The following is a 561,490-nucleotide window of genomic DNA, read 5'->3' on the forward strand; positions in this document are numbered from 1 at the left end:
ACACACACACACACACACACACAATCCCTTTAAAACCTTCCTTCCTTGGTTGTTTTTATCAGATATTTTGTCTTAGCAATAAAAAAAAAGTGATGCATACACACCCTGCCCACCTGGAATACACGCCCTGCCCAGCTGGAATACACACACCTGTGACCCACAGGGTCCTGACAACTCTCATGATCTGAGGGTTGCTCTTAGCCAAAAACCAGATCCCAAACGGGTTTTCCAAGCATAGCCTGATCCCAGAAGTGCGCTCCCCTCCCCCAGATCCTCTCCCTATGAGTGGGACATACAAGACAAGTGTCATGGTTTGAATATGGCTTGCCCCCACCCAGACACATGTTGAGGCCTGATCCCTGCTATGATAGTGTTGAAAGGCAGTGGGGCTCTTAAGAGTCACTTAGATCATCAGGAATCCACCCTGATGAAGGGATTAACCTGCTTCTCAAAAGAGTGGGTGAGTTACCCCAAGAAGAGGCTGTTATAAAACAACCCTTTGTCCCCCCCCCCCCACTTGCTGACACAGGTGACCCTTGGCCCTCAACTTTCCATCACGAACACTTCACTCACGTAGTCCTCATGAGAAGCCAAGCGGACCCCAACACCTGGCTCCTGAGTGTCCCGCCTACAGACACAGGAGCCAAAGTCAACCTAACCTCTAATGAACCACCTAACCTCTAGTGTTCTGTTACAATAGCAGAAAGCAGGCCTGAAGCCCGAGGTAATTCCACAGCCCATGCTGTGACAGCATTTAGGGAAACATAATCTACATTTAAAATACACCAGGCAACCCCAGCTTCCTGCTAAGGACCTTGACACCAGCCTGAGAGGATGTCCACAGTGCCCCTGCCCCACTGTTCCTTAGGCTCTGTCTATGGCTGCTTTCCCAGACTGCACAGCAAAGGCTGGGCACCCGGCAAGGGGGCGGGAAGAGCAGAAAGAGCTCTATCACCGAGCTGTTTGTGTGTGATTCTGGGCACATCCTTCATCAGCCTCAGTCTTCCCATTCAGACAAGAGAAAGACAGCCTGGATGGCCTCAAGGTCCCTAAGCTCGCTGGAAAGCTGTCTGTGCGTCCTGATCCTAACCAGGGTAGAAGTTGTATTCAGGGTCTAGGCTGGGACCAGTAGCCAGCGGGGACCTGCCATACTTACTCAGCCATGGTGAAGGCCAGTTCGAAGTTCTTCTGCCTTTGTGTGGGACTCAGGGCATTGTAGTCGAAGGCATCAGGGAAGAAGGAGTGCACCAGGGCACAGAAGGCCATGCCGTCACTCCAGCTGGAGGAGAAATTCTGCAGGTCCACGTGCTGCAAGCGGAGAAAAGTTGAGGTCAACAGGAACCCCACTCCTGACACCTAATTCAACTCTCAGCACGGGTTCTCCAGCCCCGACCCACTGAACAGTCAACCATGCTGGAGCTCACCTCTTAAGGTGCACTACACCAGTCTGCTCAGGTAGAATTTCTAAGCATGTGTTGTGGGTAGCTTGGATACCACTCAGAAGACCTAAGCTCCCTGCCTCCCATCCCCCCCACCCCCAGCCTAGCAGAACCTTGCCCTGCTAGCAAGTCCAGGGAAGGCACTATCCCTGGCTTGTCTCAGCCCACTCACCTGATAGCCCACAGTCTTGCTGCGGCACCACTCTAGCAGGATCTGTTTGATGCTGCTGGCACTGGCCACACCGAAACTCTGTGACCTTTTTAGTTTGGCCCTGGTCTCACCTTTGCCCCTGTGGAGAGAGGGCAAGCCTGCTGAGGGAGCCAATGAAGAGAACGTTCCTACACCTTCTGGTCAGTACTCAACCCACAGGCTATAGCTGTGGTCACAGCACAGTGCCACCCATCAGCCATGCAGCCTCCTAGCCACACCCAGCTTTCTAGCACCCCTGTGAGTACCCCTGCAGGAAGGAGAGATCACTGGGTAATCTTGAGACAGAAGACCTGGGTGGCATGGACCCCTACCCCTCTTCTTGGACATCCTTTCCATTCTTTTCATCCCGCCCTCCTTCTTGGCTTTGGCAGTGCCGAAGAGCGAGTCTGGGGGTGTGGGGGTGTGGGGGTGTGTGTGTGCAGTGGGAGCTTCCTGGATCTGATTCTTTCACTAGAGCTGAATATCATCCCAGAGGCATGAGCAGTAACCTGCACTTAGCAGCCATCAATTCCATGCACTGGCATAAATCTGCAAAGGAAGCTCTAATCTAAGGGTCTCGTCTCTAATAGGGAGTGACTGGTGAGCCCCTGGGTCCCATGGTGTCATTTCCTCAAGCAAGACCAGCCCCACTGCTGGGCCTCCCCTCTCAGACTCCCAGGTCATGGCCAGAAAATGAAGAAGCAGTTAGTCAGAGGCAAGGATGGCCTAGGCACACTGAGGAAGCAGAAGACTGGGGTACCTGCAAATGGAGGGTAGCATCTCTCAGTAACCTGGCCCCACAGCCCTCTTCTCCCTACCAAAGGAACTCCTCAACCTCAGGCAGCTCTGTAAAACAGCCCTGACCTTGACCTCTGCCTGAGAAATCTGATCTTGGGAAACAGTCAGGGCCCAGCCTCGCTACGCTATGGCTGAATGACCATGGCCATGGTTGAGCCTGCTCTAGGAGCTCATTGGGCTAGCTCAGGGTGGAATATCCATACTTGCTCGCCGTATCCTGCTCCCACTTCTCAAACAGCGCCTTTCGAGCCTGTGCCCCTGAAGTCCGAGGCAGCGTCTGCGACCTCACCAGTTCCCTGCGACGCTCTCCCTGGCGAGGGGCCTGAGTCATAGCTGGGGGCTGCGAGGATGGGGGTGACTGTGGTGGGGTCACCAGTGGAGGGCTGAGGAGAAAAATTCATGACGTCAGGAACACAGAACCAACTGGCACTCCCCTGGGTCCCCCGGTGAAACGCCCACCCTGAGTGAGTGTGCGTGAGACAGCGAGGCAGACAGCTTATACTTATGGGGGGACCCCTAGACCTTGGAGGAGCAGTGGGGGAGCAAGTCCCACCTGCTCAGGTCCCAACTGGTTTTGCAGGTTTTCTGCACGGGAGCTACAGTTGGTAGCATACCTGGCCAGGGTGCCCAACTAGGGAGGGAGAGTAGCCCCTCTCAAGGCACAACTAGCACCCCTTGATAAGTGTCAATGCCTGGGAAGGACAAGGGGTATACCCAGAGCCAGACCAGGCCCCCTCCTCCACCACTTCTAGATAGGACCCTCTTTGTTCTCCCCCTGGAACAATCTGCCAGGAAGACACAATTCCCCTTTTATTATTTAAAAAAAAAAAATTCCATCTTGCTACCCCTCCCCCATCCTCACATCTACTTAGTCAGCCAAAGTTAGCTTTTAACCCTGAGCCTCTCTAGGCACCTGCTCTTCCCATGGCAGCAAATACCTCACTTGGAGGTCCCCCAGCCAGAATGGAAAACATAAAGCCAAATGTCATCCTGCCCACCTTCCTCCCAGAGAAGTTGAGACTCCCCCACTCCCCACACCACCCCATCCCTGCCCAACACACACAAGCCACCTTTTAATAGACTTGTTTTGAAGGTCAAAGAAGCCAAGCGGCAACCAAGCCTCCACATACCAACCTTGGTCACCTCCCTTCCCAGCTCCAACCCCGCCTGCCAGTCAGCCCGCCGGCTCTAGTTCCACAGAGTCTCCCTAGACAGTCGGCCCAGAGAGAGGCCTGCAGCTCAGGTCCCAGGCAGAGCAGCCTTCCCAGCCACAGACTCACCTGTCCTTGCGTTTGCCAGCCGTCACTGCTCCATACCCAGAGCCAGACAAAGACCGAGTGAAAGAGGAACTTTTCTCTATAAGACCAAGGAAAGACAGAAACAACAGACTTGGTTCTACTCAGCATCACTTTGTAGACCAACAAGATCTAGGGCTCAGTAGGCACCATCTCAGGACAGTGACATCCAAGAAGTCCTTCCAACTGTCTCCTCCCTGCTCTTGAGGGCACAAAGCCCGGGGTCTCCAACACTGTATGACCAAGTACTGCCCCAAACCCTTGTTGGGAAGCCAGGATAGTGCCAGCCCAAGTCATATACTAGGATAAACCCAATAAAGACCTGTTTGTGCTGAGGGGACTGTATCAAATATACAAGGTAAACCATGGTCTCAACCTGTCATGAACTCCCACTTAATGGTATCTCTGGAAAGGAATGTGGTAAGGACAGGTCCCCTGGGTCAGGGAATATGGTGGGCTGGGGTCTGACCTGGGTGTCCTGAGTCTCCTGCCAACCCACACCCAAGCCCTGTCCTCTCTCACCCACCCTGAAGTGGGGGGGATCGGCCCCCGTACCACCCCCTTGTCATACCAGTGGGACTGGGAGTCCAAGGGCTGATGGCCTCACTAGGGCTTGGGGTGAAGCCCCCCACAATGGCAGCAGATGTGGGTGACAGAGCTGAAGCTGAGGTCTCCCCAGAGAATTTCTCGGAGACTCGGGTGACAGCTGTGACGGGCTGGTGGGGCATCCGCAAGGAGAGGCTCACAGGGCGTGGCCTCGGGGGCTCCTGGGCTGACGAGGTTTGGACCTCAGAGGATCCGTTGGCTGGACCTGTAACACGTGACCAACCAGGGTGCATCAGCTATGGCAGCCACAGACGCCTCAGATTCCCCTACATTCAGTCCAAGAGGACTCCTGTATCTCTGAACATTGCTCCCAGCTCCTCCAGGAAGCCTTCTGACCACTTCAGCCTCCCTCACCTCCATTACCATGTACATCTTACTGCACCGCTCAGACCTGATTCTCCTCAACTTCCCCTGCACCAGCTTGGGCCACTCTACCCACTTTTATGAACTGACAATTACACAGCCTCTGCTTGCTTTCTTCCAGAAACAGGGAAGATCTCTTCCTTGAACTCCCATTTCTTTGTGTATTTTATTTGTTTTGTTTTGTTTTCTCAAGGCAGGGTCTTACCATGTACCTCTGGTTGTCCTGGAACTCACTATGTAGACCAGGCTTGCCTCCAAACTCACAGAGACCGGCCTGCCTCTGCCTCCTGAGTGCTGAGATTGAAGGCGCGCACCATTGCACCAGGCTCTCTGTATTTTAAGAGTTCTACTACACACTGAATGAGGATGCTCCCCTGAACTGTCTCTTCCTGATGGAGTTCAGTCTCAAGACTACCCCCAAAGACAAGAGATGGCTGCCACAGATGCCTGGCTGAAGCCCCGAACCTCAGATCTACCAAGCAACTTCCCTTCTGCCATAGGCTCCTACCTGCATCCAGCTGGTGTCCGTTCTCCAAGATGCATGAATTTGAAGCACGTCTCACCTCAAGGTCACTGGCTTCATCATGTTCCACGCTCTGTGGAGACACCAACACTACTGAACCCTGTCGGTGAGAGCCAGATATGCCCATCCCATCAGCTGCCCACCCTAAAGGCACTTCCCAAAATCTCTGCTGGTTCTGATGGCAAAAACTTCACTCATTTGGGGAAGAAAGGATCATATAGAAGGTAGAATGGTCAGCGATGGTCCAGAGAAAACACATGTACACACCTAACGCCAGGGACTCCCGAATCCGGAGAGGCTCGTCCCAGAGCCCAAGAAGGCTAAGGATAAAGATCAAGTTTGCAAGTTCTGAAGAGAACACACACACACACACCAGATGATGTGTGGGAGGCTAGGTCCCTGTCCCCCACAGCTAGGACTTCCACATGGAAGAAACAGATAGGGTGAGGTGCAAGGTCTTTTGGGGACAAAAAGGGATATGGAGCCAAGTCACCCTGAGGCTTTTCTGTCAGACACAGCAACACAAGAGTTCCCTAGACATATAGTGTGTGCAGATCTGGCTGACTCCACACATCTTCAAGGGCTACAGTAACTCTGGGGTACAGGAACAAACACCAAGAGGGGGGGTGTCAGGGGAAATCCTGGGATATTGGCTGAGCTGCCAACCCACCAAGTGGCCTGGGTTCATAGCCCACCTCCTCTGGATCTCAGATCAAGAGCAGGGGCAAGTTATTATGCAAATGGAATTTGGTCATCAAACAAACATCAGGCCCATTTTATAGATGCTATCCTCAGGGCTCCAAGAAGGTACCCATTGCCTGTGGAAGTGATTGGGGGAAGGGGAAGGCAGCCAGAACATGTAGCCAGAGGAGAATGGACCCTTCCCCTTCCCAGCAAAGGTGTGACAGACGGGCTTAGAGTGACTATGATGCGAAGGTTAGGACAATCAGCCTAGCAAAGGGAGACAGAGCTGTCCGTAACCTGGAATCCTGCTACAATTCCATCCTGGGTAGCTTGAGTGGTTGGTTGGCTGTGCCTGTCCCAGATCATTCCAGGCTGCGCCTCTGATCTTCAAGCTTCCCAGATGACAGTTTGTCCCTGACTCCAGATGAATCAAGTCCTCCTATAGCCAGGTCTGGAGGCCCCTGTCCACCCATCCAACGTGAGAATTGGGCAAGCAGGTCCAGAGATGGTACTGAGTCTGCCTCCCAGGGGCAAAGAGTTCTCCAAGCAATGCACCCACATCAGGTCCTCAGTGTGCTATGTACCCAATGACAGAAGCTATTCCCAGGAGAACAGCTAGTGACAGCAAGAGCAGAGAGGCATAAAGGCCCTGGTATTATGATCCCACACGACACTGCAGATCAAGCTGCCTGCCTGTCTGGACTTAAACAAGGAGCCTGCAGCACAATTTAGGAACATACTTCAGAAGCCAGCAAAGGTGGCGTTAAAGGAGACAGATCACAAGTCAAGCCCACAGTCCCTGAAGGAGAACTAGGGAGGAATTATGGGTACAAAGACGTGAGAAGGGCAAGGGTGAGAGTTCTATGCTCTGAAGAAGGAAAATGGCTGGCAAGAGTGAGCAAAGGTAGAGGGAGGAAGGAGAAGAAGGGAAGGAGGGAAGGAGGGAGGGAGGGAGGGAGGGAGGGAGGGAGGGAGGGAGGGAGGGAGGGAGGGAGGATGCCAAACCTCTTCTAAACCCAAGCCTGAGTAACAAGAAAGGAATATTGGGGAGGGGTGGGCCAAGTTTTCATTTTTGGGAAGATGGTGTAAGAGGCACCGGGGACATCAGGTGGCATATCTGAGACCTAGTGTAAAACAAGGAAAAAAACATGGATGGCCTCCACCGCCTCCTGGGAGCCTCGAAGATAAGCAGCGGGCATCTCAGGGAACAGAGAAGGCTGTCAGCCAGGGAGGTGGGAAGAAACCCAGCAGGAGGCTGAGAGAGCCAGGGAAGGCAGCATGGCCAAAGGGAGCCTGAGGTCAAGGAAAAGAAAGTCAAGATGAGAAAATGTGTCCTTTGTGTTTAGCCAAGGAGAGGTCACTGGTGATGGTGGCAGAAACTGGATCAGAGGTATGGAGGACAAGGCAAGGGACAAGCTGGGGAGGGAATCTAAGCCTCTCATGCAGCCGCTCCTCCATCTGGCAAGTCCTGATCATGTGAGGAGCCAGGGAAGGGGACCCCTGTTCTCCCAGTATGAACAGGCAGGGCCACACCAACAGGCTAACAGACTCTGGTGGGGTGAGGCAACCATCTGTAAGGTAGGGTCACGGAAAGGCAACAGAGGACAGAGCCCACGGCCCCTGGCATTTGGACAGGAGACCCCCTTCAATTTCTGATAAGAGGGGACATGGGAGAGGCAAGCCCACCCTCGGGATCACAAGATATTTGATGCCTCTTGCACTCCAGAACGTGTGGGGAGGGGCACCTCTAGAAGCCTTAGTGTTAAGTCAGCAGCAGAAAGAGAACCAGCCTTTCCAGCTGGAAGCCCATCCTCCACTGTCACAGAGCCCAAGCGGCAGCTCTGGGGTCTCTGTACCCCCCCTACCCCTGACCCACCCCACTCCTGTCCAACAGGTTCCACAGGTCTAGACAAGGGCCTCAAAGGGCAAACTGATGGTGAAATCATTTTCCCAGGAATGCGAGTATCTACAGCAACACCGCCACCCATAGACACCTGTCGCTGCACATTACAAGTCTCTACCCCCACTCCCCACCCCCACCCCCAACAGTACCCCAGGGGACCCGACACAAGTAACTCCTAGATCTCAGGATTGGCCTGATTCCTGCTAAGGGGTCTCTACAAAGAGGAGGGTCAGGTATAGGGCCTGACCCAGGTTCCCCTGCCTCTGACTCCTCCAGCCCCAAACTGCAACCACTTTTGGTCTGGAAAAGGGGCTCGGCTACGTTTCAGGCCAAGGGGCTACTCTAAAATGACCCCTAGCCCATCACTAAACAGAGAGAAACCATGCCTGGTGTAGTAGAAGGAGGTTGTCAAACTTAAACAATGGCCAAAGACAGTGATCAAGTTAACAATTGAGGCCTGGGGTCTCTTCCTGCCACCCAGGGCTCTGTCCACAAAGCACCTTGTCCCCGCAGAGGATAACTCACAGCAAGTGTTATATCCCAGGGGATAAACCCCACTGGACGCATCTCAACCAGATGGCAGGAAGGAAAAGGCATAAAACCTGAGATGAACACCCAGTGGGACCTTCACAGATGGCAAAGCCACAAAAGGAAAGGGCTGAGCCCAACTGGGCTGGAGCAAGATCTTGTCCTAAGCTCTTTCCCACGCTGAGGCTGCTGATCTGTTCCAGGTAGCCACTGTCTTGCTCTGCATGGCTGGGAGAGCCCACTCTGTGCTTGCACCAGTAGAGCCCCGAGGCTGGGTCCTGTTGAACTGGCCTCCTCCTCCCACAGTCTCCTGTCTCAGCTCTGTTTTAGAGAAAGGGTGGTGCCTTGTAAGAGAGCTGGGGTCTGGGAATTCAGAGGGGGAGGCAGGGGATGAGATAAATGTGGCTTTGGGGACTGAGAGATGAGACCCTCTTATTGGAAAGCTTTTTTTGTTTGTTTGTTTCTTTTGAGGGAAGGAACAGCATTGCCAGACTGATCTACAGGAACATGCGAGCTCATACGTGGGCTCTGCACAACCCACACAGGGCAAAACCCCCTCCTTAGAATGGTTAAAACGGCTGGCCGGCCCATCTCCACTCACACCACAGCTTTTGAGTACTCCGATCCAAACTTCTCCCCAGAGCATTAAACCCCCTTATCACACTGGCTCTGGGAAAGGCAAGCAGATAAGGTGAGTCTGTTTTCTCTCACCATGGGGCCTCTGACACTCGGCGCTCTTGGCACTTATTACTGAGGGACTGTATTGCTTTGACCGAGGGGAGCCATAGGCTCCAGCTTAGCTGAGGATGACAGCTTCAGGGAGCAATGCACTGCCAGCCTCCCAGACCCAGGTCTGACCTCAGGCTGCAGCCGGCCTCCCCTGGACCCCAGCCTCCTCCTGCTTCCCTTCTCTCAGACAGACAACAGCAGCAGTGGCTCTTTGGACCAGCTGGGCACTAATTGCCTAGCCTGCTCACTGCACTGGGCCCAAAGGGGCCAGGACAACCCCCCTTGGTTTTACTCATTTTACTTTGAATGGTCTGCATGTGGTTGAGGTGCAGGTGCCTGCAGAGGACTGGATCCCCTCCATCCCCAAGCTAGAGTTACAGGCAGTTGTGAGTGGCTTGGCCTGGGTGCTGGAAATGGAAACCAGGTCCCTGAGCAATCTCTCCACCTCTACATCACCCCAGCCTCCTCGAGCCTTGGTTTAAATGCAGGGAAACTGAGGCCCAGCTGAGAGCAGATATCTCAAAGTAGCTCCTGTCGGCTCTAAGCTAAGTGCTCATCCCTCAAGCCTAGCTATTTCACAAGACTGACCTGGCTGCTCTCTTCCTCTTCCAAGGCTTCTGGGACCATCCCACCACCTCCTAGGCACATGCTTTTAAAGTCTGTGTGTTCAAAAGTGAGTAAGCTGATCAACCCCTTCCGAACATTTACATGCTGGGTTCAACCCACCTCTAGTCCCCATATTGGGGGGGGGGGTGTAAATTACCTATCTCCACAAGATCTGGCTACAAACCAAGAGGGGCAGCCACCACTGGCTTGTAGTCACAGGATGGGACCCTCACACCAAGGGCCCTGCCACAGACACAGAATATGAGAAACCAGACAGTCCTCTTTCAAGCACCCGTCTGGGACTCTGTCCGTCCTCCTTGTTCCTACACAAACAGTACTCACTACCATAAACTAGCTCAGAGCCTGTGTGGGTGTTCCTGTGAGAAGTACATCTGGGGGTCAGGCAAGGGTAATCAATTAGCCTTAGGCCCTCTGGTCCAATTGGAGAAGAGCCATCTCTTAAGAGAAGAGCTGAACCCATAAATTCAGCTACAGTTGCTACTTGTTGCCCCAGGATGTTTCTCAGGCCCTCGGACGACTGTACAGCTCCTGAGCCTCTGTCCTCAGTCCCAAGAGGCCGGAGCATCCCTCTCTCCCATCAGTCTCCCCCAGCTTAAGTCTGCACATCTGTTTCATGTCCAACGAGCACCCTGTCTGCATACTCCTTCTCTGAAGCTCCTGTCCCAGGCAGCTCACCTGACTCGTCCCTACCGCTCAGACCATCACAGTTAAGTTGCCTACAGGGCCTCATTCCTTAGAATTGAGACATTCCCTCTTAGAGGGGAGGGGAGGGCTCATAAAACTCGGGAAACTCACTGAACACAGTGGGCTTGGAAACTCAGAAGGTTCCGAGACTCACCAGGTCCCTTCCCTGAGGTTAGATGAACAGTAAACAACGGATGGAGAGGGAAGACTGGGGGAGCTGATTGCCTGTGGTGCAGCTTGCAGGAGGCGCCACCCTTGCTAGTGTGGGCTTTTGATGTTACAGAGGCCTTTGAGTTACCCATGCCCCTGTAAATAACCCCAATAAACTAATTGGCTCACCGAGCCAGTCTTGGGTACCCTCTTTTCTTTCGAGTTAAGAGATGTTTATTTCACATCTCCCAGGAAAGAGTCACAAACGCATCTCCAGTCACCCTCTAACCCACCATCCATCCCTGAGGACGGGTAGATACTAGGACCAAGGAGGACACTGCTCCTCCCCACCAAGTTCCCCAACTCCTCTACCTGGTCAAATTCCCGCTTAAAAAGTCACAGCTGGAGAAGCACGCACCCACACATACACACGCACTCACATTACACACACTCGTGCATGTACATGCATACGCACAGCACACACACATACGCCTGTGTACACACACCCACATTTGCACATGCTCGAATCCCCACGGGACTCAGATTGTTTTTCTTAAAACTTGAACAGCTGCCTCCACAAGTTACAAATAGACATTAAAACTTCAGCAGCAAATGAAGGCCCAGTCTCTTAGGCACATGTGACACTCCCAGGAACAGTTTTAGACTACGGACATGCAGACTCATAGGACAGAGTCAAGTGTTTCCATATTTCTAGACACTTCGCCTGGAACACCCGGAGTTCTACCCCCATCCCCAAAGCCCAGTTCCTCTGCCTAACTTGGAGGGCCTTCACAACTCAAGCCTCCCTTGTCCACCTGAAGGCTGCACCCTGGCTGGTGAGCACTTTTGGCCACTCCAGGCAGCATGCATCGTGCTGCCATTTGCAACAAGCACAGCACACCCTCCTCAAATCCCCAATGCAAAAGGAGCAGAGTCTGGAGCAAGGCGTCTCTGCTCACCTGTTGCCACTGTTCAAGTCTGGGGTCACCTCCACCCAGGCTGAGACCTCCAGGGGCAAGGACTTATCTGATGTCCTCCTGCTGAGGCCCACAGTAGAGCTAAGGGCCTTGGGAATACACCAAGGCAGGGGGCAGAGGCAGTGTACTAAGACCCTGGCCCTTGAAAAGCACCTCCCACCCCTCCCACTCCTCCAACCCCTCCCACTCCTCTCCCCCATCCCCCACTTCCCTCCCCCCCCACCACCCCCCCACCCCGCCAGCAAATTCCGGGTCAGGATGGAAAATCCCACCTAAGGGCCACTGCACACACCATAGAAACAGTCTAACCAGGCTCTGTCACTCCAGGAGGTCGTGACCAAGTGGTAAAACTGGTCCACACCAGCTTCTGCCCAGAAATCTAGACACAGCTAAAGGCCCGTTCCCCCTCTCCGTTTCCAGTAAAGGGTCTGCCCTCTGCAACATGAGTTCCCAAACAGTTACTGATCAGTCCAGACCAGAGTGCGCTCACATGCGCGCGCGCGCGCGCGCGCGCACACACACACACACACACACACAGAGGCAACTCAGTCGGGGTTAATCTACAACCGGAACGGTCAGGCCTCAGTGAAGCAGCAACACAGTGCGCGTGAACAAAAACGTTGTAGGGGGCAGGTAGAGGACGCTGACCATTCCAACTTGCAGGTGAGGACCCAGACGACAGTGAACTATCAAAGACTGAACCTTGGCGTCCAAACTCTTAAAATTCATGGGTCAGATGGGAGAGGGCAGATCTCAAGGCAAAAACACCACCCGGATCCAAGAAAGAAGTGCAAAGCAGGTGCAGCAGGCCTACTAAAACAATGTTTCTCCTGTCCTTTCCAGCTCTGGAGAGCTTAAATGTAATCCCGGCTACCAAGTCCCAGCGGCAGGTGGAGGTATAGCTCTCTTACTAGAGGACGCTCGCCAGCGCACGCACTCAGAGCTGATGGGCGGCACCAATTTCCCAACCCTACACCCCAGGCACGCTCCTAGTCGCTCACATCCCTCGCGCCGCACCCCCGGGGCTCACCGGGCTTCGACCGGACAGCGAAAAGGTGGCATGACTGGAGAAGCGTGCAGTGCCCAAGCGGGGGGCGCGGTCGGTAACTGTGGCCGCCGGAGGGGGACTGGGCGTGCCGGGTGCAGGGGACACTCCAGTCGCCAAGCCCAGCGCCTCCACCTGGCGCGTCAAGCGTTCGAGCTGTGCCTGCAGCCGCTGGTTGTCCCGCTGCAGCTCGGCCACAGTACGAGCCAAGGGGCCGGCCAGGCGCAGCGCCTCTGCCACGCGCCGCTCCACGCCGCGCTGCAGCCCCTGCATGTCCTCGTGCAGCGCACGCACCGCACCCTCCAGCGCCGCCTCGTAGCGGCCCAGCGCCTCGCGCACTGTGTGCGCCTCCTCGGCGTCGGGGGACGGCTCCATGGCCGAGTGGGGCACACCGATCGGACAGCGGGCAGAACGCGGGAGACGTTGAGAGATCCGCAGCTCCTTGGGACGACTGGCGGGCCGCGGCTGGCTGAGCCCGAGGGGCGGCCGGAGGGGGCGGGAGCAGGGCGGGGCAGACCCCTAGAGCCCCAGGACTGGGCGCTGAGTGAGGAGGCGGGGCCGAGGGGGCGGGACAGCCCATTCCAGGACACCCCGCCCCTGGGGACTGGCCGGGTCGGTGCGGGATGCCTGGCCCCGGAGGCACTTAGTGAAAAGTTCTCCTTCTCTGCTTTGCAGGGATGTGGATCCCTGGGGGAGTAAGGAGTCCCATACACGCTTGACCCCAGGGAGTGGTGTGCGACCCGGTGAAAGATCTGGGAAGAAGACACTCGAAAGGACATTACTCTAGGAACAACAACTAAAAGAGTTATACATTTCCCTGTAGGTCCACTTTGGTTGGACTCTCCCCCCTGTTCAGGGAACCGCAGCAACTGTACACACACACACACACACACACCATAACCGCTCTGACTCACCTTTGTATGCATCTCCGGTCACCACCGGTACCATCCAGTTCGCAAATACTCACTTGTGAGACTTTTTAAAAAAATATTTATTTGACTTTATGTGTGTGAGCCTGCTTGTCTGTATCTACACAGCATGTGTGGTGCCCACATAAATCACAAAGTGGTGTCAGGATCCTCTAGAACTGGAGTTTCCAATAGTTGTGAGCCATCATGTGTGTGCTGGGAGCCGAGTTCTGGGGTTTCTCTGAAAGAGCAAAAAGTGCCCTAAACTGCTAAGCCCACACTTCAGCCCCCCACCTGTGACACTTTTGCCTGGGATTTCTTGCACCAGTTCTGAGATCAGGAAGAGTTATGTAGATGGTAAAATGCCCCTCCTATCCTCCTAGGCCTGCTCTCTGTGTGTGTGTGTGTGTGTGTGTGTGTGTGTGTGTGTGTGTGTGTGTGTTAAAGATGAACAGGAAGGTTGGGACCCAAATCCCAAAATCTTGCTATGAGCAACTTTGGGATCAAAAACTAGGATGTGCACTGCTGCCCCCCTCTTCCCCAAGCTCAGTCAAGAACCTCGATCCACCTGACAACCTTCAAACCTCTTTTTTTCTCCAGCACTCCTCTTATTCCAGAAAGTCCCCTTTCCCAGCCTAGAAACCCCAAACATCACCAAAGAAGGAGGGATGGAGGCAATTGTTGCTCAGGATAACAATATGATAGATGTTGTAAACATTTAAAATAAAGAAAAAACCATCTCATTCATTGTGCTAAAAGGCTTTCCTAACTCGATTTCTCTGGGCCTGGGCTATGGGAGGTGGCTCAAAGCCTGGAGAGGCCTAGTGAGATGATCCATAGGAGCAGGCTCAAAGGCTTGTTCTGGTCATACTGTTCTGCTTCCAAGGATGTCTGGGAGGCCCCAGACCCTCCTAGACTGCCCTTTCCTTCCCCCAGGAGCTGGGTTAGCCTAACAGATGCTAAGAGCTGATCCCCTCCCCCGGGTAGGGACAGGAAGGAACACTGGGTTACCTAATCCAAGGAGCTTTCCAGCAATTATTTCATGGGAAAGTCAAGTGCCAAAAGGCGTGCATGTTGCATGTCTGTGTGTGTGTTCCAAGCAGCCGTCTGGACAGGGTGAGCCAAACCGCTCCTTGCATTCTTTCTCCGGGTGGAATCTTTGATAGAGCCCTGGAGAGGGGCCACTTGGAGAGCTTATGTCCCAGACAGCGCTGCCCACCCTACGGGTCTGAGCCCTGGAGTCAGAGAAGTCCAATCTTTCCTTTGCAGAACACAGGGAAGCAGAGGATGCCTGAGAAGGACCCAGACAGGTTAGTCCCTGACCTCCTGAGTAGGCCTCTGGGCGCCAGCATTGTATGTGTTTTGGGGGCGGAGGTTGTGTTGAGAGTAGAAAATGATCAGGGGCCCAGCCCTCTGTCTGACCATCCTGGAGAAAGTGGGTAGCTGGGTCTCTAAAGTGGGAATCCCAAGGAGTAGAAAGTCCAAAGATGTAGAGATCTGCCAAGGATGCAGACAAAAAGTCTCCAACCTCAGCTAAGCTGTCCGGTCCTTCCTGAGACAGTATGGGAAGACCTAAGAGTAGCTTTCATGGGAGGGTGGAGCAGGACTTCTTCTGAGGCCAGAAGGTTAGAGAGAACAGGATTCAACCCATCCTCCAACTGCCCCCACCCCCAGTCTTAGCCCTCAGCAGTCAAATCACCTGTAAATTAGAGATAAGCCTGGTGTGGTAGTGAGGTGAAGAAGGTGAGGAGGAAGAAGAAAGCAGGAGTGAGGGAGACCGGCATCTTGAGCCTGGACAGAGGACCAACACCACCCTAACCCTGACTCTAACACGGATGGGAGGGGGCAGTTCTGCTCCCAGCCCTGGGCTCCTCTCAACTCCTCCTTGGAAACCCCTCTCTCAACCTCCCCTTGACAGCTTCTGGCCTGTACCAGGCTGTGAGGGAGATGAGGGCAGACCAACCAAGCTGAACTCCTCTGCATTCACCAGCCCTGATGTCAGAGCGAGCAGGGGGAGGCCGACCTCCCACGGAGTGTTCTGGCACCTGCCCTCCCTCCAGCTCCCCTCTTCTACCCCTCAGCCCACTGCTCCCTCCCTCAGTTCAGGTTCTAGTCTGCATCAAAGTTCCTCCTGTCAGCCACCTCACAAAATCAAATCCATGCCAGGCCCAAACACAAAGTTAGAGAAGTTAGTGGAGAAACTAAGGCCAAGAGAGGAGCAGGGAATGGCTCAAAGCTGCTGGGCAAGACATTTGAAGACGTGAGGAGAACCGAGAAGGGCCCTGTCCTAATTGGAGAACTTTCCTCCCACCTCTCAGGACACAATCAATCAGATTCAGCCAGTTCTAAGCAACGCTTCTCTCTAGGTTGACTAAAAGCCCAAATCCCCTGCAGTAGTTGCTCCTCTTATGTTTCCCATGCTCTGCCCACCCGCCTGGTGGCACCCCACCACAGCTTCCATCCGCATGGGTGCATGCATATATGTACATGAGACAATCAGGTCACAAGGCAAAAGCACAGGTCTTCCTCTGCCTCCACACATGGAGTAGCAACTGCCATAAATAAGAGCTTTAAAAGCACTGGAGGACAGGTTGTCTGACAAGAGGGGACCCAGCAGGACTGTTGGATGGGTGATGGTAGGGAGGGTAAGAGGGGACAAGAAAAGCAAGGGTGTTTTCCAAATTCTCGCCTTAGGGATATAGGAGCACCAGTCACTAAAATGAGTTTCAGAGAAAGTGTGTTCCAGGGAATTGTGGAGGCTCATGAGCCAATATCCATGTCATGTTTAGACCCACATCAGGCTGGGTCAAAGACTACCATACATCTCACTGGTGTTCTCTAAGCCCCACTGCTAGAGAAGACCCCGGCTGGATGGCCATGGGCCAGGCTAGACCTATTATGTCCCATGGAACAGCTAACAGCCTGATAAGCAGGCATCTCAGCTAAGAGGTGTATCAGTCAACCGGATCCCACTCCTCACAACCTCCAGCTATATATACCCAAAGTATAAAAGCGGTCAGCTTCAGGGCTAAGCCCATCACTCCTGGCAAATATACAACCAACCCCACTCCTCCTGAGTCCCCACATCCACCCTCTGTCGCTGGAATCCGTGACTTGTTATGTGATCCACACCGATGGGGAGGTGGGGTTTCCATTTATCTTTTCCTGCCAGGCTGCTGGGTTCAGGAGCCAAGTGGAGTGAGATAAGGAGAGGTAGAGATGTGGTTGGACTCAAGTAGCAGAGGCGTCAGCATGGGAAAATCTTGGAGTCTCTAGGTCTTATCACCCTCGGGGGAAACCCAGGCAGTACCCAGGAAAGAGGGGCTCCTGTATCTCTGCGCTCTGCTCCTCCACTCTACCCATCTAACGCAAAGCCCTGGAGACTGAGGCTGGAATGCATAGACCTCTAGCAGATCGGGAAAAGAGCCTCCCACCCTAGCAAACCCCAATTCTTCAACCAAACATTGCTTAGACCTTGCTTCTCTCTCCTGAGAAACACTCTACCACACACTAATGGGCATTTTTATTGTGTGTGTGTGTGTGTGTGTGTGTGTGTGTGCTTGAGCTCACTTGGACTGGTTTGTACATTACGAGTATAGTGTTCCCAGGGGTCCAAAGAGGGCATCCGATGATCTCCTGGAGCTGAAGTTTCAGACAGGTCTGAGCTATCTGTTGAGAGTGCAGGGAACTGAACTCAGGACCTCTGGAAGAGCAGGACACACCCAAACCCTGAGCCATCTCTCTAGCTCCTAATGGATATTTAATGGTTTTTCCCCCATATATCTGAGGGTGTGTCTGTCTGTGCATGTATCATGATAAGGAAAGATGAGGGAATTAATTGAATCTACTATTTTTACACACCAATCTGCTCATATTTGTGGTGGGTGCACATTTGTAAAGATACATGTTTGTAGAAAGAATTTCTTTTCTATTTTCTTTTTGTCTTTCCTTTTGGGACAGGGTCTCGTGTAGTCCAAGCTGGCCTTAAATGTTCTACACAGGTGAAGAAAGCCTTGAAGTCCTGGTCTTTGCTTCCTAAGTGCTAGAATTACAAGCATGCTACACCATGCTCACCTTTGTAAGAGAGATTTGTTCATAGGTGGTCAAGATAGGTTGATAACCACACATAGGTAGGTAGCTCTGCAGTACATATACCAGCATAAACATCAGATGTGAGGACACATGTGGCCCATATTGCCATGTGCTTGTGTGTGTGTGTGTGTGCATATGTTTATATTAATTACATGTTCTCATGTATATCATTGGTTGAGCCTGAGTTTGCACATACTTAACACATATCCTATTTCTGGCTTAGATCCAGAAGTCTCTCTGCAAGGCACAGTTTCTAAGTTCTATGAGATCTTCTATAAAGAGATTCTGGTATATCAGACTCTGAAAGAAAACCTGGTTTGGGAAGGGGCAAGAATTGAGCTTCCCTACCCTCCTGGACCAACACTGGGCTTCTGCCCCAGAGGAGGAGGAATTTCCTATCGGCCTCTGCTGAAGACCGGGTTACACTGAGGACAAGCACCGCCCGTTTCATCCTGAAGCGTAAGGATTGCAGTATTGTGTCACCCCACACACACCACACCCAACACCCACACACACCCACACACACACACACACACACACACACACACACACACACACACCTACATACACACACACACACATACACACACAGAGGAAGGGGTTACGCAGGGTGTGGAGACAGCTGCTTCCAGCCCAGATAAGGCTGTTGGGCTCACATTTTCCATTTCCAAGATCCTCCCCTTGGTCCCAGCTCCAAGCCCTGGCCCCCTGGCCTGGGGAGGCCCCTGTACTGACTTTACCTCACTTCCTCCCCCAGCACCCTGAGAACACCAGAGAGAGCTAAGAGTGGAATCTGAGGTGCAAAGATAGCAAGTCTCAGGCTAAGACCTCAGCCTACAGGAGGAGCACGCACCTGCTCTAAGTCACCCTGAGCCTCTGGGGACTGGGAATGGAGTCTCTAGAACAGGCCGGGCCTAGCCTTAGTGGATCCGCAGCTCGTATTCGTACCCCAGAGTTTCTGGAAACCTGTCCAGAGATGGGATGAGACTTTACCCTCTTCTTATACCAACAATCTCTTGAGTATACACACTGTCTGCCAGCCCCGACTAGGTGTCTTAGCCAAGAGGCACCCGCAAGACCCAAGGGCCAAGTGGTCATTGGTTGAGATCAGACTGAGCCTCAAACTCTAGGCTCCAATTTTCTCCTCAGCCTTGTCCTACCCCTCCACAATGTCCTACAAAGAAGCCTGGTCCCTCTAGCCCTGCATTAGCCTGCCTCCCCTCCCCCTTCCCAAGGAAGGGCCTGGGGAGGGGTTATTTATAGGGCCTGGCTCAGTGGCCTCCAAGACGAGAGGAGCCAGGCTGCAGGGCTCCAGCTCACCGGGCCTTCCCTAGGGGCCCAGCAGGACGGCCAGTGTCTGCTTTCAGCCCAGCAAAAGGCCATGTCAGTCAGAATGGGTAGTGGGGGTGGGGAAGCCAAAGCAGGGGGCTGTGCCTGAGCCTGGCAGGGTCCTTAGGAGCCCTTTATAGAGGGCAGATGTGCTTGAGAGCATTTGGGGAGCTCAGCGGAGCTGAAGTGGGGGATTAGGAAGAAAAGTCTTAGAGGACGCAGACCCCCTCCTCAGGAAAGCCTGGAAGTGCCACCATACAGTGAGCCACCTCCCCCACTAGCCATATAAAGACCCTTCCCGCTGGCCAATACTCCTTTCTGGTTACAGAGGCCTTAGGAAGCCATTCCAACCAACCCTAAGTGCCCCTCTCTCAGCTGCCCACATGAAACTGCCATAGTTCTGCGTCCCTTCTGCTTGTCAAGATGTGTGACAAATTGTTGCCCATCTCCCAGGGCCCCAGAGCCCCACATAACCTGTACCCTCACTATTCTCCTGTCTCCCCACTCCTCGTGTTTCTCTCTAGCAGTGAGTCTGTTCCCTGCCTCACTTGTCCAATCCCTGTCAGCCAGTGCTTGCTGGATGATCGGCTGAAGGAAAAGAACGGAAGGAGGGAGGGAGTGAATGAGGCAAAGAGTAATGAATGAGTACAGGGAGATTAGGAAAGCAAGAAAGCTGCCCTGCTAGCCCCCTAACCCATGGCAACGACTTGGTGTCCCATGAGTGGAAAGGTAACAGGGGCAGCCCAGGCCAGGTCTCGGTGACACGGCTAGGCCTTGGGCAGCAGCCAGATCGGTCACTCTCATTCTTTCCAGATCAAAGTTCCCCCAGGGAACTGCCCGGAACCTGACACTGGCATGGTGGTGGGGGGAGTGGGGAGAGCAGCTGGCCCCTACACAGGGGAGGGCAGAGAGAGACTGGGCACCTGCCCTCTGCCTCAGGAATATCAGCAGAAACGTTTATGTTCTCAGTCAACCCAGCACCCGAAAGGAGCCACACAATGAGTATGAGATCCTTGACTGAACCAGATTCCGAGTCCCCAGAATACAACACAGGGGCTCAGGGCTGCACCGGAGCCCTCTTGTGTGAGCTTTGATACCTCCCAGCCAAGTGTGCCGGCAACTTTACTACCAAGTCACCCTCTAGGCTCCTTTCTGTGTTGTTGTTGTTGTTTGTGGTTTTGGTTTTGATGAAGAGCTTTATTGGAGAGGAGGGTTTTCTTCCATGATGGGGAAGGCCTTGTGCATACAGACTAGGCAAATAGTCTCAAATCAGGTTCCCTGGTTCTGTGCGCGCGCACGAGTACACACACACACACACACACACACACACACACACACACACACACACGTCCTTCATCAATTCTGTCTTGGCTGTAGAACAACACCCCTCAGTCAGAGCCTGATTCCCTCCTGTTAGTTCCTGTTTTGGTTTGGGGTTTTTCTGTTTTGTTTTGTTTGTGAGACCAGGTCTCACTATGCGGTCCTAGCTGCCCTGGAGCTCCCTATGTAGACCAGGCTAGCCTCAAACTCACCAAGATCCACCTGTCACTGCCTCCCAAGTGCTGGGATTAAAGACATGAACCACCACGCCTGGCTCAGAGATTGATTCCACGGCTGTCCCCACGTGCCAGCTGGCACATGAGCATGCACACAGAGACACACACCACTCAGAGAAGTAGAGGTCTCTGTGCTCAGATCCCAAGTCATGGCTCACTAATCTTTGTAAACTGGAGAACATGAAAATAGCCTTTGATCGTAAGACTGGAAGGTTAAAGGAGTCTGTGCTATGAGTCCCTTACGAGGGCCCCAATCTGGTCCCCTCATCCATGGTTTCAATTTCCAAGGTTTCAGATGCCAACTGTCAACAAGAAGGTTGGGGCTGGATGTGGTAACACTCAACTGTAATTCTAGCACCAAGAAGCTGAGGCAGGAGGGTTGTGAGTTCAAGGTCAGCCTGGGCTCTGTAAGTGAGGCACCATCTCTAAGAAGTGTTAATTGTCTAGGGATCTTGATAGTGTTCATTTTCTCTGCCAACTAAAGAATTAAAAGGTAGGGGCTAGAGAGATGGCTTAGTGGTTAAGAGCACTGACTGCTCTTCTGAAGGTCCTGAGTTCAAAACCCAGCAACCACATGGTGACTCACAACCATCTGTAATGAGATCTGACACCCTCTTCTGGTGTGTTTGAAGACAGCTACAGTGTACTTATAATAGATAGATAGATAGATAGATAGATAGATAGATAGATAGATAGATAGAATTAAAAGGTAGAGAACAGCTTAAACACAACAGATAGCAGCAGAGGGAATCTCAGTCACAGCAGATAGTATCGGCTGGTAAAGGAAAACTTTCGGTGGAGGTGAAGAAACATATAGTAAGACACACAGAAAAGGAAAAAAGACCCTGGGAGGAGGAGCAGGAGACAGTGCCTAGACAGGATGAGGAAAAGGAAGAAACAAACAAAAAGAGCAGGAAAAACATCATAAAATATTTTGAGAGGCTATATTCAGATGTATTTTATTACATTATTCTATTTCATGACTAGCCATTTTTATTAACAGCTATGTCCAACACACATGATATTTCATTATAGAAAAGTAAGACAGAGGCTGGGGATACGGCTCAGCATGGGTAAAGAACTTACCATGCAAACTTGAGGATCTGCGTTTGGATCTGTAGCATCCGTGAAAAGCAGACAGACACAGGCAGATCCTGGGGTTTGGCTGGCCAGTCAAGCTAGCCAAAATGATCTAAAAAAAATAGTAGAGAGTGATAGAAAACCCAATGCCGACCTCTAGCTTATACTCACGCATACATTCAGGACACGCAAAGAAAAAGAAAAGAAAAAGGGAGCATAGTCCAGGTGTGGTAGCTCATACCTGTAACACTAACACTTAGGAGGCCGAGGAAGGGTAGATGCCGTGAGTTCAAGGCCGCTTTGTGCTTCTCTGGGAGACCCGATTTTAAAAAGAAAAGCAGCCAGTCTAGAATTCAGCAAGATCCATGGTTTTAAGAACCCACTGACCACTCCCATTACAGATAAAAGGGGACTTCATATGCATATGAAAGTCCCCCACCATGGGGGACAAGGTGTAACTCCACAGTACAACTTTCCCAAAATGTCTGAAGCCAGGATCTAGCCCCCAGCACCATCAAAAGCAAAGTCCCATTGCCTGGGGCTAAGCCTGACTCTAGACAACAAGTCCAAACAGACTTGGGGTGAGTAGTTGTAATGACAAAATGTTGCAGGGGTGACATCAGCTCTGGGATTGTCAGATGCTGAACCACATGTAGAAAAGTCACATTGATTCAGTCAAAGATGACTGAAGCCACCTCCTGCTACAACACATGGACGTGGGAGTGAGTGTAAGAATTAAAAATGACACATATGTGATCCAGAGAGGGACACATTTGCACTCATATGCATATAAATAAACAGACCAATGAATGAATAAATGAATGAACAAATACAATAAAGTCTGTAAAGGGCTGATAAGATGGCTAGGGCAGGTAAAGATGGATGCTCGCCACTAAGTCTGATAAATTCAATCTCGGGGTCCAGGGCAGAAGGAGAAAACCAAATTCCACAAGTTGTCCTCCAACCTTTGCACACATCACTGGCATGTGTCTAACCACACACACACACACACACACACACACACACACACACACACACACAAGCGTGATAGTTTCAATAATAATAATAATAATAATAATAATAATAAAGAGGTTTCTATTTTGTTTTTGGTTTTTGTTTGTTTTTCAGACAGTCTTGCTATACGGCCCAGATTGACCTCAGACTTGAAGCAATACTCCTGTGTCTACTTCCCAAGTGGTGGGATCAAGGACGGTTGCTACCACACCTGGCAAGATATTTCTTAAAAGAGGCAGAAGCTCTCACAGGATAGACAGTGAAAGACAGGCAACCCCAAGGGCTGGGCCTAGAACAAGGCTGAAAACAGGGTATGGGCTGTGGTACAAACGGGGAAGCAGGCCTGAGGCTGGGCCTGTCTAGCATTGGGACCTGTGCTGTCACTTGGGGAACATAAAAACCAGAGTAGCCCTCAAACTCACCACAAAAACTAAGCCACGTGCCTGTGGTTGGATCCTCAGCTACGCCACTAACCTCATTGGACTGTCTCAGAATTGGATCACTCACAGGAGTTGGAGGCCACAGTAGACACTCTGAGGAAACCCTAGTCTGGAGTCCAGCCCAACAGAGACCAAGCCAAGGCCTCTAGCAGACAGCCTTGAGGTTTTATGCACTTTGTAGATAACTTGAAAATGAGGAGCGGGGCATGGTGGCACTCGCCTTTAATCCTAGCACTCGGGAGGCAGAGGCAGGAGGATTTCTGAGTTCGAGGCCAGCCTGGTCTACAAAGTGAGTTCCAGGACAACCAGGACTATACAGAGAAACCCTGTCTCGAAAAACCAAAAAAAAAAAAAAAAAATGAGGAACCGGGGCTATCAAAATGACTCTGCAGGTAATGGTGATTGGGTGATTGCTGTCAAGATCTATGATCTGAGTCCCAGGACAGGCAGGACTACAGAGAAACCCTGTCTCGAAAAACCAAAAAATAAAAAAAAAAAAAAAAAAAAGAAAGAAAAAAAAATGATCTGAGTTCAATTCCCTGGACCCACAAGTTGAAGGTGCGAACTGATTGCCACAATTTGTCCTCTGACCTCCACATGTGCATTGTGATAGGACACATCTATACACGTGGTCACACACACATATGTGCACACAAATCAACTGAAAGTTTAGTTTACTTGTTTGTTTTTTAATTAAGAAAAAAAAAGTCCAAGGGCTAAAGAGAGCTCAGCAGTTAAGCCCAGGAGCTGGAGAGATGGTTCAGCAGATAAGAGCACTGGCTGTTCTTCTAACGGACCCTGGTTCAATTCCCAGGACCTGCATGGTGGTCCACAATTGTCTGTAACTCCAGTTCCTCTTCTAGCTTCCTTTGGTACCAGGGATGGATATGATTCACAGACATACATGCACACAAAGCACCCAATCACATTTTAAGAAAAAATTTAAAAATACTGCATGCCTTTAATCCCAGCACTCAGGAGGTAGAGGCAGATGGATCTCTGTGAGTTCAAAACTAGCCTGGTCGACACAGTGAGTTCCAGGACAACCAGTGATCGTACAACTGAACCACTTCTCCAACCCCTAAAAATTGTTTTAAAGGGAAAGACAGGCTTGCAGCTGTGTACACGGTTTTTCCTTGGACTTATTTTGTTGTTTGTTGTTGAGACAGGCAGATCCTAGGGTTTTGCTAGCCTGTTAAGCAAAGACCCTGTCTAAAAAATAATAGTTCTAGAAAACACTCAGTATTGATCTCTAGCTTACATCACACACACACACACACACACACACACACACACACACACACATGACACACAAATTAAAAAAAAAAAGGAAAAAGAAAAACAGAAAAATATAGTCCAGGTGTGGTAGCTCATACTGTATGTAATACTAAGCGTTTAAGAAGCAGAAGTCAGCAGATCTCCAGGTTGGAGGCTAGCCTGGTCTACCAAGAAGCAAGTTCCAAGATAGCCATGACTTCACAGAGAAACCCTGTCTCAACAACAAGAATCAACTCTTAGCCAGGCATGGTGGCGCACGCCTTTAATCCTAGCACTCGGGAGGCAGAGGCAGGCGGATTTCTGAGTTCGAGGCCAGCCTGGTCTACAAAGTGAGTTCCAGGACAGCCGGGGCTATACAGAGAAAACCTGTCTCAAAAAAAAACAAACAAAAACCAACCAAACAAAAAGAATCAACTTCTGTTTCACATTTTAGTGAAACTTAAGAACAGAAAGGGATGAGGGGGCATTGAAATCACAGTGCCAGAGGCTGGGGGGGGGGGGCTACCTAAAGGTAAAAGGCAAGACTCTAGCATGAGAGTCTTCATCAGCAACAGTGGAAGAAAAAAAAAAAGAAAGAAAGAAAAAAGGAAAATATAGATAAAGGAAAATAAACTCACACTTAGAATTGAATACACAACTGTATGTTTCAAGAGCAAGTGACAGATTAAAAACGTTCTTGATCATCACTGAGAAGAACCTAGAAGGAAGCAATAATAATGGAATACATCCTCCAAACCTGGAGAGGCAGCGGTGATGACTGATTTGGGGTTTTTGTCTGCTGCAACTAAAACCACAGCATGGGGTGGGGTGGGGCTGGCAAGACAGTCCAGGTCCCTGTGTAGCAGGTGCTGCCCGAGTCCTAGCTCACATTGTCTCAGCCTTACCTCTGACTTCAGCCAAGATTCTAGGAGAACACGCTCTCCCCTTTCTGCTCCAGGATTTCTGGTAAGGCCTTGATGGAGGGATGTCACCACTCCAGCACCCCACTTAAGGGGATCAGTAATATTTGTGGTGTTGTGGCTGGCTGACTCAGAATAAAAATATTCCCAGCATTCACCCATGAGGCATTTAAACCCGAGTAACATTCCACACAGTTTATCTATTATCAATTAATGGGCATTTAGATCACACCTGACCTTTGGCTGTTGTAAAAGCATCACTGTGACAGTGGGAATGTTTGAATGTATTGATTAAGTTAGTTGCCAATCATTCACAGAACCCTACTGTCTTCTAGGGACTGTGGTAAGATCTGGAAAAACAGCAACAAACAAAAGAAACACCTTGGCATCAAGGAGCTTGTGTTCCAATTCGGACAGGCCATGTTCGCACAAGTTCTCTGATTGCAGGTGCCAGGTAGTGGCATGCCGAGATGGCATCAGGGTCTGTGGTTCATAATGACAGAAGAGGTGAGGTCTGCTTTATCCAGGGTGGCCTAAGAAAGGATGTCCGTGGACAGACAGACATAACTGGAAGAAACAGCGGAAGAGACGGAAAGTGTATTTTGGCTCACGGCTTCATGGGATCGCAGTCCTCCACGGCTGAAAAGGCGTGCCTGTGTTCACATAGCTAGGGGTGCATAGGTTGACCACGGGAGCTCTGATCTTCAAAAGGCCTGCTCTAATAAGCTACGTCTGCCAGGTAGAACCCACGTTCTAATGACTCCTCAACCTCCAAAAACAGAACCATCAGCTGGGGAACAAGTGTTCAAAACATGATTCTGTTGGGGACATTTCACATTCAAAGCATATAGCACAGGCCATTTTCCCAAGTGTTCTGTCACATTGAGACCTCTGCCTAGCCAGATATGTGCACTACACAGACAAGGTTTCCAATGGTCTCTACCACCTCTAGTCCCAGGGTGAAGGAACGGTGTAGTTATCCAGCCCCTCCCACCTCCCACACTGCTGACTGTAGAGTCAGGGAGAGCCCATCAGAGAACCACTGCGGGTCTAAGCAGTTGTAACTCACACAGCTAGAATGAATGTGGGGTCGGCTGCCTCAGGAGTCTACCAGAGAGGGTAGACTCTCTCACACTCTTAGAGGTCTCACACTCTTAGAGGGATTGTGGCTTTGTAAATGGGCTAGCCTTGTTTCCCCTTTTCTCATCCACCCTGTCAATACCCAGTGCCCTAGATTCCAGGTCCTCCAATGTTACAGGAAATGTGATCACACTGTGAACCCCAAGATTGTGTTATTACTGGAAAAAAACTGTTTCTAGTTGTGGTGTGGCTCAGCTGTAGCACACACCCTTAATTCAAGGGTGTTCTGTTTATTGTAAACAAGATTAAGTAATGTTAACCTTAGGTCAAGAGGCCAAGTTGACAGTGAGAGAACATAGGGAAAAAAAAAACCATAGAGAATAAAAAGAAGTCAGGAGGATGGATAGAGAGAGGCACAGGAAGCAGATGGGAGGGACATTCAGTTTGAGGGGTTTTGAGACACCATGGAGAGGAGAGCTTCCTGTTGACTGAGGAGGAAGATGAGCTGGGTGCTCTCTCTGCCTCTCTGAATTAGCAGGCTTTGACCCCAGCTTCTGGCTCCTGAGTCTTTATTGGCAGTTCTTCCTAGTCCTACCCATGCTCTCAGCAGGACTTCTCAGCTTTCCCTCCCCCCCTGGAGCAGCCCTCTTTCCTTCCTTCATACACCTTCACAAGACAATGACATCATGCATTAAACTTTCTTCTGCACAAGAAGAAACATAGAACAGAGGTGACCAGGGGCGTAACAGGCAGGAGAGAATTATTATTTGATGCTTACAGAACTCATTGTGCTGGGCTCCAGTTTCTGTCTCAAAAACCTAATAAGTGACTTCCATGTCTGGTATTGATTGCCTTAGAAATCGTCCACCTGAAAGAAATTAGAAATCTAGAAAAATGGCTAACAATGAAGAGAAACAGAAAAGGAAAGAAATATGGAGAAAATATACAAGCCATGATTTTAGACATTAAATAACAGGTCGCCCAGATCCCTGAGAAGAGAGAAATTATTTGTGTGAGATCCTAGCTCCTAGCCTCAGAGCTTCAAGGAATGTTTGGTCACAATACAATGAGGAAGATACCAAACAGAGCATGGAGTCTCACTGAGCTGCGGAGGAAAAGACTGGAGTTCTAAATGGAAAGCAATTTGTAAAACCTTCGTACTGAGAAAATACAAGCATCGTTAAAAAAAAAAACAAACCCTCCAGATGTCTACACAAGAGTACGCTGGAGGGTTAACCAAGAACTGATGCTCTCCTGTGTGAGAACAAAATACCCAAGGCCAGGAAAAGGGTTGTCACAAAGTAGTAGGCCAAAAAATGTCTGGAATTCACACAAGACTAGAAATAGTCTAATGAAAAGCTCTTGTCACCCATCAATCACTGCATTGAGTCCTCAGAAAGATCACACATTAGTAGCAGAATTAATTAATCTCAAAATAAAGTCTTCCTACCATAATAAGGCTTCAAAGGAAGTCTGAATGGATCAAGAGCATTCACAAGTGTTTTACAACATGCCAGAATGAAACCCAACACTCTACAAAGGAGTATATCAAAATACAGCACTCAGCAACATAAAATTTACAGCATCTAGTACCCATTTAAAAATCACCAGGTAGGCTGAGGATATAGCTCAGCTGGTAGAATACTCCCCTAGTCTGCACAAAACCCTGCATTATGGGCTGGAGAGATAGAGAACAGTTAAGAGTCCTGGTTGCTCTCACAGAAGGCACAGATTCAATTCCCAGCATCCGTCTACTTGCTGGCTCATGACCATCTGTGCCTCCAGTTCCAGGCGATCTGATGCCTACTTCTGGCCTCTCTTAGGCGTTAGGTACATACATGGTGCTCAGATATGCCTGCAGGCAAAAACACACATACACACTAAGTAAACTTTAAAGCCATGCATTCATTTAATCTCCACTTCATCAACTGAGTATAGGGGCACGTGTCTGTAAACCCAGGAAACAGAAGGAAAAGGATTAGAAATTCAAGGTCATGTCCAGCTACACTGTGAATTTGATACCATCCTGGGATGAAGAAGACCCTGGAGAGATGGCTCAGTGATTAAGAGCACTGTCTGCAATTCCAGAAGCCCTGAGTTCAATTTTCAGTAATCATATGATGGCTCATCTATAATGGGATCTGATGCCCTCTTCTGGCCTGAAGGTGTACATGCAGATAGAGCACTCATACATAAAATAAATTTAAAAATTTAAAAACAAACAAAACCCCCAATAAACAACAACAACAACAACCCAAAGACAAAATTATTTTTTTAAAAAGGGGGAGAGGAAGACTGGAGAGATGGCTCAGCAGTTAAGAGCACTGACACATTGCTCTAAAACCCTTCTAGTAGAGGTCCTGAGTTCAATTCCCAGCAACCACATGGTGGCTCACAGCCATCTCTAATGGGATCTGATGCCCTCTTCTGGTGTGTCTGAAGACAGCTGATAGTGTATTCATATACATTAAATAAATAAAAAAATAAAGAGAAGAAAAGAAGACTCTGTCTCAAAATGGAAGGAAAGGAAAGGAAGGAACCAAACCACACAAAGAAATTTACTCATTACTTGGAAAAAATATAATTATTACTCTAAAGAGATGACTCAGCAGTTAAGAGAACTTGTAGAGGGCCTGAGTTCAGACCCCAGAACCCACAAACAGCTCACAAACACCTTTAACTCCAGGTTCAGCAGATCAATGCCCTCTTCTGTCCGCTGTGGGTACCTACATACACGTGCATACACATATATACAGACATACACATAAATAAAATTAAACAAAACACATTTTTAAAAACAGGTTTCAAGTCAACCAGAGCTACCACCAAGACACTGTTTCATTGAAAGCAAACAAAAGCCCCATGAACAAGCCTAGCTCTGTACTGTTACCCCACCATTATCTGTCTATAATATACAGCAAACACAGCATATTGATTACTGAAACTTTGTAAAAAGTCTTAAAAAGTGGATAGCTTTGGTCTTCTCACATATTTCTTTTTCAAAAACATCTGGGACTGGATTTTAGAATTATCTTTTAAGAATGACAGTCTACAAGATGACCATTTATCAAGATGATGGTTCTCTACTGACAATATTGAGTTTCCAGGTCCATGAACATGGTATGTCTCTCCATTCACTTAGATCTTTTGTTTATTTATTTAAATATATATATATATATATATATACATATATATTTAATTGTAACTCTTTTAAAAATGTATCTCAATTTCTTAAAGACTATACTATTGGAAGAAACCAGATATACACAAGTACACACTGTATGATATATGACTTTTATAATATTTAAGCCCTCAAAACATGATTCCTATAAACGTTTAGAGATAGAAATAATATCAGCAGTTTCCAAAGGTTGAAAATATTAATAAAAAGCAAGCAAAGGAGTATGAGTGACTTTGTGGATGTTGAAAATGGCTGTAGAGTTGATTGATGGTTGCACAGATGAACACTGAATTTTACATTATGCAAAGTAGACTTCAATAAATTTGATTAAAAAAAAAAACAGGTCGTGGCACACACCTTTAACTCCAGCACTGGGACAGGGGCAGAGGCAAGCAGATCTCTGTGAGTTTGAGGATCAACCTGGTCTACAGAATGAATTCCAAGGACTACATAGTGAGACTACCTGAAAGACAAAAAAACAAACAAAAACTCCAATGGGTAAACGACTTGTTAACTAGTAACAGTTTTGATAATAAAGTGAAGAACGTTGCCTGATTGAAAACTAGCACCTCTAAAATCTGTCAGGGAGTGGAAATATGACTGTATCCTATAAAACAAAAGAGAGCCAGACTGAAGGACAAGAATAGAACCCTAATAAAGGTTTCCCAAGAGCGCCACCTGGAGGCAAAGTAGGCCCTCACAGCAGCCACTTAACACCTAGAGGCGGCTGTGTACCAAACCCACGTGACTTACAAAGCCGGAGACCTCTGTGCAACTCATGGGGGGGTGGGTGGGGGGTGGTGGTGGCTTGGGCTTCGTTGTTCCTTCCCCCTCCAGCCAGCTTCAGCTCTGGGGGAAACAAAAGCCACCAAGCAGGGAGTGAAAAGAACCCAAGAACAGATACATAAATTCCATCTTTCTCTGTCTCTGTCTCTGTCTCTGTCTCTGTCTCTGCCTCTCTCTCTCTCTCTCTCTCTCTCTCTCTCTCTCTCTCTCTCTCTCTCTCTCTCTCTCTCTCTGTCTCCCCACCCCCTACACACACCTTTTCCATTACCTGCTGCCTACTCAAACAGAACAAGGAGTTGCAAGAAATAATTTTTTTTGTAGAAATAATTTTTTTTAACTCTAAGTAATCTCGAGTTTGAGTGAATTAGGGAAATTTATTGGCTTGTTTTCAAATTATTGTTATTTGTGTGTGTGTGTGTGTGTGTGTGTGTGTGTGCGCGCGCGTCCTTCCCCACCTCTCGATGTTTCTTGTGGTAAATATACACAGCACAAAATGTACTGTCTAACCACACAACAGTTCTAGAGAGGCCAGGGCGCTGTTGCCCTTCAGTTCTTTGTCCTCTTCACCCAGACGTGTAAATCCCCCTTCTGGTCCCTCTCTTTTCCCTTTCTGGATGGTGGCCCTGCAGTACTTTGTCTAGGTTGCCTGTAGAAGGCACTTCCTCTTGACAGGCAGGTCCAAGCTCCACCCAAACCAAGCCTCACTGTGTGCCACTGCCATCTTGTGGCCAATTTTCATATGATTGCACTTCCCAATTTCTAGACATTTCTTCCCTCACCAAGATAAAAGAGAAATAATAACCCACTGTAGAAAGGTCTTGTTGGTGTCAGGGAGGAGACCATAGAGGAAGCAGCCAAAACCTAACAAACATTTACTTCCATATTCCAGATCTAAAAGTAAGAAGATTTAAGCTAGGCATGGTAGTGCACAGGCTGTGAACTCAGCACTTAGAAAGCTGAGGCAAGAGGATCACAGGTTCTAGGCCAGCCTACGCTAACACAGTGAGATCCTTCCTCAATAAAGGACTTGACAGATGGCTCAAAAACCCATACTCCTTTTAAAGAAGACCCGAGTTCAGTCACCTATAACTCCAAGTGCAGGACAACCTAACTCCTCCTCAAGCTCCTGCACTTATATGTGAAAACACACAGAGAGACATACGCACATACACATAAAACAAAAATAGTAAAAAAAACTTAAATAAATAAATACTTAGATAAGAAGGCTCAGTGTATACCTAAGTATGATCCCCAGACCCCGAGTAAATGTGAAAGAACAGATCTGATCAAAATTGTCTCTGACTTCCCCACATGCTGTGATGTGCATCTCCCACAAATACATTCCATGTACATGTGTGCACAATAATAAATAAATAAGTTAGAAAGAAAAGAAAAGGCTAGTGCCCAATGGCATATCGGAACTTACTCCACCCCGAGCCCTAGTCCAACCCCCAACCCTCCACTGCCCTCGACAGAGTTTCTCTGTGTTATCCCTGGCTGTCCTGAAACTCACTCTGTAGACCAGGCTGGCCTAGAAGTCACAGGGACCCGTCTACCTCTGTCTCCTGGTGCTGGGATCAAAGGCATGCACCACCACAGTTGGCTATTTAGAGAGTTTTGAGGCAAGATCTTACTATGTAGCCTAGATTGTTGATGAACCCACAGCCTCCCTATTTCAATCTCCGGAGTGTTGGAATGACAGGCTTGTCCTAAACAGGGAAAGGGGGTCTCTGTTTTGTTTTTTGTTTTTTTAAAAGATTTATTTATTTATTATATGTAAGTACACTGTAGCTGTCCAGAAGAGGGAGTCAGATCTTGTTACAGATGGTTGTAAGCCACCATGTGGTTGCTGGGATTTGAACTCCGGACCTTCGGGAGAACAGTAGGGTGCTCTTACCCACTGAGCCATCTCACCAGCCCTCTGTTTTGTTTTCATTGTGCAGTGCTCAGGATGGAACGCTGGGCCTTGTCTGGGATTGCTTTTGTCTTGTCGTTTTTGTTTTATTTTGCTTTGTTTGAGACAATGTTTCAGACAGCACAGTCTGACCTTGAACTCCTAATCCTTTTGCCTCCACCACCTCAGTACAGGGATTATATTTCTATGCTTGACTTCCCAAACTTCTTTCTTTCTTTCTTTCTTTCTTTCTTTCTTTCTTTCTTTCTTTCTTTCTTTCTTTCTTTCTTTCTCTTCCTTCCTTCCTTCCTTCCTTCTTTTCTTTCTTTTTCTTTCTCTTTCTTTCTGTCTTTTATTGTTGTTGTTTTTTTTCGAGACAGGGTTCCTCTGTATAGCCCTGGCTGTCCTGGAACTCACTTTGTAGACCAGGCTGGCCTCGAACTCAGAAATCCGCCTGCCTCTGCCTCCCCAGTGCTGGAATTAAAGGCGTGTGCCACCACGGCCCAGCTCTCTTTCTGTCTTTCTTGCTATTGATCATTTGTTTGTTTGTTTTCTGTTGTTTTTATTTTTGAGAGAGTGTTGCTCTGTGTAGCCTTGGCCATCTTGGAACTTAACTCTGTAGATCAGGTCAACCTTGAACTCAGAAATCCACCTGCCTGTGCCTCCTTAGTACTAGAATTAAAGGCATGGGCCACCATGCCCAGCTTTCTTTTTTCTTTTGCTTTTTAATGATGTGTATCTGTGTATTTGGGTACATGCATATGGGTTCAAGAGGGTGGATGCATAGGAGAGGAGAGGAGAGGAGAGGAGAGGAGAGGAGAGGAGAGGAGAGGAGAGGAGAGGAGAGGAGAGGAGAGGAGAGGAGAAGAGAAGAGAAGAGAAGAGAAGAGAAGAGAAGAGAAGAGAAGAGAAGAGAAGAGAAGAGAAGAGAAGAGAAGAGAAGAGGGTGTTGGTCCCTAAAACTGGACTTACAGGAAATAATGAGATGCCTAATATGGGTGCTGGGAACTGAACTCAGGTTCTCTGCAAGAGCAGTGTATGTTTTGGGGCTGCTCCTAACTGCTGACCCCCTTGTTTTGTTTCTTAAAAGTGTCTCACTAAGCAGCTTTGATCCTGTAACTCTCTTGCCAGGAGCTCTGAGTGCTCCAATTGCAAGCATGTGGGACTGTACCCAGCATCTCTTTTAAAAGAAAAATTTAATGTATATCAGTGTTTTGCCTGCATGTATGTATGTGTACCATGTGCAGTGCGTACCTGTGCCCAATGAGGCCAGAGGAAGGCATCTGATTCCCTGGAAATGAAGTTCTGACAGTTGTGAGTCACCTTTTAGGTGCTGGAAACTGAACCCATATTATCAAGAGCATCAAGTGCTCTTAACGGCTAAGCCATCGCTCCAGCCCCTGTACCTACTACTTTTTACAAAATTAACATATGCTTGGCCAGGCGTGGAGTTGCAAGCCTTTAACCCCAGCACTCTGGAAGCAGATGCAGTCGGATCTCTGTGAACCCATCAGCCTGGTCTACAGAGTGAGTTACAGGATAGCCAAAATTACACCGAGAAACTCTGTATTGGAAAAAAATTCTTTATTATTGCCAGGCTTGGTGTTTTACCTTCAGTCCTAGCACTTGGGAAGCAGAGGTGGTCTGGAAGTCTCTGAGTTTGAGGCCAGCCTGGTCTACAGAGCAAGTTCCAGGACACCCAGAGCTTCCCTTTCTAAAAAACAAAAATAATTAGTTTTAGAGATAAGATAATACAGACTATATAAATGTGATATTATGTAATGTTTTAGATACATGTATGCATTATACAATGTTTAAATGAGGGTAAAAATCTTTTTCTCCACAAACATTCTTTGTCATGAAAACATTCAAATCCAGCCGGGCATGGTGGCACATGCCTTTAATCCCAGCACTTGGGAGACAGAGGCAGGCGGATTTTTGAGTTCGAGGCCAGCCTGGTCTACAAAGTGAGTTCCAGGACAGCCAGGGCTATACAGAGAAACCCTGTCTCGAACCCCCCCCCCCAAAAAAACCCCAAACAAAAACAAAACAAAACAAAAACATTCAAATCCTTCTAGTTTTGAAATGAAGTCGTGCACATCTGTAATCCTAGCACTGAAGTTGAGGCAGGAGGATCTCAAGCTAGAGAACAGGCTGGGCTACATAAAAAAGACTGTCTAAAAAAAAAAAAAACCGGTTCATACATACATAATTAGTGGTATAATACATGGTTGTTACCTACAGTTATCCTGCTGTGCGGTCGCACACTTGAGCTTTTAGACCCGTTTTAGCTATAAACACATCACCTACTGACCAGCTATTCTATTCTAGTCTCAACTTCTATGAGATATGGCCAATGTTAGTGTAGAAAACGAGGTTTTCATAAAACACAAAGTACATGCAGAAAAGCATACATAGATGTGCCACTTGATTTGTGTTCACAGTGGGCACACCCATGAGACCAACACCCTCATTAACAGATGTCAGCTGGGAGCCCACCAAGCTGACAACCAGGATGAAAGATTTTTCCAAGGTGAAAATGTGACACGTCAGAAGCTGTCAGGGTCAGCACCCAGAGCCAGCGCATGCCTATGATCCCAGCACTCAGAAGCAGAGAGGCAGGTGGGTCTGAGTTCGAGACTGGCATGTTCTACAGAGTGAGTTTCAGGATAGACAGGGCTACTACAGAGAAACTCTGTCTCAAAAAAACCAAAACAGGAAGAAAGAAATCACTGTAACAAATATGTCTGTCTAATAGGAAAGTCCAGGCCCCCTTCTCTAAAGGACCTGCTTTCATATGACATTTTGATATTAACTTTTCATTTGTCACTCACATCTTTTTTTTTAAGATTTATTTCTTTTATGTATATGAGTACATTGTAGCTGTCTTCAGACACACCCACCAGAAGAGGGCATCAGATCTCATTACGGATGGTTGTGAGCCACCATGCGGTTGCTGGGATTTGAACTCAGGACCTTCGGAACAGCAGTCAGTGCTCTTAACCACTGAGCCATCTCTTCAGCCCTGTCACTCACATCTTGATATTAAACTTTTAATTGAGCCAGGGATGGTGATGCTTGCCTATGATCCCAGCACTGAGGTGCTGAGGGTAGGAGAATTAGAAGTTCAAGGCCATATTCCTCCCTCAGCTACGTGAGGAGTCTGCGGGCAGCCTGGGCTACATAAAACCCTGTCTCAAAACAAACAAGCAAAGGGCCATTGAGATGGCTCAGTGGATAGGGATGCTCACTGTCAAGCCTGACCATGCTTGGTCCCCTGGATCCAGATGGTAGGAGAAAACCAACTGCCACAAGCTGTCCTCTGATTTCCACATGCATGCTATGACACTCATGTGCCACACACCACACATACAAACACACACACAAGAAAGAAATGTAATAAAAAAAAAATAAAGGCAGGCATAGTGGCACACACCTTTAATCCCAGGACTCAGAAGACAAAGGCAGACAGATTTCTGAGTTTAAGGCCAATGATTTAGTATACATAGTGAGACCTTGTCCCAAACAAACAAAACTCAAAAAGATCTTTTAGTTTTATTAATAAATATGAGTGGTACTTTAAAAAAAAAAAAAGACAGCTAAGTGTGGTGTCCCGTGCCTTTAATCCCAGCACTTGGGAGGTAGAGGCAGGCAGATTTCTGAGTTCAAGGACAGCCTGGTCTACAAAGTGAGTTCCAGGACAGCCAGGGCTATACAGAGAAACCCTGTCTCGAAGAAAGACAGACAGACAGACAGAAAGAAAGAGAGAGAGAGAGAGAGAGAGAGAGAGAGAGAGAAAGAAAGAAAGAAAGAAAGAAAGAGAGAAAGAGAGAGAGAAAGAAAACAAAAGACAAAAGGAAGGAAGGAAAAAGAAAAGTAGGAGAGAAAGGTAAACAAGACTTCTCTGGCTTCTTCCCAGATGCCCTGACTGTTCCGCACTCCAGCTGCGTTCTGACTCTAAACGTTAACCGGTCTTACCTTGTTCTGAGCCTTGCTTAAGACACACAATGTGTGCCCTTTCCTACCTGGCCTCTTTCACTCCCCATGTTCCCTCTGATTCATGTACAATATTACACATAATTGTCTCTTGTTCATTCTTTCTGCTGCAGATACCCCAGTGCCTGAATAATGGCTTGCACGGTTTTTCCTGACAATGGTGTTAGCATAGTTTCCAATGTGGGACTGTTGCAAATAGCACTGCTTTGCCCAGGAACAGGTCCTTGATGTGAATGCCAGGAAGAAGGTTGGAACCGTGTTTTCCAGACTGTTTCCCCACAGAGGTCTCTGACTCCGCCTTCTGGACAAAAGCCACATGACACATCCAGGGATGGCCCTCACCCCCCAAGCTGTTCGCCAGATTTCATAGTAGCCCAAGATTGGACCATGACCCTCCTTGGAAGCCACACCCCCTGACAATATAACCTGGTTGGTGGTGCTAAGCCACACCTAGGCTACCCTTTGTAACCATAGCTCTAATTCATGTCCACGATTCCTAGAGACCTGAGTAGCTTTGGGATCTCAAAGGTAAAGAGAGACTCCACTCACCCCACCTCTTAGTCTATAGCTATAGTGTTGGGCTCCTCCTAGACCTGTATAAATTGTGACTCTGTATGGCAGCTGCTCGGGGAACCTTTATAAGAGCCCCGAGTCCTAACGAGGCAGGCTCATAGCAGCCTTCCCAGCCCCGCCCTGCCCAGACCTGTTCTCTGTTTCACCACCTCCATTCCCCAAGGCCACCCAGCACCAGCCACAACCTGCTTGCTTGCCTCTCTGGCAGTGTCAACTGTCAGGGCTCTCGGCAAAGATCTGGGGTAGCACGGGCCATGGATGCCACCACAGGACCTGTGCACTATCACAAGCTACAACTCTGGGAGCCTGGCGTGGAGTCAGAGGAGGAGGAGGAGGAGGAAGAGGAAGAGATAGCAGAGCCACTGGTCCTCTCCCTAAGGAGACTCCAAAATACCCCCCGGTGAGTCAGCAAGGGCCTGGGGACCTCCATAACTCAGGCTGGACGGCTGGCAAGGTCCTCTCTCTGGAATCCCTAAGCTGGGTCAGGCAATCTCACACTTGGCTGAGCATCAGGGACTTTCTAGATGAGTTTGGGGGGAGGGGAGCTCTAGGCTGCAGATCCAACTTGGGACTGAGCCAGTCAGTCAGAGGAAGGTCTGTGTATCTTAAGAGAAGACATCTTAGACATCTGTATCAAGCTGGACCCAGTACTGCCCCAGCTCTCCCAGCCTCACCCCAGCTCCATGCCATAGCACCTGCTGGACGGGTTGGGACTGGGCTACACCTGGATGAACCCTGCTCCTCAACCACCTCTCCCCATGTGCCAAGCCCCTTCCAGGTCTCCCTCTGACTGACTGGCCACCCCTGCCTCCTCCAGCTCTTCTGTTAGACACTCTCTCCAAGCCAGCCTCAGTTTCTCCAACTTTTTCCTACCTCTGTGTCTTTGCCAATGCAGTGCCCTGGGCTCTCTCTCTCTCTCTCTCTCTCTCTCTCTCTCTCTCTCTTCTCTCTCTCTCTCTCTCCAATTTATACTCTTGCAAAATCAAACCTTTGGGGGAAACATTCCTTGGGTCTTCTTGGGGTTCCTGGGTGCTCCTTTACCCCATCCCTGGCTCAGGACTCCCCTTTCTGCAGGAACGAGGTTGGTGGGTTGCCAGGAGCCTGGGCCCGCCTGCTGGCAGGCTTGTTGCTGCTGGCTGTTAGCAGCTCTCTGGCTCTGAGGCAGCTGCACAGTAGGGACAGCCCAAGAGGAAACTTGGGCTCTGTGGCCCCTCCAGCCAGCAGACACTCCCATCGCCCTGGTGTGTACCACCACAGCGCCATTATCAGCCCGGCAGGTCAGTGTTTGGGAAGGGGCTAGGGGTCAGTGGTTCAGGGCACCTCCCCATCACACACAGACCTTTCCTTACTGCAGCCACATGTTCCCAACTGGGCCAAGAGTTGCTTGTCGCTGGGGGCAATGTCGTGGATGCTGGAGTTGGAGCAGCTTTGTGTCTGGCGGTGGTACATCCTCATGCAACAGGCTTAGGTCAGTGTAATCTGTGGGCCCTGAACCTCAGAGCTTCTAACCTGGGGCCTAGTTAGTGACCTGGAACTCATTAGGGCAGTCAGTGGCCATTACCTCAAGACTAGCTAGTGAGCAGGACATGGGATCTGAGCACCAGGCCTAGTCTTGAGTAACCTTTGACCCTGGTCAGCAACTCCTGATTTCAGGCTTAGTCAGTGACCTCTATTGCAAGCAAGACAGTGATTCTCTACCTGGGACCACTGGAGGATCTTGACCCCAATTCTGGCCAGTGCCTCTGATCCCCATGTGACCTCTGTCTCCCAACAGGTGCCACATTCTGGGGTCTCTTCTACAATAGCTCTTCAGGAAACTCAACTGCCCTGACAGCAGGCCCAACCCAACTCCTGGCCCCCGGCCTGGGGCTGCCCACGGGTCTGCCTGCTCTGCATTTGCTTCATGCCCACTTCGGCCGCCTGCCCTGGCCACACCTGCTGACCAAGCCTGCCATGCTGGCTGAAAAGGGCTTTGAGGTAGATGCACCCCTGGCAAACGCACTAGCCATCCAGGGCACAAAGGGGCTCTGTCCATTGTTCTGCCATACCAATGGAACCCCACTGGGCCTTGGGGCTCGGGCCACCAACCCCAACCTGGCAGCTGTATTACGCAGCGCAGCCCTGGCCTCCAGCCCAGATCTCGCTGGGAAGGCCTTGCTGAACCCGCTGGTCAGAGACCTGGGGTTAGAGTTACCTTCTGCTCAGCCCGTGCCTTCCTTAGAGCCTGCGCTGCAGCTTCTTCTGCCTCGGGGGGTCCTGTTCACGACTCCTGGCCCCTCAGCAGGTCCAGAACTTGTGGAACTGCTGGAGTCTACTCTTCACTCCAGGACACCCAGCTCTGCTCCCTGCCCACCATTCCTGCAAACTGCTGAAACCCCAGTGAGCAGTGCCCTGGCCACCGTGGACAGCAACGGCTCCATGCTCCTCCTCATCTCCTCAATCAACAGTTCCTTTGGTTCTGGACATCTATCCCCAAGTACTGGTGTTCTGCTCAGCAACCTGGAAGCCAGCCCTGCACCTAGTGCCTGGGCCTGTCCACTCATCCTTCGTGACAACCTGGATGACACAGAAGCCGATATGTTGGGGATGGTGGCTTCAGGGATCTCCAGAGGGGCCAAAGCCATGACTTGCACCTTGCTCAATCATCTGGCAACACCCCAAATCCCACAGCAGCCCCAGCATCAAAGACCCACAGAGAGCCCTGGCATATGTGGCCAAGGGGCCCTACTGCAGGCGGTAGTCCATGCAGAACACGCCCATGTCTCCAGTGTCCCCAGTGGCTGCTGCCCCTTTCAGGGGTATTAACAGAGGGGCAGAGGTGTCTGGAACTTGAGAGCCAGACAGAGAAGGTCTAGCAGCAATGAATGTATGAAGAGAATGTATCTGTGAGGTGTTTGCTGCTCCATCACATGAAGCCTCCATCCTAATCTGTTACCTGGCTCTGGCTCTGGCATCCAGGGCTGGTCCAACCACATTTCCTGGTACCCACACTGATGGAATTTCTGACTTTTCTATCAAATAAAGACCAGAAGATGATGAAAAAGAGTCTGAGTGCCACTCACCTTTGGGAAAGCCCAGTGGAAGGTCACCAGCCCTTACTGAGTCTTTGGGCAGGGTGGGCAGCTCCATCTTCCACTGGACCATTCCCTGCTGATCTTTATCAATTGGACTGGAAGCTAATAAAGTTCAAATCTTCCGGGGACAGAGTGACATCTGTGCTCTTTGGCTAACTTTCCTGTTAACCTTTGCAACACAGGTGATGAACGCCAGACACAGGGGGAGGAGCCTGGGTCTGTCTCTTTCGGCTTCCCCTGCTCCAGCCACCTTCTGCTTTCTGGGGTTCCATCTGCACAAGGTAAATCTCTTAGTTTCACGTGTAGAACAGATGGCAGAGCAGAGAAGGGTTGGGAAAATGAGTAGGAGGTTCCCCTGGGTACAGAAGGGCTGGAACTGGGTTGTTCCTGATCTCTGAGATCTCTTGAATACAACCCTTTAGAAATAGTTCCTCAGGCCAAGAGCAAGGACACCCAGTAGCACTTCCCCTACCTGACAAAGAGAAAGGAAATTCTTATTTAAGGGTTTGAGGGTTTAATTTTTTTTTTTAATTAAAATGATACTTTTAGACGGGCAGTGGTGGTACAAGCCTTTAATCCCAGCACTTGGGAGGCAGAGGCAGGTGGATTTCTGAGTTCGAGGCCAGCCTGGTCTACAGAGTGAGTTCCAGGACAGCCAGAGTTACACAGAGAAACCCTGTCTCAAAAAAAAAAAAAAGATGCTTTTATCTTCTGTGTGTGTGTGAACTGCATATATGCACATGTCCCACATGCTTCTTCTGTCTGAGGTCAGAGGAGGGCTTTGGCTCCCCTGTAACTGGGGTTACAGATGTGAGCTGCTATATGGGTGCTGGGAACTGAACCTTGATCCTCTGCAATAGTAGTAAGTGATTTTTTGTTTGTTTGGTTTTGTTTTTTTTCCAGACACGGTTTCTCGGTATAGCCCTGGCTGTCCTGGAACTCACTCTGTAGACCAGGCTGGCCTCAAACTCAGAAATCTGCCTGCCTCTGCCTCCCGAGTGCTGGGATTAAAGGCGTGCACCACCGCGCCCGGTTTAGTAAGTGCTTTTCACTAACACGCCATATCCCTTGTCTCTATAATTTTGTTTTTTAAGGCAGAGTCTCCCTGTGTAATCCAGTCTGGCCCAGGCACTGGGATTACAGGATCACCAACACAGTCAGCTAATTGTTTTGTTTTGTTGGCTTGGGGATCAAATTTAGAGCACTGATGTGCTTGGCTGGTGTTCTATTTCCATACCATATCCCCAAACCCAAGCTAGCAGAGCTCTTAATTGTACCATCTCCACTTCTCTCTCAGACAAAACATTGCTAGGCGCAATGATTCCACCATCTATTCAACGATTTTAGCTTTTAGCCTGGTGTCCTTTCTAGCAAATCATCTCCTTTGGCCCAGGTCATCGCCTACGTTGACATTTGCCATAGGTTAGCCAAGGCCTTACTCCAGCATAATTCACTGCCTCGGTACTCACAGCCACGGGCTGTGGCTGCTCTCAGCTAACAGTTGACCTTTTAAAACTGTAAATCAGATGTAAATCCTCCCTGCACTCTCTGAAGAAATTCTGAACCCTTGAGCCTGGCCCTGGGTTCTATATAACCTTGCTCCTGGCACCTGAGTCCTCCTCCTCACCTTACTGACCTCATTCCCGTAAGAGATGAGTGGCCTCTGTAGAAGAAATGTCCTTGGCCTGCTCTTAGATTTTTGCCCTGGGGACAATAGAGCCCATCTTGTCCCTCAGCTGTCAGCTCACATGTCAGTCTTGTCATGGTCTCTTAAATAGAATCTTAGAATCTATAGAATTTTCCCTTTAATTTTTTTTTTGGTTTTGTTTTTGTGTGTGTGTGTGGTTTTGGGTTTTTTGGTTTTTTTTGTTTTGTTTTGTTTTGGTTTGGTTTGGTTTTTCGAGACAGGGTTTCTCTGTGTAGCCCTGGCTGCCCTGGAACTCACTTTGTAGACCAGGCTGGCCTTGAACTCAGAAATCCACCTGCCTCTGCCTCCCAAGTGCTGGGATCAAAGGTGTGCACCACCATGCCCGGCTTCCCTTTAATTTTTTTTTTTTAAGAAAATGTTGTTTATTTTATTTTATTTTTTTTTTTGTTTTTTGTTTTTTTTTTTTTTTTGGTTTTTCGAGACAGGGTTTCTCTGTATAGTCTTGGCTGTCCTGGAACTCACTTTGTAGACCAGGCTGGCCTCAAACTCAGAAATCCGCCTGTCTCTGCCTCCCAAGTGCTGGGATTAAAGGCGTGTGCCACCACCTCCCGGCTGTTTATTTTTATGAATACACTGTATCTGTCTTCAGACACACCAGAAGAGTGGATTGGATCCCATTACAGATGGTTGTGAGCCACCATGTGGTTGCTGGGAACTGAACTCAGGACCTCTGGAAGAGTAGTCAGAGCTCTTAACCGATGAGCCATCTCTCCAGCCCCTCCCTTTAATTTTTAACAGGCGATGTTTTCACGTTTTTTAACATTTAAAAGGCTCCCTCTGCTCCCTACATTCCTTATTTTCCTCATAACTATCATTTAAAATGTATTTGTCTACTCGTTCATCAACCATCTCTTCCCACTAGAAAGGAAGTCCACAGAAGCCGCGGCTTTGTTCGGATGCACACAATAAAAGCGGAATAATAGCGGATGTCTCGGACTAGATCGCGAGCAGACCCGGGTCTGGGAAGAGATCATACTACGGCTTTTTCGTGGATTTGTTTGCACCTCCGGTCGTCAGGAACTCCTCCAGGTTAAAGGAAGAGATCGAAGCATCAGTTTCTGAGCACACGCGCGTGTGAGAACACTCTGCTCCACCCACAGCCACAAGGGAAAGGCAAGGCCGTACGGAAGCCACTTCCAACCTGCTAGGCCCCGCCCTCACTCGGACGTCCCAGTGCGCAGGCGCCGAGACCTGACCTGGAAGTGACTGTCTTCTGAGCCCACGTGTTTGGCTCAGCATGGCGGAGATGAAGAGCCCCACGAAAGCTGAGCCTGCGACTCCCGCAGAAGCGGCGCAAAGCGACCGCCACAGCCTGCTGGAGCACAGCCGCGAGTTCTTGGACTTCTTCTGGGACATTGCGAAACCGGATCAGGAAACGCGGCTCCGGGCCACGGAGAAGTTGTTGGAGTACTTGCGCACAAGGCCCAATGTATGATGGAGGGGCCCAGGCCCATCGTGGCTCTGGATGCAAGGGGGAGGGGTGGGCCCTTCAGATCACTGTTGAACACGAGGGATGTTCTTGGTTCCGTAGGATTCGGAGATGAAATATGCCCTGAAGCGCCTAATCACTGGGCTTGGGGTGGGCCGAGAAGCCGCTAGGCCCTGCTACAGCCTGGCGCTGGCACAGGTGAGACTGTGTGTCTGGCAAGGGCACGATCTCGCTGGGCAAAGGTGGCGTCTAAGGGTAGGGGGCACCGAAGCTGCGGGGTAAGAAGAAATCCGAGATGCTTCAGAGGGGATACAGGCATCCTTACTTGGGTGGGAGGAAGTGCCAAAACATGGCCTATGTACAGCAAAGTCCAGGCAGGTGGAAGAGTTGAACACGTTTTCTTTCTGATACACGTTTATCAGCTACAGAGTATTAGCTACAGTTACTGGAAGTAGTGAACTTTGAGGTTGATTTCTGCAAGGTTGGGGAGCCGCCTCCAGGTTAGGAAGGCAACTGATGACAGACCACGTAGAAATTTGTACAGCAAAAAGCAATGAAGACTAACCAGCCTCAAGGCAACTCAGAACAGGATCTTTGGATGGGATGGGTTTTCCCAAGAGGTACAGAAGCAGCCTAGGCCTTCTGAAGCCTTGATGGAGGTGGGGCTTAGCCATGTAAGATGTGGTCCCTTGAAAGCAGTAGCGCTTGTGAGGGATGGGAGGAGCACGGAGATTATATTGGGGAAAGCTGAAGGAGGGAAATGGACTTGGTCTGGTTTGTTGTCCCTGGGCCACTCCTGAGCTCTTTCTGGTCTTGCCTGGTAGCTGTTGCAGTCTTTTGAAGACATCCCATTGTGTGACATCCTGGATCAGATACAAGAAAAATACAGCCTACAAGCCATGAACAAGGTGCGTGAGATTCCCAGACAGACAACCTGCTCCTGAACAGCTATGGGGAGGGACCCTCTTCACCTGTGTTTTCAATCTTTTTCTAGGCAATGATGAGACCTAGTCTCTTTGCAAACCTTTTTGGAGTGCTAGCCCTCTTTCAGTCAGGCCGCCTAGTGAAGGTAAGAGCTTTTGGCACGGGGCGCAGGGACTGGTTTAGGGCTGGAGGGGAACAGATGGTAACAGACCCTGCTCTTCACCTTTTGCTCTCTGTGGATACCAGGACAAAGAGGCCCTGATGAAGTCCGTGCAATTGCTGAAGATCCTGTCCCAACACCCCAACCACTTACAGGGACAGCCAATAAAGGCTCTGGTGGACATCCTCTCTGAGGTAGAGAATCACAAGTCATGCCGTCTGATTTGGGAAACGTTGAAAAGATTTGGGTAGGAACATGATGAGGACAGATGGTTTGACCATGCAACTGGTATGAGGAGGTTGTTTGTTTGTTTGTTATTCCTCTCTCACCAACTATCTTAAATCTGCCTTGTCTTTCAGGGTCTCAGCACATGTCCACTCAGTTAGGCAGTTCAGATACTCCATAACCCTCTCTGGTGGCCTTTGTGTGGCTAGTGTGGGTCTGGAACAGTGCTTGTCAATGCCTGAGTATGTAGAAGGCAATCTGAGTACATTTGCCATAGTTGGTTTGGTCAAGCCTGGGTCTGTTTGTATCTAGAGTCATTTGCCACTGTCTTGTCCCTGATTTGTCCTTTTGGCACAAATGGAGACAGACCAGAATTTAAGTTGCAGCTCCCCACATAGGGCTCTGTGTATATGACACCGGCTAGCCCTCTTACAAAACAAAAAGAGGTATAGTTTTGAATATAGACCCCAGGCCAGTTAGTCATCAATACAGTGCTGGGGTCTGCTGCTTGGCAAGTTGACTGACTAGTGGTGTATCCGAAGCCCATGGGTAGAACAAGACCCACCCTTTCCACCTGTGCCCCCACTCCAGGTCCCAGAGTCCATGTTCCAGGAGATCCTGCCAAAGGTCCTCAAGGGTAACATGAAAGTGATCCTCCGCTCTCCCAAGTACTTGGAGCTCTTCCTCCTGGCTAAGCAGAGGGTGCCGACAAAGCTCGAGTCACTCATGGGCTCGGTTGACCTGTTCTCAGAAGACAATATTCCCAGGTTTGAGGAGATTGTGAGTGGGTTCTCACGGGGGTGTCCTGCACTGTAGTCCTCCGGGTAACGTTTACTGAATCTCCTCTGCCTTCTAGTCTGGTGAACATCCTGAAGGTGGCCGCCAACTCTGTCAAGAAGGAGCACAAGCTGCCTAATGTGGCTCTGGACCTGCTCCGCCTGGCGCTCAAGGAGAGCAGATTCGAACTGTTCTGGAAGAAGGTTTTGGAGGAGGGGCTGCTGAAGAATCCGTCCTGGACATCCAGGTGTGTGTGACACTGGTCTTCCCTCTCCTCCAGCCTGGGTGGGACCTGATCAAGTACAGGGCCTCTGACCAGGCTCTGCCCCAACTCTCCTTAGCTACATGTGCTTCCGCCTACTGGGTGCGTCTCTGCCGCTTCTGTCAGAGGAGCAGTTGCAGTTGGTGATGCGAGGAGACTTGATCCGCCATTTTGGGGAGAACATGGTTATTTCTAAGGTAGGTGTCGTCTTCCCATGTGGTTCAGTGCTGCCTGCAGGGCCAGGGCAGGGGTTCTTCCTCTGAAGATCTGGTAGGGGAGGACTTGGCCAGTAATCAGGCCCTTTTGTCCTGGGGCCCACTTACCAGCAGGCCCAGCCAGCCATCTATTTGGAACACTGCTGGGGGGGTCACATTGAGGGGAGTGGTTATTGACCCCAGTGTGTTCTGCATTTTGTGCCTAGCACCTGTAAGACAGTGATGGGGGTGGGGGGCTATACAGAAAGCACTTGGGTTTTGAGCCACAGGATGGCACGGGTAGGTACTGGTCTATCACGACTTGAGCTTAGGTTCCCTTCATGCCAGTCAATCTTGTCCGCAATCTTTGAGGGAGAATTGGAACCTTCTTGTGCTGGGGATGAACTAAGGAATCAAGGATAGACCTTGATGGAGTTGTGGCAAAGTTAGGTTCAGCCCTGCTGTGTGACTGGAGTGGCGAAGTCCTGGGTTTAGTCTCTATAGACAAAGGTGGTTGCCTGCCTCTTCACTCTGATAACCCAAACTCATGCTCATCTCTTGCAGCCCCAAAACCTATTTAAGATCATCCCAGAGATAAGTACATACGTGGGTACCTTCCTAGAGGGGTGCCAGGATGACCCTAAGCGGCAGTTGACTATGATGGTGGCCTTTACAACCATCACCAATCAAGGTCTCCCTGTCATGCCTACCTTCTGGCGTGTCACGCGGTTTTTGAATGCTGAAGCCCTGCAGAGCTATGTGGCCTGGTTGCGGGACATGTTCCTGCAGCCTGACCTGAACTCCTTGGTTGACTTCAGCACTGCCAACCAGAAGAGAGCTCAGGACGCCTCGTTGAATGTGTGAGTGGCACGTGTCAGGAGCTCTGAGGAGCTCAAAGCCTGAGTGCCATGGCTTCAAACTAGAGGCAGGAGAGGAGGAAAGTTAGCCCTTGGTTGTGCCCTTGTTTCTCCTGACAAGAGGTCGGGGCAGGGTGCGGGTGATCCCGGGGCAAAGGGGTACCCTGTTTCTGAGGTCACTTACATGGCCTCTGCTTCCAGGCCTGAGCGAGCTGTATTCCGGCTCCGGAAGTGGATCATCCACCGCCTGGTCAGCCTTGTGGATCATTTGCATCTGGAGAAGGATGAAGCTGTGGTTGAGCAAATAGCCAGGTGTGTGAGGGACACTGTGGGTGGCATGACTACGAAACTAGGTCCCTTGCCTGGTCCTTGTTTGGTTCCCGTGGAGCCAGAAGCCTTCAGGTTACGTTGCTGGCATGCAATAGGGTATCTACTGGGTATGCTTCCTATGGAGGAAAGAGATGAGGGAAAGCAAAGGTTCAGACTCAATCTATGGGTTCTGTAGCAAGCAGCTCTGGCTCCTCCACTTGATCTCAGGTGGCCTGCTTATGTTCAGAGGGTCAAACTAGAGAAGTGGCCCTTGCATGGTCCAGTGAAGGGCGTCTCCCCATGCCGCTGCTGATTTGCTCGCAGGTTTTGCTTGTTCCATGCCTTCTTTAAGACGAAGAAGGCTACGCCCCAGATCCCAGAGACGAAGCAGCACTTCTCCTTCCCTTTGGACGACCGCAACCGTGGGGTCTTTGTCAGTGCCTTCTTCAGGTAGGTCTGGGCTACCCAGGAGATGAGGACACTTGTTTTTTTCTGAACTGTGAACAAGGTCAGCAGGCCTGGGATTGGGGCAGGGGGCTGAACCCCAGGGTAGTTGGAGGGGTTGGGTGTGCTAATGCTGTCTTGTGAAACCTCCCTCCCTCTTACCCAGCCTACTGCAGACGCTCAGTGTGAAGTTCAGGCAGACACCAGACCTGGCTGAAAATGGGAAGCCTTGGACTTACCGCCTGGTTCAGTTGGCAGACATGCTGTTGAACCATAACCGCAATGTAACCAGTGTGACATCCTTGACAACACAGCAGCGTCAGGCCTGGGACCAGTGAGGGCATGGGATTTCTGGGGGTGGAGGAGGGTGCCCTGTCTGTCTGCCAGTGGTGCCTGCAAATGTGCCCCTGCCCCCCTCTCCCCCCCCCAGGATGATGAGTACTCTGAAGGAATTAGAGGCCCGCTCCTCTGAGACCAGGGCCATTGCCTTCCAGCACCTGCTGCTTCTGGTGGGCCTCCACATCTTCAAGGTATTGTCGTCTATAGAGAAAGGCACTGTGGGGCTCCCCCAACTCAGTGGCTTTGGCGGGGGCAGTGGGACATGGAGGTTGAAATTGAATTTCCTAAGCCAATTCAGTCCTGCATGAAAGTTGCCCAAGGGGAAAAAACCCTGCTCCATCTGTGTGAGTACCAGCCACCATCCCAGGCATTCCCTAGAGGGCTGCCCTGTACTTGCTGGGTACCAGAAACTTTGCTTTGGGCCACACCTCCAGTGACTGAGATTGGTAGTCCCACAGTCCCTTCTAGATGTGATTTACTGATTGGAAGTTAAGGGTGTGAGCGAAAGTGCTGCCCCCTGCAGGAGGGAGGCCAGTTTGACACACAGGACACTTGTCCTTTAGTAGTCAATATATCACATTCTACCATTTGTATTGCCCTCCAGAACCACCATACTGTCTCCCTCTGTTTGTCAGCTAACATTTTAGAATTTATTTTGTGGATGAGTACAAGGTTAGCCCAACATTGTGGGGCTGGGATTTGCTAGTCCTGTGGCCCTGGGTGTCCTTTTCAGCCTTAACTGTGGGTGCTGGTAGGGAACTTAGGCTCTATGGCCTCGTTAATATACACAGGCTGTGAAAAGGCTCTTAGGGGTACACATTTTGCATTGTAAGGGTGACCTGCCAGGCATACCTAAGTACTCTAGTTTCAGTTCCTCTCTGATGTCTGCTTTGTCCTGCCCATAGTCCCCTGCAGAAAGCTGTGATGTCCTAGGAGACATTCAGACTTGCATCAAGAAAAGCATGGAGCAGAATCCCCGCCGATCACGCTCTAGAGCCAAAGGTGTGTCATTGCTCCTGGGCAGGCTAAGTAATCAGGCTGTCTGTATCCCGCTCAGCCTAAATCTGCTCTCCCTCCTGTAGCCTCCCAGGAGCCAGTATGGGTGGAGGTGATGGTGGAGATCTTGCTGTCCTTGCTGGCTCAACCCAGCAACTTGATGCGCCAGGTGGTCCGGAGTGTATTTGGTCATATCTGTCCCCACCTTACTCCACGTTGTCTGCAGCTAATCCTGGCTGTGAGTTGGGGCCTTTGGAGAAATAGATTGTAAGATGGGTCTACTGATATGTGGGAGTATGTGACGTCTTCTGTACCTCTGCACCTCAAAGTGCTACATGCCGCCATCCCCACAGGCCGTTCAAGGGACACTCCTCTTTTCCTCCCTGGGGTGGTGGGGGCCTTTGGCCAACATAGAAGAGACTTTCAGGGGTGACCTAAGGAGAGTATGAAGTTGGGGCAGCAAGTACAGTGGTGGTCTGGAACTTCTCAGGTGCTCAGCCCTGTGACAAACGAGGATGAGGATGACAACGTGGTGGTCACTGATGACGCTGATGAGAAGCAGCTGCAGCATGGAGAGGTACTCACCAGAGGGCGCTTGGTAGGGCGGGTATCTGGACATAGTCTCTTAGTGTCATCAAAAAGGTGTCTTACCTCTTCCCACCCATAGGACGAAGACTCAGATAATGAGGACAATAAGAACTCAGAGAGTGACATGGACAGTGAGGATGGGGAAGAAAGTGAAGAGGAGGACCGTGACAAAGATGTGGACCCAGGCTTCCGTCAACAGTTGATGGAAGTGTTAAAAGCTGGGAATGCATTGGTGAGCAGGACCCAGGGGAGAGGGGGTTTGTCCAGCCATTTAAGGGTCGGCTGATGGCTCTGCTGTGTCTCAGGGTGGAGTGGACAACGAGGAGGAGGAGGAGCTTGGGGATGAGGCCATGATGGCCCTGGACCAGAACCTGGCCAGCCTATTTAAAGAGCAGAAGATGCGCATCCAGGCCCGGAATGAGGAGAAAAACAAGCTACAGAAGGAGAAGAAGCTCCGACGGGACTTCCAAATCAGGGTGAGTGTACTGGTAGTTGCCATGCACCCTGAGCTGTTCCTGCCTCTCCCATGTTTCTGCATGAGCTGACTCTTAGCCTTTTGGCCACAGGCACTAGACCTGATCGAGGTGCTGGTGACCAAGCAGCCTGAGCACCCCCTGATCCTGGAACTACTTGAGCCACTGCTGAACGTGATCCAGCACAGCATGCGCAGCAAAGGCTCCACCAAGCAGGAGCAGGACCTCCTGCACAAGACCGCCCGCATCTTCATGTGAGTGCACACGAGTTACCCACCCCTGGGTTCTCACGCTTGCGGCTTCCTGTGCATAGAGGAGAGGTCCCATCCCAGCCATCACTGTTAGAATAGTTGGGGATTCCGACAAGCCCACTCTGTTCCTGTCTCTGAGGACATAGAACTTCATCTTACTTTACAGAGGCCAGAAGCCACTGTCCCACAAGACAGATACACGTAGGAGAGGAGGGACACTTTAGAGGCATCAAGTTTCTGTCCATCTCTAAGCTGGTTTCCTAACTTAGCAACGTGACTTGGGGCTGCTCTTTGCTGTACTTGACAGAGCAAAGTAGAGAGACACCTTTTGACCAACTTTGCCTTTCCTGCCCATAGGCACCACCTGTGTCGTGCCCGCCGCTACTGCCACGAGGTGGGGCCGTGTGCAGAGGCTCTGCATGCCCAGGTGGAGAGGCTTGTGCAGCAGGCTGGCAGCCAGGCTGATGCCTCTGTCGCCCTATACTATTTCAATGCCTCTCTGTACCTGCTGCGAGTCCTCAAGGGCAACACCAATAAGAGGCACCAAGATGGTCATAAGTTACACGGAGCTGACACAGAGGACTCAGAGGTGAGCCAGGGTCAGCCCTGCTCAAGACTCTCCCTCAGCCTTCTCCCTGCTCCCAGTCTCACCCCAGCTCTCTCACCAGGACCAGGCTGCTAACTGCTTAGACTTGGACTTTGTGACCCGGGTGTATTCAGCATCACTGGAATCTCTTCTGACCAAGCGTAACAGCTCACTTACGGTCCCCATGTTCCTCAGCCTCTTCTCCAGATACCCAGTAAGTATGGGAGCCAGCCTGTCTGTTGGGAACTCTACCCAGCCCAGTCCCCAGCTAATGGCCTCTTGTCCTTCCCCAATCCCTAGGTGATCTGTAAGAACCTGCTTCCCGTCCTGGCTCAGCATGTGGCTGGCCCATCTCGGCCCCGCCATCAGGTAAGGGGCTGTCAGAAACACCTGGACAGTCTTCTCACTTGAGAGGCCTGCGTCACTGACCTTGGCTGTGCTCGTGCTGTAACTCGTGATTGGCACAGAGGAACTGGAGGAACCTTGCTCTCTGGCCTGCATAAGAGGGCTTCCCTTGTCGGCTTAGATGCCAGGGCTATCAGACAGGCTAGAGGGAGATCAACATGAGGTCGATCTTGCTTCTATCCAGTTGGGACCACTGCCTCTCCAGGCCTCGGCAACCCTTTTCCCACATAAGAAGAGAGAAATTGATGATTGTAAGGCCTAGCACATGCAGCCTTCTCTAAGTTTCTGTGAGTTCCTGAGTCTTGACCTGACATACTGGGGTTCCTACTGACTATTACATTCGCCTTGATGCAGGCCCAGGCATGCCTGATGCTCCAGAAGACTCTGTCTGCACGAGAGCTGAGAGTCTGTTTTGAGGATCCTGAGTGGGAGCAGCTGATTACCCAACTCTTGGGAAAGGCCACCCAGGTAATAGCTGTGAAGCCCCCACCCATGAACTTGTCCCAGGTTTCTGGTAACCAGATTGCTTGGAACACATTTCCTCCTCCTGGGCCACTGTTAGGTGTGGGATGTAGAAAGGCCTTGGGCTGTTCTCAGGGGTGTCTCAGTGTTGGCCTTCCTCTGTAGACCCTGCAGACTCTTGGGGAGGCACAGAGCAAGGGGGAGCACCAGAAGGAGCTATCCATCTTGGAGCTGCTGAACACTCTGTTGAGGACAGTCAATCACGAGGTAAGGCAGCTGCCCGGTAATCAGTGCCCAGGTGGAATGGGCAGCAGTTCTGACAGTAGTCCTCCCGGGGGTGGGGGGATCTCCAGAGGAGTGTGGCCTGGGAGCCACATGAAGGTTCCAAGGGGAGGATTCTGGCCTTTTAAAAGATTAAATGCTACTGGACCTGGTAGATTGGGAGGGAGGCTGTGTTACTGTGTGCCAGAAAGAAAACTGAGATGTTAGTAATCAGTGAGAGGGGCTAGAGATGAGGCTCAGAATAGAGGGGCAAGAGTTACTCATGAGCCATCAGGATAGAGGGCCAGAAGACCACTGGAGATGGGCAGGTGGCTGAAGAACTACAAAAGCAGAGACCCAGGACCCTGGCTATGGAATGGGAGTCAGTGCCAGTGGTCCTTGCTTCCTCCACAACCAAGGGACTAGTGATGTAAGGACAGAAATGGTTAAGGGACTCAGGAGCCACTGGGAAGACCCAAATGCTGGCGAGAGGCCATGTCACCACCACTGCTACTCCAGCCTGCCTTTCCTCTGCAGAAGCTGTCTGTGGACCTCACTGCTCCCTTGGGCGTGCTTCAGAGCAAGCAACAGAAGCTGCAGCAAAGCCTGCAGCAGGGGAATCACTCATCTGGCTCCAATCGCCTCTATGATCTCTACTGGCAGGCCATGAGGATGCTAGGAGTCCAGTATGTTCTGGGAGAGGGACCAGCATTGGGCATGTGGCTAAAAGGACTCTCCCTCCAACCAATACTGCACACACACACACTGTTCTGTATCCTTCCTTACAGACGTCCAAAGTCAGAAAAGAAGAATGCCAAGGATATTCCTAGTGACACCCAGAGCCCCGTCAGCACAAAGCGGAAGAAAAAGGGATTCTTGCCAGAGACCAAGAAGCGAAAGAAACTTAAATCTGAGGGCACCACACCAGAAAAGAATGCTGCGTCACAGCAGGATGCAGTGACAGAGGGTGCCATGCCTGCTGCCACTGGTAAAGACCAGCCCCCCAGCACAGGCAAGAAGAAAAGGAAGAGGGTAAAGGCCAGCACCCCATCCCAGGTGAATGGGATAACTGGGGCCAAGAGTCCAGCTCCCAGTAACCCCACCCTAAGCCCCAGCACCCCTGCCAAGACCCCAAAACTGCAGAAGAAAAAAGAGAAGCTGTCACAGGTGAATGGAGCCACTCCTGTGTCCCCCATAGAGCCTGAAAGCAAAAAGCATCATCAGGAGGCACTCAGCACAAAGGAGGTCATAAGAAAGTCCCCCCACCCCCAGTCTGCCCTGCCAAAGAAAAGAGCAAGGCTGTCTCTGGTGAGCAGGAGCCCCAGCCTGTTACAGAGTGGGGTCAAGAAAAGGAGAGTGGCCAGCAGGAGAGTGCAGACACCTTGAGTGTGTATAGTCTGTTTCCCTGCCCTAGAGACTCCTATTTTTTCACCAATATTTTAATAAACAATCCATGATGCTATATGACGCCAATCTCTGACTCAACCTTCCAGGGTTAGGGCCCGTGTGCCCTTCCCTTCCCCAGGTTGTTCCACTGGAGAGCCACCAAAACATTTAAATAGGTTTATTTATTCATTTACAAGAGGAATATATATTTGGCTTCTCTCTTAAGACTTTGAGATTCACAATCAGCAGCTCTAAAAAATAAAGGAGCAGTTCAGCTTCCGGAAGGAAGAGGAGGCAACACTTGGACCTGGTTCTTGTACAACAAGAAAACATTGCTAGGGCCCCTGCTGGGGTTAGGGTGGGAGCCAGGCTGGTCTTTAGGGATAGCACCCTCTGCAAACCCACGCCCAAACCCCCAGGGTGCCCCAGAGTTTGGTGGGGTGGGTACCACTAACTAACACCACTGAAGCCACAGCAAGTGGGATACAGCCACAGGGACTGTTGTTACCCAAGCTGGTTCTGGAAGTTTCCTGCAAGTTGTAATGGTACCCCAGGACCAGAGCCACCTTGGTTACAGCGTGCAAGGAGTGTAAAGCTGGGGATAAGTGCCCAAAGGTGACTAAGGTGGCTGCAGGGGAGTGAGGGGTTGTGTGTGTGGGGGAAGTGTGATCAAAGGCTGGGGTGAAGGCCCGGCCCCAAGAGTCAGTTGGGGTATGATACCTATAGGCACTGGTGGGCAATCTCCAGCAGTTTTATACCCTAGGCCAAGTAGTGTGGACAGCTGGGTAAGTCCTTTAGCATCTTATCTGACTCCTCATTGGAAAGGACTCTTGGGTCATCCTGCATCCTGTAGGATGAGGTGGCTTCTGGGGTACTGTAGGAGTTGGGGGGCTGGGGTAAGAAAAGGTCAAGTTCTCAGCCTACCACCAGGGCCTTCACCCCCTAGTGCCGCAGCTTTCTTTAAGGGGGTGCTCCCACCTGAGAAAACCTCCAGGCAAAGAACTAGCTGAAGACAGCAGAGATGGTATCCTGGGAGACTGTCCCAGCCAGAAACACCCAAAAGTGGATACCCAGCTACATATGCCAGGCAGAATTTGCTGTTCCCAAGGTTAGAGCCTAAGAGTGGGGAAGTGGTCCCCATACACCAGAGCCTTTGGCAGACCTCAGAACTGGAACTGAGGTCCCGAGACCTGAGCCATGTCTTCTGTGTATAGCCCAGGACCTGTTTCTTCAAAGCTGTGGAGTGTGCCTTGCATGGCACACAATGGAGGAAGCTCCAGCTCCTTGTTTCTACTGTCGAAGGAGGACGGCAGTGGCTCCCTCAAGATCATATGAGCTAAGGGCAGGCCAGAATCTCCCCAAATCCCTGCTGCACGGTGGCTTCTATCTTGGCCCTCCAGTCCCCAGCCAGGGCTGGAGTTGTGTCCAACTGAGTGGTTCCAGCACACACAGCCTTCCAGGCTAACTGAGGATGCGGCTTCTTCTTGAAGATAGGGCCACTCAGTCCTGGCGGTCCCAGGCCAAAGAGGGTGGGTACCCAACTGTGAGTTACACAGGAAGCTTTGGGACCGTCCTGCCGGTCCAGGATGCTGGAGAACCTCTCCCAACCTAAACTGCAGTTCATTGCTGTCCCAGCGGCACCTGTGGGAAGGGGTCAGGTCAGAGGTGGAGCTTTGGGTATTGTTCCAAAGCTGGCTTCCTCAGCTTTCTCCCGCCATTCCTGTGAACTTGGGGCTCTGATCCTTGTTTAACATTACCAGAAAGCTAAAGCTTCCAGGGCTAGGCCACTGGGAAGGTCAGAGACCTACACCCTTGTCCAGGAGGATTTAGGAAGACAGCAGGACCTGGCAAGTTCCAGTGCTGACCTATGCTCCCGGCCCTTCCAGGGAGGGGAGGGCACTGATTTACTGGAAGAAGGCAGCTCCCACAAATCCACAGATTCCGTGACAACATTTCAGAGGAAGAGGGCAGACCCAGGGTAGAGGGCGTGTGCTAGGGGAAGAGATGGTTTGGAAGGTGTTTTGTTCCCTGTTCCTTCAGGGCCACTCCTCCCACAGGAGTTTCCTGGCCTGCACTCACCACCTCAGACTTTCACGGATGCAGGAGGCATCACCAGCTGGTTCACCCTGAGGGAGAGACGGGCGGGGGTCAGGGTGGTACATCAGCGGGGACTGGGCCCAGGCACGGCTCTGGCACATCGAATCACTGGGGCCGGTAGACCGGAGGCGCTGGGCAGGGACCTCGTCAGCCCCAGGGGGGAGGTGGGAAAACCCAGGGGGAGGGAGAAGAGAGAGAGAGAGGAATAGAGAAAAGAGGAGAAAGAAGTCAGAAAGTGAGAGAAGGGGATGGGTCTCCCAGCTCTAAAACCCTGAGAGGAACTCCAGAGAAAAACCCATATCTACAGCTACCACAAAAGGGCCTTTGGGCCTACAACATACAAGCTAGGGCCTGGGAAGACTGGTCCTGGCCTCCAACAAATCACCTAGCCCTGGAAGTACAGAGTAACTCACTCTCTCCACACTAGGGTAAAAGCTGTCACAGTCCCTGCTTCACAGTGCGCCCACCCCAACCCTACTCACTGCTGCTCAGCCTTGGCACGGTCGCTGAGGAAGAAGAGAGCAGTGGCAAGGAAGAACATGCCACCCAGGACCACGACAAAAGGGCACAGCATGAGGGCATAGCCCAGGCTCAGGAACTCCCAGAGCGGGGAGTCCTTGGTGCTCTGGCGGATTAGGTCCGAGATCTGTGGAGATTGGGGTATGGGTGTCAGGACAGGACTATCTCCTGCGCCCCACACCAGGCCAGCCCCACCCCCAGCCACTCACAAAGCCAATGAGGTAGGGGCTTCCAGCGTCCCCCAGCAGATGGGAGGTGAAGCTCTGCAGGGCCACAGCAGTGGCTCGCCGAGTGGGGATGACCACATACTGGAGGAGAAAGGGCAGGTCAGGGCTAGAAGATCCATGCACGAGGCTCATCCCTGTGGCTAGGACACTTCTGAAACCCCCACAGCCTCAGCTTCCTGTCCTGGTATCTTCACTCCTCCCACCCAGCCCTGAACTTCCCTGCCCACCATGTAGGATTGGCAGCTCATCCCCAGCGATGGGAATCCGCACCTCCCTCCCTAGCACATTCAGCCATGAAGCACAATTTGGGTATCAGTTGGCATAGATCTTCAGACCAGAGCTCTTGGAGCATGGAGGAGCTGAGTTCAAAGGCCTGGAGGTGCTTTTTCTTTCTTTCCTGTTTAACCCGGGCTGAGCTCAGGTTGCTCTGCTCCTGGAGAGAACCTTCCGTTCTGAGGGCTCACATGTGGAGGTGTATAACTTCTAGACACAGAGTTCCAGCTTCTAGGCTTCCTGCCTTTCCCTTCTACAAGCTAAACACCTGTCTTGGTTCCCTTCTTTGAGGACTCGGCAAGGATGAGGCCGGCTGAGGTGGAGAGGATATGAACTAGAATCCTACCCCCAAAGCGCCTCTACTTGACACCGGCTAAGAACCACCAGGCCCCAGGTCGCCCTGCGCTAGACAGAATAGGCCCTGACCTTATGGGATCGAAGATTAGAGAGACTAGGACACACAGTACCAGGTACCCCTGGCCACGAGCTCCAGCCACTCTCACTGTCCATGACATCCATCATTGTGTACAGTGGCAGCAGCTGGCACCCTCAAAGTACCCTGCTGGTGGTGATAAGACAGGGAGGGATCTAGATCTAAGGATATTGCATGGCCCCATTTCCACCACTAATTAGTCACTTAGCTGGGACACTTTGTAAAACTGGGACATGATTTCCCTGGGACCCAGACCCTGCCAACAGTTCTCGGGGGACTGATGGGGAGGAGTTGTCAGGGGAGGCCATGCTGCCCAGCACCAAAGACACTTGCTTCAGTCTTGCCACCCTTCTCACTCAAGGGTTATGTAGTGACCTGTCCCTGCCCAGCCCCTTGGTGAGGCACTTAGCTGAGTCCTCCCCACCACCTCTCCATGGCTTATACATGGTTAGGAAACAGGCATTGGTGGGAGACACAGGTATGTGGGAAAGCATAGAGTGAAGCATGGCAGATTTCCTGAAAGGGAGGGACTACAAAGGCCCCCAGACCCTGGCCTCCTGGCCTGAGCACCAGCCCCTAAGCATGCCTAGGGCATTTATTCCCCTGTCCCACACTTCTCCCACTCCATCTCCAGTCCTTTGTAGTCTCCTGACTCCCATCTAGAGATTTCCCAAAGGACCAAGGGCAGGAGTCACACTCGCTCCTGACATCCCCACCCCCCATTTCACTCAGAGCTACAAGTCACTAGGCCCACAGCCCCTCCCCTGTTCCTCCTGTCCCCACCCAGGAACACAAGCCTGAGCAGGCTGCTCAGACAGCCCTTTGTTTCTGGCCTGCTGGTCTGGAGGCCATTGTTGGACCCGTAAAGACAGCCTCTGTCTGTCCAGCCAGCCGCAGGCACTCGGCAGGCACGCCTGGGACCCAGCCTAGGACCCAGCCTGAGCTGGCAAAGCAGAATGCTAGGACACTCAATGGCTGGGGGGAGGAGTCCTGGCAGGCAGAACCACCTCAGTGCCAGCCTGGCACTACCAGCCTCCTAGCCACAACCTGAGACTAGAGACAACCATGCCCCTGCCCCTCAATATCTACCTGCTCAATTCTGTTTCCAGGCCTCTCCCAGATCCGACCCCTGTATATCCGCCGTCCCCTCCCTGCCTCTGGGTTCACCTCTCCCAGCAGCAAGTACTGCTTATTCTTCACCCACCCGCCCAAGCTACCGCAATGAAATTTAGAAGCCTGGGTCAGTCAGCCCATAGTGATTGTAGCCTTCTTGGCTTACCATGAGGATGTCTGCAGTGATGGCCCAGTTAGAAAACAGCAGTGTCTCTCCAACAAAAATGCAGATCTATTCACAGAGAAGAAAGCAACCATGGAGGGCACAGGGCAGGGACACAGGACCCTCCCTATGGGGGACAGAGGGTCCAGCAAGTCAGACTGCACCTCTAGCCCATCTTCCCCAACCTCCTGTGGACTCACATAAGCGCCTACAATGCTGGTCTTGGCAGCCACAAAGATGAGGCAGATGAAGATGGCGGATCCCAGCATGCCCACAGCACACACCAATGGGTCAGCACGTTGAGTCCGCAGGCGGCACCAACGAGTGGCTCCCGCGCCCGTGACTACGCCCAGGAAGCCAGTAAAGCAGGTAATGGCTCCAAAGATGAGGCTGTGGGGACAAAAGACAGCAGAGTGTGGTTTGAGCAAGGCTAAGGTTGAGACAGAGGCATCTGTCCCTTGGGTCCAGGCTTTACCTGTCTTTGGCTCCACAGGGCGGGCTGTTGCAAGTCTCTGCTGTCTTTTGTACAACTTGAGCACGGTGAAGATAGAGGGGAATCCACATGCCCAGGGCCCCTGTGGCGAAGGACACAGCGGATGTGGCCAGGGAGGAGAAGACGTAACTGCGGCTGGGGAGAATCCAGGGAGGGAAACTGAGCTGGGGCAGCAGGCAGCCCTTACACCAGGGCCCAGGAGGCAGCCTATTCCCCTCTAGCCAGCTACCTGCTCCTTCCCCAAACAGAAATGCGCTTTCTCAGGCCCAGCTGAGGGTTCAGGATGCAGGAACAATAAACTCTCAGGCCAAAATGTCATTCAGCACTACGGGCAGTGTAGACGGCAGGTGAGTGTGGTGGGCGTGCTCTCAGCCACGCCTCCTCCCACCACACCCTGTGTGGTAGCACTCACTTTCGGATCAGGGCCTTCATGTCTCGAAGCCAGGAGGTCCGTGCTTTGAGCTGCCCCCCAAGTTGATCAGCATGGCCTCTCTTAGTGGCTGGGACCAAGATGAGGATGAGTGTTCCTGTGATCATGCCCAGGACGGGGGAAACCTGATAGGATGGGAAACGTGAAGTTTGAATGCTGTCTATGCTGCATAGGAGGGCCCAGGCAACTTACCTGGGCTCCGGGCCCTTTTACTAGGCTAATAATCTCTGCCCAGCTGAGTAACAGAAAGGCTGAGCAAAGCCCCTGGGGATGAGGCCAGGGGAAGGGTTAGAGGGCTCAAAGTGGACAGTCCAGACCAAAGGCAGGGCAGGAAAACAAGTTCAAGGAAGACTGACAGACTTCAGGGATGGAGGAAAGGAGGAGGGAAAAAAGAGAAGAGGAGGAAGAAGAGGGAAGGAGGTAGGTGAGGGAGAGGTGGCTAACCAGATGGATGAAGAAGAGATGGGAGAGCAAACAGATGGATAGATAGACATACTCATGCATGGATGGATGGACAAGTAGATGAATGGGTAGATGGGTAGCCAGGAGAGACAGGCAGGCAGATGAAAAGCATAGGAAATGACGTCTTTGAGCAGAAGAGTTTGTCTGTTGGGGTAGAGAGCCATATACCCATCTGCCTGATCCTTGGGGTAGGAGTGTTCCAAGGTGTGTCCCTCAAACACTGATGTTAGGGAAGGGCTGACCAGACAGGTGGCCTGTTCTTTACAGGGCCCTGTGGGTCTTCCCTGTGTCCGGCCTCACGTTAAGCATGGAATCCCCAGGCCTCTCTACACAGCCCCGTAGAAAAGAGAAAGCTTGACTCCTTGTGGGCTGGGGAACTCTTCTGCATGTAAGCCCGCCCCTATCCGAGGGCTAACCCCCTCTCCCATTATGAAATTCCACGGTGGCTGCTTCCTTCCTGCTTTTGAGGAAAAAACACTTTGTCTTGAGCTTCCGCTCCTCTGAGAGACGGGGGATCTCTGTTTCCTCCGATTGCACTGTCCTGGGGCCTTGGTGACTTGCCCCAACCCTCCAACAGAACAGGAAGTGGCTCCAGACCCTAAGGGCCCCCACACAGAGGCCCTGTCCCAACCTCGCCCTAGCACAGAACCAGCACTGGAAGCAGGAAGCTGCGCTGTGGACCTGGAATTTCCTGACATGGTGAGAGAATCCTCATCGTCTCTAATCCCGGGGCTTGGGGGAGGGTTCCAACCCTGGACTGCGGCCCTGGGGATGACAGGACTGTCTAACTCTCCTGATACCTCAGTCTGGGCTGATCTAAGGAGACAAGACCTAGAGCCCAGGCTAGTGAGGGAGGAAGCCTGAAGGTCAAAGCCTGGTCTCTGAGTGGGGCTGTTCTCTGGAGAGGGGGAAGACTGGAGTAGGGACTGGAGGGGACCTAGGCCTTACCCGCAGGGCCCAATGCCAGTCTCCAGCTGCCTGCTTCACGCTGGAACCTGTGATATAGCCCAGGCCACTGCAGATAAGACAGACACATGTCAGACCCAGCAGCTAGACTGAGTGGGAAGTTCTTGCTTTCTTCCTGCCCAGCCAGCCTGTGGAAGAGCTGGTCCAGGAGTCTTCTACAGCTGCCAGCGTCCATGTCTGCTTAACACAGGGTTGGTAAATTCTAGGGAACCTTGGTACTCTTCCCCCTAATTGTGGCAGTTCACACTTACCTGCCCAGGGGGATGGCAAAATAGAAGACAGATAGCATCAATGTGCGTGTGTTCTTGGTAAACAAGTCGCCAATGATGGTGGGTGCTATGGTGGAGTAGCTGGCTTCACCAATACCTACTAGCCCTCGGGACAGGACTAGTAGCCAGAAGTACTGTGGAGGAGAACAGAGAATTCTGGAGGACCGGCCATTCCTAGGCTTGCTCAACCCTATCCCATTATACCCCAGCCCTGGCAGGGTCCAAGAACCAGCAGAGAGGATGAGACCAGGACTAGCCTCAGCAGTGATCATAGTCACAGGCTATACAGGGCCCTGAAACACCCCTCAAAATGATGGACCTGACTGGGATGGATTCTTCCTAGGCTGGGAGAAGCCAGGGCTCTGGGTTCCCAGAAGCACTGGAGGCTGTGTCCACTTGGGGCATCTTTGCCTCTCTGGCCTCACTTCAGGATTCAAAAATCACCATTGCTCTGTGCCCCTCCTCTAAGCAGGAAGGCTGGACCAAACCTGACCACACTGAGGACCCTGTATATGTGTTTGGGGGTGGGGGGGTGGGCATGGACACCTAGTGGGCTCCTCTCTGATATACACCTCAAAGGCCAGCAATGGGGAAAGGGTATGACCATGCCGGCTGTCAGTGTCCAAACCCTTTGGTGGACCTGGCCCACAGCTGCCTAGGGCCTGAGAACCCAGACTGGTCATAGTTTCCCTGCCCCACCCTTACCACCCATTCAGCCAGCACTGCCCGAATGCATCTCTCCCGTGCTGTCCCTGTTGTTTCTCTCCAGCCATCTTCTGCCACCTCTCTGGCTCCTGGCTGTCTCTGCTTGGGGCTGCTGACCTTGACCCCATTTCAGGCTCCCTGGTTCCTGGTGTTCCTTCCCCTGCAGGTCAACTGTTCACAGCCTTTGCCTATTTTCCTATTGGGTCGTCTTGTCTTTTTGTATGGATTGATATGAGCTTCTTCTACATCGCAGGCTGAGATCCTTTGTCATCTGTCACCACTGTTCTCAGTTCTTTGTTTACCCAGTTTCACTATTCACAGGCTTCTTGATATCTAATTTGATGCTGTCAAGTCTTGGTTTTTGTTTTTGTTTTTGTTTTCCCTCCATGCCTTGTTCAAGAAAGCCTACTCTAGCCCCAAAGTACAAAACATCCTCTTCTGTTTCATGCTTGGAACCCGTTGGAGAGAGACATCAGTCTTCTCAGCTGCGAGCATGCTAAGGCAACTCTGTCCCCGCCCCACACAGGGGCCCCCAGACTGATGCTGTCTCTGCCCTATGCTGCACATGGAAGTCCCAAGAAGCAGCACTCAGTGTCCTCTGTGCTTCAAAGGGACAGAAAGGGGCCGTTCCATGCTGTGGTTTGGAGCTTCTTTCTCTGTGTGTAGCTCTGACTGTCCTGGAACTCTTTGTAGACCAGCCTGGCCTTGAACTCACAGAGACTCCTGTGCCTCCCAAGTGCTGGGACTAAAGGCGTGTGCCACCACCACTCAGTATACTCCACTTTTTTTTTTTTTTTAAATCTCACCATGTGCTTCATTGTTTTTTGAGATATAAGAATGGTGTTTGGCATTGAGCAAGTCCGTTCTTCCACTAGTCACTCCATATGAGTACATCTTGGGTGTCTTCTCGGGCCCAGAGCTGGGCATTTAAAAAAAAAATTTTATTTAATATATGTTGAGTGCTCTATCTGAATGTACAACTGTATGCCAGAAGAGGGCATAAGATCACATTATAGATGGTTGTGAGCCAGCTACCATGTGGTTGCTGGGAATTGAACTCAGGACCTCTGGAAGAGCATTCAGCGCTTTTAACTCCTGAGCCATCTCCCCAGCTCCCCCACACCCAGTGGTGGGCATCTGACTGATTTTCTTCTGTCCTTCCTTCGTTCCTTCGTTCTTTCCTTCCTTCTTTCCTCCCTCCCTCCCTTCCTCCTTCCCTTTTTTCTGTGTGTGTGCACACAAGAAGTGTGTGCATGAGTGTGTGCAGGTATACATAGAAGTCAGGAGTCAATGTTGGATGTATCTTCTATTATTGCTCTCTATTGTTTTGTTTTGGTTTGATTTGTTTGAAATAGCGTGTCTCACTGAACCTGGAGCCCACCAATTCAGCTAGACTGGTTGGTCAGTGAGCCCCCAGGAGCCAGCTGTCCCCACTCTCCCAGGCCTGGGGTTGCAGTAGCACACCACCACACTTGGCTTTTACACAGACTGCTGGGAATCGAACTCAGAGCCTCGCCCTTGCACAGCAAGTACTCCTATCCGATGAGCCATCTTTCCGGCATCTCTGTTTTTATTTTATTTTTAAAAAGATTTTTTAAAATAAGATGTATGCAAGTGTATTTATGTGTCATGTGTGTGTGTGTGGTGCAGTACCAGAGGCCAGAAAGGAAGTTAGATTCCCTGGAGTCAGATGCACAGGTGGTTAAGAGCCACCCTGTATGGGGAGTGGGAACCAAAGTTGGGTTTTCTGGAAAAGCAGTAAGCACCCCTAACCATTGAACCATCTTTTCATTTTTTTTTTTCCTTTCTCCCTAGGAGGATCCTCACACTTGTTTGTCCACATGCTGGAGTTTTTCTTGGCTGTGTCCCTCCAGACAGAAGCTGGGCCATGTAGGGACACAGCAGGAATTTACAGTATCTTGCCATTCTGATCTCCAGAGTCTCTGCCAATTTACACTCCCACCAACAGCTAGGCGGCTGGGCTTCCCCACAGCTGTACTAACACTTGGTATTGTCAGCCTTTTTAATTGTTGCCAATCTGATGGGTGTGAAATGGCATCTCATTGTTGTTTTGCTTTGCATTTCTCTGATTCCTGCAGAGGCTGAGATATCTCTTCTTCCACTGGTTGGCCACTGGGCATGTTTTGGAATGTTCTGGAATGCCTTGACAACACTTTGTTTATTTTCTTATCAGCTATTGTCTTTTTCTTGTTGGTTTATAGTTAGGTTTCTCCGTCTTGCTTTAGCTTTCACTTCCCCATTTGAAGTTTACTCTGCAGCGTGGTTGACGTAGTATCATAATTGATTTCTCAGTCATGGAGGCCATTCCTTTTCCCTGGAGCCGCTGGTGAGAGATGTGCCCTCAGCCAGCACTGGCTCCCCACTCCCCAGGGCCTTGCTTCATGGATCAATCATTACTTAGTCTGCCCCTTGGCGGATTTAGCCAGAATGGCCATTGTTTGACAACTGATAGGGCAAACCCCACTCACTGCTACTTTTCATTCTTTTTGGCTGCTTGAAGCAATTTCTCTGCCAAATTAACTTTAAAATCACATTGCCAATGACCCCCAAAGTCCCTGTGGTGCTTGGATGGTTATCACAAAGAGTTTTTACAAAGCAACTGAATCTGTTACAAAGCAAGTGATCTGTTTCTCTCTTTGCCTCTGCTTATCTCTTCTCCCTACACAGAGGGCATCAAGACCTAGACTCATTGATCAGTCTCAGAAGCAGGCCCAGGGGGCCAGCCAGGGGCAGGGCAAGGCTCTGAGGGCTCCTGACTTGGTCCTTTGTTTCTATGGTGATGGAGCTGAGCCTGGAATTGTCCTGGGCTTGACCCACCTCCCTAAAACAAAGATAGCTCTGCAGACCCACTTGGAAGCATCAGGCTCTTCCAGGCCCAGTGCTGCCTCAGGAGGAAAGACTGGGCCTCAGGCCTGGCACTCAAGGCCCTCCTTGACCTGGTCCCTACCTTTCTTTCCAGCCACGATACCCTTCTCTTTCTCTCAACACAACCCACTGTCCCTACATCTTTGAGTATGGCCCCTGTCTGGGCTCTCTTCAATATAAGTACTGGCTTCCCAGTCACTTCCAGGAAGCCCTTCCTGGAACCCACAGAAGGCAAGGGGACAGTTCCTCTTCAGTGTTTGGCCCTTATTACATCTTGAAGGCTGTGAGCATGAAACATCTGCTACATCTACCCACCCCTGTCTCTCAAGGGCAGAGATGGACAGAAAGCTCCTACGGATGGACATTGGTTCTTCTTCCTCCATCGCTCTCATCATGTGGCTGGCTACTCCTAGTCATGAGAAGCTCACTGCCCTCATGAGACTACACAGGCCTTCTTGAAAAAAATAAACAGAAAGGAGGATTTTCTGGATTTTGGCCATGCTCCATGTCAGACATTCATCAACTAAGTTGCTTCCCATGGAGGACCAGCCTGAATAGGATTATTACCATTTTAACAATGAGAAGACTGAGGCTCAGAGCTGTGAAGTACATTTCCAAGTCACAAAGCTCAATGGCCAACAAATTGGAATATTCAAACCCGGGACTGTGAAAGCCAACAATATCTTAAAACACCTTGATGTTGAGTTGACATTTGCCTTCCTGGGACTCTGATTCAAAGGGTTGGCTGGTCATCAAAGAGCAAACTAAGCTAGAAACAGAGAGTCAGGGACTACCCTAGGTTTTCACAAGAGAATTAAGGGGAGCCGGGACTGGAAGCCAGGGCCCTTATTCCTAGGGTATACTTATTCACTCTGTTCCTGGCATCCTGTCAAGCTAGAGGCTGCTCAGAAAGTCAGGTTGCCATGCAGGGCTGCAAGCCTCTTAGTCCAGGTCATTACAGAGAAGTCCTTGTCTGTGGGGCTGGTTTATAACTGAACACAGAGATACCTGCCGTGGCTTTGCCTTGAAGCAGCCCTCCATCTATGGAGCACAGAACAACATTCCCTGGAGATATGCACACTGGACACGGGGTTGGGGAGAAGCTAAGCAGGAGCACCTTGGGGGACCTCACCTGCTGAGGGATGAAAGAACTCGAGAAGGTGACAGCAGACCAGAAGAAGATGCCACAGCTGAGGATCACCTTTCTATTGAAGCGGTCGCCCAGGTAGCCAAAGATGGGGGCAGCCACCATGAAGCTGCAGATGAACACTGTGGAAAGAAGAGAGGAGAGCTGGAGTGTGTTGTGCATTCCTGGCTAAGGCCAAGTGCAATGAGACAGAGCTGAGCCTGGATCCAGATGGTGGAAGTGGCCCTGGAGGGACCATTTCAGTGTGGCACACAGAGCAGGCAGGGGGAATGTGCGGGATTAGGGGACATGGGACTCCAAGTCTTCTATCACCCCCCAGCTTATTCCATATCCTGTGAGCCCTGGAATGCTCCCTCAGAGTGCTAGCTCAAGGCTTACTTACTGCATCACCCCCAGGAGCTTCCTGCCTCATGGATGAAGGCAGGACTCAGGGAAACTGACTGGCCAAGATCCCACTGACAGTAAATGTCCTAGTAGAAATGGGACCTTTGTCTGCCTAGCCCCAGAGCCTGCGTTCCTTAGGTTTTGCCCTTTGTTTGGCATGCTTGCTTTTTGAGACAAGGTTTCCTGTAACCCAAGCTGACCTTAACTTTGCTATGTAGCCAAGGATAATTTTAAACTTTGGATCCTACTACCCTCTCTCAAGTTCTAGGATTACAGGTGTGCACTACCATACCTGGTTTATGTGCTTCTAAGGATCAAACGCAGGGTCTCATGTATTCTAGGTACACATTCTACCAGCTGGGGAGCTACACCCCCCAGCCCATATTGTTTTGTTTGTTTTGAGACAGGTCTCACTATACAGCCCTAGCCTCAAACTCACAAGAGTTCCTCCTGCCTCTGCCTCTACCTCTCTGCTGGGAGCACCAGCATGCACGGCCTGCATTATTCTTCCTGTATTATGCTTGAGAGAGAGGCTGAAGAGATGGCTCAGAGGCTAAGAGAAATTGTTGTTCTTGCAGAGGACCCAGGTTCAGTTCTAAGCACCGACAGGGTGGCTCACCACTGTTTACTCTAATCCCAGGGGATCCGATGTCCCCTTCTAATCTCTGTAGTCACTAAGCATGCATTCGGTGCTCACATAGGAGGGAAACAGTCATGCACAGAAAATTCTAAATCTTTACGGATACTTGAAAGGAGGAGAGACTCAGAGAGGGTGATAGATCTATCTACCTAAGGTCACACAGCAAATCAGGGCAAACTTGAGCCTGGAACTCCAGGTCTTACCATCTTCCAGGTCACTCAGCCACCCTCACGCCCAGCAGGCTGCAGAAGCTATCCTGAATATTGGAAACCCTGCCATTCACTTGGTCACTCATGCATGCATTGATTCATTCCACAAATTAGGGGGAGGGGCATGCTTAGTCACTGTCCTATTGTGAAGAGACACTATGACAAAGGGAAATTATAAAAGAAAGCATTTGATTGGGGATTTCCTTACAGTTTAGAGGGTGAGGTTCATGATCATCCTGGTGGGGAGGGTGGCGGCAGGCAGGCAAGCATGTTGCTGGAGCAGTAGCTGAGAGCTTTCATCTTACCCGAAAGCTGGAGGCAGACAGCAAGCTAACTGGGATGGAGTGGGCTTTTGAAACCTCAAGGCCAATCCCCATGAAACGCCTTCTCTAACAAAGCCACACCCCTGAGTCCTTTCCTTCTGCCAACTAGGAACCAAGCATTCAAATCTATGAGCCTGTGGAGACCATCCTCATTGAAACCATCACACACTTAGGAATTGCCCTGGCCATGGTGTTTCTTCCCAGCAACAGAAAAGTAACTAAAACAGGGCATCTGCAACATACTAACATACGTTAGGTGCTTGGGATTCATGGGTAGATAAACAGGAGATTCCTGCCTTCCCGGAACTTAATGATCTAAGGAAGAAAGGCACATAAATAACAAAATAGTAGTAATAATTAACACGCTGTATGAGGAATATTAAGCAGGTACAGGAGATGTATAGATATATGAAATGTATGTGAAGAGATACGTGTATGAAGGACCACAGCCTGGAGGAAGGAGTGGCAAGAAGCAGCTGCTGATAGATGCATGAGGAAGATGAGGCTTTCCGCAGAAACAGAAAGCCAGGAGAAACTGAAGCTCAGGAGCTGAGCGCACAGGGACGATCCTGCAGCCTCGGGTGGAATCTGGCAAAAACCAAGCCATTTCTGTGACCGAGGTGAGGTTGATGCATTGGCCATTCCTGTTCGAACATCTCTGCCAAACATCTCTGCTGCTCTGTACAGCCAGAGTCCAGTGTTGCCTTAGAGTATGATAGACATTATCATAAAATTTTATTGAGAATACATGTATGAGAGAGAAGACAGATCATACAGTATTAAATAGAAGAGACGGTGACATTTCAACTCAGCAAAGACCTGCAGGAGACAAGGAAACAGTCATAGAAGTACCGGGGAAAGGAGAGCTAGAGTGCACTTGGTGTGTTTGCGGGGCGTGAAAGAGGCCAGAGTGTCTGAAGCAAAGTGACGGAGGGGGAAGGGTGGAAGACAAGGCTAAGAGGCCAGATGGAGTGGGATCCTCACGGGGAAGGCAGGAGATGCTGAACAAAGAACTAATGACCTGGTTTGGCTCTGCTGGGACAAGAGCACAGTAATGTTCAGGGACTTGGGAGAGAATGCCACTGTTGATGATGGGAGGGGTTGGTGTTCTAGGTGAGATACAGAGATCCAGGTAGAATAGAGGCCAACTACACAGACAGGGAGTCCCCTCTGTCTCATGGAAGGCAGTCCCACTGCCAGTAGGCAGATGGCCAGACAACACTGACCTCTGTACGCTAGGTTCATGTGTATGTGGTTTAGCAGCCTCTGGGGAGACAGTATTTAGGGGGAGGAGCAATGACGAGAGGAAGGGCGTGAGCAGGGCAAAGTGGGTTGCTCAGAGTAGCATGAAGGGTTCTTTTCTCCGCTAGACTTGAAAACACAGGAGAGGGGACCTGGTAATTCAGGTCTGTGACTTAAGCTTTGGGCAGAATCAGTCCTTGCGCCATAGGGTTCAACCCCAGCTCTGCACCTTCTTAGGTAGGCTCCTTTGCCAGGTCACATCTCTGTCATTGTCAGCCTCATTGATGTGCTGGTAAATGTGTAGAAACAGGTTCTCTAAAAAGGGACAGAGGAGGGGCCCCACGATGCCTGGGGGTTGTGCATCTCCACAGTATAAACACTCTACCCGGCTGAGGCCAAGTCACCTAAGAGATGTGAAGCTCAGAGCTTAGTACCTTGTTCAGTCATAGGCGTTTCCACCATTCAGATAAAAGGAGTTTACCTTAAGCACACTGATAATGTCTTGATGTAAGAAAGTAATTAGGAAGCGATGACTTCTGAGAATTTATCAGCTTCTTTCAGTACAGATCACTCAGTTGTAAGTTTATTATGATTTAGTTCTAACAATGGCTGTGTCTAACAATCGGCTCACACAATTCCTAAAAATTTAACAATCGACTCTCATGAGCCACTCTAAGCCAGCTCCCCACGCCAACTTCCTCATCTGTAAAATGAAGATAAAAATAGCTGCTGCTCTGGTGGCTTGAGTATTGGATGAGACAGTGTGGGGGAAGGTGCTTCATGCCCTGCCCTCCGAGGCGCAGGCTGGGTCAACAAGGCTCGTGTTTACATTAGCCAGGGCCAGTATTATTTCCTTACATCTACAGAAAGAATGCTTTCTTGTCAGCTCTGCCTCCTAAGACCTGCCCAAGATCAGATCAGGATGTGGACGAGGAAAAGCTTAGTCTCAAAGGGCTTACACATGTTTAGAGGGGAAGAGGAACAACTGCCTTCTGTATGCCAGTCTGAACTGGGTGGGGAGTGGGCAGAGACAATCTGAGTAGGCAGTGCCTCTTGTCTAGCCAAAGTGCAGGTCCTACCATGAATTGCACAGCTTGATGTACTTAAAGCCTGTGAATCAGTAAGGGTCACCAAATCCTGCTAATGTCAAAGTGGGTAATGAAACGTGCCTAGGAGTTCACCATGATGACAACACATGCACACACACACACACACACACACACACACACACACCACTCTCTCGCTCCCCCTCACACTATCTCTCACACACAGTCACACACACGCACACATGCACACATACTCTCACACACACGCACACACACTCTCACACACACACATTATCTCTCATACACAGTCACACACATGCACACATGCACACATACTCTCTCACACAACACACGAACACACACATACTCTCTCACACACACATACTCTCTCACATACATACTCACACACACATGCACACACACATACTCTCTCACACACTCACACACACATACTCTCACACACACACATACTCTCTCACACACATTCTCTCACACACACACACTATCTCTTACACACAGTCACACATACTCTCACACACACACGCACACACACTCTCTCTCTCACACACACACACACAAGCACACACACATACTCTCACACACACTGACACACACACACACACACACACAGAGGCACGCACACACTGTCACAGGCACGCGCACACTGTCACATTCACACACACATTATATAAATTTCAAGTCTTCTAATCATATTGTACGATGGTTAATGAAGCACGATGCTTATTGTTAATAACGCCTGCAGTTGTCACTGATGGATCAGTTATGACAGACCAGGCCCTGGACACACACTTGGCACATGCATTCATCATTTCTGTCGATTCTCTCTCTAACTTCATCTTACAGAGAAGATGACCCAGCTGAAAGAAGTGATGTCACAGGGCAACTGTATGTCTGAGTCAAAATTAAACTGTAGTTTAGCTGACTCTGAAGCCCTCGCTTTAAATCATATCACTTGATGCTAGACTGGGAAGAGGATGGTCCCCACAGACGCCCCTGACGTCAGAGAATATTCATGCTATACTGGGAACAGCAGGAGATGGGTCAGGCTGCAGCGTGAGAAGGCCACAGGGGGACACACGTCCCTAGAGACCAGGACTGGGCTTACATTCTGAGGCCTAGCATGTCCCATCCCACCCCTGTGAAGGGAGTGCTTTCAAAAGCCCTCACTGAGTGACTGAAGGAACCTGAGGCAGGCACCTGGACCTTGGCCACATGGCACCATTTTCAGCAGGGCCGTCTGGCTCTCCCACTCTGGCTTTTTGCTCCTGCAGTGGGTAGGATCACTGCAGCTAGGTAGGCTCCCAGAACAGCAGTGCACGTGTTTCCACCTGCCAGTCAGGCCTGCCGTGCTCCCAAGCTCCTCCATTCCATCAGAAAACTTGAGCCCTACTTTTCTGTACCCACATTACAGCTGGAGCCACTGAGGCCCCAGCGAGTAGAGAGACTCATCCTAGATGACTTAGCCAGCTTGCCAGTCTTATGACTTCCTTTAAGAACAAAGGAATTCAGGGTCAGGAATGTGCCAGGTCACCTTTGCAGCCTGATGAGGAGCCTCCAGCTCTTCCTAGCCCTCAGGGGTATCACTGGCCAATGGCAGTCCCTGTACGCTGCTAGGATAGGTACAGGAGGAACAATCCAAGCAAAGGACAGAGAACTATATGTCCCTCAGAAACAATGGGCACTGAGAGGCCTACAGAGCCAGTAGGCAGTTCTGCTGGGAATAAAAACCAGCAACAGCTAGAAGCTTCCTGTGCTGTCCACCCCAGCCTCCCTCTTTGTGGGAGGACAGCTTTCAGACCAGACTAGCTACCCCGCCCCACCCCCAACCTCAGTGTAGGCAGAGTGGATTTCCCGGCAGTTCCCGCATACACGAGGACATCCTGTGGCCAGGGTGTGGGGAAGACCTCACTCAGCTCACGCTTGCTGAGCCCACAGGTCTAGGACAATGGAGCTGTAGGGCAAGTAGCCAGGCAGAGGGGGGAGGGTACCCAGGCTACTGTTGATGGGAGGAGTCCCAGCTCAGCATTAGAGCTCAGGCACCAAGCCTCACTCTCCTTCATAGGGTTGGCTCAAGGCCATCAGAAAATGGAAAGGAGCCTGGGTGAGGGTATATGGTATGTGTGTGTGTTTGTTTATATATATTATCATGGATAATGCACACATGTAATCCTAGAGCTCAAAAGACTGAAGCAGGAGGATTGCAAGTTTGAGCTACCAAGCAGGTTTCAGGCTTCAAAGTAAAATGAAAAGTGCTTAGGACATAGCTCACTGGCAGGGCACTTACCTAGCAAGTTCAGGGTCCTGGGTTTTATCCCCAGTGCCACAAAAGAAAAATAAGACAGATGACAGGTTGAATGACATTCCTGAGGTGACATCTACCTCCTGTGGCTGACAGAGGACTCAGTGTGCAGACATCTAGAAGGCAGGAGCAGGCCTCACAGGGGCTCTGCATGCAGTCACTCTGTGGCTCTATCCATGGTAGGAGATGTCCCTCTCACTACACGTGGGACCTGCATGACCCCAGAAACTGGCATCAGAGTAAGAGACGGCAAGGTAGGTGCTAAGAAGCCACTGTGGCCATGAAGCCTACCTCCTGCCCTTGCCTGGTCTGGCTGAACCAGGGTTGTTTCCCAAGTTCAGACTCCAGCTGGCTGCTATTTTGAGAAGACACACCACCCTCCACATCCTGTGGGCAGGGAGGATGCTCAGACAGACGTGGGTAGCCTCTGCCATCCAAGTCCAACCCAGGCCACTCCAACTGATGGGGAAGACACGAAACATACATAGCTCCACTAGTGGCATCTGGGGTCTGTCCACACTCAGCCCTCAGGCAGGAAGAACAGCACTATTGCTCTGTCTATGCTCTGCTTTGGACAGAAAGCCTGTGCTGGTGTCTCCAGCCATAGGTGGCTTTTGGGGTCTCCTGGGAGGGTGGCTGTGGGGCTGCCTAGTTGTACCCATGGAACCTTGGTCTGTGAAGCAGAGCATGTTCCTGGACTCATCAAGGTTGAGAAGAACAAGGCCTGAAGACACTGTCTGGTTTCACTCTGAGCCAGCTCTTCCTCCATCCCTACCCCATCCTGGCATTTCCTGTGGCCCCACAAACTCAAGCCCTGAGTAGCCTCCAGCCTCCTCTGCCATCCGTTCCTGCACTGGGCAACAGTGTGAACACTGATGCATACAACCACATGGTCACGCCCTGCTCTCAAGCCTTCTCTGCTGCCCTATCGATCGATCTAAGACAAAAGCCCAGGAACTTGAGCCTTCAAGCCTTTCACAAAAATGTCTTCCTGATTCTTCTGCCTCCACTTCCTCCATTCTCCCCATAGGGAAGGTCACAGCTGACCAATCACAGGTCACAAAGACCAGGTAATATCACAAACAACAACACACTGCCCCTTCTCAGTGTTGCATTGACGCTGACTCCTTCAGACTCATCTTCTAATTTATTTTCTCTTAAACTGGGTCTAGTTTACTCATGTTTTTGAGACAGAGTCTCACTTTAGCTCAGGCTATCCTTGAATTCAATCTGTAGTCCAGGCTAGCCCAAAATTCAGAGCCTTCTTAAATGCTTGAGATTTCAGATGTGAGCTACCATGCCTGGCTAGTTATATCTATTTTTAAAATCTTCTTAAAAAAAAAAAAAACAAGCCTATTATCTATAGCTCTTCAGGCTGCTTCCAGGACCAGCTGCCAGCTCTCACAAAGGTGAGTTGCCTGTGGCATCTGTATTTTTCCCCTGGTGCTGGGAATGGACCGGAAGGCCTTGTGCCTGTGGGGTAAGCACTCTACCACTACATCATACATTCTTCATGTAGTCTGTCCTGCTGTGCACTGTTCACTTCGAATGTGAGTTTGTCTTCAGGGAGAGCCGTCACTGTGTCCATGTCAGTTTTGGATCACGAAGGCTTCCCTAAAGAGCCATTTGGATTTGCTCTCACTGGGGTCCCTGGAAACAGATGGCTTCTATGGAAAAAAGAGGCCGGAGGCCACTGGGACTGGCACCAGGCTCTCTGCAAAAAGTCAGAGGCAACATCTGCTGGGAGTGGGACCTCTACCAGCTGAACTGTCTGCCAGCCTGGACAAGCTTGGGATCCGGGAGCTTGCCTGAGTCCTGGCAGGAAACTGAGTCTGTCTTGTGACCCTGAAAGTCTAAGCTAGCACCGGTCTGAGCTTTGGGTAAAAAGCCGCCAACCTGGAAGATGACCAGCAATGCACAGGGAGCTATAGAACCAGCATTCAGGGGAAGCCTGCTTTGATATCCTGTGCTGCGTGTGTTTGAAAATTTTGTGAAAATGTCATTATGAACACTGCCAAGTGCCCAGCAGATACAACTGCCCTCCGAGCTCTGAAACATGACTTCAGCTCCATCTCCCACACCAGCTTTTGACTTTAGCTCTTTGCTTCTGGCACCTGGGAATTCCCTGTTAGCTTTAGCTTTCAAGTGCAGCTATGTAATTTAAACAGGTTTTCTCTTCATATTTTCTTGAGCTTGGAGAGCAAGGTGTGGGTGGGTGGGGGCGGGGCTCTGATATCTACCTATGAACTGACCAGATGTCCTTTCCCAAGCATGAAAAAAGCCCCACTGAAATGTTCCCTCTTTGGGGAAGACCTTCTTACCTGCCACCAGTTACAGCTAGGTGCACACTCTGCCCTCTATCCAGCCTCCCACGCTAGACCCTGCATCTGAGAGGTAACTGAATAGCATTTTCTACTCCCACTGAGGGTGAGGATCTGCTTGCCAGCAGGGTCTAAGCATAAATAGCACCCTGCCCAGGGCATGCCAAGGAACTGTTTGTGTAGCTGCTACCCTTTTCAACGTGGGTTGTGGGAGCTCCCCCAATGGCTAGAGTTCTACTGTGTGGCTGCTACTGAGGTAGAGCTGAGACAGCAGCAGAGTACAAGGGCATGCTGACAATGGACGCCTTCCCAGGGGGTAAAAGAAAGGGCAAGCCCAAGCCAAAACCTCTATCTCCTCACATGCCTCCCAGCCCCAAAGCCCCTGGAGCCCACAAATAAGCTGGTGCTGTTCTCAGCCCTGGCCCTTTGATCCGGGCAAGCAGCAACACCTAGCTGGCGCCCTAGACCAGCTCTGACCTTATCGGACTCAGGGAAGAGACAGGTGCCTGGGGCACAGGCCAATTAGGTGCCTTGCTCTGGTACCCACTGAGTCACATCCTGGTTGAGCCTGTCCAGCTTCTCAGCTCAAGTGGCCAACAGGGTGAGGACACACCGCAGGGAGCAGGTCAAGACTACAGGGCAAGGACTCACAAGACTCTGAGAAGGCTGGGAGGTACCCACCGTGACAGGGACACAGTGATGCCAAACACTCAAACTCCATCAACCACAGGGTCTCTCTACCATAGGACCTCAACAAGTTGCTCCCCTCCCTTGGACCACCTCGTTCACCAGAAAGTGAACTTGGCAAAGACAGCCTTTAGGGTTCTGGAAGAATCAAAGGAGACTATACGTGTAGGGTATTGGTCCACTTTCAGCCAGGTCCCTGGAGATCAGAAGGCACTATGTGCCTTCTCATGAAGCAAGAATCCAGCTCAGGAGGTGCTGTGGAAGAAAACAGGGCTTGGCCTCCCACATTCTTTGGGGATGATACCTGCTCCATGTCCCTGAAAGGCCAGGTAGGACTGACCACACTCAGGGTAGTTGATGAGAGAAGCTGGGGTACAGCCTCCTTCCAAATCATCAGCAAGGCTAGGACCAGAGGGATGGGGTTCACCCAGGTTCCTGGGAACTCAGGGACCATGTGGAGTAGATGTCAGAGTCTAAGAAAGCTGTGTAGTCCATTTTTCCCATATTACCATTGGCCAGGACCCCTTCCGGTGGGTGATCACTGTGTACAGAGTCTAAAGCCTGGAGGGACCTGCAGGGCAGGAAGGAGAAAGGAGGGCCTGGACTCATTGCTTGGATGGAGGCCACAGCTGCTGGGGTAGGGTCCTGACCACTATGGGGACACGAGACCACACGGCCTTGCCCCTACTTAGTTCAGTGTTCAGAGCCAGTCAATAGGTCTCTCTCTAAGCCATAGACCCTATCCAGGATCTTCGCCCAGGGATAGGGTCCGGGTGCCTGCTGAGGGGCCCGGGCTGTGTGTTTCGTGCCATGTCATTCCTGAGCTCTAGGGGCCATTGTGCATATGGAATGCCACCCAGACAGGTCAGGCAGGTTCCAAGGCAGATTCCCTCCACCCCCACCCTCCTAGAACAGCCAGGTTGGGGAAGGGTTCATGGGCTGGAATGTAAACCAGAGCTCTCCCACACACCAGCCTGTCTAGGGCTCAAAGCCAGATGAACTCCAGAACCAAGAACCCAGAGACAGGCTGGAGTCACACAGCAAGGTTGGGGCCCAGTCAGGACTAGATAACCTGGATTCCATACAGGACTGAATCTCCAGCAGGCTTTCAAGCACCAGCTTAGCTCATGGTGCTATAGTCAAAGCCAGTACGGAGGCCAGGGAGCCAAGAGTACAGATCCTACAGGGACCCTGAAAGGGAGGGCAAGGATAAGGGAGACATAGTTTCTATCTCCAGAAGGGGAGCTGATGGGCTGGGACTGCTGCACTGTGAGCTTTCTCTGTGGCCTCTGCTATATTTGCAATAGTGCAGAAGACCTCAGGCCCTGCCTCTGATGGCCCTTGGGAGGCTGGGATCTCAGGAAGGAGGGACAGCGACCCTCAGGCTGAACCTAGACTCAACAAGAACCCCAGGTTCCTCGGAAGCTGATAGGTGGTGGCTGGCATTCCTTGTCACTCAAGAGGTGACTCCTAACTGGATCAGAGTGAAGGCGTGGAAGGAGAGGCAGTGATAGGAGCAGGCCTCTGAGGCTCAGCTGGCACCAGCCAGATCAGTGGCTCACATTAGCAACCGGGCCAAGATTCCGGGTACCGATGATGCCTTGGAACCCAAAGGAAGGGTCACCGTGGTGGGCTCTGGCCCAGCCCTGTGCTCTCTGTTGTCTCTTATACCCACTTGGGCAGACACATGTGTTTTGTTTGACAGGAAAAGAAGCTGAGACTTAGAAGGACAGAGACAGTGTGGGTGGCAGCGGTGGGACTGTGCTGCGATGTCCACCCTCACTCACTCTGCTACAAGAACAGAATAGACCAAGAGTATGAAGGCTGAGCAGAGTCACTACCCCAGGCAGGTAGTGAGGTAGGAACAGGCCTCACCTGACTGCAGCAAGCCGGCGCCCCGGTCCTTGACCCCAAAGTGCTGCTGGATGTCCAGAAGAACACCTGGAGGGGAGACAGAGGGTGCTTACTGCAAAGTCTAATGCAAGGGCATTCCCATTACCCACTAGTTGCCTCGGTCTCAGACCAGCTGGGCTCATCTCCTGCATTCCTACCCTGCTATGACCTCCTCTTTGCCCAGGCTAGCCAGACTCCTGGGAAGCTTGGGGGTGCCAGTCTTCCCACATATCGCTACTGAAGGCCTCCTAGGCTTAGACTGGGCATGATGTCTGCTCATCAGCCATGAAATGAGCCTGAAATATGAGGCAGAGCGAGGTTCCTCTGTGGTAACTCAGTGAGGTTGACCTTTGGCTTGCCTGTGGCTCAACCCTGAGTGAGGGATCAGGCCCTGCTCTCTGCCCTTTACAAAGTCCTCAGATAAGGAGCAGAGAGCAGCCACAGCCAGTTATGGAAAAGACTAGTGGCTAGGAACATTGGCAAGGTGACTTAAAGCAACATATACACAAGTGCACGCTCTCTTTGTCTCTCTCTCTCTCTCTCCCTCTCTCTCTCATACACACACACACACACACACACACACACACACACACACACACCACTCATGCCAGCTGCTCTCATGACCAGGACTGTAGTTTCCAGACAGAGGATGCAGGCCTCAGGGGGACTCTAGGCTGGAGAAGGTCATAGAGGCCATGACTGTTTCCACCACCTTTGCTTTCCACTGTGGCTCTGTCAACAGAAGCTAAAGAAAACCTACAAACCATTCACTGCTGACAGAGCCATGGCTACGTGGGGGCTTCCGTAGCTCTTAGCCAAGTGCTCAGAGTTAGCACACCCCCAGAAGCCTAGCCCCAGGTCCCACCAGGCTTATCTCTGTGGACAGAAGGACCACAGTCCTTTACCACAGAGAGGGGGTTAGGAAGAGAAGAGGAAGAGACAACGCCCTCCCTTCAATAGCTGCCCGCACCGGAGCAGAGGCCCTTGGGGATCCTAGAGCTTTGTCTGACAATAACAGCATTACCGGTGATGGGCGGTTTGTGTTTCTGGGTTACTCATCTAACCTTGCAAGACTGGCACTGTTATCCCACTGGACAGGTAAGGAAACTAAGGTACAAGAACCATACGCTCAAAGTTACCAACGCCGAAAGGGGCAGACAGGGATTGCTGAGCATGGTGTCTGGTTCTTATAGTAGATGGGGTGGGGTCACCAAATGTCATTGTCCCTCTCTAGCCACTGCTGGGAATCTGAGGGGACTCCATGGCTGCAGGACCAGGCCTAGCTGGTGACTGGCAGCCTGACAGCCGGGAGAAAGCAACCTCCTCTCTAATTCCCTGAGTGGATTCTCCATAATTACGGTAATGAAGAGGCAGTGTGAGGCCCAGCTAATGACTTAATAACCAAGGTCTAATGGGGCAATGCCCTTGCCACAACGCTGGATAGTAGGAGCTAGGTCTGAAGATGGCCACAGTCATTATATGGGACCAGAGGTACCCTTGACCAGCCTCAGGGGCCGAGAGGCAGCACCAACCTTGGGGAATCACCCACATTCACCTCCCAGCCCCCAGCCCACTCTCTTTTGTGAGCCAGGCCTTGCTCTCAGTCACTGTCACCCGTAGCTCCTCTGTGTGCAAACCCTTCCTCAGGTCACAGTCAATAAACAGGTCCACAGTTCTGCCAACCCTGCCCTCCCTCCCCACTTCTTGGATGACAGCTCCACCTCCCAACCTACCCAGTGCCTGCTTCCCTCCAAACACCTCCTCTCTGTCCTGGCCCAAGGCTTACTCACTATAGTGATCCCTGCCACCCCTGCAAGACTGGCGTCCATGCCTCCTCTTCTAAGCCGACTTCCCTGATTTCTCTTCCTCCTGCCACCCTCAGTCCATCAAGCCCAGCGCTTGCTGGTCTGTTCTGATACTAACACCCATCCCAAAGATGGGTCAGGATGAGCTAGTTCAACAGGGCAAGACACACACGGTCATGGGGGTAAGCTCATGGGACTGGGAACTAATGTATTAGCAATCGTTTCCTGGTAAACTCTGGTACCGAGAGACTCTCATGGCAAATCTGATCTTGCCACTTGCCTGGCATTTGAGTTGCCACCTCGGTTCTGCACATGAATAACCTAAAGCTGAGAGGAAGGAAGCCACTGTGATCTAGCACCTCAGGCTGGACATGGGCTTTGAAATACTGAAGGGGAAAAAAACAAGCTTTGTTTCTTGGTACTCTCATATCAGTTGGCCTCTGTGAGCAGAGGTCAAGGTAGGGGGTCCCCACACAACACACAGGCCATGGTGTCTGCAGCAGACACAAGTGGGGGAAACACTTCAGCTCTGACAGTATCCACCTGAGGAGTAATCAGACCCCCTCAGGGTGAAGACTCACTATAGTGAGTCACTATATATAACAGTCCCAAGGCTGTTCCCCGGCGCAGGTGCTTTAACCCCCAGGCTGCCCTGTGAGATTTCCACAATCCCAAATTCAATTCATTTGCTAGCACAGCTCACAGAACTCAGGGGAACACACACACACACACACACACACACACACACACACACACACACGCCTCATCTGTGACAGAGATTGCAGAGTACACAGAGAACAATGCCTGCGTTGAGATTCATGGAGAGGGACACAGGGCCTCCTCACCTCTTAAAACATCATCTACAGGAACACCCACAGGAACCTCCCAGCAGCCCGCCCTCCAGTCCTTTGGGATCTTTGCAGAGGCTTTGTTTCCAGGCCTGACTCGTTGACTCTTGGTGGTAATCGACACAGAGCTCAGCTCCCCTCTGTCCAGGCTTCCAACCCCTCCTGGGCCTTCAGTGACCAGGCCTATACTGAGACTCCCTGAGGCCACTGCCATCAGTCAACACTAGCATGCCAAATATGCTAATTATTTTGAAAATTCCAATGACTTTTGGGGCTCTGTCAGGAGGCAGGAAAAAAAACCAAACACAGATTCCCTCACAGCCTCTAGATTTACCCCTACCTCTTACTGCTTTGTATCCACCCCCTAGCTCAGGGCCCAACACAGCGCTGGTCCCCAGGGACAGCAGTGGGTGGGATGGATGTAGAGCTTAATGGGTAGGGCACAGGCCACAGTGAGGCTCTGGAACTCACAACAAGGGCAGTCACAGCTTCAGTGTTAGGTAGCCAAAAGGATGGGTGATCAGGAAGGAGTAGGAGAAAGATCCACACCCCACACCCCCAGGTGGTAGCTGTCCACCCACTGCCAAAGAAAGAGCATAGGTCTGCAGTAAAGAGACCCCTCTTTCAGGGAAGGACATTGTATGGAAATCTGTAGAACCTTCCAGCTGGTCATTCCCTATCCAGTGCTTTTCAGATTGACATCTGCTTCTGCTTCCAGGAAGCCTTTTCCATTTCCCCCTATGCAGACAGGCATCCACGGTCCCCAGGAACTCCTGGGAAGTCTAGAAGCGAGGGCACAGGAAGCTTGGAATCCCCTCTGCCGCATGCCCTGATGCTGTGGGTGTAAGGCCTAAGTAACCTTCCTGAGGATCAGGGGCTCCATCAAGAGACCCCTCTGAGCCTTTCTAGGTCATTTGCTCTTTCTGGCCTGGAGGGAGGCGGGGTGACATGGGATCAGGATCCCGATAGCCACTGGCACGGGAAGCATGTGTCACAGCAGCTCACAGCTGGCTCACATTTTCCTCTGGGCTCCAGCCTGGCGCAGGCACACACATCCTCCCTTTTTGACCACAGCCTTACATTTAGTCTTTCCTGGAGGCTGAGGTTTGCTGGGTCACAGAATGGGCCTCACGCCCAGGAGCAGCTTCCCACAGCTCAGTCCAAGCCCAGCCTCCTGGCCCACCAGTTCCAACCAGGCAGCGGGCAAGGTGAGATTCCCACCCCAGCAGGGCACCCCCCCACCCACACACACACACACACACACACACACACACACACACCTATTCCAGTCATAGGCTAACCTCTCCAGGAAGCCACCCAACTCACATTCACAAGGGCTCCCTGGCCACGAGGTCTCCATTCCCAAGGATACACATTCTGGAATAGCAGAATCTCTGAGTTCTCTAATCCGTTCACACCCCTCTGAGGGAGGCTCTCCACTCCTCATTTGGATCCTGCATCTGTCAGCCTCTATCTGGTACCTCGGCTTTCAGCCTCTTCTTGGTGTCTGCCTCCACCCGCCATTCCACGCCATATGCATCTGTGTTGTGGGTACACCCCAACATGTCCACTTGGGCAGCACCCCTCCCTCCTTCACAGAAGCATCTCTTGAAATTGCCCACCCCCCATGAATCTAGGGATGTGGCTTAGTTGCTAGACGGCCTGCCTAGCACACACAAAGCCTTGAATTTGATTCCCAGCACTTCATATACTAAGTATGGTGGTGCGTGATACCTCTAATCCCATCACCCAAGAGGTAGAGAGACAGGAGGATTCCCTTGGCTATATATCAAGTTCAAGGCAGGCCTGGGCTGAATAAGACCCTCCAAACAAAACAAGACAAAAATAGAATTCTGCCCTCCAAATTGTGTCCGCATTCAGGATGGGCAACACCCCCTACCCTCACCTCTGGTGGTTCACCGACCCTCCTCTTATCCTTCAGTTTCCCAGCTCTCTTTCCACGGCTGCCAGCAGGTTCCACCCCCTAAGCAGCCACTGAACACCCAGGCTACCCTAGGAGTCACCTGTAGCCCTCATGAAAGCCCCAAGCCCCACAGACAAGTCCAGTTTCTTCTTCACTGCTTAGCCTAGCAGGCAGTTTTCCTGCTTCTAGCCCTTGCTTGTTCCTGCTCATTGCTCCTGCAGCTAGACCTCACAAACATTTAGCAATCACTAACTGGGTTCCAGGTCCTAGGCTGAGCCTCTAGAATCCTCAAGGTTATTCCTAGACTCAAGGGGCTAATGCTACCACCGGCCTGGTGGATGTCAGCTCTACATGCTTCAGACTCACCCACAACTTCCTTAAGATCTGCTGACTCAGCCTCTGGCTCAGTGATACCACAACAGACCAGAACAAGGTGAAGAGTGCTTGGAGGAGGCTAACTCCCTGCCCATGGCTGCCCAGAGCCTTCTATGGTTCTCTAAGGCTGATGTGACCTGACTTGTCATACACAGGCACACATGCCCAGAGCATCAAGCTCTAGCTGTGACTACTCACTTTCCTGAACCCACATTTCTTTCCCGAATAAATGGACAAAACGGAGAAACTAGGTTGGTCGAAAACCTGCCCAGGACTTTCAGTCACTCTTAAAGAGAATGCATTCTTTACAATATGCTGTCCCTGTCAGGCCTGGTGCTACATACCTGTAAGCCCAGTTACTTGGGAGGTTGGGGCAGCCAGATGGAAGGCTTAAAGCCATCTCAGGAAACTTAGTGTCATAAAATATAAAAAGTAAAGAAAGCAGGTAGGTGCATACCACAACTTTAATCTCCCCACTCGGGAGGCAGAGGCAGACTGATCTCTGAGTTGGAGGTAATCCTGGTTTATGTATTGAGTTCCAGGACAGCCAGGGATACATAGGGGAACTCTGCCTAAAGATAAAGATTTATTTTATTTTATTTTTTAAGTAAGGAGAGGGCTGAGGATGTAGCTCAGTGGCAGAACACTTGCCTGACATGCATAAGCTCCAGGTCGATTCCCAGCACCGAAAATCTATATACACAATGGCCAAAAGTCACTGGCCAGGCAAATCAGTCGTCCATTGTGACTGGCCCTTCACAGTCCCAAACATGGCCATGCCCCTTTCCTGGGATGTCCAGTGCTACTTGTTAAGATCCACTTCATCCTCCAAGGTCATACCCACCAGGGTATCTTTTAGGCCTCTGAGGCTCTTGCTGAGGTGTAGCCTGTGACCCTCAGGAAACCCTAGCGCTGTGCACTCTTTGTCCCCACTCATATTCCAGCTGTCCCAGAGGCTCCTGGGGAGCCCCCATCATGACCAGGAGCCCCAAGAGACCAACCCCTGCTTCAGGATGCCAGGCCTCCTCCAGCCAAGCCCATCCTGTTGACACCAGAGTCTTCAAAAGGCTGAATGTAAGAAAAGGCCACATTGCTGGGTGTGGTGGTGCACCCCTTTAATCCCAGCCTGCTCTACATATACCCCCAACCCCCAAAAAAAGGAAAACAAAAAAGGTGCACTGCCCTTGGAAGCCCTGCCTTAGGCAGCCTCAGATCCAAGGTCAAGACAGAATGATTTTGAGAGCTCTTCCTGCTTGACTATCCAGAACAGTCTGGGTGGCACTCACACCTGTCCTCCAAGCCACATTCACCTGCCTCAGCCTTTCATTAAGCAGCAGTCAGCTTAGCTGAGTTCTCAGGGTCTACAGGGCCAGACCATTTGGGTTTAAATCCTACCTTTCTACCTTCCCTGCTGTGTGACTATAGGAAAGCTACTTAACCTCTCTGAGCTAGTTCCCATCTTTACGACTTAATTTTGCTTCCCATGATTGCTAGGAGGCTTGCGCAGATTAGTCCATGTGAAATATTTTTAGAATGGTGCCTGGCACATGGTAGGTACTCCATGCATGTCATACGGTTACCCCTGATATTTAAGTGGAGGGGCCGGAAACAGCTGCAGTGCAGATGACTCTCCTTTCGGGTTTCCTTTCTCTGAACTGAGGTGGATATCTGAAAAGCAGGTCCTAGGGATCTGAAGGGATGCCCACCCTGCCTCCTGTCAGTTCCCCTCAGAAACCTGGTCCCTGTGTGGCAGCCTCGGCACTGGCTCCCTGTGGGAGTATTTCCCATCCAGTGCTTGGCAGCTTCTACCCTGGTAATTACAGAGGCTCAAGAGCCTGGCTCTGGGTGGCTACGGCCAGGAAGCCACAGCTTGGGGACCCAGCCCAGGCACACACACTCTCAGACCAACCTCTGCCTGTCCTTCAGGAACAAGCTGACCAACCCATCTGCCCCGTCCTCAGAGCCTCGGCTGCTGACTTAAAAAGTGGCCTGGCATCCTCACACAACCTCACTGTGTATGTTCTAAACTCACACACGGTTAGCCCGCTTCTCCAACATTGCCCTGCAAAGCTAAAACCATTAATATCAGCACAGTCTAGAGTGACTCTGGCTGGGGCCATGTTGGTAAAGAGCCCTAGCCTGGATGGAGCCTTGGACCCTAGGAAAACCCCTCCCTACTCTAGAGACCTCCCACAGACCTCCAACAGCCTTGGAGATGCCCCTCCTCATCTAACTCCTGCCAGGGTGGGTGGGACCAGCCACTGGCCTGTGGTTCTACTCTATCATTTGGGGCTGCCTTTCCTGGAACCAGACTCAGCCTTAGCAATTTGGGGGCACTGCACGGCCACTCCTTCCCAGCTTAGCCACACAGCCCTGGCCTGGACCGACAACTCCTCCAGATCACCAGGGGCCAGGGACAAGGTGGCCACAGCCTTATCTTGACCCTCAGAGGTGTGGCAGTATGACCATCAAGGTGATAGGAGGCCAAGGCATGGGGGAAAAGAGCAGAGGGAAGAGATAAGAGGTCTGAGTTGGGTTGGCTCAAGCCTTCTGTGTCCTTCACTAGTAACCACAGAGCCCGGGGGGACTCATATCTAAGAGGTACATGGGACAACAGCCAGGGACCAAGCAGGAGCTTGGCTGAGCTGGCTTCCAATCTCTGGGGCTTCGCACTGTCAGTCCAAGTCTCCTCTCAACACCACCCACACCAGTTGTCCTTACATCCTTGACAGAAGCAACCCCTCTGCCCAGGCCTAGCCCCTCATAATCTACTCAGCCAAATCCTGATGCTTGCCTGGGAGTCTCATTCAACAATGACACAGAGACAGACCACAGCTGAGTGCAGGGAGATTGGATGGAGCAAGTTCTGCAGCTGAGCTGAGGGCCGAAGGAAAGATAGAGACAGAGAGTGTGTTCCCTGTCCCCCAGTTCTGGCCGTGCACTATCCTTGCCTGCTCACCCCTCCTAGCAACAGGAGAGGACCAGACTTCCAGCAGACTGGCTCTCTGCTTCACAGGATCTCACTGCAGGGCCAGGCCCAGCCTTATCCACAGGTGAGACAGGGAAAGCCACCACCACAGTGCCCTCCCAAATGTCCTCCTGAATGCCCAGAAGTGGTTTCACCTGAGGTGAGGAGGCCCCCATTGTCCAGACTGAAGACTGGGCAGACAAGGACAGCCCTACGCCACTTTGTCTCACTTCCTTCCAGGAAATGCCAGCTCAGAGGTTCATTGTGTATCCTGGCCAGGATAAAAGGGCAGAATCCACAAACCAGCTATGGCCATAGAGCCTCAGCCTCTTCACGGAGGCCTGATCCTCTGCCTGTCCAGCTAACCAGTGCCCTGCCCATCCCAAAGAAGGTGTTCTGAGGTTGGCAGGGCTGGATCATCTAACTGCTACCCAGACCTGTGCCAGCTTCCCGTGCACACTGAGATCACAGATATGTCAGCCTCTTGAGGCTGGAGGGAGACAGTGACCCTACCGAGGGGACATGTGCCATGATGGAAATAAGAACAGGCCATTTAAAACTAGGAGCTATGGCTCATCAGGTAAAGGTGCTGACACCAAGCCTGATGACCAGAGTTCAAGCCCTGGCATGCACACTATGGAAGGAAAGAAACAACTCCTGTAGGTTGTCCTCTGGCTTCCACAAGCCTGCTTATGGTACATGTGCACGTATGATAAATAAATGTAAAATTTGTTAAATTAAATTAAAAATAAAACCTGGAGCTGAGCTAGGCTGAGGGTGTAGCTCAGTTGGTAGAGTGCTTGCCTAGCATGGGTCTGGATCCTAGCACTTCATAAACTAAGGATGGCAGCACACATCTATAATCCCAGCACTTGGGAGGTAAAGGCAAGAGGGTCAGGGATTCAAAGTCATGCTCAGCTGTATAGCAGGTTCAAGGCCAACCTAAGCTGCATGAGAAATTGTCTCAGAGAGGAAGAAGGGGTTGATGAAGAGATTGCTCAGTGGTTGAGCATACTTATGACTCTTGCATTGCACAGGACCCAGGTTCAGTTCCCAGCACCCACATGGTGACCCACAAGCATCTCTAACCGGGGCATCTGATCTCTTCTTCTCACCCTATCCCTGGGCATGAGGCAAGCATGGGATGTACGTGCAGGCAAAGCACACACAAAAAATAACTGTATCTAAATTATTTAAAAAAAATAAAGTAGCCGGGCGTGGTGGCACACGCCTTTAATCCCAGCACTCGGGAGGTAGAGGCAGGCGGATTTCTGAATTCGAGGCCAGCCTGGTCTACAGAGTGAGTTCCAGGACAGCCAGGGCTACACAGAGAAACCCTGTCTCAAAAAACCAAAAAAAAAAGTAAGTGTCAGACACCTGGCTCAGACCAGAGAGGAGAAAAACTTTCTGAAATAAGGGCAGACACTGACAAGATCCGCAGGGAAACTGAAGTCAGCTATTGCAGCTCCTGGGATCCACGGTTGATGGTTCTGGGAGATGGAGGTCTAGGGAGAGCCAGAGACACCAGAAAGGTTTTTCTGAGACCAAGTGCCCACAACACCTTTGGAGTAACACAGCAAAACAAAACAAACAAACAAACAAACAAACAAAAAAAGCCGGGCGATGGTGGTGCATGCCTTTAATCCCAGCACTCTGGAGGCAGAAGCAGGCTGATTTCTGAGTTTGAGGCCAGCCTGGTCTACAGAGTGAGTTCCAGGACAGCCGGGGCTACACAGAGAAACCCTGTCTTGATAAAACCAAAAAAAAAAAAAAAAAAAAAAAAAGGCTAAAATCATTCAATATAGATTTGAGAGACATCTTAAATCACACAGCAAAGAAGGTTTAGTCTGGCAAAGCCAGTAAGTAGCAGGACATTTAGCACAGAAGTCACTCAGAGTCTGGGGAAGAGACCAGTATTCTGTTTGCCTCCTTTGTTATCTCAATCTGTCCTCAAGATTTCAGGTCCCCATGCCTGGGCAGAAACAAAAGCCACTTCCTACAGTCAAAGGATCTGAGGAAGGGGTGAGGGTGTCCCCTCTCTCCAAACAGACCCAACTGTCCACAGCACTATATCAGACTAGGCTCCATATCAGACTAGGCTGTGACCTGCAGACCTTGCAGCCTTCCTGTCCCAACCACAAAACGGGACACCGAGGCCTAGCCAGGCTGTCAGGAGCCCTGGGTATTTCCTGTGAGAGGTACTGACCTCTGAGAGGCCAACGGTAGAGGTGCCGGCAGGAACAACAGGAAGAGCCTCGAGAAGGAAGCAGAGGCATGGGGCTGGTCAGTCGGCCTTGAGTCACCTGGCATTCCAGGACTCTGAAGCTTACCTGGGTACAGCTGATCTGGATACCACACCCAGAGCCCTGGTAGGGATTCCCCACAGTGCAGCCGTGAAGCAGCCAGGATAGGGATACCCAAGGTGGAAAGAACCGTGTTTACCCTTAGGGTGGCCGTCTCTATTCAGAGTGGTAGTGGTGGAGCCGAAAGACCCTGAAGTGTGACTTGATACCCCGGGCCTCAGTTTCCCCATATGTCTGCCCTGAACAAACTCAACTAGATGGGAAAACAAAGAGCTAGAAGAAGAGTGGGCCCCAGCCTGGCATCACAGCTCAGGACCCAGCCCTGAAGCTCAAGGGAAGCCCCACGCCTGCCAGGCCTGTGTTCCTGGCAGGGTCCCTGCGCTCATCATTCCTTCTGGGCTTGTGTTAGTGAGTGGTTGCCATGGATACTGGTCTCAGCTTCTTTGGCAGAAAAGGACTCCCCCAGGGCAAGGCTCTGTCTCTCCTCACCAGCCCCCACAATGACGCCCAACTCCAGGTGCCACGGGCTGGATCAGAGGGACAGGAAATAGGTCTTGGGAAGGGCACAGGTGCTCTGAAGAAGTTGGGGAAGGATGTTGGTTATCAAACAGTCATTCGTCAACCACAATTAGAGTCCAGGCCAGCTCTCTTTGGCTGGGCCTGCTTCCAGGAGCACAAGTATGTGCTCCCCTTGTATGACCACCCTTGGAAGATGAGAGCCTAGGGGGAGAGGCCACTCTAGCTCCAGGAAGCAGAGCCAGAAAGGGAACTTTCCCTCTGATCTGGAAGCCACAGGTACCTTTGTCTTTTTCTCCATCTGTACAAGAAGGCAATAGACCAGGTTGCTGGGCTAACTCAGTGTTATCCAAGGGAACCAGTGCATGGGAGCAGAGAATGAGGACCCAGGCCTCCTTCCCAAGTCTGAGGCTGACTGCCCTAGGGGGTTCCCATGGACTAAGGAGAGCCCATAATTACCTGGATCACGGGGTGGCGCTGGGAATGCACAGAGGCAGAAGCCACTGTGGTTCCCAGGACCGAGACCGGCCCTGGTGCTGTAGGGAGGGGCTCTCACAGAGGTATCCCGAAGGACAGCCTGAGAAGGACTGTCATAGACAGAGAGAATGAGGAAAGACATGCTGGTCAGGGACACCACTCGGGCCTCTGCATGAAAGAGCAGACAGCTGACATTTGGTGAAGGCCTCCCAGGTATCTGGCCTCCGCCCAGGTGCTGCGGGTACATTCTCATTCATTCCATACCACCCAAGGTGGAGGAGAACTCGGCTCACAGAAGCTCGGGTGACAGCTGTGATGCAGCTGGATGCGAACTCTGGTGGCAAGGGCTCTGACCCTGCACTGTATCCCCCCCGTGACCCAGCCACTAGAGTCTGACTCAGGCTGGGACGGTAAATCCAAATCCTCCAATGATGTGGAAGACGGTATGAAAGGAAATGTAAAAATACCCCAGAATAACAACAAATTTGTTGGACATGTCTGGTTAAATAAAATGTATTGGTCTACTAAAGTGCTTGATACATGAAGGCCTGAGTTTTAACCTTAGAACCCATGGGGTCTGGTCGGGGAGGGTGATTGGAGAATAACGGGTTTTGCTATCAAAACTAACGACTTGAGTCCAATTCCCAGAACTCACCGTGGAAGGAGAAACCCAATTCCTGTTAGTTGTCCTCTGACCTCTACACCCACCCACAGGCAAACTAAAGTAAATAGTTTTAAAACTCAACAGCATGCTATTGTGCTCACAAGAGCACTTGTAATCAGCACTGGGGAGAAGAGACAGGTGTCTCCAGAGCACTCACTAGCCAGTCACTCTAACCCAATCAGCAAGCTCCAGGCCAATGAGAGACCCTGACTCAGAGTGGGGCGCTGCTGGGGAACCACACCTGAGACTGATTTCCCGACTCCATACCCACCCACCCACATACATACATATGTGCACCGGCAGGAACCCGTGCTCACACGTGCCCACATACACATAAAATATATTAATTGCACCTGCTCTCTTTCTGTCTGAAAACCGGCATTCGTATGTAGCTTGCATTGTGCTCCTCTGGACAGAACTGGCTATGCTATGAGCAAACAGAACTGTACAGGAGGGATATAAAGCAAAGCAGAAACTCCCCCATGCTTTGATGAGGTTGCTGGGGCCAGACTGTGAGGTTCTTAGGGGTCAGGTGGGCACAAACATCAAAAGTGCCCCACACAGCAGAGTGTCTACATGCCCGCCTCTTTCCCAGCAGGACCAGCAGACAACAGGTGGACTCGGGTCCTGGCACAAGACCCTGAAAGCCATGGTAGTCACCATAGAGATTGTAAATATTCCTAAAAACTGAACTCAGGGGCAGGGGGAGGGAAGGCCATCATAAAGAAAGGGAGGCAGGCTTATCCGGAGAGGAAATGATGTCTGTGGGGTGGGGGTGGAGTGGGGGTAGTGCACAAGCTTACAACCCTGGGCAGGACACTGAAAGATACACAGCTCAGGCAGTGTACGTCCAGAGCCTTCCAGGCCTCCCTCCCCAACTGCATTGCCCCCTGCCCCAATCAGTTTACCAGAAATCTGCTATCTAATTCTCCCGCTCTGACCCAAGTATTGGCAAAGGTAGATAAGAACCCACTCCTTGATCCTACCTTCCCCTCTCTGCCCCCCTGGCCATGGGTTCCTCTAGGAACCTCAGAAGAAGTGGCCTGAGGCCATAATAAAAAACGACCAGGACAGAACTAAAAGCCACAACAATACTTCCAAAGAGAGAGAAGAGACTCAGGCCAGGCTGGGAGTGAGGTGGGGGTAAAGGGGAAGTCTAACACCTGCTTTGCTGATCACCTCACTGGGCAATCTTGGATAGGGCTAACCAAGGGCCTGACTTCCCCCAGCTGGAAAGAGCCTGGTTTGCAAAGTGAGGGCCTCCAATGTTCTCTGGCTTGTCCTCACAGGGTGGGCACCTAACACCCTGAGCCCTAGGCAGCACATCACATGCGTATGCGTGGTAGGTTGGCACACTTGAGGGTACACCATGCTCTTGCTTACTAGAGCAAGGGAACAGTCTCTTGGGACAGCCTGACCCAAAAATTGATGCCACTGGCACCTACTTCATGTTTACCCCCAGGAAGGGACAGAGAGCAGGTGGGTGGGTGTACATGCAAGGTGGGAGAGGGGCAGAGTTCTTTCCTTCCACTTGACACAAAACTATCCAAGATAGGAAAAGACTAAGGCCCCCAAAAGAACACCCAAGTACCCAGGTGGCATGTGGTTGTGTGGTTTATGTCAGGGCTCTCTTTTCCCAATCATCCCTGAGTTTTCTTTAGTGAGGCACAAAATATCCAAATCATCTCTCTTCCCCTTTCCTCTCCCCTCTTTCATATTAGGTTGTGGGATAGAATGTTGGGTCCCCCCCACCACACACACACACAACTGCACTCCTCCACCGGGAGCCCCGGAGACCAGCCTAACCAGTGTTTCTTTTCAAAGCTACATTATCCTCAGGCAGGGCCAGCTCTAGGACAGGTCCCTACGTCTTGACCCCTGTGAAGACAGGGAGAGACGCCAGCAGAATAGAATCCCAGAGTCACATCCACACTAAGAGGCCCAGGGATCAATCAATTCACAAACGGAAACAGACCTAAACACAAGCTGAAACTGGCCCAAGGTCACACACACATTAAGCACATTCAGGATAGAAACCCAGTTGTATCCATTTCAGTCTCAAACCTGGGGTTGAGTCGCAGAGATGCTCAAGGAGCATGAGGCTGCCTCTCTTTAGACCAACCCCCCCAGCCCCCGCCCCCAGGCCTATGCCCTGCTCCAGGCTCCAAGCGCCATGGAGCAGAAGGAGGCGTCTCCAGGCCTCAAGCCAGGGCCAGCTGCAAACCGCATCCTGGGTCCCCAGGCGGCACGGACCCGCCCCGCCCCTCCCTCGGCTCCCCGCAGGCCCGAGCCTTTGTCAGCCACGCGCTTACAAGCTCACACACACATATCCGCGCTGCCACGCGCGCGCACACTCCGGCTGCCTGGCGCACACCCGCAAGAGGCGCACACACTGGCCGCACGCATGCAGGGGGGTGGCTGAGACCGAGGAAAGAAGGAACAGACGGGCCGTGCAAGCACAGACGGCCTGGACTAAGGGAAAAGGAGGAGAGGCCGGGGAACCTGCGGCTGTGGAGGAAGGGGGCGCACAGGCGATAAGGCAAGAGAGACGCAGAGGAGACTCTGGGAGGACAACGGATGAGCCGTCAAGGGCTTGGCGAAGGCTCACAAGCTGCTCCAGGGGTGGAAACTCCACCAATCCCTAACACGGGGAGCGTGGGGTGCTTTGGATTGGACCCATGGAACGCCAAAGCATCGCTTGAACAGAGGGTCCTTAGGGACTCTCCAGAGGGCTTGGATCTAGGGAGCTGGCAACCAAAAGCTCCCTAGGGCATCTGGGATGGAAGGGCCCTGGTCCTCGGGCTAGATGGGGCATTTGCTCACCTGCCACAGTGTACCTGTCCAGGTAGTTGAGCACGTTGCCTAAACTCAGGATGGCAGCAGCTGCCCCCCGCCCTCGGCCTAAGCTGGCCGGTTTGGGCTGCGGCGCGCTGGGGCCCTTGGCAGCTGCTGCGCAGCCAGGGGTGCTGGGGATGCTGGGGAGTCCGGACGGGACCCGCCTCACGCTGCCGGACAACGTCTGCACCTCTTCGTCGGCGGACACGACTCCAGCGCCCCCAACACCCCGCGCCCCGCAGCAAGCGCTACCTCCAGCCCCTGGCTGCGCCCCCCGGCGCCGGCGCCGCCGCTCGGCGTCCGCCTCCTCCTCCTCCGCGCCGCCCGCCGCCGCCGAGGCGCATTCCAGGCACATCATGCCGGCCCGGGCCGGGGCGGCGGGGGGCGCGGGGGGCTCGGGGGACGCGAGGCCCAGCCCGGGCCCGCTCAGTGCGTGCGCGCGCCGCGGAGCCGCCGCTGCACCATCCCGGCCCGGCCCGTCCGCTTCTGCGCTCGGGCTCCAGCCCTGGCTGCGCCGCTGCTACTGTTCAGTCAGTGAGACGCGCGGCCCCGGCGGCTCTGACAGCTGCGGCCGGCCCCGCCCACCAAGCTCGTGTGCCCAATCACCTCCGGGCTCAAGCCACAGCCCCGCCCCGCACGTGCTGCCCCGGGGGGTGCGGGGGCGCCTGGCCGCACAGCCCCACCCGCCTGACGGGGGCGCAAGTCACGCAGTAGCGCTGCGGCCACGGAACCCTCGGGGATCAGGAAGCGATTGCGGGGAGCTGCAGCACCGATTAGGATTTAGGTGAGGGAAGAAGGGTACCCCAGACCCTACTCAACTTCCACCCTGCCCCTGCGATGGGAGAGGACCCCTGGCTGAGGCCGAGGAAGGCCCATGGCTTAAGCTACGCATTAAAAAAAAAAAGTCTCAGATGGTCAAAACTGGGGAACCTGTTGTAGAGCTGACTCCAACAGTTACTCACCTTAATTCAGTCTGTTTAGGCAGCGCTGCCTAAGAAACATGATTGGTGGACCCAGGACACAGACCTCATGAAGGTCCATTGCTCTCCTCTATAGAGAAGCACCTCCATGCTATGACCTGGGCTCACTCTGACCATATCTCTACCCCCCATAGAGTGGAGCTTGTGAGAACCAGGGCTCGGATTAGAGCCCAAAAGAACCAGGAGGGCCTCCTCAATGCCAGGCAGGGTGTCCTACACCTGTAACCCCAGCGTTTGGGAGGCTGAGTCAGGAGAGATCCAATCTCAGACAAACGAGAAGGAGAGGGGATGGAGCAGAAAAAGCCTTTGAGGGGGGTACCATCTCCCCAAAACCCTTAGTGAAAGTTGGAAAGCTGGATCCTAGCCTATATCTGCTCTTGCGTGTGGCTTAACATTGGACGAAACCTCTATCTTTCTGGGTCTTTGTTTCTATTGGGGGAATATAGTCCAGGTAGTTGAGCACGTTGGGGGGGGGGGGGTTGTCAGTTCTGGAGAATGGCTAGGTAGCTTCTGTGTAAAGAACAGTCTTCTCTTGTAAGTCCATCATTTGGGAGGCAGAGGCAGGTGAAACTCCGAGGTTCCAGGCCAGCGAGTCCAGGCCAACACGTCTCTAAATAAATAAATATGTAAAAGGAAAGAAAGAAGTTAAAACCCAGTATAGCATGTTCTCCCTAGTATGTGCCAAACCCTTGGTTCAAATGAGAGAGTCAGGGGAGACTTAATTCAGCCCCTCAGATATCCAGTGGTTTCTGTCTGTTTCACAGACAGACTTCAGGTCACCAAGGTGACCCGTCATAAACAGACAACTAGTCAATGGTCTGGTTGGTACGAAGCCAGGGCCCTGAAATCATCTTGCTAGTGCAGGCTGCTCCAGAGCCCACGTCCACAACAGGAACATCTTGTGAAGGTGTCAACCACAGTGAGTCATGGCATAGCCAACGGATGACAAAGCATAAGGCACTCAAGCACACACACACACACATACACACACACACACACACACACACACACACACACACACACACACACACGAACACACACACACACTCCACTGTCTTAGTGAGCAGAGTTAATCCCCAAGCTGGTGTTTCTTGGCGCCTTCAAGGTGTCTTTTAAATTCTGTGAACTGACTAAAAATATGCTTCGGCGTGTTGAGTATGAATGACTGTGACGGAAGGTTAGGAAAACAGATTTCATTCTGAAAGTTGCCTGCTGCCTCTTTCCAGCTGGCTGGATTCTGGCCTGTAAAGTCAGTCGGGGGGCGGGGGTGGGGGGGGTTTCAATGCGTGGCCAGGGATAACAGGTGATTAGCAGACAAGCACAGACCCAGAAGCTCCATGGGGCCAGATCTGTGTGGCTGTGCCAAGCGAGAGGACCATGTCTGCTGTGGATGCTGCCCAGCTGTGTATCTGTGAAGGAGGCTCTGCACGATGGCTTTGCACTCTACCCAGGCTGCGTCTCAATTTCCCACCCCTGAACTCTCACCCTTTCACAACCCTGGCCTGCAAGGCCAGTTTTGGTTTTGATCCACTGCCCTTCATCTCCACCCCTGGTTGAATTCTAGAGTAGGAAAAGAGGGCAGTCTTTTGAGTCCTTCATATGTGGGGCCACCAAGCAAGCCATCCATTCCTATTATGAGACTTCTAACTTAAAGGCAGTTTCTGGAGTTGATCCTGTGTAAGATAAAGGGCCCCAACCCATGGGCAGGGCGATAGAAACAATAAGCTCTTTCTGGCTGTGTGGCTGCGCACAGATGAGGGCTTTGTGAGAACTCCTGGCAGCATCCTAAGACCATAGGATGGGCCTCTGGGTATTGTTTGTTTTGGAGAGGGGTTGAGGTAGAGTCCTGGCTGTCCTGGAACTCACTGTGTAAACCAGGCTGACCTCGAAACTCATAGAGGTCTGCCTGTTTCTTCCTCCCAAGTGCTGGGATTAAAGGTATGAGCCACTATGTCCTTCAGACCTGTGTGCTATTATTTCTGTCTCTGTGGCAAGGATACTGAGAGACTCTGGAGAAAGAAGCAGTCTGCCCTCCTAAGCTCCTAAGCTCTCTTATGGCTACCTCCTAAGTCAGTACCTTCCTGGTTAGCCATCATTCTACCCACATCTTCTTCAGAACTCTTTTCTTCTGGACAGGATGAGAATCTGAACTCAGCAGTGGCTCCAGGACCTTCTGATATTCATTCATCTGCTCCACACTGTAACTGCCACACAAGAGCTAGCACATACCTATAATCCAGAACCAGAGAAACTGAGGCTGGAGGATTGCAAGTTCCAGGCCAGTGTGACCCACACAGTGTGACCTTTTCTTAACAACAAATTCCAAAACAAGTTAGGTCAGAACATTAGGTGCTATTACTCCAAGGATAACTATATTTGGGAAACGGTAGGGTAAACAGAGATATTTCCTTATTGAGAGACGTCTCAGATCCTTTGCTATGACTGTGCTGGCTAAATTTATGTCAACTTAACACAACCTACAGACGTTTTGGAATAAAGAACCTCAACTAAGTAACTGCCTCCACTAAATCGGTATGTGGGCAAGCCTGGGGTGCATTTTCTTGATTAATGATTTATGTAGGAGTGCCCAGCCCACCATGGTGGTGTCATCCCTGGGTAGGTGGCCCTGGGTGCAATAAGAAAGCAGGCTGATCAAACCACAAAGGACATAAAGTAAGAAGTGTTTCTCCATGGACTCCGCTTCAGTTCCTGACTTCAGGTTTCTGCCTTGAGTTTCCACCCTGACTTCTGTCAATAATGGACTGTGGTGTGTAAGTGTAAGTAAAATAAATCCTTTCTCCCCCAAGTCGTCTTTGGTCACGATGTTTTGTCACAGTAATGGAAACTAGCCTGGATAATGAGTGTGTGCATTGCAAGTCTCTCAGAAGCAGGGAGAAGCTACCATATGCCCACAGACAGTTTGTAAGACTATGATGGCTCTACGGCTCTACAGACCATTCTGTGAGAACATACAATGAGCTCCATCAAGGCTGGTGATCTAGAGATCTGTTCCTCTCACCTCTGGCATCTCCACATGGTAGCATCTCCCTGGCTTAGGCTGTGGTAGCTTCTCTTATCACTTGCACGCCCTTTGGGCATCCTTCACTTACACATGGGGTCTCAGTGATCGCACATCTGTTTGTGATACCCTGACCACCGCTCTAGATGGTGCTCACCATCAAGTCACCCAATGTCCCAATTATTCTCCCAACAGTCCCCCGACACCTTAAGCTATCCTCAGTGGAACTCTGCATTCTCCCCTCTGATCTGCTTCCCATTGAGGCAGCATTTATCTTCTGACCCACAGTGACAGCAAAGAGAAATCCTTGACTGTCACTGTCTTACTTGCCCCCTTATTTAGATAGAGCCCGTCCAGTCTCGCTTTCAGTGGTTCCCACTGCCCACTGATATATCTCAGACCCTTCAGATGCCTCACTTGGAATGCCTGCCCATATCCGCCTCCAGGATTTTCTCCCACAGTGATTGTTAGTAATTTTCCAAGCCCTATCTGTGGTCCTATCCCTGCCTGGCACAAAACCTCTTCATAGATCTTTTCATAGCTTCACAACTCTTTCTAACCCATGTGTTTCTGGCCTCAGAGCCTCCTACATATCTCTGGCACATTATCTCATGGTAAGGGATCTGAGACACCGCTCCAAGGACATGGAAATCCTTGAATTGACATATACTTTCTGGAGCCTGGGCAAGTGCAAAAATTGGTTCATTTATTTGTAGTCCTGATCCACCCTTTACCAGAAAAGCCTTTGGTCGGTAACTCAATGATGGTTCAGGACCACGGAGAGCGTCTCATGTACAACCCACTCCCCTGACCCTTTAGTTGGGCTCTCCCTGTAGTACAAGGCCTTGCAGGCTAGCTCCTGTGTCTGGTTCTTCACAAACCCAGTACAGGCTTGACTTCCTCATAGAAGCCTTCCCTGACCCACCTGGATGACCAATCATTTCCTCCTTGGGGCTATGTTGTAATGTGTATTCCTCCATCACACCAAACTCATTATTCTGATTATGTTGGTATGATTCCACCACCACCACTCCACCCCCAAAAGACATGAGCCTCAAGGTCTCATCCCCTGTCTGATTCATCTTCACCATCCAGTGCAGAGGAGGTGCTTAGAGAATGTTTGTTGATTGAATGAGCAAATGACATTTAGCAGGTGCAGGAAATATGTGTTGATTTGTGTTGTGTATCTGTCGCTCTGGGTGATTCAGAAACCAGCCAGATTTCAATCCTTGTATCTCTAGAAAAGGCATTTTCTCCCTGGTGACTCCTCCCTCCATCCTAGAAACAGCTTTCCTGCAGGTCACCACCCTGGCTGGGAGAAAGCATGCGTACTCTGACCCTGCTCTTGCCACACTGACAACCCACTGGAGTCTCCATCCCCCAGCCTGGGGCCTGCCTCCTGAATTTTTCTCTGAACATTTCATCTCGGTCTCTCTCCTGCTCAGAACAGATGGCTCTGAATCCCCACTCATACAGAAGTTTGTGTTCCGTTATTTTATTTATTTTTTTCCAAGACAGAGTTCCTCTGTGTAGCCCTGGCTGTCCTAGAACTCGATCTATAGAGCAGGCTGACCTTGAAACACGGAGATCCACCTGCCTCTGCCTCTCGAGTCTTAGGATTAAAGCCGTGCGCCGCTGTGAATGATTCACTTGAGCATTGTTAACACTTCCTAAATTGTAGATGCCTCAGTTACCTTTGATCGTGGACTGAGACCTTTAGAAACAAAGATTCTGGAAGGACATTGAGAGGAGCCTCTCCCTCACTCCTTGTAGAGTGCAGTGGCTCATCCCAAATCATCACAGTAGATGCTGTCCTTAAAGGAAAGTGTGTGTGTGTGTGTGTGTGTGTGTGTGTGTGTGTGTGTGTGAATATTCATTGTTTTGGTGTTGGCAATCAAACTTGGGGCCTGCTAGGAAAGCACTCTGTCACTAAGCCACACCCCTGGCCATTTGGTTTGGATGATCAGAATTAATTCATTCCTCTTCCTAGCAGCTCTCATGGCTTCCTGGTCTTAATGGGGCTATGAATCAAGCCACAGGCAGAGGCTCCAATCTAACCCAACTGGACTCTTGTGTCTAGGGCATTAAATCTTGACTAAGTGGGAAAAGAATGTCTGGAGCTCTGAAAAAATTAAAAGGTGAGGTAAAAACTCTGACTGTTCAACCTTCCCATCAATCCCACGAGCTCTTCCTACCCTGCAAGTGAGTCCTTGCATCCTTAAGGTAGTCAGTCCATCTGTGTTGCATGTGGTTCCAAAACCAGATCTGGTAAGGCTACCCAGAGGAGCCGGTACAAACCCATCCTTTTGGCACTGGGATAAATCATGGCTTCAACGAGCATCAATGTTTCTTGTCAGACTCTCTGATAGAACCTTTGTAAGCTCTGCTACCTTACAAGCCCACCCAGATACAATAGGAAGTCACCCAGTTCAGGGAGTGGGACAGACAGGTCAATGGCTAGCTGCAGGAGAACAAGCTAGGGCAGAGGTGCAGGGACCTCAATGCGTGCTCAGCCTTCCAAGCTATAAAGACAGAGAGGAAAGAATGCTTTCATCACCAGGCTACGAGTACCTCTGCCGTGGTCATTTGCCAACCTAGAGAGCAAGTTAGCAAGTACCTCTGCCGTGGTCATTTGCCAACCTAGAGAGCAAGTTAGCCTCATGAGGCTAACATAGGCACAGGCACAGGCACAGGCAAGCACATCTTCCTGCCAAGATGTCTCCTAGAAGCTGAGTCATTAAGGAAGGGAAGGAGCAGGGTCGGGCTTGGGTTCTGCTTGCTGAATAGCATTTCACTCCTGTTGACATTCCCAACAAAGAAGCCCAGAGTGTCAATAACTAGGATTACCCAACAAGCGCCCTTCAGGCGATAAAGATATATTCTGTTTACTACACTCCTCTACTCTTTGAAGTGAGGCACTGAGGGCCTCTCACAGACTTGCCACTGTAACCTCATCTACTGGGACCAGTCCCCAACAGGCAGGAAGTAGGAATCTGAAGGAATCTGGGGCCTGGTTTTGCTATAGATGAGGTGTGGCCTTGTCCTCCCAGGGTCCCTCCGTCTTAGAACTCTGGCACTCCCCTGACTCATTTAGAAAACAATATCCTGTAAATCCCTGGCTGGGCATAAGTCTCATTGAGTCCTAGGAACTCAGACTTCAGAGTGCACTAGAAGAAATGACCCCAGACCAGGGATGAAAGCTACCACACTGTGGCAGGCAACCGAGGCCCCCTGATCCCAGCCAGTCCTGCCACCTCTTCCTACCAGTGGCACACACACCTCCTCTCTGGCCACACCCTTCATGAGTCACTATGTGCCTCCTGCCCCATCCCCTCTACCCTAATTCTGTTCCCCATGCCTAGGGTTTTCTTCCTCCACATCTCTTGTCCCAAAACCACCTCTAGAAGGTTTCTGAGCCATGTGACCCCTTTTCTCTGTCTGGCTTTGGGCTGTGAGGTCCAAGGACAGGCTGGAGTCTGAGTCCCCACACCTTGATGGGACCTATTGATATCAATCAATGTTTGCAGACTTAGCAGAAATGATGTTTCAGAGCCACTGGACTTTGCCCATTGTCTGGCAGCTGAGCTTCACAGCTGTATGGATACTAGGCTCTGACCCTGGCGAAAACTTGTGAGAATCATGTGGGGCCTGGGCTAGAAATCTGCCTTTGATGCCTCTCAAATAGAGCTGTGGAATCTGCAGCTAAGATCAAGGGAGGAGGAAGCCCTGATCCTCAGCATACGGAGAGCAGCATGGCTGCCTTCTCAGAGAATCATACTCCCCACCCAGCCTGTTTCCTTGGAGTTTCCGGGTGATTGTCTCATGAGCTCCAGATGCCAACTTGTGAATTGGGGGTTCTTGTCCTGGAGATGCCTGCCCCTGAGGAGAGCTGAGCCGCCGGGCAAGTGTAGGCTGAGCTAGAGAACCTAGCTCCAGGAGTCTGCCACAGCTAACTAGAGACAAAGAGAAGCCGTAAGAGGCAGGGGAAGAATGTAAGGGCCAAGAGCTGTGTTGAATGCTGGGCCACTGCTCTGCCCACAGATGCTGGGAGGCAGGCACAGCCTGGCATGGCAGAGGTGGCAATGAGTGAGTGAGTGAGTGATTGCCTGGCTGGGCTCCGGGGGAGGGGACAGAGCTAGGGTCATTAGAAAGAACATGCCTCCCTGCTGCTGCCTGCCTGGAAGCTGTTGATCTCCTGCAGGGCCTGCTGAGCCCAGCTGCTCAGAACCCAGTGCCAAGTGTGGGTCCCCATAGAGCTACACCCCCCACACTCCCACATCCCGCTTCTGCCCACCGTGGAGATGCTGAGGTCAAAGCATAGGCTGGAGAGAGGGAGAGCTACTTCAGGAGTATGTGTGAACAGTCATGTGAGCCACTCTGCATGTGGCCAGGAGGCAGTTGCCTCTGTAATTTGCACAGGCTGCACCAGCAGCCACAGGGAACCCACCTTCAAGACCACCTCTCATTCAGATGATGAATTTTCACAGAGGGGTATTGTGTGTCTCCTATGCCTTTGCAAACAGGAGAAGCTAAGTCTGAGTGAGAAGGTAATGGTGGAGACACCCAGCCACCAAAGCTGAGCAACTCCCTCCAGACCCCCACTGTAGAGGCCACCATGAATCTTTGGCTTGGCTTGCCCATCTCTTCTCTCCCCCTCCCTTGCTGCAGAGGCTTCACAAGGCTATAAATAACAAGATGGTCTAAGAAGCTCTGAAATCTGAGGGCTTTGCACTGGTCATGCTTTAATAAGGGCCTGGTCTCCCTGGAGGGTGTAGACACAGGGCCCAGACTCCCTAAAGGATGGTGACAGCTCAATCCAGCCAGCTCCTGCGCCCTGGCAGCTCTCTAGCAGGGATTGAAAAAGTGGGGTCCCTGAGTCACAGCCAAGATGGGTGGGGGCCCCAGGAGGATGTAGGTAGGATTGAGCCTGCTCACTGCAAGGCAGGGGCTCAGGGCTACTCTGTTGGGGTGCTGGTGCCAGATAGCAGCCCTTGGCTCTCGGTGTTCCTGCTGGCTATGTCCTTGCTGTCCAGAGTTCCTGCAGGAAGCAAAAGATGATCAGTCAGCCCAAAGGAGGTAGAAGAGGCTTGGAGACCAGCCTTGGGGACGATCTATTACAAATCCTTGAAGTTCTGTTTGCATAATAAATCCCAAATCAGTCCCCATTCAGTGCTACCCTTGTGGATTTAGCTCCAGTGTCCAGAGCATTGAGACGTCTCTGCCCCAAGTCTGGCACTCTGAACCCTGTTCTCAATATGGCAGCCCTGGGGATGGGTTCACAGAAACCTTCAGCACCTCTCCTCTTGGAAAGCTCACAGGGGCTCCCATCTCACTTTGGGTGAAGGCGACAGTTCATCCAAGGATTGCCCCTGTGCTCTGCTTTCCTCACCCCCCACCATCCCCCTCATCCCTGGTACAGTCTCACAGACCGCCTTGTCAGACTCTAACACATCAGGTACACTCTCACCACAGGACCTTTGCACGAGCTGTTCTCAGCTCCTGGAGCCCCTTCCAGTCCAATAGGTGCTTGGCTCACCCTTTTTCCTCTTTGCTCTTTCACTCCAATGTCACCAGTTCAATGGGGACCACATCATCTGTTGTTATCAACCCTTTTCCCTGGTTTGTTTGTTTGTTTGTTTGTTTGTTTTGTCTCTATAGCTTATGTCAAACATTTTCCCTCCTGTTTTTCTGTTTTTGGTCTGTCTCTAGACACTAAAGCATCAGCTCTGTGAGGACTCTGACTCACCACATTCTCTCTCTCTCTCTCTCTCTCTCTCTCTCTCCAGCAATCTGCTATCTTGCCTGGCACACAACAGGGGCATAACAAGCACTCTGGAATGGACCATCCAGAGGCAGTCGCCGGTGCTCCCAGTCCAGATGTGTCCAACCTGGAGCCTGGGAACAAGGGGTGGAAGTACCTTTGCCAGGTTGCCTGGCCCGGGCCTGGTCCTTTTCCAGGTGCAGTGCAGTCAGCAGGAAGAAGCCACCACCTAGCACTATGGCGAAGGCACAACACAGGAAGCTGTGCTGTAGGCTGAGGAAGTGCTGCAGGTAGGAGTCGGGGCGCTCAGCCTGCAGGACACTGGAGATCTGCCATGAAGAGAGAAGGGCATTTGCCAGGCCCACCAGGTGGCCCCAGGACCTTTTCAGAAACAGCACCTCCCAAGTTCCTCCCCATACACACACTTAGACACTCCTTACAAGTCCAGTGAGGTAGGGGCTGCCAGCATCTCCCAGGACGTGAGCCACTGTGATCTGGAGTGCCTCTGCCGTGCCCCGGCACCTGGGCACCACCACGGACTGCAAAATACAGAAGCCCTGGAGCTAAGTCTGAGGGAAGGCAGTGCACTACTACCTTCTCCTCCTGTTCCCATCTGCCCAGAGTGGGTAGACTGGACGGGAGGAGTTACTGACTTTCAAGACCTGAGTAGCGCTCTAAGACTCAGGCCCCTTGAAGCCCCAGAGGCCTCCCAGGACAGGGATAGTGGGAAAGGAGTGTAGTGCTGAACAGAGACACTCGTCAGAGTTCACACTTGAGCTGGGAGAACCTGTCTAGCTATGAACACAGTGGTAGGCAGCATCTCAGTTCAGGGATCCAGACATCAGCACAGGTAGGTGTGACCAGTGCAGGGCAGCTGTGCCAGGGAGGCTCACACAGCTCCGAGCAAGAAGGTAAGGGCATCAAGAATGCGACTTCTGGAGTCAGTCAGTCTGGGGTCTACTCCCGATCCCTACCCATTAGCTGTGCGTCTTTGGGCAAGTCGCTTCAGCCATTCCTGTCTCCTCTCTAAATGGGATAATGATAGTACCCACCTTGAGGGCTGTGCTCAGTGTTGTTCAGTTTATACATAGAAGCTTCACATGAATAGCTATCCTGCTGACAGAAGGCTCTGGGCATGTGTGCTTCCTGCCTGGCAGGCATTCCCTCACTGGGCCTACTGTGCAGCACTATTTATCATTTATGACTTACCCTTATGTCACCTCCTCTGTGAAGCCCTCTCAGGTTTAGGGGCCTGCCTTCACACACACACACACACACACACACACACACACACACACACACACACACGCCCAGTTGGGCACCACAGTTAAATGAGGGTATGCCCCTGGCACTGGGAGGGGTTTTGGTCCATTTCCTTACCTCTCATACTGTATTAATAGCAAAGCCCCTAATTTCTCCTGTGTCCCTGGAGTACTGTAACACACGAGGGACAGGAGGTCTGGTGAAAATCTGCCAACCAAGTAAGTCAAATAGAAACTTCTGAAAGACTCGTCTCAGGAGAAAACCTGCCAGCTCAGAGCTATTCCCTACTATGGCAGCCACAGAAAAGATTGCTGCTCTGTGGTCTTGTCCCCAAAACCTCAGTGTCCATTATCTGAGCCCATCTGCAAATAATAATAATAATAATAATAGCATTTAATGACTACTTCCTGCATGTGTTTTTATGTATCAGCTCCAACAAGTCATGAAGGAGATACGATTATTTCCTGTATTTTATAGATGGGAAAACCTTCACAGAGCAGGTAATTAAATTGCCCAGAGCAGCCCAGCCAGGAAGTAACAGGGTCCAGACTGGATGACAGGCTTTCTCTTCCCAGGGTCTGGCCTTCTGACCCTCTGCTGTTAGGGATGAGGGGAGCTGACATGTTGATGTATTCACTGCACAGCATTTAAAAGGTAGACAGTAAGGCTAAGAAGACAGAAGCAGGCCGTGGGGGCTCACACCTTTAATCCCAACAGGCAGGAGGCACAGGCAGGTGGAGCTTTCTGAGCTGGAGGCCAGGCTGATCTACACAGAGTTCCAGACCAATGAGTGTTGTATAGTGAAACCCTATCTCAAAAAAAGAAAAATTAAAAAGACGGGTTCCTTAGTGGTCCTGCCTATGGGCGGGAGAATCAATGTCTTACAGAGAGAGGTCAAAGGGGACACAGGAAGGTAGGAACCCAAAAATATGACTCTGGATTTCAGAACCGTACCAGACAGACACAGGAGGTCTGCTGGGGAGGGGCTTGTAGGTGGGCAAGGCTGATCTGTGGAGCCACTGTGGGCCATCAAATAGTATGGTGGTCACTGGGGCCGAGGTTTCTCTCCCCACATGGTGAGAGAAGCTGGGCCTCCTGCCATCCTCAGGACCTGCCAGCGCTGGAGGAGGAACCGACCACAGATCTGCACCTTCTCAGGACTTCCTTCTCACCCCATAATTATGTGATTAGTCATGGGTGGCTCTGGGAGCCGGGCTCAGCTTTGGCTCCCTGCACAGAGTCCTCCAGCAAGATCCACATGGGGCTGGGGGCTGCTCAGACCCCCCTCCCCCAGAGTAAGGTCTCTGCAAGCTGCCTCCATGGCTTCTCAATATACTGAAGCATGGGCCCCACCCCCTGCCTCCCCCAGGGTGCCTGTAACTGCCAAGGCTGGGCCGAGCAGCACCTGGCAAGCTGGGGATGGGTAATTTTGAAAATGAGTGGCTTTTGGGTTTCCAACATTCCAGGTTCACCAACTTCTGAGACAAAAACACCTGTGTTTTGGCTCACCCTTCTCAGAAAAGCAGTTCCCTTTATAGCCTGGGGCAAGAGAGGTGCAGGCAGCCACCACCTTACAGAAAGTTGGGGAGCAATCAGGAAGGACAGATTCCCTGGCAGCTTGCCTTCTGCACTCCCCAACTCAACCCCTGTGGCCAGACTCCTCTGAATGGCAGTACAGTCCCTCCTCGAGCCTCCTCCTGCTCAGGACTGGGAGGAAGAGTGAGCCATGGGGAAGCAGCCTGGGTAGGGCAGCTGGAGGCTCCTGGAGCAGAGTTAGGGATAGAGAGATACCTTCTTTTTCTTTCCAGGAGAAAAGATTGTCTCAGGCACAGCCGAGCCAGGAGGAGATGCGCAGGGAGGGTGCAGGGAATGAGCGCCTCGTGAGGATGGGTGAACAACGAGGAGATAAATAAGGAGAAATCTGCAAGGAGCCTGCAGGCTGGAGAGATAACTATGAAAATCCAGCAGCTGTGCTGAAGACTACTGGGCCAGGCCTCGGTGGGAAGTCTGCTAGCAATGCAGTTCCTGGACTGACTCTCCACCCACCCAATCAGATGATGAGGACAAAGAGCCCGCAATCAGTGACAAGCTCCTCCAGGCTTGACTCGGAAGGATGGAGTGTGAGAGCCATTGGAACAGGCAGCCCTTGGGGACCTCCTGTCTAAAAGGAGCCTAGATTCTCCCCACTGGAGAGAGTAGTGTCCTGAGGCAGGACTGGTGGGGATTAGATGACAGACACCTCCTCAGGAACACACAGGGTACAGATTTTAGCTCACTGCTCCTTTTTGGCCTGAAGCACCCTGGTAGGAGCTACTTGCCCATCTATCTATCTATCTATTGCGCATTTGAGCTGAGGTTCTCTCAGTGGTCACCTGATGGCCACAAGCTGTCTCTCATCTTAAGTAGTGGGGGACAGGCATGAAAGGCAGATTGCTAGACCACTCCTGACTGAGCTCCGCTGTCCATCCTCTCCCCTCCCCCCTCCCTTCTCCCCTCTCCCATTCCCCTCCCCCCTCTCCCCTCTCTCCTCTCAGGCACCAGCTCCCAGGAACCCACAGTCTCTCCCTCATTTTCCCATTAGAGCCTCTTTGCTCTCTCTACCAACAGCTGACCACCTGAATGTCTCCTGCTGCAATTTCCTCACAGCAACCAAAAGAGAACTTCACCTCCCGCTTAGGAGCAAGCGCAGGTAGGTACAGGGGCCCTTCTTCCACTTCCTGCACAACCTGTCCCCACATACGTCCTTCCCCTAACCTGCTTTCTCCATGGGACCTCAGTCTCCACACATGTCCCCTCCCTGGTTCCTACAACTTGGCTTTCTGCCATGTCTGCATAGTATATTCTCTCTTGTAAACTTGTGCCCCTCTAAATGATGGGAACAGAAAGGGCTGCACTCCCTGCCACCCCCACCCCATCTAGTACAGGAAGATCACTGTGGGCCACTGGGCTTAGGGCAGGCAGGAAGGCAGCAGGAAGAGCATGGAGCTAGCTAGAGCAGAAGCCTTGAAGCCATGAAGGGCTCAGAGAGCTGTAGGCTGGCTGCATGTGGCCAGCTAGCTCCCCCACAGTCCAGATTCTAGCTGGCCCCCAGAGCCACCCTCTCCCTCCCTCCCTCGAAGTTGTGGGCACACTCCTCGTTAGCACTGCAAAGCTTCTGGCTCTGTTGGGTTAATGATTCCAGCAGAGACAGACATAGGGATGCCATGTAGCCTTCACATATCATTGGGGCCGTCATGTGGAAAAGGGATCACAGTGGGGGGTAAGCAGAGGAAGCTGTGGGGGGCAGGTTCAGTGTGGCTTGAACCGCCTGAGAGAGGATGAGCTATGTAGAGGGTGGGTGTTCCCTCCAGCCGTCTCATTCACCCCACTAGGCAGGTAATGATTAGACCTTTTTATGGGCAAGGAAACTGAGGCCCAGGGCCATTTGCCAGGCCTGTGGCTGAGTCTGGCCTGGAGCCTAGGTCTCCTGTGCAGAAGGAGGGGCAGGGAAGACTGGCTATATCCAGTGATATGTTTGTTCACTAGAGCCAGAGACAGGGCTGAGCCTGAACCACAGCAGGCAGTGAACATCCTATCAACAAGGTGTTCACTCAGATCTTGTTGTCTGATGAAATGATATACATCCCCACGGTCCTTCCAAACCCAAGACACCTTTAGGAGGCAGAAGGGCCATGGGAACCTCAGGGTCACAATAGAAATCCTACCCATTAACCCCTGAGCCTGATAGCGGGCTAAACTTTCTGCAGGTCGTCTCTTCCTGCACTCTCACAACAATGGTCCTAACATTCCATCCCTGTTTTCCTTATCAGGAAACTAAAGCTCAGAGGTACAAAGCAACCCGTTAAAGTCACATGGCTTGTGAGTGATAGAGGGCAGAAGCAAGCTGAAGCCAGGGGCTGTCTCTGGGGGGGACTCTAGCCTGACCCTCTTCACCAGACAGCTGCTGGCCAGGCCACCCAAAACCCTATACCCAGTGCCAGACCGTGCCAGTCTGCCAGGAGACAGCAGGAGGGCCCTCGGTGTTTCTAGACTTAGGAGCCTTGTTATCAATCAGAGTTCACAGTTTCATAATGTTCAAAGTCCTTGTGGCTCCTCAGAAGCAGCTGAGAGGCTGAACGCAGGGCAGAGCCGGGGAAGGAACAAGCTGGACTCTGGACACCAAACCCATGGGGTGAGAACAGCATTAGGTCTTATCATAGCCAGCTCTTCTAGGACTTCATGAGGTGGGATGGGCTGGAACCAGCAGGCTATAGTGACTAGTGCTCCAAGTCCAGCGTCCCTCTCTATGTGACTCTAAAGTACAGGCCGAGGAGCCCACTTACTGAGAAGTGGGTTTGGCAAAGAAGGAAAGAAAACCTGTGTGCCAGTCCAGAGCTTTGCCACTGTGTGACCTTGGTCCAGGTACCAGCTCTCTCTGGGCTCCCATGCTTATATGCAGGGATGATAGAGGAAACACTTGTAAGTGTTTGAAAGGAGATGTTTTGTGTTTAGATACTGTGAAAAGTGGCCTTAACCCCTATCCCATGGTCTCTGAAGTCCTTCTCAATTCCCAGGCTACTCAAAAGTGCCAGGACCAACATGTAATCCATACCTACCAACAGGATATCAGCAACTACCGCCCAGTTACAAGACAGAAGGAGCTCCCCGAGGGCCAGGAACACCTGTGGACAGAGGATGGCCTGGATGACTGCCCCTGCCTCAGGCACCCACCCCTCCCACGGTTCCTCCATAATTGTGCAGAGTGGAAACTAAGGCTCCCCCAAAGGAAGGCACTATGAGACTGGTAGGTGGGAAGAGCCTGGAACAGCAGCCCCCAGGATAGATAGGCAGGTTGCCACTGAGACCCCAAGATGAACAGCAGGTCTGAGAACTCTGGTTCATAGCCTCCAGAACCCAGCCCTTGGGGTCACCCATGGAGCCCCAGAAGGAGGAAGCAACGCGACTACCAGAGCATTTCCAAATGTGAAGACTCAGGATAAGAAGGCCGAGGTCTCAGCTCGACCACCTTCTGATTGTTGTCTCTGGAGGACTACATATGCCAGTAAGCCCCCCAGGACCCTCTCAAAGGCTTCTCTCAAGCGCCTTTCTTAGACCCCACCCTCCAGAGCAAGCCTTAGCACAACCATTGTGCAGACACAGGTAATTTCTAGCCAAGGCCAAGGCTGTTCTCAGGTCATAGCTGGTCCAGGGCAAAGCCAACCAGAAACACAAAGCTTCGGCCCCTGTCCAGTGCCACCCTCAGCCTTGCTCCCGGCATCCTCTCCTGCTGGCCCGTCTTACCCAGCTTTCTGCAGTTTTACCTCGTGCCAGCGGATTAGGAAAACCCTCATTCCCCTCACTCAAGAAGAGCTTAATGAAGCAAGCGAAGAAAGAGGAGGAAAGGCTCACTTCACCCAGCCCTGGAGAGCTTATTGCCAGGGTGGAATTAGTCATTCCTGGAGTCACGGGGCTATGTTCAAAGCAGCACAGCCTTGGGAGCTCAAAGGCTTGGTATCCCAAAGGCAGAGAAGTGAAAAAACACCACCAGAAAGAACACCTATTGCATGCTAGGCATCACCACTCCGTTACCCATCTTGGGTCAGGTAATTTGATAAGGTTATCATCATACCCATTGTCACAGATCAGATCACCAGGCCCAAGGGTCACTTTCCAGAGATGCCCGTTCCTCTGTGTCTGGCTTGAACATGGTGAGATTGGGAAGGCCTTTGGCTTAAAGAGCTCCCAGGGGCCTCCAATGGCCATGTGCTTTAAAGGCTGGTGGGGGAATCAGATGAGGAAAACGTTCTGGGCAGAGGTGACCCTGCCAGATACAGAGGGGCATTCAAAATGAGCTAGAAAGAGCTGCAGGAGCCCACTAGACAGAAGCCCTACAAACAATGCCTGGCAGACATCTCTTGTGAACAGAGGCAGGAGGCTGGAATGTGCTGCCACACTAGGTGGGGCAGGAGAATGACCTGATCTGTTGAGAGAAGAGCAGAATAGAACCTAAGCGGCTCCTGTGATCTCGCCACCCAACCCAGCTGCCTGTGGCTGCTGCTTCTGGCCCTGGGTACCCTAACTGGGAGGCCCTTGAGGTCAGGGTGGGTCTCCTTCTAGGCCTAGGACAAAGGCTGGGCACCCACAGTAGTGGGAAGCAGGAAGTCAGTGGTGGGCAGGACTCGGGTGAGGCCCAGGCAGACCACAGCCCTGCATTCCATCTTGACAGGGCCTGTCTACCCAGATTCTGGACCGCACGAAAGCCTAGCCCAGAGCACCTCCCATCCCTATGATGTCCCATCATCCGTCCACCTCTACCCGGGCCAGAAGCCTCTCCTCTCCACATACTTTAGGCCACCTCTAAGTCCTCCACTAGGCTAGACATCCACTGCCACAGGAACATACCCTCCTGTGTCATGTTACCCTTACCTCCACACCCACAGGACATCCTGAAATGTACCTTTTCCTTCTTCCAGCTGGACTAGGGTGGATCCTGGTCCCAAAATAGAGCCCCTTTAGAGGGAGGCTGCAGCCACAATGGGGCCTTTCAAGATGAACAAGCTGCCTAGGGGTGCCAGGTTTCCAGACATACCTGGAAACAGGCACTATGCCACCAAATCCATCACTCTACTTACGGCTTTGAGGGGCAGAGGGCCGGTGGAGAGAGCCTGCCTTCTAATCCCATAATTACAGAGGCTCTCCAGGCAGGGAAAGCCTAGCCTTCTGGGCTCAAGGAGTGCCATTGCCATAAAGGGTGGGACACCTGCTTGGGGACCTTGGGAAAGTCCCCCACACCCACCTCGGGGCCTTGGTTTCTCTCACTGCACAGCCTGGACAGACACTAACATACCATGCTTCTGCAACTAGAAACCTGGTTATACACTTTTGTGCACACATACATATATACCACATACACACACACACACACACACACACACACCACAAATACACATACTACACAGGTGTAGATATAGAGCTCCAGTTTTGAAGAATTTGGTCAACTGCTTATCTCCCAGGCCCAAGTCCCTCTTGGACAGCCACATACACCTCACGTTGACATGTCCCCTAACTTGTTTCCCTCATCCCCTCCACTGTTCCTGCCCACTGTGGCTGAGCCAGACAGAACACAGGCATAGATCAACTGACAAGATCTGCCAAGACGCTTCCCCTTAGATTCGAGGCAGGCGAATCCCAGAGCCTGCTGACCCTGCATGACTCCTCCTTGTGCATCTTACATGCTCCTTCACTCTGTCTCCTCCTGTCCATTGCTGATGGCTTGGTCCAGGCCTCTCTGGTTTCTCAGGCCCTATCATCTCCCCAACACCTCCTAGAGGGGACTTCCAAAGGGGAAACCTGATTCTGCTTTGGTCTCTTCTTTGGGATCAGGTGGCTTCCCTGCACCCTGACTTAGTTCCTGATGGGTAGGAGATCCTGGGAACACTGCCCAGGGCCTGAGAAATGACCTGTGCTGGAGAGCCCCTGACCTCTGACATTTCATCCCTGAGCTGGGCCAGTGACACCCTATATGTCTGGCTTTAGTCATCCCAGCCACAGAAGCCTGCACACACACACCACCATGTTTACACTGGCAATTATACACACACACATACCATATGCACAAGCAACAACATAAACATACAAGGACTTCTGCACATACAATTACATATATGCAATGCCTCACACACATGTATATAAGCTTCAATACACATGCACACACACCACTCAAAACCTGAGATACACATACATCACTCCCATATCACATGTATATACATATGAAGGCAACAGAGGAGATACATAAAATATCGAAAGACGTGTGGTACTAGCTATGGAATTCTCTCTGTAAGGTCCGGCTGCTTGGGAGGCTAAGGAAGGTGACCACTTGAGCCTAAGAGTTTGAGCCAGGCTGGGCAACATGGCAAGACACTCTCTCAGAAACAAAAACCAAACTACACAATGAATGCACAAATTAATACTGGTGTTAGCACAGTCACAGGCTGAGCACTAGCTGAAAAGCAGCCTACCATGTATTCCCACAATGCCACTGTGACCAGCAAGTCACACACACACACACACACACACACACACACACACACTTGATCTGTATATATCCTTGCACAAAACATATACACACTGATGCATGACGGGTACATCCTGGACAGGGACAACCCCCAAGAACCTATATCTTCAGTCTGAGCCCACCTCACCCTTCAAATTGAGCACTGACTGATCCTTGATGAAAAGATTCTAAGACCCACTGGGAAGGAAGAAGACCACCGTCTCCTCTGGACTCACGGTACGTAGGAAAAACCAAGAGAACCTCCCCCACTTATGCAGCAATGCCACATTCAGCATGGTTGAGTCAGCCAGAACATACCCAGAGTACAGCCTGGCCGCCAACAAGCATCCAACCGTGTGGCTGGCATGCTCTACCCATAGGCCAGACAACCTGCAATGGCAGGGACTGGCCTGGGGGACAAGGGCACTGACTGGTCTCCAGAGTCTATCAACCACCAAACAACCTGGTAAGCTGGCAGCCAGAAAGTGAAGCAGCAAGCTCTGAAGCCCTCCTGGGGAATCCTGTCAGGGAGTGAACTTCCTTTATGGGCTGTGCTGCCATGCACAGAGACACCTGATAGATCTTAGCAAGATGGTGGGCCTCTTTAAGCCCCACTGAGACAGATCTGAGGGTGGGGTGATGGTTACTCAAACCCAAAGAGCAGAAAGCAAAGAGGCCTCTCCCACAAGTCCTCAAGGGCAGAGTTGGGGATGTTAGGAGAATTCTGAAGGTCTGAGGTACCGCTGCTGGCACTGTCCCAGGAGTCGACCCTCAGATGACCCGTGACCACAGCTCCAGTGGACATATCCTGGCTGATCCCAGACAGCCTTGGGAGTTCTCAAGGCTGAAAAAGATAGCCACCTCAGGTGATCTTAACTGCCTCGGGGATGCCCACACTGGCTAGGCTCCATTCTACCTTGGGTAGGGAGCCAATTCGATGTCCTGATCAAGTCTGAGTTGGAAAGGGCCTTAGAGGTCATCTGGAGAAGCTCCCAAGTAAAGATGGTGGCTCCAGGAGCCAAAAGCAGTAAAGCAGGGAAAAGAGTTTTTTACCAAAGACAAAGAACAAAATCTAATGAAATAAACATGAAATGCTGGCAGGCAAGCAGAAAGGCCACTGATTCTGCAGCGTGTGCTGCTCGGTGTCCTCCCGAGAGCCACTCTACAAAACCCTCCTCACTGGAGGAGAATACAGCCTAGAGATCTCCTTAACAGAGAGCCAGTGGGACAAGTGGCTGCAGAAATGGGGAAAGTGAACTTTCCTGCCCTGCCTCCACCAGCCAGAAGGCAAACCCCCATTCCAGAAGGGGGTGCACCCACCAATTACACAGAGGAGCTCTGCTGTGCACTGCATTTACCTAAATCCCGACTAGGAGCAGAGCCCAGGTGCTCTAACAAAGACTCCCTACTACCTGGTTCTGTAATTTCCTCAGGCGACAGAAAAGTCTACAGAGCCTAATGTTCAACTCAAACTACAGCCCTGATGCAGAAGAGGAGAGCCACAGAGAAGCCTGGACCAGAGTCAAGAACTCTGAAAGCACAACCAATGCAGTGTCTGGGCAGAGCTACCCACACCAAGGGTAGGGGGATGTGATCTGTACACACCAAGGGAACTGTGCAGACATATAGGAGGGGAAGGAGGGAGGAAGGAATGGAGTGGGGAGGAAAGAAGGGAGGAGGGGAAGAGGAGAAAAGGAGGTAGAGAAAGAAACATATAAGGGAAAAAAACAGAAGGAGAAAGAGAATACAGAGGCTGAAAAGACATCGAAAGAGAAGTTAGGAAAACCTTGTCTAAGGCCATACCACCCCAATGCACCTGATCTCTAATAGGAAGGATAGAGAGATAGCTAGGTGCTTAAAGGTGCTCTGTTCTTCCAGCACCCATTAAACAGCTCAGAAATGCCTGTGACTCCAGCTCTAAGGATCTGACACATACCCTCTTCTGGCTTGCATGGGCACTGCACACATGTCTCTCTCTCTCTCTCTCACACACACACACACACACACACACAGCATGCACTCACAATACATATAAAATAAAGATAACTTTTTTAAAAAGGGAAAGAAAGGAGAAAAAACAACAAAAAAGGAGAGAGGGAGGGGAAAAGGAAGGAGAGGTAAGGAAAGAGAGGGAGGGAGGGAAGGAGGGAGGGAGGGAGGGAGGGAGAAGGGGAGGGAGGGAGGGAGGGAAATAGGGGAAGAATCCAACCTAGAAGGCAGATGGTAAGAAAAGGGACACGGACTTCTTATAATTGCTTCAGACTACAGAGTAATGTAAGAAGGATATGAATCCAATGCAGACAGTTATCACTCAGTAGGATAAGACATAACAGGAGATGACTTACCTAAGGAAATATTACTAAACGGAGGAGGAAAACCACCAACATCAACACAGAGCTAATGTATTGAAAATAACCTCACTTCCTGGTGGTTGCTAAGAGGACACAAAGAAAAGAATCACAGAAGTGAGTGACATGGAGGGTAAGTGAGGAGGAGCAGGGTTCCAGGTCGAGGGAGGTAGAGGCATGGCATTGAGGAGGGGCCCGCCCTTAGGGCCAAAGGTTTGGGAGCCTTCTCACATTTCTTCTCCTCCCAGTACCAGTCCCAACCATGGTCCAGCACAAGGAAAAGCAAAGCGATAAGCCTTAGAAACAGTCAGAGAGATAAAATGAGGAAGGACAGGTTACTGACTCTGCAGAAGGAAAAGCAGACATGACCAACTCTGAGGTGTTGTGGAGCGCCTACCTCGGGCACACTTGCTGGCTGTGAGGAGTGGCCTCCTTAAGCCCTTGCCCTATAATATGTCCCCCTTCCCCTAGAGTCAACTGTACCTGGCAACTTGTTTTGAATGAGCATATTAGAGCAAAGGGGGTGGGGTAACCTTTCTGTGATTGGGCTATAAAATACTCTCTTCCATCATTGTCCTCTATGCTTTGATGGTGCAATCCGTTAAGTAAAGGAAGTCATTGATAGAGAGTGTAGTTCAATGGTGAAGACCATGTCTATTTTGATTGAGGCCAAAAAAAAAAAAAAAAATCCACATATCAAGAAACTGAGAGCCAACAACTAGCAGGAAAGGGGGTTTGACACCCAAAGACTTGAATCCTGCCAGTAGCCATTAGTGAGCCTTCCCCAGCTGAGCTCGCAGTTGAAACAACAGACTTTGAGCTAATATCTCAGTTGCAACCTTGAGAGAGACAAAAACCCAAGTAACCCACATAAACTCTGAGACAACAATGTTTGTTTTATACTGCTGTGTTTGGGAGTGATTTGTTACACAGCAATAGAGACTAATACACCGACTAAGCTATTGGATTTCAAGAAAAAAAAAAAAGAAATATCTGGGTACCCACAAGGGGAAAAGAAAGGATCAACACTATGGATGTTTTGTTCTATTTTGTTTTGTTTTTCCGGCAGGGTTTCTCTGTGTAACAAAGCCTCGGTTGACCTGGATTCACCTTGTAGACCAGGCTGGCCTCAAACTCACAGTGCTGGGATTAAAGGTGTAAGCCGCCAACACTCTGCCAACATTAAGGATGTTAAAGATCAAGGCTGGACGTGGTAGCATATACCTTTGTCCCAGCCCTTGAGGAACAAAGGAGAATCTCTGTGAGTTCCAGGACAACCTGGTATACATAGTGAGTTCCAGGACAGCTAGAGTTACATAGTGAAACCCTTCTCAAAAAGAAAAAAAACAAAAGTTAAAATTTAGAAAAGGGGGTGCGGGGGAGAGCTGAGCACTAGGGCACATGCTTGTGACCTTGTACCTGGGAGATGGGGGCAGAGGATCACTAGTTTGAGTTTGAGGCCAGCCTGGCATGTGTGGTAGAGATGAATTAGAGGAGCTAACTCTTTCCTAGAAGCAGTAGGCCTGGGGCTACTCACATTGAAGCATCGTAAGAAGACAGTTCTGGTAAGTACTGTTAAGGATGATAATGGGGGTTGGGGGCTGGAGGGAGGGCTCTGTGATTAAGAGCACTTGCTGCTCTTTCAGAGGACCCAGCTTTGTCAGCGTCTACATGGTGTTTCACAACCGTCTGGACCTCTAGTTACTGGGAATCTGATGCTTTCTTCTGGCTTCCATGGGCACCAAGAATGCACATATGTATGCATACACATGTTTAGGCAAAACGCTCATACACAAAAGGTTTTTTAAAAAAGAATAAAAGAAAGAAAAAAAAATTAACTTTGGTGCTTGGGTCATGGCTCAGCCTGGATTCGGATGCCCAGTATCCATGGAAAGAGGCTGGTGTAGGGGCTTCTGAGTGTAATCCCACTACTCCGAAGGCAGAACCAGGGAAAAGGGGGATCCCTGGGCCTTGTTGGTAAGCCAGCTTAGCTGAATCTGTGAAGCCGGGGTTCAGTGGGAGAGCCTGTCTCAGAGCCTGTCTCAGAGGGTGGAGAGCAATAGAGGAAGTCATTGGATATCCACCCCAGGCCTCGGATGCACATGAAAATGAATATGTAAACAGTATATTTGGGGAATGCTAATTTTGTGATAATGCCTTGAGATATACATCTTGATATTTATTTTCTTCGAATAAATTCAACTACTGGCAGCAAGCCACTCACCCATTTGAGTGACAGTTGTCAGGTCCCTCTCCATGCCTGGCTGCTCCCAGCAGGAAAATGTCAGCCAAGAAGCCCATGAGCAAACAACAGGCCTCCAAGACAGCCTGGCCATATTTGAGTTTTGTTTTTGTTTTTGTTGTTGGTTGACTTGATTTGGTTTGCTGTTGTAGTTGGGAAGATTGCAGTGGGTCTCCAAAAACCTTGATATGTGTAGCTAAGGATAACCTCAAACTTCAGATTTTCCTGTCTCCACCTCCAAGCGCTGGAACGACAGACGTACCCCTATATTCCATTTATGTAGAGTTACGGATCAAACTCTCATGTGTTTTAGGCAAGCACTCTACCAACTGAGCTACATCCCCAGCCCTGGTTTTACTGTTTGTTGTTAAGATCTCACTAGGAGCCAGGCGGTGGTGGCGCACACCTTTAATCCCAGCACTTGGGAGGCAGAGGCAGGCGGATTTCTGAGTTCGAAGTCAGCCTGGTCTACAAAGTGAGTTCCAGGACAGCCAGGGCTACACAGAGAAACCCTGTCTGAAAAACAAACAAACAAACAAACAAACAAACAAACAAAAAGATCTCACTAGGTAGCTCTGACTGGCCTGGTAATTCTTTGATCAGGATGACCTTGAACTGACCCCTCCTGCCTCAGCAATTCTGAATGCTGGGATTAAAGGTATATACAACACCCGATTATTTTAAGTCTTCTCCTACCACTCTGAGAACACTTCATTGCAGCCATAATGACCACGGAAACTGTAAGTGAAGACTCCTGCTCCAGAAGGATATGGTCTAGTCCTACTCCAGGCAGCCCAGATCATAAGCCAGGAACTCCAGACTCCTTACACTGTAGAGCTTTTCTCAAGCCAGGAAGAAAGCTCGTGACAATGCTGACCAGGCTTATAACTGATCCGCACATAAGGCTGTTGGCTGGTAGAACTTGAAGGTGTGCTGTGATTGGAGTACATTATAACGTCATATTTACATCATACAGCTATACCACGATCCTTTGCTAACTATATAAGGCTGTTTGGCTCACTTTGGGAGACACTCTTCCCGGCTACCCAGTGGAGTTAGAGCACAGGCCCAGTAGAAGGAGTCTTACGCGGTCTTTTCTTGCTTACTTGTCTCTCGTGGGTAGACTGAGAGGGTAGCATAATGGCCACAGCAATGGCCGCAGTGACCATGGCAGCAAGCAGAGGCAGTGGCCCAAGCTGTATATTGGCAGAAGAGCTGCTGAATATTTCCAGAAAATACCAAAGGCAGAAATGGTAGTGACCACAGGTGGTGTGGACAGCGAAGGATGGTGGAAATACAGAGAAAGCAGAAGCTATAAAGAGCCTAAGATTTCAGCTGCAGGGCCATAGATCCCTAAACAGGTCCAGGGATCTATCGAGCTTTAAAGCCAATGATCTTAGCCAAAGCTTAGGAGCTACAACACAAGCTGGCTGTTGCTGATTGCTGACCCTTCCTGTCACTTAAACACTAACCATTCTAATAGCTGGAAGTGCCCAGCCACTGGCAATCAAAAGCCAGAGCAATTTCCCTCCAACCTGAGCATCTATAGTCACAGGTCTCCAGCTTCTATGACCTAAAGCTATAAGCTTCTGGGCCTCCCAGCTTGAGGTGGTTCTCAGCCTTCTCAATTCTGAGACCCTTTAATACATTTCTTCATGCTGTGGTGACCCCCCCAATCATAAAATTATTTTTGTTGTTATTCTATGACTGCAATTTTGCTACTGTTATGAATCATTGTATGTATCTGATATGTATGATATTTGATATGTGATCTCTGTGAAAGGGTCATTTTTAGCCCCAAAGAGGTCACAATACCCATTTTGAGAAACAGTGGCTTAGAGCTATAAGCCTTTCTGTCAGCCCAGCCCCTAAGCCTGCAGCACCCAAGGGCCCGGGACTAGCAGTGCAGGAAGAGCTGGTTCTCATGCACACGTGGTTCCCATCTGAGTAGAGCAAAATTAATGAGACTCTGTCACACAAAAAGAAAAAAAAAACTCAACTATTTCAACCCATTGAACCCAGAAACGCATGCACTTAGGCATGCACACAAAATAAAGGAGCCAGTGATGGAGAATCTGTATACACAGACTGATAATGAGCACCAGCCTCATTTAAATATGGGACCACTGTCAAGTAGCTACTGGGATTGTGCACAGAGAACAGATTGTGGATGTTATAGCTCTAGAAAATGTAAAACTAAAAATCACAAAACTTGGGAGGTTAAGGAGAGGAGGGGAGGCATAGCTGGTACTCTCCTTCATAGCTGGTCCTCAGCAGTAAATCCAAACTTTCACAACTACTTTGACTTCACCTCAGTTTCTTTCGGTCAATGTCACATAAACAACATACACTCTGTGCTTCTGTTTCTGGGAGGTGTCTAGCAAGAATAAGCTAGAGAGACAGGAGGCTCACTGGTGGTTGCCTAGGACTGAGGAGAAAAAGGATAGTGGGTGTAGAGATGGGGAGTATCTTGGTCATTTTTCTGTTGTTGTGATAAGACATCATGTCCAATGCAACTTATAAAAGAAAAAGTTTATTTGGGGGCTTACAGTGTCACCAGGTTGGAGTCCATGACAATCCTGGCGGGGAGCATGGCAGCAGGCAGGCAAGTATGGCATTGAAGCCGTACCTGAGAACTTACATGTTGAGACAACAACCATGACACAATGACAGCTGAGAACAGCATGGGCTTTTGAAATCGCAAAGCCCTCTTCTGGTAACACACCTCCTTCAGGGGTCAGGGAGTAGAATGTGGTGGTTTGAATGAGAATAGCTCCTTTAGAGTCATGTGTTTGAATACTAGGTCCCCAGTTGACAGAACTCTTTAGGAAGGACTAGGAGGTGTGGCCTTGCTGGAAGAGGTGTGCCCTGGTATCTTATCACAGCAATACAAAAGTAACTAAGACAGTGAGTGACTGCCAGTGGGTACAAGGCCTCTCTCTGGGGTGATGTAAAGGCTCTAAAGTCAGTGCAGGGCCTGGGCAGAGTTGCAGGCACCTGGTGTCCTAACACCTAGGAGGCTGAGACAGGACAGTCATTTGAGCTCAGGAGTTCAAAGCCAGTCTGAGCAACATAGTAAGCCCTTATCTCAAAAGGGAAAATTGATGTGTGAATGATCACACAGCTCTGAATACATAGGAAACCATGAGGTACACACTTTAAGTATATGAGTTATATGGCATGTGAATTAATATCTAAACAAATATGTTCTAAAAATTACAAAGTGGGCCTGTGAGATGGCTCACTGGGCAAGGGCCCTTGCTCCCAGGGCTGACAATCTGAGTTCAATACCTCACTCAGGCAGTGGAAAGCAAGAACAGAATCCTGCAAATTGTTTCCTAACATCCACAGGTATATCACAGCATCTGCACACACAAGCACATGCATACATGCACATACAAATCATAGATAACTGAATGCAACCCGCCTTCCCAGAAACAAAACCTGCTGGAGAGATGGCTCGGTGGTTAAGAGCACTGGCTGCTCTGCAAGGGGACCTGGGTTCTATTTCCAGCACCCACATGGTGGCTCACAGCAACACCAGTTCCAAGGGATCTAACACTTCTGGCCTCCATGACCACCAGGTACACACATAGTGCACAGATATGCATACAGAAAAACCAGCTATACACATAAAATAAAATAATAATAATTTGTAGAGGTTATTTTAAAAAATCACACGACCCCAGTGTCTGTGCACCATGGCTCACTGTGTGCCTATAATCTCAGCATGTGGGAGTCTGAAGCAAGAAATTGAGACCAGCCTGGGCTACAAACCGAGTTCTGGTCCAACCTGGGCTACAGAGTGAGACTCTGTCTCAAAATAACAACAACACAAGTATTTGTAGTGAACATAAACCTGAGAATTAGAACAGAAAGACAAATAGGAAGACAGCCATCTAATGAAATGGCATACGTGGATGGAAACAGACCAGGGTGTTGAGAGCAATCACTTCTCAGAGATTTCTGATTTATTTTACTTATTTACTTTCTCTTTTGAGATTGAATCTCACTGTAGTTCTAGAACTCAGTATGAAGAGCAGACTGGCCTCTAACTCACGAAAATCTGCCTGCCTCTGACCTACCTGGCAACCACTACATCTTTTAAGTTTCCCCCCAAGTGAAATATGAAGTTGGGGCTGGAAGGCTGACTCAGTAGTGAAGAGCACTGGTTGCTCTTGCAGAAGACCTGGGTTCAGCATTCCGCACCCACACAGCTAACAACCATCTATAACTCCAGTTCAAGGGAATCAAACATTCTCGTCTGGCCTCTGCAGGCATGTGGTGCATATACATACATACAGATCAAATACTCATACACATTATATAATAATACATATAATATATAATATGATATATATATATACACATACATATATATGTACATAATTTGATACACTACAGTAGTCTAGAGTGTAGGTTGCAACCTTGTCTTCATGATGGCAATGCCATGCACCTGCAGCCTCTGGCCTGTGAGTGCCTGGAAGGTTATCCCCACGTTATTTCTCTTCCCAAACTATGATCACTTCAGTGACTTCAATCAAACTCCCAGATAAACTCCCAGAGTTATCAGCCTAAACCTCCGTTCTGAAGCCCAAGCTAGCACACAGAAGCTGCCTCTTGGCATCTTGAGCTGCATGTCCCAAGAGACAGCCTGGGATGGTTCACCTAGCCTGGATTTGGAACCACCTAGAAGACAGCTCCAGCAATGCCTGTGAGGATGTTTCTAGAAAGCTCTAACTGAGGTGGGAAGATCCATCCTGAATGTTAATAGCACCAGCCTGTGGGCAGGGGTCCAGGACTGAATAAGCAAGAGGGCTGGGCAGTGGTGTCTCATGCCTTTAATTCTAGCACTTGGGAGGCAAAGGCAGGCGGACTTCTGAGTTCGAGGCCAGCCTGGTCTATAGAGTGAGTTCCAGGACAGCCAAGGAACCCTGTCTCAAAACACGAAAGAAAGAAAGAAAGAAAGAAAGAAAGAAAGAAAGAAAGAAAGAAAGAAAGAAAGAAAGAAAGAAAGAGAGAGAGAGAGAGAAAGAGAGAGAGAGAGAGAGGAGGGAGGGAGGGAGGGAGGGAGGAAGGAAGGAAGGAAGGAAGGAAGGAAGGAAGGAAGGAAAGAAGGAAGGAAGGAAGGAAGGAAGGAAGGAAGGAAGGAAGGAAGGAGAGAAGGAAGGAGAGAAGGAGGGAGAGAAGGAGGGAGAGAGGGAGGAAGGAAGGAGAGAAGGAGGGAGGGAGGGAGGAAAGGAAGGAAGGAAGGAAGGAAGGAAGGAAGGAAGGAAGGAAGGAAGGAAGAGGAAGAGAAAAGAAAGAGAAGAGAAGGCCAATTGGTGGCACACCCACCACACCTAGAACTCAGAGGGCAGAGGCAGGCAGACCTCCATCACTTTGAAGCCAGCTTGATCTACATAGTGAGTTCTAGGCTAGCCAAGGGTACACAGTACGACCCTGTCCTAGTTTAAAAAGAAGGAGGAGGAGGAGGAGGAAGAGAAGGAGGTGGGGGAGAGCAGAGCACCAGCATTTGCCTCTCTGCTTCCTCACTGCAAATGCAGTGTGGGCTGGCTAGTTATTTCATCAACTTGACACCAGCTAGAGCTATCGGGGAAGAGGAACCTCAGCTGAGGAAATTCCTCCATCAGACTGCCAACAGGCCAGACTGTAGGGCATTTTCCAAATGACTGTGGGATGGGGGGGGGGGTGCATCTCACAGGGGTGATGCTACCCTGTGAAGGTCCTGAGTTGTATAACAAAGCAAACTTAACAAGCCCCAGGAGCAAGCCTCGGTAAGCAGCACTCCTGAGCCACTGCTTTAGTTCCTGCCTCCAGGTATCTGCCATGATGTCCCTCCATGATGGGCTGTCAACTGTAAGATGAAATTAACCCTTTCTTCCCCAAGTCACTTTTGACCATGGTCTTTATCACAGCGGTAGGAAGTGAGACACAGGATGTCCAGCTGCCTCGTGGTACTGCTACCCACCCCCCCGCCCCCCCGCCCCCGCCCCCGCCCCGGGGAGTGCATCCTTAAACCATGAAGCAAAAATAAACCCTTCCTGCCTTAAGTTGCTGTTGTTGGAGTGACAGAAAAAGCAACTAATATACATCCCAAATTTAACATGCCTAAATTGGAACCCCACAGAACTTTAAAAACAGCCACCCTTCCCCTCCCTCAGACGTCCCCTCAGTAAAGAGCAACTCCTTGACTCCAGCCGCTCAAGCCACAGAGACACTCTCAACTCCTCTCTTTCTTTTGCTCTGTACCCAGTCTGTCAGGAAATCCTGTTGCTCTACTTCCATAACACACCCAGAACCTGACCACTTCTCCACACTTCCTCACTAGCCAGCCTGACTCAAGCCACCGCCCTCGTTGGCCTGTGTCATTGGAAAAACCTCTTAATTATTTTCCTCTTCCTGACTTTGGCACCACCCATTCCATTCCAACACAGAAGTCAGAGAATTCCCCTGCCTTTTTTATTTCAAGTTTTCCCCTTATCTATTTAATATTTGTGTTTGTGCATGCAAAGAGGAGGTCAAGAGACATGTGTACAGACCACAAAGCCAGAGGACAGCTTGCAGAAATCAGTTCTCTTCTTCTACCAGGTTGGTCCCCGGGATCGAACTCAGGGTGTCAGGCTTGGCAGCAGGCCCTTTTACCTGCTGAGCCATCTCACTAGTCCCATAGAGAGTTCCTTAAGCTGTGTGATTGGCAGTTGCAAAATGCCCCCAGTTAATCCTTCCACATCATGTTCATGCCTTTACACTGTGCCCTTCCTCAGTGAACCTGGGTGGGTTCTACATACCTTAGACAACAGAAGAAGGCAGAAGTGATGTACTTCCTGGGGACTAAAAGGCTTTGCATCTTCCACTTGGGTCTCTTAGATATTGTTCTAAAAAGAAGCTTATCTACTCTAACAAAGGATACAGAGTCCCAGAGAGAAGAGCCACGGGAGACTGGTCAGTGTGGGCATTACACCCATCCCAGGTCAGTGCAGTTACAAACAAACAGAAAGCAGAAGAGAAAGCATCCGGCCATGAGAAATCACTGAAGGCCAAGGATGTGACTCAGTTGGCAGAGTGCTCAGCTAGCCTGCACAAAGCCCCACGTTTGATCCCTGGCACTGTTTAAACTGTGTATGATGTTGTATACCTGTAACTCCATGTCCTGGGAAGAGGAGGTGGAGACAGGAGGATCAGAAATTCAAGGTTATGCTTGGCTACAAAGGGAGTTCAAAGCTGTCTCAGTGAGGGTCACCGTTGCTGTGATGAAATACTATGACCAAAAGCAACTGGGGGAGGACAAAGATTTCACTTCTACTTCCACATCACTTCATCATCAAAGGAAGTCAGGACAGGAATTCTAACAGGGCAGGAACCTGGAGGCAGGAGCTGATGCAGCGGCCATGGAAGAGTGTTACTTACTAGTCTGTATCTCATGGCTTGCTCAGCCTACTTTCTTATAGCATCCACGACCACCAGCCCAGGGGTGGCACAACCCACAATGGGATGGTTCCTCCTGTATCACTCTATAAGCAGGCTTGCCTACTGCCTGATCTTATGGAGGCATTTTCTCAGTTGAGATTCCCTCCTCTCAGATGACTCTAGCTTATGTCAAGTTGACATAAAACTAGCCAGCAAAGAGGCCAGTCTGGGCTCACGAGACCCTGCCTCAAAATAACAATAATTATAATTACTATAGTAGACTGTTTCAAGCCACTAAGTTTGGGGGTGATTTGTTAGGCAGCAAGAGATCCCCACTATAAACCATCACTTAGATCACTTGGCTTGTATGCAGGACACATTCACTGGTCCTCAGTTCACATCTGAAACCAAAGACATTGTAGGCACAAGGTCCTACACGATCTGTATCCCCCACTTCCTGGTCCTACACGATCTGTATCCCCCACTTCCTGTTGCCATTGCTCGGAACACATTCCCTCCACCCTGTCTTGGCTCACCCCATCCCAGGCACATTTCCTTCATTCCCACCAGTCGCTTTCTCTTCCCTGGAGTCTCAACATCTGCTGTTCTCCTTCCAGATTGCTCTTTCCCACTACCATGTGGCTCTGTCCTTCACTTGCTTCTGGTCAGTACTGAAGCATTCATCATAGAGAGAGTCTTATATTCCCTGGCCCCTTGAGCCCTGATCCTTTGTCTTTTTCTCTTCTGTTATCCACACAGAACGCATCTTCCTCTGACATACATTTATTTCACTCCATGCAGATGGTGTGCTATTTTGTTTAATACAACACCCCCCCAATGTTTAGAATGGTATATGTCACACAGGACATACTGGGATGTATTTGATGGGGACAGGGGTCCTTGCTGCTCCTCCTGGCTAAGACTTGGCCTCAGATCTACCTCTTGAGATCTCAGACACATCAGAAAATGCATTCCCTCAGTTCAGGAACCCCAGCTTTGGTTCCAGGTACAACTTGAACCCTAGACTTCCTACCGGTGAGACGGTGAGAACAGAGTGGAGCCAGAGACTGGTACCCAGTGGGCCTCCTGTCTGTATGCACAGACATGCTTCCCTTCAAGGTGAAACCCCAGAGGCACCCAGAGAATGGAGGACAAGAAGACCTAAGCCACATCAACCAACTGTATTTTCCAAAGATGAGGATATCTTGTCATCACATGTTCTTTCAGGTCCTTGATCCTCTCTCTCATCAAAAGACAGACTCTAGGGATCTGGAGAGATGACTCAGCAGTTAAGAACACCAGCTGTGCTTTCAAAAGACCCAAGTTCAGTTCTCCAAACCCACACTGGACAGTTCCCAAATACCTGTAACTACAACTTCAGGGAAATTGACTCCCTCTTCTGACCTTCTCAGGCACCCAAACAAATATTCACATGTACATACTCATAAATCAAAATAATCTGTTTTTCTCTGTTTCTCCAGCCTGTTATTATTTTAAGCAACAAGTTAGAGTTCAAGGGAATACAACACTTTCAAAGTAACTTTCCAGGATCAGTCAGAGGAGGCATGATAGCTTCCCCTAGCTAGTTATCCCTAGCTGCTAATGCTTGGAATCCGACCACAGTGTTGTAAGGGAGCCCAGGCTACACAGAGAAGACACGGGCAGGCACTCCGGCTAAGTTCTCATCAACTGCCAGACAGCTTGGCTTCCAGGATCCAGCCCTTCCCATTTGCCTACTTGACTTCAGATAGAAAACACGATGTCACCCCTTCTGCTTCCAACCTAGTCTTGCCTAACTGAAAACTCTGAGCAAAACAAATGCTTTCGTTGTTTTGAGTGGCCAAGTTTCATTACACAACCATAGTAACTAGAACAGGCTCAAAAGTTCATTTACCTCCACAGTGAGACTACAGGTAAGCAGCCTCCCATCTTACTGCTGAGAGGACTGAGGTTCACAAGGCCAGTATCTTACCCTAGATCATACAACCAGGAAATATGGAAGCAGAAATGGCAGCCTGGGCTTTCAGATTCCCCAGTGAACACTCTTTGCCATGCCCAAACTCTGGTTACTTCATCCTGAACACAAAGTCCCCCCAAAGTGGGACTGTCAACATTCAGCCACATCCTCCAGCCAACAGGTCAACAATGGTTGAGCCCCTGCATCAGGCTCAGACCTCCTCTAAGGGACAAACCCCTTCTCCTCTGAAGGGCAGCAGCTCTGGGAAGAGGGCCAAGGAAGGGGTGTGAGCCAAGACTTGCTGCGAATGTGTCTGGATCCTAATTACCGGCCGGGAAGTCCACTTCCCTTGCCAAGAGGCCCTAAGGATAGGAGATGGAACCCTCACACCTGCAGGTGGGCCACAGGGCCTGAACAGAGCCCCAAACTGGACTTCATATGTGCAGGAAACTTCATTTCCATGGAACACAGGAAAACTTGGTCTCTACCAATTTGGGAGCAGACACACTGTACTGCCAAAAACCCCTTCTTCCCACGCAATGTAGTTACAGCAACTAAAGTGAGAAAAAAAGCTATGTTCGGCCATATACCCAGGCACACATACCCCCCACGCAATCATCAGGCATAGTCAGGTAGACAAGGACACAAGGTGCATATAAATTAACATAACTCAATATGTATGTTCAATACATATTCAACCTGAATATACATGTGTATAGCATTGTACACATGAAAGATTTATACATACATACATACATACACACAACTCATTTACTAAAATATATCCACTTATGTGCATGGACACATCAGTACACACACTGGCATGCATGCCCATGTACATACACACATAAAACAATTTTTTTAAAGGAAAGGAAAGGAAAAAAGAAGCAAAGTCAACAAACCTTTCAACTGACACAGAAAAAAGGAAAGAATGCTCAGCTTACCAAAATCAAGAGTGAAAGGGTACTGATAGCAATCTCACAGAAATCAAAAGGATTATAAGGAAATACTATAGGCATTTATATACCAAGAATTAGATTTATCTAGATTAAATACAAAAATAAAAAATCCTAGAAAAAATGAGAAGTACTTCTCTAAACAAAAGATAAAGACCATTATAGAAAACCATAATCAATCAAAATTCTAGAGCCCAGTCCCAAGTGACAGACTCACAACACAACCCCTGCCCCTAAGGCTCAGGGAGCATTGTGAAAAAGCAGACAGACTGATTACAGGAGCCAGAGGGTCAGGGGCTTACTGTGAGACTATGTTTCCTAGGAAGTTGGAACATCAGAATGCCTCACCAACACGGCTGCCTAAGCATGAGCTGAGCAAGGACAACACTAGGCTCACCGAGGTGCATGGGGAAAGCTCGCAGGGCCTCAGTCCTACATACACAAAGGCTACAGACAGCTAAGGGATGCTGAGAGCAGGAGAAACGACCATCCCCCAGGGAAGGCCATGCCAAGTGCTTATCCAATACCAAATGGCCATCCCAGAAAACATGTGTGTGTGTGTGTGTGTGTGTGTGTGTGTGTGTGTGTGTGTGTGTAGTTATACAGACTAAGCAGGTTATATATTTATGTGTTTAAGAGCATACACAGTTAAAGTGGAAATGATGGAATATTATAATCTCAAAAATAATTTAAAAATTAGTTAAACTAGTAAAATTAAGTAAAAAAAAATTAGTAAAAGTAGCAAAACTCAGTCAAAAAGAAACAGAAAAATCTGAGCTGACCTTCAACAAGTAAATATTGAGTCCATAATCAAAACCTTCCCCCAACAAAAGCCCAGAGCCAGATGGTGTCACTGATGAATTCTACCAAATGTTTAAAGACAAATTAACACAGATACTTCATACGCTGCAAAAACACAGAAAAGGGAGAAACACTTGCTAGGTCATCCTGAGGCCATGGCCCTTCGCACCACAAAAACACAGATGCAAATACACATATCCCTAATACCCCCACACCCTATCCATACAGATACAGAAGTCCTCAACAGACTACTACCAAGTCACACTCAGCAACAGAAGAAATGAATATACACTGTGACCATAGTAGAAGATACCTCAGGAATGCCTCAGGTAAACATGTAACTGTCCATCGTTGTATCACTAGAGGAACAGACTCAAAGACACAGCCACTTGGTCATCTCCATCCCTAAGCATAAAATCCCACCTGATGTGCGAAGGCCCCGTCAGCCTTTCTGTGCTCACTTCCCACTCTATGTTAACCAGGGTCGTCTCCTTGCCTTTCCTCAGACCCTCCAGATAACCCCTGGCTCAGACCCTACTCCTGGAACTCTTTTCTGCCAAATATCTACATGATTCGCCACTCCATTCCTGGCAACTACAAGAAGGAAAAGAGGAGGCGGAGAAGCCACCGCAGCACCTTCTCTGAACCTCCTGGCCTCTGTATAAAATAGGAGTGTCTTCTCTCATCCGCAGCCACTCTCACTATCTCCCTTCTCCACTCTAGATTTTTCTATGTATTTATCATCACCTGAAATAGTGTAAAAGTTTTACTTATGTATCTGTTTGTTTACTTGCTTGCTTTGAGGTGGGGTCTTGGTATAACAGCCCAGCCTGGCCCTTTTGTCTCAGTTTCCTGAGTGCTGTGATTTAAAGACAGCTGCACTGTGCCCTGCTACTCCTCATGTATCTTGCTTGTAGTCTGTTTCTCCCTGCTAGAATGTAAATTTCCTTGGGACAGAGATCTTTGAGCCCTTATATTCATGGCTACAACTGTAGCATTTGAACTAGGAAAGCAATGGCCAACACTTAACAGGCTTGAATAAGTAAATGGATACAAACAACTTACTTTGAACTGCTCTTTCAGCAAGCAGGGAAGACTCCCATCTTACTCCCACATTCCTGATAGTGTACTTGGGGCTGGAGTGCTGAGAAGGGGAGGAACCCAGAATTCACAAGTTGGGGCTGTGAGAGTGTCAGACTTAAATCGGGTATGGTGGTACACACCTTTAATCCCAGCACTTAGGGGGTAGAAGCAGGCAGGTCTCTGAGTTCATGACCAGCCTGGTCTACATATCCAAGACAGCCAGAGCTACACAGAGAAACCATGTATCAAGAGAGGGAGGGAGAGAGAGAGAGAGAGAGAGAGAGAGAGAGAGAGAGCAGTAAGGCTGTGAGTAGAGGGCCAGGCCACCAATAAGAGAACACTCTAAGCTGACTCTGTCCTGGAGGCCAAGGGTATGATTGAGACATATGGATGAAGAGGGATGACGAACGGCCTGAAAGGGCGTCCCCTGGGTTATGCTCTAGGAATCAGGAAGGGTAAACGTGCAGAGGAGGAGGTGCCGATGAGGCTGTGGAGGCAGTTCATGTGGAGCTTTAAATGCCAGGACGAAGAGCTGGACCTTCTTTCAGAGAACCAGAGAGCTATGCAAGGCTTTAAAGCTGGCAAGGCTCACGGCATCTAGAAGCTTCCCAGACCATGTAGGATGAACAGATTACAGCAAGGGGACAGCATGATGAGGAGAGTGAAAACTGACTCTCATGGAGGACAGTCCTGGGGAAAGCTAAGTAGGCCGACATAGGGCAGAGGAGAAGAAACGGGCAGGAGGGGTGGGGCTGGGTAGAAAGGGCTTCATGAATGAGGGCTGGGAGGGGAAGAGCCTTAGTTTGTATCTTAGGTCAGAACTTCCAATAGGCCCAGGGCAGCAGCACAAAGCTATGGAGAATGGGGGCTAGAATCTGACCATGGAGACTTGGTCCACAGAGCATCCTAACAGCCAAGCCGCTTCCAGCACCGAAAGATGGATGTCTTCTAGCTTTGAGCACCATCCTGCTTTCCCCTCCACACTCAAGCAGGACAGGCCTGGAGAAGAGTTAGGGTTCTCCCAACCGGCTTGATCAGCTGAGTCACAGTGTCACATGTCATAAGACATGCAGCTCTGAAGATTGCCAGAGTACAGGATAGAGGACATCTGTGTCCCCAAAACATAGCCAAGAAGCAGCCTGCCAGAGCTAAAGAAGACATTAGCATGAGCAAAACTGGCTGATGCAGGAGCATGTCTCTAACAGGGCTCCCATTCGCCTGGAACTCTGTTTCCTTGAAATCTTTGTCCCTGTGAGTCTCACCAGCTCTCACCAATAGAAGGGACAAGTCCCCACCACCCCACCCCACCTAGACAGTAAGCATGAACACACCTATTGGCGTCCAGCCTGTACCCAGATGCTTGTCTCCCACAGAATGGCGAGGACATATCCAGGCATGAGGCAAGCGTTTGTCTGTTTTACTCTTTGCTGCTTTCTCTGGGCCTCAGTTTTCTGGTCTCTCAGGGGAGATGAGAAAACCCTTCCCACAACTGTGTCAAGGGGATGATTCAATGTCAGGTGCACCTGTGAGAGGAATGTCAGACCTCTTCCAGACTCTAGGAAGTTCACAGAACATCCCCCTGTGCTGGCTAGGTTTATGTCACCTTGACACAAGCTAGAGTCATCTGAGAGGAGGGAACCTCAACTGAGAAAATGCCTCCATAAGACCCAGCTGTAGGTAATCCTGTCAGGCATTTTCTTATTTAGTGATTGATGGGGGAGGATCCACTGTGGGAAAGGAAACCCCTGGTCCTGGCTTCTATAAAAAAGCAGGCTAAACAAGGCATGAGAATAAGCCAGGAAGCAGCATCCCTCCATGGCTTCTGCATCAGCTCCTACCGCCAGGTCCCCCCTCTGTGTCAGTCCCTGCCCTGACTTCCTTCCAGGATGAACTGTGATGTGGAAGAATTAAGTGAAGTAAGCCTTTTCCTCCCCAGGTTGCCTTTGGTCATGGTGCTTCATCACAGAAACAGAAACTCCAAGACACCCCCTGATGAGGGCTCAGGTGTACCTTAAGGCCTTGGCAACAGAAAAGGAGCAGCTTTTTGCCAACTGCCAGCCAGCGTGCCCGGAAGCAGGCTCCACATCATGCCTGGAGTATTTACTGTTTTTTTCTTTCTTTTAGAAAATGTATTTATTTTATGAATAGGGATGTTTTGTCTGCACATATGTGCATCATGTGCATGCTGGCAGCCTAGGAGGCCAAATCCCCTGTGTGTAGATTGCAGTTGATCATGAGCCACCATGTGGGAGCTGGGAACTGAACCCAGGTCCATCAGGAGAATAGCCAGTGCTCTTAATTGCTGAGCCTTCTCTTCAGATTTGTATTTGTGTGTGTGCGCGCGCGCATATGCGTGTGTGTGTGTGTGTGTGTGTGTGTGTGTGTCAGAGAGAGAGAGAATGTGAATGAGAGTCAGACAGACAGACGTATAGACAGACAGAGACAGAGTTAGCACAGTGTACAAATGGCAGTGAGAACAACCTGAGGGAGTTAGTTCTCTCTCTACCAAGAAGTTTACAAAAATCAAACTCAGGTAATCAGGCTTGGCAGCGAGTGCCTTTACCCACTGAGCCCTCTCACCAGCCCCCAGGGCATTTCTTGAAAGAGACCCTTTCTTGGCAGGCAGTGGTGCCACACATGCCTTTAAGCCCAGCACTTGGGAGGCAGAGGCAGGAAGAGCTCTATGAGTTCAAAGCCAGCCTGGTCTACAGAGCAAGTTCTAGGACAGCTATGGGTACACAGAGAAACCCTGTCTCAAAATGAGAGGGTGAGAGAGACAGAGAGAGAGATATGAGAGAGGGACAGAGATAGAGACAGAGAGGGACAGAGAAAGACAGAGAGGGACAGAGAGAAGACCCTTTCTTAAATGAAGACAGGAAGAAACCAGCCTTTCTCCCTGGCAGAGTACCTGCTAAGTTCAGACTTTCCTAGACTAAGGCTACCTTTAAGGGCCCCCGCTGTCCTGCCCATGTTAGTTGGCATTAGGAAGTATGGGCTCTGGGGTCTGAATCCTCTTGGGGAAGTCTTAGGGTGGAGTGCTAGAGGGAGCAGAGTGCAATGCGGGAAAAGGAGAGAGACCAGGTGGGGTAAAAGGACTGCATTTGGGGGAATTGTGACGGTCATGAGGGTGTCCTACCATAGCCTATAGACCAGGCATGTCCTGCTAGAGAGGTCACACCTGCGTCAAGTAATTAAGCAAGGTCAGAACCACAAAAGTGTTTCCAACTCTAGCACCTGGCACCTGTCGCTCAGAAGGCAATGACAGAAAACAACTCATTCCTGGGTGACCCTTGTCTGTTTCTGACATCCTTCAGCTACTCAGGCCTGTAGGAGTCAGAGTCACGGGGAGAAGTGGTGCCCATGCAAAGGACATGAAATGTGACAAGGAGCTGAGCACACCATGGGTCTTCTCTTCAGGACTATTCAGAGGCAGAGTGGAAGCTGTGATTTAAGTAGAACCAGGCTTTTTAGTCCTCAGATGTGACTGCCCACCAACAGTCACCAACACTGGCTAGAGAACCATTACCAACTTACTCTCTGAGTCTAGCCAGCTCAGTGGCCCTGAGGCCTATGGACAAGGGTATTGTGTCCAGCACCCAGGTTCGAAGCTGGCATTACCTGCCGAGAAATAGCAAGCCCTTCCCACTTGGTGGGACAGGGATGGGGTAGGAGGGCAAGAACAGTGAATTGGAACAGGATGCTTGATAGTCTAGAGACACTTTGGTGGAGGTAAGCTCTAACTGCAGGAAGAGAAAGATTTCAGACACATCGAAGAGGAACAGTGCCCTTAGTGAACAGACACTAGCAAAGTTCCAGGCAGAATGTAGGACACAGGAGGGACAGGAATGGGGACCAGGATCAGGAAAGCTTATGTTGGCCATAATTGTCTTTCAAGCAAGGTCTGCGCCAGCCATGACCAAACTTTCTCATCTAGAACTCGGAGAACATTCCCCTGCCTCCATAGGCTCACACCACACCCTAGGACAACTACCCCTATCTCTATCCAGACTGTCAGCCAGGAGTCCAGAGGGACTCAGTTCAGAGCCAGAAAGGAGCTTGAGACCAAATCTAGTCCCTGCCTGTTTTCTAGGGAGCTCTCTGTGAGCCTCTGTACAGTTACTGCGAAATGGGGCTAGAGAGATAGTCTGGAAGGAGTGGCCAGTGCAAATACCACAAAAACACAGTTAGTGTGCACCTGTGTCCTCAAGGGCTTCCCACCCATTCCCAGAGGGGACCTCACTTACATAGGAGGCCAGGAGGGTCCGTGAGGCCAAGATGAGAGCCAGGTAGAGGCAGGGAGCTGTGGCAAACAGACTAGAAGCACAGATGAGGGGCTCAGCCCTGGGGTTCACCTTCTTGTACCTTCTTGAGGCCTCTGCCCCCAGCATGACACCAATAATACCAGTTGCCACGGTCAGTGCCCCAAAAATCAGGCTGATAGGAAAGAGCAGAGAGGACTGGGTCAGACCTGCATCGCATCGCTGCCTCTGGGCCAGGTTACCTAACCCAGTTACATGATCTGGTACCATGCGGCAGGAAACAAGCCCAGAACTGTAGCTAGAAAGCTGAGGCCCGTTAACCTTGTAGGAACCTCCACCCAGGAACATTCACAGTGGCCTTCTCTATCTCTCACCACTCCAGAAGCCCCACTCAGAAATCTTAATTTTAGAGCCCCACCCATCCTTACTGCTTAGATGACTGGTATGTATTGACTCCCGTGATTCATAGCTCTTGTCTGGGCACTACACACATTCACCATTTTCATCGTTAATTTGGGGGTTTGTTTGTTTGTCTGTTTTTTGAGATAGGCTCTTGCTATGCCTTGGCTAGCCTAGAACACACTTTGTAGACCAGGCTGGCCTCTAACTCACAGAGATCCACCTGCCTCTGCCTCCTGAATGCTGGGATCACAGATGTGCTCCACCATGCCTGCATATTCAGCTGCTGAATCTCATCCATCTGCACCCTGCCTCCGCATCCTTCCAAGCATCCCCATCAGCACTACCTCTCCCACCCACTCTTGTACCCACTTCAGCACTGTCCGGCTCTGACAGAGACTCTCTCTACACAGGCCCTCAGAAAGTGCTTCTTAAGACACGGTGGACTGTGTTCCTTACTACTCTCTGACCAAATCCTCTCACTGCTCTCAGACACCCAGAGATCTGGGCCCAGCCTCCTAGTCCTCAGGCCCCAGCTCTGCTCTTTTCTTCCCCTGCCCCTACCCCTGTGCATACTTTCATTCCTGCATCTGGAACACTCTGCAGTAGCTTTCTCTGACTTCGTTCCAGAATTCCCAAATGCACATACGCAAAGCTGAGAAAGGACAAGGCCAGTATCAGACAGCTACTAGATACAGAGCCAGGATCCGCACAGACACTATGCTTCTTCTACTCCATTCAAGCTCTTGTTAAAGGAGTTCCAAGGTCTCACTGAGACAGTGACTGGTATGGACTGACAGCTAAATCCAACCAGGCTCTCCCAACCCTTCAGTGGCTCTCTGATGTCCTCTTTACAAGCCCCTGGCCAACATGATGGCCCAATGGGACTGGTCCTACTGACCACTGTAGCCTCCTCTCTCAGGCCCTCATCCACTTTGCACAAATGACAGAATTCTCTGAGTCAGTCTCATGATTTCTGGCCAGCCTCTCTGCCTTTCTCTGCACTGTTCTCTGGAGACACATGCCTGCCTCCCCCCTGCCCCTGCTGTGTCCTTTCTCAGACATCAAAATTATGGAGTTATGTGAAATGGCCAGAGTCCAACTATTACCCCCATGGGGGCTGAGGAGGATGGCTCAGTCAATCAAGTGCTTTGCTACTCAAGCACAAAGACCTGAGTTCAATCCCCAGCATCAGCATACATGACAGACGTGATGATGTCATGCTTTTATAATCCCAGCACTGGGAAGGTAGAGATGGGCAGACCGGTGAGGCTTTCTGGCCGGCCAGCCCAGCCCAGAAATCAAGGAGGACAGCTCCTGAGCCGTGACACTGAGGTTAACTATTGGCATCCAAATACATACATACACCCACACTCAGGGAAAGAATGTGACATGTGGGCTGGCAAGATGGCCCAGCAGGTAAAGAGGCTTGCTGCCAATTCTAGTAATCTAAGTTTGATCCCCGTGACTCACAAGATAGAAGGAGAGAAATGACTTCAAGTTGTTCTCCAGTCTCCACACACATATGAAAACACACACACACACATACACTCACACAGTAACAGGTTTATTTTATTTTATTTTTATCTTATGGGTGTGGGTGTTTTGCCTGCAGTTATTATGTCTGTACACCACATACATTCCTGGTGACAGTGGAGGCCAGAGAGGACATCCGAGCCCCTGGTACTAGAGTTACAGACCATTATGAGCCACCATGTGGGTATTGGAAACCAAACTCAGGTCCTCTGGAATATCATCCAGTGCTCTTAACCACTGAGCCATCTCTCCAGCCCTTGTAACACTATTTAAAGTAAATAAATGTTGAAACAAATGTAGCCATGCAAACCTGGATATCAGCAAACTGAGGGCAGTAGCCCTGCCAACAGCCTCATGCGCCATCTATCCCACAAGCTGGGAACTGATGAGTGTGCTCTCTCTATGCTTCAGGGAACATGGGAGCCAAAGAAGTCAGGAACTTGCCTTAGGTTGTCTGACACAGCCTTTAGAGGTTCCCAGCCCTGTCTCACCAAGCAGAAGCAAGCCTGCATTTCCCTGAGCCATGTAATACTCCCCACAAACCTCCCAGTCAAGTGATGTCCATCCCCGAGTGTCACTCTGAGCCATCCGTGGTGGGCTCTGAAGATCTTTGAGAGACTTGGGTTGATTAATCTTCCTGCCTGGGCTGATTAACTTTTTGGTCGATTCGACACAAACTAGGCAGAGTCCTATATGCAAGTGAGGTTGGAGGAGAGTGTTCAGCAGCCTCAACTGAGAGGATACCTCAATCAGATTGGCTACAGGCAAGTCTGTGGGGCATGCTCTTTCTTTTTTCCAAGTCAGGGTCTCACTATGCAGCTCTGTATGTTCTGGAACTGTGTAGTCCAGGCTGGCCTCAAACTCACGGAGATCCACCTGCCTCGCCTCTGCCTCTGCCCCTCTGCCTCTGCCCCTCTGCCCCTCTGCCTCCTGCCTCTCTGCCTCTCTCAGCCTCTCTCTGCCTCTCTCTGCCTCTCTGCCTCTCTGCCTCTCTGCCTCCTCTGCCTCTCTGCCTCTCTGCCTCTCTGCCTCTCTGCCTCTCTCTCTGCCTCTGCCTCTGCCCCCCAAGTGTTGGGATTAAAGGTATGTACCACTGTGCCAGCTCTTTTTTGTTTTTTAATATTTGTTTTTGTTTGTGTGTTGTTTGTTTGAGACAGGGCCTCACTATGTAACTCTAGCTGTCCTGGAACTCACTATGTCGACCAGGTTGGTCTCAAACTCAAACAAATTGGCCTTCTCAGTACTGGGATTAAAGGCATGCACTACCACTCCTGGTTTATTTGTTTATTTGTGTGTGTGTGTGTGTGTGTGTGTGTGTGTGTGTGTGTGTATGTATACCTGTGTATATATGTATGTCCATAGAGGCCAGAAGAGGGCACTGGATCCCTGCACCCCTTGGGGCTTGAACTAAAGACAGTTGTGAGCTGCTAGGAACCAAACCCAGATTCTCTGTAAGAGCAGCAAGTGTTCTTAAACACTGAGCCATTCCTCCAGCCTCTGGCATCTTCTTGATTAAGGATTGCTGTGGGAAGGAACTGGACCACCCCAAGCAGGTGATCCTGGGTTATGTAAGAAAGCAGGCTGAGCAAGCCAACGGGGAGCAAGCCAGTAAGTATCTTCCTCCATGACTCTGCCTCAGTTCCTGCCTCCCACCCCCACCCCCGATTCCTGCTCCCATTCCTGCCCTGATTTCTCTCAGTGATGGACTGTGACAAGGAAGCGGAAGAGGAAATAAACACTTCCTTTCCACAAGATGCTTCTGGATATGTGTTTCCACATCAATAGAGCAAGCTAGGACACAGCCTCTCCCTCACATGCTGATTCCAACCAAGGAAGATGGAGTAACCCCAACTCAAGGATTTCCTACCAGCCTTCCATGGGCTAAAATCATAACTTCACAAGATTTTCCAGTCTCTGGAACCTTCTAGGGAGGAACATACTTTGCAGCTATTAGAACCTATCCTGGAATGGCCACCCTCCCTTAGTCAGGTAAGCCCTGAAAGTAGTCACTGGGGCGACCTCCAGCCCAGAAAGAAGAGGATGTATCATGTGAGCTTAAAAGCAGAGGTTAGAGAGCTGTGGCCAAGAAAGGCTACCAACCACAAGGATGAGGAGAGACCAAGCTCCACAGAACTCTGAGGGAGCGTGACCCTGCAGGCACCTTGACTTGGGCCCACTGGAAGTCTCACCTCCAAAATCATAACAAAACTAATTTCTGGGCTCATTGTTTTACTTTTTTGAGATGCAGTGTCTCTGTGTGTAGCCCTGGCTGTCTCGGAACTCTCTCTGTAGACCAGGCTGGCCTTGAACTCAGAGATCTGCTTGCCTTTACCTCTCAAGTGCTGGGATTAAAGGCGTGAGCCACCACTGCCCAGCAATTTCGGGTTTTTTGTTTGTTTGTTTGTTTGTTTGTTTTAATTGGGCTTTTTTTTTAAGTACTGGATCTGGAACTCAGAGCACGTGCTCTATCAGCTCAAATGCCCTTTCCTTTTGTTTTCTTTTCTTTCTTTCTCTTTCCTTCTGTTTTTGTTTGTTTGTTTTGCCTCATGCTAGCCACATACTCCCTGTATCTCTGAATATGACCTTGAGCCTTATATATATATCATAAGCATGTACATATATGTATGTATGTACGTATGTATGTATGTATGTATGTGGTGCCATAGCGCACAAGTGAAGGTCAGGCGACAACCTATGGGAGTCAGTTCTCTCCTTCTACTCTGTAGGTTTCCAGGTCATCCGTCTTGACAGTGCGTGCCTCTACCCACTGAGCCACCTTGCAGGCTTCACCCTTGAAATTCCGGATCCTCTTGCCTCCTCCTCCCAAGTGCTAGGATTAAAGGTGTGAGCCACTGTGCTGACTTTGTGCAATTCTGGAGTCGAATGCAGGGCCTCATGCACTCCAGGAAAGCTCTCTACTCCTGAGTCACATCCCCAGCCCAGGCCCACATTTCTGTTGTTTTAGACCATTAAGTGTGTGGCCATTTATCAAGCATAAGAAACAAATAACGTCCACCGGTTCTCGCACAGATGGTGTGAAGGAAGGGGCACTAAGCCAGCAAGTGGGAGCTGAGCAGAGACAATGGGTTTTGTGAGGACCAACACCTGGAGCTGTCATCCTTTGGGCTGCTTAGAAATCTGTCTTTGCCACCAGAGAGGACAATGGCATAGGGAAGCAAGGCAAATCTCACATCTCCACGTGTTTATTCACAAGAGTTCTCTCTCTGCACCTCCTATATGCCAGAAAGCCCTGCCAGCTGGGGGTGGAAGGGACAATGTACAAGTCACTGACAGCACCGGGTAGTCTTCAATGGCAACAGGACACGGGGCTTCAGAGCCACAGCTACAGGGTTAGATAGGTTTGAATCCTGCCTACTCCTTGTTAGCTGTGTGAACTTAGACAAGTCACTTAATCTGTATGATCTTCTACCTCATTTGTAATTCAGAGACAGTATGAAAACCTTCCTCTACAGGTTCTTTATGTAAAATGTTTGGCATTAGGTTAGGCCTGAAGCAGACATTTTGAGCTGGAGGTGTGGCTCTGCGATAGAGCCCTTGACTAAAATCTGCAAATGAGAAGCTGGGAGTGTCCCTCATTAGTGGAGCATTTGCCTAGAATTCACCACAAAGAACACTTGCCTAGAGAGTGCCAGGCCTTGGGTTTGATCCTCAGGATGACAAAATAAAGAAATTTAATAAGGACTGGAGAGATGGCTCTGCAGTTACGAAACCTGACTGCTCTTCCAGAGGTCCTGAGTTCAATTCCCAGCAACCACATGGTGGCTCACAACCATCTGTAACAGGATCTGACACCCTCTTCTGGTGTCTCTGAAGAAAGCAACAGTGTACTCACATTAAATAAATAAATAAATAAATAAATAAATAGAAAAAGAAAGAGAAATGTAATAAATAATGATGAAGAAAAGGAAAGAAACTATGGGCAGACATCATACTGGGGCAGAAGCGCAGACATCCGAGGAACCACACAAGCTCCCTCTGGGCACCAGGGAGTAAAGCAGAGGCAAAGAAAGGAGGCTGGAGAAGAGGAAGAAGACACTTGTGTGACCAACAGAGGACCCAGCAGAGGGGAGGATAGGGCTTTAGAAGTTCAAGGAGAGCCTGGAGGATGCTCAACGGTTAAGAGCACAGGCTGATTTTGCAAAGGATCAGATTCTCAGCATCCACACGATCAATCACCAACATCTGTAAATGCCAGTTCTGGGGAATCTGATGCCCTCTGCTGGCCTCCTCAGGCACTGCATGCATGTGGTGTACAGACAAACATGCTAGCAAAATACCAATATACAGACATTTAAAAGTCTAAGAAACTAGTGGGGCAAGATCAAAGACAACAAAGGGATACAGGGGAGAGAGCATGACACCAGGGATAGGGGCAAGGAATCGGGGTATCAAGGAGGAGAGGAGACAAGGGAGGTGGGCCTAGGAGATGTTCTTGACTCCTGTCAGGAGTTAACTGGAGTCACTGGAGAACCTGGCAAGAGGTTGTGGGGATAGCAGAGGAGCCCAGCAGAGCCAGAGGACTGGCCAGGCAGGAAGTGAAGTGACACCTCTAAGAGAGAGCGAGACCCCCTTCCACCCATCAGCAATTCTCCTGGGTGTCTAGATGCACTGATGGGTCAGAGAAGAAATGAACACATCCCAAACATCCCTAAGTCAGAGACATGAAGAATCTCCCCAGTGCCTCAATTTGCAATCTGCAAAATGGGTTGACGTCACGGAAGATACTTGGGCCCCTTGAAGGGCAAAGGGTAATCACCTAAGACTCCTTATCGTCCCCCTTAAGCCCCACAGAAGCCTCATATCCTTCTCCCTCTGATGCCTTCTGAACCCCCACAATGGCCACAGAGTAGGAAGACAGGGATTGATTCCAGAACCCAGGCTCATTCAAAGCTGGAAACTTAAGCCCGCTCTTGCGTCCAAACCTCAGCCATCTTCACAGATTGCCTGAAGGACTGAAGCGGGGCTCACAGCCTCCTGAGAACTGCCACATGAACCAGGCCAGTGCCCTCCAGCCCATCCTCACCTGTCCTGGCTGTGGCACTGCTCCTGGAAGCAGGGGAGCTGCAGGCCATGCACCACGCGAGCTTCAAACAGAAACTTGGGTGCCCAGAAGCCCAGAGCACCAGTCACAAAGGCTATGGCTGTCACTCCAAGGGTTGAAAACACAAAACTCCAGCTGCAAGAGAAAGTGTCCTGGCTGAGGTCAAGATAGGGCCAGGGCTACAAGTGCCTGACCACCGCCCCAGGCATGCAGGATGCAGCCTTCCTAACGATCCGAGCTGCCCTCATGTTCCATGCTGCGGTGACTCATGAGGCCTGAGAGCACAGTGAGGCCTGCTTCCCTTCAAGACCCGAGACAGCTCATGTTGCTCTCGTAGAGCTTGAAGGGTTGGTCAACAAACTCCAGCAGCTTAGGGAAGCAGGAGGGGCTGGAAAAATACATCCAGTGGATAAATGAACACGGCACAAGGCTCACACAGCCTGCCCTGTTCTCAGCCACTCTTCTGCTACATCCAGAGGGGCATTTCAGTTGGAGAGTAGAGCTCAGAGAAGGAAGAGGGCCATGGACGATGAGACAACCCTAGCTGGAGTCAGAGATGGAGGTTGGAGTCGTTGGGCCAGACAGGGGTTTCTTAGGACTTGCAGCAGAGTCCAGGGACACTTACTTTCTCCCCAAGTATCTGACATCCTCACACCAGCTGCTCCTCGGAGCCCTCACAGCCACTTCTCCCTGTTTCTCAGCTGCTCCTCGGGGTACGTCTGGAACCAGCAAGATGAGCAGAGCCAAGGCCATGGCATCCAAGCAGGGCATGAGCTAGGGAAGGAAGGCCGTGGCGCTCAGGACCAAAGTCTACCACAGCTAGGAGACGGGAGATGACTGGCCACAGGGTCTGACTCTACTCTAGCCTTGGCTCCAAGATGCTGGCTATCTGTAGAGCTGTCCATAATGCTAGTCCTCGCCCTTATAGAGACAGTATAGCCTCTCTAACCAGAGTCATTTCCTTGGTACAAAATCATTGCCCTCCTGCCCAGTACACACTCCCCTCTACTGGGAGCAGGGAGCCTAAGACGATTGAAACGGGGAGCTCAGACCACAAGCCCTTTCCTTGGCTTATGCATTCATTTGCCACCCCAGTTCTACCCTGCCATCCTCTCCTGGCACCTCTGCCCATATGACATGGATCTCACTACATAGTCTGGGGCAGCTTCAAATAGCTCAGAACATGAGAAGGCTCCTGTTCAAGGCAAATCAGGCCAGATTCCTTGAAGCCTTTTCTTGCCTCAGGCTTCTATCTCTGCCTTCCATGACAGTTCAGCAGAGATCTGCATGCAGGACCAAGCTCCAGGCCCCTCTACTACCCAGTTCCCTCCTCTTCTGAGTAGTCCAATCCCTGATCTAATGAGAGCCACAAACCAAGGGGTGCCCAGGTATGGTCCCAGTTGTCCTGACTCCACTTCCAAGTCTCCCAGATGGCTGTTCTGTGCCTGGGCTAGCCTGGAATTTTCTCCTTCTTGCTCAAATAACCCTTAAGAGTCCATAGGTAGCTTTAACTTTGACAGCAAGGGAAGCCTAGGCCCCAAACAAGGAGGCAATTTGTTTAAGGCCACACAGCCAACAAACAGAGCAGTTGGAATTTGACCTCAAGGTCGCAATTTCCATAGCCCATATTTCCCATGAGGCCCCAATGGGACAGCAACCAACACCCCCCACCCCCCATGGCGTCAGGTACTAAGCCAAGTGGCTAAGGCCACAGCAGACTGGAAAGTCCCAGTCGGCCCAGGGGGTAAATGTAGGGACAAAAAGGAAGTGAAACTCACTCGGAGGGCCCATCGCCAGTTCCCTGTCAGCTCCGCCACAGTTGATCCCAGCACATAGCCCAGACCACTGCAACAGCGGGAGCAAGAGAGACAGTAGTGAGGGACGGAAGGCAGGGTTCAAGGCAGATTGACTGCAAGGAACTGGCTCCCCTACCCAGGGAGACAGTTCTCTGCAGCCTCTGAGCCCATTCCCCAAGAAAGGTTAAGTTTTGTGCTACCCTAGGTCTGACCCCTAGTGACCTCTGGCTCCTAGCCAAGGCCCTGTGGCATTCCTTCCACATAAAGATCTGCATATCCCACCACCAACCCCACCCCTAGCTTCCAAAGCCCAGCTCAGATTCAGCCAGGTTCAGGAAAAGAGGGTCAGAACTCAGGGGCCTCCCTGTAGGGCTGTAAAGTACACTTCTCCACTGGTCTCCCAGAGCTGCCCTCCCCAGTGAGGCCACACTGCCTCTTCTCACTTCCAGGAGTGTCCTGAGATCCAGGAGCAATGTCATCATCGCTAACCTCCCCCTAGCCCTTTGAGTGGCAGCATTGTCCCCATGTATACACCCAAGGAAACAGGCTCAGAGAAAGGAAGGGAAGAGCAATGGTGGAATTCAGATTCCAGTCCTCCCGGTTTGATCTTTTCTATGCCCAGCACAGCCCCTGTTCTGATTCCTTCAGCCTCAGTTTACCTCTTGGGGAAGTGGGTCCAGGAGTGATACCAACCTTCCAACAGGGATGAAGATGTAAAAGACAGCCAGTGCACAGGTCCGCTGGTCCTTCACGAAGAGGTCTCCCAGGACAGTGGGTGCAATGGTGGAATAGCTTGCTGCACCGGTACCCACGAATCCCCGGGACAGGAAGAAGAGCCAGGAATACTGGATAAGCCAGCACAAGACCATGGTGAGCTCTAGAGATTTCCCATGAGATGAGGGGCCAGGGGGCGTAAAAGGGACCTCGTGACAAAGGCCCATAGGGAAGGAGGCACAAACCAGGACTGCAAGTGTCCCTCCACTCTCAACTCCAGATTCCCCAAATCACATGGGTTTATAGCCTCCTGGTGTTTATAACCACTGCTTGCCCAGACCATAGGGGAGCCCTTCCTCTGGGTCTCTTTGCCAGGACAGTTTTCTAAAACAGTACCTATGACACCTTCCACCCCCACCCCCACAGACCACCAGAGTGAGAAGTAAAATGGAGGGCCAAAAAGCCTCCAGTTAAGAAAGTCTAACAGGTTGGATGTAGTGGTGCATGCCTTTAATCACAAACACTCAAGAGGCAGAGGCAGGCAGATGTCTGTGGATTTAAGAATAGCTTTACAAAGCAAGTTCCAGGACAACCAGAGCTACACAGAGAAACTCTGCCTCTAAAAAAAAAAAGAAGAAGAAGAAGAAGAAGAAGAAGAAGAAGAAGAAGAAGAAGAAGAAGAAGAAGAAGAAGAAGAAGAGAAAATGAAAAAGGAAGGAAAGAAAGAGAGAGAGAGAGAGAGAGAGAGAAAGAGAGAGAGAGAGAGGAAGGAAGGAAGGAAGGAAGAAAGGAAGGAAGGAAGGAAGGAAGGAAGGAAGGAAGGAAGGAAGGAAGGAAGGAAGGAAGACCATCTAAAAGACCATCTAAAAGGCCAGGTGGACATGACATGCCTCATGCCTTTGATTTCAGTACTTGGAAGGTAGAGACAGGTAGATTTCTGTTAGTTCAAGACCAGTTTCTTCTATTTGAAGATACCAACTCAGCCAGAGCTACACAGTGAGACACTGTCTCAAAAACAACAGCTGGGTATAGTGACACACACCTTTAATCCATTACTAGGGAGGCAGAAGCAGGCAGATCTCTGTGAATTCGAGACCAGCTTGGTGTACATAGTGCATTTCAGGACAGACAGTGCTATATAGAGAGCTCCTGTCTCAAGAAAATTAAAATAAAGACAACAACAAAGAATATCTAATAGCCTCCCTACTCAGGCTTAGAGGCTGTACCACAGCTCTCCTCCTGGCCTTGGCTGTACAATCTCTGAGCTGGCTTGGGCCAGAAGGAAGCTCTGAGACAGCTGGATCAGGGAGGAAGCAGATGAGGAAGGCCCCAGGGACTGGACAAGGATGTAGACCCTACCTGGTAGGAGATGAAGGAGCTGGAGAGGCCAGCCCCTGACCACAGCAGGATCCCGAAGCTCAGTATGGCTTTGCGGTTGTATCGGTCACCCAGGTAGCCAAACACAGGTGCAGACACCAGCAGGCAGCTGATGAAGACTGAAGAAGACACACAAGAGACAGCCTGGAACCACCAAGAGGGTGGCTGGGCAGTCAGCCCTGCTGGCCCAAGGAGGAGGCCTGGCACAGAAGCCACAAGCTGGCACCTTGGCAATGGGCCCAGAACAAAAGAAGGAAGAGATAAAAAGTTAAGTCTCCTATTCCGGGTCCATTATACAATCCACAGCCCAGAGTATACGGCACTGGGTATGGACCAAATCTCAGCTCTGCCTCACTTTGCTGTGTGGCCTCTGAGCACGTCTTGGGAAGCTGACACTCTCCCTGAGTAAAAGGAATATAGTCACCAGCACAGAGTGAATGCTAGCCGTGTGGATTTACAAGAATGCATGGCTTCTGTGGGGTTGGGTATGGGAACTGATCCATTCTGTCATTTACACATCTGCTGCTGGGAAAGAGGATAGGGATGTCAGCTCTTAGGACCAGCAGAGGGGGAGCCTAAAACAAGCACATGGACTTCAAACCAGAGATGGTGCAGGAGACTGGGTGTGCTGCTGGTACATGCACTAGTCTCCACACCAATACCTGTGTCTAAACCAAGATCTCCTGTACCTTAGGATGGCCTTGAACTTGCTATCTGGCCAAGAATAACCTTAAGCTTCTGATTCTCCCGTCTCTACCTCCCGATTGCTGGTGCAAAGCTGGGGATAGAACCCAGAGCTTTGTACATCCTATGCAAGCACCCTACCAAGAGAACTACATCTCCAGCCCTTCTGTACCACATCCAGTCAGGTAGCCACACTTGTAATTCCAGGACTCAGGAAGCTGAGGCAAAGGGACCAAAAGTTCAAGAGCAACCTGAGTTACCTTGTGATGGTGGTTTGAATATGCTCGGCCCAGGGTGTGGCACTATTAGAAGGTATGGCCCTGTTGGAGTAGGTGTGTCCTTGTTGGAGTAGGTATGCCACTGTGGGTGTGGGCTTTAAGACCCTCATCCCAGCTGCCTGGGAGAGTGTATTCTGCTGGCAGCCTTCATCTGAAGATGGAGAACTCTCAGCTACTCCCGTGCCATGCCTGCCTGGATGCAGCCATGTTCCCACCTTGATGATAATGAACTGAACCTCTGAACGTGTAAGCCAGCCCCAAATAAATGTGGTCCTGATAAGAGTTGCCTTGGTCATGGTGTCTATTCAACACAGTAAAACCCTAACTAAGACAAAACGTTTCTCTCAAATTTTTTAACACTTTTATTATTTTGTGTGGATGGGTGTTTTCTCTGAATGCATGTATGTGTACCTCGTATATGCAATGCCCTCAGAGGCCAAAAGAGGGTGTGGGATCCCCTGGAACTGAAGTTACAGGTGGCTGTGGAGTACCTGTGTTGTGTCCTGGGGATACAACCTGTGTCCTCTGGAAGAGCAGCCAGTGCCTTAACCGATGACTCGTCACTCCAGCCTGTGACGGTGTTTGTAAAGGCTGAAGCAAGACAAGGCACTCACTGTGCTGTGTCAGCTCTTCTAAGAGAATAAAGGCTTGGCTCCGGGAAAATCTCCTCCTCCCTTGGGGGATGGATGGGAGAGCTGGCAGGCAGACAAACGGAGACTGGAACCCCACCCCACCCTTCACCTTATCGACCATCGAAAGGCCAAGACTTTAAAGGACTCTGTTTAACACTGGGTCTCCATTCGCTGATCATAGGTGATTGACATTTTCTAAGCCCAGTGAGAGGCCCAGCTCGGGTCCTAGTCCCTCCCACTCTCCCATGACCTGCTGTAGAACTTGGTTAAGCAATATGCAATTGTGAAAATTAGGCCGCTTTCGACCTATAAAACCAGCAATTTAATATGGTTCAACCTAATACTCCACAGAGAGTGATCTCCGATGTCAATGGTGTTTAAAATTTTAATAGCTACTTCCAAAATAGGGCCCCAGAAAGGCCGTATCAATTTACACTTGCATAGAAGTGCATGCTAGAGCTCTTGCCACCACTTGATATGAACTAGAATTTCATTTTTGCCATCTAATAAAAACAAATGGTATCTCGCTGATTTTTCTTGGAGACAGGGTCTGAGGCCCATGTAGCCTCTTTCTCCCTATGTAGCTGACAATGACCTTGATTCTTTCTCCTGACTCCAACTCCCAGGGATTAGAGTATATACCACTGTGCATATGCCACCCCCAGGACCCCCATACACCACTCCCCCACACCACCCCCATACACCCACATACACCATCTCATATACACCACCTCCATACACCCACACACACATCATCCCATACACTACCCTGCATATGCCACCCCTCTACACCACCTGCCATGTACTACCCTCATACACCATCCCCCTTACATCACCCCCCCATATATCACTCCCTATACATCATCCCCCATCCCCCATCCCCATGCACCACCCCCATACACCACCCCCAGTACTCCTGATGATGTTTTGTTTGTCTTCTTCTGTTAGAGACGGAGTCTCCCTATGCAACCCTGTTTGGCTTGGAGCCCACTATGTAGCCAGGCTGGCCTGGAACTCATGGAGATTCATCTGCCTCTGTCTACACAAGTTCACACCACCAATTCCAATTCACTGATGTTATTATAAATCTGTGTTGTTTTGTTCTCTCTAGAACCACTTAATCCTTCATATGCTTCAAGTTGACATTTAAAACATTTTTAGTAGTCAGGCATGACAGTACACATCTGTAGCCTCAGCTTGAGGAACTACAAGCAGAAGGACCAAGATTGAATCCAAGATCTTTTGTTTGTTTGGTTGTTGTTTTGGTTTTTTTGGGACAGGGTTTCTCTGTGTAGCCCTGGCTGTCCTGGAACTTACTCTGTGGACCAGGCTAATCTTGAACTTAGAGATCCACCTGCCCTCTTTGCCTCCTGAGTACTGAGATTAAAAGTATACACCACCATCTCCCAGTTCAAGATCATTCTTGGCTGTATAGTGAGATCAAGGTTGGCCTGAGTTACATGAGACCTTAACTCAAAACAAATAAATTAATAAAAAATTTTTGAAAGATGGATCAGTGTTACAAGCACTTTTTCTTGCAGAGGACCCAAGTTCAGTTCCCAGCACCCACATCAGGCAGCTCACAGACTGTCTGTAACTCTAGTTCCAGAGGATCCAATGCCCTCTCCTGACCTCCAAAAGCACCAAGCATACACATAGCACACATACACACATGTAAGCAGAACAGCCATATGAATAAATTAATAATAAATCTTTAAAATGAATAAAGCAAGGCATGGCGGTACATACTATTAATCCCAGCCCTCAGGAGGCAGAGGCAAGAAGAGCTCTGTGAGTTCCAGGCTAACCTGGCTCTATATAGAGACTTCCAAGCCTGCCAATGCTACATAGTGAAACCTTGTCTTAAAAAGCAAAACAAGAGGCTGGAGAGATGGCTCAGAGGTTAAGAGCACCAACTGCTCTTCCAGAGGTCCTGAGTTCAATTCCCAGAAACTACATGGTGACTCACAACCATCTGTAAAGAGATCTGATGCCCTCTTTTGGTGTGTCTGAAGACAGCTACAGTGTATTCATATACATATAATAAATAAATCTTTTTTAAAAAGCAAAACAAAATAAATGTAAATACATTTTAATAAAAATAAATAAATAAAACATTTTTATCTGAAGTTGAAGTAGCTAAAAAAACAAAAAACAAAACAACCCAATTGCATCTATGCTGATCATGCACAGACATTCCTCCTTTTTCTCAGCCCACAAATGAAGCACTGTGACAATAGCTTATGTAGATCTGTATTGGGTATCCCGAGTCATCTGGATACGACCTGAACTTAGAGGAAGATGTACTAGAGGAGCTATAAAGCTATAAACAGTATGCTTTTTTTTTTTAAAAGACAGTCTCTGTATATAGTCCTGTCTGTTCCAAAACTCACTCTGTACACCAGGCCTCAAGCTCACCTGCCTCTGCTTCCTGAGTGCCTGGATAAAACATGTGAGTCACTGCACTCAGACCCTACATCTTTTTATTTTAGACAGGATCTGTCTCACTGTGTAATACTGGCTGGCCTAGAACTCACTAAGTAGGCCAGTCTGGCCTGGAATGCCTGAGCCTTCTCAGACTGAGCAGCAGTAGGGGTCCTGGAACTGGTCCCTAGTAGATACTGAGGGATGACTTTATTTCTGTAAACAGTATATCCATCAAGCACTCTAACGGGCAGATGCAGTTCAGTTTATAGGAAAGACCGGTCATGAAACCCAAGTGGGAAAGTCAGCCCTGCTTTGCAAAACTGACCGTCAAATCAGACTGTGAGGAAACTGGTGCCTTGTCTCTTTTACAATCAAAAGCAGGGTGTTAATACTTATCTCAAAGACCGTGGTCTCATTTCTGGAGTTTAATTCCTAGAAAAGTAGCATACAGTCACGAATAGAGCCGGCTAGATAAGGCTTGGTGCCTTGCCAGGGTTAAGTGGCTTGGTGGGAAGATCATAGAATGTTTCTGTGAGTGAGCTCTCTGCACCTCAGGCCTCCCTGCAGAAGTCTTAGCAATCCCCTCTGCGTGGTACCCTGAGTTTAACAGAAAGGAACTCATGGATGCAGAGCCTCTTCCCACTTCAGACAGTGGACAGACGGGCGTACAGGAGTGGAGTAGGGGTGGGAGACAGTGGCAAAGGGGAACCGCCCTCCTGGCGCAGGTTTGTTCCAGACTGATCATGCTGGGAAAATGACAGGCAGACTGAATGAAGTAGGTTTCTCAGGACTGTTCACACAGCCCATGGAAAGTCTTCCAGTGGTCCTAGGGCAGGAGTGGGGGAGTCCTTGTACCTAGTTTGAGAACCTGCTACAAAACAGCATGACAATGGGTATTTGTATGGAGGGGGCAGGTTACAGAGAAGATCACAGTACCCATGAGGTGTCATGTGCTATAACCATGTGTATCCCTGCACGCATACAAATAGGTCTCATCCAAGCTTCCATGGAAGGTTAGCTTATGTTTAATGATCCCACAAACCATCCATTCGAGCTCCCTGAAGCTGTATTAGTAGGTTCTCTGTGGCCCTTCTGAGGCCACCTGAGAATCAAGGTCTGTCTGTCTGTCTGCCTGTCTATTAGTATCCTTTTAGTCAGATTTCTCAGCTCTGAGAGAACAGCACACACTTGGATTTCCTGTTCCTCTGTGGAAGACTCTGCTGGGCTACAAGCAGGAGGAGAACCAGGAACACTCAGGAACCTTCCTCAGCCTGTCTCCCTCAACTGCATCCTGCAGCCGACTCCAGTTCCAGGGCCTGTTCAACCCCCAGCTCTCTCCTGCCAAAAGACTCAGGGACTGGAGTCAGCCACAGAACCCACCAGACTATGTATAACAAAAGGCCCTTGCTCCGGGGTCCAGGACTGGTTCCTTACCTGTCTGCAGCAAACCAGCATGGCTGTCACTGATGTGAAAATACTTCTGGACATCTAGTAACACTCCTGCAGACAGATGGACAGTGTTATAGAGATGGGAAGTAGCCCACCCAAGCTGGCCTCCAAGGCTGCTTCTTCTGAGATTGGGACAGGCCTGGATGAACACAGGACATCACACAGCAACAGCAGCCAAAAACAAAAACAAAACAGAAACATGCCCATGTAGAACACACACAAAAGCCAGGCGTGGTAGCACATATCTGTAATCTCAGCAATCAGGTGGAGACAGAAGGACCAGGAGTTTGAGGTCAACATAGACTTCTTTTTTGTTTGTTTGTGGTTTTGTTTTTTGAGACAGGGTTTCTCTGTGTAGCCCTGGCTGTCCTGGAACTCACTCTGTAGACCAGGCTGGCCTCGAACTCAGAAATTCCACCTGTCTCTGCCTCCCGAGTACTGGGATTAAAGGCGTGTGCCACCACTGCCCGACCAGCATAGATTTCAAAGCCAACCTAAGCTACACAACACCCCCGCCCTGGTTCAAAAAGTGAGGGAGGGGACCGTTACTGTCCCAATACACAGACTGCAGCTGCCCAAGGTTGTCCAGCTTGAATGTGGGTCTGCAGGACTGGAACTCTAACAGAGGCAGCTCCCACAGCCAGCATTCCAGAAGGGGGAAAAATGTCCCCACATGGGACCCTTCAGACTGCCCATCTGACAAGAAACCCTACATCCATCCGCTGATATCTAGCATTGGAGAATGAAGACCGAAGAATGAAAGGCACTGGGTAGGAGAGTTTATTCACCTTGTTTGAGCCCAATCACCAGTGTACAAACATGCACATCTGTACATCTTTTTCTACCTTAAAAAATTATTAGCCGGGTGGTGGTGGCGCAAAAAAACAAAAAACAATATGTGTGTGTGTGTGTGTGTGTGTGTGTGTGTATTCATCTTGAGGAGAGAAAAAAACCAAAACAAACCAAAACCTCACCTAGCCCAAGCTGGCCTTGAACTCTCTATGTAGCCAAGGATGTACTTGGACTGATGAGCCTCCGGACTCTATCCCAAATACTAGGATTACAGGCGTGTGCCACCACGCTGGTTTTATGGGGGTGCTGGGGAGGGAACCCAGGGCTCCAGGTATGCTGAACAAGCACTGAGTTACACCCTCAGTCGTTTTTCATCTTTTAATGACACCAGATGGTGTAGTCATTGGAGAAAAAGGAAAATATGCAACATGAGTTAGCAAGAAAAACAGCTACTTCAAAGTCCTCTGAGTGCACTCATTTCCCATTTTTAGAAAAGAGTCCCCTTGACCTGTATCCTGTGTCCTCGTCAACCTTGTGGGTAGTAGCCCAAGGGCAAGGGTGAATGAAGCCAGTCTCTTATCTCCCAGTCTCTACAGCTCTGGTATTTCTGAGTGTTGTTTCCACAGGAGAATCTTAACTGCCACATCACTACCTGGCCCTAAGAGTCCCACATGGTTTCACTTCTCCAAGTCTCCATTCCCACAGTGACCACAGCCAATGGAAGTCCCAAGGGGGAAGTGATGTGGCAGGCAGGTCTCAGGGTCTGACAGCCCCGCTGGGGCCCCCAGGGCAGAACAAGAGCTAAGGTATGGCTAAGGCTCGGAAGGCTGCACAGTAACACCTCCTGGTAGCCCTGTGCCTTTCTCCCCTCCCATTCCTCCATGCCCCTCATCCCATACTCAGGTTCTGGCCTCCTCACCTTCAGCCTGGTCCCCTTTGGCAGCCTCTGAAATGACCTCCCCAGCCCATCTTGCATCTTTCAAGGTCCCAAATCCTATTATGTTCTCCTACTTAAGGTTTTCTCCCACATGGTTCCCCATTGCCTGGACCAGAAATTACAAGCTCCCCAGGCTGGCATTCAAAAAGCCTGTGATCTTGGACCAAACGCCCTCTGGGGGATTGTTTCCCCGCTTTCTCCCCACTACCCCTTGACTCCTCTGATCAGTACTGCCTTGATTGACATGTCTCTGATCCCCACCCTTAGGCCCGGGTCAAACGCTTCCCATGTATGAATTCTGAAGTCATTCATCCTCAGGGCTGCCCTGCTGGCACCTACCCCACTCTGTCTCACTTCAGACCAAGCTGGGCACATGGTCTGTGCCCCTCTGAGTTGCTCAAAGATACAGCCCTGCTCTGATAATGTCTGCAGACCCCAGACTCCCATTCATTCTACAGAGGTTCCCAGCTACTCTAAATACATAGCTGATGGCCCAACATTGGGGCTTTGGTCATGGCCAGCAGTGGCAGTTACTCACCTAGGCTTCCCAGCCTGCCTGACTCCATTCATCTGCACCATTCCCTGCCTCTCTGCCTTGCATGGTCGTTATTGGTAAACAATTCTCTGAGCCCTGTAAGTCAGTTGCCCCTGCAGTAGGAACCACACATCTGAGTTTCTCCTAGGTCCTACCAGAGGCACATTCTCTCAGTGCTCCCACTCACAGTGCTCCCGCTCTCAGTATTCCTGCTCTCAGTACTCCTACTCTCAGTACTCCTGCTCTCAGTGCTCCTGCTCAAAGTACTCCTGATCTCAGTGCTCCTGCTCAGAGTGCTCCCACTCACAGTACTCCTGCTCTCAGTACTTTTGCTCTCAGTGTCTGCTCTCAGTACTTTTGCTCTCAGTGCTCCTGCTCTCAGTATTCCTGCTCTCAGTGCTCCTGCTCTCAGTACTCCCACTCTCAGTGCTCCCACTCACAGTGTTCCTGCTCTCAGTACTCTTGCTCTCAGTACTCCTACTCTCAGTACTCCCACTCTCAGTGTTCCCACCACAGTGTTCCTGCTCTCAGTACTTTTGCTCTCAGTGCTCCTGTTCTCAGTGCTCAAGCTGGAACAAGTGGATGATGAAAGAACAGCTAGGCATGCTGTCGCACCTGTAACCTCAGCACTTAGGAGACAGAGGGCAAGAGGATTGGGAGTTCAAGATCATTTTCAACTGCATAGTGAATTCAAAAGCAACCTGATCTTACTTAAGACCTTGTCTCAAAAACAAACAAACAAAGAAAAGAGGCTGGGTGGTTTCACCCCAGTAAGTGATCTGCAGCCTCTCCTGAATGGTCCCAAGCCAGAACAGGGCACAATGTGTGTGGGGGCAGCGGTGTGAGTGGGTGGATGGGACTGTGCTCTGCAGCAAAGGCGTTGGGTTCAGGATGGAGCTGCAGGCAAGGTTACGGAGGGCAGAGCAGCCCTCTACATCAGTTATTAGAGTGCTTATCCAGCATGCACAAAGACCCTGGGTTCAATCCCTAGAACTTCATAAAGCATTGTGGTGGCAAGCCTGTAATCCCGGCCCTAAGAAGGTGAAGGCAAGCATATCAGCAGTTCATGATTATTCTCAGTTACATAGCGAGTTTGAATCTAGCCTGAGCTCCATGAGGCCCTGCCTCAAAAAAGAAATGAAGGCTGACAAGATGGCTTAGCCTGTGAAGGCGCTTGCTGAACAAGCTTGGAAACCTTAGTTCAATATCTGAAGCTCAAATAAAAGTGAAGGAGCATGCACACACAGGCACACACACATACACACACATGTGTGCACGCACATGCATACACACTCTGTCTTTTTAAAGAAAGGGCTGAATATAAACTGATGAAGGAATGAATGGGTGACTAGATGAGAAAAGACAAGTGGAGCCCAGACACAAAGGAGTGCGTAAGTGAGAGACAGAACACAGAAGCAGGTTGTACCCTGTTTCCAATAAGAAGAAAGGCAAACTGTGCAAGGTAGGCCAGCAGCCGGCTGCCCCAGAAACAGTGCAGGCAGAGCCATTCTCACTTGGGAGCTTGGCCAAGCTGCTCTGCCCTCCGTAACCTTGCCTGCAGCTCCATCCTGAACGCAAGCAACGCCTTTGCTGCAGAGCACAGTCCCATCTACCCACTAACACCCCTGTCCCCACACACATTGTGCCCTGTTCTGGCTTGGAACCATTCAGGAGAGGCTGCAGACCACTTGCTGGGGTGAAACCACCAGAGCTGTGCTCCTAGAGAGGTACGAGGGCTTGGAAGAAGAAGGCCACCAAGGATACACAGTTGTGGGCTTTTAGAAGGGGGGTATCTGAAGATACTGCCCCACGCTACCCCTCCCATGCTCACCTGGGATGATGAACCAGTTCATGTAATTCAGAAGGTTGATGTAACAGAGAACAGCTGCAGCCAAGTAAGCTCTCCAGCGGGGCAGGCTCCAGGGGACGGGTGTGGAGGGAGGCAGACACGTACCTGAAGCCAAGGCCCCATACTGCCCACCTTGGCTCAGGCTCTGGCTCTGTGGCCCTCCTGTCTGAGGTTTGAGACACTCTGTGGACATCCCCTCAGCAGTGCTAACTGCAACTTCTCTGTCAGAACGGGTGCCGAACAAAGCTACATCAGCTTGCCACCAAGTCACTTCCTGTGGGCTCCCAGCCTCTCAACCTCAACAGGCTGCCCCTTTAACTGCCAGACACCTTATCATCGCAGGTTCCTGCTGAGCACAGCGCAGCCACACTGGTGGGATTTCATCACTCTAGGCCTCTTAGCCCTGCTGGGGTAAGACGCCATGCACTGGTGATTGGATAACTCTGTGGTCCCTCAATCTAGCCTATGGCTGCAGCAGGGGCAGTGAGGAAGAGACGCTCCTAGGACAGGAAATGAGAGGAGTGTCCCCAAGCCTTGCTCACTGCAAACTGCCCTGCCTGTGCAGAAGATGGGCCGTTAGCACAGCCATGAACCAGGTTAGATACAGGAGGGTAGGTGTTGACCAGGATGGTAAGGAAATTGCACAGAGGAACAAGATAACAGAGATATCTGAAGACATAGAGACAAGCTTATGTAAAACTAACCCATGGGGGCTGGCAAGATGGCTCAGCCTGTGAAAGTACCTGCCACCAGGCCTGCTTGACATATGTTTGATCCCCAGAGCCCATATGGTGGAAGGGGAGAACTGCACAAAGTTGTCTTCTGACCTCCAAACATAACATACACCAAGGCACACAAGTGCACGTGCAGGTACAGGAGTACTCTCTGCTCTGTCTCTGTCTGTCTGTCTGTCTGTCTGTCTGTCTGTCTCTGTCTCTCTCTCTCTCTCACACACACACACACACTTTCACTCACATCCATACAGACACAGAATAAATAAATTTTATCAACAAGGAATAAGTCTAGGGAGATGTTCTCAGGGGAGCTGTAGAAATTGATTGCCAGTTGCAAGGGTAGAAAAAGTACAAATACACAAAGCCATCAGTGATGGCCCACACCTGTAATTCCAGCACTTGGGAGGTGGAGCTAAGACTATCAGGAGTTCAAGTTCACCATCCCTAGCTACATGGTGAGTTTAAAGCCAGCCTGGGCTACATGAGACCCTATCTCAAAACAAAACAACATTAAAAAAGAGTAACCATACAGGCCAATGAGATGGCTCAGCAGGTAAAGGCACTTGCTGTGTAAGGCTGACAGCCCAAGTTCAATCCCAATCCCAGGTAAAGATGGAAACTAACTCCACAAAGTTGTCCTCTGATCTCTATACATGTGTCATGGTACATGTGTCTCCACACACATCATGCACACGCACACAATATATTTTAAAAGTATTTAACAGCCAGGCATAATGGTCCATGCCCTTAATTCCATTTAATTCCAGCACTTGGAAACATAGGCAGGCAACTGTCTGTGGCCAGCCTGATCATGATCCACAGACAGAGAGGTCCAAGTCAGTCCAGTCTATGTAGTGAGAAGACACTGTCTCAGAGCCAGGGGTGGGGGCTGGAGGGTGCTGTGGGGTGTTGGGCAGAGATCTGACAGTTATGTGCAACCACCGCCTTTGCCTGGCATCTGTACCGAAGGGGAAATGCACAGTGCCAGATGCCAGATGAATGGATAAAATTAGAGTACAGAAAGTAGATCAGGAAAAAACTTCACAGCTGTCCGATGCGCTCAGGTGCCAAGCATTAGTTATGTAAACAAATGCCCTTGATCTGAAGTGTCTGCGGGCTGCAGTGTCTACGATTTACTCTTTCAAGTGGTGCTGGAAAACATTAATAGATCCTAGAGTTAGTAAGCAAACAGGGGTGAAGGTTGAGGCACAGAAAGATGGCTCAGTGGGGTTAAGGGTGATTGCCACCAAGGCTGACTACCTGAGTTTAATTCCTGGGAACAACAAGATAGAAGCAGAGAACTGACTCCTGAAAGTTGTCTTCTGACCTCCACATGCATACACACGAAAATAATAAAAATAAAATACAAGCATGTAAAAATGTCAAGTAAAGCAAATGAGGCAAAACATTAGCAATAGATGAACCTAAGGCAAAAGTTAGATGGTGTTTCTGGTCTTATACTGTAATCTTTCTGTACGTTAAAATGATTTCTAAGTAAAAGTTAAGTCAGAAAATGACAACCCGGCTTTAAAATGTACAAAGCACTTGAGTAGATGCTTCTCTACAGATACACAAATGACCAACAAGCTTGTGAAAGGCTATGCAACATTACTTAGAGAAACGCAAGGCCAAACCACTAGGAGATACCACCTCACACCCACTGAGCCACGGCAATAAAGAGAGGAAATGACTGGTGTGGGCCAGGCTGCTGAAACACGGGCAGTGTCGGTGATGCAGCCACAGGAGATAGGGTTAGTGGTCCTCAAAAGGTTGAGCCTAGAACTGTCATGGGATCCAGCAATGCGCCTTCTATGTACATACCCCACAGAATGAAAAGCAATGCGCCTTCCGTGTACATACCCCACAGAATGAAAAGCAATGCGCCTTCCGTGTACATACCCCACAGAATGAAAAGCAATGCGCCTTCCGTGTATATACCCCGCAGAATGAAAAGCAGGGATTCAAAGAAATATCCTTACACCCAGCTTCGCAGCAGCACACATATGCATATAAATAAAAGTGAAAATATGAAGTAAGACTAGACCTACAGAAGCAGCTAGGAGTGGAGTAATAGTCGTAGTGTGTGCATGGCCCTGAATTCAATCTCCAATATGAAAAGAAGGAACAGAGGGAGGAACAGAGGGAGGGAAGAGAGGTCAGAGAGAAAGATGGCTGGGGCTATATCTCAATGGTACAGTGCTTGCATAGCATGCAAAAGGCCAGAGGTCCTCGGTTCAATTTTGCAATAGTTGCAATACTAAAATAATAATAAGTGGAAACAATAGAAATGCTAAAGATCTGAGAAACAGGCAAGCTGTAGCATGCCCAAACAATGAGATATTATACAATCATAAACAGAAATAATACAACTCATCACAGATGATCCTCAAGAACAAGGCCGAGAAGCCAATCACAAACAGTCACAGCATCATCGTATGGCTCCGTTCCTTGGAAACACCTAACAGGTGTCCATAGAGACAGCAAATTACTGGTTGCCAGGAGGGGAGCAGAGAAAGCTTAATGAATGCCAAGTCTGTTTGGAGCTAGAAGCAGGAGTGGCACACAACACTGTATAGTACTAATAGCACTGAGTTATTTGCTTTACAAAGGCTTTCAATATTTTTCTGGTTCTCGAAATAGAATCCAGAACCTTACATATACTAGAATGGCTTTACCACTGTGCTGTATGCCCAGCCCATATTGTGTGTGTGTGTGTGTGTGTGTGTGTGTGTGTTACATACATTATATAATATATATGTTATAGAGATATATAATATACATATATACATATATACACACATACATATATAGAGACATATACATACAATATAGTCTTACTATATTGACCAGGCTAGCCCTGAACTCCTAGGGTTAGGCAATACTGTTGCCTCTGTCTTCCAAGTAGCTGAGACTACAGGTATGAACCACTAAACGTAAGATTTTATGTTATAGGGGCTGGAGAGGTGGCTCAGCGGTTAAGAGCACTAACTGCTCTTCCAGAGGTCCTGAATTCAATTCCCAGCAACCACATGGTAGCTCACAACCATTTGTAATGTGATCTGGTGCCCTCTTCTGGTGTGTCTGAAGACAGCAACATTGTACTCATATACATTAAATAAACTATTTTTTTTTAAAAAAGGAAGATTTTATGTTATACAAATTTCACAACCATTCTTGGAGTTGTTTTGGTTTGGTTTTGTTTTGGACGCAGAGACTTAATATGTAGCCCAGGCTGGTCTTGAATTCACAATTGGCCTTAGCCTTCTACATACTGAGATTACAGGCGTGAACAATACCTGTTCAAGCAGACCGGGTATGGTGGCACAGGCACAGGTGACTCCAGCTCCTCCAGGGGCAGAAGTGTTTCTGGAGCTCAGGAGTCTGGGGCCACAGTGAACTCTGCTAATCAGGTGTCCACATCGAAATGGTGACCTCTAGGAAGCAGGGACAATCAGCCTGCTTGTGCTGAGCTGAACAGGGATGCCCGTGAGCAGACACCACAGTCTAGTCTGGGAACACATGAGACTTCTCTTTCCTTTCCTGATTAGAATAGTTCATTGAATAAACATTCTTTATATTTTTTATCAGTCCTTTGAGAATTGTATGCAATATTTTTGCTTTTGCTTTTGAGACACAGTCTCACTGTGTAGCTCTGGTTGCCCTGTAACTTGCTACAATGTAGACCAGGCTAGCCTTGAATTCACGGCAATCCACCTACCTCTGCCTCTCAGTGCTGGGATTAAAACTGTGACAGTCACACTCAGCTGCCTGCTCCCTGCTTTACGTGCTGATTTGTGCTAATAAAATTCTAGCTGGGCAGAGGTGGTGTGTGCCTTTGATCCCAGCACTCGGGAGGCAGAGGCAGGAAGATTTGAGGCTAGCCTGGTCTACAAAGTTAGTTCCAGGACAGCCAAGGCTAAACAAAAATCTTGTTTCAAATAACCAAAAATAAAATAAAGTAAACATAAATAAATAAATGTTCACCATTACCTCAATTTTGGGAGTCCAATCAGAATATACGTTAGTTGGGAACATTTACTTCTCTGTAGGACTATCTATTTTTTCTTCTTTGGTCCTTCATGGAGGCATGAAGCTATAAATGCCTATGGATATTAACTTTTACCTTTAATGGGTTTTTTTTTGTTTTTTTTTTTTTTTTGGTTTTGGTTTGGTTTTGGTTTTTTGAGACAGGGTTTCTCTGTATAGCCCTGGCTGTCCTGGAACTCACTTTGTAGACCAGGCTGGCTTTTGCTTCCCCAGGATTAAAGGTGTGCACCATCATGCCCGGCTACCTTTAATGTTCTTAACGTGAGTCTGCTCTTCTATATGTGTCTATTAACTCCCTCAGCATGGTAAGTTTTCCCCAAACTCTTAAAATTGTAATTGGAGGCAATTTTTAAACAATAAAGTATGGAGGGACTGGAGAAATGTAGTCATGAGCACTGACTGCTGCTCTTCCAGAGAGCCTGAGTTTTGTTAACACCCACAGAAAAGTGTAGTATATGCACAGAGTGAGAGCAAAGCACTAATACACATAAAATTTAAAAGGTATTTTTAGTGTTTTAAATATCTAAAAAAATAAAAATTAAAGAATAATTTTAAAAGTTTGAAGCTGGGCTGGTGAGATGGCTCAGTGGGTAAGAGCACCCGACTGCTCTTCTGAAGGTCCAGAGTTCAAATCCCAGCAACCACATAGTGGCTCACAACCATCCCTAATGAAATCTGATGCCCTCTTCTGGAGTGTCTGAAGACAGCTACAGTGTACTTACATATAATCAATAAATAAATCTTTATAAAAAAAAAAAAAGTTTGAAGCTAGTCTGTCTTCAAAAACAAAACAAAGCCGGGCGTGGTGGCACACGCCTGTAATCCCAGCACTCGGGAGGCAGAGGCAGGTGGATTTCTGAGTTCGAGGCCAACCTGGTCTACAAAGTGAGTTCCAGGTCAGCCAGGGCTACACAGAAAAACCCTGTCTCAAAAAACCAAACAAACAAACAAAAACAAAGCAAAAACAACAACAACAAAAAATTAAAATAAAACTCAGCACTAAAGAGGCAGAGGCAGCGGCAGCTGGATATCTGTGAATTCAAGGGCAGCCTGGTCTACATAATGACCTACATAGTTACATAGGACGGTGGTGGGGTGCGCCTTTAATCCCCAGCACTCCGGAAGCAGAGGCAGGTGAATCCCCGAGTTCAAGACCAGCCTAGTTTACAGTGTCAGTTCCAGGACCGGCAGGGCTACACAGAGAAACCTTGTCTTCAAAAATCAAAAATAGAATAAAAACAAATAAAATAAAACAAAACAAAGCATCTGGGTATGCAGCTCAGTGGCTGAGCGGGTACTTAGAATGAGGTACTTAGGATGAGGTACTTAGAATGAGGTACTTAGGATGAGGTACTTAGGATGAGGTACTTAGGATGAACCGCTCACTCGGGTTCAAGCCCACTGTCAAAAAAAATGAGTAAATAAAGCAAACAAACTGAACTCCCTGGAGTGAGCTGTCTACTGTGGCAGGCTGGGATTCAAATTCCAATTTTCTCACTTCCTGGACAAGGCCTTTCTGCGCCTTCTGTGTGAGAACAGTACGATGTATTGCCGAGGGCCATAGTGATAGCACCGCGCCTGGCCACAGGAAGCGCTAAAGAGAGCTGGATACAGCTGCTGGGATGGCGCTAACTGCAATGGTGATGGTGATGGTGGTGCTGATGGTGGTGCTGATGGTGGTGGTGGGTTCTTGGCATCTGCCATTGACCACATACCCCATGTGGTCTGGGACTCAAAGAAGTTCCAAATCAGGGCCAGCAACAGTCACATCTGTAGACATCCTGGGGGAGGTGCAGTCCCAGGATCAGTCTTGTTACCATGGCCAAGTGATTTTAGGCCAATCACTAATCTCTGTATTTCCTCATCTGTAAAGTGGAGATAACACAGGATGTATATCACAGGGCTTTTGTGGCTTAAATAAGATAATGTTCATGCTCAAAGCCTGTCTAGAACTTTTGTCACCATACCCTGCCCTTCTTAAAATTATTATTAAAAAACAGGATCTCCTGGGCCAGTAAGTTTGTACGACAGGTAAAAGTACTCGACGCACAAGCAAGTTGATGATCGAGTTCCATCAGCAGAACGGAAAGGCTGAGTGAAGGAACAACTTCACTAAGTTATCTCTGGTCTCCCACATGCTTGCTGTGACCTGTTCACACCCCCCCCACACACACACACACACATAGTATAAACAACAATAACACTGTTTTTATTTTAAAGAAGAGTCTAGAGAAACAGCTCACTGGTTGAGAGTGTTTGCTGCTTTTGCAGAAGACCTGAGTTAAGTTCCCCACATTCACATCAGGCAGCTAAAAAAAAAAAAAGATACCTCTAACTCCAGGGGATCTGATGCCCTGGTCTGGCTTCCTTGGACAATGAATGAACGTGGTGCACATGCAGGCAAGCAGGCACACAGACATACACATAAATAAGAATAACGTTAAAAATATATTTTTAAAAAAAGCTGGGAGTGGGTGAAGCACACCTTTAATTCCATCATTTGGGAGGCAGAAGCAGGCAGACCTTTGTGTAGTCCTTGTCTACATATTGAGCCAGGGGCACATAGTGAGACACTATCTGAAAGAAAGAAAGAAAGAAAGAAAGAAAGAAAGAAAGAAAGAAAGAAAGAAAGAAAGGAAGGAAGGAAGGAAGGAGAAAGAGCCAGGTGTGGTGGCACATACCTTTAATTCTAGCGCTTGGGAAGCAGAGGTAGGTGGATCTCTGTGAGTTCCAGAACAGCCTGGCCTACAGAGCTATATGGTGAGAACCTGTCTAAAGAAAGGAAAAAAAAAGAAGGAAAAAAGGAAGGAAGGAAGATAGATAGATAGATAAACTGGCAGGCAGGCAGACAGACAGACAGACAGAACATGGCCTCAGCTAGGTGTGGTTCATGCCTGTAGTCCAGCACTTGAGAGGTAAAGTGTAGAAAATCAATAATTCAGTGTCACTTTTGACTACATAGGGAGTTCACAGTCAGCCCAGGCTATGGGAAACCCTGTCTCAAAACAAAAACATCTCCAAAACAAAACAAAACAATAACAACAAACCCAGTGTCTTACAACAGGACATGAATTGCATGCCTATAATTCCAGCACTAGGAGGCTATGGCAGGAGGATGGTTGTACATTCAAGGCCAGACTGGGCTACCAGTTGGGATTCTGTCTCAACAAACAAAAAAGGAAGGAAGGAAAGAAGGAAGGGAGGGAGGGAGGGAAGGAGGGAGGGGTCTGCTGTGTTGCCCATGTTGGAGTTTTGTGGCCAGTCACTGATGTACACCCTACCACTGGTCAGACCATGCTGTCCTTTGGGGGTTACCATAGTGACTGGCTGGAATGGAGAAAGCGCTGTGTTTCTGTTAAATAAAATGGAGTTTCCCCAGCACACATACTTTGGTCTCAGGCCACAGGCTGAACTCCATCATTAGTATAAACACAGGAATTCAAGGCACACTAGCACCTGCCTACACGCACACACTTGTGCAAGCTACATAGCAATGTTAACACGGTCTACTGAGTATCATCAGAACAGAGCAGCCCCATCATGCCAATCTGCTCAGCCCTCACCTTTTGTCACTATGTTGTGAGGGACTAAAGTGGCCTCGTGACGACAAAGTCCAGGGAGTTAGTCAAATCAGGGAGGTTGGCTGTTGGCCAGGAGAATGACCTTAGAAAATGACCTATAGTTTTAGACCCTGACCTCCCAGAACCAGCTTTCCCAACACAAGGTCTCAGGGATTTGCCTCTAGTGAGGTCGTAGATGAAAGAGGCTTTGCCTAGAGGCATCTTGGAAATCCCCTAAAGAGTATCTCATAGTCATACACGCACATACACAGAGAGAGAGAGAGAGACACCAGGACTGGAGGATGGCATAGTACACTGGGTTTGGAGCAAAGCCTGGGTTTTATCACTGTGAGGGGACAGTGGGAAGTTGTCCTCATCTCTTTTTGAGCCCTGAGAGGCATGTTGGTGGAGGGAACTGTTTGGCCCTCGAAGGTCTTCTCAGCTTCTTGGTCTGTGTACATCTGAGGCTCCCAGAGGACAGACATCCCACAACAGCTCTCATCAAGATCCATTCCACTGGTGTCTCCCAGAGGGGAAGGAAAATATCTATGGCTGCCTTTCAGCATTCCACACTGGAGCTAAGACCAGGAAGTCCTGCTTTTCAGAGAACAGAAAAATATCCACATGGTCATTAACAGGACTTATCGGTTTTTTAAAAATGCATTTATTTAGCTTGAGGGAGGGGAAGCAACGGCTTTCAAGCTAGGTTCTCAACCCCCACCTTACTGAGGTTGGGTCTCTCTTGTTTCTGCTGTTGCATGTGACTCCAGGCTAGTTTCCAGGTGAATCTCCTTGCTCTGTCCCTCATCTCACAGTAGGATTACAGGTTTGTGCCATGCACCTAGTCTGTTTGTTTGTTTGTTTGTTTGTTTTAATGTGGGCTCCTTGGGTGGTCAGGCTTGGGCAGCTCAGGCCTTTACCTACCGAGCCATATCCTCAGCCTTGGAAATATTCCTTTAAGGAAGAAAGCCTTGGCCTTGGAACACAACTTGTATAGGATCTGAAGCTCCCAACACAGAAAAGGGACTCGGAAGGAGTGCCTCGTGCTGGCTGCCAAGCCTTGTGGGACAGAGGCAGACTCACCAAGCAATGTGAGACTCAACACTGTGGATTAGACACACTGAGATAAAAAAAAAGTGTTCAAAAATCACATTCCCTCAAAATTAAATGTGTGTTTCTGGTATGTACCCAAAAGGATGGAAGTGAAACCAGGCATGGTGGGTTCACTCCTATAACCCCAGCACTCAGCAGGCTGAGGCAGGAAGACCCAGTTGCAGGACAGCCTAGATATATCCTGTTTCAACAAAAAAAAAAAAAAAGAAAAAGAAAAGAAAAGAAAAAAATTATCAATAAATGAATGTATAAAATGTAATATATAAATACAATAGAATAGTACTCAGCCTTAAAAGGGAAAGATCCCAGCACAGTGGAAATACATATTAGTCCTTGAAATTCAGAAGGTTGGCATGGGAGGGTCATTTGTGTCTAGAAACTAACAGCTAGCCTGGCACAGTGAGAACCTGTCTCAGAAAGAAAGAAGAAAGAAAGAGAGAAAGAGAGAAAGAGAGAAAGAGAGGAAGAGAGGAAGAGAGGAAGAGAGAAAGAGAGAAAGAGAGAAAGAGAGAAAGAGAGAAAGAAAGAAAGAAAGAAAGAAAGAAAGAGAGAGAGAGAGAGAGAGAGAGGCAGAGGCAGAAGAGAGGGAGGGAGGGAGGGAGGGAGGGAGGGAGGGGCTGGAAAGATGGCTCAGTAGGTTAAGAGCACAAACTGCTCTTCTAGAAGTCCTGAGTCCAATTTCCAGCAACCACATGGTAGCTCATGACCATCAGTAATAGGTTATGAGATAAGATCCGATACCCTCTTCTGGTATGTCTGAAGACAGCTACAGTGTACTCGTACACAATAAACAAACAAACAAACAATGTTTTAAAAGGAGAAAGAAAGAGAGAGAGAAAGAAAGAACATGCAGACACATGCTATAGATGAGTTTAAAACTTGTGAATTCTCAGCCGACAGTGGTGGCACACACCTTTTTCCCAGAACTTGGAGGCAGAGTAGGCAAATATCTGAGTTTGAGGTCAGAGTGAGTTCCAGAACAGCCAAGGATACACAGAGAAACTCTGTCTCAGAGAAAATAAAAAAAGATGTGAGTTATCTTTATTGATACAATCAGCTTCAGACACATCTCATAAAATGAACCTTAAAATCATTGTTAAGTAAAAAAACGCTCATCACAGGAGGACAGCCCTTGCGAGGTCACCTGAATTTTCTGGGCAAATTCAGAGACTGAAAGTAAAACAAAGATAATCAGGTTGAAGGGTGATATATATACACACTGTGTGTGTGTGTGATGTCACATATCTTTAATTCCAGCACTTAGGCAAATCTCTGTGAATTTGAGGCCAGTCTGGTCTACAGAGTGAGTTTCAGGACAGCCAGGGCTACACAGAGAAACCCTGTCTCCAAAACCAACCAACACCATGAGTGCTTGTTGGCAACTCGAGCTTGACTCCTGTGACCCGTGTGGCGGAAGGAGGGAACTGATACCCACCAGTTCTTCTCTTACTACACATGGACTGTGGCACCTGTGTCTCACACACACACACAGTAAATGTAAATAAAGAAAAACAAGACAAAAGAGACAGAGAGAGCCAGCAAGATGTCTCCTCATAGGGAAAAGCATTTGCCCAAAGCATGAGTTCAACAACCTGATTGGATCCCTGAATCCCACAGTGGAAGAGAACCAACTCCCAAATATGTTCTCTGGCCTCCACAAGTTCACTGTGGCATATGTGCACACACACTCACACAGAGGCACACACACACACATTATTAACATACATACATACAATAATAATACCAAATTCAATGTTTTACAAATTTAGACAGGGTCTCACTGTGTTAGCTTGACTGACCTGGAACTCACTATGTAGACCAGACAGGCCTTGAACTCACAAAGACCCTCAGGCCTCTGCCTCCTGAGTGCTGGGATAAAAGGCGTGCACTACAACACCTGACTTTTTTTTTTTTTTAATGAAAAAAAGGAAAGAAAGAAATTTCCAGCCTCACAGGATAAAAAGTGATAGAAAGTCACCAGGCAAATACTTTTTAGAAATCCCCAAGGGTCTTCTTTTGAAGATAAGGAAGCTCGAGGTCCAAATAACAGCAGATGGGTCAGCAGCTAGACAAGGATGTGAATTCTGTTTCATGACAAGTGGAGAAGTCGGCTTCTTCGTGGTTCATTAGCTTAGGGGCGACACAAAGTCATCATGGTCCATGGTCCTGTTTTTCTCTCTGAAGTCTTAGAGAGAGAGAGAGAGAGAGAGAGAGAGAGAGAGAGAGAGAGAGAGGAGGAAGGGGAGGAAGGGGAGGAGGAGGATCACCATCATCATCATCATCTCCCTATATAGCCTTGACTGGCTTGGAACTTGCTATGCAGACCAGGCTAGCTTCTAACTCATAGAAATCTGTCTGCCTCTGCCTCTGCCCTCTGCCCTCTGCCCTCTGCCCTCTGCCCTCTGCCCTCTGCCCTCTGGCTTCTCTCTCTGGCCTCTCTGGCCTCTCTGGCCTCTCTGGCCTCTCTGGCCTCTCTGGCCTCTCTCTCTGGCCTCTCTGGCCTCTCTGGCCTCTCTGGCCTCTCTGGCCTCTCTGGCCTCTCTGGCCTCTCTGGCCTCTCTGGCCTCTGCCTCTGCCTCTGCCTCTGCCTCTGCCTCTGCCTCTGCCTCTGCCTCTGCCTCTGCCTCTGCCCCTGCCTTCCAAGTGCTGAGACTAAAGACATATGTCACCATGCCAGGCTTCTCTTGGAAGTCTTACAGGCAAGCCTCTGGTGACATATCTATGGTGCTTTAGCAAATCCCCCCAAAGCTTACAGTTTTAGATTCCAGCAGTCATGTATTCTGTCCCATGGTTCAGCTGGTAGGGAGTCAGGAGTAGGCAAGATGGTGGCTGGGGGTTGGGGGTATCACTGCAGTGAGGGCTCCCGGCAGCAGAAAACTCAAAGGCCCCATGAGGCTAGAAGTTGCTCACTCATGTAACTGAAAAGTGGGTGCTGCTGCTTCCCTCCCCACAGGGACCCTGTACAGGGCCCTGCTTGAATGTCCTCCCCGTGTGGAGGCTAGCTTCCTCAGAGGCAACCAACAAAGGCTAAAACAACTAGGATTCCAGCAACACTCCATCAGTCACAAAGTCTGTCCTTGACCCACGGTGGTGGCCAGGACCCAGTGACAAGAACAGCAGGGTTTGAAGCTTGTTGGAGCTGGCTACACACTCACATTCTAAGGTTTTTCATCAAACATGCAAGAGGAGAGCAGAGTAATTCCGATACGTGTGTGTGTGTGTGTGTGTGTGTGTGTGTGTATTCATCAGGGAAAAAAAATGCCCAAGATCTTTACTAGAAACCCTCCAAGTGGCTCTCTCCTAGACCCTATGAAGCAAGATAAAAGCACAAGCCAATGCTCTGGCAGCAAGAGAAGCTTGAAAGATGGACACCACAGGAGTCTACCTCTGTCCATGAAGAAGAAAATGGTTATTGGATAAACCAGATGTGGTGACACATGTCTATGATCTCAGTACTGGAAAGTTGGAGGTTGGAAGATCATATCAGAAATTCAAGGTCATTCTCAAACACATAGCAAGTTCAAGGCTGAACTACCAGAGACCCTGTCTCAAAAAAAAGGGAAGCTGAGGGACTGGAGAGAAGCTCAACTCAACAGTTACAAGTAGCCACTGCCTATTCACAGAACAGGAGTTATATCCCCAGCACCTCCATCAGGAGACTCACCACACCAGGGATCTGACACCCACTTTTGGTCTCTAGGGCACTGAACTCACACAAGCCAATTATACAGCCACACACACGTAGGGAGCTGGGGAGGTGGTTCAGTGGTTGAAAGCACTGGTTGCTCTTCCAGAGGACCCAAGTTCTGCTCTCTGCTTGCACACAGCACCTTCCAACCATATGAAACTCCAGTTCTGGGAGGACTTATGACTTCTTCTGTCCTCTTCAGGTACTGCACATATGGCGGGCAGCCATATATGCATGCAAAATACAACACACATAAAATAAAAATATATAAATTTTAAACAAAAATAGGACAGTAAGATGGCTCAGTCAGCAATGGCACTTCCTGTGCAAGCCTCGCAAGTCTGAGCTCAGTGTCTAGAACCCATGTAAATGTAGGAGAAGCGAGCTAACTCACAAACATATCCTACCGGCCTTCAGATGCACACCTTGCCATTCTTGTATGCACATATCATGTGTACGTATACAACAATTGAAAATAACTTTTAATTAATAACAAAAAATAAAAATAAAATCTCCCCAGGTGGTATTGATGCAAGCCTTTATTTTATCCCAGCACTTAGAAGGCAGAGGCCAGCCTGGTCTACAGAGTGAGTTCCAGGACAATCAGGGCTACACAGAACCACCCTATCTTGGAAAAAAAAACAATAAAGTAAAATCTCTAGGCAGATTCATATATACATATATAAGCCAGATGTGGTGACACTTGTCTATAACCCTATCACTTAGCAAGATCAGGAGTTCAAGGCTAAACTCAGCTACATTGCGAGTTCAAGAGTATCCTGGGCTTCTAGAGAAAAGAGGAGGGCAGAGAACGGGAATGAATATATGTCTGTTAGGTGAGGAAACATCTTCCTCGGCTGGAGCCTACAGGAGCCTGAGAAAGTCAGTTGCCTACAAGGAATGAACAGCCATATTCCCTGGAAAAGGAGGTGTGCTCTTAACCTCCTAATGCCTTTAACCCAAGCATTTGGAAGGCAGAGGCCAGCCTGGTCTACATAGCAAGTTCTAGGCTAGCCAAACCCATGTAGTGAGACCCTGTCTCAGAAAACAAAACAAAAACAAAAGAACCAAACGTTATGGTGTGGATTCCCAAGGAAGAAATCTGAGGTGGCAGAAACCAGTTGTGGTTTTCAGCAGGGGTCCTGATGGCATAAAGGGTACAGCAGAAGCAGCTGTTGAAAGCTGAGGGTCACAGGATTTCATGCCCGGGGTCCTCCTAGCTGACTGAGCACAGCAGAATTGCAGACAGTATCTTTCATCAGGGAGTCCTGTAGACAGATTAATTCCAGGTTTCAGTAGAGAGCGACATCCTGTGGCCATTAAAAGCAATGTCAGCCAGGACGTGGTAAAATGTGAGAAAGTTTCTTAGTAAATTTAGAGTGGTCTTAAGATGCTGTACCTCGGGGGCTGGTGAGATGGCTCAGTGGTTAAGAGCACCGACTGCTCTTCCAAAGGTCCAGCAACCACATGGTGGCTCACAACCATCCATAACAAAAATCTGAAAACTTCTGGAGTATCTGAAGATAGCTACAGCGTATACACATATAATTAATTAATTGATTAATTAATTAATTAATTAATTTAAAAAAAGCAAAAACAAAAAAAGTCTACATTCTTTCCTGCTGGCTGGAGAGAGGTCAGTTAAGAGCACCTGCTGCTCTTGCACAGGACTTTCACAGTTTCCGGCACCCCCATGATGGTTCACAACCACCCATAACTCCAGTTCTCCCACATCCGATGCCCTCTTTTGACCTCCACAGGCAATAAGTATACATATGGTGAACATGTACACATGCAGATAAAACACTTACACAAAAAATAAATTTTAAGCTGGGCGGTGGTGGTGCACGCCTTTAATCCCAGCACTTGGGAAGGCAGGCAGATTTCTGAGTTCGAGGACAGCCTGGTCTACAGAGTGAGTTCCAGGACAGCCAGGGCTATACAGAAACCCTGTCTCGAAAACAAAAACAAACAAACAAACAAATAAATAAAATTTTAAAAAGAAAAGAAATTTTAAAGTCTAAAATAAAAAGAAAGATATATGGTTAATGGTGTCAGTAAGGCTACTACATAGAGAGACCCTGTCTCAAAAATAGATAAGCTGGGTGTAGTGTGCAGACCTTTAATCCCAGAATTTCACAGGCTGAAGCTAGCAAATGTCTGGAAGTTTGAGGCTAGCCTGGTCTACATAGAAAGCTAATGACATCCTGTCTCCTTTTTCTTTTTCTTTTTCTTTTCTTTTTTTTTTTTTTTTTTTTTTTTTTTTTTGAGATAGGGTTTCTCTGTATAACCCTGGCTGTCCTGGAACTCACTTTGTAGACCAGGCTGGCCTCAGTTGTATCAGCAATTTACTCCATAAATGCCTGCTGCTCCCAGCCTTGGTCTGTGGGCAGTGGCTAATTCAGAGACTCATAACTGGTCCAAGCGCTGAGAGGAGACTGCAAGGCACTCAGCCCTAAGTGGGTTGAATCGACCCCTACTCCGTTTCCAGGGCTCCGGGAAAACTTCAGAAGAGAGGCTGTGAAGAGTGTAGGAGCAGAAGGATGGGAGCGAGGCTGTGAAACGCTGTCCCTTTGACACCACACAGGTGTTAGATTCACAGATTCACAGATACAAGGTTTAACCCATCAAATTCTAACACAGATGAGGGAGGGGCTCACAAGACCCCACCCCTGGTTGAAGACCTGTTGTCAGTTGATGGCTACTAAAAAAAGAGTCATTTTTCTTTGGGAGTATTACCGCTGATAGATTACTAATGTTCCAGTGAATATCCCAAAACCAAGAACACACAGGCCTCAGAGAGTTACTAAAGAGAAGAAAACATGGAGCTGGGAAGCGGTTCAGGAGAATTGGAGGCAGGGGGCAAGGGGTGAATATGATCAACAAAAGTATGTAACTTTGGCCTAGAGAGATGGCTCAGCGGTTACGAGCGCTGACTGCTGAGGTCCTGAGTTCAAATCCCAGCAACCACATGATGGCTCACAACCATCTGTAATGGGATCTGATGCCCTCTTCTGGTGTGTCTGAAGAGAGTGACAGTGAACTCACGTACATAAAATTAACGAATAAATCTTAAAAGAGAGATACATCTCCTCTTTTTAAAAAAGTGACTTTTTCAAAGAAATTTTAAAATTATATTAATTAAAATAAAACCATCTCTAATTTCTATGATGGTCACAGCAACAGACCCGGCCATATGGTTTTCCTCCCTGGCTTCCTTGCCATGGTCTCTGTAGGCTTCCTAGTCATCCCTAATTTTCCTAGGACTTGGATAGTAGTTTACTCTCTTTCTATCTTCCCTGGTGACCCATTCAGGTGATATCACCAGCCACAGAGATGGCCCTTTCACCATCTGGACCTCTGGACCCTCTTGTAAACAATCACGTTACCCTAGCAATCCCATGAGGATTACCCACATCAGCACCACCTTTAGACTCATGACTTAAAGCACATACTCCCCCGCCCCCACCCCTCACCCCCAGATCAAAACGCCCCATCGCCCCATCGTTCTCCTCCCTACACCGTGGCACTCTCCTTAGTCCTACTACAGTCCATGGGAACCTCGAAGCTCCTGAGCGCATGCCATGGTCCCTAGCCATCAGGACCTGTTTTCTCACTCCCTCTTTTGCCGATTCATGATAGGTCTCTATCATCACCCATAGCTCTTCTCCCAGGTTTCTCCTCCCTTGGCTGATCTGCCAAAGCCCCCGCCCCAGCCCTCCATTTCACACCTGCACCCACACAGCTAGATGGAACCAAAGAGGAAGAACAGACCGTGCTTGCAGGGAACTCATTGTAAACTCATCCCACGAAACTCCAGCAGGTGCAAGGCAGTGCCCAGAAAACTCCCTCCCTCCCCGGGAGGCTTGCCTTCCCATCCTCCGCTCCACTGCAGCAAGTTGCCTGTCCTCAAAGCCCCTCCACTGCCGCTCTGCACTCTCTGGGGAAGGAAAGAGGAAACACACAGACAGACAGACGCCTTCACCTTCCACCAACTCATCTTAGGCCCCTCCTGTGTCCACCTCAACTCCCCACTCTTCTCTCCTCAGCTACTCCTTCCCACACGCCTACTCCATTGTTCCACTCTGTTGGTCTCCCTCTTCCCACGCGTCATTCATCAAGCTCAGTGGAACACCATCAACCTTACCTCCCTAATCACCAGGCCTCTGCAGTCTCTCCTCTGCATCACCTTAAAATACCCTTCTGTGGGGCCAGAGACAGCTCAGTTGGTAGAACGTTTGCCTGGAGTACACTAAGCCCTGGGTTCAATGGAGAGTCCCACAGACAAATATTAGGCAGAGCTAGCTAGCTCGAAGAGTTCTGCACGCCGGGGGGGGGGGGGGTGCGGGGGAGGGGGTCAAGGACATCACGAGAACTTTGCCAACAGACTGGGACTCAAGTGGGCTCACAGAGATCAGGAAGTCTGCATGGGTCTGACCTAGGTCCTCTGCATATATGTTATGATTTTGTAGCTCAGTGCTCTTGTGGGGTTTCTAACCGTGGGAGTGGAGGCTGGTTTTGACTCTTTTGCCTGCCTCTGGGACCGTTTTCTTCCTATTGGGTTGCTTCTTCCAGACTTGCTGTGAGAATATGTGCCTGGTCTTATTGTAATCTGTTTGGTTGATGCCCCTGGGAGGCCTGCTCTTTTCTGAGGGGAGGTGGAGGTGGGGTGGATGTGAGGGAAATGCGGTTGGGGGGAGGAAAGGGAGAGGAAACTGCAGCTAGGATATAATATATGAGAGATAAACAAACAAACAAACACTTGATGCTCTTCCAAAGGACCCAGGTCCAGCACCCACATTGTGGCTCACAATTGACTCTTTCTAGTTCAAAGCATCCACTGGCCTCCATGGGCACTGCATGCATATAGTACAAAAGGCCCATAGAATAAAATTTAAAACTAAATGCCATTCTTGACTACATAGAAAGTTCAAAAACAGCCTGGGCTATATGAGACCTTGTCTCAAAAACCAAAAATTAGAGCTAGAGAGATGAGTCAGAGGGCTGAAGAAATAGCTTAGTAGTTGCTGGCTGTTCTTCTAGAGGTCCTGAGTTCAATTCCCAGTAACCTATGGTGGCTCACAGCTATCTGTAATGAGATCTGTTATCCTCTTCTGGCATTCAGGATGTACATGCAGATAGAGCACTCATACATAAATATAATATAATATAAAACAAATAAATCACTTAAAAAAATTAAAGGGGCTGGGGAGAGATGGCTCAGCGGTTAAGAGCACTGACTGCACTTCCAGAGATCCTGAGTTCAATTCCCAGCAACCACATGGTGGCTCACAACCATCTGTAATGTGATCTGATGCCCTCTTCTGGTGTGTCTGAAGACAGCGACAGCGTACTCATATAAATAAAAAATAAAAATTAAGCCGGGCGGTGGTGGCGCACGCCTTTAATCCCAGCACTTGGGAGGCAGAGGCAGGCGGATTTCTAAGTTCGAGGCCAGCTTGGTCTACAAAGTGAGCGCCAGGACAGCCAGGGCTATACAGAGAAACCCTGCCTTGAAAAAACCAAAAAAAATAATAAAAAATAAAAAATAATAATAAAAATAATAAAAAAATAAAAATTAGCCGGGTGTGGTGGTGCATGCCTTTAATCCCAGCACTCGGGAGGCAGAGACAGGCGGATTTCTGAGTTCGAGGACAGCCTGGTCTACAAAGTGAGTTCCAGGACAGCCAGGGCTATATAGAGAAACCCTGTCTTGAAAAAAACAAAAACAAAACAAAAACAAAAAACAAACAACAAAAAAGAATGCATGTACTAGTTTTATTTAATGCCTTCAAACTGGAGCTAGGAGAATAAACAAACTGTATTTTCTATAGTCTAAATGTGTTAACCAACTGCATGAAAAAATGAAACAAACATGACTACTAAAGTATAGAGAAGATTTTTTTTTTATTGTAGATATAAGAGGAAAAGCAGGCAGAGGAATGAGACCAGACTGAACGTGGCTGGCCGACTAAGCTAGACCATGAGAGGAGAGAGGAGGGAAAGCAAGAGAGGAGCTGCTGACAGATTGGAGTAGCCAAAACCACTGTTACAAGGGATCTTGCAAGGGGAAGGGAAGCAGAATCCCAGCCCCCGGGAGGGAGGGGTTTAAGGTAGGGGGCGGAGCGAGAAATGCTGGGAGGAGCACAGATAACTGGTGATGCTCGGAAGGCAGGCCAGCAGCTGCTTTGGTATGTTATTTTTGTTTTTGTTTTTTGTTTGTTTGTTTGTTTTTTGTTTCGGTTTTTCGAGACAGGGTTTCTCTGTATAGTCCTGGCTGTCCTGGAACTCACTTTGTAGACTAGGCTGGCCTCGAACTCAGAAATCCACCTGCCTCCTGAGTGCTGGGATTAAAGGCATTTTGTTATGTTATTAGGCACTTCTGTCAGCCATTTAACCTGAGTTCTGAGACCCAACACAACTTATCATTACCATTTTCAAATCACATTTATTGAGTGTACATATATGTACGTTCAGCCATGTGTGTGGAGGTCAGAGGACAACTTGTGAGAGTTCATACCGTGTGGGTCTCAGATCATCACAATTGGCAGCAAATAAATGCCTTTATCAATTGATAGAAATAAGCTCATGGTCGCAAAGAAAGAGACCACCACTCCAGCGGACACGGCAAAACTTTACTCTTGAAACTTTACTTTGTGCTCGGAAGAGTGAGCACAAAGAGACAGGAAATGCCCTTGATTTCTATTCTAATGCAGGTTGTGAGTTGGTCTTTTCTTCACCTGCCCAGTGCACAGTCTTATTCATTTGGCTAGTTTGAAAAGAACTGGCATAGCCAGGCAGTGGTGGCCCACGCCTTTAATCCCAGCACTTGGGAGGCAGAGGCAGGCGGATTTCTGAGTTCGAGGCCAGCCTGGTCTACAGAGTGAGTTCCAGGACAGCCAGGGCTACACAGAGAAACCCTGTCGAAAAAGAAAGGAAAAGAACTGGCGTAAGTACAGGAAATGAAAGAGGTCACTGCTCCCTGGGGAAAAGGGTCACTTCTCCAGGTCATCAGGTTACTGAACCGCAACAGGGGCCCTCTGTGTTAACAAAGGTTTAACTGGCAGGGGTGGGGGATAGGAGAGAGGAGGTGGGAAAGATATATAACCCCTGCTTACAAAGTGGGAGAGATAAAATGCTTTGACTTCTTTGTTCCAAACACAAGTTCTACAGTTTTCAACAAAAATGACTCATATTTGATATTATACACTAAACTACTTCACTAGCCCCTATTTACTTTTTATTTTATTTTAGGGATGCACTCCTCTGTGTGTGTGTGTGTGTGTGTGTGTGTGTGTGTGTGTGTGTGTTCGTGTGCATGTGCACATGAAGATTCACAGGAGAGGAGGGTAGGGAGAGGGAGAGAGATTCTGTCTCAAAAACAAACAAAAAAGAAAGAAAAAGAAAAAGCAAGGCAGATGTCGTAGTACGGCCATGGTCGCTTGCTAGCAAGTCCATCCCAGCGCTAGATCCCGCTGACCATAGGAAGTGGGTGTGGCTTCCGGAAGTCTTCCGAACCTCCCAAACAAAATGGGAAGATGACAAAGGAAATGATTGCCTAGGTGCTTTGCTTGTCAGAAGCCTTTGAAGCAAATCAGAGCTATGATGAACCGTGGCCACCAGATGGCACCAAAAACTAAGTAGAAAACAGAAACCTACCGGCCTGCTGATCCGCGGTCAGTGCACTTCGACGTGCTCCAGAAATTGAAGGTACGGTGTGTGCTACATGGTGGGGGTCTAGAACGACAGCTTTCCCCAGGCGCTGAAGTAGAGGTTGGACCCAGGCTAGACTCTGTCTTTCCATCTATACATTGGGCACGAGTAGCCTCAGTACCAAAGCTCAGAACCCTCCTTTATATCAGTGTGACTTGGGACTAAGGATGCTGGAAAAAAGGAAGAGGCCTTCTTCAACCCCACTTCCGGTAGTGAGGAGTGTGTCTTTTTCCTGGGCAGGCTACTGGTGCTCACCCACATGAACCTTGTAGGACAGGGCACAGCATCCATACTGTAAAGTCTATGATGAGGAAGAAGCAATCCTCATATGATGAACCTTCCACCTAGAAGAGAGAAATGTGTTTTTCTTAAACAAACCAAAAAGCTACTATCAACTAAGATGCCAAGAGGCTGTGGGCCAAGTTGCAAACCAGCAGAGTTTATAGGCTCCAACCATGAAGGGAAAACCCTATGATCAACTACTTGGGGTCTCAGGGTTTTCTTTAGTTTGCTATGGTGGTGGTTGTTGTTGTTTTAAATGTAAAGTGTGTGTGTGTGTTCCACGTTCCACAGTGTATGAGTACAAGGCAAAGGACAACGTTCAGGAGTTGGTTCTGCAGTCCCTAAAGCAGTGTGCTACAAAAGTAATCAAAGCAGCAGCTGCTGTCCCCCCACCCTTCTGCCCTAGCTTACAGTCACCATAGATGTTCCCACAGGACCTGTCAAAATGGTGGCACCTAGACACCTCCTCAGTGTGCAGCCATCACAGGAGCTGTGCAATGTCAGCCCCTTCTCTCCAGCCTCCCCAAGCAGCTCCAGAGAATTGGTGCCTCAGCCAAAGCCACCTGAGACTGGGAAGAACTTCCCATCTGTACTGGCTGGTTTCCTGTCAACTTGACACAGCTGGAGTTATCACAGAGAAAGGAGCTTCAGGTGAGGAAATGCCTCCATGAGATACAACTGTCAGGCATTTTCTCAATTAGTGATCAAGGGGGAAAGGCCCCTTGTGGGTGGGACCATCTCTGGGCTGGCAGTCTTGGTTCAATAAGAAAGCAAGCTGAGCAAGCCAGGGGAGGCAAGCCAGTAAAGAACATCCCTCCATGGCCTCTACATCAACTCCTGCTTCCTGACCTGCTTGAGTTCCAGTCCTGACTTCCTTGGTGATGAACACCAGTATGGAAGTGTAAGCTGAATAAACCCTTCCTTCCCAACTTGTTTCTTGGTCATGTTTTGTGCAGGAATAGAAACCCTGACTAAGACACCATCCTAACTCATGGACCCATGTAGAGAAAGGGGGAAGGAAGGAGAAAAAAAAAAAAAGCTACCAATTCCTGAGCACGAAAACCCACCAATCTCTGAGCTTCCTTCCCACAAAAAACCCCACCAATCCCTGAACATGAAAATACACCAAATCCCTGAGCTCCCCAAGCTTGGTGCTTAAAATCCCCCACCAATCCTTAGTCTGGAAATCTCTGCCCCACAAAAGCTCGCTCTCTCTCTCTCTCTCTCTCTCTCTCCTGCCTCTGCCTCCTCACGACTTTGTAACAGGCACTGTGCCATCCTGCAAAGCTACAGAAGGGATTTTCTTTCTTTGTTTTTGTTTTGTTTTGTTTTTTTAATTTTGTAATTATATTTAGGTACAGAAAACTTAATGTACATTTAACCCAATTTAGTGGCGAGTTCTTTAGCCTTTGCTTTTTCCAGCTTGGCAATGCGAGCCACAGACTTAGGACCCAGGACGTTGCCTCCCCTGTGGCGACGGATCTCATCATATCTGTCATTATAATTGGTCCTAATAGCTTCCACCAGCTTAGCCAGAGCACCCTTGTCTTCCGAGTTAACCTGTGTGAAGGCAACAGTGGTGCATGTCTTCCTGTGGACCAGGTGCCCCAGCCTGGCCTTTCCCTTGATGATGCAGTAGGGCACCCCCATCTTTCGACACAGGGCAGGTAGGAAAACCACCAACTCAATGGGGTCTATGTCATGGGCAATCACCACCAGCTGAGCCTTCTTGTTCTCCACCAAGGTGGTGACTGTATTGACTCCTGCTCGGAGGACAGGTGGCCTCTTAGTTGGGACGTCACCTTTGCCAGCAGCTTTCTTCTCAGCACGGGCCAGTAGCCTTTGCTTCTTCTCTTGCTTTGTCTCTGGCCTGTACTTGTGGGCAAGCTTAAGCAGCTGAGTAGCTGTCTGCCTGTCCAGTGCCTGGGTGAACTGGTTAATGGCAGGAGGGACTTTGAGCCGCTTGTAAAGGATGGCTCTTTGCCGCTGCAGCCTCATGTAGCGGGGCCATTTGACAAAGCGCGTTAAATCTCTTTTGGGCTGGATGTCCTATCCAATGCCGAAGTTCTTGGGCCTCTTCTCGAACAGAGGGTTGACCACCTTCTTGGCCTCCTGCTTCTTGACGACGGCGGGGGCCGGGGCCACCTTCTTCCCCTTGGCCTTCTTCCCTTTGGGCATCTTGCACGGCTGCTGGAGAGCTGTTTTGTTTTTCAAGATATGGTTTCTCTGTGTAGTTGTGGCTGTCCAAGAACTTGCTCTATAGACCAGGCTGGCCTCGAACCCAGAAATATCCACCTGCCTCTGTCTCTGAGTACTGGGACTAAGGACATGAGCCATCACACTGAACAACAAAAAGATTTTTTTTTAATTGTTGAAGTAACTGCAAATTGAAAATAGGTAGGACAGCTGGGTGGTGAGGACACATGCCTTTAATCCAATCACTAGGGAGGCAGAGGCAGGCAGAGATCTGTGTTCAAGCCAGAGAGAATGCCAGGGTAGCCATGGCAACACAGAGAAACCCTTTCTCGAATGAAAAAAGAAAAAAGAAAAAAGAAAAAAAGAAGGAAGGAAGAAAACAGGTAGAACTAGAGACAAATGTGTATTCCATCTTTAGCAGAATAGGGGGAGTGGTACCGATACCCTAAAAGCCACCGCATGCAGGCAAACACTCATATACATAAAATAAAAAATAAATACATTTTTAAAAATAGCAATGCACCTCTTGCAAGCTGGTGAGGGTACAGCAGGCTCAGAGTAAAGGCAAGGTGGTGCTGGCTAAGTCAATGTGACCCAAGGTAAAGTCACCTAAGAGAAGGGAACTTCAATGAAGAAAATGCCTCCACAAGATGGGGCTGTAGGGCCAGCCAATAGTGCATCTCCTTAGTGATGGATGGAGGAGGGCACAGACCACTGTGGGTGGTGCCATCTCTAGGCCAGTGATTCTGGGTTCTAGACTGAGAAACAAGTGTTGGGCACTTACCTTTAATCCCAGCACTTGGAAGGCAGAAGCAGGTAGATTCCTGAGTTTTAGTGAGTTCCAGGACAGCCGGGCTACACAGAGAAACCATGTCACAAAAACCAGAAAGGCAAAGAAGTAAGTACAGATAGCCGACTGAGTTAGCAGTCTGTCTAAACTCCCCCTACCCCACCCCCCGACAGTTACCTGGCAACAGCCAGGTATGCTTCACCCCACAGTTACCTGGCAACAGCCAGGTAGGCCTGACCCACTATGAAAGAGGCTGTTTGTCCCCTCCTCTCTCTCTTGTTCCTCTCTTACTCTTCCCTTCTTGCTCCCTCTCTGTTGTTGTTTTGGTTTGTTTGTTTGTTTGTTTTAAGATTTATTTATTTTTCTTTATATGAGTACACTGTAGCTGTCTTCAGACACACCAGAAGAGGGCATCAGATCTCATAACAGATGGTTGTGAGCCACCATGAGGTTGCTGGGAATTGAACTCAGGACCTCTGAAAGAGCAGTCGGTGCTTTTAACTGCTGAGCCATCTCTCCAGCCTGTCTTTTGCTGTTGTTATTTGAGAGGGTTTGATTTTGTTTTCTTGAGATGGAGTCTTTCTATGTTTTCATGGCTGTCCTAGAATTCCCTCTGTAGACTAGACTGGCCTAGAACTCACAGAGATCCACCTGCCTCTGCCCCCTGAGTGCTTGGATGAAAGGCATGTGCTGAGTTTTGTTCATTTGCTTGGTTTTTGTTTGTTTTGTTTTTTTTGGGTTTTTTTGAGGCAAGGACTCTCTCTTATCCAGGATGACCAGGATCATAATCCTCTTCCCTCAGCCTTCCTCCCAAGTACCAGACATGAGTCAATATGCCTGGCTTTTCTCATCATAATTAACAAAGAATATGGGGTGAGAAAGATGACCAGAGAATGGATTTGTTGGCTCACAACTACTTGTAACTCCATTGCCCAGATATTCTTGGCACACTCATGGTATGTACACACACACACACACACACACACACACACACACACACACACAAATACATACGATTGGAGAAAAAATATTTTGATAATTTTTGTGTATGCCTGCATGGATGCACTCTATGTATATCTTTTTTGTCTGCATGTGAGTCTATACACTCCTAAGCATACCTAGTCCCTAAGAAAGCCAGAGAGGGTTCCTGATCCCCTAGCACTGCAGTAATCGATGCCTATGAGCTGCCACATGGGGGAGAGTAGTGAACCCTGGTTTTCTAGAAGAGCAGCCAGTGTTCTTAAATGCTAAGGTGTCTCTTCAGTCCCAAGGGGTAAAATATTTTAAAAGTAAAATAAAATTAAACACACCACACATACACACACCCCAAGATTTAACACAAGCGTAATTCTAAAGCCTGACCTAGTGACACACACCTGTGATCCCAGCACTCAGGATGCTAAGGCTGATGTTAGAGTGTTTTGGGTCAACTTGGGCTACTTAGCAAGACCCTGGTTTTTAGTTTTTGTTTTGTTTAAAAATAATAAGTAAAATTTATTTATTTTTGCATGTTTGAGGGGGAGGGGGTTCACACCTACCATGGTACATGGAGGTCAAAAGACAGTTTGCATTAATCATTGTAGTCTTTCACCATTTGAGTCCTGGAGATGGAACTCAAGGGGTCTGGTTTGGCAGCAAGTGCCTTTATCTGGTAAGCCATTTCACCAGTCAGAACTAATTATGATTATGTACACCCACTACCACTACCACCACCACCACCACCACCACCACCACCACCACCCCACACAACCACCAGCCACCCCCTCTGCCAGTACAGAGGACTGGCGGAGGTGAAATGCGCGGGAGGCAAGCGCTCTTGAGCTCAAGTCCCCCAAGTCCCTGATGTTAAGAGGGGTGGGGGCAAGGGAATAGTAATATCCTCGCCAATGCTGTTTTGTTACTTTAGTTTTTCTAAAAGATTCCCTAAAGTTCCTTTATGAGCTTCGGTTTTGTGGCTGGCACTCCTTAAATTCTGAAGGCACAAGGACCACCCAGCTCCTGACATGTCCCTACCCCAAAAGAGTTAGGAAAACTCCCAACCCGCGTACTTGGGGGCAGCCTTTGCTGACTGAGATGAGAACCTGAGGAGAAGGGCCCGAAATGAAACATCTGGTGAAAATGATTCATTTTGATCACATTCTCTCCAACCTCTAGGCCCCTGGCAGGTATCCCGAGCCCCGCCCCTCCAGCTGTCCCTAAATCACCTTATGGGCCCTGGCTCTCATTTCCGTTTCACCAAAGTCTGATTCTTCACCTTTCAGGAACTGGCTGAATACAGACTGGTCCCACCACAGGGAATTCAGTCCGGCAGTAAGTTGGGGGACTGTAAACTAGTCGTACCTGCTGACCCACTAGGGTACATTCCAGGCAGAGGTGGAACCACGCTGTGTGCTCAGCGTAGATCCGGCGCGCAGCCAGTAGGTCGAGCTCGCCACCTATAGCTTCCTGGAAGTTGGCCCGGGCAGAGTCTGTCTGATATCCACTCAGGAAAAGAGAAAGCCCCGGAAACTTCCCAGGTCCCCAAGAAGGGTGCATCAGGCTTCTGGTGCGACCATCTGCTTTCTTTATCATTCTAATTAACTGCTTGGGGCACACTTGGTCAATTGTGAAGTTATGCAAATGACCGAGGTTGGTATTGTTATTACTAAGAGTCACTTGGTTGCAAAACTGTTTTGACTATTCTAGTATCAAAACCTATCCAGTCTGCAAGGAGAGGGGAGCCTCTCTGCTCTCCGCCCCATCTCACCCCATTTGAAAATCTTTTGGGGGAGGCCATCCTAGCAGTCCTAGTGTGCAGAGAGGGAACTCAAATTAGCTAAGGCGGAGATTTTTCCCTGTGTCTTGTTTTAAGCCGAACCTTCCGGAAATCACTTGCTTCTAGGCTGCTCAGTTTGTCTAGCCTGGAAGAGGGAAAGAGAGCACCAAACCTGGAGCTAATATAGGTAAAAAGCCCTCAGTGTCCTAAGAAAACAAAGCCTGGGAGGTAGGCGCATCACCAGTAGGAATGATGGAAGGGAGGGAGGTAGAAAAGGAAGAGGATGGGGAGGGGAGGAGGAATAGGAGGATGGGGAGGGGAGGAGCAGCAGCCGCGCCGCCGCCGCAGTAGAAGCAAAAGCATTATGAATCGTTAACTTGAATTTTGCAATAAGCAACTTTTTTTTTTCAGTGTTGTTGACTCTGGGACTTCGTGTGTGCTAAGTGCTAAACATGAGCTCTGTCGTTGATTGTACCCTAACCCCAACAATTAAATTGTTTTAGCATAAATATATATCACAAGTGGATAAAAATGTATTATTCAAAATTAAAATTTACATAACTCTAAAAAAGACTTTAATGTCTTGAACGTTTTTGTTAATGTTTATTTTGCGTGGTGCTGGGGCAAATGTGGGTTTTTACGTGTGCTAGTCAGATGCTTTCGTCTAGGAACACCCTCACTCCACTCTAGCAATCCGTGTGTTTGTGGGGGAAGGGAGACAGAATATCACCTTGTCCTGGTCTCCGACCCTTGCCTGGAACTCACTACATAGATCAGGCTGGCCTGCAACACAAGAGATCTGCCTGCCACTGCCTCCAGAATGCTGGGCTGGGATCAAAGGCGTATGCCACCGGGATTGGCTACAATGACTGCTTTTCGTATTTGGGCATACACAAGGATTTGCCCGAGTGTGGGAGCATGAGTGGAAGCCACAGGTCAAGTTCTCAGCGTCGTCATTTATTGTCTTCTACCTTATTTTCTTAAAACAGAGTCTCTCGTTGTACCTGGTGCTAGAGATTAGAACTCAAGTTCTTACGCTTGCTACTCAGTCCTACAACGGGTGTTCTTGCTGCCACGTGAACATCTTCTGAGACTAGAAGCTCTGGAAAAGACAAGGTGGCAGAAAAAACCTGGGTAGGAGGAAAGGGATCAAAGGCCCAGGGCTTGCCTTCCAGCTCCCCAGGATCTGTGCTCACCAGACTAACGGACACACACACACACACACACACACAGGATCAGGATATGGAAGGGGACCAAGATGGTAAGTCTAGCAGGACATCAGGATTTAGAACAGGAACAACGTGGTAAGTCCTGTTAATTCAGGAGAGAACTAGCTCTGAACTAACCTTCCAAGGAGGCAGGATGTGTCACTTCGAAAGACAGGGGCATGACACACCCCAAAGGTGGTTTAATCTGATGTGGCCAGACTAGCAGTATTGACAACCCTCCTTTGGACATGTGACCACTCCAATCCAATGGCCGCTGGGAGAATAATAATCTGAAAACATTTCTCAGTGTTCCATCCTGAAGGCAAATTCCAGCTCAATTCCCACCTTTCCTCCTAACCCCAATTTGCCCCAGGGTCACTCAGTAGCCTGCCTGTCTTGAAGCTTACCGTTCATCCCGGGGTGGGGGTGGGGGGCATTTCTGAAGTACCCTGCAGCCTCCTCTTTACCTCCAATTTACCCAGCTCTCCTTCTAATAAAGCAGGTCTCATCTTGCCACTCCCCAGCTGCAGATCCTCCCACCTTTGCATTTGAGGCTTTGCTTCAGCCCTTAGAAGCAGAAAAGCAGGACAAACCAGGGCAGCTAAGTGAGTAAGCCAAGCCTCTTCCAGTCACTCAGGAGAAACTTACTCACTCTGGGAGTAGCTGAGAGCTGAGGACCCAGGCTCCTGAGCCGGGGGCTCTGTGGCTCACCCTCAGGGGACAGCCAGACTTTACCCAGTTACGAACAGATCTTGGAGTTTCTTTCTTTTTTTTTTTTTTTTTAAATTTATTTATTTATTATATGTAAGTACACTGTAGCTGTCTTCAGACACACCAGAAGAGGGCGTCAGATCTTGTTACAGATGGTTGTGAGCCACCATGTGGTTGCTGGGATTTGAACTCCGGACCTTCGGAAGAGCAGTCGGGTGCTCTTACCCACTGAGCCATCTCACCAGCCCCGATCTTGGAGTTTCTATGCAAAAAATGTGAATCAAAATTATGAGAATCAGCCAGGCAGTGGTGGCACACACCTTTAATCCATCCCATCATCACTCAGGAGACAGAGGCAGGTGGATCTTTGAGTTTGAGGCCAACCTGGTCTACAAGGGAAGTTCCAGGACAGCCAGGGCTACACAAAGAAACACTGTCTCAAAAAAACCAAACCAAACCAAACCAAACCAAACCAAACCAAACCAAACCAAACCAAACCAAAAAGTAAATAAATAAAAACTAAACAAAACAAAAACCCCAAAACTATGAGAGACCATTTCACCTGTCATCAAAGGGCACAACAAATAACAAAAATGACCCAAGTAGGGGCTGGCGAGATGGCTTAGAGGGTAAGAGCACTGACTGCTCTTCTGGAGGTCCTGAGTTCAAATCCCAGCAACCATATGGTGGCTCACAACCACCCGTAATGAGACCTGACGCCCTCTTCTGGTGTGTTTAAGGACAGCTACAGTGTACTTACATATAATAATAAATAAATTAAAAAAGAAAAAAAAAAAAGACCCAAGTAGGTCCCTGAAACAGACTCTACCTTACACTTCTGGACAGAATGTGGTTATTAGGGACATCTACCAGAAATTTGAATAGACGAGGTGTCCCAGCACACAGGTTCTGAGAGAGATGAATGAGTCACGTGCATCTCGGTATTTGCTACAGCCTTGTGAGTTTTTGCTACAACTATTCCATGAAATGGTTTTCTTGTCTGCTGTGTTTGTTATTATACTTCTGTTTTGCAGCTCTGGAGATTATTGTCCAGGGATCTGAGCAGGTTAAGCATATTTTCTATCACTGGGCTGTGCTCCCAGCCCAACTATATGTTATATTTTATTAAAAAGAATAACAAGCTGGAGAGAGGCCTCAGTAAAGTGCATGTTAGGTAAACGTGAGGACCTGAGTTCAAATTCCCAGCACCCAGTGCTAGGATTAAAAGCATGTACCATCATGCCTGACTTTTAGGTATTTAAAAATGTTTTACATATATATGTATGTGTATGTATACATACATACATATGTATATATTTTTAAAACAACAACAAAAGCAGCTGTTTAGCCCTGTCTGGGCCAAGCCCTGTCCCCTGCTCAGTTTTCCATCTATTTAAGAGGACTTTGGAAGAAGAAGATATACTTTAAGTCTCCCAGGTAACCAAGCAACCGGGTACTTTAGCAATGGCCATGAGTTAGCATTTGATGGCATGAGGGAGGGGGCAAAAAGGAAATGTCATAGGTGAAATCAGGATGTAGTTGGGGTCACCTGAGGGGCAGAATCTCTTCTCTGGCTCTGAACGGATAACTGCAGGCTAAGCTGTACCTGCCTAGACTGGAAGAACCAGGATTCTGACAGCTCACAAAGATGTCAGTTCTCCAGGTTTCCCCTTGCATCTGCCCATGGGAGTCCTTGGGTGACCCAAGGAAGGAATGGAGCCTGCAAGGAGCAGGGTTGGGGGTACCTGAATGGGGGCTCTGGCTGACCTCTGATCTCCACATGTTCACCTTAGCTTAAGCATACCTCACCCTAAAGTAAATAAACAGGCTGGTGATGATTCGCCTGGAATTTGCTCTGTAGACCAGGCTACCTAGAACTTACTCTGTAGACTAGGCTGGCCTCCAACTCAGATACACCTGCCTTTGCCTCCCACATGTTGAGATTGAAGGCCTGTCCACCTGATGACACATACTTTAACGTCAGCATTTGACAGGCAAAGGCAGGCAGATCTCTGAGAATTTGAACCTAATGTGGTCTATAGGGCAAGTTCCAGGTCAGTCAGGGCTACACAGTGAGACCCTGCCTAAAAACCAGTAACAATAAAAAACTAAAACAAAAACCAAAGTGAATAAATAAATATAGTTTAAAAAATACATATATGCCGGGCGTGGTGGTGCATGCCTTTAATCCCAGCACTTGGGAGGCAGAGGCAGGCGGATTTCTGAGTTCGAGGCCAGCCTGGTTTACAAAGTGAGTTCCAAGACAGCCAGGGCTATACAGAGAAACCCTGTCTCAAAAAACCAAAAACCAAAAACCAAAAACCAAAAAAAAAAAAAAAAAATGTCTGGTGTGGTGGCATACCCCTTTGATCCCAGCATTTGGGAGGCAGAGGTAAATGAATCTCTGAATTTGAGGCTAGCCTGGTCTACATAGTGAGTTCTAGGACAGCCGGGGCTATGCTAGAGAGACCGTTTCAAACAACAAACAAACAAAACCCCCTTTTTAAAAAAAATGTAATCATGGGTCTGAAGAGATGGCTCCGTAGTTAAGAGTATGCACTGCTCTTCCAGAGGACCCAGGTGAGTTCCTCCAGGACTCATATCAAGCTGCAGCTCCAGGGGATCGAAGGCCTCTGGGCAATATGGGCACCTGCACTCATGGGCACAAGGCCACCCACACATGTATACATAGTTTTACAATAAAAGTTAATCATTAAAAGTAAACAAATGAAAATGTGGCTCATGTTCATGACATAATTTTAAAATAAAAAAGTAATCATTAAAAATAAGCAACTGAAAATGTGGCTTGTGTTCTTGACTTCCTTGGTGGGGGTGGGGGAGTGCAGGAGAAGAGAGAAGGTAACCCTTCTGGCCTCACTTTGGCTTCCTCTCTCTTCAAGCTTAGGCTCTAACTGACCTGCCTGTTGTACCACAGTGTATTCCAAGGAGGTGGCTCTCATGCTGTGCGAGAGCCAGGATCCTGCCTGGCAACTTCTGAGTCAGGTCTCCGTTAACAGAGGGTGTCTATGTGGACATGTGGTTTGGCAGTCTTGAGATGCTAGCTCCCAAGTCTCAGTGGGAAGTAAGAGACAGCAAGGTACACTCTCAGAGAGGCCTGACCTCAGCAGGAGGCTGCCTCCTTACAAAGGTTTCTGACCTTTCTCTTAATACTGGAGCCAAGGAAAAACATTCTTGAATCAGAAGCATAGAAGCACCTCGTTCCCTCAGCTTCTTAGGAGCAGAGGACTTAATTGATCTTATTTCATTTTCATGTCATGCCTAGCAACCACTCCACCAACTCCTGTGATAGAGCAGCCTTGGCTACCTGACCAAGTCCCTCTCCTGCCTGGGGCCTCATTGGCAGGAATAGAGGCTTGGCTCCGAAAGCTGCCTGTGATCAGGTGTCCTCAGGTGGCTCTTGTGCAAGAGGCCAGGTGACGGGCTTTAGGAGGTGGCCTTCTGCCACATCTGCAGAGAGGGGAGCTTGTTTTCCATTCTTCCTGAGAATTCCAGAAGCTGAAGCCTGAACCCAGCAAGCTGGGGCTTCTGGGCTTAGTGTTCTTCTGGGTGGGCTTTCGCTCATCACGCTGCCGCTGTTCAGCCTCTGTCTGAAGCTCAGAGAGAAGCCAGCAGAAGGACAGGGCCAGCAGGGACCAGAACTGCCAAGGCTGGGGACATCCGGAGCCTGGATCAACTTAGACATGCCTGCCTTAGCCTGAGGTCAGGAAACCTAATACACCTTCTCCTTGCTGCGGCAGGAGGGTAAAATGCAGGGTGGTGCTGGCTGTTTGCAACCAAAGAAGACATGGACATATGGTACTATTCACATTTTAAAATAAGTTTTAAAAATTACATTTACTTATGTATTTAGATTTTCCGTTGTTATTTATTTGGTCAAGTTTTCTTGCTTTCTTTTTTGTTTCTTTTGAGACAGGGTGGGGGTGGGGTCTCATATGTAGCCTTGGCTGGCCTGGAAGCTCCCTATAGATCAGGCTGGCCTAGAATACATAGAGATCCACTTGCCTCTGTCTCCTGAGTGAGTGCTGGGATTAAAGACATGGACCACCATGCCCACACTGTTTGTTTATTTATCTTGGTGGGGTAACACACATGAGCTAAGGTGCACACGTGGAGGTCAGAGGACAACTTGTAGGAACTGATTCTCTCTTTCCACTCTGTGGGTTCAAGAGATCAAACTCGGGTTGTCAGACTTAGTAGTAAGTACCTTTACTCATTGAGCCATCGTACCAGCCCTATTCATATTTTAATAAGAGGGTGACAGTGCAGATTAATATCAAAGAGAAGAAAATTCATAAATCCCTATCAATAACTTAGGCAGGGGCTGGAAGGGATGGCTCAATGGTTAGGAGCACTTTGCTCTTCCTGCACAGTTGGGCGGCATACACACACCCGAAACTACAGCTCCAGGGAATCCAATGCCTTCTTCTGACCTCTGGGGCACCCAAATGCTATTCATGTGTACACACACTCTTTAAAATAGATCTTAAGCAAACAGCAGCAGCAGCAAACCCAAAATGAGCACAGTTTGTTCAAGCCTGACCTTACCCTACTGGGAGAAGAGATAGTAGGATGAGAAGTTCAAGGTTATCATGGGCTCATGGTTGAACTCAAGACTATCTTAAAAACTCAAACTAAAAACAGCTGGATTTTAGGAGCTCACTTGAAAGTAAGGTGTAAAGCTGGGTTGTGATGATGAATATCTTTAATCCCAGCACTCCCCAGGTGGATCCTAAGAGAAGTGTTCAAGGCCAGCCTGGTCTACAGAGTGAGTTCCAGGACATCCAGGTTACACAGAAAAACCCTGTCTCAGAAGAAAAAAAAACAAGAAAGAAAAGGAAGGAAGGAAGGAAGGAAGGAAGGAAGGAAGGAAGAAAGGAAGGAAAGAAAGAAGGAAGGAAAAAGTAAGATATAGAGGGGCTGGAGAGATGACGGCTCATGGGTTTAGAGTACTTGCTCTGGGTTCAATTCCCAGAACCCACAAAGAGACACAACCATTCATAATTTCAGCTCCATGGAATCTGACACCGTCTTATGACCTTCATGGGCATCAGGTACACATGTGGTGCACAGACATAAATGCAAACAAAACACCCACATGCATAAAATAAATTAAAATAAATAAATTAGGCACAGGGCCAGAGGGCTGACTCTGTGGTTAAGAGTATTTGGTGTTCTTCAAGGAGATCCATGTTCAGCCCCAGAACTCATGTCAAGATACTCACAACTGCCTGTAACTCATCTCAGGGTTTGACACCCCTTTCTAACTTCCACAGGCACCCACACAGACACGGCATATAATCACAGAAACACACACAAATTCACAAAAAATAGTAGTGAATCTATCATAAAAATTAAAAACGCAAAGCAACAAAAAGACAACTGTTGTCAAACTCTGGACGCCTGGCTCACACACTCACATATGCATGCGCCCCCTCCTATGTGTGAACGCAGACACAGAAAGAATCTATATATTGCGTGTTTCTGCTAACACACATTAAAGTAAATATAAAGTAATTAGACTGAGCAGGGTAGCACATACTGAAGCTCAGCCCTACGGAAGCTGAGGCAGGAGGATGAGGTCTAGGCCAGCATGGGCTTGAGAATGAGACGCTGTCTAAAAATGGAGCAAATACTTCAAGGAAAATATATAGCTCCCAAATACGTATTTGAAAAACATTTTAAATTAATCAAAGGAAGGGGCATTAATATAAAGTCAAATTAAAATGCCTACCATTAAAACGGCTAAAAATGTCTACGTTTCTGTATGGGGTGTCTCCTTCTGGTGCTGCTACCTTCAGAGCGTTGGGACTATAGGTATAGCCACCTCACCCAACCTTCTCTATTCCTAACATTACTATTTATAGCACAACCTTACCATTCTTTTGTATTTTCCACAAGAAAAATAGGCACGTATATTAACACAGGGATGCTATGTGAGTGCTCACAGAAAGTTTATTATTAATAACCTCCAACCAGAAACCACATAGAAAATATCTACTAACTGATGACAGGATTTTTTAAATTCTGTGACATACAATGGAGTAGCAGTCAGCAACCAAAAGAACAAACATCTCAGGAACAAAATGCTTTACTATTCTAATGTTAAGTGAAAGACCAAAGCCTACATTCTTTTTTTTTTTTTTTTTCCTGCTTTTTCCAGACAGAGTCTTTCTGTACAGTGTTGGCTGCCTTGGAACTCTCCATCTCACACCTCTGCCTCCACTGGGATTAAAGGTGTGCACTACCACTGCCCCCCCCCCCAAAGCCTACATTCTATTTTACTTCATTTATTAAAAAAATGTACAAAGGATTAGTGATTTCCTGGTGCTGGTATGGAAGGAAAGAGGGAGAGATTACAAAAGACACACAAAAATATTTGAAAATAATGGAGGAATTCATGATCTTAATTGGAGTGACTTTTTTTTTTTTGGTTTTTCGAGACAGGGTTTCTCTGTATAGCCCTGGCTGTCCTGAAACTCACTTTGTAGACCAGGCTGGCCTTGAACTGGAGTGACATTTTCATGTATGTATATATGTCAAAATTCATGACATTAAATTTATACTTTAAATATATGTGATTTATTGTATATCAATTATATTAAATCAACTATTAGATGTGATGTATTAAGCACATCCTTGGTGCATGCAGACACTGAAAGTATATAAAGAAACTGATTCTCATGCATTTAAGCATAGTGAATTGGAAGCTTCAGTAGGAATATGAGACGCAATAAGGAAATGCATTATCTCATCTACTTGGAAGGCCAGAGACTACAGGTACAGTCTGATTGACCCCACTTCTAGTACCAGACACTGTATTTATCTACAATTACAGAAATTGTCAGGGAATTTAGCTCCAAATAACAGAATCTACTCTAACTGGTTTTTAAAGGCATAGATGACTCTCCCCTAGTCTCTGACTGGAGGTGGGAGTGTTGGAGAACTGGATTTAGAAGTTATATAGCCAGAAACAATATACAAATTCTATCAGGAGAAAGCCTGTATTTGTTTATTTTATTTATTAAAACTGATTAATTAATTTAGTGCCGTGCTTGGGACCAAACCCAGGGTTCTGAATGGGCCGGGGAAATACTCTGCAGAAAGCTTGTGTTTTGTTCTCAATCTGCACACTCTAGCTCATGCTGGAAAGGAGAATTTCTGCTCTCAGAACACATTCAAGGCCATTGTTTCCCCAAATGCTTCTTGCCACGCTATTCTTTATAGCATCCCCTTTCTCCTGCAGCTGTCTTCTTGTTTTTGTTTTTGTTTTTCTGAGACAGGGTTTCTCTGTGTAGCTCTGGCTGTCCTGGAACTCACTCTGTAGACCAGGCTGGCCTCAAACTCAGAAATCCACCTGCCTCTGACTCCCAAGTGCTGGAATTAAAGGCATGCGCCACCACTGCCCTGCTGCAGCATCTTCTAAGACAAAGACAGCCATATGTGATTGGATGAGCCTTCACCACCTGCCCAGGGCTCTCAGCTGAGAGAAAGGAGGTAGAAAACTCTCCTGCCCTGGAGAAGCAGAATTTCTATAGAGGGAGTTTCTATGCTGGCTGATCACACCCTAATGAAGACCCACACTCTGAGAGAGAAGATTATTTATTGCCACTTTACAGTTAAGGAAGCTGACACTCAAACCTGAAACTACTTACCGGTGGTTAATACAGTGGAGCCTTGTTTCCTGCCACCATAACTTGAGCCTCCTAGGTAATGGAGAAAACGTGACCCACCAGTGGCTTCTCTCTCATTAAGTCATGGTTCTTCCCTTGTTCCAAAGTTCTGTAATGCAGGTACAGAAGGCGGTCCACAGGAGAGCCTAGAAAATCAGCCACACAAATCATAAAAGGCAAGCCACCATTCTAATTGTGCCCAAACATGGTAAAACCCCACAGCTCAAGATAAAAACTAGGATACAGAGCTGGGCGTGGTGACACACACCAATGCTGCACTGGGAAGGCAGCAGGTGGATCTCAGAGTTTGAGGCCAGCCTGTTCTACAGATCAAGTTCCAGGTCAGCCAGGGCTACGCAGAGGAACCCTGTCTCAAAAAACAAAAACAAACCAAAACCTAGAATACAAAAAAACCACAAATAATTTATTTTTCTGAGTAATAATTTCTCTTTACTCTTATGCACATAAGTATTTTTAAAATTTTTTAAGATTTAGTTTACTAGCCGGGCATGGTGGCGCACGCCTTTAATCCCAGCACTCGGGAGGCAGAGGCAGGTGGATTTCTGAGTTCGAGGCCAGCCTGGTCTACAAAGTGAGTTCCAGGACAGCCAGGGCTATAGAGAAACCCTGTCTCAAAAAAAAAAAAAAAAAAAAAGATTTAGTTTACTAATTTATGTATATGAGTGTTTTGCCTGCGTGTATGAGTATATATCACATGTACCTAGTGTTATGGGTATCAGCTCTCCCTGCAACTAGAGTTATAGACAGTTGTGAGCCATGAGAATTGAACCATGGTCCTCTGCAAGAGCAGTAAGTGCTCTTAACTGCTAAGCCAACTCCCCCTCCCCCCAAAAAAGTCCTAAGCAAACAGTACACATCCATGAGTGAAAAATGGCAAGTCCAGCATGCTAGGGTAGGCCCTCTCCTCACTGCCACTTAGAAGTCTGCCTCTGCCTCTGCCTCTGCCTCTGCTTCTCTCTCTCTCCCTCTCTCCCTCTCTGCCTCTCTCTGCCTCTAAGAGTTAAAACTAAGTAGAAGAGATAGAGATAGCATGTAGCCAAGTCTGTTGAATGGTCTTAGTGGTTTATTTTGTTTTTATTTTTGTTTGTTTGTTTGTTGTTGTTTTAAAACAGATTCTAATTGCATTTGACTAACCTGGAACTCACTATGTAGACAAGGCTGGCCGGTAACTCACAGAGATCTGCTTATCTGCTGGCAGTTTTGTCAGTTTGGCACAATCTAGAATCATCTTGGACAAGTCTCAGGGATTGTTTAGTTAAGGTTAGCCTGAGGGGTGGGCACATCTGTGGGGAGATTATCTTGATCGTGTTAATCGAGGTGGGAAGACCCTTCCTTAGGCAGGGGATCCCAGCCTGTAGACTAGGGAGAAAGCACTGGCATGCAAGCATACAAGTGTTTATTCATTCGTCTCTGCCCTTGACAGTAGAATGCTGCTTCAAGTTCCAGCTCACTTCCCCACTGTGATGGACTGTGACCGGGAATTGTGAGTCAAACTCTTTCTCCTCTGGTTGTTTCTGCCAGGATGTCCTGTACAGCAATCGGAGGCTAACAGAGTCTCCTTGCCTCTGAGAGGTGGGGGATGAGTGAGCGGAAACCTCCTGAGGCAACCACAAAGCTAAAGTTCCTGATGGGGGAAGAGAACACTGCTTGGGATAGAATGAAGATTAGGAGAGAAGGTTCTTGGCAGACACAGTGTGGCAGTAACAGTGTGTTACACTGATATGCCCAGGGGTCTTACAGCACTTCCTGTAGCTCCTTTAGAAAAGTTACTGGGGGGAAAAAGTTACTAGGAAGGTCTGGGGGTGGTGATGGTGAATATTAGCAGAATCTCATCCTATGTTTCAGATGGGCCTAGAATTTACAAATGTAGCTCGGGTTAGAATATAAAGAAACACAAATAATTTATTTTTCTGAGTAATAATTTCTCTTTACTCTTATGAACATAAGTATTTTTAAAAATTTTTAAGATTTAGTTTATTAATTTATGTATATGAGTGTTTTGCCTGCGTGTATGAGTATGTATCACATGTACCTAGTGTTGTGGGTATCAGCTCTCCCTGCAACTGAAGTTATAGACAGTTGTGAGCCATGAGAATTGAACCATGGTCCTCTGCAAGAGCAGTAAGTGCTCTTAACTGCTAAGCCAACTCCCCCCCCCCCAAAAAAAAGTCCTAAGCAGACAGTACATATCCATGGGTGGAGAATGGCAAGTCCAGCATGCTAGGGTAGGCCTTCTCAATAACATGACAATCCTGTTTCCACCTCCTGAGTGCTGGGATTACAAACAGGAGCTACTTAATGTACCTGGTTCTGTGTGATATTTTGTTTGTATGTTTGAGACAAGGTCTCCTTATAGATGGCTAGCTGGCCTGGTACTATGTAGCCCAGGATAGCTTCAAACTTCCAGCAATCCACTTCTTATCCTGGAATTATAAGCATGACACCACATCAGGCTGAAGTTCTTATTTGGACAACAGGATTATAGTACCTGTACCAGCTAACAGGAAAACAGATGCAGCTATAGTGGTGGTAGTGGTGGGGGTTACACAGAGCATTTTGGAGAGACTTTGTTAAAGGGAGATGGGGATGGGCCTACTCTTTTGTGCAATTGCACATGTTCTTTCCACACTATGGCTCTATGCTGGGGGACTCTGCTCTTTGAGGTAAGTCCTGCTGAAGAGCAGAGGTGTAAATTCTATATCATTTAGAACCTCTAAGGCACTGGATTTAATGCCTTTGATTTTCTTCAGTAATAAAATCCATTGACCGCATGCTTTATCTCTGAATGTCAAAGTAGAAACTAGGTCCTGAATGTTCCACGACTGCTGTTTACTCCCCACCGGCTCTCATTTGCACACACCTGCTGAATGAATATGTGAAATATGCACGTGTTGAAGGAATAAGGAAATTACTGAAGTTTCAACGTTCAGGAACATAACAGTCATCATATCTGAGCTGTCTTTGATCTCCCTGAAGGAAATGGGTCAAAGGAAATAGGATCTGTTGTTTAGAAATATTAGCTTCCACAGGCTGCTCTCAGGATTTGAGCCTCTAAGGAACCACACAACTTTTTTTATAGAGTCAACAAGTAATGAGTGTCTCTCATTTGTGTGTTTGTGTGAGTGTGCATAGGCAGGTGCTATGGTTAAAAAGAAAACAGGTAGTGTAGGGTGTGGTGCTGCAAACCTGTAGTCCCAGCATTTGAGAAGTAGAACCAGGAGGCCTGGAGGTATCAAGTTTGAAGCCAACCCAGTCCACATATTGAGTTCTGAGTCAGTGGAAGAACCGGGCTTTGAAACAAAAAACAAACAAAATAAACTGGCATATCCCTGTAATCTCAGCTCTCAAGAGGTGGAAGCAAACAGATCAGGAGTTCAAGGTCAGCCTTGTCTGCATGAGACTCAAAAACTAAAATGAAGAATGGAGGCTGGGGAGCTGGCTCACTAAATGTTTGCTGTGCAGATGCGAGAACATAGGTTCAGGTCCCTAGCAACCCCATGAAAAGGATGCTTAAGGATATGCATCTGTAACCCAGAATCAGGGACTAGGGTGGCAGAACAGGGGGCTTCTACAATGTGCTGACTAACCAGCCCAACCAAAATAGCAGGCTCCAGGTTCTGTGAGACCGTCTCAAAAAAAAAAAAAAAAGGTGGAAAATAAATCAATTGAGGAAAACATACAACATCCATTCTGGACTCCACATAAGCCCATGAGAGCACAAATGAAAGCACAATACACCCAGGGGCACACACACAGTCACACAGACACACAGACACACACGGACAGACTTGAAGTCACACCATACCCTAGTATCGACTTACATAGAATTAGCAGCAATTCCTTTTTTGGCTAAGACTGGCAAATACCTGTAAAGGAGTGAAGTGACCAGACCTTAGAGACAAGGGGCACCCGGGATAAAACAAGACAAAACGCCACAAAAATAAAGCCCAAAACCTAAAACTGAAACAAATAAAAATGTGGTTAGTTGGCAGAAACAAGATCTCAAGGGACAAAGCTGCTAAAGAGCATTTAGGGTGACTACAGGCATCTATGTATACATTACCATGTTCCTAAACCACCTAGGCTTGGTGCCATGGGCCTATAGTCCCAACTACTGGGAGGCAGAAAGAGAAGCAGAGTTCAAGGCTAGCATGGGCAACTTACAGAATCCTCCCTACCTGGAAAAACAGACAGGAGGAAGAAGAGGAGGAAGAGGAGGGAGGGGTGGGGGAGGAGGAAGAGGAAGAGGAGGAGGAGGAAGAAGAGAAGGAAGGAGAGGAGGAAGAGGAGGAAGGGGATGACAGAAAAGAAAGACTAGTTTGCTCAGACCTGTGCTACTGCCCTCTTCATGGTTAAGCTTACCTAAAGAGAGGAGAAACTCCTTCCTAGACTCTGCATGACGTCATATACAACCAGGCTGGAATCTACTCGTCACCATGGTATAGGAAGCCCATTAGGTTCACTGTGGTCTAGAAACGGTACTGGCCTTAATCTACTAATGCAGAAATTTGATTTTCTAGTGATAAATTAATCTTAGATTCCAGGGCATATTCAATTCAGACACAATGATTTCTTTTTTTGCATACTGTTGGATTTAGCCACTTGTCTTTTTCTTTAGGATTTTGGGAACTGGGGTGGGGGGGGAGGCTGATCTTGGGATGTGGAGTGAATGAATGAATGAATGAATGGACAAATAAATAAATAAATGAAAAAGACAAAGATTATGGGAACTAGAGATATGGCTCAGTGGTTAAGAGCACTTCTTGTTCTTACAGAAACCTGATTTCAATTCTCAATTATGTGGCTCACAACCACCTGCAACTCGAGCTCTAGGGGCACACTACGCCTCTGGCCCCTGTAGACACCTGCATTCCTGTACCGTGTACGTATATACTCACATACACACACACTCTCTCTTTAAACTAATAAAAATTAAAATCTAAAACCAAATTCACTAATTAGTTTTTTTACTCCTTAATTTTATTTACTTTAGATAGTATCTACCCCGTAGCCAAGGCTAGCCTGGCTTAGAACTTGTTATATAACCCAGTTCATTTTTTTTTTTAATATTTGTTACTGTGACAAAATACCTGAACAAAGCAACTTAGGAAGGATTTAATGGGACTTGTTGCAGTTTGAGGATTCAGGGTAGCATGGCGGGAGAGCGATAAGCAGTTGATGGAGGCAGCTCAGTACACTTCATCTGCAGTCAGAGAACAGGGAGAGATGAAAGCTGTGTTTGATTTCTCTCTCTCTCTCTCTCTCTTAAAAGAAATTTAGCTGGGTGTGGTGGCACACATCTGTTTGTTTATTTAGAATGTATGAGTATTTTGCCTGACTCTGTGTCCATGTCTACGGAGGCCAGAAGAGGCCAGAAGAGGCTGTTGGATCCCCTGGCATTGGAGTTACAGATGTCTGTGGACCATGATGTGGATGCCGGGAATTGGTTCCTCTTAATCACCACGCCATCCCATCTCTTCAACAGAGGCACACACTTAATCCCAGCACTTTTTAATTTAGCCCAGGAACCCAGACTTTGGGACAATACTGCCCACTTAAAGTGTGTCTCCCCACCTCAATGAACTCAATGGAAAAACTCCTTCTTGGACATGATCTGAGATTTGTCAAATTGACAACACCAACCATCACATCTAGGCAGGCTTCAAATCCTCAATCTTACTGTCTCTTACTCTCAAGGGCTAGAGCTATGTGAGTGCCATCACAGTTGTTTAAAGTTAAAAAAAAAAAATCTTTTGGTGTGTGTATGAATGTGGTATGCTAACGATGGGGAAGTTTCTATGTTCTTGCAAAGCACCAAAAAGAAGAGACTGAATACTTCATAAACTGAATACTTATTATAAAGTTAAGAAACAACCCATAGTATGAGCCCTAGTGAACAGCACTAACACGTCTGGATGTTCACATATGAATAAATAAAGCTACACCCTCACCTCCAAATATATATATAAAAAATAACTCGAAAAGGATCAGACATAGATGTAAGAGCCAAAATAATAAACACATCCCTAAAAACACCATTTTTTGTAATATAAGATTTAAATTTATATTTCTTTAGACATTTTTCACTTAAAAATTATTTTGAGATTAAGATCTCACTCTTTGTAGCTTAGGCGGATCTGTCTGGAGTATATAATACAGCCCTGGTTGGCCTTGGCTTGAACTCCTGACAATCCTCTTTTCTTGGTCTCCTAAATGCCAGAATTATAGATGTGATGGTTCACTTGCATATATTTTACCTTTTGATTTTATTCTACATAGTGAGTTTCTGGGTAGCCAGAGCTACATAGTGAAATTCTATCTCGGAAAAAAACTAAAAACAACAACAACAAACCAACAAAGCTTCTTAAGATTGACTTATTAATATTAAACATGTTTGTGGGGGCGGGGAGCTGTTGTTGTTTTGTTTAGTTTTTGTTTTTTGTTTTGAGACAGGGTATCCTGAGGCTCACTATGCAACCCTGGCTGGCCTCAAACTTCCTTTTTACTGTCTCAGTCCCTTGAATGAATCTCAGGTATAAGTCACCAAACATGGTTTAATGGATATTTATTGATTATCTAGTTTGTAACAGTATATTTAGAGCTGAAAACAGAAGTGCTATAGAACCTTGCCAGCACATACTTATAGACTGTTTAAAAGGAAAACAAAACAATCAAACAAAACACAATTGCAATACTGCTTGATAATGCTAGCATAAGAAATGTAGAAATAGAAGGCATAGGGAATCAGTTAAATTTTGCAATTAAGAAAGGCATTCTAGGGGCTGGAGAGATGGTTCAGTGGTTAAGAGCATTTACTGCTGCTGCAGAGGACAATGTTGGGCGCCTCCCAACTCCCTATGAGTAACTCAGCTCCAGGGGGATCCTATACTTTGCTTTCCAAGGTGCTCTGCACTCACACCTCGTGTGTGCCAGTGAGTGTGAGCTTGCACCTCCTCCCCCAAACATACTTCTCACTCAGGAGCACTCAAGAGGAAGAGGCAGGTAGAGCTCTGAGTTTGAGGCCAACCTGATCTACAGGGGGAGTTCCAAGTTAGCCAGGGCTACATGTCAAAAGCCAAAACCAACAAAAATTTTATTCAGAAATTAAAAAATAAAAGAGGTCAAGGTGGTGGTGGCACATGCCTTTAATCCCAGCACTAGGGAGAAAAGTGAGTTCTAGTACGTGCTGGGCTACACAGAGAGAAATTCTATCTTGGAAAACAACCAAACCAACCAAACAAACAATAAAATCAAGAAGAGGTTCTGGAGAGATGGCTCAGAGGCCAAGAGCACTGGCTGCTCTTTCAGAGAACCAGGGTTCAATTTCCAGCACATGGCAGCTCACTACTTCCTGTAATTCCAGCTCCAGGAGTTCCAAGAGCTTCACACGAAATACACATGTGGGGCAAAACACCAATGCACATAAGATAAAAATAATTAACAAAACAAAACAAAAAGAAGAAAGGTATTCCAGAGTAGGTTGTTTCCTGCACAGATTAGTAGGCTGTATCCATGTATCTCCAGATGTGTGTGCTAGGATAATGGAACAGAAGAGAGAGATAATCTCAGGGAAAGGAAGATGTGTAGTGTCTCAGGAGAGAGCAGAGTGTGAGCACAAGGTCCCCCGTGAGTCAGGATGGAGATAGAGGTTTGGGATACTCAATGATGGAAAGCTACTGAACTATACTGAGAGAACTTGCATCTTGTCACAAAATGGGGGTTAGAGGAAGAGGGACAATGTGGGGGTGGTGGATGTTTTAAGTAGGAGAGAGACAATATCCGGTTTGCATTTGAATAGTTATGCCTTGTCTACAGAAGCTAGAGGGAGGGAGCCATGGGAAAAGCCAAGTCAGTGGCCAGCGTACCCTTCCTAGGGTTGTGGAGGCCATTCAGGTTTGGATTGAGGAGCGAGCATCCTTAGACATTTAAGTTTTGGTGATGGACTGGAGAAAAGACGAGGATGGTGTTCCTGCTTGTGACCTGATGAGGGGTGCAGATTAGAGGTTCACAGGCCCCTCTCCACCTGATCTCACCTGAATCTGGTGCTTCCTAAAGACAGTTTCCTCAAACCCTCCCACCCCCAGAAGGCTGTCTCTCCTTGGACTGTGGATCTCAGCACCAGCACATTTCAATATTCCCCATCAACATGCTCAACTCCCCATCTTCCCCCTCTTTTTCCTTTTCCTTCCACTAACTCTAGCTCTTTTAGCTGTACCCAATGTAGCCCAGGCTAGCTTTGAATTCCCTATCTAGCCCAGGCTGGCCATGAATTCCCTGTGGAGCCAAGGTTGATCTTGAGCTTCCAATTTCCTGAGCAGTGGCCTCCATGCCCAGTTTTACGAGGTGCCAGGACTTTGTGAACTGAACCACATTCCCAGACTTTGTTACTATTTCTTTGGTGCTGTAATCTGAAAACTCATTTTCCAATGACGTTGGCTCTTGCTTCTTAGCACTTTTCTTTATCCAACTTCAACTCCGATCCTTTAGGGGACTTAGTCACCCATGATGATGACCCAGCCAGTACTCTAACACCTGCCTGACTTCCTTTCTACCTCATGCAAAAATCAGCTTCCCCACAAGACCAGCTCATTAGCCATAACCATAGCACACCCTAACTCTTGGTTTCTAGTCACCCACTCTAAGCACTGTTTTCTCCTTCCAGCTCACTTGTGTGTCACCCACAGATCCCCCACCTCTAGTCCCTGTTATCTGCACCACCTTTCACTATCCACCAGCTATCTCTTTTTTTTTTTTTTCTTTTTTCTGCTTTCTTCTCTTCCTAATTTAGGTTACTACTATAATCACTCTACCCAACAAATCCACAACAAATTTGCTTATTTGCTCCATCCCCCATTTTACTTGTCTGGCTGACCCTTAGCCTGGAATGAACCTGTCAGCCATGACTGCCCTGAGCAGTCATGTAAGAAGCATTACTCATAAAAACATGTGCCCTAGAAACTTCCATTCGTTCTGTGGTTTGCATTTTCAGTCCAGCACACAAGCCCCAAATAAGCAGCCATCACTGAGCTCTGTCTCCACTTCCGGGCCACCTTCAGCTTAGTCCATTCTGCTCAACTTTAGAGGCTTAGAGTTATTCAGACTCTTTATTATGTAAATGACAGTAACTTCTCAGGTTCTAAACTCAGTGAAGACTTTGAAAGCTCCTTTTTGCCTGTGTCTCAGTGGCATGTGCAGGTCACCATTCTTTCCTCCTGGGAGCACTTTCTTATCTTGACTTTTGGGAAATCTACTATGCTTTCTTCTCTCTTACTGATTTTCCTTAGCCACCATTGCTGGCTCCTCATCTGTCTGATTGTTTCATAGCTTCAGCTTGGTTTCCTTCCTTCTTTCCTTCCTTCCTCATCCTTTCTTTCTTCTTTAATAAACAAGAGTAGGGTATGGTGGTATGGACCTTTAAACCTAGCACTCAACAGGCAGGGGCAGCAATGTCTTTGAGTTTAAGACCACTTTGGTCTACATAGTGAGTTCAAGGCCAGTCAGAGCTATACCAACAGGTCTTGTCTCAACAACAACAACAAGATATAATAATAAATAATAATAATAAATATTATATGTGTGTGTGGTATGTACTATATAGCAGGGTGTGACTATGGCTAATGAGACTGTCTTGTGGTGAAGCTAGTTGGTGGCATGAGGAAGTCAAGCGGGTGTTAGGGTACTGGATGTGTCACCACCATGACTGATTAGGTCCCCTAAAGGACCAGAAGTGAAGTGAAGTAGAATATATAAGTCATTATATTATATATTTCGTTGTATATATTATATACTAAATAATGTACATTATATATAAATATATTATGTCCACATCCCTCCCACAGCTTCCTGCTTCACGTTCCACACGCAAACATTTCTTGTGACCTGGCCTCTGCCAGTACTCCCAGCTCAGAGCCCCGTGTTCATTAGGTACCAGTGGAGCTACTCTGCTAGCCTCCTTTTCAGGCTAGATGAACTGCGCTCTGAAATACCCCAGGATCTTCACAGTGTCTATTTCCTATTCTTGGAAAGTTCTCTACTAAACTCTTCCAATGCTACGTCTTGATTATAATCCCAAGTATCATGCTCTCAGAGTGCCCTCTTCGATTCCCTTATCCAGAAAAGACCCCCTTTTTCTTTCTTTCCTTTTTTCTTCTTTGTTTTTCAAAGACAGGGTTTCTCTATGTAGCCTTGGCTGTCCTGGAACTTGCTCTGTAGTCCAGGCTAGCTTTGAACTCACAGAGATCTATCTACCTCTGCCTTCCGAGTGCTGGGACTAAAGATGTGTGTCACCGCCTCCTGGCAAAGAAACCCCCTTTCTTTCTTTTTTTTTTTTTTTTTTTTAAATAAGACATTTTTTTTTTAAGATTTATTTATTATTTATTATATGTAAGTACACTGTAGCTGTCTTCAGACACACCAGAAGAGGGCATCAGATCTCATTAAGGATGGTTGTGAGCCACCATGTGGTTGCTGGGATTTGAACTCTGGACCTTTGGAAGAGCAGTCGGGTGCTCTTACCCACTGAGCCATCTCACCAGCCCAGAAACCCCCTTTCTAATGTGCACTTGTCCCATTCGTGTTCATTGTGTCAGTTCAGGTAATTCAAAGCAACACATTTATCATTTGTTTTGTTTTGTTTTGTTTTTGTGACAGGGTCTTGCTATGTAGCCCTGGCTGGCCTGGAACTTGCTATGTAGACCAGTCTGGCTTTCCACTCACAGAGATCTGGCTCTCTCTGTCTGCCAAATGCTGGAAGTAAAGGTATGTTAACTGAATTTACCACTGGCATCACCACCAGCATTTAACATCTGTTTACTTCTGTGCTGAGTAATCTCTTCCCTGGCTGCCAGTGTCCTGAGGACAGACTTGTGGTCTATCTAGTTCACACCTGGGCCTTAGATTCCAGGAGTCATTTCCAGCTGAAAGTAGGCATGTATTCAGTGTTTACGAATCAAAAGAATACAGGGTCAGATAGCTGTAAACGCAGATGAGCTCTGGTAAGAGATCAGGGCTAGAAGTATGGATTTAGAAATACTATAAGAACATGTTTGGAGTCCTGGTATGCTGGTACATATTTGTAACTCCAGCTTTGGGAAGCAAGGGGCAAAAGGATCTGCCAGCATAAGCTATCTAGTGAACTCTGTCTTAAAAAATAAAACAAAAACCCCAAACAGTAAGATGTTCAGTTGATTCCAATACTATATGACTCACATGTTAGAAAGGGAAGACAGATTTCCATTAGTTTCTATCTGACCTCCACACCTAAATAAATGAATAAATAAATAAACAAACATGTAATTTAAAAATTCTTGCAATCGGTTGTAGCTTAGTGAGTGCATTTGCCTAGTATTGATGTGCCCTGGGTTCTATGATTAGGATATATAAACAGAAAAGTCTTAACTAGGAATAGACACAAACCCGGTTAACAGGCACCTATGAAAGCTGGGTATGAGTCATAATACTGAAACATCAAACCTGCTCTCAAGAATGGCGCAGGAACCCCAGTGCTGTGGCAGCGTGCATGCTTTTCTCAGAGAGACATGAACACACTCCCTGTTCATCCTTGATAGGCAACAGTGTCAGAGCAAACAAATGACTCTGCCCAAGACATGTGCACCAAGTAGCAACTGGGGTGACATATGGGAACATGGGCAACTTATGGGTGGCTATACCACTGAAAACTCTCCTTAAAAAGGGAGGGGACTTATGGGCCACCTCATGTGTCTTGATGTATCCTGGAAGCCTTCACCAGATTCCATGAGAAAATATTAGCGGGCCCATTCCTGTGAGGGTCTCATGCAGAAAATTCACAATTGGTCTGATTTGAAAATGGCGACAAGCCATGTTGTGCCTACAGGACAAAGTTCCACTCAATGTATGTGACTCCAGGAATGGGGAAAGACAAGGATATCCACGGTCATTTCCTCCATGCAAGTCTGACCCAAATCCTAGTTTGTAGTGAGGCCAAGTGGGAAAACGTCACAAGAAGTATATATGTTATTAACATGTCATATTAGTAATGATATATTATATATGGAACAAATACATTATTAAAATAAGTATAGTGACCTTGTATGATCAATATACAAAAATATATTGATTTTATTATATTTTAAAACAGGGTCTTACTATATAACATTAACTGCCAGGAACTAGTTATGTAGACTAGGTGACTGTGGAGGACTCAGTCACCCACCTGCCTATGTATGTCAGGGGTTGATATTTAAAGGCATGTAGGACCATGATGTTTTTTAAAATTATTTATTTCTGAGAGAAAGAGAGAGGTGTATATGTGTATATATGCCATGGCTTGGATTGCAGGATAACTGTGGGATTGTTCTTCCACCTTTACATGAGATCAAGGGATTTAAGTCAGTTTGCCAGGTGTCTGTGGCAAGCATCTTTACCCACTAAGCTATCTTGTCAGTCCCTCTTCTTTCCTTTTTTTTTTAACATTTAATTATTTGACACAAGGTCTCACTCTGTAGTTCTGGCGATCCTGGAGCTATGTACACCAAGCTGGCCTTGAACTCAGAGATCCACGTGCCTCTGCCTCCCTGCCTCTGAGGAGCTCAGACTAGAGGCATGAACTCATACTTGGCTCAGATGTTAGCTTTTCATTGGGTGTTGGAGAGTTGGCTTTGCTACGCTAAACATTTTTCTATACCACTGAACTTTGTTCCTAGGGGCACACAATTCATTCTGAGCATAAGCACATGAATTTAAAAATAAAAAAGTATACACTAAGGTATATTATCATCTAAAAAAACCCCAAAAACAAAAAATAATGTTTTTAGCTGGTTGTGGTGGTACACACTTTGAATTTCCAGCATCCAAGAGACAGGAGTAGCCAGATCTCTATTTAAAATAAATCGTTTAGTGAGTTTAGGATCAATAAGCTTGAGGCCAGCCAAGTCTGCATAGAGAGATCTAGGTCAAACAGGGCTATATAGTGAGACCATGTCTCAAAATAAAGAATAAAGATTGCTAAACACACTTGTTGCTATTGCAGATGTCTGAGACTCAGTTCCTAGCATCCACAGAGCAGCTCAGAACTGTTTGTAACTTCAGTTCCAGGGATCTAGCGACCTCATCTGACCCCCATGGGCTTTCAGACTCACATGGTACACATACATAAGTGCAGACACTCACACATACACAGAAGTCACTATTTCAAAAATGTTTATGTGTGAGTGCCTGAATATGTATGTGTAGCACATGCATGCCTGGTGCTTATAGAGGCCAGAAGGTGGCTCTGGAAGATCTTCTAGAAGATCCTCAAGTGCTCTTAACGCTCATTCATATCTCCACAACAACTATTTTATTTTATTTATTTATTTTTTAAATTTTATTCCTCCCCCTCCTTCCCTTCTCTCTCTTGCCTGGCCCTGCTCGCTCCAGGCCATAGGTTTTTTATTTGTTTCTCATTATGGATGGTTGTGAGCCACAATGTGGTTGCTGGGATTTGAACTCATGATCTCGGGGAAAGCAGTCAGTTCTTTTCTTTGTTTTGTTTCGTTTTTCGAGACAGGGTTTCTCTGTGTAGCCCTGGCTGTCCTGGAATTCATTTTGTAGACCAGGCTGGCCTCGAACTCAGAAATCCGCCTGCCTCAGCACTCGCTGGGATTAAAGGCATGTGCCACCACACCTGGCAGTGGTCAGTCAGTGCTCTTAACCACTGAACCATATCACCAGCCCCAACTATTTTATTTTAAACATATGTATGTATGTATGCATGTATGTGTGTTTTTTTATTTGTTTTTTGGTTCTTTCAAGACAGGGTCTCACTATGTAGCTCTGGCTATCCTGGGACTATGTAGACTAGGCTGGCCTCAAAACTCAACAGTCTGTCTGCTCCTGTCTTCCAAATGCTTGGCTAAAAGCTGTGTGCTACTACACCAGCCTTATTTTTAAATTTTAAATATTTATTACATTATATATATATGGATGTTTGTTCTTTATGTGCCTGTGTACCCTGTTTTTGCCTGGTGCTCTTGGAGACCAGAAGAAGGTGTCAGATCCCTTAGAACTGGAGTTACAGACAATTGTGACCCTTCATGTTCCAGAAAAATAAAGGCATAACAAAAAGATTTAAACTTCCTATCTAGGATGTAGTAGTCTCAGTAAGAGAGAAGCAGCCAAAGGAAATCCTAGGATCTGACCATGTAGTAAGCATGGCCCTATCAATCAGCCCAGACTAGAGAGATAATATAGTGGGTTCCAGGAGGAAGGTTTCCAAGAAAAAGGTGGCTTAATAGGATCAAGCAGTACTCTGGGCAGAGTAGGGAAGTAAAAGAGATCAATTATACTTAAGGAACTGCAAGAAAAAAATATAATTAGAAACCCTAAGCCAAAGACAAATTCATATAAGGAATAAATGTAATTACAATACATTACAGAATTTGGCTCTCCTATTCCACATTTATAAAATCAAAATAGTATAGGAACAATTTAATGAAATAATTAAATATCATAATTGAATTTAGGGAAATAAAGGGTGGAAGGTAATATAAGACATTTAAATCACTACTCTTTGCAGCAAAAATAAACATATAATGCCTAAAATGGATACATAAGAAAAATCATCATAGGATCATGTTCTATCTGTCTGTCTGTCTGTCTGTCTATCTGTATGTGGGAGGGACATGTGAATACAGGTGTTGGTCAGAGGACAACTTGCAAATATTGGTTCTCTCCTTGTACCATATAGGTCTCAGGGATCAAACTCAGGTCATCAGACTTGATGGCACAACCCCTTGGCCCACTGAGCATTACAATGGCAGTCAGGCATATGGTCTGGAGAAATGAAATATATCCATGGATATATTTGAAAAAGGGCTGCTTATGGAACGGACTTAGGAATGGGAATGGGCTACAACACAGCACTTTTCCTTTTCACTATGTGCCATCAGACCTTGTTTGATTATGAATTATGGCTATGTACTGCTTCAGTAAAATGTAAAATAGGGTTGGGAATATAGCTCAATTGTTAGAACACTTGTCTAGCAGACAGGAAATCCTGGCTTATATCCTCAATGTTGCATTAAAAACGAAGAAGAAAAAGAAAGAATAAAAGATACCTTTTTTTGTTTTGTTTGTTTTTGTTTTTGTAAAGAGGGTTTCTTTGTAGCCCTGGCTGTCCAGGGACTTGTTCTGTAGGCCAGGCTGGCCTCAAACTCACAGAGATCCACTTGCTTCTACCTTCTAAGTGCTGGGATTAAAGATGTGCATCATCCTTGTCTGGCTGGCAAGATACTTAAATTTTAGCAAGTTTTTGTTTTGTTTTGTTTTTTTGAGACAGGATTCCTCTGTGTAGCCCTTAAGAAAGATTTCTTAGCCAGGTGGTGGTGGCACATGCTTTTAATTCCAACACTTGGGAGGCAGAGGCAGATGGATCTCTTGAGTTCAAGGACAGCCGGGGCTACACAGAGCAACTTTGTCTCAAAAAAAAAAAAAAAAAAAGATTTATTTATATACATGAGTGTTTTGCTTGCCTGTATGTAGGTGTACATTTGCTTGCTTGTCATTGGAATCAGCAGAAGTCAGATCCCACGGAACTGGCGCTACAATTCTGAACTGCCATCCAGGTAAAGGGAATGAAACTTGGGTTCTCTGCAAGAGCAGCAAGAGTTCTTAACCACTGAGTCATCTTTCCAGCTCTGCCTCGGCAAACAAAAGATATTTAAAAGGGAATATTTTAGTCCAGGAAGAATTTTTATTTTTTAATTTTTTTTGAGATAGGCTTTCAGATAGTCCAGTCTGGTCTCAAACTCACTTTGTATGCTACTGAGGATGACTGTGGACTACTACTGACCCTCCTGCCTCCACCTCCTAAGTGCTGGGATCACAGGTATGTGCCACCAAACTCAATTGAGGAGGAGTGTTTTCTGAAAATAAACTTCTGAAACACTAGTAGATCTTCTAGGATCTCTTGCCTCTGTAGGTAAAATTTGTTGTCAGTGAGAGAAGACAATTGCAGCAGGCATTTCTGATGAGTTTAGAGAATTCTCAAAGAAAGGGATCTATTCTTCAAGCCTACTGTTACTTGTATTGATTTTCTTATTCTCAATAAATATTGACTTTTAAAAATTATTTATTGCCAGAAGGTGGTAACATATTCCTCTAATCCTGACACTCAGGAGGCAGAGGCAGGTGGCTCTCTTAAGTTCAAGGCCAGCCTACATAGCGAGTTCCAGAAAAGCTAGAGTTACACAAAGAAACGCTGTCTTGAAAAACCAATAATAAATAAGCAAAATTGTTATGTGTATGAATATTTTGCCTATATGTATGTATGTCTGTATGTATATCACATATGTGCCTTGTGTCCAAAGAGATGAGAAGAGGGTGTTGGATTGATCCTCTGGAACTGGAGTTAAAGTTGTGAGCCTATATGAAGGTACTGGAACTGAAATGTGGGTCCTTTGGAAGAACAGCCAGTGCTCTTAACTGAACCATATTTCCAGTCCTAAAACATAAAATTTTATACCCAGCTCAGTTATTATTATTTCTGGGTGCTTTAAAATAGGAACAGGGATATAGTCCTGAGGTAGATTACTTCCTTTCAGTGAGGCCCTTATGTGCATTAGCAAAATAAAAGAGAAAGAATAGACATGTAAACAAAGCACCCATATACATGCAATAAATAAAAATAGAAATGAAGACAGTAGGATAGAATAGAGGACCTAGAAATCAATCCACCAAAATATAGCTTCCTAATTTTTGACAAAGGTATTAAAAATAAACATTAGAGAGAAGACAGGCTCTTCAACAAGTGTTGCTGGTTAAACTGGCTATCCATAGGTAGACCAACAGAACCAGAATTCTGTCTTCACTCTGTACTAAAGTATATTCAAAGTAGATTAACAATCTTGATTTAAAAACCACTATCATTATTTCTTTCTGAGAGAGGGCCTCAATAGTCCTGGCTAACCTGGAACTCCCTATGTATACTCAGCTGACCTGGAACTCACAGAGATACATCTGTCTTTACCTTCTGAATGCTGGAAGTAAAGGCATGAGCTACGATGCCTGGCCCTTTATTTTATTTTTATTTATTCTATTTATATATTTTCAAAGACCTAAATGTAAGGCCTGAGACTCTGAAAATACTTTGAGATACAGGGATAGGCAATGGCTTTCTGAAAGGATTCCAACACACCAGGAAAGAGCATAAATTGACAAATGCTGTTACAGGAAATTAAAACAGCAGAGGAAACAACTGCCAAGGGAAGACACAACCTGTGGAGTTCGGAAAATCACTTCAGAATCTACATCTCATAATTTTTTTTTAAAGATTTATTTATTTTATGTATATGAGTATGCTGTCATTCTCTTAGACACACTGGAATGAGAGTATCAGATCCCATTACAGATGGTTGTGAGCCACTATGTGGTCACTGAGAATTAAACTCAGGACCTGTGGAAGAGCAGTCAGTGCTCTTAACCGCTGAGCCATCTCTCCAGCCCTTACATCACATAATTAATAGCTAGAATCTACAACAAAGAAAAAGAGGAGGAGGAGGAGGAGGAAGAGGAATAAAAGAAGGAGAACAACAACAACAGAAACCCAGGTAGCATCTTAAGAGATCCACCTGCCTCTGCCTCCTGAGTGTCAGGATTAGAGGAATATGTTACCACCTTCTGGCAATAAATAATTTTTAAAAGTCAACCAGTCAACCCAGAAAACTTATCCAATCAACAAGTGGACAAATAAGATAATTTTCAATATATATATGAAAAGTTGTTTAAATATCTTTAGCTGTCAGGGAAATACAAATCTAAACTTGAGAGCTCATCTTTCCCTAGTTGTTATCAAGGAAGCAACAAATAGGGTGAGACAGCTCAGTGGGTAAATGACTGCATCTGGCTCCTTGAGTTTCATCTCTGAAATCTGTGAGGTAGAAAGAAAGATTGACTCCTCGAAGTCGTTCTTTGACCTTTACAAATGCACTGTGGCACACATGCACGAGCATGCTACATAAAGAAAAAACAAATGCTGAGGATGGGTAGATGAGTTAGAAACCCTTATCCTGCTAGAACGTAAATTAGTGCAGTCACTGTGGAAGTCAGTTGGAAAGTTTCTAAAAAACAAACCTAGAGCACACACCTTTTAACTCCAGCACTCAGGAGGCAGACGATGGTGGATCTCGGTGTGTTTAAGGCCAGTCTGGTCTATACAGTGAGTGCAGAAACAGCCAAGGATATGTAGAAAGACCTTGTCTCAAAACAAACAAATATACAAATCAAAAATAAACCTAAAAATAAAGGGGGGAAAGATGGCATGGTAGTTAAAGGACCTGAGTTTGATTAACAGAATCTACAAGGTAGCTCACAACCACCTGTGCCTCCATTTCCTAAGGGATCTTTTTACTGACTTCCAGAGACAGGGCACACTCATGGTGCATATACATCCACAAAGATACTCACTTATCCATAATTTAAAAATAAATCATTAGAAAAGAAAAAGTTACTTGAAAGAAAATGGATGGACCTAGACAGCATCTTGCTAAATGAAATAAGTCAGACTCAAAGACAAATGAGTGTTTTCTTTCTCACATGTGGAATCTTAGTTTCAATAAAATTAAGAGCTGAAAGTAGAATGGAATGATTTTTTGGAAGAGGAAGGGAACCAGTGGGAAAGCGATGTGGAACAAGAAGGTAATTAAGAATCTGTGTGAACACGAGCAAAGTGCATATACAAAAAATGTCTTAGTGAAGCTCATTGCTACATAATGAATGTATTTAAAAACAAAAATACAGGGGCTGGAGAAATGGCCAAGGATTAAGAAAATTTCTTTCGGGGCTGGAGAGATGGCTCAGTGGTTAAGAGCACTGACTGCTCTTCCAAAGGTCCTGAGTTCAATTCCCAGCAACCACATAGTGGCTCACAACCATTTGTAATGAGATCTGACACTCTCTTCTGGAGTGTCTGAAGACAGTTACAGTGTACTCACATATAATAAAAATAAATAAATCTTAAAAAAAAAAAGAAAATTTCTTTCAGAGGACACATAGGATAGGATGGTTTCCAGCAATCGTGTAGTAAGTAGCATAAGACCCTCTGCAGGTCCAATTCTAGAGCATCTGATGTCCTCTTCCAGATTTTGGGTACCAGGCATACACATGGTACACATAAATTCACCCCGGCTCATATATATACCCATTAAAACAAAATCCTTAAAAACAAACCCACAGAGGGATATGGTGGGGCATGGTTTTAGTTCCAATCCAGACAGAGGCAGGCAGATCTCTTGAGTTCGAACCTGCAACCTGGTCTGCAGAGGGGTTCCAGGACAGCTAGGGCTATACAGAGAAACTCTGTCTCAAAAAACCAAAACCAACCAACCAAAACAAACAAACAAACAAGCAAAACAACTACAAAAAACCAACCCCTCCCCTATCCCAACCATAAAGCTGGATTAGTCCCTAGGTGGGCAGTATTTCAAAATGGCAGATTCACTCAATGTTTGTTTCTTTGGTCTGGTGGGACAGTGCTAGGGAGGTAAGCCAGGGCCTTGTGCCTGCTTGCCCAGTAATTTTTATTACATGCCTAACGGAATCTGCTCCTCTTGTTCACTTTACTTGGAGTTCACAGAAGCTTCATGCTTTTGTGGGTAGAAATGGACCTGATTTCCTATGCACAGTTTTTGTTTTCTACAGTCCAGGTACAGGGAAGTAGGGATTGAACAAACACTTATTGAAAGAACAAGCAAGGGGCTGGAGAGATGGCTTAGCGGTTAAGAACACTGGCTGATTTCCCAAAGGTCCTGAGTTCAATTCTCAGCAACATGGTGGCTCACAACCATCAGTAATGGGATCCTATGACCTCTCTTGGTGTGTCTGAAGAGAACAACAGTGTAGTCATATACATAAGTAAATAAATCTTTAAAAGAAAGAAAGAAGAAACAAAATTGAGTGTCAATGTTACTTTTCCCCCTTCCCTTTTTTGTTTCTTTATTGCTACAGTGTTGACAAAGCACTCAACTGGGAAATGGGCAAGGAGGTTGGATAAGGTTGACTTTTCCTAATCTCGGCTTTCACACTTGGACTTTACATAGTAGGTGCCTTTTCTAGAGGAGTCTGATCTATTATGGATCCTCATCCCCAGACGGAGATTGGGTATCACTGTGCAGCGAAGGGGACCTGGGTCTTCTAATCCTCAGCCTCAAGTGTTGAGATTACAGGAGAATACCACCTGAATCCGAACCATTTATCAGGTTGTGCTAATCACAACTCTGCACTTTACTCAGTCTTACTATTTACTTAAACGTTTTCTGCTATGAGACTCATAACATTTTTATTTCAAGGACCATTCTGTGCATTCTTTATGAATTATCACCATGCACTCTATTTTGCGGCTGCTTAAAATGGTGCACACCAGTACTAAATTCGGCTTTGTAACAATGACTAATTCGCACACCTCCGATGTAGTGTTGGATGGCTGCTGGGTCCTCGCCAACATCTACCACTTCTGGTCCCATCACGCTTAGACCTCCTGCTTATACCGGGAGGCAGCGTCCTGACCCTCCGCGACCTCTTTGTCATGGCGTCCGCGGGGCGTCTACCAGCCGACGCTTCCGCAGCTGGGCGGGCGTGGACCTTCCCAAGATGGCGGGGCTGAGCCCACTGCGCGCGGTGGGCGGGGTTCCACCGCCGGAGGCGGGGCAGCAGGGCCGAGGGGTCGGGCTAGCAGGAGTGCTGCTTCTGAAGGAGGCAGGCTCAGCGCGCTTGCGCGGAGCGGCCCTGCGCGCAGTGAGGCAGTGGCGGGGGAAGGCACCGGTGGGGCCGACGGGCGGGCAGAGGAGGGAAGCGGGCGAGCGAAGTCCCAGTGCGCGCCGCGGCGGCCCGGGTACCCTCCCCTTCCGGGCGTGAGGCGCTGAGCGAGGAAAGCCGAGCGGAGCGGACTCGCATAGGCGGCGAGGTGCTTCTCGGGTCTCCCAAGACCGGCCTCCCCGCGGCTTCGGCGCTCCGGTCCGGGTTCCTCAACACACATCTAGCTCCAGGCACCGGCAGAGCTTGTCGCCAGTCCGTCGAAGTCCCGGTGGCGGCCCGGGCTCTCGGTGGGGAGGATGACGGAGCTGCAGTCGGCGCTGCTACTGCGAAGACAGCTGGCAGGTGAGCGGCGGGGCGCCGGGCCGCGATCGCGGACTGCCGAGCCACTCGCCTCCTCTCGCCCGCTCGGAGGCTGGGTGGTGGCGGGCCGCGAGGGTGGGAGCCCGCGAGTCGCGGCGAGCTGGCGACACTCCTGGCCCGGCTGTGGAGGGTGTTGGGGGCGGGGACGCTCCCCAGCCTCGCCCTCGGACGGGCCGGACGCCCTGGGCGGCTGCCCCCTCCCCCACGGCACTGGGGCGTTGCGGGGGAGGGGCGTGGGTCCCGGTCGGGCCGACCCTCCCTGAGGGGCGGATCCCGGGCTCAGGTGCGGCGGAGGCCGCGGAACCTCGGGGACCCCGGGAGCTTGCGGGGTCCCCGCGCGGCTGTGAGTCCGAGCCGTGTCGGGGGCCGGAGAGGGGAGGCGCGCCAAACTTCTGGCCCGGCAGCGCGGGGTTCGCGGAGTTAGGGCAGACAACAAAAGCGACGGCGGGGCTGGCCCGGGTGCTGACGCGGGGCACCGGGGGGCTCGGCGGGGAGCGCGACTCCGCTTCGCCTGCCTCCGCCTGGCACGAGCTCGGGCTGCGCCGCCCGTCTGGGGGAGGGTGGGCGCGGGCGCTGGGGAGAGCGGCTCGCTGGCCGGCCCGGGCTTTGTGCTCCGTGGGCACGGCTCGGGCTCCTTCGCGCAGGCTCGCGGCCACCGGGCTGCGGCCCGCCTTAGGCTCTGGCCAGGGGCGGCGGCTCAGTGCCTCCCCCGTGGAGTCTCTGTCCCCCTCCCCCATTGTCCCGGCCTCTGGCCGTTTGCGGCTTCCAGGTTGACTTTTTAGGGGGTTGGCTCCTACTCTGCTAGGACTGTGTGAGCGGAGCATGCGCGCTGGAGGCGTACGTGTGCGGAGTGGAAGGGGGGGAGGGAGGAGGCGGGTTGGTGCCTTCACAATGCCGCCCCACGTGCTGCCAGATTTAAAGAGAAATGAACCGGTAGTTAGCCCTGCTGTCCTACGCCAAGCGTGTGCCTGGCTTGGTTCAGGCGACTTCACCCCTCCTCAACCTGTAGCCAGTCCTCTCCCCCCACCCCCCTTTTAAACTTTCTGAAAGCCGGAATGTTGATAAATGAAATAGATTTCTATGAGTTTGAGGTGTCAGCTAAATCACCTTTATGACTTCTTAAGGAAAAGGTCGACAGGGGCTGTTACAGATTGTATAATTAGGTTTATTATTAGACCATGAGCTAACAGGTTTGGACAAGTATTAAAATTCTAGGTGGGACAGCAATTTGAAGTGGATGGAAAAGTTAGAATCCCCATCAGAAATATTTTCGAAAGAAGTTAAACAATTTATTGCATCTTATTTAAAAACATTCTTTTTCTGAGGTCTTTTTCGCCTTTTGTTTTGGATGAAGGAATTAAAATTTTTGACTTAGTAGGAATTCTTTATCGAAACCTGCCTGGTCTACTGTAGTGGATTCTGGGACATCAAGGGCTATGTAGAGAAACTCTGTCTCAGAAAACAAAAACAAAAACTAACAATAAAATCAACTATCTGCATTAATTTTTATTATGTGGCAAATTATTAAATAGACGGTAAACACTGAATATTAAAAGGATAACCTTACATAGTGGAAATGACATACATTTTTAAAGGTGCAAAAGATTTTACAGTTTAACAATACCACTATGTTAAAATAAGACCCATTTGTGAGCATCTTTTTTTTGGGGGGGTGCTGAGGTTAGACAGTTTTTCTAAGGAGTCCTTCACTGTCTGGAACTCACAGAAATATGCCTGCCTGCCTCTCTCTGCCTGTCTCTCTGTGTCTGTCTGTCTGTCTCTCTCTCTCACAGGTTTTCTCTTATATAACCCTGATTGTTTTGGAACTCCATGTAGATCAGGTTGGCCTTGAACTTAACACAGATCTGTCTTCTGCCTTCCAAGTGCCTGCCCCCCACCTTCTTGTTCTTTGAGCTGGAATTTGAATCCTGTACCACCATACTAGGTTTATTTATTTTATTTTCCACAGAAATAATAAATAATAGTTTAAATCATATTTTAGGGATACTTAACTTTCTCAAAATGTATGGAACAAAGTTTGTTGGTTGAAATGTGAAAATATTAAATTTATTTGAGAAGACTGGATGAGCACCTAAAAATAAAGGCTTTTTCTTTTTTACTTTAGCATTTTTAAATGAGTTTTCTTATCACTTGAAAATAGTAAATGGTAAAATATAATCTTGAAATGAATGAACTTGTATAAATGCCTTAAAAATACTAAATTGAGCTGACTAGGTAACATAATCTGATAAAGTGTCCTCAGTGCTAGAGTTTCAGAAATGTATAGCAGTGGCTGCATTTGTTGAACTAGTAGTTTGCCAGTGATAAAAGGTTTTGATTCATTACCTAGGAGAATTTATCCTGTAACGAGGCTTTGTAAGCATTCAGTTGAGCAGAATGGTGCCCTGAGTGACAGAATTTCTCATTTCTGGTACCATGACATTTAGGGCAGTTGTTGCTGTGGAGGGTTGTACCTGTGCAGTAAAGGTTACAGCATTCCTGTCTGTACCTACTAGATACCAGTAGTACATCCCTTCATTGTGACAGTGAAAAATATATCTATTGCCAAAGTTCCCTGAGACGGAGTCATTGGATTATGGTGTGTCACAGTGGTGGCTACTGGGAAGCCAGTAAGAGCACCACACACACACATGAAGTCAGACAGCTTGTGTATTTCTCTGTGATATTATTAGCTTATGACTTACTGCTCGACGGATTTAGTGGCAGTTTTTTGTTGTTTGTTTTGTGATGCATTAAACACCAAGAAGTCACTCAGTATGATAGATCAATTAAAAAAAACACTTTAAAGGTATTATAAACACAAATTAAAATAGAATACAGAGCTGGGCATGGTGGCACATGCCTTTAATCCCAGCATTTGGGAGTACATTTGAGGCCAGCCTGATCTGCATAGATCTAGGGCAGCCAGAGTTACATAGACACTGTCTCAAAAGAAAAAAAAGAAAAAAAAGAGAGAGAACAAAAATTAGTCATTTTTCCTCCTGACCAAGAGTCCTCTTTGAGGGACCTTGTCTTTACAGAGATTATCTTTTATATTTAATTTTAATTGAGAAATTATCTTGCTTTGTAGCAAGGTGGGTTTAGAATACTTGGACTGCCTAGCTCTACCTCCCTAGCCTGGATTACAGGCCCCTACCCCAGCTGAAGAGGTGATGCACTTAATGGCTTCTTGGCTGAAGACTGACACGGACCAGCCACTGTTATTTTACACATTATCTCATTTAATCCTCCTGAAAGAAAACAGAGGCTTAGTGAGGTCAAATAAATGCTGAAGGTCAAATAATTGCTGCTAATGGAGTTGCTAGAGCCAGGACCTTCTTATTTTTATAAACTTCTCGTATTCAGTGGGCAAATTGCTCCCAAGGAGCCGTAGTTGACGCAATCAATGAAGTATAATTTTACTTTATTAAATTTTTTTTTGTGCATGAATATTTTGCCTGTATGTAAGTATGTGTGCCGCGTGGGTGCCTGGTGCATGTTTGGTGCTAGAAGAGGGCTCCAGACCTGCTAGAACTGGAGTTATAGATGGTTGTGAGATGCCATGTGGGTACTGGGTATCTGTCTGGGTTCTCTGGACGAGCAATTAGTGTTCTTAACTGTTGAGCCATCTATCAGTCACCATGAAGTAGAATTTAAAAATCAAATACCATATGTATTGGTTTACTCCTTTGGTCCTAGCACTTGTAAGACAGATGCAGATGAATCTCTGAGTTCAAGGAAATCCTTAGTTTCATAGTAAGACCCTGTCTTGAGTGGTAGGGGTAGGGCTAGGGACTCTCAAATACTCAAAATTAGCTTACTCAGTATTACTGTATAAAATAACATAAATCTTAGGTAAGGGCTGGAGAAATAGCTTAAAAGTATTGATTTGAGGGATATAATGCTCTTTTTTGGCTTCTGTGGGCACTACACACATGTACCCAGACATTCATGAAGGCAAAACTTTTATATACATAAAATAAAAATAAACCTTAATAAAAGATCTTAAATAAGCTAGGTAGTTGCTCAAGCCTGTAAGTCCCAGCTATGGGAGAGAGGCTGAGGAGGACAGTCAAAGTTTGTTGGCTTCTTGTCTCAAAACAACAAAATAAATAAGTAAAAAGAAAAAACAAAACCAAAAATTGTATTTATTTTGAAAGGTGGGGTCTGATGTAGCCCAGGGTGTTTCCAATGATGACCTAAAGTTCTGATCCTATACCCTTTATCATGTGAATGCTTGAATTACAGGTGTGTGTCATCATGCTTGGTTTTATGTTATTCTAGGTATTGAATACAGAATTGAATGCTAGGCAAGTACCCTACCAATTGAACTACATCTTTACACTCTACTTTTTCTTTCCTTGATTTCCTTTCCTCATTATTTCATAGACATTCTAAATTAGGAGAATCCCTTTATGCAATAACAAAATACTTGAGCTTTTATAGTATAAACTCTGATTGTGTATGTTAAATGTAACTTTAAAAATCTACAACCTGGGGGGCTGGAGAGATGGCTCAGTGGTTAAGAGTGCCTACTGCTCTTCCAAAGGTCCCGAGTTCAAATCCGAGCAACCACATGGTGGCTCACAACCATCCGTAATGAAATCTGATGCCCTCTTCTGGACTGTCTGAAGACAGCTACAGTGTACTTACATAATAATAATAATAATAATAATAATAATAATAATAATAAATCTACAACCTGTATTTCTTGGCTACCTGTCTTAAGTAGATTGTTATGTTGTACGTGTCAGACTGTAAAAATAGAGATTTCTCGCCTCCTTCAAAGATGATTAGTTTGTATTTGTTGATATGGCCTAGGAATCAGTGGACTTCTTTACTTTTTTTCCTTTATTTTGTGGTGCTAGAGATTGAACCTAGCCGAATGCTAGGTGCAAGTCTACCTACTACTGAGCCACACTCTCAGCCCAAGAATTTAATACTTCTTAGTGTCCTTTTAGGATATATTGGCCTTCTGATAATCCCAGTAGAAATCACAAAAGAGAGAAAATAGAATAAGTGATAATTCCTCTAGTACGTGAAAGATTCAGAGTAGTGAACATGTTAATTAAGAATTGTTGAGGAACTAGAGAGTTGGCTCAGTGGTTAAGAGTGCTAGCTGCCCTTACAGAGGACCAGGGTTTGATTCTCAGTACCCATGTGATGACTTACAACCACCTAATTTTATTTTCCGGGTATCTGACACCCTCTTCTGGCTTTTGCTGGCACTAGATATGCAGGTGGTGAAGATACAAACATCTTTACACCGTACAAAGCAAAACAACAACAAACAAATTTTAAATGAAAAAAATTGTTGAAATGGGAAGTGTGGTTCAGTGGTACACTTTGCCTAGGATGTGTGAGCCTAAGTTAGATCTCCAACCATTGCTCAAACAAACAAACGAACAAAAAGACTCTACATATTTAGAAATTAAAGAAAAGCTGCAAGTAAATTTATATAAACTACCAATTATTCAAGTGCTAGAGGAATTTGCTTTTATATTTTGGGGGGAGCCAAGTGGTTCTAAACTTACTGTTTTTCCTTTCTAACTGCCAGGTTTACAGATAACTGGTTTGATTAAGTGCTAGGGATCCTACGCAGGATTTTGTGTATGTTAGACAAACACTGCCAACTGAGCTATATTCCACCCAAACTTGGGAGTTTTGTTTTGTTTAGATTTGTTTTTGTTTGTCTTTGAGACGGGTTTTCTATATGTAGACCTGTTTCTCACTATGGAGCTTCAAGACCAAGCTGGCCTTGAATTTTAATATCCAGAAATCATGTATTATTAAAGAAAAATATGACAAGTGTTTATTGTACTGAATGCTTTGATACACAAACATAAATACACACACATACACAGACAGACAGAACTACTAGGGCTAGTAAGGGCTGGTAATTTTTAAAGATTAACTTTATGTGTGTGTATGTCCATCTGTGTAAGTATATGTCATATGTGTTCATGCCTAAAGAGGCCAGAAGAAGGTATCACATATTCTGGAGCTCAAGTTACAGGCAGCTATAAAAAGCCTGACATCTAGCCGGGCGTGGTGGCGCACGCCTTTAATCCCACTACTCAGGAGGCAGAGGCAGGCGGATTTCTGATTTCTAGGCCAGCCAGGTCTACAGAGTGAGCTCCAGGACAGCCAGGGCTAAACAGAGAAATCCTGTCTTGGAAAACAAACAAACAAACAAACAAACAAAAACAACAACAACAAAAAAAGCCTGACATCTGTGCTAGGAATTGAACTCAGACCTTATAGGAAAGCAGCAAACACTTTGCTTCTGAGCCATCTCTACAACCCGTATTAAAAATACCAAATTAACATTAATGAAGCAAACATGGTTTGGAGAGGTATTGTATGGTTTAAAGTCGCTCTAATTAAGGAAACATCCAGTAATTATTTGCTTGATGTATTGTAATATGGAATCTGAAGAAAGCCTTAACTTTTGGTGAATAAGAGAACTTTAAAAAAAAAAAAAACTACCGCTCCCCCCCCTTCTCTGGCCCCATTCCTTCCATATTTATTTCATATGTGTGGATCCATTGTTACTGTCTTCAGACACAGCAGAAGATGGCATCGGGCATCAGATGCCCATTACAGATGGTTGTAAGTCACCATGTGGTTGCTGGGAGTTGAACTCAGGACCTCTGGAAGAGCAGTTGGTGCTTTTTTTTAAAAAAAAGACTTATTTATTTATTTATTTATTTATTTAATGTATATGGGTGCACTGTAGCTGTACAGATGGTTGTGAGCCTTCATGTGGTTGTTGGGAATTGAATTTTTAGGACCTCTGCTCACTCTGATCAGCCCTACTTGCTCTGGTCCACTCCACTTGCTCAGGTACACTGTAGCTGCCTTCAGACGCACCAGAAGAGGGCGTCAATTCTCATTATGGATGGTTGTGAGCCACCATATGGTTGCTGGGATTTGAACTCTTTGGAAGAGCAGTCAGTGCTCTTACCCACTGAGCCATCTCACCAGCCCCCCAGTTGGTGCTCTTAACCACTGAGCCCGTAAGTGAACTTTCTTAATGTTGAGGACTAAAACAGTTTTTAAGCAGTAGATATTTAGTGAATAGTTTCAATAATAGAAAATTTAGGTATTTATAAATGCTAATTTGATTTTTAAAAATGTAAATAAAATACTTTCGAATGAAATATACTTTCTGCATTAGTCTTTATAATGGATGACCTCACTTCTATTTCTTCCTTTTTGGTTTTTGAGACAGGGTCTCATTATGTAGCTTTGGCTAGCTTGATGCTTGTTGTATAGACCAGGCTAGCCTCAAACTTACAGAGGAACACTTGCCTATGCCTTCAGAGTGCTGGATTTAAAGGCATATGCTACCATACTTATATAACCTATTCTAAATCTAAAATACTGGTTGATATGTTTAAGTGTTGAACTAACCATGGCTTTTAGATATTTATCAGCACATTAATATATTTACTATAAAGCAGTACTAACAGTTCCATATGTAGCTTACTTAAAATAATACATAAAATAAAAAAAGTCATTCCAATTCATAACTAGTGTGTATGTAGTATTATCTGTAGGTGGTGTATTTCCACATGTTTGTAAATTAATGACCCCTGGATTATTACTAGAATGAAAGCATAATCCATAGAAGAAAATATTGGTACATTAGACATTATCAAAACTAAAACCTTTGAAAACTTTTAGGGAGATGAGAAGATAGACTACAGGGTTGAGAAAGATGGCTCTCAGAAAGAATGCTTGATGCATAGGTATGAGTTCAAGTTCCTAGCACCCATGCAAGAACCTATAGCTGCAAGTATCTGTAACACCAGCATAGATGAAGATGGAGACAGGCTTACATCTGGATCCCTGGAGTTCCTTGGCTAGCCCCTCTAGCCAAGTGAAAACAGGGAGCTTTAGTTCAGGTTCAGTGAGAAACCCTGTCTCAAGAGAATAGAGAAAGGCTCTTGGATCCTTTTGTACGCTAAGCATGTGGAGGTATGAGTCCATATACCATTTACATAACCACCGCCTACAGATAATACTGCATACACACTAGTTATGAATTGGAATGACTTTTTTATTATATATTATGTGTGTTTGTAAGTTCATGCATGTTACATCATGCATATGAGAGTTCAAGGACAAATTAAAAAAAAAATAAAAAAAATTTTTATTCTGAAGAAAAGGTGGAGAGAAAAAGGGTCAAAAAGGCCTCACATGGGAGACCTAACCTTGTCCCATCCACAGATCCCATTTAGACAACTCTACTACTTTTTCACTATAGGCTTCTCTCAGAAACCATTCCATCACTCAAAAAACTCTAAGCTCTCCTGGGAAAGATGAGATACAGCATAATTATCACTCCTCTGTGGGATGGTTGATCCTGAGCCTGCGGGGGGGGGGGGGGGGGCAAGCTGGTTCCAGACCTTCCCAAATCCACCGCATTTCTTTGCCTCCGATTCTTATGTGTCCAAGGACAGGGAACCAAAACCACGCCCTTGTAGGAGGATCAAGGACAACTTTGTAAGAGTCTGTTTTCCCTTCCACCTTTGTGTTGGATTCAGATGTAAGTTACACTTAGGCCATCAGGCTTATATGGCAAATGCTTTTATCCAGTGATCCTCTCTAGTCCTAGAGTATCAGTTCTCAACCTTTTGGGGGTTAGATGTCTCAAGCTACCCTTTCACAGGGTCAGTGAAGACCAACAGAAAACATAGATACTTATGATTTATAACAGAAGCAAAATTACAGTTATGAAGTGGCAATGAAAATAATTTTATGGTTGGGGGTTACAATAGGATGAACTATATTAAAGGGTCACAGCATTAAGAAGGTTAAGAACCACTGTCTTTGCAAGATGTGTTTGGCAAATGCCAATGTGTAAGAAACTGAACTATATAGTAAAAACCAGTCATTTAGGAACAAACAAAAGACAGACATTTCACTAAAGAAGGATGGATACACAGATGTTAAATAAGCAAATGAAAAGATATTTGGTATTAGTAGACATTAGGAAAATGCAAATTGAAAGCACAATAAGACATTACCACATAACTATTAGAATAGCTAAAATTAAGATATGTGTAGATGGGCTGGAGAAATGTGGCTCAGCAGTTAAGAGCACTGGCCGCTCTTCTGAAGTTCAATTCCCAGCAACCACATGATGGCTCACAACCATTGGTACAGCTATAGTGTACTCATATACATAAAATTAATAAGTAAATCTTTTTTTTAAAGATGTGTGTAGACATAGTCATCAAATGTTGGCACAGATACTAAGAGAATCTTTCATATATTACTGGTGGAAATATGGGGTGGTACAATCATAGGAAATCTTTTGTAGTTCTTTTCTTTCCCCTTTTCCCAGTTTATGGTAGCCAAGGATGACCTTGAACCTCTGATCCTCCTGTTTCTACTTCCCATGGGTTGGGGTTATAGGCTTGTGCCACTACACAGAAGTTATTTTTGTTTCTTTTATTGGCAAAACAAATTTATTCTTGTAGCCATTTTAAATTTATTTATTTTATGTTTATGAGTATACTGTCCCTGTCTTCGGACACTAGAAGAGGTCATGGGATCCTATTTACAAATGGTTGTGAGCCACCACGTGGTTGCTGGGAATCGAACTCAGGATCTTTGGAAGAGCAGTCAGTGCTCTAAACCTCTGAGCCATCTCTCCAGCCCACTCTTGTAGCCATTTTAAACCTTTAATTTTAAATTAAATTTTAGTTTGTATGTGTTTGGGCATATGTGCTATGGTATTCTTGTGGGGATCAGAGGGGCAACTTGCTGGATGGAGTCTCTTTTCTCCCTACTATGCAGGTCTCTAGACTCAAACTGACGTCCATTTAGTCATCTAACTGGCTCCTAGTTTACTTTTTGTTTCTCGTTTTTGTTTTTGGCCTTTTTCAGATGGGGTTTCTCTGTGTAGCCTTGGCTGTTTTGGAACTCACTCTGTAATCAGGCTGGCCTCTGTCTCCTGAGTGCTGGAATTAAAGACATGTGCTATTATGCCCTGGCTTCTTTTCACTAGTTGAAATTAGTGCAGCTGTAAATAAGTATATGCAAATATTTTAAGACTCTGCTTTCATTTCTTTTTTGTCTGTACCCACAAATATGGTTGTTTTATTTTTTGGTACAGGTCCCCACTATATAGCCTTAGCTGGCCTAGAACTCACCATGTATGCCAGAAAAGAAATGTACCTGTCTCTCTGCTTCTTGATTGTTGGGATTAAAGATGTGTACTACATCAGCAAGTCATGTCTTAATTTTTATTAGCTTTATTTATTTATTTATTTATTTTGTTTTGTTTTGTTTTTCGAGACAGGGTTTCTTTGTATAGCTCTGGCTGTCCAGGAACTCACTCTGTAGACCAGGCTGGCCTCGAACTCAGAAATCTGCCTGCCTCTGCCTCCCGAGTGCTGGGACTAAAGGTGTGCGCCACCACGCCCGGCTAGTATTATTTATTTTTGAAGAATATAAGTTTTCAGTAAAGCTGAGCAGTAGATACTATTTCCAATATGCTTCCTTTCTTAGGAGTAAACAGGTTCTTTCATGACCTATATCATCTACCAGAATATAGTTAATATTTGTTATTAAGAATAGCTTACAAGAAGTTCAAGATAACTGCACAGATGCAGCCGGTGTTTCCAAGCAGCCACCAAGATGGCTGAAGTGGAGAAGTGGATCTTCTGCAAATTCACCTGCCGTGGTGTGGATCTGGGTCAATTGCTGGACGTGTCCTATGAGAGCAAATACAGTTGTACAGTGCCTTCCAGAGGCAGTGGAAGCAGCACTTACACTACTCGAGCATATGAGAAAGACCAAGTAGGAGGTGCTACCCATGGAGAAGCCTGAGGTGGTAAAAATCTTCCTGAGGGACAAGATCATCCTGCCAGAGATGGTACGCAGCATGGTGGGCTTATACAATGGCAAGACCTTCAACCAGGTGGAGATTAAACAGGTGACATGCTACTACTTGTTTGAGTTCTCTAATATCTACATGCCTTTTAAGCACAGCTGGCCTGTTATCCTGCCACCTACTTCTGCTTTATCCCCCTCAAGTAGCTGAGGCAAATAAAGACTCATGTTTAGTCCTTGGAGGGGAAAAAAAGACTGGCTTACAGGTGGTGATTCAAGTAGTTCAACAGTGACTGATCCTAATGGAAAGGCCACAAATCCTGCTAGCTACTCAGTTTACAACCTGGCACTGGAGTCTAGGATTCCTAGAGAGTTGCTGGTCTTTAGTAAATGTTGGGATCCTGAAGAATAGATTTTAATGCCAATGAAGGAATGGATCTAAAACAGGTTAGATGAAGGTCAATGAAGTCAAGCAGGCAAAAAGCAAAAACTTACCTTATGTGACATTTTATGTGGGGCATAAGATTTAGGGTGGATCTTCCCACTTAAAAAAATGATCAAGAAAATTCCTCTCAGGCATGTCCTGCTGCTTGTGTTTTATTCTATTGCAATCAGTTGACAACCCAGAAGAATCATCACAGGTTTACCCTTTGATTTTTAGACCCATGAGTTCTAACTTTAAGAAAAACTATACTATATATTGGAGTCAAAGCCTATCCCACCATCAGGAGAACCCTGGTCTTTTATGTGTGTCTTTTTTTTTTCGGGGGGGGGGGTTTCGAGACAGAGTTTCTCTGTATGGTCCTGGCTGTCCTGGAACTTACTTTGTAGACCAGGCTGGCCTCGAACTCAGAAATCCGCCTGCCTCTGCCTCCCGAGTGCTGGGACTAAAGGCGTGCGCCACCACACCTGGCTTATATGTGTGTCTTTAAAAGGCCATCCCACTGTTTTAACAGGCCAGCTGTTCAGGATGGTGACAAACATGGTAAGAAGTGAATTATATGAGATGGCCTGCCTACACTTTTCTGGCTGGCTGTGAAGTGAGCTTCTTGGTCAGAAGCAATGCTATGTGGAATACCATGGTGGTGGATAAAATATTCTATAATTCCATGGGTTTAGTTTTGTCAGTTTTATATGCCAGAAGGCAAATCAAAAACCAGAATACATCGTATTTCACAAAGGACAAAACATTGCCCTTTCCACAATGGAAATAGTAGTCAACCTGCCACTTGGTTGCTAGCTGGACACCCAGGGGACTTAGTGTTGGTCTCTGCTGCTGGCAGATCTGGCACTTAGCTGTAGTGGGAGCAAGGTACAACCTCAGAACACCTAGGATTGTAGAGATCATGAAGAGAAGTTGAGGCTTCACACTATGTGGCAGAGTACCTGAAGACAAAAATTTAGATGAGGGTATTGGTGAAAGTGCAGCACAGTTGCAGTGGACATGCCAACATTTTGGAGATGCCTATACTGTGAGATGACCAGGATAGCAGCAGCTATGGAGTGGAGCCAGTCTGAGCCTACAAGAAAAGCTGCATGTGCTGTGGATGACAGAGCTGGATAAATGCTGCTGCCAAGGACCTTTGAAGCTCAGTGGATCCTGAGTGGGTCCTAAACATCAAGCAGTGACTCTACACTGTTGGACTTCGATTTGATTTGATTTGTAACCGCCCTGATTCTGACCTCTTAAAGTATGTAACTTATTTTTTATTTTTATGTGAGCCTAAAGTTGAGATATTTTGAAGTTTTAGAGTGACTTTGGATATTTTAAAGAGACTGAATTTAAAGTTTGAATTTTTTTTTTTTGTTTGTTTGTTTTGTTTTTCGAGACAGGGTTTCTCTGTGTAGCCTGGCTGTCCTGGAACTCACTTTGTAGACCAGGCTGGCCTCGAACTCAGAAATCTGCTTGCCTCTACCTTCCGAGTGCTGGGATTAATGGTGAGTGCCACCACGCCCGGCCTAAAGTTTGAATGTTTTGTTTTGTTTTTGTGACAGGGTTTCTCTGTGTAACCCTGGCTGTTCTGAAACTTGCTCTGTAGACCTGGCTGGCCTCGAGCTCAGAGATCAGCCTGCCTCCACCTCCTAAGTGCTGGTATTAAAGGTGTGTGTGCAACCACTATAGTGTTACCTTCATTGATTTTATTTTATTTTATTTTATTTTATTTTATTTTATTTTATTTTATTTTTTGAAGTGGGTCTGTCTATATAGGCTATCCTGATCTGGGGCTTGTTTATATTCCATGTTGCCTTCAAAACTTGTGCTCTTTCTGCCCCAGCTGCTGAGACTATAGCTATGTGTCACCTTGTCCCACTCAGCTATCTCTGTACTCACATACTGGGAACAGGAATCTATCTATCTATCTATCTATCTATCTATCTATCTATCTATCCATCCATCCATCCATCCATCAATCAGAGTTTTTGTAACAGCCTTGCTGCCCTAGAACTCACTCTGCAGGCTCAGCTGTTCTCAGACTCACAGAGATCTGCTTGTCTTTGCCTCCTGAGTGCTGGGATTAAAGGCAGATGCCATCACCTCACAAGCCTGTGGTTTTTTTTTTTTTTTTTTTTGGGTTTTTCGAGACAGGGTTTCTCTGTATAGCCCTGGCTGTCCTGGTACTCACTTTGTAGACCAGGCTGGCCTCGAACTCAGAAATCTGCCTGCCTCTGTCTCCCGAGTGCTGGGATTAAAGGCGTGCGCCACCACGCCCGGCTGCCTGTGTATTTTTATTTTGTACTTTGGGATAAAGTCTGTGTTGAGAGTTTTCCAGGGATTGAAGAGTTGGGTCACATGATGGTAAAGGCTTGGTAAAATAAGTGTTGCTCTTTTTACTATATTACCCTCTTCTGACTATTTTTTGTCAGTATATTATATAGACTCCTTTCTGAAGGCTTAGATTTTTTTCAAAACCTACTATATCTTTATCATAAATGCTTCAACCTCTCTTCTAACCCACCAACTAGAGGTAGGGGAAAGGGTGTTGTGGACCTGATTAGAAGTAGTTCCTTGGGGTGATTCCACTCTTCGATGTTAGGATATCAGCAGTCCATTTCAATAGTAAACACCATACATGAATCAGTAGTGGCAGTGTGATCCAGCAGAAACAGCAAGGCTCTGCCAAATTGGCACAAGTCAGGAAAGTGGCCAGAATGAGCTGGAATACCACAACAAGACCCTTTCTGTGTTTCTAAGACCAGCAGAGTATTGCAAGAGTGTGTAGCAAAGCAAGAGTGTTCTCACTGTGAGGTCCTATTTATATCCTTTCTAAACATCATGCACCAAACTCTTAAAAAGAAATTAGAGGGCTGGAGAGATAGCTCAGTGGTTAAGAGCACCAACTGCTCTTCCAAAGGTCATGAGTTCAAATCCCAGCAACCACATGGTGGCTCACAACCATCCGTAACAAGATCTGACTCCCTCTTCTGGTGTGTCTGAAGACAGTGTATTTATATATAATAAATAAATAAATCTTTAAAAAAAAAAGAGTTTGTTTATTGCATGTGTATATGGTGTGGGTGTGCGTGTGTGCAAGGGCATACACATATATGCTTATACATAAGCTTACATGTGTTCATTTCTTCCACTGTGGGTTTAGCGATCAAACTCTGCCAGGCATGTGTGGCATGTCAGGACAGCTAGGAAACTCTGTTTCAAAAATGAAAACGGGAAACAACAAAAGCCAAAAGCCAAAAGCCAAAATACCTGAAGTATATGCCCTGCCCTATCCCTGTCTTGATTGGTATACTCCCTTTTCCTCTTAGCCTTCCTCAAACTGGAATACTTTCACTTACTGTGTGTATTATTCCAGGCAGCCCTCAGAGACTATTTATGGGTCAAGTAATAAATAACATTGGAGTAAAAAGTGAGGTATTCTGACTGGTTTCCTTTAAAATGGTTCTTTTATAATTTCATTTGTAAAATGTGCCAGATAAAAAGTTATTTTTTTCTGTAGGAAGGGTAAGACAATACTCTGAAGATAATGTGGTTATATTATTTTAGAGTTATTTGAGTAGATAACATTGACACTGAAATTTAATTAAATATTTTCTTCAGTCTTGGGGGGCATAATTTTTACAAATAGTTTAAATTGGAGAATTAACAATGCCTAAAGTGAAATATTCTGTGAATCCTTTATTACTTCAAAATGTTATTTTAAATTTTTTTTTAAAAAGATTTATTATTTTAAACTGTTTTTTATTTATTTGTTTTAAGTGTGTTTATTTTTTATTTTATGTGTGTTAGTGTTTTGCCTGCATGTATGTGTGTGTGTGTGTGTGTGTGTGTGTGTGTGTGTGTGTGTGTGTTTTGGATCCCCAGAGCTGGAGTTATAGACAGTTTTGAACTGCCTTGTGGGTTCTGGGAATTTTTTTTTTATACTTTTTATTAGGTATTTTCCTCATTTACATTTCCAATGCTATCCCAAAAGTCCCCCATACCCTCCCTCCCATTCCCCTACCCACCCACTCCCACTTTTTTGCCCTGGCGTTCCCCTGTACTGGGGCATATAAAGTTTGCAAATCCAATGGGCCTCTCTTTCCAGTGATGGCCGACTAGGCCATCTTTTGATACATATGCAGCTAGAGTCAAGAGCTCAAGGGTACTAGTTAGTTCATAATGTTGTTCTACCTATAGGGTTGCAGATCCCTTTAGCTCCTTGGGTACTTTCTCTAGCTCCTCCATTGGGGGCCCTGTGATCCATCCAATAGCTGACTGTGAGCAAACACTTCTGTGTTTGCTAGGCTCCTGCATAGTCTCACAAGAGACAGCTATATCTGGGTCCTTTCAGCAAAATCTTGCTCTAGTATATGCAATGGTGTCAGCGATTGGAAGCTGATTATGGGATGGAACCCTGCATATGGCAGGCTCTAGATGGTCCATCCTTTTGACACAGCTCCAAACTTTGTCTCTGTAACTCCTTCCATGGGTGTTTTGTTCCCAATTCTAAGAAGGGGCAAAGTGTCCACACTTTGGTCTTCATTCTTCTTGAGTTTCATGCGTTTAGCAAATTGTATCTCATATCTTGGGTATCCTAAGTTTCTGGGCTAATATCCACTTATCAGTGAGTACATATTGTGTGAGTTCTTTTGTGATTGGGTTACCTCACTCAGGATGATACCCTCCAGGTCCATCCATTGGCCTAGGAATTTCATAAATTCATTCTTTTTAATAGCTGAGTAGTACTCCATTGTGTAAATGTACCACATTTTCTGTATCCATTCCTCTGTTGAGGGGCATCTGGGTCCTTTCCTGCTTCTGGCTATTATAAATAAGGCTGCTATGAACATAGTGGAGCATGTGTCCTTCTTACCGGTTGGAACATCTTCTGGATATATGCCCAGGAGAGGTATTGCAGGATCCTCCGGTAGTACTATATGCAGTTTTCTGAGGAACCTCCAGACTGATTTCCAGAGTGGTTGTACAAGCTTGCAATCCCACCAACAATGGAGGAGTGTTCCTCTTTCTCCACATCCTCGCCAGCATCTGCTGTCACCTGAATTTTTGATCTTAGCCATTCTGACTGGTATGAGGTGGAATCTCAGGGTTGTTTTGATTTGCATTTCTCTGATGATTAAGGATGCTGAACATTTTTTCAGGTGCTTCTCAGCCATTCGGTATTCCTCAGGTGAGAATTCTTTGTTTAGCTCTGAGCCCCATTTTTTAATGGGGTTATTTGATTTTCTGGAGTCCACCTTCTTGAGTTCTTTATATATATTGGATATTAGTCCCCTATCTGATTTAGGATAGGTAAAGATCCTTTCCCAATCTTTTGGTGGCCTTTTTGTCTTATTGACGGTGTCTTTTGCTTGGGTGCTGGGAATTAAGGTTAGGTCCTCTGGAAGAGCAGTTAGTACTCTTAACTCGTAGCCATCTCTCCAACTCCATATGTGTGAGTGTTAATGGGTGGTTTTGCCTGCATGTATGTTTTTTGTGCTATATTCATACTTAGTTGTCAGCAGAGGTCAGAAGGCATTGGATCTCTTGGAACTGAAGTTGCAGGTGTTTGTGAGCCACCATGTTAGTCCTGGGAACCAAATCTGGTTTCCTCTGTAAAAACAGCAAGTGCTGCCAACAGCTAAAGCATCTCCAGCTTCTTCTTATTTTTATTTATCTCTCTTGGTTTTTCAAGACAGGGTTTCTGTGTAGCCTGGAGGTCCTGGAACTTGCTTTATAGACCATGTTGGCCTCAAAGTCAGAGATCCCACTTCTTCTCCTTCCCAACTGCCAGGATTAAAGGTGTGTGCCACCACTTACAGCTTTTACTTTTTTTTTTTTTTTTTTTTTTAAGACAGGGTTTGTTTGTGAAGACCTGGCTGTCCAGAAGCTAGCTCTGTACACCAGACTGGCTTTGAAGTCACAGAAATGCACCTGACACTGCTTCCCCAGCATTGGGATTAAAGGAGTGGGCCACCACCCCCTGGCTCAGCTATTATTTTTATTTACGTGAATGTGTATAATTATATTTATGTGAATTCATGTATATGTGCTTGCCAGGTATATGCATACCTGCAGAGGCCAGAAGAGGGTGTCTGATTCTCTTTAGCTGAAATTACAGGTGGAATTACCACTTTACAAGGGTTCTGGGAACTAAACACAGGTTCTGGAGAGCAGCATGTGCTCTTAACCACTCAGCTTTCTTTCCAGCCTACTTTTAGGTAAAATTTAACTCCATTGAGAGTTTTCTAAATTAGTTATCTTAACAATGTTATATTGAACTTTTCCTTGCCTATCTGTCCTTTATTACTAGAATGACAATTATGCTTTTGTTTAGTACAGAAGACAGTCAACCTTTGTAATTACTATAAAATAATATAGTAGAGAGAGTTGGGTAAAATATTGCTGTGGCATTTGAGGTAGGACAAAACAGTAAAGTTGAAATGACCCATGGCACTTAAGTGTTGCAGGGTATTTGATCACACTGTAAACCCCCAAAGACTTTGTTATTTACCTAAAAGACCTTGTTGTGGTGTGTCTCAGCCCTTGCACACACCTCTACTCCAAGAGCTAAATAAAGTCAGTCCTAGGTCATGAGGCAGGGAGCAAGTAATCAGCCCACAGGGAGTGAACATAGTAAGCAGGAAGGAGGGTCTTTAAGTTGAAGGGTATTTAAGACAGTGTGGAGAAGGAGAAAGCTTTTTCTTTTTTTCTTCTGGGACACTGGTTGAAGAGGAATGTCAATTGAGTGTTTTTCTTTTCTACACACACACACACACACACACACACACACACACACACACACAAAAGTGAGGTTTAGGCAGGGTTTTGTTTTATTTTTCCAGAAGAATAAAAGCAAAACCCTGTCCCAACCCTCACCTGGGGATACTTAAAAGTGGTCCAGCACACTTGGGTGGTAGAGATGGATCAGCAGCCAATGCAGAACACTTAAGTTCTTGAAACTTCCCTTGTTAATCCTAAGACTTCATTAGGGCTTTCAAGAAGATGTTTACCCTACGTTTACTTTTAAGTAGGTCAGTTAGATTATATATATATAACTGCTTTATAGATCCTTGGCAGTGAATCAGTTTGAGATTTCTTGCTGCCATATTCAGCTTTGCCAAGATAAGTTTAGCTTTTTTTTCCTTTTTATCCTTCCCTCTCTCCCCCCTTTTTCCCCCCAGAGAATTGGCCAAAGGCTTTAACTAATCCATATTCTTGTAAACCAAGAATTTTTTTGTAGTCTAGGGATCTGTGGATGTGTTTGGATACCGACTGTAGTCTGAACATCATTTAATTACTTTCATCAATATTGTCCACATTTTTTTAAATTTATTTTTTTAATTAGGTATTTTCTTCATTTACATTTCAAATGCTATCCCAAAAGTCCCCCATACCCTCCCTCCTTGTCCACATGTTTAAGAAGGTATTACTTTAAAAGGATGGGAGAAATGGTTCAATAGTTAAGGGTATTTACATTACATAGAGGACCCCACATTTGCAGTACCCATGTGGTAGGGAGGGAGGATCCCTACATGTGGGAGGGAGGCTCACAACTGTAACTCCATTTCAAGGAAATGGAAACCTGATGCCCTCTTCTGGGCTACACTGGCACCAATATGATCTGTGACATACTATTTTAAAAGTATTAATTTAAAAATTAGCTTTCAAAGTAATAGGCTTTCTTACAACATTTTTAATACATATTTAGTTTTGGCTAATTCTCCCCCATATCTCTACTAACTTGTCTGCTCCTATCTCTATTTGCTTTCATATCTTATGTGTCCTATTGGCTCTCATCTTGCTCTCATTTAAATACACATATTTAACAATTAGAAACTAAGATCTGCATATGAGAGAAAATGTACTATTTGTCTTTCTGTGTCTGGGTTAACTCAGTATACTTTTATTTTCTCTATTTTCCTGTAAAATCTATATTTCATTTTTATTACAGCTGAATACAAATCCATAAAAATATGGAAAGCTTCATGAATTTCTATCACTCTAACAAAATATCTGTTTGAAACAATCGCAGTCCATATGCTTTTGGTGGAGAGACAAAAGGATAGTTTTTGAAAACTACTTGCTTATTTCATCCCTGTTTATTACCCTCTTGTGGCAACACTTTATGTATGTTTTGGGTTCTCTTATACTCCTCCCCAGCAGACAGAAAGCTGTGTACCTAACCTGCCATAAGGTACCTGTATAAATTGGGTGGTAGTGGCACATGCTTTTAATTCTAGCACTCAGAAGGCAGAGGCAGGAAAATCTTGAGTTTGAAGCCAGCTCGTCTACGGAGCAAGTTTTAGGGAAGCCAGGGCTACACTGAGATGTCCTGTCTTTAAACAAAACAAAAGGTGTGGATACAAAATTATCCTCTGGCATGTGCACGCCTGCATGTACATGTACCGCAGGCACTTCTGGTGCTGCTGAGGCCTGAAGAAGGCATCAGATCTTCTGGAATTGGAGATGGTTGTGAGCTGTCAAGTGGATCTTGACAATCAAACCTGGGTCCTCAGGAGGAGCAGCCAGTACTCTTTTATTGATGAACTACCTTCCCAGCCTCAGAACCCTTTAAAAATTTACTTGACATTTACAAGTGTTTTGTCTGCTTATATTAAATGATTTTGTGCAACCTATGTGGGTGGTAGGAAGAGAACCTGCGTCCTCTGCAAGAACAGCTAGTTCTCTTTAATAACTGAGCCAAATTTCCCACCCAAAAAAGTGACCTTTAGAAACTCTATGTAGCCTAGGCTGTTCTTGAAGTCTTTCCTATCTTCCTGCCTGCCTTACCCTCCTTAGTTCTAGGATTTCAGACATGAGCCACCACTCCCAACTTAGTATCTATCCCATTTCTTTTAATTTTCATTATCACTCTCTAGTCCTATCTCTCAGTCATGAATATTCTTTATTATATATGTATATGATCATGTGTATGTCATAGTTTATATGATCATTAGAAAGGATTATAAATGAACATTGTGAACTTGACAGCGATTCATGATCGCCATGTGAAAAAGCTGCATGAATGATTATATATTTGAAGTTATTACCAGAGTGGTATTTGATAAGTATATGATAACTGGGGTTAAGATTATATTTGTAGCTGGGTGGTGGTGGCGCACACCTTTAGTCCCAGCACTCGGGAGGCAGAGGCAGGCAGATTTCTGAGTTTGAGGCCAGCCTGGTCTACAAAGTGAGTTCCAGGACAGCCAGGGCTATACAGAGAAACCCTGTCTCGAAAAACGAAAAAAAAAAAAAAAAAGATTATATTTGTAGGGCTGGAGAGATGGCTCAGCTGTTAAAGACTAGGCTCACAAACAAAAATATAAGATTATATTTGTAGCTTTGTATCTGTGTTCCTGAACTTTGGTTTATTTAATTTCAAAGTACTTGGAATTACTTTAAGACATTGCTTTAAAAAAAAAAGATATTGCTATATATAATAAGTTTTACTTAGAACAGGAAGGGAATAATCACTAAGTTAGTTGAGCAGAATTTAGAAAGTTTTCTGTGGGTTTGAATGATGATTTTCTAAAAATTAATAGAATGATGTATTAGGGTAATGTCTTACCAGCCTGAAGTTGAATATCTAGTCATAGGTAACCTAATACACATAGCCTTGTATTGAATCTTTTTAATTGACACTAGGTGTAGCCTTGGCTGTCCTGGAACTCCCTCTGTAGACCAGGCTGTCCTCAAACTAAAGAGTTCCACCTGCTTCTGCCTTGCATTGTGTTTTTCCTGCATATATGTCTGTATGAGGGTGTTGGATACCCTGAAACTGAAGTTACAGACAGTTATGAGCTGCCACGGGAGTTCTGGGAATTGAACCTATATCTTCTGGATGAGCAGCCAGCGTTTTTAACTGCTGAGTCATCTCTTCAGCACCTTGTATTGATTGTCTGAATGTATCTATGTATCTGTGTATGTGTGAGTTTGATCCCCTGAACCCATTTGGTGATAGGGAGGAGAGACTTTATTCCTGCAAGTTGTCCTCTGACTGTGGTATACTGCACACGTACAAGCACACATAAAAATAATGTAATTGAAAGTAAAATTAAAAGTTGTATTGACAAGCAATTCTGAATACCGTATTGCTGAAATATCAGTAATAAGTGTTAGAACTCCTTTAGTAAAACTTGTTCAAAAAGTACAGTTGAGTTATTCAGCATTTTTAATGCAGATTATGTGAAGAGTCATCTTTATTTTGTGGTTTGTTATATTCTTCCTCTGCCTTTTTCATTTTGAGTCCCTGAAATCTGTTCTATATTTACTTGTGTGTCTACATACTAAAACCATCTCTGAATCATGCTTTGAAGATCAGCAAGAGATACTCCGCTGTATGATGAGAGGTGACTATTAGAGGCATAAACAAGTCTTAGTAAATTAGGAGATGTTTGTTTCAGCAGTAGCAATGTAATCCCAAACGCTTGTTGGTGCTATGACTGAAGAAATTTTTATTTACTGTGTATTTATTGTACATTGTTACAGATTAGGACTTTGTGCTTCCTGGGCAACTGCTCTGTCACTGAACTATATTTCCAGGCCTGCCTACTTAATTCTTTAAATCTCTTTTTAAGAGTTCAAGAGAGGGCTGGAGAAATGGCTCAGTGGTTAAGAGCACCGACTTCTCTTCCAGAGGTCCTGAGTTGAATTTCCAGCAACCATATGGTGGCTTACAACCATCTGTAATAGGATCTGATGCCCTTTTCTGGGGTGTCTGAAGACAGCAACAGTGTGTGTGTGTGTGTGTGTGTGTGTGTGTGTGTGTATACATACACATATACATATATATGTATATGAGGCCAGCCTGATTCACATAGGAAGTTCCACGACAGCTGGGGCTGCATAAAGAGACCCTGTCTCAAAAACCAAAACAAATGAAAGAACCCTACTTTATCTCCATTTTTTATTGTAAAATGACAGTTGAATAGAATTAAAATCCAAATTAAGCAACCCTTAAACTTATAAGGCTTGCTAGACTTTGGTCGACTTAGATTGAAATTGTTCATGCTTTATATTTTTAAATGTCATCCTTACTAAATATTATGGAGTATATCTAATGATATGCCCAATTATTTTTTAATTTTAGGATTTTATTATAATATACGATATCATGATAAAATATTGCAAATAAAAATTAAAAATTATATAACAAGATGAACCAGACACAATGTTTATATAATTCAGTGAACTATACAGTTTAATTTAAAAGGAAAGTAAGGAAAATAAAGGGATGGACACTAAATACTCTTGGGGGCCAGAACGTAATTCTTTTCCTTTTTTAAAAAATTTAAAATAGGGTCTAACTATATATCCTTAGCTGCCTGGTCTGGTATAGAGACCATCAGCCTTTGTCTGCCTCTTGTCTCTGTGTCCCAAGGGCTGGAATTAAAGGCATGTACCATTAAACCTGGCACTTTATTATTGTATTTGTGTCTGGCTGTTTAGAATTGTCACTTTACCTGTCTCCTCTGGATGCCTAGATTGTGTCAGATTGTGTAAGACATTTTTTTGGGGGGACATTTTTTTGGGGGGGGAGATTTATTTTTGGTTATATCTACATGTAAATGTCTTTTTTTGTTGTTGTTTTGTTTTGTGTTTTCGAGACAGGGTTTCTCTGTATAGCCCTGGCTGTCCTGGAACTCACTCTGTAGACCAGGCTGGCCTCGAACTCAGAAATCCGCCTGCCTCTGCCTCCCAAGTGCTGGGATTATAGGCGTGAGCCACCACCGCCTGGCTCTTATGCAAATGTTTTACAGGCCAGAAAGATGGTGTCAGATCCTCTGGAGCTGGAGTTACACAGACTCTTGTGAACAACCTTGACATGGGTGCTGGGAATAGAACTCAGGTTCTTTGGGAGAACAGCAAATGCCTCATGTCCCTTTAATAATAATTGTTTGTAAACTGATTTAATTTTTAAAAGAAGATTTATTTATTCATTTTATGTATGTGGGTACTCTGTAGCTGTATAGATGGTTGAGAGCCTTCATGTGGTTGTTGGGAATTGAATTTTAGGACCTCTGCTTGCTCCGGTCAACTCCACTCGTTCAGTCCCTGCTTGCTCCAGCCCAAAGATTTGTTTATTATTATACATAAGTACACTGTAACTGACTTCAGACATACCATAAGAGGGTGTCAAATCTCATTACAGATGGTTGTGAGCCACCATGTGGTTGCTGGGATTTGAACCCAGGACCTTTGGAAGAGCAGTCAGTGCTCTTACCCGCTGAGCCATCTCACCAGCTCCTGATTTAATTTTTTTAATGAGTGTGTTTGCAAGTTGAAGGTTGATCTTTAGTATCCATATTAAGTGCATCTAACAAAGCATATCTGAGTTTTGAATTGTGGTAATTTTTGGATCTTCCTTAGTCTAGATGGCATGATGGCTGCAGAAAGAAAAAAAGTTTTACCTTGTTTTCCAAGTTAAAGTATTTTCCTCTGAGTTTTGCCTGTCATTTCCCTACCCCCTTAATCTGGGATAGTCTTATTAGAATGGGGTAGATTAGCTTTTTATGCAAAGCTGTCTTATTAGCTGGGATGTTTATATTGTTGGAGAAATGGCTTAGTGGATAAGAGCACTTGTTACTCTTGTAAAGGACCTGGTTTTGGTTCCCAGCATCCAAATGGGGGATAAAAGGTGTGTAACTCCAATTTCAGAGGATCTGATGCCCTCTTCTGGCCTCTTGTGGGCAAATGTAGGCATTTGGTGAACAGACATAAAAGCAGGCAAAACACCCAATACACATACTTCTCCTCTCCCTTTCCCCCCACCCTCTTCAAAAACAAAAAAGAAACAATTTCAAGAGAATGGGTTTTACAAGGTACAACAATATATTGATTTTTTTTTTTTGTTCCCACAGAAAGAAATAGTACTACCTGGAACAATGATTCTAAGTCCTGGAAGTATTTAGAACACCTTGTCATAGTAAATAATCAATGATCACTCTACTGGCAGCTTGAAAGACTTCATATTGGGCAGATTACACTGAGACAATATGGGCAGATAAAAGAATAATTCCTGGGATTTGAAGCACAATGACTTTTAGAATTATTATTAATTAATAACAATGAAGTTAATAACAGCACAACACCCTTAAACATCTTAAGATGTTTTAGAATCAAGTTATTTGAGGGCTTAGGAAAGAACCAAGTGTTTGGGTGTATGTGTTTATGTTCATGTGTGTGTAGGCAGAATTCAGTGTCAGGTTAGGTATCTTCATCTGTCACTTAATACCTTATTAGCACACTCCCCACCCCACTTTGGGGGACGACGACAATGTCTCATTTAGTAGCCCTAGCTGTCCTGAACTCAGTATGTTCAAGTACCAGTTGGCTTTGAACTCAGAAATAGATCCACCTTTCTAGGCCTCCTGAGGGTTGGCATTAACGGTGTGAGCCACTATGCCTAGTTCATTTTACTTTTTAACTATTTACTTTTATGCTGTATGTGTGAGTGTTTTGCCTGCTTGTGTGCCTCTATGAACCACTCCTGTGCCTCGTGCCTAGGAGCCAGAAAACAGGTGTTGTATTCTCTGGATTAAATTATAGCAGCTGTTTTGGGGGTTCAACCTAGGTTCCCTGAAAGAGTAGCCAGCACTCCTAATTCGAATTCTCTCTTCCACTTTCTTTTTTGCTGTTTCTTAACCTCCTCTTCCTTTTTTGGGGGGGTGGGTGGGTGGGTGGGGGTTTGTTGAAGCAGGAATTCTCTGTAGCCCTGACTGGCCTGGACCTTCCTTTCTTTGTTGTAGACTAGACAGGTCTTGAACTCAGAGACCCAAATGCCTCTGTGAACCGAGTGCTGGGATTAAAGGCATGTACCACATACCCAACTTAAAAAAATTTTTTTTTTACTGTTTTTTTTATTTTTAAGATGGTGTTTTCTACTGAACCTGGAGCTTGCTGATTATGATTAGCTAGAAAAGTTAGCCAGCCACTGCAGGGATTCTACTGTTTCCATTTGTTACAGGTATTACAGGAGTACTCTGCCACACCCAGGTTTTACATTGAGTGCTGGGATTCTGAACTAAGATCGGAATCATTTAATAGTCTGAAGCATCACATTAACTCAGCTCAAAAGCATTCTTTTTTTCCCAAGACTGCTGGATAACCAGGTACAGTAGCTTCTTACCCAAAGGTTTGCTTTCAGATGTTGCATTTACCTGAAATAAAGCTCAGTTATGAAAGTTAATGGACAATTCCAGAGCAGACTATTTTTGAGTTTTAAATTGTTTACTATTCTATTAGGATGAACTCCCAACTTGTCCAGTTCTACTTACCCATAATACAAACCATCCTTTTATTTGGTGTATTCATACTGTAGCCTGGAGTCACTTAAGTTATAATGCTTCCCTTTCCCTGTGTTCAAATAACCCTTCACTTAATAATGACAGAAAGCTTAAGAGTGTGATGCTGGCAACTCAAAGACCTGCCAGATACTTCATTTGAGCAAAAAGTTTGTATGTCTGCTTTTGTTTATATGAGTACACTATAGCTGTCTTCAGACACTCCAGAAGAGGGCATCAGATCTCATTACAGATGGTTGTGAGCCACCATGTGGTTGCTGGGAATTGAACTCCGGACCTCTGGAAGAGGTCTTAACCTCTGAGCCATCCTCTCCAGCCCATTTTTTGTTTGTTTGTTTGTTTGTTTTTGCTTTGCTTTTCTTTCTTTCCTTTTTTGTTTTTTTGTTTTGTTTTGTTTTTGATTTAAAAAAAAAGCTGTTACTGGGTGGTGGCAGCAGCAACATGTGACTTTAATCTCAGCACTTGAGGGAGAAGCAATCGGATTTCTGAGTTCAAGGTCAGCCTGGTTTACAGAAGCAAGTTCCAGGGCAGCCTGGGACACACAGAGAAATCCTATCTTGAAAAACAAAAACCAAACTAACAAAAAGCTTTAGCCTTAATTAGGAAAGGAAAACCGTATGCTTAGGTTGTTTGGATGCATGGTTGGGAACTAACAATTACTCAGTTTGTGAAACTGTGAAAAAGGAAGAGAGGACTCATGGTGGTTTGTATTTTACACTGCAAAAAATTTCCTAGTGGCATTCACACACATCACAAACACACACTAATTTCGATTTAGGAAATTAAGAAAATATTTCTTATATTATTCCTTGATTGGGTTTCTTGTTATACTTGTTATTTCTTATTAATTCCTCACATTAACAGATCTATTTTACTTTTGAATAGTAATTTGGCCCTGCCTCAAGTGTTAGTGTGTTTTAGAAACCCAGTGGAGTTCTAACATTTGTTTTCCTTAGTTTTGTTTTAATCCTAATAATCATTATTTTTTTTTCCCCAGAGGTAGCTACTCTAGAGACAAAAGCCCTGGGGCTATCTGTTGCAGTTGAAGAGAAATTTACCAGTGGAATCCCCCTCCCCCTCCTGCAAAAATAAAAGTTTGAAAAACAGTAGTAAAATTATCTACTTTTCCTAAGTAGGCCAAGGGGGTTTGCCCTTGTTATAGTCTTGATATCTTAAGTCATAGGATCATGTAAAATTTAGACTTGCTAGCCTTAAACTTCTGATAAATAAAATGAAATCTTTAGATCTAAATCCAAGTTTAACAAATAACTTGAGTGCATACTTCTAAAAATAGCAACATTTTAATGAACAGCATAAAATTCTTGCTAGCATAAGAGAGATAATAAGCCAGACAATTAAGTTAAAAGGTCTAACCTATTAGTGATGAGTGCCCTTCAGGGAAAGTAAGATTGGTGATGTGGATAGGTTGGGGGTGACATGTTGATTGTCTGAGGGACTAGCTTTCTAGGTGGAGAGAATAACAAGCACAGAAGCCTTGAAGTGGGCAGAGGGGCTTTTATACAGCCTGGGGCACATGGAAGCCTAGGAAAGAGTCTTGTTATTAGTCAGTGAGAGTGTTGGCTTTTACTTTGAGTGAGCTACCATTAGAGATATTTCCATATAGAAGTGATACAATTACACACAGGAGTGACATTTTCACAGGTTCATTCTTTGACTTACTTGCACTGAGTATATGAACTGCTGCAGGACAGGATAATGGTAGAAATAGAGAAAAGATAGATCAGTTGAGAAGTGAATGAATTCTGGATATATTTTCTAAATTTAGTTATCAGGATTTATTGGTAGAGATTTGTTGTGGTGGGGTGGGGAATGTCTTAAGAATGATTTTAAGGTTTTTTTATTTTTAAATTATGTGTGTGCATAGCTATGTTTGAATATCTGTATATGTGTGCAGGTGCCTAAAAAAGCTGGAAGTATTTAGATTCCCTGGAGCTGGAGTTAAAGGCAGTTGTAAATTACCTTATGTAAGTGCTGGTCAGACTCTGGTCAGATCTTCTGCAAGAGCAGTATGTACTTTTAAGCACTGAGCCATCTCTTGCTCGAATTATAAGGTTTATGAGCAAATGAAAGGATTAAACTGACATTATTTAACATGGAAAAGAACAAGGATAGCTAGCTTATCAGTAGCTTAGTTTCAAATTTGCTAAGTTCAAATTGGCAATTAGAGTTAAAAAGGAGCAAGTTAGTTTGGTTGGGGTTTCAGTGAAATCCAGATTTGGCTTAGAGATATAAACAGGACCATTGTTAACACTTGCTCACACTAGCGCACACCCTCTCTTTGAGGCTAAATGGTTCAATAAGGAAATAAGTAGTATACACAAAGAACTTAAGTCTTTGTGCACTACTAGCCTTTTAAGAGTCACAGAAACTGATGGAGGATAGGAAATAGTCAGTGAGGGAAACAGAACAGAATTAACCTTGGTTGGTCTGTAAGTCAAACGAAGAAAGTTTCACAGAGGTCGGGTAAGGTAGGGTGACGACGTTGCCACTGGAGATGAATGTTACTTTGAAGGAGGCAGTTTCAGTGAAGTGGGCCAAAGTTTGGTCTGAGCTTGAGAGAATAAGAGGAAAGTGAGTATAGGAAATGAAAACAACTCTTCAAATTGTACCTCAAAGGAAAAAAGGAAGCACCTGAAGTTATGATGTTTAGTTTTTGTTTGGTAAAATTGTAGAATTGTTAGCATATTTAATACTGAGATTGAATTTAGTGGAGAAGGAATGAGTGACACAGAAGGGAACTGGAAGTTTTGAAGCAGTGTCTTTGAGAAAATTAAGTTGGGGTTCTAATCACTGCCTGTGTGCTTTATTAGCTAAAAATATGATCAGTTCATCTGAAGCAACAAGAAAGATGGTGGTGTGGTTAGTATATGAGAGTCAGGAAGATTAAATATGTAGAATATGGAAACAATTTAGGACATGAATAGGGACTTTTCATGAGCATTAGTCAATATTTGTTTTTCCCCCAAGATTTATTTTTATGGGACTAGAGATTAATAGTTAAGAGGGAGCCGGGCGGTGGTGGCGCACGTCTTTAATCCCAGCACTTGGGAGGCAGAGACAGGCGGATTTCTGAGTTCGAGGCCAGCCTGGTCTACAAAGTGAGTTCCAGGACAGCCAGGGCTACACAGAGAAACCCTGTCTCGAAAAACCAAAAGAGTTAAGAGGGCTTGCTTCTTTTGGACTCTAGCACCAGGGCTAGGCAGTTCAGAACTCAGTCCCAAGAGATCTGGCACCTTCTTCTCTCCTCCTTGGATATCTGCATATACATGTTGTGGTTATGCACATAAGTAAAAATAATACAAATACATTTTAAAATATTTATATTATTTTGTTTGTATCTGCCCACCCACAGGGGTCAGAATAAGGCACTTGCTGCTCTTTACTGCTGAGCCATTCTTCCTCTTTGTTAATCATTATTTGTAAAGTCATTATTGTTGAACACAAGAATTAATTAGTGATTTCTTCAGTTACTACAGCTATCATTTGGAGAGATAACTGTAGGAATTGGTGTTTGAAATTGTGAAAGTTTCTATGTATTGCTTGTGAAACTACAATGTGATTCCTATAGCTAGTTTATTTTACTCACCCTTGTAATACTCTGGGGTATTCATTCAAGTCAGGTGAATGAGTTCAGAATTTCTAGGTAAGTCATCTTTTCTTTCCCAAGGTGTTAGCCACCACAGGTTCCACCTACCAGACTATTAAAGCACATCCCACAAAGAAAGAGTTTCATAGTTTTAATCTGAAACAAGATGATTTTTTTTTTTTTTTTTTTTTTTTTTTTTTTGGTTTTTCAAGACAGGATTTCTCTGTATAGCTCTGGCTGTCCTGGAACTCACTTTGTAGACCAGGCTGGCCTCAAACTCAGAAATCCATCTGCCTCAGCCTCCCAAGTGCTGGGATTAAAGGCGTACTAGCCTGAAACAAGATGATTTTTAAGGCCTTGAAGGATGTTTAGTTCTTCAATATCTAGATTAAGGTTCTTACAATGAAATTGTAACTGTATAGTAACTGTGTAATAGAAAGTTGAGTTCCTTATCAGTATTGGGTAGAAGTAGCAGAAAATTACATATAAGTCAAGGTAATTATAGTTGTAGGACTGATTGTAAAGCTGGGGTAGATCACATGAGTTTTGTAGAGTTGGAAACAGGAATTACTTGGGAAGCCTATCTAGATCCTCCCTGACCTTGAATATGTGCATTCATGTCTATTTTAAAATAGGATACAGAAAATTAGGGACTCGAGTCTTGGCTCAATAATTATGAGTGCTTACTATTCTTTCAGAGGACTGGAATTCAGTTTGCCAACACCCTCATGAGATGGCTTAAAACTGTCTGTATGTCTAGATTGAGGGGATTTGGTACCTTCTTCTAGATTCTCTGGGGACTTGTACACTCATTGCCCCATTCCCATAATTAAACACCATAAAAATAAGTTTTTAGGAGACTGGAGAGATGGCTTAGTTGTTCAGAGCACTGACTATGACCTAGCCTCATTCCCAGTACCACCTATAGGACAGCTCACAACTGTCTGTAAGTCTGGTCCCAGGGGATCTGACACCCTTTTATGGTCTCCTCTGGCACCAGACATGCATGTATTATTCCGACATACATGCAGGCAAAACACTCTTAGACATAAAATAAAAATTTTAAATGTCTTTTTAAAAATGCAGAAAATTAAACTAAGTATCAGTTTAGTGTATGACCTCAGAACATATTGTAGAGAGATAGTGGTTAATGGAGGATCAGATCTTAGTGAGTTTCTATTGGGTTATGGGAAAGCAGTGACAGGTGTGAGGTAGATTTGTATAGAAGGTCTAGGGTCAAACACTCTTTTAGGGACATGGGGAAGTTGGAAACTTAAAGAGGACGATTAGAGAAGAATTGGATTCGAATCAAAGGCCAATAACTTAAAAGTACTTAAATTGGTTTGAAATGCTATTTGAGGGACCAATGGATCAGTAGATAAAGGTACTTGCCACCAAGCCTTGCAGAGTTTGAATCATAGCTTGGAACCCTCATTGTAGAAGGAGGGAACTAACTTCCACAAGTTGTCCTCTGACCTCCATACACTCAAAGTGGTATGTTCACAGGTGGACACAAGTAAATATATATAATTTAAACAAACAATGCTTAATAAAATGTAGTATTTTAAGCATACTCACGGAACTAAATTATTTTAATGAATTATGCTTTCCAAAATACTTCATTAATGAAATAGTCAACATTTGAAAACAGTATTTATTATAAATGAGTTAAGTGGATCCTGTAGTCTACAAAAACATTAGTATAAGGGAAGGGCTATGAGGAAGATAAAAAAATTACAATGCCAGTATTAATGAGGAGACTACATTTGTAGAAGATATTTCAGGTAACTGCGCCCTTTTAGGTAGGAAAGAGCAGTATCTGTCTGTACAGGATATAAATAATTCAATTTAAAATTAAATACAAATAAAAGAAAAATTTCAAAGCAGATTACATACTTCAATCCCCCAGTGAGCTCTTAGAAGTTTGTAGGTTAGTTAGCACTTGAGAGGCAGAAGGAAATGGATATCTTAGTTCGAGGCTAGCCTGGTCTACATTTCCAAGTTTTAAGCTAGCCAGGAATGTGCAGTAACCTTTTCTCAAAAGGGGAAAGATGAGAGTGAAGCACAAACATATAAAATGTACTGTAATAAAATTATGGAGAACATGCTTGAAAAGTCCAGGAACATAGAAATATAAAAAGTTTTAAGTATAGAAGGAAATACTGTGAATAAAATGTTATTAAAGAATTGTAGGAACTTCAGCATTAATGTTTCTCTGTTCTATTTCCTGACTGTGATAGACACTGTATGACCAGCTGCCTCAGAGTCTTGCCACTGTGTCTTCCTCACCTTTGACTCTTTTTTTTTTTAAAAGATTTATTTTATGTATATGAGTACACACCAGACACACCAGAAGAGGGCATCAGATCTCATTACAGATGGTTGTGAGCCACCATGTGGTTGCTGGGAATAGAACTCAGGACCTCTGGAAGAGTAATTAGTGCTTTTCACCGCTGAGCCCTCTCTCCAGCCCTCACCTTAGATTCTTGACACTGACTTTTTTTTCCTTAATGGATGCTATCCCCTCAAACTGTGAATCAAAGCAAATATTTTCTTCCTCCAAAAAAAAGATTGCAATATCACAAGGGTAGCCACACTTTAAGACAGTCATTAAAAAAGTTTTAAAATAAATATTTTTTTAAAGCTAAATGAGGGCAGGGACCAAATAGCAAAGTGAAAATGGACCACAGGCATGAAGAGGTTTTTGTTTGTTTGTTTGTTTGTTTGTTTTTAGAGGTGATAGATGGGTGGGGACAGGTTCTCAAAATATGTAGCCCTCGCTTAGCTGAAACTTTCTGTGCAGACCAGGTTGGTCTAAAATTTACAAATGGCTAGCTGCCTGTCTTTGCTGTGCTACAATTAAGTATGTGTTGCTACCCTGCCCAACAAACCTACTTTTGCCTAGGCTATCTGGCCAGCTTGCTTCTTTGACCTGCCTGTCTCCGCTCCACATTCAGGTTTCAGGTACACTTGGCCCTTGCCTGGCTTTTTTGTTGGCGTTGGGGACTTAAAACACAGGTTCTCATGTTTGCACATCAGATCTCTTACTGACTGTTTTCCCATTCTACTCACAGAATATTTAAAGAGGGGTGTCTGTCTGTCTGTCTGTCTGTCTGTGTCAGTTTTCTGTTGCTGTGAAGAAATACCATTACCATGGCAACTCTTTATAAAGACAAGCATTTAATTGGAGCTTTTTTAGTCTATTGTTGTCATGGTGGGAAGCATGTCTGCAGGCAGGCAGGTAGACATAATGCTGGAGTTGTTGAGAGTTCTATATGTGGATTGGCAGGAATGGAAAGACACTGGGTCTGGTTTGAGCATTTGAAACTTCAAAGCCCACTCCCTAGTGACACACTTCCTCTAACAAGACCACACTTATTTCCAAAAGGCCTTGAACTTAGGGGCTCATGGTTTTTTTTTTTTTTTTTTGGCCAGGGTGGAAGTCAGCAAGCTCCAGTGATTTTTTTTTTTTTTTAAGATTTATTTATTACATGTAAGTACACTGTAGCTGCCTTCAGACTCTCCAGAATAGGGTGTCAGATCTTGTTATAGATGGTTGTGAGCCCCCAATGTGGTTGCTGGGATTTGAACTCAGGACCTTTGGAAGGGCAGTCGGTGCTCTTAGCCACTGAGCCGTCCCTCCAGCTCCCAGTGATTGTTTTGAGGCTGGGATAAGTTACACGTGTGTGCAGGATACCTGGCTTGCTATGTGGGTGACTCTGATCTGAATTTCTAGCTCTCATGATTCAGTAAACAGCCTTAAACACTCCACCCTTACAATATCAAATTATTAGAGTAATAAGTTGATGTTTGTATTTTCTATCTAATTAATTTATGAAATAGAGTCTCATATTGCTCAGACTGGCTTTCAACTCACTATGTAGCTAATGATGATGAACTAACCTAAACAACAAAAAACCCCACTTTCTTACTTTTTTGAGACAGAATTTCTCTGAGTTGCCCTGGTTGTCCTGGAATTCACTCAAGACCAGGCTGGCCTTACAGAGATCTACCTGTCTCCTCCTCCTGAGTCCTGGGATCAAAGGTGTGCACCACTCAACCTAGTTTTTTTTCCCCTTCATGTTTTGGTGTTTTGTCTGCATGTATGTATGTGAGGGTATCAGATTCTCCGGGAACTGGATCTACAGACAGCTGTGTGGGTGCTGGGAACCGAACCTGGGTCCTTTGGAAGAGGAAACCAGTGCTCTCAAATATTGAGCCATCTCTCCAGCTCCTTTATTGTTTTTAAACACTGAGCCTTACTATGTAAGATTGGTTGGCTTGGGACTTGTTTTGTTAGACCAAGATGGCCCCAAAGAGATCAGCCTACTTATGCCTCCTGAGCACTAGGATTAAAGATGTGTGCCATCATATGTTGCTTTTAATTACATATTTATTTTGTGTAGGTCTGTGTGTATGTGAGCTTTTGTGTACCATGGGCACATGTGTAGTGGAAATCAGTTCTACCATGTGGGTTCTTGGTTTTGCACTCAGGTTCCAAGGTTTAGCAATAAAACACCCTTACCTGCCTAGACTTCTCACTGGCCTCAGCTCCCAGTTGTTAGAATTATGGAGGCATCTGTTCTCTAAGCAATTTAAGACATTTTAAAATTCCTTTATTCCGTTTTTTAGCCTTTTTATTGTCTAACATTTAATTGAATGCTCAGTACTTAATTTTAATTCATGATCAGTTGAAAGTACTTAGATTATGGGCCTTAAAAAATGTTGGAAGTTTTGCCATGTTGTATCCCTGGCTGGCCTTGAACTCTGGATCTATTTGCTTCCTTCTAGAGATCTGGCATAAGAGGTGTTGGCAACCATGTCTGGCTAGATTTTGATCACTAGAAAAAGTGACTCTGTCTTTTGGCTCTCAATGTTGTTTCATTTTTAATTTAATGAGTTCTAAAAGTGTTTATATCTGCCTGATACACTTTTGTCTAACCTTTTACTTTTAACTTCTCAAAGTCACCTTTTTAGGTTTGTCTCATGTAGACTCCGTATATAGTTGGATCAAGGTTAGTTATTTTTGGACCCAGTTTAAGATGCTTTTACTTGTTCACATAATGTGAATTTGGTTTTACTTCTGTAATAATATTAGTCGTTTTTTGTTGTTGTTGCCTGTGTTTCTGCTTGATTTTCATCATCTTTTTGTTTTGTTTTGTTTTGTTTTGTTTTTTGAGACAGGGTTTCTCTGTATAGTCTTGGCTGTCCTGGAACTCACTCTGTAGACCAGGCTGGCCTCGAACTCAGAAATCCGCCTGTCTCTGCCTCCCAAGTGCTGGGATTAAAGGTGTGCGCTACCACCGCCCGACTTCATCATCTTTTTTTTTTTTTTTTTACAATAGATTTTTTTTATACTAGTTTAACTCTTTTTTTTTTTTTTTTTTAAGATTTATTTATTTATTATATGTAAGTTCACTGTAGCTGTCTTCAGACACTCCAGAAGAGGGCATCAGATCTTGTTACAGATGGTTGCGAGCCACCATGTGGTTGCTGGGATTTGAACTCCGGACCTTCGGAAGAGCAGTCGGGTGCTCTTACCCACTGAGCCATCTCACCAGCCCCTCATCATCTTTTAAAATTACTTTTTAATTTGCTCTCATCATTCTTCTCATCTTACAAAAATACTTTATTTCATTTTGTTTAGGATACCATCAATTTAAAATGTTTTATTATCTTGTAATAAAGCCAACATGTAATAAACTGCTAACATGGATAAATGTTGTCAAACCATGACATCATCAGTTGTAATATGGATGCTGATTTCAGATAAGCTAAATTGTGAAATTGAGTGCATTTTAGAACTTTTGAACATTAACGAACCTTTGTAGTTTGTAGTTGACCTGTGGTTGTTACTGTAAAGCTAAAGCCTTAATACACTTTAGTCTATTTATCAAGTATCTGTTCTGAGAACAGCTGCTTTTGAAGGCAATAGTTTCAGCATTCTTTTTTTTTTTTTTTTTTGGTTTTTTTGAGACAGGGTTTTTCTCTGTAGCCTTGGCTGTCCTGGAACTCACTCTGTAGACCAGGCTGGCCTCAGAAATCCCCCTGCCTTTGCCTCCCCAGTGCTGGGATTAAAGGGCGTGCACCACCACGTCCGGCTTAGTCTCAGCATTCTTATGTTTAAAAACACTATTCATGGCTTTCAAAGTGAAAGGATGCTTTGTCTGGTTACAGAATTTCGAGCTACATTCCCTTTCCTTTAAAACCCAGCAGCCTGTTCCCCTATCTTTTGGTGTATAGGGTTGCTAGAGAGAAGTCTGGGGCCAGCCTGACTTTTTTCCCTGTGTAGGTGACCTACTTCTGCCTGAGTATTGGCAGATTTCTTTCTTTATCCTTGAAGTTCAGTAACTTCATCAGAATGTATCTCGCTCTTGGTGTGATTCTCTATTACATTTTCCTGTTAATGGTAAGCCATCTCAATCTGTGGGCTCAGGAAAGTTTCTTAGATATCTTTTAATATGCTTTAATTTTGGGATTTCTTTCTTAAGCATTAGTTATATAATTGCTCATCTACATTTCTGGTTCTATTTCATTATTTACTAAATGCTTCCTTTGTTATGTTCTGATGTATGTTATTTTCTTGATAATCTTTCCTAAGTTTATTCTCTTCAGCATCAGGTCTGCTATTTTAATGTGGGGTTGTTTTGTTTGTTTCATTTTGCCAGTGGCTTCACTACTTCATTCAGTTTTATTATGTATGTCTGTGAGCAGACTTTTCAATTTACCTTCTATCTACAAATGCTTTTACTACTTGTAATGGCAAAAGGTGAAACTGTTTTGTTTTTGAGAAGATGGGTTCAAAACAGTTGCAGAGTAGCCATGTCAAAATCTGTTGTTCTCTGGAACACAAAGACAAATGATTTTGATCAAGTCTTTGTGTCAGATACTGTGTTTTGTTAATGACTTGAGATTTGGTAAACCCTTAATTATAATTCTTTCTGAAGATGTATAAACCGCTTGCACATAGTAGAATTCTGATTGTTATGTATGTTTCTGTGTATCAAGAAAGGATGGTTAATTACTTTTTACTTATGATGATTAATTACTTTTTATTTATGATTAATTTCTTTTTTACTTATAGTCATTGAAAGTCATTAAAGGTTATTTTTTATATCATAAATTACCATGCAGAGCAGATGAAATTCTTTGAAGTTATGACTGATGTATTCTCTGTCATTCATGTGTACCACAATGAAAAATTCTTTTGTAAGAATTTCTCCAGAGTACCAATTTCTTCTTTGTGTTTATTGGAGGGGGTGAGGGAGACTGAAGATGGTAGACAATGTGCTCCTGATCTTTATTCAGACTTGAATGCATTGGGTCTGTGACTAGTTGTTGTTAATGTGTGAGATTATTACTCTGACTTGGAATAAAAAAGGCCATTTCACTTGTTAGTGGAGCAGGTCCTCCCAGAACAGGTTTGTGTTAATTTTCTCTGTTTCTGTCTTCTTCCCTCTGAGGTGCAGATATACTTCTCAGAATTTCTTAAGGATTCTAAACTTTTTTACTTAGTTATCAATATTGTGGCTGTTTCCTGTGATGTTACTTTTTTTTTTTTTTAGCCAACCATTAGCTTGTCAAACACTTATTGTCATAGATAATAGATCCTGGGGTTTTAGTAAATAGAAATTCATGTTCCTTTAGAACTAACATTCTAGGTGAAGTAAAGGAGTTAAACATGATTAATAAAATACAATGTAGTCGAATACTAAGTGGAAAGTAAAAGTTTACGTTTCCTAAGAACATGGGAGTTAAACATTAAAGTTAGGGTGACATTTGATTTAAGGATGCTCAGCAAGGGAGTGAATGTGTGAAGGGTACCACAAGTGCAGCATCTGTAAAGGGGATGTAGATGTGAGGGTTGCAGGAAAGTGAGAGAGTGAGTAGCTGAACCCAGAGACAGAAGGTTGGAGTGGGATACTGGTAAATTCTGAAGGACTTTTTAAGGCCCTCACCAAGTGAGTTCAGGTCACCATATGAATAGCAACATGATTTAGATTTATAGGGGTCTGTCTGGCTGCTGGATTGAGCCGTAGAAACAGTAAGGCAGGCTAGGTGGTGGTGGAAGTCTTCAATCCTAGCACTCAGGAAAGCAGAGGTAGGCAGATCTCTGTGAGTTTGAGGTCAGCATGGTCTACAGAACAAATTCTAGAACAGCCAGAGTTACACACAGAAACCCCGTCTCAAAAAAATAATAAACAAAACAAAATAACAGGAAGGTATTTTGGCTAGGATCTCAATATACACATTTAAGCAAATGTTTTATACCAAAATGTTACTTTTACTAACAATACTCTTATTTTTTCCTTTCTGTTAGGAGAAAGGAATTCTGGTCAAGTTATGGTAGATTTGTTTGATGACTCCACACCTTATAGGTGACTAACACTGTCAAATAAGTTATAGCCCTGACTTAAGAAGCAAAGTTATGGTTGTATATTCAAACAAAATGATCAAAATGTAAAATTACAAAGAATAAAAGCTTAAAAATCAAATACCTAACATTCTACTAATAAACTGCTACTAAAGAGTTGTTGCTGCTCCCTAGGGACAACTGCTTTCATAAAACATTTTTGGTTCAGATTTCCTGGGGATTTAACTCCATGCTTCTAAATAATATGTTTATAGTGTCTATTTTTTGGTTTATCAACTTTAGACATTCTCTCTTGACTTCTTGCTATGACAGATGTTTTCAGTCCCACTTCTCACTACTGACCTTCCTCGTTCATCGGTCACTGACTTGGCGCCTCTCTGGGGTTCTGCCCAGAAGATTTAGCCTTCCTCCTTCGCCTCAGCCCCTCTGTGAGTATTTTACTCCCTACACTTGCTGACCAGTTCATGTTCTTCCATCTGTCTTCATCCTTCAGAACCATGGGCAAACGATGTAGTTTTTGAAAAAAAAATTAAGAATATTTACTGGCTTAGGTTCATATTGGCACTTTGGAACTCTTGAATAATAGACTAGAATATTAGGCCAAAGTTTTTGTTATTGTTGTTTTTTAATGTATATTCTTTAAGAATTTTAGTTTTTGTTTTGCTATTAAAATGTTTTGAAGATTTATTATTTTATGTACACGAGTGTTTTGCTTAAATGTATGTCTGTGTACCTTCTGTGTGCATGGAGTTGAAGGAAGTCAGAAGAGGCTGTCAGATGACCTGGAATTGAATTACAGATGATTGTTAGCCACTGTGCCAGTGCTGGGAACTGAACCCAAGTTCTCTGCAAGAGCAGCAAGTGATCTTGGCAACTGAGCCATCTCTGCAACCCCACTTTTTGTTTTTTAAAGAGATAGATGATATATTTGTAATATTTTATCCTTCGAACAACTAAATTTTGTCATGTCATCATCTATTCTTTCAAATTATACTAAATAGGTATGTATTTTTTTTCATATCCTGGTACTATAATATTCCTTTCATTTTGAGTTTTTAAAATTACTTGAATTATTACTGAATTTTTCCAGTGAAAAATATTTTGATATTATCCGGTTATTTCTCTTCTAGGAATAGCCATTGCTAACTCAAGAAGATAGGCTTCACATTTTTTGATTGGCCTGGCAGTGGTGGCACATGCCTTTAATCCCAGCACTTGGGAGGCAGAGGCAGGTCAATTTTTGAGTTCGAGGCCAGCCTGGTCTACAGAGTGAGTTCCAGGACAGCCAGGGCTACACAGAGAAACCCTGTCTTGACGCCACCCCCTCCCCGCCCCCCCCCAAAAAAAAAAAAAAAGTTTTGATTGTTTTTAGAAAAGTTTCACAGGACAGCTCCCTTTGCTTCTGTTTTCCCACCTGTGCCTCTTATGGTCAGGGAACAGTACAGTGAATTTAGAACAAGATCTTAGACATTGCTGTATCTTTTGTTAGTTAATATTTGTTAATTCACTGGATACTTATTATTATGCTTACTGGATCATTCAATTCAGGGAATGCTTTATACGCAAAGTATTAAAGTACTTTTCATAGATACACCAATATGTTGAGAGAGTATCCTATAATTTACTTGTTTAATTAAAAATATATATTTATTTACTTTTACTTAAAATTTAATTTACAAAATGTGTTTCTAAGTTTGCTTAGCATTGTTATGCTCTAGCTTTGTTTCTTAGCAGGGCAGCCAGAGTAACCACCACTATTAATATATATATTCTTTTTTTTTAAAGATTTATTTATTATTATATGTAAGTACACTGTAGCTGTCTTTAGACACACCAGAAGAGGGAGTCAGATCTTGTTACGGGTGGTTGTGAGCCACCATGTCGTTGCTGGGATTTGAACTCTGGACCTTCGGAAGAGCATTCGGGTGCTCTTACCCGCTGAGCCATCTCACCAGCCCCATATATATATTCTAATGGAGGCCTTGAGTTCCTCACTCTGTAAAGAATGGCTTACAAGTTAGGGGAATTTAATGTTTGGATACATGTGAAGTTATTTCTGCTTTCAATGTCTTTATCAATGAGATTAAAATGAACTTTTCATGTAGGGAGAAGTCCCACAGAAGCCACAGGAGGAACTCACATAGATATATTCACATAAATAAAAAGAAAGTCTTTGCTCAGGCTGGCCCAAAACTTACTTTGGTTTGGAGATCTTTCTGTATTAGCTTCCTTCCTGAGTGCTGAGATTACAGGCATGAACCACTACCCTAACTTTTAAAAATCATTTTTATGGGGGGCTCAGAATTGACCAGAAAGCAAACCAACCTACAAGAATATTTAAATTAAAAGTCAGTGATGAAGCAGAAATGACTCAGAAGACACAATATCAGCAAAACCCACCTAGAAGGGTGACAGCTCATAAAAACTGTAAACCTGGGTCTCACTGTACAACCTGATGGCAGTTCAGCATTTTGGAGTGTCCTTTCTATACCCTGCCTCCCCACATCCCCTGTCCCCTCGTCCCTCTCCCCGCCCCTGGCCGCAGTTTAGCTGGTTTCTGCCTCTTTTAGGTAACTCAGAATTTGTGAGAGTAACTTTCAGCAGTCTTTACTTCATATATATGCTTGGGAAAAGAGGGAACTAGTGAATCTAATGAGTTTCAGGGACTTCTTGAAGGTGTTTTGAGTAGTTTACTCTCAGAATTTAAGGAGCTTCCCTGCTACATACAATGTTTCACCTTCCTATAAATGTCTTGCCTTAAACCATACCAAGTTCTCTGTAGGAGGAAACTGTAAGGCAACATGAAAACGTCAGGAGTCCAGATCAGAAGAGGATGAATAGGATTGATTGAGATACAGTAAAATTTTAGAGATTTGGTTTTCAAAGAAATTTGGTTACACCCCATGAAAGAATAGAGGCCCAGAAAGTCCTTTTCTTTTTAAAGAAAAGTTGTAGTGAAAATGTTTCCTTTCTTACTCTCACATGATTTATGGTGTGACCTGTTCAAATTCTTAGACTATATTTATTTCCACATGTGTTCCCACTAGAAGACTTTGTAAATTTTTTGTTGATCTATTATCTTCATCCATGTATTAGTTTTCTTTTGCTGTAATAAAATACCTTGGTTAAACGCAGCTTAGAGAAGGAGGAATTTATTTTGACTATGGTTCCAGGAAGAGTATAATGTCAAGGTTGTTGGGCTGTGGAACATAGGAGCACATGAGTAAAACAGGAATCACCCCTTAGTGATGCGCTTCTTTCAGCAAGGTGAGATCCATAAAGTTTTTGTAACATCTTCAAAATGGCAACAACAGCTGGTGACCAAGTATTCATATACATGAATCTGTGGGTGACATTTAGTTTAAACCACCCCAATGTGTTTATTGTGTATCTGTATGTGTCATGTGGTGGTTAGAGGACAACTTGTGGAAGTTGATACTCTCCTTCTACTATGTAATGGTTTCAGGGCTTGAATTCAGATCCTCAGGCTTGGTGGGAGCCTACTGAGCCATCTCACTACCCCAAACTCACCGTTTTTGTTTTTGTTTTTAAAGATTTATATATGTGTGTGTGTGTACATACATATATATGTATGTATATGTGTGTGTGTATATACACATACATATATATGTATGTATATATGTGTGTGTATATACACATACATATATGTATGTATATATGTGTATATATACACATATATATGTATGTATATATGTGTGTATATACACACATGTATGTGTGTATATACATATACACACACACATATACATATATATGCACACTGTAGCTGTCTTCAGACACATCAGAAGAGAGTATCAGATCCCATTACACGTGGTTGTAAGCTACCATGTGGTTGCTGGGAATTGAACTAAAGACTTCTAGAAGAGCAGTCAGTGCACTTAATTGCTGAGCCATCTCTCCAGCTTACCCAAATTCATTTTTAAATATTTTCATGTTTAGTAATTGTTTTCTGTAGTTAGCTGGGGAAGTCTATTGCAGTTTTGCTAACTGTATAAACTCCTTTATCACTGACTTTTAATTTAAATATTCTTGTAGGTTTGTTTGTTTTGTGGTACCAGGGATTGAACTATGTATGTCCTTAAACATGCTAGGCAAGTTTGCAAGAGATAGAGGGGTATTCTGTCTTTCCCCTTTCTTTTTTTCTTCCTCTTTTCTTGTTTCTCCCTCCTCTTTCTTTTAAGGCAAAGGTCTCAGTAAAATTGCCAAGACTGGCTTTGAATTCACTCTGTAGACCAGTTATTCTCCTTCAAGCTTGTTACTTGCTGGGATTATAGGTCTTTCTATATGCTACAGTGTTTACTTGTAGGTTTCTAAAAGTTAATTATATATTAAGAATTATTTGTTGATAATGAGGGTATGTATGTAAGTATGTATACCATGTGTAGGCCTAGTGTCTAAGGAAACCAGAAAAGAGCATTGGGTTCCTGGCATTGGAGTTACAGATGATTGTGAGCCTCCGTGTGTGTGCTGTGTGTATGCAAGAGCAGCAAGGACCAATGTGCCATCTGTCCAGTCCCCCATATGTATTATTGTAAAAATATCTTAAGTAAGGCTGGGGATGATGGTATGTCCCTTTAATCCCAGCATTTCAGGGGCAGAGACTGGTGGATCTCTTGAGTTCAAGGCCAGCTAGGGACCTTGTCTCAAAAATTTTTTTATTTAAAAAAAAATACGTGTACGTGTATGTACACATAACATACCAGTGCCTATGTGTGCGTGTGAAAGCCAGAGAACAACCTCACATGTTGTCTAAAGGACATTTGCTTTGAGATAGGTGATCAGAGAGCCACAGGGATTCTCTAGTTTTGGCCTCTTCGAGGCTGGGATTTACAACTGTGCCATTTTGTAACCCTGGTAATTCTTTGTGGGTTCTGGGATCAAACTTAGGTTCTGGTGCTTATAAGTCAAGTGTGGAACCATTCTCTTAGCCTTCAGGTATAGTTTTTAATCTTCTCAAATAATTCATGGCTCGCTTTGCAACTTATCTTTTATTTTATCTTCTGTAACTATGAAGATTCTTCATTCAGTGCTCAGCAGTGTCCATGCTGATTGTGGCTATAAATCTATGGGACAAATTACCACTTGTTTTCAGAAAATATGCCACGTGTAAATCATCTTCACCTTCACTTTTCTCTTGCATAGAAACAATCTCCTTTCCCCTACCCCCAAGACAGTGTTTGTTTCTCTGTGTAGCCCTGGTTGTCCTGGAACTCCCTCTGTAGACCAGGCTGACCTAGAACTGAAGAGGCCTGTTTTTGCCTCCCAAGTGCTATGAATAGAGGTGTGCGTCACTACCTCCCAGCTGAGTTTTTTTTTTTTTTAAATTTAAATTTATGTGTATGGGTGTTTTGCCTGTGCACCATGAGTACATTAGCATGGGCCCACTGAGCTAGCATCATAACAATCTCAATGTGTGCTTATTTAGGGCTTTGTTCATTGTTAAGCTGTTTGGTTTTCTCACTTGCACTATGATCACTTCTATTGTCTTCTTTCCTCTCCCCAACTGCTTGTTTCCTTCCACTCCTCAAATAGTATTCCTTCTATATTCATGATATACAAACACATGCAAATATACTTATGTGCACATATACATACATATAATCTTGAGAGGGTTATAAGACAAAACATTAAATATTTATCTTAGTTTAGCTTATTTCACTCAACATATGATGAGTTCTATTTCCATTTATTATCTTTCATGCTACATATTTAACTCCTTTTTAAAAATGTTAAAATTATTACTTTTTTGAAAATGTTACATTATTATGGGTGAGTGTTTGTACATTTGTACTACAGAGTGCCAGTGGAAGTCAGAGAACAACTTTGTTGACTTGGCTTTCTTCCTCCACCTTCATGTTGATTCTGCTTATTAAATTTGCTGTTAGGCTTGTATGACAAGTACTTTGCCCTTTAAGCCACTGTATCCTTTATAGCTGAATAAAATTCCATTTTGTAAACATAATTACATTTTGTCTTCATCTATTGATGGACATTTAAGCTGACTTACATATTTCATAGTAAATAGATCTGCAGTAAGTATTTATTGTGTGTGCAGGTACTTTTGTGTAATGCTGTTTTGGATTCTGTTTGGTATATACATAGGATTGATGTAGGATTGTGTATAGGACAGTCTATTTTTGGGGTTATGAAGAACCAACATACTTCATCCATAATGGTCCACATATATTTTTATCTCCACATTCCCTTGTCTTAAACTTTATTTTTGCTCTTTTATTTTGTTTCATGTGCTTTCCTAGGCCTCCTGCCTGTACTCACTGTTTTTACATGATGTCTTATTTTCTTTGAAGCTTCTTAATGGTGAGAGGGCCTAGAACACCTTTCAGTAAAGATTATACTGATTGCATGCATGTATACCATTTCTGAATGGGCAGAATTCTCCCTTTTATTACTAGGAAGTGCATAAGGGATAAAATAAATCAGGATTTGAATCACAGAAGTATATTACTACCATCACCTTAGGTAAAGATTTGAAAACAAATTTAAAACATGATAGAGGGATATACCAGAAAGTGAATCAATATGCCCCTATATATTCATTACTTTCCTTGTGGCTGTGACCAATAACCTGACAGAAGCAGATTAAAGAAAAGTTCATTTTGTTTGGATCATAGTTTGTTTGCTTGCTTGCGCTCTCTCTCTCTCTCTCTCTCTCTCCCTCCCTCCCTCCCTCCCTCCCTCCCTCCCTCCCTCCTTCGATTCCTCCACCCACCACTCACCTAATTGCTCATGGTTTTAAAGACTATAGTTCTTTATGGTCAGGAAGGCATAGTGTTATGGCAGGAAGATAGATCATACTCCTGGAGCTAGCTCCTCATAGCCTAATGGATCAGGATTCAGAGCATTTGGGCCAGAGCCAGAAATTACTATCACCTTAAAGCCTTGTCTCACTAGCCCACTTCTGGTAGTTAGGCCACAGTCCTCGGGTTTTCACAACTTCCCAAAACAGTAACACCAGCTGGTGGCCAAATGCTCAAACACATGAGCATACATGATGTTTCATATATTTTAAATATAATAGAGTGTATCATAGCTGGTTCAATACTGTCTTGCTTGATATGCCTTGTATTGGAACTGGTATGGCCTGAGCTTAGCTTAGATTATTTTCTCCCATACGCCTAGGTCTAAGAAGTAGTGGAGGATTTTGGAGTGGGATGGTGTGATGGTTTGAAACAGGGTTTCTCTCTGTAGCTCTGGCTGTTCTGGAACTTGTTCTGTACAGCGGGCTAGCTTTGAACTCAGAGATCTGCCTGCCTCTGCCTTAAAGGCATGTACCACCACACCTGACTTGATTTTTTTTTAATAGGCTTATTTTATGTATGATTGTATTGCCTGAGTATATGTAACTTACCACCCTTGCCCAGAAGAGGTTGTTGGATCTCTTAGAGCTTTAGTTATAGATGGTTGTGAGCTGCCACATGGGTGCTAGAACTGAACCTCTGAGTTCTTGCAAGAATCGCAAGTGTCCTTAGATGTAGAACCATCTCTCCAGCTCCCAATGCTGTTTTTTTCTTTCTCTCTTTTTTAAAAGAATGATTTTACATTATATATATGAGTGTTTTGCCTATTGAGTCATTGTTCCAGCTCCCTCAACAGTGCTTTAAAATACATATATTTATATTTGTTTGAGTGTTTGGTTTGCATACTGTCTCTTTGTGTTTTTATGAATATTCTATAGTTACATGAAAATAGATTACTACTTAGTCATATAAATATTTTTACTTTATTATTCAAGGTGATGTATTTCTGTATAGGTGACTGTTATTCTGACCTATATAACTTGAGTTTTCATGTCATGCTTAACCAAAAAATCCAGCCAAATTATTTTGGTGCTCATCAATTTAATTTTTAGATAAAAGCAATATTTTTGTACTTGACTAATCATCAATCTATGCAGTTATATTGAACCAATCCACATATACATGTATATACATATACACATATACATATATATATATATACACGCATATATATACACACACATATGAATTTTATCTTTTAAATTTTTTATTTGTATGACTGATTTGCCTGCATATACTTTTGTACATTGTGTGCATACCTGGTGCCCACAGAGTCTAGAAGAGGGTATCAGATCTCTGAAATTTGTAGTTACAGATGGCTATGAGCCACAATTTGGTTGCTGGAACCAAACCTAGGTACCTTTTTTTTTTTTCATTATAGATATTTTCTTTATTTACATTTTAAATGTTATTCCCTTTCCTAGTTTCCCCTCTGAAAATCCCCTATCCTTTCCCCCCTCCCCCTGCTCCCCAACCTACCCACTCCCATTCCTGGCCCTGGCATTTCCCTATACTCGGACATAGAACCTTCACAGGACCAAGGGCCTCTCCTCCTATTGATGACCTACTAGGCCATCCTCTGTTACATATGCAGCTAGAGCCAAAAGTCCCTCCATGTGTTTTCTTTGATTGGTAAACCTAGGTACCTTTACAAGCAAAAAAATATTTTGAACTGCTGAGCAATCATGTGATAATATATTTAGTTTTAGATGTTTGTGTGGACTCAGTAATTATTATTTGTGTTTCTTATTACAAAATTCATTTTCAGAAGTATAAGAAGCAGGCCAGAGAGTTGGGTCATTGGGTAAGGGTTCCTGTCCCCAAGCCTGACCACCTGAATTCAGTCTATATGGGAGACTATAAGGGAGAACCAAGTCCTCTAACTTTCACAGGTACAGTGTGGTGCAGTGCACATGCACACACTATAAATAATGTAAAAAAAAAAAAAAGAGGAAAATTTAGGAAACGAGTCCTAAGGTTCATTCACAATTTCTGTCTTCATCTTAGTTTGATTTCTTCGTCTTCTTCACTCTTTGTATCACACTTGGCCTTAGAATTCTGTAGTTTTGTCACTTATCAACTATCTGAATTGTTAGTGGAGAAATCTGAGGCCAACTTGATTCTTCTGCCCACATTTTTTTTTTTTTTAACTTGATTTCCTTCTCTTTGGCTGCCCATGTTATTGCTTTAAGTTTAGTACTTCTTGCTCAAATGTTTTATTTATTCTATATTTTTATTTTCTTGTGTTATATGACTTATAACCACTGAGACATCTCTCTAGCTTCAATTTTTATAGTTAGTTATTTTTATTTTTTAAACTACATTTTAAAAGTAAACTTATATAGAGTCTTATTGTCAGCATTTTGAGATATAGGTAAAGGAGGCAGTTTCACACCGTCAACCTCAGCAGCCTAACATGTAAAACTCTTTGAGAAAAGAGTTTTAGGAAAATTGACTCAGGCCAAACCAGCATTTATGGATTTGAATTGAAAAGAATCAGGACTAGACAGCATATTATGAAGTAGAGTTTAGTAAACATTTTAATACAGGTTTAAGCATGTGTTAATAGATGCCTTGTAGGTTTACAAATGGTAAGGAAAAAACGTCTTCCCTCAGGAATATTGGAAGTTAGGATATTTTTACTGTAAACAGGGGAAGAGAACTCATAGCAACTCTCATTAGAAACATAGTTTGGATGATGTTTGGAGCTGGCTAGTATTTTTCTTAAAAGGTGATAGAGAAGATATAGGCTTGTTCTTGAGATTCTAAAGAACATTGTTATTTCCTAGACTATAGGAAGGCAATGGATAATTAACATTTTTTGTATCCTAAGATGGGACACAATTTTGTGTCTTCTTTCAGTGATGAGGAAACAGCTCTGTCAGTAAATTGCTTGTTACAAAGCTAGGAGGATCCCAGTTTAGATTCCTTGCAGGAACTTAAAGACTGAGTGCCTGTCTTTAAGTCTGTGCTTGAAGGGCCCGGGTGGAGCCCTGGAGCTCATTGGCTAGCCAGCTTAGCCAAATCAGTGAGCTCAATGTTCAGTGAGAGACCCTGTCTCAAAATTAAAACCACCAGCTGTTGGCCTCTGGCTTCCAGACTCAAGCATTTTTATGCGCACACATCTTATTTTTATGTTTCATAATACTACTATGGGTTTTATCTTACTTTATGGATAAGAAAAATGAAACTTGGAAAAAAAGAGATGACTTAATTTGGTAAGGCTAAGGAGAATTGAAATGCAAACCCAGTTCTGACATATATACTGCATATGGTATTCTGTTCCCAGGAATTTCTGCTGCATCAAATTTAAGCAGAGAAGTATGCTGATGCTGTTATATTTAAGCACAAGCTACAACATACAAAGGGCATCAGGATATGTCTAGACAAACTCATCAGTGTATATTTAGAGTATAAGAGTCATTTCAGTTTGTAGGGAGAGATAAAGAATGAGAATTTAGATGACTTCAACAACAGAACAGCTTTATTTAACCTGAGAATGATATATCAGGTTCTGGTACACCATGGTCATATTGTAGGTGGTAGAATGTCATTGTTAATTCTAAGGAATATTGGAAAGCCTTTCAGATATGGTATGACTTTTTTGTCTGTCTGCTCCATGTTCCAAATTTTTTTGGTTAGGAAGTCAGCTCGCTGTAGCCTATGACTCAATGTAAAGAGAAATATTCTTTTTTGGGGGGGCGGGGGTTGAGACAGGATTTCTCTGGGTAGCACTGGCTGTTGGCTGTCCTGGAACTCACTCTGTAGACCATGCTGGCCTTGAACTCAGAAATCTGCCTGCCTCTGCCTCCCAAGTGCTGGGATTAAAGGCGTGTGTGCCATCACTCCCGGCTCAAGAAAAATATTCTTATTGTAAGCAGTTTTAATGTTGATTAGAAATCTATAAAGATTATTAGATTGATGGATCTTTAAAAAGATCTATAGTAGAAATGTAATAAAATCTTTGCAGTTGTTTGTTGGTATATATATATATATATGTATATATCACCTTATTAGTTACTTTTCTATTACTGTGATAAAGCATCATGACCAAGGCTGTTTATAAAAGAAAGTGTTTAAATGGGCTTACAGTTCCAGAGGATTAGGGTCCGTGATGGTTGAGTAAAGGCATGGTGGCAGGAACACCTGAAAACAGCAAGCAGGAGACACAGTGCTAATTTCAAAGCTCACTGCTGGTAGCACACCTCTTCCGTTAAGGCCACACCTCCTAATCCTTCCCAAACAGTTCCACAAACTGGGAACCAAGTATTCGAACATGAGCCCCTGAGGGCCGTTCTCATTCAAACCACCAGTAGTATTTTTCTAATATTGATTTATTAATGAAGGTTGAGGAAATGATTGTTTTTAATAGTTACAGTAATTATAAAACACACCTCGTCTGTTTCTCAACACTATTATAGTGGATGTGTAGCAATTCCTGTGCTAGAGTGGTAACATTATTTTGATAAATCATATTTTACTTAAGAGAATCTACACAATATTTAGATAAAAGATTTATCGGTTACCTTAACAGTTTAAAGAATCAGGCATGATGGTACACTTCTGTAATTCCAGTTGAGGTAGAATTATAAAATCAAGGCTAGCCTGGACTACATAGTGAGACTTTCCTTCAGAAAACCAGAAACATGCCAAAATGGAAAGGGGAAAAAATTCAAAGAGGATCTGCTGTAAAGATGGGACTCTAACTTTGGGGTTATGATGCATGCCTTTAACCCTAGTGCTGGGCCACTAGGGAGGCAGAGGGAGGCTATCCAGGGACATACAGTGAGACCCTGTCTAAAAAACCAGAATGTTTATTTCTTTTTTTTTTTTTTTTTTTTTTTAAGATTTATTTATTTATTATATGTAAGTACACTGTAGCAGCCTTCAGACACACCAGAAGAGGGAGTCAGATCTCATTATGGATGGCTTTGAGCCACCATGTGGTTGCTGGGATTTGAACTCCAGACCTTTGGAAGAGCAGTCGGGTGCTCTTACCCACTGAGCCATCTCACCAGCCCCGAATGTTTATTTCTATCATCATCATCATCATCATCATCTCAATATTTTACTTGTTTATTGAGACGGTTTTTCTGCATGGCCCTGACTGTCCTAGAACTTGTTCTGTAGACCAGGCTGGCCCTGATCTCAGAGATTCGCTCACTCACCTCTGCCTCCCAAGTGCTGAGATTAAAGGCATGTGGCACCACTGTCTAGCAAATATTTATTTCTTAATATCTGTTATCTAGTCAGATTTCATATATTCAGTTGAGTCATAAACATCTCTGTCCTCTTTAATGTATAGATTCTATAGAAAATTTGTTTACAATTCCAGGCCCTGTCCTTATAATTTCTCACATGTAGCTTCTGCTAGTTATACTTACTACATGGATTCTCTTAACATGTTTCTCTCTGTGTTTATATTTGACTCTTGACTATGAGCTTGAATAGGCTCAGTTTTGCTAGGTGAGATTACCTCAAAAATAATGACTTTTATGTTTTAAAGATTTGGTTGGCTTATTTATTTTACATAGAAACTTTAAAAATGTAGACAAAGCGACAAAGTGACATTTCGGAAACTTTTCAGCTGATGTATTTTTATTTTTTAAGCCAGAGGATGGTCTTACTTAAAAAGAAACAAAACAAAACCCCAAAACCCAGAGAAGGCAAACTTTAAATTTCTGCAGCTTCTTAAACTAGAAAGATAAAGAGGAGGAAGAGAGAAAGCCATATCTTTTGAGTTAGAAAAAGTTAAATTTGAGTAATTTAGAAAATTGGACATGCTCAATTTAGCCATTCCACAGGGGCTCCATAAACAACTGCCTAACTGGAGTTTTTTTTAGAGAGAGATGTTATTTGATAACATAATATTAGTTCAGGGTTTGATAATACGATGCAAGGAAAACCAGATATTAGTTCTTCTACTTTCTTTGGTTTTCAAAATAATGTATTGCTTGCACAGAGTGGGCAAAGAATGGGGTGATGAGATGGTTCTGTAGAAAAGATGATGTTACCAAGCCTGCTGACCTGAGATTGATTCTTTACATGGTGGAAGAAAAAAAAAAAATATATATATATATATATCTCCCCATTTCTCTGTGGCTTTGGCCATCCTGGAACTCATTCTGTAGACCAGGCTAGCCTTGATTTCACAGATAATTTGTCTGCCTCTGCCTCCTGAGTGCTGGCATTAAAGGCTGTGGAATAAAACTCAAACCAAAATGACAAAATGGTGTGCTAGTATATAATATTACAGACAGTTTTGATTGTTTTTTTATGTTACTCATGTATATAAACACATTTGTCTACCCCTTATGGTTATTATTCATACTAATATTCAACTCATAACATTTTTAGCCAGTGCGGCTTCTGTTAAGTTGGCTGTTGAGTTCTTTAAACAAGACCACAGTACTATCTGATAGCTTTTGTTTTATTGAGTATTGAGAAGAGCCTAACACATTTTTTCCTTTATGCCTTAGACTTAGAATCTGTCATTTCTTTACAAAGCCCTACTTCCCTGTTAGCTGTAAATTTGTATTAGAAGACCATATTGTGGATCCTAGGAATGTTCATCATATTGAGGTGGCTGTTTCTCTGAACATTTTTAGTGTACAAGCCTAGTTTTTAAAAAATATTTTATGAATTTAATTTGACCCTAATAATTCATGTTTGTTCACTTTTCATATGTTCTCATCTTTGTAGAGACAGGTCAGAGACTATACACTATTATGCTTACTCTTAGTTTTTGTGGGTTCATGCCTCTACCCCTGTCCCAAATTAGTTGATCATTTCTCAGAACATGGTCTAACTCTATAGCCTGGACTGCAAGAGAAGATCCTATTTAAAACAACAGCAGCAATAACCACAGCCATTAGAGTGTCATGTCTGTAGCCTTAGCAAAGAGACTAGAGGGTAAGGCCAACCAGTCTACATAAAAGTTTCAAATCTACTAAGAAGAGATCATGTCTAAAAAAATTGAAAAATCAACCAAATAAAACTGCTTGCTTGAATTTCAATTGCCTGTGGCTATGGCTACTATAATTTTCTATCTACTACAACCTTAGAGAAACAATTTCCACTTGTACTTTTCCATCTTATTTTCTCTTAACATAGTTAGTGTGGTTCATGTAGATTTATAGATTTATCTTTACTGCTTATGTTGAGGACAGTTTTGGCTCCTTTTTTTTTTTTTTAACCTAATTGCCTTAATTTGGATAGCTTTTCCATTCTGTAGAAATGCGAACTTGTCATTGTTGGCTGTTAAACATATTCTTAGTTTTCCTGCTTTCCTCTTTGGCAAAAACCCTAATATATTCTGAGTATGTTTCTCAGTGGTAGAATACTTGCCTAGCATATGCAGAGTTCAAAGTACAGTCTATAACTCTGCAAAGACAACTCCTCTCCCAACATATATAACATATATGTGCTGTAGAAATTTAGAATTAAATAAGATTTCCCCTTACCTTTCAAACAGGTATCTCCTCTTGTGTTTCCTATTTTAATACATTTGTGTCATTTTAGGAACTAAGATGAGACATATATGTTCAAATGTAATAAACAACATATATACACATAATAGTAGATAAATGTATCTATGTTCACAGTATTATACAACCACTAACCTTTTCTAGTTTCAAAACCATTTCACCACTTCGTCAAGTGTCTTATATACCCACTAAATATTCACACCTACTTTAGATATCAGCATCTTGATAGTGTAGGCAAGAGCTGGTCTCTACTTATTTGCTTTGCTGTGGCCTCTTGGGTGTTAGTATTATTGTAAGTATGCATCAACATGCTTAATACAGCTTTTAAAGTATGACTGTTTTCTTTTTAACTATGTATACATTTGTGTGTCTGTATATGGGTTTGTGCACTTGAGGCTAGAAGATGGCATTGACTTCTTTAGAGCTGGAGTTACACCTGATGTGGGTGTTGGGAATCAAACTCAAGTCCTCTGCAACTGCTATATCATCTTTTAAAAAAAGATTTATTTATTTTATGTATATGAGTAAAATGTAGCTGTCTTCAGTCACCAGAAGAGGGCATCAGATCCCATTATAAATAGTTGTGAACCACCATGTAGTTGCTGGGGATTGAAATCAGGATCTCTGGAAGAGCAGTCAGTGCTTTTAACTGATGAGCCAGCTCCCTGCTATACTGTCTTTTATGTACTGAGCCATCTATCCAACTTCTAAGACTGTTTTTTGAACATTTAAATCTCCCAAGCTCACCCTATTTTTTTTTGAAAATGTATTAAGAACAAACGCTCTCCAATTCTTCTACGGGTTATCATTGTCCCGTGTATGAAGTTGAAACTTAATATGGCTAACAAAGAAAGGGTCTTTACTTTCTAGCTTTTGCCATTTTGTCTTGTTTCATTTGTGTCTCTTTGTTCAGTCATAGGTCCAGTTCTTCATTATCTACAATAATAGTCTCTAAGTCTTTCTTCCCCATTTCCCTTCCTCCCTCCAAGGCAGGGTCTCATTATTAGTCATGGTCATTTTGCAACTCAACTCACCTCTGCTTCCCATGTTCTGGGATAAAATGTGTGTGCCCTGCTGTGCTTCCCTCCCCCCACCCACTTCTTTTAAACTTATGAGACTAGACATCACAAGATAGACTTGGCTGGCCTCAGAGTTGTGGTGTTCTTCCTGCCTTTTTTAGTTATTAAAGATTGTTCTATGCCTTCTTTTGTACTTCTTTTCCTCCCATTCCTTGTACTAGTTTTAGATTACCTATTACACATTGTCCTTACGTATTTTTCTGAAACAGTCAAATGCTAAGTAATACAGTACAGGCTGCAACTATAATGAATAGAATTTTTAGTAGAAATCAAGATTATTTAGTAAATTATTTAAAAAAGGTCTCAGAGATGGGAGGGTAGTACTTGAGCTAGATCTCAAAAATCATTCATGAAAACATGATAATGGTCTTAAAACTACTGAGCTTACTTACTTATCAAAATTTAGCTAGACTTCTGCTGGAAAATGCAACAATGAGATAATTGGGATGGCTCAGTTAAGTGCTCTAGGTAGACGCTTGAGACCTAAGTTTAGAGCCCTACACTCATATAAAAACTTGGTACAGAAACACATATTTATAGCCCCAGTATTGGAGGGGACAGGTTTATACTAGTGGCCCACTACTAGAAAGTGTAACTGAATCGGTTGGAAATGAGATAACTAATGTAGAAACCTATTACCCATAATTCTTACACCTTCATCACACCAAATTCCCATCAACACTAAAGTGTATATGTGTATTCTTTTCTAGTAGCCAGTCACACAGTTTGGAATCAGTGAAAGGCATGTGTATAAGCATAGTAAGATTAAAATACAAATCATATCTTAATGGTATCTTAAAAATCTACTTAAAAGAAAAACAAGCCTGATATTTTAAGATATAGTACTGATTTTTGTTTGCTTTGCCTATTAGATTTATAAAATCTTGTGTTCAAAATCCAAGAAAAGAAGTTCTTTGTGTTAAAAATACAATTTCTTTATTTTTACATTTTTGGTCTTTTTGTGGGCATGTTGTGGTATATATTAATTACTTTATTGTTACTTTGACAAAATAACTGATCAAAACAGCTTCAGGAAGAAGTGTTCATTTTAGTTTACGGTTGGTCAACTATGTAGTTCGTCATGCCTGGGAAGGTGTGATAGCTGCAGTGTGACAGCAGTAAAATCATGGGAGGGGGTATGAGTCTTGGTATTCTGCTTCACAATCCTTATAGAATGGTTCCAACCACATTGCAAATTAAACTGTTTCGAAGCACCCTCATATATGCTCAAGAGGTGTGTCTCCCAAGTAATTTCAAGTTCAAGTAAGTTGACAAATGAAGATGGACCAGATAGCACTATATGAAATTGTAGTGCTGAACTAAAACCACTTTTGGTTGCTCAGAGTTAATGCTTCCACAGTTACCAGCATACTCTGTGTGGCATTACACTTGCTTTCATGGTTAGATTGCCTGTCTTGAGGATGATGGCAAGCACTGTATGAGAATCATGTACTCATTTAGATTTCAGGCAAGTCCTTTCTGAACTGCTCTTAAACATGATTTGTCCTCACTCACTGCCCAGTTTGAACCAGTCAGCCCTCAGCTCTCTTGACAAATAAAATAATTGATAATTTTTTTGGTGATTGTTGTTGTGTATATCACTATCACGATTCTTATGCTGACTTCAAAGATGATAGTATATTAAAATTATTAAATTATATAGTATGCATAGATACTTCTAATGTCAGTTATACTTCCTTAAAACTCATTCGATCTGCCCATTACAAAGACATCCTTATTATTCAGCCCATCTCTCTAAACTCTTAAGGATGTGCTCTTCCTAACTTGTTGTTGGATGACACTTCGTTGGCTTTCGTTTCCCTACCTTACTAGTTCCTTGTCTCTGTTCTTATTTTCTGCCCTCATCATCCATTCTCCATGGCAGAACACTGTTTAGAAGAGAAAAATCTTAGGATATCATCACTAATTCTGTAGGCACCAGTTATTCTTAGATAACTATTCCTGTTGCATAGTTGAATTTACCTCAAGGCATCATGGCAAATAGACAGATGTTAGCGTAAGTAAGAGTTAATAGAACTTAGCAATTCCAATGCAAAAGTGCTTTTGGTTGTTTATAAAGGAATTGTCCTAATGACTATAGAAAACTTGCTGTTTTTGATTTGATTTGAGTTTTGGTTTTCTTTCAACTAAAATCTCTTGTGAGATTGAGCCTCATTTGCATTTTGATGGCCTCTCATAAAACCTACCCAGAATGCTAAGAGCTTGTTCGGATCCCAGAGTAGATAGATGTAAGAAGACACACCAATTACATCTGGATAGGTTGATGTAACCATGGCTTCCTTGTTGTATGGAAATGTTGTAGTCGTGAGGCAGCATCTTAATAGTTTTCATAGTTTATGGCTTATGTGTGGTCATTCTGTAATTTACCTGTTGGAGAAAAACTATTTTAAAGTTTTTATTGAAATGTTCTTTTTCCACAGAACTCAACAAAAATCCAGTGGAAGGCTTTTCAGCAGGTTTAATAGACGACAATGATCTCTATCGTTGGGAAGTCCTTATTATTGGTCCTCCAGATACACTTTAGTAAGTATATTGGAATTGACATCTTGAAATAAGTTACTTCTTCAACTAAAATTAAAACTTAATTTTGAAAATTGAAAAACAATTTTAAAGGAGCAAACAAAATGGTTATATCTAGTATCATCTCGATTTGATCATGTGTAGAGCCTTTGTGTTATGCTTGAAGCTCTAATGTCTAAAACCTGTTTTAAAAAAGTTAGCTTCAGAAATTTAGATTATCTTGCTGCTGGAATAAATCTGTTATGAAAAGCTTTTTCTGGTGAGGTTATATGTAAACAACTCCCCTCCCCCCCAAACACACACACACACACACACACACACACACACACACACACAGGGTTTTTCTGTATAGCCCTGGCTGTCCCAGAGCTCTCTCTAGACCAGGTGGGCCTCAGACTTCGAGATCTGCATGCTTCTGGTCCCCGAGTCTTGGGATTTAAGATGTGTGCTGTGTGCTACTACTGCCTGGCTGTAAATAATTTACATACATACATACATACATACATATTCTAGAATTTAGGAGATTAATTTTTGCAAACTTGGAGAAGAGAAAATTTCATCTCTGATTATATGTCTATGTTGCTTTTGTGGGATTATGTTCATGGGAATGAAGGTGCACTAGGAGGCCATAGGTGTTGGATCCCCTGGAGCTGGAGTAACATCTGATTATAAGCCATTTGATATGAGTATTGAGAATCAAATTCAAGTTCTTTAGAGGCTCTTAACCGCTGAGCCATTGCTCCAGCCAAAAGAGAAAAAAGTCCTATGGAATTTAGAGAGGTGTTTCAGCAGTTAAGAGTACTGAGCGGTTCCCTATGGAAATGATTTTCCTTCTCATGTTTACCATGCCTTGATCCCAAAGGAAATACCATAATTAAGGAAGAAAGTTTTACTGTTTTTTTTAAACACTACTTTTAAAAAATGATTTATTTTTCTTTTATGTTCATTAGTGTTTTGACTTCATGTAGGTCTGTGTGAGGGTGTTTGATCTCCTGGAACTGGAGTTACAGACAGGTGTCAGCTGCTATGTGGGCCCTGGGAATTGAACTCAGGTCCCCTGGAAGAGTAGCTAGTGCTCTTAACTGCTTAGCCACCTCTCCAGCCCCAGTTTTACTGTTCTTAATGCCTTATTATTTATTAAAGAATAAGACTGCAAATTTTTTCTTTTTAAAAACAGTTCTTTTTAATTTAATGAAATCAGTTAATGTCTATGTATGAGGGTGTTTTGCATGCATATATGTGTACTGTGTTTGTCTGGTATCTGAGGAGGTGGATAGCATGGGAACCTCTAGAACTAGAGTTACAGATGTCTGTGACCCATCCACCATGTGGGTGCTGGGAATTGAACCTAGGGCCTCTGGAAGAACAGCCAGTGCTCTTAACTGATGAGACATCTCTCTAGCCTTGAGATTTTTACATAGAATGTATTCTGTATAGTTGTGTCTTAAGACTTAAGGGAACTTTCAAGGTCTATTTTAATAATTTTATAACCTGGTCTTCACAAAACACAGTTTATAATAGCTTATAAGACAGTGTTAGGACAACTGACTACCAGTTGAAAATGAGGCAAATGAGCTAGAGAGTGATAACAGACCTAGATCTCTAGATCTGCAGTTCTTTGGGACTGCATTTCCTTGTTGTAAGACCTCCCTCCACCCCCCACCCCCACCCGCAGCCTTCAAGTAGCTGATTTTCTGTTATCTCAAACAGCTGGTAAAAAATGTATTTAAAAAATAATGGAGGGCTGGTGAAGATGACTCGTTGGTAAATGTTTGCTATAGAAATTCGATGATAATTCCCAGAACCCATGCAAAAAGTTTAATGTAGTGGCCTGCGTTTGTAATCCCAGCTATTGAAAGATGGGAGATAGAGACAGGAGAATTAATCCAGTTATCTTGGAGGAGTAGTAGGCATTATGGCAGAAATGAGAGAAGCTGCCTCAAAAACAAATTGGAAAAATAGAGGAAATGAAGTTAAAACAAAGCAATATGGGAGTTCATGGTTTACATAGTGGGAAAACGGTGGTTCATGCTTTTTGTTATACTTTTTAGCAATCATAATTGTTGCTCATATGTTTCTTTGAAGTATATTTGCATTTATCAGTTTTGCAAGTTGATTTAGGTGAATTTGATCATGGCATGGCATTAGGATTCTTCAGTAGCTGCCAGTAGCCACTGGAAACCAGTTTAAAGATACTCCCTCACAGTCATGTTGTTATTTGAGGTAAATTTCTTAAATTTTGCAAACCATACTGTTTAAGTAACCTGGTCTATGAACCTAACACAGTTCTGGTCTGTTCTTCATGTTTATTCTTCTGGATTTAAAATAGTGTTTGTTTTTTTCCCTAGGCACAGTGCCTCAAGGGGATACCATAGGAACATTCTGATGATAGGATTCAATTTACCCTTAGTGTAGCTATAAAATAATGAGAGTTATTCTCCAAAACCAAGTTCTTGTTTAAGAATCCAGGCTTACGATTTGACTCTTAAGGACTCAGTGAATTTTTTAATCCTTACATGCATTTGTGTTAAGCATTAGTTGATCAATGAAAATATCACACACACTTCTCGGTTTTTAAAAGATAGCTACTCGAGCTTGTGGTGCAAACTTTTAATCCTAGCACCATGCAGCAGGGCTACATAGTGAGATCCCGTCTCAAAATAAAGTCCAGAGGTAAGACCATTTTAGTTAACAGGTCATTCTTTTTACTAACAAACCCATTTTACTGCCCCCCCCCCACCTTTGTGTGTGTGTGTGTCTCCATATCTCAATCTCAGCCCTTCTGTTTCTTTTTTAAGGCTATTTGTTTGTGTTTATTTAGTTTTTGAGACAGGTGTGTGTGTGTGTGTGTGTGTGTATGTGTGTGTGTGTGTGTGTGTTTGTAGCTATAGCTATGGCTGTCTTCGAACTCACTCTGTAGACCAGGTTGGCCTCAAACTCAGAAATTTGCCTGCTTCTGTCTCTTGGGTGCTGAGATTAGAGGCATGTGTGACCACTGCCCAGCTTGTTTTTATTATCTATAATTATGTGTACATATTGTAGAAATTTTAAATCCCAATCCAGAGTTTCTACCCACCTTTGATCATTCAGTTCTTGGATAAAAGACACACTCAACCTTTACATTTGTAATAAGCCTTGATCAGCTTTAAGAGCTGGGGAGATAGCCGGGTGTGGTGGCGCACGCCTTTAGTCCCAGAACTCAGGAGGCAGAGGCAGGTGGATTTCTGAGTTCGAGGCCAGCCTGGTCCACAGAGTGAGTTCCAGGACAGCCAGGGCTACACAGAGAAACCCTGTCAAGAACTGGGGAGATATCTGTCCTCTATGCTATTAATTCTGTTTCCCAGCCAATAGTCCCATTATATAATTTGACATGTTTTGTCTGGGTTGTGCTTAACTCCAACTAGCCAACTAACATGGCCATTATTTCATGATTCGTTTAACCTGTGGCAGCTTCTCCTTCATTCACTTCCTTCTCTCCCTTTCTCGATGTTCTCCTCTGTCCTCCAGCCCAGGAACCCTGACCCCTGCCTATGTCTGTGGGTGTGGGCATCTTTATTTACCAATCAGAAATAACTTGGGGTCAAGGACACATAGCATCAATTGACTCTACTTTAGGACTCTGTGTTCTTTGGGGCGACCGGGTCTTGAGGAACCAGTATTATTAGCATTAGAATACAAGCAACATCAAGCCAACCCACTGCATATACAGGTCTGTGTGTAGGGATGTGTATGTGAATGGAGTTGCTTCTCAGAGGCTGAACTTCTAGGGTCCCTCTGGATCTGTGATTGTAGGTGGTTGTGAGTCACCTGACCCCTCTAAAAGGATCAGTGTTGTGGGGTTCTCATTGTATGTTTCTAAAAGTGTTGGCTCTTGATGTGTGATGTGAATAGCAGGCATGTTAGTGGCAACTTTGAACTTGCTACTGAGACAGACACTGGCCACTTTATCCAGTGCTTTTCTGAAATCTGTAACCTTTGTTCAGGGAAGAAGAGAACAGGTGCCTGGGACAAGTCCTGAGAAAATAGCTAGAAAGGTGTCAGGACAAAGGACAGAGAAAAGACTTGTAAATGGAAGTTTTAAAAAATGTTCCTTTTGAGGGAGATAGGCACTAGGACAATTTTATTAGAGTTTGAAAGACAAACCCAAGATCTGGCAAACTAAATCTTAGTAGCTTCTTAGTGAAGGACAATGGAGGAGAGAAGGAAGAAGGCCATGCTATATATAAGCTGTTCACATAGGAGGTTAGTTTACATGGCTGTGGTGGGAGGTGGGGCGTGGGAGCTTAGAAAAAAAAAAAAGAATAAGGAAACACAAAATGTTGGGGGAAGGGCCCAATGTGTTAAGGCAGTGGTTCTCAACCTGTGGGGCATAACCCCTTGGGGTTGTTGAATGATGACCCTTTCATAGAGGTCACATATTAGATGTCACCCTGCATATCATACTTACAATTATGATTCATAACAATAGCAACAATACTATGAAGTAGCAGCAAAAAAATTATTTTATGGTTGGAGGTCACTGTGTTAAGCAAAGTGTGCTTAGAAAAGAAAGATAAAGGGTTGGAGAGGTGGCTCAGCAGTTAAGAGCACTGACTGCTCTTCCAGAGGTCCTGAGTTCAATTCCCAGCAACCACATGGTGGCTCAAAACCATCTGTAATGAGATCTGATGCCTGCTATACAGTGTACTCACATACATAAAATAAATAAATCTTTTGGAAAAAAAAAGATAAAGAAGACAAAGCAAAGCAGACAGACTTAAATGATGTTTACAAGGCTGTTAATTATAATTAAGTCCTTTATAGAATGTTCTTAAAGAGTACTAAGTGCAAGGAAGTGATCTTGAAGTTGTCTCAACAATGTGAAGAGGATAGAGTGATTGAAAATAAGTTAGCATGGATTTGAGTGATAGTTAAATCTCAGTGATCCATCAGCATATAATGGCCTGAGGTGTTAGCTCAGAGAAAGTATTATGCCAAAATTCTGAAAAAATATGCTATGCTGTTTTGTGATGTATAACTAACCTTCACTTACTTACTAAAGAACACTCCACATTATTTACAGTCTATGTAATCAGTGCTTAGTACATTTAAGTTTTATTTTAAGACTGATAGTTGCCAGGGCTGTTATACAGAGAAACATCTTGAAAAACGAAACAAAAAGACTGATAGTTACTGAGTATTTATGTAGTGTGATGGTTTGTATATGCTTGGTCCAGGGAGTGGCACTATTAGGAGATGTGGCCTTGTTGGAGTGGGTGTGTCACTGTGGGTATGGGCTTAAGACCCTCACCCTAGCTGTGTGAAAGTCAGTCTTCTACTAGCCACCTTCAGATGAAGATATAGAACTCTCAGCTCCTCCTGTACCTTGCCTCTCTGGATGCTGCTATGTTCCTGCCTTGATGATAATGGACTGAACCTCTAAACCTGTAAGCCAGCCCCAATTAAATGTTGCCTTTTATAAGACTTGCTTTGGTCATGGTGCCTGTTCACAGCAGTAAAACCCTAACTAAGACATGCTATTTTACCCATCTTCACCTAGCATTTTTTTTCCTTTTATTAATCTTGTATCCAATATTGAATTTTTCTAGTGCTGCCAAGAATAGATTTTCTTAGCCAGGTGTGGTGGTGCATGGCTTTAATACCAGCATTTGGAAGGCAGAGACAAGCTGATCTCTGAATTTGAGGCCAGCATGGTCTAAAGAGAGAATTCTAGGATAGCCAGTGCTATACAGAGAAACCCTATCTTGACCCAAGCCCCTTCCTCCAAGTAACTTCTTTTGTGTGTAATGTTTGGAAAGAAAGGACCAAGATCTCTAGGCAAGTGTTGGACGACTGACAGACTTGGAGTCCCAGTATAGTTTTTTAAAAAAATCGAAAAGGGTTCTTGATATGTAGTTTGGGTTACTTTAAATTGAATAGGCCTCCTGCCTCACACTTTTCAGTGCTAAATTATAGGCATGTGCCATACCCAGTTAAGACTTGTGTGATTTAATTTACAAAAATAGTAAAAGGAGGTTTTGTGCCAGAAATATGACCTTGGTTTTTCAAATATTCAGCAGTTGCTTATATAACTCTTTAACATCATGTTAATTGTTTTAATACTTTGTACATGGAGAAATATTTTTACTTCACTGCTACTTTAATGTTTTTCTCTTCCCTATAGTCACATCTTTCTATGTTTGAAAAATAATAAATACAGTCTATCTACTTTGTTATTTTTACCCTATGCATTTTTTAGTTCTTTTGTGCTAACTTCACTTCTAAAGTTTGTATACTCACAGATTTGCTGCCACTAAGCAAGGTGTTTTCTAGGGTGGGAGAAGAGCAGGTAGATGGTCCTTAGGTAAAGTAGAGGAATCCATTAAGAAAATGGAGAACTAGCATAATTATTTTGGGAACTTTTAGAAAAATAGAAAAACATCTGCTTTAAAATTTTAGGGCAACACTATTAAGTAAGTTTGACAATTACTTATAAATAATTTAGAGGGGTAATGGCAACTTTTTAGCATAAGAATTCCAGTCAGATATTGTGAAGCTTTTGAATGAATTAAATCAACCAAAATGAAGTGACCTTGGAAAAATAAGTTGCAGGGATTTTGTGGAGGCTGTTCTAATGCCCTTTTACATACATTCTTGGCTCTTTCCTGGATTTATAGCTTTCTCAAATTCTATCTACTTATTTTCTACTCTAATTATAAAATGCTTATCTTTGAAACTAATTACTTTCTTTTTAATTCTTGATACCTGTGCTACATTTTATGTTCACCTTTCCATGGGAAAGAAAAGAGAGCTTTAAAAAAAAGACTTTAAAAAAATTGTGTTCATGTGTCTGAATGAGTTATATGAACATCATGTGGGTGCAGGTGCCCCTGGAGGCTAGAAGAAGGCATTGGATCCCCTGAAATTGGAGGAATAGGCAGCTGTGAGCTGCCACATGCGGATGCTGAGAACTGAACCTTTGCAAGAGCAGTAAGTGCTCTTAACCTCTGTGTCATTTCTCCAGCCTTACATCATTCCTTCTCCATGGTTATGCTTTTTATTAGCTTTATTTTTTCTACTTCTAGCTAATTTCTGATGACTTATTATTTGGAGGCAGGGTCTCATGTATCACAGGCTAGCCTTGAATACCTTGCTATGTATTAGAGGAGGACCCCTATTCCTAGTTGTCTTTCTGCTAGTTCCTCCCATTGTCTTAGGACCTAGTTTTCTTCCCTTTTTAAAACCCTTAATTTGTATTATGTACAACCTTCTTTTAATCCCCCCACCCCTAAAAACAAGAGAAAAGATCATTCTTTCTCAGGCTGATACGGTCTTTCTTATTTGGCTTAGGCTGGCCTTGAACTTAAGGGAATCACCTTGAGTTGCCAGGCATACACAGACTTCCCATATTTAAATGTTAATTTTCTCATCAAATTATCCCCTTCATTGTGCACATTCTTTACCATTTTTCCATTTAATCTTTTATGGACTGTTTCTTACTGCTTACTTCAAGTGTGTTTTTTTCTTTTTATGCTCTGAACCCTCAGCTTACCTCTTTACTATTTGGAAATATTTGATATTAATAGCATGGCCTGCAACTCCCCCACCCCACCCCCCAACACACACACACAATGTGTTGATAGACCCTGTGCATGCAGTGCCTATGGAGTTCAGAAGAGGGTGTCTGATAGCCAGGAACCAGAGTTACAGATGCTTGTTAGTTTCCATGTGGGTGTTGGGAATTGAAGTCTGGTCTTCTGGAATATCAGTCAGTCTGAAAAACAATATTTATAATTAAAATTTCAATCTGTACTGAAATGTGCAAAGCACAAAGTTAAAAGGGTCCCATGTTTTACATCCTACAGTTAATCATTGTTACATGTAATGTGTTGTTCCTGTTGTTATTATTGCTGCTGTCATCGTCATTATTTGATTGATTTTTTTTTTTTTTTTTTTTTGGTGACAGGATTTCACTATGTATCTCTGGCTGTCCTGTAACTCATTCTGGAAACCAGGATGGCCACCAATTTAGAGCCTGGCTTTTTTTTTTTTTTTTCCCTTCCCCTTTTGAGATAGGAACTCTGTCATTTTTTCTTTTCTATATTCTTTTTAAAGATTTATTTAATTTATGTTTATGAATACACTGTAGCTGTCTTCACACATACCAGAGAATATCAGATTCCATTACAGATGGTTGTGAACTCAGGACCTCAGGAAGAGCAGTCAGCGAGTGCTCTTAACCGCTGAGCCATCTCTCAACCCCTTCCCCCCCTTTAAATATACATATATAACAATAGCTCCACTCACAGTCCCTCACCACAGCCCTCGCAGCTCATAACCACAGTGACTAGAGACTCTCCAAACTTGAGGGATGAAGAGCAGCATTCTGTTGAGTGTTAACATTACACATGAGCGTAAACATACCAGCACATAGTCAGCAGAATTCGAACCAGTGCATGGAGAAAAGGATTTCAAATCCATTGCCTTAACCACTTGACCATGACCACAGCTGTGTTTCTATTTTTATGTCAGTGTGCAAACATCTTTCCCCATCTTTTAAAAATTACTTGTTAGTGTGAGTGTGCATAATGTGTCTGTGGGCATGTGCTCCACAGCATAGATAAAGAGGCAAGAAGACAAATTTGTAGTTTGTTCTGTCCATCCAGCTTTAAGTGGGTTTTGGTGATAGAGCTCAGGGGTCAGGCTTGTATCTCAAGTGCCTTTGTTTCCTGAACCATCTTATCAGTCTAATACACACCCTTTTGAGATTGGGTCTTGTTGTGTAGTTCAGGATAATGTTGAACTAGATATCAGGTGCTAGAATTCCACGACACTGTCACCATTTAATCATTGTTCTAAGGTCAACTTGGTTTATTTTAGCTGTATGGACAGTTAGTTGTGAGCTGCCATTTGGGTGCTGGGAATCAAACCTACATCCTCTGCAAGAATAAGTGCTCTTAACAACTGAATAATCTCTGTAGTCTTCAGCTACCATTCATATATTCATCTGCGCAGGGATTGCTATCCACAGTGGACTGGGTCCTCCCATGTCAGTCATCAGTTATGACAGTCTTTCACAGACATTATCACAGACAAATATGACCCAGAAAATTCTTTAATTGAAGTGTTCTCCTTTCAGGTGGTTCTAGGGTCAAGTAGATAATAAAAACTAACCAGGACACAACCCATTTTCAGAGTGTTACTGGGTAGTATATTAGACAGTGCAGACATAGAGCATCAGTATTGCAGTATTTCTACTCTGAAAAGTCAGTAGTATAAAACCTCTTTGGGAAATCTTTTTAATTTATTACTGTCCTTTTAATGAAGTTTTAATATATGATGAAATGAACAAACAATTAGATAAAAGAAGTGTGGCAATCTGATCCCAGAGAGGGAAATCACAAAATATATGCCTAAATTTTAAGATGAGAAAGAGATTGATGGGTATGGCCAGAGCAGAGAAGAAAGATCATTTGAAACCGATATAGAAAATTCAGGAACTTGAGTCATGCAGACAAGATTAAACTTCCTGAATTTCATTTGAAGACATATACTGAAAAGACTTGTACCATATCACCAGTGATCTGATCTGGACACCTGTTTCCAGTGTTCCTTTTATTTTTACTAACTACCTGAGAGTTTAACAAAGCAGTATTTATAGTGGTATGTTAAACTGCATATTTGTATTCAGGAAACTAATTTTTTGTCTACCTTTTTGTTGTTTTATTTTCCGTACCCTTTTATGTGTCTGAGTGACTTGTAAAGAGTAACTTAAATGCATGAACTTGGTTTTTCTTTTATTTTTTTCAGTGAAGGTGGTGTTTTTAAGGCTCATCTCACTTTCCCAAAAGATTATCCCCTCCGGCCTCCTAAAATGAAATTCATTACAGAGATTTGGCACCCAAATGGTGAGTTTTCTAATTTTATTTTTACATTTGCAAATATAATGATTTGTCACTAAAGATTTCACAGCTACCTCAGTAAAAGTGCTTAGTGATTTTATGTTTGTTTTTTTGTGTGCATATGGTCTCGTAATTGACTCAATACAAAGGTCCAGCCTGCCTGCTTTTGGTATCTATCTGTCAGTGTTCACATGCACAGCCACACACAGGCATATGTTCATACATGGAAAAGAAATAATTTTTTCAAATTAATGAACAGATGGAGGCAATCATTTAATAATTCCACTTATGAAATGTGTAGAATATGCAACTCTGAAGACTCAAAGTATATTCATGGTTGCTTAGGACTAATGGAGAGTTTGAAGGGGAAGAGGGTCAATATAGATTATACAAGATTTTGTGGGCAGGGTTGGGGTGGGGTGATGAAAGTTACTAAAATGTATGTGCTTTGGTTGTATAACTGAGAAGTATACTATATAGAAGTAATTGGAGCGCATGCTTCAAATAGTTGAGTAATGTGGTGAGTGTTAAAGTTATTATGGATATCTGGTAAGATTGTTAAGTGAGTTAAAAGAAGCTGTTGCCATGTAAGCTTGGTAATCTGAGTTGATCCCTGGGACCCAACAGAGGTCGGGGTCGCACCCCACTAAGTCATGCTTTGGCCTCTGCACATGGGCTGTGGCATATATGTCTATAGATACACATAATAATAATAATAATAATAATAATAATAATAATAATGTAATTTGAAAAAATGCTACATGGCAAATAATAATTTGTGTAGCTTAAATGTATTTCAGTTTAGACTTCTCTCTCCCCACCCCACCCCACCCCTCTCTTATTGATGGCTTTATTTGTTCATTGTTTTGGTTTAGGGTTTTTTGGTTTGGTTCTTTCTTTTTTTTTTTTTTGAGACAGGTTGTCATTGTAGCCTTGGCTGGCCTGAAATTATGTGTGTAGATCAGGCTGGCATTAAACTCAGAAATTATCCTGCCTTTGCCTGTCGTGTGCTGGAATTAAAGATGTGTACTACCATGCCTAGCCCTCACACAGGGTTTTCAAGTGGATTTAGTATTAGGAATAAAGCCATTTGTAAAGAACATTGAGATGAAAGGGGAAAAAAAAATAACAAGACAAAACATTGTATGGGGAATAGAGCATTTTGGCAAGATAAGTGTAAATATTAAGTGTATAGCTAGCTATGGAGTTAACAACAAACATCTCACAGAGAACATAGTTGTCATCCAACATACTCTGGGAAAACTTACTTAAATCAGAGATCACTAGAATTTAAACAGTATTAGTATAGAAGAACTTTTGTCTTGAGTAAGACAGCCATGATGGCATCAGAGTGTATTTGTGGGCTACATAAATGACATATTTCTTTAAAAGTATGATTTGGCATGATTCCAGTTTTGGTCATTCAACCTAAAATGCATTCTACCAACATTTAATGATGCACTTGAAGACATGATAATTGAAATATGACAAATTTAAAAGAACAAAACTGATTGTGTGATTCTGCTTCTATGAGATCTTCAGTAATTAAAATGGGGCATTTTTAGATATTGAAGAGGTAGGGAAAGTGAAGAGTTTGTATACACAATTTGATCTGAGGAAAATGAGTAGTGGTTGTAATTGTGTATCATTGTGATTATTTTTAATTCTTAACTGAGAAATGGTAGAAATTATAATTTTATTCTATGAATATATTACAATAAAAATGAAATTCATGTCAACAAATACAAATCTTAAGAGACAGATGGTCTCATTTTGAAGTGGTGTGAGAAATTAAAATATTTTAAGATTCTATAGCTTTAAATCTAAAATGATTCAAATTTAAAATGACTAGTGATTTTTGTTTCTGAGACAGGGTTTCTCTGTGTAGCCCTGGCTGTTCTGGAACTCACTCTGTAGACCGGCCTGGCCACTAATTCTTAGAGATCTCCTGCCTCTGCCTCCTGAGTGCTGGGGTTAAAAGCATGCACCATCACTGCTCTGCCAAATGATTTTTTTAAACCGTTTTATTTTAAAATTACTATTGTGGTGTTTGCTCATTAATGTATGTATGTATGTATGCATGCATGCATGTATGTATGTATGTATGTGTCTGTCTGTCAGTCAGTCAGTCAGTCAGGTCTCACCATCTACCCTTAGCTGGCATGGAACTAAAGAGGTCCACTGGCTTCTGCATCTTAAAGGATTAAAGGCACAGGCCACCACACTTATTATTAATTTGTTCTTTGTGTATGGGTGCTTTGCCTGCATGTAGGTGGGTCCTTGTAGTATATGTGTACCTGGTACCTGAAGAGCCCAAAAGTGGGCTTTGTATACCCTAGCACCACAATTACAGAAGGTTGTGCTGCCACATAGGTGCTGGGAATCAAACTCAAGTGCTCTGGACGAGCAGCCAATCCTCTTAACAATGGAGTAAGATTACTCCATTAATCCTCTTAACAATGGAGTAAGATTACTCCATTAATGATTTGGGGGTTGGGGATGGATACAAGGTCTCATGTATACGAAGCTGGCCTTAATCTTGTAGCTAAGGATGTCCTTGAACTACTAATCTTTCTGTGTTCACCTTTTGAGTGTTGGGCTTTTAAGTATGTGCTGTCATGACTGGTTTATAGGATGCTGGATATGGGGCCAAGGCAATGCATTCTGGGAAAGTCCTCTTTTCTCTGAGCTACTTATACCCTTCAGCTCCTATCCTCCAAATCTTGATCTTAAGTAGATTCCTTCTGATGGAATTACGTACAACTATTCAGTCTCATTTTTTTAAAGAAAGTTCCTTATTTTGTAAAAAGTAGGGGGGGGGATTTGTGGTGAATGTTACAATGTTTAATACTGTTCTTCCTTTTTTATTTGTTAATTCCATTTTGTTGGACTTCACAAGCCATGGGAGTGAGTTAGGAAGAGAAACCTCAGTTACAGGAATATTTTTGTATAAATCATCAAAAGCATGGTCTTTGATTACATGTCAGGAGTAATTCTGCTTTACAGTAGGGTTCCTAAAAGTACTTGGATTGTTGATTGGGTGATTTTATACCCTTCACATACAAACACCCACCCTTCCTCCTGTCTTCCCTTTCTCCTTTCCGCCTTCTATCTGACTCTCCCTATGTTCTTTGACCATGAGTTGGGGTAGGAAGATTGCTAACAGGGACAGTTAAAACTCTTTCAAAACAACAACCAACCAACAAGCATACACATATGTTATTACTGATTGAAAACTTTTTATACTAAGAAAATGTATTTACTCTTGTTTTTTAAACTTCAAGAAATAGTATTTTTTGACAGAAGAAATTTATTGTGAAAGGTTACTTTTATTAATAGCGGATACAATTATTTGAGCATGTTTATAGATTAACACTGTAGGATTTTTTTGAGAATATTTACTTTAGGATAAAATAGTGCAAAGTGAGATACAGTTGTTTCTTTATCCCCTATAAAATTAAGGATATTTTTGTATTTCTACTCCAGTGACTGTTACTATATGAAGCTTGCATTTAAAATGAATTTATGAAGTAGACTATGAGTATCATTTATTTTAAAGCTTTTATATTATTTTATTTTTTAAAAGATTTATATATTTTATGTTTATGAGTGTTCTGCCTGCATGTATGTATGTATGTATGCATGTGTACCACGTGCCCATGGATGTCAGAAGAAGATGTTGGCTCCTCTGGAACCAGAGTTGCAGGTGGTTGTGAATTGTCTTGTGGGTGCTGGGAATTTAACTTATGTCCTCTGTAAGAGCCCTGGTGTTCTTAACCACTGTTAAGGGGTGTTTCTAGCCCCTATTTTATTATTTTTAGTATATGGATATTTTGCTTATATGTATGTCTGTATACCAGATGCATGCCTGGTATCCACAGAGGCCAGAAGAGGGTGTTAGATTTTCTGGGACTGTAGGGTGTAAACTCTCATGTGAGTACTTGGAATCAGCCAGTGCTTCTAAAGACTTTTATTTATTTATTTATTTATTTATTTATTTATTTATTTATTTTATATATGTGAATACACTATAGCTGTCTTCAGACACACCAGAAGAGGGCATCAGATCCCATTACAGATGGTTGTGAGCCACCATGTGGTTGCTGGGAATTGAACTCAGGACCTCTGGAAGAGCAGTCAGTGCTCTTAACCGCTGAGCCAGCTCTCTAGCCTACAGCCAGTGCTTCTAATCACTGAGCTATCTCTCCAATGTGTATCTTTCTGTGAGTCTGTTAATTTTCATTATTATATCACCCTCCCCCTTTAACATTTTTATTTGCTGAACCTTGACCATCTTACTAGAATTTGAGAGGAAGACAGCTGTAAATGCTGAGATTAAGGAATTGGAGAACTAGAAGAAAGAAGGCATGTCCTTTGAATCAGGGACAGCAGTGAAGGTTGTAATGTTAAAAAATGTAAAATATAGTTAAATATAGCTTATATTCCTACTTAGTTTTTTAGGTGGCTCTTGTACATTTGGTAAAATCTATAACATTCTCAAAAGTTAGTAGATTACATTTAGGAAATCTCCACGTAAGTAATATAATATTATATATATATATATATATATATATATATATATATATATGTATCACATTTGTAATAGACTATATGTAACCAAATTAAAACAATTCTTATTCTATAATTTTACAGTTGATAAAAATGGTGATGTTTGCATTTCTATTCTTCATGAGCCTGGGGAGGATAAATATGGTTATGAGAAGCCAGAGGAACGCTGGTTACCTATCCATACTGTGGAAACCATCATGATTAGTGTCATTTCTATGCTGGCAGATCCTAATGGAGACTCACCTGCAAATGTAGATGCTGCGGTAAGGTATTTGCCTGATAGCTGCTGCTTCTGTCCTTTACTCTTTTAAAACTCAACTTGAAACTTAATACATATGTGCATTTCTTTGTCCATATTTTCATACAAATAAAAATTATTATATATACTGGATTATTTTGTACAGTCCATGTATAATAAATTATTTTGAAATATATAGGATAAATGTGGTTATGAAAAGCCAGATATTGTATAATATGTACTGTGCCATAGCAAATTTGAACTAGTTGGCATGTATTAATTCCCTCATTAATTTTTATAGTAAGAACAATTAAAATCTACTCTTTTTCATTAGTATTCAAAATAGTGGATTTCATTATGTTATCATATATTCATAAAATTATCTTGTAGTTGTCTTGGTTTGAGGACTTTATTTTTAACTTTGAAAAAATAAGAATTAAAAATTGCTGTTGTCCCTGCATTCTTTTAATGGTTATTTATTATAAGAAAGAAATATAGGCTAAGTATTTTTGTGAGCATTTCCTGGTATCTACTTGTTTATTAAAAATTGGTTTTGTTGTAATTTAACTATGTTGTTCATGCTGGTACTGGTGTCATTCAAGGAGACAGCCATTGTTCCTACTCTTACAGTGTGCATGCGAGCGACAGGGGGGGAGGGGTGTGGAGGGAGAAAGAGAAAGAGAGAGAAATAATCTGTGTTTTGATTGACTTTTGCTTGTTTGGGGCTAGGTGCCTTATCTATCCTGGCTCTTTCAAGACAGCCCTGGGGAGTGGATCCTCCCCAGCATGTGCTTCTTCAGTCCCTAACTCAGTCCTCAAGCCCTCTAGCTACTTAGCCATTTCACTACCCACCCTTTTTCTATTTTAAAAGAGAATTTTTCCAGTAGCTGTCATTAGCATAAGAGCTTTCTATTTGTAGTTCCTAGCCTAGTGCTTTACAAAATTTGCTTTTGTACCTCATCAACTTTTTGGCAGGGATAGTATTAGGCTCTGGACCTAGGTCCTCATATGCTCTAGTCAAAGGGCTCTCAGCACCTGAGCTGTATTGAAAATACTATACGGGGCTGGTGAGATGGCTCAGTGGGTAAGAGCACCCGACTGCTCTTCCGAAGGTCTGGAGTTCAAATCCCAGCAACCACATGGTGGCTCAAAACCATCCGTAACAAGATCTGACTCCCTCTTCTGGAGTGTCTGAAGACAGCTACAGTGTACTTACATATAATAAATAAATCTTTAAAAAAAAAAAGAAAAAGAAAATACTATTCTATGCCTTGGAAAAAAATTGTGGAGTTTTTAGGATTGATTTAAAACCAGGTTTAAAACAAGCTAGGCAAGTATGCTACTACTAAGTTACAACCCTATCATAGCATTTTAAGATGTATAATCACACCCTGTCTCGGGGAAAAAAAAGATGTATAATTACAAAAGGATCATATTTATAATTCAAATAGGCAGTTTTGATTATAATAGGTTTATATAAAATAATTTGATTTTAATTTTGTATCTGCAGAAAGAATGGAGGGAAGACAGAAACGGAGAATTTAAAAGGAAAGTTGCCCGCTGTGTAAGAAAAAGCCAAGAAACTGCTTTTGAGTGATGTTTATTCAATAGTTAGTAACTTCACTTATTTCAGGGTAAGTTCATTTTAAAACTGTGCAACTCTTTAACTTTTTTGCTCAAATGCTAGCCTTTTTTTTTTGGAGACAAGGTTTCTCTGTGCAACCCTGGCTATCCTGGATCTCACTCTGTAGACCAGGCTGGCCTCGAACTCAGAAATCCGCCTGCCTCTGCCTCCCAAGTGCTGGAATCAAAGGTGTGCGCCATCATGCCCGGCACTAATTTTTGTAGATCATTTGATTTTGCTATTTGATTTGTATATATTGGCTCAATTTTATTCTTCCAGTTCCGTATACTGTAGTTTGCTGCTTCTCAGAGCTTTTTTTTTATCTTTTGGAGCACTTAAGTATTTTTACGTAGATGTTCTGAATTAAATAGTTTCATGTTAATAGTCTCCTTATTTTCACTGGTAGTAATGAAAGATTTTTAACTTTTTATTTTTTAAATGCTGCTGGCAATTAAACCCAGTTCCTGGAAAAGGGTACCCTATCACTGAGCCTGTATTGATGGTAAAATTTCTGGTAACGAAGATGTCAGTTGGTTCTTCATTTCACCCTTTCTATTTATCTTCATTTACCTTTTTAAATGGGAACTGAAGTATCTTGGACCCTCTTATGCTGAATATTTTGTATGGTGAGCCCGCCCCATAGCCCCCCCCCCCCCCCCCAAAAAAAAAATAAAGATCTGAAAGCTAGTAATGAGCCCTTGCCTAGTGTTCAGGAAGTCCTGAGGTCAGTCCTATTCTAGCTTTTTTGTTGCTGTGATAAAATAACCAACTTGTTGAGTTCTTAATTAGGGTTTCTATTGCTGTGATAGCGAACTTTGATCAAAACACAACTTGAGGGTTGGGGATTTAGCTCAGTGGTAGAGCGCTTGCCTAAAGGCCCTGGGTTCGGTCCTCAGCTCTGGGAAAAAAAAAAGGAAAGAAAAAAAAAAAAGACAAAACACAACTTGAGATGGAAAAGGCGTAATTCATTCTAACAACTCTAAGGTCACAATCCATCACTGAGGGAAGTCAGTACAGAAATTCAAGGTAGGGAACTTAGAAGCAGGAATAGAAGCAGAGGTCATGGGGAGATTGCTCACTGACTTGTTCCTCATAGCTTGCTCAGTATGCTTTCTTATTTATACAAATGTCCAGGGGTGGCACCACCTCCTCGCTTGGCTCATCTAAATCAATTATTAAGAAAATACCGTACAGACTTGCTTGCATGAAATCTAATGGAGGCATTTTCCCAATTGAGATTTCTCTTACCAAATAACTCCAGCTTCTGTTGAAAAACAAAAAACAAAAGAAAACAAAAACAAAAACAAAAAAAACCCAAAACAAAAAACAATGAAAATACCACAACAGCTAGAAGAGGGTTTAGAAGAAAGCCAGGCACTCAGATCAGGAATCTGGAGGCAGGAACATAAAGCAGAAACAATTAGGAATGCCAGTTCTGGATTGCTTCCCATAATTGACTCATCCTGCTTTCTAATATAACCCAGAACCACATGCCAAGAGGTAGCACCATCTACATTGGGCTAGGCCCTCCCTTATCAATCAGTCAAGAAGTGTCTCACAGATCAATCTGTTTGAAGACAGTTTCTTAATTCTCAGGTGACTCTAGCACAGTGTTTTTTAACCTTCCTAATGCTTCCACACTTTAAATACAGTTCCTCAATTTGTGGTGATCCCCACCATGAAATTACTTTTGGTGTTACTTCATAACTGGGATTTTGCTGCTGTTCTGAACTGTATCTGATATGTGACCCCTGTGCAAGGGTCCTTTGATCCCCAGGTTGAGAACTGCTGCACTCCTTTATGACAAGTTGACAAAAACTCTCACAAAGGTCCCCAGCACCACATAAAACAAGCTGGTGTGGCACATGCTTGTATTGCCATCATGGTAAGAGGACCAGAAGCTCAAGGTTTTACCTTTGGGTATGTAGCAGATTCAAGACCAGCGAGGAATATGTGAGACACTCAAAAACATCGAAAAAAAAAATCATATTGCTAACACCATTGAACATCTTTCTTTCTTTAACTGGTCTTTTATATCTTGGTGGGACAAGTGGGGTAAAGTTTCTCTTTCATTATATAATCTGTAGGGAGTCAAAGATGATGGACCCCCATCTGACATAGAAAAGAACATAATGTAGATGAGCTGATCACATTTTTATTTGATTTCAGTGTTGAGGTGATGAAAAACTGAAATGTCTGTAGTTGTGGTAATATATATGCTTTTTTACCCCAGCTCTTAGACGCTAAGGCTGGAAGAGCAGCAGGGCTAAGATTGAACTCAGGGTCTTGTGTGTGATATTGTACCCGTGAGCTACATCTCCAGCCCATAACTTCCTCTCTCCTTCCTTGATTATTTTCGTCTCTCTTCTTTGGCCTTCCTTTACAGTTCTTTGCTTCTGTTCTTTTTGTGTGATCCATTCTAAGGTAAGGTTCTTCTACTTTAGGCTCCCAAGGGTTAGTATTACCAGTGTATACCGCTTTACCTAGGTTCTTTAGTGTATTTTTGGTCAGAATTCCAAAGTTAATCAAAATGAGAGGATTTGACAAAATAACATACTAGAAATACTGACAAAATTTTATGCAAACTGGAGTGCAGTTGTGGGTGGGGAAGAACAAGTAATTTGAAAACACATGTCCTATGGTGTAGTTGTAGAAGCTCGGAAAGCTGTAACATAGCTATAGAGAGACATAGAAGCTTGTAGCACCACATGCAAGTTTTAAAGACACCCCAGTAGAATTTATAAATTATAAGTGCTACAGTGAAAAATGTCATCCAGCAGCTAGAATATATAGTATAGTTAGCCACATAGTTATGTCTCAGAAGCATAATTTCATCTACTCATCTAGCCACTTGTACATGTTGCATGCATGGGTGCTTGCGTGGGTGGAAATGGTTTAATTTTGTTTGTTTTAAAGAGGGTGAAGTGGAGCCAGACATGGTGTTATAGGCCTTCAACTCAGCATTTGGGAGGAAGAGGCAGGCAGATCTCTTGAATCTGAGGCCAGCCTGGTCTACAAAGTTAGTTGCAGGACAGCCAGGGCTATACAGAGAGACCCTTTCTCAAAAAAATGAGAGGGCAGCAGGGGAGGTGGGATTGGGCAGGAGGGGGGAGGAAGAGAGGGAGAAATGGATAGTAGCTATTCCTCAGTTTGTTTTATTTGAATGATAGAACTTACTGGAACAATTCCTGTGAGTGAGAAGCTACCTATATTATTGTGTTTAAGAACAAAGCTTTTTCTATTTCTTTTTCTATTGAAGAAATTGATCTGCTTTTTTGTTGTTGTTCCTTTCAAAATGTTGTATAAACCCATAGAAAATGAACATTTTAGTTTTAGTAATAAAGTAAGCAGGATACTTATGATTTTAGAATATAACATCTCCAGATTGTAGATTAAGAAATAAGAATGAGAACTGGGGAGATGAGATAGCTGAATTAATAGAGTGCTTGCTGTGTTCAAACATGAACACCTAGCATCCAAAACGTGGCAGCACTCACTCACCTTTTATTCTGGTACTGAGGAGATGACCAAAAGCAGATCATCCTGGAGGTTATTGGCCAGCCTGCCTAGTGAAATCAATGAACTCCAGGTTCAGTCAGAGACACTGTATGAAAAAAATAAGGTGAAGAAGCTGATAACCATGATTGGATAAGGAACTTGCTCCTAAGCCTGACTACCAGAGGGTCCACTCATAAATGGGATTTTAAAAATCCTTGAACCTTATGTTTTGGGGTTTTGTTTTTTGTTTTTGTTTGTTTACTAGGAAATCATTGTTAGCTGTGTAATCATATCCTAATTCTCTGCAGTGGGGACTTCATGTGATGTTTTCATTTATCTCAATTTGTACAATTTGTAAAACACTTAACACTACTTAGCACACAGTAAGCATTTCATAAGATAGTAGGGTTTTTGTTGTTGTTGTTGTTTTTAAACATGTGTTTCTTAAAATTTTTTTTTATTATTAATATAAATAATAGTTTTATTCAGAAATGTATTTGTTGTTTATAACTTTATTACATAATGTTGTTTGTTTTGTTGTAGGTCTCCAATTGAGAAACATGGCACTGTTTTTCCTGCACTCTACCCACCTATTGCTGGACTTCTGTTGTAATAAGTTGGCAAGCTCTGGCTGGAACTGGGCTGCAATAAAACATGCCAGTCATTAATGCTGACAAGAGCCTAACAAGTGCCAACTAAAGATGATTACGCATTTTGAATTCTAATGAACTGTTTTAACTTTCAGGAAGAATTGTAAAGACATGTACATAGCACAACATGATCCGGATAATATATATACTGTTCATGTACATCCACAAACACACCTTGTACCAAATAATGCTTTCTTGTAGTAGAATAAGAATCGTGTAAATTCTAAAAGACTTTAGCGGGTTTTCTTTTCCCATTCATTGTTTTTTATCAGTTCAAAAAGATTCCTTAAAGCATGTCAGGTGAAAACCAATAAGGATGAAAAGTTTCCATATAATTTCCTTTAAACCATTGAGTCTTTCATTACATTCTTTCCATTTACTAATCTTTTATATTTTCTTTGTTTTGTCACACCCCCCTTTCCTTTTATCTCTGATATCTGCCAGAAAGTTCTCAAATCATTTAGTTAAAATACTGAAATACTAGTAAATTACTTGAGTTTTTCACGATGACTTCAGAGGAGGGGTCATCACTAGGTGCTTTGTCCTTTTTGTACTATGATTCACCCATCTCTTGGATTGGATGTAGCAATAACATTTTCTGGCTGTTGAGAGCTCTTGATCCTAGTCATTATCTCCTGAGAACTTTAAAAATAAAATGTAAAGGCTGTTCTAAGTTCATCTTAGTGAAATTTATTCCAAACAATACAAAAATCCAGATTTGGTTTTTGCCCTTAAGTTGTCTAATATTAAGGTTGGATGAATATAGCATGCGCAGCTACAGGCTTTCTACATCTGGGATTGCTATTAAAAATGCTATTTGTCCTATTACCCTTCTCCTTAGTCCATATTTGTTTCTTCTTACAGCAGATTTTCCTCACCTATTGTACAAAGAAATTGCGATGTATATTTTCATGTAATTTGATTTTGGAATTTTGTCACCTTATGTAGTGAGTTCTTCCAAAATATAATTTTTTTCCAATAATTGTCAAGTTGTTGGCTTTTATTGTATTAAATGAAGGTTATAGTACTGAATACCAGAGAAGTGCAGTTTAGAAAAATCTCAGGTTGATTCCTTATGCAAACAAACTTAATACTTGAAAATCTCATGGCCATGGCAGTGTACTCTCGGGTTCTGTCTACAGTCTTTAAATCTGAAGGTGTTCCAGAGGAGAGTCCTTTGCTAGCTGACATTCAGACTCTGTCACTGACATAGTGCACTTAGATGTGATTTTTGTTTGAGTGTAAATATGTTTCCTAAGCAGTTTTATAAAACAACTTCGGTGATGGGTAAAATTAGTACATTAAATGTTGAAGACAGGCTGGCCTAAACTCCTGTCTGGTTTTAGCTGAGATGGGAAGTTGTGTTTGGTATACAAGAGCTAGAGAGCATAAAACAGTACTTGTCACTTGATGCTGTTTGAGTGCGAGAATAGGTGTGGCTCTGCCCTTGGGGTTTGGATAAATCTTTTGGCAGAAGAGGGAATGAAAGGATTCCTGTCCGTGTCATACCTTTCAACTTATGTCTTTTTAAAGCAGAGGGGAAATGGATCAAGATGTGGCTATGACACAGCAACATTTTAAAGTTTTCTTGGAAGCATTGTAAAATCCTATAAACCTGAAAACCCGTAACTATGGAGCAACTGTGAACACCTCAGTTTTGTTGGAGCCCAATAATCTTGAAGAGCTTTTAGATAGCTGTTTTCCACCCCAGACTAGAAGAGTTATTCTACAGTGCTACTGTCCTCCTATAAGGGACCGTCAGAAATTGTTCCCACAGTGGTTGCTTCCACAAATGTGGAGTTGGATTTTTGATCTATTGTTGTGATTCAAGCAGTCTGTTGAATTAAAATCCAGGGTTTGACCGCTCAACAAGTAGTAAATTACCTAGTAACTCAGGGACAACTATTTCTGAACTTATAAGTGGCACTGTAATATACTTATTTACCTTTGGATAACCTTGTGTTTCTTTGGGCTAGATCAAGGACTACTGGGAAGGTAGGAGTGGTTGCCTTTCTCCTGAAGCTCTTTCCCTTCGTTTCCCTCATGGTGCCCTGACCATTTGCTACACATGAAACGAGCCTAAATATTAGGGCTTGCTTTTCTGTCAGAGGTGTCATCTGTGCCTTTCCTAGTGTTCATCTGACAATGCCTCTACATTTGACATAAACTCATACTCAGGTGGCACTAAACCAGGAGGCATTTCTCCCAGTAATACATCATCATTAGTGTTAGGCAATTATGTTATAGAAAAGGTCCCATCACTACCCCAAAATCCTGCCACCTATGTCCACCCATCAGCTACTCCCACAGAATTTTTTAGATTATAGAATTGTTGGCTGTTAACTAATTTGCTCAAAGTTCTTGTAGAGGATTGCAAATTTTAGTCTGTTTTTGTAATGGGATAATATTGATGGCTTTATGACCTCAGAGTTTAAAATTCACATGGAATTGATTTTCTTGTCATTAGAAGGTAATGCTTGAACATTTGATTTTTCTATTCTGTGATACCTGGGTGTCATACTGTCTAATGGCCTTTGGTCCCAATTGTGAAATTTTATATGAGCTCATTCATTCTCTACAAACCTGCCCCCTTTGGGTCTTGGTGCCTATGTATCATTGTCTGGTCTCTAGTTGGTGGAATTGCCCTTTTTTGTACTGCCACTTCTCAACATTTTTGAAGTTTGACATAATGTTGCTTCATTCCAGTTTTTTTTTTTTTTAGTTCTGTAATTTGTTGACTGTATTTAACTATGTGAGCTTTTTTTTTTCTGTGATGTTTACTGTATTGTAAAGCACCTTAATCATGTGATGGGTGCTCTATAAATCAATAAATGATGACTTAGAGGCTGTATTATGAGCTATTTTGGTTTTAGGTTTCAGGTCTCAAGCAAGTTGTGGGATGCTTTGTATAGAAACAGCATATAATACCAAATGATACACACTCAGAAACTTTGATGGATCCATAAGCTTTATTTAAAGAAGGAATTTGAAAGCAAGAGTTAACTTGACTTCCAGTCTGATAAGATGCTCTTTAAATTTCCAGTGCATAGTCAAACATCATTTTATTGTTTTATCAGAGTTTCTGTTCATGGTGACTTAGAGGTTTGAAATGAACATTTGGCAGAACAATATTGGGGATCTGTCTTGCTTAAACTAGTCTGGTTCTGCCTTAGAGATCAGCTAATTCATGAGGAACCTAGACTCAGATGGGAACTGGATGAAACCACCTCCCCTCTAAACAAATTGGCATCCCTGCCAAGTGTGATTTGACTAACACTTTCTCTTAAAGATAATAGTATCTACTTGTCTTGAGTTCTCAGATAGTTCATATGCATTTAGTGGTAGAAACTGATAACTAACTTAATATATTGATGATTATGCACATCTATAAGTTTCTAGTAGCTGTTTGGCCTCTTCCTTATAAACTGGAAGACTATGCAGCCAGATATCTTAGAGCTAAATTAGAAACAAGAAACTTTAACTCTGATAAATATATTTGGAATAAAATTGCTATAGAAGGACCTGGATGTTGCTCCTGTACTCTGTGTACAAATCATGAGGTAAATAACAAGTAGTTTTGCTGCTTCAAATGCAAATGAATAGATTGTTGACTTTAGTAGTATGTTCTTTCTGCTAGGCACTCGGCTCCCAAGGAACTTTTCTCCTTAGTCCTCAGGAAGATAAAGGAGGAACTACCTCATTCAATTTAAACTTCATTTTTCTGGAAGCCTGCAGAACTTGCCAGAGTTTAGTTTGCAGAGAAAATTACTTTATGGGTGTGGTATTTCTGGTTGTTTGGTTACAGGTGTGCAGTCCAGCTGTCAAGATAGGATTGGACTTGCTGAGTTGGTACCTATACACTGACCATTAGTGACACGATCACAGACTTGAATCCTGTTCACATAAGGGAAGTAAATTAAACAGCTTTCAATAGCCAGACACATGCACAGAAAGTTCTAGACAAGAAGAATGACTTCCTGCAGCAGAATCTAATCGAGAGGCTGAGTGAGGGTGTTATCCCAGTGTCAAAGGGCTTGCCAAGTATTTAAAGCCCCAGCTAGCACCACAAACACACGAAGGGCTGGGGAGATGGCTCCGCTTGGTAAAGTTTTTACCATGTAAGCATGAGGACCTGAGTTCAGATCTCCATCCAGCGCAGCAATGCTTATCTAAATTCCAGTGCTGGAGAGGCAGATTCAGAAGGCATTTCTTGGTCTGTCAATCCATATATTTGAGCTCCAGTTTTAGTGAAAAACTATCAAAAAAATACAGTGAGCTGGGTGTGTTGGGGTGTACCACCTTTAATCCTAGCACTCCAGAGGCAGAGGCGAGTGAATCTCTTGTGTTTGAGGCCAGCCTGGTCCACAGCAGGAATTCCAGGACAGCTGAGGCTACAGACGCTCTCAGAAAAATGAGTGAACTACAAATGAGCAAGGTACCTTGACCTCTGGCCTCCACAAACATGCTACACTTTCACACATAACCTATAAAAGAAATACAGTACTTGAATGCTCACAAAATCTCATTCTTCACAATACTAGAAACCATGTTTTTATTAAGCAAGTTTCTTGATAGTAGATTTTGGTATCTGTGCATCATAAAGGATCTGGCCAAATTTTTAGGATAATCCAGGGCAAGAGTATCTCAACTAGAAACAAGTTGGAGCCTTGTCAAACCTTCCAAAACGAAGTGGGACTCGGATCTCCCGCCTAGAGCAACTTCCCGCTCCACTTTCATTCACCCCTTGTCTGCTCTGGCTCCTCCCTTTGCCACGCCTCCATCCATGGATACCTCTGACCCTAGCATTTGGAAAAGCAGGAGGACCAGTAATTCTAGACCAGTCTGTACTCCATGAGACTTGTCCAAAAAAGTGAAAACAAAAACAAACAAAAAACCTGGCTCAGATTAAGTTTGCTGGGCTTGCAAAGCAAGGCAAAGAGAAAACATGCTGCAAACAGATGTCAGATATGACAGCACTTTCCAACCAGTTAAGTTGTTTTAATGTTAGGAGCTTGAGTATTTTTAGGGGATAGAAGAGTCTGTTTATGCTCAAAGCTGGTTTATCTAGCCACCTGAAGATCTCAAAAACTCATTTGACACACCTATGAACCATCCTCAGCAAGGCAGTGAAGCTTTGAGCTCAGGCACTTCTATTGAAACTAACAAATATTGTTTCTTTAATCACATGTCGCTTATCCAGGGCCACTACTTTAACACTGCCCTGTTATTTCCTTCACTACTGTAGTCTGCTACAATCGGAACATCAGTTTTTAGTACATAATTATCCTTAATGTATTTAAGTGTCCTTCTCTTCCATTTTCTAAGTGTTTTTCAGCCAGGGTCGTCCCCTTTTCAAAATTTTAACCATTGCCCTTACATTTTTATAATCTGAACTCAATCCCTTCATTATTCCATTTCATTGCCCTCTAATGCTTTCTTTAACTGTGGCAGATCTTCCTAAAATCTTAACTGTTCTCTAAGTCACTACTTAACTGTTGATGCATTATTTCTATTCTCCTTTGTTGACCTGGAGGCTTCAGGTGTGCTAAGTACATATTCGTTACCCGGGCCAAGAAAAAGTATTTATGTCAAGTGTGGTGGCACTTGCCTTTAATCGCAGCACTCCAGGCAGAGGCACTAGGGTCTCTTATCAGTGTCAGGCCAGCCTGGTCTACATAGTAAGTTCCAGAACAGCCAGGATTATGTAGAGAAACCCTGTCTCAATTCCCCACTCTACCTACTCCACAGCCAAAAAAGGCATACTATCTAGGATTGTCAGCCCTCTATTTTGCTATTATAAAAATCATCTAATCATTCTCACATTCACAAAAGGTTTAAGCTCCTGGTTTACAATCTGAATTCCTTCTCCATGGCCTTGTCAACCGTTATTAGCTCCTAGTGTTATTTGGCTTTGCCACTTTGACCTCAGGGATCTCACAATTTTGCTTACATAAAATTGTATAGAGATTTGCAGTTTTTGCGACCCCTATATTTGTAACCAGTGTGTTTGCCTGTTTGATAACCCAAGTTGTCTGGTTTTAGCCATAAAAATTCCCAAAGCCCTGGAGAAATGCTATCATTTAAGTATTAGGACAGCGTCCCACGTGGTTACAAAGTAACTTAAAGATCCGCAGTCCCTGCCTCAGAATAGTCCATGTTTGCTCTACCCTGACGATCGCCTGGAGTACGAGATAGCCCAGTCCGCGCTTGTCAAACCTTCCAAAACGAAGTGGGACTCGGACCTCCCGCCTAGAGCAACTTCCCGCTCCACTTTCATTCACCCCTTGTCTGCTCTGGCTCCTCCCTTTGCCACGCCTCCATCCATTCTCGCGAGACTTGATGATTCCCTTGCGCCGGCATTTATCGCGAGGCTGTAGGCAGGGCCGGGCCCGACATGGCGGAAGGTAGGTTTTTTGTGGGGTGGCACGGGAAGACGCGAAGCAATAGGGGTACCACTGGCCGGGCACAGAAGCCCCTGGAAGGGTTGTCCGGCTGTGGTCGTACGGTGCATCACGTGTCTCGCGAGCCTTCCTATGTAGCGTTTCGGGGCTCCCCGGGCCGGGGTTCTCAGCGCCGTTCCTATGGCAACGCCCCTCCTGCAGTCTGTCTTCACTCGTCACCCCCCGCCCCCAACCCCGATCCCGGTAGTCTCAGAACGAGAAAGGGGTCGGGTCCTGGGAGCGAATGCACCCGCGGGACTCGAGAAAGCTGTAGAGGAGCTTCTTGTGCCAGCCATGCTGGAACGGGGAGGGAAGTGCCCCTCTCCTTAGGAAATCGAAACTGCTGTCATGGCAGGTCCTGCATCCGGAAGGGTGCATCTCTTGCCTGCGGAAGAGCTTGGGACTCTTCCTTGGAAGAGCCGGGACTGCAGCTGGACGACGGGCTTCTTGGGCGTGCGCTGTAATAGTCTTTAAGCTTTTTGGCAGCCCTAGCAAATGTGGGCACGCTCAGATTCTCTGAGGTTTACAAAGGGGCAAAAGGAGATGTTTCCTCAGTAAGGAAGTTGACCAAGGTCACACTGCTTGAAAGAGGTGTGCTAAAGCCAGGCTTCGGTTCCTTTACCTCCTGCTTTAGTCCTTCGTCTCTTTTTTAGTACTTTACGACATTGCAGGTAAAGGCATCCGGTTTCTCAGGTGCAGCCTCCCTTAAGGAATAATGTTAGGATCTTTGCTTGCCATAGCTTTACTGTATGAGTTGGGGTGAAAGCCCTGAGATAGTGAGTTACCTAGTAGTGATCAGACAATATTAGACCTGGCCGGTGTGCTTCTCCTGTGTACCCCATTGTTGGAGAAAAATACTTCTTGTTGGACTTTGTTGAGTGGCTGAAGATTTACTTGATCTAGACCTGGCCTATTTTGTTTTTGTCTTTTGTTTGTATTTTTTGGTAAGTGTTGATTAAACTCATCATTTCTTGATCTGAGATTTGGGTAGTGTGACAGTTTGTGTAGTCTTCTCAGATTTGAATTAGGTTTAAGAGTGACACGAAGTAGGCCTGCCAGGTGTGTTATTTGCCCTTTATAGTTAAGTGAACTGAGGCCAGATTCATGGCTGGGACTGGATTCTGTTTTCATTTTTACTTTTTCTATCTGTTAAACACCTTGGAGGTGGTGAACATTGTCCAACAGAGGAGGAGAAAGCGAAGTGACTGAAAGTGCTGGGTGTGGTGATGTATGCCTGCCTGCTTGTAGTTCCTTCATTCAGCACTTGGAAGGATCTGGAATTTAGGGTCATTCACAGCCTACCTGGAGTGCATGAAACCCTGTTCAAAAAATGAACTAGATGATTTTGCACACCACGGAATGTTGTGTACCTGTTGCTCAGCAGCGAGGTTTGGGAGGAAGGTTCAGGAAGGCACGATGTGAGATCGTGAGCAGTGTAGAGCCTTTAAGAAGGAATCTGCGTGTTGGGGAAATGCATGACCAAGTTTCAGGTCGTGGAGGAGGGAGTTTCTCAGTCCGTAGTTGTATTGAGAACTTAATTGTGTTTGTGCTCAGGTTCCAGTTGTGGGGAATTCATACAGGCCAAGGTTAGTACACTGCGTGTTTACTTTTGGTTGCCTTGAGGTGATTAGAAACATCTATCTAGCCAGAGGACAATACACCTTAAGGACAAACCAAACATTTTTCCAGGATTAATCGGATGGAGGGATGAGGTGATCGGGAGATGATAGTCTCTGACCTCAGTCTACCCTAGCTACACTCCAGATTCCTAAGTCCCAGTGAAGACTGTTGAAAATGATGTTGCAGAACTCAACTAGGAAAATTTGAGGAATGGCAAGAAAAACAAAATTACTAAAGATATTTTGTTTCTTATGTTGGCATGTGTTTTTGTTTGGTTTGGTTCTGCTGCTGCTTGTCAGAGCCAGCTGCTGTTCAGAGATAGTCATAAACAAAAATAGCAAATTTTTGTGGAATTAAATTTGAAGATTATTTGTCAGCATACTCTGGAAACGTTCCTGGTAATTGGCTGTTTGGTTCAGGTTTGGGAATTAGTGCTGAGGAATGGCAAGCAGGACCTGAGACACCATGCATTCCGGAAGTTGTCTGCCTTGGATAGGAAGCTTCCTTTTTCCTATGCCTGCTCACATGACTGAATACAGGCACTTAAGTCTACTCTAAAAGACTGTTTTCCTTCCTTTTAAATTTTTTTTGACACACAGTCTAGCTTTTAGCCCTAGTGGACCTGGAACTTGCTGGGTAAATGGGACTGGTTTGGAAGTCACAGAGACACTGCCTTCCGACGTCTCCCGAATTTGGGATTTAACAAAAGGGGTGTGCTACCATCCCAGCCTCTAAAAGGGATTTCTCTTTCCATTTTGTACACTATTTTGTACAACCTAATCTGTGTTTTCTTCATGCTCCACTGAGCCATTATAAGTTTCCCTGTGGCCTTCCTGTTTTCACTTTTCTCCTTCAGTTTACTCGCCCACAGCCTCTTTTCAGCTTTTCACATTCTCTTTAAAGCAAACCTGATCTGTGTCAGATGTGGTGGCTCCCACACTTGGGAGATAAAAACTGTAGAAGCAACAGTTCAAGGACTTCCTCAGCTACATGACAGGTTCAAGGCCAGCCAGGGATACATGAAACTTTGTCTCAAAAAGAATGAAAATCATGGCCAGGTCACCAGCTCAGTGGCTACAGGCTTGCTACCAAGCCTGACACCTGCATTGGTCACAGAGAAGGTGGGAATTGACTCCACAGATTGTCACAATAGTGCCACTTCAGTGCTCAGCAGCCATGGTATCGTCCCCCTTAACGAAAGCCTTAAACACAAACTCAGCTTTTACCTCTCTGATTCTTTCAAATATTCTTTCAAAGAATTTATATTTATGTTTATCTTACATGTATGTATATGTACACCACATATATATATGTATGTATGTATATATATATATATATATATATATATATATATATATATATATATATATATATATATATATATGCCTGATGCCTGAGGAAGCCAGACGAGGATGTCAGATCCTCTGAGCTGGACTTAACAAATGGTTGTGAGCCACCCTGTGGTTGTTGAGAATTGAACATTGGTCCTCTGGAAGAGCAACCAGTGTTTTGTTTTGTTTTCCCCCGAGATAGGGTTTCTCTGTATAGCCCTGGTTGTCCTGGAACTCACTTTGTAGACCAGGCTGGCCTCGAACTCAGAAATCCGCCAGCCTCTGCCTCCCCACGCCCGGCTGCAGCCAGTGTTCTTAATCACTGATCCATCTCTCCAGCCCCACCTCTCCTGTCCTTAGAATCTCAATTGAGGGATTGCCTGCATCATATTGACTTGTAGACAAGTCAGTTGTTCATTTTCTTGATTTGATTTGATTTTCTTGATTGATTTGGGAGGGGCCAGACCACTGTGAGTGGTGCCACCTCTGGACAGACAGTCATGGTTTGTATTAGAAAGCAGGCTGAAAAAACCCTGGGGTAAGCCCGTAAGTAGCTCCATGGCCTCGGTCTCAGTTCCTCCCTCTGGGTACCTGCTTTGACTTCCCTCATTAAACATGGATGGGGGAGGAGTGTGGAAGCCAAATAAATGCATTGCTTCCCAAGTTGCTTTTGGTCGTTTCATTGCAGCAATAGAAAGCAAACCAAAACATCATGTAAACTGGTAGATTCAACTTTATTACTCTGAAAACAGGTACTTGGTTTTGGGATATTGTCTCTCTTTGTGACCCAACTTGAAGTCATGATCTTCCAGCCTTGTGGATATACAAACTATACCTGGCTTCCTTAAATTACTGTCTTAGTTGCTGTTCTATTGCTGTGAAGAGTCAGCATGACCAAAGCATTTAATGGTTGTGGGTTGAAATTGCTCATAGGTTCAGAGGCTCAGTTGGTTACCATCATGGGGAGAACATGGTGGCATGCAAGCAAGTGTAGGACCAGGAGCTGAGAACACTGCATGCTGATCCACAGGTGGGGACTGGGGAAAGGAAAGGAGCGGGAAGGAGCGGGAAGGGGAGAGAGTGCACAAGCAAGAGCATGTGTGTCACCCCCAGTGATACACTTCCTCCAGTAAGGCCACACTTCCTAATCCTTTTGAGGTTACTGATTCCACTCCCTGGTAACCAAGCATTCAAATATATGTGCCTACAGGACCATCCTCTTTTTATTTTTTTTAATGATTTTTTTAAATGATGTTTTTTATAGTTTAAAAAAATTTTTTTCTTTACATTGGTGTTCTGTCTCTATGTATGTCTGTTTAAGGATGTCAGATGCCCTGTAAATGAAACCACATATGAAATGTGAAATGCCATGCATGTGCTAGGATTGGAACCTGGGTCCTCTGGAAGAGCAACTAATGCTTTTAACCTCTGAGTCATCTCTCCAGTCCCTATAGAGCCATTCTTAATTCAAATCACCACAGCTACTTTTTTTTCTAGCATATTTAAGTCTTAATAAAGCCCAATTTTTGAAAGATTTTTATTTAATTTGTGTATATGAGTGCTCTATTTGTATGTGTGCCTGCCTGACAGAAGTGGACATCAGATCCCATTACAGATAGTTATAAGCCATTGTGTGGCTGCTGGCAATTGAACTCAGGACTTCTGGAAGAACAGTCAGTGCTCTTAACCAATGAGCCATCTCTCCAGTTCCAATAAAGTGTAATTTTTGAGGTGGAGATATAGAGTGCTTACCTCCAGTCTATTCCCAGCACATCAAAAAAATTTTTTTGAGATTATAAGCTGATTACAATATTTCTCCCCTTTCCTCCCTCCTCACTCTTCTTATACTCCTCTCTACTCTCCTTCAAATACATGACCTATTTTTTCACTAATTATTATTGCATGCATGTGTGTGTGTACGTACTTATACACACACAGATATATATTCCTAAGTATGACCTGTTCAGTTGGTACAGTGTTACTTGTGTGTATATTTTCTGGGCTGACTATTGGGCACTGGATAGCCAGTTGGTGTGCTTTTCTCTGGAGAAGACCACCTCTCCTCTCCCAACTCTCCTCAGTTGCCTGTAGTTTTTTTTTGTGTCGGGTTGAGGCCTTGTGGGCTTTTCCCAGTTCACTGTGGCATGTCCATTGATGTCATCCTTGTTCAGCTCATGTTTGAGCAGTCTTATCTGTGAGACTTTATGGGTGTAACTTCTGATAACTACTAGGGACACAATCTCTCATCAAACTTCCTCGTGCTCTGGCTCTTACAGTCTTTCTGCTCTCCCCTGTAGAATGTCCCCTGAGCCTTAGATGCAGGAGTGGTTTGTAGATGTATCCATTAGAACTGGGCTTCACAACCCGGCAGTTTTATTGTTTTTGATTTTTCTTTAGTGGTCTCCATTTATTACAAAGAGAAGTTTCCTTGATGAGGGGTGAAAACTACACTTATTTGTGAGTATAAGGACAGATGTTCATAGATTTCTTAGGGATTATGCAGGATTAGTAAATTAGTGGTTATTGATTCTCCTGCGATAGCCATGCTGTCACTAGCACTGGGAAGTTAGCAAGGTTCCAGTAGCAGGCATGGTTTCCCTCTTATTGAGTCCTGCCAAGGTATCCATGCCTCTGTTGCACCCACTGCTGCACCCTTGACATTGTCTTGCTATGGTAGATGTCATAGCGGGAAGGCGTTTTTGTTTGTTTTGTTTTGTTTTGTTTTTGAGACAGGGTTTTTCTTTGTTGTCCTGGTCACTCTGGAACTTTCTCTGTAGATCAGGCTGGCTTCGAACTCAGAGATACACCTGCCTCTGCCTTCCTAGTGCTGGGATTAAGTGTGTGCGCCACCTCCCTTTGAGAGAATTTTTTTTGTTTTATGTCTATAGTATTTTGCCTGCATGTGTCTGTTTACAGGTAGGAAGAGGACATTGGATCTCCTGCAACTGGAGTTACGGGTATTTGTGAGCCATCATGTGGGTGCTAGAATTGAATCTGGATTCTCTGTAAGACTGGCCAATGCTCTTAATCATTGAGTCATTGCTCCAGACCCCACAAAGTGAAATTTAAAAAACAAAAAACCATAAATGGTTTGCTATATAGTTGATTGTAGACTTTTCCTAATTTAGTAGAATTAGATCAGGAAAATAATTCTTGGGGCAATTGAATAAGGTGAAGACATTCCTTACACTGGCCATTCACTGGTCAGTACTATAACCTCTAGCCAATATGGCCACTTGAATTTAAAATTGAATGCTATTAAACACTTAGTTCCCAGCCTCATTAGTCTCATTCCAAGTACACAGCAGCAATGTGGCTACTGGCTTCTTGAAATAAGCAGATCAGTAGAACATTGTGCCAGAAAGAAAGTTCTCTTGGAGAGCACTGTTCCAGAAAGTGCTTCCTTAACATAGGCTGGTAAAATGGGAGCAAAGAAACTCTCCAGGTTTGAAATATATCTTCATTCATTCATTCATTCATTCAAAAGTTGCAGGCCATTGCTAGTTCATCTGTTGATGTTTGGGACGTTATCTCTTCTATACCATCCTTCCTTATCTCTACCTTTTTCTTTCACTGAGCCATGAGCTGTGTCTGTTAATTTTATTTTTGTGGATGTTTTCGTGTGTGACTTTTGCCCATGCTTGTCTTGAACTCAAATGTTCCTTCCAGGTTACCTCCTGAGTAGCTTGGATTATATAGGTAGGTTGTTCTTGGGAAATTTTCTTTTCACAAAGAACAGAGATTAGCAATTCACTAGTGACTAACTGTGTCAAGAGTAGAGCTAATGAATCATGCTGAGACAGGCTTTAGTTACAACCAAACTGATTTGCTGAAGATGATTAGAGAAATCATGACTTACAGTCTTGCCAAACAACAGGAGAAACTGCTGTCTCTAGACTTTGTTAAATCTGCATAGATGTGGCATTTGTTAAGCTCCACCTGGTAGGCTCTGTAGGGAGGAAGATGAGATTAACTTGGAGTCAGTGGTTTAAAAGAGAATAGCCACAGTTAAAGTTTACTCACAGAGAACTCTGAAGTCTAAGAAGCATCAACAAAAACTTGTTAAAGTTAAAGGTGAAAAGTGCTTAGGGTTTTTTTTTTGAAAATTCAGAATAGGAAGTTTTTTTTTTTCCTAGGGAAGTAGTGGGAAATATGTTGTAAGTAGTTATTATTTGAGGAGCTAGTGTTTAAGCCAGGCTTTGAAAAATGGTGTCTTTTAAAATGTAGGACTATGAGAACTGGGAAAGATCAGTGTGATGTCTGGAGGGTTCTGGATGACTATAATGATGGCTAGGCTGCTAACAGGAAATCAGTTTTGAGAACAAATAAATACCTTTTATTTTTAGAGATGGAAACATTAAGGTCACAGTTTCAGAGGATTCTGTTTATGTCCCTTTGGCTCCATGGACTTGAGCAGAATGGCACAGGACTGTGTAGTAGAAGTGATTTGCCAGGAAGCAGAGAAAAAGAAGGAAGTGGTCACACTCCCAAGCACTTGCCCCCAGTGACTTCCTTCCTTCATCTAAGTTCTGCCTCCTAAAGTTTCCACATTCTCTCCAAATGGTGCCACCATCTGGAGACCAAGCTGAGAACAAATATTTGGACCTCATTTTGGGGGCTGTCTTCATTTTTATTTGTATTTTTTTATTGCTGTGAAGATACCATAGCTAGGGCAACTTATAGAAGAGTTTATTGGGGGCTTACAGTTCCAGAAGGCTAGACACCATGACCATCATGGTAGGAAGCATGATAGCAGGAAGGCAGGTATGGCACTGGAGCAGTTCACATCCCCCAGACATCACATACAAACTGGAGGCAGAGAGCTAACTGGGAATGGTGCTTTCTTTTGAAACCTCAAAACCCTTACCCCAACAAGACCACACATCTGAATCCTTCCCAAACAGTTCCACCAACTGGGGACCAAGCTATCTATCTATATCTATCTATCTATCTATCTATCTATCCATCCATCCATCCATGAGCCAATGGGGCAATTCTTATTAGGACCACCACAGGGACATATTTTGCCCCTTTAGATGCTTTTGCAAATAATCTTTATTACAGTAACAAGGAAAGTAGCAGAACACTGGGGAAGGCAGAATTCTTACCTGACTTGTGTACTGTGCTGTTCTTTCTTGCACTGATCCAGTCTGAGTCAGTAGCTAGGACTCAACCAGACACCCTGCCTTCTGCCGTCAGTCCCTGAGTCCTGTGGTTCCCTCAGCTCTTACAAAGGACTCAACATTAGACTCAAGGGGAAGCTTTGAAAAGCTCGAACAAATGGCTTTCCACCTTTTATTGAATCAGATTTTAAGCAAATAACCCCAGTCTATTTTTGTTATGCTGTAACTTAATTTTTTTCTTGAGATTTTATTTCTTTCTGTCTCATGTGTATGAGGGTCTTGCCTGAATGTATGTCTATGTGCTGGTGCTTGTGGAGGCCAGAAGATTGAATTCTCTGTAACTGGAGTTACACTCGGTAGTAACTTTCATCTGTGACTAGAGTGAAATAATTTTTTAAAGCAAGCTTGATAGTTTCTAGAATTTGTCAAAGCATCCAAGGCTTGAATCTGCAGTGGATCCTCTTGCCTTGGTTTCCTGAATGTTGGTATGATGAACATGAGCCACAGCGCCTGGTTTACTAGATTATTTTTTAAGAGTATAAACCTAGAGTAGTAAATATCTATGAATACCTCTCTTAATTAGGGTTATTATTGCTGTTATAAAACATGACCAAAAACAATTTGGGAAGGAAAGGGCTTATTTCAGTCACCTTCCATATAACAATTTGACATTAAAAAGCAGTGAGGGTAATAACTTAAGCAGGTCAGGAGACTACAGGCAGGAGCTGATGGAGAGGCCGTGGAGGAGTGCTGGTTACTACCTTGCTCCTATTGGCTTTGCTCAGCCTGCTTTTCTTATAGCACTAGGCCAGGGATGGCACCTCCCACATCAATCACTAATTAAGAAAATGCTCTACAGGTTTGCCAATGGCCTGATTTTATGGAAGCATTGAGGTTTCCTCCTTTCAGATGACTATAGTTTGTGTCAAGTTGACATAAAACTAGCCAGCATAGTACCACTATATATTTACTAATAGCTGGACTTTTTTTTTTTTTTTTTTTTTTTTTTTTTTGATGAAAGGGCAAGATGCAGAATGACAGGGATGCTAGGACCCTGAGTTTCCTCTGTACTATCCTTCCAACAGTATTGCAGTCTTCTGTCTACTGCTTCCCTCATACGGTGCCAGCTTGCATTTTCAGTCATAAATTCATTGTTATTTTCTTGCTCTCTGTTGAACAGATGTTTACTCCCTTTGATTCATGACTACCTCATATCACACTGATTGAATAATTCAGCCTGCACTCTCACAGTCTAGGTGAAGAGCAGTTAGTAACTCAGTTCCAGTGAGTTGCATTTCTGTTTTAGTTGCCAATATGGAAAGAACGATGTATGTTCTGGGTACACACTGTAGTGAAATGAAGTGATGTGTGTCAGAAACAAAAATTATTCTTATAACTCTTAAAATACTATTTTTAACATAGCCTTTAATAGTAATTTCACTTTTATGTAATTAACATTGAAACAGAGTAAGGACGAAGTAATTTACTCAATAAATTATACAGAAAAGTTCACTGCTAAAATTATGAGTACTGTGTAAGAATTACAAGACTGTAGAGAAAGGAAATGTCTGTGTTGTGTTAGTGTCAAGAGGCTGTTCAGCCTCGCATAGTGATGCAGACTTAGAGAGTCCCAGCTTCTTGTAGCCTCACATAGTGATGCGGACTTAGAGAGTCCCAGCTTCGTGGGAGGCTGTGTCGGGTCTCTTAAATCCATGACTTCTAGACCAGTTTGGGAAACATAGTGAGACTTCATTTTAATTTTAAAAGGAGAGAGAAAAATGATCTAGGGAAATAGGTTAGTCATAGAACAGTTGACTGGTATTCATGAGGCCCTTAGTTCAGTTTTTGTTATACACACAGACTTTCTAAAACAGTGTTGCTTAGAACTAGAGTAGCAAAAGAAGGATAGACCACGTTTAAAAAGGAGGATAGAAAGAGTATATATTTCCTGGACTAACAGATCCGCTAATGATATTTTAAATCTTTGATATTCTGACATAAGATCTTGTATCAGTATGGTATAATGAAGATGGGCTTAGATGTAAAAATCTAGCTCGACTAGCAAGATGTTTCAATGGGTAGTAGAGGTGCCTACTGCCCCAAGTATGACAACATGTGTTCCATTCCTGGGATTTTCATGATAGAAGGAGAGAACCCTTTTCTGAAAGTTGTTCTCTGATCTACTAAGTACATGTGAACCCACACAAATACACATACAAAGTAAAAATTAAAATAAAGACTCTGTCTCTGTAATTGCAACAGGTAACTGAGAGAATGTACAGGAGGGAGAACTGTCTTAGGGATAGTTCATTAGAGTACTTGCCTACTTTGAATAAATCCAGCTAGATCCTAAGTACTGAATTAACCTGGGAAGAAGGGACAAGAGGATCCTTGGCTGCAGAGCAAAACAACATCAACAAAAGGATTTATTTTGGCTCAGGGACTCAGAAGGTATAGTCTATGGCTGACTGGCTTTCTTATTTCTGTGTCTGTGGTGAGGAAGATCATCATAAAGGAAGGGTATAGAACAGAGTTACCCATCTCCCTGTGGCTGGGAAGAACACAGATTTGACAGATAATAAGAGGCCAGGGACATGCTATATATATCTTCTTTATGTGTCTGGTAACTTGCTTCATCCAACAAGGCCCCACCTCCAAAGGTTTCTACCAGCTTCCAAAAATGCCATAAGGTTATAAATTCATCATCAGAGCCATCATAATCTATTCATTTTTCCACAGCACCATCAGCTGTGCACCATGCCTTCAACATATGAGCCTCCTAGGGGACACTTTATATCCAACTGTAACAACTCTGTCTTTACTCGCTCCTGCTACTGTGTGATTTTAGGCAATCTGTTTAACTTAAGTGGGTTGTAACTGTTAAATAGAATACTTGAATATGGCTAGAATTTGAGATAATGAATTTGAAATACTTAACTACCATAGAAAACATTAGAAGCAGTTAGGTAGTTAGGTGTCTCGGTAATGTTTTGTGGTAAAGGTGGTTGCTGTACAAGCCTGATGGCCTGAGTTTGCATCTCCAGAACCCATGTAAAAGCTGGATACAGGAGCTGGAGAGATGGTGCAGCAGTTAGCACATCTGCTCTTCCAGAGGACCTGAGTTTGGTTCTTCGCATCCATGTCAAGTGGCTCCCTACTGCCTGAGACTCCAGCTCCAGAGGATCTGTTGTCTCTGGCCTCTGTAGGTACCTGCACTCACATGCACATTCTCATACGGAGACACACACACCTACACATAATTAAAAACAGTAAAAATATGTCTATTGAAAGAGCTGCATGTAGCACTGCAGGTTTTAGTAATCTCACCAATTGGGGTAGGGGTAAAAAGCACACATGCATACACAAAAATATTATTGGTTTTGTGGCCTGAAAATTTGTTTTTTTGGCTGAGATTACCCTTGAACTTCTGGTCCTCCTACTTTAATCTCTCAAATGCTAGAATTATAGACATGTGCCATCACCCCCTCTCTTTTTGTGTATATGTACATATTTATACACGTGTGTATGTACCCATAAACGTATGATGTGTGTATTTGCATACACTATGGATTTATTCTAGAGCCTAACTCCTTGTTAGGCAAGCGCCCCTGTGACTGTGGCTCTCTAATCCAGCCTCAGCTCTCTTCTGAAGACAGTCTTGTGAATTGCTCAGACAAGCCTTGAACCCCATATCTACTATCTTTGTTTCCTCAGTAGCTAGATTACAGAGTCTTATAGCATCAGGCCCAGCTTTTTTCTTTCTCTTTTTTATTTTAGGAAACTATATTCTATAAACCTATTGATAGTTATTCAGCAAGAAGTTATTAAAAGGAGTGGAGAAATGGCTCAGCAGCTAAGAACACTTGCCTTTCTTCCAGAAGACCCAAATTTGGTTCCCAACACCCACATCAGGAGGCTCACAGCTAACTGTCCTACAGTTCTAGGGTATCTAACATCTCTGGCCTCCTCCTCAGACACCTCTACTCCATGTGCACGTACCTGCATGCAATTTAAGATTTATTTAGTTATTTCATATATGAGTACACTGTCTCTGTCTTCAGACACACCAGAAGAGGGCATCGGATCCTTATAGTTGTGAGCCACCGTGTGGTTGCTGGGAATTGAACTCAGGACCTCTGGAAGAGGAGTCAGTGCTCTTAACCGCTGAGCCATCTCTCCAGCCCCTGCATGCAATTTAAAATGATAAAGATCTTTTTTAAAGAGTTATTTGAGGTTTAAATTTTTGTTTACTATCCAATTTGGTTTTTGTAAGGATAGGCATATCAGTTCCAGTAGCAGCTGTAACAATTTTACAAAAACTGGTGGCTTACAACAGGTGGGCCAGGCTGGGCATGGGTGTGCATCTTTAGTCCTTACTCTTGGGATCCAGTTGAGAGAACCAATTTCTGAAAGCTGTCCTCTGATTACACATGTGCTATGGAACTCTCATGAACACACACACACACACACACACCCTAAATAGATGTGTTTTATTCTTTCTTTCTTTATTTTGAGGTATGGTTTCACTGTGTAGCTCTGGGGGATGGGGGTGGGATCCTTGAACTCAGAAATCTGCCAGCCTCTGCCCCACAAATGCTGCTGGAATTAAAGGTGTAATCTACCATGCCTGGCTACTTTTTAAAAACTAACACAACTGTATTCTGCCATGATTCTGGAGGATAGACTAGCCTGAATCAATAACCATTTATTCAAAATCATGGTGTCAATAAGGCCATACTCTGTGAAATAGTCTGTTTCTTTAAAAGATTTTAAACAAAATTAAAGCATTTTATTTGTTTCTTCCTGTAGAGATGAATGCAGAGCTGCAAAGTGCAGACACAAGCTATTTCTTTAGAGCTAGAGTTATAGGCTGTGTAAGCTATCCTTTGTGAGTACTGGGATTGAACTGTGGTCCTCTGCAAGTCTAGAGCATACCGCTCGTAAACAGAGATATCCCTCCAGCCTGGCGGTCTTCTGCTCTGCTCTTTTCTGCTTTGCTTTGCTTTGCTTTGCTTTGCTTTGCTTTGCTTTGCTTTGCTTTGCTTTGCTTTGCTTTTCTTAAGACAGGGTTTCAGTAGCTCTGACTGTCCTGGAGCTCACTATGTAGACCAGGTTAGCCTCGACTCAACAGAGATCTAACTGCCTCTGCCTCATTCAGGGTTTAAAGGCACTTGCCACTGTGTCTGGCTTGGTAGTCTATTTCTTGATTCCTGGTGTCATGTGTTGGCTGACATTTCTTTGTGTAGTACCATTAGTACAGTCTTCACGGCCTTCTGCCTGTATGTGTCAAATCTTCCTCAGCATTGTGTTTTTGTGCTTGGATTTAAATTTTTTTTTTTGGAAGTCAGAGCTAGAATTTATTCAAAGTTCATATTCTATTAGAGTTTAAAAGGAAAGGTCAAGGCATACAAGCTATAAACCTCAAAGCTTCCTGAAGGAGTAGGATGGAGAGGAGAAAGGAAAAAACAAAAACAACAACAACAACAAAAAACAACCTCCTGTAGTTTGAGTTAAGCCAGCAAAGCAGGGAGAGGAGTTTTAGAAAGAATAAGGAAGACCAAAGTACCAAAACCAAACAACAGCAAAAACATCAGTTCTGGTCAGCATCTAAAAAAGAGGAAGATGCTTTATTGAGGGATAGCTGATTAAACAAAGTTTATTGTTTTATTTAGCTGTTAGTCGACAGATATTTGCAGTCACGTCACCACCACCATCATCATGATCGGAGATTTCTTACCTAAAAATGTTACTTTGCGTTTCTTTGAAATCATTCCATGCATATGACGTCTCTTTCTGTCCTTATCCTTTGTCCTCTCTTGTGCTTTATGTGCAGTCACACCGTATGTAATTTGTCTGGTGGTTCTTTCAGTCAACACAGTGCTGCTGAGGCGTATCTGTGCTATTCTATTGCATGATTCCTATTCATTAGCAAGTAGTCTTCCACTGTGTGCATTTCTCACAGTTTTAACTATTTACCAGCTGGGTAGTGGGATGCTTGCAGTTTTTCGGAATAAAACTTCACTGCATGTTCAGGTACAGGTCTTCATGTGGGCATATGTTTCACCTTTAACAAGCTTGTTGGAAAATGACATCAGCCATATGTGGGGTTCATGGGAACCTGAGCAGAGGTGTGCAGGAGAGTGAGAAAGACACTGACTGCTCTGAGTCTAGACTGGCTGAGCTCTTGCTTTCTGAGTGACCTGAGGCAAGTCAGTTAGCTTGTATGAAACATTTTGCTCACCTGATAGAATGGAACAGTGCTATCTAGTATTAAGTTGTTGCTGTGATGAAACGACTTGAGCAAGTGCCTACCACAAGGCCAGGGTAGGTGAGATCTGTCCTGAATGTTAAGTATTACCCTTCCTTCCACCTTTCCTCTTGAGGCTCGTCACACAAACATTGCTACCTAGTCTCTGTTCAATTCCCTGAGGTGATATTTCTTTGGACAAACCGTTTTCTTACAGTGGCTGCGCCCTCATAGTCCTGTAAATAGCGTAAGAATCTTATGTTTCTTTCCTGGGCCAGCACTTTTAATTTGTGTGTTTGTTAGTTTGTTTTCCCCACTTTCTTACTTTGTTTTTTAGCCTTCATTTATGTTTACCAAATACTGCTCTTTGAAGTATGTTAAAACTTCCTCCCCCAACCCCTGTTCTTATTGGGTTGTCTCATTAAGACACAAGCTTTCTATTGGGTATTTTTACAGTCTATGACTTAGCTTTTATTTTCTTGTGTCTTTTGAAGAAATTCTAACAAATAAGTCCAAAAATATAAAACACAGCAACCAGATTATCATTTTTGTCTAATTCATTTTTTAAACTTTTTATTAGTTCTTTGTGAGTTTCCTCCCTAGTCCTACTCATTTTCCCATCCCCTTACAACCTCTCCCCCAAACAAACAACAGCAGCAGAAAAAAAAAATCCTTAAAGTATAGAAAACATTTCTCTGGAGGCAGAGGCAGGCGGATTTCTGAGTTCGAGGCCACAGAGTGAGTTCCAGGACAGCCAGGGCTATACAGAGAAACCCTGTCTCAAAAAACCAAAAAGGAAAAAAAAAAATACAGTATATCATAGTGTGTCCCACAGTATATCCCTCTGTCCACACATCTTCACTTGCAGATGTTTGTTGCAATGAGTCATTGGTCTGGTTCAAGATCTCTGACTCCTGTGACACCATCAATGTTGTATCCTCATCATGACTCTTACTGGTCATCCTGTTACAGGTTGCCTTGTGTCATAGAGATCCTGCAGCTTTGAATCAGCAGGACTGGCCCTTTCAAGAATCCGTTGGGAATTTACACATGATATAGATTTTGGGGTGGGCCAACTAAGAGTCTTGGATCTGGACCTGGGTGGTAGCAGAGCTGGTCAGCCCACCAGCTCTCTCTTATTGGTACCACCAGGGTGAGCTCTCCAGAACTGCTCTGGTTAGGCTATCGGTCGCCAGGAGGCAGGATCAGGTTTCCTGCCCTCATGCCCTTGGGGCCAGCTCAACTATGCCTTCACCATTAGGGTCAGCTCCTCTGAGTTGCCCAGGCAAGATACAGGGCCTGCTCTCTGAAGTGCTTTAGCCTGTGAGGGGGCAGGGCTAATTCACCTACTCTTATTGCTCTTTAGGTCAGCTCTCCCAACTACCACAGGTGGCAAGGGGAGGGGAGTGAGGTATCACATACACACACACACACACACACACACAGGCACTCCAGCTCATGGAAGATGAGTGGCAGGGTTAGTTCTCCCACACTCAAGCCCTCAGGCTTCCCACATTGCCACCATCAGGACCAGCTCTGCTATGCTGCCTGGGCAGGACTCAGGGCCCACTCTCTTGAGTCCTGCCAGTGGTGAGAGATGGGGCCAGGTTTCCAGAGTGCTACATCTAGAGAAGGGCAAGGTCAGTTCTGCATAGCCTCAGGGCATCCAGGTGGTCCCCAGCAGCTGTCTGGACTAGGTATATCCCCATCTTCTCTAGTGGTGACATGAACCATCAACACCAACCCCTGCCACTGTGTAGCCGCAGACTCAGACATGGCCACAGGTGGCCACTCACAACAGGCTACTCCTCTCCACTTGTGAGTCTCCAGTTTCATCTTTCTTCCATAATATAATGCTCAAGCTGCTCTACTTCTCTTTCTCACCTGGCTTAACAATCACCACATACTTGCACATTGTGGTGGCTCCATGTGCCTGGCAGATCCTTGGGGGACATCCTCTATCCACCCTGTGTGACACCATTGGCAAATAGGTGACTATGGCCCGAATGTGCCATGCTCTGGAGGGCAGGTCTATGGGTGGCATGGCCATCCATGGTGCACTGCCTGAATTTGATTTTTGTGAGTCCTATTCATAAAACAGTTTTGGCCACCAAGCCAGGCGTCATGCTAGGATGAATGAATGGCTGCTGTCTGTTCTGCCCTGACTGATAAAGAACACCTCCACCAACACGGTGACCTCCACCAACACGGTGACCTCCACCAACACGGTGTCTCTGCCCGTCGCCAGAGAGTTGTTGTTGTTATTATCATTATTATTATTTTATGCAGCTTAACACATGTTTGCAGAGTCCAGTGGCATATACCTTTGATGTCAGTATTTGAGAGACAGGCAATTAGATGTCTGTGAGTTAAGGGCCAGCCAGTGCTCCGTAGTGAGAACCTGTCTCTAAAAAGTAAAAAAAACCCAAACAACCAAACAAAAAAAACAAACAAAAAATGGAATCTTGGCCTAATGGGAAGCTATTAATATTTTTATGTGTTTTAGCTACATATTCAGTAGGTACATTTTGCTATTTTGAGTTAATTTTTGTGTACAGTAGGCTATAAGTTGGGGTTTTCATTTTTCATATGGCTATCAAATCACTGTAAAATGACATATTTGCTTATTGAAGTGTTGTGCCACCATTGCTGAGTTATTAGCTGTGCATATGAAGGTCTATTTGTAAGGGTTTTTTTTTGTATTGCATTTCTCTAAAATTATGTTGATGCCAACATAATACTGTTTTAATTACTGTAGCATTTGCACACATGTCGAAATTGAGGTATGAATATTTTAGTTTTTCTTAGAAAATTTGTCTAATAAATTCTTTGAATTTTCATCTAAATCTTAGAATTCTGATCTACAAAGAACCTGAAGGGATTTTTTTAAAAAGAGATTTATTTAATTATCATGTATACAGCATTCTGCCTGCATGTTTGCCTGCAGGCCAAAAGAGGGCATCAGATCCCGTTACAGATGGTTATGAGACATCATGTGGTTCCTGGAAGTTGTACTTAGGACATCTGGAAGAGCAGGCAGCACTCTTAACCTCTGAGCCATCTCTACAGCCCCTGAAGGGATTTTTATTGGTGTAGTATTGAATATAAGTCAATTCAGAGGGATCTAGCATTTTAATTATATTGGGCCTTCTACCCCATAAATGTTTTTTAGGTAGTTCTTGATATCTGTCATCAATGTTTTATTGTTTTCAGTGTGTACATATTGCACATTTTTGCTAGCCCTAAATCATTTATACATTGTGTGTGTGTGTAGCCGATTCTGTTACAAACAGTGGCCTTGAACTTTTAAGTGATGCTAGGTGCTAGGATCAAGGACTGTGCCATCATATTCGTTTATGGGATGCTGGGGATGGAATCCAGAGCTTGTATGCTAGGAAATTCTGTATCCTTTGAAGTACATCCCAGTTCCACAGTGCTATACTGTTGTGAATAGATGAGAATGTTTGTAAATGATAACTCTGTTTTCAGGTCTTATGTAAAATACGTAAGATGGAAATAGGAAGGGGGGTTGATTTAGGAAGATGTTAAGTTTGATTTGGGATTTTTCTGTTGTTGCTGAGTTCGTAGTACCAATGGGCTATGCTTCCATTAGGAGAGAATGACTAAGAAACCTGGGGTGTGACAGCACAGAAGAGGTTTTCCTGAGTGGGAAGAAGGGGATGAGCAGGTGACCTATGCTCACCTTGAGTAGTTTACAAGTTTGTGAGCAATCAGAAGAGCATGCTTACGGAAGAAAGTTAAGTTATGTGTCTGAATTTTGTAAAATTACATCTTTTAAAACTAGGTTATCAGATTAGGAGATGTAAGGAAAGAACCAGAAAAGAAGAGGACAGAAGTAAGAAGCCAGAAACAGTGTTGCTAATATAGAAAGAAAGTCTGACTCTACAGAGAGCTTAAATAAATTGTCAGGCTGTTGATTAGTGATTTTTATTATTGTGACCCAGTAGTGTGCCTAGAAGCCAAGTTTAAGATTAGGAAGATAATGGAGGAATCAGAGTTCTAAAGGGAGCTCCACTGGAGACCAGGTGAAGACAGGATGGATTAGTCAAGCTGGAGATCAACTGGAGAAAAGAGACATTTGCCCGGTGCTCTTCAAGAGCAGCACAAATGTGCTCTCCTTCTGAGCTGTCTTTCTAGACCTTAGCATCTTTATTTTAACTCAGTTCTGTAGGTGTATATGCATACCTCAATGCAAGTGTGGAGGTCAGAGGACAACTTTTACAAGTTGGTTCTAGTCTTTCACTGAGTCCTAGGCTGGGGCATCAGAATTATAGGACAAGCTCTTTTTTACACACTGGGCTATTTTGCAGGTTCTGAAAGCACTTTTTTTTTCTTAAACATTTTTTATTAAATCAAGACTGATAAACTGTTAGAAAGTAAGCTGTTAAACTGATGCCAAGGTCTAGAGAGAGAACTCAGAAGGAGAGCATGTCTGTGCTGCTCTTGAAGAGCACCAGGCAAATGTCTCTTCTCCAAGTAGCCTCCAGCTTGACTAATCCATCCTGTCACCTGGTCTCCAGGTGTTAAAAGTACACCTGCTAAAATGTCTGACCTTGGGGCTGGTGAGATGGCTAAGTGATTAAGAGCACTGACTGTTCTTTTAGAGGTCCTGAGTTCAATTCCCAGCAACCACATGGTGGCTTACAACCATCTGTAATGGGATCTGATGCCCTCTTCTGGTCTCCAGATGTATATGCAGTAGAGCACTCATATATTAAATAAATAAAAAAAACCAAAAACAAACAAGCACAAAACCCAACAAAACAATGCCTGGCCTCAGATTGGCTGGTGAAGAGCAGATGGGGGAAGCATGAGGGAGACTTGGGGAGACATGTATAGCACGGTCATTCAGATGAGATATACATCTTATTACTTAAATCTATGGGCTTATTTTGGTAAATTAGAGGGAAAGAAAGAAGAAGCTACTGCTAAAAATTAGCTACTTCTTTACCATAATAAATTTTATTAAATGAGCAATGTTGTAAGTCATGTATCCTTAGTGGCTGCAATCAGCAGAGACAGGGAGACATTTTGTGCTTAGGGACCTCCATCAGGAAAAGCCAGATCCTTTGACTGCCACAGAAAAGAATTCCAGGATCAGTTTGAGTGAAGCAAAAAAAAATGTAAGAGAAAAAAAAAGGTAAGAGAAGGTACATACTTTAGATTTAAGGGCGAGTGCAGAGGCGTGGGGGCCGGCGGGCCTCGGAAAGAGCAGACATATCCAGTACATAAGTGCAGGCTTCTCAACAGACTTGGGCTCAGGGACCTGCACAATGGTAGTATGTTTGGTTTGGTGGCTTTTTAAGTTACAATGCTTAAAGGATGCACTTTACAGCAAGATTTAAAGATTAAACAATGCTTAAAGTGAAGGGGCCAGGTGTGGTGGTGCATGCCTTTAATCTCAGCACTCAGGAGGCAGAGACAGGAGGATCTCTGTGAGTTGGAGACCAGCTTGGTCTACATGGGAATTCCAGGATTGCCAGGTGGCATATACCTTTAGTACTAGCACTCTGGGGCAGAGGCCAGCCTGGTCTACATACAGAATCTTACTTGAGCCAGGTAGTGATATGGTGAAAGCCTGCCCCCTCCCTCCTTTTAAAAAGTAAATAAAGGTTACATTTTAAGGAAGGATATATAAGCTTGTTTACTTATTTATCTTAAAGAATTTTCTTTATTAAATGAAATTGTAAGGTGGTTTTATGAGTATTTTTTTGGGAGTTGGGGATAAGCAAAGCATTCATAGCACTAAACCCAAGGTCAGAAACATTCTGACCCCAAGTAAGCAGTATAGGATGGTTTTAGCATTCTTGTTGCAGTGTCTTGACAAGAAGTGTCTCTGTAGGCAAGTTTGGTTTTAACTTCTTGTGTAAACTAGGTTCCAGGGTAAATTTTCCTTTCTGTTGTGCTGTGGCTGTACTGTGACATAGGCTGTACCTCCCATGCTACTGTTGAGTTGTCTGCCCTTTCTTAGCTCTTCAAAGTCAGTGATCTGAGTCTAACTCAATGTGCTTAGGGTAAATTTAAGTCCAGTTTGCTGTTTTTTGGTTTGTTTGTTTTTTGTTTTTTGTTTTTTTTTCCAAAACCAGGTTTATTCTAAGTATTGTTTCCTTCTCCAGGTGGTATTGGTACACACCTTTAATCCCAGCACTTGGGAGGCAGAAGCAGGTGGATCTCTTGAGTTTGAGGCCAGCCTGGTTTATAGAGCAAGTTCCAGAACTGCCAGGGCTACACAAAGAAACCCTATCTTAGAAAACCAAAACCAAACCACACCAAAACAAAACAAAGAGGAAAAGAAAAGAAAATGCTTAGGGGCTGGAGACATGGCTCAGCAGTTAAGAGCGCTTGCTACTCTTGATTCCAGCATCCACAAAGTGCTTGCATCTGTCTTTATCTCCAGTACTAGGTGATCACCTTTGTGGGCACCAAGCATACACACATGCAGGCAGATCACTCATACACATACAAAATGATAACATGTTTTATAAAGATAAATGTTTGATTTCAGTATTTGTGGGACAAATAACTATAGAATTAGAAAAAATGTTACTGTTGTCATCTTACAAGTGCTTTTCATGTTTATTTTCCTGGGAATATTGATTTATACCTGAGACTGGGTGGGCATCCAGTTCTTTATGTCAGACATTTATTGAATGTGCATCCTCTAGAAGAGGAGAAAAAAATGGCCACATATATACATATTGTGTGTATATGTATGAAGGTCATAGTATATTAGCATTTAAACATATGTTTTAAAATACTTTTTTAATTATGAAAGCAGGACTATTTGTTATAAAATAATGAACAGAGTACAAAAAACCTACTTCCTTTTCAGCAAGACTTAGTATTTGGTAGTTGATTGCCTTTTATTCTGCATGTATGTGAATATTTACATTAAATTAGAATCATAAAGTGTTTAGTTTTACATCCTGCTTATTTCCTTTCTTGTGTGTGTGTGTGTGTGTGTGTGTGTGTTAGTATGTGTTCATATACATGTCTGAGTCCATGCCACAAGTGAGAGTAGAGGTCAGAGGACAACCTAAGAGAGTTGGTTCTCTCCTTCTACCACGTGGGTCCTAGGGATCAAACTCAAGTTGTCAGGCTCAGCAGCAAATGCCATTATCCATTAAGCCATCTCACTGGGCCCCCCTTAAAAAAAAAAATTATGTATCTGTAGTTGTACAAATGGTAGTGAGCCATCATGTGGTTGCTGGGAATTGAACTCAGGACCTCTGCTTGCTCCAGCCCAAAGATTTATTTATTATATATAAGTACACTGTTGCTGTCTTCAGACACACCAGAATAGGGCATTAGATCTCATTATGGACGGTTGTGAGCCATCATGTGGTTGCTAGGATTTGAACTCAGGACCTTCGGAAGAGCAGTCAGTGCTCTTAATCACTGAGCCACCGCTCCAGCCCGCCTCTTTTTTTTTTTTAATTGCGTTTTTATTATTTACTTGGTGTGTGTATGTGTGTTTGTGTGTGTGTAGGTATACGCATGTCACAATGTGTGTGTTGAAGGTCAGAGGACAGCTTAAAGGAGTTAAGTTCTTTCCTGTCCTGTCGGTCCTAGAGATTGAGCTCAAGTCCTCAGGCTTGGCAGTGGGTGCTTTTTATTTGCTGAGCTATCTTACCAGCCCACAAAGTCTCATTTGATTCTTTCAGATTATGCAGAAACAGACCAGGGAGTGCTGAGTGTGGTTTGTTTGCCCCCGCCATGTAAACATTCTTTGTTTCCCTTGCAGAGGAGGTGGCCAAGTTGGAGAAGCATTTGATGCTTCTAAGACAAGAGTATGTCAAGCTGCAGAAGAAACTGGCAGAAACAGAGAAAAGATGCACTCTTTTGGCTGCACAAGCAAACAAGGAGAATAGCAACGAGTCATTCATCAGCCGCTTGCTGGCCATAGTGGCAGGTCTCTATGAGCAAGAGCAGTACAGGTGAGCTCCCGGAACCAGAAGCTAGCTGTACCTTTTGCTTCATCCCTGGACACTTACTTTGTACTCCCCAGGATTGAAACAAGGGCTTTGCATATAATAGGCAAGTGCTGTACTGCTGAGCTGTATCCCTGGCTCTTTTTTCACCCTGTTCTCAGACGGTCTCACTCTATTGGCCAGGCTGCTATTGAACTTGTAATTTCTCGGGTTCAAGCCTCTCAGGTAGACAGAATTAGACCTGCCTACACTTCTAGGCCTGGTTTCTCATTCATTTTCTTGCCAAATTACTTTCTAATCAAAATTATCAACAGTGAACCAGATATGATAGCTCAAAGTAGTAATCTTAAGACTGAGAGGAGGATTATTATGAATTTGAGGTCAGCCTCAGCTTCATAGTGAAGTCCAGTCCAGTGTCGGCTATATCAGACTGAGTTCTTATTTCATAAGAAACAAAAATAAGAGCTGGGCTGGTACAAGAATCTGAGTTTGATCCCAAGAAGATCCCACGTGAAGAAAATCTGGGCCCGATGCCAGGCACTTAAAATCCTAGTAGTAGGAGGACAGAGACTGGCAGTCCCTGGGGCTCAGTGCCCAGCAAGCCTAGCCTAAGTGGGTGTGTTCCGGGCCAGTGAGAGACCCAGTAACAGGTAGATGGCAACTGAGGAATGGCACCAAAAGTTGTCCTCTGGCTTGTACATGCACACTATCTGCATGCTCACCTTTGCTCTCATACACACAAACCAACATCAAACCAATGAAAAAGATTAGCAACGTCTTTGTTAGAAGCCCTATAGGCTAGCTCTTTGGTCTCAAGCTATGACTTGTTAGGTTCCTGATCTGTAACAAGAGATAATCATGTTAGGGTCAGAGTCTTCACTTTATTATTTGTTTGTTTGAGATGAGGTCTCATTATGTAGCCCTGACTAACTTACAACCTGCTATGTAGATCAAGGCTGGCCTTGATTGAACTCAGAGATCCTCCTCCGTCCTGAATGTTAAGAGGAAAGGCATGTGCTACTCTATCTATTTTTGAGACAAGGTCTTCTGTAGCCCAGGATGGCCCTGAATTTGGCTTGGTCAAGGATAACCTTGAATTTTGTTCTTCCCGTTGCTTTCCGAGTGCCGTAGTTTCAATAAATGTCACATGTTGGCACTTTCCTTTGTTTTGAATATGGCTGGCCATATTGTACAATCCTGTCAGCACAGTGGGCTATCATGATGTTTCAGTTCATTGCTCATATGTCTCTCTTTTTTTTTTTTTTTTCGTAGCATTTGACATTTCAGAGTAAACATACATATTTGGGAGGAAAACTTTTTATGTTGTGGTATTCGAGAAATATCCTTCCCTCTCTTTCTTGTTTGTTTTTTTTTTTTTTTTTTTTTTTTGAGACAGTGTCTCTCTATGTAGCGTAGATTGAGTTCAAACTTGTGATCCCAGCATGCTGAGATTTTATGATGTTCCACTCAGCCTCAACCTCTTTACTTGATAAATGGTTGGATAATAAATGGTTAATTTTGGGGCTGAATGTTTTTAATGGAGACAGGAGACCAGGTATTAGGTTTTGTGTTCTTGACATTTTGTGTGAATTACTTTGTCCATAGTCTCTCTGTCTACCATTCACTGTTTGATGCTGTTGTGGTGCAAATCAATAGCACAGTTTTAGAGCTTTAGCTGCCCACGTTTCTTACTCTACTGGCTTCATTTTGATACATCCTTAATAAGATATCTTATATCCTGTGTATGACTACGAATCATCCTGCTTAGCTTGTAGGTTCACCATGAGAATCCTGATAGATGTAACTGAGAGTAGATTATCCTGTGCAGTTGAGATAGAAGTTCAAATATTCCAGCAACATATAAATATGGTCCAGAGTGTGGAAATGCCATTGTGACTTATTTTTTCTTTTGCAGATTCATGTTGATAATCATTATCCATGTATTTGTCAGGTGACAATTCTAACTTATCTAGTTATAATGACATTTTTCTTTCTGTATCTTTGGATATTTTCTTTGTCAGTGATTTGAAGATCAAGGTTGGGGACAGGCACATCAGTGCTCACAAGTTTGTCTTGGCCGCCCGCAGTGATAGCTGGAGTCTGGCCAATTTGTCTTCCACAGAGGAGATAGACTTGTCAGGTAAGTCTGCATACAAAACCATAATGTACCACTTTGAAATATTTGTGGTATAATAAAAGTAAAATACTATTAATGGGATAAGTTAAATAATTAACTATTGAAACACGATGTCTCTTTAAGTTGGTTGTTCTTTTTTCTTTTAATTTTTAAATTTTAATTTATGTGTGAAGGTGTTTTGTATGCATTTCTGTCTGTGCAGCATATGCATGCAGTACCCAAGGAGTTCAGGAGAGGCTATCAGATCCCTTAGGACTAGAATTACAGATGGTTGTGATCCACCATGCGGGTGCTGGGCATTGAACCCAGGTTTTCTGGTGCTCTTTAATACTGAGCCATACCTCTTTCTTACCTCATTTTGTTCTTTATGATTATATTTAATCTTTGGATAACAAGTCATATTTGAGTATCCTCTTATGTTCTTAGGATTTAGAAAATACATATATCTTTCAGTAAGCTTATTTATTTAAAAATATTACAATGATATTAATTTATATTATTAAATATCACATATAAATATGGTCTTTATATGCAAGTATATGTTATATCTGTTGTTATTATTATCATTATTATTATTGTATGTACCCATATGTTTGGAGGTTAGAGAACAGCTTTTAGAGTTAGTTGTAGGGCTTGAACTCTGGTTGCTAGGTTTCCATGGCAGTGTCTTTAACTGTTGAGTAATCTTATCAGGGCAGCCAAGTTTGTTTTTCACATGTGGTATATGTACATGTCCTTGTAGGTGTAAGTGCACGTGTGTGGAATCCAGAAGTTGATGCCACATAACTTCTTCAGTTATTCTTTGTAGTGATTGGTTGATTAAAGACAGGGACACATCACGTAATCTTACCTGGCCTGGAACTCAAATATGCCCATTTCTGCTTCTTGAAAACTAGAGTTAAAAATGTACTACCACCTTTAGTATTTCTCTCTAAAATTTTCCCACATGTGTTTATTTTGTGTTTGTGCCTGTGTGTGTTTGTGTGTATGTGTGATCATACACACACACACATACATTTATATACATTTGGTGGATGGAGCAGAGCTCCAAAAACCAGACTTTATTTCTTCTCTTTAGCAATTTATACCTTCTTAGACAAAATCTTTTTTATAAAATTACCTCATAGATAAAATGTTATACAAAAGGGGAGTTACAAAAGGATGTCCATACTAAGTTCAAAGCACTATTTCATTCTGTAAGCTCATTGTAAGTTCAAAGCAACAGATACACATGGTCTTGCTTCATCATAGTGCACACCTGTGGCTTCATCCTTGGACCTGACCTAAAACGAATGTTTTTCTTTGATCACAAATCTGTCCAAAGCCTGTTTCTCTCCTTAGTGTAATTTATGAAAGCTCATTGTATTCCTTATTATGCAGCCTTTACTTACTATTGTATAAGGAGGGGAACATTCTCTTCTTGATTCTAACTTTTATTAGATCTTTCTGGCAAAACTACTAAAACCATCTCCTTAAAATTGAGTCAAATCAAGAATGCTATAAAATCATTAATTCATCTAGACAGCATTAATTTATGAAAGTTCATCTTCATGTTGATCTGCAGGAAATTTGACCACTAGGGTGGACTGATGCTCAGGAGTCATTGGGCTATATACTATTGGCAGGAAAGGCACATCAGCAGTGAAAAGCTATCCTAGGGCAAAGTCTCTGGGGCTGTGCCCATCACAGCCATGCAGAGTGCTGGCCCATCTCCAGGAATCTTACTTGTTTTCCATAGCCTTTCCTAGAAGGCTTCTATCAGTCAGTATTTAGAATTTTAGTAGGTTTGTACCTGTGTGACATGGTGAATGTTCGTTTGTTTCAACATGGTAATTCCACTCCCATCACAAGTCCTGGACGCTCTGTGGATTATGCTGACCTCACCTCAGAGACCCACCTGTTTCTGCCTCCTAAGCACTAGGGTTAAAGGCGAGCGCCACTATGTTCAGTTTGCAATGGGAACTTTTTTTTTAAGGATTTATTTCATCTTTTTTATTTTTAAAATTTGTTTGTGTGTGTCTATGTCTATATTTGTGTTTGTGCATGAGAAATTTGGATTTTCCTGGAGCTAGAGTAACAGTTGTGAACTACTTGGTATGGTTTCTGGGAACCTAACTTAGGTCCTCTGCACAATAATATTTGCTCCTAACTACTGATGGCTAGATAAATTTCTAGCCTGATTTATTTTTAGTATGTATGTGTTTGTGTATTGGTAAAGACATTTGTTCATGGGTACATAGGAAGACAGATTTCCCTGAAGCTGGAGTTAACATTTGGTTGTAGTCCTTTCAGTGTGAGTACTGAGAACCAGGAGTGTACAAGGGTAGTATATGCTCTTAACTGCTGAGATCTCTCCTGCTGCACTGTAGAGTAATTTGTATTTGTGTATCTCTATTTATTTGAGACAACATCTCACTGTGTACCCTAGGCTAGCCTGGAACTCACAGCAGTCTATCTGCTCTGCCTCCTAAGTGCTAGGATTAAAGGCTTGTGCCACCATGTCCAGTTATATGTATATCTCTTGACAACATGTTATATATCTTAAACATATGTAGTAAATTTCTTCTAAAATTTTAATAGGACCTGGGGATGGCTCACTGAGTAAAGGCATTTGTGCCAAACCTAATGACCTGAATTTGATCCCCAGGATTCACATATTAGAAGGAAAAAACTCACCACATCAAGTTGTTCTCTAATTTCTACATATGCATCATGGCATATGTACACATACACACAAATAAATGGAATTTTAAGAAATGTTTTTAGTAGATGTACCAAATTATTTATATGGATATTGTTATTTTATGTTACATTGTTATCTTATGTTACAGAGTCTTTATAATTTTTAACTAAATGTGGAAGTAAATGGAATGGACTTAAAACATGGTTTTCAGAAGTTCACCTAAAATCGTATTGTATTAGTACTTGCTTAATCGCTCTTGAGAATGAGGTACAAAACAAAAGTTTATATTGAACTCTGCTATTAGTAAACTATTGCAAGAATTACGAGATGAAGATTGTCAGGGTATTAAAATGGGACATTGGTCTTGGAGTGTAGCTCATTGGTAGCTGGGAGATGTAATGGACTGTTAAATTATTTCAGGCAGTGGTTACAAATCTAACAAAGTAGTTGTTGTATGTGTATGTGTGTGCTGTTTTGAATTGGGCTAATACATAAGGTGCCAGGGCTGCCTAACATTTAAGCAGTGCTGTATAGCAAGAATAGGTGTGATCTCCTGGATTTAAGAGAACAGATTTTTCTGTTGTGAGTGAATTATCTTTTGTATTTTTTTTAATGTATTTTTGAAACAAGGTTTTTCTTTTTTTTTTTTAAAGATTTATTTATTTATTTATTTATTTATTGTATGTAAGTACACTGTAGCTGTTTTCAGACACTCCAGAAGTGGGAGTCAGATCTCGTTACGGATGGTTGTGGATGGTTGTGAGCCACCATGTGGTTGCTGGGATTTGAACTCCGGACCTTTGGAAGAGCAGTCGGGTGCTCTTACCCACTGAGCCATCTCACCAGCCCGAAACAAGGTTTTTCTACAAAGCCTTAGCTATCCTAGAACTCACTGTGTAGACGAGGCTGGCCTTAAACTCACAAAGCTCCTCCTGTCTCTGCCTCCCAACTACTGGGATTAAAGAGACACACCACCACTGCCGCCCCACAATGAGTGGATTATCTTTATGATAACTTCTAAGGTTTAACTTGAAGCCTTTAGTTCTCCCTTGTAAGCGCAAATAAACAAGCATAAATGCAGATGTGTGGGTCCATGCCATTCACAGCTAGAATACAAAGGCCTATGTGGAAGGAAGGTCTCTCTCTCCTGTGAGGCTCCAGTCCCTGTGGGCACACTCAGAGCTATGGCGTTTCCTGTTCAGAATGAAATCTTTTGAAACTGTGTCTAACCACCTGTAGAATAAAATTAGCATAGTTTCCAAGAGCCATTTGATTATGAAAGTGTTTTTCATAAAATGTGTGGAAGTAACTCTACAGGCATATAGTTTACAAAGATTACAAAAGATAATAAAAATTTGAAAATTACATTCGTTTGAAAGATATTAAGACTAAGCTAATATCTTTTGATACTTCAGTTATGAGACTCATGAAATGTACTTTGTTGCATTATCAGTGACATTCTAGTCAGGGCTACATGAGACACTTGTTTAATGGCTGAGTGTATATCTGTCTTAGTGACTATACTATGTGCATTGGAAAAGAGAATGTACTGCAGTTGCTGCATATAGTGCTTTGCTTATTTACAACACTGAGGATTGAACTCAGGACCTCTCAAATGCTAGGTAAGTGCTCTGCCGCTGACAATGCCACCGTCATTTTTATTGTTTCTTTTGAGGTGGAGTCTTGCTATGTTACCCAGGCTGTGTTAGAGCTTACTATGTTGTTTAGGCTGATCTTCAACTTGTCATCCTCCTGTCCAGAATATATACTATATAATCCAGCACTGTCCTGAGAGCTGGGATTATGTGTGTGGACCAAGACCAGGTATATCTAGCGTTCTTTAAATACCATTATGTCAAGAAGGCTGATTGTTCAGTGTTTCTGGATGAATGTGTGTGTGTGTGTGTGTGTGTGTGTGTGTGTGTGTGTGTGCATTTGTTTTCCTCTTATGCTAGCTTATCAATTCTTTAAAGTTTAGTATTACTCTTTACCGCAATCCTGGGATAGTAATTTTACTTGGGTTGGTGACATATTCATGTAATCCCAATACTTAGGAGGCTGAGGTAGGAGGGTTATGAGCTGCAGGCCAGGCTAGCTGGGGCTGTCTTGACATAACTTTGTCTCAAAAATCAAAAAGAAAGTAAAATGAAAAATGTTCACTATTGTTACTACATTACTGAGGAAGACAAAGGAAAAAAGAAGCAGCATTATTTGTTTTTGACCCACCCCTGTCAGTTTGGTTGTTTTAGCAGGCTAATCTGCTTTAAGTACATCAGGTTCTTCGTTCTATTCAACATCACTCCCTTCAGCTCATCCTTCTTACTGTGCTTAGTTGTAATAAAAGGCTAATCAGAGCTGGTCTGTTGTTGCCTAGTTATTAATAATGTATTCCTAGTCCTTATTGTGGTTTTCTTTGATAACTAAGAATTGATTATGATCTCCCAGAAACCTCAGTGAGCATCACAATAATTTAACAGACTTGCTAAAGTGCAGATGCTGGGGCCATCCCCAGTTTTCCTCACTGGGCCTGAGTGGGCTTGAGCGTTAAACTCTGTTAGGAGTCGGCTTGCTCAGGACTACTCTTGGAGAACCTTTATGCAAACTGTGACTTTAACTTGTCTTGAGCATCACTTTCTATATTTTGACCGAGAGCTGATTTAATAGAAATAACAGTATAGGGACTGGTGAGATGGCTCAGTGGGTAAGAGCACCCGACTGCTCTTCTGAAGGTCCGAAGTTCAAATCCCAGCAACCACATGGTGGCTCACAACCATCCGTAATGAGATCTGATGCCCTCTTGTGGTGTGTCTGAAGACAGCTACAGTGTACTTACATATAATAAATAAATAAATAAATAAATAAGTCTTTTTTAAAAAAAAAGAAATAACAGTATAGGGTAGTTTGTTTGCTTGTTTTGTTTTTTGAGACAGCATCAAGTAGTCCAGCTTGGCTTAGAATTCACAGTATATAGTCAAAGATGACCTTGAACTTGATTCTTCTGCTTCCCAATTGCTTACAGGTATGTACTACTACACCTGGTTTTATGTCATTTGGGATCAGCCCAAGACTTTTTTTTCTTTTTTTTTCCTCGAGACAGGGTTTCTCTGTGTAGCCCTGGCTGTCCTGGAACTCACTCTGTAGACCAGGCTGGCCTCGAACTCAGAAATCCACCTGCCTCTGCCTCCTGAGTGCTGGGACTAAAGACGTGCTCCACCACCGCCCGGCTTGGCCCAAGGCTTCTTTCATACTAGGCAATTATTACTAGCTAAGCCACATCCTCAGCACTAGTTTTAGATATCTTAAATGATTATTTTTATAATAAACATTTCCTGCAAGTATAGTTTTTAACTTTAAAAAATAAATAATATATTTACTAAGTAAAAATCAAAGTAAAAGAAAAATCATGAATTATGCTTGAGTTCATATTTTCAGGTTTATGATTGATTGATTGATGAATAGACAGAGCCAATCAATGAATGTATAGTATATTTAGATATATATGTATTTACACAATGGTACATTTATACTCTCAAATACATGAAGCAAAAATGAGATCCAGCTGTAAGGCATTTTCTCAGTTAGTGATCAAGGGGGGAGGGCCTCTTGTGGGTGGTGCCATCTCTGGGCTGGTAGTCTTGGGTTCCATAAGAAAGCAAGCTGAGGCCGGGCATGGTGGCGCACGCCTTTAATCCCAGCACTTGGGAGGCAGAGGCAGGTGGATTTCTGAGTTCGAGGCCAGCCTGGTCTACAGAGTGAGTTCCAGGACAGCCGGGGCTACACAGAGAAACCCTGTCTCGATAAACCACCACCACCAAAAAAAAAAAAAAAGAAAGCAAGCTGAGCAAGCCAGGGGAAGCAAGCCAGTAAGTAACATCCCTCCATGGCCTCTGCATCAGCTCCTGCTTCCTGACCTGCTTGAGTTCCAGTCCTGACATCCTTTGGTAATGAACAGCAATGTGGAAGTGTAAGCTGAATAAACCCTCTCCTTCCCAACTCACTTCTTGGTCATGATGTTTGTGTAGGAATAGAAACCCTGACTAAGACAGTAGCTCAGTGGAGCTCTGACTGCTCTTCTATAGAGAATCTGGGATTGACTCCCAGTAAGCACCCAATGGGATACAACCATCTGTAACTCTAGTTCCAGGGGGCCCAACATCCTTTTCTGGTCTCCTTAGGCATCAGGAACATAATTGGTACACAGCCATACATATATACACATAAAATAAAGTCTTTTTAATCACCAGTACTGCAAAAAAGTGATTAAAAATGAGTAAATAAGCCAGGCAGTAGTGATGCACTCTTTAATACTTGCACTGAGAAGGCAGAGTAAGTTCTAAGACAGCTAGGGCTATACAGAGAAACCCTCTCAAAACAAAAACAAAGCAGAACAAAAACAAATCCTTTGAGATACAAAAAAATGTACTATGTACATTTAAATATGTATTTGGTTATTGGTAAATCTTACTGGGTGCTTTTATTTTCATGGATCACTTATTTTTATATACATTGCTCATATTTCTATTAGGTATCTATTTTCTTGTTTTTATCTATAGGATCTTTTATTAGAAATTCTGCTGAGCATGGAATTGCACACCTCTAATCCTAGAACTCAGGAGGCATGGCAGGTGGATCTCTGAGTTCGAGGCTAGCCTGCTCTATGGAGTGAGTTCCAGGAGAGCTACAGATACAGAGAAACCTTGCCTAAAAATTTTTTTAAAAAGAAGAGGAAATTTCATTAATTTTTTTTTTAATGTTTCAAGTATTTTCCCAACAAATTTGACCCTATTGCTTCCTCATACAAAACTTTTAACATTTTTCTGGACTCAGACAGATTGTCACTGTTTTTTTTTTTTTTAATGTTCATTGGTGTTTTGCCTCTGCGTGTGTGTATGTGTGTGTGTGTGAGAGAGAGAGAGAGGTGGGGGGGGGGTGGAATTAAACCCAGGTCCTCTGGAAGAGCAACCAGTGCTCTTAACTCCTGAGCCATCTTTCTAGCTTCGACTGTTACCATTTTAATGGCTGTATTGTTAGGAAGTATCTACCAGAGAAGATCAGCTAACCTACAATTTTACTGGGTGTTTGGGACCTGAATGCAGTTCCAAGCCTTTCTCAGAGTGGGAGTTTAAATATAAAAAGCATATCCTGGGTTGACATAACCTCAGGTAGCAAGAATAATTAGTCAGAAGCAGAGTTACAGAAGTCAGAAAGCAAGGTTAATACATTCATGCACTTTTCCAGAAGTATAGGTCTTTGTTTTTGTTTTGGCAGGTGTTTTGCTGCTTACATGCTAGGTTCCAAGGCCTAAATGGCACTTCCATCATGGCATTAGTCGTGTTAAGGTCTGGGACCCTGTTACATTGTATTTCCTTGAGTTAGCTGTACCATAATTTACTTTTCTAAGCACAGATTTTAGGGTTACTTCTAGAAGGGCTAAGTGTGTCATCTACTTTCTTTCTCTAACTAGATGCGAATCCTGAGGTGACAATGACAATGCTTCGCTGGATCTATACGGATGAGTTAGAGTTCAGAGAGGATGATGTGTTCCTGACTGAATTGATGAAACTGGCCAATCGCTTTCAGCTCCAGCTCCTTAGGGAGAGGCAAGTCACAGCAGATGTATTCAAGGCTCTGCAAGGTGGTGGCAAAGCTTACTTGTGCCAGGCTCTGGGAAAGCAGCTTCTGCCATGTGATAACTGCTGGGGTTCTTTAATGTGATGTAGGAGAAGCTGGTTTCTCTGTAGCTTTGTGTTTCTGGTAAGCTCCACTTTGCCAGTGCTGTTGGTTTTCTCTGTCTTCGACTGTTTGTTACCTTAGAGTATGTGATGGTGTAAATTAGCCAATAGATATAGACGAATAGAATCCAGCCTCCAGATTCTTGACTTTGCCTTTCATTATACTACATTTTGGTCAACACTCCTTTTTGGAAGCACTTTAGTACTTAAATTCAGTACTTTTTGGTTCACTAGGTTTTGTAGCCAGTATCAATAAGGGCTTACTTCATTGAAGCTAGCTGCTTTTTTAGGTCCCAAGGAGCTAGCATGATATGTTTTTATGGTGCATTTTCTTTGTTCCTCTCTGAAGTTAGCATTTTAGAACAGTAAGAGACAAAATGTTATCAGATGGTGCCAAGCAGAATGCTGTCCGTGTGCTGTGGCTGTGTCTCTTGGTGACCAGTGAGGTTGATGTAATCGTCTTACAGTACTTCACCATCTCCTTTTCTATTGGGTGTGTGGGGAAAAGGGGCCCCTCTCCTGGGTAGTTTCAACCATGTGTTCCTCATTCAGTCTATTTGTTACTTGTTTGCCCTTCCCCAGGAGATCAAAGAGAGACTTGGCTACCAGGAGCTCCTTGCTCTTTTTTTATTGTGAGGGAGTTTTCCTTTAGGATTGCCCCAGAACCTCACAGAATCCATAGACCAAATCTTTCCAACTACCTATAAGTTATGAGGGCCTGAGAACTGTTTTAATATCTAATTTAAACATAGACGAGTCCAAGGTATTTAGGATTAGATAATTAGCACAACTAACTTTATTATTGAAGTCCTCTAGTTAATTATTGTTTGTTTATTGAGGTTTTTAATTACATAAATATGAATTCATACTAATTTTAATTAGATTGTTTATATCTTCTTTACCTCCAGATATCCTCAGCTTTCTCATTGACTATATCATCAGACTTGCTTATGAAATTGCTTTAATGTTCTGGGATTGGTATAGGTAGTTGTAATGGTATAATGGATCCTTTAATTAAAATGTTACTCTTTATTGATTGCTTAAGCCTCTTGACTATCAACATTACCAGATGCTCAAATTTGTTCTGTTGATTGTGGATATTAAGTTGTTTTTCATAGCTTTTTAAAAGAGCTGGTATGGGAGAGACCAAGACTGGAGTGAATGCTGTCTTTTAATAAGGTCACAGAGTGCCCACTGCTGTCAGGAAGAGAAATGACACATCTAGGATATTAAGCCAGTAGGCTCTGGCAAAACCATGCAGTTCTGTGTGAAGTCAAGGCACTGATTTCTGTGATAGAGAGGCTCTGATGGCTTGGAAATATTAATAATTAACTTGATCAAAAAGAAGGGTGTAGTAACAATTTTGGAATTTTGGTTTCTTTAAAAAACTACAGAAATATTATAGGAATATGCTTTCAATCACAGGTGTGGGATATGGGGCTGCTTTGGCAGCTGTCTACAGTAGCTGACTGTGATTTTGCCAGCTGCAGATAGTTTCTGTGTTTGTGTGACATTTGCAAATCTGGGTAGTTTTCAGAGATTACATAAATGCTAGGGGCTCCAAGAGGTGATGTAGGTTGTTTGGTTTTTGTTGGTAGTTGTTGGTTGATGCTGGTGGCAGTTTAAGTATTCCTACGCAAAGAAGAAAGAGGCAGAGGAGGAGAAGGAAAAGGAAGAAGTGGAGGAGGAGAAATAATAATTAGATATCATAACTGCAAAGATCAAATTTGCTTCAAGGAACTCAATGCCCCCAATCAGCAAGAAAGTAGTCTAATGGCCCCCAACTTTATTTAAGGATCACTTTTCTTCCTCGCTATCTTTTTTTCCGGCTTATCTAGTGTTTAGGAATTGGAAGGTGGAAGAAAAGGAGTAGAGAAGGGTAGAAAGAAGAGCCCATAGTAGCCAAAGACCAGCTACAGAAGGGCTTTTTTTGTAATATCAGAAAATTCTCTTTGAAAAAGTATATTATTAAAATGACTATTTTCATTGATTATAAATATGGGTATAGTATATGCAATTTGGAAAACCGAATTATATAAAGAAAAAGTAGGTCACCTACAACCCAACCATTGTTCATCTGTGTATTTTTCTCTCAATAGTTATCACATCTCACATATATGGGTCGATCTGAAAGGGATTGGTGGCACACACTTTGAATCCTAGCACTTGGAAGGCAAAGAAAGGCAAATCGCTTGTGAGCTCAAGGTCAGCTTGGTCTACAGAGTAAATTCCAGGACTGCCAGGGCTACACAGAAAAACCCTGTCAAACAAAACAAAGCAAAAGCAAAAACAAAAAAGAAAGAAAACCAGACAGAAGTTTGTAGGGTCCCTGGTTTATACTTTAAAAATCAGATGTATGGACTAGAAATATGGCTCAGAGATGAAAAGCCCTTGTTGCTCTTGGAGAGGACTTTGGTTCCCAGAGGCTCACAGCCACTTTTGACTTCATTTTCTGGGGCTCTGATGTCCTTTCCTGGCCTTGTGGGGCTTTTGAAAGCACATGGACTCACATAGATAGACATGCATATAAGAATAATGAATAAATAAATCTTTGCTGGGCATGGTGGCACATGCCATTAATCCCAGCACTTGGAGGTAGAGAAAGATGAGTCTCTGAGTTTAAGTATAGTCTGGTCTACAAAGAGAGTGCCAGGCCAACCAGAGTTATATATGGTGAGCTCCTGTTTCAAAAAACAAGATAGATTGCTTTGTGCTTTTTGTATGCTTTGTGGATATCAAATTTTTAAAAATATATTAATAACAGTATTTTTCCTCCAGAGGATAACTAGCCTGTCTTTCTCTTTTTCAAATAGAAACTATGAGGTGAGAGCTTAATAAAATTATGTGTTCTTGCCAGGAGGTGTTGGCACATGCCATTAATTCCACCAACCTGAGGGACAGAGGCAGATGGATCTCTGAGGTCGTAGCCAGCTTGGTCTACAGAGTGAGTTCCTGGACAACCAGGGCTTCACAGAGAAAAACCCTGTCTCAGAGAGAACGGGAGAAGGAGGGATGGGGGAGAGAGAGAGAGAGAGAGAGAGAGAGAGAGAGAGAGAGAGAGAGAGAGGAGAAGACATGTATTCTTTTGTTGTATGAATCATGTCAGTTACTAGTTATAGTCTTATCCATATGACAAATGGTACTCAGGGGATCTAAATGAGTGAAAATGAACTGTTTGTAAGAAAACATCTGTTGGTATGAACTGTGTTCAAGTCATCCCTTGGCAGTAAGAAGGGAGACTATGATTTTCAGAGTCCAGGCCACTGTCTGTACAAGTGTGTAAAGTAAGTGCTCTGCAGATGTGATTTGGAATCCTTGCAGTCCTATGAGGTGGGCCACCTGCTGCTAGGACACTGTTATAGCAAGACTAGTTTCATCTGTCAGATAGCAGTTTTCTCCTGGAACACTTAATTCCATAGCTGTGGTCAGGTCACAATAACTTTGTTACCCTTTGTTGTGATATGCAGTGTACTTGGAGACTCCAGTGATACAGAAAGGTTTGGGAATACACTGTTTTAGTTTTTGAGCTAGTGTTACACAGTAGCCAATGCTACTTTTGTAGCCCAGGTTTTCTTCCAACTCTTGTTGGAAAGAAATCTCCTTGCCTCAGCCTCCCAAGTATTGAGATTTGAGGTATGTGTCCCTACTCTCAGACTTGTTGGTTTCATTTTTGTTTTGTTTTATTTCAAGACAGGGTTTCTCTCTGTCGACAGGCTGCCTTGAACTCAACAGAAATCTAACTGCCTCTGATTCCCCAAGTGCTAGGATCAAAGGGGTGCATCACCAGTGCCCGTACAGTAACATGTCTACATACTCATTTTAACTTCTTCTAAAAATGCTGTGGAAGGGTTGGTGAGATTGCTCAGCAGGTAAAAATTCTTGCTACATAAACCTGATAATCCAACTGATAATCCAAGTTTGAGCCCTAAAACTCAATTTGGAAGAAGAGAACTGACTTGAAAGTTGTCCTCCAGCCTTCACACTTTTTTTTTTTTTTTTTTTTTTTTTGCTAAAGATTTATTTATTTATTATATGTAAGTACACTGTAGCTGTCTTCAGACATTCCAGAAGAGGGAGTCAGATCTCATTACAGATGGTTGTGAGCCACCATGTGGTTGCTGGGATTTGAACTCTGGACCTTCGGAAGAGCAGTCGGGTGCTCTTACCCACTGAGCCATCTCACCAGCCCAAGCCTTCACACTTTTGTGCACTGTGGCGTGTGCTTGCTTGGCTCTCTCTATAATAATAATAATAATAATAATAATAATAATAATAATAATAATAATAATAAATGTATGAATGAATAATTTGGGTGGAATTGAGGCAAGGGATATACTTTGTGCCCAATTTTCTCTTGGTATACTGTGGTCTGATGTGTGTGTGTGTGTGTGTGTGTGTGTGAGATACTAAGGATTGAATCCACAGCCTCTTGCATACTAGATATGATTCATAATTGTTTCACTATCTTTTAGCTATTTTGGATATTTTATTTATAAAACTTTTATTTATGTGTATGTGAGTGTATGGGGTTGGTGCTTAGAGAGGCTAAAAGAGGACATCAAATTCCTTACAACTAGAGTCATGGGCACCTGGGAACCGCCTGTCATGTGCCCAAGGAACCAAACTTAGGTCCTTTGGAAGAAGAGTTATTCTTAGCTGCTTAGCTGTCTATTAAGTCTACATATGCACCCCCTACCCTTTCACCTCCCCATCCCCCATTATTACTAGGGATTGAACCCAGAGCTTTCCAAGTACAAATCCATCCTAGGCAAACATTCTGCCACTGTCCTATTTTCTAGTCCCTGAATTATAATTTACTCACTTATTTTAATTATCATCATCATTATTGTGTCAGTGTTTTGGCTACATCTGTATCTGTGTACCATGTACATGCAGTATCCATGAAGGTCTGATGAGAGCACTGGATCCTCTAGAACTGAAGTTAGATGGTTGTGAGTTTGCATGTGAGTGCTGTGAACCAAATCTAGGTCCTCTGGAAGAACAGCCAGTGCTCTCAACCTCAGAGGTACCTCTCCAGCCTTCTGAATTATAATTTAATCAGAATACAAATTTATCTTTTGGGGGTACTTTTTTTTTAATTTAATTTTATTTATTATATGTAAGTACACTGTAGCTGTCTTCAGATCTCATTATAGGTGGTTGTGAGCCACCATGTGGTTGCTGGGATCTGAACTCAGGACCTCCGGAAGAGCAGTCAGTGCTCTTAACTGCTGAGCCATCTCACCAGCCCTTGGGGGTACTTTTAAGGAGGTATTTATTAAGCATAGACCCTCATATTTTGAACTTTGAGAATAATAGAGTTGTCTGGAATCTGCAGGCTTATTCCATACAATTCAGTACCAAAGAACTGAAGCCAATCTGTTTTGTGTTTGACTTTAGAATGGCCTGTGCATGTGATCAATGGGTTTCTTGTGATTGCTTTTGAAACTCTTGAAATTTTAAGCTTCATAGGGTTTTTTGCAGGTTATTTTCATTCTGCTCAGGACAGTGTGATGTAATATACTGTCTAATACAAGACTATAAAGCACAGTGTAAGCCAGGCTTAGGCAAGAGGAACCTGACTTCACAGCTAGCCTGGGCTACATAGTGAGATACCCTACCTTAAAAATGGAATGCATATGACCAGGTTTGATAAAATAATAAAAATTGATTTCAATAAGTAAAAATATACACATAAATAAAATACAGCAGTAGCCTAGCCATACTTCCTTATTAAATACAGTGCTTAGCCTTACTCCTCAGTTTTACTAGATATAGCTCGTGTAGCAGTCACTGGTTTTGGTTTACTTATTAATGTATTTGCCTTGCTAATACTGTTCATCATTAATAAATAATCTTTTACAGATGTGAGAAGGGTGTTATGTCTCTGGTGAATGTTAGGAACTGTATTCGCTTCTATCAAACAGCAGAGGAATTAAATGCCAGTACGCTGATGAACTATTGTGCAGAAATTATTGCAAGTCACTGGGTAAGTAAGAGATTGTGTGGTATGGACAAGCCTTCACACTGCAGCTGGAGATCCCAGTGTAAACCCTGTTTCCACAGTATCCTCTCTGTTACCTAGTCTTTGTTGTTTGTATTCTTGAAAAATAAGCAGTTGGGTTAGATGATCTTTGAGGCTTTTTCAATTCTGAAAGTGTTGTTAGGGTCTAGAGTGGAACAGGAAGAGATGGCTAAGGTTCAGGAACAGATGTCAAGAACACCTGCCTTCAGCATTGTCCTAGAGAAGCTGTGACCCAGCATTCAGCTGCCCATGACAGAGCTTTCTCCACTGCTTCACTTATTGGGTTTCCATCATAAATAACAGGTTTTACATTTCTTCGTTATGGTTTGCTTTATACTTTTGTATGTGTATACAGGTGCACGTATGTGGCTCTAGAGGCCAGAGAACAACCTCTGGTGGGATTACTCAAGTACCGTCCACTGTATTTTGAGGCAGGCTCTCTCACTGGCCTAGATTTCACTGATTAGATGAGGTTGGCACCACTGAAGCCCCAGGGATTATCTTGTCTTCTCCCAAACACAGGGCATACAAACTAAGTTTGTTTTGTTTTTCTTTTTTCTTTTCTTTACATTAAATAAATAGATAAATACAGCAATCAGTGTTTTATGAACTAGCTTCTGTGATTGTTTTTGTATATAACTTTTATGGGAGAAACCTTAAAATTCTAAGGAAAGATTTCTAACAGAACTGGCCTGTGTGTACTTAATGTCACAGACCTGAAACCCCAACCACTTCAGGGTCTAAGGCAGGAGGATGTTGAATCCATGGTCCGCCTAAACTGCAAAGCAAGTTCAAGACCAGTGAGAAGAACTAAACCAGACCCTTTTCTCAGAAAAATTTAAAGGGTGGGAAATACAGCTCAGTGGTAGTGTTTGCCTAGCATGCAGGAGGCCCTCAATTTAATTCTGATACTACTAGAAAAGTGGGGTTGTTGTTTGTTGCACTGAGATAAGCTCTCATTCTGTAGCCCAGACTGACCTGAAACTCACTGTGTATCTCAGACTGACCCTAAACTTAGGCAAACATCCTGCCTCAGCCTCTTGATTGATGAAATTAAGGGCATGTGTTGCTATACCTGCTGAAAACTAGCTTTAAAGAGCTGACATAGAGCAGCCTTCCTTCCCTGATAGGGCAACAGTTGTGGAGAACTGATGTGACTCTGTGATTTGTTGTCACAGTTCAGATTTGTTTTGAAATTGCCATCGTTGTAGGCTAATAGTAGGGGAAGAACTCTAAACTCGGGGTGGGACTCCTACGTGGCTTGGTTCCAGTTGAAGGTCAGAGTTGACATTTAGCTGTCACTTTCTGGGGCCCAGCAGTGCTCTGATAGGTAGAGTGTGGTGGCAAGTGCCTCTTAAATACAGATCCTGACTAGCCATTTTCTCAGTCAGACTTGTGTGAGCTCTCTGGCCTCTGCAGGCTTTGTCGTCTTCATCTGCAAAGGAAGCAAAGATGGAATTAATTGGAAAATGTTAAGTCTTTGACACATGTTAAGTGCTTATTACTAAGTGACAGTTGTTATTAACACTTTTCATTGTTTTTACTCCTTAGGATGACTTGCGAAAGGAGGACTTCAGTAGCCTGAGTGCTCAGTTGTTATACAAAATGATCAAATCCAAGACAGAGTACCCATTACATAAAGCTATCAAAGTGGAGAGAGAAGATGTGGTCTTCCTCTATCTGATTGAAATGGATTCCCAGGTATTGTAGAAGCATCTCCATTTTTTCCTCTCTCTCCCCAAACTTTAATGTTATCAACATTTCCTGCTTCTCTCTGCACCATCAGTAGACATTCTATGAAGGTACTTCTAATATGTACAGGAAACTTCTGGGCATTTTCTGTTCTACTCGTCAGAATTTGCCATTAGTCCAATCCAAAGCCACATTCCCATTTCCAAATGGCTGTCACAGCAGTGCCTGACTTCAGGTCCCCAACAAGTTTCCATAAACCAGGACACATTCTGGGCTAGTCTCTGCTTTGGCAGAGGACACAGGTTTGGTTCCCAACACCCAAATGGCAGCTCACAACCAACTGTAACTCCATTTCCAGGGAATCCAACACCCTCTTCTGACTTCTGCAGGCTTCAGCCACACATGTGGTATACACACTGCATGTAGGCGAAACACTCATGCACATAAAATAATACGGTTTAGAACAACAAAAACACATGAGTTTATTACTTGACAGTTTTGCCTATTCAAGGTCTAAGCCAGAAGTCACATGCTAAAAGCGAGTTATTAGTAAGCTGTTGTCTCTTATGGAGCTGTGGAGAAGAATCCATTTCCTGCTCACATAGGATGTTGGCAGAATTCTCTAGTGGTCCAGGGTCTTTATTTTCTTGTGAGCTGAGTATTATTCTTAGCTTGTAGGTGTCCACACGATCCTTAGCTTCAAAGGAGCATTGCTTCCATCTTTAAAGCCAGCAGTAACAGGTCAAGTCCTAATTTCACCTCTTAATGACCTACTCTTTGACACTCTGATTCACTCAAGAATGAATTTTGTTATAAGGTAGGGCCCTGCGGGCTGGTCCGGGATTCTTCCTAGCTCAGGGCACTTTGTCATAATCACATCTGCAAAGGTACTTTTTGCCACATAAGCTGACTCCTTATATTATCTGATAATTAAGGCATGAATATCTGTGGAGTGGTGGGGGGAAAATGGGGGGACATTATTCTGCATACCACAGTGCCTTCAAAGGAATGCAGGTGGAAGTATGGTTTATCATGGGGTGTTAGTGTGTGAGGAGACATAAACTACTAAAGAGTACTCCCTTAAACCTCCTTTCATGAAAATCTTTGCTCTTTTTATTTTTGATTTTTCAAGATAGGGTTTCTCCAGGCCTTCCTGGAACTGACTGTATGAACCAGGCTGGCCTCAAACTGGCTCTGCCTCCTGAGTACTGGGATTAAAGGTGTGTGCCACCATTGCCCAGCTTTAACTCATCATAAAGTTCTGTATGCTGGTTTGTCATCCCATCTCCGCCCTCTCCTCCCTCCCCATGTCAGTGCTGTCTGCATTTTTACTGTGGTCTTTAATTACCTTCCATATTGTTGACATCTGCTTACTAATCACCGTTGTTTGTATGATGCTGAAAGCAAGTGCTCTCAGGAGGTCCAGGAGCAGTCTGTGAATGAAATTGAATTGCACTCGTGTAAGAGGTATGGTGGCATACACCTTTTGGGAGACAGGTCATTTTTGTGAGTTTGAGACCAGCCTGGCTACATATTGAGACCTGTTTCAAAAAGGGAGTTGGTCAGTTGGGAGCAATCAGCATAGGTTGTATTTCCTACTGTCTCTAGTTCTGATTTCCAAATTTCTCTGTGCAGCTACCTGGGAAGCTTAACGAAACAGATCATAATGGAGATCTTGCGTTAGATCTGGCTCTTTCTCGGCGACTAGAGAGTATTGCCACCACTCTGGTTAGTCATAAAGCTGATGTGGATATGGTAGACAAAAATGGCTGGAGCTTATTACATAAAGGGATCCAAAGAGGTAAGGAGAAAGAAATGTTACATTTTTCTCTGTATGCAGTACACCTTTTATATTTATAGTTTTGAAGCTCAGTTCCAGGAATTCCCAAAAGTTCTTGAGTCTGTGTGTTCAGTTTGTATGCTTAGAACTTGTGATTGTTGGGGCAGAGGGACTGAAACCTATTGGCCCCGTCAGTTTGGGTGCCCATAGTGCCACCACAACCTAAGGAAGAGAGGGTAGGCAGGTGACCTTTAAGAAGTACCTATAGAGTCAGCATGGTATCGATTTTTGTGAGTTCAAAGCCAGTGGGGTCTGTATAATGAGTTCTAGGACAGCCAGGACACATAAAGAGATCCTGTCTTAACAACAAAAAAATACAACCAAAACCAGGGAAAAAAAACTGTTGGGGGCTTAGTAGTTTGAGAGCACTTGCTGGCAGTTCTTGCAGAGGACTTGGTTCCCAGTAAGTCGATTCACAACTGCTCTTAACAGGAGCCCCAGAGGTTCTGATACCCTTCTGTAGGCACACACATGACATTCACCAACACAGACACTTAGACATCAGTGTAGCCAGTTTTTGCTACTTTGTGGATTCTTCTTTTTCCCACTCTTTATACTCCCCAACTTTTATTCCCTGTCTCCAGATAGGAGGGAAAGGAGGATGTGGGGTGGGGGAGGAAAGGAGAGAGGGAGTGGTGGAGATCCATCTGAATCTATTTTCTTTCTTCTTGTTTCTTCTTCTTTGAGCACAATTACTAACAAACCACAAACAACTCCGCTGAATGACCACCAACCCTGCCCCTTGGGGCCATAGCATTAATACACTCTCTGAAAACTTCCCAGAATTCCAAACGTCACACAATCACAGAAGCTATTTGCATCTAGCGCCTGAGACAAATCATAGTCAGCTGCTTCGACAGTCTGAAGCGGCCCTACAGCCCCACACCTGGGATTAAAACAACACTTGCTTCTAATATTTCTGGGTTTTTAAAGAACCCAAAATTCCAGAATTCTCACACCTCCCTCCCTCCCTCCCTCCCTCCCTCCCTCCCTCCCTTCCTTCCTTCCTTCCTTCCTTCTTTCCTTTTTTTAATTAAAAAGTACTGCTGAGCCAAGAGCAGACATGTAAACTGACAAAGTTTAAAAAATCAAGATCAGCCAGGTGATGGTCGGTGGTCGTGTAGGACACCTTTAATCCCAGCACTCGGGAGGCAGAGGCAGGTGGATCTCTTGAGTTTAAGACCAGCCTGGTCTACAAAGTGAGTTCCAGCACAGCCAGGGCTACACAGAGAAACCCTGTCTCAAAAAACCAAACCAAATAAAATAAAATAAAGGACTCTGAAATAAGCCCATATTGGTATATCATTCCAATCTTGAGAACTCTGTCAGAAACATGCATTGGAGGGGCTGGAGAGAGCATGGTGGCTCAGTGCTTGTTGCACTTGCCAACAGCCATGAGAATAGCAATTCATAAGAATAGCAAAATTACAGTTACAAAGTAGTAATGAAATCATTTTATGGTTGGGGATAGCCACACACGAGGAACTGTATTAAAGGGCTGTGACATTAGAAAGGTTGAGCACCACTGTGCTAGAGGAAAGAAGCATAGCTAAAATTCCTCAAGATGCAGGCATGGCGAGGGTTTCCTGAACAGTACTCTAGTAGCAAGGAAATAGCCCGCAAAATCAAAATGAAGAAGCTTTGGGCAACAAAGAGAACAGTCACCAGAGGGAAGAGATAGCAGGAAAGTGCCTTTCAGGTTATGTAGCAGATGGCTGATACTCAGTAGATGTAAAGAACTGCAGAAATTCAACACCTACACATCCAATCAATAAATAATCTAAATTGTCAGGTCTCAAGAAAGGATATGCAAATGGTAAATAAAATGTTAAAAGTGTTCTACAGCCTCACCCAACAGGAAAATACACATTAAAACTGCTTTGGGAGTCCATCTCATTCCGGTTCCGAATGATTGTCTTTAGGAAAATAAATGACAGGGCCAAGAGACAATTAAGCACTTGTTGCCTGACAAGCCTGATGATCCGAGTGTGATTCTCAGGACCCATGGTAGAAGGAAGGACACAACTGACTCCGGAAAACAAATATCAAAAGATATAAATAAATCTTTTAAAAATCCTTACCGGTGCCAGTGAGGACATGGAGAAAGGAATTCTGTTTTCTTTTTTGTTTCAATTTTTTAGACAGAGTCTCACTGTGTAGACCAGTTGGCTGTGAACTCACAGAGGCTTGCCTTTGCCTCCCAAATTCTGTTTATTGTTACTTTTGAGAATGTAAACTTGTATAGCCACTATGAAACAGCAATGTGGAGATTTCTCAAAAACGATAGTTGGTGCCATTCTTGGTGGTATACAGGTGGGAATTTCTATGTTAGGAGCCACAGAGGTATTTGTGTGTTTGTGGTTGCATCATTCATGAGAGTTAGAAGATGGATTTCCATCAGCAGATGACCCTGCTGTGTTATCAGGCACAGTTCTGTCCCTTAGCAGGATGTACTGTTTGAATGCTGGTGATGTGCAGCTGCGGCTTTCTCTCCTTTGTGGGCAAAAGTTTTAGTAAAAATCTGTTTGAACTATGCAGAGGGTTGAGCTTGCTGGCTAATAGAGAGGAAAGTTTTACTCATCACTGAGTAGGGAACCCTTAGAACAAGTCGCTGTGGAGAGCAGATGCGTTTTTCCAAGCACACACAGCACTTAGCTCAGAGTTTGTGTTCATTGGGGAAAGTTTCTACCCCGTAGGGAATTGTTCTTTCCCACTGTTTAGTGTCTCAAGTGTTTACTTTGGAAACAGATTCACTTGTTACTAAAAAAACAATTAAGTTCCTTTCTTCTCTGGGAGCTGAATTCTTATGTTTTATGAAAGAACATCTCTCATGACTTCCTAAATATTTGGGTGATTGCTTAGCTACAGGAATTGCCAAGATAGTGTTGATGAGTGTTCTAGGGTGATTTAATCTTCCATTCTGAATTTGTGAATTGTCTGGAAGTATGTGGATCACAGTGTGAATATAGCAGACTTCAAAAAGAGTGCAGCATGCTGTAGTGTACAGAGCACAGACTTGCTTGAATCCTGGCTTCTATGTTGCTTTGATGACAGTCACTTGTCCATAGTGTCATCTTTTCTTGTGTGTAAATGGAAAGGGATCTTTCTGCTTTAGCAGGCTTTTAGCACAGTGAGACAGGATTGGGGTGTCCCTCATACTATGACTACCTGTTGCTGATAGAGTAAACACAGTGGCCTTCACCTTGCCCGAGCAGTGGAGTGCCAGAATCAGACCCCATAGGGAATTGTCTTTTCTTTGAGGTCCCACTGAAACACTGGCTATCTAGAGCCTGGCCCCAGACCTGCAGTGCTCCTGCCTCTGCCTCCTGTGTTCTGGGTTTTAGATGTGTGCTAACATATCCTTCTGAGGAATTACTTGACAGTGCCTTCTTCGGCTTGATGTTACTTGGTTAACTTTACCCAAATGATTGAGTGCTACCTTTAAGCTTGCCTATTGACCTTGCTTCTAATTCTTTAATGAGTGGTAGAGGTTCATTAAAATATGAATGAGGTCTACTTCAAGATGCACAGTAGTGGGCATTCCACTGAGCCAGAGCACTCGTCTGTCACAAGAATTTGGTGTTGTTAGGGTCTGTGAGGCCATAGGAGACCCACATAAGGCAGTGTTACCATCTCCTTTGATTAATCTGACCTAAGCAAGGTGATGAGTCCTTTCATAACAATTCTAGTTTTTTCACTACTAAAAAAATTGTAGTAACCCACATAGACCAATAGATTTCCTAAATGGGCTTCTCCTGACCAATTATTTGTAGTAAATTTTAAAACAAGGAGTATTAAATATGGTTTGCCCTAATTAAAACTGTCATAAAACTGAAAGAAGCATTGCATGTGTATTTAAAAACTGCTTAGCATTGGTTAGGAATGTTTTTATGGGGAAAAATTATTACACTAATGTCTCATTTTCCTGGCATTGTTAGTGACTTGAGGAAAGCAAGTGGCTGGATGTTTGCAGTAAGGAACTTCTGACTCCCTCACAGTAGTTGACAGGCAGTCAGCTGTGACTGGGAGCCATATCCTGGCCATGTTTAGGTTGAAGTGTGTGGAATGCTTTGTTTCCTTGTTGCTGAGAACCTTATCTAGGGCCTCGCTTCCAGTTCCCTGCTTTGTCCTGCTGTCTGCTTACCCTCTGAACTGAACTTCCCTTAATTCAACTTCTGATAGTTCCTAAAGAGCCTTTTTTTTTAAATAAAGTACAGGTAAATGCATGATTATAAATTTTGAATTGATGTTTGGGTCTAACCAGTGAAGTAAATTTGATTTAAAGTCAGGTAATTCTTTAAGAAGGTTTAAGTAATAAAATGTTAGCTGAGAATGGTGGTTCTTGCCTGTAATCTTTCCACTTGAGAGGCTAGACAGAAGAGTGCTGCCAGTTAGATGACAGCCTGGGCTACAGAGAAAGACCATCATTGTCTTTTGGAACAGAGGGCCCCCAATGGAGGAGCTAGAGAAAGAACCCAAGGAGCTGAAGGGGTCTGCAACCCTGTAGGAGGAACAACAATATGAACTAACCAGTACCCCCAGAGCTCGTGTCTCTAGCTGCATATGTACTGGAAATTTAAATGAAGAAAATACCTAATAAAAAATTAGAAAAAGAAAAAGGAATGAATAGAAGATGATTTCTATTATGCTTATCCTCTGAATCTAACCATCTGCAGTTTTCTTGTGCCTGTGTCGTCTTTCTTTCTTTAAAAGTAGAACTAGGACTCTGAGAAGAGAGATTAGCATCTGAGATCAGACTTGACTGGAATTAGATCCTGTCTGTTCAAGTGAAACCCAGTAGCACTGAGGTGGATCCATTTTCTTCCCCAGTATTTTAGTGAGGTCAGTTTGTTGGTGGTGGTGGTGGTTGGTTGGGTTTGGTTTTTTTTTTTTGTTTGTTTTGTCTTTTTGAGCCAGGGTTTCTCTGTGTAGACCAGGTGGCCTTGAACTCAGAGACCTACCTGCCTCTGCCTCCCAAGTGCTGGAATTTAAGGTGTATGTGTCAACTGCCTGGCCTTGAGGCCAAGTTTTAATGTATGTGTTTGTTTATTTGTTTGTTTTTGGTTTTTCGAGACAGTGTTTCTCTGTGTAGCCCTGGCTGCCCTGGAACTCACTCTGTAGACCAGGCTGGCCTCGAACTCAGAAATCCACCTGCCTCTGCCTCCCAAGTGCTGGAATCAAAGGTGTGCGCCACCACACCTGGCCTTGAGGCCAAGTTTTAGACTGTTGGATGAATCCCAGGTAGAAGCTAATTGGTGCCACCTGGAGGCCACTGAGAAGCATAACTGCTTCCACCCACCCACCTATTACCTACCTTCCTACCTACCGTGTGTGTGTGTGTGTGTGTCTGTGTGTGTGTGTGTGTGTGTGTGTGTGTGTCTGTCTGTCTGTCTGTCTGTCTGTCTTTGTGTGTATCCATAGAATCCATAAGACGATGTCAGATCCCTGGCAGTTATGAGCCACCATGTTAATGCTGGGACTCAAACTGGGGTCCTCTGGAAGAGCAGCTACTCAGCCATCTCTGCCACCCAAGTCTATTACTGTTAGGCAGTAAAAGCATCTTGAAGGAAGGAACCAGGGCAAATCATCATGGGTAATTTAAAGGTGGCAAAGAGAGCCTTTTGAATGAAAGAATAACTCTGGACTGTCATCGGTTTCCACCATCCAAGACCCTGCTTCAGAAGTCCCAGCTGTTCTTCCCTTACGTCTGCAGTTGTCCCCTGTTGCCTTCTGAGGATGTATTAGCCACAGGGACTGGTTGCTGTCATGTCATTGTGTGTTCTGTTGTTTCTTTTTAAGGAGATCTTTTTGCTTCTACATTCCTCATTAAGAACGGGGCCCTTGTCAATGCTGCCACAGCAGGAGCCCAGGAGACCCCATTACACCTTGTAGCATTGTACAGTCCAAAGAAATACTCAGCAGATGTGATGTCTGAGATGGCACAGATTGCGGAGGCCCTCCTGCAGGCTGGTGCCAACCCCAACATGCAGGATAGCAAGGGCAGGTGAGTGCACTAACTCCAAAAGAGAATTTTTGTGGTGGCACATAATAAACATACACAGTATTTGACATTATTAAGTTTGATGTTTATTGAAGTTGCAAACATTTATTTGTCATGCAAAGTAGTGTCATGACTAAGACTAGAAGCACTTGGAGAAAACATTATAGCCTAGCTAAAGTAAATCTGAGTTTCTAAGAAATTTATATCATGTTGAAAGCAACCAGAGTGGTCATCTAGTCCGTGCTCTCATGGACTTTTTGTTGTTGTTGTTGTTAGCATTTTTAGGATCACTTGGATAATTTGAAGAGAAACTACTACCTCAAGGCAACCTGTTTTATCTCTGTGAGGTCAAATGGTTAGAAAAAAATCCTAAATTCTGCCTTATAAATACCTTTACTTTTAACAACTTATCTCCAGACTTTCACTGGACAGCCCTTCTTGTATTTGGTAATGTTTCTGAGTTTTGTTTTGTGTTTTACATTTTTACAAGTTATTTATTTATTACTTTTTGTGTATGGGTGTTTTGCTTGCATGTATATCAATATATCACATGCACACAGTGCCTGTGGAGACTTGAAGAGTGTAGGATTCCCTGGAACTGGAGTTACAGGTAGCTGTGATCCATTGTCTGGGTGCTAAGAATCAAAGCTAGGTCCCCTGGAAGAACAAGTACTGCTCTTACCACTGACCCATCTGCAGCCCAGTTTCTGTTGCTTTTGCATCTTCCCAGAAGGAATTGGCTTAGGACTGCTTGTGGTTTAGAATTGTGGGAGGAATTGCCTATCTTTGAGGCAGAAGTGTGGGAGGCTCTGAAGAGCAGTTCAGCTCCTTGCTTCACCAACTTCAGGCAGGCCACAGACATCACTCATCACCAGAGCAGTTTATCATTTTGAAAATCCACCCAGGAAGTAAGGTTTCTGTGAGGTAGGCGTCAGAAGAGGATCTGTGCAGTGTGTAATGTGGGGAAATAAGATGGTCCAGGGTCTTTGTGTCACAATCATTTTCCCAATCGGTCCTCATGTTCATTCTTTGTGGTTTTTTTTTTTTTTTGTGTGTGTGTGTGTGTGTGTTTGTTTCCCCCCCATTTAACAGTAGTAAGCCTGGGCAGTCTGTCTGTCTGCAGTAGAGGCCAGGCACAGGGCCTAGTGCTCTAGTGTCGGCCTTCCCTGCAGGCACTTGCGTACTAAACAGGAGATGAAGAATTGACCCAGTTATTTGTTGATGCTGCTATGTGCCCCAGTGTTGATAGAACATTACAGCAAAGAGCAAAGTTTCTTTTCAAATTGACAGAGGACAGATGAGATAAAAATGTGGCAGAAGCTACTGTTTACCACATTGCTCCAGGACGGGGTTAGAATTGGGGTACAGAGCGGGGGCCATAGAAGCAAAGTCATTTTCATATTTTGATTCTTGGTCATGGTTTTGGAAACCAGAGTGATGGAATTGGCTGTTGATTCTAATACCTGCCTGCTGTGAGTGTCTGCCTCTCCTGAGCGGACTCTTCTTTGACTTCATTTCCTGTGTTTTGCCCTCAGGACTCCTTTACACTTGTCCATCATGGCCAGGAACGACTGTGTGTTCAGTCAGCTGCTGCAGTGTAAACAGTACGTAGGGCGGCCTGGAGAAATGCAAAGCGGTTGTGAGGGTGGGATTGTGAGTGAAAAATCTTTCCTTACTAAAATTTTTAGAAACTATTGTTCATTTGTTTGTTTGATACGAGGTCTTATTAAAGTAGTTCAGGCAGGCCTGAAATTTAGAGTCCCCCAAATGATGGGATTATTGCCTGTCATGCCTAGCCTGAAATATTCTCTTAAAATGCCTTTTATAGTTACAGACCTTAAATAAAATAAAATTTGTCCTTTAGAACATATAGGGAGAGAGTGGAGCTGTTGGCAACAAAGGGAGGCCGGAAATCGTACCTGTAATTCACATTGCTTCTTTATTTCAGATTAGATTTAGAGCTGAAAGATCACGAAGGCAGCACTGCACTCTGGCTGGCCGTCCAGTACATCACTGTGTCTTCAGACCAGTCTGTAAACCCCTTTGAAGACCTCCCTGTGGTGAATGGGACATCATTTGATGAGAATAGCTTTGCAGCCAGACTCATTCAACGCGGCAGCAACACTGATGCTCCTGATGTGATGACAGGTAGAACACTGAGGCCTCAGGAGTGAGGCTGGAGTCTGAGAACTCTGGGAAACAGTAGGCCATCTGGTTTCCTGTTAGTGGCAGGAGTTGTGAAGTCAGTGCTGGCATGAGACTCACTGATAGCCCAGACTAGCCTTGAGCTTTTGATTCTCCTGCCTCAGCTTCAATGTTGGGATTACAACAGAACAGCTTGTAAATGTTTTAATAACAATGCAGAAATGGAAAGGCTGACTATTATGAGAACTGTTTTTGTTGTTGTTGTTTTCTATTTAATTTTAAGCTTGGTAAAAGCCTGGTTGTGATTTTTTTTTTTTTTTAAATCCTGTGCTCCACATAATTTAACCAGACATTAGTCTAAGTCTTATAAGCTGAAACATACCTGGTAAATGAAAGCAGTAGTTCTGTTCTTAGACTCTGTAGACCTCCAGATTCTTTTACCCTCAGAGAACTTGCATTTCAGACAGTTTTTGTTTGGACAGTTATACCTTTAGTATGTACTAGAGTTGGAAAATAATAATCAGATTTTTTTCTTTTATTTTTGGTTTTGAGACAGTCTTTTTAGGTACATGTAGCTCAGGCTGGACTTGAACTAGATGTTCTCCAGCCCCAGCTTCCCACGTACTGAGATTACAGACACAGTCTGCCATACCCATTTTACAAAACCAAGAAACGTTTGTTTTTAATTTGATTTTTAAATTATTTTACGTATATGAGTGTTTACCTGCGTGTTTCTTTGCCACATGCTTGCCTGGTGCCCTTGGAGGTCAGAGGAAGTCGTTTGATCTGAAATTGGGTTTTAGGTGGTTGTGAGCTTCTGTGTGGGTGCTAACTCTGTGTGGGTGCTAACTCTGTGAGAACCCAGTACGCCTGACTGCTGAACATCTCTTCAGCTCCAAAACTGAGAAACTAAAGAGCTGTATTAATCAGCTTATAGTATAGAGAATATACTTAGTATGAAAATGACGTTAAACACAAGTTAATTAGAAGAGCAGGCATTTTCTTCTCTGCATCTGTGTATGAAGTGTATGAAGAATTCACAGCCTTACTTAGGGACATGAAAAGGGAGAGGAGGCACATTTTCCATATTATACTAAAGTCACAACCAGTTGGTGCTTTGAATGGATTGTTCCTGTATGCATAGTTCTAAAACGTTCTGCCTTCATCATTGGAGACTACTGGCTCACTGTGTTATAGACGTACCATGTGTCATGTTTCAGAGTCGACTTCTGTATCACTGTTCATCTCATCTGAAGTCTTTCACTGTACCAAAAATACCAAACTTGGGGTTGCAGAGTTTTCCAAGATTTAAAATTTCATATCAAAGCTTACTTTTAATCATTAGGTTAGAAAATATTATTTTTAATTGTTTTTCTTAAAGAGACAGACTCCCTTCTTTCATTTTCAAGAGAATGTCTACCAAACATTCAATTTTAAATAACAGTAGTGTAGTGGGAGTCATTCTGAGTAGAAACCCTGTTCCCTGACACGTTGTACCTTAATGCAAGTGTGTTTCCTCTAGACAGTGTGCTTTACAGTGTAGCAGCAGCTTTGTCAGTATTTCTCATGTAGCACCCGGCTCTTACAAACATACATTGTTGAGAGTTACTAAAATTAGGAGTTTTTACAAAGTTATCAAGTGCCATGATAAGTGAAACTGGTTTGTTTTTATTAATCCAGTTCACTTTTTTTTTTTTTTTTTTTTTTTTTTTTTTTAGTATGAGAAGCATAGATTTTCTTGGAAGTGAAAATGAAGGCACACAGTGTAGTCTCAGGAGTGTCCCAGCACATTTGCACTGCTGTCATCTGTGAGGCACTTGACCTCTACCTGCCACTGATTTTGTAACAAAAGTGCCAGTATCAGCATGGTGTAGAGAAAAGTAAGGATTCTGTGAAAATGGTTCTGACCTCACGGATGCCCTGCAAGACTCCCAGGAACCTCCAGGAGTTCATAGACCACACTGCTGTTTCCATATTTTTCCTTGATCTTGCTAAAGAAAACATGGTGGTGTTTTCTTTTTTAGTTTTTTCGTTTGTTTCTTTGTGTGTATGTTTTGTGGGTTTTTTTTGTTTTCGTTTTTGTTTTGTTTTTTGTTTTTGTGTTTTAAAGACAGGATCTCTACATGTAGCCCTGGCTAACACATGCTACTATCTTTCCCAGATCAGCATGGAGGTATTCTAAGGACAAGGTTTCCATATATAAGTATTGAATACTCATAGAAAGCATTAGTTGGCAGCCGCGGCGATGACTCGGTGGGTCAATGTACTTGTCACCAAGCCTGACGATCTAAGTCTGATCGTCAGAACCTCCATGGTGGGGGAGAGAATGGACTCCTACAGCTTGTCCTCTGACCTCCAGACAGGGCTCATGTACTCTCTTACCCCCCACACACCCGGAACACACACACACACACACACACACACACATATAAATGAATGGATGTCATGCATGGTGGGAGCCATTAACAAAGACAATTGATTCCCACCACCCCTCTGTCCAAAAAAAGATAATTAGTAAGTAATACTTTTGCTAAAGTTATCATAACTTTAAAGAGTCTGGGGGTATAACACAGCACGTGCTTGTGTCCTTGAATTTACATTTAATACACAGTTAATGGTGGGAGGGAGGGAGGAGAGGAAGGGAGGTAATGTAAGGTCAAATGAAATCACTGCACTGGCTCCATATGATTTGTCCATCCTTGTCATTCTACTACATGCGAGATCACTACAAGTTCAAGGCCAGTCTGATTTACACAGTTCTAGCCAGCTTGGACAATATAGCAACTTGTTTTTCTGAGGTGGAGGGGTGGGGAATTCCTATAGTGGATTACAAAATCAGAAGGCAGTAAGTTCTGCCCAGAGTGCTAAGAGTTTTAGACTAAGCACCTGGAAATGCCATTGTGTCTAGATAGTAAGCTAGAAATTATACTTTTTTTTTTTTTTTTTTTTTTGAGACAGGGTTTTTCTGTGTAGCCCTGGCTGTCCTGGAACTCACTTTGTAGACCAGGCTGGCCTCGAACTCAGAAATCCGCCTGCCTTTGCCTCCCAAGTGCTGGTATTAAAGGCATGTACCACCACGCCCTACAAAATTATACTTTTTTAACCACATTTATTTTTGTTGATTTCTAACTTATAGTATGTAATAGTGTGGCATTTGTCTTACTTAATTATAGCATGTAATAGTGCAGCATTTGAACTTGAATTTTGAATTTTGTTGCATTACTGTTTTCTCTGTGTGAGTTTCCACAAGGCTTACACAGAGAAAAGCCTTGTGGCTTGCACACAGGGACAGTTTGCACAAGCTGGCAAAAACTTACTGAGCCTTAGAACATGTTCTTCTAAAATGTGATACATTGCTTACAATAATAAGCATTTATTCACTGGGATTCTCTTTGTGCATTAAATCACAGTTATCCATTGCACTGTTCAAGTCTTCGTCTTCTCTGATCAACTATGGAATGTTTGTTCTACCATCTCCTTTCTCTTTTCATCTCTTCCCTTCCTTCCTTAGTGCTAGTAAGTGTGCTGTCCTAGTCAGGGGATGTGTTGCTGCACAAACATCATGACCAAGAAGCAAGCTGGGGAAGGAAGGGTTTATTTAGCTTACACTTCACATTGCTATTCATCACCAAAGGAAGTCAGGACTGGAACTCACATAAGGCAGGAACTTGGAGGTAGGAACGGATACAGAGGCCATGGAGGGTGCTGCTTACTGGCTTGTTTCACACTAGCTTGCTCAGCTTCCTTTCTTATAGAACCCAAGACTAAAGGCCCAGGGATAGCTCCACCCACAATGGGCCCTCCCACCCTTGATCACTAATTTAGAAAATGCATTACTGCTGGATTTCATGGAGGCATTTCCTCAAGGGAGGCTCTTTTCTCTGTGGTAACTCCAGCTTGTGTCAAGTTGACACAAAACCAGCCAGTATATGTGCCATCAGAGAGCTGTTCCTGGGACTCTTCCAACCCCATCTGTTAGACTCTGCGAGTCTTATTAAATTTTTCTTACACTTGAGATGATATTTTCTGTTATAAAATTGAGTTTTAATCTAGATTTTATTTTGTTTTTGAGTCATATGCTCTCAAATTTGATGTATAGCTGAAGATGATCTTAATTATTACCATCATTTTTAGATTTATTTTATTAGTATGAGTGTTGGCTCACGTTTACGTATGTGTGTGCATCATTGTGCCTAGTGTCCAAGGAGGCCAGAAGTAATAATAACAGTACTGAGCTGTCATATACCACCACTTCTAGATTAGTATGTAGTTGCGATGGCATTTCCAGGTAGACTAGAACTCTTAGCTCTTTGAACAGAATTTACTGCCTTCAGCTCTAGTTACCTACTGTAAGATTTTCTTCCCCTCTTTTTTTGTTTTTTGGTTTTTTTTTTTTTGAGACAGGGTCTTGCTGTATTGCCTAGCTGATGTGGAGTCACCACATGGAGCTAGAGGAACTGAACCCAGGTCCTCTGCAGGGTATCCAGTACTCTGAACTGCTAAGCCATTTCTCCAGCCCCTCCTAACAGTGGAGATGCTGGGCATGTATCATGCCCAGCAGAAGTCGAGATTAGAATGAGTATAAACTATAGATGAAGTGACTTTCTTTGAAGGGAGAAAAAAATGATAAGTAGTACTTTATCCATTTTCTTTTTAAAATTGAGAGTACATACATGTATACATGCATAAGATTGAGCATGTGAAAATCAGATGATAACTTTTGGTATTTGGTTCTCAAGGCAGGATCTCTTCTGCATAGGTTAGCCAGCCCTAGAGTTTCCCTTGTGGCTCCTACTTCCGTCTCACTATAGAAATGCTGGAACTGTAGACGCATCCACTGCTGTTTACCTTGTGCTGGGAAAGCCTGAGCCTGGGGAAGCACACCTTTGGTTCCAGCACTCAGGAGGTAAAGGCACTTGGAACTCTGTGAGTTCTAGGTCAATCTGCTCTACATAGCAAATTCTAGGATCCAGGCCTACAATAATGAATCCCTGTCTTAGAAAAAGAAACATAAAATAAAGCACAGCTCTGAAAATGAAGTGTAGGCTGTTAGTTACACAGAAAGCCTTCTCCTTACTCAGCCCTCTCCGTGGCACTGTTTTGTCCCATTTTTTTTTCCTTTTCTTTTTTTCAGTCTTCATATTTATTTTATTTAGATTTTCAAGCACTACAGCTTGAAATGAGATCGTTTTTTCAAAGATTTTTGTTTTTGGTTTTAATTATGAGTATCCCTGTGTGTCTGTATATGGGTATGTGCGCATGTATCCAGGTGTTTGCTGAGGCCAGAAGAGGGAATCGGAGCCTGTGCAGCTGGAGTTACAGGCATTTGTTAGCCATCAGACTAAACTCTTAGCCCTGTAAGAGCAGTGCATGCTCTTAACCACTGAGCCATCTCTCCAGGGCCCACATGAGATTTCATGTTGTATTTGGAAATAGTTATATCAGTGGGTCTGGAACCAAAAACCATTTGGAGAAGATTTTATTTTCCTAAATGTCTTATTCAGAAAATAGTTATAGTATGAAGGAAAAATATTCTTGAGCTAACAGCAAGCTTATACTATGGCTGTGGGGATAGGACTGAAGTTTCTGATGGGCTTTTTCTAGTATAGCTGCAGTTCATGATGCCTGGGCGTTGCTACCTGCACCCCATCTTCCCCAGAGCTGTCAGAGCATCCCTAGACTTTGTTTTGTTTTTAACCTAAATTTTATTTTATATGTTTTGGATGTTTTGCCTACATGTATGTCAGTGCACCATGTGCATGTCTGATGCCCATTCAGGCCAGAAAGGAACATTAGGTCCCCTGGAACTGAGCTGTAAGCAGTTGTGGGTTGCCACGTGGGTGCTGTGAATTGAACCTGGGTCTTCTTGAAGGACCCAGTGCTGGAAGAGCAGCAGCCAGTGCTCTTAACCACTGAGACCCCAGATGTTTTTGATTGTCACAAGTTCAGAGATCCTTTGGCATCTTGTGGGTAGGGTCCAGGGTATTGCCAAGTGTGCAACTTACAGAGCGGGCCCGTATGGCAAAGGAAATGATACAGAAAATGTCAGCAGTACTGCTGTGGGAGATGGCAGGGAAACTTTGCCCCACCCAAGCCCTACAAGGAGATAGAACTGACTGCCAGAAAGGATGATGAAACTGTACCTACTGTCTGTGTGGGCTGCCACTAGTGAGGAGGACAGGGTGTTGGACCAGGTGGAACTTGAGCTCATTTTCATGCAAATGGAAGAATGAACCAGGCTTCTTTTTCTCTTGTAGGAAATTGTTTACTACAAAGGGCAGCTGGGGCTGGAAATGAGGCTGCTGCTCTCTTCCTGGCAACTAGTGGTGCCCATGCCAACCACAGGAACAAATGGGTAAGTTGGAACAGGCACCGGGGAATGACTGTGGTTTGTGGAAGAAATGGCTATCAGGTATGTAGGAAAAATGGAATAGTCTTTTTTTTTCACTTTTGTAAAAATTCATATAACCAATGTAAAAGAGACTCATAAATTCTCAAAACTGGTTGATTGATTCAGTCAGCAACTATTGTCGGTATTTTTGTTGTATAGCCATGTCCTGAACTAGATTCTGTAGACTCTGTAATATAAGAGAAATAGAGCCAGGCAGTGGTGGCGCACGCCTTTAATCCCAGCACTTGGGAGGCAGAGGCAGGTGTATTTCTGAGTTCGAGGCCAGCCTGGTCTACAGAGTGAGTTCCAGGACAGCCAGGGCTACACAGAGAAACCCTGTCTCAAAAAACCTAAAAAAAGAAAAACCAATAGTAAGAGAAATTAACAAACAAGAATATAATAAGTGTTATAATAGCTTCTTGATTATTTTGGGTTTGAAATAATTATATAACCCAGGCTGGTCTTGACCTACTCTGTAGAACCTGGCCTCAAACTTGTGATCGCCTGTCTCAGACTTCCTAGTGCTAGGATCACAGACGTGCTATCTCGCTCCTGATTCTTCAGGTCTCCTGTGGGGCTGCTTCTTCCATCTGTCCCTAAGCAACAATGCCAACCAGATCATGGTCTCCCTCACCTGCAGCTTTACTTTTAGGTTTCAGATACCTATGGTCAGTCACGGTCTGAATATAGTAAATGGAAAAATTTGAAAATAATCCATAAATTTTAGGTTGTCTACTGGGGTACCATCATAAAATGTCACATGATCTTAGTTTGTGAAATCATCCCTTTGTCCAGTGTATCCATGGTGCCTGTGCTACGTGCCTGCCGGTCTCTTAGCCACTCTCTCTTATAAGATGGTCTGGTTCAGTGTCAAAGCTCATCTTCACTGTCATAATGCCTGTATCCTTTCAGTTACCTTCACTCATCATAGATAGCAGATCCTTACAAGAGGATGAGTATAGAACTGAAGGTCACATTCACACAACTTTATGAGAGTATATTGTTATAATTGTTTTATTAGCAAGTTCCCTTTCTGTGCCTAAATGATAAGCTAAATGTTACCATAAGTACTTCGTTAGGAAAATATAGACATAGGGTTTGGTTATTCCCAGGCTTTCAGGCATCACTGGGAGTGTCCAAGATTCTATTTCCTGTAGTAAGGGCAGGCATTGATAAGATCAGCAGTAGGTCTTGGGGTCAGACAATCCTGAGTTCACCAGCTTTCCCACTTCCTGCGTGTAGTCTTCGACAGTGTATTTTGACTTTCTGAGCTTCAGTTTCAACCACTAGAAAAGAGGTTAGTCTTGATGCTCTAGGGAATGGGTGAGGTGAAAAGAAACAGGGCTGAGGAGGCTGGGGCTCACTGGTTAAGGTTCTCTTGCAGAGGACTTGATGCTGACTTCCAGCACCTGTGACCCCGTGACCCCGTCTCGGGTCATTCAACACCTGGCTTCTGTGGCACCTGTACTCAGCTGCATACACACCCACACAAGTATGCACAATTAAATATAAGATCTTTTTTAAAATAAACAAGTTATTTAAATGTGTATTAACATACTATTTGGAACACTAGATACTAAATGCTAGGTTTTTGTGGAGTTCTCCCTAGTGGGAACTTTTTTTTCCCTTTGGATTTTTTTACTTTCAGAAAGAGAAGTTGTACTTATTTTTCAGGTCATTTCTTATTTCTCGAGCTTGTTGCTTTAAGAATATCAACTCTTCCTGGCAGTGCTGGCTCACACGCTTAAGCCCAGCACTTGAGGGGCAGAGATAGGCAAGTCTCCGTGAATTGGAGGACAGCCTGCTCCACAGAGTGAGTTCCAGGACAGCCAAGGCTATACCAAGAATCCCTGTCTTGAAAAACAAGCAAAAACAGGGAGAAAGAGAGGAAGGGAGGAAGAGAGGAAGGAAAGAAAGAAAGAGTTAGCCCTGCTTACCTCAGACCATAATTCTGTTGTTTTCTAGTGTTGATTGTGGTGATGCCTGGTGAATTTTGACTACTGTTGTTTTATAGAGAAATACATTCTTTGCATAAGTAGGAAAAGAATGTGAGAACAAACTAAAGGGATAACCAAGGTGATCATGGGAGAGAAAAAACAGAGATGATGGAAAGACACCTAAGAAGGTTAAAAGTAAAAGGTTAATGGTACTGAGGGAGGAGAGTCAGGGTCATGAGGTCAGCTGGTGACAGGAGGAACCCACAGCTGTGATTGGCAGTGGTCCCTGAGTTTTGCTTACTTCCACTGTCTGTAACTGTGACAGGAACTCCTAATTCCCTTCTAAGGTGATTTGGGTTTTTGTTTCATTCAGGGAGAAACTCCTTTGCATACAGCTTGTCGGCATGGCCTGGCCAACCTCACAGCAGAGCTCCTGCAGCAAGGTGCCAATCCAAACTTACAGACAGAGGAGGCTCTGCCGGTACCTAAAGAGTCTCCCGTCCTAATGAGTTCTGCAGACAGCATCTACCTACAAACACCACTGCACATGGCAATTGCCTATAACCATCCAGATGTGGTTTCTGTCATCTTAGAGCAGAAAGGTAGGTAGTTGGGTCTGATGCCCACTATTGTTAGCTGTGGAAGTGGGTGTGTGGGCAGTTGACTTGAGGCTGTTGATTCTGTTTGTGAGTCGTGTACAGCTAGTTTTGTAGCTGTTACTTACATTGTAGTCTCTGGAGTACAGTCTACTCTTGTGTGTCGGATGCTTGAGTTTTAAAAAAATTAATTTATCTTAAATATTTTACTTCAAAGTAACATCTCTGGATCTCTACTCCCCACAAGAAATATCTGTTGGCTCTCTCTAAAAAGCAATCATATTCTGGCCAGTCAATCAGTTTATAACTGAGTCTTAGCTTCTAGAATGCCTTAAATGTGACCCAAGGAGTCAGGCGCGGTGGCTCATGGCTATAACCCCCAGTACTCAGGGGATCAAAGACAGGAAGATCTCCAGAAATTGGAGGCCAGCCAGGGCTACCAGTGAGACCATTTTCCTCCATTAAGAAGTTCTACCTCCATTAAGAAAAAAATAATAGTGACTCTGTCAGCCACAGAATGGTGAAATCAAGTTTCTTTTTCTTTTAAAAATATTTAGCCAATGCTCTTCATGCCACCAACAACCTACAAATTATTCCAGACTTCAGCCTCAAGGATTCCAGAGACCAAACTGTTCTCGGCCTGGCATTATGGACTGGTAAGCTATGTCATATGTCGTTGCCTTTCAGGAGATAAGTAGATGGATAGACTAGAGTGGGAAGGAGGAAGTGGTGGGACTAATCATTTTGTTGTAAAAGAACTTTCTGCCTGTTACGTTCACTGGAAAAGCGCTGTCTTGGAGAAGCGTCGAGGGTCTGTTTGTCGTCAGGGGAACAGGAAAAGATGGTAATGCATGGGCTGGGGCTTCTTTGTTTCCCAGGCATGCACACAATCGCTGCCCAGCTGCTGGGCTCCGGAGCCTCTATCAATGACACCATGTCAGATGGACAGACATTGCTGCACATGGCCATACAGCGGCAGGACAGCAAGAGCGCTCTCTTCCTACTGGAGCACCAAGCTGATATAAATGTCAGGTAGGACGGTGGCGTGCTCTCTCATAACTCCAGGTCATATGTAATGGGGATGCTTCAGAGTCAGAGCCTAGATCTTAGAGGGGAAAAAAAATTTTTTTTTAATCTGGTTACATAAAAAAGGAAAAACAGTGGCACCCAGGCTGTCCAAGTGAAGTCAGGACTGGATGCACGCCTATAATGTCATCTTCTTAGGGGACTAAGGCAGAAGGAGATTGCAAGGTAGAAAAAGTGTTTCAAAATGAAAAATTTAAGAAGAGCTAAGAACCGAGCATGGTAGTGTACACCTTTAATCCCAGCACTCTGGAGGAAAAGGCAAACAAGCCTCTGGGAGTGCAAGGCCAGCCTGGTCTATAGTGAAACCCTGTCCCTAAAAGCAAACAATAAAGAGGCTAGGAACATAGCACTTAAGTAGAGAGCTCTGACCCCTGTATTCTGTCCCAGGACCTCAAAGCAGGTGGCATACAGAAACAAGATGATGGGGTAGCTCAATGATAGGGCACTTGTCAGACACCTTTAATGCTCCAGGTTCAGTCCCTACTTCATGTTCTGTTATAAAAAGTGCAGACACGGGTTATAGGTATGATCTGTGGACATGTACAGCCATAACCAACTGTACTCTGTCCTTCTCGGTAACTGTCAGGGCCAGTGCACAAAATCACACAAATCTTGTTATAAAGGATGGTCCAAAAATCAACCTTTAATAAATGTCAGTTGCAACAAAGAACACTCCAATAACTAAACAACTAAACTACAAGCAGGCTTAAAGGAAAAAAAGGCTTTAGGTTTTAAATTTAAATATTTACGTAGCACATGTGCGATGTATCCACATGTTCTTCAGTGTGTTGTAGAGGTCAGAGGGCTTGTGGGGGAGTCTATTATTTCTCCACATGTGTTCTGATGATCAAACTCAGGTGTCAGGCTAGGTTAACAGATCCGCTGAGCCATCTTTCCAGCCTCAGACTTTTATCTTTGTGTATTCACAGGATCCTTTCTGAATTTCCAGTGTTAAATGATCCTGAATTACAGAGTGGGGGGAATGAAGTGTGGGGGTTTTGTTTGTTTGTTTGGTTGGTTTTTGTTTTGTTTGTTTGGTTTTTGAGACATTCTTGTGTATACCAGATTCCCAACTCTCTAAGGATAACTTTAAATTTCTGATCTTCCTCCCCACTTCTCTCAAGTGCTAAGATTGCACCCATTGTATGCTGGGGATCAAGCCAGGGCTTCATGTATATTAGACAAACACCCTACAGCCAAGCTGTATCTCTAGCTCTGTTTGTTTGCTTTCTAGAGTACAATAGAGAGACATGGTTTCATTTTCTTAAAACAGCTCAGTAAAAACAACAGCCAGCAGGTTTGATTTTCTTGAGAGCATTCTAGAGACTAACTGAAGTGGGTGTAATGGACCCAGAGGCATGTAGGCTTGGCAGACCTGTAGGGTGCTGGTGCTGCTTTCTTTGGCTGCCATTAGAAGCACTGGTTTTAATTGTGGTGATTATGTCTTCCTTCATAGGACTCAGGACGGGGAGACTGCCCTCCAGCTGGCCATCAAACATCAGCTCCCACTAGTGGTTGATGCCATATGTACTCGAGGAGCTGACATGTCTGTGCCAGATGAAAAAGGGAACCCACCACTGTGGCTTGCCTTGGCAAGTAATCTGGAGGACATTGCTTCCACTCTGGTGAGTCATGCAAAACAGAGCCTCTGCTTACAGATGAGGGTATGTTGTGTCAAATATGGATTGGTTGCCTGTGTAGCATTACAGAAGCAAAAGGTCAGCCAAGCAACAAATCCAAGTCAAGGACAAGCAGTGGAAAATTATGTTATGAAGGAAGTCCAAGATTATAGGGCTTGAGATAGATGAAGGCACTTGTTGCAAAGGATCCAGAGTTGACTTCCAGCACCCACATGGGGGTTTGCAATCATAACTCCAATTTAGGGAATATGATGCTCTCTTCTGACTTAAGCAGGCTCCAGGCGTGCATATGGGTGTGCAGACATGCATGCAGGAAAAGTGTGCATATGCATAAAAATAGAATAAGTCTAAAGAAGTTAGAGGTTCAGTGAGGCATGGATTGTAGTCACCTTAATTCCAGTACTGGGCAGGTAAGGCAGTGGCATCTCTGAGTTCAAGATCAGCCTAGTCTACAAAGCAAGTTTCAGACTAGCTAGGGCTATATAATAGGGCTCTGTATAGGGTGAGAGGGAAGGCAGTGTGAGATTCATGTTGGTGCGGCCAGCACTTTGTGTGAGCTGTCTTTAAGAGACTACAGAAAGGAGTGCTAGAGGAGGGGGATTGCCTCAGGCGTCTCCTTCCTGGTGGGGGCTTGATTTGCTGCTGTTATTATCACCATATTAATAAATCCCCAAATTTTGGGTTTGTCTGTATTGTTGACAAAACAGATCTAAAGGAGAGGTAAACCTGGGGTTTCTCATTTATCACTCTGAGGGCCTGAAGTATGACACTGAGCCATTTAGCCTGACGTGTTTATTAAAACTGTTTTGAGGGATTGCCTATTAATTTCAGGTGTGCTTTGCTGAGGGACTTTGGAGTACACAAAGTCACAGGAACTGTCCTGAGTAGAACCCACCTGTAGAGGCACTAATGTCTATTTCTGAAAAACATACCCCTAGGACCTAGTGTAAGAATTTACAAAGAGCAGATTATATTTAATTTTTATGTGGATGGTATTTTGCCTGCATGTACATCTGTGCACTATGTGCATTCCTGGTGCTCATGGAGGCCAAAATGTGGGCATCAGATCCCCTGGAATTAGAACTAACAAATTTGTGAATTACAGTGTGGGGATGGAGAATCAAACCTGGGTCATCTAGAAGATCAGCCAGTGCTCCTAATCATTAAATCATCTCTTCAGCTCTCAAAGAGGAGATTTTAATCAAGGTTTATAATACTAATGAGTGTTTATAATAATGATATCAGTTACTTGTTAACCATGTCTTATCTGAAAAGTAATTGCGCAAAGTTGAAAATAAACATTTTCCCTTTTGCTCGGCAATGCTTGTGAGAAAACTGTGTTTCTCTGCAGGTCAGACATGGTTGCGATGCTACATGCTGGGGCCCAGGACCCAGTGGGTGTCTTCAGACACTTCTGCATAGAGCCGTTGATGAAAACAATGAGTCTACTGCCTGCTTTCTTATTCGCAGGTCTGAAAAGCCAAAGTATCTCTCTTTTTACTCAGCTTACTGCAAACTACCTCTTTTTTATGTTAGGTTACCTCAGTCTTGACATGCCTGTAGCTGGCTTTGACTTTAATAATTAAGATTATCATAGGATCACTGCTTTGTCATGTCAAGTCATCAGAGAACCAAGCTAGGTAGGGAGCCAAAAATTTCACATGCCCAGATCAAAACAATCTTCTGCTTTGGAGATTGCTTTGACCTTCAGAACAGTTCCCACTGTGCCATCAGAAAGTTAGGGTAAAGGAGGCCAAATGGGCTTATCTGGGTACCACCATGACACGTGAATCATAAAAGGTTCATAACCCTCTTAGAGAGTGGGAAATGGAGAGGCAAGGTAACCTGGGAAACTTTATGAATAGTGGTTCTCAAAGTTTAAGGCTGCAACAGTTCTGATTCCCAGGCTGCCCTAAGTCCAATATAATAAGAGAGGCTATGGCAGTAGCTCCCTGTCCCCGAGGGCTTGATGCTGAGGACCAGGCTAGCAGGGTGTGACGATGAAGGCTTTGTTAGTGGTGAAGCTGTGGTTCTCTAGCACTTTCTGCTGGGCAGGGTGGAGGGTGACCTTCTGTTTCCCTACTTCAGTGGCTGTGACGTGAATAGTCCCAGACAACCAGGTACTAATGGAGAAGGAGAAGAGGAAGCAAGGGATGGACAGACTCCCCTGCATTTGGCAGCCTCATGGGGACTAGAAGAGACAGTACAGTGTCTTTTGGAGTTTGGTGCCAACGTCAATGCACAGGTATATAGTTTTACTTTTCTGGGGAGATTAATGTAGAGAAATTGTCTCTTGTGGCAAGGGACCTTATATATTTCCCAGTTCTAGACTTCTGTTTTACCACAAACTATGTTTTAGTGTGACAGATAGTAGTCATATAGCCTGTCTGGTAATTGAATTGATTTCAGATTAATTCTCTGTGCCTTGTTCTTTAGCATAAAGGTTGTTTTGTCTGTTGTACCTTGTTTCTTAGACCCCTTATAGATTTCCACAAAGAATTGGCTTAGTTTCACAGCACTGTATTTAGGACAGTCCTTAATATTCTTCAGCATTCAGACCTGTGGAGTAAGGAAATAAATGAATGTGTGTGTGCATATGCATGTACTCGCTCGCGAGTGTGTGTCTGTGTGTGTGTGTGTGTGTGTGTGTGTGTGTGAGAGAGAGAGAGAGAGAGAGAGAGAGAGAGAATGTTTGTGTAAGCGCCATGTTCTTGGGTGTTTTTATTTAGGCACTGTCCACATAATATATCTTAAAGATTTATCTAGTTTTTATTTTATGTATATGAGTTTTTGCCAGCATGTACATAAGTGTACTATGTGTGCCTGGTATAAGAAGAGACCAGAAAAGGCCCTATACTCTTGGAACTGGAATTGCCGTTTTAAGGCTCCATGTGGGTGCTGGAAACTGAACTGGGTCTTGTGAAAGAGCAGCCAATGTTCTTAAGTGCTGAGCTATCTCCCCAGTCCCAGCATCCACCTTATTTTTAAGACAGGGTCCCCAGCTGGCCTGAGATTTGGACAGCCAGGCTGCCTGGCCAGGAAACCCCATAATTCAACTATCTTTCCCTCCCAACACTAGAGTTAGAATCCCATGCTTTTTACAGGTCAAACCCCAGCTGTAAGTTTGTGAAGTAATTATTTTACTGCCTGAGCCATCTCCCCAGCTCCAGAAACTTGTAGAGATGTACACTGAGTTGTGTAAATGAGAGCTGAGGATGGCTGTAGTTCTTCTGAAACAATGTGTTTGTTGCCACTGGGGGACTGTGGTCATGAAACAGTGTGGTGGGGAGAAGCTGCCAGTCATTTTTATGCCTCTTTAAAAACTGATTTCAAACACAGGGTTTCATAACTGTAATTTATTTTAAAAGTTCCCTCCCTTTCATATTGTCCCTGAGCTTTATCTTTCAACTAGACATGGGAGTTTGTGCCTCCTCTTCCTAGGATGCAGAAGGGAGAACGCCTGTCCATGTGGCCATCAGCAACCAGCATAGCGTCATCATTCAGCTGTTGATCTCTCACCCCAACATTGAGTTGAGCGTCCGGGACAGACAAGGGCTGACTCCTTTTGCCTGTGCCATGACTTACAAGAACAATAAGGCAGCTGAAGCCATTTTAAAACGAGAGTCTGGGGCTGCTGAGCAGGTCAGTGTCCAGCCCCCACCATTCACCCCAGCAGAACTTATCCTATTGCCACTAACTTAACAGCTCCCTTCTACACAAAGATGCTTGTTTTGAAATTAAACTCCCCTTTTTGGAACATTTAACTGTTATAGTGTCCTGTGTCTGCCAGCTGGGACATGAATTTGTTCATCTGTATTACAGCCACTTGGTGATAGATGGATGTGTTGGGGAAGGGAGCTCAAAGAGGCTTGGCATTAGAATTCTGTGGGTGTGTAGCTCGGCTCCCTCTCTGCATTTGCCACATGCTTTAATAAGGAATGTTTGCAAAATATTAAAACTGAATTCGGGGTATTCGTGATATTGGGTAACTTTCTGGGTGTTTTGAGGTGTTTTTACTTAGCACATTAATTTTCCTTGTTCTTTGCCATTTCTTTATCATCTAAGTCCTGGTTGCAACTTGTTTATCTACAATAGTGTGTGGGAAATGAGGATGGTGACTGATGTGTGATGAAAGCTGAAATAAGTTTATCAGGTCAGTCTCACAGAAGCCTGATTCCAGCTTGCTTAAAGGATGTTGCCAAGATTTACAAATCGCCATCTATGGATAAAATGAGATGTGGGGCCTGCATACAATGTAGTGCTGGCATAAAGATGACTGCTTGCTAGCTCAGGCTTTGGTGCCTCACCTTTTCTTTCTTTCTTTATCATTAAGTTGCCCTTAACATTAAGTTTGCCCATACTCAGACTTAGTGTAAGACAGTCATGAAAGGGGACAGACCTCTCACATTTCCCCATCTGGTATGACACTGGTACTACTGATCTGAGTCCTCTGCAGATTTTACTTACCCAGCACACAGTACACGTGGAGGGGGTGGTGATGGTAGGACAGAGCGTGAAGTGTGTTGTCCTCTCTTGAGCATTGGTCTAGTGATGTAGTATTCATTCCTATAACTATAACCCATGCTCGGGCTTGACTTGAGGAATCTTCTGGAGACCTCATGCTTGTCTGGCACTGCTGACTGCCTCTCATTGCTCATTGTGTGTTACTGTGAAGCTTAAGAAAATCTCTAAAGCCTGTTGGCTGCTCAGGGATCGAGATGGGTATCTCGTCTGGTCAAAGCAGAGGCCCTGCAGCTTACTTGTCCTATTTGCTTCTTCCTGAGCAGCCTGCCACTCACGTGCCTTCCTCTGTCTCTCATTTAGCCCCTTCTTGGCTTTCCATGGCCGGTTCCTATTGTAGGAGGGTCCAGGACTCAGCTCCCATCTAAGCACATTCATGAGTGCATGTGGTTGTGTAGGAGCTCTGGAACTGAGGAAGGATGCTCCGTGGCCTTCCCAGCAGTCAGTTCAGCTGTGGGCTGCGGGAGGATCTGTTCTGTAGGGAACTGGCTATAGTGTGATTCTTTCTTGTTTGTTGCTGCAGGTAGATAATAAAGGTCGGAATTTTCTCCATGTGGCAGTTCAGAACTCTGACATTGAAAGTGTCTTGTTCCTGATCAGTGTCCAGGCCAATGTGAACTCCAGAGTCCAGGATGCTTCCAAGTTGACCCCTCTGCACCTTGCTGTTCAGGCCGGCTCAGAGATCATTGTCCGAAATCTGGTAAGCCTCAAGGAAGCACAGGAAACCAGGTGTGTTTGAGGGTGTATGCAGAAGTTGTTCTTCAAGCTGTTGTGAACAAAAGGCATGAATCTGGGAACCAAAGCAGTCCCCCCAGGGGAACAGATGTGTCAAGTCCCTAGTGTTCTGGTGGACATGCTGGGGGTAAGATAGAGTCAGGCCTTGAGAGCCAAGGAGGATTTAACAGACAGCAGAAAGACTGGAGGTCAGCTGTGTTGTCTGCCTGCTGCCAGGAATTCAGCTGAGGCTTTCTCTCCTTCCTCCCTCTCCTCTCTCCCTTTCTGTCTTTTTTTCCCCACCTAGCTGACCTGGAACTCAATGTAGATTAAGCTCTCTCAGAATAACAGACATCCACTGTGTCTGCCTTCCCCTTCCCAAGTTCCACCATTCCTAGATTAGCTGAGACTTTTAAATGAACCGTCTCTTGATTCTCCAGAAAGACAATTTTGTGTTTATAATACAGAGTAAGTTAAAGAGAATCCCCCTAGGGTCTTAGATAGTAATTCATGTAATTAGATTTGAGCTTAAGTCAAAAGCCTGACTTTCCAGTATAATGTTAGGAAGGGAACAAGCCCAGTTAAGAAAGGGTGTGGTGATTGGGCATGATGTATGTCAGTATTTTAGATAGGGGGAGTTTATTTGAAATTTGAGAATTACAAGCAGTATGGACATTCTTGCTTAGTACAGTGAATATCATTGTATTACTTCATAATTATAATATAATAAAGTCTTAGAATTCCTATGCCCTAAGGAATAGCCGTTGAACATAACGGTAGATAATTTGCCTTTGGCACAGGTTTTGCTGTGTTTGCCTCAGTAGGAAGGTGTGCAAGATCCTCATGCACTCCCTCTCTGCCAGGAGGGTAGGTTGTTGGCCTCTGCAGATAAGAGACTGTCTATAGACTTGTCCTGCTCATGGGGCCTTAAATTATGGGAGAGGCTGATTGAGTGATCAACTTGAACAGCTTCTTGCAGGAGCCAAGGTGAATGAGTTAACCAAGCATCGTCAGACCGCTCTCCATCTCGCTGCACAGCAGGACCTGCCCACCATCTGCTCAGTCCTCCTAGAGAATGGAGTGGACTTCGCTGCTGTGGATGAGAATGGAAATAATGGTAACTCCTAGGCAACCTCCTTTTTTTTTTTTTTTTTTTTTTATTTATTATATCTAAGTACACTGTAGCTGTCTTCACACACCCGAGAAGAGGGCATCAGATCTCATTACAGATGGTTGTGAGCCACCATGTGATTGCTGGGGTTTGAACTCAGGACCTTTGGAAAAGCAGTCAGTGCTCTTAACCACTGAGCCATTGCTCCAGCCCCCTAGGCAATCTCTTATGTGTAGTGTAGTGTGCTCTACCCCACCCTCAGGAAGATAGGCTTCCCTGGGAGCAGAGCTCTAGAGAGGCAGCACACAGCACACCCGTCTCGCCACTGAGCAGCTTCCCAATCTGATTGCAGCCATGGTAGTCTAAAGTGGTTGGGTTTTTAGTTACATTTTCAAAAAATTTGTATTTTAAAATTAAATTAGGTGAAGGGGAATGTCACCTAAGTCCTGGTGTCCTCAGAGGCCGAGGCATTAGATTCCCCCAGAATTGGAGTGAGTTGCCTAACTTTGGTGCTAGGAATTGGACTAAGGTCTCTGCAAGAGCAATATATTCTTAGCTTCTGAACCATCTCTAGAGCCCAGTGACTCATTTCCTTTTTCATGTGCATTTCCAGAGGACAATTTATAGGAGTTAGTTCTTCTGTACATGTGGGTCCTGGGGATTAGGTCCTCAGGCTTGGTGGCAAGAGCCTTTACCCACTGGTCCATGTGGCCTCTGTGTGTGTGTGTATGTGTGTGTGTGTCTGTCTGTCTGTCCGTCTGTCTGTCTGTCTCTCTGTCTCAGTTACTTTTTACTTCTCTGACAATGCACTATGACCATCATGGCAGGTAGCACGGCAGCAGGTAGGGAAGCATGGTGCTGGAGCAGTAGCTGAAACCCTATGTCTGAGCCACAAGCATGGGGTGTGGGGGACAGCATAAGAGCTGATTGGTAATGGAGGACAGAGATACATGCCCTCCAGGAGGCCACACCTCCTAATCCTTCCCCAAAAGTTGTACCAACTGGAGATCAAACTTTCAAATATTTGATCCTATGGGGGTCATTCGCATTGAGACCACTACAGTGAGAGACAAAGCAAACACAGAGACAGAAGTAGATTTCTGTGAAGCCATTGAATCTCACCTTTGAAGCCTCCAGCATAGAAAGCAAGGCTCATGAGATTGCACCGATGACTCATGGTGGGAGGAGAGGAGACGTGAAGGGATAGCTCTGTGCTTGGCTGGTCAGTTCTCTGACTGAGTACATTTAGATGGGGTGGAGAGGAGATAGAGTTTTCTGTCTGTGCTTCAGGACTTGCACAATAAGAGAATTTTCTCCCCAGCTCTTCATCTTGCGGTCATGCATGGTCGACTCAACAATATCCGGGCTCTTCTGACAGAGTGTACAGTAGATGCTGAAGCCTTTAATCTGAGGTGAGTGTGGCTAGCTGATCCCAGGCATAGAGCAGGGTCTCTATGACTTAGCCCATTGCCTCCCTGAGCCCCAGGTGCACCTCAGCAGCTTTTGGTTCCGTGGTAATTTTGATTTTATAATAAATATTCTATGTCCTTTAGATTTAGTTAAGATCACAGAGTTCAGAAAATTTCTTCTTCTGTGTGACAGATATGACAGATACATATCTAACCTTTGCAACTCATTTCATCAGAGGCCAGTCACCACTACACATTTTGGGACAGTATGGCAAAGAAAATGCAGCAGCCATCTTTGATCTCTTCTTAGAGTGTATGCCTGAGTATCCTCTGGACAAACCAGATGCAGAAGGCAACACAGGTATGTAAATACTACGGTATCTGACTCTCAGCATCTGGGGAAGATCCCTCCCATGGAATTTGGTTTCTGACATCTAAAGTGCTTCAGTGGCCAGGACCACATCCCTGTAACCAAGTAGACCTTCACATTGGAACCTTCCATGTTCCCATTTCGGTAGAGATAAAATGTAACCAAGATTCGGGAGGCTCTAGGAAATGTGCTTTACTACCTGTAACATGCTTGGAAGAAGTGGCAAGTTCTATCCAGGTGCCTTCTTAAGAAGAGTAATATGCAGGCCTCTCCAGGAGCTCACTTGGATGGGGTTTTGACATCATTTTATTATTAGGCTACTTAAGGAACATCATTGCCCGGGATGTAGCATAAGAGGCAGGTAGGAAGAGACTTGTATCCAGTTTCAGGTGTCTCCTTGTGTAAGATGACTGGCCTCCCCATACCCATGTCCCGTTTGATAATGGAATTCAGAGCCCTCATGTTACTGCATCATTTTGAGTTAAAAATTTAATGAAGTGTCTGGTAAGGGAAAGCCAAGGGAACTGCTGCTAGTTGTAACTTTGTAGAGAAGAATAGAATAGCTTGGTCAGACCTGGCTTACTGCTGAGCCAGCATTTCAGGAAAAAGAGGCTTCTTAGGGAAGAAGAACATTCTGGAACATTTCAATACTGATTAGTATTTTTCTGTATGTACTGAAAACTCAGGTCTTTTACATTTAGTTACACTGCAAAGAGCTTTGTCTTGTATTGTAAAAGCAGTGATTTTTGACTAGGGAAGCAACTGAGAAGTGGTTTTCCCCATGTTCCCTATGCAAGGTAGGAAACTGTGTGCAGTGTTAATACCCTCTGGCTTCTGACTGGGCCCTGTTTTAGAAGACATTGCAGATTGTCCCTGGAGTTCTCACAAGTGCTTTGGTAGTCTATGTCTAGCAGATGCCCTGCCAGTATTCTGCTCTGCCCATCCTTTGGCTGCTGGGAAACAGCCTGACCTGTGATTCTGTGTTCTAGTGCTGCTCTTAGCATACATGAAAGGGAATGCCAACTTGTGCCGTGCCATCGTTCGGTCTGGGGTTCGCCTTGGGGTGAATAATAACCAAGGAGTCAACATTTTCAACTACCAGGTTGCCACTAAGCAGCTTCTGTTTAGATTATTAGGTAAGTGGCGTGCTTGCTATACTATACCTCCTCTATGAGTATAGTTATCTGCAGGTGATTGCGTACAAGTATGGGTGATCTTTAAATCTTAATTTACTCTGAGATCTGAACCTGCTGTTCCCTTTCTATGAAACATTTAAGACACCCACAAACCTCAGCTAGTCATACTGACTATGCCTCCTGGCTGGTTTTATTCATTTAATACTTTTTAAAGACATATTTGTATGAGTGTTTTGCCTGCATGTATGTCTGTGCACCATATGCATACTTGGTGCCTGTAGAGGTCAGAAGGAGGCATCAGGCTCCCTAGAACTGGAGTTAGGGATGATACTGAGCTATTTCTCCAGCCCTGAAGCCTTGCTTCATACTTGCGTGTTTTTATGCCTCTTTGGAGATGTTAGCAAGCATCTGAATGGCCTGAACTGGGTATGGTGATGGCAAAAGTATAATCCCAGCAGGAAGATCAAGAGTTGAAGGCTGGGGCTGGTGAGATGGCTCAGTGGGTAAGAGCACTGACTGCTCTTCTGAAGGTCCTGAGTTCAAATCCCAGCAACCACATGGTGGCTCACAACCACCTGTAATGAGATCTGATGCCCTCTTCTGGTGTGTCTGAAGACAACTACAGTGTACTTACATATAATAAATAAATAAATCTTAAAAAAATAAAAAAAAAGAGTTGAAGGCTAGAGGCTAAAGAGACCTGGGGTCTAGTCCCAGGTGGGAATCCTGGGCTCTCTTCTGGCCTCTATGGACAACGTACACATGTAATATACCTACATGCAGGCAAACCACTCATACAGATTAAATTATGAAAAAGAACAAAAAAATTGAAGGCCCCAGGCCTTCAAAATGGCCGTGTGGGTAAAGGTGCATATACTCAAGTCTGGAAACCTGAGTTTGACCCCAGGACCCAGGTAAAGGTTATTTTAGTTTTGGTTTTATTCCTGTGAAGAGACATCATGACCACATCAAACTCTTCTAAAGGAAACATTTAAGTGGGGCTGGCTTACAGTTTCAGAGGTTTAGTCCGTTATGATTTTGGCAGGAAATATGCAGCATGCAGGCAGATATGGTGTTGCAAATGGAGCTGAGAGTTCTACATCTTGATCCATATACAACCAGGAGACTGTCATACTGGGCATAGCTTGAGCATAGGAGACCTCAAAGCCTGCCCCAACAGTGACATACCTACTCCAGCAAGGCCATACCTCCTAATTGTGCCACTTCTTATTGCCTAGGCATCCAAAGACATGAGTCTGTGGGGGCCATAAATATTCAAAGCACTACATAGGTGAAGGAGGCAACTGACTCTATACAGTTGCTCTTAACCTCCTAAGGCAAGCTGTACTTGCATAACACTCCCACACCCCACTAATAAACAATTTTTAAAACACATTCAAGGCCAATCTGAGCCATATAGCAAATTAGGGGTGGCAATGACAGAAAATGAAAATAGTGAGCACTAAGAAGGAAGGAGATGGACAGAGCACATTGGATGCTTTACAGAATAAGTTCTGGTGTTCTACAGCATGTTAGTGCTACTATCCTGATAGCCATTTTATGAAGAACTAGTGTGGGATATAAAACCATGCCAGAAAGCTTGGTGGGTAGGGCAGGTTGAGACCAGACTCTGTTCTCTGCTCTTCCACAACTCCCAGTGGCACCTGGATGTCCAAGAGTCAGAGAACCCCACAGCCCTGCCCTCATCACAGGCCTGGGGACCCCTGAACCAGCTCCAGCTTCTCCACCACCTCTGACTCCATTTCCCACTCCTGGAGTGGTGTCTCAGTGCTCCCCTGAAGCCCAGCACCCACCCAGTGGCTATGTGGAAAAACTGTCAAGCACTTCCTGTCTCACCTCCCCTGTGGATGTGGACCAGCAAATTGGAAAAAGGAATTCACGTATGACACAAAGAATGCTAAGGTTTTAAAGATATTGGCACATCAGATCCTCATACCATATCCCAGAAATACAGTTTGTCAAGTGTCTAAACTTGTTTAGAGGGCCAGCAAGATGGCTCAGCCAGTGAAGTGCTTACTGCACAAGCCTGGTGACCTGACTCTGCCCAGAAGCCACATAAAGGGAGGAGAGAAGTGACTCCACAGACTGTCCTCTGTTTGCCACACACACCATGGCACACTCACGCTGCTTTATTCTTAAGGATTTTGTTAAACAGGGCTAGAGAGATGACTTAGAGCTGCCTGCTCCTTGAGGATCCCTTTGAGCTTCCCTTTCCCACATAGTCATGGTAGCTCACAGCCATTTATAATTCCGGTGTCAAAGGATCTGACACTCCTCTTCTGCCATCCTTTATGTACGTACATGGTACAGAGACGTACGTGCAGATAGAATGCTCATAAATATACAAATAAAATGAAGGGAAAGGGTTTTTGGAGGAAAAAAATACATTTATTTTTAAAGGATTTCTAAATTTATATAAACTTGTGTACTTGTGTGACTTTATATGCATCTCTTTCATGCAGGTACCCTTAGAGACCAGAGGGATAGTCCTTGAGATTGAAGTCCTTAACCACTGAGTCATCTCTCTAGCCCTGCTAATAATAAATATAGGGGTGTGTGTGCGTGTGTGTGTGTGTGTGTGTGTGTAAACATTTTTTTGGAAAGCTTTGTACTGTTGATATGTAGTCTTAATTTTTCCTATGCTATACACTTGGTCGGTCTTTCCAGCACTCAGCAGCCTGTAGCAGTGCTGCTTCCGTGTGACTAACCCACTTGCCACTTCTCCCTGTCCAGAGCAGCAGCACTCTACCTGGACAGGTTAGCTACTTAGGAAGTGCTGCTGCAGCTTCTCTGCATTAGTTCTTCAGGCCATCTCTCTGTTGGACCCACCAGACTGAGTCACTCCAGAAATCTGTGAATCCCTGTGTCTCTTTGTTGTTCACACATCCCACACGTCTGTTCAAACAACCCCCAAATCCAGAGATTCTTCCTCCTCATTTCCTTTGTTTTGGCTCTCTCTACTGTGCTGCCAGCCCTTCAGCCTTGCCAAGTTTTCTGTGGTGTGGTCTCTGCTGTCCTCACTGTACATTGCCCTTTACTCGGTGCTGAGTCGCACCTCCAGCTGGGTTTCCTTTCGTTCTAACCTGCCTGGCAAGTGCTTATTCTCCAGGCTCCTCTGTGAAGCTAGAAGAGTTGGAATGTCACACTCTTCCCAAAATCTAATGCAGCCCACTGCTCTATGTCCTACTCCTGGAGTCTGGTCTAATCAACATATCAGTTTAACAAGTAGTCTTCGGTATGTTACAGATATGCTCTCCAAAGAGCCTCCATGGTGTGACGGCTCCAACTGCTATGAATGTACTGCCAAGTTTGGAGTCACAACTCGAAAACATCACTGGTAAGACTGCACTGTCATGTGCCAAGGAGTAGGGACTTCAACTGATGTCATCACTTCCATACTTGTCCACAGTGAGCCATGAACCCTTCAGAGCCAGGGCCTTCTGGGCAGAAGAGTGGGGAGGTGATAGGACTGACTGAGTGGGGAGATGATAGGACTGAGTGGGGAGGTGATAGGACTGACTGAGTGGGGAGGTGATAGGACTGACTGAGTGGGGAGATGATAGGACTGACTGAGTGGGGAGATGATAGGACTGACTGAGTGGGGAGATGATGGGACTGACTGAGTGGGGAGATGATAGGACTGACTGAGTGGGGAGATGATAGGACTGACTGAGTGGGGAGATGATGGGACTGACTGAGTGGGGAGATGATAGGACTGACTGAGTGGGGAGATGATTGGACTTACTGAGTGGGGAGATGATGGGACTGACTGAGTGGGGAGATGATAGGACTGACTGAGTGGGGAGATGATAGGACTGACTGAGTGGGGAGATGATAGGACTGACTGAGTGGGGAGGTGATAGGACTGACTGAGTGGGGAGATGATAGGACTGACTGAGTGGGGAGGTGATAGGACTGACTGAGTGGGGAGATGATAGGACTGACTGAGTGGGGAGATGATAGGACTGACTGAGTGGGGAGGTGATAGGACTGACTGAGTGGGGAGGTGATAGGACTGACTGAGTGGGGAGGTGATAGGACTGCCTGAGTGGGGAGATGATAGGACTGACTGAGTGGGGAGATGATAGGACTGACTGAGTGGGGAGGTGATAGGACTGACTGACTGGGGAGGTGATAGGACTGACTGAGTGGGGAGATGATAGGACTGAGTGGGGAGGTGATAGGACTGACTGAGTGGGGAGATGATGGGACTGACTGAGTGTAGAGGTGATGGGACTGACTGAGTGGGGAGGTGATAGGACTGACTGAGTGGGGAGGTGATAGGACTGACTGAGTGGGGAGATGATAGGACTGAGTGGGGAGGTGATAGGACTGACTGAGTGGGGAGATGATAGGACTGACTGAGTGGGGAGATGATAGGACTGACTGAGAGGGAGGTGATAGGACTGACTGAGTGGGGAGGTGATAGGACTGACTGAGTGGGGAGATGATTGGACTGACTGAGTGGGGAGATGATAGGACTGACTGAGTGGGGAGATGATAGGACTGACTGAGTGGGGAGATGATTGGACTGACTGAGTGGGGAGATGATAGGACTGACTGAGTGGGGAGATGATAGGACTGACTGAGTGGGGAGATGATAGGACTGACTGAGAGGGAGGTGATAGGACTGACTGAGTGGGGAGATGATGGGACTGACTGAGTGGGGAGGTGATAGGACTGACTGAGAGGGAGGTGATAGGACTGACTGAGTGGGGAGGTGATAGGACTGACTGAGTGGGGAGGTGATAGGACTGACTGAGTGGGGAGATGATTGGACTGACTGAGTGGGGAGATGATTGGACTGACTGAGTGGGGAGGTGATAGGACTGACTGAGTGGGGAGGTGATAGGACTGACTGAGTGGGGAGGTGATGGTACTGACTGAGTGGGGAGATGATAGGACTGAGTGGGGAGGTGATAGGACTGACTGAGTGGGGAGATGATGAGACTGACTGAGTGTGGAGGTGATGGGACTGACTGAGTGGGGAGGTGATAGGACTGACTGAGTGGGGAGGTGATAGGACTGCTGAGTGGGGAGATGATAGGACTGAGTGGGGAGGTGATAGGACTGACTGAGTGGGGAGATGATAGGACTGACTGAGTGGGGAGATGATAGGACTGACTGAGAGGGAGGTGATAGGACTGACTGAGTGGGGAGGTGATAGGACTGACTGAGTAGGGAGATGATTGGACTGACTGAGTGGGAAGATGATAGGACTGACTGAGTGGGGAGATGATAGGACTGACTGAGTGGGGAGATGATTGGACTGACTGAGTGGGGAGATGATAGGACTGACTGAGTGGGGAGATGATAGGACTGACTGAGTGGGGAGGTGATAGGACTGACTGAGAGGGAGGTGATAGGACTGACTGAGTGGGGAGGTGATAGGACTGACTGAGTGGGGAGGTGATAGGACTGACTGAGTGGGGAGGTGATAGGACTGACTGAGTGGGGAGATGATTGGACTGACTGAGTGGGGAGATGATTGGACTGACTGAGTGGGGAGGTGATAGGACTGACTGAGTGGGGAGGTGATGGGACTGACTGAGTGGGGAGGTGATAGGACTGACTGAGTGGGGAGATGATAGGACTGACTGAGTGGGGAGATGATGGGACTGACTGAGTGGGGAGATGATAGGACTGACTGAGTGGGGAGATGATAGGACTGACTGAGTGGGGTCCCAGTGTGAAGGGAGAGTAGAGGAAGGAGGAACATTCAGACTTACCACTTTCTTGGGGGCGAAGGTTCATCACTGCCTCAGCGGGTGCCAAGGACTACACAGCGTCTGTGCTTAACTTCTTCCTGTTTGCTGTAGCTTAGCTACTCATTAGTATTTTCTTAAGAACTAAAAATTGTGTGACTTGGTGTGACTTGGCTGGTAGTTGGCAGAGTTGGCTGCAGATGCCAGAGACCGGGCTGACCATTTAGAACCAGTCTGCTTTTCAGTGCCTCTCACACTTCTTTATTTGTCTCCACAGTCGTCACTGCGGCCGTCTTCTTTGCCATAAATGCTCAACCAAGGAGATCCCTATTATAAAGTTTGACCTGAACAAGCCTGTGCGGGTTTGCAACATTTGCTTTGATGTACTGACTCTGGGTGGAGTCTCTTAGTGAGGCCCCCAGGAGGACCCAGGCCTGCATCCCTGGCACCTCCCCAGCAGCTGCTCTGCTCACCGGCCTGCCTCCTACCCAGAGCAAGAGCTGGCAGTTGTCTTCCTGCGGCAGAAGACCATGGCGTGATCCCTGATTGTTACAAATGATTCTGTATGACTGTCAGTGTGTCAGACTGTGGTCTATTGCACTAGATGTCTCACTGGTTGGACCAGGCCAGTTTAACCTGCGTGACAAATGTGATAGGAATTGGCTAGCAGCACACAAGGACACTTGGAGACAATGTTCCCTTCCAGTAACGTAGCGTCCATCTCAGAGAATTCACAAAGTCTCCCTGCCTGGGCTGACTCAGAACAGAGCCCTCAGAGCAGAGAGCGGCTGCTGGATGAGCGCTGGTCACTCTAGGGCGGTGGCTACCCTAAGAGGCTCTGGCCTCTCATGCACAGTGTTTTCATAAAGAGAATAGGAACCTCTGCCCTCAAGTCTTTTCTTTCTTTAAGCTAAGCTGTATTTTTAGTGAGCTGCCCTTTTAAAAAGGTGAAATCTTTCTAACAGGGTTCAAAGATGAGAGCTGAAAAATTGTGGCCTTAACAACTGAAAGCTTTACCAATGTTGCTGCTGCTGGGCGTCAGAATGCCTGTGGCAGCTTGACACCCAGCAGCTGTCTCATCTCTCGTCTTGCTGCGTCCTGTCTTTGGAGTCCTCGGTCGCTGCCACTTGAGTGGTGGAAGAAATGCACTTTGACTGTGCTGCACTTTTCTAGCTGTGTCATTGGTGAATCCAATTCAAAAACCCATGTTCAAGAATGCCATCACATGCTCTTCCATCAGTGGTTCTGATAGCCAGCTTGGACTGGACCTCAGCACACACTAATCTAAAAGGGAAAACTGCCAAGAAGGAAGAAATTCATACTGATAAGAAAGGAGATAGCTGTGACTTTGATCCAGGTTCTCTCTCCCTGACACATCCTTCCTGCTAAAACCTTGCCTTGCATGCTGAGTGCTAGTGGCACCAGTTCTGGGTGGCGCTGTGCCTCATCAGAGCTGAACAGCCCAAGGCCCCGGCCAGCTATGAGCAGCCTGTTTTAGAGCTCTGTCTGAAATGATGAGCGAGGCTACGAAGCATAGGTCTTTGGTTCCTGCTGCTGCCGCCTGTTCTACCCCTGGGATGCGGGGCCTCTTTCTTCTTAAAGTTTGGCCAGTGTTTTGGGTTGTTTCTGTTTGGGAATTTTAATTTTTTCATTTTATTATATTGCACACTGAAAGAGAAACTTACACCACTGGGTTTTCTGTTTGTTTTTAAGAAACAAAACCACAATTGCTCTGAGACTCTGAGATGAACAGTATCTGGTCATAGTCAGAGCTTAACTGTCAATCACTCGCACTGATTTTTTTGAGACATTTGATAACCCTACGATACTTGCGTTAATAGAGTATGGCTGTATGAATAAAAGGGACTTCTTTTGGCATCACTTTCTTCCTTGGATAGTGGTATGCTCTCTGTTGCTGTAGAGTTAGACATCTTACTGCCTAAATATGTATAAAATGTGCTGAGAAACCAGTGTGCTACTTTCTAAAAATATTTCTGTGATTTATATGTATGCTTTTTATGTTAACATTAGCTTGTACACAGTGTTTAAAAGGAAGAGTTACTTGGAGGAGTGCCATTGTCCCCCAGCCTGTGACTTACTTCATATATAATCTTTATGGAAACATTTAATCAGTCTTGGCCAACAACTATAGGAGCATGTAGTCAGTTTCCAGGTTTTATTGCCTAAAAAGGGCCACGAAGACCTAGAGTTAGGTTGTTACCGTGGTTCTTTAGTGGGAAAGGTAGGAATGGTATGGTTATGAACCAGGGTGGAAAGGGCACATAGGGAAGCAGGATGACGCTGATCATTGTGTCCTTGCCCTACCACACCAGTTTCAGTAACAACCTTGCCTATAACTGTACTTACAATTTGCAGATGATGCCTAAAGCATATGTAGGTTCAAGCTTCTGTTCCTTCAGAGGTCATTGTAGTCATCCCCGTGGCTGACGGGGCTGTGTGACTTGAGCATTGGTAGCCATGCTGTAGATGTGGCTCAGGCTTTCTTCCACAGCCGCAATCCCCCAGACCATGCCATGCTCACTGTGCTGCCCTCCTGCTGTACACTGCCCTGGCCAGGACCAGACTTACTGTGTGTCTCTCCTGTGCTCTCTCCATGCTGACCAGATTTCACCATGAAATTGCTTACCTGTTCTTGTTCGGTCTTATCACTACCTTAAGAACTAGCAGCAAAACTTCATTTATTCATTCAAAAAGTTGTTGGTTGTGAATGAGCCAATCAGGAAGAATCAAGTTTACTGAAACATAATTGCTGCATCAGTTAACACTGCTATACTCACCTAGCTTTTTACCTGCCTCTTGTTCATCATGACTGCTGTACAGTGTATCATTAAGGTTTTAAAGATAGAGGTACAGACCATGTGCTTACACTAGTTTGCTATGATCTTCTAACACAGCAATGTCCCACAAGCTTAAGTGCCTACACTGAGGACTCCCTTGTTTCCAGTTGTCTTTTCATTGGTGTCTCACTCAGTGATGTGTTAGAACACGAGTTTCGGGCCTATTCCACCCCAGTAGCCAATTCAGTCCAGTCTGAATATTAGACTGCTCAGTTCATCTGCCATATTCTCTCCAAGGAGTGGGGTCCACATGATGTTTCTGTCCTCTACCTCAGAACCATGAGTTGTTTCTGACTACCCATCAGCTTCCTCCCTCTCCTTGAGTGGGTCTTTCATGAAGCTGGGTGTGTGGAATCTCACCACCCCGCCCAATTTGCGCCCATCCCCCATACTGAACCGTTCCTGTACTAGTCTTGTTTGCAGGCAAGGGGTGGAAGACAGGCCCCCATCTAGGATTTCCTTACCTGGAGAAGAGAAAAAGTGGCTGAACTGCCAAATGCTTAGGAGAGGAAGCAACAGCAGCATGTAAATGTCTCCCTCACAGATGCTGGCTTCCCTCAGGATCAGCCCCTAGAGCCACCTGAAGCTCCAGAGCTCCCCTGCCAGCCCAGCAGAGGAAGCAGCTCAGCAAAGGCCTCTGAGCTATGCTCACTATACAGAACTGATATAGTGAAAAACCAGCTAACTAAATATAAAATTCCCAGATGTCATAGATGCCTTAAAGACTTTTCTCGGGAGGATCATTGCCTCTTGTGTGGAATAAATAATGTATTAACTCTTACAACCGACAACATTGGTTTTCCACAGTGAGGGAGTCTGGGGACTGCTGGACTTACTGACTTGCCAGTTTGGCAGCTGTGTGGAACTGGGCGTTCCATGATATCTTATGGTACCAAGGACAAGGTGGCAGCAGCTGGGCCATAACTGCAGGCACGTGTTTGTATAGACCACTTTGGCTCTCAAACTGCTCTGGTGCTGCTCAGTGTGGGATGACCGCATCAGCTGGGACCATGGCTAAGGCTTAGCAGCATTGTTTCTTTGGATTCTGTGTAATGGAATGTATTTTTCAAATATTGATATTTTGATTTTCTGTAATAATTCCTTACAATAAAAATGAGGTAAAATTGTAAATTTAAAGTGTAAACTTTAATTAAAGACATTTATAGCTACTTCTAAGTCAGAAGTACCAGTAAACATTAAAAAACAGTTTCTAAAAATTGATAATGTGAGGGCTGGAGAGTTGGCTCAGCGGTTAAGAATAATGCTACAGATGACCTGGGTTCCATTCCCAGCTCTCATGTGGAGGCTCAAAGCCGCCTCAGGCACCAGGTATACAAGTGATATACAGAGATGTACATGTAGGCAAAACACTCATACCCATGAAATAATAAAAGTAAATCTGAACAATACATTTAAAAGTGGTTTGTGGACAAATGTCTTGAACAGCTACCCTCCACATTTCCTATTCTAGCATCCCATGTGACACATACTGACAGACCTCACCAGCGTTCTGTGCAGAGTGAGCAACTGCTGCATCCCTGCCTCTCCAGTGCAAGCTTTACTTTATGGTTGCACATGTGACTGCTGATGCAGAATCAGCTGTCTGACACCATGGAAGCTGTCCAAAGAATCCTAGACGCCTTTACTCCATTATTTAAAAGCAACTATAAATATTCACCAATGATGAGCTTCCTACAGGCCAAGATTTAAAAGGGTGGGGACGGGGTGATAGCACTGTGGGCGTCAGATAACATCAGGGAATGTTTAGAAGTCTGCAGATTAAAATCTGGTTCATGGGGCTGGTGAGATGGCTCAGTGGGTAAGAGCACCCGACTGCTCTTCCGAAGGTCCAGAGTTCAAATCCCAGCAACCACATGGTGGCTCACAACCATCCGTAACAAGATCTGACTCCCTCTTCTGGTGTGTCTGAAGACAGCTACAGTGTACTTACATATAATAATAAAAATAAATAAAATTTAAAAAAAATCTGGTTCATAAAGCCCTGATCAAGTCTAGTACCAAAAATAAAAATCTAGTGAGTGAACCTTCAGAATACTTACTTGGACTAATGTGTTCTTTTTCTACTGTTCTTATATCTGCCCCTAACTCAGACAACTAGCTGTAGTGATCTAACTCATTCTGTATGGGCTTCTTAGGACCTTGGATGGTCCCACCCCCTTTAATGTTAGCACTCAGGAACCAGGTACGGGGCTGGGTAGAATTCAGAGCAAGGTCCTTGATCAGCTCACTGAGCTCTGCCTGGGAGTATAAGCATAGATGTTCACAGTCCATGGAAATATGGCAGTGAGTCAGTCCAGTGTGAAACTGATGGATATGTGGTTCAGGCCCACAATGGTACATACTTTTATGGGGGGTTGGGGCACAGGGTCACACTATAGCCCTGGATGGCCTGGAACTTGCTATGTAGACTAGGTTAGTCTCGAATTCAAGGATCTGCCTGTCTGCCTCTCCGGTGCTAGAATTAAAGGGTTGCACCACCATGACTAATATAGTTGAACAGCAAGTGAAGAGCAGGGCAATACTCTGTGGGCCTGTGGATGATGAAGGTATCCAGGCTGGGTGGGTAAGGAATAAACAGAGATGTCTCAGCAGTTAAGAGCACTGACTGCTCTTCCAGAGGTCCTGAGTTCTATTTCCAGCAACCACATGGTGGTTCACAACCATCTGTAATGGGATCTGATGCCCTCTTCTGGCGTGTCTGAAGACAGCAACAGTGTACTCATAAAACTTAACAAATATTTTTTTTAAAAAAGAAGAAACAGGAGGGGGCTAGAGAGATGGCTCAGTGGTTAAGAACACTGACTGCTCTTCTAGAGGTTCAATTCCCAGCAACCACATGGTTGTTTACAGCTGTCTGTAATTCCAGTTCCAGGGCTTCTGACACCCTCACACAGACATACATGTAGGCAAAACACCAAAGTACATTAAATAAAAATAAAAAGTAAATAGACTAATGGAGGGAGAGGGCTTTTCCTGGCAGAAGGAAGGGTTTCCGTGGAAACACTGTAGGGACTAGAGAGACTGGCAAGCAGAGCACCTAAGGAGGGAAGAGATGCCAGAGCAAAGCCAGATAGGCAATGTAGAAGAACCCTCTGCCAGTGCTGCATGTGATCCTCGAAGATATGGGGGACCCCTGGGAGGGTTAAGTGGGAACTTGCCTGAAGAAAGATGACCTAATTCAACAACAGGGCTCAGCTGCTTCTGTCCATTGGTTGGGTGCAAATAACTGCATCTGACTCTTTAAGCTGCGTGTTGGGTCCTTTGGAGGGCAGTCATGATAGATCCCTTTTTTGTGAGCATTCCATAGCCTCAGTAATAGTGTCAGGCCTTGGGACCTCCCCTTGAGCTGGATCCCACTTTGGGCCTGTTACTGAACCTTCTTTTTCTCAGGCTCCTCTCCATTTCCATCCCTGTAATCCTTTCAGACAGAAACAATTATAGGTCAGAGGTGTGACTGTGGAATGCCCCCCCTCCCTCACTTGTTCTGTCTTCCAGCTGGTGGTGGGATCTATAAGTTCCCTTTCCCTAGTGCTGGGCATTTATTTCATCGAAGGTCCCTCTCTATGAGTCCTGGGAGTCTCTCACCTCCCAGGTCTCTGGTGCATTCTGGGGGGTCCTCCCAACCTCCTATTTCCTGAGGTTGCCTGTTTACATTATTTCTGCTGGCCCTCAGGGCTTCAGTCCTTTTCCCTCACCCAATACCAGATCAGGTTCCCCTCTACCACCCCCCCACACACACACACTGTCCACATTTCCTCCCAAGTCCCTCCGTCCCTCCCTCCCCACTTGTGATTGATTTCTTCTCCCAAGTGGGACTGAGGCATCCTCACTTGGGCACTTCAGCTTGTTGAGCCTTGTGAATTCTGTGGACTGTATCTTGTGTATTCTGTATGGGTTTTTTTTCTTTGGCTAATATCCACTTATTAGTGAGTACACACCATGCATGTCCTTTTGGGTCTGAGTTACTTCACTCAGGATGATATTTTCTAGGTCCATCCATTTGCCTGCAAAAGTCAGGATGTCCTCGTTCTTAATAGCTGAGTAGTATTCCATTGTGTAAATGAACCACATTTTCTGTATCCATTCTTCTGTTGTGGGACATCTAGGTTGTTTCCAGCTTCTGGCTATCACAAATAAGGCCATTATGACAGTGGAACATGTGCTCTGTGGCATGGTGGGGCATCTTTTGGGTATATTCCCAAGAGTGGTATAGCTGGGTCTTTAGGTAGATAGATCTATTTCCAATTTTCTGAGGAACCACGAGATTGATTTCCAGAGTGGTTGTACCAGTTTGCAATCCCACCAGCAATGGAGGAGTGTTCCTCTTTCTCCACATCCTCTCCAGCATATGTTGTCACCAGAGGTTGTGATCTTAGCCATTCTGACTGGTGTAAGGTGGACTCTCAGGGTCGTTTTGATTTGCATTTCTCTGATCACTAAGGACTTTGAACATTTCCTTAGGTGTTTCTCAGCCATTTGAGTTTCCTCAGTTGTGAATTCTCAGGTTAGTTCTGTACCCCATTTTTTGATTGGGTTGTTTGGTTTTTTTGGTGATTAACTTGAGTTCTTTATATATTTTGGATATTAGCCCCCTACCGGATGTGGGGTTAGTTAAGTTTTTTTTTTCCCAGTTAGTAGGTTGCTGATTTGTCTTATTGACTATGTCCTTTGCCTTACAGAAGCTTTCCAGTTTTATGAGATCCCATTTATCAATTCTTGATCTTAGAGCATGGGCCATTGGAGTTCTGTTTAGGAAATTTCCCCCTGTGCCAATGAGTTCAAGGCTCTTTTCCACTTTCTCTTCTATTAGATTCAGTGTATCTGGTTTTATGTTGAGGTCCTTGATCCACTTGTTGAATTAGGGAAGGCTGAAAGAAACTGAAAAGAGCAACCCTGTAGACCAGCAGTCTCAATTAATCTGGACCCCTGAGATCTCTCAAACACTGGACCACCAAACAGACTGCATACACCAGCTGATGTGAGGCACCCAACACACATACAGCAGAGGACTTCCAGGTCTGTGTTCATTCAGAGATGAAGCACCTAACCCTCAAGACACTGGAGGCCTCAAGGAGTTTAGAGCTCAGGTGAGGAGGAGGTGTGGGATATGGAGCAGTCGGATGGTAGATGGGGAGGGTGGGGGGGTGGAATATGGAGTGTAAAAACTGAATTACAAATAGAATTAAATTGAGAGACACAGAGAGAGAGACAGAGAGGGAGGGAGGGAGGATCAAGCACACCAGGGAAGAGGCTGGAACATCAATACTTGCCAGCCTTCTGGAGACCAAGAGGAGGAGGGATAGAGAGAAAGAGCTGGCAGGCAGGACATACGGGTACAAACTGGCCTGCCAGGATTTCTGACCACCTGCTAGACTTCCCTGGGCAGGATGTGGATGGTGGTACTGGTCATGTGGTGGTGTCTTGGCCGAAATCAACTTGGGAGGAAAGGGTGTATCTTATACTTCCAGGTAATAGTTTACCGCTGAGGGAAATCAACAGGAGCTCAATGAAGCAGAAACTATAGAACAATGCTGCTAGCTGGCTTGCTCAGCTGCCGCCTTTTTCTTCCTGTTTTAAGACAGAATCTTGCTATATGTATCCCTGGCTGTCCTAGAACTCGCTCTGTAGAACAGATTGGCCTCAAACTCGGAGGTTCACCTGTCTCTGCTTCCCAGTGCTGGGATTAAAGGTGTGTGCCTCCATTCCTGGCTTCAGCTACCTTTCTGTATAACCAAGCCTATCTTAAAAGTAACCTGTAAAAATCTGAGGCTCATTGCCTCAGTCTGCTAACCTAGCCCTGGAAGCTTCTAGCCTCCACACAATCTTACATAAAATGTTTTCTGAAAACCTGCTGCTGAATAAACTCACCGCATTTTCTGGTTTTTTTTTTTTTCTGATCTCTGGCTGGCTGGTTCATTCAGTTCTTCTGGCTCAAGCTTCTCTCCAAGCTCAGTTACTCTATCTGGCTTCTCCCTTTCAGTCTCGCCTGAATTGCCTCCTCGTGACCTCATAGTAACTTTGGCAATCTGTTCTAATCTTCTGGCTCCTTAATCTCTGCCTTGATCTTTCATCACCTGTGTCTAGTTTGTTCTCTCTCTCTCTGCAACCTGTATCTGTACAACTGTCCCAGTGAAACTGTTTCCTCTCTCCACACTGCTCCCTTAAGTAGCTTCCCTTTCCTCTCTTCTCCTGAGGGTTGGGCAGATCCTATTCTGTCAAATCTTTCTCTGATTCATCACTTTGTCTGCCCCTCAATTAGACATCACTTTCAAACATGGATGCTTCCTTCTACAAACTAACTTTACCATCATTATTTGGGATTAAAGGTGTGTGCTAAGGACTGAGCCATACCATGACTAGAAACACAATCTCAAGGTTCACAATGTGATCAAATAGCCTGCAACACCCACCTGCTCCAGTGACACAGCCACTGTGGGTCACCTTCTATTAGCAGCTAAAGAAAATACCAAGTCTCCATGCATACACAGAGGGAGATAAAAGAACCAGGCATGGCGCTTTGCACCTTTCATCTCAGTAGAAAGCAGAGGCCAGCTTGATCTCTACAATAAATTCAAGGAAAGCCAGAGCTACATAAAAAAATCCTGGGTTTTTGTTTTGTTTTGTTTTTAAGAAGAATGGAAGAAAGAAACTGCTTCACAGACATGCCTCAGGCCATGGGCTAATGTGATCTGGATGATTCCTGCTATTCTCTTCCCAGATGAGTCTAAGTTTGTGTCAAGATGACAGCTGAAATCATGACATCTAGTGACAAGGATGATGACAATGTTAGAAATGTGGTGCTTGTAAGGCTGAGGAGATGGCACAGTTGGTAAAGTGCTTGCCATATAAACATAAGGACCAATATAAACATAAGTACCAGAGTTTAGATCCCTGTAAAAAATCAGGGATGAGGACACACATCTGTATCAGAGCACTGGGGAGGACTGACAGGAGGAATCCTAGAGCTTGCTGGCCAGCTAGTCTTACCAAATAAGTTATGGGTTCAGTAAGAAACCTTGTCTCACATAATGAGTTGGAGAGAAATACAGAAAGGCATCTAACATCATATTCACACACACACATATGCATCATGCACACAAAAGAAAAAAAAGCAATGTGGGAGTTACAGTGCCTGCAGAACTCACAGACATCTTTATTATCAAGCTTTTTGATTGGAGATGCTACCTCAGAAGGAACCCCTAAGGGATGGGACCAGTGCAGCAAGTGAGGGCTTTATGAGGATCTTGCAGGACATCATGGTCAAAAAGTCAAGAGCGCTGGGCGTGGTGGCACACGCCTTTAATCCTAGCACTTGGGAGGCAGAGACAGGTGGATTTCTGAGTTCTAGGCCAGCCTGGTCTACAGAGTGAGTTCCAGGACAGCCAGAGCTACACAGAGAAACCCTGTCTCAAAAAAACGAAAAAAAAAAAAAAAAGTCAAGAGCAATGAAGCTCAAGGACCTAGGGATATAGCTCAGTTGGTAAAGTGCTTGCCTAGCATGTATGTGGCTCCGGTTCATTCAACCCCTCCTACTGACTAAACTGGGCATGGGAGCACATGCTTACATACTGAGTTCAAGGCTGACCTGGAAACATGAGATCCTGCCTCATAAAGTCAAGTAATTTTTTTTTTAAGTAGCAGAGATCAAGATAGGTAAAATTAGTAGGACATAGTGGTGCATGTCTTTAATCCCAATACTCGGGAGGCAGAGGCAGGTGGATTTCTGTGAGTTCCAGGTCAGCTCCGTCTACCTGGTGACTTCCAGGATAGCTAGAGCTACATAATGAGACCCTTTCTGGAAAACGAAAACAAGAACCAGAAAGAGATGAGAAGAGCTGCGGCTGTGCAGCAGAGAACGGAATTCTGCAGCGGGGGTGAGAAACCTGCAGCGAAGCCTCTTACAGCGTGTGGCAGTCATAGAGGGACAACTTTTCACTAGCAATATGAGTAAAGAAAGCTGTTTGATGCACACCAGGGCAGGGGGATTATGGTGTGCTCCATCTGTGTAAGTCAAGCCCCAGAATCTGCTACTCTAGTTTATTATCTCATCTCACTGGACCATCCCAGTTCTCATGGAGTCAGTTTGCCCTGGAGTAGAGGTTTTAGAAATGTCACAAATGTCAGAAGTTAAGAGCTCAGTCAATTACCCTGTGACTTAGAACAGTTACCTTCATTTTACTAAGGTGCAAAATCTTCTTGGGAAATGTCTGATTTTCCACTGAGAACCACAGTCCTGCTCCAAGTACCAGCAGGACTGGCATGATGGGCAGAGTGCAAGCTCTGATTCAGGCAACACCAAGTCTACGGCAAGTCCCTTCTGGAGCTCTCAGACTCCTTATCTGATCAATTCTATGTTGATTTCACTTTGTTCATTAATGTCTGCAGGCTCTGAAGGAAGATGAGAGAGGACAGAGGTTCCAAACACTGTCAGAACAAGCTGACCATATGAGATAGGCTATCAGGCTCTTGTCTCAGCCAGTAGAATTGTGACCCACATTTGCAGAGTGTGGTTGGAGTCCTTGACACTCCTATTTCAGGCCAGGAGCCATGCTAGGGCACAAGATCGAGGGCTTTCTGTAGATCTGGAAGGTTCTCCATGTGTCAGCCACATACAGGACACCATCTTAGAGTGGGAAGGAACATGTGGTAGCCAGTGGTGGGCAGCCTGTGTATTCTTCCAAGTTGGGGTTGTCCAAGTCCCCATGATTTGAGTGTCTAGGGTTGTCTTGCTGGTCACTAGGAGGGCCAGTTGTTCTCACACACACACAATGGGGCTCCTTGGCCCCTGGCTTATACAACTTCCTGGGGACACCAATCCAGTCTCTGTGCACACCTCCACTAGGAAAAAAGGAAAGAGGATTTCTTAAAAGTATGAACTTAGAAGCCCTGGGATTGAAGGAGGAAACACTGAGCAGGGAGTTATAAAAGGAAAAGCCCTTTATTCCACTTCCTATCTCAACCTGAGGCCTAGCTCCCCTACCTCCAGCTTTCCACACACAATGCTAACAATACCTTCCCTGGAAGGAAGCAGAGTCCATGTCCCTTTCACTGTGCCCTTGCCCCACCCCTGTTCTTTCTCAAGCAGCAGCAGCAGCAGCAGCAGCAGCAGCACTTTCCTGAGCTGCTGCTGGGACTGAGAGGTCTCCCCCAACTAGCCAATGAGCATCCCTGTTCACTCTCCTTTACATCTGTGCTGAGCAGCATCTTTATCTTAAGGGTTGGAGCATTTGATTGGGTGGGCCTTGGCATCTGTGTGGCAGCAACCTGTGCTGGCTCTGTATGGATCCAACTCCTGAGATTGCCAGACTTCAGGGAACGAGGATTCCATGTTGGCCCAGCATACGCTGGCAACCTCCTATTGGGCAGAAGAACCTAACTCATTTCAGTGTATTGCATTTGACCCTTGGTAGACTCAGAGGTCCTGCAGAAGGAAGTGAAATTCATAAAACTGACCCTCATATATATAGGTTCCAGTGCTTGGACCAGGACTACTGGCCGGGAGAGGAACTGGCCCTGTTAGAAACCATCTCACTTGTATCTTATCCATGAGCAGGGCTGCTCAGGCACCAAAATGCCTCCATCTGGGTCCTGCTGTCTGTCCCAGCAGTGAGCTTTACCCTGCACCTGGTCCTGCACATGAGCTCCTTTCTCTCATGGTGGCTGAGGCTCGGGAATAGTTTGTAAGGACTCTGTGGGAAGGCAGGACCTGAGCAACTCAGTCCTGAATACAAGGGATTTCATGAAACAGAAGAATCTTGGGGGAAACGGAGGCTCTCGAGGGGTCCAGGGACCATCTAATTGTACACCATAGGGTACGATTACATGTACATCACACAGGGTACCTCCTACATCTTCAGTGCTCTTTGAGGACACCTGTATCCAGAGTTATATCCTGAGAAAGGCTACCCAGGTCCCAGACTGTCCTCTGTTAAGTGGTACCACAAGAGCCATGTCTTTCAAAGTTTTGCTTCCTGAACCTTAACTTTATTCCTCCAAATTAAAGCATAAGGAATGGGTAATAGGAACAGTGGCTACACCTACAGAAAGCTGGTGGCTCTCACTGTGTGCTCTGTCCACTCAGTGGTTGATAGATGCTTGGTGCAAGAAAGCAGCTCTACACACCCTTAGCACATAGGGATGGGGGTTCTCTCTCCACATCTCAGTAAGAGCTTGACTGTTAATCTGAGAGCTTCATCCAGTTTCTGGTTTCCATGGTCCCCATAACCAGAGCGTTAAAGGAGATGTGAAAGAGCTGATCTTAAGTTTGAGTATGGCTGGCCTGATGTTTAAATCAGAAGTCTCTATGGTACCATGCTTAGTAACCCTGCTCACTGTACTTAGTAACTGCTTCACTGTTTGCACAGGAAGAGACACCCATCCAGCCTGCACCTGCTGGAAATGATCAGCTTGCCAGGGCTTTTCTGATTGTTTTGTTTTGTTGACTTTTGTTTTATTTTGATTTTTTTTATTAAAATTTATTTATTATATGTAAGTACACTGTAGCTGTCGTCAGACACTCCAGAAGAGGGCATCAGATTTCGTTATGGATGGTTGTGAGCCACCATGTGGTTTCTGGGATCCGAACTCAGGACCTTTGGGAGAGCAGTCGGCGCTCTTAACCACTGAGCCATCTCACCAGCCCCTTATTTTGATTTTTAAGGGCTTTATTTTATTTGCTTTGTTTTGCCTTGCTTTGCCTTTAATGGTGCTAAGGATTGAACCCAGGACCACATTCCAAGCAAGCAGTATATAATTAAGCTAAACTCCAGCTACCATAGTGCTTTAAAAACAATCTGGGGATGGGGGTCCACTGGTAGAGTGCTTGCCTAGCTTGCACAAAGCCCTGAGTTCAGACTTGAATACTGTATAAACCAGGCATGATGCTGCTAGTTCCTGGTCTCAGTAGGTAGAGACAGAAGGATCAGAAGTCCAAGGCCATCCTTGAACAGAGAAGTCAAGGCCAGTCCAGGATCTGTGTATTCCACATGAGATTGGGTTGCAAAGAAAATAAAAAACAACAGTACTTGAGGGCATCAAAGAAAGGGTCCACCTTCCACCCCACGCTCTTGTAGGCAGGAATAATTTGTGCTGACAAACAGGAAACTGAGGACCATCCTGGCGGAATATACAGAAGTCATCCAAGAAATAGTGCCTGACCTAAATGGAGAGAGCTCATATTGCTCTTCTAGAGGACCGAGTTTGGCTCCCCGCACCCATAGTGACAGCTCACAACATCCTGGAACTCCTTCTGGGGACACACCACCTCTGGCTTCTTCGGCACTTAGCACATACCCACACATAAACATGAGTTCTTTTGGTTTCTTTTTCTATGTATGAATCTCTCTCTCTCTCTCTCTCTCTCTCTCTCTCTCTCTCTCTCTCTCTCTCTCTCTCTCTCTGTGTGTGTGTGTGTGTGTGTGTGTGTGTGTGTGTACCACTCATGTTCCTGGTGCCTGCAGAACTCAGAAGGCCTCAGATCCTCGGGAACTGAAGTTATGGATTGTTGGGAGCCACCAAGTGGGTGCTGGGTCCTCTGCAAGATTAACAAGTACTCTTTACCATGAAGATATCTCTCTAACCCCTTATATACACAATTAAAAATAAGAATTAAAAAAGGAAAGAAAATCACAAAACTTTATGGGCTGGGAGATGGCTCAGCACTTACTACTTTTGCAGAGGACCTGTGTTAGTATCTCAGTATCCACATAGCCACTCACAACTGCCTGTAACTATAGTTCCAGGGAATTCAGTGTCCTTTTCTGGTCTCCACAAACACCTGCATACACATGGTACACATACAAACACAGATACTCACACATATACACAACATAAAATGAATTTTAAAAAAAGAAAAGAAATAGTACCCAGGCCATCGACTTCCCAGACCAGGATTTCTCCTTTAGCAGGACCTCTGGGGGATTGAGAATTGAGGAAGAGGCCCAAGTCTCAAACATAAGTCTCAACCCTAAGGTTTTCACTTGAATATTAAAGATCCCACTACTAGGACGTTTCTCTAATTCCCTATCTTATGATTTGAATATGATATGACCCCAACAGGAATTCTTGAATATTTGGTCCTCAGCTGCTAGTGCAGTTTTAGGAGGTTGTAGAGCCTTGGGGACCTGAGTCTTAGCTAGGAGAAGTGACTCACTGGGGCAGGCCTTGAAGGTTATATCTACTTCTGCTTCTGACTCAACCTCAGCTTCTCTATACCGATGTGAGAACTGATACCCACACCCCTGCACTGCCACAGACCAAGTGGCTCTACCATGTCTTCCTTGCCAGGGTGGACTGTACCCTCTATAACCATAAAACTGATTGAATCTTTCCTCCCATAAATTGCTTCTTTCAGGTATTTTGATCACAATGGTAGGTATATGACTATAACTCAGAAGACCTTACATGCATAGCATACGTAAGCTTCCTAGGTTAGCATTCAGTCGTGGATTCCCTGAATAATAAATAGATAATGAAAGTGTAGCTCAGAAAATGGATCCTGGAGAGGTGGAGGGGCAGAAGGGAAGGCTGCTTACCTCTTTTGGGAGCACCAGAGCCTGCTGCCCTTAGCAGAGCTCCACTCGGAATTGCATGGTGGGAACTTCTGCTTTTCTCTTTGTTCCTGTTCATTTGCCTCCATGCCTTTAGTCACCATGGCTTCTACCTGGGTTAGTTCTGAAGTGGGTAACCCATCCTTTCTGTAGAACCTTCCAACCAGTCTTCCTGGGATCATAGGGAAGAAGGTCAGAGTAGCCATGAGAGGGTAAGCCAAGTTCCTTTTGGTCATGATTTTTCATCATAGCATAGAAACCCTAATACCTATCGGTGCCAGGATAGTGGAGTGTTGCTGTGATGGACCTGACTCCGTTGTTTGGGGAGGATTGTAGAAGGGACTTTGGACCTCTGGGCTAGAAAAGCCATTGAGTATTCAAAGCTTGGTGAGCTGTTCTGTGGGAGCTTGGAAGATAAGAGTGTTAGAGACTGCAGATGATGGAGGCCTGGCCTGTGACGTTCCAGCGGGAAGTTTGAGTCACTTAAAGACTCTATCAGGGCCATTTTGAGATTAGAATCTGTGGATCTGTTTACCTGGGACTAAAAAGTAATTTAGGTGCAGTCTGCTAGGATGGAAATGATCAAATCTTTATCACCTTCAGACATCAGTTCCCTGAAAACAGACTCATGTATGACAGTTTTATCAATGCTCTGTACAGCTTGAGGAAGCACTAAGTATTCAGTAAATGGTGGGTGAATATATAGCTTAGCCCACATTTCTGTGTCCATGTCAAAGTTCTTTGACTTCTAGAGCCATTTAGTCAGAGCAGCTCAGAGCCTGTGCTTTGGCCTCCACCACTTTTTTTCTGACTTAGTGGACAGTAGAGAGTGGACATTGGCCAGGTGGTGGTGGCGCACACCTTTAATCCCAGCACTTGGGAGGCAGAGGGAGGCGGATTTCTGAGTTCGAGGCCAGCCTAGTCTACAAAGTGAGTTCCAGGACAGCCAGGGCTATACAGAGAAACCCTGTCTCGGAAAAAAAAAAAGAGAGAGAGAGAGATAGAACATTGATTTTTGTTTAAAAATGGCTTTCAAGGTCTGAAGAAAAGGCTCAGAAGTTAAGAGTACAGACTGCTCTTCCAGAGGTCCTGAGTTCAATTCCCAACAACCTCCTGTGGCTCACAACCATCTGTAATGGGATCTGATGCCCTCTCTGGTATGTTTGAAGACAGCAACACTGTACTCACACACATAAAATAAATAAATATTTTTAAAAAAGAGATAGAAACAGCTTTCAAAATTTCTTATTATCTAAGTTATGAAAAAACTACAGCTGGGCAGTGAAGGCGCACACCTTTAATCCCAGCACTTGGGAGGCAGAAACAGGCACATTTCTGAGTTCGAGCACAGCCTGGTCTACAAAGTGAGTTCTAGGACAGCCAGGGCTATACAGTAAAACTGTCTTGAAAAACAAAAAAAAAAAAAAAAAAGAAAAGAAAAAACTACAAAGTAGTTGCAGCCTACATACAGGACAGCAAAAAGCTTCCATTTCCTTGGGAGTCACTGCTTGCTGTGTCCAAGTCCTAAGATGCAGGTCTTAAAAGGCACCACCGTACTGGGTGGAGAAAACACCCAGGAGAGGGTTGATCAAGTAGTGGGTAGTTTGGCTCCCTGTCTCAACTGTGTGGGTCCAACCTCTAGTCAATCCCCCAAAGCAGAGCTGAACTTAGGTTCCAGTGGGAAGCCCAGGACTTCATTCATGCTTTCAAGTTCCAGTCCCTTACCACCTCACTGTGGTGGTTTTAAGTGAGAAATGTTCCGAGGCTCAGGCCTTTGAATACACGGTTCCCCGTTGGTGGTGCTATTTGGGAAGGTGGTGCCGCTTTGCTGAAGGAAGTCTGTTCCCTGTGAACAGAGGGACTTGAGCAGTTACACTTTTTTTGTTTGTTTGTTTGTTTTGGTTTTGGTTTGGTTTTTTCAAGACAGGGTTTCTCTGTATAGCCCTGGCTGTCCTGAAACTCACTTTGTAGACCAGACTGGCCTCGAACTCAGAAATCCGCCTGCCTCTCCTCCCGAGTGCTGGGGTTAAAGGCGTGCGCCATCATGCCCAGCGAGGAGTTACATTCTTGCCTGCCTTCCCGTTCACGCACTCTCTCTACTTCGTGATTATTATACTGTGACCGCTCAGCTTCCTGACTAACTGCCTGCTGCCACGCCTCTCCTGACATTATGCTTCTGAAACCATTACGTCCAAATAAAGTTGCCTTGGTCCTGGTAATTTATCACTGCAACAGAAACTTGTACATTCCTGGCCTATCTGTGTCAGAGCTGTGGATCTCTCTGACTTTCCCATTCAGATATCACTTCCCTTCCTTCACTAATGGGCAGATCTTGTACCGCAGAAATGTATTCTGACTTCTCTCTATTCCTGTCAGTTTCCACTGCTGCCCCTTATCCAAGACCCAGACAGACAACAGCCTTCCAGTTGGCCTCAGCTACAGTCAGGCTTTCCGATCATGCTTCCTCCACAAAGCACCTGGGGCATTTCCCACTAGAGCTCAGATCAGAACTAGGGCTTCACACAAGGTAAGCGAGAGTTCTGCCACTAAGGTACATTCTTACCTTACTACTTTACTGTATGTCAAAACCTAACTTCTAGCCTAGGCTAGCATGAGGTTTTTGATTCCCCTGCCTCAGTTTTTACAAGGTTTAGAATTATAGGCCTACTTTTGATGCTATTTTATTTTTTTAATTTTATATGTATGAGTGTTTTGCCTGAATCTGTCTGTGTGCCAAATGCATGCAGTGCCCATGGAGATCAGAAATGGGAATTGGATCACTGGAACCACAGTTACAGCTGATTGTAAGCTACCACGTGGTGCTTACAATCTCAAACCTGGTTTCTAGGTGTTCAATGGCCTGAGCCTATGGGAGACATTTCTCACTTAAAAACAACCACAGGGAAGTTGGTAAGGGACTGGAACTTGAAAGCATGAATGATGTCCTGGGCTTCCCACTGGAAACTGAATCTGGTCTCTGAAAAGAGTAGTCAGTTCTTCTAACCTCAGAGACATCTCTCTTTCCAGTCCCTTGAGTACTCTTTCTAAACATGAATCGTGCCAGGGGGTTGGGGTCATGGTGAACACCTTTAATCCCAGCACTCTGCAGGCAAAGGCAGGGGGATTTCTATGAGTTTGAGGCCAGCCTGGTCTACAGATCAAGTTCTGTATAGTCAGGCTACATGCAGTGAAATCCTGTCCTTTTTTTTTTTAAGATTGATTTTTTTTTTTTTATTTATATGAGTACACTGCAGCTGTCTTCAGACACACCAGAAGAGGGTATCAGATCCCATTACAGATGGCTGTGAGCCACCATGTGGTGGCTGAGAATTGAACTCAGAACCTCTGGCAGAGCAGTCAGTGCTCTTAACCACTGAGCAATCTCTCCAGCCCAAAATCCTGTCTTAAAACAAAGAAAAAGAAAAACAAACAAACAGACAACCCAACAACCCATAAATCCTACATGTCACTTCTAGCCTGACTAAAACCCTCTAATGACTACTCAAAGCACAAAATAAAATACAAACCTCTTTTCGGGGCCTCCAGGCTCCTCCAGCCATTCAGCTTCTGCCTGTCTACTCTGCCTCTTCTCAAGTCACTTGCTCCTTTGTTCCTGTGGGCTCCAGCACACAGGTTTCTCTGTTATCTGACCAGACCCTGCTAATTGCTACCTCAGGCACCACTTACACTGCTCCACTCTCCCCATATCTCAGCTTGGATTCCCTTTCTTCTACAAGGCCCATTTTGTTGTCAACTCCTCCAAGAAGTGTCCCTTGGCCGCCAGCTCCAAAGGTGCCCAAGCCCCCAGCATGCATGCCATGGTTTTATTTAAAGCCCTGGATAGAGAGGGATCTGCTTAGTTAGAAAGTGTCCTGCAAGGCCCAGTACTTAAAACAGCTTCCTACAGACCATTTGCTTTAAATGTTTGCTACATGAATAAACGAAGGGACAAGGCTTTAGTGCCAGATGAGAAGTCCTTTAGGGTTGGCTTAACACCAAACTTGAGTATTGCATGGAATGAACCTATCTTGTTGAGTTTTAGACATGATGTCTAAAGAGAGGATAGCAGGAGCAGAGTTTTACCTGCTGTGTTATGAAAACAGCTTTACTGTCTGGGTCTCCCAATGCATTTCCAGAGCACAGCAAAACTGCCTCATTTTCCCTTGAGGTCCAGCTGGGCAACTACAGTGATAGATTTTTAACTGTTCTCAAGTTAAGGAAATTTGCCTTCATCCTCTGATGTCCCTGAACATCTCAGAAGACTCCGATGCCAAAACTTTGACAGGAACTGCAGCATACTCTGACTAACCAGAGATCTCCCACAGCCTTTCTAACCCTGTGCCCCACCATATCCCACATCGTTTCCGTGGTTGGCTCATTCCCAAGCATATCACAGTACTTCTAGTTTGCTCCTCCAAAATCGGTTCATGGTATTTGTCATGGCATCCTCTGTTCACTCATAGGATTCCATTCTTATTTTTCTGCACTGCTTTCTTTCCTCATTTTGAATAGAAATAAACATTTTATTTTGGAAAAAATAATCTTGAAAACAGAAGTGTCCTATAATAAAATTGATACTAAACATCCAAAGTAAAAACAAAAATAAAAATAATACCACAGGCGTGGTGGCTCTCGGTTTTAATCTCAGCACTCAGGAAGCAGAAGCGCAGATCTCTCTGTGTGTCCAAGGCTACTTGGGCTACATATCTCAAGTACAAAGCAAAACAAACAAACAAACAAAACCAACTAAACAAAGAAACAAGCTGGACCTGGCGCGCACACCCATGGAGTCCCAACACTTGGAGCACTGAAACAAGGATCAGGACTTCAGTGACAGGATCAACGATGCCACAAGTTTGAGACCAGCCTGGGCTATGAGACTTTGTCGGAAAATACCAAGAAAAACAAACAAACAAAACATAAACCAAAACCTCTCCATAAACACCAGCTCGCCCTCAAGAACGACTATGACCCATGTGAACGTCAGTGCAGCTGAATGTGGTAACTGCTACTAAAGGCTGAAGGTAGAAACAAAGCCTAGCCCAGCCGGCCACGAGCAGCCAACCGGCGCAGGACCCAGGGACATTCTAACAAGCTGACAGTTTAAAAGCTAGGGCTAGAGATGAAGCTTGCCTAGCATGCAGGACTTCATTCATTAGGTCAGCAACATTTCAACTGTCATGTAACAACCTCACGGTGAACAGGAAGAACCAAGTGCACTGAGCACAGAACACAGACATGTGGGATGAGGAGCACTGAGGGGCAGGCGGGAAAGGCACTCACTTCAGCGCTTAGGAAATCACTGCTTTAACGACTGGACATGCAGTAGAAGAGTTAGGGAACATGCCAGGGTTCTCAGAATTAGAAGGGCAAACAGTAATGAAAGCAAGCACTCAGAGGCATTAGGGGCAGAAAATGCTAATCTAGACTTATTCCAACCGCAAGGGGACATTGGTATCTGAAAGAACTCAGACATGCCCATGTGGGGCTTCATTGTGGGGCTGCACACCGATGAAAGGACTGGCCTCAGCCATCCTAGCTAGCAGTCAGAGCTTAGGAAAGACTGTAGTGACCAGCTGGGCAGTGGTGGCACACGCCTTTAATCCCAGCACTTGGGAGGCAGAGGCAGGTGGATTTCTGAGTTCCAGGACAGCCTGGTCTATAGAGTGAGCTCCAGGACAGCCAGGGCTACACAGAGAAACCCTGTCTTGAAAAAAAGAAAAAGACTGTAGTGATCACTGTCTGTAAGGCTGTCTCCCCATTTAAGAGTTGCTTTCCCTCTTTTATCACAGTAAGTAGTGGGTGTAGGACCCCACATATTAACACATATTAACACAGCTGGCATTAATATATGTTTGATCACTCAGGAGATGGAGGCAGTAGGATCAGGAATTCAAGGCTAGCCCGATCTACATAGTGAGTTTGAGACCTCTCTGGGCTACATGAATTCCTGGATGGATGGATGGATGGATGGATGAATGAATGAATGAATGAATGAATGAATATGTGATTAGCATAAGTTCCATTTGAGAAACAGTTCACTCAGGATGTCTGTTTCATCAGAGAGCAATCAAATGGAACTGTTAGAACTGCACACATGTGGTGTGAATCCAGCCTGAGTGTGCTGGAGCCATAGGGAGGATGCCTCTTGAAGCTGGCTGTTAATGCCCAACACAAATGATACTGACTGGGACCACTGACACCAAAGAGCAAGGCCTGGCAATCCTCCCCCAAGATCACCCACAACTTCATGTTCTTCTGGGGTCACTCCTGCACAAAAGCAAGAAGCTAAAATGAGAAACCATGGGCTGGTTTCAAATTTTTATCTTGAGCCTAATTCCTACAGAATCTAGACACACGGATTAACACAAGTCCAGCAACTGAAATCCATGGCAACGGGTGAGGACTACATACCGACAAATACATAATTTTTCTCGTAGAATGAAAGCCAGTTGTGCAGCGTCAGTATCTCAGAGGAGGACAAGCCATTTATATCATCCACAAGACCGGCTTCAGAATAGTCTCCTGTCACAAATGCTCTGGATGCATCCCGGCCTTCAGGAAAGAAATTGCCAAAGATCCAGTTATTAATCACAATACTGTACCAAGTATTGCTTTCTGAAAAAAACATGCCCTAATAACTCCTACTCCTTTCAGGGACCTCCTGGACTGGGGACATGAATTTTTCTCAACTATCATGTACTTGCATTTACTTTTTTGTTTCCTTGGTTTTTTCCAACATAGCATTTTTATTGATTATTTGGAAATTTCACATCATGCACCCTGCTCAGATCCCATGCATCACACTCACTTCCCAGTCCTTCCATGTGACCTCCCTGCCTCCCCAATCCCCAAATAAAAAGAAGGGAAAATACAGGTCTACTTTATGTTGTTCAAATACTCACTGGAGCATGGTTAAACCCCAGTGGCCAGCACCCTTAGGAAAGCTGAGTCCTTCTCCACCAGCCCCCCTGCCAGAAGCCATCAACTGTGGAGAGCTACACTTGAGCATTCCTATCACGATTTTTAAGAGTTCTCTTTAATGGCTTCCTTTTTAGTCTGTTACTTTTAGTGGGGAGAGGAGAGAGTAGGATGGAGGTAGGGGTTGTCACAGAAGCCTTCTACATTCCTCTCTCTCCTGGGCTTCTACATGGCTTCTAGCAATAGCACAGACCTCGAGCATCATATGGTCTCCAGCATCAGCATGTGCCAAGGACCTCTGTTTGGTCTCCAGTGGCAGTATGACCCTCGGACATCAATATGGTCCTCTGCCAAAGCACAAGCCATGGACCAGCATGGCCTCCGGGAGAAGTATGGACCATGGAGGTCTTTTGAGGAAGTCAAATCCAATAAATGGGCCATTCTTCATTTTGAACATCCTGTCACTGTTCAGAGTCAGGGTGATTGGTGTCTGGACAGCTTGTTAGGGGCTGAGTCCATGCAAGCTCTGGACTCCTGCGCTCCATCCTGCTGACCCTTCTGGGTAACGACCTATCTCTCCATCAGCTGCATCCTTGTCTCACACCCACCACAGCTGTTGAGGCTCCAGATCCACCAAGCACACATGGCTCTACTCTTTCATCACATATGCATTCATCATAGTGTCACTGGAAGCTATAGTGTGTCACACAGAGATCTGCCTGCCTCCCAAGTTCTGGGAATAAAGGTGTACACCATCACACCTGGCCCATCAGTTTTTATTTAATTTCGACAATATTCAATTGATAAGATTCACAATGATCACTTCTGGCTTCTGTGATGCTTACCCCACTCCTGGTTTTCCCAGCACCTTACTGTCTTCTTAGTTCTAGGGATCAATTATTATCCACATCTTGACCATCTTATCTGCCCCTGTGGTTTCAGATCCTATATCTAGGTTATGCTTAAGCCTAGACACTCCCTGAGCACAGACTTGTATATCCACCTTCTACTCAATGTCACTTACTTGTCTCACAACCACCACAAAATTCAAAAGGTGAGCTACTGGTCACCAGCCCCAAGAAACAGGCATCTCTTCTCATCTAGTGTTCCAATCAACCAGCTGCCCAATCTATACATGCAGGCTCCTATCTAATTAGTGCAGAGTCTTAATTTTCTTCATAAATAGTTTCTGTCTTCATCCACTGTCTCTACCTGCTACCAAACAACCCCAATCTGCCCTCATCTCTCAGGTAAACTATCACAGAGGACCCCTAGTAGGACCATATTTCATCCTATCAAACTATTCTCCAGGTAGCACTCAGATTAGTATTTTATTATTATAAATTTTATTTATATGTATCTCTGTGTATATGCCAGATATGTATGCATGTTTCTGTATATATGAGTACATGCATGAGGGGGCCAGAAGAGGGCATTGGCTCCCCTAAAGTTGAAGGTGCAGGCAGTTGTGAGCTATCTAACATTGGTGCTAAGATCTGAATTTGGGTGCTCCATGAGAGCGGAAGCACTCCCAACTGGCAAACCAGTCTACAGCACTAGACTTTTTGTTTGTTTGTTTTTTGAGATAGGGTCTTACTATATAACTCTGGCTGGCCTGTAACTTGCTACATAGACCAGGCTGGCCTAGAACTCAGACACTGGTCTACCTGCCTCCAAGTACGAGGATTAAAACTATGTTTGTCATCACTTTTTATCCTAGATTGATCCAAACTCCCTAGGTTGATATTTTATTGTTTTTCAATGCAGGCTATCTCTGTATAGTCCTGGCTGTCCTGGAACTTGCTCTGTAGGCTAGGGTGGCATCTAACTCAGAGGCCTGCCTGTCTCTGCCTCCTGAATGCTGGGATTGAAGGTGTGTGTCACCTTGCATGACTCCACACTGACATTTTAAATGAAAATAAACTCATGTCACTTCCTGCCAAAGTCCTCAATGCTTCCGTTTGCCTTGTGAGAATATCCATAGTCCTTAATTCAGTAGTATCTGCCACCAACCTTGACGCATAACTCATTGGGCTGTCTTCCTCTCTTCCCTCCTCCATGACTAGATTAGAGGCTCTGGTAAAACTTACTTTTTCCTTTTAAAACATCATAAAACAGGGATTAAATACGAGATGGCTCAGTCAATTAAGTATTTGACTAACAAATTTGAGGACCCGAGTTTGCATTTCTAGCACCCACACAGAAATCTAGACATAGCAATGTTATTTTATAATCTAAATATTGGAGATGCAGAGAGAAGAGACTGTACTTTAAACCTACTAGGATGACCACAATAAAAAATCATTAAGATCCAGGAGTACTGGTTCACTACTCTAATTATAGCACTTGGGAGGTTGAGGTAGGATTGCTGTGTGTTCAAGGGCAGTTTGAGCTACATAATGAGACTTCATCTAAAAATGGAAGTAGGGGAAGAAACTGGGGGATGTATTTTAACAATAAAATTCTTGCCTAGCATGCATGACACATTGCAATGAATCCTCAGGATTATAAAACAAAACAAAACTAGTAACAAGTTTTGGCAAGGATATGAGGAGAAACTGAAACTCAAGTGCATTCCTGTGGGAATATACAACAGTACAGAGACATTAAAGGCAACTTGGCAATTTCCCAAAGGAGCCAGAACCTAAGGGAACATATATTCACACAGAAACATACTCACCAATGCTAATGCCAGAATTATCTACAAGGAGTGAAAATAGGGCTAGCATGATGACTAAGTGGACACAAATGCTAGCTGTACAAACCTGACAACTGGAGTCCAACCAGCAGAACAGAAGCATAAAAGTCAAATGCAGTGATGTGCATCTGTAATCCCTACAGTTCTCCAGCAAGGTCAGAGACAGAGACAGAGGCAGAGGCAGAGGCAGAGGAGGCAGAGGCAGAGAGAGAGGCAGGAAAATCACCTTAGAAGCATGTAGGTCAGCCAGCCCTAAAGAGATGAGTTTGGAAGAAGTAAGAACAAGAGGCGGGAACTAACTCCCAATTTTTTTTCTGATCTCTATATGCCATACTGTGGCACACACACACACACAAAGCATATACACTTACCAAATAAAAATTTTTAAGTGGAACTAGCCCAAAAGCCCATTAAATGTAATATTTACACATGCAGTACAGTATTACTTGGTCATAAAAAAGAATGAGTGCTGGGTGTGGTACAAAAGGAGGTAGAGGCAGGTAGCTCTCTGTGAGTTCCAGGACATCAGGACAGCATGATCTCCATAGTGAGTCCCAGGCCAACCATGGCAACATAGTAAGACCTGTCTTTTTTTTTTTTTTTAAATGGCTGCATGTTGATAACACTATGGATGAACTTCAAAATCTCTAAACTGAGTAAAAGTCATGTAGAGGAATTTTAGTCCAGCAACGTGGCTGCTCAGGCTGGAGTACAGCCACACCCTTAGTACACTTTAATCCCAAAGAAGGTAAAGTTAGTTTGTAGTGACTTCTAATTGACAAAGTGACAAATCAGGGAAATATCTGACAGAATGAGTCAGAGACAGGATCTGCCCAACTCTCACGAGGAAAAAGAGGCAACCTAAGAAGGAACAGCCCGGCAGCAGAGGGGAAGGCGGCAGTTTTACAGAGATAAGTGAAAGATGGAACAGACTAGATACAGGTAAAGGCGGAATGAGCCAGAAGATGAGAAGGAGCCAGATTAGAAAAGAATGCCAGAGTTAGTTTAAGGCCAAGCTGAGCAATAGAGTCAGAGGTCGAGAGAGAAGCCAGATTGAATCAGTCAGCTTGGAAAGGAGTTGGAGCTTTAACAGTTGAGTTGAACCAGCCAGCCAGAGCTCAAACAGAACTAGAAAGGGTGAGCTTATATAGGAGTAAGTCTTGGAGGCTGAAAACATTCTAGGCCCGGATTAGATTGTCTGGGAGCTAGAAGCTTCCAGGACTAGGCCTAGGTTAGCAGGAGACAGTAAGCCTTCCAGGTGACAATTACATCAGGTGAATAAAAGTTACTTTTACAAAGCTAGACTAGAAAAGGACATGTGGGGCTGGAGAGATGGCTCAGTGGTTAAGAGCACCGATTGCTCTTCCAAAGGTCCTGAGTTCAAATCCCAGCAACCACATGATGGCTCACAACCATCCGCAATGAGATCTGACGCCCTCTTCTGGTGTATCTAAAGACAGCTACAGTGTACTTAGATATAATAATAAATTAAAAAAAAAAAAGAAAAAAGAAAAGGACATGTGTGAGGTATATGATTCTATTCATAGAAGGGGCAAATCCATAGGAAGAGAAAGTACACAGGAATTCCCAAGGGTTGTGGGGAGGTAGAGAATGGAGAGGAGTGGATGATGGGTAGTTTCCCTTGGGGATGAGCAAAATGTTCTGAAATTAGGTGATGATAATGTTTGTTTGTCTCTGTGCCTTTAACATAAAGACTTTTCTGTGACTTGTGCCTTAATAAAAATAAGTACTGACTATATAAATGAGTACATTTGCTTCCCTAATAGACTGTGTGGGCAGTCAGACACATCTTGGATTCCTCAGCACCTGGCCAAGGGAGGACCCATGGTAGTAGTCAATAAATGGAGCTCAAAAATTATATGCACAGAACGCAAAAGCTACTAGAGCATACTAGCCCAGAAATGGAAGCATGTATGTTCACACTTGTGCATGCATCCATGACAGCTATACCAGATGTTAGTAGTGTCCTAAAGTGCACTCAAGTGGCAAGAAAAAACTCTTGATTCCAGTCTAGCATTGCTTCTAACTCTCCATGTCCTTGGGTAGGTCCTATCCCAGGTTAGACTGTTTGAAAAGTCTGGAGAGAAGGAAGTGAGTGATCTGTATTTAAAGGTAGCTTCCTAATTCTCCTAAATGACCGGTGGACTGCTTGAAATTTTTGTCAGTCTAGTTACCAGTCTTGCCCTGCGATCTTCCTTCCCAAATAAACAAAGAGAGAGGTATTCTCCTTGGCTAGAAAAACAACACCTTTAAAATTGGTAGCTGGGAAGCTGGCTTACTGGTTAAGAGCAGTGGATGCTCCTCCAGAGAAGCAAAGTTCCCAGCACCCAGATCACAACCATGTTTACTAGTTACAGGGATTTGAAAACCTCTTCTGGCTTCGATGGGCACCAAGTACACAGGTAGTTCAGAGTTGTACAAGGAAGTAAAACACTCATACACATAAAATAAAAATTAAAAGCTATTAGGTTGGTAGTTCTCATATCTTGTTAAGGCTTTTAGTCAAATTACATTTTCCGATCCCCTCCGTTGTTAAGGGGTAACGGGAGCACAGCAGAATGGAGTTAATTTGATAAATGTTCTTAGGAAGGCTAATATACCAAATTTTGTCAGAAGTTTTGTTTCGTGTTGTTTTAGAGCCAGCCTGGCCACAAATTCCTGGCTCAATGGATCTTTGTAGCTCAAGAGATCCTCCTGTCTCAGCCACTCCAGTTAAAACACCACTTCTGGTTTATTGTAGGTATTTTAATACTACAAAAGATACTTGCTTTCCTGTGCTCTAACTTCATTCCCCGCTTGATTCTCATTTTTTTTTTTTAAAGAAAAGCAGACAAGTGCATCTACTAGAATTAAAAAAGACTCAAATATTATATTAGGGGAAACGGAGGCGGGCGGAGGAAAGGTTATTTCGGGTCAGTCTAAAGAGCCTGAAAGCACGGTAGCTCTAGAGACCAGGTAGACTTCTGAGTGTAACCACTACCTAACAAGACACATCTTTCTCCGAATCAGTCACACAGTGCAGCAGACAGAGTCGGAGGGTACATAACTAGCACAGTTGCGTCCAAGCTGCAAACCAGGACCGTGTCCTTCCCACCGCAGCAGTCTGAGGAATGTGGGATGACGAGGCGCGGAGGAATAAATTACTGGACGAACGCAAGCCGTGGCTACGAGCCCACGCAGGAGGAAAAGGTGTGAGAGCCTCGCCGATACCTGCGAAGCCGCTATAGTGCGCCCCAGGCTCGTAGTGCCTCCTGCCAGAGGACACGTCGTAGACGCGGCCGAGCAGTGCCAAGTACAGGCCCGGGTCCCCTGGGCCGCCGCGATAGCGGGCTAGCTCCTCGGGAAGGAAGAGGCGAATACCAGGGCGGGGACCCCACCAGTCCATCAACCACACGGCCATGACAGCCACCGCCGCCACGGCCAGGCTCAGCACCACACCAAGCCCGCATATCCTCAGCATCTATACAGCAACACACCAGACACGCTTCGGAGGTAGCCACCTCTTAAGCCACCACTAAGACAGCAGAGACGCCGGCCGTGACGTCGGCAGCGCGACACTGACAGACTTCACAGCAAAGTTGACTCTTTTGCCCCCGACTCTTTCTTCTTTTCTTGTCCAGCCTAGATTCTGAACGTGAAGCGTGGAGCAGAAAAGGGGAACAGTACAGAGAAAAAACAAACAAACAAACAAACAAACAAAAAGTCCTGGCTTACAGTTTATCCGCCCTCAACAAAGATGGCGGCAGAGGCGGCTAGACGGATACGTTAACGGGTGGGTTCCCGGGCTTCATTAAGCTGTCGTGAGCAAATGGAATCCGCTTGACGGCTCCGTTGCGACATCAGGCCTCGCTCGACAGCCAGGAAGCCGGAAGTCACTGCCGCCGCTGTGGTCTCCACCCCGTCCCCGCCCGCCAGGAGCTGTCGGAGGTTGACAGGTCGTGGCTGGGAGGCGGCGGCGGCGGCGACACCTCCGAGCACCCAAGACGGAGACCCCATGGGGAACGCTCCGAGTAACAGCAGCGAAGACGAAGCGGCGGCCGCAGGGGGTGAGGGCTGGAGCCCACATCAAGATTGGGCTGCCGACTCTGGCACGACCCCCGGCCCCGGCCCTGCGGCCGCGGTGCTGCCTTCCGCCGCTGCACTCCTGGAACCCGCTCGGCTGCGAGAGGCAGCGGCTGCGTTGCGGCCCGCACCTCCCTGCGAATCCCTGGTGTCGAGGCACCACGGCGCGCTCTTGCGCTGGCTGGAAGAGCGGCTGGGCCGCGGTGAAGAGTCCGTCACCCTGGAGCAGTTCCGGGAGTTGCTGGAGGCTCGCGGCGCTGGATGTTCGGGCGAGCAGTTCGAGGAGGTCAGGGCTGGCTGGCTGGCTGGCTGGCGACAGCGGTGCGGGAGCAGGGTGGTCGCCAATAAGGTCCTGAAGAGGTGGGCGGTTGCTTTGCGGAGGCCAGCCAGGAAGCCATAGGGTCCTCGGGTTCTTAGAATGGAAGTATGGCGTTGTCCGAACTCTTTCGGAGTGCATCACTACGGAATTTTGCTACGTCTCTCGCCTTTACTAGAGGTGTGGAAAGTCCAGGCTACATTAGCTTTGTTCCGAAGAGAGGAGCAAGCCAAAAAAAAGTCTCTGCATGTGGTAGGCAGACATTTGTGCAGTTGACAGGCTTAGTTGCTTGCTGGACCTTATCAGAGTAAGACAATTACGAGAAAGGATGTGCAAAGATCAAGGGAGTGGCCATGAAAACCATTCTGTTTTACTGGCCTGTGCAGGAATCTTGTAGAGAACCATCTGAGTCTAATGTGGAAGGAGGGTAACATTACACTGAAAAGACTCATTCTGCAAGCCGTTCATGACTATAAAATACTAGGTTTTGTTTGGTTGGTTGTTTTTTGTTTGTTTGTTTTTTTTTAACAAGTATACACTGGATTTTAAATCATTGAAGAACTTGTTCCAGGCTCATTTGAAACCTTATCAAACCTAAAGTTGATAGGGAAGCGTTAGTTTTCTTGTACTTATGAAATTTCTCCTCATATCTCTACTGAACATTTTGGTTTATGGTTTGGAAAAAACTGACCCAGAGTTAGCCTATAAATCATTTCACTAGCAAAGTTGAGAGTATCTCACAAACCTCTTGATTCCCACCCCATTCCCTTAGGTCCCTATTATCCTGCTCCCTGAAGTCTTATTAATTCCACAATGTTAGGACAAAAGGTTTTTAATGAGTAAGCCATGTAAAATTGTCAGTCATTGATTGGTTAGTGTGTAAAGCAAGAAACCCACAGTCACTTGTAACATAATTTAAAAGTTCTGTTTCCTCTAAATCAGAGGCTCTTGAAATATTTCGAGAATGTCGCCTGCAAATGATAAAAATGCCTACATAATATATTTTGTAAGTTTCCCTGTAAAAACTGCTTTAGTGCATTCTAACTCTCAAAAATACGGTGATACAAGACTGTAATACCAGACTTTGAAAGGCAATAGCAGGAGGATCAATTCAAGGCCATTATAAGCTACATAGTTTGAGTACAGCCTATGCTAGACTCACTTTGAGAAGGACTGTCTCAAAGGTCTAAAACATATATGCATTCACATTATAACCACACACAGTTAGTAAAAGGTCTTTATTAAAATAAAATTTCCAGGATATTCCTGGGAAGCACACATACATGATTCTCAAAACTTAAGAGACTGAGGCAGGCAAGTCTCTGACTCAAAAAAACCTAGAATACTCATAATATGCTCATTATAGTACCCACATCTTTTATGAGAATATGAAACCTTGGTAAAAAGAACTGTGCAGACTTGATCAAGAAGGTGACACTTCTTAGATTTGTTTAGAGGCAAATGAAGACAAACAGCTTTTACACAGTGAGAGTGTCTTGACAGGAACAGAATTATCTATGGGGTTTGTAGAGGTCATGTAATATAAGGCCAAGAAATCCAGTGAGCCACCTGAGAAAAACCCCTCAAGGGTTGTGGCATTATTCACTAATTCAACACCAGCCCTCCAGATGACAGTTCAACAAGCAGATAGGAGCTTCTATGGTGTAAGTGATATAGTAGAACAGTTAGATTCTAATTTAACAGTGACTGTGAGCCAAGAGGAAGCATAAAGAATATAGGGAGTTATTTAACCTCTTCTAAGGTCTCAAGGGGTTTCCAACAATATTTCAGTGGAGATTTGAAAGTGCAAGAAGACACCATGTAGGAGGAGGGAGCAGTGCTTTCAGGAGGAGAGGAATTACATCTTCAGATGTCTACTAGATGGAGAATCTAGTAATGCTGTGTGGTCAGAAAAAACAAAAAACAAAAAAACACCTGCTACTCTTTCAGAGGACTGACTTTAGTTTCTAACACTCGCTGCCTTTAATTTCAGCTCCAGAGGATCTAACACCTATTTCTGGCCTCGAACTGCATCTCCACACAAGTACACACACACACACACACTCACACACACACACACACACACACAAATAAATAAATAACAATTCTCTTTTTTAAAATCCAAAGAGACAAAACCTCATATACCAGTTGTTTAAATGATTATTTTCATTTCATTTTATTTTATTTTATGTGTATGGGTGTGCACCAGTGCATGCCTAGTGCCTGTGAAGCCAGAGGCTGTGTTAGATCCCTTGGAACTAGAACTATGGAGGGCTATGAGCTGCCTTGTGGGTGTCAGGAATTGAACCTAGTTCCTCTGGAAGAGCAGTGCTCTTCACTGCTGAGCCAACCCTCCAGCTCTCTATATTGGCGGATTAAGCAAAAATGTGTTGTTTCGCTTTGGTTTTGAGTCAAGGTCTCATTATATCCACCCCTGGTCTAGAACCCACTGTGTAAGCCAAGGTGGCTTTGAACTCATTGTGATGCTCCTGCTTCAATTTCTTGAATGCTGAGACTGGTGTGCACCACTTCATCCTGCTAGGAAACTGCTTTCTTATATAAAGATCCAGGTAGGCAGTCAAGACTGGTGTGGTATTTTAAAATTACACACCAGCCTGGCTGTATCCATATTGTGTTGTGCACCTCATAGGTACTTTTCATGTAGTGACCCAGTTTGTTCCTTCCGTCACTTTCGTCTTTCCAACAAGTAGAGAAGAGGAAAGGAAGGCCATGACCTTACCATTCTCCTCAGTAGCGCTTACCTCCCACAGACTCAGACTTAGTCAGTCCAGTGGCTGCACTTAGCCGTAAGAAAATCTGGGAGAGCGCTTCATTCCATGGCCTTATAGTTAGCTAAATTTGAGATTTAATTACTGAGGAAGAGAGTAAATGAGACTAGTTGGCTAGGTCATAAATTCGGGAGAATAGATGAGGCCGAAGGAGAGGGGCCAAGAATTTGAGTCCAGTAGCCTAGCAAGGAGTTTGGAAATTGGAGTTTTACTATTGTTTTTGTTGTTTTGAGAAAGGGCCTCTCTGTAGTCCTGGCTGTCCTGGAACTTGATGTGTAGACCTCGCTGACCTTTAACTCACAAAGATCTGACTACCTCTGCCTCCCAAGTATTGGGATCAAAGGTTTGTCCTACCACATGGGGCTGGTTATATCCTCTTAAGAAAGTTATAATCATATCGCATATATGACAGAAATTAACATTACAGAATTCTCAGCCCAACACCAAGAACTGATAATTTATAAGATAATTGGATGTTACTATTTTGTTTGTGTAAAAATCCCTGTAAGAATCTAGAGCTGTGTCACAGGCTGAGTATGTGTGCTCTGAGCTCCCAAAGGGTATGCTTAAAAGTCAGTTTCATAATCCTACCATTCTTTTATCTCACTCTTTATAACATTTTCAAATAGGTGGCACCTGATGACTGACCAGTCAACTCTGTGAGGCTGGGAGGCAAATGGGTGACAACAGCCACCAAACTGAGTCAGAAAGTAAGGACCAAACTAAGAATTCAGTATGGCTCAGTGACTCACATAAGATAAATTCATTTTGGAGCTGGCCATGGTGGTAGTTCATACCTGCAATACCTGCACTTGGGGAACTGAAACAGGTAGTTTACTGCGATTTTGAGGCCAGCCTGGGTTAGAGTGAAATCCTACCTTGAAAGCTTGTTTGGAGATTCGTGCATGAGTTTTCAGTCACTCCTATACTCTTACCTGAAGAACAGTCCTCCTCTATTGGAGAAAATGGTACTATTGACCAAGTGCACAGCTTCAAGAGGGACACACATAAGGCCAGCCAGTTCAACTGAGTCAACCCTAGTCATCAGTAGGGTAACAGATGTCATAGCCAAGTCATTATCCAAATCAAACCCCCCTGTCTCAAAAGGGGGGGTATTAAAATGAGTTTCAGCACTAACTCTCAAGTGTGGGTCTTCTCACTCAGAGTCATTCATTTCCCTTTCCCCATAAGGATCTGGTTCTTTGATTTTTCAGTCTCAAGGATAAGGAATAAGGTCCTTAAGTGTCCTATCAGTCTATAGGAGGACAGTCTGTTGTAATTCCAGGAGGATTTAAAAAAACACAAAGCATTTTTCTTGAAGTCTATATACCATTTTCAGATTTGAGAGGGAGTAGTTGTGATTTGGGTTGATAACCAAGATCTGGTGACCCCTTTCCCTGGCTAATTGATAACCAAGGTCTGGTGACCCCTCTCCCTGGCTAATTGAAGAAAGCAGTTCTATCACAAAGTGAAATCAGAGCCAAAGCTTAAAAACAGGGTGGTGACAGTTTCATGGTGGTTATCCTTGTATCCTGTCTATAAGTGAGGCATAATTATATTAGAGAAAGTTAATATTAGCCATGTGTTTGATCCTGTGCTTTCAAAACAACCTTGGTTTTATACTTGAAGTATATGCTTGTGTATACTTAGGTATTTAATTCTGTGTTTTACACCAGCATTTTGAAAATGTATTGGACATTTAATATGTTTAAAGGATTTATAAAATAATAATAAAATGTCTTTTAGTAGCAATTAAGATGACAAGCTATTTTCCTTTATTTCTCTTTACCAGCACAGGTTGTCATGGCTGTGCATGGTTCATCCTTATAATGTAGCACTCTCCAAGTTCAGCTCACCTGTTCCTTGGCCTCTAATCTGCATTGCTGTTCATGCCCACCCACCTGTCTAACTTCATTCCAGTGACCTTAGTGCTTTTAGGTGATGCCATAAAGATGTCCTTAGAGTTGGCCCACAGACCAAAGTCTTCTAGATTATCAGCTAATAATTCAACACACCTTTTTTCATACTGGGTGTGGTCCAGGCAAAAAAACCTCTTGGGTTTGTTTGAAAGAAGTATCTAATAGATGCCTATGTAGAAAAGAGAGGGGAAGGGAGGGAGGGAGAGATAGAAAGAGACATGAAATTCTTATTTGACATCAGAGATTAGAAGTTTTTGCTCTTAACATAAGCATACTTCTAGAAAGTCATGTAGGTTTTAGGGCAGGACAAAGTGCTCAATATAATATGCTGATAGCAGATAGCAGATGACTTGTTTGTTGTTTGTTTGATTGGTTGTTTTTTTTTGTTTTTGTTATTTTATTTTTTCGAGACAGGGTTTCTCTGTATAGCCCTGGCTGTCCTGGAACTCACTTTGTAGACCAAGCTGGCCTCGAACTCAGAAATCCACCTGCCTCTGCCTTCCCTAAGTGCTTCCCTTAGTGCAAGGATTAAAGGCTTGTGCCAACATCTGTAACAGATGACCTTGAGGTGAGAATTTAAGATGACTAGATCTCTTTTTTTTTTTTTCTTTAGTTTTTCGAGACAGGGTTTCTCTGTATAGCCCTGGCTGTACTGGAGCTCACTTTGTAGACCAGGCTGGCCTCGAACTCAGAAATCCGCCTGCCTCTGCCTCCCGAGTGCCGGGATTAAAGGCGTGCGCCACCACGCCCGGCTTAGATCTCATTTTTATTAATTTGTCATGTTGTGAAACTGAGTGAGGGGCCAGTCTGGCTTTGTTTCTTTGTTTTTGAGATGGTCTGAAGCCTATATCAAACTCAAAACAATCCTCCTGCCTAAGTAACTTGAGTGCTAGTTACCATGCCTGCCTTTGGAAGGGTTGTTTTGATTCATCTCTGTTCATGGTTCTGGCACAAAGCTATTGCCTGGTAACTGGCCCTGGTGTGCTTGAGAAAGCCGAGTAAGACAGTCTTCACACAGCAACTTTGTTTTTCATACTTGGCCTGTGGCCTTTCATTAACCAGCTATTTGTTGGTATTGGAAGAAGCAGTTAAATATGTGAAAACTGAAAACAGTCACGGTTGTGTTAGGAAGAATCTGGAGAAAAGTTGTCATGCACACTTTGGTATGATCATGGCAGAGCATTGGTTGACTGTCTTAGAACGGCTCTGAGCATGAGAACTATGTGGGAGGAATCACATACATGCACTTATCCACCCTTACACCAGATGTGTATATGCACCATAAAATTGTAGCCAGCTGCAAACATTGTAACCCCCTACTGCCCAGGAACTAGATGTATACTCTTCTGAACAGGTTGGAGCCCACAGACCAGCCTGTCTCCCTTCCTGACTTCCTTTTCCCACTGCCATAAGCCAGTGGTTCTCAACCTGTTCTTTGACAAACCTCTATCTCCAAAAATATTTACATTATGATTCATAAAAGTAGCAAAATTATAGATGTGAAATAGCAACAAAAATAATTTTATGGTTGGGGATCACCACAACATGAACTGTATTAAAGGGTTGCAACATTAGGAAGGCACTGTACTCCTAGCTTGGGGAGACAGCTGCTTTGTCCTGTGCTAGCCTAGCTCTTCCAGGTTTCCTGTCTTGGCACCATCTTCTGGTTAGCTCCAAGCCTTCCAGAAGTAGGATTCACATGCTCTGTTCCAAGCCCTGCACTTTCAAGTCCACAGAGCAACACTGAAGAGTAGTATGAAATTTGAGAATGTGTCACTAAACCCAAGACATGAGAGGTGAAAGGAATTTGCCTGGCAGAGGAAGAAAGAGATATTCCAGTATGGCACAGCATGCGCAAGTCTATTGAGTGGAGAGAGCTTTGACACACGGGCATTGAGAGGAAGGAGGAGCTTGCTCTCAGTACAGTCTCTCTGTCCATCTGTTAATGCTGCTGGAACAGGACTGTGCTTTATGCGATAGCACTTTCTACTTTCTTCTTTAGGCTGAGCAGGAACTGAGCTTGGAGCCTGCCAGCTTCTAGGCAAAGCCAAGGGTCACTGTTCTCAAGGCAGGTGGTTTTTATTTTATTCTAGTTAATTAAACTTGTGAGACAGACCCTCTGGGTAGCTCTGGGTAGCCTGAAATGCAGTAGATTGACCACGCCAGCCTCTAAATTTATGAGGTCTGCCTTCTGCTTCCCAAGTGCTGGGATTAAAGATGTATGCCACCATGCCTGTTATCTTGCCAGGTGATCTTTATCACCTCACTTGACCACTCTGACTCAACTTCCTCACTGGTTAAAGAAACAGAATAATGGTATCTGCCTTATGTGATTGAGTTTTTCCTGTAAAGTGCCTGGAAGAAGAGTACCCGGAGTGCTAAATGCTCAGGGAGGTAATGTGTTATGTTATTTTTCATGTGGGTGGTTTTTTCCAGCAGCTGTGCAATAGCAAGAAATGTGAGACTCCTACAGATGTGCAAACTGAGTCCTAGAGTGGGTAGCTAACCTGCCCAGTCAACCACTGGCAGACCTGAGACTCGACCCAGACTTTTAAATGCCCTACAGAGGTTATCTGCGGAGGATGACATGGAAGAAGAGAAGAGAGGTTGCACTGAGTCAGCTCAGATTCCTTTGTGTGCCTTGTGCCTGCTAGACAGGATGCAGCCTTTACATTTAAGTCAGTGCAGTGCTGTCTGCTGGTCTAAAGCCACAGCTGTGGTCTCTGATTATTTCAACATCAGTTTGTATGATGTAGTGTTTGTTGTTGTTTGGTTTGCAGTACTGGAGCTTAAACTAAGGACATGCTAGGCAAGCACTGTACCACTGTATCTCTAGCCTTGCAATATCAGTTAAGGAGTTCAAACAAGAATGGATAAGGTTAAACATGCAAATCAGGTTTCCCTTCTTAGTCTGCTTCTGTTATAGCTTTTGTTGTTATTGTTTTGTTTGTTTGCTTGAGACCAGGTCTTACTATGTAGCCTAGCTAGCCTTGAATTTATAATCCTACTGACTCAGCCTTCAGGGTGTAGGGATTATAGGCATGTGACACCACACATGGCTTTGATCCTGCCGTACTTATGATCTCTTGATTCTACTTCTTGTCTCCTACATGAAGCCATCAGAGTGTCCTGCCCTTGCATACTATACTGTGAATGGTTACCTTGTGAATGCAAGCGCATAGTAGGAATGTTAGAAAAGAGGCCTCAGGGGACCAGGGAGATAGTTTAATTGGTAAAGTACTTGCCATACATGAATGAGAGCCATGAGTTCAATTCTCAGGAAAAATTAATAATAATTCAGGGCTGGAGAGATTGCTTAGTGTTTAAGAGTGTTTACTGCTCTTGTAGAGAACCTGGATTCAGTTCCCAGAATACTTGGCAGCTCACTGCTATGCATAACTCTCATTCCATGGTATCTGGTACCCTCTTCTAGCCTCTCTCAGGCACCAGACATACACAGTGCACTTACATACATGCAAGCAAAAGCCTCATGCACATAAAATAAATCATAAAAAGACAATTCAAGAGGATTTCCCAGGATTTAATCTCAGTACTTGAGAGGTAGAGGCAGGTGGATCTCTATAAGTCTGAGGCTAGCTTGGTCTATATAGTTTCAGGACAGCAAGGGCTATATAATGAGGCAGTGGTCTCAAAACAAACAAACAAGCAAACAGACAGGCTTGAGTCAGGAAGAGAAGGTATGGCAAGCCAGATTGCCATCTTTGTGGAGATGAGTTTTGGCCTCATTTATTCATTAGAGATGCAAAGGGTAGATGTAAGAAGTCCTGAATGAGTCAAGTCCTGGGTGAATGTATGCTATTGACATAGTCATGTCAAGGATCTCAGCCTTAGAACCATGGGAAAATGGCAGGGTCCCCCCAGCCCCTGTAAGGCTCAGAGGGATGGCAAAGCCTTCCTCTGACCTATGTGTGGATGCTGATAGCGTATGTGTAGAAAATATGCACCAGAGCTGCCCCTCCCCCCATTGTTAAAGGCCTGAAGACTGCTCCCCTACAAAGACTGCTCCTACTGAGATGATCTAAACCTGTCATCTTGATCCAGCTCTATACCATAAACCCTGCCTTTTGCTTATCTGTAAGTAGTAACCCTACTTCCTTGTTCAGCTTTGTACAATACTTCCATTGAGACCTTCTGTTGCTGCAGTGGAGCACATCTGTTGGAGACATCAGAGAGCCCAGTCCACCCGATCCTGTGGCAGGGTAGGGAGTGGGGAAAGGACGCACACGTATGTGCCTCTGTATGTCTATGTTTCTTTTCCTAATTCCCTCACTACCCCCAGTTAGGCCATTCCTGTGGCCTTGCAAGGATGCAGCAGGTGGGACTTGCCATATTTTGGAATATGGACTAGAATATTGAGTTTTGGGGACTTCTTTCCAAGACAATGTTTGGGCAAGGCAATTGTCCCTTCAGTATATTAGAAATCTACACATAGTCTAATCTGTTTGTTTAAAAGAGAAGCAGAAGCCAGGCATGGTGCGCACGCCTTTAATCCCAGCACTTGGGAGGCAGAGGCAGGCAGCTCTCTGAGTTCAAGGCCAGCCTGGTCTACAAAGTGAGTTCCAGGACAGCCAGGGCTATACAGAGAAACCCTGTCTCGAAAAAAAAAAACAAACAAAAACACAAAAGAGAAGCAGAATAGAATGGAATAGAGAAATCTCATAATACATCTATCTGATGAAAGAAGACATTATATTATTTCATGAAATGTCTAGATCAAATATATGTATTCCTAGTCTCTTAGAATAATTAAATGTTTCTGTTTGGTCGATCAGCAAATAAAACTTGATAAATGATACTATGAGTTTCACTGGCAAACTACAGGGATATCAAAGGGGACAACCAGAATGGGAATGAGACTAAGGCCATCCCAAATAGAGAACTAGCTGAATGGAGGGAGACATGGGATTTAGAAGACCTGATCCCTGTTCCCTCGGATTTCCAGGGAGACAAAAGGAGCAGGTGTGTTCTGAATAGTCTCCCCAAGGGGTAACTTATGCCAGGAAATTTCTATTCACTGTAGAAAAGAGAGTGACTCAGAGGACAGTATAGAAAAGAGACATCTTTAGAGATGCTGGAGAAGGGTTCTGATGTCATGTGTCATATGCCTCCTCTTTCCCATCCTGGGGATTGAACCTCACACCTAATACAAGGCAAGTGCTCTTCCGGAACTACAAACCCCAGGCACATGCCTTAAAAGCTTTGTGTTCAATTTGAGAGTTCCTGTGGACCTAGGATGGCCAGCCCTCTCTGACCTTAATAACTCGGTAGTGGCCTCATGTGCCCTTACAATAATACTTCAGCTTCTCAGCAGCTCTCATTTGTTTATTCTGACCTTTGTCTATCTCTTCATTTACTGCCACTTTCCTCCCCCATCACACCAGGCAGGTTGCCATACAATCTGCTGTGCACTCTTTCTGTACCCACATTCTGTCTCTTCTATCTGGGACAGCCTGCATGTATTTCTCTCTGGGATAGCTTGCATGTATTTATAGGCTTTCCAACTTCCCAGTTATGCATTAAAGCTCATACTAGAGTTACTTTCCTTTAATGCCCACTCCCCTCCTGGGTTTCTAATCCCTGCAGTGTTGGTTGGCTCATGGTATAGTGGTTGGTAGTGAGGGGATCCAGAATCACATAGACCAGAATTCAAATCTCAGCCATTACTTACCAATACTAATTATGTGGCCTTGAACAAAATACTGTCTTTGTTTCTCATTACTGAGAAGATAGCCAAGCCTGTAGGGTTACTGTGGCAAGATGAATAGGTTGGTGTGAAGTGCTCAGAACTCTTCCTGGTGTGTAGCAAAGGCTCTGTATATATGAGCTATTATAGCAGTTAATGCTGTCACTTTTCTCGGTTAACGGTCACATCTATGACATTGCTGGTATTAGTTTGTAAATATGTCTTTTAGGCTATGAAGGGTTTGGAGGTCAAGTCCCAGCCTGTTCCTCTTTATATGCACAGCTCCAAGCACAGGATCAGTATGTGTATAATGGCTGCTTATGATACAGCACTGAATGAGTATGTGCAGATCAGATGATACAGTCCTATATGGCATGGCGGACGCTAAGGAATGTGAACAGTTTTTTAAAGAACAACTTCTGGGTGTTAGGAAATTAAGTATTAATTTGAAGATGCTGTTAACAAAGCTGTTGTGATTTTTTTCTCAGCCCAAATGTCTTTATGTTTTGCATAAATTTTTTTATTGTATTCGTTAACCATTGACAGATGAATAGAATTGCTAAAAATAACAAGTGTCACTATTTCTAGTTTTGCTTGGGTTGGTCTTTTACTGGCGCTGTGTGGTAGGAATTATGTGTGAAGTGGTGGTTGTGCAACAGTGGGTGCCAGCAGCACCCAAAGTGTAAGCACTGGTGGGAATGGGACTCAGCTACTACTTTAGGGTTTAGAGTGTAAGGCTAACTTGCAAGGCTGATAGCCTTAGCCTGGGCAGCACGACAGGGATGGAGGACAGGAATGGAGCTAAGAGACATTTAAGCATCTGGCCTGAAGACTGCAAGGAACCCCAGGGCTTTCTTGATGAAAGGAGGGAGAATGGAGTTGATTCATTGGCTGATGAGTGACTGTGGATAAGTTTCCTGGCCTCTCTGTAGGGCTCTAGAGTGAGTAATGATAAGAGTACGATTACTGTTATGAGAATTAATAATATACATATAAAATCTTTTCACAATGCCTTGATTTAGCAAGTCCTCAACCATTACTTAAGTTTCCCAACCCATATATTATTCCCAGCTGAATGTGTTATTGCTATGATAACCGTGGACCTTGGACCTTTGACTCATACGAGTATCATTTTCTTAGTATGCCATAATATCAGAAAGCTAGAAAGCAGCTTGCTGGTGGTGGCACACACTTTTAACTCCAGAAATCAGGATCTACAGAGCGAGTTCCAGGACTCTCAGGGATACACACACACACACACACACACACACACACACACACATATTTGGGATAGGCTTTGTAAAGTGACCAATGGAATGCAGGGCCTCATGCAAGCATTCTCATGCTGAGAAAATGAGTTATACCTCCAGCCCTCAAAGTTTCTCAGTTTTTAAATGTTCTCCTTTATTTTCACAAAGGCACTGTATGTGGATTACACAAGACTGGAAATGCAGATAAGTGAAATTTGGAAATTATAAAATCTATTACTACTATTAACATATAAATTTTTTCTGGTCTTTTAAACACATATATATAAGTATTTGCTTACTAATATGGAAAACACACAGATACCTTTTCTTCAAACAATTTTTTTGTAATCTACTTTATTTAAATACGTTTTTATTTCATTTTTTACGTGTGCATGTGGGAGGTACTGGCGTTTATGTGGAGGTGAGTAGACAGCTTGTGAGACTTGGTTCCTTCCTTCTATGATATGGGACCTAGAGACTGAACTCAGCTCATCAGAATTGGCAGCAAATACCTTCATCTCCTGAGCCATCTTGCCACTTAATTTTTTTTTTTTTAGTTAATAATCTTCAGCTTTCCATATCTATTTAATTATATACCCATTTCATATTCAAATTTATTTAATTGTTCAAACCATCTCATTAATAGTTGGTGTCTCCAGTTTGTGTATAAAATATTACCCAAACAAGAGGAAACATTACATTGCTTTTTAAAAGGGGTCTGCATATCCTTTTCTACGTGGTTTGGAGATTTTCATTTGTTATCAGGATTTTATGTACGAACCTGTTTGTTAAACTTTCAAAAGATATATTTTATATGGCATGAAAACAGAATTCGGGGACTGTTTGGAAGGAGAGAGGGAACAGTGAAGGGGGTGTGGAGGGATGAATATGAGCAAAGTATTGAGAATATACATGAAACCCATGACTTCATTATGCTGACTAAGAAGCTAATACAAGAATAAAAACATACCTTAAAAGTAGTTCTTTCTCATCTTGACCATATCCAAATTAAAACACATATGCATGTATCAGACAAAATTTTAAAGTTGATGTCCTGACTGGATTTTTAAAAGGGTCTTCAAAACAGGTTGCAGTCATGCAAGCCTTTAATCCCAGCATTCATCTGATGAATCTCTGAATATGAAGCCAGCCTGCTCTACATAGAGAGTTCCAGGCTAGCCAGGGCTACATAGTATGACTCTGTCTTTTTTTTTTGGGGGGGGGGCAGGTTTCGAGACAGGGTTTCTCTGTGTGGCCCTGGCTGTCCTGGAACTCACTTTGTAGACCAAGCTGGCCTGGAACTCAGAAATCCGCCTGCCTCTGCCTCCCAAGTGCTGGGATTAAAGACGTGCGCCACCACCGCCTGGCTGATTCTGTCTTAAAAGAGAAAAAAAGATTGTGGGGGTCAGGTTTGAAGTGCTGGGAAGAGGGCTTGTGGGTAGAAATGTTTGCTGCTGACGCCTGACAACCTGAGTCTGAGCCAAAGACCTGTGCTAAGAGAAAACCAACTCCTTAAACTGGCCTCTGACCTCCATATGTGACTTGGCACATGCACATCTGAACAAACTGTACATACACATAATATATTTTCTTAAAAATTAAAAAGTTACTCATCCATTCCATACTTAAATAGGTACTTTCACTTTTTGTCTTTAGTTGGGAGTGGTGCCGCACATCTTTCATCCCATCATTCAGGAGGCAGAGGCCAGTAATCTACATAGTGAATTACAGGCCAACCGAGACTATATAGTGAGACCCTATCGCCCCCCCCCCAAAAAATTGAAAGGGCTATTTTTATTAGTTATACATGTGCAGAGTATAGAGCCCACCAGAATTAAAACCAGCGCCCCGTTCTCCTTCCCTAAAACGTTCTACTTCCCCCGAACAGTTGTTTTTCAACAATTTGGCTATTTCTTGGGTATTCATCGTGGTATTATCAACCAAGTAACATGCTTATATAATATCTCTGAAATTTTAAAAGCTATGTACTTAGCCTGGTCTACAAAGTGAGTTCCAGGACAGCCAGAGCTATACAGAGAAACCCTGTCTCGAAAAACCAAAAAAAAGAAAAATTTTACTTTATGTGTATTATATGTGTGAGTATATGTCCGTGCACTATGTGTGTACAAGAGCCCAAGAAAGTCAGAAGAAGTACTGGAATGCCTGAAACTGGGGTTAGAGATAGTTATGAATCAGCATGTGGGGGCTGCCAATCAAACCTGGATCCTCTAGAAGAGCAGGCATGCTTAACCAATGAAGCATCGCTCCAGGCCCACTTCTTTAAGGTTTTCAGTAATGGTTTTACCCATCACAAACGAGATGAACCTTTTCTCTTCCTGACCACACCTGCTCACCTGCTGTTCTCTTAGGTTGGTATTAGGTTTGTTTAAATCACTATTTGATGTTTTCATATCAAAGATTAGGTAAGTTGTTTTTCCTGTAGCTGATTTCTATAGTATCCCACTATGACTTCCCATTGCTGAAAAATCATTTTAGTTTCTTTGGAATTAATAATTGAATTGGTACTTAAAAGAAAAAACAAAAAACAAAAAAGACTTGCTGTGTGAGGGATCAAACCCTGGCCTTCCACATCAATCAAACCTTCAGCCTTCTACAAAAGCACTGTGTCATTGTGCCCCAGATGCAGCCTCTGGGACTTTTGTTGTCTTTGTTTTTAAGGTCTTTTATCATTAGTTAAGCTATAGATTCTCTGTAACTTGTCAAAAAGTCATCAAACAAAAATGGCCAACATATTCTGACACATGGCACATGGATATTCTATCAGCAGCTTCTTTTATTTTTAAGAAAAGGTCTAACTATGAAGCTTTGGCTGGCCTGAAACTTATTGTGTATTCCATCCAGGCTGGCCTCAAACTTAGAAAATCTCTGCTTCCCAAGTGCTGGGACTAAAAGCATTTTTCACCATACCTAGCCTACCTTCTTAAATTTTTAAAACATTTATTTATGTGCTTTTTTGTGGCTATATATCATGCATGTGAAGCAGCCTTCACAGGCTAGAAAAGGGTGTTGGATCCCCTGGATCTGGAGTTACTAATGCTTGGGGGCCATCTAGGTGGATACTGGGAACCAAACTCAGATCCTCTGGAAGAGCACTGAGCCACGTCTCCAGCCCAGCTTTCTTGATGTCTAAAAGATTAGTTAATTATTTTTAGACAGAATCTTAACCATGTAACTCATGTAACTGTGGCTGGCTTTGAACTCTTCTGCCTCCACTCCCTGCTCACTTTGTAGTCGTCTCCTCCTCCTCCTCTTCCTCCTTCTCCTCCTTTTTCTTTTTTGGTTTTTCGAGACAGGGTTTCTCTGTTGTAGCCCTGGCTGTCCTGGAACTCACTCTGTAGACCAGGCTGGCCTCGAACTCAGAAATCCGCCTGCCTCTGCCTCCCAAATGCTGGGATTAAAGGCGTGAGCCACCACTCCCCAGCTTCACTTTGTCTTCTTAAAGGAATAGTCTCCCTGAGCCTTCTGATCTGCTGTAAGATGGGTTTGTTTTCTTCCAAACTGCTATGCTGGTGCCTCAGACTCCACATCCTGAGGCGCTTTCTGAAAAGGGAACTTTTTCTTTTTTTTTTCTTTTCTTTTTGAGCTGTGTATGTATAAGAATATCTTTATTCTGCTCTCACAGAGTGTTGATTTCTGGGTTAGAAAGGCCCCTCCAAAGGATGCCAGAGCTACCTTTCCCACTGCCTCTGTCCTCACTGTGTCCACTGATTGTTCACGTTCTGATTCAAGAATGACCTTTTTTCCAGGAAAGTTTTTCTTCCTCCTAGAAATAAGAACTTCTGTTTCCCTCACTATAAGGGATTTTTTTTTTCTCTTTTCTGAGGCAGAGTCTTACGTTATAGCACAGGCTAGCCTTAAACTTGGAAGCCTCTGCCTCTGCCTCCTGAACAGCAGTGCAGCTGAGTGATGGGGTTTCACTTTGTGCCACGGTGCCTGACTGCTGTTAGGAATTGTCCTTACATTGTTCTACTGGTCATTATGTAGGTCATTCTGCCTTTAAATATCCAAATTTCTATATGATTGTGATTTCCCCTTCTGCATTCTGTGTCCATCACATCTCTCTGGAACTCAGTTGTTTGGAAGTTGACCTCTAAGTGAGTCTGCTTGGTTTCCTTTTTCTTTTCTAGTTTCTATCATTCCTCTTTTTGCTTTTCTTTCTGGTCCCTTTAGTAAACTTTGTCTTTCAACTTTTCTTTTCTCTCTTCCTTCCTTTCTTCCTCCCTTCCTTCCTTCTTAAATTTTATTTATTTATTATATGTAAGTACAATATAACTGTCTATACACAGCTCAGAAGAGGGCATCAGATCTCATTACGGATGGTTGTGAGCCACCATGTGGTTGCTGGAATTTGAACTCAGGACCTCCAGAAGAGCAGTCAGTGCTCTTAACCACTAAGCCATCTCTCCAGCTGCCTTTCAACTTTTCTAATGAGAGTTTCTTAGTTTTTTTGAGACAGGCTCTTGCTGTATAGTATACCCCTGAGTGGCCTGGTACTTGATGTTTAGCCCCAGTCTGGCCTCAAACCCATAACAGTTCTCCTGCCTCAGTATCCCAAGGGCTGAGATTATATGTGCAGATGAGATTCTCAAGACAGTCTGAAACTCAATATATAACAGACAGTCTGGAACTCAATATATAACTCAGGGGCTGAGCTTGAACTCCAGAGTCTCCTGCTGTAGCCTTCTGAGTGCAGGACTGTAGTCTCCTGCTTTTAGCAACAGTTCCCTGTTATAGGTTGAAAGTTGCTGAGTGGTGGTTTCACAACACTGATTATATTGACACCCACTGAACTGTTCATTTCATAGTGGGTTGAATTTTATGGGAAATGAAATATACACTTCAGTAAAGTTAGGGCTAAAATACCTTTAAGTGCCTCTGTGAAGAATTAATCACTCTTTTGAAGTTTTCTTCTCCTATATAATCTTTCTTTTCTGTATTTTATAGTAGGATTTTCTCAGCTGTCTAGTGCTTCTAAGCTATCCACTCACCAGAGAATGAGGGACTAGACCCAATATTCAGGATATAGAGGCAAGACACTCATTATGTGTTTGAGACTAGCATGAGCAAGCTTTCAGGTTAGCCATAGTGTGAGAGACTGTCTCAAAATAAAACAAAAACAACAATAGAAGAATAAGGGACTAGAGCTGGGCTGCTGTTCAGGAGGCTGAAGCAGGATCACAGGTAAAAGGTCTGCCTGTGCTTCAGGGTTGGTTCAAAGTCAGCCTGAGTAAGACTGTGTGAGGGGATGTGGTGGGGTGGGCTGGTTTACAGCCTGACTGCTCTGTGTGCCTGGCTATGGTCTATGAGCCTGACTATAAGATATGTTGGCCAGACACTTTGATGGGGTGATTCCGTGTCACCTGTTCTCTTAGGCCTGTCAGCTTCCCCAGGGAAGACTCTTCTGTCTCTTTCTGGAAGGATATGAAGCTGGCTGCTAGCATTGTGAGAACTCTGGAGAAGGTTGTCCTTAACCACTTAGCAAGGAGACACCAGCCTCCCACTGCAAGGTGGCATTCTCACTTCTAGCTGCCTGCCATCTTCCAGTCTGTACTCTTCAACTCTCTGCCAAGTTGGAAGAACGCCTTCTTAAAAATGGGAACTTAGCTAGGCATGGTGGCGCACGCCTTTAATCCCAGCACTTGGGAGGCAGAGGCAGGTGGATTTCTGAGTTCGAGGCCAGCCTGGTCTACAAAGTGAGTTCCAGGACAGCCAGGGCTACACAGAGAAACCCTGTCTTGAAAAACAAACAAACAAACAAACAAAAAAGGGAACTTTCAAACACAGGAAAATGGAGACAGTAGTAGCTGATTCCCACATTCCTTAGCCAGTTTCAACAATTACCAATTTGAGGCAAATTTTATTTGTTAAAAACACCACCAATTTTCTCTTGTCCAAATTATTTAAAAGCAAAGCGTAACATTTTATCTCTGTCATTGTGCATTTTAAAAAGATTTATTTGTTCTTTTGTGTGTATGGATAGTTTGCCTACATGTACCATATGCATGCAGTGCCTGAGGAGGCCAGAAGAGGGCATCGTATCCTCTAGAACCAGAGTTAAAGATAGTTGTGAGCCACCACCATGCAGGTGCTGGGAACAGAACCCAGGTTCTCTGCAAGAACAATTGGTGTTATTAACCACTGAACTATCTCTCCAGCCCCTTGTTGTACAATTCTAAAATATAAGGACTCAAAAATGTGAAGAAGAAAAAAAAAAAAAACCCTTAATACTACTGTCTTTCAACTTAGAAGCAAACCAACAAAATCAAACAACAAAAAAGATTTCACCTAAATGATACTGGTCCTTCTTTTCTTTTCTCTTCTTTTCTTTTCTCTTCTTTTCTTTTCTTTTCTTTTCTTTTCTTTTCTTTTCTTTTCTCTTCTCTTCTCTTCTCTTCTTTTCTCTTCTTTCTTTCTTTTTTTCTTTTTTTCTTTTTTTTCTTTTTTTAAGATTTATTTATTTATTGTAAGCACACTGTAGCTGTGCTCAGACACTCCAGAAGAGGGCATCAGATCCCATTACAGATGGTTGTGAGCCACCATGTGGTTGCTGGGATTTAAACTCAGGACCTTTGGAAGAGCAGTCAGTGCTCTTTACCGCTGAGCCATCTCTCCAGCCCCCCCCCCTGTTTTTTTTTTGTTTTTGCTTTTGTTTTTAGAGCTTTATTGTAGAAAGGCAGAGAGAAAGAGAAGATAGAAAGAGAGAGGCTGGCCATGGCCACATGGAGAGAGGGGAGAAGAGAGGGGGAAAGGAGAGCTAGAGATGAGAATAAGAGAGGTGAGATCTTAAGAGCGATACTGGTCTCTTAATCACTGCTAATTTCTCACCTCTGGCTGACCAGAATCCATTACTCCACCAAAACAAAGGCTTCATTTTAGTGGTTCTGGTATCTTGTTACTCACAGCCCCAGCTAACCTGCCTCTGCCTCCTGAGATCTGGGATTAAAGGCCTGAGCCACCACTGCCTGGTCCAGAAATTCTTAACTCAAAATCTGCAATGGTCTGATAGAGGCTTTGAGTGACTCCTAAATGTCCCTCTAGAATTTCACAAGCCAGGACTCCATCCTCTGCTTTTGAGAGACTTTGGGTTTTAAAAAAGAGATTTTCTGTTACTTTTTTTTTTTTAAATAACTAAACTTTTAAAACTGTTTGAATTTGGGGCTATGGGGCTTCTAAAGTTTGTACAATTTTTTAATATTGTGATATTAATATCAATGTGGAATCTTGGGGATGAACAAGAAAGGAAAAGTTGTAGCTTAGCTGTGATGTGTCTGTCAAGTTGACAAGGGGTCTTTTGTGCTGGCTAGTTTTATGTCAACTTGACACTCAATTGAGAAAAAATACCTTTGTAAGATTGGACTGTAGGCAAACCTGTTGGGCATTTTCTTAATTAGTGATTGATGTAGGAGGGTCCAGCCCATTGTAGATGGGGCCATTCCTGGGCTGGTGGTCCTGGGTTCTATAAGAGAGTAGCCTGAGCAAACCATGTAATGGCTCAGAGCTAGCTAGTAAGCAGCACCTCTCCATGGCCTCTGCATCAACTTCTGCCTCCAGGTTCCAGCCCTGTTTGATTTCTGCTCTGACTTCCTTCAGTGATAGAATATGATGTGGAAGCGTATGCCAAATAAATCCTTTCCTCCCCAACTAGGTCATAGTGTTTCATCACAGCAATAGTAACTTCTACTAAGACACTCCCAGTGATCTGCAGATGTGTGCAGTGGTGAAGCGATTGCCTGGTGTGAGCAAGGTCCCAAGTGTAATCTCTAGACAGTTCTCCCAACACACATACCACACAAAATCCTGTTCTCCACATGGTGTGGGACATATCCTTCCTCTTGTACATTGTACTTTGACTAGTGTAATCTTTGATCCTATTCACTTTTTGGATAATCTTGTCAGACTGATTAGAGCAAAACTAACGCTATGGATTTGTCCTTGTTACATTATTTCTAAATTCTGTCTCATCCTACATTCATGCCTAAAGTTTCTGGTTACAAATGTGAGAATCTGTATCTGTTCCTTTTGAATACTCTACTGTCCAGACATTCGTGATGGGATGGAAATGGGCATTGTGTCCATCATGGAACCTTGTTGGGTTATTTTCCTGATCATGGAGCAGAGGAGTAAGGAAAGGAGGCCAACATTTTGAGGAAGCGAAGATTCTGGTGGGGAGGAGGTATGTGAGTGTCTGTATCAGCAACAGGACTGAAACCAGGGCACAGGGACTGAGACTGGGAGAAAGCACAGTTCTGTGAGGACAGGCTTGTAGAATGGGACAGGGAAGCAGAGGTTTATACATTAGAAAATGAACATTGTTCTGCTAGATGCTGTAATTGTAAAGGACTTTATTCCTGTGTACCTTGTCCAGGCAGCAGCTTGTGAATGTGAGAACTGGCTTATATTTCAGATCAAACAACCCACGTACACATAGCTATTAGGGACGACTAGTATTCAAACTGAGTCCCATGCTGAACCAGGTCTCCTAAATAGCCTAGTGTGGGCAAGGGGTGAGGTCCACAATGGTTAAAAATACTGAAGCAGTAGACCAAAGTAATGCTTTGTGTTTGAGGTGTTGAGAAGGCCCAGACTTTTGTACCCAGTTCTTTCAAAGTTTCACTTTGTGTTTGACATTTTCTGTACTATACATCTCTTGTTGCTGTGACCAAATTTAAGAAAGGACTTAAAGGAGGAAGGGTTTGTTTTGACTGAATCTGAGAAAGACTGTAGTCCGTCCTGACCAGAACACCTGTCAGTAAACACATGAGGTCTTGTTAAGTCTACAATCTGGAAGTAGAAAATTGACAGAAAGTGAGGTCAGGCTGCAAAGGCTCAAGGCCCATACACAGTGAGCCACATTTACCAGCCAGAATTTACTTCCTGACATTTCCATAACCTTCCAAAACAGTACCACCAGCCATGGACTAAGTGTTCAAACACATGGGCCTATAGGGGACTCACTCTTTCTTTCTTTCTTTCTTTCTTTCTTTCTTTCATTCATTCATTCATTCATTTGTATTTATATGAGTACACTGTTACTGTCTTCAGACACACCAGAAGAGGGCATCAGATCCCATTACAGATGGTTGTGAGCCACCATGTGGTTGCTGGGGATTGAACTCAAGACCTCTTTTTTTTTTTTTTTGGTTTTTGGTTTTTCGAAACAGGGTTTCTCTGTGTAGCCCTGGCTGTCCTGGAACTCACTTTGTAGACCAGGCTGGCCTCGAACTCAGAAATCTGCCTGCCTCTGCTTCCCAAGTGCTGGGATTAAAGGCGTGCTCTACCACGCTCGGCTCAGTCACTGCTCTTAACTGCTGAGCCATCTCTCCAGTCCCCTAGGGGACATTTTCTATTCAGATCACAGCAATTTACAACTATTGGAAAATTTTACAATGGATGCTTTCTTCTGAAATTATTTGGAGATGTGAAAGAATTATTACTTTGGAGGAGAAATGAGACTATAAAATTGGTGCACACATATGTCTCATAAAACACAAAGATCTACTATTTTGAATCTATTTGTTCTTTGGATGAAATACATATGTGTTCATATATATGTCTCTTACATTGTAGGCCTTTGCCCAGTTTGATGCTGAGGGAGATGGGACAGTTGATGCTGAGAATATGCTGGAGGCCCTCAAGAACTCCAGTGGAGCCAATCTTCAGGGGGAGCTGAGCCATGTCATCAGACAACTGCAAGCCTGCTCTCTTGTTCCAGGTAGGTGCTCACATGAACTCTGAAGGCTCAAGACGTTCTCCTAGAACCATAGTGTTTTCAGTTAGTAAATGTAGCAGAAATGGCATCTAGGATAAGCCTTGTTGGTTATGGCACAAATACTGCACAAAGCTTAGAACAAAAATAAACTTCGTTGTGCTGCAGATTGACCCAGCTGTGGCACTGTGAATTCCCCCAAAGCATTCGTTAGACACATGATCTGAACGAAATCAGTGAAATCATCACTTTCATTCCTCAGCAGCGGTGGCTGGGCAGTTTTCTGCTTTTCCGCCCCTTGGTCAAGGGATTTGCTCCCTTCAGAAGCATTCCTGGCCCGTGCTGCATGTTCAAATAGCATCCTGCCCCTGTCTGCAGTGCTCTTCTTTACTTTCTTTTTTCTGTTTTTTTTTCTTTTTTCTTTGGCAACTTAATATTTTTGTAATTAATTCATTTTAATACTGTAAGCGCCTTTAGGATAGTGATCTTCTCTTATTTTTGCTGTGTCCTCACATTTTATTTTTGGCATGTGGCAAACATTTTATTGTTATTTTCTAAATCTTTTACTTTGAAACTTTTGTAATTTTTATAAATTGAAAAATGCTAAAAATTAAACAGTGGTGCTTCTACCTGTTTTACTCTTAAAAAATATTGCCTTTAAATTTTTTTTGTTTTCTTTGTGTTCATGTCCTTTTTTTTTTTTTTTTTTGGTTTTGGTTTTTTGAGACAGGGTTTCTCTGTATAGCCCTGGCTGTCCTGGAACTCACTTTGTAGACCAGGCTGGCCTCGAACTCAGAAATATGCCTGCCTCTGCCTCCCAAGTGCTAGGATTAAAGGCGTGTGCCACCACGCCCGGCTTGTATTCATGTTCTTGATCTCTCTGTCCCCACTGCCCCACCTCTTGTGTTTACTGAGGCTAGAACCTGTGGGCTTGTACAACATTCCTATACATCCAGCCTGGTCTGTGTTTTTAGATGGTTTCCTTGGTGACTCAGACGTATGTAAAGACAGCATCAGAATAAATCTTACCTTCATTTTTTTCAAGTGAGATGCCAATTCAATTTGAAAGGGAAATAGCATTGCACATCATCTGACCTAAGAATTTTGCCTGCTCTGTACACCAAGTGACAGTATTTCGTGTCTCTAGGGCAGGAATAAAGGCAGGATAGTCTTGGCAGATGGTGTGAGTCTAATGGCCGTTGATCCTTCTGACCTACTGCCAAGTGATGTATTTAACCAGGGGAGGAAAATGTCTGCATCTTAATGGAGAATGAATGTTTTGTTGTCTTTTATTATATAATTCTTATAGGGCATCATAGGTAGCCTGTATTATTTTTCCTGGTCTCATGGTATTTAAGCTGAATTTTGAATTTCATTTAGCTAGCATATCTTAGCATTTACAGTCACTCCCACCTTTGCATTGCAAATATGTGGGTAGCATTGTTTGGATTTCTCAGATTGTGTGTTATGTGCATGAGTGTGCTGGGCATCAAATCAGGACCTCACAAATGCTAGGCAAGCATTGTACCTCTGAACTATCACCCGAGTCTTAGGTTTTGCAGGTAGGGTTGAGAAGAGAGACCACCAGTGGATAATGTCTGCTGCACTGCATGCCTCATGGAGGAGGGAAAAGCTGATGGAGAGCAAGTCAGGGTCCAGATCCTGAAGTCCTTACATAGTACACTCAGGACTCAGAGCTTTGCGTTCAAAAATATGCAGCAGTATCACACGTACAAGAATTGTCACAGTCGCAAGCCTTTGTAAACTGTGGTCATCTCTGTGTGGCCTTGCGTAGTTTCCTAGTCCCCTCTCAAATGTTCTCCCACACTGAAACTTGTTCTTGCATCTCATTGTTGACACTTAGAGTTCACTGAAATCCATTCCTTTACAGAACCTTCCTAAACTGAAAACATCTTCCATTTCAGCATGGTATGTGTTGTGTGTATGAGTGTGTGTGTGACTCATGTGCACGCACACAACAGTCTGCTGTTTGTGTGGGTTCTGAGCAAATTCATTGTAGTCTCAACAGCCTCATGGATATAAAGCCTCATCTCCCTGTGGGAATGGGGAGGCATTGTCTAGATTTTGAGTTTTTAGAAATCATCTCTCTCTGGAGTTAGAGTAGGGCATATAATCATAGGCTACTTTATATATAGAAATTCATCTTAGCATCTTGCTTTATTCAAAAAGTTGTGGCGGAGTTTTTTGTTTTGTTTTTGAGCAGTTTGGTAATTTTATCTACATTTATTTACATTAAATTTATTTACATCCCAAACACAGCACCCCTCTCACAGAGTCCCTTCCCTATTCCCTTCACCTCTGAGGGGGTGGGGCCTCCCTAGTTATCCCCCACCCTGGTGCATCAAGACTGCAGGATTAGGCACATCCTTTCCCACTGAGGCCAGACAAGGTAGCCCTCTGCTGCATATGTGCTAGGGGCCTTGGTCCAGCCCATGTGTACTTTTTGATTGGTAGCTCAGTCTCTGGGAGCTCCCAGGGGTCCAGGTTAGTTGACACTGTTGGTGGTCCTGTGTGGTTCCTATCCCCTTCAGGGCCTTCAATCCTTCTAACTCTTCTAGTGAATCTGTTCTGCTATTAAAGACAAGTTCCCTAGAGACTGCTGGCATCTTGATCAGAGGCTATTTACATAGGTCACTTGAACTTGTGAAAAATTATCAAATAATACAATTATGTGACTTTTAAAAAATTTTTTTGACTTTCTTTTCATACATTATGATTCATTTAAAAAGAGGTGGGGGGGGAAACTACAAGCATGTCTCTGTTTCCAGAAAAACTGCCATTTTATCCTTGCTTACTTCACCTGTGCTCCTGGGCTATAGTAACCTCAACTTGAGACTCATTAATTTTGGTTCTAAGGAACCAGAACAGGAGTCTAAACAGTGGCAGGTGTGGTCTGTGTCATGTCTTCTAAGATTACTTGGGATAATTGTCCAGGGGAGTCAGGAGACGTTCAGGGAACCTAAGATGATGAGAGCATCTAAGTGAGACAACTGAACAAGAGGTGTTGAGAATGAAGAGAAGATGGAGGCTTCAGATGAGACATACACTGGGGAGAAGGATCTAGAATGGCAGGAGGAGCACAAGGAGGGAGTGGAGGAGCGTTCCCCACCCCGCCTTCTTCTCGATATCTTGTGAGTCATCCGAGCTTCATATCCACCCTGTTGTAAAGCAAGGCTGCCTGGACCTTTGCCACCCCTGGACAACATGCTACACCTTGTGAGGGCCACACGAGACAGCATATGCCAAGTACCTTACACCATGTAAAATTCGCCAGAAACTGTATCAATGGCAATAGATGTTTTGTTGTTAGGACTTTAGCATGAACACTAAGTTTCAAGGCATCGATTCCTTCTTCTGGCCTGAGTGGACACCAGACATGCATGTAGTGCATATACATACATGCAGGCAAAACACTCATACATACAAATAAATATAAAAATAAATATATCCTTTAAAAATATTTTTTCCTACTGCTAAGCTATCTCTCTAGTCCCTGTAATTCTTAATTGATTGCTCCAGGTTTGTTTCCTTATGAGGCTTGAAATTTCAGTAAAGTTGATGGCTGCTTTTAATTTAGTCAGTTCAGATGGGGCAGCAGATACAGGATGTGGGAACTATTGTGGTGGCTTCACCAAAACACCAAAAATGGATTTTGTGTCTTTAGGTTTCATCGACATATTTTCAGAGTCAAAGGAGGGCCTTGGCATTCACTCATCAATGATATTGCGCTTCCTGCATCGCAATCGGATCTCTAGCATGGTGATTCCCTACCCAATGTTAGACCACTGTAATAACATGTGCACCATGAGATCATCAGTTCTGAAGGAGTCTCTGGATCAACTGGTACAAAAAGAAAAGGGTATGTGTATGGGAGAGTTGCCTGAAAATACTCTCCTATTATTTCTTCTAGTGTTTAGTAAAGGGTGAGCCAGTTCCTTGTTGCCGGTATGTCTGAAAATACTTGACCAGCTTGTAGCCTAAGAATGTTCAGCCTGCCTCCTTTCATGGACATGTCTGATGACTTGCGTTTGGTCCCCAAAATTTGTATAAAAAGATACAATGGTGCACATCTGTGATGTCAGCATATCAGGAGAATCAGCTGGAAGCTAACTAGCCTGAGTGTCTAGGGTGGCAGCAGAAACAAGAGAACCCTGCCTCTCAGAAAGGCAGAAACAAGAACTGACTCTTGAAATGTTTTTTCTGACTTCCACATGTGTGCTGTGATGCACATGGAGACCCACTTTCACTTGATGATGATGATGATGCTGATCTGATGATGATGATGAAGAAGAAGAAGAAGAGGAAGAGGAAGAAGAGGAGGAGGAGGAGAAGGAGAAGAAAACAGATCAGACTCTCTCAGCAAAAACATAAGCAGTCAAAATAGTCATTTCAGGAGCAAAATATATTTTCTGTCATATTAATGATGCTGAGTTTTGGCTTTTTGGTTTTTTGTAACTATTCTCTGTCCATTACCTAACTTTTTGTCCCATGGCAATAAACACTCAAGTAAATATTAGTTGTTATAAGTGCATATATTTACATTTTGAATGTATAAACAGTATATGACTTGATTTTTCAAAGAAAGACTGTTAACCTGGAAAAGAATGAGAGGAGGGAGGATCAGGAAATATTCAGAAATGTAAGTGGCTAAAGCCTCATTTGAGCCAGCAAGATGGCTCGGCAGCTGAAGGCACTTATGACCAAGGTTGAAATCCCAAGTTTCATCTCCAGAACACACACAGTAGAAGGAGAAAAGCAACTCTTGCAGTTTGTCCTATGGTTTCTGCACCTGTGCACTATGCCATGTGCTTACCCACCCACAAAGTCAAATAAATGAGTAAGCAAGCAAGCAAATTAACAAATATGATTAAAATAAAAGCATAATTACAGAAATGTAAGTGCAAATGATTCTTCCCTCTGTGTAGGTTTATAAAGATACCAGTTCTGTGGTATCACAGTGTAGTCAATAAGAAGATGGGGCAATCATTGGTCTGTGGGGTCTTTGGAAGGAGATTATTGTTGTATTTCGAAACAGGGTTTCTCTGTGTGACCCTGGTTGTCCTGGAACTTACTCTATAAACTAGGCTGGCTTCAAACTCAGAGATCCACCTGTCTCTGCCTCTCAAGGACTAGGATTAAAAGTGTGCATCACCACCACCCGCTGGAAAGAGATTTTAAAGAATGTTAGGTTTTGGTGCCAAAGGGTTAAGCATGTTTCTGTTAGGGACTTTAAATGACTGCTTTCTTTTTCTCTTTATGAAATAACTAAGCTCTGGTGTTTCCTTGCAGAAAGCCCTGGAGATCTAGCCAGAAGCCCAGAGATGGATAAGCTCAAGTCAGTAACCAAGTGTTATGCTTATATAGAAACGTCCTCCAACCCTGCAGACATATACAGGATGACAAATGGAGAAACATCATCCTACTGGCAGTCAGATGGCAGTGCGCGCTCACACTGGATACGGTGAGTAGTGCATGCTTTATTCTTTTAAAATTTAGAATGTGGCCTGGAGAGAGCTCTTCTGGGAGGTATAAATAGAAATCATTGCCTTGTTTTCTCTTGGCTAACCATAACTGAGGGTATACTCAGTTATAACTGAGGGTTAGCTAACCTATAACTCAGCTTTCTGGATGCAGTTTAGAATTGTTTCTTGGCCAGTATAAGAATTTTGTTAGAATGTTCATATTGCCCATTCCTGCCTAAACTAATAATTTGAAAGGAAATATAAAATTATACTAACTGAGTGGCTATGTAGATGTTTAGGGAGGCCATACAGACTTTGAAATACATAGCTAGCATCTGAGGACTGTCATTTAGAAATTCATCTCTACATATACCAAATGTAGTGGTATATGTAAATACCTCCAACCTGTAGACAAAGGGAAGAATACTTTGCACGGGGTTGGAGGATGTAAATGAGATGTGTTTGTGACCCCACCAGTGCTTGGGCCATGGAAATACTAGTGGTTTCTGTTGTGTTTTCCAGTTTGAAGATGAAGCCAGATGTTGTGCTTAGGCATCTGTCCATTGCAGTGGCTGCCACTGACCAGAGCTACATGCCACAGCAGGTGACAGTGGCTGTGGGAAGGAGTGCCAGTGACCTGCAGGAAGTTCGTGATGTGCACATCCCCAGCAATGTCACTGGCTATGTGACACTGCTAGAAAATGCCAACATCAGTCAGCTCTGTGAGTTCAACAGTTGTGGGTTGTGAGAGGAGGAACAGTAGTAGTTTTGTTTTAAGCCTTAAGAAGGCCTCTGAAATTTTGGGATTTGATTTGCTTCTATTACACCCGGGGGGTGGGGGGGAAATCATTATTATTTTATCTACTAAGTAATTCTAAAAACTATAGAAAAGCAATAAAGTCTTTTTGTAATTAAAAATATATTGTTATTTTCTTACTAGAAAACTTTCAAATATGGACAAAGAAAAATATTCAAAATCTTACTACACAGAGCTTTGATGTGGTTCTTTCCAGGCCACTTCTTGTGTTTATGAATTTTTGTGTGTGTGTTTATACATGTATATACATAAACCGTACTTCTTAACAAAAAGAATTATATGTATTTGCATGTAGTATATATAGCATATCTCAAAGATTATAATATTCTGCTCATATTCCTTTGTATTTTTACTGTTTTGTTTTTGAGACAAGTCTTGCTATATAACTGTGGCTGTCATGAGACTCTCTATGTAGTCCAGGTTGGCTTTGAACTCAGAGATCCATACGTCACTGCATTCCAAGTGCTAGGATTAAAGGCATGCGCCCCTGTGCCTCCACTTTTTTGTTTTGACTTTTGAGACAGGATCTCACGATAAAGCTCAGCTGACTGGAACTCACTGTGTAGACCTGGATAACCTCAACATCACAGACTTCTTTCTGCCTCTGCCTCTGGAGTACTGATAGTAAAGTTGTGTACCCCGTGCTGGACTCGTTTGTATTTTTAGTATGCTGTCATCTCATATAGTGGTGATACCTTTTTTAAGGGTTATAAAAATGTCTCAATTCTAACCTACCATTTATTCTTGGTCATTTATGTTTTCACTTTTTTTTTTTTTTTTTTCTAAGACAGGGTCTCTTTGTTTATCAGAGCCCTGGCTGTCTTAGAACTCATTCTGTAGACCAGGCTGTCCTCAGATTCAGAGATCTGCCTGCCTCTGCCTCCCGATTCCTGTTATTAAAGGTGTGCACCACCCCTACCTGGCTGTTTTCAATTTTTTTCTATTGTATACTTGGTCACACATAACATTTTCGATGTAACAGTTGTGTGATTTTTTTTCTTTTCTCTCCTTATGTCATTAAGGGAGCCAGAATGCTTCAGGGCTTGTTTCAGTTTTTCCAATGCTTTCCTGGGCTAAGAGTGCTTTTGCTTTGCTTCAAGTTTCTCAGGCCTAAGGAGGTGGTAGTCTTTGTGTCTCATTCATATACCAAAAAGTAGTTATACTTGTAGAATAGAGGCTTCCTGCCTCAGGCTGTGCTACTCTGTCCTCAGCTGTATCCTTTAAATGTCTTTCCTCCTTCAGCCACCTGAGCAGCTGTGACATCTGAAAGTGAGTTTTGTCTGTGTCCTCTATTTTGTACTTGGTTGTTAAGAAGACATTCTCACAACCATCTGTAAGCCAGACACAGAAACTCAAATTGCTAGAAAGAATTTTAGAAATGTCAAACCACACTTTTCAGTGAGAATTCATAAAACTGTGTGGTTTTCACAATTCATAATGTTCTGAAGAAGTTTTATCTACATCACTCCTAAGTTTACACATTTTCCTATGATTTCTCAGATTCGTCAGTGCTTTTGAGACAGGTTAATTCTACAGTAGTTCCACTGTACACACACATCATTTATTTCTGTTATTAAAATATATCTTAACACTTTTTCATTTTGCTTTTAGCTATGAACCTACTGTTTGCTGATCCTTTAAAGACATTAATCCAATGCTGAACTTTTGCTTGTGCTCGACAGATGTCCAGATAAACATAAAGCGTTGTCTTAGCGACGGATGTGACACTAGGATTCACGGTCTGAGGGCTGTTGGCTTTCAGAGAGTAAAGAAATCTGGAGTCTCTGTCTCTGATGCCTCTGCAATATGGTATTGGTCTCTGCTGACATCTTTGGTGACAGCGTCTATGGAGACAAATCCTGCCTTTGTCCAGACAGTGCTGCACAATACTCAGTAAGTCACTCTTAAAATGGTGCTTCTGTAGTAATGAATTGTTAGTGTATTATATATGGGTTCAATGACAGAATGTATCCTTAGTGCAACTGCCAAGTATGGGCCTAAAGGATGTATCTAGTGTTTGTTTGTCTGACCAATTTTGAGATTAGCATTACTAAGTACAACTTGAAAGCAAGTGACACTGCTGGCAATACTAAATCTGTAGTGAGGGGGTGGCCACCCCCTACCCTTCATTCCTGTCCTAAAATCATTTTAATTGCTGGGCATGGTGGGTCACACTTTTAATCCCAGTACTTGGGAGACAGAGATACTTGGATTCCTGAATTCAAGGCCAGCCTGGTCTACAGAGCCAATTCTAGGACAGCCAGGGTGATACAGACTCAAAAAAACCAAACAAACAAATCATTTTTATTAAACCTTTTAAAGTTAGAGAAGTATGGCAAGAATAATCAAATAATCTTTGTCCAGTCATGTGAGAGTCCCCAGATACTTTAATAATGTGCTCCCTATAAACAACATTTTCTGAAAAACCACCATCTGAGGAAATTAATGTGTTCCTAAGATCCCATTTGTTTTTTCTGAGTTGTGCCAGTAAAGCCCTTCAGCAGGAAGATCTGTTCCTGAGTTGTATTTTGCATTTCTTTGTCGTGTCCCTTTAGTGTCCCTAAGTCTAGAACAAATCTTCAGTCTTCCCTTGACTTTAACAACTTTGACCCCCTCTAAAAATTAGTTCCCTAGGACTGTGTGATGTTTGTTTCATCACAAACAGATTTAGGTTTTATATTTCATTTTGCTCAATTGAGAGTCTTCCTGTGTAGCCTAGACTGCCCTGTAACTCACAGCTTCCTGCCTCAGCCTCCCAAGTGTTGGGCACTCAGGTGTGTGCCCAGGCCTGGCTGCTGTGTCTTGAGCAGGGTTGTCCGACTGATGCTGTGCTCTCACTGCAGTCCATCTGCACATGGCCTGCTCTTGGAACCACTACTGTCAGCTTTGACTTTGTCAGATTTGTCAAGTCTAGAGTTTTTTTTTCTTTATAATTGATTATTTGGTAAGGAGGTAATTTAGGGCTAAATCTCACCCCTATGAAACTTTCTATTTGTAAGGATTTCTGTTATTAAGGATTCACAGATTTCTAGTTTATTCACTGGGTTATAACTAACCACAGCTTTTAAAAAAATCTTTGTTTTTATTTTTGTGTGCCTGTTTTTTTCTGTTTATACCACATGTGTGTAGTGCCCACAGAGGTCAGAAGAAAGCTTTGGATCCCTTGGAACTGGAGTTATAAGCAGTTGTAAGCCACCTGATATAAGTGCCAGGAACCAAACCCAGAATCACAGTAAAAACAGCCCATGCTTTTAACCCCCAAACCATCGCTAGTCCCAGCCACAGTTTTAATGCTCACATGTTCCCAGATATGGCTTGTAGCAACGCCTTCAATCTGACTTGTGCCATTTTGCATTATATCTCCATGTCTGTCTGTCCGTCTGTCTCTCTACCCATCATTCTTAGACTTGTCATTATAGAATAGTTCCTCAAACAAACAAACAGCTTTTTTCTTTTCAGACAGGGCTGTGCTCTGTTATAGCCCAGGCTGGTCTTGAACTCAAGGACTCACATAACCTTCTGCATCAGACTCTGTAGAAACTGGCACAATAGGTACACACTAGAGTACCCACCTATTTCTCCACATTCTGTCCAAGGAACTGTGAGTTTATTTGGAATGGTTTCTACCTCTGTCCTTTAATGAACTGTTTTCCCAAGCAGTCAGGGGCTACATAGTTACTTTTTTCAGTCACCACGATAAAGACAAAGCGATTTAAGGAAAGAATGGTTTATTTTGGATCATGACTTGTAATCATCATGTTCATTATGACAGGAAAGGCATGGCAGCAGGAAAAATAAGGTAGCTGGTCACATTGTGTCATTTTGTTCTTTTTATTTAGTCTGGGACCCAAGTCCCTATAATTATATACCACTCATGTTCATGGTGGGCCTTTGGTCTCAGTTAAACCTCTTTGGAAATGCCCTCACACATACTTGGAGGTTTGTGTTCTAAGTGATTCTAAATCTCATGTTGACAATAAATATTAAACATCACAAGGTCCTTGGAGAATGTTACTTGAAAACTCAGCTAATTGCTGTAAGGTTGTTACTTCTCCTAATCTTTTCAGTAGACACAGCCAGCAAATTCACATTTGTATAGAAATAAAACATAGACTCATACACTTATTTACAGTTGTATTTCTGCATCCATAATACTGAGAACTGAATTTTCATGAATATTTCCACATCCAGTTCAGCACCATGGGAGTCATTTTTGTGTTCTCTATTTCTGGATGTGTCAGACAACCTCCACATATCCTTCCTTCCTTGCTGCTGTGAGCACCCTTGCCCAAGTGCCTTTTTGTCCTCAAGTTCTATACCCTTTGTCATGCCATCCTTCTTATTCCAATTGGCACCTTTATTCCATACTGGTTTGTCCCTTTGTGCAGATACTCTCTCACTCTGCCCAGACCACCCACAGCACCACTGTCACCCACAACTCTACTGCTGTGCTCTGAGTTTTCATGAAGGGAGGGAGGAAGAGCTTTCTATCTTAGTTTTGTTACTTGATTTTTCACTTGTTTGCTTATTTTGAGGGTCTCTACATAATTCTGACTATCCTAAACTATGTAGGCCAGGATGGCCTCGAACTCACAGAGATTTGCTCAACCCCCTAAGTGCTGGGATTAAAAGAGGTTGTTGCCACACCTGGCCCCTACTTTAGTTTTTTGAAGATGTCCCAGCTTGTTGCAGAATACTCTTATTGTGTTGTCCTAGTACCCCTGACTTTTATATTATAGCTCATGTATCTAAAAGCAATACAAAATAAAAGCTGTACTTGAGGAGAAATAATTAAAAATGCATTTGGGTCAGAGTAAATATTTATTTGTATGATAGGAAATGAATCCCATTAATGACTGTGTGGTTTTTGCCTTTATTGACAGCTATAGCTGAGCATAGTTGCCGGCACAATCCCAAATGACTGTCCAGCAGGCTGGGAGAACCAGAGAAGTGGGAAAGCTGGCATGGTCTTTAGGTTACTGCATTGTCTATATTTGGAAATGTAGAAATTGTCAGGCATGGTGCTGTACATCTACAATCCCAGCACTCAGGAGGCTGGGGAAGAGGATTTCCATGAGTTGGGAATCAGCGTGAACTATGCAGTGAGATAACAAGACCCTACATAGCAAGAAAAACAAAATAAAGGGCTGATACTTTGCCTAGCATTTAAAAACCCTATGTTCAATCCCCAGGACTTGATGCTCTTACAGAGGACCCTAGATCAGTTCCCAGGACCCTCATCAGGAAGCTCATAACCACCTGTAACTCTAGCTCCAGAGGGTCTTATACCCTCTCTGCTCTCCTTGGGCACTGTTCTTTTAGTGTACAGACACACACAGACACACACACCCCTTCTCTCGTGTCTCTTTGTCTGTCTCTGCCTCTCCATCTCTGTCTCTGTCTCTTTCTTTTTTCATCTGTCTTTCTCTCACACATGCATGCCTATGCATGCACACAAAAATAAAAATGAAATATATAAAAATAATTATAACAAATGATGATCAGTTCTAGAATTTTGAGGGTGGGTTTTTTATTTGAAACAAAGTCTCACCATGTAATCCAGCTTGGCCTCAAACTTATCCTCAGCCTCTAAAATTCTGGTGGGAGTCACCATGCTTGCCTTATGATGTTTTTGTGTGTTCTTGGCGTATTTTCAAGGGTTTCATGCGACACTCATGTAGTCTGCACAGCCAGCACCTAGTAATCACTTGTTACATAAATTTAAAACAAACATTAAGGTGAAAAGGCCAAAAGACCACATCAGGCACAGGAAACATGATGTTATTGATCTGCTTAGGAAGCAATACTATTTGTGACACCTCTTTTGATGCCACAGATCCTAAAGTCCTTGTATAGACAGACTGTCTGCTAAATTCACACAACACGGATCTTGGGACAGTTTTCTTGAGTCTGTGTCTTTTCTTCTTACCACTTACCATAAGTTCCAGGGAGCCAAGGAAGCTTTTACACAGGGTGATAGAACTTTTCCAAAAACGGAAAAAAAAAAAGGGAAACCCTACTAAACTGCTTAGCATATAGCTCCTAGGGACACAAGTTCAGGTCATATTGTGCACCAGGCTCTCGACAGGAGGACTGACGAGAGATTACGCGTGCTAGCTCAAGAGGTTCTTCAGCACAGGATTTGATGGTGTGCTTTTGTCTAATGTCATGTCTGGCTTTGCTCTGATTGCACATATTACTTCTTTAGGAAGGCACTGCAGCACATGCCACCGCTGTCCCTCTCTCCAGGATCTACGGACTTCTCAACTTTCCTCTCTCCTAATGTTCTGGAAGAAGTGGACAGCTTCCTCATAAGGATAACTAGGTAAAATTAAGGATGCTGAGGTGAACAACTTGTATGGGGTAGAAGGCATATGTGCTCATTCAGTTCTTAAGAAAAACTTAGAAGAATCTTTCCACTAAAAGACTCATTTTTAGTAACCAAAGAGAAAAGGAAAAATCCATCCTAATTGAATTAACTTTGGTATGCCTCCAATATCATCTGATTTTAAGAATTTGAATGCAGAGGAAGTTGGCCTCTGATTCATTTAGAAGAGATGTATCCAAAACTAAGATGCAAGTCTCTTCTCCCTTACCTGTGACCTTCAGTCAGAGCATGCTTGCAAACAGGGCTAACAAGCCTAGCTGTCCATAGAACTGAGAAAGAGTGTCTTAGTAACTTTATAGAATGGATCATTTGATTTGAGGATGCTTGGTTCTCCAAGTGAGCCTTCAGGACATTAATCATTCCCTGAGATGCACAGATAGCTTTAAGTTTCTGTTATGGTGTGTTTAGAAAGGCAGAGAAATATAAAGCGGGTGGAGGTAATAGTTTTCACTCTTTTCAAGAAATGCATCCTCAGCTGTGTCCAACCTAGCTCATTCCCAAGGAGTCTTGATGGAGACTGGCTGCAACAGTTCATTTATCTTTGGCTTAATGGTGTGCTTTGTATTATTAAAGTTTCAAAGGTGAGGATTTAATTTTCTGTCCCTTGGGTTGATTCTGCTTTTCCTTAGGTTATCTTAAGGATTTTGAAAACACATTTCTCATAAACATCTAGGGAGCACATGACAAGTTAATTTTACCTATAGGGATTAATTGCATGGGTTTAAGCTGTCTGGTTTTCTTTTATTTCAGGAAGTGAAAGATTTTTTGTTTTTTGTTCTTTGTAGCTGCTGTTCTACTCCAGAGGTAGAGCTGACTCTTCTGGCTTTTGCACTAGCAAGAGGAAGTATTGCCAAAGTAATGAGCTCTCTGTGTACCATCACTGACCACTTGGACACACAGTATGACGCCTCATCCCTCATCTCATCCATGGCATCTGTCAGGCAGAACCTGCTCCTGAAATATGGTAAATGTCCTGGGCATTATAGAAGTGCTAGCAGTGGAGAAAGCCGAATGCCAGCCTTTTCAGTGCCCTTTGGCCTCTTCTGGTCCCTGAGTGAATAGATCTGACTGCTAGCTTTTCTCTGGAATTGGTAGGAGAAGAAGGGTGTCAGTTTTTGAATTTTCTAGTACAGTGACTTGGGTCTGGAAGCAATTTTGAGCAGAGCCATCTTTGGTAAAGTACCAGTGTGTGTCATTATGTAAGTAGAGAGACTTGGCTGGAGTATTTGTCATCTGAAGGTACAGAGCTCACTGAGACCTGGTACAGAGGGATTGTTGTGTCAGAAAGCTTCCCTCTGCATCCACACCATAGCTGCTCAGAGACACATGTGTGCCTGCTGTTGCTTTTCCTGCCTGGGCCCATCTCAACACTTTGTAAATGGCCTAGCATGGGGCTCCCAATACTTCTCAACCAGTGCCCGTAAAGCTGTTCACAGTGATTGCAACCAGGCAGCGAGGAACAACATTTACCATGCCAGCCTCTGGTGGCAAAATTATCTTCTAAGCTCAGTGATTGTTCTGGTCCTCCTCAGTATTTCAGGCATGACTGGGATATTCCCACCATGATGTTTGTGCAATGGAATACAACTTCGCGATTTATTTTTATGTTTAACTTTTAAAGTCAGAGAATTGTCCTATGAATCCAGTTTCTCTCTACACTAGCAAAGTGTGTGAGAAGTTGAGTGGCATCTAGAAGCTGAAGTGCTTTCCAGATATATTTACCTTTCATATTGGGATTGTTGGGACAGGGAGCAGAGGAGACGAGAAGATGGCAGGGACTGGGCATGACTAACAGTGATTAGTATGAGCTATGTTAGAGGTTAGTGGGTATTTGCTATTTATTTGTTTACTTTTTTATTTAGAGACAGGTTTCACTGTGTAGCTCTGGCTGGCCTAGAACTTGATGTGTGGACTCAAACTCACAGAGATCCTCCTGTCTCTCCCTCCTGTATCCTGGGAGTAAAGGCATGTGCCACCACATCTAACTTCTTACTTTTTTTTTTTTTCTTTTTTTTTTCTTTTGGTTTTTCGAGACAGGGTTTCTTTGTAGAGCCCTGGCTGTCCTGGAACTCACTCTGTAGACCAGGCTGGCCTCGAACTCAGAAATCCGCCTGCCTCTGCCTCCCAAGTGCTGGGATTAAAGGTGTGCACCACCACCGCCCAGCAGCTCCTTACATTATTTTTTTTTTTTTTTTTTTTTTTGGTATATTGGCTTTTTATTTTAATGTACTTTTTTTTCTTTTTTTATTGGGTCTTTATTTCATTTACATTTCCAATGCTATCTCAAAAGTCCCCCACATGCTCCCCTACCCACTCCCCCACCCACCCAATCCCACTTCTTGGCCCTGTCGTTCCCCTGTACTGAGGCATATAAAGTTTGCATGACTAATGGGCCTCTCTTTCCACTGATGGCCGACTAGGCCATTTTTCTGATTCATATACAGCTAGAGACACGAGCTCCAGTGGGGTACTGGTTAGTTCATATTGTTGTTCCACCTATAGGATTGCAGATCCCTTTAGCTCCTTGGGTACTTTCTCTAGCTCCTCCACTGGGGGCCCAGCTCCTTACATTATTAAAAACAACAATTTTTGGTGGAAGTGCGGCTGAACCGGTTTCCGGGGGCTGCTGGTGTGACGTGTCCCGCTCTTGGCGCAGCAGGAAGCGGTAGCGGACGCAGCCTCAAGTCTTCTCCCGCTTCCATCATGCTTGACTTCTTCACCATCTTCTCTAAGGGTGGGCTTGTGCTCTGGTGTTTCCAGGGTGTAAGCGACTCGTGCACTGGGCCCGTGAATGGGTTGATTCGTTCCGTACTGCTGCAGGAATGAGGCTCTCACACTCAAGTATAAACTGGACAACCAGTTTGAGCTGGTGTTTGTGGTTGGCTTTCAGAAGATCCTCACGCTGACCTATGTAGACAAGTTGATAGATGATGTGCTCCGACTGTTCCGGGATAAGTATCTCACAGAGATCCAACAACAGAGTGCTTTAAGTCTATTGAATGGCACATTTGATTTCCAAAATGACTTCCTGCGTCTCCTTCGTGAAGCAGAGGAGAGCAGTAAGATCCGTGCTCCCACTACCATGAAGAAATTTGAAGATTCTGAAAAAGCTAAGAAACCTGTGAGGTTCATGATTGAAACACAGGGGGAAAAGACCAAAGAAAAAGCCAAAAACAACCCAAAAAAGGGGGCCAAAAAGGAAGGTTCTGATGGCACTTTGGCTACCAGCAAAACAGCCCCTGCAGAAAAGTCAGGTCTCTCAGCGGGACCTGAGAATGGAGGACTTTCCGTAGGAAGAGAGAGGAAGGTCTCTCAGCGGGACCTGAGAATGGAGGACTTTGATCCGTAGGAAGAGAGAGGAGTTCATTCTGAAGCATGGGAAGGGTCTGCACAAATCCAGTAAATCTACAAAGTCGGATACTCCAAAGGAGAAGGGCAAAAAAGCACCCCGGGTGTGGGAACTAGGTGGCTGTGCTAACAAGGAAGTCTTGGATTACAGTACTCCCACCACCAATGGAACTCCAGAGGCAGCCTTTTCTGAAGATGTCAACTTGATTTGAGGAACTGGGCCTGGGGGACAGCTTCAAGATCTGGATTGCAGCAGCTCAGATGATGAAGGGGCCACTCAAAATACCAAGCCTAGTGCTACCAAGGGAACTCGGGGTGGCATGTTTGGGATGCTGAAGGGTCTGGTGGGTTCCAAGAGCTTGAGTTGAGAAGACATGGAATTTGTGCTAGACAAGATGCGTGATCATCTCATTGCTAAGAATGTGGCTGCTGACATTGCTGTCCAGCTCTGTGAATCTGTTGCCAGCAAGTTAGAAGGGAAAGTGATGGGGACATTTAGCACTGTGACTTCAACAGTCAAGCAAGCTCTACAGGAATTTCTAGTACAGATCCTACAGCTACAGCATCGTGTAGACATGCTCTGGGATATCATGGATGCCCAACGTCGCCAGTGCCCTTATGTTGTTACCTTCTGTGGTGTTAATGGAGTAGGGAAGTCTACCAATCTTGCCAAGATTTCCTTTTGGCTTTTAGAGAATGGCTTTAGTGTCCTCATTGTTGCCTGTGATACATTTCGGGCTGGGGCTGTTGAGCAGCTTCTTACACACACCCGGCGCCTGACTGCCCTCTATCCCCCCGAGAAGCATGATGGCCATACATACAATGCAGTTGCTTGAAAAAGGCTATGGCAAGGACGCTGCTGGCATTGCCATGGCAGCCATTGCCTTTGCACGTAACCAAGGCTTTGATGTGGTGCTGGTAGACACTGCTGGCCGCATGCAAGACAATGCCCCTCTGATGACTGCCCTGGCCAAACTCATTACTGTCAATACACCTGACTTGGTGCTGTTTGTAGGGGAGGCCTTAGTAGGCAACGAAGCTGTGGATCAACTGGTCAAGTTCAACAGAGCCTTGGCTGACCATTCTATGGCTCAGGCACCTCGGCTCATTGATGGCATTGTTCTTACCAAATTTGACACCATTGATGGCAAGGTGGGAGCTGCTATCTCTATGACATACATCACAAGCAAACCCATCGTCTTTGTGGGTACTGGCCAGACCTACTGTGACCTATGCAGTCTCAATGCCAAGGCTGTGGTGGCTGCCCTCATGAAGGCTTAATGTGGCTCTTGCCTAATACCAAATCGCCGCTTGCCCCAAGTCCCTATTCCTATATCAAGAATGTGCTTTAGAGTATGTGAGCAACTTGTCTTCCGTGTAGTACAAAGGCAGAGTGAGGGGAGCTTTGGAGACTTGCAGCTCCTTCTAACCCAATCCTTTGTTCAGCCCTACCTCCTTCTGCAAGGAGGGCCTAATCATGTTACAATCACTGCCCAATGACCATCCCTCTTCCTACTCAGGCATCCCCTTCACTCTGCCTACAGACTCCATATCATAGCTTTGACCAATGGTTGGAAAACCCAACACCTGGAGTGTTGCTGACTAGTGTGATCACAGACAGAGCCATGGTGAGATAAGGAGCAGTTTGAGGTCCCAGCTCTAATGGCTTTCTTCCAGAGCCAGCTCTGGATCTTAATGTCATCTATCTAGAAGAATACAGCTTCTGGGTCCCTGGTGTCAAGATGACAGCCACCTCACTGTGGCAGTGATGGTGGCCCATTCTTAATTGCTGCTAATTATAAATCTGGTGATGAACACACCCGATTGCTGCCCCAAAGCATCCGTTAGGCCTTGTTACAAATGAGTGAAAGGCGAGTGCCCACTTCTCTCAGAAACAAGGGGAGCAGAGTTGCCTTCCAACCTGTCCCTGCTCCCAAAATCTAGATGGAAGCTTTGCATGTTCCCCTTCCTGGGAGAAAGGGATTGTTGAGAGGGGTTACTGTTGTCCCATACCCCACCCCACCCTCAGCCTCCTGGGCAGGTCCTGGCTTTTCCTCATTCGCTTCTACAGTGCCTGGTAGACAAGTGCTACGTTGAAGAACACAAACCTCTTGTTAAGACTTGTCCTGTAGTTTGGTATTACAGATGTGCTACTAGTGCAATAAGGTGAAGGCTGTCTGCCCAGAGAAATACATAATTTATATAAGAAAATAAATTTCATAAAGAAAAAAACCAATTTTACAGTTCATTGCAGCAAAAATTGATTTTTTTATTCTTCAAACTTTCAAAATTTGCCTAGATTTGTTTATTTATATTATCATGATTATTACTATTATTGTATGATAATATACGTGGGGGGGATGGTGGCATATATGCCACAGTGCCTGTATGGCTGTCTGAGGACAGTTGGGAAGTTATTCTCTTTTTCCTCTATGACTTCAGGGATTCACTTCAGCTCTTTGGAATTGCACCCACAGAGCCATCTCACTGCCCTCCTGGAAATAGTTTAAAGAAAGAAAATAGAAAACATTTTTTATTTAAATATAGAGCTAGTAAAACTGAATTTTTTTTTTTTTAGCTTCAGAAGTATCTTAGGACTCCTTACATATGTTGAGTTTATAGTATTAATCTACATATTGTGATGTGTTTGCTTCTGAAAAGGTGTTCTCCTAGAGGCCTTTCCTTAACCGTCCGCAGAGACACAGGTTGTACTTTCAGTCAGGAGAGCAGGTAGAGGGAGCATTAACTTCTGCTTACTATTCCCATGCTCTTTGACCCTTTATTTATCTACTTAAAATATTTTAAGATTTATTTTTATTATTCTTTAATTATGTGTCTATGTTTGGGTACATGAATATTCATGCAGGCACCTCAGGGTTGAGAAGAGAATATCAGATCCCCTAGGGTTGTAGTTATGAAACTACATCAGACTTGGCAGCATCTTGCTGGCCCCTAGTCTAGCTGGGCATAGGACCTACATTGCTGCCAATTTCTTTTTCTTTTGTGTGTGTGTGTGTGTGTGTGTGTGTGTGTGTGTGTACCTAGCTTAAAACTTGCCCTGTCTTTCCTTTGAACAGGTAAGCCTCTCCAGTTGACTCTTCAGGCTTGTGATGTTAAAGGAAAAGAAGATAAGTCAGGACCTGAAAATCTTCTTGTGGAGCCATGGACAAGGGATGGTAAGTGGTAGATGGTCTATTGCTAGCATGTACAGGAGGCAGCTATGTGAAATTACACCCTGACTTTGGAAATTCTCAGATGTTGGTGTTTTAGTTATGTGTGTGTGTATAATCTCTTAATGTGTATTGATGTTTTGCCTGTGTGCGTGTATAAGCATTATATGTGTGCCTACTGCCCTAGGAGGCCAGTTAAGGGCATCAATCTCTTGGATGTCCTATAAATGGTTGTGAGCCCACATGTGGGTGCTGGAAACTGAGTCTAAGTCCTCTGTAAGGATAGCAAGCACATGCTATTAATTAGAAAGCCATCTCTTCTGCTTCTAGATGATAGTGGGTTTTGTTGTTTTGAGAAAGGGTTTCACTATGTAACCCAGTTTAGCCTCTAACTCAAGACAGTCCTTTTGCCTCAGCTTCCTCTAAATTCTGGGATTACAGGCATGAGTCACCAAAAACATTAGTCTTCACCTTAGGTTAACAGCAATGGCTTCTGTACACTTTGTCTGGTTCAGCTTTTGTCTAAATGGTAGTGATTAAACATTAAGAATTTTGACAGTCTAAGGCTGTTCAAAATTGAAGTTTTAAAAAGCAGGTGGAGGTGGTGCCTATCTTTAATCCCAGCACTGGGAAGGCAGAGGAAAGCTGATTTCTGTAAGGCCAACCTGGTCAATATTTTGACAAGTTCCAGGACATCCAGTACTACATAGAAAGTCCCTGTCTAAAAGCAAAAACAACAACAACAACAAAATAGCCAAACAAACAAATAAACACTCCCCCACCAAATCAAACTAAATAAACCAACAAAAAAATAGAACCAAGACTCCTCTTCTTTTTTTTCAATTTATTTATTTATTTATTAGATATTTTCTTTTTTTTTTCCATTTTTTATTAGGTATTTAGCTCATTTACATTTCCAATGCTAATACCAAAAGTCCCCCATACCCACCCACCCCCACTCCCCTACCCACCCACTCCCCCTTTTTGGCCCTGGCGTTCCCCTGTACTGGGGCATATAAAGTTTGCGTGTCCAATGGGCCTCTCTTTCCAGTGATGGCCGACTAGGCCATCTTTTGAGATATTTTCTTTATATACATTTCAAATGCTATCCTGAGAGTTCCCTATACCATCCCTCCGCCCTGCTCCCCTACCCACCCACTCCCGCTTCTTGGCCCTGGCAGTTCCCCTGTACTGGGGCATATAAAGTTTGCAATATCAAGGGGTCTCTCTTCCCAGTGATGGCCGACTAGGCCATCTTCTGCTACATATGCAGCCAGAGACATGAGCTTTGGGGGTACTGGTTAGTTCATATTGTTGTTCCACCTATAGGGTTGCAGACCTCTTCAGCTCTTTGGGTACTTTCTCTAGCTTCTCCATTGGGGGTCCTGTGCTCCATCTTATAGATGACTGAGCATCTGAGTCTATATTTGCTAGGCACTGGCATAGCCTCGTATGAGACAGCTATAACAGGGTCCCTTCAGCAAAATCTTTCTGGCATATGCAATAGTGTCTGGGTTTGGTGGCTGATTATGGGATGGATCCCCGGGTGGGGTAGTCTCTTGATAGTCCATCTTTTCATCTTAGCTCCAAACTTTGTCTCTGTAACTCCTTTCATTGGTATTTTGTTCCCTATTCTAAGGAGGAATGAAGTATCCACCCATTTGTCTTCCCTCTTCTTGATTTTCTTGTGTTTTGCAAAATGTATCTTGGGTGTTCTATGTTTTTGGGCTAATATCCACTTATCAGTGAGTGCATATCTAATGACTTCTTTTGTGATTGGATATCCTCCAGATACATCCATTTGTCCAAGAATTTCATAAATCCATTGTTTTTAATAGCTGAGTAGTACTCCATTGTGTAAATGTACCACATTTTCTGTATCCATTCTTCTGTTGAAGGACATCTGGGTTCTTTCCAGCTTCTGGCTATTATAAATAAGGCTGCTATGAACATAGTGAAGCATGTGTTCTTATTACCAGTTGGAACTTTTTCTGGGCATATGCCCAGGAGAGGTATTGCTGGATCTTCCGGTAGTACTCTGTCCAATTTTCTGAGAAGCCTCCAGACTGACTTCCAGAGTGGTTGTACAAGCTTGCAATCCCACCAGCAGAAGACTCCTCTTTTTGAGATAGATAAAGTTACTGCATTTAATTGTTTTAAAGTTTAGATTGACTTTCTGTTGAGTTGGTTTAAAGTATTGAGTCCGAGAGCATCTTTAAGAACATTACACCTGGACTGGCATTTAATGTGTTGGAGCAATCTTCTTCATCTCTAGCACAAATGTATGTTTGTGTCTGCTTCATTCTGCTGTCGACTCTTTTCCTGATGCAGGTGTATTTGTGAGCCTTTCCCTATCTTGGAAACCACTTGGTCAGTGTCCTGTATGTGTGTCTTTTCTTTTCACTATACTGCTTTGAGTATTACCGGTTCAGTAAAGTAGAATGTTCTAGCTGCTGTCAACACTGACTGGCCTGGCCTTCCTCTTCAGGATTTGGTTTTGTTGTGGCTTTCCTCAGAACCTGAAGGCTTCTGATTTCTTCAGCAAAGCCTGTTACCTGTACTGTTCCTATTTTCATTCTCAGTACCAAGGAGGTTCCCAGTTGTACCTCCTGTCCTTTGATGACCTCTTAAACAATAAACTTTGAACAAGAAGGTTCCTTACACTTCTGAGCTGCCCAGCCTTCACAAAGAACTTTCCTTCTTAGCATCCATCTTCTCTACATGGAAGGCTGTGCACAACAAGCCACCTGCTACCCACAGGTGGGGGTGGAGTAGGATATTAGAAGGAGGTGGTGGCAGTTCTTTGCCTCTTTATTGTTCCTTAACCTGACAAACTCAGAATGGCTTTGCTAAAGATCCTCTGCATTTTTCTTCTACTCTCAAGAATTGGAATTTTTGGAAGTAAAATTTTTGGCATCAGAATATGTACTTGTTGGCTTAGTTTTAAGAGAGGATCTTGCTGTGTTGCCCAGGCTGACCTCAACCTCATGGTCCTCCTGTCCTAGCCTCCCAAGGACTACAGATGTATTCTCTGCCTGCTTTACAGTCCTACCCCCACCCTGCTTTAACAGTATCCCCCACCTGCTTTATAGTGTGGGGTTAAGCACTGTTCAGTTTGAATATCTACACAGGCTTCTCTCATCTGTAAGACTTATTTGCCAGCCTTGCACTTTGCCTGATTTGAATACTTTCTTATTCTTCATGGATTTTTTGCCAGCCTCCTTCATTTCCTATTCTCCTTAACTGGAGTGGGTGAATTTTTAGATTTGGACTATGGCAGGTAGATTTTCTGTTTTTGTTGGTTTGATGTTGTTGTTGCTGCTGCTGTTGTTTAGAGTGTGGGGTATAGACAGGAGTTCTCAGCTTCTCTTGGGAGTCTTCACACAGCTCTGGCTGTCTTGAAACTTGGGCTCTGTGTGGATTTCTTACTCAGCTACAGAAATGAGCGTGAAGAACCAACACACGAAGAATAGCTCCCTCCACCTCCCTTAGAGCAATAAAAGCTCTCTTGAGGGTACTCTTCTTAAGTGAGATGTCCCAGTTGTAGGCAGATGCTACTAAAGTACCCAAGAATGCTCAGGGACGGAATCTTGACATTTGACACAGTTAATGTTCCTAAATTTCTGAATGAAGTTACTGTCCCTAATACTTGGGTCTTAAAGGATAATTGGCCAATAGGAGCTGGAGGTATAGCTGCATTAAACCCTTTAAGTCTATGACTGGTTAATGTTTCACTCCTGTCATTGACAGGAAGGGACAAAGTGGTGCACACCTATAATTTTAGCATTCACCAGGATGATGCAGGAGTATCAGATGTGCAAGTCCAGCCCAGGCTATAGTGAGAGCCTATCCAAAAAATAATTTAAACAGCAAGACAAGGTGACACATTTATTTGGTTTTTTTTTACACTTATTATATATGTGAGTATGAATGTGTGAGTGCAGGTGCACACGTGCCCCAGCAGGCATGTATACGTCAGAGGACAGTCTATATCTACCTCTACAATATATTCCTTCTTTTAAAAACAAAACAAACAAACAAAAAACATTTATTTTAGTAATGGAGAGGTGGTTCTTTTTTTTCTTTTTCTTTTTCTTTCTCTTTTTCTTTTTCTTTTTCTTTTTTCTCGAGACAGGGTTTCTCTGTGTAGCCCTGGCTATCCTGGAACTCACTTTGTAGACCAGGCTAGCCTCGAACTCAGAAATCCGCCTGTCTCTGCCTCCCGAGTGCTGGGATTAAAGGCGTGTGCCACCACACCCGACAAGGCTACTCTTATAGAGGACCACAGTTCAGTTCCTAACACTTGTAACTCCAGATTCAGGGATTCTGATGTCCTCTTCTGGCCTCTGTGAGCACACATGTATCCATTATGGCACCCATATAAACACATAACATTAAATAAACAAATAATTAAAACTTTTAAAGTACTTATTTTGACTTGAGATGCTGGCACACCTTTAATCTCACCCAAGTAGTGCAGAAGCAGAGCCGGACAAATATCTGTGAGTTTGTGGCCAGCCCAGTTTACATAGTGAGTTACAGGCCAGGCCAGCTGAGCTACAAGGCAGTGGTGGTACATGCTTTTAACCCCAGCATTCAGGAGGCAGAGGCAAGTGAGTCTCTAAGTTTAAGGACAACCTGGTCTACAGAGTGAGTCCCAAGACAGCCAGGGCTACACAGAGAAACCCTGTCTCAAAAAAACAGGAAAAATAAAACCAACCTAAAATCCTATTACAATCAGTTCTCATAAATGGGTTCATCTAGGACTCTGGGGACAATTAGGATTGTGTGGGTGTGTTGCTCTTAGAATTGTGTGCATTTCTGGCACCATGCTTTCTTAGAATTGTAAGCAGAATTGCTATTTGACAACATGAGTTGTAGTTTTATGGGTTTTTGCCATTGTACTGCTTCTCATTCCTGATAGAACCAGATCACAGGACAGCATCTGTCTGTGAGTTAGCAAAGAACCTCTTGGGTTCATTTTCTTGGTCCTTGTAACACGTTTTACACAATTGTCTTGTGGAAACCCAGAGTCTAGGAATGTTTGTGTTATTAAACTCAGGTGTGGAGTAAGAACATGACCATCATTTCAGTGTTTTGGCTTTACAGGAGAATGATTGAAATCAGGTCAGGGCCCCAGGAGAAAAGCTCAAGGAGCATGGACTTGAGCGTGTCCTTGCATTACTCTGCTGCACCTTGAGTTTAACAACAGATCTTTTTGTGAGTTGAGAGATAATTTGTAACCAAAAAAGGTATATGACTCATACAACTGCAAATGAACACATCAGACTTTTAGACAAAGGAAGGAAGAAACAGTATCAATAGTTAAAGGAAAAATCATAAAACACAAAGCCCGATGATGGTATTTACTTACAGTTAGTAATCAGCTACATTCCTTTTCTTTTCTTTTCTTTTTAAAATATATATTTCTTTAGACAAAAACACTTGCATTACCCTCAGTATTCAACTTACAAAATTATAAAATAGCTTAGAGACAGGAAAAGATACCAATAACTGAGAATGAAATAGACAGAACACCCAATAATCCCCCTCCTGTTTCAGCATCTGTCCTAACCTTTGCTGACAGCGTATTCAAGAAGCCTTCAGTTGCTAAACCCACTTGTTTTTAATCAACTCAGTCAAACATTAGTCATGGCTTTCGGGATGATTCAGGAAGATGGTTGACCCTACAGTATTCTGTCTCTGATTGAAAATTACAATCTGAGGAGACTGTACCGTGTGTGTGTGTGTGTGTGTGTGTGTGTGTGTGTGTGTGTGTGTGTTGGAGAATCTCTTACTGCTTTTTTGCAGAAGGTAGAGATGTGGGAGGGAGCCACATCTGCTAAAGAGGTATTGTTTTTCTAATTGTCACAAAGGTACCAGATAGGCTGGCTACCCTTGCTTTTGTTGATACTAGATCTTCGGGGCTGTAACCATGACTCAAACGTCCTAACTTTCTCTTTCTTTTCCTTTTTCTTAGGTTTTCTTACAGAGACTGGAAAAACGAGAGCAAGTACTATTTTTTCTACAGGAAGTGACTCTGCCTTCCAAGTTACACAGATCAGAATTATGGTAATTACTGTGCAGTCTTTGCTAAGCCCACTCTATAAGGGCTGTGATGTTTGCTCCATCCCCTTGATTCATGACCACTTCTGCAGTGTTAGATATTAGCTACTGTATTTGGTGAGAAAAAACATACTTCTAAGTAAGAGGCCTATAAAGGCAGTCTTTTGTCTTTTCATTTGGTTTGCAGCTTACACAAAATTGCTGTCAAGTTAATATGTTGTTAAAACAGGTTACTCACTGGCTTGTGTGAAAAAAATAAAGAGAAAAATAAAACAAACAAACAAACAAAAAAAGAATTATGGTAATTTCTCTTCCACCTTCTTAAGTAGTTGTAGTGCTCTTCAAAGGTGAATTAGGGACTGGGGAGATGGCTCAGCAGTTAAGAGCACTAGGTGCTCTTCTAGAGAGCCTGAGTTCCATTCCCAGTAGCCTTGTGATGACTCACCATGTGGAACCTGGCATGCATGTGGTGTGCAAACAGATCTGTAAGCAAATACTCAAACACAAAAAAAAAAATAAAAGTTTTAAAGTGAATTGAGCTAGGTGTGGTGGAACACACCTCTAATCCCAGCACTCAGGAGGCAGAAGCAGTGGATTTTGTGAATTCAAAGCCAGCCTGTTCTACATAATGAGTTATAGAACAACCAGAGCTACATAGAGAGGCCCTGTTTTTATTTGCTTGTTTGTGTGTTTGTTTTAAAAAAGTGATTGGGTTATGTTTCCATAGATCCTTGCCTGTCATTGGGTATACAGTAATTATCTTCCTCTGTCTCAGTCCTCTGGCAGAGGGCAAGTGTGCAAATTTAGATTCAGTTTTAAGTCTCTGAGGAGTGTGACTATAAGAATGGAGAGAGCCAAGCTAATGTTTTAGAGGAAATAGCCGCCTTACTTGCAGGGCGTAGTAACATGGAATAGCATTTTATTGGTTTCACTGTGCCATAAGCTGTCTATGTCAACCGGAGACAAATCAGCAGAGAATGTTTGCCTCTGTTCCCAGGTTCGCCGTGGTGGCATTGGTGCTCAGTGTGGGCTGGTCTTTGCCTATAACTCGCCTTCTAATAAGTTTCACGCAGAAGAACACTTCAAACGGTTTGAAAAATATGACAAATGGAAACTCCAGGAACTGAGGCAGTTCGTAAAAAGCAGGTACAGCCCAGAGAGAGTCTGTGTGGTCAATAAAATTGCATCTATTCTCTCGCTGGATGCGGGATTGCATGCCTTTAATTGGGAGGCACTTGGGAGGCAGAAGCAAGTGGACCTTTGTGAGTTTGGGGTTAGCCTCATCTAAAATAGTGAGTTCTAGGCTAGCCATTACTATATAGTAAGACCCTGTCTTAAAAAAAAAAAAGGATGTATCTTTATTGTTGAATTATGCTTATAGAAAAGGTGACAGTAACCCACCACAGAGGCCAGAAGTCATTGTTATTTTCTTTTTTTTTTTTTTTTTGAGACAGGGTTTCTCTGTATAGCCCTGGCTGTCTTGGAACTCACTCTGTAGACCAGGCTGGCCTCGAACTCAGAAATCCGCCTGCCTCTGCCTCCCAAGTGCTGGGATTAAAGGCGTGTTTGCCACCACTGCCCAGCCTATAGTGACATTTTTTTAAGAATTCTGGAATTTTTGGTTCTTTTAGAAACACAGAAATATAAGAATGTGCTTTTGTTTTAACCCCAGGTGTAGGGATATGGGGCTGCTTCAAACTTTCCTCAGCAGCTGATCATGATTTGTCTTGTGCTTTAGCAGAAGTGTTGTTTTGCCAGATGTAAATATTTCTGTGATTGTGTGACTTTGGAATTCTGAGAACTTTTCAGAGGGTACATAAATATGAGTCCCCTAAGAGGCAGGGTCAGTGGTTGTTAGTCATTTAGGGAGGTTGGTTGCAGTTTGTTAGTAGCTGTGGTCAAGAAAGACATTAGATTCAGGAATTTTCCTAATTATTCTCTCCCCTCTATCCTTTTTTCTCTCCTATCTACTGATAGGGGGTAAAACTGGGGGAGTTAGGATAAAGAGTGGGAAAAGGAAGAACCCATAAAGTAGCAAAGACCAGCTACAGTTTGGTGGTGTGTATACCTGCGCCATGTGTATGCCTACTGCCCATGAAGGTCAGAAGGCTGCATTGGATCCCCTAGAACTGGTGTTATGAGTGATTGGGAGCTGCCATGCAGATGCTAAGAACCAAACCTGGATCTTCTGAAAGAACACGCTGTGTTAATTCTGAGCCTTGTCTCCAGCCTCCTCAAACTTTCATTGAAAATACTTATTAAACATCTATTATGTGCTGGGCCTGATGCATTGAAGGTCCTGCAGTGGAAAAAGTACCAGAGGGGTCACTGTAGTGACCATAGAGAGCTTCCTGCCAGGAGACAGTGTCAGCTGTGTAATGAATGCTATACGGGAGACCTCTGGGAGCAGATAGCAGGCCTTACTTGACAGGAAATGTAGCCCTGAGCCAGTGAGCAGTGCTATGATGTTTCTGAAGAGTGAATTACACACTAAGTAGGTGCTTGAAGAAGCAGTGTGTGAAGGTGATTGTATGGCTAAGCTGCACTGTTGGGAAGGGTGGCAAAGGACAGAGCTGGAGAGCTGGGAGAGGCCAGGTCAGTAGAAATGTCTTTGTTTGAGGTCTTAGTTTCTCTTTGAAGCACATGTGTGTAGTGGGGAGGCAAGCAGACAGAGGGTAGAGCTTGTTATTGGGGAGGTAAGAGAATATGAAGGAAGTCAGGTGTGTTCTGGAAGAACTGCTCAGGCTTGTGCTGCAACATCATGAATAGAGGAAAGCAAACAGAGAGCCAGAGGCTGCGAGTAAGCGTGTTGCCCAGGAAGCTGAAAGTAAGAGTGGCCTAGACCAGCACAAGACCTCTAAAGCAGCAGCAGCAGCAGCAGCAGCAGCAGCGGAGGAGGAGGAGCAAGGTGGCTTGATGCTGTGGGCCCTGGGGATGACTGAGTAGAGAGCAGAAGAGGAAAGGAGGCTGGCAGCACCAAGTTCGGGCAGGTGGAGAACTTGGTAGTACCCTGTTCTGAACTAGTACATGCTCCAGGGAGAAGCAGGATTATGGGAAGACAGGTAACTCAATGTTAGCCCTCTTGGGAAGATTTGAGATGTCCTACAGCCAGTAGGACAAACAGGTCAGCAGCTTAGAAGAGACTCTTGTATTGTAGGGACAGACATGACAGTCTTTGAAATGTTAATTAAAAACATAGGGTCCAGGTATGTAGCCTCATGACTATAATCCCAGCATTCAGGAAGCTGAGGTAAGATTGCTGAGAGTTCAAGACCAACCTAGATTAAGACCCTGTCTCAAACAAAACTAAAGGAAAATGTAGAGATAGAAGACATGGTTCTGGAGGACTGTAGACTAGCCAGACTACAGGCTACAGGTCACCCTGATGAGCAGCACTAGTTAAGAGACAACAGAAAACTTAGAGAATAGGGGACAAGCCAGGCCATACATACCTTCAGAAATCAGGGGATGGGTGTGGGTGGGTCATTAAGATGAAGGCTTAAAGTAGACATTGCTACAGAGGTCACTGCTGACTCATCAGATAGCATTGTCCTCCTTATTGCTGCTAGGAAGTTATCACTGTGAATCAGAGCCCTGGACTTGCCTTCTGGGCTATTGTATTTCCCAGGAGATCCTGTGAAAATACAGGTCTGATTTAGTAGTTATAGGAAGGACCTAAGTCTTCTTTTTCTTTCTTTCTTCCTCTTCCTTTCTTTTCCTCCTCTTTTCCTTCATTGCCTGTCTTGTTTGTGGTTTGTTTCTTGAGATTAGGTCTTATTAGCTTGGGCAGTTCAGAACGCCTCAGCTTCCTGTGTGCTAGGCTTACAGGTTTCCATCACCATACCCAGCATGATTTCTTTTTTAATAATGGCTGCAGGCACCACCTAATTTTAAGCAACTGTGTTCTCACTCTTGGGATATTAAAATAGGTCTTTTCCTCTAAACTTTTTGTCAAACAAGGTCTTTCATATCTTATGCAGGATGGGTTTTTTTTTTAACCTAAATACAGGCCTATTGATGAGTCCCTTAATGATTTGATCTGGTTTTAGCCTGAGTTATTCTTCAATGTAGGCCAACTTAGTTGGCCTACATATAATATCAGTCTCTCTCCAGTTGGAAATAACATTTTCTTGACCATTTTGTTGTGTTTTTCTGGCACTATGCTCCGGAGACAGCATCTGCCCACTGTACAGTGTGGTTTAGTGAGAGAACTTGCTTCTCCAGTACCTGACTCTGCCAGTTTTTTTAGGTTGCAGACTCTTTTGAGTAGACTTTCTGCCAGGCATGGTGGCAGGAGGATAGAAAGACATTGAGAGTTCAAGGTCAGCCTGGGCTACATAGCTGAGGATAGAACCAAGTTCTCACATATGCTGGGCAAATGCCATACCACTGAGATAGTATGCCCTCAAAGAATACATTTAAAATTCCTCAAACATGTATGATGGATGAGACTCATCGACAATTAGGGCTTAGCAAATTCCACCTGTCCTGTTATAATCAATTATACCACAAAAGATTTCTACCAAGAAATATTTGTGTGAGGAAGAGAATAAAATTTTTCCTTTGTTCCAGATCCTGTTGTACATTTTCTTCACTTTTCCCCATAGTTATCTGTGATTGCTAGACATGCTTATACAGTGAGCTATTAGTGTGAGAGTTGAGTCATAGGCCAAGTAGTATGAGATTTTAACAATGGAAACTTGAAGTCATGCATGGTGGCCTTTAATCTCAGCACTTGGGAGGTAGAGGCAAGCAAATGTCTGTTATAGCAACATAGTGAGTTCCAGAGTAGCTAAGGCTACCTAGTGAAACTGTCTCTAACCAACCAGCCAGCCAACCAACCAACCACCTGTCCACCCACCCAACCAACTAACCAAGAATGGTGCTTGAAAGAGTGCCTGCTGAAGAGGGAGCAGCACTTACCCATTCAGCTTTTAAGGAGAAAGATGCAATTATCCTTTGTTTTAAGGATGGAATGCTTCCTTTGGAGGACTTGCTAATCAACAGAGGTCTGTGAAGCCTGAGATTTGAGAGCTCCAGGATATGAGGCATCAACCCCTTCAGTTGTTTGTACATGACTCAGACCTCAGGGTAATTATACACACATTAGTCAGACCTAGGCAAGGGAAGCCACTCTTGCCTCTTCCTCAGTGATTACCAGAAATGCCCATCCTGGTATGTCGCTCTTCCATCTCACTGGAAATGCCTGGCTTAAATAACATTTGGATGAGACCTTGTCAGTCTCTGGAGAAACTTTGAAGCAAGAAAATGTCTATGATTACATTTGTATTCATTCGCAGGATTGGTTGCTCATCTGATGACCTTGGAGAGGATGATCCTATTGGCTGGTTTGAGCTAGAAGAAGAGTGGGATGAAGCAGATGTCAAGTTACAACAGTGCAGAGTTGCCAAAGTAAGCAGTAGCCAGGTTGTCCTTCACTCATTTACCTGCTTTCCCTTTCTACAAACATTGCTAACTGCACTAGCTCTGAGCCAACACTGGAACGTTAGAGGGGTTGGGAGAGACAGATGTGATATGACTATGACAGAGGGAGGTTTAACCCACCCTAGGGTTTACCAGAGAAGACTTCATCTGAAAGAGAGTGTGAAATTATGCCAAGTGCTGGAAGTGGATTGGACCATAATCTTTAGTTTGGTTGAGATGTGTCAGAAAGGCACACTGCAGTAAGTAGTACCCAGGCATAGATGCAAGAGGAATGCGTTTGTTCCCCCAGTTCTGAGAGTAGTAACTGCCTGGCCATGTCATTTATTTTTCTTAAGAATAAATCTTAGAATAAGTAAGAGAACTCTCTTCAGAGTTCACACACAGTATGTGCTCAATGCATATCTATGCATTTGAGTAATAAATTTCAGAAAGGCCTTTAATACTAGTGAGTTGCCCAGTAGGTAAAGACACTTGCTGCCAAGCCCAGGACCTGAGTTTGATCCCTGGGACCAATATAGAAGGAGAGAACCAACTCCTTCAGTTTGTCCTTTCACCTCTACAAGCACACTGTGAGATACATGTGCCCACATGTATAAAATAAATAACTACAACGTGAAACTGGAAATAAGACAGCAAGGCTGTTATGAGAGGAACTTTCCCTTGAGGGAGCAGTTTGCCCCAAGCTTAACTTCGGCAACACTTGGCTTTATTTGCACAGAGTAGAGGATAGCACAGAGCAGAGGATAGCACAGAGCAGTGCAGAGCAGAGCATAGAGCAGAGGATAGCACAGAGCAGAGCAGAGCAGAGCACAGAGTAGAGGATAGCACAGAGCAGAGCAGAGCAGAGGATAGCACAGAGCAGAGCAGAGCAGAGGATAGCACAGAGCAGAGCAGAGCAGAGCAGAGCAGAGCACAGAGCAGAGGATAGCACAGAGCAGAGCAGAGCACAGAGCAGAGGATAGCACAGAGCAGAGCAGAGCACAGAGTAGAGGATAGCACAGAGCAGAGCAGAGCAGAGGATAGCACAGAGCAGAGCAGAGCAGAGCAGAGCAGAGCAGAGCAGAGCACAGAGCAGAGGATAGCACAGAGCAGAGCAGAGCAGAGCACAGAGTAGAGGATAGCACAGAGCAGAGCAGAGCAGAGCAGAGGATAGCACAGAGCAGAGCAGAGCAGAGCAGAGGATAGCACAGAGCAGAGCAGAGCACAGAGCAGAGGATAGCACAGAGCAGAGCAGAGCAGAGCACAGAGTAGAGGATAGCACAGAGCAGAGCAGAGCACAGAGTAGAGGATAGCACAGAGCAGAGCAGAGCAGAGCACAGAGTAGAGGATAGCACAGAGCAGAGCAGAGCAGAGGATAGCACAGAGCAGAGCAGAGCACAGAGCAGAGCAGAGCACAGAGCAGAGCAGAGCCTTGCTTCCAGTGCGTGACTTGCATGTGCTGCTTGGATCACTGAAGTGATTTCTTAGGGCGCTGTTTTCATCAAATACATGGTTTTTGTCTTAAAAAGCAAACATACTTCTCTCACTCCTGCCTGGATATTTGCCTTTCAGAAGGCCACTGTTCTTGGTATGACCCTAACAAAACCTGACTTATTCTGCATTTTGTCTTTTTTTCTGTTGCCTGAAGATACTGAATTTATTCTGTTTCAAGTACTGGGCATGATGTTGCTTTATAAAATGTTTGTTAAAACCAAGAACTTTTCTAAAAAGGCCTTTCAGTGTTCTTTCATTGTACTTAGGGATTCCAAGTCCTTTTCTTTTATCCTTTCTAGTTCTTGATGGTGAAGTTCCTCTGCACCCGCCAGGAGTCAGCTGAACGGTTGGGCGTGCAAGGCTTAAGCATCAGTGGGTACCTCCGGCCTGCAAGGGCAGAAGCGGAACAAAGCATCCTCTATGCCCACTGTAGAAGGGACACAGAGAATATTCATGGGGCCACCCTGCTTCTTAGGACTCTGCAGTTCATCCAGCAGCTTTCCCATGACCTGGTAGGTTTCTTCCATTATTATACAACACTCCCCTAGAAGTGACTGACAGTGTCAAGGGAAGTGGGCGACCTTTGAGACTTAGCCCCGCTGAAGTGATGGCAGCATTGATGAATATAGCAGATATTTTACTGCACGATAATATAAAAAGGCTGGAGAGAGTGGACTTTGGCACCAGTCTGTGGAATACCACATGGTGTGTGGCCATTGTTGTAAGGTCCCATGGAGTAGACCTGCAGGCACATGGTACTGTCCCTACTTGTGCTTGCCCAGGGTTGGCAAACACAGCAGCATCATGAGATCTTCTTTAAGTCTTAAAATTACTTCTCATATCTGGAGGGGAGTTTCATTTACTAACGTGACTAAACTATCAGGATTTGAATTTTAAATATTTGGGGTTTGATGCTGACTTTTACAGTTACTAGTAAATCATTGTATCAGTTCACTCAAGAGAGTCGTACTGCCACCACTGTGGAATACTTCAGGGAAAAACTTGTGTGTGTATAGCAGTGTCCACCCTTAGCTTTCTTTTCTCTTCATTGCACAAGAAGCTATTGAGCCAGTGTACAGATGGTGTTTGGGTCTCTGTTCACTAAGAACTCTTATCACAGCAAAAAAGAAGAGAGGCCTAGTGATAGTAGCTAGGTTACAACAGACGTGCAGCTCACATGTAGGGAAGTCAGGATAATCCTGGGCACCACTATCATGTAAAGTTAGGCTGATGTTTATGAAGTCAGAGCCTCTGTGGCCACGTGTGTATTACATACATTTGCATGCACGTGTGCACATATAGACACATAGACACACAAAGACACACATACATAGACCACACAAAGATACATTACAGACACAAACATATACATATACACAGACACACACATGCACCTAGGCACACATGTACATAGAAACACACATACACATACACACACATTTCTGAGTTGTATGAAAATTTCACTCAGGTGGGTCATCTTACTTCTTAACCATAGCAAGTAAATGATACATCTCAATATTTCTGTAAATATATTTTTTAATTTTGCTTTTTTTCTTGTCTTTATCATTTTTTAGATGCAGCAAAAGGAAAGTGGCTTAAAACATAAGTCTTTCCTGGACTTTGCGGGTCTTGATTTGCAGATCTTCTGGAAATTTTACAGTAAATTAAAGCAAAAGTAGGTCAGAACTTGTTATAAAGTGACAATCATAAGCAAAGCTGAAATGGATATTTTTTCCTTCTAAACATTTTTTTCTTGTATGTATTCTTCTGATTTGAAAGATTTGATTATTGAAAATGGCCCTCAAATTTCTATAACATTTTTAGGAAGCATTTCTCAACCATTTCCTTATTGACTGTCCTCACAGCTGATAGGATAAACAGGTTAGACATTATGGTGTTGTAGGTTGAACATCTCTAATTCAAAATTACAAAATTGAAAAATGTTTTTATGCCACAAGTGGAAAATTCCACATCTCACTTCATATCACAAATCACAGTCAAAATGCAAGCTGAGCTAAAAATACTGTATGGCTGGGAATAGTTATCCAGCCACAGCCACAGTGCTTACTTAGCCTGCGCAGGCCCTGGCTTCAGTCTCTAGTAACATAGAGCTTGTAAGCATGCACAAGGCCCTGGCTTCAGTCCCCAGCACTGAAAAAAAAATTGTACACAAAACAAATGAGTTTCATATTTAAAAAATTATCCATTTGTTTATTTATGTGTTTGTATGAGTTTATGCTCATGTGTGTGGGTATGTGGACCTATGTGTATGTAGAGGCCAGAAGAGAACATTGGATATTCCATTTTCTTAGCTAGGCTAGAAGCCAGTAAGCCCCAGAAACCCTCCTGTCTTTTGTGCCCACCACCACCACCACCACACACACACACCTTAGAGCTGGGTTACACACCTTAGAGCTGGGTTATTCACAGGTATGCCTAGCTTGTTACAAGGGCACTGGGACATGAATGCCAGTTCTTATGATTCTGGAACAAGCCATCTCTCTAACTCCATGAATTTCATGTTTAAACTTGGACCCTGACTCCCAAGAGAGCCTTCTTCTCTCTCCTGTCCATTTCCCCTCCCCTCTGATGCGTGCATGTGCAAATATTCCAGAATCAGGAAAAAAGTTTCAAAGTTTATGACTCTTTTGTTCTGATCACAGCCTTTTAAGTGAAGGACATGTTTAGTCTCCACATTTTACAGGTGAAGTAACAAAATCAGAAATATGCCTCCTTCCCCAGTGGGCATTCAGACAGGGTCTGTTTCCGGTGTCTGGCAGTGTTCCTTGTGTTCCTCCCAGCTTCCTCTGGCTTGGCGTTCCTTTACTGAGCCTGCTCTCTTGAGGGAGGGTACACGGTACCTGCTGTTCTGCTCTCTGATGGTCTTTGTCCTCTGCAGCCGAAGGGAAGAATGTATCTGTGCACAGACCCTTCTGCTGAAGCTCCTGCAGAGCTGCTTCTCAGTGCTGCAGGGTGACCCACAAGCTGCCTCAGAGGAGGAGAAGCCTACAGCGCAACGCTCTGAGGGAATACAGGCTGCCAAGGAGCTCTACACACACTTATGTAATGGTAGGTGCTGGGGTGTGCCTTGAATGTGACTTTGCACTGGTGACTATAAGCCACTTGACTATAGAAGTATGAGGGTCTAGTGATTATGTGAGCCAGAAAGAGATTGGTGCTACATGAACCTGCTTTTCTGCCTCCCTCCCTCTGTTCCTTTTCTTTCTTTTTTTCCTTAAGAATGGGTCTCATGTATCCCAGCTTGCCTCTGGCTCACTTAAATGGTTGCGAATAATCTTCCTGTTTCTACCTCCTGGGTAATGAAATTATAGGCAATAGGAATTATAGGAATAGGAATTATAACACAATACTCAGGGTTTTTAAAGTTTTTTAATTCACTTTACATCCTGGTCACAGCTTCCCTTCTCTCCTCCCCTCCTAGTCCCTCCCTCTCACCTCACTTCCTCCCATCCACTCCTTCTCAGAAAAGGTGAGGCCTCTATGAGTATCATTTAGCTTTGGCGTATCAAATTGCAGTAAGACTAGGCACATCTTCTATTGAGGCTAGACTAGGCAGCCCAGTTAGGGGAAAGGGATCCAAAGGCAGGCAATGTAGTCAGAGGCATCCCTTGCTCCTGATTTAGGAGTCTCGTGTGAAGACCCAGCTGCACAACTGTTACATGTGTGCAGAGGGCCTAGGTCCATCCCATGCATGCTCTCTGGTTGGCAGCCTGGTCTCTATGAGCCCCTACGGACCCAGGTTAGTTGATTCTGTAGGTTTTCTTGTGGTATCCTTGTCCCCTCTTCCATAGGATTCCCCAAGCTCTGCTTAATGTTTGGCTTTCAGTCCCTGCCTCTGTTTCCATTAGTTGCTGGGTAAAACCTCTCAGATGACAGTTATGCTCCTGTCTACAAGTATAGCAGAGTATTATTAATAGTGTCAGGGTTGAGCTCCCTCTCATGGCATGAGTGTTTCAAGTTGGGTGAGTCATTGGTTGGCCCAGCCCTCAAGTTCTGCTCCATCTTTTATCCCTGCACATCTTGTAGGCAGGACAGATTATGGATCTAAGGTTTTGTGGCTGGGTTGGTGTCCCAATCTATCCATTGGAAGTCTTGCTGGTTACAGGAGATGGCCTGTTCAGGGTCCATAATCCCTCATTGCTAGGAGTCTTATCAGGGGTCACCCTCATGGATTCCTGGGAGTTTCCATTGTCCTAGATTTCTAGTTCGTCCCAGAGATTCCCCCAACCCCTAGTTGTTTCCCTGTACTTTCTCCCTCCATCCTCCCCCGACTCATCCCTCCTGTTTTCATTCCCACTCCCTCCCCGACACAGTCCCCTGCCTCCACTGCCCACTCTCACATGTCTAATTTATTTCCCCTTCTCAGTGAGATTCAAGTGTCCCCCTTGGGCCCTCCTTGTTACTTAGCTTCTTTGGGACTGTGCATTGCAGCATAGTTACCCTGACCTTTATGACTAATATCCACTCAGAAGTTAGTGTATACCATGGTTCTTTTTCTGGGTCTGGGTTACCTTACTCAGGATGATCTTTTTCTTGTTCACAAAACTCATTTTTATATAGTCCTGGGCCTCAAACCCAGAGCTTCACAAATGCTAGGCAAGCACTCTGCCATCTGATTTATATCCCTGTCACAACAGGAGAATTTTTTTGATACCTTTTGGATTACTGTTTTGAGTTGAGGGTTTGTTCTTATACAGCTGACTTCCTCCAGTTTCAGATACAGTTCTATTTTATTGAGGGTAATTACTTTCACACTTTTCAACCTCAATGTCATTCAAGACTCTGGATGAGGCCCTTAGAGAGAGAGAGAGAGACTATAATAACAGTTGAGGATGAAGCACATGCCACATCTGAGAACCTTTTAAGTCTTTATCTCAAGTGTGTCTCAAGAGAACAGAGAAATCAAGATATAGAAACTTGTCCAGGTAGTCTTTGTTTTAGTCATATGTCAATAAAAACTAACTTGCCTATACTGCTAAATCTATACAAAGAAATCGTTTGCTCTGGTACAAAGGACAAAGTGGAGAGTAGTGATTTGTAATCAGGTTAGTTAGGGAATAGAAGGAATGTGTTAGAGCTGATCCATTGTTCTTTCTCATTAGTGGTAGATAAACCTAATGGAAATTCCATGCCCATGGAGATCCTAAAACAAGAAGTGAGAAACACTCTTCTCAATGGGGCTGCCATCTTCTTTCCTGATCGACAGACCCGGAGAAGCCAGCTCTTCACCATGATGGTAATTATGTACCGAAGTGTGGATTCCATGACTGAGTTAGTCTTTATCTTCTCTAAACACATGACAGCATTTTCTGATGTGCTCACTATACGCAGAGCTTTGTGTGAGATTTTAAAGGACAGGCACTGTGCTCAATTTGGATTTCAGAGTTTATTCTCTTGCTTAGTCACAGTGTAGTTTCCACTCTTATGACTTGCCGACAATCGAATTTTTATCTTTTCTTTCCCAAATTATGAGAAAAATTTAAAGGAATAACATAGTGAATCCTCATCACCTAACTTTGACAGTGGCACTCAGGCTAATCTTGAGGTATATCTGTGATATATATATATATATACTCAGGCTAATCTTGAGGTGTATCTGTGATATACCTCACTTACTTTTCAATATACACACCCACCCAGTGTCATTTTGAAGTAAATCCCTGACCAATTTTATTCATAACTATCTCAGTATATAACTGAAGAAAATCTAATGGGGTGTGACTCCTCAGCTGGTTCTTCTTACCCTCCTAGGGCCCCCCCCTCCTACATTACTCAGATTCAGTACCAGGGTAGAAGGTGCTTTTCATAGTTAAAAGCACTATAGTGTCAAATGGAACATTTTATACCAAATACTCTTGCATTTATTTGCTGGAAGCATTCATCAGGTAGCTGAATGAATTACTTTTGTTTTTGTCATCGTCGTTGTTGTTAGCATGTGCCACACGTGAAACATAGAAGGCATTTGGCCACTTGAATGGTGTTAGTGTCTTTTAGCAAAGCAGCCTTGTTTCGTTCTCTCTGTTCATCCCTTCAGAGAGGGATTAGGTTGGGTGTTTTTTGTTGTTTTTTGTTTTGTTTTGTTTTTTCACTTTACATCATCATGAATTAAAAGCACTGCTAATTTTTATGTTGCTAAACAATTCTCTCGTTAGGCAACTGTGTTCATTGTGACCATCTCTTATCTTCCCAACTGTACTGTACCAAGTAGAGGCCTAGGTCTTAAATCCTCTGGAATCTCCCTTAGTGCCTTACATCGAAATTGGTGTTTAGGATCACTATTAAGCCATAATATTTCCTTCCTTGTTCATCCCCAAGATCACACATGAATATCAACATTGTAACATAAGCATTCCAAAATGTAAAAGCCCTGCAGTCTTTAAAAATCCAGTCTCTTTAAAATATTTAGTCTCTCTTAAAATCCAGAGTCTTTGTAAATTCCAAAATCTGTTTAAAAATTCAAAGTCAACTATGGGCTCCTAAAAAATCAAAAATAAGTTAAATACTTTTTTGTACTTCAAGAGGGAAGAACCAGGGCACAGTCACCATCAAAGCAAACAACCCCAAATTCCAAGTGTATAAATAGCCCAATGTCTGATACTGGGATTCACTCACAATCTTCCAGGCTCCTCCACAGAACTCGGGTCACGTCTCTGGCTCTGTCCTCTGCAGCACACACAGCTTGTCTCCTAGGCTTAAGCTGACTCCACTCCACACTTGTTGCTGTTCTTGGCAGTCATCCCATGGTACTGCCATCTCTAAAATGCTAGGGTCTCTTGCTGCAACTGGACTGCACTTTTCACCAATAGCCTCTGCTGGCCCCTCTTCATCTGGTGTTAAGCCTCAGCTTCTCTCCACAATTCCTTCAGCTCTGGCCTTCAGCTGCTACTGAGTCTGTTTCTTCTCCAATGACCTTTCTTGGCCGCTCAACGTACCAAGCCTTGGTTGCTTTTCATGACTTCTTTGTGCCTTCAAAACCAGTACCACCTGGATGATTCTTATATCTTACCAAGTTCAGCTGCCGTTTCAGGGTACAACTTGGCCCCCTCTGGAACACGGCTTCTGTGTGCTGACTTTTGAGGAAACACTTCCCCAGAAGATTTTACCCCAGTGATCCTAGTCTTTTCTTAATCACTGCTAATTTCTTAGCTCTAGCTGACCAGCATTAATTGTCCCAGGAAAGCAAAGGTTCACTTAAGTGGGTCTGGTCTCTTGGTAATCACAGCTGATTCTTCAACTCTCGCTGACTGGAATCATAATTTTTTTTAATGATTTATTTATTATTATACATAAGTACACTGTAGCTGACTTCAGATGCATCAGAAGAGGGCATCAGATCTCATTACCGGTGGTTGTGAGCCACCATGTGGTTGCTGGGATTTGAAATCAGGACCTTTGGAAAAGCAGTCAGTGCTCTTACCCGCTGAGCCATCGCGCCAGCCCCCGGAACCACAAATTCTTAACTCAAAATATTCAACATCCCCAATCGAGTCTTTGAGTGACTCTCAAACTTCTCGCTGGAACGTCACAGGCCAGGCCTCCATCATCTGCAGTCTCTCAACACTCTTATCTTCCAAGCTCCCACAGAACAGCTCACCAAGCTTTGAATACTCAATGGCTTTTCTAGCCCAGAGTTCCAAAGTCCCTTCTACAATCCTCCCCAAACAACGGAGTCAGGTCCATCACAGCAACACTCCACTATCCTGGCACCGATAGGTATTAGGGTTTCTATTGCTATGCTGAAACACCATGACCAAAGAACTTGGGGAGAAAGGAGTTTATTTGGCTTACAGTTCCACATTGCTGTTCATCTTGAAGGAAGTCCAGACAGAAATTCAAACAGGGCAGGAACCTAGAGACAGGAGCTGATGCAGAGGTCTTGAAGGTGTGCTGCTTACTGGCTTAGTTGGATGCTTTGAGATGGTCCAGTGGGTGGTGGTATTCTGTGGTATTCTGTGGTATTCTGTGGTATTCTGTGGTATTCTGTATGGCTCTAAGGTCTCAGGAATGTTATGGAGTTGATTTTCTAAATGTACAGTTTCTGCTTTCCTAGAAGAGTGTCACTGAGCACGAACGCAAGCAGTCTCTGCAACTCACTTTCCATTCACTCTGCACATATTTTAGGTAAGTTTACTTTTCTTTATTTGTCAAATACCTTGGATTTTTGCAAAATTATTATTATTATTATTATTATTATTATTATTATTATTATTATTATATCTATATCTTCTCATGTCTTTTGGAATTGTGCTTTCTCTGCTAATATAAAAGGCTTCAGTTTCTGAAGTTTTTCCTAGGTGTAAGAGTCACTAGAATAGTGATGTACTTGAAGTCACAGTCATTATAAAAACAGTTAGTTATATTTGGGTCCACTGTGGATCCTTTCTGAGTGTTTTAGTTTCTAAGGGAATTTTAAAGGTAAAAGCTATAATTTAAGGAGGATCAGGTCTTATATTTAAATCTATAAATGTAACTACTTAAAAACTAACTACAAAACAGCATAGAGGCACATGCCTATAATTCTAGCATTCAGGCAGTGGAGACAGAAGAATCTCTGAGAGTTTAAGGCCAGCCCAGGCTACATACATAGTGAGTTCAGGTCTGCCTAGGCTACATAGAAAAACCCTGTCTCAAAACAAAAACAAAAACAAAAACAAAAACAAAAACAAAAAAGACCTGGGAAGAACTGAGAAGATAGCTCACTTGGCAAAGTGCTTACCTTGCAAGAAGACTTGAGCTCAATCCCCAGACTCCACATTAAAAACAAAAAAAATAACAGCAGCAAAACAGAAATGGTGGTGTGACATGTAATCCCAGTGCTGGGAGGCAGAGAAAGGGAAATCTCTAGGGCTTGCTGGCCAGCCAGCCAACTTTGCATGTCCCTGGCCAATGAGAGACCCTTTCTCAAGCAATCAAAGTGGGCAGTGCCTGAGGAACAGTTCACAAGGTTATCTTCTAACCTCCATATACATGTACACACACGCACCCACACCCCACGCCCCACATACACAGACACACACACACACACACACACACACACATACACACACACACACACGTACACACATACCTGCAAAACAGCACAGAATAGTGATTTTCAGAAAGAAGTTAAGCAGGAGTTGGGAGGACTTGGAGATTTGTTGGTGTCAAAGATGCTAGTGGATTTGCATATAAAGGACAGCACAGCCTGTCTTCCTGACCCTTGACATTGAAATCTGTCTATATTCCTTTTGGGACCTTCAAGGTAGAAAACATGAAAATCCTCAGCCTGTACCCATATGTTGACATGTTTGTGTCCTTTCAGTGATAAGGATCCAGGAGGCCTTCTGCTTTTACCTGAGAAGAGTGACCTGGCCACCATGAACACCAGTGAAGTCCTGGCTGTCATGAACACCCTCCTCTCTGTTGCTGCTCGAGAGGTACCTAGTGACAGTGATCTGTCTGTGGTCTTTCTGTCCTGCTTTCAGGAGTGTGGTTATGCCGGTCACCATGTCTTCCTTGTAGCCCTCATTTGCAATATGAGTACACTTTGATATTGGCTGCCTCACCTGTGCACAGAGGTTTCCAGCCAGCCCCTGCAAACAAATTAAGAGATTTTTGTTTACCTTAGCAAGGACTGAAAACACAAGAGTGCTAAAACTTCTGTAAACAGAGGGATGGACATCAAGTGCCCAGTAGTATTGGTCAGTGAGCCCAGCAAGATCTGATTTGTTTGTTTGTTTGTTTGTTTGTTTGTTTCGAGACAGAGTTTCTCTGTGTGGTCCTGGCTGTCCTGGAACTCACTCTGTAGACTAAGCTGGCCTCGAACTCAGAAATCCGCCTGCCTCTGCCTCCCAAGTGCTGGAATTAAAGGCATGCGCCACCACTGCCTGGCTAAGATCTGATTTTTTTGTTTGTTTGTTTTCTGAAAACTTCTTTGATTTTTTTTTTAATTAAGATCAGTTCATGCATTTTCAGCCCTATCAACTCTGACACTATAATCTCTTTATCTTGTGATGGTAATAATTTATATGTTGTGCTTCTTAGAATGTAGCCCATGCTGCTACCAATAAGTCTTGCCTGACAGAAGTTTGGTTTCCAGGTCCCACCCAATGCTGTTCATTCAAATCCCTAGGGAGAGGCTCTGAGAAAGCCTCCTTGGCTCACCTAGTAGCCCAAGGTTTCAAGGGGCTCTTATAGTAGGAGAATCGTCTGGGCCCCAGCCTTGAGGTATTTGGAAATGTGCTCTTCAGAATGACTCATCTTATATCTTGTGGTGAACTTAGTGTCTTTATTTAGGTTTGTTTGTTTGTTTGTTTGTTTGTTTTAATTCATTGTTTTTGATGTTTTTGGTTTTTAATGCAGTCTCATCTAACCCAGACTAGCTTAACGAGAATGACTTCAAATTTGTGAGTCTTGTGCTTCCACCTCCTGTGTGCTTTGATTATAGGTGGCATGTGACGGCACACTCAATTTATGCACTTCTGGGGATGAAATGCAGGGTTTCATGTGTGTTAGGCAACTGACATGTGAACTGAGCAACATCCTAGCCTTGATCTCCTCCAGTTGTTAGTGCTTTCCTGTTACTAATTTGTTTTTAAAACCATCTTCAGTAGTAAACTAATAGGCAGTTCCCTTCTCTTGTAGCCCTTACTGAGCATGTAGTCTAACTGACTCACCAGTAGTCCCAGCTTCACTGAGGCTGACCACTGTCTAACTACCATGTCTTCAAACTAATTCATTTCTGTCATTATAGTCAGTCTGTTTTTGACATTGTGTCATTTTTGTCATTTTTCTGGACTCTCTGCTGTCCCTGAATCTTCCTTATAAAGCTCACTCAAACTACTTGTTACCAATGTGTGCTCTCCACTGTGGGTGACTACTGCTCACTTAGTGTCCACCTCTGTTTCTGCCATTTCCCCTGCATTGAAGCTCATTTCCATCCTGTATGTTCCTCAGATGTGAGTCTTTTTAAACTCTTGCCCTCCCAGTCCTGCTGAGATGGAGAACTTCAGGGATTCTACTGGGCTTCACTTTGCTGATTGTGCTTCCCGTGGGAGGAATTACTAAATGTTGGAGCCAGGACTAAGAGCTGGGCTGTCTTGTCCTCTTTTCAAAAGATCACGCTTGTTGTAAGCTGTAACTAGAGAAATGAGGTGGCATTTTTGCCAAAGAATTCCCTGTAAGCCTTAGCACTTGGAGATGAGTGCTTACCCAATGTCAGCCCTCACACATCTGAGCTCACACAGATGGAGCTGGATTGCACTGAGCCTTCTAGGGAGAGATCAGTCAGCTGCTATCATAGTTCCCTGCGATATTGTGACTGTACAAGAGAGGTAGAGTTGGATTAGGTAAAAGTGGTCAGAACTGCTTACCTGAAGTTTTCTTCTGTTCATTCACCTGTATCCACTGGATGCCTGCTGTGTACAAGGCCCCGAGCCAGGCACAAGGGATATAGTAATAGAGGACCCAGTGGAGAGGAGAAGACATGACATCAGTCTCACTATGCAGTCATGCTGTCAGTGCATGGGCATGTGGGAGAGGCTGGGAAAGACACCTAGCCCTATCTAGAGGAGCTTGGAAGGCACTTTGGAGAAGGTGATGCTAGAGCCAGGGAGAGACAAAATCTAGAGAAGATGGTGGCAGTGTAGGCAGGCGGGGCCTGTGACAGATGAGGAGCACAGGTGCTTGAAGAGAGGAATGGCAGTGTGTGAACTTCAGGTGAAACCAAGCTGCACACTCTAGGAAGGAGTCAGTGCTGGGGCTATAAGATATAACACACTATGGTAGTTGAAGCTATGACTGGACAGCTTTATGGGCAACTGGAGGACTTCTGCAAAAAAAATGGCAGTTGCAAGAGCAGGAAGGAGTCATGGGCAAGATTTCAAGAGAGCTGCAGCTCAAGGAGGAGGAAAAGTGAGGGCATGAGTGAACAAAATGTCTGAGGGGCGGGAGAAGCTGTGCCCTCTAGGCGATAACTGGTACCTCTGAGTATCCCCAGAAGCAAAAGAATGAGAGACTGAAGCAAAACCACAATAAATAAGGCACTTTTACATTTTTAAATTTTATTTTTTTATTGTATGAATGTGAGTATTTTCCCTGGTTGTATGTATTGTTCATGACATGCATGCCTGGTGCACTTGGAGGTCAAAAGAGGATATTGGGGGCAGGCTATTGGGGGCAGGTATTGGTGCCGCACACCTTTAATCCCAGTACTTGGGAGGTAGAGGCAGTCAGATCTCTGAGTTTGAGACCAGCTTGGTCTCCATAGTGAGTTCTAGAACAGCCAGTCTACATAGAGAAACCCTGTTACAAAAATAAAAACAAAAACAAAAGAGTATCGGATTCCTCGGAACTGGAGTTACGGATGATTATACTGAACCTAGGTCCTTTGCAAGAGCAACAAGTAATATCAACCACTGAACCAACTCAGCTTTCCATCCGTTAAAAAAAAAGTAGACACAGGGGTGGTGGCACGGGCCTTTAATCCCAACACTTGGGAGGCGGAGGTAGGTGATCTCTGAGTTTGATCAAGCCTAATCTACAGAGTGAGTTTCAGGCCATCCAGGGCTACACAGAGAAACCATATCTTGAAAAACCAAAATAAATAAATGAATAAACAAACAAAATGGTGTCTCATGCTCTGGCCAGTCTGAAACTCCCAGAAATACACCTACCTCTGCCTCCTTAGTGCCAGAATTAAAAGTGGGTACAGAAATTCCCAGCTATAAAAGGTACCTTTTAGAAAGAGAACGGATGGATGCAAAAGAGCAAGGATGGATAGATGGAACACACACACACACACACACACACACACACACACACACACACACCTCTATTTAAGGACTGATCTGACTGAAGTCAAGGCTCCCTGCCAGTAGCTCTTTGATGGCTTGGTTTTCTCTCTCCTCTCTAAATGGAGCCAACATAATTTCATTTGGGTTCCCTGGTTTCCTTTCTTTCCTTGTTATTTTTATATAGAGTGTTTGCTTTACCTTACAGAATCATATGCATGCAATCCTCTGTGACATATTTGCTTTAATGAGCATTGGTTTTGAGATTCATTAATGTTGATATGTGTGCTGTCTTTCATTTGTGTCCAATGGCCTTTATGACATGTCGTCATTTATGTTTTACTTTAGAAAAATAAATGGTTTGGTTCTAGCTTGGCGAAGTTGATTCCACAATGGTGCCAACATAAATACACTTTTGATCTTATGTATAAGACTTTATCTCTAGAGGTCAGGTGACACCCCCCCTTCACAGTTTCACGAACAGAGATGGTGGTTAGACAGTCCATAGAAAGATGAAGTTATTTTAGGGTAGAAGAAATTTGATCAAATACCCAGGAAGAGCCACAAAGAAAAGATATGAAGATCTAAGAGCAGGAAGAGATCGGCAGTGGGAAGGGTCCTTGGGGTGCAGAAACAGATGGCCTATGGAGGAAAACTGTGTGGAGAGGGGCGTTCTCATAAAGCAATCTTTCTTGCTTTGCTACTGGGTTGACTATTCGCTATATCCATGGTTTGGGGTTTGTTTGTTTGTTTCTAGTGACAGTCACTCTGGCAGAGATGTCTCTGAATAGTCTTGTCTGGACACTCTGTCTGCTTTCTTGCAGTGTGAATTGTTGATGCTCAATCGGTCCCATGGGGCAGTTGGTTCTGTACTCTTCTCCCTGTTCTGGTCTGTGCAAGGCAGCCTGCTCTCCTGGTGCTTCCTGCAGCTCAAGAGCACAGATGCTGCAGCCAAAGAGCTCGCCATGGATCTTATTGAAAAATGTGAGTGTCAGCAATCCATGACCACAGACAGGTTTCTGAATTTGACCTGGTAAGAGTGCTCTTCCTCAGTAACTCATGTACTCGTGTATCAGGTATGCATGGGGCTTTCTGTATCACAGCCTTCTTAGCAGGGCTGATTTTGTCTTTTTTCTTCTTTAATACAGAGTTTCACTACTATCCCAGGCTGACCTCAGACTCACAGTTTTCTGCCTTAGGCCCATAGTGCTGGATTACAGGCATGTGCCTCCATGACTGGCATAGCTTCACTTAGAGAAATGTTATCTCCATTTCTCTGAAAAGTAACAAGAACTAAGGCATAACTCACTTTAATATCAACCTTTACTGACATCTAGACTGTTTTCCCTCTCAGAAACATTTGCCTGACGTCTAACAATCTGGTCGAATGCAGAACCCCTAGCTTCTGTGTCCCTCAGAGCCGTGGTTCCCACTGACCTAATGCTCTAACACTTTAATACAGCTCCTCATGTCCTGGGATCCCAACCATAACATTATTGTTATTTCTACTTCATAACTGTAATTTTGCTACTGTTATAAATGGTAACATAAATATGTGTTTTTCCAATGGTCTTAACTGACCACAAGTCGAAAACCACTGCTCTATAGCTTCAGTTTTTATGACAATTAAGCAAGTGGTGTTTTTCCTATATCAAGTATTAACTTCTCCCTTTGTTTTTTGGTAGATGTGGGGCAGTTTCTGGCAAGCATGAGAGTGATTTTGGAGTCCCTTTTGTCACAGTATAGTGGAAAGACCATAGTAGAAAAATTATGCAATTCGGTGTTTTCCATGGCAGCTCGTCAACTGGTAAGAGAAAATGGGGGCTGTTTGTAATTAGCAGAGAGGGGTATTTAGCCCAGAGATAGTCTGAAGTGTATACTAAGCTCTCTATTCATTCCCCTGCAGGTCATCTTCCTGCTAGACTTCTGCACTTTAGACGTGTCCCACTGCACACTCCTAAGAGAGTTCAGCACCCTCACAGAGCTGTTGAAGAAGCTGTGCAGTGACCCTGAAGGAGGCCTGAGCAAGGTGACTCAAGGTGGCCCTTGAACCTGATTTTCCTCTCCTGGGAGACGGTGACTGCTCTGGTTGATGTCCCACTTGTAGATCAGTTCTTCCAACAAGGGTAGTAAGTGCTGACCCTTGTTGATTTGTCAGCATCAGACCCAAAGGAAGCTACGCAGCTAATAGCATATGAAATTACATAAAGTTCATAGCAGTGAGTACTCAGCTGAAGTCTAGACATCTTCAAAGACAAATTAGATTTGGAAGTCTCTTCTTTATTTTTCAGTATACAACGTTCTTAATGGTCTGCACTCCACAACAGCCCTGTGGCAATAGAAAAGACACATAACATTTAGTAGGTTTAAAAGAGTCAGAGAAGAGGGCAGAAGTCTCAGATATGCCATAGTCCCAAATAAGAATGTTAAGCCTATTGAAACTCTCAAATTCAGGGACTTTTTTGCTTTTGTTTTTGTTCTTTTCTCCACTGAAAAGTCATACTGTAATCATTTGTAAGAAATGGTTCTATCCTGGCTAAAGACAGAAGGTGGTCACAGAGCCTCTGGAATATGGTAAAAGTGGGTATGTGCTATATGGAGTGGTGAACAGGTGTTGGTGTCTATATGGACTGCAAGGTCAAGCCTGTTAGCCCTGCACAGTGGTCTTTCAGAGCTATTAGAGCCCATGCTCCCACAGCTCTGAGAAGCAGTCTGTTGTACCAGCTGGGAGAGAGTGATTTGAGCTGTTTTCTCTGACTCCTTTGTCTTCCTAGTTGGATGTGGAGACCTGGCAGCAGGAGCAGCCTGTGGTATTGCATACCTGGACCAAGGAATCCACCCACAACTATGAAAATAACTGCCATGAAGTGTCTGTCTTTATTAGCCCAGGAGCAACTTATTTTGAGGTGGAATTTGATGAGAGGTGTGAGACTGAGAAAAGGTGAGACGCATGGATTCCTTTCTCAAGCAACAGGGGGTCAGAAACAAGCAAAGGAAGTAATGGGAGCTGTGTCTTCACAGGTACGATTATTTGGAATTTACTGACTCTAGAGGTGGGAAGACACGCTATGACACCAAAGTTGGGACTTATAAATGGCCCAAGGTGAGTGGCATTCCCAGAAGGAAGTGAAGTACCCCCTTTGGTAGTTTTTCTCCTTTTGTTAGTCCTTGGGACAATAGAACTGTCATTCTTGACCAGTGGAGCTAGGAAAAGGGCCCAGAATCCAGCTCCCAGTTAGTTTTGCTTGGTCTCTGGGCAGGAGGTTGGGAGCAGAGACCTACATAAGCATGGTCACTGGCTGGGAAGGTTGCAGACAGGTGGTCACTCAAGGTTTGCCAAGCTCAGCAGCCATGTTCTCCTCACTTTGCTTCTTTATGAGTGCAGTTATGAATTTGGGGGCTTAGTTGCACCTTTGTACATTTGTCCTTTAGTAGTTTAGACTTCTGGAAATAGACACCCCTTCGTAAATGGTTTAAATTTCAAGTTGCTTGCTGACAACTGAGGTGCAGCCCCCTGCCATCTCTTTGACCACATGACTTCGTTTGTCTCTAGAAAGTGACCTTTAAGGATGGCCCTCGGCTGCAGTTCCTCTTTCATTCTGACAGCAGTAACAATGAGTGGGGCTACAAGTTCACTGTCACTGCCTATGGTCTGCCTGATGTTGCTGTGTCTTGGGGTTTGGACTTGCAACTCCTTGTCTCCCGACTGATGGGGCGCCTTGCTTCCCAGTGCATGGCACTCAAGTCAGTGCATCGTAAGTCCACAGCCCGTCTCCTTCCTTCTTCAGAACCACATTAAAGAGCAAGGTGGAACTCTTATAGGCGGTCCTCACATAGTGACAGAGCAAAGTATTGACAACATTCCCTGTCAGTTTCTACTACACGCTTGAAACCATTGTCTGGAAGGTTCTTGACTTAGGCTCCAGCCCTCATCACAGAGGTGCCACTCAGGCCTCGGTCCATGGAGGACAAGTGGGCAAGAAGCCAGGTTGTAGCAAGCATGGTGATGTTTATTTTGTAAATAGATTTAGTATACTCCAGCCAGAACAGAGATATAGGATCAAATAACTTTGTGCCCTGTAAGTGAATATTTATGTTGTCTGAAGATACAGAAATAATGGCTTTGTCTTATAATAATTTAACTTGTTATTAAGCTCATCAAAGATTTGGAATAAATCTTTTTAAGACTTACAGAACAAATCTTTCTGTTTGCAGGCCTGATGATTCACACCTTAAATTCCAGCACTCAGGAGGTAGAGACAGGTGGATCTCTTGAGTTTGAGGTCTGCCTGGTCTACATAGTGAGTTCAAGGACATATAATGAGACTCTGTCTCAGAAAATCTTTTTCTATTTTATTATCTTTTTAATATCTTTCGTAAGTTTTCCCATTGTAAAAGTAAAATGTCATAGAAAAATGACATATTGGAAAACAAACAAACAAACCCAGAACAATAAAAACCTCTTCTTCCTCACACCAGAATATGACTGTGCTCAGTGCCTTTATACCTACCTAGATTTTGCTTCTGTGTTTAATTATGCCTAGGGTGAATGTTTAATTACATTGTGTAAACAACTGTATAAATGGTGAGTGTTTTTCTGATTAGTATTCCGACCTGGCCTCAGCAGGCCAGGGAGGTGGTTCACACTACATTTTCCACTTAGCAAGCACACAAGTCTCTGCTGTGCTCCCGGCAGGAGGACTTACTCTCAGGCTGAGCCTCCGTGTGTGCTCATGAGGTGGCTCAGTTCCATTCTCAGAGGTATAGGGGAATTTCCTCCATTTTTTTTTTCTAAAAGTTTCTTTGTCAACTCACAGTTTTTTTGTATTAAATTAAGACCAGAACTCTCATGAGCCGCCCTTTCTCTACAGAGTTAGGCAGTAACATGGCAGTATCCCAGGCAAAACTGACTTCAGTCCTGAACTCTCCATTGTGGAAACCTGTCTTCAGGCATCAGATTTGTCCAGAGTTGGAATTGGAAGCAAGCTGGCCCACTCACCCACACAAGGATGGGAAGGAGGTATTTACTGTTCTGACACTGTTGTATTTGGGTGGGGGGTTGTGCCCCGGATCCACTGCCTTAAGTTATAAATCTCTGTGGACTGCCAGCTCCTCGAGGCCAAAACTGCAATTGTTATTTTTATCCTAACTGTTCAACAGGGACCTGAATACAATCTGTGTCTGGAAGTGTGGAATGAATGACTGTTGAAATATCGTCTGTGTTCAGTGACTCTCTCTCTCAGTCTTCCCTCACAGACAGGGGGCTTTGCTTCTAGTACCTGCAGGGTCACACTTTAGATGACTGCTGTCTCCTGTCCTCCACTAAACAGTAGCACTTGGGTTAGGTGTATAGTATTTTTTATATGGAGCAGGTTTGTTCCCTGTCTCTACTCACTTCCCATTCCTCTTTTCCTCCTTCTTCTCCACTCTCTTTCTCCCTCCCAAGTTACCCCATGATTTATTTCCAAACCCAGTGGCTCTTCCTCTTCTAGTGTCCACGCTCTCTTCTCTGTAAAATCTGCTGCCCACCCTTCAGGCCCTGTCCTCCTGTCTGTGATGGCTCAGTGTCTTTTCTCACTAACTGCTTTTGCTTTGTTGTCCTTTCCCCTCCTCTAAAGGGTCGGCTGTATTCAGGCTTCCTTTTCTGTCCCATACTCACCCAACACTTCATCTTTTTAGTCCTTGACTACTGTCCCACCTGTGGGACTAATCCCATAATCCCTCTGGCACTTTCTCTTCCAGCTCTGGTCTTCTCTTATGGATTTCCATTTCTACACCCTGCCTCTAAAGTGTGAAACTAGAATGTCTCCCCAGCGGAGTTGTTCAGTGGTCATTATTTGCCCAGAACTCAACCACTGCTCCATAACCTTCTTCATTACTGCCCTGTTCTTGCCCTTCTGTGCAGTCAGCTCAAGCCCTGTAGACTCTTCCTTATTATGTGCATCTCTGCGCTTCCCTCTGTCTCCATCTTTATCCAAGCCCTCTCTTTGCACCTGCATTATTACATCCGGACATACCAAGGTTTTTTTTTGTTTGTTTGTTTTCTTTTGTTTTTATTTCTAATCACTGCATTATCTTGTCATTCCACTGCCAAGCACCATTAATGGCTGGCTCCCCATTGCTCACAGGGTGAAGTCTAAACTCCTCAGTGTGACAGTCAAGGCTCTCTACAGTCTCCTTTCACCTTACCTATCTGACTCTAGTTCCCACCACTCCCCAGCTGAGACTTCAGGCCAGGTCAGTCTCCCCGCTGACTCTTAACCTCTGTGAATGGTTGTGTCTCAGGGCCAAGGCATCCCTTACTTTAGTGTCCATCCCTAAGCCTGTGTTCTTCAGGAGGCTTTTCTTAGTTACTCTGACCTACCAGGAGCCCTGCGAATTCTCAGCACTGGGTACCCCTCTAGGTATTTGGCACTGGGTGATCTTTTGCTTTATGGTAGTGATAGTTTTGATGCTCTTAGGTTTTATTTGTGTTTACTTTTTAAACCTGTACATCTGTCTGGTCTCCCAAATAGATTTAAGCTTCTTGAGAGCATGCACCCTGTTTTTACTTCTGCTTTGTCCTAGTAGGTGCTCATTGGACTTTTTTTCTCCAAATGAATGTGTTAAATGTGATGGATTCTCTCTTATTCCTAGGTCAAGAACATCCCTGATGATCCCTGCCGCCATTTTCTCCTTGATTTTGCCCAGTCAGAGCCTGCTCAGAACTTCTGTGGGCCATATTCAGAACTTTTCAAAGGATTCATACAGGCATGTAGAAAACAGGCCCCAAAGACAGATATAGTTGCTGGTTCCACTATTGATCAAGCTGTGAACGCCACCTTTGCCGCTCTGGTGTATCGCACTCCAGACTTATATGAGAAGCTGCAAAAATATGGTAACTCATATTACAGGGAATATGTTTGATCTGAAGGCTAATTACTAAGGTTTAAGAAGGCCCATCTAAGTGAGGATCTAGAAATATTTAAAGATATTAGCCCATATCTGTAACCTAACTTTGTCAGTTCTACTTTGCCAGTTAAGAGATTAATGGTTAAGCCATGCGTGGTGGCGCATGCCTTTAATCCCAGCACTTGGGAGGCAGAGGCAGATGAATTTCTGAGTTCGAGGCCAGCCTGGTCTACAAAGTGAGTTTCAGGACAGCCAGAGCTATTCATACAGAGAAACCCAGTCTCAAAAAAAACAACAAAAAAGAGAGAGAGAGAGAGAGAGAGAGAGAGAGAGAGAGAGAGATTGATTAATGGTTAATTTATAATTAGCTCTTAGCAGCTTACAGTATGTGTCAGGTAACTATGATCTGCAAAATTAGCAGGTACTTTATCCACAATTCCCATTGAAAAGTGCCAAGAAATTTAATTGAAAGAAAACATAGCTCATAGCTTCAGCATGCTCAGATGCTCAGACAGCCTTTCTCTACTTCTTTTCTTCATTGTCCACAAGGAGGGAGGGTCTCTACATCTTTATTCAGAGATATGTGTCCTAAACGCTACAGAAGGCTGAGGTTTAGATTTCCCAAGCACTCTGGCAGAGTTCATGGTCTTTTGAGTGCTGATAGAGAAAGCAGGAGCAGATGCTTCCCATATTAGAGCATGTGCCTGGCTCTGCCCTGACCACATGTCAGGATCCCTGGAACCTGTGGGGCTCAGTCCTTTAGCTCTCGCTTTATTTCCCCTTTGCCAAAATAACTAAGTTACTCCTTAAGTCTTACGTATTTTTAAAAAATTACTCAAGTAAAACTATGTTAAGCCATGAATGATACATGGAAGTGTATATATATCTTTACTGAGCAATGGGTAAGCAGTTATCTGCATGTTTTGGGGAAAGAAATTCTGTGTTTTTATAGTAAGGAAGCTGAACTATTTTTGTTACTCAAGGGACTTTTTAATTAGAGGGATGAAGACCCCATGAGTCAAAAGCTAAACACAGAAGATGTTAAGATGGGAGAGTGTTCATATCATGTATCTACCTCATATGTGTTTGCTATAAGAATCATTTGATCAAGGAAGGAAACAAGAAATATCCTGGTATATACAGGTTATTTCTAGAATATCTTTCCTTGTTTGTTTTGGTTTTGAGATGCTAGGGATCAAGCGCAGGCCCTTGTAATGCGAGGCAGTCACTCTGCTCTGAGCTGTATCCCTAGCCTTCCTTACCAGTTTGAAAAGGGCAAGTTTTGTCTTAGTTCTTTCTACAACCGTTTTTTTCTTTTCTTTCTTTTTTTTTTTTTTTTTTCTTTTTTAAAGACAGGATCTCACTCCATAGTCCTGGCTGGCCTGAAACTTTCTATAGGTCAGGCTGGCCTCAAACTCACAGAGATCTGCCTGCCCCTGCAGTAATTACTATTCCTGGTCCTTGGCTACTGTCTTTATGATACAAACATCACACCTAGGAACCATTTAAGAGTTGTTTAGAACTGAACTACATTGAAAATGGTCTTTGTAACTATTTTCCTCATTGTTGTGTACAAATTGTGTTATTACTAGTCTTTTTGAGTTGCCTTAATTCCATGATACCATGCTGTGACCCCTTCTGAGTCAGGAAAACAGCATGAGGGCCAAGACCATGTCTTTTTCCCAGCAGTACACTCCTGCTGCCTGATGGAGAGCCTGATTTACTCTCATGTAGGATAATAGCTTTTGATTTTGATGAGAAGAAGCAAACTTAAGAGATTTTTCTTAATTTGGGGGGGTGGTATTTTGATAATTAGAAAAATTATATACATTCTTATAGATACTTACAAAGTAAAGAAAAATTAAAGTAATATGAACTAGTCTTATCTCATAGTACCTCTTCAAACATTTTTCTGCATATCTACCTGGCCTTAAATATATTCATGTGTGTATATATTTAACCATCCATGTTTTAAAGGTAGTCTTTTTAAAATCAGATCATTTTGTTTCATAAACTGCTTCCCATGTCAGAGTGTATTTTTGTAACTCTTGCCCAAGCTGGCTGGCTACCTGAGGAAGCCCCTCATCTCTGCCCCTAATTCTGGGGTCATCGTGTTTACATAGACATACACACTTTTTATGTTGGTGTTGGAGATCCGAAGTTCCTATACTAGTGTAATTGTCTTACTCACTGAGCCATCTGCCTAGTCACATGTCAAAGATTTTTCTTTGTTTTGTTTTGTGTTTTGAGATAGGATGTCTCTCTGTAGCCCTAGCTGTCCTGAACTCCCTCTGTTGACCAGACTGGCCTTGAACTCACAGAGATCTGCCTGCCTCTGATTGTTGAGTTCTGGGATTAAAGGCATGCACCACCACCACTCAGCTGAGTTTTCTAAATTTAATTTTAGTATTAAAGGGTTTTGTTTTGTTTTTTTTTTTAACTTTTGGTATACTTTGTCTTATTTTTCTGCATTTTGTGCACTTAACTACTACTGCTGTTTCAGAAATTATTAGTTTGGGTGAGATTAGATTGAAATGACACAGAGGATGCAGTAGGCATTGTGCCTTTCCTCTTTTGCCATCCCCAGTGTGTGTCAGGGGAGGTGAGGCTCAGAAGCTTATGTGCCAGCTGAATGTAATCCCTTCCTTTCTTCTCTCCCTAGTTAACAGCGGTGGCAAGATAGCCCTGACTGAGGAGTTCTCTCAGGTGTATTCCCTGGCAGATGGGATTCGAATATGGATGGTAAGGCTTTCCTTCCCATGAAGTTGGGACATGCCTTAGATTTTCCCACTGTAATAAACTAACTTCAGAGTCATGAATAGATTCAAATTTAGAGTCCTTAGATCATAATTTGATAAGTGTTGAAAATGCTGAGTAACTCTTTATAACTCTAAAGGCTGCTTCTGGGTACTGTGCCTGTTTCAGGGAGAGGAAAGACCCTTGGCATGTTGCAGAATTGGTTCTGCAACAGTAACATGGAAGAACCAAATGTCTCTTGGTTGGTTGTGTGTGCTTTCTTGTGGTGCGTGCATGCATGCATGTGTGCATGTTTGAGACAGGGACTCCTGTAGCCCTGGATGGCCTCAAATTCATGGCATTGAACTTCTAATCCTTCTGCCTGCCACCACTCAAGAATATCTACAGAAGAAACAAAGCACTTCTAATTAAAATGGAAAGGCAAAGAGTATCTGAGAAAGTCAGCTACCACAAATAGTTCTGTTTAAAAGGGTTTAGCAGTTGACTAGATATGTTGTAGATTGCATTTCTGGTATAACCTAGGACTGCTGACATCTGGATAAGATGCTGTTGTTCTCTTTTGAGACTGTAGGCATGCATCAGATATGCTTTTTTTTTTTAAAGTCTTTGTGTGTGTGTGTGTGTGTGTGTGTGTGTGTGTGTGTGACCCTTGCTGGGGCTGGTCCTTAATACCCTTCTCTAGAAAGAAAGGTGTATCACTTGGGAGTGTCGTTGTATTCAGGTTAGAATAGACTTCAGATTTTTGTCTGACCTTTGCAGCAAACTAGATGTGCAACCCTAGTAAAACCCCACTATACTATTTGTCTATACTATTGGCTTTAAAGAAAGGCCCCTCCAACAGCAGTGTTCTAGTTATTTGTTTAGTTGTGAGGTTCTGGGGATTAAATGTAGGACCTCACACCTGCCATTGAGCTATGGTTCTCTAGTCCTCAATTTTTAGAATAATGAAATCACAGAGATTTCTTTCAGATACCACATTGTGATGAAGGTTTCCTTTACTTCAAAGTCTCTTAGGACAAAGAAAAACAGCTCAGACCTATGTCTATGTTGGGTGGTTGCTAGGATGTCCTCCACTGTCTCAGCACCATGTGCCTTTGAAGTAGTTTTCTGTGGCTGCACTTCCTACTCTGACAGCTTAATTGTGTGGCTTCTGTCATCTTCCCAGTTAGAGATGAAGCAGAAGTCCTTGCTGAGCCTGGGGAATGATTCAGAAGAAAAACGTGGTTTGGAAGCTGCAGAGGTGAACCCAGAGAGCCTGGGTAAGTGTACCAGTAACAGCTACCACAGCTGGGCCATTGCGTTTCCTTTCTGAACCTGGGAGCAGGCGCTTCACCTGCCACCAGGTTATCTTTATTGAGCTTTGTTAACCTAGGGAAGTCAGAAAGGATATGGAGCAGATGCCAGAGATAAGTTATTATTCACCCACATATTTCAAGGGAAGCATCTTCGTAATGGCTTCTCTTTTAGGAAATATTAAGTGCTTTTTAAGCTATATCTTGTTATGTTTTTAAAATGTGTGCACATTAACTAGCCATGGAAATGAAATAATTACTAATTTTTAAAATACTATTATGGTTGTGATAGTTTTAAAGATTGTTTTAAAATAATATGTGCATCTGCATGTGGGTATGTGCACAAATGCAGTGCCTATAACATGTGTCAGGGTCTCTGGAACTAGTTACAGAAAGTTATAAGCTGCCTGATGTGCATCTGAAAGTCAGACTCTGGTCCTCTGCAAGAACAGTGTGCACTCTTAACCACTGAGACATCTCTCCAGCCTGGTCATACTGGTCTTTAAAGCCCCAGTGTTACAAAATATTTATAGATGAATGTGCAGTGCTTGGAAGCTGTTGGAAACTACTGGGGAGAAGGGAATAGGGGACCAGGCTGGCTGATTACTGAAGCTGAGCATTGGGCATGTGGCAGGTCCTTCTACTACACGATTTCTGTGTTTGAATCTATCATTCCTATAAAAACTTTTGAAAGGGCACTATACTCATGGCAAGATCCTGATTTGTACTGTAAGATAAGACCTTATCTTAAGATAAGGTTCTATCAGTAGATGCACATTGTACAGCATTTATGAAGGCTTTTCTTGCCATAAATCATGAAGTTTAAATAGATTATTTTTTTCTCCAAAAGTAGATTATAAGTTTAACTTTGACTTTTTCTTCTTTTGCTTCGTTTGTTTTCATTTAGCAAAAGAATGTATTCAAAAAAGTCTGTTATTACTGAAATTTTTGCCCATGAGCAAAAGTTCAAAAGAAAACTGTGACAAGTTGGAAACTGTCGATGAAACTGATCATCTCCAGCCACTTGATAGACGCCAGAGGACAAGCTCTGTGGTGGAAGAACATTTCCAGGGTTCAGCATCTCCTACAGAAGCAGCCACCCCAGCTGCAGGTGACAGGAGTCCTGCCTTAGAGATCCAGCCAAAGCTACTACCCAGTAGTGGCCCCTGTGTTGCAGAAGTGTCCACAGCTGAAGAGCCCTCACCACCATCCACACCCACCCGGAGGCCTCCTTTCACCCGAGGGCGACTCCGGCTGCTCTCTTTCAGATCCATGGAAGAGACCAGGCCAGTCCCCACAGTCAAGGAGAAATACCCGGTGCTGAAGGATGTCATGGACTTCATTAAAGACCAGTCACTCTCACACGAGAGGTGAGCCAGTCATTTCCTTCCAGAACTTTCCCTTCTCAAGTCCTAGGTACCCAGTCTAGTCAAAGGCTTGAAGTTCATGTTTAACATGAACAAATAAGGGGTAGGGGAAAGAATATAATCAAAATATAGTATATAAAAAGTTTTAAATAAAAAAAAAATTAAATTAAATGGACCAATAATACTTATGGTAGGTACATCCAGACTTGTTTTAGAATATGCAGGATAAAAAACTTGGGTTTTCTTTTTTTTCTCCTTGAAGAAATATAAGATTCATACACTGTGGACTTTTCATATACCTCAATTAGTATAGTGCTCAGTCAGCATAAAAAGGCTCTAGGTTGGATTCCTGCACTAGGTTAAAACGTGTGGTGGTGTGTCTGTGACCCCTGCACTTGGGAGGTGTAGCACAAGAGTTAGAGTACATGAGACCCTGTCTTAGGAAAGAGTGTAGCTAGGCGTCTTGGCGTGCACCTGTAAGCCCAGTGCTTGGGAGGCAAAGGCAGGTGGATCTCTGTGAGTTCCTGGATAGCCAAGGATGCTGTAGATAGACCTTGTGTCAGAAAAAAAAAAAAACAACAACAACAACAACAAAAAAAAGCTGTATACTTTACTGTATATAATATAAATCTCAGTAATGTTTGACTGGATTTTTTTTTAAAACAGAAATATTTCTTTGCTTCCTTTCTTTTTCTCTTTGTTTCTCTCCTCCTCTTCCTCCATTTCTTCTTCTTCCTCCTCCTTTTCCTCCTTTTTCTTCATTTCCTTTTCTGGCTTTTTGAGACAAATCTTATTCTGCAGCCCACACTAACCAGGAACTTTCAGCAATCCCCCTGCCTCAATTTCTTAAGTACTGGTAATGTGGGCATAAACTACCACACCTGGCTTAAAAACACTACCAATCAATTCTATTTTTCATATTTTAGGTAAGAAATTTAGGATTTAATATTTTCTGACAAAATTATTTGACCATAGACCTCTATCAGTGAGGAATTTCCTGCCCTAAGAATGAAAGTAAAGACACAAAGCTCCTTGAGCAGTCGGGACGCACTGGTCTATGTGCTTCAAGTGCTAACCACAGGGAGCATTCACATGACAGTCCTTGTCCTCACCGCAGGACTTGCTTCTGTTCATGTGGCTTCAGAGTGTGGGGAGGGGGTTGTGTTCTGGGCATTCCTGACTTGAACTCTGTCTCCAGTGTTGTGAAGGTTCTTTCTTTGCGGAAAGCCCAAGGGCAGAGCATACTTGAAGTCCTGAGGATAATTCAGTATTGCACAGAATCCCTCGGGCAGCCTCACTGCTTCCACCCACCGTATATACTTTTCCTACTGGAACTTCTGACCTGCCAGAAAGATTTTACAAAGTAAGTACAAATGACAGATGTGACAGAAAATCAAAGGCCATTTTACAGAAATGTTGGCATCTATATTGATAACTCTGAAATTGCCATATATAATGCAAATTTATATTTTTTGTTAATTTGTTCTCTCATTTCAAAAAAATGGGTTATATCTTCCTGTAAAAATCAAGAATGTGATTATTACTCTATGTGTTTCTCATGTACCTACACTGACATAAGGCTTCTAGAAGCTGAGTGCTAAGTGCAGTGCTCACTTACAGTAATGGCTATACCTTTCAAGGTGCTTCTAACCTTAACGCAACAAACATTTTTTTTCTGCTATGCCAGCCACCTTTCTAAGCATTATATATGCAAAAGTGACAAGACAAACAAGGCTTCTTTCTAATGGAGCCTCATATTCTCTTGAAGAGTAAGTGGCATTCAAAATCAACAAGTCTCTGACACTGATATAGCATGTGGTGATTCCATGTACAATGACACAGGTTAGGTGGACAAGGAAAGTAGACTAAGGAAATGGCATGTACAGTAAGAGATGGATGACCTGCTGAGATTAGTCAGGAGTGCCGAGATCAGAAGGAACTCCTGCTGCTGGGGAATCAGGCCATGGGACAGAGCAAAGGAGCAGGACTGTGTGAGTAGGGGGTGGGGAACCAAAGCATCGAGGCAGGACCCTACCACCCAAGGTAGGGTTTCATGCTATACTGAGTTGCAGGTGGGAAACACTGGGAGATTTTGAAGCCTAGAAAGAGGAACACAGTGGGTTTAAGTTTATAAAAGATACCTCTGGCTACTCTGTGGGAAAGAGGGAAAATCAGAAAAGTGTTAGGAGGTTGGTGAAATAGAAGCAAGAGAGATGGCTTCGACCTGGCAGAAGCTTAAGAGATAGAGAAAAAGGGAAGTCATTCAGAAGATGAATGAAAGATATTGGAAACATGGGAAAGAACTCTTAGGGTTTTGGTTGGAGCAGCTGTGTTGGATGGTGTCACATTTTGCTGAGAGGAGGAATGTGAAAAACACAGATGGGGACAAAATTTTAAATTTTGTTCTGGCCATATGTTTGAACTCCTTTTTTTTTTTTAATTTTATGTGTATGAGTATTTCATGTATGTTCATGTGCCACCCCCTGCCCTGCCCCCATTCCAACCTCCATTTCCATATCTGATGCCTGTAGAAGTCAGAATCAGATCTCCTGGGAAAAGACCCCTAGAACTGGAGAAAGACTCCATGTGGGTGCTGGAAATTGAACCTGTGTTCTCTAGAAGAGCATGTTTTATTATTATGTTTTGCTTTTGTTTTTTGAGATGAGACAGGATTTCTCCATGTAGCCCTGTCTGTCCTGGAACTTGCTCTGTAAATCAGGCTAGCCTCAAACTCACTCAGAGATCCAACTGCCTCTGTCTCCTTAGTGCTAGGATTAAAGATGTGTGCCACCATGCCCAGTAAACATATGGAGCCATCTCTCCATTCCCTGTTGTCACTGCTTCTTTGGTATTCAACCATGAGAAGATGAGGACCAGACTCTAAAGTCCTGCAAGGTCAGGCCTGGAGATGGAGTTTGCTTATCCTCTGCATATGGATGAGATTTAAAGCCATGGACCAGATGAAACATGAGCAGGCAGTGACCCTTCAAGCTTGCCTTTATTAAGAAGTCAAGAAGAAGAGGAGTCACTAAGACCATTAAGGTAGAGAGTGACCCTTGCAGTAGGTTGACAACCTGTGGGTGGTGATATCATTAAAGCCAAGAGAAGATTGTCTTCAACCTTAAGAATTGTCAGTTGAATTGGACGCTGATACAAGAACTTGAGATTGAAGCAATGGATCTGAATGGTGACAGCATTGGTAAATTGTGGCCTGAAGCCTGGTTGCAAGAAAGATGATGAGATAGTAAAGTAGAAAGAGAACACTAGAAAGAAGACCAGAGGATGTAGCCAGCCGGAGGTTATATTGTTTTCAGTGTTGTCTACTGAGCGGATGGAGCCTTGCTTCTGCCAAGCCCATTCTTTGCTGTGAGGCCTACACCTGCAGGTGAGGAGATACTAGTACACAGTGCTGGTGGAGATAAGTCAGCCAAGGTCAGGGAAGTGCTGTCAGGGTTAGCAGGAAAAAGCAGGACAGTCCAGCAGTCCAGTGTGGAGAAAAGTTGCCTGGCTAATGGAATGCTACAAAGATGAGGGATTCCTTTCTGTTTTTAAAAATAAGACGAGGGCAGACTCATCAATGAAATGAGGTAGAGAAGAAGCTAGTAACCATTTAAGGCAAGGCAGGAAGGCTTTAAATAGAGATGAAAATAGAGAAAGCCAGACTGCTAAGTTGCTTGACAATATCAAATGCTTTTTAAAGAATTATGTTTATGAGCTGGGTATGGTAGTATCTCCTATGTTCCTAGTACTCAGGAGGCAAAAGTAGGAGAATTTTTTTGAGCTCAGGACCAGCATGGGCAACATAGTAAGTTCAAGGTGAACCTGGAGACTACGTTAGACTTTGCCTCAAAAAAAGGGGCGGGGGTGGGGGGGATATGGGCTAGAGAGTTGGTTTGTACATTAGGAGTTCTTGTTTGTTCACCTTCTGGCACCCACATGGTAGCTCATGTCTGTAACTCTAGTTCCAGGGGATCCAGTACTCTCTTCTGACCTCTGTGAGCACCAGGTACACACATGTTACACATGAATACATGTAGGCAAAATACTCATAAACATAAAATTAAAAATGCATATTTTTTGAGACATAGTCTTTCTTTAGTCCTAGCTGTCCTGACAATTGCTATGTAGACCAGGCTAGCCTTGAACTCACAAGATCCTCTTACCTCTGTCTCTAGATTGCTGGAATTAAAGGTGTGTGTTATGCTGCCCAACCTAAAAAATAGTATTCTTAAAGAGAAAGAGGAAAATCTGACAGTTACAAATGTAGAGTGGCATTAGTCAGTGTGATTGTGTGATGCTGCTTCCACCTACATTCAGCTGTTTTGGAATAATAAGGTTCCTTATGCAAGAGGAGTTCCTCATAGAAGGAAAGGGGCCAGGAAGCTGGTGGTTTCTAACATGGTGATATGGTGGTGGGCTGTGGAATCCAAGCTGAGAAGAGGGCGCCGGAATATGCTGGGAGTAGCTGGTGGCTCACTGGGCTGGGCTCGGGAGGACTGAGAGAGGCTGATGGAAGTTCGCAGCAGGACAGGAGAGAAGAGTGTGGATAGAGTAGCTTATTCAGAAGGCAGTCTGCGCATGGCTTCCGTTAAGGAAGGACCGTCAAACTGGCTTATTTAAGGAAACTGAAGTGAAGATCCTTGGCAATGAAGAGGATAAAGGATAGAGAGAAGAAGAAATGGAGGCATCATTCCCATGGATGTTGAAGTCACTTAGGTGCCAAGAATCAAGGTGTGAAAAGCCAGGGAACTGAGCACTTGGAATGCGGCAGCTGCATCTCTATGAATTCTAGGACAGAGAGTTCCAGGACTATCCAGAGGACACCTCTGACACACACACACACACACACACACACACACACACACACACCTCAAAAAAAAAAGTAAAAAGAAAAGTTTAATACTAAAGTCATCAATAAAGAAAGAACAGCTTGGGGGCCATGTTGGTTTGGAGAAGGCTAACTGAGGTAACTTATGGAAGGTGTGTAACATACATAGCATGGCACGCTCGTGGAGTGGGGTGGGTGCTTTGTTTGATTAACAGATGAGTAGTTGTCAACTCTGTACTTCTGCTGGACTGTTCTCTCAACCCAACTGGACTTGAATGTCACTGTCCCTGTTTCCCTCCAAGTCATTTAACTGGTTGCTTTTTGGTTGTTTTGTGTAAGAAATTGAGATCAATAAGTTGCAGCTGATGGTGTCTTCTGTTTCCAGTTACTTTGGACACTTGGAAGGCTGTGGTGCTGATCTACACAGAGAAATCCGAGACACTTACTATCAACTTGTTCTGTTTTTGGTCAAAGCAATCAAAAGATTTAGTAGCATAAATGACAGGTACTGGATTACCTTTATATTTCTTGAGGGAAAAAATGTATCTTTTTTCTAATTATAAATGAAATACATATTTGAAGTTGAAAATCAAAAAAAAAAAACCCACAAGATTAAGCACAAGTAATTCACTGATAGCCTGTTATCTTCAGTGTCTGATATATTACGTGCAGATTAAAACTTGAGTACAAAGCAGATTCTTGTCTCCTCTATAGTAAGTCATTCAGACATAAACCTTAAATCAAATGGCTCTTCTGTAACTGCATAACCTTGGCTAATTGGGAGTGATTCTAATATTGCCGTCATCAGCAGGCGACCTTGCTGCCTCTTCCTTCACTGTCAGATGCCCCTAGTGTCAGACTCACTTTCCATCTTTCAGAGTTGTTCTTGGTTTTTGTTTGTTTTTTAAGATTTGAAGGATGTTTATGCAGAATCCTCCCTTACAAATTAGTACCAAAACAGGCTGCCAACTTACACTGTCCTGTTGTCAGTATGCAGCTTAGATAACTGTCACCTGTGTGGTCTCTCTAGGTCTCTGCTCCCTGCTTTATCTTGTGTCCAGACAGCCCTGCTTCATCTTTTGGATATGGGCTGGGAACCCAGTGATCTTGCCTTCTTTGTTGACATTCAGTTACCAGATCTCCTCATGAACATGTCCCAAGAAAACATCAGTGTCCATGACAGTGTGATTAGGTAAGCACGGCTCTGCCTGCCATTCCTAGAGTTGGGGCAAACAATGGGCTCTGCAGCTAGTCTGTAAAAGATCCTGGCTTTGTCACAGGAGAACTAGACAACCTCCCAAATTATATAAACTTCCCGTGCCTCTATTTCTTCATCTTTAGAGTTACCTCTGAAACTTGTGGGGAATGCATAAGTTCCATTCTGAGAGTCTAGGACAGTACCTGGTACACAGTGGGATTGGGTAAATTGAGAGTCATAGTGTTTTGAATTTGGAAAATGAGGATTGTCTTCATTTGGGGTGGGGTGGGGGTCCTAATAGCAGAATTGGAAAATCCTTTTTTTTTTTTTTACACCTGTGTATGCTGTTAGCCACTGTAGTGTCCTGAGCATTGTAAAAATGTAGGTTATAATAAAAAATAGTATACAATACTTATCTGGCAGGGGAGATATTATAATCAAGAAAGTGATTTTCCCAGGGTGAGGTTTAACTATGACCCTTGGGATGTGCTGACCTCTGCTATTTCCCCAAACATGGGAAAATTGACTGTAGAATTTGTGATAGTGGAAGACTGTGTTTACACTCTCCCTTACATTAAAAGAAAATGGTATGCAAGATCTGTTTTTAAATGATTTTTAGTTTTGCTATAAAATGAAGTTGAGAGTTTGTTGAGACAATATTTTAATATAGATTTAAATACAGGTATTGAGAGAATGGGGCTTAAGAAAAGGGAGGTAGATATTAAATGCCTCTGAGTAGATGCAGGCTTCTCAAGAGGTTCTTCATTCCATTTTGACCCTGCTCAAGCTCACTTACCATCCATTACTCTTGTGTGGAGAGGAGAGAAGAACATACAAGTAGGCGTTAAGAGGAGAATTGGGACATAAGTGAATGTGACAGCACTCACTGTCAGAAGAGATGTTCTGGGAAGAGGGGGTCAGTTAAAGCTCTTCCCTTGGGCCATCAAGATAGCTCAGTAAAAACCGCTGTCTCTAGCACTTGACCTTCATCAGAGGGCAGACAAGGAAGACACAGCACTGGTTACAGCTGGTTCTTTAGCTGTCTGTCATCCCAGTGTTTGAGCCTTGTCTGTGCCAGCGTATTTAAATTTTTAAGGATTTATTATTTTTATTTATATGTATATTTCTCTGTGTGAGTGTCACAAAGATATTTCTATATGTGGGTGCCATCAGAAGCCAGAAGAGGATGTCCAATCTCCTGGAGCTAAAATAGTGGTTGTGAGCCACCTAATGTGGTGCTGGTAACTGAGCTTGATCCCCTTGAAGAACAGCAATTACTCTTAAACCGTTGAACTGTTTCTCCAGCCCATCTTTAAATTTTCATTGCTGAAGCAAACTGTAAACTGGAACTATGGAAATTTATAGCTTTACAAGAGAAGAGCTGATGAAATTACCCACCTAAAACCTTGGATTTGAAATGAAAAATCAAGAGCAGGACTAGGTACAGTCCCTGTGTTCCTGTCCTTTGGTGGATTGGCTCCAAGGCCTCACCAATACAAATGAGATACTTCAGGTCCTCAATACCATACACACACACCCTCTTGTATACATTGAATCATCTCCAGATAACTTTATGATGCCTTATGTATGAGTTACTGGGAGTGCTTGATAGGCAGCTCTTATGTTGTGTTCTTTATGAATTGATGACAAAAGCAACCAGACATGATCAATATAGACAGCTTTCATGAAGATGTATTTTATTTTTAACTGCGTGCGTGCGTGTGTGTGTTTATGTGGACGTGTGAGTGTAGGTGACCTCAGAGACTAGAGGTGTCAGATCCTCCTGGAATACGAATAAAAAGCAGCTGTGAGCTGCTGACATGGGAACTGCACTCCAGTCCTCTGGAAGAACAGCAAGTGCTCTTGACCTCTGAGTCAGCCCCAGAAACATTTTTTTAAAGATAACTTTGCTGTGGTATTGGCTGATCCAAAGATATGGAGCCCGTGTATGTGGAGACCACTAATGCTTCAGATTTATTGACTATAATGTGTGAAGGTTGTATAGCAATTAGTTGAGAGAGCTGAAGTCACAGGATCTCCTGATCCTTTACTCATGCAGATTAGGGTATTCGAACTCTGCCCACACTGAATTTATTTTAGACAAAGTTGTGACTGGTTCAGGCTGACCTCAGACATTCTATATAGCCAAGAATTGTCTGGAACTTCTGATCTTTCTGCCTAGGATTATAGGCTTGTTGATGTTTATGACAGGCTGGAGATGAAGCCCAAAGCTTCGTGCTTTCTACCCACCAGGCTACATTCTCAACCTGAACTTTATTATTATTATTATTATTATTATTATTATTATTATTATTATTTGCTATTGTTATTATTATTGTTGTTGTTGTTACTATTATTGGTGTTGAGACAGGGTGTCACTGTATAGCCTTTGCTAGATTACAACTCACCATAGAGTCCAAATTGGTGTCTAACTCACAGAGACCCACTTACCTCTGCCTCCTGAGTATGTGCCACTGTTCATGGATGAACTTTTTTTGTTTTTTGTTAGTTTTGTTGTTGTTGTTTGTTTTGTTTTTTGGTTTTTGGTTTTTTGAGACAGGGTTTCTCTGAGTAGCCCTGGCTGTCCTGGGACTCACTCCGTAGACTAATCTGCCTTGAACTCTGAGATCCTCCTGCCTCTGCCTTCTGAGTGCTGAGATTAAAGATACATGCCACCACAGCCTGGCTGGCTGAACTTTTTAAACTCATCATATTTGACTCCAGTACCTGGCACATAATAAGTTTGCCCTACTCAGTATAGTCTGCTTCAGAAAAAGAGCTTTTTTCTATTTTCTGAGTGTAAATCCATCAGATAGCTGATAAACTCTGAGGCTTTGAAAAGCAATTCCCATCATTTCAAAATGCCCCATAAAAGTTATGGGACACAGCATCTGCTAACTAGCACGTCCTTGGGTGTTGTAAGAAGCATGCTTCTCTCTCATCACATCCTTCTTTCAGCCAGTGGAGTGAAGAAGATGAACTCGCTGATGCCAAGCAGAACTCAGAGTGGATGGATGAGTGTCAGGATGGCATGTTTGAGGCCTGGTATGAAAAAATAGCCCAAGAGGATCCAGAGAAGCAGAGGAAAGTAAGACCTATCAGCTAGAGCAATCTGGGTGACTTGTTAGGAGTTGGATGTGCTGGGGTGTGCTTAGATGATGTCTCCCAAGAGGGCTCCAGGAATGTCTGTCTGGTCGTCATCCCGATGAGATCCATAGTTGCTCACTTCCATAGACTCACATAGGTTCATAGACTTTCATAGGTTCACAGCAGACTGTCCCGTAAGACTCGTGTACATCATCAGATACCAGTGTATTAATTTAGTGAGAAAAGGAATTACTGAAGTGTTTGGACTCTCAAGTTCTGGGCTGACATACCATTTTCCTATAGGCAAGCATAATTCCAATTACAAGGTTACCAATCAGGTGAGCTTAGAAGCAGCTCTCTGTTTATCATATGAGCATTAAATGACCCACACAGTAGAAGAATCAACTTAGGTAGCTTATCCATCTATTTGTGAGGTTTCCTGTCTGTCAGTACTGGACATATGTTTCCATATGTCAGACATCTGCTGCCTTGAAGCCACTAATTTTTCCCTTCTTATGCATCTTCTGTTTGCCAGTCATTCTGTTCATTATGGTACCTTGTGGTGCTTAAGAGGAGCATACCAACTGGGACTTGAGACTTTTCTCTTGAAAGTTAACATCTGAATAAGAACATCCTGTAGTGCTCAGGTGACCTGGCAGATCCCCTCTCCTACAACATATCATCTACTACCAAACAGTGACTTTCTGACTTAGTTTCCTCATATGCAGACCCTAAAATAAACTGCCTTATAACCACCAAATACTTTCTAGTAATCCAATAGCTTGTTGATATAACAGTCCCTTACTGTCTGCTCCCAGACAGGTAATTAGTTAGCTGACTAGTAGAACATCTACTAATTGTGTAAATGGCTAGTTAAAGATGAAGGATTTATCTGAGGAGAGTATTATCTGTTTGTTTATAGAGAGGTCCAGACTGGCCCAAAGCTTTCGATCCTCCTGCCCCAGTCTCCTGAATGCTAGAGTCATGGGGAAGCACTACCATGCTATTTTAATGTACCAGAATCAGTAGACCTCTTTCAATACATTTGTTAGTACTGCCATTGTCTAACAAGTACACAAGCCAAACATCTAGATGCTATTTGTAACCATCTCTAGTAATTTGGTTACCAGGTCTTTTCATTCTGCCTCCTTAATACTTCTCAATCTGCCTGCTTTCCCAGCCCTGTTCACAGCATAGTCCCTGCCCCTGTTATTGCCATGGAACTACGTGAGCAACTGCATCATAGTCAGCTTCCTGACCCTTATCTTGCTCTGACCAGTCCATTTTTTGCTGTGTAACCAGAGGAACCTTCAGAATGACCAAATCTATTGCCATTACCTTTCCGTTTAAAAACTCTGTTTTTAGACTCTAGCATTTTAGGTTCCTTGGATTGTACTTTTCTAACTTCTCCTGGTGGTTCCCTCTATGTATGTGCTCTAGGATGCATTCTAGATTATTGCCAATTTCAAAAGCCCTGGAGCTAGAGAAGTGGTTTAGTGGTTAAGAGCACTTGCTGCTCTTCCAGAAGACCCGAGTTTGGTTCCTACAACTGTCTGTAACTCTATCTCTAAGAAACTGTTTCTAAGTAAGTTTCTTCAGGTATACATGCACATGCACAGACACACAGACATGCCCATAAATAAAAAGAAATAAAAATACATCTTTTAAAAAGGCAAACAAGCAAACAAAAAGACCTTGTCTTGTTTCTTCTTTCTTTTTTCAGTGCCTTGTACCTGCTTAGGCAGGTGCTCATTCCCAGCCCATGTCGTGCTCCCTTTTTGAAGGAGCAAAGCTTCTTTTCCTTCTGTCTGATGTGCCTGTCACCTTTATCTCCACCCAACTACCATCTGTTTGTTCTTGATTTTATCTGAGGAGTTGCCATTCATTGAGAACCTTTTTGACCTTCCCAATACCTTTGCTAGTGTCCTCTTTGTTCACTAACCCTGCAGAATTTGCCTGTCAAAGCATTCCTAACACTGTATGACCATCCTCTGTTTGTTTGAGGGATTTCCCAAATGGGAACTTGGTTATCCAGTCTCAAATCCTAGCAAGTGGTAAAAAAACTTGGGAGATCTTAGGTATCTATTGAATGAATAAATTGATTAGTGCACAGTGGCCATAATAGTAAGTCTGTTGGCTAATTGTGTTTATTTCACCTTACAGATGCACATGTTTATTGCTCGATACTGTGACCTGTTAAATGTGGATATCTCTTGTGATGGGTGTGATGAGATTGCCCCCTGGCATCGATACCGATGTCTACAGTGCAGTGACATGGACCTCTGCAAGACTTGCTTCCTTGGTAAACTTCAGTGGATCCCATGCCCACGAGGAAGTTATTTTTCTTTCTATGATTTTGCCATCTTTAAGACTCACTGTGCTATGTAGAGTCTCTGGTTCATTGGCAAACTTGAGTCATCTCCCTCAACTCAATGATGACCTCCACTGCTTCTATCTGACATTCTTCCATCTCCTGTCCTGCTCAGGAGGCACTTGATAAACTCTCAGGATCATTTAATACATGCTTAGATAAGTTTCTAAGAAAGTTTGCTTCAGAATCATGCAGTGTTTCCAATAGTAAAATAAACATACAAGCAAAATAAACTTGAAATATTTTTAATATACTCGACTCATGGGTGCTAGGGCTGAGCTCATCTACAGTGGTGAGCACTGGAGGGCTCTGTATATTTAAAATCCATCAGTAAAGACACAGTCCTGTCCTGGAAACACAGTCTAACAGAAAGAGCAAACATAATGAATGCATATGCTGTTATAAGTGAGCAGTGCAGGCTACTTCTAGGATATTTTGGAAATAGAGTTGCACCCTACCAGGAAGCCTTGTGGAGGAGATAGGATAAGAATTGGTCTTTGAAGGAAGTTCAAACTGGGTGATGTAACAAAACTCTGAAGATAGCGTTACCATCAGAGCAGAGCAAGCTTGGGGCCAGAGAAATAAGTGCTTTTAGTGAATTTAGATAGATACCTTTGTATAGGGTTCAAGTTGTGGAACCCTGAGATGCTAGGCTAAGGAATTTGAATAGTCCGAAGACAGCAGAAAAGGTTTATAACTATGATGTTAGTTTGATCAAAGTTATGCTCAGGAAAGACTGTTTCATTCTCTTTTAAGAGACTCCAGTCACAAGGGTATTTAGACATACATCAGGTTTACAGCACTGAGAACAGAAGTGGTCACCTGTGAAGAGTACTGAGCAGGGACTCTAATTCTCTTACTCTCTGAGTCTTGGGTTTTGAAGTCTGTTTTCACCTATATTTCTGCAATGAGAAAGTAAGAACAGAAATGTGATCGCTCCTCAGTATTCCTTAGGACTACACCAGTAGGTGTGTAACCTCTGTCAGAGGTGGAGTGTGGGAGACAGCTCACAAAGTAACATGGGCCTATTTATCCTAACTAGTTATGGTAGGAATTTGGCATGTGTTTGACATGTCTGTGACACTATAGAATCAAGATCAGTCAGCTAGACCATTGCCCAAGAGGTGTATACTGAGAATATCATTGATGTGCTCATGTCCACAGAAGCATTCTGGTCTTCAAAGGAGCCCCTGCCCACTGGAGTAGTAGATGAGATTTGGCTGTGGTGCTGTGATCAGTTTGCTAGCACTTGGAGGGCATCCTCTTCCCGATCTAACTCACATTGCTGGGTGTTTTTCCAGGTGGAGTGAAGCCCGAGGGCCATGGAGACGATCATGAAATGGTTAACATGGAGTTTACGTGTGACCACTGCCAGGGTTTGATCATAGGCCGGAGAATGAATTGCAATGTATGTGATGACTTTGATCTTTGCTATGGATGCTACACAGCAAAGAAATACTCCTATGGGTATGTCAGATTCCCCTGCTGCCACCAGAACCTTTCGGGATATATGGCTTCACTTAAAAGGGAGTCGTCTTGCTTTTTCTGTTGCAAATGCTAGCCAAGCCCTCCTCACCTGGGCTGTACTCCTAGCTTTCTCAACTTTAAACCTTTTATTGTTATTGGGGAGGGGGAAGGCATGTGCATGCACATGTGTGTGCACATGGAGAGGTCAGAAGACAGTTTTGTGGAGTGATTTCTCTCTTCTCCTTTCTGTGGGTTCTGGGGATTATGGTCACCAGGTATGGTAAATGCCTTTATCTTGTGACCCCTTCCTTATTAAAGAAAGGTTTCTACTATAAAAATTTTAACATATTCAGAAGAAGAGTGTGGTACAGTACACCCTGTGTCCTTGGATTCACCAGTCAGGGAGATGGTGTCATGTGTGCTTACTTCATTATTTTACCCTAAAGTATTTAAAGCACATTTCAAACTTAAGTCATTTCTTTCCTATTCCTTGTACTTCATCTTTTAAAATGATGGGCATCACTTTGCATTACCAGCATGCAGCTAGCACACTTTCAGAACTCTCTTCCTCGGCATGGTTTTCATGTGCAGGCATTAGGTTGTGACATGCTAGTGTGATATATGGAGTATTTGTGCTAGTTCATTTCTCTGGGCCAAGAGTTGATACTGTTCTATCATGTCTTTGCAGCCATTTGCCAACTCACAGCATCACAGCCCATCCAATGGTGACCATCCGCATCAGTGACCGGCAGAGGCTCATCCAGCCCTATATCCACAACTACTCCTGGCTGCTCTTTGCTGCCCTGGCTCTCTATAGTGCCCACCTGACCAGTACAGAGCAGGTGGATGGGGAGCAGCTGGACCCCCAGGCCCGCACCAATGCTGCCACCCTGAGGAGCCAGTGCATGCAGCTGGTTGGGGACTGTCTGATGAAGGCCCACCAGGGCAAAGGTGACTATTTCTTATGTAGGACCCCTGGCCCAGCCTCTGCCAGCTGTTGGAGGCGAAGAAGACCCAGGCAGCTGTAAAAGACTATGCTTGACTCAGAAGTCATTCACAAGAGGATTCAGCCTAGCCTGGAACTTAAGCTCCCATTTCTCTTTAGAGAGCTGTTGGCATAAAGTAATAGTTAAAGTACTTCCCTAATGATGTAATTCAGTATTAATAATCAAAACTCTAGAAATCTCTGTAAGTCCATGAATCTATAGTGTTTGAATCTCTCACTTTGCTCAGGAATCTATGCTTAAAAAAACAAAAAACCAAAAACCTGAAGTACAAATCCATGTATACTTGTATTCTAGACAAGAGCTGCTTACAAATAAAATGGTGTTTCTGGGTTTGATCATGCACACCTGAATTCCAGTTCTGAATCCCAGGATGCTAGGTGTGGCTCTTTCTCAAAATAACAAAATAAGGAGGTGATTCTGACTTCCCTGAGGGTATTAGTAAGAAAGTAATGTAAGTGTTAAACTTTAAGTTTCTCTCGAATGGTAGACTCCTCATCCTAATTGACATCAAGGGATCAGACTTATCTTAGGGAGAAAGTTGGTGATGTCTCTATCTGCCAGTGAGGATTTAAAAATCTATTACCAGCCAGGCATAGTGCCTGTCTGTGGGGAATTGCAGGCTGGTCTCCAGTCGAGCTGAGGTCTGAACCCTGATGGTCATAATTCACCTACATGACACGGTAGGAGTTCCCTCATGCTCCTGGAACTCTGGCCCCTGCCTAAGGTACCACCTCCCACAGCCCCCACAAGTGAAGCATGGTCAGTAGTCACGTAAGCAATGGCCCAAGCTTCTGACCTTCAGGCTAAACTCCTCCCCAGTTACCTAGCAAAGACCTAGTTACCTAGTGAAGACCATAAAAAGGGGTGCTCAGCCCCCACCTTGCTCTCTCACTCCTTTGTCCTCTAACCTCTCACTTCTCTCACTTCTCTCTCCTCTCTCCTTTCTCTTTGTCTTCTCTCTCCTCTCTCCTTTCTCTTTGTCCTCTCCTCTCCTCCTCTCTCTTTCTCTCTCTCTCCCTTCTCTCTTTCCCCCTGCATTTCTATAATAAAGCTCTTAAACCATAGAGTCTCTGCTCCTTCAAGTTCCACTGTGCACTCTGGTCAGTATTGGGAACTTCTTTCCCTCTTCCCTCTCTCCTGCAACCCTGGGGTGCTAGCAAGGTAGCTCCTGGGGGATCCCAGGTCGGGGGCTGCCCCTTCACCCCCTGCAGCGTGGGTCAGAGGCTTATGCTCACGCGGGGCCGTGTGGAAAGCGTCCCAGAAGCCCCCCAACGCCTGCGTCCGCCTGGCTGAACATTAGGCCCCTTTTCCTTCCCGACTTTTCCCCAGGGTCTCCCCAGGACCCCCCTTTATTTTGTTCCCAACACTTGCTTTAAGTCTTGTACTCACGCAGCACTCTAAATTCAAGCCCACCCTGATCTATAACAGGTTTCAGGCAAGACCACAGTTCATAGTGCGACCTTGTCTCAAAAAAAAAAAAAAAAAAAACCTTACTTGCTTGACACTATCACAAAAATATGTTTGTAACTTTGAAAACAATCCTGTTGCCTGTTGTATCTTCAGTGTTTCATTGACTTCAAGTGCGGTTTCCCCTTGCTGCCTGTCCCCACTTGGGATCAAGAGTGGAATGGCTGTAGAGTGTCAGGTGTGCTGCTGTGTGGTTTGTGTAACCCCTCAGCCATCTGTTTCTGCACAGTGGTCAAATGTTTTGTGGCACTTGCCAGAGATATCCCTTGTTGGGAACATTTAACCATTTTCTTTTTTTCCCCATCCCAGGTCTTAAAGCTCTGGCTCTTCTTGGTGTATTGCCAGATGGTGACTCTACCTCAGAAAATCAAGCCCTGCCAGTCACAGTGTCCTTCCAGGCATCAGAGGAGCAGGCAGATGCAGGCCTGTTGGTACCCTGCAACGTAAGTTACAAGTAACATGTCTACCACGTGGTCACAGCTGCACTCACTCGCACACGGAGCCAGTCACACAAGGATGCACAGCAGGGGCATTAAGAGAGAGCATAGATGATGCAGCTTTGGTTTATATTCAGTCAACAGGTAGATGGCACCAGAAGTTAACTGTTTTAATGGGTAGACACCATAGTTGATAGGTAGGTCTATAGACAGAAAAAACTTTATAGGTCCAAGAACAATCTGTGTTGGTAACAGACACATAAAGATCCTTTTGTGAATTTAAAATAAGATTAAGTAATTAAATAAACAAAAGATGATTTTTTTTTCTGGGAGCTTGCTTTTAGAGCTTGAGCCCATGCTGTAAATATCCCCACTTCTGCTTCAGAGGCCACTGGTATTTCTACTGAAGCCTCATCAAGGTAGCAGGTCAGGAGAATCTCAAGCTGCTTGTCTCTCAGCTGTGGCCTACCACCACCTTTGGCACACAACATGTTAACCTGCCACAGACTATCTTGCACAAAGTGGAAAGCAGTCAGTCTATCCAGTCAGGAGAGATAGCAGTCCTCGCCTGTGCCTGGGAATATCTGTATTCCTGAGCCCTCAGCTCAGGCTGCCTACAGCATTGTGGTTCCCTCTATCAATGTGTTCATTCATTTACACCAAAATGGACTATATTGTTTTAATCCACTAAAATCCAAATCTTTTACTTCTATTTATTTAGATGCTCAGATTGCCCCCATGTTTGGCAGCAGCAGCAACTCCTTCTATTTGGCTTTGTGTTATCTCTCTCTCTCTCTCTGTGTTTGTGTGTGTGTGTGTGCATGCATGTGTGTGTCTCAGTCTCTTATATGTGCATGTGTGCGTGCATGCATGTGTGTGTATGTGGGTGCAGGTACATTCTATAAAAGAGAGTGATAATAACAGTGCCTATAATGCAGGGTGATTTTAGGAGTTATGTACTGCCACACTCGGAAGAAACATGTAAAGTGCTTAAAACATAACACACAGTAAGTTCCATGTCAGAAGTGGACATTGGGTATCCTGCTTTATTATTCTGTTATATTCCTTGAGACGGGGCTTTTCACTGAATCTGGAACTAATATGATCAACAAGCTCCAGCAATCCTCTTGCCTCCCTCCCTCATAGCCATTGCAGACATAACAATCTGTAACTATGTTCAGCCTTTATATGAGTGCTGGGATCTGACCCATCCTCGTGTTTGTATACCAAGGCCTCTTACCCACTGAGGTCACAGTTCTGTCCTATATCCTTAGAATGTTCATTTCTACATCAATAAAGTACCTGCATCTGTGGCAATAGAAATAATATTATGTGTAGATTTGATGTTGTCTTATCTTTATAATAGCAATAAAGATAATAGCAGACATAATACTTTTCTTATTGTAAGTAAAGATGGGTTTGCTTTTTCTGAGTGTGCATGCTGTATGTATGTGTACATTTGCATGTGCATGTGTGTGGAAGCCAGCTGTCACCATCAGGTGTCTTCCTCTGTCAAGCTCCTCCTTGTTGTTTCAAGGCAGGTTCTCTCATTGAACTTGAAACACCAGTTCAGTAACACTGGCTGGCCAGCAAGCTCCAGGGATCCTCCTGTCCCTGCCTCCTCCCACACTAGGATTACAAGCACTCCCCACCACTGCCGACTTGTTTCATGGTTGCTACATATCCACATTTAGGTCCTCATACTTACATGGTAAGCACTTTACTGTTAGGTATTGCCCAGCCTGTGTTTATTTTTTCCACCAAAAGAAAATATATGAAGATGATCATTGTATAGACTAAAGGAGGGCAACAACTTAGTAATTTTCCCAGAATGAGACTTGGAACGAGCCATGTTTATGTGGCCTAGCAGCTCTGACAGCTGTCAAGAGAATGGATGCAGGAAGCATCACTTTAGAGGAGTAGTTTACTCTAAGACATGAGTAATTCAGAAGATTCTTGGTGCCTGAGAGACTAGCTAATGACAAAATCTATATGGAGTGCATTTTTGTTGTATTCCTTTCCATTTACCACTCTGTTTCTAGGGAAAGAGAGCTGCAGATACGGAAGTAAGACCCTTGGATTATAAGCAGAAGAAAAAGGCAGGTGAAGATCTCTCCATAGTGAAGGACCCTTCATGCCAGACCCAGGTTTCAGATGCACCTGCCAGTGCTCACGTGCCTCCAGGACTTCCAGGTCAGGATTGGTTATTAACTCTCCCTCCTTCCTCTGCGAGTTCACATGTTATCATACCTGCACTGCTGCTTACAATTGAAATTGTCCAGCAACTAAAGTTTCTCCATCTGTTCAGCTGTGGCTGGCAGCTTTGCATCATCTATCCTTCATTTTAACTTATCTATGATTTACCAACCAAGTGCCTTCTCTTTGTTGCGCACCATCCTATATCCCAGGATGAAATCTACCAGCACAGGCAGAGACACATGGTCTCACAATCCAGGAAGGTTTCAGACGGAGGTACAAATAACTGTCCTTTGAGGTGGTCTGTGATTCTGGCCCCAGAAGAAGGGTGACAAGTGTTAGTCCTGATTGGGATCCAGAGCAGATTGTATTTGTAAAAAGCCATGTAAAGGGAGAGATATTAGGGACCTTGAATGTGCCAGGATATGCAGTAGGGACTGACATCGAGGCAGAATAGGCCTCTTTGTAGGTTCCAGAAGTAACGAGGTTAGATCCACATACCAGGTGTGCAGGGGCAGAGCAGAGCTCTGGAAGATGATACAGAAGAGCTCCTATGGCACTCTGCTGCATGTGCGTGACATTCAGGCCTCAGCCTGCTAGATGATGGCAGTAGCTGGATCAGAGCTGTAGTTTTAGAGGTTAGGGCAGTAGTGCTCTGTGGGAGGAGGTGCTTCAAGGAGCCCAGGGAATCAGAATCTATTCCATTGGATGTTCTACGATAGAAGTAAAAGTGAGTATATTCTGCATCATCTTCAAAGCTCTCAGAAGCAGTAGACACTACACACCATGCCAGGTCCTCAAAGTCTACCAGCGTCAGATTCTCCTGAAGACCAGCATTCTGGTTCATAGGCCACAAGTATCCGTCAGGTACCCTATGTTCTGGGACATTGTTAGATACTTGAAGTATATCACAAAAGAAGCAAAAATCAGAAGGGCGAATGATAAACATCAAACACAGGGTGTTAAAGGGTAATCAAATACTAGATAGCAATGTTGTTTTTGAGAAGGCAACTGTATAAAAAGTGTTCAGCAATAGAGTTTGTTATTTTTCTGGTTTTGTTTTGCTTTTTAAGATTTATTTGTTTGTTTATTTTATGTTTGTGAGTACACTGTATCTGTCTTCAGACACACCAGAAGAGGGCATGAGATCCCATTACAGATAGTTGTGAGCCATCATGTGGTTGCTGGGAATTGAACTCAGGACCTCTGGAAGAACAGTTAGTGCTCTTAATTGCTGAGCCATCTCTTCAGTCCCAGTTTTTGTTGTTTTTTTTTTTTTTAAAGATTATTTTTCTTTTATGTGTATGGGTGTTTTGTATATCTGTGTACCAAGTGTGTGCCTGGTATAGGCAGAGACCAGAGAAGAAGTTAAGAACCCTGAAGCTGGAGTTACAGATGGTTGTGAGCCTACTTGTGGATGCAGGGATCAAATTCAGATCCTCTGGAAGAATAGATGGTGTTCTTAATCACTAAACCAACTCTCCAGCCCCTTTGTTCTTCTCTTTAAAACAAAGTCCTGCAGTGTAGTTTAGACTGACCTCAAACTCTTGCTTATCCATCCTGTCAAGTGCTAGGATTCCAAGTATGCATTACCAAGTCTGGCTTTAGCAGTAGAATAGTACATTTCCAGCTTTCTTCTATAGGCGCACAGAGACAGTGTCGTGGCTTAGTTGCCTTTTACTAAATCTGCAGAGCCAAGCAAAATATGAAAGTGCTATTTTCCTACACAGATGCTGAACATCCAGAAGTGTCAGCTCAGGTACTGGTAGAAGAGAAGGCGATTACTCCAAACCCTGAGCAAGTGTTTGCAGAGTGTTCCCAGAAGAGGATTTTGGGATTGCTGGCAGCCATGTTACCTCCCATCAAGTCGGTAAGAGGCAGGCAGTGTTTCTTTGTGTAAGAGTGGGTGGGTGGTATATGCAGAAAAAAAAGTGTTAAGATGTAAGCAGACACAAACTATCATTAACACCTGTGCCCTGAGGGGGGTTATGACTATTAATCAAAGTCACTTTCTTCTGTGAACTTACATTTTGCTTAATTGTGATTGACTGTTTTTAATTCATATAATTACCTTTTTCTGTTTTTTTTTTTGGAAAGGTTTTAACCTCAATGAAAATTTGAAAGTTCAATGAGTGAAGATCTTTGCCTAGATTTATTAGTTTTTCATGTTTTATCTGTGCATATATATATTACATTTTTCCTGAAGTTGAAAAAATAAATTGAAAGCTTACGGACACTTTATCCTTAGTTCTCCTAAAAGTGCAATCTTCTGAGTACCATGTTGCTACCATATTAAAACATTTTAGGGCCTGTGGCTCATACCTGTAGTCCCAGTACTTTGAAGACAGAAATCATGAATTCAAGACCATATTGGATTAGAGTGAGACTTTATTTTTGTTTTGAAATTTTTTTAATTAGGTATTTATTTCATTTACATTTCCAATGCTATCCCAAAAGTCCCCCACACGCTCCTCCACCCACTCCCCCACCCACCCACTCCCACTTCTTGGCCCTGGCGTTCCCCTGTACTGAGGCATATAAAGTTTGTACAACCAATGGGCCTCTCTTTCCACTGATGGCCGACTAGGCCATCTTCTGATACATATGCAGCTAGAGACATGAGCTCCAGTGGGGTACTGGTTAGTTCATATTGTTGTTCCACCTATAGGGTTGCAGATCCCTTTAGCTCCTTGGGTACTTTCTCTAGCTCCTCCATTGGGGACCCTGTGATCCATCCAATAGCTAACTGTGAGCATCCACTTCTGTGTTTGCTAGGCCCCGGCATAGTCTCACAAGAGACAGCTATATCAGAGTCCTTTCAGCAAAATCTTGCTAGTGTATGTAATGGTGTCAGCGTTTGGAAGCTGATTATGGGATGGATCCCCGGATATAGCCATCCTAGATGGTCCATCCTTTTGTCTCAGTTCCAAACTTTGTCTCTGTAACTCCTTCCATGGGTGTTCTGTTCCCAATTCTAAGAAGGGGCAAAGTGTCCACACTTTGGTCTTCGTTCTTCTTGAGTTTCATGTGTTTCACAAATTGTATCTTATATCTTGGGTATTCTAAGTCTCTGGGCTAATATCCACTTATCAGTGAATAAATATTGTGTGAGTTCTTTTGTGATTGGGTTACCTCACTCAGGATGATGCCCTCCAGGTCCATCCATTTGCATAGGAATTTCATAAATTCATTCTTTTTAATAGCTGAGTAGTACTCCATTGTGTAAATGTACCACATTTTCTGTATCCATTCCTGTTGAGGGGCATCTGGGTTCTTTCCAGCTTCTGACTATTATAAATAAGGCTGCTATGAACATAGTGGAGCATGTGTCCTTCTTACCGGTTGGAACATCTTCTGGATATATGCCCAGGAGAGGTATTGCGGGATCCTCCGGTAATACTATGTCCAATTTTCTGAGGAACCGCCAGACTGATTTCCAGAGTGGTTGTATAAGCTTGCAATCCCACCAACAATGGAGGAGTGTTCCTCTTTCTCCACGTCCTCGCCAGCATCTGCTGTCACCTGAATGTTTGATCTTAGCCATTCTGACTGGTGTGACATAGAATCTCAGGGTTGTTTTGATTTGCATTTCCCTGATGATTAAGGATGCTGAACATTTTTTCAGGTGCTTCTCAGCCATTTGTTATTCCATTTGTTATTTGTTATGTTGTTCCCTGCAAGAGCAGTAAGTGCTCTTACCCACTGAGTAAGCCCTGCTTTGGTAACTTCATAATATTAATATCTTCAAAGGCTCTAAACAGCTAGGTTATGTCCTTAGTATTCTTCTTTATAATATTCTGGACTCTTCCTAGGTACATATTTGGTATCTTTTTTTTTTTTTTTTTTTTTTTTTTAGTCAAGCCTTTGTCAAACTGCCCCCTTTAAGATTTGGTGAGATATTTTTATTGGAGTTGTATTGAGTATATATTACTGTAGAAATCGGTGACTCCTTTAGCAATACTTTTTTTTCTCATGGTTAAGAATCAGACAGAGGGGCTGGAGAGTTGGCTCAGCAGTTAAGAGCACCGACTGCTCTTCCAGAGATCCTGAGTTCAATTCCCAGCAACCACATGGTGGCTCACAACCATCTGTAATGAGGTCCGATGCCCTTTCTGGTGTGTCTGAAGAGAGCAACAATGTACTCACATATGTAAAATAAACAAACAAACAAACAAACAAATAAATAATAAATAAAACCAAGACGGAGCTAGCAAACTGTGGAAACAAGTTTCTCCAAGTTCATGACGCTCTGGGGAGAGGAGGTATCACTGAGACCTAACCTGGGTCCTCAGATCTCTGGGTCCAGGACAGTTTTAAAAGCAGTTTATTGCTGAATAATGCTTAGACTGAGAGAACTCACTTGTGTGTGGGCAGTAAGTCTGATACATGAGTCAGTCGGGCCCTCTCAGCATAGGGACTCAGAGAATGAGTTATGAGTTCATAGCAGTCCCTGTAGTTCACTCCTGACAGCACAAGATACAGTCAGTTTCCTCCTTTTTGTACTTGCACCTCTGATCTTTACCATGAAGTCCTAGATCCCATGACCCTTGGCATAATTACTTATTTGATCAAACACCCATCATAGCCACCGTTCTCTGACGCATCTTCTCCTTTTCCTCTAAGGACTCTACACTAAGGCACCCCAGACTGAATAACTTCTCACTGGTCTGTCTTTTTACCAGTTCCTAGGTACACCCATTACAGGAAACTCGAAGCCTACACCACACCAGTCCCTTTATGCACACCTCCCTTGTCCTTCATGGACTCCAGTGGCTCTATCACCCCGTTCTTGAGGGGAATGCTAAGAGCTTGTGGCACTTTGGTTGCTTTGTTTTCCTAACATGGATACACTGCCCTCTTGAAGCACACTCACCATGCTGATTCACAATTATTAAAGGGCTTCTCTAGTTTTCTGGGATGTTTTTCCCCCTATGGAAAATGACAAATGGTTTAAATGTCTAGAAATATATATATATGGTCAGTTGTTTTCTAAATAACATTTGTAATAATGAAGCTTTTTAAGCCAAGTAAAATGCAGATAGTGTTTAAAGAAAGAAAAATAGGGCTGAGATAACTTGGTGGGTAAAGTGCTTACCTCTGCAAGCATGAGGACCTGAGGCTGACTCCTCTAACCTATGTAAAGTTGGATACAGTAACATGTTTCTCCTAGGAGAGCGGTGAGGGAAGGAGGAGACAGAAGAATCCCCCCAGAAACCCATAGGTGAACTAGCCTAAGATACATAGAAACAAACAACAAAGAGACCCTGTCTCAAATAAGTAGAAGAAAAAAGCCAACACTGGAGGTTTTCCTTGACCTCTAAATGTGCCATGGTACATGTACATATATACATTATAAACATGGAAGAAAGGAAGGAAAATAATTTATATGTGTTACCTATAAATGTATATGGAGAAAGGTTGACAAACTATGTCTAATTAAACAGTTGTTACTTCCTTAATTTAACATTGGTGGGTCTGAGTGGGACTGTGATGGAAAGTCTGACTTTTCTGTATTTTTTAGTTCTTTCAGAAAAGGAAGAAAAATAAATATTTTGCTTATGCTTTAGAGTAAAGGAATATTAGAAGTGGGACAAGAAGGGGGCTGGAGACACAGCTCAGCAGTTAAGAACACTTGCTGCTCTTTCAGAAGACCAAAATTTGGTTCCTTCACTCATGTCCAGAGGTTTAACATCACTTGTGACTCCAGCTCCAAGGGCTCCAGGGTATCTGCACTTACATATGCACAAACTCACATACATGCACAAATCTTAAAAAAATTAAATAAAAAAAAAGTAAGATAAGCTGGACAGTGGTGGCACACACCTTTAATCCCAGCACTTGGGAGGCAGAGGCAGATGGATTTCTGAGTTTGAGGCCAGCCTGGTCTACAGAGTGAGTTCCAGGACAGCCAGGGCTACACAGAGAAACCCTGTCTCGAAAAAAAAAAAAGTAGGCTAAGATACCTGAGCATATTTACAGTTGACTGGAATCAGGCCAATTGTAAATGATGCATGAGTGGATGGCATACGTAGTTGGTATGGCTGCTTGGATTTTGTACTAAAAAGACGTTTCCACTCTCTGTTGACAGGGTCCCACAGTCCCCCTGATAGATCTGGAGCACGTCCTCCCACTCATGTTTCAGGTGGTCATCTCCAACGCAGGCCACCTGAATGAAACCTACCACCTCACCCTGGGTCTTCTGGGCCAGTTAATTATCCGTCTTCAGCCAGCAGAAGTAGATGCTGCAGTCATGAAGGTCCTTTCAGCCAAGCACAACCTGTTTGCCACAGCAGACAATGCTGTTGTGCCAGATGGCTGGAAGACCACCCACCTGCTCTTCAGCCTTGGAGCTGTCTGTCTGGACAGGTCAGCCTTGGTTTTTATATACCCAGCATCCACTCTGCCCTCTGTGCTGTTCACTGAGAACAAAGGTCTAGCTGTTGATGAGTTTTGGTATGCTATGGTGCTGTTGTCAGAGGCTCTCCTGTGAGATTAAACTAGCCAGTCTACACTTATTTAGCTGAGAGGCTCAATGGTGCCTTCCAGTCAGCTCTGATGAGATCTATTCTGGTAGATTTTTCCAGAGAAAAGTAAATATAGGCATTGGGGTTGAAAAGTCTGTTTTCATTATAAAAATGAACATAATCATAATACGAAACTTGAAATTAAGTGAAGAAGGAAAGATGACCCTGATTTGTACAATCTACATCTCTAAGCTGTAAGTGTGAATGTGTCTGTGTATACATGTGAGGATGACACTCTAGAGCAGTGGGTCTTAACCTTCCTAATGCTGTGACCCTTCATACACTTACCCATGGTGTGATGACCCCAACCATAAGATTATTTTTGTTGCTTCTTCATAACAGTAATTTTGAAACTGTTATGAAACATAAAGTAAATATCTATATTTTCTGATGGTTTTAGGCTTTGGGGGTTGAACAACCCACAGGTTGAGAATCACTGTTTTAAAGAGATATTTGAGAACATAGTTGTAAATTGAGTTTGTAGACTAAGTATATATGTAACAGATCTTGATTTGGCTGTTGTTGTGTTTTGGCTTATCTTTGTGTGAAAAACATCATTCTGTTAGTTTTTTTAGCTAAGTAACGGATGGCTCTTTGCATGAGTCTGACTCCGCCTGGGATAATAAGCTATAATGTGTATGAGGATGTAGCCTTACATACTGCTACCTAACATTGGTGCTCTTGCCTTCCAGCCGAGTGGGCCTGGACTGGGCCTGCTCCATGGCAGAGATCCTTCGGTCACTCAACAATGCCCCGTTGTGGCGAGATGTCATTGCCACCTTCACAGACCACTGCATCAAGCAGCTGCCATTCCAACTGAAGCACACCAACATCTTCACTCTGCTGGTGCTTGTCGGCTTCCCCCAGGTACAGCATCTGAAGGCCTGTTTGCCCAAGTCTCTATAGCACACGCAGACGCACACCACACACACACACACAAACACGCATATGTCTGAAATTAGTTTTAGTTCAGTTTTGTTTTGTTTTAGTTATGTGATTTGCTTTTATAGTCTTGGTGTTTTGTTTTTATTTTTGTTTCAAAATTGTGCAGTTGTTAGATTGGCACTGTCAACAGTTAGACATTTCATTTAGTTTACTTTGTCTGGATAGTAGGTAACTATGTATACTCATTCACAAAGAACTACAGAGACTGTTTTCTTTCATCCTGGCACTCCTATTGATCTTACTCATTTTGTGTGCATCAACTGATTGGAATGAGGAGCTGTAAAGCTATGTCAAGCACCTAAACTAGTTTTATGCCAGGTCTATACCAAATCCTTTGGACTTAGGGGTGAGAAGCCTCCATCCCTGTGTGCTTGTAGAGGAGCAAGCTAAAGGGACTGGGCTTGTGCCTAATTATGTGCCTCTTCCTGCATCAATGCTCCAGGTCCTCTGCGTGGGAACCCGCTGTGTTTATATGGATAATGCCAATGAACCCCATAATGTGATCATCTTGAAACACTTCACTGAGAAGAATAGAGCTGTGATTGTCGACGTCAAAACAAGGAAAAGGAAAACAGGTCTTAAGCATAATTGTGTCTTCTAAGAATGGGAGAAATGATTTAACCCTTGCATGCTCTAAAGCCAGTGGAAATCCCTGAGTTCTTGCTCCTGCATGTGATATTTAAATTTTTTAATTACAGTTATTTATTTGTGTGTGCTCATTTGCATACACATACTTGTGGGAGTTAGTTCTCTCATTGTACCACCTGAGGCTGTAGAGAGGTTATCAGGGTTGGTGGCAAATGACTTTATCCGCTGAGTTCTCTCACCAGTTCATATCATTACAATTAAAGTGCATTTCTTATGCAGAGTGTGGTGGTACATGTCTGTGATGTCAGCAGTGAGGCAGGAAGGTCACACATTCAAGACCAGCCTGATAGGTAGTAAGTTTGAGGCCAGTCTGGGCTGCATAATGAGACTCTGTGATAAAAAGTAATAATAATTAATAAGCATAATATTCACATAAGTTGATTTCTTATAAATACTATTAGTCGGGGTTTTCTTTTTAAATCCAGTGTGACAGCCCCTTCCTTCCAGTGGTTATCCAGGCATTCTATGGTTGACTTGAGTTGAAATCTGCCACCTCCTTGTGTATTTTCTTTCCATTTGTCCCATCTGTTCTTAGTTCTCCTTTTATTTTCTCTTGCCTTCTTTTGGATTGATTTTCTCATGTGTTAAAGATTCACTTCATGTCTACTGTTGGCTCCACCTGTAACTGTTGCTCTGGTGTCAGCATAGGCAGCACTTTGGAGACCACCCTGAAGTTTGTTCTGTACCCCTGGGACTGTCTGTCTTTAGATGTTATTACACTTTGCAGTTGTGTCAAAATACTGCATTTGTGCCCCATATCTGCCTCACTGTTCCTGTTATTGTAGTCATTCTCTTTATTCTACATCATTATACATAATGTCAACTTTTAAATATGAGTTATTTTTAGAGAGATTTTAAAATGAAAACAATGTATATTTTATTCAACTACACAATTACTATTTCTGCTGTTCATTCCTCTTTATAGATTCAGATTTCATTTAGTATAATTTTTTCTGGTTTGAAACACTTCCATTAGCACTTCTTATAGTCCATGTCTTCTACAAGAATCTGTCTGGAGGATGTTTGTTCTCACCATGTCATTGCTGCTGAGACTGAGTCTGACATATAGCCCTGTTGGCCCCTCTCCCAAGTGCTGGAGCTGCAGGTGTGCACCACCGCTCCCAGCTTTGTCTTTGTCTTTGAAAGATGATTTTACTGTGGCTGGAGAGAGGGTTCAGCAGTTAAGAGCACACATTGCTCATGCAGAAGGTCCAGGTCTGCTTCCAGCACCCACATCCAGTGGCTCACAAATACCCTAACTCCAGCTCCAGGGCTCCAGCACCCTTCTTAGTCTCCACTGGCATTATACTTACAGGTACAAACCATCACACTGGCAGACGTGTATACATATAATTAAGATTAAAATCTTTATGAAACTTAATTTTTCTGGATAAATTCTAAGCTGAGATATTTGGGGACTTGTTGTTGTTATGCTGTGTGTGTGTGTCTGTGTGTCTGTGTGTGTGTGTGTCTGTGTGTGCCTGTGTGTGTGTCTGTGTGTGTGTGTGTCTGTGTGTGTGTGTGTCTGTGTGTGCCTGTGTGTGTGTCTGTGTGTGTGTGTGTCTGTGTGTGTCTGTGTGTGTGTCTGTGTGTGTGTGTGTCTGTGTGTGCCTGTGTGTGTGTGTGTCTGTGTCTGTGTGTGTGTCTGTGTGTGTCTGTGTGTGTGTCTGTGTGTGTGTGTGTGCCTGTGTGTGTGTCTGTGTGTGTGTGTGTCTGTGTGTGTGTCTGTGTGTGTGTGTGTGTATGTCTGTGTGTGTGTCTGTGTCTGTGTGTGTGTCTGTGTGTGTGTGTACACTATTTCTGATTCACTATCCTCTCTAGCAGTGGCAACTCTAAAGACTTCCATTTAGCCTTTCTAATGATAGTAGCCCTCACTCTACAAGTCAGAGAACTAATGTCAGAATTCTGCCAACTTCTAAGTATATCTGTCCCAATTATACATTCTGGGACTGGGGAAGTAACCACAGGACCCACTGGACCTACTGTGAGTCAGACTTCAGTCAGAACTCCATTAATTACTTGACCTCCATAAGCTTCTACTTTAAGGGCCACTGTGTTTCATGGGATCTCTCAGAACCAGCATTAATTTGGAGTCAGTATTCAGTGGACCCTGGAAAGTCAGGTTGTTTCCTTTCCCCTGGTGTACAATTATCCTTGCAAAGGGCCATAAGTTCCTCTGGGAAGGACTGGAGAAAGGCTAACCATAAAACTCTTAGATATTTTATCAAGGTCCTTCTTCAGTGGGGCCTCAAAATTCCTTCATTCAGCCAGGCCGTGGTGGCGCACACCTTTAATCCCAGCACTTGAGAGGCAGAGGCAGGCCGATTTCTGAGTTCAAGGCTAACCTGGTCTACAGAGTGAGTTCCAGGACAACCAGGGCTACACAGAGAAACCATGTCTCAAAAAACAAAAACAAAAACAAAAAACACAAAAAACAAAAAACAAAAAAAAAACCAACCAAACAAACAAACAAACTCCTTCATTCAAGGGTTCTGGCTCTGCAAACTGGCTTATCTGGAAACTGGCTTATCTGGAAATTGCCTGATAAGCTGAGAATCCCTTTCGCCACAATCCAGTGTAGCCTTTCTTTCATTTATTTGTAATGTTTTTCCTCTTAGATCAAATAAAAATGCAATAGTCTTTTTTTTAATCTATTTCATGCCTAGAAACACCATGATTTTTTTAAATTGGATATTTTATTTATTTACATTGCAAATGTAAAAACAAAAAAACAAACCTTTTCCAGTTTCCCCTCTGCAAATCCCCTATCCCATTGTCCCTTACCCTGCTTCTATGAGGGTGCTCCCCCACCCACCTACCCACTCCTGCCTCAGTGCCCTAGCACTCCTCTACACTGGGGCATCAAGCCTTCACAGGACCAAGGGCCTCCCCTCCCATTGATGCCAGATAAGGCCCCTTCAGCTCAGAAACACCATGATTGACTAGCCAGTACCAAAGATCCATATGAGTTATGACACCATAAAAATCACTTGGCCTGTGCTACCCATGACTGGTCAGGCCATTATGGACGCTGCTTTGTCAGTGCTGCCCAATACCTTGCCTTGGGCGATTCAGTGCTGCCACCTGCTCTTGCTACTTTGAGGGCCCAATTAGCCCCAGTCCATCTAATTAATCCAACTGAACGGCAGAGTCTTCAACCCTTAGGTCTGATACAAGGAAAAGAACAAAAACAAAACTCTTCAAATGCTCTGGTGCCCCTCTTACCATTTTACATCTTGCAGTATTAGTGAAGGGCATGTCTTCTGGGCCTTTCCATTGTGGAAGATTAGATTTTATACAGTGTGCCTACCCTAGCATTACAGTTTCCTTGAGTCTTGAAATCCTTTCACCAGCACAAAGCCAAGAGATAGCAGGCATCTCCAACTCCTTCTCAGTAGGTCATCTTTTGGCAAATACTTCATCCAACCATTAAGACAAACTTTAGATGCTTTTTTTTTGTCCATGAATCTATATTAAACCACTCAGAGGGTCTGTATCAATAAACCCAGCCTGATCCAGTTTTATACATCTTCCATTATCCCACACCCCTACAATCCATTCCTACACATATTCCCTAGACTTCTGCTCCAATGAATTAGCAAACTCTTAGTGATCTTTAGTAGTGTAGCAAACTCCTCCCAGACTGCACTTTCTACCTCCCCTCTAGGAGCCTGCTTTGCCTTAAATCTGATCTAAAGGCAACTATTGGTGGCCCCTGAGGGACCCAGCTTGCCTGTCCTGGCATCTTTTTCAGAGAAGGTCACTTCTGGTTTAGCAGACAATGAAGGATTAATTTCCTCAGTCAAAGGTGGAAAGGGCAGTATTTCAGGAGTAGAAGTACATCTGCTCAGAGTGGAGAGACTACTTTCTCAGGTGCGACAAACCCTTCTGAGGGTTCAAAGTTCTCAACTTCAGTGGATTTCCCCACCCCAAATGACAGGATCCCATTCTTTACCATTAATGCCTGACTTGAACCACCGGCACCCCCTGAGCCTGGGGCTGGAATTTTTGTTGCAAGTTAGCCAGTCGTATAATTAGGGCCTCAGTTTGGTTTCCTACAACTTAAGCTAGCTCTGAGGCTGCTGGAAAGAAGATTCTCTTCCAGGGCGCATTTAGACACTTGCAGACTGTTTACATCCATCTGGAGCCAGTCAGTTGCTCACTGAGTTCATTGCCCTTCGCCATGTTCTAAGATGCTAGGAGTTGGCTAATTTTGTCATGGAGCTCATTCTTCTCCTTTGTCAGAGATGCTAGGAGCAACCAACCGGCAGCATTGTTTTCCTCATTTTTCCACAGATTGTCAAAATACCAAGACACTACTAAATCTGTTGCCTTTCATAATTGGTCAATCAGGATAATCAAATGCATTTGTCTCCTTAAGTGGGTAAAATATAAGCTCCCAGGAAAGGCCAGTAACTTGAGAGGCTTTGGTAACTGTAGGTGTTGGCAAATTAGGAAAGCCTATTCCAGATACTTAAACTTTTTCATACTTATATATGCTCTAGAACTACTTCTGGTACCAAAATCTGCATTTAGTAAGGGTTCTTTAGAGGAACGAAAATAAATAAATAAGTACACACACATATACACACATATATTTATATTTATTCAATATATAAATATATAAATCGTGTGTGTGTGTGTGTGTGTGTGTGTGTGTGTGATTGTGTGTGATTTATGTGAATGACTTACAAGCTGTAGTCCAGCTACCCCAACAATATCTGTCTATCAACAGAAGGTCCAAGAGTCCAAGAATCTAGTAGTTTCTCAGTCCATGAGGCTGGAAGTCTTATCTGATCTTCAGTATATGCCAGAATCCCAAAGAAGCAAGCTCTGATGCCACTGAAGGAATGGACTTGGCATGAGAGTGAAGGCAAGCAGGCAAAGACTGCAAGCTTCTTTCTTCCCTGTCCTTTAGGCTGCCAGCAGGTGTAGCCCGGATTAAAGATGGAGCTTCCCATTTCAAATGATTTAATTAAAAAAAAAATCCCTCACAGATGGACCTAGCCACTTGGGTTTTAGTCAGTCCCAGATGTAGTCAAGGTGACAACCCAGAACAGTCATCACAACACTTTCAACAATAACTTGCTTGTGCATAGTAATAAGAATTTTGCATTGTGACTTGTCCTCGGTTTCTCCATGATCACCTGCAAACTGGGCATAAATATAGTGGGGACCTAGGCTACGGGTCTTGTTTCTGCAGTCCTTGCTTTAGTGAGGCCTGTGGAGAAATGCAGCTGCAAGGGGTACTAACAGGATCCTTTATGCCTTTCTTTTCCTTTTTGACATGATGCTTCAGTGAAGGACTATCAGCTTGTCCAGAAGGGAGGAGGACAAGAGTGTGGCACCTCTCAGTCCCAGCTGAGCCAGTACTCCCAGCACTTTGCCTTTATTGCTAGTCACCTTCTGCAAACCAGCATGGATAGCCATTGTCCCGAGGCAGTGGAAGCAACCTGGGTCCTGTCCCTGGCTCTCAAAGGTTTATATAAAACACTAAAGGTAATGGTGAGCCTTTTCCATTTGCACAAAGCTACCTGTCTGCAGGGGATTAATTAGGAGGAAATGTCGTCTGATCTAGATGAACGGTTAACAATGGCTGTTTTGAGAAATGCTTACACAAGGATTGCTTTAGGGAGGAAATAGAACTTTCCCAGTGGTTTGAGTCTCAGTTTTTCTAATATTGTTTCATGGACTTAACCACAGTTGGCTTCGTGGAGATATAATCCTGTCAGGGGAGAAGAAAACTGGACTTCCCACCTAACAGGAGCTCCTCAGGTCATTATAGGAATGCTGGGAAGAATAAAGGGAGCTGGCATCCCATGGAGCTTCAATGGATAGGTGTGGCCATTGGTCTGGGAGGAAATAGCTAGATTAGAGGTAGATGTCTTTTGGGGTGACCCATGATGCCTTTTGGATCCTTAGTGGACTGGAGGGTAGGAAGGCTCTTTCCAGGAGATGTATTTGCATTTACTGTAAGGTCATCTTCCTTACAGAGTTGGCCTTGAAAGGATCCCAGCTGAACTTTATTGCTCCTTGACACTGAAATGTTCAGTGGTAGCTCTGGTAGGGAGGTCATTGTGGGAAGTCAGGCACTACCAGAGACTTGTCTGCTTGGCTTTCCAGCCCTGGGCAGCCCTGAGGTGCAGTTGTCAGTATTACCATACTGTTTCAGTTTCCACTCTACTAGACAAGAAGAAAGTAACTCCCTGATAGCAGAGGTCTTAAATGTCTTAAATCATTCAGTTTTGCTTTGGTTTGGTTTTTGGTTTTGTTTTGTTAAAAAAAAAAAAACAGGTAGTCAGTCTGTAGCTTGGCTGGACTGGAACTTAGAATGTGGCCTGGCCGGCCTCAGACTCAGAGTTCTGCCCGCCTCGAACTCCCAAATGCTAAGACCAAGGTGTGCACTGCCATGAGTGCTCACTCAGCCTGTTGATATTTGTTGAGCACCAAGAACCAAGTGGAACTGGGTGTTCAGTGGTGAGCTAGAAAGAAGGGCCATGCTCTCTTTAAGACGGTGCAGCCTAAGGGATGAAGCCAAAGAAGCAGGCAGGGAGCTTTATAAGACTCAGTTGTCCATGATTAGGGTTTGGATTTTAGCCTCAAGAGTTTTGGGAAAGTAAAGAGAGGGGAAGTGACAGTAAATAGGTTTCAAGAGTGTTTGTTCAATGAAAAAACACGGAGTGAATGAGGAGCAATGGTTCATGGTTAAGATGTGGAGTACTTTCTTACTGACAAGCATTTATTTCTGTTGGAAGCTGAGTTGGGCCATCAGCTGAGACTGGGCTCTGAGAAAGGCTGTTGCTCTGTCCAACCTTAACCATCACTCTATAGCAGCTGCAAATCTCTCCCTTGGCTTGGCAGGCTCATGGTTTTGAAGAGACCCATGCCACCTTCCTCCAGACCGATCTGCTAAAGCTGCTGGTGAAGAAGTGCAGCAAAGGGACCGGCTTCAGTAAAACCTGGCTCCTCCGAGACCTAGAGGTAATGAGGAGGGAGGGCTTCCTGTAAAGCTGAGCCCAGAAGCAGAGCTAGCTTGTTCCAACCAGTTCCATCCCGTGTATTCTAATTCTGGGCAGCTTTGAAACCCAACCTTGGTTCTGCCTTCCTGAATCAGGGATCCTGACACCTGTCCTCCCCTGCCAGGAAAATGAATTGGGTGTTTGTTCAAAGAACCTTGGAGGAGTATTTTGTAGAAACACATAATAGGCCATTATAGCATGATAGTAAAATGTGCTTTTGAATTACTGTTTCCCTCCAAAATTCCTTTGAGCTAAAATCAGTTTGTAATACGGCCACACTCATGTTTACCTTATGTAGGATTTCAGTCTATAATTTCACTTTATTGTTACTCCTCTGAGGCCTTAGATGTTTCTTAGTGGAATTCTTGAAGTTCCCAGAGGCTTTCAAGGTCAAGTACTAGCATCTAGTATAAGGGAAGCTGTGCTACCAGGGTGTGCTGTGTCCCTCACCCTCACTTCCACAGGTGCCTGCATTTGAAGAATCACCTCTGGGTTCGCTTACATCCAAGGGACATATGCTAAAACATATTAATAGGTAACCGGGATCTTAGAGAACCTTTTTTAAATTTTATTTTTATTTTATATGTATGGGTGTTTTGCCTGCAAACATGTCTGCACCACTTGAATGCCTGGTGCCCCATAGATGCCAGAAGAGGACATCAGTTGCCCTGGACTTCAGTTACAGATGGTTGTGAGCTGCCATGTGGGTTCTTGGAAGTGAACTCAAGTCCTCTGGAAAAGCATCCAATGCTCTTCTTAACTGCTGAGCTGTATCTGCAGCTCCTATAAACACCCTTTTTAGTGGCTATGTATAAGACTAGAAAGTGCTTTGCAGGTTTTTGCCATTATTAATGCTTCATTGGCTGTATTTTAAACAGCATTTTTCATGTATTTTGTCATTTCTAAAAGATAAGTTAGTAGGTCAAAAGGATATAAACTTTTTTTTTTTTTGGTTTTTCGAGACAGGGTTTCTCTGTATAGCCCTGGCTGTCCTGGAACTCACTCTGTAGACCAGGCTGGCCTCGAACTCAGAAATCCGCCTGCCTCTGCCTCCCGAGTGCTGGGATTAAAGGCGTGCGCCACCATGCCCGGCAACATTTTTTAAAGAAGTATTTTTTTATGTCTATGAGTACACTGTGGCTGTCTTCAGACACTCCAGAAGAGAGCATCAGATCCCATTACAGATGGTTGTGAACCACCATGTGGTTGCTGGGATTGAACTTGGGACCTCTAGAAGAGCAGTCAGTGCTCTTAACTACTGAGCCATCTCTCCAGCCCCAATATAATCATTTTAAATTACTTAATAGTTACATTTCTCCAAAACAAGTTAGAAAAGAATAATACCCATTTGGGCTATCAAGAAAAGTTAATAAACACAAGGGCTTCCATAGTTTTGTTAGCATTTCCTGTTATGTGTACAATTGAGCATGCTTTCCTGCTCCTTTACTGATCACATACTCACACCCATGTGTACTCTGATATCTTAAACCTCTATGCCCTTAATATAGTGAAGACCTAGCTCATCCTCTCACTCACTCAGCACTCGTCTCCCTGCTCTGCTTGACTGACTGTGTGTAGATTCTGTCCATCATGCTGTACTCGTCAAAAAAGGAGATCAACACTCTGGCTGAACATGGAGACCTGGAGCTAGATGAACGAGGAGACCAAGAAGAAGAACTGGACCGGCCAGTTAGTAGCCCTGGCGAAGCAGAACAGAAGAAGCTAGACCCTCTTGAAAATTTGGATGAACCCACCAGAATATGCTTCTTGGTATGTTCATTGGTCATCATGTGGGTAGGACATGGGCATCAAAGGAATGGGTTTTCTTTGGCTTGGGCTGTGCTTCATCCTCAATATTTCTAAGGACTGCAGAGGTAGCTCAGTGGTTGAGTACTTGTTGGTCTTCTAGGAGACCCAGGTTGGATTCCCAGCACCCAAATGGGAGCTCACAATTGTCTGTTAACTCCAATTCCAGAGGACCTAACACCCTCTTCTGGCCTCCATGAGCACTACTAGGCTATACATTGGTACACAGTCAAACATACAGACAAAACATCTATTCACATAAATAAACTTTTAAAACTTTTTAACTACTCAATTTGATGCCCTGAAAATTCATTTCCTGTTTAGTCTATGGTATACAGAAAAGATCTAGAACAATAGTAGAGCTATATCATTGTAGTGGCTTTAAGATTAACTCATTTTATGTACATGGTGTATGCCTGTGTGATTTTACGTGTCCAACATATAAGTAGGAGCCTGTAGCAGGTCAAAAAGGTCAGTGAATCCCCTGAAACTGGAGTCACAGGTTGTTCTGAGCCACCTTGTGGGTGCTGGCAACTAAACCCAGGTCCTCTGCAAGAACAATAAGTATTTTTAACTACTGAGCCATTTTTCTAGCCACTAAAGTGGCTTTAAATAGAACTGCACATTTTATAGTTCATATCTTAGTACTCAAAATTTGATATGCTTTTAAAAAGTACCTCCATATTGTTCTTCAGCTGTAACCTGGGCTAACCTGAAATAGTGTTTCATCACTTTGGAGTGTATATTGTCTGTGTCTTAAAGAACATGTCCTCAGCTGTCTTTCACCTTCTTTCATGCCTCCAGATGGCTCATGATGCCCTCAATGCCCCTCTGCACATTCTCCGGGCCATATATGAACTGCAGATGAAAAAGACTGATTCGTTCTTCCTAGAGGTTCAGAAGAGGTAAAGTCATTGCGATGAACTTAAGTGTTCCAAATGAGGATGAGGAACCCTCACCTGCTGCCAGGGGATCTGGAGAGATCGTGGTAGGCCAGGCAGCCAAGGGACTGACCTGGAGTTCTTACTGGTGCCCCAGGAAAGGCAACTGTGCCACTCTGCCTGGAACATCTCTAAGAGTTTGATGGTTTCCTTTGAGAATGTCGTGTGTGCACTCTTACAGGTACAGCCTTTGGGATGCATCTCATGCCATCCATGAGCAGATGGCACAGAGCAGAGCAGGTGCTGGGGCTTGAGAGTGATTTTTGGCTCTCATGTTTTCATCAGTATTATTCTTGTGACTTTTCCACAGGAATGACTATTTAATCAACAGTATAACCTTCTCTTGTCCAGGAAGCTCAGAGATGGCTTCAGAATCCATCTCTTGAATTTGTGTAGAACTTTACATATCTACCACGCAGTCTCCTCTTCTCTTCCCATGACTTGGTATCTGTCTTCTTCCAACACACACGTCTTTTCCTCCTACCTCTTTTTGTCTTGTTTCTCTCTGTCTCCTCCCTCCCTTTTTGCTAGGTCTCAGACCCAGAGTCTTATACATGCTAAGCTACCTCCCTAGCCCTTTAGCTTCTTATTCTAACGTGTAATGAATTTCAGTGAACTTCCTTCATGTTTCTACTTTAGCCTGTGCATTACCTAAATCCTGTGTGAGATGGAGCAGGAACTGTGAGAGGACAGCCATCAGGGTACACTCTAAGCTGCCGTGACTAAAACCATAGCAGGCCCTCAGACTGAAGCACATAGAATGTGTGCTTTTCTCACATAACCATCCAGAGGCAGACAGAAAGGGAACACTGGGAAGACTGCCCACTTGATAAAGTGTGTGTCGTGCAAGCATTAGGATCTGTACCCCTGTAAAAGCTAGGCCTGGCAGGACTCATCTATAACTCTAGTAATGGGGATGTGGGGTAGAGACATGAATTCCTGAAGTTTGCAAGTTAGCCAGTCAAACCAAATCAGGAAGATTTAAGCTCAGTGAGAGACACTGTCTCTAAAAATAAGGTGGAGGACAACGAGGTAATGAGGTCAGCTTCCCATACACACATCCCAAAATAAAGAAAGATGAATAGGCTGGAGAAAGATCCCAGTGGTTAAGAACACTTGTTGACTTGTGTGATTCCCAGCATCCATATAGCAGTATGCAACCATCTTTAACACCAGTTCCAGGGGATTTAGCACCTTCTTTTGAGGCCAGGCCTGCATGTGATGCACAGACATAAATGCAGACAAAACACAAACACAAAAAGTAATTTTTGAAAAATAAAGAGGAAAGTGGTTCCATGGGGACAGTGTACATCTCTGCCATGAGGATATGCATGGAAGTCTATGTGTGTGCATGAATGGATGGATGAATGCTGTGACTCTAGTTTGCAGAGTACAGCAAGTGATGATGTAACTGGAAGGGGGGTAATAGTGAGAGTATAGCCCTGGGCACCTTTCTAACAAGTGCAGTGTATTCTAAGCTCTTGTCTCCTCCATTTTCTATGCCTATCACTGGGCTCCCTTCAGGTTTGATGGGGATGAGCTCACTACAGATGAGAGGATTCGCTCCTTGGCCCAGAGGTGGCAACCCAGCAGGAGTCTGAGGCTGGAGGAGCAGAGCGCCAAAGCTGTGGACACAGACATGATTATCTTGCCATGCTTGGTATGTCACCTATCTTGGGAATCAAGTGTGTGCACTTCTGCTCCCTATAGTGAGAAGGCTGGGCCTCTGTAACAATGGTCTTGGCTTTGCAGTCCCGGCCTGCACGCTCTGACCAAGCCACTCCTGAATCAAATCCTGTGACCCAGAAGCTGATTTCCAGCACAGAGAGCGAGCTACAGCAGAGCTATGCCAAGCAGCGCCGGAGCAAGAGTGCTGCCCTCCTGCACAAGGAGCTGAACTGCAAGAGCAAGCGGGCTATCCGGGACTACCTCTTCCGTGTGAACGAGGCCACCTCAGTCCTATATGCTCGCCATGTGCTCGCCTCCCTGCTGGCCGAGTGGCCAGGGCATGTGCCAGTGAGTGAGGACATCCTGGAGCTTAGTGGCCCTGCACATATGACCTACATTCTGGATATGTTCATGCAGCTGGAAGAAAAGCACCAGTGGGAGAAGGTAGCTAACTCTCTGCTCTGCCCAGGCTCCTCTCTGCCCCTCTTCCTTATCTCTAGCCCTGGGGTGTTTGAAAGGCACAGCCCCTTGACAGGTATGAATACAGCAGACATAAGGGCTGCTCTCGTCTGGCCCATGGGTTTTCTGGAATTTATCTCACAGCACAGGCCTGAGTGAGTGCAGAGAACACTTGCAGCAGTAGTCCCTGGAAACCTGCTTTGGCCTTCTGCCTTGGCTGTTTTACAACTATACGTCTTACAGCTCTTCTAGCTAGCCAGTGTCTTCTCAGGTCTCTGGAATTTCACATGATGGAAAATCAAGGGACAAGGTAATTAGGATGCCCAGGTAGCCTTCCCCATAATACAACAAGGCTTCCAATGGGGGTCTTGACTTGTGTTTTAAATTGTCACTTCTGGACTGTCTGTGAAAGTCAAGTGATCTGCCCTCACACCTGGGTTGCCCCATGACCTTGTTTGTATAGGTAGAGACTTATCCAAGACTCTGGCTTCTGGGCGATGGAGATTTCTCCAGAGTCCATGAGATTCTGTGTAGCCAAAAACAATTTGGAGTTTTAAGTTGGAGGCCATGTTGTATTTTGATTTTTCTTTTCTAATTTGTTTTTATTTTATGTGTACAATGTTCTGCCTGTGTGTAAGTACTTCATGTGTATATTATATCCTCAAAGGCCAAAAGAGGGTGTCATATCTCCTAAAACTATAGTTTAAAAAGGTTGTGAGCATTCATGTGCATGCTGCAAACTGAATTAGAGTCCTCTGTCAGAGCAGTCCTCTTAGCCATTGAGCCATGTCTCCACTCCATCTGTTTTGTTTTTATATTAGGTCTTCCTTGTTTTCTTTTCGAATAATGCTGTGAGGCCAGAAAGATAGCTGAGCAGTTACAAGCACTTGCTGCCTCAGAAGAAGGCATAGATTTAGTCCCAGCATTCATTCTGGGCAGTTCTCAATCTCCTACAACTCTAATTCTGGGGGATCCATTACCTTCTTCTGCCTCCACAGACACCTATATGAATATGGGGCGCATATATATCTTCCAGCCACATGCATACATATAAATGAATATCTAACTAATGCTGGGTCAGAGTCCATTTTCTACTTCCTACTGCATAGAAGCAGAGAGCCCAGCATCACAGAAAACATCCTAGTCCACACCTTAGCATCCTTGTGCACTCATTTCTTCTGATGCAGGTTTAGAGGAGGTTCACTGTCTCCTCAGTTTCAGGTACAGAAATCATGAGTCATATTAATCCTCTCACTCCGGTGCGGTGTGCTGGGCATGGGAGGTTGCTGTGTTCTCTGACCCTTGTTTTGCCCACCTAGGACCATTGGTTTCTGCAAACCCTAGATTGTTAGCTAGCATCACAGCCCTGCAGGCACTGGCAGTGTGCTCTAGCCTCATCTGCCCTCCATGAAGAGCAGTGGCAGGCAGCCACTGCCTTGGCCGGCCCCTGTCTTAGACATGTGCTTCTTTGCCCATTGGCCCCTGGATCTCCTCATTTTGGCCATTTCACCCTGTGTGCTGTAATGTGTACTTATAGCACCTATCTGCTTGGTGGTAAGTGCTTTGGGGGCCTGGAACATCTATGACTAGTTCTCTGCTTGAAGGCTACCTAGAAGTGATTATTCTGATTCAGAACAGGGCATGTTGAGAGGGGGAGCTGGAATTGCATTTGGGGGCAGGTTGGATGGTTGACAGTGCCTTCGAGCGAGTGGATATCAGACTGAAGTAGGCTTTTCCTTCTTCCTGATGACACTAGCTGGCCCTGCCCTTACCCACTTTCTATCTTCTCAGATCCTACAGAAAGTACTCCAGGGCTGCCGAGAGAACATGCTGGGCACCATGGCCTTGGCTGCCTGTCAGTTCATGGAGGAACCAGGAATGGAGGTGCAAGTGAGGGAATCTAAACATCCCTATAACAACAACACCAGCTTTGAGGTACAGCTGACCGTCAGAAACTGTAGCTCCCTCTTCTCACCAGCCCTGACTAAGAACTAAAGCCAGGAGTCCTGGGTAGCCAGGTTTCCCCTTCTCCAGACTGAGGTTCATCAGCAGGAAAATGTGGGCTTCTGGCCTCAGAGGAGTCTCCTTTTCCCCAAAGTGAGCTCTCCCAAGTGAATCCCCCTCAGCTTCCAGCAGTACGGTTTGTATGCAGATCTAGAGTCAGCCTCTTTAACTGTCTCTTGATGACTAGGCCATAACTTGGAGACACAAGTCCCTTTTTCAGTACCTAGCACTCCAAGCTTCATCCATTCCATCCTGAATTTGTGTCTAAATAAAGAGGTAGGAAGGCAGGACCTTCTCACCTCAGGTGCTCTCACTGACCTGGTGCAATGCACCTTTCCTTAGCCCTCTAGACGTGTTGGGGCTGACAAGGCCTGGCCTTCTAAGAGGGAATAGCCTACAGCAGCTGGGACAGGGACACAGAAGCTGGCTTAGAAGTTGACTTGATCACCTGAGACATCATTTCACAGAGATGTAAACCTCCTCACCCTGTCCTTCTAAGCCTCCCCTCTCCCTTGTTCCCGAGCTTCACCTCATTGGCTCAGATGTCGAGTTGTCTGCAGAAAGGACCATCCCGTCATCCCATCTTCCCAACTGCCCCAGACTTGCCTTTGGGCCTCCTGTTGCTACACCTTCCCCATTCTCCCCACTCACCCCTGGCCTGGCTCCTCAGCAGCTCTTCTTCAGTATGGTCATGGCACAGCCTCTAGACCCACCTGAGTCACACCTTTCCAGTGTGCTCTCCACCTTTCCAGAGGCCCCTGCTGAGCCACTCTGCTGCTCATGTGTCCCTTCCCCAGAAGAGCTCCCTGTAAATACCCTATTCTGGCTGCCCACTGGGCCCCACCTTCACCGTCTTTGTTCAGTACCTTGGCTAACTTGAGCTGGAGGAAGGGGCTATGGCTTGTTCATGCTCAGTGTCCCTGGTTACAGTGACAGCCATAGTGGCAGCTAATGATTGTGACAGAAGTATTCTCTGCCTTCCTTCCTAGGATAAAGTTCACATTCCTGGTGCAATCTACCTCTCAATCAAATTTGACCCTCAGTGCAACACTGAGGAAGGCTGTGATGAACTAGCCATGTCCAGCAGTAGTGACTTTCAGCAGGACCGGCACAACTTCAGCGGGTCGCAACAGAAGTGGAAAGATTTTGAGCTTCCAGGTAATTTAAAAAAAAAAAAAAAAAGTCGCTATACAGACTTTTCCTTTAAACTTTTGTGTACATTTATTTGTTTGTTTGTTTGTTTACTTGAGGGGTTGAATATGTGTCACGGTGTACCTGTGGAGATCAGAGGACAACTGGTTGGAGTCAGTCTTCTCTACATGGATCCCAGGGATTGAACTCAGGTTGTCAGGCTTGGCACTTTTGCCCCTTGAGCCATCTCCCTGGCCCTATGTAGACTTCATAGGAAGCATTGAAACATAATGGTGAGAGCCAGTGAGATGACTCAATGGTAAGAGCACTTGCTGCCAAGCCTATCAACCTGAGTTCAAGCCCCGGGACCCACAAAGTAGAAAGAGAGAGCCAACTGCCCACATACCTTGGTGTGTACTACATACCTTGTGTGTCTACTCACACACACTTCTTAAGCCAGAGTTAGTAAAGAGAAAACAAACTTTTAAAAAACATAATATTTAGAAGAGAAATTGTTGGCAGGTTTTTAAATGAGCATTATGTATTTAATGAGAAATTGCTATCCTTGTTGCTACCATATCCTGACCTGTCTCTGGTTTGTGACCCAGGAGATACTCTGTATTACCGATTTACCTCGGACATGAGCAACACTGAGTGGGGATACCGATTCACTGTGACAGCTGGACATCTGGGGCGGTTCCAGACAGGTGTGTGCTCTCCGATTTGTGTTTGCATGCCTGCCCACCAGTCATACTGGCCAGAGGTATCATTATGTTAGTGACTCCCGTTAAAATCAGAGCAAGTTTTGTGTCTTTAGACCTTCCAAATGTGTCTCACAACCCCTATACCTGGCTTTCTTCACAAGGTCATGGATGGGCTGCTTGTACGCTTGAATGGTCAGATAAAAGAGCCTTCTGTCACCATCTAAAAGAAGACCCTTGGGGTTTTTTGCCAGGGCCTTTTGCAAAAATGAGGAACTGAGATGTTGTTCTTGTGTTATTTTACAAAAAGAAATTTAGTTTCAGCCAGAATGTAAATGTTCACAAGATTTCACCCTATCTATTAAAATGTGAATGGTTTACAAAATGTCAACTTTTAATGTAATAATTGTTTTTAAAATGTTTGTGTTTGGGATGGTACCAGGGTTTGAGATCTTGAAGCAGATGTTGTCTGAAGAAAGGGTTGTACCTCACCTCGCATTGGGCAAGATCTGGGAATGGCTGGTGGGTGTGGCCTGCCGCCAAACCGGTCATCAGCGCCTGAAAGCCATCCACTTACTACTGAGGATTGTGCAATGCTGCAGCCACAGGTAAGCTGTGGGCTCAGTCGCTGGAGATATCAGCTCCTATGTGACTGTAATTGTAATGTCATTCCTTTAAGTTTGTGGGTTTGTGCCCTGATTAAGTAATTTTTGCTTCATTCAAAGGTCATAAAGGTATCTGCTGTTTCTCTCTGGAAGCTTACTTGCTCTTCCTTTCACGTGACATCAGTCATCCACCTGGGATGAATGTTGGTAGAAGAGTTTGAGTTTTTAGTGTTTTGCTCTGGCTCTCTGCTTGTTCCAGATCCACCTTTGACCTGAGCACTCTGCACTGTTACCTCTGGTCTCACATCTTCATAACTTTGGGCGTTTTCTTGTCTGTAACCCGGTGATGTTTTAAACACTATAGACTTATGACTGATTTACATATCTAATCATTTAATTGTGGAAGTCTTTCAGCTTGCTTCTTCAAGATTGGCTTGGGTGTTTGGTTTTAAGATGAGGGCTCAATATGGAACCCTGGCTGGCCTAGAACTCTGAGTCCTCCAATCATAGCTTCCTGAGCACTGGAATTTCAGGTGTACCCCAGTATCCCCAACCTGTGTTGGGTGTGTTTTGTCACTTTTGGTTTCTGTTTGTAGACAGGGCCAGGAACTTTATAGATCAGACTGGTCTCAAACTCAGAGACCAGCCTGTGTGCAGCCCTGGCTGTGCTGAGCATTTATAACTAATTGCCTACCTTTTTCTAATGATTTATAGATAGTTTTACCCAAAGGTTACCTATCCATTTTTATATTAGCATGTTAATTTCTATATGTGCAGAAGATCAGGGTCATCCTAAACTACATATTGAAATTAGGGGCAGACCAGGATACATAAAACCCTGTCTCAAAAGAGGGGGGGTGGTAGATGAAGAGATGCTTCAGTCTGTAAAGTGTCTACACAAGCAGAAGGACCTGAGTTCAGGGCTTCAGCATTGGGAAAGGTGAGTAGCAACAAGGAGGTCCCTGGAACTCTTGGGCCAATCAGCCTAAATCTGAACTCATCTCCAAAAAAAAAAAAAAAAAAAAAAAAAGGGTCATGGGGCCAGAGAGATGGCTCAGCAGTGGAGAGAAAGAGAGAGAGCACTTGTGGCTCTTAGAGAGAACTTAGGTTCAAGTCCAGCACTTGCATGTAGCTCATTTTCCAGAACTCCAACTCCAGCTCCTGGGGATCCAGTGTCACCCTCAGACCTCCAAGGACACCAAGCATGCACATGAGTGCACATACACACAGGCAAAGTAGTCACACATAAAATAAAATAAATGTATCTAATAAAAATTAATATAAGGTACAGAGTGACTGAGAAAGACCCCTGGTGCTGACCTCTGGCTTCTACATGCCCACTCACAGCATCTACACACACATGGACATGAATATATACATAGGCCATACACAAAACACACACACAAAGCCATAAAAGTGGATCTTGGGCTGGCATGATGCCACATGCCTTAATCCCATCAAGGAGGCAGAGCAGTTGCATCCTTGGGAGTTGGAGACCATCCTGGTATACATAATGAAGTGCAGGCCAGTCAGTGCTGTGTGCTGAGTCCCTGTCTCAGATTGAAAAAGGTAAAACATTTTTTTCTGTGTTCCCATCACCCTTGTATGCATATCTGGGCCCTGTTGTTCATACTCCCAACCTCCACCATGGCCAGTGAAAATTTTTTTACAATGCTGGGACTTGAATCCATGGCCTTCCACATAATAGGCAGGAACTCTACCACTGAGTCACATATACCCCCAGTCTCCTAATAGCTCTGGATATCAGTTTGAGGGGAATCAAATTCCACAGAATGTTGATCCTCTAATCCACAGCCATTTTCTCTTTTTTCCATTGCATAGATCCTTGAAATCATTTATATATTTCTGTAGACAATTCATACAGAATTTGTTTGGTGTATTCCTAAGTATTTAATGTTCTTATGCTATTATAATTATTATTTAAATTTTTTGCTGGTTATGATGGTCTACGCCTATAATCCTACACCCAGAAGGCTAAATAATGTCCAAGGCCAGCCTGGGCTACACTGGTAAGACGCTCTCAGACTTTTGTTTTGCCACTGTATCACTTTGGCCTGTTACCGTATATCCAACATCTACTCTGAGTGGGGGGGTGGGTTAGGCTGTGCCCAGTGTGGCATCTGTGGTGGTGAGTTTTAGTTCTCTCCATGCTCCCTCACAGGAGCAGAGTTTGACCTTTTGCTCTGACAGGACTTCTGCTACAATGTTGAATAGAAGTAGGAATGTGTCTGTAGCTTTACAGCCCTCATCTCAGAAGAAATGTCTCATGGTTTCTGTGCTGTATACCCAGTAGCCATGCATCCCACCCACACCCCTGAGCAACAGGAGCTGTTCTTCCCTGCATTTTCTAGGTATGTGGATAAAATACACACACTGTATGAGTCAGTGAGAGGTGTTGGTATTCAAAGGAGAAAGGAATATGAAGATTTGTAAAATTAAAGGAATCTTGAAGTCATGAAGAGAAAGGGAACAGGGGGTAAGAGAGGGCAAGGGGTGCTTGCTTGTTAGTACTGTGTCCCCATATGCAGATATTGTGTGTCATTTAGCCCCAGATGAGCTCCCAGTAGAGCACCTGGATGGTATACTCTGTAAGCAATGTCACATTGCAAAGGTCTTCAGGCTGACAGGCCCTTCTGGCTGTAGTACAATGTTTTCCACAGTCTTCTGGCTTCTGCCAGTCTTCTTTCCAGGAAGGACTCCTGAACCTGGGGCAACTCTCATGTACTTCCCACTGGCCCTTCCATGCCAACATGACACCCTGTATCCCTCCATTATGAACCTGGAGGAAGACTTGGGGGTGATGAGGGTGAGGGACACACAACCTACTCCCCAATGCCTTGTCATACAGGCTTCTTGGAAAGTTAAAGACTTCTGGCCCAAGGATAATAGAAGCCGAGGAGAGGGCCAGTCTCAGAGGAGGGCAGCCTGCAGGTGCCTCCCACAAGTCCACTGAATCTGCCCATCTCCTCGCTTCATGAACACGTGCTCCTTTGGGGTAAATGATAGGCTCCAAGACAGCAGAGGGGAAGAGTCTTCTTCAAGTTATGAGAGAGAGGCAGTCACGCGTGTCTGATACACATGTGTGTCCTGTAGTGGAGCCCAGAGTAGTGTTGATTTCCTAATTTTTTCTTCTGAGAGGTTTTGACCTGGGATCACAGCCCCACCCACTGCAGGTTCAAACACTCAGGGTTCTCAGCACACGGGTCTGAGAAGAATCAGATCTTCTCCTGGAGGCAGAATTTCAGGTCCAGCAAGCTTGCAAGTATATTTTCCTTTTTATAATTATTGTATCTTTGAAAGAAAGATTCAAGTGTATCTTTCTCCCTCCCTTCCTCCCTCCCTATTTTTTTAAGACAGGGTTTCTCTATGTAGTTCTGGCTGTCCTGGAACAAATTTTGTAGACCAGGCTGGTCTCAAACTCACAGAGATCCACCTGCCTCCACCTCCTGAGTGGGTGGGAGTAAAGGTAGGCAGTGCCACCGCCCAGTGCAAGTATATTTCCTATTTTATAATTTAATATCAAAGTCATGTTTGTCTTCCTTGTCTATTCAGTAGTTCTCTGTACGTTTTATTTTATGTGTGATGTGTTATACCTTGCCTTTTCCACTTAATATTTAGCTTAAGGCTGCATGATAGCTCACACCTATAATTCCAGTATTTGAGGAGGCTGAGGCAGAAGGATTGTGAAGATTTCAGGGACAGCCTAGAGTATCTAGTGAAACATAATAAAACACATTTGCCTGGAGGTTTTTCAACTGTCATTAGAAGGTCTTTATAGGGACTATTTTTTTTTAAAGATTTTATTTATTTATTATATATAAGTACACTGTCGCTGTCTTCAGACACTCCAGAAGAGGGAGTCAGATTTTGTTACGGATGGTTGTGAGCCACCATGTGGTTGCTGAGATTTGAACTCCGGACCTTCGGAAGAGCAGTCGGGTGCTCTTACCCACTGAGCCATCTCACCAGCCCTATAGGGACTATTTTTAAAAACACACAGTTAGGGGCAACAAGTTAGCTCACTGGGCTAAGATACTTCCATTGAGCCTGATGAGTTTGATGCGCAGAACCCACATGGTAGGAAGAAAGAACCAACTCCCACAAGTTATCCTCTGCTCACCATGTGCATGCTAGGGTATACACACTCACACACACTCCCCCCCCCAGTAAGTAAATATATAAATAAATGATAAATAAATGTAAAAACAGTTAAAAGAAAAACTGCAGTGGCCCCTGTGAGCACACTTGCAGCCCTCTGGATTCTTTAGAGTCATTTTTGGGGTTTGGGCACTGCCCTGCTTCTTTACTGTTGGTGACTATGTGGCCATTTCAGAGAGAAGTGGGTGGCTATATTACGATGAGGTGGAAAAAGGAGAGCCTGACCTGCAGTTTCTTTCGTGACCTTCTTCTCAGTAAAGTATCCCCGTGCTTGCTCCCTCCAGTGACCTCTGTGATCTTGGGCTGTTGAAGCCCCTGTGGCAGCTCTTTACTCACATGGAGTATGGCCTGTTTGAGGATGTGACACAGCCTGGCATTCTCCTTCCCCTACACCGAGCCCTTACTGAGCTCTTCTTTGTCACCGAGAACCGTGCCCAGGTAAGGATGTGTCCACCTCTTGCCCTGAAGCCTTGGCAGAGAGGATACCTCTGTATGCTCTTACCAGTTCCTGCTCATGGCAAAACTAGTGTTACACCCAAGCCTGCAAGCCCAGGTTGTCCAGGCTTCAAAAGGAGGCCGACCTGGACCTACAGTCCAGCATCCCCAGAACACATACCCGTATTCTCAGCCCCAGGAGGAGAGAACCTCAGATCAACTTATATTGCTTATTTTGTCTGGCCTATAGCCAAAGGGGTCTAGGGACTGCCTTAGACTGGGACTTCTGGAAAATCAAACAGATATGTTCTTCCTCCTCCTCTTTCTTCTAGGCACAATAGACTCATTGAATTGCCACATGAAAGGGCCTTTCACAAGTCCTTTGCCTGTCTTCCTCAGGAAGACATGACTACCATACCCTGCCTGATCACCCTGTGGGCATCAGGGATAGCCCTGGAACCAAGTCCCTGGGCCTTCTAGATAGGTTCCTTCATGGCTGTAGAGTGTGTGGTGTCACAGGTGCCTCGAAGTGAGCTTGCTTACCCCCTGGAGGCTCCTGTCTGCCTGTGGGTGTCTGTGTTCAGCCCTCCTACCTTCCAGCATTCAAGGAGCCCATGCTGTCTTTACAGGAGCTTGGCCTGCTTCAGGAGTACCTGCTGGCCTTAACCACCGAGGACCACCTTCTCCGATGTGCAGCACAGGTACCTCCTCCCTGTCTTCCAAGAGTTAGCCTGTGGGTCATGTTCCTGTGACAGATAACACCCCCTCACTTGCCGGAACTGGGGGTGGGGCTGTGACTTAGAGTTGCATGACAGGTCCAGACCCTGCCAGAGTTTACATGGAGCTCAGCTGCTGTTCAGTCACTTCCTCCTGCTCTCAGAAAGAGCAGGGAGCCTCATTTATCACTGTCACTCATATTAAACTGTGGGGTCAGAAGACACTAGCAAGAATCTGGTCTCTGAAACCAAAACAGCCAGTGCCTTCACTTAACTACTCATTGGCCGATCTTGGAAGTTTCCACAGATTTAGATTCTAGATATTTTTGGATTTTTTTGGATGTACTTTGCTTCCCTGGCTAGAAAACTCCTCTTCTGACAGCTGTGCTTCTAAATGATAGAGGACCCAAGAAACCCTGTATACATCAGTGTGCATCATTAGAGGTTAGACTTAAGTGTCTAAATTAGAACAGTAATTAAACATTTATGTATCAATTCAATCTTTAAGACAGTAAACACATTTCATGTTAATGTGTTTTGGGAAAAATCTCTTCAAAACAAAATAATATTGAGGATGGCGGCCCTGGCTCCATTTTTGCAGACTTCTTTAATGTCTGGGTCAACAAAAGCTGGACTCTTGTACTCATCTGCCCTGTACTCATCCTGGAGAAAGAAGTGTTGTGCTCTACTATAGCAGACAGACAGCTGGGGGATCTCCAGCGCTCATAGAACGTTTCTCAGCTAGGCATCCACCTGGGACTCTTCCCAGAGCCTAATCCTTCAAGGAAGGCTCTATGTGGAAGGTTAGAAGTGTTTTGCTCGGAACTGGGGCTCCCCTACTAAAGCAGGGGAAAGAGCAGGTGGGGCTGCTGAGGTCTCTTAGCAGCCAGCTGCACTGGCTACTACGGCCCTTGCTTTCTTGATGTGCTATAAGAGATTTTGATGTGTGGTGAGCACCAGCTTTCTCTCCATGGGCTTGACTGGCCCTCATGCTTGCCCATGCATATCTCATCCCCCTTCCCCTGTGGCCCTCCCCACAGCTTGCCAGTCTCTTCCCTGAAGTTCTGCCTTCTAGCCATGTCCTTCTGGGACAGCTGCTTTCCCCGCAGTGTTCTGAGCTCCCCATGGGTACTTCTCTAGCACTAGCTGTTCACCTCTTGTGTGAACCTTTGTGCTCCCCTTCTGTTCCTTTCTATGGCTTTCCCAGACCCCTGCTTCAGCAACTAGACTGCTACCACACCATGGCCATGGTTGTTTTATTACTTACCCAGGGTTTTCCTGTGGGCTTTGGTTTTGTTTTCTTTCTCATTCTACTTGTGAGCCACTGGGTAAGGGGGACTACCTCTGGCTCACCTTATCACCCTCCAGCTGAGGAACTTAGACTCAAGGATGAGGAAGTCAGTGGCTCTTGATATTGATAACTGCTCTTTCCCTCCATAGGCTCTGCAGAACATTGCTGCTATCAGCCTGGCCATCAACTACCCAAACAAGGCCACCCGCCTCTGGAATGTTGAGTGTTAGCCTCAGTGTGATATGCATGGACTTGATCATTTGTCTACAGGGGTTTATAGCAGACCTCCAACCTTGCTCAGGAAACCCCTGAAGCCTCTGCACCCAGCTCTCTTTGAGCCCACCCCCTGCTCCCATCTGGCCAAGCAGCCGCCTCATCAAAAAGGCCCACTGCAGGCGCCACATGTCCAAAAAGGCACAGCAGTGTAGAGTGGCTCAGAAAGAGCATCAAGAGGCCTTGGGAAAGTTATTCAGAGAATAGAGACTAGAGGCCAGTCTCCTCCAGGGGAGTCACAGCACTGAAGACCTGGAAGCCGTCTCTGAAAGGATTCTGTCTCCACTGAGTGGGAGCTGCCTAGGCTTGCCATCAGGAGAAGGCACCATCCACCCAGAGCTACCTTTGCAGTAAGACTTGCAGCTTGCAGCAGCAGTGGCCCAGTTGGGACACCAGCCCATAACCAACATGAGCACCTCCCAGCCACCTCCAGTTCCCAAGCAATCTTCTTGCCACAGCTTAGCTGGCCAACTCACAGTGAGAGCAGGTGTCCCTGGGAGCAGCTGGCAGGCTTTGCTTGTCACTGTGCAGCAGCTCCCCGCACACATCTTTGTTCCTTCATTGTTTTAGTTTTCATTTCCCCTCATGGTTTTAGAAGAGAACCACATCGACTCCCTGAGAGGTCCCCTAGGGAATGCCTAGGGGCAAACTGGCATGTGTGGAAGTGACAGAAATGGAGGGGCTCTCCAGCACCTGCAGTGCAGGCAGTGCCCTCAGAGGAGCCTTTGTTCAGGAGTCAGGACACACCTGATTATACTTCTGCTCCAAGGTCATGGTGATCAGCAGCCTACGACCTTGAACCTCCTGCCTGGTTGTTTGGCCATCCCCTGCCTAGCAATAACTACGTTAGTTTTAGTGAAGCTTTTGCGTATTTCCTTCTATGGTTTTAGCATTGCCCTGTGTGCTGATGACCTTTTTCCCCAGAGCCACAGAGTAGGATGCTGGGTCAGCAGCAGGCCGTGGACTTTCAGGAAGAATCCTGAGGCACCTGCTGTTGAAGGGCAGGCATCTGGCCAGAGGCATATCCCACCTCACAGGCAGAATGCAAATAAAAAAAAAAAAAAAAAAGGCTCCTAAGAGCCAGGGCCACATTTGGCTGGCTTTTGCTGTGACCAAGCTTGCCCCTTTGGCCTCTGAAGACTCTTCTGGGAGTTGGCAAAGGACTGCATTGGCAGAACCTGAACCTGCAGGTGTGGGAGCATCTTGTGCAAAGGTGCTATGCCTTCTGGCACCACTTCCTGCCCAGTCATAGAATTAGGTTATCTGATGAACCCCAGCACACAGGAAAAGTGGCCACAGAATGGGAGGGGATGGGTTATAAAAGCAGAAACAAATGGAGTGACCTATGGTCCACCACCCTGACATCAGAGGGAACTTGGTCCAGGTCCCATGGTATTGGACATGGTGTCTGCTGGCCCAGAGGAACCTCTTTCTCACCTTTTGCTCTTTGCCAAAGCACCTACGCTTTGCAAGCGGCCTAAACCCCAGAGAAGTCTCCCGTTGCACGCCATTCCCTCCAAGTAGGTCTCGGATGAGAGTCAGAACAAGTGCATGGTGAAGAGGCTTCACTCGCGGTGGCTCAGACCACACAGCAGTTAGAAGATGGGGGAGGAGATGGCACACTCACACTCCTCCACACCTCAGACTGAGCAGAGAGAGCAGGTGGACAGGGCAGGGCAAGGCTGGAGACCTCCCTTGGGACAGTGGCCCCAGCTCTCCTCCCACCCTCCCATCGGGAAGAGCAACTGTAAATAAACGCTGGACTCCATAGCTCCTCTCCACTCACTGCTTGCTGTTTTCTCTACGTGCTTCAGTTTGCATAGAATGAGCTTAAGTTTGCCCTTCTTCACACACCACAGCTGCTCTCTGACCGGACAGGGTCCCTCCTGACCTGGCCACCTGCAGCCCACTGCCTCTGCTTCTCTAGGCCACTGGGTGGCACTGCTGAGCCAGGCCAATGTCTCCTGACCCCAGCCGGGGCAGGAGGTCCCAAAGGATTTCCATCAAGGCCAATATCCCCTTGACTCTTAGGAGGCAAGACTGCCTGGACGGAGACAAAACTGGCAGGCATAAGGGGTCGTGGAAACATGTGCCTAATCTATAAAGAATTCTGTTCCAAATCAGATATATTGTACAGACACTGTTCTAATGAGAGGAGTGACTTATTTTCATCATCGTTTTTAATTTGTTTTCTTACGGGTTTACGATTTTGAATTTTTCTTATTTGGTTGAGTGAAAGAATTTTGATTATATCAGCTGAGTGAGTTCAGCCTGTAAAAGGAATGTTTTAAGTTGTGGATAAGATATGCAAATGAAGAGAAATATATTGTAAAAATTCTATATAAAAAAGTACAACTCTGTGTGGATTTCTCCCTTTTCTCTTTCCTTCCCTGCCCCCTTTCCCCTGTGGAAAGACCTTGCCATATCCCCCAGGCTGGCCTCAAACCCACAGTCCCTTGCCCATGTCTCTCATGTCTGGCCCTTCAGTTTCTCTTATGAAATATATTTTGAAGTGTATGCCTGGCCAAACAAATGGGATTTACAGAACCTCATCACTGCCTGCTTATGGGAAGAAGTCCAGAAGACCCTTCAGGGCCCAACCTTTGTTGACAGAACTGTGAGCCTTGCCCTTCATTGTGGTCAACCAGGGGATCCATCCTCGGGTGGTGCCTTCCTTGGGTGCCATCCTAGTACTCTCATATGGATGCTTCCTTTCCCATCTCCTCTTGAGGTCAGGGTAGCAAGCCACTGATACCTGCTAGGAGGCTCTAGGGCAGTGTTCTCAGCCTGTCACGACCCCTTTGGAGGTCAAATGATCCTTTCACAGGGGTCGTACAACAGATATCCTGCATAGCAGATATTTACATTATGATTAATAACAGCAAAATATTTATGAAGTAGTGATGAAAATAAATTTTCTGACCCAAATTTAGGCAACAGTTTAAACTTACAAAACTGTTCCAGGAAGAACTATCGACATAGTCCTATTAAATAGGAATATATATGTATATATATATATATATATATATATCCACTACTAAAGTGTCTCAAGCCTTCAAGAGTTTAAGGGCCACTGAGATGGCTCAGTGGGTGAAGAGGCTTGCAGTCCAGCCTGATAACCTGAATTTGAACCCAGAAAGAAGTGAATAGAGTCTTAAAAGTTGTCTTCTAACACCCACATACAGAGACATACTAGATAGAGATATAATTTTTAAAATATCAGCAATGTATGAGAAGAAAATGTATAAACACTTCCTGCAGTAACAAGGCCACTGACAAGGTCCAGTCAAGCAAATGGCAGCCATTAGCAAATTCTTTCTTAGGGATTCTTGGCTATTGTACCTTCCCTCAGCTCAAAAGGAATTGAGACTCACTTTGAAGGCACGGTTCCAGAATTCAGTGCGCTTTCTCCATATTTAAGTTAAACTCCAAACTGAATTTGTTTGTATGCATATGCATCTAATCCACACAATCTGTGGAGGTCGCAGAGCAACCTAAAAGAATCTCTTCTCTCTCACCAGGGTCCCGGGCAGTACACTCAGGTCAGTAGGCTTGGCAGTGAGGGCCTTTACCTGCCAAGCTGTGCTGCTGGCCCCAAACTAATTAAATTGAAAAGGAGAATTCACCAGCCTATAAAACCGGGAAAGCTAAGGGTTGCATCTGACTCTGGGGAAAGAGAAACTCTATGGCCTGAAGGTGGACAGTCAGTTTGTCTGTCTCTCCTCGCCTCTCCTAATCTTCCAGGATGTTTGCTCTCAAGGTGGCAGTGCCTGCTCCCTCTGAAGAGCCTCTCTCTGTGCCCCTTCATGGGAGGCTTCCCTAAGCTGTCAACCACAATTTGCCTTCATGTTTAAAAAGCTACTTGGAAGACTCATGTCCTTATGGGCTGCTATCTCAGAACTGCTGAGCAACCTGTATCCATGACAACTGGGCAGATGCCATGTCTGGGAAATCCCCACGTAGCCACTGTGAGTCCTGTCAACACAGCTGCTCAGCCACTACACCAGGTGAGACACCCTAAAGTATGGTGGCGACACTGTTATTAGGACAGAAATTCACAGCAGAAGTGAGAAGAGTCAGCTGACTAAAATTCCTTTTACATTTTAAATTTAATTTTTAAGGTTAACATACTATTGTGCATTTTAATCAGGTATAATGTAATGTTCATATGTTGTCTTGTTTACAGTATTACAGATTTAACCTAGGGCGCCCCACATACTAAACAATAACCTGATCACTGGGCTTTCTGTATTTTTTTTTCTTTTAAGGCCTAAGTTCTCCAGGATGGCCTTGGGCTTGCAAACCTCCTGCCTCAGACTCCCAAATAGTGAAAGTCATTGCAGTCCTGCCCATCCAGGTCCCACTTACCACTCATTGTGAACATTCAGAAACCTCTGTAGGGAGCAGAGCTCAGGAGTAGAGCATGTGCTTGGCTCTCATAAGCTAGCACCTCCTCAAAAAAAAGGTCTATACAAGCTGTCTTGAAATAGCTGCCAGCCACTGCTATTCTGTACTAGTGGACTTTAGAAGCTTTTTCTCCTGGGAACTTTTCATCTCTTCACTTGGTAACGATTCTTTTCAACTCCACCTTTCTAGACTTTAAAAAAAAAAATTATTTTATGTGCCTGCCTGCATGCACATGTGTACCACACGCATGCAGTGCTCAGATACGCCAGAAAGGGGTATCAGATCCCCTAGAACTGGCTGTTAGCCATCATGTGGGCACCAGGAACCAAAACCTGGGCCTCCACGCCCAGATTCATTTACTTTCTTCAGCTCAGCCTTGCCTCCTAATGGTCCCGCCTCATCCTCAAAACAGTTGGGAACCAAGCCTATGGAGGACAGTTCATACGCAAGCCATTCCTGACGTTCAGATGTCCTTAGCTACCAAAGACTCATGCCCATCTTCGCACGCAAAATGTCTTCAATACTTCTCTTAAGACTCTCCAAAGTCTCAACCATTCCAGTGTGACTCAAAAACCCAAGTCTAAAGCATCTTCAAAGACAAACTCTTAGTTGTGAGCCCCTACAAAATTGAAAAATCAAGTTACATATTTACAATATCCAGTAACATGGTTTAAATGTTCCCATTCCAGAAGGAAGAGGGGCGGGTGTAGACATGCTGAAAGGAACAGTAAAAGACTGAACCCCAGTCTGGCAGACATTTAATCCTGTACCTCTGGCCCCAAAGGGTCATCACTATGGCCTTGCTGGCTTTAGCATGTATGGCCTCTCTTGGGCTGGCTCTACCTATTGCTTGCAGCTTTCCTCGGCGGACGTCCTTAGTCCCAGCATCCTCAGCTTCCTGAACTGCAGCTCAGGCACTCTCAGAACCTAGTTCATCCCTCGGCTGCTGATAGAAATTCTCATCCTGGAACACAGAACTGAGTCTCACAAGCTTTCTTCTGGAATCTGACTAAAAGTTTCTATGGCCCACAAATTTATTTATGTTCTGCATGCCTACAAAAACCAGTCATGCAGATAACAATAGGTTGTCACCAACTTGAGCAATGGCCAGGCCCCACCAGATGGTAGAGACTGTGGCCTCTGAATAGCTAACCATAAAGACTCTTCTGTGGGTGACCCTTGCAAGAACTCTTCTCAAAGTTTTTCAAGTGATTGTACTTCTTCACACCTTCAGAGCCTTGAGTCTCTGATGGATGGTGTCTGGTTAGCTCTTGAGATGCCCTCAAAAAACCTGTGGTCCAGGTGCACAGAACTTAGTTGTTTTTGTTTTTGTTTTTAAATCTCTTTAACCCTATCTTCCCTGAAGGTAACTTTAACCATACACCTTTTTCTGACAAAATTGCAAAGTTTTCAAGTCTTTCCACTCTTTCATTCTTGGGGGGGTTTTTTTGTTGTGTTTTTTTTTTTTTTTATGAGACAGGATTTCTCTGTGTAGCCCTGGCTGTCCTGGAACTCATTCTGTAGACCAGGCTGGTCTCGAACTCAGAAATCCACCTGCCTCTGCCTCCAGAGTCCTGGGATTAAAGGCGTGTGCCACCACTGCCCAGCTCATTCTTGATTCTTAATGTAAACCTGGCTAAAGCTAGCTAGGAATAGACTAAGTATCAAGCTGTCTTAAAATTCTCTCCATCTGGGCCAGGTATCGTGTCTCATACCTTTAATCCCAGCACTCGGGAGACAGAGGCAGGAGATCTCTGTGAGTGAGTTCAGGCCAGCCTGGTTGACAGTGAGTTCCAGGAGAGCCAGAGCTGTGTAGAGAGAAACATGTCTCACAGAAACTTTTTTCTCTATCTGATTAATTAGTCTACCACCTTTAAATTTAGCCTTCTATAAAGTCTCAAAACCTGGGCAAACTGTAGGAAACTTCTTTGCCCCAGTGCAGCATTGTCTTGCTGTGAAGAAAAACCATGACCAAGGCAACTCTTTAAAAAAACAACAACAACAACACTTATTTTATTTCATTTATTTTTGCTTTTCAGGATAGGGTTTCTCTTTATATCCCTGGCTGTCCTTAATTCACTCTGTAGACCAGGCTGGCCTTGAATTCAGAAATCTGCCTGCCTCTGCCTCTGAGTGCTGGCATTAGAGGTGTGTGCACCACCATGCCCAGATAAAAGGAAGCATTAGTTAGGGGCTTGCTTATAGTTTCTGAAGGTTAGTCCATGATCATCACGGTGGGAGCAGTCAGGCATGGCCGTAGAGCTGAGGGTTCTACATCCTGATCCACAGGCAGCAAGCAGAAAGAGAGAGAGACTGGGACTGGAGTAGTATTTGAAATCTCAAAGCCCACCCCAAAGTGACACACTTCCTCCAACAAGGAGGTATAACACTTCTTAATCCTTCCCAAATGGTTTCACTAACTGGAGATCAAGAACTCAAACATTGAGTCTATGGGGCCACTCTCATTCAAATCACCACAAACATGGATGGTCTCTAATCCTTTGTGAGTCATGTTCCTGTCTGAAACTTCCTGAACAATTTTTATTGTTCACAGTTCTAGCAGCATTCTGGACTTCTGCACTCTCAACACTGTGGCTCCCTAAACTTTGCTTACATCACCCTAGGGTTTCTCCATTACTTCTCCAGAATTTTCCAGATTCCACAGGTCAGTTCCAAGTTTCTAAACCACATGGTCAGACAGTCCTGGCAACGCCACCTGGCAGGTATTCTGTATTCGTCAGACTTTTCATCTCTGTGACAAACGCACCAGGGAAACAGCCCAAAAGGAAAGATCCGGTTTGGCTTGCAGATTCAGAGCTTCCCTCCCCTGGTTCTGTGGCTTCTCAGTCAGAGCCTAGTGGCAGTGGTTGAATGAAGCAGCTTACCTCATGGTGGCCAGGACAGAGAGGAGACAGGAAGGGTCCAGGTGTGAGGCATAACATTCAAAATCATGTGCCCCGCGACTTTTTGTGACAGTTTGAATAAGATGTCCCTTGTCCGAAGCATTGATTCCCAGATGGTGGCTGTTTGGAAAGGATTAGGCGAATGTAGCCTCGTTGGAGGAGATGCTCAAAGGAGAAAGCAAAAGACACAGTCAATAAGACAAAAAGGCCACCAACAGATTGGGAAAGGATCTTTACCTATCCCAAATCGGATAGGGGACTAATATCCAATATATATAAAGAACTCAAGAAGGTGGACTCCAGAAAATCAAATAACCCCATTAAAAAATGGGGCTCAGAGCTGAACAAAGAATTCTCACCTGAGGAATACCGAATGGCAGAGAAGCACCTGAAAAAATGTTCAACATCCTTAATCATCAGGGAAATGCAAATCAAAACAACACTGAGATTCCACTTCACTCCAGTCAGAATGGCAAAGATCAAAAACTCAGGTGACAGCAGATGCTGGCGAGGATGTGGAGAAAGGGGAACACTCCTCCATTGTTGGTGGGATAGCAAGCTTGTACAACCACTCTGGAAATCAGTCTGGCGGTTCCTCAGAAAATTGGACATAGTACTACCGGAGGATCCCGCAATACCTCTCCTGGGCATATATCCAGAAGATGTCCCAACCGGTAAGAAGAACACATGCTCCACTATGTTCATAGCAGCCTTGTTTATAATAGCCAGAAGCTGGAAAGAACCCAGATGCCTCTCAACAGAGGAATGGATACAGAAAATGTGGTACATTTACACAATGGAATACTACTCAGCTATTTAAAAAAATGAATTTATGAAATTCCTATGCAAATGGATGGACCTGGAGGGCATCATCCTGAGTGAGGTAACACAATCACAAAGGAACTCACACAATATGTACTCACTGATAAGTGGATATTAGCCCAGAAACTTAGGATACCCAAGATATAAGATACAACTTGCCAAACGCATGAAATTCAAGAAGAACGAAGACCAAAGTGTGGACACTTTACCCTTTCTTAGAAATGGGAACAAAACACCCATAGAAGGAGTTACAGAGACAAAATGTGGAGCTGTGACGAAAGGATGGACCATCTAGTGATTGCCATATGCAGGGATCCATCCCATAATCAGCTTCCAAATGCTGACACCATTGCATACACTAGCAAGATTTCGCTGAAAGGACCCAGATATAGCTCTCTCTTGTGAGACTATGCCGGGGCCTAGCAAACACAGAAGTGGATGATCACAGTCAGCTATTGGATGGGTCACAGGACCCCTAATGGAGGAGCTAGAGAAATTACCCAAGGAGCTAAAGGGAACTGCAACCCTATAGGTGGAACAACAATATAAACTAACCAGTACCGGGGAGCTCTTGTCTTTAGCTGTATATGTATCAAAAGATGGCCTAGTCGGCCATCACTGCAAAGAGAGGCCCATTGGACTTGCAAACTTTATATGCCCCAGTACAGGGGAACGCCAGGGCCAAATAGGGGGAGTGGGTGGGTAGGGGATTGGGGGGGTGGGTATGGGGGACCTTTGGGATAGCATTGAAAATGTAAACGAGGAAAATACCTAATTAAAAAAAAAAAGGAGATGCGACTTAGAGGCTTCACTACTTCCCACCACCCCCACTGTGCTCTCTGCCTCCTGCTTTTGGGTCAAGATGTGAGCTCTCAGCTGTTCCTGCCACAATGCCTTTGGCCTGCCATCAATGACTCTAACCTACTTAAATTCTTTTATAAGTTGCCTTGGTCGTGATGTTTTGTCACAGCAATAGGAAAATAACTGCAACATCTGTGTCACTCAGGAAGGCTTCACATCTTCAAGTTTCATTATCTCCTAAATTAGTGCCACCAACTAAGCACCAGGCTTTGGACCCGTGAGCCTTTGGAGGACATTTCATATTGAAACCATAATGTTTCTCAACCATAGGGGAATGAAACTGGAAACCCACTGTTACTCTGTTGACATTTTTAAAAATGTATTAAATCTTTGATGATTTCATGCAATGTAGTTTGATCATATTTACCCTTCAGTCCTCTCCCCAGTTCCTCCTAGGTCCACCCCCACGCATGCATCAATTTTGTTTTGTCTCTGTCTCTCTCTCTGTCTCTCTGTCTGTCTCTGTCTCTCTCTCTCACACACACACACACACACACACACATAAACCCATTCAGTCCAATTTGTGCTGCCCATATAACTCCTGGATATGGGACCACTCACTAGAGTGTCATCAACCTACCAGGAACCAAACCCTTAAAGAAAACAGACTCTCCCTCGATAAGAAGCCATTAATCATCCATTGCTCCTCAGTTAGAGGTAGGGACTCAGGAACTCTTTCCCCCATGCTTGAATGATGGCCAGCTTGGTCTGTGCAGGCAGCCACAGCCGCGGTGACATTGAGTGCAGTGTTGCTGCACATGACAATGTAGTAAGTCATGTCTTCACTCTGCTTCTCCCCAACCTCTGGCTCCGACAGTCGTTCTGTGTCTTCTACAATGGTCCCTAAGCCTTGGCATATGAGACAGATGTCCCATATGCTGACAAAATTTAAGAAACTCAAATACATGGATATAAAAACACTTAAGAAAAATAGAGACGAGAAGGAGGTGGAAGAGGAGGGAAATGCACTCCTAACTGATATAGTGACATCAACCTGTGTTGTCCTAGGAAGACAGCGCAAGCTCAGAGGTTTGGAACCAGCCCAAACAAGACAGACCCTGTCTCTTTAAAAACAAACATATTCCCAAATAACCAGTGTGTAAGAGGAGAAGTTAAGTAATATCTTAAGACGGATGAAAATAAAGATACAAAATGCCAAAAATATTTGGGATGCACCTGAGTTAGTGTTTAGGAGGAAATCTAAAGTTTCATAAGGATACATTAAAAAAAAAAATCCTACCTTAAGACCATGAGAAAAGGGAAGCAGGCAGCTCCTAAAAGAAGCAGAGTATAAATTAACATAGGAATCAAGGAAAGTTGGACACTGTAGGTCAGAACTTAGAGGGCTGAGGTCGCTGGCTCCTAAGTTTCAGACCAGCTACATAGATCCTGGGTAGGCAGGGGAGGCAGGGATGGTGGACGGAGAAAGAATGAATGAAAGACAAACAGGCTGGAGAGATGGCTCGGTGGTTAACAGCACTGGCTGTTCTTCCAGAGGTCCTGAGTTCAATTCCCAGCAACCACATGGGTGGCTCACAACCATCTGTAATGGGATCTGATGCCCTCTTCTGGTGTGCCTGAAGACAGCGACAGTGTACTTACACACATGAAATAAATAAATAAATAAATAAATAAATAAATCTTTTGAGAGGGGGGGAAGGACTAGAGGAAGGGGGAGAGTAGAAGGAGAAAAGGAAAAAGGAAGGAATAAAAACAGACTAGAATATAGAGAAAAATCAAACTGAATGTCGGTTCTTGGTCTCGTGTAGCCCAGGATGGCCTCCAACTTACTATATACCTGAGGATGTCCAAGAGCTCATTTCCTACCTGAATTCTGAGATTGCAGACCTGTGTCACCATGCCTAGTGCTTCATGGGGTTCAATTGGCTCCATTCTTCTGGTCTTCCCCGAGGGACAACATCATGACAACAGGCATGAGTGGAAGAGAGGCTGGAAGGCCTTTGCCCTACTGACCAAGAAAACAAGAAAGAAGACTCAGATGGCCAAATCAGAAATGAATGGGAGAAGAGGGGTCCCAGAACTGAAATGTCTGAGACAAGAGGATTAGCCTGAGGTCTAGCCTGGGCAATATGTGAGACCCCCATCTCAAAAGACAAGAAAAATAATAATGAGAGAGAGAATTGGTCCTTTTCTGAAGTGTCTTCCACAGGCTCCTGGACTGAATTCCTGGCTCCACCTTCTATTTTAGGAGGTTCTAGAGGCTTCAGGAAGTAGGGCCTAGCTGGAGGGTGCCGGTCACTAAGGGGCCTTGGGGCTTTCTTTTTTAAATCTATTTTGTCTCAGGCCTCTCTCTCTCTTTCCTTCCTAAGGTAAACAGCCCTCTCCTCCACATAGTCCAGTTGCCATGATGCTCTGCCTCATAGAAGCCTAGGAGCATGGACCCAAGGCCCATGGCTTCAACTCTCTGAAGCTAAAACTCTCTCTTATGTTATTTCTGTCAGGTATATGGGGGCATAATGATCAGGTGACCAATATAGAATGGCAGGTCACTGCCTGCTTTAGTTAGCGTTTTATTGTTGTGGACAAACACCACATTATGCTTTAACATAATTTTTAATGGTCCCATATTTTCTGGGGATCCAGAAAAGAATGTATTCTCTTTTTTTAAAATTAGGTATTTTCCTCATTTACATTTCCAATGCTATCCCAAAAGTCCCCCATACCCTTTCCCCCCACTCCCCCCCACTCCCCTACCAACCCACTCCCACTTTTTCGCCCTGGCGTTCCCCTGTACTGGGGCATATAAAGTTTGCAAGTCCAATGGGCCTCTCTTTCCAGTAATGGCCGACTAGGCCATCTTTTGATACAGATGCAGCTAGAGTCAAGAGCTCCGGGGTACTGGTTAGTTCATAATGTTCTTCCACCTATAGGGTTGCAGATCCCTTTAGCTCCTTGGGTACTTTCTCTAGCTCCTCCATTGGGGGCCCTGGGATCCATCCAATAGCTGACTGTGAGCATCCACTTCTGTGTTTGCTAGGCCCCGGTGTAGTTTCCCAAGGCAACTCTTATAAGGACACCATTTCATTGGGGCTGGTTTGCAGATTCAGAGGTTCATTCCAGTATCATCAAGGCGGAGCATGGCAGTGTCCAGACAGGCGTGGGGCAGGTGAAGCTGAAAATTCTGTCTTCATCCAAAGGCAAACAGGAAAAGACTAGCTTCCAGGCAGCTAGGAAGAGGGTCTTAAAGCCCACACCCACAGTGATACACCTACTCCAAGGCAACACCTCCAGACAGTGCCACTCCCTGGCCCAAACAGTCAAACCACTACATTCTGCTCCCTGGCCCCCAGAGACTTGCTCAAACATATGAGTCTATGAGGGCCATACCTACACATGGAATAATGCAAAATACATTTAGTCCTACTTCCAAAGCCTCCATAGTCTATAGCAGTCTCAACAATGTCCAAAGTCCAAAGTTCAAAGTCTCTTCTGAGATTCATCTAATCACTTAACTGTCATCCCCAAAGAAAGACAGGGAACCAGCTGGGCAAACGTCAAACTCTGCATCTCCATGTCTGATGTCCAAGCAGTCTCCAGATCTCCAACTCCTTTTTCATTTTTGTTGACTGCAACAAACGTCTTTCTCCTGGGCTGGTTGCACTCCCTGTTGGCAGCTTTCCTTGGCTAGTATCCCATTGCTCTGGCATCTTTAATATCTTGGGGTATCCAAGTAAACTTCAACTTTACAGCTCCTTGTTCCAATGTCTGGGATCTACCCATGATCTCCTGGACTCCTCCAAAGGGCGCAGGTCACTTCTCCAGCTCTGCCCTCTGTAGCATTCTAGGCTCTGGTTGACCTACTCCACTGCTGCTGCTGTTCTTGGTGATCATCCCATAGTGCTGGCATCTCCAATACACTGGGGTCTTTTGCTGCAACTAGGCTTCACCAATAGCCTCTCATAGGTTTTCTTTATGGTGCCAAACCTCAGCTTCTTTGCATGACCCCTTCAGTCCTGGGCCATCAACTGCAATTCAGACTGTACCTTCACCAATGACCTTCCATGGCCATTCACAGTGCCAAGCCTCAGCTATTCTTCATAACACCTTCATGCCTTCAAAGCCAGTACCACCTGGGTGACTCTTACACATTACCAAGTCCAGGTGCAACAAGAGGTACAACCTTGGCTATCTCTGTGATCTCAGAAAACACTTCCCAGAAGATTTCACCCCAGTGATGCTGGTCTCCTCCTAATCACCACTAATTCCTTAGCTCCTGCTACCTAGGATCAATTGTCCCAGGAGTCCCTTCTATTTTTTTACTCTAAAGCCAGTGCCACATATTCAAAACTTCTGAGTTCTGTTGTCTAAGCCTTACTATCTTGAACCTTGTACTCAGTAGATTGACCTTGAACTCAGAGATCTGCATTCCTGTCTCCTGGGATTAAAGGTGTGTGCCACCATGCCTGGACCTAAATTTAGCTGGGTAGGATCTTGCCCCAAAGCCCCACTCCCTTAATCTGTTATGTCCTAGAACACAAGCTTCAGGTCCATTCTACTTCCTGATGTCGCTTCAATACTTAAACCACATATTTTGTATTTTTCCTTTCTCAGCTTGCTCCTTTTCAACTTTTGTCTTCTAGACTCAGGATTAGATTCACAGGGGTGCCCTAAAATTCTGGATTGTAGTTCATTCCAGATATAGTCAAGTTGACAACCATGAATGACCATTAAACTGCCATCCTTTTTTAAAAAAAATATTTATTTTATATATATGAGTACACTGTCACTGTCTTCAGACACACAAGAAGAGAGCATCGGATCCCATTACAGATGGTGATGAGCCACTATGTGGTTGCTGGGAATTGAACTCAAGACAGTCAGTGCTCTTAACAGCTGAGCCATCTCTCCAGTTCTACACTGCCATCTTTGAAGGAATAAACTATAAACAAATACCATGAGCCAGGTAGTGGTGGCCTCACACCTTTAATCCCAGCACTCGGGAGGCAGAGGAAGGCGGATTTCTGAGTTTGAGGCCAGCCTGGTCTACAAAGTGAGTTCCAGGACAGCCAGGATAGTTTTCACTATACAGAGAAAAACCCTGTTTTGAAAAACCAAAGAAGAAGAAGAAGAAGAAGAAGAAGAAGAAGAAGAAGAAGAAGAAGAAGAAGAAGAAGAAGAAGAAGAAGAAGAGATGAAACAAGAAAGACTAGCTATGAACAGCTAACTGTATGATAAGAAAATAGAAAATATATAAAATGGGCAGATTTTTTTTTTCTTTTGGTGTTTTTGAGTCAGAGTTTCTCTGTGTAGCCCTGGCTGTCCTGGAACTCACTTTGTAGACCAGGCTGGCCTCGAACTCAGAAATCTGCCTGCCTCTGCCTCCCGAGTGCTGGGGTTAAAGGCGTGCGCCATCATGCCTCGCTGGGCAGATTTTTAAAAGACAATTCTGATGCTTTCAGGAGCTGAAACATGGCCTCCTTGTTAAATTGACTGGGAAAGAAATAGGAGTCTATATCAATCTACAGCAAGTAAAGAGACTGAAATAGTCATCCAACCACATACCTACCACCACCACCACATAACAGCAATGGGGGATTCTAACAGACCAGTAGGAGAAAGTTGACCCCACAGCTTCACAGACTCTTCCAAAAGCAGGAGAGCAGGAGAGCAGCACTTCCCACTTAGCCTTCTTAGGCCAATGTTAGATACCCAAGCCAGAAATCCCCACAAGTAAAACAAAAACAAAAAACTGTAGCCCACATCTCTGTTCATATGGTTACTAAAATCCCAGCAAACTAGGTCTAATTCATAAAACTCTACCCTGAGACCAAGGTCGGTGAGATTCGCCACAGGAATTCAAGGTGGGCTCAGTATCTACTCAATCAACCCTGTTCTAACACACTGCATCTACACAGCAAGAACAAAAACCCCGTTCCTCTCAAAAGACAAAGCTTTTGGCAAAATGTTCTTTCATGCTAAAGTCAGCGAGGAGGACCAGAGGGCAGGTCCTCAACTTGATGCAGTGATCTAGGAAACCCCACCAACACCTCACTTACTGAAAAAATGGTAGAAAATAGGGGTTCCCCTAAATCAGCAGCAGCTGCAGCAGGTGTAGCTTCATCCTTCTACCTGGCGTTGCACCGAAGGGTCCAGCCAGGAGAGCTAGACATGAAACCAAGAGTCTATAGTAGCTCCGGGTTTGGAAAGGAAGAAGTAAACTGATCAAAAACCCCAGTAAAACACAAATTTCATCTGAGTTGCAGGCTACAAAGTTAAAGATCTAGCAGAAGTGAGCATATGTGCGCATGCGCAGGAGACACACCTTCACTAGGAGAGGCTACAGTATCAGGAGTGTGAAGGCAGCTGGGCACCTTACTGCAACTCCATCTCAAAACAATAACACCACACACACACACACACACACACACACACACACACACACACACACACACCACTGAGGAGTAAATTATTGGAAGAAGGGCAAACTTCATAGTGTGAATACACAGTGCGACAGAAAGAAACGAGATGGGAGAAACTGATGGACGGACAGAGGGCCATGGGAGCACTGACCATGGGCATTTGTCAGAATGTTGTCACTCTGCACTTCAACCTACACAGGGAAAACTCACCCGCGGGCTTTTTGGTGCTTAGGAGTCACTGTTTATCTCAGTTCCTGTCCGGCAGGAATCCCCACAGTTTAGCTGCTTCCTGCAGCTCGAGGTCTCACGTGGGTTCCAGGCATTTCAAGATCTGATCAGAGCAAAAAGATCCACTGGCTGCCATGCAATTGATTGTCAGGCTTTGTTTCCTTGCCGGCTGTTAGCCTGAAGCCCTCAGGTCTTTCCTATGTCTGCCAGATTCCTTCCCCCCACCCCCATCCATTCAAGCTGGGGCTTGCCTGCCCCAGCAGGAGCCATCCAAGAGAGAGCCTGGGTTGTGCTTGTTACTGTTTTATTTTGTTTGGAGACAGGGTCTCACTATGCATCTCTGACTGGCCTGGGACTCACTCTGTAATTCAGACCGGCTTAGAGCTCACAGAGATCTGCCTCTACCTCCCAAGTGCTAGGATTAAGGGTGTGTACCACCATGCTGGCGAACGTTTCTACAAGGAGTTTCGTTTCGTTTTGGCTTTGCTACAGAGTTTCTATAACCCAGTTTCAGAAGGTCATCTCCTTGCTGGTGCCTGGTCGCTCACTCTAAGCAAGTCTCGCAACCCTCTCCTACATAAGGGGAAGGGATTACAAATATCTTGAATTCCGGACGGCCTGCAAGGATCACAGTCACCCTGGAGACTGTCATGGATGACAGCCTGTTATTCCCCTCCTCACCACCAGGGTGGCAAAATACTCTGCTGCAGGCGTATGGCTTCATTTGCTATGTCAGCATCTTCTTATTGAGCTATAAGCGCCACATACACACAGGTAATGGGCCACTTAACCAAACAGTAGTTGAATGGATAGCTTTACACACACACACAGTTACATTTTTGCTTATTATATGTGTGCAGTTGTATTATGTACACACACACACACACCGCATGACACACATGTAGAAATCAGAGGACATCTTCTAGGAACTGACTCCTTCCTTCCATGATAGTGGTCTCAGGGATAGAACTTGAGTCACCCAGGCTTGGCAGCAAGTACCTTTACCCACTGAGCCATCTTACTGGCCCTGAAATTATTTTTTTAAATTAAATTATATATTTTTTACAGTGATGAGGAGTACACCCAGGGCCTCACACACAATCAACGTCCCTCTACCGCTGAGCTGCATCCCATCCCTAAAAATGCTGATTTCTGAACACACAGTGAAAACGCCTGGTAGCTTAGGTAAGAAGGTGTGGCGTGCTTTGTAGTTTGATATTTGTCTGCTTGTTTTGCTGTTTTGAGATCTAATGTTAAGAGAATGTCACTCCACGAGACCACCTTAATCCTTTCATGAGGATATATCCTCCTCCAACCTCTTACACTATACGCTGAGGACCAAGCCTCCTTGTGAATTCTCTGGGCAGGGGTGTGGGAGGAGTCATGCTGAAACGCACCACATGTGCGGCATTATGCTCAACACTTGCAGAGTACTAGCACACTTCATCTAGTATTTAATGTGGCTATTTTCAGAGTTTTCTGCATTACAAAAGGCATCTCAGTACCATGGACAATTATTCCACGGATAAATTCCCATGGGGGAGGGGTGGTATAAAGTGCTTGCCCCTCTCAGGCTCTGAACACCTGGCCAGTGCCACTCCAGAGGGGACAGGACACCCAGCTCCTCCCTGCTGCCCAGCTGTGTTTGAATCTGTCCTGGTTCTCCAGCCATACCAATCTGGTCTTCTTAGTCTTTGTGTTGCTTTGTCATACGTTTCTTGGATGACTTACACAAATGAACATTTGTTGCTTGCTTAGGGGTGATTTGTGGTTTGGTTTTTTTTTTTTTTTTTTTTTTTCTTATGGAATTGTTGGCATCTGGCTCTTTTCCTCTCCCCCACTGGCAGGCTGATTCTAATCTTATTGATCTGTACGGGCTCTTTATACACTATGAAAATACGAAAAGCAAGCCATTGTGTATGTTACAAATGTCTCTTCCAATTTTGTCCTCTGTCTTTTATTCATTATCTTAGAAAATATTTTTTTCATAGAAATTTCAGTTATGAAAATAGCATTTGCTTGCAGTGAGGAGTTCACACAGCACAGAGAGATAAGAGCAGAACACAAAGGCCTTTCTCCCTACCTTCATGTTCTTTCCTCAAAATGACCACTCCAAGTCAGGGAAGATGGTCCATACCTAGAATCTGAGGCTAAAGCAGGAGAGTGGAAGCTTGGGACCAGTCTAGGCCACCCACTGCCATTAGCAAGCACATTAGAGACCACAAGACAAAGAAACTGAATCAAGCAACCGTGAGTCCCATGTTCCTGTCCCATCTGCTCCACCATGCTTAAACCAAGAGCTGACGCTGCAAAATCTCTTCACCTGCCATAGCAGACTCCAGAACTGTGAACTAATACGAACCTCTTTTCTTAATAAGCTACCAGTCTCAGATATTCTGTTATAGCAACAGAAAATGGACTAAGACAGTATTCACCTATTGATATGGGGAAAGTCCACCAAACCCTACAGAATGAAAAATCTATAATAATATCCACATCCTGATCTGGGGTAAGAATAAAATAGACTAAACCTGAGAAAACATGTAGTAACATTTAGCATTGGTTATTCCTGGTAATGAGTGAGATTACAGACATTTTATCCTTTTATCTGCATTTAAAGCCCTTCTATAGTAAATATGTTGTGCCTATAGTAATAAAAGGTAAATAAAAAGTTTTTTTTTTAAACTTTCTATTGTGAGATTTGCCTTTTTCAAGTTTTGTTTTTGCCGTTGTCCAGGATTTGGCTTTCTGCACTGCAGGCTGGACGATGTGGCCATTTCCTGCTGGAAGGGTTGTTTTTTTCCAGGTTGCCTGAGAGGCTGAAGGTTTGGAACAAACAGGAGCTGCCCACTTCTTAGCCGGGCAGCCCCCTAGGTCTGAGTCACACGCAGCCCTGGATTGCCGGCCTCACACGCTCGCCCTGTGGCCCATGCAGGCCTCGTGCCCCGCTCCAAGCTGAGTGGAGCCTCCAGGCCTGTGCACGTGAGAGGCCATTTCTGAGATGGAGCTTCCGGGGGCGAGTCTGCAGGCCTACAAGCGCCTAAGGCCAGAGAGCACCAGCATGTTTTCTTCAGCCTCTCTGACAGTTGCATGAGTTAAGATGGCCTCATTTTCGCTCATCAGATGTTAGAGCATCTCATTGAGTTTCTCTCATTTACCGCCAAAGAGACCTAACTAATAGAGCTTGGAGCCAGGTCTCCTGGGAGGTCCACAGGTAACCTTGCTCTGCTGTGAAGAATGGAAGCCACTGCTCAGCCAGCTCCTGACGCCAGGCTGGGCACAGCCTGGGCTATAGTTCCCAAGCAGTGGGCCAGTCTTGCTGATCTTTCCCTGTGCAAAGTCCCTAAAGACTTTCTAAAGTCCCCCATGCAAATCTCTCCCTGTAAGAAGAGCAAGCTGTGGGACTTAATTCGGGGGGAAGTGCTTAGCGTCTGCTTCCAAACGTCTTAATGTTTCTCCTATGGAAGAACATTCATGTACCTTTTGCCTCCTCTGCCAATACGCTGCAATGTTTAAAGAATGTTTTCTCAAGTCCCGTGTCATGGTGCACACCTGTAATCCCAACACTAGGAGGCTAAGGAAAGAATACACACACACACACACACACACACACATACACATATATATATATGCCTTTTCCTAGAACTAGAAACTGAATTCTTATCAAATATATGAATTGTAGATAGCTCCTCCTCCCATTCTGAGCCTGTCTTTCTTTTACTTGCTTAATAGTGTCTTTTTAAAAAAAGTTGTACCCAAAGATGACCTTGAACTTTAGATCCTTCTGCCTCTATCTCCAGGACTCTGGGATTAAAGTCCTGAGCCTACACACCTTCTTTAAGCAGTTCTGGGGAATCAAAACCAGGGCTTTGTGTACTCTGACAATTGAGCTACATTCCCAGCCCTCGATAATGGCGTTTTTAAAAAAAAAGATTTGTTTGTTTGTTTGTTATGCATATGAGTAAACTGTAGCTGCCTTCAGACATACCAGAAGAGGGCATCCATCGTATCCCATTATAGATCTACCATGTGGTTGCTGGGAATTGAACTCAGGACCTCTGGAAGAGCAGTTAGTGCTCTTAACCACTGAACCACTTCTCCAGCCCAATAATGTCTTTTGATACAAAGAAATTTTAATTTTAGAGTAATTCCAGTTTATATAGTTTTTCGTTTGTGGCAAGTGACTTCTGTGTCCTTTGAAATCATTGTCAAAGTGAAGGTCTTGGAGATCATTTTCCACAGCTTTGAGAAAAAGGAATATCCTGAGACTGGAGATACCAAAGCAAGAGAGGAAATAAATGGGAAACAGAGAGGGAGACCAGGATAGGCAACCTGGCTGAGAGGTGTGCCCACCACCTCCCAGTGGTCACAAGGGTCACTACCCCCAAGAACCCAGAGCCTGGAAGTGGGGTGGGGCAGAAACAGGAGAACCCTGGCACCTAGGGCCCCCTCACACACTCCTGAATGACCCTCAAGGACAGCGACCCCAAAGGGTGACAATGACTGGATGCCTGGTCTCAATTTGCTATCTGTACCTCTGAGCCCCTGACAAATTGTCAAAGGAGGAACCGTCAGGAGGCACCTCTCACAGCCTGCATGGTAAATTCCTGCTGCCATCACATGCCCAGGAGACTCTAGGAGCAGTGGGCATCTGCAGTGCTTGCTGATGGTATCTAACCGTTCGTACTTTTAGGTTTCTCACTCTGAGATACATGCACTTGTGGGAGAAACCAGTGAAGCTCCACATTCACACGGTGGCTTTAATCCCTTCTCTGTTCCCACTGCAGGACAGGAAGCTGAGGGCGAAGGCCACACTATTGCTTTGACCTGAACATGGCCAGGCTGTGCTTGGCTTGCAGCCGGTTTGGGCAGGAAACACTTGTTGCTGGGAGCCCCAGACCCTTTGTGTCTGGGTTGCCAGGGCAAGGGCTTCCAGGAGTACCTCTCTGGGTTATACTAGTCCCTCCATGAGGACTGACATCTGGGTCTCACTCATTCTACAGCCCCAGGGTGTCTTAGAAAGAAAGTCCATTTTCATGTTTTGTGGTTTTTTCCCAGGTTTGGAACCCCAGCAGCCTGCTTGACCCCACAGCAGACTCAAGTTGAATCCCAGGAGCCATGGGAACCCAGTGTCGCTAGCTTCTGACCCTGAGCTAGAGAGTCACATCCACTGTTCGTCTGGGGTGTGGGCTCTGTGTACCTCCTTGGGGGAAAGCTGGAGTTTTGTTCTCAACAGCCACTTGTGAGAAAAATCACACACAGAGAGCAAAGTAAACAGAGCCCAGGGGCAAAGCCATCATTCAACAGCAGTAGGGCTATAGCTTAGAGGCTAGTGGGGAGAGGAAAGAAACCAGGCCTGGGAGGAAGAATCTGCCAACACTGAGCTAGGGGACTCTGGGGTAGTCCAAGGAGATCAGAAGTCCACTGCATTCCCCAAGATTAATCAGCAAAGCAGGGCCAGAGCTGAGGGCAATGCTCTTTAGTATCTCCAAAGCATTTCTTTCAAAAAAAAAAAAAAGGTCTATTTATTTATATGTGTGTCTTATCTGCATATATGTCTGTGTACCAGGTCTATGCAGTGCTCATGGAGACCAGAAGATGGTGTTGGATTCCCTGGCACTATGCACTACTCTGTGGGTGCTGAGAATTGAATCTGGGTCCTCTGAAAGAGCAGCCAGTGTTCTTAAGCACTTGGCTATCTCTCCAGTCCAGTATTTCTTTTTGAATTATCATTGTGAGGACAGCCGTCATCCTTCCTCTTTTAGACTCTGACTTTGGCTGTTGCCCAAAGAAAGAAGCAATCATCAGCCCCCAGAGGACACTGTGGACATCCCCAGTGCTGCTTTGGGATGGTTAGTGTAAACCCCTCAGAGTCCCCAGGAAGAGGTTAGAACCTGGAAAACACTGACACAGGAGGAATGGGCACCGGGCAGGAAGAAACGCAGAGGGGGATCAGCACCTGGGAGAGATGAGAACCGAAAGGACTAAGGCTGTGGCACTACAATAGTAAGGGCCTGTGGTCAAAGATGGCCTTGTAGGGATGAGGAGGAGGGAGGCCAGAGAGGCAAGCTGCAGGTTGACTATGCTTCGGTGTGTGAGGTGTTACCCACACTCCTTTGAAAGTGGTAGGGCCCCTGAGAAGCCCAGGGTTTCTGAATGACCTCACGCTGTCAGGAAGCTCCCACTTCCTGTTTCTAAGAATAAAGGTAAACAGAGCTGCCTGAAGGATCTTCTGGCAGCTCCTGACCCGACCCTGCAAGCCTCAGCTGCTGGTGGGGCTTTCAGTTGAGTCTCCTGGCTGTTAAAGCCATCTGTAGCTGCCATGCTCCTTGGGGTTTGGGTTGGACTCTCAGAGACCTCCTTACCGCCTATCTAGGCTGTCCCAACCGCTCAGAAAGAGCTGAACCCTCTTCTTGACATCCCCAGCCAACAGTGGTAGCCACCATGTTCCTGCCTGCTCAGCAGCCCTTCCTCAGCGTCTGAACCTTAGCTGTCTATTGGGAGCCCCACCTCTGCTTTCAAAGAGCGGCTGCCCTGTACCAGCTGAAGGAGGGAGGGCAGGGCATTAGCCCCTCACCCGGAAAGCCTGGTGGCTCTTGATTAAAAGCTGGCAAAGAGAATTTCTTTTTGAGGAAGAGGTCATATTACTACCTGGCAGCCATTGTGTGTGTGTGTGTGTGTGTGTGTGTGAGAGAGAGAGAGAGAGAGAGAGAGAGAGAGAGAGAATCATTGAATCATTACTGAGGCAATCTGTGTTCACTGTCTTTTCAATGGAATGAGCCAGTGATTTCTTGTTTGTGTATCAGCCAGTTTGATCAGAGTTTCTGTCCCAGGGACAACACTCTGGTGGATCCAGGGAGCCTCTTCTGGAAGACCACCAGGATGTGGCTTGGTGCTGGCTTGTCATGGAGTCCTAAGTAACCTGCTCACAAACACTAAGATGTGAGTAAGCTAGGGAAGTGAGCCCTGGCGGCTGGGTGAGACTGCAAGCCTGTGGGTGGTCTTTGAGGTGGTTCAAGTACAGCCAGAGATTTCCTGAGGCCAAAGCTGAATGAGACTCACAGGACTAGCGGGCCTACCTTGAGGCCCAAAGGGACAGGCATTACCCAGGACCCAGCTCTCAGACAAGCTCTGTCTACTCAGCAAATACCAGGAAACAAACGAAGCCTTGTCTCTCGCCCCCAAATCAGACTCAGACCCTCGAGCCGCAGCAGTGAGTAGCTTCCCCCACCCCACCCCCAAAGCCTCCCATGGACAAAGATTCTCCTTAAACAGAAGCTTCATCAACTTGGAATGGACCAAGAGACCCTGGTTCTGCTTGTATATCCTCAGGTACCGCAGTGCAAAAGGGGAAACTGAGGTCTAGAGAGGAGTCGTATTTATCAGAATTTGCTGTGGCCTGAAGTGTGACCCCACCAGGGATCCAGGTCCTGGGCCAGGCTATGTCTCAGCAAAGCCCACGCCTGAGGCCTGTGGTGGAGGAGGGTGGCCGATGGTTAAGTGAGTTTCCGAGGTCAGGGAGCAAGGACTGTCTGTTCATCACATGCCAGGGCTTTTGTCCCCAGTCAGGATAAAGGATTTGACAGCCTCACAAAAAGAACTCGCAGTTCCCAAGGAGCAGGAGGGATCTCAAAAAAGAAGGTGACCCCAGACAGGCAGGCTGTGCTGAGCTGAAGGACATTGAGCACGTGGGGGTTCGGGCTGTGGCCAGAGCTCCATAGCTCCGCAGATGGCAGGTCAAGGAAGTTGGGTTGTTGTGGGGATCCCCCACCCCCTTCCTTTACAGCTCTACATTCTGGATGTGTCGCTCCAAGTCTCCCGTTAGTGGGAACATTCTAAACGAGGAGCCAAAGCAAGGCGTCTGTGAGCGGAGGCATGGGTTTCGGCAGGGGGATGACTGTGAGCGTGATCTCAACTTTGGATGCTACTGAGAAGATGCTTTTCCATCGCTGCAAATTCCCTCAGCCCTCCACCTGCTGGACCAGCCAGACTGAGCTCCCAGGAAGCCACTCCTTATTCCTGTATGCTGCAGGTACCCACTCCAGAGGGCCACAGGCGAGGCGAGGCGGGGCAGGGCACATCACGGCACAGCTGCATCTTCCTCAGCCTCTCTGGTGACTCAACTCAGTCTTGTTTATCTGAAGAGGCAGAGAAGCCCCTGGTGGCTTTCTTCTTGATGGCTGGTTCTCCGTGTCTGAGTTGATTGAGGTTAGTTGGCTGTTGTGGTTTGAATCTGAAACATCTCCAAGAGGATTGCTTTGGATACAGGGTCCTCAGTTGGGAGACACTCCTTTGGGAGTGTCTGAAAGCTTGGGGGGTGGGCACCCTGGAAAAAGTTGCTGAGACTCTGGTGTTAGCACAAGCTCCACCCCACAGTTTCTTGGCAATAGCCAGGTAAGCCTGACTCACTATAAAAGGGGCTACTTCCCCCTCTTCACTCTCTTGTACCTCTCTTGCTCTTTCTCTGCTTTTCTTTCCCCCTCCCCATCCCCTTCCCCCTCCCCTCCCCATCCCCTTCCCCCCCCACCACGTGCTCATGGCCCACCTCTACTCCTCTACTCTTCTACTTCTTCTCTCTCTCTCTCTCTCTCTCTCTCTCTCTCTCTCTCTCTCTCTCTCTCTCTCTGCCTTTCTCTGCCTCTACTACCCTCTTGACTCTCCTCCCCATGCTCTTAATAAACTCTATTCTATATTATACCATCCTGTGGCTGGTCCCTTGAAGAAGGGATACCTCAGCGTGGGACCACCTAGGCACCCCCGTTCCCACACCTCACCACATCTCCATAGAACATATCCTCCCTCTCTTTATCGTTTTATAAACACATTGCTTGGTCCTTAGTGTATTATTCCTGGTTTCTTCTTGTCATTCTGTTTCCTGGTACACTGCGATGTGAATGATGAATGACCTCTACCACTAAGTCCTACTACCATGAACTTCTGGCCCACGCTTCCCAGACATGATAGGCAGAATCCTCTGAGACTGTGGACCAAACTAAATCTTTCATCCTTCAGGTTGTTCTGTCAGGATTTTTGTCACAACAATGCAAAATACAATGCTAGGCATGGTGGAGCAGGGGTTAGAGGCAAGTGGATCTCTGTGAGTTCAAAAACAGCCTTGCCTGCATAGTGAGTTCCAGGACAGCCAGGGCTACACAGTGAGACCCTGTGTCTTAGTTTCTATTGCTGTGATGAAACACCATGACCAAAAGCAACCTAAGAGGGAGGAAAGGGTTTCATATAACAGTTCATTATCAAAGGTAGTCAGAACAGGAACCTAAGGAGGGTGCTGCTTACTGGCTTATTCCCCATGGCTTGCTCAGCCTACTTTCTTATAGCACCCAAGTCCACCAGCCCAGGAGTGTGCCCATTCACAATGGCCTGAGCCCTCCCACTTCAATCACTAAATAAGAAATTGCCTTACAGGCTTGCCTACAGCCTCATCTAATGGAGACATTTTCTCAATTTAAGTTCCCTCTTCTCAGATGACTCTAACTTGTGTCAAGTTGACATAAGATTAGCCAGTACACCCTGTCTCAGATGGAAACAAAACACAACAAAACAACAATGCTCTAGGTATACAGCTCACAATACTATACCAATGGGCTTGGCTGTTCAAGCAGGGGCCATAGTGTCCAGACTTAGTCTTAGTAAATCCCTAGGGCTGATCTTTGAGGCAATGTGGTGGTTTGAATATGCTTGGCCCAGGGAATAGCACTATTTGGAGGTGTGGCCTTGTTAGAGGAAATTTTAAGACCTTTATCCTAACTGCCTAAAAGCCAGTCTTCTCCTAGCTGCCTTCAGATGAAGAGGTAGAACTCTCAGCTCCTCCTGCACTGCCATGCTCCTGCCTTGATGATAATAGACCGGACCTTTGAACCTGTAAGCCAACCCCAATTAAATGTTGTTCTTATAAGAGTTGTCTTGGTCACGGTGTCTGTTCACAGCAGTAAAACCCTAAGACAGGCAACATCACAAAGATTTACTAAGGAATAGACCTGACTTGGGTCAGAGAAAAAAGGAACCAGAACAAATTTAGTTCAGTAGGACAAGGCATACATGCATACACACACACACACATACTTATGCGGCTCTGCTTCATCTGAGCTGAGAGATGCCTCAGTAGTAGAGAGATCATTTACATAGCATGTGTGGTGCTCTGGATTCAACCCCCAGCACTATTTAAAAAATAAAAAAGATGCACAGACAGGTGTGTGGGAAAGGCAAGAGTCAGATGGCAACCCGGAGTGGTCTTGGTTCTCTGGGCTCAACTCCATGCTCTCCTCTCTCCCCTGATGCTTCATAGAGAGCTCAGCAGGTCCCAGCCCCAGACTCTCCAGACTTATTAACTCTGCTGTACTCTGTCCCTGAAAGTCTCATGTCTGCTCACACAAAGAGACAGTGGGACACAGTGTTTCTCCTCTGTCTTGTCCTTGTAGGGCCACCCCTGCAGTGGAACTCTCTGGTGGGGTCACTCCTGTCTCCACCTCTAAAATTCTGACTCACACATAGGACCAATGTGCTCCTCACAGCGCTGCAGGTTTGGGACATTAGGCAAAAAAATCAGGACAGAGCCAGGTGTGGTGACACACCAGCAAACCCAGCGTTTTTGGAGGCTGCAGCAGGAGGGCTGAGTGAGAGAGCAGCCAGGGTCGCATAGTGAGACCTTATATCAAGAAACCAAAGTGGATTAGCAACAAAGTCACAGTGGGTGAAATGACCCTTGAGACTATCCAAGGACTGTGGTGACAAATGTACCCTGTCAATCAGCCCAGCCTCTCTGCCATTTGTGTGCAGTGGCTCCTCCAGAGGCCCCTCATCTCTCTACTCTGAGGTTCCGAGAGACCTCAGCGTCCATAGCCCCCGTCACACTCACCGAGTGAGTGAGAGGGCCAGGAGAAAGCACCATGACCTTTCTGAACACCCCTTTGTCATGGCAAGCACGTGGAGGGGTGTGACCTCATAGCTGGTATCGTCAGACATAGACTGGTCTGAGAAACAGACCTTGCAGATCCTGAGGGCTCTGAATAAAGGCATTCCAAAGCAGCAGACGGGACAAGAAGCCTGAAGGTCAGGCATTTCAGGAGGCTCTGTTGCTTGGCCGCGCAGCAGGTCCCCAACCCCCTCTCCTTCCTCAGCCAGTGTCAGTCTACGTTTTATAACCTCACACTGGAAGCCTCGTGGACACAAAACAGCTGCTGCAGCCCTCAGACATCAGAAGCACAGACATGCAGGAAGCGTCAAAATCAAAGGTCCCTCGTTTTCAGTATTTTATTTTTTAAAATGCCCCAGAAAATTTCCTCTTATACCGCATTAGCTAGTTTAGTGAGATGTCAGTCTGGGCTGCCTGGGAAGCTAGGAAAACCAGCAGTTGGCAAAGAGGAAGGACACTTGGCTTAGTCCGGTCATGACTCATGCACTCGGCCGGGGTACTTTGCTACCTGAAGCAAACTCCGGCCTGTTAGCAAAAGGTGTGCTTGTCAGCAGTGGGGAGGGAACGCTGTTGGGTAGCCAGCTGGCAGCTCGACTCATTTCCTCAATTAAACATGACACTCCGCGGAGTGCCTGTCATTACTCCCATTTTACAGATGATAAAACAGAGACATTTAGGAACTTTCCTGAGGTAACACAGGTGCCTGGGGGTTCACCCCAGGTCTGTCTCTATCAAGCATGCTCCTAATGCTCACTGGGGGACCTGCTATACAGGTGCCCCTTACAACCGTGAACATTATGAGGAAGAGCTTCATTGTTTCATCTTTGTATCAAGCCAGTGTCTTGGAATGGATAGTGATCTACAGAGTTACTCTAAGCAACCATTCGGTTTTGATACTTGCTGCCTTGCAACTTATTTGAAAGCACTTGAACCAGGCCTGCCACTGTTAGTAATCCACCCGTCAGCTCTGTATTGTTTTCCACTGGTTCCTGCAGGTTCCTGAAGTCCTGGGCACACTTCCAATGTAAATATCAGCAAATGATGGAAATTTGGGGGAAGGAGAAGAGGGTGAAAGACCAGTCGAGGCCCAAGAGTGTCAGTTCCTCATTAACTTTGGAGCCATGGAAAGTTCTTTGTTCCTGCTTGCTGGCTTCTTGCCTCCAGGATCTGGGTGGGTATTACCCTGGGCCAGCTTCCTGCTCAGAACACAGACAGTCTGGCTAACAGAAGCCAGAGCCAAGCTGGGTTTTTGAGAATAGACTTGGAGCCAGGGGGTCACCGCTCAGGAGCAATAGCCTGGTCCCCTCTGTGGGTGTCCCCACCATCAGTTCCAAGGTGACTATGACAGGGAACTCCCACATTTCTCACTTCACATAGAGAAAAGTGGGGTTCAGGGACACAGCGCATCTGTTCACGGCCACACAGTAGCGCTTCAGCGATGGCCTTTGCAGGTGGAGCTCCTCCCCGTAGTCAAGGGTGACTGGTAGGATTCGTGGCCACCTCAGCACTTTCCCAGGCTGTAACTCAGGGCTCAAGAGAAGAGTCAGGGTGTGTTAACAGCCCAGCCACACAGGGCCAAGTGCTCTGGTACAAATATCTGGCGGTTTCCATCCACAGTGCCACAGCTAAGAGCTGAGGCTCAAGGTCCAGAAGGCTGGGTGAACTTCCTGCTCTACTGTCCACCAGGGTGTAGCTTTGCCTCATCTGGTGTAGAGAAGTTGTCCTTTGAAGGATAACAGTGAAGAGGCCAGCTCTTCTGAGACAGGAGGATGGCAAGTTTCAGGCCAGCCTGGCTGAGGAGACCCAGTCTCACAACAAGGTATTTAGCTACCTAACTAAGCAATGCAGCAGCAGCAGCAGCAGCAGCAGCAGCAGCAGCAGCAGCAGCAGCAGCAGCAGCAGCAGCAGCTTAGATCAGGCCCCCTGAGTTACTAGCTGTTGTTCTTCCCCACCCTGAGACCCTGCCTAGAGACACACTCCCCACCCCACCTCCAGCAGCTGCTCTGGTGAATAATCCACCAAGAGGGCCTGGGTTGATTTGGATATGCAACTGAGGGGCGTGGCCCCAGGGAATTTAAGGCAAATAGAACTCAACTTGCAAATTCTGATATTTTCATGGAGTGTGGTTGTTGGAGGCCAGAAAACACAGCCCCAAGGGAGGTCCCTTTCACCCAGATCCAATGACATCCGCTGTGGGCTAACCACTCCGGGAGTCACCACACTGAGTAGTAATAGATTCCCCTACTCTCCTGAGCCATAAGTTGTACCATCAGGGAAAGTCCCCTAGAGAGGTAGAGGACATTCCTAGGTCACACAGAGCCAGCTCTGGGTCAGGTCAGAGAGTTCTCCATGTATCTGCTCTGAGTTGGCCCAGGGCCCAGGCATCAAGTGTCTTGGACAAAGAGCCTGGCCCTGCTACGCTGAGGACCTGCCCACCTTGGTCAACTTTGCCCACATCTCTGAGCTCCCAAGCTCTACCTGGGAACCTAGAAAGGACCCAGGGCACTGGGGGTGGGGGGTGACCTGGCAGAAACAGAGCCCAGGCACTGAGCCACAATGACAGGATATCCCCAGGGAGCTGGGCTGGCTGCCCACACAGGGAACACCAGGGTGGAGACCTGGCATAGCTAGACCAGAAGGCCCCAAAGGGCACAGAGAGGGAAAGTCAGGACAGCTGGTCCCTCCAGGCAGTGAATGGCCCAGCATTGTCATGGAAAGTGTGACCACAAGCAAGAGTGAAGCAGAGGAAGTGGGGTGCCCACAAATAGAGATGTGAATTTTTTCCACTGCCCCATTCTGAGAGCCAAAGACACTACTTTTTCCTGGGGGGCCACATAACCACAGTTCACTAGCGATCTTAGAGTTAGACCTGGGTCTTTCCCACCTGCTATCTGGCTGTAGGTACAGAGTAGAAGGGGCTTCCCCAGACTCTATAGCCAGCACTGTGTCCAGGAGAACCCAGACTGGCCTAAGGACTTGACCAACCACCATCTCCAGCCCTAGCCTGGTAGAATCCAGAGAAAGGCCTACCCTGAGCCCCTCTCCAACTCTGCACTCAGGGCCTGACTCTTAGGTTCCCCAGAGGCCTCCTCTCTGTTCCACATGACAAGTTCCAGTTTTTAAGCCACGGCTCAAGGACTATAAGTTTGGCCAGTACGACAATTTCCAAGGCAAATCAGGGTTCTGTGTTAACTCACCTCCTGTGGAGGCAGACTCAGACTGGTAAGGTGTGCCCCCTTCCTGCCAGGAAGCCCCACCATTCTCATTGCCACCATGCTGGTAGTTGGAGTCCATAACTCGCCAAGAGACAGTGCCTTCGTGACAGGCACTAGGGTGGGTAAAGTGTATGGAGCCAGGAGAGAACCTCGAGAGCTGAGTAGACGTGGGCACGTTCCAGCTCCTCTCTGGGCCTTAAGCTCCCGACGTCATGATGTGATTGTGATGTTTGATGTAGCCCACGATATGAACCCTGACAGACTTGATGCTCGTTCACACCCCTCCCACCATCTCATCTACTCCACCCCCACCCCACCCCCCACCCCACCCCACCCCATTGCATTGGCAAGAATAGAATTTAATTAACATCACTGAGAATCCAATAGGTGGTGGCTCAGGTGTGGAGATGTGAGATGCACTCCTCCTTGCCCTTCAGAGCTCTAACAGCACCACCCCACCCGTGGCCTCCACCTTAGCCAGTGCTCTGTGCATCGTGTTTGCCTGAACTCTCACTGGTGGCTTCCAGTTGGTGTGTCCCTCCATGACAGGTACCATCTAAACCACACAGGTTGTCTCAGGGACAAGCCGAACTAAAGGCCATTACAAAAATCACCCTCCAGGAATGAGGGAATGTCCTAAGAGGGTTAAATGGCAGAGAAGACTGGTCTTCCAGAGAAGGTAACAGTGTAGACAAGGAGAAGGAGAAAGCAGATCTTGGAGAAGAAATAGAGACTGGTTGGTTGGGCTGGAATCTGAGGTAGCAGAAGGGCAGGGGTGTGAGCTAAGCCTGACAAGCTATCCTGGAGGACAAGCAGGGGAGCCGACCTTACTGGGAAGACCACAGGAGTCAGGGAAGGCTCAGCAAAGGAAAAGCCGCCACACAGCTGCTTTAGGAAGAGCCGTGGTTGCAGCAGGAAAGGGAGATGAGGACTTTAGAAGTAGGCCCACCCTCTCATGACATGCTACGCACTCTTCCTGAGGTCCAGGGGTACCTCTGGAGAGAGAGGACAACTTCCTGTCCTCGGTCTGGCTGGGGAGATAAGAGGGTAAGGACAGGAAGTTGCCTTAAGGAGTTAGCAGCATGGCCACTGCAGGGTCAGTCTAGATACAAGGGGAAGAGGCACAAAATGCCAAAAAGTCCAGATGGCACAAAATGCATGTGTCCTGGGCTGGCCTCGGGACCTCCAGTGCTTCTCTCTCTGTCCAAGCCCATTCCTTAAGCCCAGTAGGTGACATGTGTTTCCCTCTAGGACAAGTAACATGTGTCTCCACAGTGGACAGCTGCTATTCTATGCATGCCTTCTGGATAAGACCTAGCAGCCTCTAACCCCAGCAGAGGCTGGTAGAGCTCTGTGTTTGAGGCCAACCTGGGCTACAGAGTAAGTTCCAGGACAGCCTGGGCCACACAGTGAAACCTTGTCTCAACAAAACAAAACAAAACAAAACAAAACAAAACAAAACAAAACAAAACAAAACAAAACAAAACGACAATAGACTCAGATCAGTGCTCAGCAGTGAGAATGAGGACACATGAGGTGTGAGTATTTTGCTTTGTTTGGGTTTTAGAAGACATAGCTGGGCTGGCCTTGAACTCAAGAACCCCCTGCCCCAGCCTCTTGAGTTCAGGGACTAAAGGAATGCACTACCCGCCAGGATGAAACGCAGCAACTGTAAAAAGAATTTAGTGCAGTGCCCTTAGTGCAGGTCCTCCCCAGTGATTTTGATGGCAGACACATCCCTGCCTCATATGCAGGCTCCTTCCCATCTCAGGTCAAAAGTCTGGGTCTCTGCGGGGAAGGCAGGGCTATTCTATGCATCTAAGAAAAATTAGGGTGCTGGACTGTGGCCCCAGTGCCAGACACAGGATTATGTGGAAGGCCTTTCTCCTCAGGAAGCATATTTTCTATCCCCCTCCCTCCATGGGAGTTATGCAGCAATGGGCACCACAGGTCCCTCTGCATTTCCCATTAACCTCAGACTCTACCGAACACACCCTGGCTCCCAACCCAATGTTTTGCCTCCGATGTTACCGAAGCCTGTCTCCTACTTCCCGATAGCAGAAACCTCAAAGACCCCTAGTTGGGATTTTATTGACTGGTTTGAGTGAAAAGACAGAGTGAGCTGAGGCAGATCACGGTGTTCTTATGGCTCTATCAGAAACCCATCTCTTCGTTAATCAACTCTTTGTAGCACCGGGAACCAAAGCTGGGCTTTAGCTGGGCAGGAGTGGCTCACAAACTCAGGAGGTAGAGGCAGGTGGATCTCTTTGAGTTCGAGGCCAGCCTGGTCTACAACAATACACAGAGAAATCCTGTCTTGAAAAACAAACTAAGCAGGCCTTAGCACATGCCAGGCAAGTGCTTCTCAGTCGAGAAATAAGCCATCTCCTTTCGCTGTGGCCCCCTCTCCCTCTTTCTCTTCTTCTGCCTCCTCTTCATCTCAATTCATATAACTCTGCTAACCTCAAACTCCCAATCCTGTTGCCTCAGATTTCCTGAACCGTGAGCTATGAGCCTGTCTGCACTGCCATTCCCCTCTGATATCCAAATGTTATCCTTGAGGTGACAAGATGGCTACCAGCAATCGGTAGATAATAGAATAAAAATATTTCCCCAATGTTTTAACAAAAATCGAAGTCAATAGATCTGGTTGGCTGTGTTCTGGTCAATGCTACTTCTGAGACAACCAGTCTTTGTGGGCAGAGAACTACAGGCTGTCTCATTTTCTGAGATAGTCACACACTGGCCTTGTAGATCTCAGAAACAGGATCGTCTCTAGAGAAGCCAGAGAGTGGGGCGGGAAAGCTCCGAGGATGACAGCTGAGGAAGACAGAATGCTGCAAGGTAATGTTCTCAGCCACCCGTGGACACAATGGCCCACTCCCAGGATGCAGGAAATGGAATCCCATTACCTTGTCCTCCTCCTCCTCTTCTTCCTCCTTCTTTCTAAGCTTAGATACACTACATTGCCCAGCTCCTCTTGCAGTCAGGTGGGGCCATGTGACTGAATGACAGCCTGCAGAACGTAAGGGGAAATGACATCATCACTCCCCAGGACAGGCTCACAGAAACCTCCTATGGCTGGAGCCATGTTCTTCCTCCCTCCCTGGCTCCATGGAGCTCATGTGGTGACCTTGCTGCCACAGTGAAGAAAGCAGAGCCACAAAAGGAAAGAGTTTGGGTCTCAGTATCACCACCCTGCCAAGTGTTCAGTCAGCTGCATGCTCTACACCATTAGAAGTAAACCTTTGTAGACTGTAGCCCTGACCTGACTTATCTTGGGCTGACTCTGTTGTGGCAGTTGCCTTACCCTGACAATTACCCTTGAGCAAAGTGAGGTTCAGAGAAACACCTAACCCAAGGCCACACAGCTGAGACGACCTGGAGCTGGACTTCTTTCTAGTCATACACAGCTTGCCCCCAAAACCAAACTAGGCTGGGAGCATTGGGGGAGGAGATAGGGGCCCATGCCTTTAATCCCAGCCCTTAGGAGGCAGAGGCAGATGGATCTCTGAGTTTGAGGTGAGCCTGGTCTGCAGAGTGAGTTCCAGAACAGCCTGGGCTACACAGAGAAACCTTGTCTCCAAAGAGCAAACCAATCAACAAAACAAACAAACAAAAAAAGAAAAAAAAACTACAAATCTCCAGAAATTTGTTCAAATACAGGCACATCTATAGAGGGACATCATCCCAGACCCTGTGACAGGGTGGAAACTCCCTCCCCAACTCTCACCCCCCCACTATCCCTCCTTCTCCCACTCTCTCCCTCCCCTACTATCCCTCCCTCCCCCACTATCCCTCTCTTTCCCACTCCCCCTCTCTTACTCTCTCCCTCCCCTGCTCTCTTTCTCCCTCTTCTACCCTCTCCCTCCCCCTCTTTCCCTCCCTTCCCCCACTCTCCTTCCCTCCCTCTCTCCCTCCCCACTCTCTCTTCTCCCCACTCTCTGTACCTTAGCTCACTCTTTCTCCTGCTCTTGACTTATCTTTGCTACCCTGCTCTTCCACCAGACACAGCACTGAGTTTGAAACCCTAATGAACTCTGGTCCCCTCCTGGTTGGAGCTTTGGCCTAAGGCTTATACTGTCAGGAGAGACTCTGCTTGGCTGAGTTCACCCTGTTCTGAATGGTTGAGCCTGTCCTACTTCTCTTCCCCTTTGTGTGTGTGTGTGTGTGTGTGTGTGTGTGTGTGTGTGTGTGTGTGTGTGTGTTGGGATGTATACAGGTGGCTTAACACCCCTGGAGCACCTCAGGCTCCTAATCCCCACAGTGACTCCTTTTTCTACCTCACCCTGTTGCCCTTCTCCTTAGCCTGACCCTTACCCCTTACTGAGCAAGCTGAAACCAGAAACTCTTCCTCCCCCCCCCCCATCCAGCCCCCCATTCCATCACTTCCCCAGATTAGCTCCATGGAAGATTTTTTTTAGAAGGCAAATCTGACCCTATTTCTCATTGCCTAAAAGCCTTGAGGGTAAGGACCAGTCTAATCAAGGATTGATGTCTAAATCTGTACCCACCACCACCACCCCATCTATCTTCCAGGCTGCCATTTCCTGCTTCCATGATGCAGCTGTGCTGGGACTGGGTCTCCATCCAGACACGAGGCTGAAGTTTTCCACATTTAATTCAAACATCTTGTGACAGCTTGCGACACCCAAACCTTCCCAAGGAACACCTGCCTCCTCCTGACTGTCCTCACTTGAGGTAGCCAGGCAAGATTCTGCTGGCGAATGGCCACCATCTACCCTGTGAGAGAGTTCAGAAGCTCTGGGGCTAGGTAGGCCTGGAGCTGTGAGGAAGTAGGGAGAAGAGACATGCCCTTTGGACAGCCTGCTCGTGACCTAGCCTTGAGCTGTCATCTAGGCGGAGGCAGGTACATAATTAAGAACACAGAAGTGATGGACAGGGAACGTGAATTGACTGTGTGGGACTTGGGCAAGTTTGGAGGGGTACTCAGAAGTCCTGATGAGGACAGCCAGGCAGGTGGGCATGCTGACAGGTATATTCACCTGCCAGGTAGGAGCCACCATCTTGCTCTGCTCATAGAGTTTGAAGAGAGGGTGGAGTGGTCTGGAGAAAGGGGTGGGGCTGCCAAAGCAAACAGTCAGGCCTGGGGCTGTCTTCTAGCAAAGCCAACTCACAGCTGTGGGATGGGAAAAGTGGGAGAGGCTAGGGCTGATGTCCCCTGAGGTTGGCAGAGGAGGTATAAGCCCCCAGGATGTGTGTGCTTGGGAGGGTGCAGGGTGATTGCTGCTTGAATGTCTATATCTCCATGTGTCGGGGAGGGAGGTCTCCAGTGGGAAAGTATCCCTGGGTGGCTCTGTCTCCAGCAGAGTCCTACCAAGTTTCCTAGCAACTTACAAATGAAGAGAGGCTGTCTGTGTCCTGTCCTGGTCAGAGGGAAAGGGAAGGAGGAAGATACCTGGAGATGTTGGAGTTGAAGCTTAAAATGTCAGAGTATGGTAGCATAACTTGTAATCCTAGCACTCTGGAAGCTGAGGCAGGAGGATGGCCAAGACTTTGAAGAAAGCCTGGACTACATAACAAGACCTCGTCTTAGAAAAATCCCAAGTAAACAACTAAAATGTCAGCTGGAAGGAGACACGGCCATAAAAGTAACATTCCTTTATCCCTACAGCAGCTGAGACCCAGCTGATGTCATAGAGTCTGGACAGCCTTTCCAAAGCCACTAAAAGGCCCAATC

The 561,490-nt window shown here is 44.8% G+C and overlaps 9 protein-coding genes, 5 long non-coding RNA genes, 2 other non-coding genes and 2 pseudogenes across 49 annotated transcripts in view; 10 read left to right on the forward strand and 8 right to left on the reverse strand.

Moving 5' to 3' along the window:
* Smtnl2 (smoothelin-like 2) overlaps positions 1-12,996 on the reverse strand; it is a 22,551-nt gene extending 9,555 nt beyond the window's left edge. The window contains exons 1-7 of one of the 3 annotated variants that reach the window (XM_006533470.3): positions 11,789-11,813; positions 5,200-5,287; positions 4,294-4,533; positions 3,708-3,783; positions 2,631-2,810; positions 1,612-1,729; positions 1,157-1,308 (exon numbers count right to left, since the gene is read on the reverse strand). In XM_006533470.3, the coding sequence (XP_006533533.1) occupies positions 1,157-1,308; positions 1,612-1,729; positions 2,631-2,810; positions 3,708-3,783; positions 4,294-4,533; positions 5,200-5,287; positions 11,789-11,791 (857 nt within the window). In that variant the 5' untranslated portion in view covers positions 11,792-11,813. Of the gene's footprint in view, positions 1-1,156; positions 1,309-1,611; positions 1,730-2,630; positions 2,811-3,707; positions 3,784-4,293; positions 4,534-5,199; positions 5,288-8,326; positions 8,613-11,788; positions 11,814-12,526 lie in introns of those variants that run through there. The other 2 variants (XM_006533469.3, NM_177776.3) reach the window with 2 other exon arrangements.
* Positions 12,997-36,529: 23,533 nt separating this feature from the next.
* Positions 36,530-39,849, forward strand: Ggt6 (gamma-glutamyltransferase 6). 6 transcript variants are annotated; one of them, XM_030246323.1, is made up of 5 exons: positions 36,530-37,047; positions 37,722-37,924; positions 38,002-38,115; positions 38,422-38,624; positions 38,932-39,683. In XM_030246323.1, exons 1-5 carry the CDS (start codon positions 36,902-36,904, stop codon positions 39,028-39,030), a joined length of 765 nt encoding a protein of 254 aa, XP_030102183.1. In that variant the 5' UTR covers positions 36,530-36,901; the 3' UTR covers positions 39,031-39,683. The 6 variants fall into 6 exon arrangements, with proteins under 6 accessions (XP_030102183.1, XP_030102184.1, XP_006534306.1 ...); XM_030246324.1 differs by having other exon boundaries at positions 38,975-39,683; NM_027819.2 differs by having other exon boundaries at positions 36,809-37,047; positions 38,422-39,690.
* Positions 39,850-42,609: 2,760 nt separating this feature from the next.
* Positions 42,610-53,053, forward strand: Mybbp1a (MYB binding protein (P160) 1a). Its single transcript, NM_016776.3, has 26 exons — positions 42,610-42,858; positions 42,961-43,056; positions 43,683-43,766; positions 43,853-43,927; positions 44,029-44,136; positions 44,759-44,934; positions 45,024-45,191; positions 45,286-45,403; positions 45,965-46,260; positions 46,459-46,569; positions 46,891-47,016; positions 47,177-47,344; positions 47,441-47,540; positions 48,255-48,351; positions 48,432-48,583; positions 48,836-48,922; positions 49,013-49,165; positions 49,239-49,409; positions 49,500-49,660; positions 50,015-50,246; positions 50,326-50,457; positions 50,544-50,612; positions 51,003-51,116; positions 51,276-51,377; positions 51,909-52,057; positions 52,160-53,053. Exons 1-26 carry the CDS (start codon positions 42,667-42,669, stop codon positions 52,755-52,757), a joined length of 4,035 nt encoding a protein of 1,344 aa, NP_058056.2. The 5' UTR covers positions 42,610-42,666; the 3' UTR covers positions 52,758-53,053.
* Spns2 (spinster homolog 2) lies at positions 52,921-91,259 on the reverse strand. 7 transcript variants are annotated; one of them, XM_006532934.2, is made up of 13 exons: positions 90,709-91,235; positions 75,988-76,053; positions 64,926-65,062; positions 60,185-60,336; positions 59,916-59,982; positions 58,488-58,630; positions 58,058-58,210; positions 57,783-57,972; positions 57,586-57,651; positions 55,583-55,681; positions 55,337-55,500; positions 54,837-55,007; positions 52,921-54,398 (listed from the first exon to the last, which is right to left on the reverse strand). In XM_006532934.2, the coding sequence occupies exons 1-13, from the start codon at positions 91,076-91,078 to the stop codon at positions 53,921-53,923; spliced, it is 2,256 nt and encodes a 751-aa protein (XP_006532997.1). In that variant the 5' UTR covers positions 91,079-91,235; the 3' UTR covers positions 52,921-53,920. The 7 variants fall into 7 exon arrangements, 6 of the variants coding, with proteins under 6 accessions (XP_006532997.1, NP_694700.2, XP_006532999.1 ...); NM_153060.3 differs by having other exon boundaries at positions 54,837-54,883; positions 90,709-91,203; XM_006532936.4 differs by lacking the exon at positions 90,709-91,235 and adding an exon at positions 76,164-76,374.
* On the forward strand, positions 58,665-63,100 carry Gm40194. The gene is made up of 2 exons (XR_879994.3): positions 58,665-59,666; positions 62,723-63,100. It is a non-coding gene; the product is annotated as a predicted gene, 40194 (long non-coding RNA).
* An 8,176-nt stretch (positions 91,260-99,435) lies between the features above and the next one.
* Spns3 (spinster homolog 3) lies at positions 99,436-151,792 on the reverse strand. Of its 6 annotated transcripts, NM_029932.3 has the most exons (12): positions 151,281-151,529; positions 147,171-147,236; positions 141,698-141,834; positions 140,318-140,469; positions 139,607-139,673; positions 138,454-138,602; positions 137,811-137,963; positions 130,817-131,006; positions 106,339-106,404; positions 100,921-101,019; positions 100,638-100,809; positions 99,439-99,757 (listed from the first exon to the last, which is right to left on the reverse strand). In NM_029932.3, the coding sequence occupies exons 1-12, from the start codon at positions 151,489-151,491 to the stop codon at positions 99,675-99,677; spliced, it is 1,545 nt and encodes a 514-aa protein (NP_084208.1). In that variant the 5' UTR covers positions 151,492-151,529; the 3' UTR covers positions 99,439-99,674. The 6 variants fall into 6 exon arrangements, 4 of the variants coding, with proteins under 4 accessions (XP_006534549.1, XP_011247613.1, XP_006534551.1 ...); XR_388557.3 differs by lacking the exon at positions 130,817-131,006 and having other exon boundaries at positions 99,436-99,757; positions 151,281-151,792; XM_006534486.1 differs by lacking the exon at positions 106,339-106,404 and having other exon boundaries at positions 99,436-99,757; positions 151,281-151,784.
* Positions 151,793-165,099: 13,307 nt separating this feature from the next.
* On the reverse strand, positions 165,100-208,446 carry Gm51906. Of its 2 annotated transcripts, none has more exons than XR_003949712.1 (4): positions 208,224-208,446; positions 187,769-187,932; positions 172,100-172,497; positions 165,100-165,708 (listed from the first exon to the last, which is right to left on the reverse strand). It is a non-coding gene; the product is annotated as a predicted gene, 51906 (long non-coding RNA). The 2 variants fall into 2 exon arrangements; XR_003949713.1 differs by lacking the exon at positions 165,100-165,708 and having other exon boundaries at positions 171,784-172,323; positions 172,409-172,497.
* Gm12712 lies at positions 173,764-174,651 on the reverse strand (annotated as a pseudogene).
* A 97-nt stretch (positions 208,447-208,543) lies between the features above and the next one.
* Ube2g1 (ubiquitin-conjugating enzyme E2G 1) lies at positions 208,544-287,764 on the forward strand. The gene is made up of 6 exons (NM_025985.4): positions 208,544-208,918; positions 264,354-264,456; positions 274,243-274,340; positions 278,988-279,166; positions 280,652-280,775; positions 284,807-287,764. The coding sequence occupies exons 1-5, from the start codon at positions 208,873-208,875 to the stop codon at positions 280,736-280,738; spliced, it is 513 nt and encodes a 170-aa protein (NP_080261.2). The 5' UTR covers positions 208,544-208,872; the 3' UTR covers positions 280,739-280,775; positions 284,807-287,764.
* Gm24143 lies at positions 217,289-217,433 on the reverse strand. Its single transcript, XR_003949917.1, has one exon. It is a non-coding gene; the product is annotated as a small nucleolar RNA SNORA38 (small nucleolar RNA).
* Positions 287,765-291,284: 3,520 nt separating the features above from the next.
* On the forward strand, positions 291,285-373,429 carry Ankfy1 (ankyrin repeat and FYVE domain containing 1). Of its 3 annotated transcripts, NM_009671.5 has the most exons (25): positions 291,285-291,317; positions 313,440-313,632; positions 315,648-315,766; positions 323,911-324,046; positions 330,044-330,167; positions 331,755-331,904; positions 333,531-333,696; positions 339,535-339,739; positions 341,272-341,340; positions 341,685-341,884; positions 348,139-348,236; positions 350,583-350,811; positions 351,363-351,461; positions 351,684-351,837; positions 353,348-353,516; positions 354,883-355,001; positions 355,620-355,776; positions 356,973-357,173; positions 358,576-358,752; positions 359,736-359,883; positions 361,199-361,289; positions 361,523-361,647; positions 362,646-362,792; positions 366,060-366,150; positions 368,796-373,429. In NM_009671.5, exons 1-25 carry the CDS (start codon positions 291,308-291,310, stop codon positions 368,926-368,928), a joined length of 3,510 nt encoding a protein of 1,169 aa, NP_033801.4. In that variant the 5' UTR covers positions 291,285-291,307; the 3' UTR covers positions 368,929-373,429. The 3 variants fall into 3 exon arrangements, with proteins under 3 accessions (NP_033801.4, XP_030101344.1, XP_030101343.1); XM_030245484.1 differs by lacking the exon at positions 291,285-291,317 and having other exon boundaries at positions 313,438-313,632; positions 341,272-341,389; positions 368,796-372,552; XM_030245483.1 differs by lacking the exons at positions 291,285-291,317; positions 323,911-324,046 and having other exon boundaries at positions 313,438-313,632; positions 368,796-372,552.
* Gm46287 lies at positions 366,157-368,789 on the forward strand. 5 transcript variants are annotated; one of them, XR_001780259.1, is made up of 4 exons: positions 366,157-366,273; positions 366,945-367,235; positions 367,875-368,148; positions 368,398-368,789. It is a non-coding gene; the product is annotated as a predicted gene, 46287 (long non-coding RNA). The 5 variants fall into 5 exon arrangements; XR_001780258.2 differs by lacking the exon at positions 366,157-366,273 and having other exon boundaries at positions 366,766-367,090; positions 367,137-367,235; XR_001780255.2 differs by lacking the exon at positions 366,157-366,273 and having other exon boundaries at positions 366,766-367,235.
* A 5,085-nt stretch (positions 373,430-378,514) lies between the features above and the next one.
* On the reverse strand, positions 378,515-397,122 carry Cyb5d2 (cytochrome b5 domain containing 2). The gene is made up of 4 exons (NM_001024926.3): positions 396,796-397,122; positions 390,360-390,500; positions 383,931-384,117; positions 378,515-380,235 (listed from the first exon to the last, which is right to left on the reverse strand). The coding sequence occupies exons 1-4, from the start codon at positions 397,043-397,045 to the stop codon at positions 380,022-380,024; spliced, it is 792 nt and encodes a 263-aa protein (NP_001020097.2). The 5' UTR covers positions 397,046-397,122; the 3' UTR covers positions 378,515-380,021.
* A 310-nt stretch (positions 397,123-397,432) lies between these two features.
* Positions 397,433-528,403, forward strand: Zzef1 (zinc finger, ZZ-type with EF hand domain 1). 6 transcript variants are annotated; one of them, XM_006532601.4, is made up of 55 exons: positions 397,433-397,933; positions 419,214-419,358; positions 423,038-423,232; positions 424,663-424,834; positions 425,358-425,557; positions 427,335-427,545; positions 431,861-431,977; positions 432,826-433,004; positions 438,466-438,564; positions 444,539-444,630; positions 445,622-445,770; positions 449,925-450,036; positions 451,842-452,054; positions 453,117-453,217; positions 454,442-454,611; positions 456,666-456,799; positions 459,614-459,684; positions 460,865-460,979; positions 465,158-465,317; positions 466,019-466,140; positions 466,240-466,362; positions 467,108-467,274; positions 467,355-467,436; positions 467,887-468,088; positions 469,205-469,353; positions 470,970-471,210; positions 473,887-473,966; positions 475,147-475,240; positions 476,181-476,643; positions 477,839-478,003; positions 481,854-481,973; positions 482,499-482,660; positions 485,625-485,754; positions 487,917-488,055; positions 489,426-489,591; positions 490,280-490,542; positions 492,375-492,508; positions 494,545-494,695; positions 496,429-496,568; positions 500,787-501,064; positions 501,915-502,089; positions 502,610-502,742; positions 508,115-508,314; positions 509,677-509,796; positions 511,413-511,604; positions 512,445-512,545; positions 514,106-514,241; positions 514,334-514,693; positions 516,500-516,643; positions 517,702-517,870; positions 518,452-518,550; positions 518,987-519,152; positions 523,613-523,766; positions 524,393-524,464; positions 525,920-528,403. In XM_006532601.4, the coding sequence occupies exons 1-55, from the start codon at positions 397,580-397,582 to the stop codon at positions 525,998-526,000; spliced, it is 8,862 nt and encodes a 2,953-aa protein (XP_006532664.1). In that variant the 5' UTR covers positions 397,433-397,579; the 3' UTR covers positions 526,001-528,403. The 6 variants fall into 6 exon arrangements, with proteins under 6 accessions (XP_006532664.1, XP_006532665.1, NP_001039001.1 ...); XM_006532602.4 differs by having other exon boundaries at positions 459,617-459,684; positions 525,920-528,395; NM_001045536.2 differs by having other exon boundaries at positions 397,509-397,933; positions 500,787-500,977; positions 516,500-516,598; positions 517,756-517,870.
* On the forward strand, positions 434,744-436,666 carry Gm6733 (predicted gene 6733; annotated as a pseudogene).
* Gm26121 lies at positions 483,075-483,236 on the forward strand. The gene has a single exon (XR_003949885.1). It is a non-coding gene; the product is annotated as a U1 spliceosomal RNA (small nuclear RNA).
* A 4,213-nt stretch (positions 528,404-532,616) lies between the features above and the next one.
* Gm34704 lies at positions 532,617-541,837 on the reverse strand. Of its 4 annotated transcripts, XR_879998.1 has the most exons (6): positions 541,627-541,837; positions 536,864-537,005; positions 536,277-536,310; positions 533,713-533,741; positions 533,336-533,518; positions 532,617-532,728 (listed from the first exon to the last, which is right to left on the reverse strand). It is a non-coding gene; the product is annotated as a predicted gene, 34704 (long non-coding RNA). The 4 variants fall into 4 exon arrangements; XR_388834.2 differs by lacking the exon at positions 532,617-532,728 and having other exon boundaries at positions 532,784-533,518; positions 536,864-537,002; XR_879997.1 differs by lacking the exon at positions 532,617-532,728 and having other exon boundaries at positions 532,784-533,518.
* A 6,020-nt stretch (positions 541,838-547,857) lies between these two features.
* Gm34793 lies at positions 547,858-549,226 on the forward strand. The gene is made up of 3 exons (XR_388835.4): positions 547,858-547,928; positions 548,478-548,586; positions 548,835-549,226. It is a non-coding gene; the product is annotated as a predicted gene, 34793 (long non-coding RNA).
* The last annotated feature ends 12,264 nt before the right edge of the window (positions 549,227-561,490 follow it).

The sequence above is a fragment of the Mus musculus genome, chromosome 11 (assembly GCF_000001635.26).
Source record: "Mus musculus strain C57BL/6J chromosome 11, GRCm38.p6 C57BL/6J".
NCBI lineage: Eukaryota > Metazoa > Chordata > Mammalia > Rodentia > Muridae > Mus > Mus musculus.

Coding starts and splice junctions, on each gene's coding strand:
- Ggt6 (XM_006534241.4), top strand. CDS start 37,537: ATGCAGTGCCCTGGGCTCTCTCTCTCTCTCTCTCTCTCTCTCTCTCTC. Junction 37,925..38,001: donor CGCCATTATCAGCCCGGCAG/GTCAGTGTTTGG, acceptor TCCTTACTGCAG/CCACATGTTCCCAACTGGGC. Junction 38,116..38,421: donor TCCTCATGCAACAGGCTTAG/GTCAGTGTAATC, acceptor GTCTCCCAACAG/GTGCCACATTCTGGGGTCTC.
- Mybbp1a (NM_016776.3), top strand. CDS start 42,667: ATGGCGGAGATGAAGAGCCCCACGAAAGCTGAGCCTGCGACTCCCGCA. Junction 47,345..47,440: donor CAGCGTCAGGCCTGGGACCA/GTGAGGGCATGG, acceptor TCCCCCCCCCAG/GATGATGAGTACTCTGAAGG. Junction 52,058..52,159: donor ATGAGGATGCTAGGAGTCCA/GTATGTTCTGGG, acceptor CCTTCCTTACAG/ACGTCCAAAGTCAGAAAAGA.
- Spns2 (XM_006532934.2), bottom strand. CDS start 91,078: ATGATGTGCCTGGAATGCGCCTCGGCGGCGGCGGGCGGCGCGGAGGAG. Junction 59,983..60,184: donor TTTGCCATCCCCCTGGGCAG/GTAAGTGTGAAC, acceptor TCTTATCTGCAG/TGGCCTGGGCTATATCACAG. Junction 58,631..59,915: donor ACTGGCATTGGGCCCTGCGG/GTAAGGCCTAGG, acceptor CCATCCTATCAG/GTTTCCCCCGTCCTGGGCAT.
- Spns3 (NM_029932.3), bottom strand. CDS start 151,491: ATGTCCACAGAGTGTCTCAAACCTCAGACAGGAGGGCCACAGAGCCAG. Junction 101,020..106,338: donor TAGTTGCTGATATCCTGTTG/GTAGGTATGGAT, acceptor TGTATTTTGCAG/TCCGTGGTGGTGCCCAGGTG. Junction 99,758..100,637: donor GGCCAGGCAACCTGGCAAAG/GTACTTCCACCC, acceptor TGCTTCCTGCAG/GAACTCTGGACAGCAAGGAC.
- Ube2g1 (NM_025985.4), top strand. CDS start 208,873: ATGACGGAGCTGCAGTCGGCGCTGCTACTGCGAAGACAGCTGGCAG. Junction 208,919..264,353: donor ACTGCGAAGACAGCTGGCAG/GTGAGCGGCGGG, acceptor CTTTTTCCACAG/AACTCAACAAAAATCCAGTG. Junction 279,167..280,651: donor CTGCAAATGTAGATGCTGCG/GTAAGGTATTTG, acceptor TTGTATCTGCAG/AAAGAATGGAGGGAAGACAG.
- Ankfy1 (NM_009671.5), top strand. Junction 341,341..341,684: donor CAGCTGCTGCAGTGTAAACA/GTACGTAGGGCG, acceptor TCTTTATTTCAG/ATTAGATTTAGAGCTGAAAG. Junction 351,838..353,347: donor CAAGCTGATATAAATGTCAG/GTAGGACGGTGG, acceptor CTTCCTTCATAG/GACTCAGGACGGGGAGACTG.
- Cyb5d2 (NM_001024926.3), bottom strand. CDS start 397,045: ATGCTGAGGATATGCGGGCTTGGTGTGGTGCTGAGCCTGGCCGTGGCG. Junction 390,501..396,795: donor GCACTATAGCGGCTTCGCAG/GTATCGGCGAGG, acceptor TCTTTCCTGAAG/GCCGGGATGCATCCAGAGCA. Junction 380,236..383,930: donor CTCTGGTGCTCCCAAAAGAG/GTAAGCAGCCTT, acceptor CTTTTTTCCTAG/TGGAGGTGTGCACAGAGACT.
- Zzef1 (XM_006532601.4), top strand. CDS start 397,580: ATGGGGAACGCTCCGAGTAACAGCAGCGAAGACGAAGCGGCGGCCGCA. Junction 496,569..500,786: donor TGTTACCTCCCATCAAGTCG/GTAAGAGGCAGG, acceptor CTCTGTTGACAG/GGTCCCACAGTCCCCCTGAT. Junction 517,871..518,451: donor GAAAGATTTTGAGCTTCCAG/GTAATTTAAAAA, acceptor TTTGTGACCCAG/GAGATACTCTGTATTACCGA.